The sequence below is a fragment of the Podarcis tiliguerta genome (genome assembly GCF_965153285.1).
Source record: "Podarcis tiliguerta genome assembly, chromosome: 7".
NCBI lineage: Eukaryota > Metazoa > Chordata > Lepidosauria > Squamata > Lacertidae > Podarcis > Podarcis tiliguerta.
Window position 1 is genome coordinate 4,762,195 of NC_139540.1, and position 559,912 is coordinate 5,322,106.

General features: G+C 45.6%; 1 protein-coding gene across 1 annotated transcript; it reads left to right on the top strand.

Annotated features, from left to right (window-relative positions):
• The first annotated feature begins 84,221 nt into the window (after nt 1-84,221).
• Nucleotides 84,222-440,398, top strand: TSNARE1 (t-SNARE domain containing 1). The gene is made up of 12 exons (XM_083449087.1): nt 84,222-84,239; nt 105,259-105,340; nt 215,821-215,898; nt 220,808-220,877; nt 264,909-264,999; nt 274,707-274,781; nt 276,692-276,748; nt 301,583-301,750; nt 347,292-347,364; nt 352,620-352,702; nt 431,011-431,125; nt 440,021-440,398. The coding sequence occupies exons 1-11, from the start codon at nt 84,237-84,239 to the stop codon at nt 431,104-431,106; spliced, it is 876 nt and encodes a 291-aa protein (XP_083305213.1). The 5' UTR covers nt 84,222-84,236; the 3' UTR covers nt 431,107-431,125; nt 440,021-440,398.
• Nucleotides 440,399-559,912: the final 119,514 nt, after the last annotated feature.

The following is a 559,912-nucleotide window of genomic DNA, read 5'->3' on the forward strand; positions in this document are numbered from 1 at the left end:
CTTGCTGCACTGAAAACTCAAATGGCCTTGTGCTCCACACGAAAAGCACCGCTTCTCCTTTAGTGCTTTAACAGCAGCAGTTTCACTTTCACTTTCCCCTGCTGGAGACTTAGGCACATTTTCAAGCACATTTTTAACAGCACCATTTTCCCGGCTTTCTCTAACAGCCTGTCTGCGATCCCACTCATTCAGGAGCACGCTAGACACATAATCTTCCGTTAGCCGGTCAGAAGGCATGGTAGAAATCTGGGCAGCTACTCCATCGTAAGAGTCATCTAGGCTATTTATCATGAGCATTGCAAACACAGCCTCTGATATAGCCAGGTCTCGCTGAACAAGGTCCTGTCTGAGACGCTTTAACTCAGATAGATGGCTAGGCAAATCACCACCTTTTTCCAACTCAAGCCTGCACAGTTTCTTGAAGAAAATCACGCTGGAACCAGCATTCTGCCTCAAATGCATATCTCTCAGCTTATTCCAAACAGCTCGTGCAGTTTCTTGACCCTCTAAATTAACCAGCAAGTGGTCTGAAACACTCAAAACAATTGTCCCTCGGGCTCTCATGTCCGCAGCATGCCACTCAGGCCATTCATCATCATCCTTATCGGGAGGGTCATCTTCTATAGTGTGAAATAGCTTTTCCCTCTGCAAAAGCGCTTTCATCTTTACTTGCCATACTGCATAACTTGCAGGTGTCAGGAGAGGAAAAGACAGAGCCATCTGGCCAGAATGTGCACAGGCCATGTCTGCTATTACTTAGAGCAAGACACTTCCCTTGTGCAACACAGATAAAGCCTTGACTCCTTCAGCCACTCTCTCTCCCACTCAGAGCGCAACTAACAGGCAAACAGGGATGCTATCTTCTTTCTTTGGCAGTCAGCAACATACCTCCATAAATCAAGCAGCAGCAACAGCAACAGCGGCAGCTTGAACACTCTACTCCAAAACAGCTCTGCTTCTGGGCACCACAAATCAGTCCAGCATGCAGCCTCCGTTCCGCCGTCCGGCAATCAGCAACAGAAACCTCTGGCAACTGGGACGACTGGGATGACTGGTACAACTGGAACACCGCCTGGTCAGACGACTGGAACAACGACTGGGCCCATAACCGATGTCAGCATCGCCCTTGAGCCAGTGTTACCAACTGGACTCATCCACCTCAGCCCCGACTGGGCCAGGCGAGCTGGATGGCACTTCCAGAGACCACCTTCCTCTGTAGAACAGGTCCAAGTGCCGTGGACTCACAACTCAGAGCTGTGAGCACCGCAAACCACTTCACCAAGATAACAGTCGTTGTGCAGCAGAGTTCAGCAGAGCATAAATACTCAGACGACAGTGCTGAAGAATATCTTCTTTTATTCTCTAACAGCTACTGTAATATACACTATATACAAATGGAGATTCTCAGTCTTTCTCTACACACTGACTTGCTGACTCACTCACTCGCTGGCTGACTCTCTCTCTCTGAGTCTCTCTCTCACACACAGTGAGTCTCACACTATCTCAGACTGAGTGCTGGATTGAACATGCAGATATAAGAACACGCCTCCTCCTCTCCTCAGAGTCAGGAGACTGATGAGGAGATTTCACCCCTCCCATACTCAAGAATCACCTCATCAGTCTCCTGACTCTTACTGGAGCGAACAAAGTTGACAAGACCTGGGACTTGAGCCGTTGCCATTACTTACCTAAACAATATTTCCAGACAATTCTGTCAAGGAGAAGATTCTCAGGGGGTTTTGAAGGGAGTGGGGAGAAACCAGCTTTGCTAAGGCTGGCAAACCGTGTCCGGGGGGTTTTGCACAACCACTCAGTTATGATATCAGGTTTCCTTCTTCCCCTCCCATCAAGTTCTAACATTCAGCACCCCCACATACACGCTAACAAGTGGGTGTAATGATACTGATGGCAATTAAAGGGTCTCACTCCCATCAGCTCCTTAGGAGAGATTTAAAACACCATCCTGCCTGTAGGTGGTAATTTCAAGCTTTTCATTTGAGCAAATTAAAAACCTATTCCTTTCTCCATTTTTCTCTCCCTCCTTGGAAAATGCAAGCCTGCCTGTGTGTAGGCGTTCAGACTAAGCTCACCTTTAGCTATTCCAGTGTAAAAATAAATTCTCTGAGACGCTCAGTTCCTCTCGGGAGATTGCAGAGCTCCTGGTGGGCACCACTGCAAAAAAAAAAAAAAAAAAAAAAAAGTGCATGCAATCTATAGGCAGATTTCTGGAATGTACAGGCAAATGGTTTTCTTTCTTCTTTTTTAAGTGCCAATTAGGAGTATTTTTAGTCAGAGTGATACCACACACTACCAAACTTAAAAACTTTGAGATTTCGCAAGGAGGTTCCTTGACTGAAATCCACGGAGCAGCTCGGATCAAGAGTGTGGAAGCTGCTGACCACAAACCTTCACTTGAACACCTATTCAAAGAAGAATTGGTGATGCCCATATAGAATCACAGAGTTGAAAGGTCATCTAGTCCAACTCCCTTCAATACAGGAATCTCAACTAGAGCATCCATGACAGATGGCCATCCAACATCTGCTGAAAAACCTCCAAGGAAGGAGAGTACACAACCTCCTGAGGGAATCTGTTCCACTGTCAAACAGCTCTTACTGTCAGAATGTTCTTCCTGATGTTTAGTCGGAATCTCTGTTCTTGTAACCTGAAGCCATTGGTTCAAGTCCTACCCTCCAGAGCAGGAGAAAATAAGCTTACTTCATCTTCCATGTGACAACCTTTTAGATATTTAAGGATGGTTATCGTATCTCATCTCAATCACCTCTTTTCCAGGCTAAACATACCCAGCTCCTTCAACCGCTCCTCATAAGGCTTAGTTTCCAGACCCTTGATCATATAGTTTCTTATTCACCCATGGTGCTTTCAAAGTGTCGGGAGAGTTGTATTGTACTCATGTAGAGTTTCTAGAGGGGTTAGCCACTGTAAAAACAGAATTCTGATCTAGACAGGCTTTCGGACATATCCAGCTGGGTTGTTTTTATGTTCTTATCTTTCTGCTACATGGACCTCTTCCTTGGGCAATCAGAGCAATATACTTCCTTGCCCTACAGCAGTCACACATCCCATTGAAAATTCTGCGGAGTAGATGGGCAAGATCTGTAGCCACTACATGCACACTTGAAAGTGGACGTTCTCCATCCTCACTGAATCCAGTGGGATGCATATTGGGATGAACATCCAAATGTGCACCTCCACCAGAAATTTTCATATAGAAGTGCCTCCCTGCTAAACCAAAGCAATAGTCAGTAATTAGCATTCTTTGTAAGAGTCTATAGAAGTGCGAGAATCTAGCTTAGTGCTAGAGGACCATGCTTTGTATGCAGAAGGTCCCAAGTTTGATCACTGAAATCTCCAGGGTTTTCTTTGAAGAACAATCAGTAGCACAAGGTGGAGAATCTCTTCACCTTCCGATGTTGCCGGACTACAACTCACATCATCTGTGGACCATTGGCCATCCTGGCTAGGGCTGATGGGAGTTGAAGTCCATCTGGAGGGCCACTGCTTCCCCACCCTTAAGGAGCAGGTGATGTTTAAAGACCTTTGCTTGAGACCACGAGGAGCTTCTACCCATCAAAGTGAACAGTGTTGAACTAGGCAGGCACATAAACTGACCTGTCCTATGAATTTGAGTCTCCATGCTCTTAAACGTCCAGAGCTCCTTTTTTTACTTAACTTGGCACTGGTTTGGAGAGTGGTGGGTTGCCCCTGAAATCAGAGGACACCCCCAGACATAGGCATCCAAGAATCAAAACACATTTTCTAATTTTTGTCCTGGTCTAAGAGAAGACGATGGTTTCAGACTGAAAAGCTTCATTTATTTGAACTCCTAGATAAAGCTGGCAAGGGAAGGGCCCCTCACCCCACATCTTAATGGATGTTCTTCCAACACATGATGCCCACCCTGAAATGTTCTCAGTATCCCTTGCCGCCCTTTGAGGAGGAAAGTAATGCTATAGGGGTCTTTGTTTCTGCAATGCTCTTTGTAGAAGCGGTTCTCTGAGAGTCAGACGTGGGCAGCCTGTCAAAATGGAGAGGATTCCTTATCACATTTTTGCCGCAGTGTTTTTTGCGGAGAGCTTTTTACTGAGGTGAGAATAAAGTATTAGGGAAAGTGCACCTTCTTGCTCCTCTGCCCATCCTCTTGCTGTTATTCCCAACTGCTGCCTCGTGCAAGACTTCTAAGTACAGGCAAGTGGAGGACAAGAGTTACATCAGAAGTAGAGAAGGATCAAGGCTCACCCAAGTCATTTTCCTGCCTGAATCAAATGGTAAGTTAGTGCCCCATTTCCGTTCCACATGGAGAAACTGATGGGGCTGGCAGGTGACTCTTCAACATGGGATAGGTGCGTTTCTTCTTTCCATGGGACTTGGTTGGAGCTTGCTTAATCAGTCTCTAGCAATAGATTAACAGACAGAAGCTGAAACCCAGTAAGATAGAGGTGTTGTGGATTGGTGAGTCTCAGATGCAGGAATTAAGTAACTCTGGATCCTTCCCTGAAGGATCAGATGCATCGTCAAAGGTTGCTTCTAGAAGTCCAAGTGGCTTCAATGACACAGAGTGACTTTATCTGTTTCACCAGCTCTGGACATTTTTGGACGGAGATAATTTGACCACAGTAACACATGCCCCTGGTAACCTCACACTTAGACTACTGTAATGTGCTCTGTGTTGGGCTGCCATTGGTGGTAGCTCAGATATTTCAGCTACATAGTTCAAAATGCAGCTACAAGAGTGACTATAATAGACTACAGTATATGTATGACAGGGACGTGGATGGCGCTGTGGTCTAAACCACTGAGCCTCTTGGGCTTGCTGATCAGAAGGTCGGCGGTTCAAATCCCTGTGACGGGGTGAGCTCCCATTGTTCTGTCCCAGCTCCTGCCAACCTAGCAGTTCGAAAGCACAGCAGTGCAAGTAGATAAATAGGTACCGCTGTGGCAGGAAGGTAAATGGTGTTTCTGTGCGCTCTGGCACTCGTCACGGTCCTCTGTGTGCCAGTAGCAGTTTAGTCACACTGGCCACATGACCTGGAAAGCTGTCTGAGGACAAACGCCGGCTCCCTCAGCCTGAAAGTGAAATGAGCGGCATAACCCCAGAGTCGCCTTTGACTAGACTTGACTGGACTTAACCATCCAGGGGTCCTTTACAGTATATGACACTAGTCCTTAAAGATTTGCCCTGGCTGCCTCTTTGCTACTGAGTCCAATTTAAGGCGCTGTATGAAGTCCCAAGTTGCTCAGATTTCAGTTACCTGAAATAATACACATCCCTGTATTGGTGACACGAGATCTGCTATGCGTCAGACTTGTGTTCAACTGAGTGATTCCTCTGGTTGAGTCCTCCAACATGATTAACGACCTGAGCCTTTGATGAGACTCCAGGCACGTTCCCTCATTACGCAGAGTATCCAGCACGCAGGGACGGACGAGAAGTTTATGAGCTACATTGCTAAAGAGTTTTATTTCTAACTACGCAGACAGAAAAGAAATATACATGCTCTCTCTGTGAAAGCAGAGAGCAACTGAACAACAAAGGAACAGGAAACCAGTAACATCACATCCGTCTCCTGTCTCCTGTGAGACTTCCAACAGCCTGGAATCTCTGGAATGCAAAACAGAGTCTTATGACTCCAAGCACTGCACAGTGGCAACACACAGAAACCAACACTATGGACACCCTATGGGTTATATCATCACTGTATGAAGCTGGGCTGCTGGAACATATGATAGGGTCTTCTCTGCAGTGGCATCCTGGATCTGAAACACCCTTCCTCTTGAAGCGAGGCTTGTCCCAACTTCAGCCTGTTCCTGGCACCAGCTGAAAACATTTCTTTCCTGCCTGGTGTGCTGGTTCCGGGGAGGAAGGTTACCGCTGGCGTGGTCAAAGTCCGGTCCTGGGTCACGAGTCTGGAAACAGTTCACAAAGAGCGAGGCGGGGTCCGAAGCAGGAAGCCGGGCGGGGACGGGAACTCTGGAAGGACAGGTCTGGGTCCGGGCAGAAGCAGGTATTCAACGACGTTGCTCCCGCAACCTTGACTGGCCTTTATCTTCTCTGAGGCCAGGGGCAGTCCCGGCCCCCAGGAGACCCGACTGTCCTGGCCTTAAGGCGAGCACTCCTCCTGTGAGAAACCAGTTCCCTCCGCCTCTCTGCCCTCAGCCTCTGCAGCTCAGGAGAGGCTGGAGGGTTACTGGACCCAGGGGGAGACTCACCTTCCCCTGGCAGGGCTGGGAGAGGTGCACCTGTAGGCACTGTGTCCTCAATCACCTCCGGAGCCAGAGTGGAATTACCGGCACAGGTGCAGGCGCTTCAGATCCAAAGCCCTGCCCCAGCTCAGCCGGCCCTGGAGGCGGGGACTCCTGTGCAGGCTGGGGTTCCTCCGGTTCAGCCTCTGAATCGGATTCCCAGGCCATCACACCTGGCTTCTGAGTGCATGAATAATATGAACTAAGGTCTTCAGACTGACAGATGGAAGCTGGTTGTGCACTGAATTTTATGACCAATTGTTTCACAATGGGTGTATTGATTGGTGTTACGTTTCTGTATGTCACAGCTTGCCCTGGGATTGATTTATGATGAACAGCAGGATATACATTTTACAAATAAACACATCTCCCTCTGCACATGTGGCAGCAGGCCAGATTAAGGTGACAAGGAGAAGATGTGGGCTGACTGAGAGGAATGGCTAGTGGTGGGCCTCAAGAGGTAAACAAGGGGAGGCTACCCCAGCCACCTGGGGCTGTTTCCTGAATGTATCTAATTGTAGGGCTGTGAAATTTGGGTCAGTCTGAAATCTCAGATGTGGTCTCAGATTGGGGAAAGGGTAATCACAGCCCAGTTAATAACCCCTCCCACAGAAGGGGGCTGCCCACTGTGACTCTGACAATATGTTTTCCACAGCTTGGGATGGGTATATCTCTGTTGGGGGTGACAGGACCAGAGACACATCAAAATTGTTGCCCCAAAACATAGGCTCCCTGTTGCATCTGTGCATGAACGAATTGTCCTGAGATTGCCTCTTTCCCAACCCACATCAGAACAGAACAGTGACTCATGCAGATATACAGCAGGTGGCTTCCTCCAAAATCAGGTCATATTTGCACACACGATATGTGAACCTTAAGGCTCACGAGGAGGAAATCTGGCTTTAATTTAAATTCAGAGTGGGGAAAGTGGTGCGCTTCAAAGATCAGGCAGTTGAATGCCTCCATAAAATATGCAAACGTATAAATGAAATAATTGTACTTAATGGGATTGAATCTATGCAATTAATGCTGTGTGTATAGAAACGGCAACACTTCTCAGTGACATTTTCCAGTGCGCTCATTTAAAACCTCTTAAAAGCAAGACCCGATAAATGAATGGATTGCAAGGCTGCCTTTGGAGACCTCCATTCCTTTTTGGAGGTCTCGGATCACTACTCAAAGTCGCCCCCCCAAAAAAACCATGTCTTCTTCTCCAGCCGGTCCATAAGACCTTAAATGATAGATTTGCCACGAAGGTGGCAAATGCTACAAAGTCTCCTGCTGACTCATCTTCAAGCAGTAATTTCATTTAAAAGCTCTATTCTTGCCCTGAGGGGTCAGCTTGTCTTTCCTGCACCTTCAAGCCAAGAGGTAATGGCCAAAGGAGCTGTCAAAGCCAGCTGGGTGAGCTCTTTAAACAGCCCACCCCCACCCCCTTAACTCATTCTTTCCTCTGATCAGAGCTGAACATGGATTGCTGGAAATAATGGAGCTATAGGCAGCAGGCTAACTGGGACCGGAGGCTGTGTCCATGCCCAGATAGCCATGGATGCTAAAACAGCAGCCATAGGTTCAGCTCAAATCAGGGGTAGGGACCCTCCTTCACCCCACAGGCCAAATTTCATTGTGGGTAACGTGGGGAAAATTCACCTTGGGTTAAAGTATGGTGGCTCACACCAATTTCTCAATCAGTCAGACTTATTCAATAATGCATTGCAGGACAGAGTCCAAAGAGTCTGCAACAGTCTTCCATTAGGTCACATTATATAGCATGGGTAGGCAAACTAAGGTCCGGTGCCTGGATCCGGCCCTATCTCCTTCTAAATCTGGCCTGCGGGTGATCTGGAAATCAGAGCGTTTTTACATGAGTAGAATGTGTGCTTTTATTTAAAATGCATCTCTGGGTTATTTGTGGGGCATAGAAATTCGTTCATTTTTCCCCTTCAAAATATAGTCCGGCCCCCCACAAGGTCTGAGAGACAGTGGGCTGGCCCCCTGCTGCAAAGACCCCTGCTATATAGGCAAACTTAGGTCATCTTGACTATTTCAACCCTGTGGGACGCCCTCCCATCAGATGTCAAAGAGATACACAACAATCCGACTTTTAGAAGACATCTGAAGACAGCCCTGTTTAGGGAAGTTTTCAACGCTTGAGGTTTTATTGTGTTTTTAATATTCTGTTGGGAGCCACCCAGTCAGATCGGCGGCATATAATTTTTTTAAAAAATCGTCATTATTATCCTCTGGCCAGCCACCACATTTCTTCACCATCTCTCATCCAAGCACAGTCCTTGAAATGCAACTTCATCCCATGTTTATTATGTGTAAACCTCCATGTCCCTTATCTGGAATTGTTTTTCACTCTGTCAGGATTAGGTTTCCCCTTATCTGGTCGATACTAGTTTTGTGGTATCATCCATGTTGCTGGCTTCACTGATTTCTACCTCAGCAACCATGCAGGGGCCACATGTCATTGATGGGCATGGCCAGTAGCCAAAACAGGCAGATCAATGGATGTGATTTCCTAGTCGCTATGTGCTTAGAATCACAGAATCATACAATTACAGAGTTGGAAGAAGCCACAAAGGTCATCTAGTCCATAACCCCGCACTGTTGGAATCTCAACTAAACCATCCATGACAGTTGGCCATCCAACCTCTACTTAAAAATGTCCAAGGAAGGAGAGTCTACCACCTTCCAAGGTTGTCCATTCCACTGTCAAACAGCTCTTGCCATCAGAAAGCTCTTCCTAATGCTTAGTCAGAATCTCCTTCCTTGTCATTTGATTCCTTTGTTTTGAGACCTGCCCTCCACAGCAGGAGAAAACAAGCTTGTTCCCTCTTCCATGTGTGACATCCCTTGAGATATTTGAAGATGGCTATCGTATCACCTCTCAGTCGTCTCTTCTCTGTTAGGATATTTCCGTTCCACCTTAAAAGGGAGCAGGATGTTTGTGTCACAGTTTGTGAAGCAGGCAGTCATGTTTTCTCTTTGTTCTGATCAACGCTGAATAAACTTCTAAATAATGCTCTCCTGTGTCCATCTTTCGCTGTGCATTATCTGCTGATAGAGCGTGCATCAGTTCTGGAATGTGGCAAGCTATTTCTGGAGCTTGTGTCGCTAATTGCTGATACTGCGTGTCTACGGGAGATCGATGGACGTCCGGAGACGACGTGGAGTCATGATGGACTTTGTCTCCCTGGCAGTATCCCAACATTCTCCAGGCAAAATATACCCAGCTTCCTCAACTGTTCCTCATAACGCTTGGTTCCCAGACCCTTGATCATCTTGGTCGCCCTTCTCTACACGCATTCCAGCTTGTCAATATCCTTTTCCAGCTGTGGTGCCCAGAAGTGGACTGTGGAATTCAGGTGGGGCCTGACCAAGGCAAGATAGAGCAATACTATTTGTGATGGCCTGGGACTCGGGCTCAGACTCGGAACCAGAGCAGTCTCAGTCTGCACCGGATCCCTTGCCTCAGGCATCATCTGAACCAAGTCTGGGGCCTAGCCCTGAAGAGTCCCAGTCTGCACAGGTTCCCCTGCAACAAACACCAGCTGGGCCGAGTCAGGGGCCTGAGCCTGCCCTGGCTCCAGATGCAGGGATTACTTCATTGCCTTCAGCTGGGCCATCACTTGCAGCTGCTCCACTACCTGTTGGGTCAGAGGAGACCGAGGCGGCTCCTGGGTCTAGTCACCCACCGACGTCTCCCGAGCTGCTGAGACTAAGGTCTGAGAGAAGGAGAGACCTGAGTACTTGCAGGAGGAGTGCTCGCCTCTGGGCGAAACAGGGAGGTAAGTCACCAGGGGATCAGGACTGGCCGTTACCCCGACAAAGATAAAAGACTGTCAGACCCTGCCTCAGGTTGCGGGAGCAACATTGCTGTATGCCAGATCCTGCCTGAGATCCTGTACTTGTCCTTGCCCTTGCCTGGTTTCCTGCCTTGTGTCCTGCCTTGGCCCTGTTGGACTGACTCCTAGCAGAACCTTCGGATTCTGGACCTGACCTGGACCACGTTTCTCGGGTTACCCCCGGGCCCAGCACACTATTACACTCATTGATCTGGATCAGGTTTCCTCAAACTCAGCCCTCCAGATGTTTTGAGACTACAATTCCCATCATCCCTGACCACCGGTCCTGCTAGCTAGGGATCATGGGAGTTGTAGGCCAAAAACATCTGGAGGGCCGAGTTTGAGGAAGCCTGATCTGGATACTGTACATCTGTTGGTGCAGCCCAGAATTGCATTAGCTTATAATTTTATTTGTTTGCTGCATCACAGTGTTGACTCCTGCTAAGTTTGTGACAGCCTTCACACAGCTTAATTCTCATCAGATACACCCAGGACACTGGTGAGAAGTTCACTGATATTCCACCATTCTTCGATCACAGATCTGAAAGGTAGAGTGCATGGGGGTTCCCCAGTGGTCTTCAGTCCAGGTATTTACACCTATACCTACTTAAGTTGAGCAGGTGACTGCAGTACATCAAGTGGGTTTAGCTCTGACCATGCTCTGGGAACAGGAAACCCCCTGAAGTTGCCAGGTAACCACAGAAAACACTCTGCCCTTCCCTGACGCACAAGCAGTTTGGAGTGATGTTGAAATGGTTCCCTAGACAACCAAAAATTGGATCTTGTGGAAATGGCAGTCCCATGAGCTAGAGAATGAAGTGTAGGCACAAGGCAGGAGAGTTCTGCCTGGATCCTCAGCATACGGTTATATATTGCTTCCTCCGTCAAGGCCTAATATATTTGGACAAGTGTCTCACTTATTGAAAAGAGAAACATGCTCAGGGATTTTTTTTTTTAAGTAGTTTTGATTGTATTTCATATCATAAGGATGCTCTAAGTTGACACTACAGAATGTCCTTAAAAGCATAACAAGAGTCCTGCTGAATCAGACCAAAGCAGTATTAGGCCAGGATCCTGTTCTCACAGTGGACCAAAAAAAAATGAACCTTTGGGAAGTTTGCAAGCAGGACCTGAGCATAACAGCACTTGCTCAACCTGTGATTTCTGCCAATTGATATGACAGGTGTCAGGAGTGCATGCAGGAGCCAGGTCCTATGACCAATAGGACTTTGCAGGACTGGGCCTTCCTAAGTTTGTTCTGAAGAGGCAAGGTGCGGCCACACAGGTGAGGCCGAATGGTAACTCACAGCACCTGGTGGCAAGAGCTGGGAAGGGATATAAGGTCAGCATTTCCCTTCAGCTCTTTGCCACAGCAACAAATTCCCTGCCCTGCTGTATTTGGCTCCTTGACTCCTTGCCTCTTGATCCTCAGACCCTTGGCTTCTTGACTCAAGGCTCTCTGACTCGGACCCTTGGTTTCCTGACTCCTGGCTCCTGGACTCCCATTCCTGCTCCCACCCCACCATTTTTGCACCCTGGTGCCGCATATGCTTAAGACAGCCCTGCGTTCAGGGTGTCAGGAGTGAATGCAGGAGCCAGGCCCTGTGACCAGTAGGACTTTGCAGGACTGGGGCCTTCCTAAGTTTTTTCTGAAGAGGCAAGGCACGGCCTCACAGGTGAGGCCGATTGGTAACTCACGGCACCTAGTGGCAAGAGCTAGGAAGGGATATAAGGTCAGCATTTCCCTTCGGCTCTTTGCCACAGCAACACACTTCCTGCTTCCTGATCCTTGAACCTTGGCTTCTTGACTCCTTGCTTCTTGATCCTCGGACCCCTGATTTCGTGACTCCTTGCTTCCTGACCCTCGGACCCTTGGCTTCTTGACTTCCGGCTCTCTGACCCTTGGACTCTTGGCTTCCAGACTCCTGGCTTCTGGACTCCCATTCCTGCTCCCACCCTGCCATCTTGCCCCCAGACCTGACATCCCCTGCCAGGACTTCAATCACTCGTGAACCGGACCGTGACAAGTCCTACTGCCCCCAACATCTGTCTCTTTGTGGGATGTTCCTATCTTTTAACACACAAATCTATCCAACAGGAAATGAACCGATCCACCTCACAATATCTCCTCCACCCCATGGTAACTGTCAAGAGAGTATTTGAATAAAACATCATGAATGACACCTGAATGCCCATCAATGATCTTCATCACAAATTTTTGGTTCTTTACAGCTTCCAACAATGAGCCCTCTCTGTACATTTTGTTAAAATGAAGCCAACATTTAGAAAAGTAAATATATCTGTAGGGCATACAGACCTTACTTTATGTCAGAAAAACCCTCTGAATTAAGCTTGCCATACGCCAGGAAAATTCCTGACATGTTGGAGGTTTTGGGGTTTGTTCCTAAAAGGAAAGCTGAACAATTTGGGGGCCTTCCTAAAAAAAGTTCAACAGCTTTGTAGCTGTCAGGAATTTTACTTTTTGAAATATGGCAACCCTACTCTGAATAGTCTGCCTATTGTCTTCATGTGAAATCTCCAGAAAATAATATTTATACCCCAAACCAACTTATTACAAATCTATAAATTATCTTTCATATAAAAAAGCTTGCACAGGCATCACAATATAATTTTGTCCCAGGGATTCTAATCAAGATTGAAATAATTTCCCTATAGTATTCATATGTAGTTTCCCGTCATTCAAATAAAATTAATACCCAGCAACTGTAATTTGGGAGCGTAAAATGTATGCAAGCTGTTATTCGGTGTTTTAACACTGAAGCAAGTGAACAAAATTTGCAGTGGGGTTTAATTAATTCTGTATTACTAAATAACTCACCTTTGGTTACCAAGATACTCCCTTACCCACCCTTTAATACCAATTAACTCATCGGAATGTATTCTACACCTTCATTCCAGCACAGAAAGCTTTATACGGTTCACAGAATATATTAAATTATTACAAATGCAGAAGGCCCCAGGATCATTCCCTACCAACCTCCAAGTAGGGTTGGATTGCCCCATGTCCCAAACCTTGAAGAGACACCCAACAGCTGCATGTGGAGGAGCGGGGAAGCGAACCCGGTTCCCCAGATTACGAGACTACCGCTCTTAACCACTACACCACACTGGCTCTGTTGTTGTTGTCCGCTGCAAGTATGGATCTCCCTGGCTGGACCAGAGAAAATACACACTCCACATCCTCAGGGGTCTTTTCGAATGCAGCACAAACTGGGGCATTGTTTTCCATGTGTATTACAGAAGGTTTCATGCTCAAAAATGGACACAACAATTTTCTCTCTTCCCTTTATGTTACATGTTAAAAGACCTTGAGGCCCTTCCACACTGCAGCTAATTAAAAAAGTGACATGAATGGACTGATGGTTCCCCCCCCCCACCAAGACAGTTCACACACCAAATATAATTATCTTCAACTCATTTATTAAAATCCGTATATATTGTTAAGATGTACTGGCGTCATTAGAGTGGGTGGGTTTACATAGATATAATTGGGAAGCAATATTGTGTGCATCTTGGGCTCCATGATCACTGCAGATGGTGACAGCAGCCACGAAATTAAGAGACGCCTGCTTCTTGGGAAGAAAGCAATGGCAAACCTAGACAGCATTTTGAAAAGTAGAGACATCACCTTGCCAACAAAGGTCTGTATAGTAAAAGCTATGGTTTTCCCAGTAGTGATGTATGGAAGTGAGAGCTGGACCATAAAGAAGGCTGATCGCCGAAGAATTGACGCTTTTGAATTCTGGTGCTGGAGGAGACTCTTGAGAGTCCCATGGACTGCAAGAAGATCAAACGCATCCATTCTTAAGGAAATCAGCCCTGAGTGCTCACTGGAAGGACAGATCGTGAAGCTGAGGCTCCAATACTTTGGCCACCTCATGAGAAGAGAAGACTCACTGGAAAAGACCCTGATGTTGGGAAAGATGGAGGGCACAAGGAGAAGGGGACGACAGAGGGCGAGATGGTTAGACTGTTTTCTCGAAGCTACAAACATGAATCTGACCAAACTGCGGGAGGCAGTGGAAGACAGGAGTGCCTGGCGTGCTCTGGTCCATAGGGTCACGAAGAGTCGGACATGACTGAAAGACTAAACAACAACAACAACAACAACAATTGTGTGCATGGATGCATGTGTGTGACCAAGAGGGAGGGGAATGGAGGGAGAGAACTGCACATTAGCACACCAGGAAAACCAATTCTTTCCAGATTATTCCTTATATGTGTTCAAAGGAACTACTGATCATGAAGGGACTTTGGAGCATGCCCTGAAACATCTTTTGGACTTTAGTTTTGACTATGGAGTATGGGCTGACTTGCCAACAAGGAATAAAGGAACTGTCAAGATGGAAGTAAATTGTAAGCATAAATTTGAAGAAGACCTGCAGATGGGACATGGAGAAGAGTTAAGAGCCTCGGATAGATCACCAGGCTGATGGGCTATGTAGAACTGATAGAAAGGACTGACAGAATCCGAGACCAGGGAGAAGAGATGGTGGAAGAAGTTTGGGGGAAAAAATTAAAATCTATTTAGAGAAGTATTGTAAAATTAATGAATGTTAGGAAATGTTGGAATGAAATTACATGACTTTAGTAGAAATATTATAAGGAGTTAAGTATAAATAAATTTTAAGGTTTTGATGATAAGATAAGGTAAAAATAAATTAAGAGAACTAAAAGATAGAAAGCAGTGAAAGACGGAAAGGATTTGCTGATATAACTAACAACTGGAATACAAAAATGGGAGGTATGAGGAGGTCGAGGAAATAAGTTAATGAAAGATAAGGATTTTGATGTATTGTTGTTGTTTTTTTGATGTATTGTTTTTTCTTCTTGTGTTTTGATGTACTGTGTTTCTTTTTCTTTTTTTCTATGTAACTTTTTATTCTTTTTTTTCTTTTCTCTTTTCTCTTTGTTTTTCTTTTTTGTGTAACTTTTAAACTTCTAATAAATATTATTTTTAAAAAAGAAAGAAAAGGTGCAGCCAATACCGCATTGGCAAGCAAGGCAGGATGCTTGTTTAATCACATGGCAGCCCCATTCCCAAATAAGACAGGGGCTGCACACACATTTGACATCATTTGAGGGAGTCAGGCGTCCCTTTACCTTTACAGTGTTAGATCATTCCTTGGAATAACGAAGGTCCCACATTCAGCCCCCAACATCTTCAGGTAGGGATGGAAAGGAGTCCCCGCTAGAAACAATGTGTTGACAATATTCAGCTAAATGGACTTTTTTGGCATCATAAAGTGTACAGGCGGTGGGGGATAATGCAGGTACTGAGCAGGTCAGGGAGAAGAAGGAAAAACTCTGGAGCCTAGGACCTGAGATACCTGGTTTCAGAGCCCCACTAGGCCACACTGAGAGCCAGTGTGGTGTAGTGGTTAAGAGCGGTAGTCTCGTTATCGGGTGAACCAGGTTCGCTTCCCCGCTCCTCCACATGCAGCTGCTGGGTGACCTTGGGCCAGTCACACTTCTCTAAGGTCTCTCAGCCCCACTCACCTCACAGAGTGTTTGTTGTGGGGGAGGAAGGGAAAGGAGAATGTTGGCCGCTATGAGACTCCTTTGGGTAATGATAAAGTGGGATATCAAATCCAAACTCCTCCTCCTCTTCTTCATAAAGCTTGCTGGGTGGCATTAGGAAGAACATTCTGATGCTCAGAGCTGCTGAACAGTAAAATGGACCAGTGGACTCCAATGGAAGCTTTGAAGCAGAGGTTGGATGGCCACCTGGCAAGGATTCTTTAGCTGTGATTCCTGCATTGCAAGGGGCTGGACTAGATGACCCCTGGGGTCTCTTCCAACTCTTCAGTTCTATGGTTCTATGAAAAGCTGGCATATATATGCAATAAATAAATAGCGTGAGCCAAGATTTAGCTTCCATCAAACCCAATTCAACCCCAACCACACACACTAATAATAATAATAATAATAGTAATAATAATAGAATTTTCAATTTTACATCTGAAAATAAACATTTTAGATACTATTAAATATCCAATGACTTCCCTCCTTCTCCTTCCCTGGATCATTTTGCTGATCTATCATACCTGCATATTTTACTGGAACCATTTTAATCAGTTCTCCATGTTTACATCACTCAGACATTAATTACTCTGTTGATTTTCTCTTAATGCTGCCAGGGTTTTCAGCTGTGTACAATTATTTCCCGTATACTCAATAAGTATTTTCCACTCTTCTTTTTTTTTATAAAAAAAATGTGTTCTTCTTGCTCTCTTATTCCTTGTGTTAAACCTGCAAGTTCTTCATATTCTATCATCTTAAGTTGCCAGTCCTTTTTTGCCCGGGAGCTCCCTCACTTTTTGGGGGGCTAACAAAACTTGAGCCACCACTGTTGCATACTTAAATATTTTTTCCTGACTCCCAGGAACTTCCGCCTGAACCCTAGCCTTCACTTTTAGGCACAGATAGAGAAGCTGTGGGTCAAATAAATGTCGCTGCCACCAAGATGTCTAGTTTGACCCAAAGGGCAGAGAGACACAAGTCAACAAATTCTGACAGTAGACAGTAACTAACTGCCGGGACGAGAACCGACAGCATAAATGCTTCCTTGTCATCTACTATTCCCTTGCTATTCATCTATCCAATCTTTAGCTGCCATAAGCCCCTGCAGGGGACACACCGCCCCAAGACCTCACACCTGAACAGCCAGCTGCGCAACAGATCCCATCTCTCTGATTATTGTTGTCTGACATGCCTCTCTCTCTCTTTGCACTGCAGGTCATGCAGGCAGGTAATCTAATCTCTCGCTGCTCTTTGCAAGCTCTCCCTTCGCCCCCTGAGGCTCATTTCCTGATAGGTGAAGATAACCAGTTTGCCCTGTCTGCCAGCTTTTCGGCACCAGCCGATTGGGAGAGATCCTGTCGCGGGTGGCAAATCCTCCCGTTAACAATATCAAGGAAAGAAAATATCAGGGGATAGGTCTCGTTTCTGGAATCTGGGCAGGAAATGCCACCCGAGGCGGCTCCTTGCATTGGCAAAGGCACTTAATTGTAGACTGCCTTGAGGCAAGGAGGGAGGGGAGAAGAGAAACAGAGTTAGAAGAGGCAGCAGTTTGCAGAGTCCAAAGACCAGCTGCTACAGTAAATGGGCTACTGCAGTAATAATAATAAAAAATTTTATTTATACCCCGCCCTTCCCGGTTCAAAAACCAGGCTCAGGGCGGCTAACAACAAATTTAAAACACTTTTAAACACTTAATTATAAAAGCAGCATAAAATACAGTATAAAAACATGAATAACAATAAAATTCAAAAATAAAAATCAATTAGATAATCCCCAGGGCTAGCTGGCTGAATTGATCCTACTTGGGCCAGTGAGGAGGCCAGGGGAGAATTTGCTGTGAGGCGTCAGAGTGGGTAATCTTCATAAAAGGGGAGGGGGAGGGAAGAGAAGGGACATAAAAGATCAGGCTGAATTCAAATTAAAGGCCAGGCGGAATAGCTCTATCTTACAGGCCAACGGAAGGAGGTTAAATCCTGAAGGGCCCTAGTCTCATGGGACAGAGCATTCCACCAGGTCAGAGCCATCACTGAGAAGGCCCTGGCCCTGGTGGATGATAGTCTGACTTCCTTAGGGCCCGGGACTTCTAAACTATGGTTATTCATGGACCTTAAGGTCCTCTATGGGGCATACCAGGAGAGGCGGTTCCATAAATACGAGGGCTCTAAGCCACAAACGGCTTTAAAGGTCAAAACCAGCACCCTGAACCTGACCCTATACTCCACCGGGAGCCAGTGCAACTGGTAAAGCACTGGGTGAATATGCTCCCATGGCAGGGACCCCCGTGAGGAGCCTTGCTGCCGCATTCTGCACCCGCTGGAGTTTGTGGGACAGTTTCAAGGGCAGCCACACATAGAGCGAATTACACACCTAAGGCTGCAATCCCAACCCTGTTTACCTGGGAGTAAATCTCACTGGATTCCATATATCTCACTTCTGAGTAGACACTGTTTGTGCTTGCCGAAGCAATAGGGGAAGCAGAACACAGCTCTCGTTTGAAAATTGTACTATTCTGAATTTTGGAAACTGGAGAGAGTGTGCTTAAAAATTCATGTATTAGTATTTTTTTATTTTTTTAAAATGAAGATGCATTATAGTTGGGGAAATTGAATACAACAATGTGCACCAAAAGGTTGATAAATTTTCAGTAGGATTTTTAAAAAATATATAAACTAAAAATAAACCACAAACTGAAGCAGGAATGTGGTGAACTGAACTTTCTATTAGAACCAGGAGAAATTCAGAAAAAGCAAAACTGACAGATTCATGTCTCATACCCTCCAACATTTCTCCAATGAAAATAAGGACGTCCCATTCCATAATGATAATTTTACTATTTATACCCCACACATCTTACTGGAAGTGCCCCAGACACTCTGGGTGGCTTCCAACATATATAAAAACATAATGAAACATTAAACATTTTTTTTAAAAAAACCAAACTTTTTTTTAAAAAAAACAAAACTTCCCTATACAGGATTGCCTACAGATGGCTCGGAGGTCAGATAACTCCATACCCTCCAACATTTCTCCAATGAAAATAGGGACATCCTAAGGAAAAGTGAGACATTCTGGGATCAAATCAGAAACCAGGACAGCTTCTCTAAGTCAGGAACATCCCTGATTTAGAGATCAGGGTCTGATCTCTTAACCCTAAAGCTACCATGAGCCCCAGCCAGCTATGTCAGCCTTTTTCAGTATGTTGGTTCTTGCCTTTAAAGGCCTAGTTGGACTGGGTCTTTCATAACTGAAGGAATGCCTGTTTCCACAAATTCTGAAGCGGTCTTCCTCTGGGTGCCCTCTTTAAGCCGTCAAAGGTCCGTATAGTTAAAGCTATGGCTTTCCCAGTAGTGATGTATGGAAGTGAGAGCTGGACCGTAAAGAAGGCTGATAACCGAAGAATTGATGCTTTTGAATTATGGTGCTGGAGGAGACTCTTGAGAGTCCCATGGACTGCAAGAAGATCAAACCCTTCCATTCTGAAGGAAATCAGCCCTGAGTGCTCACTGGAAGGACAAATCCTGAAGTTGAGGCTCCAAGACTTTGGCCACCTCATGAGAAGAGAAGACTTCCTGGAAAAGACCCTAATGTTGGGAAAGATGGAGGGCACAAGGAGAAGGGGACGACAGAGGACGAGATGGTTGGACAGTGTTCTCGAAGCTACCAGAATGAGTTTGACCAAACTGCAGGAGGCAGTGGAAGACAGGAGTGCCTGGCATGCTCTGGTCCATGGGGTCATGAAGAGTCGGACACGACTAAATGACTAAACAACAACAAAGCTGATGAGATCGAGAAGCATATATCTGTGATGGCCTTTCACCTTATGATGCTCAATTCTGCAAAAGGTTCACCTGGACAGTTTCACTGTTAGATTTCAGGAGTACCTGAAGACTTTCCTCTGCTGAACGGCCTTCCCTGTGCTCTGATGTCTCTACATAGCCATGAGAAATGGGAATACCGTTGCGATGCAGAAGTTGTAGTGTTTGGCTAGGACTGTGGACATTCACATTCAGATCTCCACTTAGCCATCAAGCTCTCTCATTTTGGACCAGCTTAACCCATGTCACGGGTTTGTTATGAGAATAAAATGGGGGGGGGGGGGAGCCCCACCCCAAGCTCCTTGAAGGTAGCGCCTGTTATAAATCCCACAAAGAGATGAAAAAATGTTTTTGAGTTTTACTGCTGCTTTCAGCGACTGTGAATATATTATGTGCTAATGTTTTCAGGCAGCTTTTATTGGTTGTTTTATTGTACTGTTTAACTGTTAATCATTGTTATATGTGTTTTATATTGTGCATATACACCGTTTTGAATGCTGCTCGCCGAAAAAAAAGAGGGGGACGTTGTCAGGTAAGGATGTAAAAAGGCATCATTTTCCATTCCACTCCGCATTCGTCGCACGTGTCACTGTTTCTTCTCTGCTGCAGTTCACGTTTCACCAAAAACATTGATATAGATCTCTGTGCCTGATGTGGTGAAATGACACAGATTACATGACTAATGATGAACGTTAAAAAGGTAAAGGTACCTCTGACCGTTAGGTCCAGTCGTGGACGACTCTGGGGTTACAGCACTGATCTCGCTCTATAGGCCGAGGGAGCCGGCATTTGTCCACAAACAGCTTCCGGGTCATGTGACCAGCATGACTAAGCCGCTTCTGGTGAACCAGAGCAGTGCACGGAAACGCCATTGACCTTCCCGCTGGAGTGGTACCTATGTATCTACTTGCACTTTGACGTGCTTTCGAACTGCTAGGTTGGCAGGAGCAGGGACCGAGCAACGGGAGCTCACCCCATCGCGGGGATTCGAACCGCCGACCTTCTGATCAGCAACTCCTAGGCTCTGTGCTTTAGACTGCGTCTAAAGTGCCACCTGCGTCCCTTAATGATGAACGTTACATTGCCATTAAGTTACTCCACCCCGATCATTTCAATGCAAAGGGAATGCAATGCAAAACGAAGAGAGCCAGTGTGGTGTAGTGGTTAAGAGCGGTAGTCTTGTAATCTGGGGAACCGGGTTCGCATCTCCGCTCCTCCACATGCAGCTGCTGGGTGACCTTGGGCCAGTCACACTTCTTTGAAGTCTCTCAGCCCCACTCACCTCACAGAGTGTTTGTTGTGGGGGAGGAAGGGAAAGGAGAATGTTAGCCGCTTTGAGACTCCTTAAAGGGAGTGAAAGGCGGGATATCAAATCCAAACTCTTCTCTTCTTCTTCTTCTTCTTCAATTAAGAACATAAGAATAGCTTCAGGCCAATGGCCCATCTAGTCCAGCATCCTGTTCTCACAGTGGCCAACCAGATGCCCTTGAGATACCCACAAGCAAGATTCAAGCACAACAGTACTCTCTCCTCCTGTGGGAAATAACATATATTGAGTGTAGACTGAAAGCCACAGCCACTGATTATATAGCATTAGATATCATTTCCCAAAATCCTTTTAAAGGTAAAGGGACCCCTGACCATTAGGTCCAGTCGTGACCAACTCTGGGGTTGCGTGCTCATCTCTCTTTATTGGCCGAGGGAGCCGGCGTACAGCTTCCGGGTCATGTGGCCAGCATGACTAAGCCGCTTCTGGCGAACCAGAGCAGCGCACGGAAACACCGTTTACCTTCCCGCCGGAGCGGTACCTATTTATCTACTTGAACTTTGATGTGCTTTTGAACTGCTAGGTTGGCAAGAGCAGGGACCAAACCACCGGAGCTCACTCCATCGTGGGGATTCGCACCGCCAACCTTCTGATTGGCAAGTCCTAGGCTCTGTGGTTTAACCCACAGCGCCACCCATCTCCTACCTTACAATTTCACCACATATATAATGAGTTGGGGAAAACCTTTGTTAAAAAGCCTGAAGCCTTCCTTTCAGGAATTCTAGGTGCCGAAATCCGAAAGGAGCAGAAAAGACTATTTATGTATGTGACCACGGCTACATGGATGTTACCAGCCCAGAGATGGAAAGAAGATAAAGTTCTCACCAAAGAAGAATGGCAGATGAAATTAATGGACTATGCTGAAATGGCTAAAATGACTGGAAGAGTCAGAATTCAGGAAGACAAGAATTTTAACAAGGAATGGGTAAAATTTATAACTTGCCTTAAAGACAGTTAAAAATGTTAGTAGGATTGGAAGAGCGCTTGTAGTTTAAGGTTGAAGATTATCATAAAAGATGCAGGAGGAAAGGGTTATTAATAGGACCCACAAAGGGCAGGATGGAAGTCCAGGAGATTCCATGGAATCTTGTTTTTATGATTTAAATAAATAAATTTTAAAAAGAAAAGAAAGCCACAACAACTGAATACTGATTGCATTCCCTGGATTGGTCCTTGCCCCCCAATACATGGCCAGCAGCAGACACAACGTTGAGGGTGGAGTCAGTGGGCGGAGCCACATTACACAGAACCTAAATAGCAAAGGGGGCTTCCTTCCCCAGGGATTGTGATTGCAGCTTCTCAAAAGTAAACGTATATATAATTTTATGAATAGGTTGTGTGCCTTCTGCAAGGTGCTTGCTCAGGCTTCTGTCAAAGAAATTATGAAGGCAGACAAGTACCCAGTGAGGAAGAGGTTAGCTGCTCTGCAGCAATTGCACAAGCAGCCATAGAACATCTGGCTTATGAAAATTTCAAGAAGCTAAGGATTACGTGGGGAGGTTGGAAGCTCTGGAAAGCCGGTTACCTTTCTGATGTAAAGACATCAGCATTTTCCTGCTAATGTGGGCTTTTAGGGCAAGCCAAAGGTTGCCAAAACTTTGAACCACTTCATACAGGATTCTAGGGTAATGCCAAAGTCCCCTTCATGGATCACTGCCTTGCCGTGGCGAAGGGGCTTGAATAACTCAGAGAAGCTATGAGCTCTGCCGTGCAGGGCCACCCAAGATGGACAGGTCATAGTGGAGAGTTTTGAGCAAACGTGATCCACCTGGAGCAGGAACCGGCAAGCCACTCCAGTATCCCTGCCAAGAAAACTCCATGGACAAAAACAACAGGCATATAAAAGTATTGACGCTGGAAGATGAGCCCCTCAGGTCAGAAGGTGTCCAACATGCTACTGGGGAAGAGCGGAGGACAAGTACAATTAGATCCAGAGCTGATGAAGCGGCTGGGCCAAAGCTGAAAGGACGCTCAGTTGCGGATATGCCTGGAAGCGAGCTGGACCATAAAGAAGGCTAATTGCCGAAGAATGGATGCTTTTGAATTATAGTGCTGGAGAAGACTCTTGAGAGTCCCATGGACTGCAAGAAGATCAAATCTCTCCATTCTGAAGGAAATCAGCCCTGAGTGCTCACTGGTAGGACAGATCGTGAAGCTGAGGCTCCAAGACTTTGGCCACCTCATGTGAAGAGAAGACTCCCTGGAAAAGACCCTGATGTTGGGAAAGATAGAGGAAGATGGAGGGCACAAGAGAAGGGGATGACAGAGGGCGAGATGGTTGGTGAGTGTTCTCGAAGCTACGAACATGAGTTTGACCAAACTGCGGGAGTCAGTGGAAGACATGAGTGCCTGGCGTGCTCTGGTCCATGGGGTCATGAAGAGTTGGGCATGACCAAACGACTAAACAACAACAAACAATGCCAAAGTCTCCATTTGCTACTGCTGTCTTCTTTTAAGGTGACACAGGGCCATATGTATTTATGCATCTTCTTTATGACTGATTTGATTGCCAGTAGACCCCATGATGTGGCCTGAATACTGATTGAAAGGGATCCAAATGGTCCGCATCCTCCAGACTTGCCTGGAGTTGTTCCAAGACCACCAACTCAATCACCTTGCCCAGAAATGGAAGATTTGAGACTGGGCGATAATTGGTCACAGTGGCTGGGTTCAAAGATGGTTTTTTAAGAAGCAGTCTAATAACCGCCTCTTTAAGGGGTTCAGGAAAGACTCCCTCAGAAAGGGAAGCATTCACCACCCCACAGAGCTAATTGCCCTGCCTAGCTCACTTTTACGAGCCAGGATAGGCAAGGAACAAGAAGATTGGTGATTAGACAAAAGTGAAATATTTGGGTGTGAATTTATCAGTGAAAAATTTGAATTTGTATAAAGATAATTATGAAAAATTATGGAATGAAATTAAGAGAGATTTTGATGTCTGGTCAAATTTAAAGTTGTCATTAATGGGCTGAATATCGGTGGTTGAGATGAATGTACAGCCCAAGATGTTGTTTTTATTCCAAGCGATACCAATTATTGATAATGTAAAATGTTTCAAAGATTGGCAGAAAGCGTTGTCTAAATTTATGAGCCAGGATGGGCAAGGAACAAGACAGGTGATTGTTTTCACTTGTCCAAACAGTCCGTCCACATCCTAGGAGGTAACAAATTGAAACTGATCCCATACAACCTGACTAGACAGAACTCTGGCATTCTCCCACTCCAGCCCTGCTATCACCATGGAGACTACCTCCTTCTGAATCTGAGCAGAATCTGACACTCTACTCTTCCTTGGTCAGACCCTACCTAGAGTACTGTGTCCAGTTCTGGACACCACAGTCAAAAGCTATTGATAAGCTGGAACATGCACAGAGGAGGGTCACTAAGATCATAAATCCTTATGAGGAGTGGTTGAAGGAGTTGGGTATGTTTAACTTGAAGAAGACTGAGAGGTGATAGGAGCTGAAGGGCTGGCACACAGAAGATGGAGTAAGGTTGTTTTCTACTGCTCCAGAGGGTAGGACGTGAACCAATGGATTCAAGTGACAAGAAATGAGATTCTAACTAAACATTAGGAAGAATTTTCAGTGGAACGGACTTCCTCAGAATGTGGAGACTCTTTCTTGGAGGCTTTGATGCCTGCCTGTTAACAATTCTTTAGCTTTGATTCCCGCATTGCAGGACTTTAGACTAGATCAGGATTTCCCAACTTTGGGTCCCCAGCTGTTTTTGAACCACAGTTCCCATCATCCCTGCCCACTGGTCCTGCTAGCTAGGGATGATGGGAGTTGTAGTCCAAAACCAGCTGGAGACCGAAGTTTCGGAAACACTGGACTAGATGGTGCATTGGTCTCCTTCCAATGCTACAATTTCCCGATTCTTCAATTCTAGAATTCTATCTGGAGTGCACCAGTTTTGGGGAAGGCTACATCCATAGGTGACCATAAATATCTGACCTCGCCTAAGCTGCTCCTTTAGTTAATTCTGACGGAATATCATTGCATTGTTGCTGCCATTCACTGTTCTGCAGCCATTGTGTTTCCAAATGGAGCGACTGCATAGCGCAGAATTAAGTGTTGCAAAAAAAAAGAAAAGGCCTGGGGAAAAATAGCTTCTACATTTCTATAGCTGATATGCGCTATTATTGCTGTGACTATGATGATGGCTCAACTTGATAATTTGCTCACCGAAAGCCCAGCTCAACCTTTTAATCATCAAATGAAAAATGTTGTTCTCGTAGTACAAAGCTAGATCATTAACTCCAGCAGCCGTCAAGCAGGTTTCCCTTGGGATCTATTATCCTTGGGCTTCTGCTTCAGGGGGAGAAGGAGCTTTGTAACATATTCCCCAGAATGACTCAGAACCATCGCGATCGGTCTCCCAAGCTCAAAGAAAACAAATTGAGTATTGGAAATTGCAGGAACTGCCAACGATTGAGGAGTGGCAGATGAAGATGGTGGATTATGCAGAGTTGGCCAGGCTGACCGGTAGAATCTGGAACCAGCACGGCCAAAAGACTGGAGGAAATTTATTTGGTATATGAACAATTATTGTAAAAATGTGAAGACACTGGCAGGATTGAAATAAATCTTGCAACAGTAAACCGGAAAACCAGAGAGAAAGAGGTGAATTTAAGAATGATAAAGGTCAGAAATTGGTGATTTAAAGTGCGAGCATAATTATCTGGGGATGCGGGTGGCGCTATGGGTTAAACCACAGAGCCTAGGACTTGCCGATCAGAAGGTTGGCGGTTTGAATCCCCGCGATGGGGTGAGCTCCTGTTGCTCGGTCTCTGCTCCTGCCAACCTAGCAGTTTGAAAGCACGTCAAAGTGCAAGTAGATAAATAGGTACCGCTCCGGTGGGAAGGTAAACGGCGTTTCCGTGCACACCCCCTCTACCCAGGCCACACCTCCTCATCCACCTGTCTTCATACACCCTTTGAGGATCCTTGAACTCTTAGCTGCTTGCCTGAAAGCAGGATGGAGAGGTGTTGTGTGTGTCTGTTGTCTGTTGGGGGGAGGAATGCAAGCATTGCTTCATCCCTCTTTGCCTCTGGCTCAGTTCACCACTGTTGTGTGACCCCCCCCCTATCCCCACGACCACCCCAGGTTGCTCAGAAGAGAATGCAGACTTTTGCTGAAAAACGTTCTCCACACTTGACCTAGCTCAATACTGCCTTCACCGACTGGCAGCAGCTCTCCAGGGTTTCCAACTGGAAGTCCTTTCCTTGAGATGTTGGGACCTTCTGCATGAACAGACGCTCTATCACAGAGTTATAAAAACAGAGTGCCTAAGTGCAACTTTTTAATGTCTCCCCTCAGACATATATGGCTGCCATTCACTTGTATGGAGGGAAATAAAGCAACAGCCATGCATCAGGGAGAGTTTAAAACCCAGAAGCTTCTATGCAGGATGCTTCCCCTGAAGACAATTAGGCACCTTGCACTGTTCCTGCCCTGTCTCCACACACATGCCTTACCCCTAATAATTATGGGCACTTTACTATTTCCAAACGTAATATTAAATAAGTGAGAGTGATGCTCTCCATGTGCTGGAACCCTAAATATAGCTGCTCTCATGCAGCAGACTACAGGATGCAATAGTGGTGAACTTTCTTAAAATAGAAGCTCTTGTTCCAAGAGCTGGTCCTGTTTTCTCTCTCCCTGTCGTTGTTTTAAACCAGGAGAGTTCTAAGTCAAAGCCTGCTCTTCTGCCCTCCTACAGGACATGGTGAGAAAGAATATACACTAAAATCGTAGTTTCCATAAACAACAACTCGTCAGTTTGTTTTAATAGAGTATTTATTATTATTATTATTATTATATTTATACATACATACATACATACATACATACATACATACATACCCCGCCAATCTAGCTGGGCTTCCCCAGCCACTCTGGGCGGCTTCCCAAATAATATTAAAATACTGTAATACATCAAACATTAAAAGCTTCCCTAAACAGGGCTGCCTTCAGATGTCTTCTAAAAGTCTGGTAGTTGTTGTTCTCTTTTACATCTGGTGGGAGGGTGTTCCACAGGGCGGGTGCCACTACCAAGAAGGCCCTCTGCCTGGTTCCCTGTAACTTGGCTTCTCGCAGGGAGGGAACCAATAGAAGGCCCTCGGCGCTGGACCTCAGTGTCCGGGCAGAACGATGGGGGTGGAGACGCTCCTTCAGATATACTGGGCCAAGGCCGTTTAGGGCTTTAAAGGTCAACACCAACACTTTGAATTGTGCTCGGAAACGTACTGGGAGCCGATGTAGGTCTTTCAAGACCAGTGTTATATGGTCTCTGCGGCCGCTCCCAGTCACCAGTCTAGCCAATGTACATTAAATCTCTTTATTTTATATCTTCTTCTTTTTTCATTCAGAAGGTCCCTGGCACCCCCAGGTAGGAAAGGGATAGGTTTTCAGACTGAAACTCTGGAAAGCAGCTGCCAGTCCGTGTGGGCCATGTCAGGGTTGATCAAGGGCCAGCAGAGCACCTGCCACGCTCTGTTCACACTCAGCCTCCAGGGAAAAACACACAGCAGAGAATATCTGATAAAAGCAGCAGACCTGCCAGCATGGTCATGAGAAACGCAGTGAAAGCCACCAGACTGGAAGTGGGCCAACACAGATGCCCAGATGCTACACACAGGCTTGGAGGTGGTGAGCCAATGGATTATCCCCTCTGATGTGGGTATCCTTCCAACATCTCACCCTGCAGCACAACCAGGGCTGGGGAGGAATTTAAGAGTAATGCACACTTTCCGAAACAATATCCAAAATGAAACCACAGGCATTCTTCGAAATCCCCACACCTCCAGATTTTGCAATGGAGTCCTCCAGCCAAACCATATGTACTGAAATGCATACTGTATATTCCAGTAAATTCTGTGTAAAAATGCATGTATTGGTGAAAATAACATGGAAAAATTAACAACAACAACAACAACAACAACAACAACAACAACAACAACAACAACAACAACAACAACAACAATTTATTATTTATACCCCGCCTATCTGGCTGAGTTTCCCCAGCCATTCTGGGCAGCTCCCAAATGAGTGTTAAAAACAATACAGCATTAAATATTAAAAACTTCCCTAAGCTGGGCTGCCTTCAGATGTCTTTTAAAAATAAGATAGCTGTTTATTTCCTTGACATCTGATGGGAGGGTGTTCCACAGGGTGGGCGCCACTACTGAGAAGGCCCTCTGTCTGGTTCCCTGTAACCTCACTTCTCGCAGCGAGGGAACTGCCAGAAGGCCCTCGGCACTGGACCTCTGTGTCCGGGCTGAACGATGGGGATGGAGACGCTCCTTCAGGTATACAGGACGGAGGCTGTTTAGGGCTTTAAAGGTCAGCACCAACACTTTGAATTGTGCTCGGAAATGTACTGGGAGCCAATGCAGATCTCTCAGGTGTTATGTGCTCCTGGCAGCCACTCCATTATATTTGAGAAATTTTATCAATAACCCCCTGCCACCCCAGAGCTGCCTTGTGCCCCGATATGTGTGCCCCCCTGGACCGTGCAAATTTGCTCTGTGCTGCACCAGAGACTACCCTCTCCTCCCTGAAACAATTACCTATCAATTCTTTATTGAAACAATTAAGGCTCTGGGGTAACAGACCCTCCAAGTGTCCCTATTTTTCAGGGACAGTTCCAGATTTACAGATGCCGGTTTCTGATGTGATCCCAGAATGTCCCGCTTTTCCTTAGGAAGTCCCTATTTCAACTGGAGAAATATTGGAGCGTATGAAGTTATGTGGCCCCCAAACCACCTGAAGCCAGCCCTGTATAGGGGAGTCTTTTAAGGTTTAATGTTGTGTTGTGTTTTTATGTATGTTGGGAGCCACCCAGAATGGCTGGGGCAACCCAGTCAGATGGATGGGGTATAAATAGCAAAATGATGATGATGGAACAGGACACCCCTATTTTCATCGGAGAAATGCTGGATGGTATGGGTTAAGGGCTTTTTAAAGGATTTCTTTAAACCCCATTTTATTTTATTTTTTATTAGTTTTACATATAATCACAATGAGTAACATCCTATACCCTTATTAAATCTATTTGGCTCAACTGAGCCAAATGACTTCCCTCCTTTCCACCTAATGGTTTACAAATTCCAATTTTTCATCTTTGTATTTCACATCCTTTCTTATTCTTGATATATCCCTACCTAAGGTATTAAATTATTCAACCTGGAGAAGTAGCAATTTCATTTTTCAAATCTTCAGATAACCCTGCTAATGATGTTAATTGCTTACAGTTGTCTTTCAAATATAATATAATTTTTCCCCAGTCTTGGTCTCGCTGGTTCCAGATTCTTCCCATCAGTTTCGCCAGTTCTGCAAAGTCCATCAGTATTGTCTGCCTCTTCTTCTGTTGGTGCTTCATTCTTTAAAGCCCATTGAGAGCCAGTGTGGTGTAGTGGTTAAGAGCAGTAGTCTCGTAATCTGGGGAACTGGGTTCACGTCTTCCCTCCTCCACATGCAGCTGCTGGGTGACCTTGGGCCAGTCACAGTTCTCTGAAGTCTCTCAGCCCAACTCACCTCGCAGAGTGTTTGTTGTGGAGGAGGAAGGGCAAGGAGAATGTGAGCCACTTTGAGACTCCTTAAAGGGAGTGAAAGGCGGGATATCAAATCCAAACTCCTCTTCTTCTTCTTCTTTTCCTCCTTCCTGCAGACAAATCCTGCTGCTGTTAGCTCCCAGTTCCCTTCAGCATCCTGCGGCTGCCCAGTCTGGCTGGCTTTTAGGTCCCAGACATCTTGTGGGTTACATGAACTCTTCTTCTTCTTCTTCATTTTAGCACACAGTTAAATCGCACTTAAAATACATTTGGAAGAGGGTGCACCAGCACTGCGCAGGATTGGATCCTCCCACTTACCAGCTGATAAGTGAAAGGACCTGATATGGGAAACCTGTGAGCAGGATCTCAGCACAAGAGTGCTCTCTTCTCCTGTGGTTTTTAGCAATGGTCTTGGAGAGCATTCCTGCCTCCAGCTGTGGAGGAGAGTCATTGTGCTGTGCAATTTAGGCCGATATCTGCCCTCTTTCTGTCTCTCTCTTGGCAATGCTTAAATGCCCACTTCAGAAATACCCTGGGTGGTCTTCATCAAGCCACTTTTTCTCAGCTCCAGCCCACCTGCCCACTCCCTTTTGTAACACAGAGATAATCATACTGATCAACGTTATAGGGTATTTGTAAGATTTCTGGCACCAATGCGAGTGAACTGTGCTGGGCACTTAAGGAGAGTGCTGTATAAACACCAGATATTACAAATATTGCTTCCAAATAAAGATTTGTTACGGTTGCAGCACTGCAAAGTAATTTCTCACAAGAGCCTTTGGAAACATGGTTTCAAGGTTTAAGAAGCACTTTGTGAAAAAGGAGGGAAAGGATGCTTATGTGACCTTTTAATAACACAAGTGTGTTGGTTTTTTGTGGGGGGTTGTTGCTGTTGGTTTTTTTGTACCTTTATTTTAGATTTTTTTGTGAGTTGTGTGGGGGAAAGGTTCAGTTTGGTTTTGTACTGTTTAATGTTTATTTGTTGCTTATGACTACATTTGCTTTGCCATAGTTAAGTATTCTTTTTTTCCCATGCTGTTAGATGCATTGAGCATGGCTTGAGCTGTGGAAAGGCAGCATAGAAATAAAATTATGTAAGTATAAATAAAATTATGTACGTCTGAATTCCTCCTATCCAAGGTCCCCCTGAACATGTATGAAACCATGTTGGACCAAGGTATCCACCAACCTTCCTGAAATGATATTAATAATAATAAACGGGAAAATTCCGTTTGATTCTCTAAGTGAATTAGTTCCGTCTCATATGAATCTTGCCGGTGCCTCATACATAATGGAGTTTTGTCCTTTTCTGCAGAGGGTTTTCTTGTCAACTGTACCTCCCTGATGAAACCTCCAAAGGTGGTTATTCAAACTCAGAGGAAGCTTTTGGAAAAGGCAAGGGCAGAATGCAACCACCAGCTTTTGTGAAAGAAAGAAAGAAAGAAAGAAAGAAAGAAAGAAAGAAGCAGAAAATCATGATTGAGTAAAGCCTTTTGACCACCATTTCCTCACCTGTTCATAATTTATGTACGTATATCAGACTCTCCTATATATGCATTCTTCCCCATCTCTTATGGTAAAGTCTCACCATCCTGGTTCACCATTCATAGAATAATTGAATTATAGAACTGCAGAGTTGGAAAATGAGAACGTAAGAACAGTGGCATTGCTGCCTCCAACTGTGGAGATAGAGGAGAGTCATCATAGCTTGCTGTTGTCAATAGCCCTCTCCTCCATGAATTTGTCTAATCCTCTTTTAAAGCCATCCAGGTTGGTTGACACCCCTGTCTCCTGTGGCACCAGGTGGCAAGAGCCGGGAAGGGATATAAGGTCAGCATTTCCCTTTGGCTCTTTGGCACAGCAACACATTCCCTGCCCTACTGTATTTGGCTCCTTGACTCCTTGCGTCTTGATCCTCAGACCCTTGACTTTGTGACTCCTCGCTTCTTGATCCTTGGACCCTTGACTTTGTGACTCCCGGCTCTCTGACCCTCGGAATCTTGGCTTTCTGGACTCCCATTCCTGCTCCCACTCCGCCATCTTGCCCCCAGTCCTGACATCCCCTGCCGGGACTTCGATCGCCAGTGAACTGGACCATGACACCAGTGTGTTCTCATTTTCTCTCCCCAGCAGTCCCCCTCCTGCTTTGTGATTTGGAGAGGCAGGTGAAAACTTCACCAGTGACCAACCACAGCCAGACAGCAGCACTTCTGGCCCAGGTGTATGTGAATGTTTGATTGATTACATTTTGTATTCCACCTTTCCTCCAAGGAGCTCCAGGTGTCATACATGGTTTTTCCCTTCCTCAGTTAATGCTCAAAACAAGCCTTTGAGGTAAGTTAGGCTGGCCCAAGTTGCCACCCAGTGATCTTCATGCCTGAGTGGGGATTTGAATCTTGGTCTGCCAAGTCCTACTGCAATGCTCTAACCATTACAACACAACTGGTCTCTACTTAAGAAATGGAACATGAAAGTCAGGTCTAGCTGTCAGGAGCTCAGCCTACACTTGAGTAGGACCCTGGCAGAGACACATGCCTGACTGACGTGTTCTCTCCCTCCTAGTCGATTGTTCGGGAGCTTCAAAAGCTTTCTTCAGCCTGAACATCACAGTGACCGATGCCAACCAACACCTGCACACTTAGGGATCTGCAGAGTTTGCGCAACTTGTGTAACAAACGTCAGCAACTCAGCATTTTGGCTAATCTACTTTATTTACATATAAACACACACGGAGCACTGCAACATGGCTCCCTCTCTCTAGCATCACACAGCAAAGAGAAAAAGAACAAAGGACAATAGTCCCACTTCACAGAACACAGTAACACAAACATCCTATCTCCGTCACTTCCCACTCTGCGGAGTCAAAACATATGCAATCATGTGAAAGACAACAATCCCATGACTGCAATCATGGAGCAGGAATTCTAACACTAGCTGCTCCTAGCTTTCTATAATGACCTTATTATTTATGTAACTGGTTCATTTTATTTTTGTTTGATTTATTAATTGAATATAGTGCCACGCTTACAATAAATAGGAGCCTCACATTAACAGAAGCACAAGCCCTGTTTTGCAAATAATTCGTGGAAAACGTCCAGTCCTGTGTGAAGTTCTCCCATCTTTGTCTTTCTCCTAGCACTCAAACACAACATGTCAGTTTTGACATAATAGTGTAATTGTACATTTTGTTTCCCCATTTAGTTAACAACTGAACAGATAATAATCTCTAATATTCTCGGAGCAGTAGCCATATGGAAAATTAATTCACAGAAAATTGCTGGTATATCTTTGACAAGGATCTTTTAACAAAAAAAGATTAATGGAACAAGATATATCCACCAAGCTGTGCTCTTATTATACTTGATAATACACATACCATTGTTGATATCAGTTCACCCATTTGGGGTAATATTTGAGCATAATAGATTGCCTGTCTGTTCTTCTTACAGATGTGCATATTAAAGGTACCCCCGCAACTACTTTAGGGTCTGATCACATTATTTGCATATTTTCAAATCAGCTGCTGTGGCGAGACAGCTGACTGATGTCGGTAAGTGGGAGCATAGTTAAACTATGGAACTCCCCCCCACAAGAGGCAGAGATGGTGACCAATTTGGGTGGCTTTAAAAGAGGGCTGGACAGATTCATAGAGGAGAGGGCTATTGATGGCTTTTAGCCATGATGGTTGTGCTGGGCCTGGGGGTAAACCCGAGCAACACAGTTCAAGTTTGGTCCTGAATCCAAGGATTCCACAAGGAGTCAGTCCAACAGGGCCAAGGCAGGAAACCAGGCTAGGTCAGGCACAGGGTGACAGGCAGTTTCCGGCAAGCAGCAACATTGCTCCCACAACCTGGGGAGGGGTCCAACAGCCTTTGATCTTTGTCAGGGTAAAGGCCGGTCCTGATCCCCCAGCGATTCACCTCCCTATTTCGCCCGAAGGCGAGCACTCCTCCTGCAAGTATCTCTGTAGCTCAGGAGATGTTTACTTTCTTGGGCTCCATGATCACTGCAGATGGTGACAGCAGTCACGAAATTAAAAGACGCCTGCTTCTTGAGAGAAAAGCAATGACAAACCTAGACAGCATCTTAAAAAGCAGAGACATAACCTTGCCAACAAAGGTCCGCATAGATAAAGCCATGGTTTTCCCAGTAGTGATGTATGGAAGTGAGAGCTGGACCATCAAGAAGACTGATCGCTGAAGAATTGATGCTTTTGAATTATGGTGCTGGAGGAGACTCTTGAGAGTCCCATGGACTGCAAGAAGATCAAACCTATCCATTCTGAAGGAAATTAGCCCTGAGTGCTCACTGGAAGGACAGATCCTGAAGCTGAGGCTCCAAGACTTTGGCCACCTCATGAGAAGAGAAGACTCCCTGGAAAAGACACTAATGTTGGGAAAGATTGAGGGGACAACAGAGGACGAGATGGTTGGACAGTGTTCTCGAAGCTACCAGCATGAGTTTGACCAAACTGCAGGAGGCAGTGGAAGACACGAGTGCCTGGCGTGCTCTGGTCCATGGGGTCACGAAGAGTCGGACACGACTAAACAACTAAACAACAACATACTAGACCCAGGGGCCGCCTCAGCCTCCCCTGACCCAACCAGTAGTGTAGCAGCTGTGAGTGATGGCACAGCTGAAGGCAACAAGGTAATCCCCGCATCTGGAGCCAGGGCAGGGTTAGGCCCCTGACCCGGCACAGCTGGTGCTTGTTGCAGGGGAACCTGTGCAGACTGGGGCTCTTCAGAATCAGGCCTCAGACTAGGTTCAGATGCCACCTGAGGCAGAGGATCTAGTGCAGACTGAGATACCTCCTGGTCCAAGCGCGAGTCCCAGGCCATCATAATGGCTATGTTCTACCTCCACAGTTAGAGGCAGCGATGCTTCTGAATACCAGTTGCTGGAAACCGCAGGAGGGGAGAGTTGCTCTTGTGCTTGTGCCCTGCTTGTGGGTTTCCCCACAGGTATCTGGGTTGCTACTTTGAGAAGACTGAGAAGAGGTATGACAGTCTAAAGGGGAGATAGCTTGGAGCAAGCAGAGTGCAAAGTCGGAGATCTGAGATCTGCTCCTTCTGCAGGAGTCAAGCTGGTCTCCCCCTTGAAATCCTGTGTCAGCAAGGCAGCAGCTCTCAACCATTCCTTGGACCATGGTCTAGCAAAGTCTAGGGCTGATCTTTGAGATTGTGAAGGAGCAAAGAGGGGGTCCTCTTGGAGTTGTGAGTTAACCAACCATTGAAAACTTGGGATTTAAGTACACTTTGACTGTGGGGAATAACACTACACTCCGTCCTTTGAACCGTTTCTTCCTTCTGTTGTGTTTTGTGACGTACGTTTGAAGGGAAGAGGACACGAACAGGATTTTGGGATGATGGCATTTTTATCCTTGCAGTCTCTGAATCATAAATTTACTCTTAAAAGAGATTTCCATTGCACGAAGTCTGGTTCCTGTGAACAAGGAGGTTGATTACTAGATCTTTCTAGCAGATACAAGGATTACTGCTCTGACCCTTTCTTCAAATGTTAGGGTCAAGATGTTAGCTGCTCTTTCCAGGTCATGTATGAGATGGGAACTGCACCAAGTTGACAAACCTGGTTGACAGAAGACTATTACGTGTTGAGTTGTGCCATGAGGTGAAATATTAGAGATCAGAAATCCGTACTCGTCTTAATTGAGTTCACCAATAAAAGTAGCACAAGTGACTTTAAGTCCAGAGGTCTTTTACATTCTTAATGACCCAAGAGATTACTGAACTGTTCATTTGACTAAATGAAAGACTTCCTTCTTAAAAATACACCTGCCTCCATGTAACAGGATAGCCAACACTGAGTCTTCCAGATAGCGGTGTGAGGAGATGGTCCCAAACTCTGGATGTCTACAATTCAGGGATGGGTAATCTGTGTGTTTTGTCAGACTGCAGCTCACAGCATCCTTAACCATTGGCCATCTGCTTGATGGGCAGTTGGGAGCTGGAGTAGAACAACATTTGGAGGGAAGAACTATGTAACCCAATTAGTCTTTGCATAATCCCCAGGACAGAAATCAACAGAATTGTAGAGTTGGAAGGGAGCTTGCAGATCATCTAGTCCAACCCCCCGCAATGCAGGAATATGCAGCTGTCCCATACGGGGATCAAAATGTTGAGAGCCGGTGTGGTGTGGTGTAGTGGTTAGTGTCTCGGATCAGGACCTGGCTTTGAATCCCCACGTGGCCATGAAACTCACGGGGGCCACCTTTGGCCAGTCACTGCCTCTTAGCCTAACCCAAATCACAGGGTTGTTTGGGGGGATTAAAGGAGGAAGATGAGAGCGGTTGAGCTCCATGGAGAAGAAGTTTGGAAATAAATGCAGTAGATAATATGCTTCCCTCTCGGATAAAGTCCCTCCACATACAAAGCAAACATATTAGGAAAGAGCTCTTTGGAAGTCAAATATGAGCCACCCCAGCAATGGATTCATCATCAACATGTCTGTTTCAGCTCCAGGCCTAAGAAATGTCTAAGGTACAAGGCTAGGTTGATTCATGCCAGCTGAGAATCCACCTCCATTCATCTATTATGTTTCAACGTCCTTGTTAACTTTAGTTTCATGGCGAGGTGACTCATTAATAACTATTAAGGGTGATTAGTTTTCATCAGGCTTAAGTCTCAGGCACTACACCCATCCATCAATCCCCTTTTTGCTTTACATGGGTTGTACATATGGGGGACATTTAATTACATTTATTGGGCTGAATTCGCCAGTCTGTTAACCCCAGTTAGTTACTCCTTCAAGCAGCAGGAGGGACCATTTATGCAGCGCTGTAGGTAACTAAAAGCAGATTTATTGGTAAAGCCAGACAAAAAGGCAAAAAGAGAATTAGACAAATAGTTGGAGGATTAGGCAATCCATGAAAAATAGCTGTGAAGGCAGAGGCTATGGGGGTATTCTATTATTAATCTAAAAAAATGTAGTATAAACACCAGCAACTGGAAAACACTGGCCTGTGAGCGCTCCAATTGGAGAACAGCCTTTACCAAAGGTGTCATGGGCTTGGAAGACACTTGAACTCAGCACACAAGGGAGAAACGTGCTGAGAGGAAGGCACGTTTGGCAAATCCACACCGTGATCAACTCCCACCCGGAAACCTACTGTGGAAGGATGTGTGGATCCAGAATTGGCCTCCACAGTCACTTACAGACTCACTGTTAAAACCGTGTTTATGGAAGACAATCTTACTCGGCTACGAGTGATCTCCAAAGAAGACTGTCAGAAAGTTCTTCCTAATGTTCAGTCAGAATCTCCTTTCTTTCACTTTGAACCCCTCGCCCCAGGTCCTGTTTCCTATTTGAAATCATATTTGTTTGATTTTTCTGCAGAGCAAGGCTTTTAGTGTCGTGGCACCCACAGCTCGGAATAATGTTCCTACTGAAATCAGACAGACACCTGCAATTCTAAACAGCCTTGGCCCAGTATACCTGAAGGAGCGTCTCCACCCCCCATCATTCTGCTCGGACGCTGAGGTCCAGTGCCGAGGGCCTTCTGGCGGTTCCCTCATTGCGAGAAGCAAAGCTACAGGGAACCAGGCAGAGGGCTTTCTCGGTGGTGGCGCCCACCCTGTGGAACACCCTCCCATCAGATGTCAAAGAGATAAACAACTACCTGACATTTAGGAGACATCTGAAGGCAGCCCTGTTCAGGGAAGTTTTTAATGTGTGACATTTTGATGTATTTTTAATCTTTTGTTGGAAGCTGCCCAGAGTGGCTGGGGAAACCCAGTCAGATGGGTGGGGTACAAATAATAAATTGTTGCTGTTGTTGTTGTTATGCTAGCTGTTCAATGTTTTCCTTTCCCAAGTGTTTTTAACCTTTAAAGCCCTATACGGCCTAGGACCCTCGTACCTACGGGACCGCCTCTCCTGGTATGCCCCACAGAGAAACCTACGGTCTGCAAATAAAAACATCCTGAAGGTCCCAGGCCTCAGAGAGGTTAGGCTGGCCTCAACTAGAGCCAGGGCTTTCTCGGCTGTGGCTCCAATCTGGTGGAACGCTCTGTCACAAGAGACTAGGGCCCTGCGGGACCTGACATCTTTCCGCAGGGCCTGCAAGACAGAGTTGTTCCACCAGGCCTTTGGTCAGGGTCCAGCCTGACTCCCTCCTCTGGCAACCTGCACAGAATTTTGCTTAACGGTTGCCATTAACTTGATTTTAATTAATTTTTATAATGGAATGTTTTTAGAATGTTGGATTATTTGATTGTTTGATTATTTAATTGTTGTTAGCCGCCCTGAGCCTGGCTTCGGCTGGGGAGGGCGGGATATAAATATTATTATTATTATTATTATTATTATTATTATTATTATTATTTTAGAGAGTGGATTTGACTCGGTCAAAAGAGGGAAGGCTGTGACTTCTACCCCTCTTTCAACACCAACCTCTCCCCACTTCAGCTGCAGGTTTTCTTTCAAGGACACCCATCTCCGCTTTAACACGGGGAGCCCATTTGCTACCTGGGTAAATGGCTTGAGGCAGGAGAGCTGTGCAGAGTGCCCCAGGGATCCAACCTTAGCCTTGGCAGCTGCTGCAGTCTAGCTTGGCTTACAATTTCCCTAACACTAGGACTTCCTTCACAGCTCGTGGAAGAAATAATTCCCTCTTGCAAATTGACCAGATAGCTGTGTCGTCTGGGGGGAATCTCAGGTCACCGCCGTGCAGCCCTGCGAGCCAGCGTTAAAAGCTGCCCTTGTGTGCTCCTTCAAGGAGCATTCCGCCAGTGGTTCCACTCTTGTCTCCCTCGGTTCCTTTTGCTTGGCTGGTTTGCTATGTGAGGTATTTGACTGGAAAATAGCCTTTTGTCTGAAGGAAGCCAGTTTTACCAGCTGTGCAGTTCTCTGTTAAAGTGCAGGATTTAAAAGTTAAGCACCAAGGCCAAGTGGAGTCATACTTGACGCCACCACCCCTGTGCAAGCTTTTCTGTTCTTCCCCACGACAGGCGCCACCTCGCCCAGTGGATTCTCTTCCGGCCGCTGTTGCGCTGAAATCAACCATGCTAGGAAATAATTTCGGGAATTTCCCGTTCAATGACCATAAACTCTGAAATGCGTCATTAACTTCGAATTGCAAGGGAAGTCCAACTGCATGTGCAAAACTTGCTATTGTTACTACTCCCAACATTATTATTATCATTGTTTGTTAACATCAAATATATTATCTATTTACTCGTTGCATTGATATCCTGCCTTTTTTTGCAAGGAGTTCCCGGTGGTGTGATTTGTTCTTCCCCTCCTCATTTAACCCCCCACAACAACCCTGTGAGGAAGGTTAGGCTGAGAGGCAGCGACTGGCCCAAGGTCACCCAGTGCATCTCATGGCTGAGTGGGGATTTGAACCCTGGTCTCTCCCAGGTCCTCCTTCCTCCCTCTTTTATTTTTCCTAATGGGTATTTGCCCATATCAAGGAATTTTATCAGTGGTGGGTGATGTTCATAGGAAAATGGCATAGGGAAATAGGTTATCAATCTATGATCTATATAGAGGTAAAGGGACCCCTGACCATTAGGTCCAGTCGTGACTGACTCTGGGGTTGCGAGGCTCATCTCACTTTATTGGCTGAGGGAGCTGGCGTACAGCTTCCGGGTCATGTGGCCAGCATGACTAAGCTGCTTCTGGCGAACCAGAGCAGCGCACGGAAACTCCATTGACCTTCCCGCCAGAGCGGCACATATTTATCTATTTGCACTTTGATGTGCTTTCGAACTGCTATGTTGGCAGGAGCAGGGACTGAGCAACGGGAGCTCACCCTGTCGCAGGGATTCGAACCGCCAACCTTCTGATCAACAAATCCTAGGCTCTGTGGTTTAACCCACAGCGCCACCTGCGTGGGCCATGGTTAAAGGTAAATGGACCCCTGACCATTAGGTCCAGTCGTAACCGACTCTGGGGTTGCAGTGCTCATCTCACTTTATTGGCTGAGGGAGCCGGTGTACAGCTTCTGGGTCATGTGGCCAGCATGACTAAGCTGCTTCTGGCGAACCAGAGCAGCACACAGAAACGCCATTTACCTTCCCACCAGAGCAGCACATATTTATCTACTTGCACTTTGACGTGCTTTCGAACTGCTAGGTTGGCAGGAGCAGGGACCGAGCAACAGGAGCTCACCCTGTCGCAGGGATTTGAACCGCCAACCTTCTGATCGGCAAGTCCTAGGCTCTTTGGTTTAACCCACAGTGCCAGCTGTGTCTATATGATCTATATAGATCTATATGATCTATATAGATGACTGCAATGCCTGGAGACAATCATTTAATTCATGTGTCCACAGCAGTGACCAGAGGAGAAATGACCGCTGGGAGGAGCGCAGAGACAAGGAACACCCTGGTGCATCAGCAGCTGCACAACCAGACGCCTTCATCTGCCCCAGCTGCAACAAAACATGTCTCTCCCACATCAGTGTCTATGGCTCCAGCAGTTGCTGCAACCTTCCAATGGTTTGACTTCACCCCCAAAGGCTCATTCTTCCATTGTCACCTGTGTCAGAGGGATGCCAAGCAACCATATACATATACATACACATATACATACACACACACACACACACACACACACATATATATATATATATATATACCCCGTAGCTCATCGTCAGATGGTGATAATGTTTAAAGCTGCCTCCAAAAGTGAACTAAAATTAATGAGGGAAAACTGAGCCAAGAGAAAAGGTTGGTTGGATTCTGTTGAGCAGGCGGGGTGGTGGGAGAGAAAAAGATATTCTAGGACACTCACTAATTTTTTATTAAAGAGCCACACCAGTTGGGTTTGGACTGCCTTAATGATGTCTCTGAGCGCACATCAAACATTTAATAGCAAGAGGCTCCAAGAATTGATGAGCCAAGATTCAATCCCAATGCAAGTCTTGAACTGGTGATCCAAGAGATATCGAAGATAAAGATAATAGCATTTCCCTCATCCTCTACTTTACTGTCTACCTTTACTGTCCCTCTCCTTTGCTGTGCCCTGAACTCCACTTCCAGCAACTAGGAGAATTTCTAAAATTAATCCTCAGAGGAGAATGTGCTCCATTTCCCTTCATTTTCCTGTCCTTTCTATTCATTTACACCCCATCATCTTTGATGGTGCTGTGAGATTTGGGTCTGGACAGGAGAGATGAATTGGTGGGCCACTTTTGTTAGCAATGTTACAGGTAAATGGCCCACAGATGACTACGATATAGACAGATACTTTTTCACTTCAATTCACTTTCCCTTGGAGTTTGGAAGGTGTTCTGGAAGGTAGATGCCATTTTGGAAAAACAGGCTCCTCTCCCCTCGCACCACCCAACCTTCATGGTGAAGATGATGCTACTTATGCTAGGTTAGTTGAGGAGTGTCAACCTTTTTAGTCTTGAAAAGTGCATGTTGCTGGAAGAGGAAGTGGGAAAGAATGTCCCCCTTCCAACTTCCTCCTCCAGGTATAGTTTTCAAGGAGCAGTAAGGTAATGACTGTTATCATATCATGACATAGGAAGCATTGACCCCTGGCCTGGGTTGTCCAAGTGCCTGTGTGTAAAGAACATGCAGTCTGATTTTTGAGTCATATGAGAGCTGAGTTTGCACTCTGTAGGCATCTCAGGGTGCTTGCCATCTCTCTAGAGATCCTGTATGACTGGGTAAGGAATAGTATGAGACTGATATTTTCTAATTTTTATGGTTTACTACACATTGTAATTGGAGTGCTATTTTGTATCATGCAGCTTTTCAGACTTGGAAGCGTGTAGCGAAACCTGTAATATATCCGGAGAACAGGTCTCCTTTTGCCCACTTGCGTTATTCTCACCAGGGTGGTGGCTTTGATTTGCCTTCCCGTGATTGATCCATGCATACGGCTTTGTGTTTCCAACTCGAGACCCATTGAAGAACATCTCATCCAGTTCAATCTTTGAAAAACATTTTCATATTCTCCAGTGTGCTACCCTTGCCATTGTGGCAGCACGGGGTTGCCATCCTGTGATGGGAGCTACGCTATTTGTTGAACAGTTCATTTATCCAATCTGTATAACTTTTACTGCACATGTAACTTGTTAAGATAAAGGTAAAGGTAAAGGTAAAGGTAAAGGGGCCCCTGACCATTAGGTCCAGTCGTGACTGACTCTGGGGTTGCGGCGCTCATCTCGCTTTATTGGCCAAGGGAGCCGGCATACAGCTTCCAAGTCATGTGGCCAGCATGACTTGTTAAGATACAGTTGTACATTTATCCACTCCATGTTTACAGTATCTCCAGGCTTTGTCTTGCACATGGCACCTTAGTATGTTTGTTGTTTGAATGGTTGCAAGTCTATCTCTATTCTAGCTATTATACTAGTAAATTTGGTTTTATACTTATAAGCCAGTTTGTGGTGTTGTTGTTTTGTTATATTATTATTACTGTCACCACATTTGATACTTTGTGGATATACATCTCAGGGTGCTTGCAATCTCTCTAGAGATCCTGTGTGTGTGTGTGTGTGTGTGTGTGTGTGTAACAGAGTTGGGGCAGTATTCAAAAATCGTCTACTCTAAAACCTGGCCAATACAGCAAACCTGCTGCTAGTTGCCATTCAGTCTCTGCATAAAGACCTCAGATGATGAGACTCTGGGACCTTCATTTGTTCTACAGTTATAACAGGCCATTCTCCCTACCATTCAATCCTGTATCTGTGCCATCATTTACATCAGGAGTGAGGAACCTTTGGGCCTCCAAACATTACTGAACTACAACTCCCATCAGCCCTAACAAGCATGGCCAATTGGTTCAGACACATCTGGAGGGCCGAAGGTTCCCTACAATTGACTTTTGTAGCATGAGTGGTGTAGTGGTTAAGAGTGGTAGACTCGTAATCTGGTGAACCGGGTTTGCATCTCCATTCTCCACATGCAGCTGCTGGGTGACCTTGGGCCAGTCACACTTCTCTGAAGTCTCTCAGCCCCACTCACCTCACAGAGTGTTTGTTGTGGGGGCGGAAGGGAAAGGAGAATGTTAGTCTCTTTGAGACTCCTTCAGGTAGTGATAAAGTAGGATATCAAATCCAAACTCTTCTTCTCTTCTTCTTCATGTGTGTGCACATATCAGTGAATTTGCTTTACTTCTGTCTACATCCATCCATCCACCTCAGTGCTTCCAAAATTCAGCCAAAGTTTTCCCCCATTTCATCAGAAATGGACTAGTCATTAGCAGGGAAGTCATTAGGGAGATACAATTTAGGCATTGCCTTCTAACCAGTCTTCATGAAACATATATTCTGCATGTGGGCTTCCTATAGGCACCTGGTTGCACACAGAATAGGATGCAGGACTAGATGGGCCACTGGCCTGATCCTGCAGGTTCATCTTACATTCTTATATTGTTGAACTATTATACTTCTCTGATTCTTCATCAGATGGAGAAGAGCTGGAAGAACATTACAGAGTGACAGAATACACTTTCAGAACATTATGAGTGTTACGTTATTTTGACAGCACTAAAGTTGAGGTGCAACTGTTCCCAAGGGCATGTCAATGCTATGACAAACAAGAGTACACTTGGCTTTATTATTTGTGTTAATAAACACAATACATATAATTAATAAACACATGTAAGACATAAATATTGTGTTGTTGGTGTGAATATTACTCATGAAAGAACATTCTTGTGCCACGGATAGATAAAATATTGCACCAACAGTTGCATGGGAAAGAACATTTCCATGCCTTTGATGAGTGAAGATCACCTGAGAAACCACATAACCATGGATGGAAATTTGAGCTGTCATAGTTCTTGGGTGGGGAGCTTTCTCAAAGTCTCTTGATCTGAACTGGTTCCTGCAGTATCAGGCAACAGCATCTTAAGATGGCAAGTACACTAACAAATCACTTACCTCAAGTCTATAAAGCAGAGGTTCTGTCTAGACTAAGGCTGCAATCCTAACTATGTCTGCTAAGAGGTAAGCCCTTTTGGATTTAATGGGACCTACTCCCAGGTCACGGGTGGTGCTGTGGTCTAAACCACAGAACCTAGGGCTTGCCGATTGGAAGGTCGGCGGTTCTAATCCCCGCGACGGGGTGAGCTTCCGTTGCTCGGTCCCAGCTCCTGCCAACCTAGCAGTCCAGAAGCATGTCAAAGTGCAAGTAGATAAATAGGTACCGCTCCAGCAGGAAGGTAAATGGCATTTCCGTGTGCTGTTCTGGTTTTGCCAGAAGCAGCTTAGTCATGCTGGCCACATGACCCGGAAAAACTGTCTGCAGACAAATGTTGGCTCCCTCGGCCAGTAAAGCGAGATGAGCGCCGCAACCCGAGACTGGGGTCGCGACTGGACTTAACTGTCAGGGGTCCTTTACCTTTACCTTTTTACTCCCAGGTAAGCGGAGTTAGGCTTGCAATCTTCATCTTGCTTACAGTGTTAGCAATGTGGTAAGCAGAAACAGGCAAGGACTGAGTACCAACACTTTTTTCATAACCTGGGGAATGAGATAATATCACAGAGTGCTGTTTACCAGTATTCTACATTTCAAATTGTGACTTTCAGTCATTTTTGTGTTTGGATGGAAAACCTGGATTACATAATGGTTGCTTTTCACTTTAAAGGGAGTCTTGCATAGCTGGGTCAAAAGTTCTTAGGAAGGTTAAACAGCTGATATTTTGCTCAGAAACCTCTGCACAGGATGGTCAAAAATTCAGCCTATAAACCTATTCTCCTGATTGGCAAAAAGGTCTGAAGGCCGAGTGAAAATATTTTATATAGGTTGGAAAACAGGGTAGCTTATTGCAGGCCTGAAAATGGAAAGAGTTGTTATATAGACCTGCATTTGAAGAGTTATAACTTTTTAAGAGGGCAGCGCAACCAAAAACAGCTAGGAGAAAACTACAAAGGGAAGAAGAAACTGAAATCAGGGATACAATCTTTGGAATCTAATTAAAGTTTTGATCCACTGCATGAGAAGATAAACCTATGTAAGTGGCTCTTATGATTGTGCTGGGGTCTCTCTCTCTCACACACACACATACACAGACACACACTCACACTCACACTCATATCATGGGGAAGGAGACCCCACATGGCTTGATGTGCAGATGAATGGGACCTTATAGGGTTGTTCTCCTGGGGCACCAAATATATTCCCCAGAGCAGCTTTATCGATCCTCTTTGCTGTTGTTGGTTTCCCATATAAGCCCCTGTTTTTGCACCAAGTGGGGCAAAAGGCTTGAGTTGCTTATTTCTTCATAAAGTGACCCTAGCCACTCCGGGAAACGCATAGTGAGCATGATGATATCACAGCACAAGAGCACCAATCCAACTGAAAATCACCGAGAGTGAGGGCAAACGTTGATAATTTGTTGAAAGGAGAATGCTTTAGGGGAGTGGTTCCCAATTAGGGGTCCGGGGAACGCACCCAGGGGGTCCATGGCCCTATCCCTTGCCTCCCCCCAGCTATTTTGGGGGGTCATTTTTGCATGGTAATATCACAAATTTTATGTTTCATTTTTTTAGTAGACCTAAAATCCTTTGCTTATTAGGGGCTACCATAAAAAAAAAAATGTTTTACCATAGAGTTATCAAAATTCCCAAAAGGAGGGGGTTTTGAAAAACAGGGCATCCCCAGTCATTAGCTAACTGGGAACCACTGCTTTAGCGTGCTTCCAAACCAGTCTGTAAAAAGCCTGCCCTACAACCCCTTTGGTTCATCTACAGGGCCTTACACATAGGCGCCCCGGTGCAACTTGGGAGTAAAACTGCGAAGTCCTCAAGGTGCCTCAAAAAGACTGTTGTCTTGACTCAGATTGCTAAAGTAATAATATGATAATGTACAATAAAGAAAAGTACACTAAACTCCGCTGGGCCAATTAAACTTCTCTCTCTCTCTCGAAATCTGTGCAGCCCTCCACCTGAATATTATGCAAGGCCTATTGATGCTGACTTTTCATAGGGAAGAGAAAGCCCAGCTGAGCTACCTGACAGATGCTGTTAGAGGCTTAATGGGAAGCAATAATGGGAAGGGTGTAGAGTGCAAGGAAGACAACAGAATCTTGATGTCAATGCAGGTTTATGACACTTTTGCCCCTAAGGTGCTGTCTTTTGAAGCAGTGCTGAGAGGTGATTTACCATTGCTGCAAAAGGATGCAGAAAGTCTTCTGGTGGTGATGGCAACATTGGAGGGGGTGTGTGTGTAAAAATGGAATGTTTATGGGAGTGAAGTTTAGGTGGCCCTTGGCCCTTTTTAAACTATGTTAGCAAGCCTTGTGCTTGTGAGAGATTGCATTTCCAAACAAGCAGGTGGACCGTCAAACAGTCCTCGCTTAAACAAAATGACGTTCAAATGATGCTTTCAGGAATGTTCCTGCAGGGAACTAGACTGATCCTGCCTTCTTGAAGACAGAACCAGGGCAAGCCCAGCAAATGAAAAGACTATCTGGAGAAGCTCTATATTTCACCTGAAGCAAAAGCAGAGGCAAATACGGTTCCTCTTTAGAAAAAGCATCCAAATAAATTTTGAACCGTCAAGAATCCTTGACAGCTAGCAAGTTCCTTCAACATATCAGGAACATCACCTATTCATTTAGAAATTTAAAACATTGATTTTCTGCTCTTTGCTGCAGTTTAAATAGTGTTTGCCCTGGTTTTCTCCAACACCACCTCCAAGACCACTTCTCCTATGTTCTGTGGGAATGGCTCTGGGCAGTGCATGCGTGGCACACCAGCAGCATCCCTGTTTGTCTCTCTAGCAAAACACCAGGTCCATACTTGATAACTCCTCTTTCCTGTTACTGTGGATATTTGCTGCAGGGCCATTTCCTTGACTGTCGCTCCGCCACGACCCTGTACTAGGACTGCACTGGAGGCAGAAACTTCCAGAGATTGCATCTCTGAGGATGGTGGAATTATTCCCTGCTCTGTCCCAGGTAGATCTGCAGAGCCTGCCTTTCATCTTCTGAGACCTTTTCCACCAGATTCCAATGGCTGGACCAATGACTCAGCTGGGGAAAACAAAAAAGGCACTGATCCTTTACACTGGTCAGGAGGCAATACTCGGGATGTGGGCTTGCAATCAAAGACTACCTAACACCAGCCAGTTGCTCTAGGACAGTGGTTCTCAACCTGTTTCCCCCCAGATGTTGTTGGACTACAACTCCCATCATCCCTGAGCTCTGGCCTTGCTAGCTAGTGGTGATGGGAGTTGTAGTTCAACAACATCTTGGAATCCACAGGTTGAGAAAGGCTGCTCTAGGAGATTTTCAACCTTTTTGTGTCCACGGTTCTCTTAACCAACAACATTCTTTCTGCAGCGCCCCTGTGGGGCTCAGGAGCCCAGTTATGTCCCCCCTTGCCTGCAAAATATTAGCCTTGTTTCGCCATCCTAGGCTTCATCAGTAGTACATGCTCATATGTAATATTACAGGATAGTGGAACTTACGGCATAGTAGTGGTGAGGCCTAGGATGGTGAAACAAGGCTAATATTCCGGAAATCCTTGTCTTAGACTCTGTGAAAGGATTCTGTGGAAATGTAACAGCCCTTCATGTGGATTATTGGACTCTATGAACAGACAGGTGGAATAGACACATGTATGGACCTTATGCATGAACTGACTAGAGAATGAACTGATCCACTGGGTCTGCTGCTTTTTTCGTTGAACTTTATGAGACTTCTGTTGATATCTACAATTTGATACAATGAATATTTGCTGTTTAGTCATGTCTGACTCTTCGTGACCCCATGGACCAGAGCACACCAGGCACTTCTGTCTTCCACTGCCTCCCACAGTTTGGTCAAACTCATGTTGGTAGCTTCGAGAACACTGTCCAACCATCTTGTCCTCTTCTTGTGCCCTCAATCTTTCCCAACATCAGGGTCTTTTCCAGGGAGTCTTCTCTTCTCATGAGGTGGCCAAAGTCTTGGAGCCTCAGCTTCAGGATCTGTCCTTCCAGTGAGCACTCAGGGCTGATTTCCTTCAGAATGGATAGGTTTGATCTTCTTGCAGTCCATGGGACTCTCAAGAGTCTCCTCCAGCACCAGAATTCAAAAGCATCAATTCTTCAGCGACCAGCCATCTTTATGGTTCAGCTCTCACTTCCATACATCACTACTGGGAAAACCATAGCTTTAACTATACAGACCTTTGTTGGCAAGGTGATGTCTCTTCTTTTTAAGATGCTGTCTAGATTTGTCATTGCTTTTCTCCCAAGACTATCTTATTTATACAAAAGTACAGCCGGTTACGTCTTGTGTGTTTATTATGTTTCACGTAACCATAGGTTTGTTGTTGTTTTACCCCTGACAATCATTCAAGGCACCCCAGGGTGCCACGGCACATTGGTTGAAAACCACTTCTCTAGGGCCTTGCTGAGACAAATTGAATGCATGGTGTCTGTGGCATGAGTGCTATCCGTGGTGCTGAATCCACATTCCTCTCCAAGGTGCCTTGCCTTGCCCTGCACTGCCCTCCTGACTTTCCTTTGCTTCGACCGCCAGCCACCCTTGTTGGTGGACATCTCTGTGGAGCAAGACACCCATTGCCCCTGTCGTCTTCAGCGACACCAACCGAGCCTGGGTGAAAACTTTTGCAATATCACAGGCTTCTTTCTCCAGGCAGGCATGCATGCATTTCCTCTGACGCTGCCAATTTTACTGGTGCCCAAAATGGGGAAAAGCAAAGGATACATGCCATTTTGAAGAAACAGATATGTCTGTGAAATAGAGACCAGGCTTTCCAAGGCCTACCGAAATTCACAAAACCACCTTTGAAATCGGGTGACCTTTAAAAGCAAGAAAAGTTTTGAAGGTTAACCGAAGTGCAGGAAGACTTCCAAGGGCTAATTAAAATGCCTGGACATGCAGTCTTTACAAGCCAGTGGAATCTACGCTGGGGTAAGTTTTGCAAGCTTCAAGAGCTCTCCTGAAGGAATCTGACAATGACAGCTATTCTTTATTTTGCTGTAGTAAAGAATAGGTATCCCAGCTCCACTAAAAAGCCGAATAATCTTCTGCAAATTGAGGATAATGACACAATTAAAATCCTCGTTTGTTGCTGCTTTTCTCCCTCCCCCCTCCGCACCTGGCACATAAATATAGACAGCAATTAAGATTTAAGGAAGGCATGCAATTTGTAACAATGCTACCGATATTTTAATAAACTTGATTATCACTTCTCATGTCTTAGTGAGTGAAATGTTAATTACCAGCATAACCAGATTAGAGATAGATAGAATAACAGCCTGTGTTGAGTAGGAACTGCAACAAAAAGTTGCAGCACAGAGCTGCAACAAAAAGTTGCAGCACAGATTCGAATCAGATTTGTATCGCGAACTGTCCTGTGATCCTTGGATGAAGGTGGTATATATTAAATAAATAACCGCCCTGTACCTCAATTTCACCACCACCCCTTTCATTTTTCTCAGTCCACGCCTCAATCAGTATTCCATGGCAATGCTCAAAATTGCTCTGCTTTAAGGCCCTCTCCCACACTTTTATTCTTTATAACACTTTGAATTGTGCTCAGAAATGTACGGGGAGCCAGTGCAGATCTCTCAGGACCGGTGTTATTGTTGGCTTTTCGCAGTATAGTAGCGCAGAGAGCTTGCTGGGGAGACCATGCATAAAAAAAAGGGGACTCAAAAATAACTTAAACAAGGTTTTAATAAGAAAAACAAAAACTCCTTAAACACTAAATACATTAACAAACAAACACGACCCAACCACCAACCCATCCCCAGGGTGAATGGCAGAGCTAGGTGCTGCTCCTTATATACTGCACAGCCTAATCAATGCAACTCAGCAGCACCTGCTATGCTTCACAGCTGTGAAGCTGGATCTCATCAGCTTGCTCTGGCCCTTGCTCCGGCCCCTTAAAGGTATACACATTGGGTGAAACAATGATGAACCTTTAGATTTAAAGAGACAGTTCAACAGTTATATGGTCCCAGTGGCCACTCCCAGTCAACAGTCTAGCTGCTGCATTCTGGATTAGTTGTAGTTTCTGGGTCACCTTCAAAGGTAGCCCCACGTGGAGTGCATTGCAGTAGTCCAAGCGGGAGATAACTAGAGCATGCACCACTCTGGTGAGACAGTCTGCGGCTGGGAGGGTCTCAGCCTGCATACCAGGTGGAGCTGATAGACAGCCGCCCTGGACACAGAACTGACCTGCGCCTCCATGGACAGCTGTGAGTCCAAAATGACTCCCAGGCTGCGCACCTGGTCCTTCAGGGGCACAGTTGCAAGAGCGTTTGAGTTACAACACCCTTTCTGTTGGCTCAACTTTCACTGGGTTGCCAGGTCACATGAATGAGGAAAACAGGCTTCAGAACCAGCCTACGTCTCCCCTCTCTGGTCCTCACCCCTCGCCACACTCCCTTTTCCAGGGTTAAGATCCATTGGGCTCAGCTGACTAGGCCCCACATAAGCTGGGATGGGAGAGACAACCCAGCCATTGGGGTAGGGGGAGAACCAGAGCACAGAGGATCAGGGTGGATTTGATTTAAATCAAATTGATTTAAATCACAACTTAAATCACTAGCCAGTAAGACTTGATTTAAATCATTTTTATTTTTTTACAGAAAGACTCGTTCTTGCTGGTATAATCTTAATATTTACAACCAGATGAAGGTTTCATTTTTAATGCTTATGTTAGCTGCCTTAAAGGAGTTTCCTGCATATTCATTATTATTTAAATTTGTATTCCGCCCTCTATTGAAAGATCCCTGGGCAGTATGCAACAGAAAAATACAAAATGAGAATACAGTGGTACCTCGGGTTAAGAACTTCATTCGTTCTGGAAGTCTGTTCTTAACCTGAAACTGTTCTTAACCTGAAGCACCACTTTATCTAATGAGGCCTCCCGCTGCCGCCGCACAATTTCTGTTAATAATAATAATAATAATAATAATAATAATTTATTATTTATACCCCGCCCATCTGGCTGGGTTTCCCCAGCCACTCTGGGCAGCTTCCAAAAGAATATTAAAATACTGTGATACATCAAACATTAAAAGCTTCCCTAAACAGGGCTGCCTTCAGATGTCTTCTAAAAGTCTGGTAGTTGTTGTTCTCTTTGACATCTGGTGGGAGGGCGTTCCACAGGGAGGGCGCCACTACCGAGAAGGCCCTCTGCCTGGTTCCCTGTAACTTGGCTTCTCGCAGTGAGGGAACCGCCAGAAGGCTCTCAGTGCTGGACCTCAGTGTCCGGGTAGAGCGATGGGGGTGGAGACGCTCCTTCAGGTATACTGGACCGAGGCCGTTTAGGGCTTTAAAGGTCAGCACCAACACTTTGAATTGTGCTCGGAAACGTACTGGGAGCCAATGTAGGTCTTTCAAGACCGGTGTTATATGGTCTTGGCGGCTGCTCCCAGTCACCAGTCTGGCCGCTGCATTCTGGATTAGTTGTAGTTTCCGGGTCACCTTCAAAGGTAGCCCCACGTAGAGCGCATTGCAGTAGTCCAAGCGGGAGATAACCAAAGGTGCTTGTCTAGGCAGGGAGTTCCACAGTGTGCTGCCACTCAAATACTGATTTCTTACAGATGTGACGCTTGTAACAGTTCCGTACAGCCACAATGGAATACAATTATTTTTGAAAGTTAGAATTAAAATTTTATTACATGTTCAAATCCAAGCAATAAAAGAAAGAAACTATAGGGACAGAACTACCCAAAAAATATAGATATTTATTCATGTATGCAACTACAGTGGTAAGAATGTTGTTGTTGTTGTTTAGTCATTTAGTCGTGTCCGACTCTTCGTGACCCCATGGACCAGAGCACGCCAGGCACTCCTGTCTTCCACTGCCTCCCACAGTTTGGTCAAACTCATGCTGGTAGCTTTGAGAACACTGTCCCACCATCCCATCCTCTGTTGTCCCCTTCTCCTTGTGCCCTCCATCTTTCCCAACATCAGGATCTTTTCCAGGGAGTCTTCTCTTCTCATGAGGTGGCCAAAGTATTGGAGGCTCAGCTTCAGGATCTGTCCTTCCAGTGAGCACTCAGGGCTGATTTCCTTAAGAATGGATGCGTTTGATCTTCTTGCAGTCCATGGGACTCTCAAGAGTCTCCTCCAGCACCATAATTCAAAAGCACCAATTCTTCGACGGTCAGCCTTCTTTATGGTCCAGCTCTCATTTCCATACATCCCTACTGGGAAAACCATAGCTTTTACTATACGGACCTTTGTTGGCAAGGTGATGTCTCTGCTTTTTAAGATGCTGTCTAGGTTTGTCATTGCTTTTCTCCCAAGAAGCAGGCGTCTCTTAATTTCGTTTCTGCTGTCACCATCTGCAGTGATCATGGAGTCCAAGAAAGTACAATCTCTCACTGCCTCCATAAATCCGGCGCTGGACAGCTGCCTCGTAACAAACTATCCGCAGTTCGCAGTTGCCCAACTCTCCTTTTTTTATGAATGAATCTCCCAGCTTCTCCAGAGGCGGGGCCAGGCAGCTCCCCCCTCGCTCCTATTCATTCGCTCCGCCTCCGCGCCGTGCTTGCTGGGATTTGTAGTCCGGCCCATCCCCTCTTTCCCAGACGCAGGATCTGCGAGCCAATGAGACGTCGCGCAGCTGAGCAAGGGGGGAGGCTATTCTGTTTCCTACCTCCTCGCCGCGCAAGCGCACTGCGGAGCCCCTCTGCTCTCGTCCTCCCAAAGCCCAGGCTGCTGCCGCTGACAACTCCGTTACGCACACGCGCTGTGGGCAGGTGAGGAGCTGCGCGCGCAATGGTGCCCCAATTTCCATGGGGCGTTTTTGCATGAGTCATGGCCCGGGGGTCCCCACTACCCACCGAGCACGGAGGGGGATGATGATGGCGAGGGCCATAGAAGAAGAAGAAGAAGAAGGAGCCTTGCAAGGCGGGGAGGCGGGCGGATCCTGAAACATTTGCACATGTGGATGCAAAAAAGGGGGCCACTTTAGCAGGCGCCGGAGGACCGGGTCTGGTCTCTTCAGTGGGGCTGCAGCAGGCTGGGGAGAGATGTGGGGCTCAGTTGAATGTGTGTGTAGTTGGAGTCTGTCGGGGCCAAAGCTCCCCCACCAGCCTTGTCGTACCAGAGTGGAGGGCTTGGCGTCTCAGTTTGCATGCAACAATTTGCTCCTCTTTTGCTGATGTAGCAAATTTAGTTTTTTTTTTTGTTACGGATACTTTGAGGAGCTCCTAGGGAGATTGCATCTTGCTACTGTATCCGGGTATGTGTTGTGTATGTTCACAGATAGTTGCATTTTCGCTTTCTCTGTAGACTTGTCAATTCTCGCATTCTGTGCAAGAGGGCTGCTGCCTCTTCTTCAAAATCCTGGACCGGTTTTGGCCTAGTGTTTCTGAGCATGTGCAGAGATACTTCCCCGTGCCCTAGAATCATGCGTTGAACAACTTAGTTTCATGGAGAAGAGTATTGTCTTGTCTCCCAGGAGACCTTCTGAGCATATCTTGAGTAGAGCTGAGCATTGTAACAACAACAACAACAATTTATTATTTATACCCCGCCCATTCGGCTGGGCTTCCCCAGCCGCTCTGGGCGGCTTCCAACCAAATATTAAAATACAGTAATGCATTGTCTTTGGCCTGTAATCTGCCTTGGCTTGCATTCCCCCTATAGCCACTGCTTAGTTTGAGAGATGTTCTGGGACACAATATGTAACAGTCAGAGGGAGAGGCTGGTGCTCTGCTTGGTCCACACTGTGATGATGAGGCCTGTACTGTAGACACACCCAATCTTGACAGATGCAGTCCATAAAACTGTATTGACCATGAAAACATAAGAAGAGGCCTGATGAATGAGGCCAGTGGCCACCTAACCATAGAATCAGTGTTGGCACATGTCTGTCTCGAGAGGCAATGGAGTGTGCCTCTGGGGGTGAAGTCAAACCGCTGTGTTAGCAGCACTGAAATGACCTTAGTGGGGCGCAAGCCTGGGCGGTGTGTCTGGAGGTCCTGGACCTCCCAGATGACAACATACACACACACAGCCTAACTGACGTGGTCCAAAGGAAAGCAGAACCAGACATTTGGCATCAGCTTGGCTGCAGGAGTTGCAAGAAGGAGGCGTACAAGGCGCCATCCAACTGTCTTAGGATTTGTGTAGGGTTTCCCACTTAGCCTTTTCTTCTCCTGAAGATATCCCGCAAGGCAGTGGAGGTTTAGGGTCAAGAGTTTTCCTTCGCCTATCATAGAGATAGAAGGGACCACCTGGGTAATTTAATCCAACCTGTGCAATACAATGATACCTCGGATTAAGTACTTAATTTGTTCCGGAGGTCCATTCTTAACCTGAAACTGTTCTTACCCTGAGGCACCACTTTAGCTAATGGGGCCTCCTGCTGCCACTGCACTGCCGCCATGCAATTTCTATTCTTGTCCTGATGCAAAGTTCTTCACCCAAGGTACTATTTCTGGGTTAGCGGAGTCTGTAACCTGAAGCGTCTGTAACCCGAGGTACCACTGTATAGGAATCTTTCACCTAACGTAGGGCTCAAACTCCATGACCCCGAGTTTCATGGCTGAGTGGGGATTTGAACCACAGTCTCTCCCAGGTCCTAGTCTGACACTCTAACCACTACTAAACACATCACAAGAATAAATTCATAATAACAACAATAAAGCCGCAACACATAACAAATGTAGCGGCATACAAATAACACACATCCTGGTAGTAACATTCTACCTCCTGGCAGTAGCAAAAACAACAAGGGAGTTTGAATGGATGCACCTTGGTCCTAGATGTCCTAGCCACTGAGGTTTGTCAGCTACAAATCGGTGAGGATTAAGTGAGTGCGAGCCAATGTCTAAGCTTCAGCTTTCCCAGAGGAGCACTGACCCCTTTGGCCAGGCATAGGGAAGCTCGGCCCTCCAGATGTTTTGGGACTACAATTCCCATCATCCCTGACCACTGGTCCTGTTAGCTAGGGATCATGGGAGTTGTAGTCCCAAAAACATCTGGAGGCCTGAGCTTGCCTATGCCTTCCTTTGGCACTGCCAAACATCCCATAATGTTACTCACTGCCCCTCTCCTGCAGCTGTTTTCACACTTTGGGGGCCCAGGAGCACATACAGATTTTTTATTTTTTTTAGCCATGGCATGTAGCTACTCAGAATTAATCTGAGCCTTGAAAAGTACATAGAGCTGAAAGAGGAAGTGGGAGAGAAAGTCACTCATCCAACTTCCTTCTTCATCTCTCTCTCTATTTCTTCAGGGAGAAAATGGCAGCCAGCACCTCATGGCCAAGGGCCAAGGGGACAGTGAGTGGGCGGAGGGGACTCAGGTTTTGTGGGCCCCTGGGGAAGACACCAAGAATACCACTGTGCTCACAAAGTAACCCCTTCCTTATCACAACAAGTCCACTTTCGAAAAGAAACAGGTTTTTGTATTTGTTTGCAGTTAGGAAAGTGACTGAGAAATGCAGGGTAAAGTGTGTGGAATGGACCATTTGGGTAGTTGCGTAAGTGACCCGTGAGCAAACCAGGATGAGTGCTCGTTGACATATAACCTCCTTGCTAGCAGATCTGAACAGAAGAAAAACCAGATATGATCTACCCTCAGTTTCAGCTTTGCATAAGCATATAAGGATGAATGCTAAGTAAATAGGTTGTCCGGAGGATCCTTTAATGTCATTGACTGCGTTATGCATTGGTGCTAATAGCAGAAGTGGCTTGGCTTGTATTTCTTGCTTTGCATCCTCCATTTCCTCAAACTGGATAAGAAGGTAAAACTTCAAACTCAATGCATAATGTTAGGATCATCACCATTTGGGGCCATTGAAGTGCCGCAACATAGCTGGTTCTCATGTGAGTTATGAATTTCTCTGGGCTGAAAAGCAGTATAGAAATTAACCGCATTTAGAACATTTCCGAATAGTTTGCATTTAAGCTCATCCACAAGACGGTTGCATGCTACGAGACCCTATAATTCTCTCAACTTCGGTTTCTCCATCTGCAATGTGGGGACTTTCCCTACAGGGAGGTTGTCAGGGCTGCTGAGGCAACATCTGTGAAGCGCTTTGAATAACAAGTATTTCAAATACAATAATGATCAACTTAATGAAAAAAGAACTTTCTGATTTGCTGGGCAGTGAGTGCACGAAAGAGAACGTATCTGAGTGTATCTCACCATACCAGGAGCAAGAGTTAAAGGCAGTATTTATTCTTCCTGCAAGAGCAGTGCTGGTATTCCTTCAAGGCTGTGTAAAAAATGATATTGAAAAACTATTGCAAAAATAACCCCCCAAGTGGCTTTCTCCCGACCCTCGTCCTTCCCCCATTTTACATAGTGTGGTGAAAATTAAATACACAAACGTCCACTTATTATCTCTTAAAGCTGAATCAGTGGCCTCCAGTCAAAGACACTGAATTGAAAGGCGGCTTTTCTGTGTTGGATGAAAGATGCATGCGAGCGAGACTTACTTTTTGGAGGTAAAGAGGACAGGAGGCGTCATAGACGGCATTGCTAGCATGGGCTCAGTACAAGGGCAGAAGCTGCTCTTTGGATGGTGTGGAGCAACTGGGTGGCTGTTGCTTTCCAGGAATGGTGAAGCAGTGGGAGGTTGGCATGGTGCAAACACAGTGGCAGAGACAACCTGCTGCCCCTGCCGGTGAGTTTGCACTAAGCTGACCCCCTCTGCTATCTCCTCCTCCCTTCTTCCGGTAAATAGCAGTGACTCACCTGCCGGGAAGCTTGTATATAGTTCCTGCTCCACCTGTAAAGCCTTTTCTGCACAGGAGGTATTGTTCATGGTATTTGCCTGGATGACCTCATAGTCTCTGAATTTCCATGCTCTGACTACTGTTCACTCTGTTCTCAGAGTTGGGTAGTTACCCTTTGCTCTCTCTAAGCAAATAAAGGCATTTCCTTTTCATCTTCCAGAAACAGAATGGTATCTACCTTATTCTAAAAAATGAAATCAAAGTTCTAATGGCTCAAACAGACAAATAATTGTGTGATGAAGCAACCACACATGCCTGGATAGAACTTGCATTTACAGTGGTACTTTGGTTCTCGAGTGGTTTAGTTGTCAAACAAATTGGCTTCCGAACGCCACAAACCCAGAAATATGTGTTCCGGTTTGCAAACGTTTTTCGGAAGCCAAACGTCCCGACGCTGCTTCCGCTTGCGTGCAGGATGCTCCTGCAGCCAATCAGAAGCTGCGCCTTGGTTTTCGAATAGTTTCAGAAGTTGAACGGACTCCCAGAATGGATTAAGTTCAAGAACCAAGGTACCACTATATCTGTATTTATACCTTGCATGGCTTTTTGCAGCAATCTTTCGGCTCTGAATCCGGTACCTGGCTGATTGGTTACCTGCTGCTGAGTAACGCATGGGCTTGGGACTCAAAAAGGCAGTGAGTGAACTATCTGACTCTTGCCTTTGTGAAACTGGAGGTCGTCCAGAAAAATAAGCCCAATTTCTCCCTGACTGAGGATTTAGTGGTTTGCTGGGGTGGTGGCTGTCCTACCCGGCAGGGCTCCTTTTAGAGAATGAATCTCTCCCTTACACATTGGTATCTGTGGGATATAGAGGCTGTACACAGTTGCAGGAAGGAAAGGAAAAACCCTCATTCCCTTTCCATGGTGCCCTGGTGTGTGACAAAGCTCTGGATTCTTAGACATTTCATGTTTCTGCGGATTGCTTGGAGCAAAGCAGGTGGACTGTGTAAGCGATATATGAAAGGAGAGCAAAGGTGGAAGAGAAAGCTGCAGCGTTTATGAACATTGGGAAGAGGTATTGTGTAAACACTCTATTTAGTTGTAAATTAATAGGTTTTGTTGTTAGATGAAGCGGTTAGTATGCATCATTACTTGGGGATAATATGAGATAATAGTTGGAAAACTTGCTTTCAATCAGTTTTAATCATCCTTCTTCCTTAGTGATGAAAACTGCCTGGGTATAAATCAGTGATGTGGGTTTTCTGGAAAATTTTGAATTGGAAATTCTCCCCCCTACTCTGTGCCTCGGGTAAACTGCATCTGAAATGTTTTGGTTTGCATCTGAAATTTTTTCTGATGCCTTAGAGAGCAATCTAAATGGGTGCAATTATTTTACTGGCGTGCAGTAAATAAAGCTAAAACCCTTGTCCAGTTTGCCCAATGCAGTATTGGCGATTGGATTCCAACCATATTTGAAATTTCGAAAGCAGCAAACTTTCTATGGACAAATTAAGCATTGGGAAATATTCTGCCCCACATAAACTGGTTCAAAACACAGGCACCCTAACTTGTTCTCACAGCAGTCATTCATTCATAAGGGAGAAGTACAGGGGTTCACCCAGACACGATTGGATTGGGGGCCAAATCTGCTTCTTGTGCAATGTCGCCAGCTACAGAGAATCAAGGCTGTTCTGATCACTATAGCCCAGCTCCTTGCAAGCTCCATCCTGGTTTCTGTTATTTGGTTGCACTAGACTGTGAGAGCTGGACCATAAAGAAGGCTGATCGCCAAAGAATTGATGCTTTTGAATTATGGTGCTGGAGGAGACTCTTGAGAGTCCCATGGACTGCAAGAAGATCAAACCTATCCATTCTTAAGGAAATCAGCCCTGAGTGCTCACTGGAAGGACAGATCCTGAAGCTGAGGCTCCAAGACTTTGGCCACCTCATGAGAAGAGAAGACTCCCTGGAAAAGACCCTGATGTTGGGAAAGATGGAGGGCACAAGGAGAAGGGGATGGTAGAGGACGAGATGGTGGGAACAGTGTTCTTGAAGCTACCAGCATGAGTTTGACCAAACTGCGGGAGGCAGTGGAAGACAGGAGTGCCTGGCGTGCTCTGGTCCATGGGGTCATGAAGAGTCGGACATGACTAAACAACTAAACAACAACAAGACTGTGGGTGGGGAACTGATTAGACTCCAGCTCCCATCAGCCCCTGCCAGCATGGAGGTTCCTTGCTAGGAATTATGGGAATTGCAGTCCAATAGCATCTGGAGAGCCACCGGTTCCTACCCCTTCTCTAGAATTGGCAAATATGTTCATTTGGGTGGTTTTTAGTAGTTTAGGTTTCCTTTATAGTGCTTAAGAGTGCCCAATGGTGGGGGTGTTGTATGTGTGTGTGGTATGCAAAAATTACAATTTTCACGGGGAAAACCGTGAAACCAGCCAAGGCGTCTCTCGATTCCTGCGGCCCCTGCCAGCTCAGCTCTCGCCTGTCTCCCTCAGGGGCCAGTGAATCGCAAGACCAGGCACCCACAAAAAACACGATGTGGGAAAACCGTGAAGCCAGCCAAGTCCTCCACGTAGTTCCATCCTTATTGCAGAATCGTGATGTATCGGTGTATTGCGATGTTTAGCTGGTGATCTGTTGCGATGTTGAAAGCCATTTATCGGCCAGCCCTAGCACTCACAGTTTGCCTACCAGATCAAAATGAGCAGATGACAGCAAAGGTTGCTAGGTTCCTAGCTGGGGCAATCAGAATAAGGGCCACTAACTGACTGCTGATTCAGGACTTTAAAGTGTGCTCTTATACCAAATTTCCTTTTCTGTGTATAGTGTTTTACTTTTGCTATGGCCATTGGCCAATGCAAATAAAGTTTTATCTATCTATCTAACACAGTTTGCCTACCTCGCAGGCTTGTTGTAGGGATACTGGCAGTGGTAATGTCCTTGCCTAGGGGTTTGCTAGACCATTAGCCCAAGTTTCTTGGAGAAAGCTTAACAGGCATGCCTCATGTCGCTGTCTCTTTAAAGGGCAGCTAGGTTTGCCACCGAGGTGTTGGGGTGCTTTTGTCTCCCCCCCCTCACTTTCAGAGGTACATTTGGTGGGAGAGCTAGACAGACCGGGCTTTCAGTGCTTTTTTGCAAGAAAGTGAAGTGCGGCTGATGTCAGGGTTTCTCAAACCGCCTGAGTGCATTGTGTGTGGCTTCCTGTTTTGCAGCACTGAGCCACAAGATAGGCACTTGCGGTTGTGTGCAGAGAGAGGCAATAGGAATGCCTTTCACCGAGTCTGTGTTGTAAGTATAGCTGTTTCACTTTTGATTCCTCTATGGTGGTTTTATCAGATTGCTGTGTAGTTCTCATGGGTGTGTGTGATTTGTCACAGCTATCCAGTATGCATGTCTGCTGCCTTTCTTTTCGTTTTCTCTCCCCCCCCCCCCCGAGAAATACAGGGTTAAAAATATGATAAACCAATTTGTTCTGGATGCCATATACAACTTCAAATTGTTATTGTTACTGTTTGCAGTGGACCCTCTTGATACAAATTAAATTTATTCCGGGGGTCCGTACTTAACCTGAAAACTCCGTAACTGGAGACGCTGCTTCTGCACACGCGTGTGGTGCGATAGTGCTTCTGTATACATGTGCGGTGCACAGAGCACTTCTGCGCATGTGCACACAGCGAAACCTGGAAGTATACACTTCTGGGTTTGCCGCATTTGCAACCCGAATGTTACATATCTAGAGCGGTACGTAACTCAAGGGTCCACTGCAAACCTTCCAGCATTTCTCCAGTGAAACTAGGGACGTCCCGTTCAATAATAATAATAATAATTTTATTATTTATACCCTGCCCACCAGACTGAGTTGTCCCAGCTACTCTGGGCGACTCCCAACATACAGAAAAACGTAACAAAACATTAAGCATCCAAAAACTTCCTTACACAGATGTTTCCTAAAGGTTGCATAGTTACTTATCTCCTTTGGCTTGGGGATCACATAACTCCATATCCTCCAACATTTCTCTGATGAAAATAGGGACATCCTTAGGAAAAGCGGGACATTCCGGGATCAAATCAGAAACCGGGACGGCTTCTATAATTTCTGGGACTGTCCCTGAAAAATGGGGGCCCTTGGAGGTTATGCAGTTTGCACTTAAGAGTAATGCACACTTTCTGAAACAAGATCCAAACAAAACACAGACATCCTTCTCTAAATCTGGGACTGTTGCCTGAAAATAGGAACACTTGGAGGGTCTGTTATATGCCGACATTCAGCCACAAAGCTTCCCGGATGCACTTCACAAGAATAAATAGGTACATTATGGAGAGCCAGTGTGGTGTAGTGGTTAAGTGGTTAAGTGTGGTAGACTTGTAATCTGGTGAACCGGGTTTGAGTCTCCGCTCCTCCACCTGCAGCTGCTGGGTGACCTTGGGCCAGGCACACTTCTCTGAAGTCTCTCAGCCCCACTCACCTCACAGTTTGTTGTGAGGGAAGAAGGGAAAGGAGAATGTTAGCCGCTTTGAGACTCCTTCGGGTAGTGATAAAGCGGGATATCAAATCCAAATCCAAACATTAGGATACAATTTCAAACAAAACGAATTCAGAACATTTCACCCATGTTAAAAGATCAACACATCCGTCTTCTGACCGAAAAACAAATAACATGTCCTACAAGAATGTTGTAGTCATGGGGAACCTCACCAAAGCATGGAGGTCTTGTCCATGGCCCTGAAAATCTCTCCCCACAGTTCCAAGGGCTAGAACACTTAGTTTTTTGAATGTGTGCTGAGGTTCTCGTCAGGTTGAGCTGAAAATCAGCCTACGTGAAGTCAGATCCGGGTGTAGGGAACCCTTGTTTCTTTGAGAGACCTTACCCTCTACTTTGTGAAAATACTACTTTGCGCTTGGTCTTTGACATGCTCCATAGCAACATGTCTATTTCTGGATTTCAGGAGAGCCGGTGACATTGTAGGTTGCATCAATTGGAGATAAATACAGTGGTACCTCAGGTTAAGTACTTAATTCGTTTCAGAGGTCCGTTCTTAACCTGAAACTGTTCTTAACCTGAAGCACCACTTTAGCTAATGGGGCCTCCTGCTGCCGCCGCGCTGCTGGAGCACGATTTCTGTTCTCATCCTGAAGCAAAGCTCTTAACCTGAAGCACTATTTCTGGGTTAGCGGACTCTACTCTGTAACCTGAAGCGTATGTAACCTGAAGTACCACTGTATCTATATATTGAGGCATTGGGAACTTATGAAGCAGCTCAGTTTAGGTCTGGTGGGAACTTATTTGGTGCAGAGGGTTGAGGTCTGGGTAAGTTTGTTGACAAACTGGGGAGGGTTCAGAAGGGAGCAGCACAGATCGGGGATATCTACAAGGCAGGTGCCTTTGCTTTTCTGAGGAAACTCTGTAGTTTTGTGATGGATCTCAGTCTCCAGTAATCCAATGGGGCACTTCTGGTGGTTCCTCACACCCCTGCGGTTTGATTGGTCTTCACTAGGTACTGAGCCTTTAGTGTGGCAGGCCCTGCCCTGTGGAACTGCATGCCACTAGAGGTTCAGCAGGCACTGTCCCTGCCTTCTTTCTGACGCCTTCTGTCACTTGTACTGTTCACACCGGCCTTTGCACCATGACTATCTCTTTTTAACCTATCAATACCTGCTGATGTCTTATTGTTTTTTAAAATTATGTTTTTATGGGCATTTGTGAACTGATGCTCTATGTACGTGATAAGCTGGGCACCACAGTTCAAGAAGGACACTGACAAACTGGAACGTGTCCAGAGGAGGGCAACCAAAATGGTCAAAGGCCTGGAAACGATGCCTTATGAGGAACGGCTAAGGGAGCTGGGCATGTTTAGCCTGGAGAAGAGGAGGTTAAGGGGTGATATGATAGCCATGTTCAAATATATAAAAGGATGTCACATAGAGGAGGGAGAAAGGTTGTTTTCTGCTGCTCCAGAGAAGCGAACACGGAGCAATGGATCCAAACTAGAAGAAAGAAGATTCCACCTAAACATTAGGAAGAACTTCCTGACAGTAAGAGCTGTTTGACAGTGGAATTTGCTGCCAAGGAGTGTGGTGGAGTCTCCTTCTTTGGATGTCTTTAAGCAGAGGCTTGACAACCATATGTCAGGAGTGCTCTGATGGTGTTTCCTGCTTGGCAGGGGGTTGGACTCGATGGCCCTTGTGGTCTCTTCCAACTCTAGGATTCTATGATTCTAAGCTGCAATCTCAGCATAGGATTTCCCAGCATGTATATATATATATATTAGCACCAAGCTCTGGTTGGTGGATCCTGGAGTTACAGTTAAAAAAATCAAAGTAGATCCAGCGGGTCTGAAGTCTGCCCATGGTATTCCTTTTGCTGCTTGCTAAAGGCTTTCTTGTTTAGGGAAGCCTACCCAGGCATTGATGGGACGTGGGTGGCGCTGTGGGTTAAAGCACGGAGCCTAGGACTTGCCAATCAGAAGGTCGGCGGTTCGAATCCCCACAATGGGGTGAGCTCCTGTTGCTCAGTCCCTGATCCTGCCAACCTAGCAGTTCAAAAGCACGTCAAAGTGCAAGTAGATAAATAGGTACCACTCCGGCGGCAAGGTAAACGGCGTTTCTGTGTGCTGCTCTGGTTCGCCAGAAGCGGCTTAGTCATGCTGGCCACATGACCCAGAAGCTGTACGCCGCTCCCTCGGCCAGTAAAGCGAGATGAGCGCCGCAACCCCAGAGTCGTCCATGACTGGACCTAATGGTCAGGGGTCCCTTTACCTTTACCTACCCAGGCGTTTAGAAATGCTGATGTGAATTTTAATTTGATTTGGTATTTTAACTTTTTGTATATTTTAAAGCACAGTTGCAGATTTTCCTTGGCTTTATTGTTTTATATTTTTGTAAGCTGCTTGTGAGGCTCTTGTGTTTGCTTTGCAATCAAGCGGTGTATAACTTTTATGAAATTACTAAAAAAATTCCATACTGCTTAGCTGTGCATATCTATACAGTCATATCTCATGTTGCGTTGGCTTCAGGTTATGTCTTTTCAAGTTGCTTTCTGTGGCAACCCAGATATACCAGAATGGTTACTTCCGGGTTTTGCTGCTAGCGCATGCGCAGAAGGGCCTGATCACGCCACACACATGCACAGACACAGCGGTTCTGGGTGCGAACGCTTCGAGTTGTAGACTTGCCTCTGGGATGGATTACGTCCGAAACTCGAGGTTCTACTGTATATGCGTGAGCATGCATGGCAGCCCAAACTGTAGACTGGCCTTTTTACAAAGGGAAGAGCTTTGTGTGAAGAAACCAGCTCGATATATTTCTCTTCGGCTGCAAAATTCCCCAGATATGAATGCCCCCCTGCAGTGCTTACCCACAGTTGCAGAGCGTCTGAAACCTAATTCATACAAATGCTGGAAGAGGACTGGTGCCTATTTTTTTTGTTCGGAGCCATAAAAGTTTCATTAGGCCTTGTAAAACACACCCAATTTTGCTCTTCCTCGGGCCTGAAATAGAAACTTTGGTCTAAACTACTAGATAATATTCTCTCGGCTCACAATGCCGCTCAATACTTAAACAATAAGAATTGATCCTGCAAGGAATTAAAATGCTGCTTGCTTTTCTCCTGTGACACGATCTAACCAAAATAAAGCGGTTCACCCAGAGGCATAAAATACAGAAGCAAATACTGAAGTCGCGGCTAGGCTGTGAGAGGGAGGCTAAAATTTTGACATATGGGAGATGCTCAGATACAGCTGTTTGGAGCCTTACTGCAAGCCCTTAATATAAGCTGGGAGGTGCTTAGGCCTTCAAGATATCTGTGCCTGTCCAAAGCCAGAGACCGACACACCCTACACAACCAGGAAGACAGGAGCTGCCCTGCTAAATTCCATCCCTGTTCCTTCAGGTTCTTCTCAGTGTCTGAGTCCTCCAAACCACGACTTGTACCAGCCTTCTCCATTGTGTTGCCTTCCAGATGTTTTGAATTATAATTCCCATTAGCACTGCCCATCACAGCCAGTAATAGGAATGGTGGGAATTCATAGAGTTGGAAGGGCACCCGAGGGTCATCTAGTCCTACCCCCCCAACCAGCCTCTGCTTAAAAACCTTCAATGAAGGAGAGTCCACAAGCTCCTGAGGGAAACCGTTCCACGGTCTAACAATTCTCACTATCAGAATTTCCCCCCTGATTTTAGTCTGAATCTCCTTTTTTTGTAACATTGGAGATTGGTTTGCATCCTACACTCTGGAGCAGGAGAAAACAGGCTTGCTCCATCTCCCACTTGACAGCCCTTCAGGTATTTGAAGATGGCTATCGTATCTCCTTCTCCATCTCCTTTTTCCCCAGGCTAAACATACCCAGCTCCTTCAACCGTTCCTCATAAGTCTTGGTTTCAACCTGGATAGTTTGCTGGAAGATTGGACGCAGTCCTGTGGGTCTTTAGCCCAGAGATGTTTCCCTGAGCCTCTTGGGCTTGCTGACTGGAAGGTCGGCGGTTCGAATCTGCACGATGGGTTGAGCTCCCATTGCTTTGTGTGGTGTAGTGGTTAAGAGCGTGGACTCGTAATCTGGTGAACCGGGTTCGATTCCCCGCTCCTTCACATGCAGCTGCTGGGTGACCTTGGGCTAGTAACACTTCTCTGAAGTCTCTCAGCCTCACTTGCCTCACAGAGTGTTTGCTGTGGGGGAGGAAGGGAAAGGAGATTGTGAGCCGCTTTGAGTCTCCTTCAGGTAGTGATAAAGCGGGATATCAAATCCAAATGCCTCTTCTTCTTCTTCTCCTCCTCCTCCTCCTCCTCCTTCTTTTTCTGTCCCAGCTCCTGCCAACCTACCAGTTTGAAAGCATACCAGTACAAGTGGATAAATAGGTACCGCTGCGGCGGGAAGGTAACCAGCGTTTTCATGTTCTCTGGTTTTCGGCACGGTGTTCCATTGCTGCAGAAGCAGTTTAGTCTGCTGGCCACATAACCTGGAAAACTGTCTGTGGACAAACGCCGGCTCCCTTGGCCTGAAAGCGAGATGAGCACCACAACCCCATAGTTGCCTTTGACTGGACTTAACCATCCATGGGTCCTACCTTGCTGCTTACCTGGGAAACTCATTTTGCCGGAAGGAGGCTCAGCTGTGTGACTGCACTGTCTCATTTTCACTGGCTTCCTCAGCTGGCTAGAGGAAAGCTTTTGTCCCTCATAACCGGTGTTTGAAACTCAGATATAGAAGCTAGGCGCCAAATGGTACCTTAAACCTAGGTTACAGTCCCCACAATGGACTGCCCGTTCACCAGGGGGTTGGAATAGAGGACCCTATGGAGTCCAACGCTACAATTCTATGATTCTATTATCTCAACTGCATTGCTTGACAGTAGCTCTTACAACAATTCACTATGCAAGAAGGAGGAACCTACACAATGGAAATGGAAAAGGTATTAACTAGGAACGAAGTCAAATGTTTTCAAACTGGTTGCCAGCCTGGTGCCCAGAAATCTCCACATGGTTGCAATTGGACCCGTGCCAGTGGCAAAATGCCCCTGGTGAATTTTGTTTTTGTTTCTAATACTTTTATTAGTTTTTTAACATATCATTTCCAACTTGACATAACTTCTTATCTTATACAATATTTTTTAATTCCGTCAACACCTCTGATGATTTCCCATTCTTTATCACTTACTCTGCATTTCTTAATTTCTCTATTACTCTTAATTACCATTAACTAATAATTTTCCTCATAGTCTTACTTGTAATATTTCAAATAGTCCTCCTTACAAAACGTCTTGAAAACCTACTAGCGGAATCTGTTCATTACTATTACTTTTCAAATAATTCATATATTTACTCCAGTCTTCTAAGAATCTCTGGTCCCGCAGGTTTCGAATCCTTCCTCTTAATTTATCTAATTCTGCATAGTCCATCAATTTCGTCCTCCATTCTTCTTCGTTGGTAGTTCTGCAACTGGCGAATTTTGAACACTAAAACTTGTGGTCATCGAATAAAAGGGAATGTTGGAAGATTCAGGGCATGTAGAAGGAAGTACACTTAGATAATCTACGGAACTCCCTCCCACATGAGGAAATGATGACTATCCACCTAGATAGTTTTAAAAGAGGATTAGACAAATTCATGGAGGAGAGGGCTATCGATGGCTACTAGTTGTGATGGCTTTGTTCTAACTCCATGGTTGGGAAGCAGCAGTGTTCCTGAATGGTATTCATCCAGCCCAGCCTTTCACATGATGAATTCTGCATATAAGTTAAATAAGCAGGGAGACAATATACAGCCTTGCCGTACTCCTTTCCCAATTTTGAACCAATCAGTTGTTCCATATCCAGTTCTAACTGTAGCTTCTTGTCCCACATAGAGATTTCTCAGGAGACAGATGAGGTGATCAGGCACTCCCATTTCTTTAAGAACTTGCCATAGTTTGCTGTGGTCGACACAGTCAAAGGCTTTTGCATAGTCAATGAAGCAGAAGTAGATGTCTTTCTGGAACTCTCTAGCTTTCTCCATAATCCAGCGCATGTTTGCAATTTGGTCTCTGGTTCCTCTGACTCTTCTAAATCCAACTTGCACTTCTGGGAGTTCTCGGTCCACATACTGCTTGAGCCTTCCTTGTAGAATTTTAAGCATAACCTTGCTAGCGTGTGAAATGGGTGCAATTGTGCGGTAGTTGGAGCATTCTTTGGCACTGCCTTTCTTTGGGATTGGGATGTAGACTGATCTTCTCCAGTCCTCTGGCCACTGCTGAGTTTTCCAAACTTGCTGGCATATTGAGTGTAGCACCTTTACAGCATCATCGTTTAAGATTTTAAATAGTTCAGCTGGAATACTATCACTTCCACTGGCCTTGTTATTTGCAGTGCTTTCTAAGGCCCATTTGACCTCACTCACCAGGATGTCTGGCTCAAGGTCAGCAACCACACTACCTAGTATGCTCTTAGGTTCTCTGAATGGCTGGTGCCCAGCCTCTGGCAAGAGACTTGACACTGTCTTCAGAAACACGGAGAGTCCAAAACGGAATGTGCACGATGCTTTCTTTTGCAGACCTTGTCCTGTTTCCCGTGAGCGTCCTCCTCTAATTAAATTGACATTTCTCCCAGCCGATGGGCCGACACAGAATGCCACATTACAACTCCTGAGTTTTCTGCTGTTGCGTTGAGACGGCATTTGGTATGCCAGAGCTGATAGTTCGAGCCATTTAAGTTAACTGTAGTGACTCAGCCTCAGCCTACATCTCTGACCTTACATCTCACAGCATCTCCCTCCCACCTTGGCATTCCCTGCTTAGCTTCTCCCACTCTTCTCCCTGTGCCGCTGCCTCCCCCTTTCCCCCAGTGCCAGAATACTTTGCTGATTCCCGTTATCCAAGGCAGAAGACTCCTCACTTGCCCTGTTAAATGCACAGTTCCTTCCTTCCTTCCTTCCTTCCTTCCTTCCTTCCTTCCTTCCTTCATCCTTCCTTCAGCCCTGACCCTGAGGTCCAGCTCTGAGGGCCTTCTGGCGGTTCCTTCGCTGCGAGAAGCCAATTCACAGGAAACCAGGCAGATACTGTTTGCTGATACCCTCCTGTAGCCATGCGTCCATGGGTGCCAGTGTGGTGTAGTGGTTGAGAGCAGTAGTCTTGTAATCTGGGGAACCGGGTTCGCGTCTCCGCTCCTCCACATGCAGCTGCTGGGTGACCTTGGGCCAGTCACACTTCTCTGAAGTCTCTCAGCCCCACTCACCTCACAGAGTGTTTGTTGTGGGGGAGGAAGGAAAAGGAGAATGTTAGCTGCTTTGAGACTCCTTAAAGGGAGTGAAAGGCGGGATATCAAATCCAAACTCCTCCTCCTTCTCCTCCTCCTCCTCCTCCTCCTCCTCCTCCTCTTCTTCTTCTTCTTCCTCTTCTTCTTGTTCTTCTCCTTGCCTCTTCAGACCCAGACGCCCCTGTTCGGACATGATTTGTTTCATTGCAGCTTGCAGCAGAGATGTTCCTGGTGTCTCAGTGGCCGGCTAGAGTCCTGTCAAGAGTTCATGTAAAGTGTGGCAATTAAATCTCCCACAGATCTCTCCTCTTGCATTCGTGGTTCAGAAGGATAGATGCAAAGTTAATGGCTGGAACCGTCCTTTAGATCATTCTCATCACTGGCCCTGGGTGCAGGTCAGGTTCTCTGGTGGAGGGCATCTCTGATAATTGCTCTTGGCTGCAATCAAAGCTGCTGGCTGCTTAAAGCTGGTTTTAGATTTAACTCTCAGTCATAAGTCACTGAGCAAAGGCTCCGCCGCCCTGTGCTTTCAGCAAAGGAAAATGTAGATGAAATGGAACTTTGCTGACACACTGGCTGCAAATGGTTCCATTTAATAAAATGCTGCGCCTTGCTGTTTCCCTCCCCCTCTTCGGCTCGCTATTTATTACCCATTCACCTGCCTTGAAATGGGACATATAATCTTTGATCAATTGGGTTGGTAAAGTTTTATATATAGAGAAAGCGGGAGAGATACTGCATCTCTGCTGAAATACAGCTTTGTAACTTTCCATGCTCATTTTTCTATAATTAACTCTCTCTTTTTGTCTAACTTACTGACTTTCATAGAATTGTAGAGTTGGAAGGGACCTTGAGGTTCATCTAGTCCTACCCCCTGCTATTTATTTATTTTGTTAAATATATGGGTTTTTTATATCTGACAAAAGCACAGAAAGTAATACAAGAATTTGGAACTGTGTGTGAAAAAATAGTATAAATGATAATACAATGAGTTTAATCGGAAGTCAAATGTGTTTATTTTGTGTTTTCTTTCTTTCTTCCTTCCCCCCCTCTTTCCCCCCTTCCTTTTCTCTTTTCTTTTTTGTTCCTCCTTTCTTGGTCTTTCGCTTTTTGATTTGTTAAGAAAGCGATAAAGAAGTGTAATATGAAAACTTCAGTAAGTTCAAATTCATGTTGTGTAATTTTTCTATTATTCTTATATATATATTGTTAAAATTGGTTAATTGTAATGAATTGATGTAACAATTACTGTGGTTTGTTTCCTTTGTTATTGTTGAATTCTAAATAAAGTATTCTTCTTCTTTAAAACAACAACAACAACAACAAAAATAGTCCAACCCCTTGCAATGCCAGAACATGCAGCTGTCCCATACGGGAATCAAACCTGCAACCTTGGCATTATCAGCCCCATGCTCTATCCAACTCCAGGTTTCCTTCAGGCATCTGGTTGGCTGCTGCAAGAACAGGATGCTGAGCTAGATGGACCTTTGGCCTCATCCAGCACAGCTCTTCTTATCTCGTAATGCTGAAACTCAGAGAGGTCCAATGAAGCTGAGTGTTGGAAGACTCAGGGCAGATAAAATAAGGGACTTCTTCACAAGGCACATGTCAGGTGTGTGTTCAGGAGCCAGGCCCTGTGACCAATAGGACTTTGCAGGACTAGGACCTTCCTAAGTTTGTTCTGAAGAGGCAAGGCGTGGCCTCACAGGTGAGGCCACTTGGTAACTCACAGCACCTGGTGGCAAGAGCTGGGAAGGGATATAAGGTCAGCATTTCCCTTTGGTTCTTTGCCACAGCAACACGCTTCCTGCCTTTGGCTTCTTGCTTCCTTATCCTCGGATCTCGGCTTCTTGACTCCTTGCTTCCTGACTCCCGGCTTCTTGACTTCTGGCGCTCTGACCCTTGGACTCTTGACTTCTGGACTCTTGGCTTCTGGACTCCCATTCCTGCTCCCACCCCACCACCTTGCCCCCGATCCTGATGTCCCCTGCCGGGACTTTGATTGCCCGTGAACCGGACCGTGACAGCACATAATTAACTGTGGAACTTCCTGCCACAGGAGGTAGCGATGGTAATCAACTTGGATGGCTTTAAAAGAGGATTAGACAAATTCATCAAGCGGAGATCTATTGATAGCTACTAGCCACGATGGCTGTGCTTCCAGCTGGAGGCAGCAAGGGTTCTGAATACGAGTTGCTGGAAACCAAAGGAGGGAAGAGGGCTCTGGTGCTTGAATCCCGCTTGCTGGCTTCCTGCAGGTAACTGGCCACTGGGAAGGCAGGATGCTGGACTAGGTGGGCTACTGCCTGCTCCAGCACACTTTTATGTTCTTATCCACCCTGAAACCAGATTTAATGGGCTTAGGTAATCAGTTGGATTACCTGAAGGTGCGTCTCCATCCCCGTCGTCCAGCCCAGACACTGAGGTCTAGCTCTGAGGGCCTTCTGGCAATTCCCTCACTGCAGGAAGTGAGGTTACAGGGAACCTGGCAGAGGGCCTTCTTAGTAGTGGCACCTGTGGAACGCGCTCCCATCAGATCTCAATAAAATAAACAACAAACTGACTTTTAGGAGATAGCCTTGTTTAGGGGAAGTTTTTAATCAGAGAACTTGTTTACTGGGCTTCCCAGAGACATGGGTGCACCCGTCCTCTGAGACCTTAGATGAGATGACCTACCGTATTTTTCGCACCATAGGACGCACCGGATAATAGGACGCACCTTGTTTTAGAGGGGGGAGAACAAGAAAAAAATCTCCCCCTCTCTGCCCAGCGCCCCTTCAGCGAAGCGGCAGGAGGCGCTGCACAGAGAGAGGGAGAATTTTCCCCCTCTTGTTTTCCCGCTCTAAAACAAGGTGCCGTTTAAGGTGCGTTCAGGCGGCTACCTTGGAAGCCTGGAGAGCGAGAGGAGTCGGTGCACACCAACCCCTCTCGCTCTCCAGGCTTCAGGTTCCTTTCGACCTGCTCTTTGGGGCTGGCGGGGGGAAGCCCACCACCAGCCCCAAAGAGCAAGTCAGGGAGCAGCGGAAAGGTGCAGCGGAGAGGCTGCTGCCATAGTCGCACGTCACTTCTCCAGCAGGGAGAGGGTCGCGGGGCTATGGCTTCTTTAGCCCCGCACACGCTCTCCCAGCTGAACAGGTGGCGCGCGGCTAAAGAGGCTCCTGCCATAGCCGCGCGTCACCTCCAGCCGGGAGAGGGTCACGGGGCTATGGCGTCTTCGCTCCATAGGACGCACACACATTTCCCCTTCATTTTTGAAGGGGAGAAAGTGCGTCCTATAGAGCGAAAAATATGGTACTTCTTTTTCAGTACTGAATCTTTCAATATTCTTCTTCATTGCATGGATTCCAGGATCAGGAAGTTTTTAACATTTGACATTTTATAATGTTTTTATATTCTGCTGGAAGCCACCCAGAGTGGCTGAGGAAACCTAGCCAGATGGGTGGGATATGATGATGATGATAATGATGATAATAATAATGATAATAATAATAATAATAATGATAATAATGATGGCCCTACTGGGTTGTATTATAAGAGAGGTAGAAGAGCTTCTCCACTTTTGTCATGCCACGCATAGTCTTAAACTATCTTATCCCTGCCTTTAGTCTAGTCCTATATTTAAGACATATCTTCCCTCATTGTCTTATTTTTCTAAATTTGTAGAGTGCATTAACTCAGAGGTTCAACTGCGTTTACGGATTATTGTTTTATGGCAATAAAACGGTCCCTGTGTTGGATTTCTTCCCCTGCTTTCGTGGTTGAAGGATGCCATTTTTGTACCACTCAAGGTTTTATGACCTGGTTGCTAATGTTTGCAGAGCTGTAAATCACTAAGCTAAACAGGTTCGCACTGGTGTGTCGAGCATTGCCTTGTTTCTTGCTGATCCATGTTGATGGTAATGAAAATAAACTTTTGGCGGTTGTTAACTGCGAGGCACTCGCGTTCAATTCCCATTTGGAGAGTGAGGTTTATGCTAATGCTTTCAGCTGTAAGCAAAAACTACCTTGTTCCAAGATGTGCAACCTAGCAGGTGGTGTGTATCTTGTGATGGGTACCCATTAGGAAGAAGGAGGCTTTAACAGCTGACTACGTGTTCTTTGTTTGGAAATGTCATTCTGAATGTGTCTGACACTCTGCATGGGAGAAGGCTAGGCTCTGCCTCCACGTTCAAAGTCATCAGTGCTCCTGAATATCAGCTACTGGGAATCACGTGTCCTATCAAAGCATTTGTCTCCACACAATTGTGGAGATGGAAGGGACGCTGAAGATCATCTAGCTCAACTTCTCGCAATGCAGGGATATGAAGCTCTACCATACAGGGATCGAACCGGCAACCTTGGCATTATCGGCACCATTGTTTAACCAACTGAATTGTCCTGGTAGATCTCTGTTGCGCTCATGTCCAGCTTGCAGACTTCCAGCAGGCTCCTCATATGTTCTTGTGCTGGTGTATTAATTTCAGAAAGTGGGCAGTCGTCTTTCTTTAGGTGTAACCAGTAACATAAGGACAAGGACTCCTTTGTGCTGAGTTAAACCATTGGTCTCCCTGATCTGGCATTGTCTGCTTTGTCTGGCAACAGTTGTCCAAAGTCCTGCTACTGACTTTTCACCAAATGTGGTGGCAATGGTGATTTAGATCACCCATGCTTCAGCATTAGTGTCAGCATTAGTGCGTGCAGGAGCCAGGTCCTATGACCAATAGGACTTTGCAGGACTGGGCCTTCCTAAGTTTGTTCTGAAGAGGCAAGGTGCGGCCACACAGGTGAGGCTGATTGGTAACTCACAGCACCTGGTGGCAAGATCTGGGAAGGGATATAAGGTCAGCATTTCCCTTCGGCTCTTTGCCACAGCAACACGCTTCCTGCCTTGCTGCGTTTGGCTTCTTGCTTCCTGGTAATAATAATAATAATAATAATAATAATAATAATAATAATAATAATATTTTTATTTATACCCTGCCCATCTGGCTGAGTTTCCCCAGCCACATCCTTGAACCTCGGCTTCTTGACTCCTTGCTTCTTGATCCTTGGACCCTTGCCTTTGTGGCTCCTTGCTTTCTGACCCTCAGACTCTTGGCTTCCTGACTCCTGGCTTCTGGACCCCCGTTCCTGCTCCCACCCCACCATCTTGCCCCCAGTCCTGACATCCCCTGCCAGGACTTCGATCACCCGTGAACCAGACTGTGACAATTAGGTTCCAAGATAGGTCAAAACTCCTTTAAAACACAACATTATCAGTTTAAGCAGTTTGCTGTCCCTAATGTAGTTCTGCTCTGTAAGTTGTTGGAAGACGTTGTTCCCATAGGAGCTGTCCATAGTCCTGTAGATCTTACAATTCTTCTGTGTCTGTCACAGGGGCTAGGAAGCTCCGGCCTCAGAGCCAGATGCAGCCCCCAGTTTTTTCTACCCTACCCTTGGAACTATTTCCCTTGCAGCTGTTTAGTTCAATAAGCCCCCTTTCCTTTTTGAAAACAGCCATTTGCACCTTCAGCTTATAAAATGGGAGCGAGGAACCTTTGCTGCTTTTTATTTTGTTAAAACCAAGCTTCTCCCTTTCCTCTCTGCCTGGATCTGGTATTAGCAGCAACAAATTTAAACCTCTAACTAGGAGCGCTGTTTACTCTCTCCATGTCTCGGGAGTGGAAAATTACAATATGCCACTCATTTTCCCTTATGTTTCTCATCAATTTTACTCCCCCCTTCCTTTGCAGCCGAACAATGATTCTATATTTGGGTTGGAAGACGTTTCAGTTCCGTCAGAAATCCCTCTCAAACCAGAGATGGGGAGAACAGGTAGAAGGAGTAGAAACTTAATGCTATATATATATATATATATATATTCAGTCTGCTAAGGACTTGAGCCATAACATTGATATTATGTAGGTACCCGCCCACATCTCCCTCTTGAGCCCACGCAAATCGTAGCCATAGAGATTCTGAATCTGAGCCCCTGCTTCCCAGTGGAGGATAATAGGGGACACGGATAACCAAGCCTGCAAAGAGCCTTTTTTCCTAGGGACTCTGCTCTTGCAAGGCATCTTGGCTCAGAATTTATTGGACTACCAGTTGCTGGTGGGGGAGCGCAAACGAGGAGAGTGTTGTTCTCACATCCTGCTTGAAGCTTCGTATAGAACAGGCTGCTGGACTAGAAAAGATCACAAGAACAGTGGTGTTCAGGTGATTGCTGCCTTCAAGCGTGGAGCCGAGCCGAGCCATTGTGGCTGGTAGCCACTGATCGCTTTATCCTCCACAATTTACAGCAGCTCCATAAGATGCACCTAGTTTTTAGAGGAGGAAAACAAGAAACAAAAAAAATTCTGAACAGAACAGCGGATTTATGATTTTTGTGGTTCATGCTGTGGCCACAGATATGATATGTGATTTGACAGTGCATGGGGTAGCCCAATGCAAAAATCCTGAGGATCCATGTGGATCCGTGCTTTGTAACCATGTTTTTGCGCCATTGCAGCCCTACGAAACAGTGGCTGCGTGTGTTTTTTGGTGCAGGCTGTAGCCATGGACATGCTATGTGATGTGATGGTGAATTTGGGTTGACCCAATGTAAAAATCCTGAGGATCCATGGGCTTTTACCTCCCCCCTCCCAGGCAGCCTCCTTTATTGCTAGCGTCCCTTATCTCTTGCCCTTATCCCTTGCCGATCAGCTGCTCAGTGGCTTTGTTTCAACATTCCCTTCCTTCTTGTTTGCCTTAGTGTCTTTTCCTTAGCCAGAGCAGTTTTTTGCTTCTCCCTTTCTTCTAATTTCTCTCCTCATTGCTTTAGACTTCCTGTCCCCTATCCTTGCAAGTGGGCTATCTTTACCTCCCGCCTCCCAGACAGCCTACTTTATTGCTAGCGTCCCTTATCTTGCTTCCGATCGCTTGCCGATCAGTGCCTTTGTTTCAACACCCACTTCCTTCTTTCAAAAAAAGGAGCATGATCTGCTTTTTGCCCCTGGGCAATCTGGCTCCAGGGACCACACATTCGCTCCATAGCACAGACATTTCCCCTTACTTTTTAGGAAGAAAAAAGTGTGTCTTACGGAGCGAAAAATACAGTATCCAATCCTCTTTTAAATCCATCCAAGCTGGTGGCCATCTCTGCCTCCTCTGGGAGCGAGTTCAATGTTTGTGGGTTCAATTCGCACATTGGGCAAAAGATTCCTGTATTGTATGGGGTTAGACTAGATGACGAGGGACACGGGTAGCTCTGTGGGTTAAACCACAGAGCCTAGGACTTGCCAATCAGAAGGTCAGTGGTTCGAATCCCCATGACAGGGTGAGCTCCCCTTGCTCGGTCCCTGCTCCTGCCAACCTAGTAGTTCAAAAGCACGTCAAAAGTGCAAGTAGATAAATAGGTACTGCTCCGGCAGGAAGGTAAACGGTGTTTCCATGCGCTGCTCTGGTTCACCAGAAGCGGCTTAGTCAGGCTGGCCACATGACCCTGAAGCTGTACGCCGGCTTCCCATGGCCAGTAAAGTGAGATGAGTGCCGCAACCCCAGAGTCGGTCACGACTAGACCTAATGGTCAAGGGTCCCTTTACCTTTACTTTTTAGATTAGATGACTCTTGCGGTTCCTTCCAACTCTATGCTTCTGTATAATCTTGGGTGCTGTGTGCAACATGAAGGTGGTAGTACTTTGGATCAGTGCCTCCCTGGCTGTTTTTGCTCACCCTGTCCAACACCAACACTCTCTGGAGTCAGCTCCAGGGGTTGTCTTCATGCTTTTACTTAATACTGATTTGGGTATGAGAGTTGCAGGTATGATTGTCCCTGCAGTCTTCTATCGCCTTCCTCTAGGGGGCAGCATCCGTGGAGTCTCCGCAGTAAACACCGGGGCTCACAAAAGTGCCAAATAAACATTGTTCCCCCGCCGCCCCGACCTGTCAGGTTGATCTTCCGTGCCTGTGTGTGGAATGCTGCAATTGTGCCCCTGGTGTTGGTGGATTAATGACACTCACTCGCCGATCTCACATTATTTGGACTAATTAAATCTGCAAATAATACTGTGCTGAAGACTTGGCGTGTTAAAGCAGGCTTTTTGACAGCCCATCGTAGGATTTCACTTGTCAATCAAATATATATATATGACGCCTACATCGTTTTCTCCTCCCAGCCAGCTTTTTGCAAGGTGCCTAATGAAAGTCTGTTGTTGACAACCATAGCAACAAGCCAATCTCTCCGTGCCCCATGTACCAGTCATATATAATAGTTTGACACTGCCACACTTGTTTATGGAAGTTTGAAGCTTCTCTTGGATTATTTGGCTCGGTTCAGATAGGCCTGCTAAGCCAGGAGAAGGAAGCTTCACTCTGGTACTGTGCAGATTCCCCCAACCTGGTGCCCACCTCCAGAAGCTCCCATCAGCACCAGCCAATATGGAAGGCACCAGGTTGGGGAAAGCTGGTCTGTGTCAGGGACTGGCTGGATGATAAGGAGTGGTGGGAGGTGCCAGCCAGGGAAACGGCAAGCGAGACCCCAGAGGAGGATGGCCCAGAGCCCAAGGGTTGGTGGTGGGACACAGAGGAGAGGTCAGATTGGGAGGAGGGGCTGGATGCTGAAGGGGAAACAGGGTTTAGTGAGCAGGGAGAGCCTATGACAGGGAGCAGTTCAGACTCCAAGGCTGAAGCAGAGGAGGAGAATCAAGTGTGTGTGTGTTGGGCCCGGCGGTAACCTGTGAAACACGGTCCAGGACTGGTTCAGAATCCAAAGGTTCCTCTAGGAGTCAGTCCGACAGGGCCAAGGCAGGACACGAGGCAGGAAACCAGGCAAGGACAGGTATAGGATCTCAGGCAGGATCTAGCATACAGCAATGTTGCTCCCACAACCTGGGGCAGGGTCCGACAGCCTTTTATCTTTGTCGGGGTAACGGCTGGTCCTGATCCCCTAGCAATTCACCTCCCTGTTTCGCCTGAAGGCGAGCACTCCTCCTGCGAGTACTCAGGTCTCTCCTTCTTTCACACCTTAGTCTTTGCAGCTCAGGATACTAGACCCAATGGCTGCCAAAGCCTCTCCTGACCCAACTGGTAGTGGAGCAGCTGTAAGTGATGGCCCAGCTGGAGGCAACGAGGGAATCCCCGCATCTGGAGCCAGGGCAGGCTCAGGCCCCTGACTTGGCCCAGCTGGTGTTTGTTGCAGGGGAACCTGTGCAGACTGGGAATCTTCAGGAACAGGCCCCAGACTTGGTTCAGATGATGCCTGAGGCAAAGGATCCGGTGCAGACTGAGACTCCTCTGGGTCCGAGCCTGAGTTCCAGGCCATCACAGGGTGCTGAAGAATCCAGGGAGCCTCTGTTTCCTGCTGTGACAAGCTTCTCTCTCCCCTGGTCTCCAAGAGCATACAGGATAATGAGGAGGGCAGAACAGAGGCCAGAGGTGCGCAGACACAGTTTGAGACTGGGAAACATCTGGAAGAGGAGTCGTCTTAGGAAGGGTGGAAGACAGGGGCCTTCAGTCCTGGCAACTGCTCCATAGGGGCAAGACGTCCTGGGAAGGGTTTCTGAGTTGTATGCCATTAGCTTGAATAGAGATAACTTCATGGACAAATGGGGTCCTGACCTACATCTGACTCCAGCCCTGACAGTCTGGTGTAATGTCTGAGCTGTGAACCCATAAATGGAGGCTGCTGAGGCCACTGCCCATGGATCCTGGAAGTGCTGAGCGGGTGAACAATGAAAGCAAGCAGGGGTAAACTGTGGTTTGCTTAGTGCACTTGGGAACTCAGAGTGTGTGTTGGGTTCTAAACTCTAGTTAGCACAAACCATGACTTGTGGTGGTGTCTGAATTAAACCAAGGTGTGCGTTGGACGGGGTTGCAAAGCATATAGATGAATATCAGTCTCAAAGGACCCTCATACCTACGGGACCGCCTCTCCTGGTATGCCTCAGAGGACCTTCAGGTCCATAAATAACAATGCATTGGAGGTCCCGAGCCTCAAGGAGCTTAGATTGGTCTCAACTATGGCCAGGGCCTTTTCAGCACTGGCCCCGACTTGGTGGAACGCTCTGTCCCAAGAGACCAGGGCCCTGCGGGATTTGACATCTTTCTGCAGGGCCTGCAAGATGGAGCTGTTGCGCCTGGCCTTCGGCTTAGATTCACTCTGACCCCTTAAATGGGATTCGGCATATAAAATTTCCTTTGGCTTTTTTGCTGGCCTATGTAGGACCAGCATGGATAGCTGGCTCAGGTGAATATCTGATGTTTCCTCCCTTTATGGTCTGGATTTATGGGCTACACTAAAATGAGGCTGCATTTTAAGCTGTATTTTAATTAACTTTTTGTTTTTTTTCTATTACATTTTATTGTAATTTATATTTGGTGTTAGCCGCCCTGAGTCCGGCCCTGTCCAGGGAGGGTGGGGTATAAAAATTATTTATTTATTTATTTATTTATTTATTTATTTATTTATTTATGGCGTTATAAGGCAGGACTCCTTGATGGTTCAAGTGTGACTCTGATAATTCGCAGCATCTCCTTTAGTGACTTGGGAATGGATGTATGAATGTACATAGATTTGGTGTCGATGCATAATTCTGAGCCCCGAGGGAAATTGGGTAATATTTGGGAGTTCACTGTAGGATGTTGAAAACCAGCTTGTCTCACTCCAGAATTCATGAGGCTGGGAAGCGGACCTAAGGAACAAATCTGAGGACTTCTGCCAGGAAATAAACCAATGGACAGGGACAGCCTTGTTGTAAAATGTTTGTCCAGTGTTTGGTAATTAGTATATTTGGTATATATGATAATTGGCACATTAGGAATTTAATAAATTTAGGGCAGTTTGCAAGTGATCTTCTAAAAATACTAAATCATAATGGTGTTTGGAGGTGCTGTGACTACCGAGTTCTATATTTAGCTCTGAACATTGGAACACTGGAAAAAAATAGCCTTGTTTTACAGCAATCTAGCTCAACTCAAATATGTTTTTTCGCTCCCGTTCCACAAAAATACATTGAGATTAATTATGAGCATTAGCATTCGCATAAATGGAACATGTAATTGATCAAATGGAGATGGATAACTGGAGCAGGCAGGAACGATCTCCATAAGCCATTTGACTCACGCAGACACCCCCGGCCCAACGGTGTGAGTGATTGGAAGTCTGACAAGTGAGGCTTTGAGACAGCAACATTCAGCAAGGGGAAGAGCATCGAAAGCAACATTGCTTTCCTGCAGGGCCAGGGTGCCAGGGGCCTAAGGAGCCACTTCAGGGGGGCTTGAAATAATAAATGTGATATACAACACCTGTGTTTATCAAAGGTTGTTTCTGTAAAGTTATGAGTCGGGGAAAGCCTGGGCAGAAAGATATGTTTTTGCAGGACGTCTAAAGACAAACTGATGGTTGCTCCTTCATGTACGGCAGAGGGAACGGCATTCCATGTTGCAGGTGAAATATCAGGAAATACCTCTTTAGGGGTCTTCACTCTATGGCATTCTGTGGGGTTCAGTACCATAAGTAGAATTTCTCCAGGTGATCTGCGTAAGTGGGGTTGCAGGTTTCTGCAGGGGCTGGCAGTCTTTCAGGTAACCTGGTCCCGAGTTGTTCAGGGCTGTAAACACTAGTATCAAGACCTTGAATATGGGTCTGGAGTTACATTTCTTGAGCTCCAGTTATGTTCCTGGTGCCTGGAAGTGCGAATGTCAAGGCTGCGCTGAGAGAGGGGTGTCCTCCTTCCTCCTTGAAACTTTGCAAGCGAAGCCAGCGTAACCCACCGAAGAATTGTGGTCGTGACAAGTTCCTGGCTTTCCACCGATCTCCCTCTCGGCCGTCTCCCAGTTCGTGGAAGGAGGGAATTTTCGCACTGAGCAAAGTAATGGGGAAAATTTCGTACTCTTGATTGTCTCAAAGCTGTAGGCGTGGACTCCCCCTACTGGCTATCTTCAATATTACGGCTTTTTTTTAAAAAAAAAATAAACGAGATCTATTCAAGTGCTGCTTTGCGTGTGACTTCTTAAGCTGTGATGTTTTGAACTCTGTCCAGTGCCTGATTAATTTTAAATCTGTAGCCTATCCCATGCCAAAGCTTAGAGTGTGTAAAAATACTTTGCGCATGGACACTCAGGTCTATGGGTGCTTAAGATCTGCTCACCTCTATAACCTCCCACCCACTTTGCTTCAGCCACAGCTCAAAATACCAAATGGGATTAGAAGGAAACACCCCTTGGGTAACATCCTAATATTCCAAGCATTTGAGCCACACGGTGACTTGAGTTTTGAAAATGTATTTGGTACCCTTTTTTGTGATTGTGGGGATATGGTATGGCTTTTCTCGTGTTCTTAATCTCCCATCTTAAAACAGGATATTGCAGAGCTAGAAAGGGTGCAGCCATACTAATCAGGGGTGAGTGGTGCCCTGAAGCATCCTCCTGATAAGGAACAGTTCGAAAGCACACCTGTGCAAGTAGATAAATAGGTACTGCTCCGGCGGGAAGGTAAATGGCATTTCTGTGCGCTGCTCTGGTTCTCCAGAAGTGGCTTAGTCATGCTGGCCACATGACCCAGAAGCTGTATGCCAGCTCCCTCGGCCAGTAAAGCAAGATGAGCGCCGCAACCCCATAGTGACGTTTGACTGGACCTAACAGTCAGGGGTCCCTTTACCTTTACCTTTAAAAGACCCCTGGATGGTTAAGTCCAGTCAAACGTCACTATGGGGTTGCGGCACTCATCTCGCTTTCAGGCCGAGGGAGCCAGCGTTTGTCCGCAGACAGCTTTCCGGGTCATGTGTCCAGCATGACTAAACCTCTTCTGGTGCAACGGAATGCTGTGACGGAAACCAGAGTGCACGAAAACGCCATTTACCTTCCCGCCACAGCAGTACCTACTTATCTACTTGCACTGGTGTGCTTTCAAACTGCTAAGTTGGCAGGAGCTGGAACAGAGCAACGGGAGCTCACTGCATTGTGGGGATTCAAACTGCCGACCTTCCGATCGAGGCTCAATGGTTTAGACCACAGCACCACCCGCTGATCTCTCCCTCTCCCTCTGTATGTTTGTAGTTGTGGGTCTGCACTTTACAGTTCATGGGTTGCGTTCCACTGAGTTGTACCCAGTGGTGCTCCACTGAAATTAGTCCTAATTTAGATAAATCTCATTGTATTATAATATGCCTAGATATCTAATGTTTGTGCAATTACGAAATCAGCATTGTTTAAATGGTTGAACCAAGAATGGTTGTTTCCTGCTTGGCAGGGGTTGGACTCGATGGCCCTTGTGGTCTATTCCAACTCTATGATTCTAAGAAAAGGTTTACTGTTAACATCAACTCCGATTTGGACCAATTTACAGTGTATCCTGATATTTTGCCCCCAAACACCTATATTTTGCATTGATATTGGAATTGTGCTGTGAGGTTTGGTGATAAACTAATGAAAGTCATTTGCAGAATGGGTCCACTGAAATTAACAAACACAGGTTAACCATATCCTTAAATTTCAGCGGGCCTACTCTTGAGTAGGGCGAAAGTTAGTTGCAACATTGGATGCTCTCAGGCCTGGTTAAAGAGGAACATTTTTGCCTGGTGCCTAAAGGTATGCAATGAAGATGCCAGGCCAGTTTCCCTGGGAAGAACATTCCACAAATGGGGAGCCACTACAGAAAAGACCCTTTCTTGTGTTGCCACCCTCCAGACCTCCAGAGGTAGGGGCAGAGGGAAAGGGGCCTTGGGTGATGATTGCAGGGTTGGGTCAGTTCATATGGGATGAGGTGGTCCTTAAGGTATTGTGGTCCTGAGCCATTTAAGATTCTATAGGTCAAAACCATCACTTTGAGTTAAGTCCAATCAGTTGGGCCAGGATTGCTGCTATGTGCTCAAACTCTCTTGCCCCTGTGAGAAATCTGGCTGCTGAATTCTACATGGACTTCAAGTTTCTGAACTGGCGCCATTGCAGTAATCTAACTGAGACTTCCCCAGAAGATAGACAACAGATGCTTCTACTGTTGTCTTATTATTCCAGAACCTGATCCATTGAAATCTATCTTTTGGAGGAAGCTTCCTAGAAGTGGACTCTCTGGAAGTGTCTGGCAGGGCAATTTTTTTTGGGGGGGGCGGGGGGAGAGACATGGGATGCTGGACCTCTGGTCTAATCCCATAGGGTTCATATTCATGTATCTGCCACACTGACTAACCATCTTGGTCCTAGAATCCTAGAATCCTAGAGTTGGAAGAGACCACAAGGGCCATTGAGTCCAACCCCCTGCCAAGCAGGAAACACCATCAGAGCACTCCTGGCATATGGTTGTCAAGCCTCTGCTTAAAGACCTCCAAAGAAGGAGACTCCACCACACTCCTTGGCAGCAAATTCCACTGTCAAACAGCTCTTACTGTCAGGAAGTTCTTCCTAATGTTTAGGTGGAATCTTCTTTCTTGTAGTTTGGATCCATTGCTCCGTGTCCGCTTCTCTGGAGCAGCAGAAAACAACCTTTCTCCCTCCTCTATGTGACATCCTTTTCTATATTTGAACATGGCTATCATATCACCCCCTAACCTCCTCTTCTCCAGGCTAAACATGCCCAGCTCCCTTAGCCGTTCCTCATAAGGCATCGTTTCCAGGCCTTTGACCATTTTGGTTGCCCTCCACTGGACACGTTCCAGTTTGTCAGTGTCCTTCTTGAACTGTGGTGCCCAGAACTGGACACAGTACTCCTCTGCACGCCTTCCAGCTTGTCAACATCCGTCTTAAGCTCTGTGTTGATCTTTTGTTTTGACTGCTGAGCTGGATTTTCTCCTGGTGAGGTTTTGATGTTTGGACTGCATTGAGGTAACTTTCGGGAGCACTTTGTCATGCAAATCCTCTGTGTGGGCCTGCTCCTATGCTTGCTCTCTTTCCGCAAATGCGCCACCTAATCTTCTGCACGGTTGGGAATTTCGTTTCTATGGCATGCTAAAACAGCTCTTGCGTAAGAACACCTTTCCTGTTCTTAAAATTATTGTTTGGGGTTTTTGCTGAGCCTTGCTGACTTGAGAAATCCTCCCCCCCCCCCAACTCCCTGGGAAGAGATGATTTCATCAATTAGTTTTCTTCACTGTGGTGGGCATTCTTTTAAGCTGCCGCTTGGAATACTTTTCTCTTATTCCTCTTTTCTTCCCTCTCCAAGTGTTTGCTTGTCTTAGCCTGCTGCGTGCAAAATCCACTTTAATTGATCTTTGCAGACTATTTGCAACACGGAAAGAGGAAAATGCTTAATGCTTTGTTTAATTCCTCTCGGCTTTTTTTTAAAATTTATTTTTAAAAAAACCACTTATTATGATCGCTGCTGAAGTGCAAGCAGTTTCCGCTTCTGAGCGCTGCTGTTGTGTCCTTGAAAAGCTCAGTTGAGTGGATCACCCAATTCCATTCCTTGACATTATCTCCCCACCCTATTCCCAAAGTGAAAACGGATCAAAACCCTTCCCTATTTTATTTATTTGCCGTATTTTTCGCTCCATAAGACGCACCTGACCATAAGACGCACCTAGTTTTTGGAGGAGGAAAACAAGGGAAAAAAATATATTCAAGCAATGCCTAACCACAACCCTAACAAAGTTGTGATGATTGCTATGAGGTGGGTGAAAACCAAATGGCCTGTGCCAATTTGCCAGGTGGAAAAATTCCTACCAGGCCCTTCAACGGCGACCAACCGAGGTCCATAGCAAGGCCAATGACTAAAATAGGGAGTGAGGACGCGTGATTGATGAAGCGAGCCAAAGAGAAGCCCTCCGGCTCGCGCCTCTGCTTAAATGTTCCCCACCACACACCCCTGGCCAGAGGATTGCCTGGTCAGTCGCTGACGTGGCTGGGATCCCCCGGGCAATGGGGGACTAAGTCCCCTGCCCCCGGAGGAGAGTGGGTGGCCATGTGGTCCATCACCACTCCTCCCCATGGGGACGTGGAGCAGATCTCCTCCATGAATTTGCCTAAACCTCTTTTCAAGCCACCCAGGTATAGGCCATCACTGCCTCCTGGGGGAATGTGTTCCACAGTTTATCTCTGTGCTCCTGAATCTCCAACATTCTGCTTCATTTCATGTAGCACTTTCCAGTGTTATGAGAGAGGGAGAAAAACCTTATCCAATTTCTCAGCGCCGTGCATAATTTCCGGACTTACGCAGCCACCCTTCTAGAAAATGAAGAGCTGCTCTTGTTTTTGTGCAACTGGAAAAACCGTTTTTTCTTTTCTCGGTTGCAAGACTCTCTTCAAAATCTGTAGGGCTGCTGGGAGCCAGAACTGGGCTCCTTCCGACTGTTCCCGATTCAGGAGCCGGATTGTTTTCCTTGAATCTGGGAGATGTAGCTCCAGTTTCCTCCCCTGCCATTGACTCACTGGTAATTTACATGTACAGGGGGGAAAAATAAGTATGAGATGCTGCGTTTTTGGAATAGATAGATTGTTTTGGAACGCAGAAAGCAAAATCTCTCCATGGATACAGCCGTGGAGGTTCCGGTGACATTGCCAGCGCATTTTTCAGCTGCTGCGAGAGTGAGAATTGCATCTGGGAAGCTGTGGCTGCATCTGTGGAAGACTCTGAGCATTTCTGATGGTCTTCCCTGAAAGTGCACCTCTGGGGACATCCCCAGCACATGGTATGGAGCTGTTTTACCCGGTGAACTAGCCATCTCAACACCTACACAATCGTTCCATTCTATCCCTGTCAAACTCTCCAACAGACCAGTCAGTTTTGATGGGTGGACATAGGGCTCCATCCCTGCATGTCAAATCCACTGTGGATGCTGGAGACCATGGCCTGATGGATTAAACCTTCCTCCTCTTACACACACAACAGTGTGCTGTAAGGCCCTTAATAGAAGTTAGCTGAGTGTGTGTGGTTGTAGGGTCTGCATTTTGGACCTCCAGGGGGTATTTTGTAGGTGGAGGTCAGGTTATCTGTTGTCAGAGATGGGGAGCAGGTTCTCCATCCAATGCAGGGTCCAGCACCACCTCACTTCCAAGTCCAGTTAAAAGTGCTGGTACTTACAAATCCCCTTGAGATGTTGCTGTACTTCCATCCACCTCAGTCAGCCTGGCCAGTGGACAGGGATGATAGGAGTTGTAGTCCAACATTCTCTGGAGAGCCATAAGTCCCCCAGCCCGGCTGGTAAGGTCCTAAATAGTTTTGGATCCAACATCCTGGAAAGATTGCCTCTTTCCCGGTCAACCTGCATCCACCTGATTCCCGAGTCCTCTGCCTCTTCGGTGCTTCTCTTTCAATCTCTCGCGTTGCTCTACCAAAATGCATGAACTTTCATTATGCTGCAGTCGGTTGCCATTAGGTTGACGCGAAAGACTTTCGTCTTCCGAAAAGACAGCATAAAGGCCCTCTGGCTTTCTGGCAGGAAGCCTAAACTGAATTAGGTAGATATTTATTTATTTGTTCCATTGCCTTTCTCCTTCAGTATTGCAGGGCCTTGGGGCATGGGTCCGCTAGATCCCGGGGATCCACTAGGCCTGTGTGTAATATGACCCAAGTCCTAAGGATCAAGAAGAAGAAGAAGAAGAAGAAGAGGAGGAGGAGGAGGAGTTTGGATGTGATATCCCGCTTTATCACTACCCGAAGGAGTCTCAAAGCGGCTAACATTCTCCTTTCCCTTCCTCCCCCACAACAAACACTCTGTGAGGTGAGTGGGGCTGAGAGACTTCAGAGAAGTGTGACTAGCCTAAGGTCACCCAGCAGCTGCATGTGGAGGAGCGGAGACACGAACCCGGTTCACCAGATTATGAGCTCTTAACCACTACACCACACTGGCTCTTGAGTCACAAACACCTCCTACTTCTCAGCCCAGGATATCAGCATTGTCCCAGCAGGCACCAGGATGTAGCAGGTTCTGGTGGTCTTCTAAAAAAAAAAAAAAAAAAGCTTCTTCCTGTCATGATGTGAGCATTGACCTCATACAAGTCGAGGCTGAAGTGAGGCCTTGTGGAGGACTTAGACTGTGTTATATGACAGCAGAGCTCAGATGTTGCTTCAGCAATCGTCAGCCTAAGAATGAGCCTTATAAAGGAGCAGCAGTTATGGCTAAGCAGGGGAGAGTGTGGTTATACAGCCTGCAGACTGTCTCGCCAGAGTGATGCATGCTCTGGTTATCTCCCGCTTGGACTACTGCAATGCGCTCTATGTGGGACTACCTTTGAAGGTGACCCGGAAACTACAACTAATCCAGAATGTGGCAGTTAGACTGGTGACTGGGAGTAGCCGCCGAGACAACACAACACCGGTCTTGAAAGACCTACATTGGCTCCCAGTACATTTCCGAGCACAATTCAAAGTGTTGGTGCTGGCCTTTAAAGCTCTAAACAGCCTCAGTACAGTATACCTGAAGGAGCGTCTCCACCCCCATCGTTCTGCCTGGACACTGAGGTCTAGCGTCGAGGGCCTTCTGGCGGTTCCCTCACTGCGAGAAGCCAAGCTACAGGGAACCAGGCAGAAGGCCTTCTCGGTAGTGGCACCTGCCCTTTGGAACGCCCTCCAACCAGATGTCAAAGAGAAGAGCAACTACCAGACTTTTAGAAGACATCTGAAGGCAGCACTGTTTTGGGAAGCTTTTAATGTTTAACAGACTACTGTATTTTAATACTTTGTTGGAAGCCAGCCAGATGGCCGGGGTATAACTAAATTTATTATTATTATTATTATTATTATTATTATTATTATTATTATTATTTATTGTTATTATTATTATTAATAATATTATTATTATTATTTATTATATTGAGACGTCTGATGGAGACTTAAGACTCAGAAGATGACAGTATGACATCCTTAGGCCACAAGGGCATTGCCACCATGTACTCATCTTCTGGGCCCTCCAGCTCATCTCTTGGAGAAGGGAGTTAATCCCAGCATCATGACACTGCACCTCTACAGTAAACCATGGTTCCATTTTGGAGCCTTGGAGAAGACCAAGTATTAGTGATGGAAAGCTGTACAACCTGCTCTGTACCAGAGAAGAGAACGGTTTGGACCTAAGAGCCACACCTTACAAAGGGATGGCCTTGCCAAATGGCATGTTCTGTTCTAGTTTTGATGACTGCTGCAAGATGGGCTTCTGCTTTCAGCAGTTCTCCAGCAATGTTGGATCATCCATCATGGACGTGAGACCTAGAATAACCAAACACAGTAATTCTCAAATTTTCAGAACTGTAGGGAACTCTATTACCCTTGCATCATCTTTTCTCCTGAGCAATCCTTGCAAGGCTGCTATGAGATGTGCACATGTAGATGACAAATAGTGCTGAATTGGGCGTCACCGTGACTACACAGTGCCAGTGTGGTGTAGTGGTTAGAGTGTCAGAGTAGGTCCTGGGAGAACAGGGTTCAAATGCCCTGTGCAGCCATGGAGCTCACTGGGTGACCTTGGGCCAGCATAGCCTACCTCACAGGGTTGTTAAGGGGATTAAATGAGAGGGGGAGCCATGTGTGCCATCTTCAGCATCATGGAGAAAAAAGGTGGAATAGAAATGCAACAAAATAAAATAAATATGAATATACACAAACTGAGCTATTGTTGTTGTTTAGTCGTTCAGTCGTGTCCGACTCTTCGTGACCCCCTGGACCAGAGCACGCCAGGCACTCCTGTCTTCCACTGCCACCCGCAGTTTGGTCAGATTCATGTTTGTAGCTTGGAGAACACTGTCTAACCATCTCGTCCTCTGTCGTCCCCTTCTCCTTGTGCCCTCCATCTTTCCCAGCATCAGGGTCTTTTCCAGTGAGTCTTCCCTTCTCATGAGGTGGCCAAAGTATTGGATCCTCAGCTTCAGGATCTGTCCTTCCAGTGAGCACTCAGGGCTGATTTCCTTCAGAATGGATGCGTTTGATCTTCTTGCAGTCCATGGGACTCTCAGGAGTCTCCTCCAGCAAACTGAGCTATAGCACACCTCAAAATCCAGGTTGGTCATGGTGAGCAAGGCATCTTAGTGAGAAAATTTCCTCTTTCTTTCCAAAATCGTAATTTAGGAACGGCCCATCGTCTTCTGTTGAATGTAGTTTGTAGACCGGTGTTTCAATAAGTCACATGGGGACAGCAGTGACCCTTCCACAGGTATGTTTTAATTAGGTGGAAAAAGCACAATTTTTTGACGGCCTTCCAAGTTTTCTGAAGCAATATTAGAATAACTTGGAGAGCCTTTGCAAGGTCATAACAAGGTGATTGCGAGGCAGTACAAGTGCTTAAAATGGATGAGCCTTCCCTGGAGTTATAGCTTTGGCAGTTAGACGTATCCTCTTTTTGACTTGTGCTTGGTAAACCAAAGGCTTTTGTGATGTCTCTTTTCCCCGATGACTGGAGGATACTTTATGCATTCAACCCCTGAGCAAGGTTCAGTGGTAGGGGAAGACGGAGAAGGAATAGCTGATGGAACCATGTGGAGTGCTGCCGTTTTGTTGCAGGGGTGTTGCACTTTAAATATTCAGCAAATATAGTTCTTTACTTAACGGAGGAATCCGTCACTGAGTTTTGTTCCCTGGTGGTTCCCTTGTGTGAAGAGTCCCTTCAGCAATGCGGCAAGATGAATAAGTGATGAGAGCAGTATTTGGAAAGGCAGATACCCAGGTAATGATGTGAGCAGAACTTCTGTCATTCAGACGTCTGGCCATTTGCTGTTTCTGTGTTCCAGTCTCTGCCCAAAATAAATCTGGCAGAAGATCTACCTTCTTGGCTTTGAGAAAGTACCATTCTCGGTGGACTGGGCCAGGGGTAGCCAATGATGTCCCCTTCAGATGGTGCTGGGTACAACTTCCATCACTCTTGAACGTTGGCTATACTGGCTGAAGCTAATGGGAGTTTAAACAACATTGGTTTACGCAACACCAGAGTCATGAATCTCAGTTGTGTGTTCAGTTTGACACTGATCATTCCCTTTGAATTAAAATTTGGTAATGCTTCACCATGTTGGACATCATTGTATGCTTTGGGTTATTGGTGTGTGCGAAGGATCATTTGCGACCCGGTTGTTTGCAGTAATTGAAACTGCCCATCACTGGATTCGCAAAGACTCTTCTGTCCTATCACTCCTTTCCATTTTATTTTGTTCAGACCAAGGGCCATCATAATATTCATAGAACCATAGAATCTTAGAGCTGGAAGGGATTCAAGGGTCATCTAGCTGAACCCCCCCACAATGCTGGAATCTTGGCTAAAGCATCCATCCAACCTCTGCTTAAGAGCCTGCAGGGAAGCAGAGTCCACCACCACCTCCTGAGGGAGTCTGTTCCACTGCTAAACAGCTAATAATAATAGTAATGTTTATACCCCACCCACTCTGGGTGGCTTACAGCACATATAAAAACATAATAAGTCAAACATTAAAAAAGTTCCTCAAACAGGGCTGCCTTCTGATGTCTTCCAAAAGTTGTGCAGTTCCTTATCTCCTTGACATTTGGTGTGGGGGGGGAGGGGAGGCATTCCACAGGGAGGGCACCACTACCGAGAAGGCCCTCAGCCTGCTTCCCTGTAACCTCACTTCTTGCAGTGAAAGAACCAAGAGAAGGCCATCTTAGGTGGACCTCAGTGTCTGGGCTGAACCTTCTAGGCAACCTTCCAAGATCCATGTGCCAGTGGGGATTGTCTGCCCTGGTTGCTCCCAGACTTCTCTGGTGCATGGGCTCAGAGGCAAAAGGGGAAAGAATAATGGATGTGAATGTTACCTTTGTACAGTAGACTAGTTTCTACATACATCCTCAAACCCTTCTCTACATTCTACGTTATCTGAATTCAAGGGTGCATTCTCAAATTGGACTGTCTCAAAGTGCTCAGAAGTTAGTAGAATCCTCTATACTGCCCATGGACATGACAGGGGAGATGGAAATCCAGCAAACACTCTGGGACAGGATGTGCAGATTCTGAGCAATTGAAACAAAGTATGTTCTTTCAGGACCCTGGACAGAGCCCAGGGAGCACACACATTGTTCCAATGAGACTCTCTACTGAGCTCTTAGCTACCTGAACTTGAGCATACCCCTAAGGATTCCCAGCTGAGTAGTTCAGAGATTTTAAAAGACAGCCCTTTGACCTAGATCTAAGTACTCACTTTGTCTCTCCATGATCTCATGCCAAAGCCCACTGTCTGCAAAGGTGCAAAGCACTTGGTGTAGGGTTCCAGCCTCATATTATCCTAGCCAGTTTGAGTCTAATTAAGGGGTGAACCACAGAGTAAGCTGTCTTGCCAGGCTTAGCCTATGTCATCACTTCATATCTCGAAAGGAATTTTTGTTATTTCTCCCTCTCTCCATGTGGAACTCTGAGCTGGTCACTCCACCCACATGGCTTTAACCAACCTTTTTTGCTTCGGACAAGAACAGAGTATGAAACTAGCATTTTTCTCTATCGATACTTTAGAAATTGTACCTTTTGTAACAAAGCAACGTTTTGACTGCCTTTGCATCTTTCCTGACTATTTCACAGAAATGCACATTCATCTGACCCTTGAAGAGTTTTGTAAGTAAACAATTTTATGACTTACCAAATACGTGGTTGGGAAGTAGGATTGCTTGGAAAGGGAAATATTTTGGGGGCTCACTGGGAGGGCACATTTTTAAGGTTTTGCAGCCTATCTCTCCACACTTTCCTTTGCTGCATATTTTGTGATGTGAGATCTCTGCTGGGTTTCTCTCACCAAAGAGTACTTGGCCCAAACCTTGGTCTGGGCTTCCTGAATTCCAACACTTGGAAGGGACCTCTTGTTCTCTAGAGGTCCAGGTTCAGAGGCCTGTGGTTCAGTGGTTAGTCCTCATGATTTCGATTTTCCTTAGCCTCTGTGTGTGTGTCCAAGTTACTGCTAGGTTTCAGGGTTCCTCTCCTTGGCCTCCTGAGGCTGTTACTTCATTAGTAGGGTGGCGCTGTGGGTTAAACCACAGAGACTAGGACTTGCCAATCAGAAGGTCAGTGGTTCGCATCTCCCTGACGGGGTGAGCTCCTGTTGCTCGGTCCCTGTTCCTGCCCACCTAGCAGTTCGAAAGCACGTCAAAGTGCAAGTAGAGAAATAGGTACCGCTCCGGCGGGTAGGTAAATGGCATTTCCGTTTGCTGCTCTGGTTCGCCAGAAGCGGCTTAGTCATGCTGGCCACATGACCCGGAAGCTGTACGCCAGCTCCCTCGGCCAATAAAGCGAGATGAGTGTCGCAACCCCAGAGTCGGCCACTACTGGACCTAATGGTCAGGGGTCCCTTTACCTTTACCTTTTACCTTATACCAAGTCAGACCAGTGTTGCATATAGCTCAGTTTACTCACACTGTCTTTTGAAATCAGAGTTGCAAGTAATAGCAACTTGTCTCAAATGAATTGCTTTCCTCCACTTTGGTCTAAACAACTGATGGCTTTTGAGGAAAGCAAAAAGAGTTTTGATTAAACTAGTGGGTTTTTCTTTGGGAAGGCTCCAGGCATCTGTATTTGAAGTTGCTGTTCTGCAAATTTTTCTTAGATTCTTGGTATCCTTTTCCCCTTTTGAAAAAGTAAAGCGGGGATGCTTTATCCCCAGTAGTGGTGTTTCAGCCATACTAAAATTACTTTTAAAAATACACTTTTTACCTGATTCGACATGGTGGGTAGGATTCAGTGGTGTATGTGTACAGTGAAAGCGGTCCACTAATACAATGGGACTTTCCCCCCTCTTCTCCCACTATGTGCACCCCCAAAATATATTATGGGTTTCCCCCCAACACTTCATAGCATAGTAGATGTATGGTGTGCTGAGGGAGGAGAGTGCAGGAAAGTCTTCTTGGGTAAGTGGACCTCATTCTGTCGTTCGGTATTTTCTACATTCGTGTAGCTCTCCGGGGTTTCAGAGTGAGCACATTTCCAGATATGTTGGGCATAGCTGTCAACTTACAGATTTGAAAGTAAGGGACCAGCAGCCTCGAAAATGAGGGATCAGCAGCCAAAATAAGGGATTTTCCTGGCACAGGTATGTTCAACTTCTGAGCCCCCCCAAGCCAAAGGCAGAAAGCCCAGCCAGCAGCCAAACAAAGTCTCAAGCGGTGGTTCCCACAGCGCAGCAACCCGGCAAAGGGGATGCAGCAAGGAAAACCACCGTCACCTCTACGCTGAGAAGTGCTGAGCAAAGGCGAGTCCCCAGGTACAAGGCATGCAAGCTCTACCCCCCAGTCGTTCTTAGACTCCTTATTGGGTGAGCAATGCAGCCAAGCAACACAGTTGGAACCTCCATCCTCCCTGGCTGGCAGGGAGGGAGGGAGGGAGAGGAGCTGCTTCCTTTGAAACCCAGGAAATTTAAGGGACATCATCAATAAGGGACAGCAGCGGGACACAGCGCTGGGATAAGGGACTTTCCCGCCAAATAAAGGATGGTTGACAGCTATGGTGTTGGGAGACGCCAGGTTTTTGACCTGGGACCTTTTGGATGCAAGGCAGGGGCTCTACCACTGAGCTACAACACTTCTCTATAACTGCTCAGCCCCTGCTCTTCCAAGTGTCCAGAGGCTTTTATTTAACAAACGCACCTTTTACAAAGCAAGGTTTTGGTCTATAACTTGAATTACAATTGACACGCTTCGGTGCATGGGGACAATTCACTTTTTTATATTGTCTATTACCGGGGAATTCGGGGGCTGATTCTACAGCTACTGTAAAACGGGCTTTCAGTTCAAGTATGTTATAAATCGATTCTCTGCGGTCTAGACGTGCCTACCTTTCCCTGATTTGACTTGCTGCTTGCAAGATACCATGTGGGAGGACCCAGGGTTTCTCACGAGACAGAGCTTATTTATCTTCTGTGACTCATTCACCTGACAGGGAAACAGCAGCCCTTTGATCGGTGGCTATTAGCTGTAATGGCGACTTGGAACTTGATGTTTAGAGCCAGAATGTCAGCTTTTGGAAGCGACAGCTGGAGATAGCTCTTGCCTCCATACCCTGATTGTCATTTGCATGTTACCTAGGGGACGCAGGTGGCGCTGTGGGTTAAAGCCTCAGTGCCTAGGTCGGCAGTTCGAATCCCCGCGGCGGGGTGCGCTCCCGCTGTTCGGTCCCAGCGCCTGCCAACCTAGCAGTTCGAAAGCACCCCTGGGTGCAAGTAGATAAATAGGGACCGCTTACTAGCGGGAAGGTAAACGGCGTTTCCGTGTGCGGCTCTGGCTCGCCAGAACAGCGATGTCACGCTGGCCACGTGACCCGGAAGTGTCTTCGGACAGCGCTGGCCCTTGGCCTCTTTGAGTGAGATGGGCGCACAACCCTAGAGTCAAGACTGGCCCGTACGGGCAGGGGTACCTTTACCTTTACTTGGTGGTAGTGGAAAACAGGGCTCTGGACTTGGTATATATTTGGTCTGGTGCAGCAGGGCTCTTGTTATATAGGAACATAGCCACCATAAAGGTAAAGGGACCCCTGACCATTAGGTCCAGTCGTGGCCGACTCTGGGGTTACGGCGCTCATCTCGCTTTTTTGGCCGAGGGAGCCGGTGTACAACTTCTGGGTCATGTGGCCAGCATGACTAAGCCACATCTGGCGAACCAGAGCAGCACACGGAAACGCCGTTTACCTTCCCGCTGGAGCGGTACCTATTTATCTATTTGCACTTTGACGTGCTTTTGAACTGCTAGGTTGGCAGGAGCAGGGACCGAGCAACGGGAGCTCACCGCGTCGCGGGGATTCGAACTGCCGACCTTCTGATCAGCAAGCCCTAGGCTCTGTGGTTTAACCCACGCCGCCTTAGCAGTGTTCAAAATCAGCCAAGCACCAGGCACATTTTGCACCTGCCTTTCAACCATTTGCGACCAGGTGAAGATACCTGACGTCTCCACCATCTGGAGATGTATGCCTGGGGATCCTTGGAACTTGACTGTTTTCACACACTAATACCCTATCAGTGATATTTTGTCTGCACAATCAGAATGCATTTCTGGAATCAAATTGCTTTTTCTGTGCAGCCTGAGCTAGAGCACTCAGCCTTAAGAAAAAGAGGTTGGAATTGGCCAATAGATATGCAGACTGCCCCTGGATCAAGGGACTTCTCTTCTTTAAGTTCTCAGAGCTCTTAAGCCAGCTGAAGGTTCTCATCTGAACTAGCCAGATGTTTAACTAAGAATCAATCACAGTCAGTCCATCATTTGAAAAAAAAATTAATTAAGATTTTAGAGCAGGCATAGGCAAACTCGGCCCTCCAGATGTTTTGGAACTACAGTTCCCATCATCCCTGACCGATGGTCCTGTTAACTAGGGATGATGGGAGTTGTAGTCCCAAAACATCTGGCAGGCCGAGTTTGGCTATGCTTGCTTTAGAGCCATCTTGCCCCCCAAATGGCAACTAGACATTCCATTTTGGCAAAGAATTTATGCTTTTGAATTATGGTGCTGTAGGAGACTCTTGGGAGTCCCATGGACTGCAAGAAGATCAAACCTCTCCATTCTGAAGGAAATCAGCCCTGAGTGCTCATTGGAAGGACAGATCGTGAAGCTGAGGCTCCAATACTTTGGCCGCCTCATGAGAAGAGAAGACTCCCTGGAAAAGACCCTGATGTTGGGAAAGATGGAGGGCACAAGGAGAAGGGGATGACAGAGGACGAGATGGTTGGACAGTGTTCTCGAAGCGACCAGCATGAGTCTGACCAAACTGCAGGAGGCAGTGGAAGACAGGAGGGCCTGGTGTGCTCTGGTCCATGGGGTCACGAAGAGTCGGACACGACTAAACAACAACAGTTAAGGCTGGGAGACCCTGGAGAGCTTCTGCCCATTTCTGTACACACTATTTGAAAAGAGGGACCTCTGGTCTTATGTCCGACAAAGAGTCGGACACAACTAAACAGCAACAACACAACAACCTTGGTTTAAGGAGCCATTTGGTGCCCAGCTTATATAGCTGATTTTCTAACACTGTGCCTTACACAGAGTCAGACTGCAGAATCATAGAATTGTAGACTTGGAAGGGGCCCCGAGGGTCATCTAGTCCAATTCTCTACAATGCCCTGCTGCCACTGGTCCATCTAGCTCAGTATCATCTACACTGATTGACAGAAGGTCCCCAGGGTTTCAGATAGGGTTCTCTCCCAATCCTACCTGGAGATCAAATCTGGAATTTTTTTTGTGTAGATCTCAGCTGCTGAACCGTGTCTGTTCTTATGTATCTTCTGAATTCATAACCCAATACTGAAGTGACCCACACCCTGCAATCACCATCTAGCTTTCCTATGTAGGTAGCATTCTGTGGCATGGATCATCATGCTGGTCCCCACCTGAAGCAGATTTGCTACCTGACTTTGAACTAGGCCTCCTTAGAAATAATTCAGTAGGAAGAACCAAAAAGCTCTCAGAGCAGAGGAATGCTTTCCTAGGGGATGTGATTTCCTTGAAAATCCTGGGGAGAATCAGGGTGGTTGTGGTAGTGGTGGTTTTGCTCCCAGAAAGGAATTCTGGTTAACGTTCATTAGAATATTGTTGTTGGTTTGGGAGCTCAGTCTGAATGATGCCCTGAATCCCTTCCAGTTCCCAGAGTCCAGGGAAGATTAGAATCTAACGGTGGGTCCTGTTGCTGAACTAGTCGGACAAGCTTCTTCACAAGGCATTGACCATAGCTGGCCACTTAGGTGCCCTCATCAGCATCCCAAAAGAATGCGCTCAGTTGCAAAAGCTGTAACAAAGTGTTGATGCCCTCCAGGCTAACGGGTGGGCCCTTCCTCTACCCCCTGTCCTAGCTGCTAGATAGGAGTTGTATGTGAGTGAGCTGGAAACAGACTGGAAACTGGAGACACAGAGACCTGCTTACTCTGTGCTGGATCCATAGAACTATACAGTCATACCTCTTGTTACGTTCAGTTCAGGTTATGTCTTTTCAGGTTGTGTCCCACGGCGACCCGGAAGTACCGGAAAGGGTTACTTCCGTGTTTCGCCACTCGCACATATGCAGATGCGGCGAATCGTGACCCGCGCGTGCGCAGATGTGCGTTGCATTTCTTTCAGGTTGTGAACGGGGCTCCGGAACGGATCCTGTTCGCAACCAGAGGTACCACTGTCTATCCTAAAGATACCACAGTCTGCACTGATCTTTGTTCCAGGGAAACTGAACCTGAGTAAATGCTTAGAACCCCATTGCGTAACGATATTTACCTGACGTTCCGGCATTACTGAAACCGGTGCTTTCAGAATGGCATTCTGTGCTTCCTTTGAGGGGATAATATAATGCAGAGTACATATTTGTTTCATGTCACACTCCTTATGCATGTGCTGTAAAGCGATACTTTTCACTTTTTGTTCCCGGAATTGGTAGTTATGTGCAGCCTGTGTAGTTGACAGCATACAACTTGAAGCCAAGTGGCACGAATGCGCTTTCTTTGATCAGCTTTTCACTAGTAATTTTGCTTGATGTGATTGGTAGGTTTATTTTACAAAATGATTCTTGGTTCCCAGCAGTAACAGCAGCGCATTTTGCATTTAAATGTGCCTCTCGCTTTCGACTCGTTGGAGTAGCCACGTTTATCTAAAAGGCCGTATTGGTCCAAAAGTGGAAGGGGAAAACTTCCACAATCCACACTTGGGGAAGATCAAAATGACACAGGGACACAGAAAGCTGCCTTATGCCAAGTGAGACCATTGGCCTGTCTGCCTCAGTGCTGCCCACAATGACTGGCAGTGACTCTCCAGGATTTGAACCTGGGCCAAAGGCCTGGTCAAAGAGGAATGTTTTTGCCTAGCAACTAAAGGTGCATAATGAAGGTGCCAGGCAAACCTCCCTGGGGAGAGCATTCCACAAATGGGGAGCCACTGCAGAGAAGGCCGTTTCTCATGTTGTTACTCTCTGAGAGCCAGTGTGGTGTAGTGGTTAAGAGCGGTAGTCTCGTAATCTGGGGAACTGGGTTTGCGTCTCTGCTCCTCCACATGCAGCTGCTGGGTGACCTTGGGCCAGTCACACTTCTCTGAAGTCTCTCAGCCCCACTCACCTCACAGAGTGTTTGTTGGGGGGGAGGAAGGGAAAGGAGAATATTAGCCGCTTTGAGACTCCTTCGGGTAGTGATAAAGCGGAATATCAAATCCAAACTCCTTCTCCTCTTCCTCTTCTTCTTCCTCTGGACCTTTTGTGGAGGAGACACGTGAAGAAGGGCCTCAGAAGATGATCATAGGGCCATGCTCTCTTCTTCTCCAGAAGCAGGCTCAGGGACCTGAACCTGGTCTTAGCTGGAGACTCTGCAGCCACTCCTGGACTCCGGGGTTTTGACAGGCTATAGTCCTGTTCATCATAGGACGCGGGTGGTGCTGTGGGTTAAAGCCTCAGTGCCTAGGGCTTGCTGATCGAAAGGTCGGTGGTTCGAATCCCCGCGGCGGGGTGCACTCCCGCTGTTCGGTCCCAGCGCCTGCCAACCTAGCAGTTCGAAAGCACTCCCGGGTGCAAGTAGATAAATAGGGACCCCTTACTAGCGGGAAGGTAAACGGCGTTTCCGTGTGCGGCTCTGGCTCGCCAGAGCAGCGATGTCACGCTGGCCACGTGACCCGGAAGTGTCTTCGGACAGCGCTGGCCCTTGGCCTCTTTGAGTGAGATGGGCGCACAACCCTAGAGTCTGTCAAGACTGGCCCGTATGGGCAGGGGTACCTTTACCTTTACCTTTAGTCCTGTTCATCTGCTTTCACTTGAGTGGGGAATACGAATGAATGGGGAGGGTAGGTGCACACTCAATGTGAGGGCTGAAGTGCATGAGGGCTGATGCACGTGGGTATATTGTGGGGGCGTGGGGTCAGAGTCCACCCTTCTCCCCACACGCAATTTCCCTAGTCATGTTTACATTCCCTGTTCAGGGACGGCAGCTGGTTGGGGCCGTTCTCTTTATATAATGTGGCAAGTGGTTGTTAGGGAGTTCTGCCAGTCTTATGAAACTTTAGCATTATGAATCAGAGCACATCCTTCTGTGTGGCATTATCATTTTATTTTTCTTTCTCCACTTGCCGAAATAGGAATATTCCTTCTGTAGGTAACAATGGGATTTGAGTTTTGATAACGGCAGTGGCCCTCATCCGAAGCTGACAACCCCCCCCCCCGCCTCCTCTAGTTTCTCTCCCAGGTTTCTCTCCCCTTATTTAAATATCAAAAATTCAGATGCTTTCAGAAGTGGTGGTATTGGAAAGGGAAGCGTGGGTGTTACTGCAAGGTTGAGCCAATCCATTTTTATCTCATTATATATCTTTTTTTACCTAATGCTTTTTTATTATGTGAACTGTGCTGGGTTTTTAGATCCGATGCAGGGATGACGTTGCTATAACAACACGATGATTCATGTAATTTCTGCAACATTCTGTTGGGTGGGTTTTGCAGCTTGAAAGCTTCTATGCGGTAGTGATGGGGGTTCCTCTTGCTTGGTTCTGTCCACCCCACTGCAAATTTGGTACCCAAGGGTTTTACGAATTCCCACCATCTTTGGTAGCAGAAACCAATTTTTCACATGTCTGCCATGAAGTTCTTTGTTGACAGATGTGATGTATTGTGTTGGACATCAAACTGAGCTTCAGAAGCAAGATCAAGGATGGTAGGATGATGATGATTATTTAGTTCCACTTCCCAACTTAGCAAGCGTGGCATTCACACTGCACCTTTGAGGAATTTGGAGCAATTCTGAAGCATCTCTAGCTATTCAAGCTCAGGAGAAGAGGAAAGGGCTTCATTCCAAAGGTAGCCAACCCTTGAGATGTGTTTGGACTACACTTCCCATCACCCCAACCATTGACCCTGCTGCTGGGGGGCTGCTGGGAGCTGGAGTCCAACTGCAAATGGCAAGCACACTGTTGGCGACTCCTGCTCCCATACATCCCGGAAGAGAACACAGCCAAATAACAGCCAGGTGCTCTTGTGTAGACTTGACAGTAAAGGGACCCCAGACCATTAGGTCCAGTCGTGACCAACTCTGGGGTTGCGGCACTCATCTCGCTTTATTGGCCGAGGGAGCCGGCGTACAGCTTCCGGGTCATGTGGCCAGCATGACTGAGCCGCTTTTGGCAAACCAGAGCAGCACACAGAAATGCCGTTTACCTTCCCGCCAGAGTGCTACCTATTTATCTACTTGCACTTTGACATGCTTTCGAACTGCTAGGTTGGCAGGAGCAGGGACTGAGCAACGGGAGCTCACTCCATCGCGGGGATTTGAACCGCCGACCTTCTGATTGGCAAGTCCTAGGCTCTGTGGTTTAACCCACAGCACCACCCGTGTCCCTTGACAGTAGAGCCTCTCAAACCATTGATATTAAACAGAAGGTGGAATAGAAGTGGTAGCTCAGTGAATGGTTTAGCCCTGAATGTTATGTTCTGTAGCATTTGTGCATCAACCTTGCTGGCTGAGGCCAATGGCCCATCTAGTCCAGCATCCTGTTCTCACAGCGGCCAGCCAGATGCCTGTGGGAAACCCACAAGCAGGATTTGAACACAAGAGCTCTCTCCTTGTTTGTGATTTCCAGCAACTGCTGTTCAGAAGCATTGCTGCCTCTGACAATCTTCTCTTTCTTTGGTGATCCCTCGTAGCTGAGTAAGATTGTCCTCCATAAACATGTTTTTAACAATGAGTCCGTAAGTGACTATGGAGGCCAATTCTGGATCCACACGTCCTTCCACAGTGGGGACATAGGTTTCTGGGCAGTAGTTGATCACGGTGTAGATTTGCCAAGTGTGCCTTCCTCTTAGCACGTTTCTCCTTTGTGTCCTGAGTTCGAGTGCCTTCCAAGCCCATGACACCTTTGCTAAAGGCTGTTCTCCAATTGGAGCGCTCGCAGGCAAGTGTTTCCCAATTGTTGGTGTTTATACTACATTTTTTAAGATTTGCCTTGAGACAGTCTTTAAACCTCTTTTGTTGACCACCAGCATTACGCTTTCCATTTTTAAGTTCGGAATAGAGTAGTTGCTTTGGAAGACGATCATCAGGCATCCGCACAACGTGACCAGTCCAACAAAGTTGATGTTGAAGAATCATTGCTTCAGCACTGGTGACCTTTGCTTCTTCCAGTACACTGGTATTAGTTCGCCTGTCTTCCCAAGTGATGTGTAGAATTTTTTGGAGACCCCATTGATGGAATCTTTCGGGGAGAGCAGGTATGGCATAGCCATCAGGGTTTTTAGTCATCTAAAGCCCTCTCATGCATGAGTTTGCTTAATCCTCTTTTAAAGCCATCCAAGTTGGCGGCCGTCCCTGCCTCCTGTTGGAGCAAATTCCATAGTTTGACTGTGAGATGTGTGAAGAAGCACTTCCTTTTGTCTGTTCTGCTTCATGGGATGTCCACCTGTTCTAGTGTTACCAGAGAGGGAGAAAAAAACACCCTTTCTAAATCCACTTTCTCCACACCATATAAAAAATGCTTCTGTTAGAGTCCTCCTGGTGGTGCAGCAATAAAACTGTTAGCACATTTGCAAAGCTAAGCAGGGTCCGATATGGTTTCAAATTGGATGGGGGACTGGGTGTTGAGATACCTGCATTGGACTAGAGGACCAACCTTCAGGATCCATTCCAACTCTACAATTCTTTGACTATGAACCTCTTACTCCCCTATTCAGCCACTCCCCCTATTTAGCTGTTGACAATCTCTTGTTCAAGCAAATATTAAATGCTTGGGCCCTTCCACTTGTCCTCTCTCACCAGTTTTACAAGGGCATTTCTTCCTTCGGTCTCTATGCCTTTAAATTCAGGAGTGACCTATTTTCAAACTGGAAGGTTCTTTGGGCAGGGATGGTGGGGGATGTACCTTAGATGGCTTGGGAACGTTGCATTAAGAGCCTGGCATGACAGATAAAAACACACGGTTGACCCTGCCTTCCTGTCCTGGCTAATTATATTAAACTCCATTTGCATGCTGACATGAGAGTTTAAGAGGGGTCGTTGGAGCCTCGATGCATATGAAATCTGCAAAATGACAGTCCGAGGCCAGGGGAGCATTGGACAAGTGGCAATTAGGCCACTAAGAGGATCACACCATGTTTTCATATTGCTGGGAGAGGTCTGCCGATCTTTGCCTTTAAATGCTTGACAGAGGCACCCAGAGGTGCCTCTTGACTGCATTAGTGGCAGGATCAGTGCGGTGAAAGACAGCAGGCAGCCTCTTAGCAGAAAGTGGTGCGGTAGGTGTTTTGCGGAAAAATAGCAAGCCATCAGCAGAGCGGCCCAGTAGTCCCTGCCAGATTCCTTGCTCCTTTGGTCCTGCTGAGGGAACTATGCCACTCAAAGGATTTGTGGCCTTCCCAAAATCTGCTTCGAGGTTTATTTTTACATCCAAGTAGGAGGTGAACAGGGGCCAATCACTGCCTCTCAGCCTAACCTGCGTAGCAGTGTAGATGCGAAGGAAGATAACCATAAATTCCTCTTGGGGGGAAAATGTGGGATATAAATGCAACACACAAGGAGATGGCACTGAGGGTGGTCAAAAGAGTTCTATGGGGGAGTGATTTTTTTATGAATACCCCCAAATTTTATTTTTTAATCCCTGCAAGTAGAAAAGTAGAGTGTCAAGAGTCCAGCCCAGCCTTCTCCTTGCTGTGCTGGTTTCCTATTGCAGTGGCCTTCTCCCCTTGCTCCCCAGCGGTCTGAAATGGTACGTTCAATTCTACCACCTCAGAAGGACCCAGTTGGATCACGACCATGACCAATGTAGTCCAGTGTTGTGTTGTCACAGCAGAGAACCAGATGCCTCTTGGAAGTCCCATGATTCCTGCGTTGAATGGGGTTGCATTAGATGACCTTTGGAGTCTCAGCTCAACAATTCTCTCATTCTATGCATTAAGGAGCAGAACACAAAACAGCTTCCTTCTTCCTCAAGAAGTGCTCTACCTCCCCAAGATCTGTACTGTGCCACACCTTTTTCTCCATGCTGACTCTGAAAGGGTAAAGGGACCCCTGACCGTTAGGTCCAGTCGCAGAGGACTCTGGGGTTGCGGTGCTCATCTTGCTTTATTGGCCGAGGGAGCCGGCGTACAGCTTCCGGGTCATGTGGCCAGCATGACTAAGCCACTTCTGGCGAACCAGAGCAGCACACGGAAACGCCGTTTACCTTCCCGCCGGAGCGGTACCTATTTATCTACTTGCACTTTGACGTGCTTTCTAACTGCTAGGTTGGCAGGAGCAGGGACTGAGCAACAGGAGCTCACCCCATCGCGGGGATTTGAACCGCTGACCTTCTGATCGGCAAGCCCAAGGCTCAGTGGTTTAGACCACAGCGCCACCCGCGTCCCATGCTGCCTCTTAGCCTGGGTCAATTACCCTCATTTCTGCTTTGTCCCCTCACTTCCTTACCTTAACTACCAGCAGAAGTCTAGTTATAGGTAGGTAGCCATGCTGGTCTGCCGTAGTCGAAACAAAATTTTTTAAAAATTCCTTCCAGTAGCACCTTTTGACTACCAGCGGAAGATTTGCCAAAAAAGCTCACCTCATTGTATTTTTAAAGTGAAGCATTTTTTTCTCGATGTGCTGAGTATAGTTGCAGTTTTAAAGCTGGCTGGATTTGGGGGGAAATGTTTGCTTAATCTCTTTCCATTGACGTTTTTCCTTTTTCCTTTTTGGTATGTTTTAAAATAATTATTACCTGTCCAAAGCATTTGAGGCTGGGAAGGCTGATAATTAGTAGGTCTGCAAACCTTAATTGGTTTAATCGGCAGATCAATCCACTAAAGCTTTAATTGATTAATTTGTAGGACTCCAAGTTGAGACACACTTTCCTTTTATTTATTTTCTTCCGGCGAGCTACTACGTTAGGGAACAAAAAGGAACATAAGAAAGGAAAGTGAGGCCTACAACAGCAAAAAAAATTGTAGCGTGGAGTTGAAATTTCCAAGTGCTTCACCACAATTCATCCCCCACAAGTGTTCCCAAACAGATAGTTACCCTCTCCTGCCCTCCCACCTTAAAACAATATTGCACTTCTCTTTGAATAGACTTCACCAAACCTGCTGATTTGTGCCTCTTGTGCATGAATGATGCAATCTAAGTTAAAGCAGTAGGGAGCATGAACTGAACACCAGAAATAAAGGGAATCAGGTCTTCCTAGCAACATGTTTCGTTGGTACCTTGTTTCACAAATTCCTTGGTACTCAAACAACTTGGAACCCAAACCCTGCAAACCCAGAAGTAAGTGCAAACTTTTTTCGGAACCCAAATGTGCTCCGTTTTGGGTGCCACACTTCCCTTTTGAGTGTTACGCTGAGTTCTGTCTATTTTTGCCATTTATTTTGCGTTTTTGTTTGTGCGGCTCTTTTGGTTTCGTTTTTGTGACTGTGTGGAACCCAGTTCAGCTACTGATTGATTGATTGTGTGACTGCAGTACATTGTTTATTGCTTTCATTTTATGGATCAATGCTCTTGTTAGATAGTAAAAAAATCATGATAAATTGCTTCTTTTAGGGGTTGTTTTTAAAAGTCTGGAACGGATTAATCCATTTTGCATTACTTTCTATGGGAAAAGCGCGCCTTGGTTTTGGAACGGTCTTCTGGAATGGACTTAGTTTGAGAACCAAGGTACCACTGTATAGTCCTGTACAGTTGCACCAAACTGTTGTTGGCATCCGGCTGTCTCAAGAAACAATGGAAGTGCACCTCCGGGGGTGAAGTCAAACTGCTACATTAGCAGTACCAAGGTGACTTCCCTGGGGTGCCAGCTTGGGTAATGTGTCTGCAGGGGCTGGGCTTCCCAGATGACAAGACTTTCCCCTCTCGGCCTCACTGTTGCTGTCCAAAGGAAAGCAGAGCAAGACTATTGGCATTAGCTTGGCTGCAGGAGTTGCGTGCCGAGGTCCCCAGGTCCACCCCAAATAACTCACACATCACACAGAAATTTTTGTTTAAGATTTTTGGTATAATTTTGGCCACAGCTTTATTAACATACAAATTTGTGAGTGGTTGCGTAGGCATTGGTTGCGACTATCTGCCCCCACCATGGGGGACAGACTGACATTCCGCACGATGCGAAAGTCAGAATGGGGGAATACACTTGGGGGTTACGCGGAGCAGGGAACCTGCCCTCACCCCAAATGCAACCAGGAGCTCATTGCTATGGCCCGAGCCCCCTTGACAGAGTGGACAAGCAATAGTTAGCTCCCAATTCCTTTAATGGAATCCCTTGCAGCAGCAGCATTAGAGGGACAGGCACAGCCAATCCATGCCCCTCAACCAACCAAACCATAAACCAATGCCTAACCGCGAACCTTACAGGTTGTGACAATTTGCTACGCAGTAGGCAAAACCCAAATGGCCCCAGCCAATCAGCCAGATGGACAAAATTCCTACCAGGCCCCCGCTCCAAAGCAGACGACCCCATGACAGGCATAGCAAGGTCAAAGCGAACAACCCTATTCTAGGGAGGGAGGGGCAATCTGATGCATGGGCGAAAAGAGGAAGCCCTAGCCTCATGCAAGGAGTTTTAGTATTTCTGGCGGTCAATCAATAAATGGCAACATTAACTTCTTCCCAACAACAAGGGAAGCCCCAATCGCATCAGTGGCCAACAATCAATTAGCCCGCCCCCAACTTTGGAGTGTCCTGGCAGCCCCCACCGCAACACGTGCTCTCCATGAAGGAGAACACGCTTTGCCAGAATGAGGCATACAAAGTCCCATCCCACCACCTTAGGGACTCCACTCTGGATTTGTGCAAGGTTGACTCCTTAGGCTTTTCTTCTTCTGAAGAAATCCGGGAAAAAGCTAGTCGTTGCAGAGTCCTCAGTGTGCGAATAGTAGTAGTAGCAGCAGCAGTAGTAGTAGCAATAATAATAATAATAAATTATTTATACCCCGCCCATCTGGCTGGGCTTCCCCAGCCACCTTGGGCAGCTTCCAACAGAATATGAAAATACAGTAATCCATCAAACATTAACAGCTTCCCTAAACAGGGCTGCCTTCAGATGTTTTCTAAAAGTCTGGTAGTTGTTTCTCTCTTTGACATCTGGTGGGAGGATGTTCCACAGGGCAGGTGCCACCACCGAGAAGGCCCTCTGCATGGTTCCCTGTAACTTGGCTTCTTGCAGCGAGGGAACTGCCAGAAGGCCCTCGGCGCTGGACCTCAGTGTCTGGGCAGAACGATGGGGGTGGAGACGCTCCTTCAGGTATACTGGGCCGAGGCCTTTTAGGGCTTTAAAGGTCAGCGCCAACACTTTGAATTGTGCTCGGAAACATCCTGTGAGCCAGTGTAGGTCTTTCAAGACTGGTGTTATGTGGTCTCAGCAGCTGCTCCTGGTCACCAGTCTAGCTGCTGCATTCTGGATTAGTTGTAGTTTCCGGGTCACCTTCAAAGGTAGCCCCACATAGAGCACATTGCAGTAGTCCAAGCGAGAGATAACTAGAGCATGCACCACTGTGGCGAGACAGTCTGCGGGCAGGTAGAATAGCTTCATTCACATTGCTTCCACTAGGAAAAAGTCCTTAGAGGCTATTTATTTGTAGTGTTTATTTAGCAATGTTTCTATATTTCATTGAAAGTTAATTATTGCAACCATGCTGTAAGACTGGCCAACATTATCATTACCATCCATTTCCTAGATCTGTGCATAGGCTGAAGCAGAGAGTATGTGGTCTGTTTCCGAGGATGTTCATAGCAATGTGGAATCTGAATCGCTGCACCAAATTTCTGTTTGGTTTCAATGATCGACACAATCTGTTTAGGGTAAATTGGACTCTACATTACTCATTCAGTCCCCACCCCCCATATTGTTTCCATAGATTGTCGGGAGAATCTTGGCTGATCAGGAGAGGTGGACTTTGGGAAACCTCCATAGAAAATTTGGTATTGTTTCTGCACAAGGTAACGACAAGTTAAGTTCTTAAATTTAGTGACCTGATACTTGGGGGTTGTGTATTGAATAGGATGGTGTGCTATTTCCCTTGCCTCTGGGTCCCAGAGTTGGCTTGAGGAGGACTCTAATTCAGATGATGCACCAGCCCTTCTACTTGAGGGGCTATGCTGCCGTAGCCTGAAAACGTGGCTCTTCCATCAATCATCTTCTCAATCTGAAGTCCTTTAAATATTGCAACAATCTCCGCTGGCAGATGGAGCCAATGGAAGTGCCACCAGCCTTTTTAAGATTGCAGAGGACTTTAAGCCTTTGCTGATATAGTGTCAGGCCAAACTCATTTCCCTCCACACTGGGCTCACTGGGAGCTGTCCAGGGTCCTGGTTTGCCTTATCCCACCTTAGCCTGGACCAGAAGAAGCTCTGGTATTTGTTACTACCTTCCTTGTGACATCTCAGCCCCAATGGAACAGGATAGGTAGGATGTCGCTGAAGACAAATGCAAAAATCCTTCCTAGATGCTTTTTTTGGATTACAACTCCTATCATTCCACCCAAAAAACATCTGGGTTAGGGAAGGCTGGTTTAAAGTGAGGTTAATGATTCCTAGACTAGTCACATGGGCGATCTAGTCACAGGCCAATCATGACTGGAGCAATGCTTCTTGAACAGGAGGACCCATCCGTACCATGTCATAGAACCCAAAGCCACTAGAGCGGCACCTTTTGATGCTGATGTCTTCCTCTCTCCTCCCCAATCACTCTCCTGCTTGTTACTCAATCCTGATATAGAATCATAGAATCATAGAATCATAGAATCATAGAGTTGGAAGAGACCACAAGGGCCATCGAGTCCAACCCCCTGCCAAGCAGGAAACACCATCAGAGCACTCCTGACATATGGTTGTCAAGCCTCTGCTTAAAGACCTCCAAAGAAGGAGACTCCACCACACTCCTTGGCAGCAAATTCCACTGTCGAACAGCTCTTACTGTCAGGAAGTTCTTCCTAATGTTTAGGTGGAATCTTCTTTCTTGTAGTTTGCATCCATTGCTCCGTGTCCGCTTCTCTGGAGCAGCAGAAAACAACCTTTCTCCCTCCTCTATGTGACATCCTTTTATATATTTGAACATGGCTAACATATAACATATAAGCATGGGTTTTCTATGCCCATACAAGAAAGGACAGTAAACTGTGGGTGGTATCTTGTTCTGTTAGTGCAAGGACTTTGGCTTTGTAATAGAACTTCCCCTCTTCTCCCTATGCAGCCCATAAATAATTTGTAGGGCTCCTCCTAACCCACCAGAATGGAGTTTGGTTGAGGATGGGCACCTGTGGGGAGAAGGAGAGCAGCTCTGTTGTGGAATTGGAAATCCTTCATCTTATGGAACAAGTGCATTGGATGCTCATCCCTTCATAAAGTGTCATCTCAAAGGCTTCTGAAGGACCACTTAGTTTGCTATGGAGGTGAGAAGAAGCTGATACAGTGTCTTCTAGGAAATTTGATGTAGCTATAAGGATGTGATAGCTGGAGATGGACCAGTTAGTGCATTTCAAGCCCTCCAAATTACATTCTTCTTTGAAGACCTTGGCAGTATCCCAATGGGTGTGTAACTCCACCATTGGTTTGCCTCTGAGTTAACACGTAATGAATTACCATCCAGCCCACAAATCTAAAATGTTTGATGGGTCGATCTAATTGGCTGTATTTCAATCTATGCCTATAACTTAAAGGGCATTGAAAATGACCAGTAGATTGAAACAGGTCTTGCGATTGTATATAAAAACATTTTTGGGGGGGAACACAGACATTCTTGTGTGTGTTCAGATTTGACCCAGTGAGGCAGTATACTAGCAATTTCATCCATATTAACTCTCAATTGACACGTTTATTATTCCTGTGCAAGTAGAGTTGTGCTTTGTTACTCTCTCTCCGAGGTGAAGCTAGTCACACATAATGCTTCATTACCATGTTTTCGGCAGAATATTTCTATGGTGTGCTATGGATGTTTTCAGTAACGCGGGATTTAATACACTTACTTCGTTAAAAAGAAGGGGGGAAAGAAAGGCCCTTTAAACTTTTTGAAATCTATCCCAACTTTTCGTGGCTGCTGTCATAGCTCTGGCATATTTTGACACTAACGACTAGAGCTGAAGCGATAGGAGGTAAGAATTGTACAATGTTGCCTGCAGGTCTTGATGGCGAAGCTAGGTTAGCTACCATGGAAACGGAGTGAGCCATGGTCCCCCGTTCAGTGAGATGTTCCTGGGCTACCCACTGGTGATTTTTGCAAAGTTAATTGTTTTATGCAGAAATGTGCAAGCAGAGAAGATCGGAGGCAAACCTACCCCCTGTAAGCAAATAGCCCAACTGGTATTCCTGTATCAGCTTCCACAAAGAGAGCAACTAGACTCCAAAGATTCATCAGCCAAGTCTCTCACTTCTCCTGTGTCCAGTTTAATTACAGTAGTTTCTGATGATAAACTGTCTGGGCATTTATGCATCACATTCTCACCTCCCTTCAGAATGTGGGCTCTGAACCTCACCACTGAAAACAAATTGCCCGTTCAGGGGGGAAATACTTGCACGCTAACAAGAAATTTAATAAATGATAAGTAATAATACCCCCCTGCCTACTCCAAACAAAATCCATCTTAGTTATTTTTCCAAGTCCCTGGATTTCATCAGATAGCATTTCAAGCAAAAGAACTTAAATAATAGTATTGAATTTAAGAAGAACATGGACAAAATGGAGCGTGTCCATCAATTCTTGCCTAACGTAATGTTTTGGGGAGAATTGGGGTGTTCTTGGGTGGAATATACAAGGCATTTAATGGGGATCTGAATGTTTTGAGGAACATGTTGTTCAGCCCAGGTAAAGGAAGAACAGCAGGACTTAACATGAGTGCTCAGAAACATGTTGTTGTTGTTTAGTCGTTTAGTCGTGTCCGACTCTTCGTGACCCCATGGACCAGAGCACGCCAGGCACTCCTGTCTTCCACTGCCTCCCGCAGTTTGGTCAAACTCATGCTGGTAGCTTCGAGAACACTGCCCAACCATCTCGTCCTCTATCGTCCTCTTCTCCTTGTGCCCTCCATCTTTCCCAACATCAGGGTCTTTTCCAGGGAGTCTTCTCTTCTCATGAGGTGGCCAAAGTATTGGAGCCTCAGTTTCAGGATCTGTCCTTCCAGTGAGCACTCAGGGCTGATTTCCTTCAGAATGGAGAGGTTTTGATCTTCTTGCAGTCCATGGGACGCTCAAGAGTCTCCTCCAGCACCAGAATTCAAAAGCATCAATTCTTCAGCGACCAGCCTTCTTTATGGTCCAGCTTTCACTTCCATACATCACTACTGGGAAAACCATAGCTTTTACTATACGGACCTTTGTTGGCAAGGTGATGTCTCTACTTTTCAGAAACATGAGGAGATGTCTTATTACGCAACACACAGACCAACTCACTGTTGCAAGATGTAACAGTGATTCTATAAGGTGGCTTTAAAAGTCCAGTCTTCCCCCCAAATACATGCCCTGCCTATGCTCTGGGCTACAGCTCCATCTAGCAGGCTATTGAGTTGGGGAAGAGTAGAGTAGCTGAATCCAGGAATGTGAAGATCTGTCACTGGTTACTGGTATGGTGGTATGGAACCTCACTGAATTTTGTTCATGGGGGGATTTGAAAAAAAACAACAGAGAGTTGTTGCCTTCAAGCCCTGTTTCTGCGCCTCTTGAAAGCCTCTGATTGGCCATTGTGGGAAATGGGATTCTGCACTTCATTAACCTTTGGCCAGATCCATCTGTGCCTTTCATTGCAGCAACTGTTTTTGTAATTGAAGGATCTAGAACTGGAGACCCCGCAGTTCATTTTTGCAAGGGGGTGGGGGATTTTCCCCTGTTCCCGAGAGGGGGATGATGGCTTCAAGATGCCAAATTTAATGAGTCCCTGTTTTTAATCTGTGCAGAAATAGCTTAGCATCTGGTTGGGTTCATCTGTGAGTAACAAGGTCCCTCCCATGTTGTTCCCTGGACCTTTCCTTCAAGCGCTGTGTAGGCTGGAGATGAATAATGTCTCTCATGTCGAAAGCGTTGAGAATTCCAAAGTACCCTGGCGAGATGCACAATTAAACCTTCAGCGGTTCCTGCACACATAACTTCTGCTGCTTTCTGGTTGCCGTGTGGAGATTTCCTACATCATTTGCCTTGCTAGGGTTGCGCTGGGCATGTTGAACCAGGAGGCCCTGGTGCTGGTGTTCATTTGCCACTATCTTCAGCCACCAGGGCTGGTGGAGAACTAAGCCAGAATGCAGCCATCACAGACCTATTAATCTTGGGTAATTAATTGACCCAGGAGAGCTTCTTCCAAACCTTCTATACAGGAACATAAGACCAGAGGTCCCTCTTTTCAAATAGTGTGTACAGAAATGGGCAGAAGCTCTCCAGGGTCTCCCAGCCTTAACTGTTGTTGTTTAGTCGTGTCCAACTCTTCGTGACCCCATGGACCAGAGCACGCCAGGCACTCCTGTCTTCCACTGCCTCCCGCAGTTTGGTCAAACTCATGCTGGTAGCTTCGAGAACACTGTCCAACCATCTCGTCCTCTGTCGTCCTCTTCTCCTTGTGCCCTCCATCTTTCCCAACATCAGGGTCTTTTCCAGGGAGTCTTCTCTTCTCATGAGGCGGCCAAAGTATTGGAGCCTCAGCTTCAGGACCTGTCCTTCCTGTGAGCACTCAGGGCTGATTTCCTTCAGAATGGATAGGTTTGACCTTCTTGCAGTCCATAGGACATTCAAGAGTCTCCTCCAGCACCTTAATTCAAAAGCATCAAACCTGGGACCTTCTGAATGCAAAGCATATGCTCCATCATTGGGCTAAGGACCTTCCCTCTGTGCCATGTACTCTGTGCCATGTACTGTGTTATGTTCTTCATCAATGTGGACAACTCATGTCTAGGAGGAAACACTAGGCTACTGCTTTAGGCTTCCATGTCCCTGCACCATTTACAAAGAGACCCACTTTTCCGTTAGCAATGTCTTCTAATGGCAAGCAGCACGAAACGGGCCTGCAGAAATTGAAAGGATCCCTGCTTTTCCCTGTTGCTTTGAAAATTGATAAGAATTTTGGATCTCCCCACTCCCATCTGCCCGGGTTTCAGTTCTGCTCTTTAACTGAAGTGTGATGGGTAAAACCTCTATTTTTGTTGCAATTCATTCCCAGAGCTGCTTGATAGCTTTCCAGATCTGTCACACTCTCAAATCAAACTTGACACCCTTATAATAGGGCGTGTTAAATATATAATGGTGTCATTTGTGTATTTGCGCTGTTACGAGCTCCTTCCCATGAGTAGTAACTTATTTTTATATCTTAAACTTTTTCATCCTTCAACTTGAATTGAGCTATAGCTTGTTTCCAGATCTGCTTTTCTGAGAGGCATCTGAGAGGCTGGCTTGTCCAGGTTCCATGTTAGCAGGTATTAAATGATGAAGAGTGCATGGTTCTTGTGCTATGGTTTCTCACATTTTGTGGCTGGGACACTCAAATGCTTCCCCAGATTGATGTCTCCACTGGGTGCTCATTGGGCTCTGATGCACATGAGTTCTAGGAAGACCAATGGTCCATTTAGCTCAGTATTATTTGCAATGACTGGCAGTAGCGTTCGAGAATTTCAGGAAGGGGCCTCTTCTAGCCATAGCTTGAGATGCTCAGGATTGAATCCAGAACCTTCTGTGTTCACGTCAAATGTTCTCTCACCATGGCAAGAGGAAATATCTCACGTCCAGATCAATTCTGTAGGACAGATGTGAACAGACTCAGTCTTCTTTTGTCGGGCAAAAAGAAATAGAATCCCCATAGGGAACACCAACATATTTTAAACTTAGAAAGCGAGGAGTGTGTACTCAGGAGCTGTAAAGGTATAACTGATCTGTGGCAATGATCCAAAATTTATGGGGTTTCCCTTAAGGCTGGTCCAGCAGGTGCAGCTGCTGCAAGATTGCTGAAGGGACAGTCAACAACACTATTTCTCAAAGAAATGCATTGGTTGCCAATATGTTACTGGGCCATTTTAGGGTCTTGCATTTAGCAGCTGAATTTAATGACACCAGATTGTCTTTGGGACTACCTTACCTTATAAAAATCCTGCTTGGTCTCTGCATCCTTGAGCCAGAGCTCAGGGATGATGGAAGTTGTAGTCCAACAACATCTGGGGACCCACAGTTTGAGAACTGCTGTTGTAGAGGGAAGCGAGGGGCAAATGGGTCTCATCCACCTGGGAAGGTAGCCCATCTAGGAGAAGGAAGATTCTCATCCTAAACCTCCACTGCCTTGCGGGATATCTTCAGGAAAAGAGAAGGCTAAGGAGTTTACCCTACACAAATCTGGAGTGGAGTCCCTAATGTTATGTACTGAAGTTCTCACCCTGGGCCAGCAGGGGGGATACTGTAGATAGTTATGCAAATAAGGGATAAAAAGTGACATTCAGTGATTGGATAGTTTTAGAAAGTTGTTACAGTAACGTTGTACTGGAGCTCTATATAAGCAGGCTGACTGAACCCTTCAGTTCAGTTCTGTCCTGGCCTGTGAATAAAGAAGAGCTGTTTGGAGAATCTCTGTGTCGTCTGATATGTTCACCCACAACTTAACACCTAAGATGGTGGCACCTTGTATGCCTCCTTCCAGCAACTCCTGCAGCCGAGCTGGTGCCAAACGTCTTGCTCTGTTTACCTTTGGACCACCTCAGCAAGGGCGAGAGGGGGGTCTTGTTGTCTGGGCAGCCCAGGGGCTCCATACACACTGCCTAGGCTTCTGCCCCGGAAGTCGTTTCAGTGCTGCTAACACAGCGGTTTGACTTCACCCATTATCTCTCGAGACAGAAGGATGCCGAAAACAACAGTGTTGCAGCACATTGGCTTTTGGAATGTGCTCCCGGGGAATATCAGGGAGGTGCCTAAAATGTTAGCGTTTGGATGCTTGCTTGCAACGCATTTGTTCACCCAGGCTTTCCCCGAGGAGTGATACAGTAAAGCTGATGATGGATCTGATTCATTGATTTGTTTGTAATTTGTTTTTATTGATGCAATTTAATTACAGATCTCCATGTTGTTTACCACCATCATACTCCTTTTTTTTAAAGCTGTTGGGCGGTTTAGAAATATTTGCTAAGTAAAGAAAAATAAACACACATGCTTTTTGGAGACCATACAGCTGCCAGAAATTCTGGATTAGATCTAGGTGCACCCAGTCCAGTGTTTATTGCAAGACTCCCAGTAACCAACAAGGAGGAGATTGTTTACTGGAAAATGGAAAAAAAATAAGAAGAGTCCTGCTGGATCGGGCCCATCTAGATGCCTCTGGGAAGCCCGCAAGAGGCGGGAGGAAGCAGACCTGCAGTTGATGCTTGAAAGCATTTCATCAATTCATTTTGAACCTTTTCTTCCTCCCAGAGGAGTCCCTGGGCAATGGTTGTTCTCACTCCAGACTTTGCTTATGTTTTTAAGGCAGCTTCTGTTGGGTCCCATTCTTGGCTGGACAGTGACACCTCTTTTATTTACAAATTTATATCTGTACATTTGGCTTGATGAATCTTGGGTGGGCTTGATCTGTTGTGAGACGGACTGGTCAATTGTCTATTATATTTCAAAGTAGCTTGCCCAAAGACACCTTTGAGAATGGCATCGGTGAGGGTGGTGACCCTTGCTAATGCCAAGGTTCTTTGTAGCTTGGACCAGGGAAGCCCAGGGCTGAGACTGGGATCTGGCCCACTTAGATATTGTCCATTAAACTAATAATAATAATAATAAATTTTATTTATATCCCGCCCTCCCCAGCCGAAGCCGGGCTCAGGGCGGCTAACAACAGTAAAACAGCACACAACACTTTAAAATCATTCATTATAAAATTAATTAATTCAAGCCACTGGCAACCATTGGGCCAGAGCTCTGCGAAGATTGCCAATGGAGGGAGTCAGGCTGTGCCCTGGCCAAAGGCCTGGTGGAACAGTTCTGTCTTGCAGGCCCTGCGGAAAGATGTTAAGTCCCGCAGGGCCCTGGTCTCTTGTGACAGAGTGTTCCACCAGATCGGAGCCACGGCCGAAAAAGCCCTGGCTCTAGTTGAGGCCAGCCTAACTTCTCTGTGGCCTGGGACCTTCAAGATGTTTTTATTTGAAGACCGTAAGTTTCTCTGTGGGGCATACCAGGAGAGGCGGTCCCGTAGGTACGAGGGTCCTAGGCCGTATAGGGCTTTAAAGGTTAAAACCAGCACCTTAAACCTGATCCTGTACTCCACCGGGAGCCAGTGCAGCTGGTATAGCACCGGGTGAATGTGATCTCGCAGCGAAGACCCCGTAAGGAGTCTCGCTGCAGCATTCTGCACCCGCTGGAGTTTCTGGGTCAGTCTCAAGGGCAGCCCCACGTAGAGCGAGTTACAATAATCCAGTCTGGAGGTGACCGTCGCGTGGATCACAGTGGCTAGGTCAGGGCGAGAGAGGTAAGGAGCCAACTGCTTAGCTTGGCGGAGATGGAAAAATGCCGCCTTTGTTGTAGCTGCAATCTGCGCCTCCATTGAAAGGGAGGTGTCGAAGATTACACCCAAACTCTTAACGGACGGTGCTGGCACTAATTGCACCCCCGCAAGAGATGGGAGTTGCCCCCCCAATCCCATATCGTCCCGTCCCAGCCACAGGACCTCTGTCTTCGAAGGATTTAACTTCAACCGGCTCCCACGTAGCCATCCAGCCACAGCTTCCAGACATCTGGTCAGTGTGTCTGGGGCCGAGTCAGGATGGCCATCCATCAACAGATAGAGTTGGGTGTCATCAGCATACTGATGGCAACCCAGCCCAAAACTCCGGACAAGCTGGGCGAGGGGGCGCATAAAGATGTTGAAAAGCATCTTTAATTAAACTTTAATTAGTTTAATGTTAAGTAAACGTCCAGTGCGCTTCCAACGCCATAAATCTTATCTCAGCAGAGAATTTCGTGCAGCGGTTGAAGAAGGCAGGAGAGTCAGTACCTTTCAATGAAGAATCCTGGAGCAAGCACTTTGGAACTCAGGAAAAAAACTTTATTTACAAAAGAAAAACCCTGGCGATAAAGCACACAAAAGGATGTCACATAGAGGAGGGAGAAAGGTTGTTTTCTGCTGCTCCAGAGAAGCGGACACGGAGCAATGGATACAAACTACAAGAAAGAAGATTCCACCTAAACATTAGGAAGAACTTCCTGACAGTAAGAGCTGTTCGACAGTGGAATTTGCTGCCAAGGAGTGTGGTGGAGTCTCCTTCTTTGGAGGTCTTTAAGCAGAGGCTTGACAACCATATGTCAGGAGTGCTCTGATGGTGTTTCCTGCTTGGCAGGTTGTTGGACTCGATGACCCTTGTGGTCTCTTCCAACTCTATGATTCTATGATTCTATCTCCAGCATAAAGAAAACTTTACTCTAAACTTAACTCATATCAGCAAACACGCCCATGGCCACAAACTGAGTCTGCGAGTCAGGTCAAAAAGGGGGGCGGGGGGAAAAACACACGGGTGAACTGACTATTTATACAAACTAACTCACATTCCTGGATGCTTAATGACTTCCAGCTGCTCAGTGATTAGAGTGACTTGTTACCTCTTAACCCTTTAGTACCAACAGATATCGGGTGTTGCCTGTACTCAGTCCCTGAGCCCTCTGCAACAGAGGCAGCCAACATGGTGCCCTCCAAATCTTTCGGACCACAACTCCCATCAGCCCAAGCCAGTGTGGCCAATGGTCAAGGATGATGAGAGCTGTAGTCCAGCCATGTCTGGAAGGCCACAGATTTGCTCTCCCTGCTGCCTTGTGTAAGAGCAGCGGTTCTCAACCTGTGGGTCCCCAGATGTTGTTGGACTACAACTCCCATCACCCCTAGCTAGCAAGGCCAGAGCTCAGGCATGATGGGAGTTGTAGTCCAACAACATCTGGGGACCCACAGGTTGAGAACTGCTGTGTAAGAGGCACTTAACAAACAGTGTCTTCGCTTTTCCTGATGTCCCAACTCTTTTATTTGCCTGCCTGCCTGCGTTCTGGCTTGCTTTATGGTCTTGAAACTATTGCTCATTGACCCAGAGACCTTATCTAAGTTTATATCCTACAATGGCTCCCCAGCCTGCGTGGAGAAGTAACATTTTCATTAGCCACTTGCCAAGAATAGTCTGAAGATATACATATTAAGAAAACCAAAAGAAGAGGGGGTGGAGGTGGGGAAGATAACTCTAATCAGTTTTTAAACTGTGAAGTCCATTTACCAGAAGCATATCTTTGCTGTGAATAAATGGACTGGTCCTGGGTGGGGTGAAGGAGGCATAGCTCAGATTGCAAAGCTTCTGTTTTGCATAGATTTAATTCCTGCCATCTCTAAGGACTGGGACAACCCTTGCCCGATTTTTTGGAGAACTTCAGTCAGTCTGAGCAGATGATTCTGGGGTCAGTGAGTAAGTCACAGAATCATAGAATTGTAGAGTCGGAAAGGGACACCAGGGATCATCTCTTGCAATCTTCTTCGGTGCAGGAATCTCAGCTAAAGCATCTGTAACAGATAGCCTCCCAACCTCTGTTTAAAAACCTCCAGTGAAGGAGAGTCCACCACATTTTAAGGGAGTCCATTCCACTGCTGAGCAGCTCTTGCTGGAAGAAAGTTCTTCCTAATGGCTGGTTGGAACCTCCTTTCTTGGAACTGGAATCCACTGGCTTTGGAGAAGGAGACAACAACCTTGCTTCATCTTATTGTCACTATTCCTTAGAATAATATTATTATTATCTGAATATCACAGGGCAGTTCACAGCATAAAAAATACAGAAGGAGAACACAAAATACATAACAAAAGCAAGAACAAACCAGAAACCCGCCTCCTGCAAATACCTTTAAAAGGCCATATAATGTTAATTGGACAAAGGTCTAATTATAGAGAAACATTTTCACCTGGCACCTAAAGATGTGTAGTGAAGGTGTCAGGTGAGCCTCACTGGGGAGAGCACTTCACAAACAGGGAGCCACCACAGGAAAGGTCGGTTCTCATGTTGTTGCCCTCCAGACCTCTTGTGGAGGAGACACATGATGATGATCAAAGGGTCTAAGTCTCATAGAATCATAGAGTTGGAAGAGACCACAAGGGCCATCGAGTCCAACCCCCTGCCAAGCAGGAAACACCATCAGAGCACTCCTGACATATGGTTGTCAAGCCTCTGCTTAAAGACCTCCAAAGAAGGAGACTCCACCACACTCCTTGGCAGCAAATTCCACTGTCGAACAGCTCTTACTGTCAGGAAGTCTGCTTTCAGGTCTTTAAGTTATTGCGTTCCCGAGCATGTATATACATTTGAGACATACACACACACACACACACACACACTCAAACTGAAAGACTTCAATACAGTCAACATGTTGAACATTTTAGAGATGTTAAAAACTCTTTTCTTTCTTCAGTTGTTTTTCGTATAATATTGGGATCCAAGCTGCACACATGCAGAGTGGCCTTAGCCAGATGGGAAATCAACATGCCTTTGCTGCAAACAACACCAACAGAGACCGAGAGCAGTGTTTACCTTAGTCCAAATGTTCTGAACGTAGTTATGAAAAAGCCTTCTTATATAAGCTTTACCAAATACCCTCGACTGCTAGGAGAAATAGGAAAAGGGAAGGATATTTTGAGATCCATTGTACGCCGTCTGAAGAAACCAGCATAAAGATAACAGCATTGTATAGAATTCTTCACTTGCTATGCGCATACAATATCTGGCTTAAGAGTTAACCTTCAGTTATAAAAGTACATACCTTTCATGTGAGAGCCCTTCAGATATTTAAAGACGGCTATCCCATTCCCTCTCAGTCTTCTTCAGGCTAAGCATCCCTCCCTCCCTCAACTGTTCCTCATAAAGTTTGGTTTCCAAACCCTTGATCATCTTGATCACCCTTCTCTGCTCATCTTCCAGCTTGCCAAAACATTTCTTCGACTGTGATGCTCACAACTGGACACAGGACTCCAGGTGTGGTCTCACCAAGGCAGGATAAAAGTAAAGGTAAAGGTACCCCTGCCCATATGGGCCAGTCTTGCCAAACTCTAGGGTTGTGCGCTCATCTCACTCTAAAGGCTGGGAGCCAGCGCTGTCCACAGACACTTCCGGGTCACGTGGCCAGCATGACAAGCTGCATCTGGCGAGCCAGCGCAGCACACGGAATGCCATTTACCTTCCCGTTGGTAAGCGGTCCCTATTTATCTACTTGCACCCGAGGGTGCTTTCAAACTGCTAGGTTGGCAGGCGCTGGGACCGAATGACGGGAGCGCACCCCGCCGCGGGGATTCGAACCACCGACCTTTTGATCGGCAAGTCCTAGGTGCTGAGGCTTATAGAATGGTGCTATTCCTTGCGTTGACCTGGACAATAAACTTCTGTAGAAAAGCATTAGCTTTTTTGCTGCTGCATCACACCATCAATTCATGTAAAGGTTGTGGTCTACTAAGACCGCTAGATCTTATCTGTTCAGAATCTGAAGTGAGATACCAAACCAATGGAAGTTGCCCCCAGTTACAGTCACCACACAACTTAAGGTCCAAAATAGTTTACTGTTGCAGAAGATGACGTTTCATTAATACAGTACCGGACACTGATATCTACATATAGCTTGTAGGCTTTGCAGATACAGATACAGATATATACAAGTAGAAAATATTTCTCTTGCTCCAGCAATTCATGATGTCTGACTCATGACAGCACTCACTGACTCACAAATGTGCTCAAGACCCCAGACCCGTGTCCCGGGGGGGGCATTGTCACTTATATAGATGCCCCCCCAGGACACGGGTGGTGCTGTGGTTTAAACCACTGAGACTCTTGGTCAGCGGTTTGAATCCCCATAGCAGGGTGAGCGCCTGTCACTCTGTCCCAGCTCCTGCCAACCTAGCAATTTGAAAGCACGCCAGTGCAAGTTGATAAATGGGTACTGCTGTGGCAGGAAGGTAAACAGCATTTCTGTGTGCTCTGGCTTCCATCACAGTGTCTGTTGCACCAGAAGTAGTTTAGTCATTCTGGCCACATGACGTGGAAAGCTGTCTGTGGGCGCCGCAACCACATAGTCGCTTTTGACTGGGCTTAACTGTCCAAGGGTCATTAACCCTTTACCTTTAACTTTACAGACCCCTTTTGGCTATTGCCATAGCAATGGGCTTGGCTGACCTAGCACCTGGTGGCTTATCCAATACATGGGGTGATTTGTGCTCATGAAGGAAATCATGGACTTTCCTCCATGTCCAGTTCCTCCAGCACTACCAACAAGCCAGGCCTCCCCAATCTTATATTTGTGATAGCCTGGAACTCGGGCTGGGGCTTGGAACCAGAGGAGACTCAGTCTGCACCGGGTCCTTTGCCTCAGGCATCATCTGAACCAAGTCTGGGGCCTGATCCTGAAGAGTCCCAGTCTGCACAGGTTCCTCTTCAACAAACCCCAGCTGGGCCGAGTCAGGGGCCTGAGCCTGCCCTGGCTCCAGATGCGGGGATGACCTCGTTGCCTTCAGCTGGGCCATCACTTACAGCTGCTCCACTACCTGTTGGGTCAGGGGAGACTGAGGTGGCCTCTGGGTCTAGTAACCCACCAACGTCTCCTGAGCTGCAGAGATTAAGGTCTGAGAGAAGGAGAGACCTGAGTACTCGCAGGAGGAGTGCTCGCCTTTGGGCAAGACAGGGAGGTGAGTCACCGGGGGATCAGGACTGGCCCCTATCCCGACAAAGGCCGTTGGACCCCGCCCCAGGTTGCGGGAGCAACCTTGCTGTATGCTAGATCCTGCCTGAGATCCTGTACTGTCCTTGCCTGGTTTCCTGCCTCGTGTCCTGCCTTGGCCCTGTCAGACTGACTTCTAGCGGAACCTTCGGATTCTGGACAGGTCCTGAATCGCATTTCACGGGTTAACCCCAGGCCCACACATATGGTTGTTCCTGCCTAAGTGTAGAGCCTTACATTTGAAATTCATTTTGTTTGTTTTGGCCTAGTTCTCTCTGACTCCTTCAAAGTTGCTGCTATGATTCAGCCTCCTCAGTTGGCCTTAATTGCTCAGGAGAAAACTCTTAAGCACTGTGTTTCATCGGAAGAAGCTATCAAAGCTCTCTCAACCCCCCAGAGCTCAGGTGGGTGTTTCCCTGAGCATGACTATCTACCCCTTTTTGAGATGTAGCACATTTTCAACCTGTAGCACCTCTAGCCTTTGTGCGGTTGTGAACCAATCCAGATATGCCTGCAAACAAGAGTTTTATTTGCTGCAGCTGCTTGGAACTAGACTTCACTGGCTGGAAACTCTGTCCCTTTAGCTCAGGAGTCACCAACCTTCTCGGGAACCCTGTGGACACCTTTGCAAAATGGAGAAGCTGCCGTGGGCATGCCACCACAGCTTCCCCCACCTTCCATTTGTAGAATCTCCACATATTTTGATGCTGTGCTTCAGTTAGGTTTGGTGGAAGAAAAACAACGACATTCAGTTGGCTGAAGGAAGCTTCTCTTAAGCCCAATGCCAATGGGTGATGAGACACTCTACCCACAGGTACTATGTTAGTAGCCATGTAGCCCTCGAAGTGTCTCCGTATGACCCTCAGAACACTATCCTGGACACATACCTCCTTGGATTGGTACCCAAGAGTTCATTTTATGCCTGGCCAGAATGTATCATAGAATTGTAGAGTTGGAAGGGACCCTAAGGGTCATCTAGCACAGCCTTTCTCAACCTGTGGGTCCCCAGATGTCATTGAACCACTACTCCCATCACCCCTAGCTAGCAAGACCAGAGCTCAGGGATGATGGGAAACGTAGTCCAACAACACCTGGGGACCCATAGGTTGAGAACCGCTGATCTAGCCCAATGCAAGAATTTGCAGTTGTCCCGTCTGGGGATCGAACCTGTAACCTTGATGTTATCAGCACCACATTCTAACCAACTGAGCTATCCAGAGTTATCCAGTGTCCTTGAACTCTGATAATGCTTCTGGCTTGGTTGGATGGTGGTCCCACAATCCAACTCAGTTTGGCCTCTGGTCCCATCCAGCATTGGCATGTGCCCCCCATAAGATTGCCCAAGAGAGAATCTGGCCCTTGAGGTTCCCTGCCACTGCTTTAAAAGGTAAAGATAAAGGGACATGCTTTCGAACTGCTAGGTTGGCAGGAGCTGGGACCGAGCAACAGGAGCTCACCACGTCGCGGGGATTCGAACCGCCGACCTTCTGATCAGCAAGTCCTAGGCTCTGTGGTTTAACCCACAGCGCCACCCGCGCCCCTGCTTTAGCTTCTGGCAAAATATGAATTCCTTTCTGTCTCTCCAGGACATCCTCCTGCTTCTCCCCTGGTCAGAAACACACCTTGCCTTGTCCAAACAACTTATATATGGCTGAATTGCTCTGTTCCTTGCCTAGCTGGGGATCTGACCTCCCCCACCCCTTCTGTATTCCTGAGGAATGTGCTCTTACACCAAGCATGCAATAATAGCAAAGCCTTGAGGGTGTTACAGTGATTATTCTCAGATGGTGTCCCAGGTTATTCTATTCTGCCATGTCAGGATCTGTAATGTGCTGTGAAAATTTTTAAATCATCTGTGTTATTCTTCATAGAAGAGGGCATTCAACATTGACTGTAGCTCTCTGAGATCATTTCCAAGCGCAGCTCCAAGTGCTGGTGCTTATCTTGAAGGCCCTGCATCAAGGATGGGGACTTGTGTACCTGCAGGTATTGCTGGACTGCAGCCCCCACCATCCCTGACCATTGACTCTGCTGGTTGGGGCTGATGGGAGTTGGAGTCACACAGCATCTGTCCTGATTTGTTTGAGACCCATATATTTATCCTCCTCCTGATGGTGGATGGGGGCAAAAGGATCCTTTGTTACTGGATCCTGTTTCGGGAGCCAATCCAATAATAATAATAATAATAATAATAATAATAATAATAAATCTTATATATACCCCGCCCTCCCTGGCCACTAATAAAATTTCAATAAAAACATAACAACAACAACAACAACAACAACAACAACAACAACAACTTAAAAATACAGGTTAAAATGCATTTTAAAATGCAGCCTCATTTTAAAAGTCAAAACCATAAGGGGTGGGAAACATAAGGGTCAGACTGAGTCCAAACCAAAGGCCAGGCGGAACAGCTCTGTCTTGCAGGCCCTGTGGAAAGATGTCAAGTCCCGCAGGGCCCTGTTCTCTTGTGATAGAGCATTCCACCAAGTCGGGGCCAGTACTGAAAAGGTCCTGGCCCTAGTTGAGACCAACCTAACCACCTTGTGATTTGGGACCTCCAAAATGTTGTCATTTGTGGACCTTAAGGTCCTCTCTGGGGCGTATCAGGAGAGGCGGTTCCGTAGGTACGAGGGTCCTAGGCCGCATAGAGCTTTGTTATTGCATCTGTTTCTGGAGCCAATGGTGGAGTGCATCTTTGGTTGTGATGTCAAACTGTTGGAGAGAGACATGTTTTGTTGCAGCTAGGGCAGATGAAGGCATCCGGTTGCGTTGCACCACAGCATTTCTTCTCTCTGTGCTGCTATGGATGGACAACCTGACTATCTCCAGCACTGTGATTATTTACAACCCACACAGTGGGTTGATGTGACCAGCCTTCATGCCATCTTTGCATACACAATTGTAGCACAGAGTTTCCCTGCCAGCCTGGTGCCTGAAGCCAACACTCCATAGGGTGTGTCCTTGGGGGGATCCTGACACCTTCCATTCTGCGGTCATGATTTGCTGCAGGATTCCAGACACTACGCCTTCGTGAGTGGCTTGCTTCCTTTGAGTGCAGAGAAGCCGCTTGTGAAGGAGCAACACTATGCAGTTTTTCCGAACGTTTAGTCGGAATCACCTTTCTTGCAACTTGAAGCCATTGGTTCAAGTCCAACTCTCCAGAGCAGGAGAAAACAAGCATGCTCCCTTCTCCATTGGACAGCCCTTGAGATATTTGAAGATGGCTATCATATCTCCTCTCAGACTCCTCTTTTCCAGGCTAAACATACCCAGCTCCTTCAAGGTTAGTTTCCAGACCCCTGATCATCTTGGTTGCCCTCCTCTGCACATGTTCCAGCTTGTCAACATCCTTCTTAAACTGTGGTGCCCAGAATTGGACAGAGTATTACCAGTGTGGTCTGACTAAGGCAGAATAGAGTGGTACTATTACTTCCCTTGATCTGGACACTAGACTTCCGTTGATGCAGCCTAGAACAGCATTAGCTTTTTTTTTTTGCTGCTGCATCACACTGTTGACTCATGTGAAGCTTATGGTCCACCAAGACCCCTAGATGCTTTTCATAAGACCAGCTGGCAAGCCAGGGGTCCCCCGTCCTATATTTGTGCGTCTGGTTTTTCATACCTTACATTTGTCTCTATTGAAATTCATTCTATTAGCTTGCACCCAGTTCTCCACTCGACCTTCTGCAAATGCACTTGACCTGCCGACTCCCAACAGTGAAAAATGCAAGCGCCTCTCGCCCTCCTTTCACCTCTCTCTGTCTTTTTTCTTCAGTTTGCCATTAGGTTCACGATGCACATAATGTGATTTATTCCTCCAAGCTCCCCCTTCATCCCTGCATTCTGGAGCTCTGCCGTGCATCCCTCCCCAAATCTATTTTAATGCTAAACAAGTATTTGAGGACCCTTTTATTTTCCTTTTTCAGGTTGTCTGATTCAGGCAATATTAATGTGGCTGAGCATCTAATCTCAGCTGAATGAACTTCAGACTGTTCTAATTCTTTCTTTATAACTCGGAGACCTTGCAAGGACCTTCCTTTTTGTTCTTGCTAAATATGTATTGAAATCAAATCAGCCATGCACCGACCCTGTCGCCAGGCTTTTGTGAGCGAGCGAAAAGTTTTTACTTGGGTGACTAGGTCATTTCTCAAAAGTATGGAGAAATTATAGCTGTCATTCCCCCCCTTCCTTCTTAAAGAATATGATCACGCCAGGTACTGGGGTGCAGTGCTGTAATCTTAGGCCAGGGAAGGAACCAGGAATGTGGATAAGCCAAGTTTATACCTTTATAGCTTGGACTGCTTTTAGGAGGCAGAAAATGCTGAGAATTTGACCTTTCACAAGTGAGCAAATTTATAGTCCTCCCTCGTTGATGGACAACGCTCGACAGCGGTTATTAATATTTATCTTAATTTAAAAGTATTGAAGCCCCACCTTAGCATCCATTTTTTACAAGGGGACTAATGATGTTGTGGTGGGAAATTCAGTACTGGGTTGATAATGAAGGCCATACCTGAATCCTAGACTGTCAGGAGCAAGCCATAAAAATAAAAATAAAAAATCACAGAGTAAGTGAGAAGAAACAAGGTCTGCTCAGGAGTGCCAGGCCTAATGAGCACAGCAACTCTTCTCAGTAGGTCTTGCTCCTATGAGGCAGTTGTGGAGGCTGAAGGTCCCCACCTCCCCACAGCTGTCTAAGTCACCTCCTTCTTCTCAAGCAATCTGAGACTATGCTGGCACCCTTGTCTCTGTTTCTCCCTCTTCATACCACTTCTGGTTCTGGGAGCCAAGCGGGGAGGGGAGCTTGTTGCAGTAGGAGCTGGAGATGCCCTGGCTTCTTCACCAGTCTGACTTGTCTCTGCCTCTTGGCTTCCCTCCTCCTCTGCTTCCCCTTCTGATTATGGACTGCTCTCTTCCACAGTCCCTTCCTCCTCACTAAACCCTGTTACCTCTTCAGCCTCCAACACCTCCTCCTCCTCCCAGTCTTCTTCCTTTGACTACTCAGCGTCATCCCACCACCACCCCCTGGGCTCTCAGAGCCTTCTTCCCTTGGGAGTTCCCCAGCTGGTACTTCTCACCATTCCTGCATGTAGCCAGCCAGTCCTTTGGCATAGTGTTTGCAGTGAAGGCAACAGAGACGTCCTCCTTGCTGAAGCTAAGCAGGTCCAGAAAGGACATTGAAATACATTTTTAAGGGAATTCGATAGCAGTGGAAATGTCTCCTACTTTGGGTGCACTGTAGTTCAAACTAGTGGTGAATGGTTCTCCGTCTCTGGGGGTAGGCGGGCAAGGGAGTCAGACATAAATTTAATGTATCCAGAAATAGGATTTGAAATCTGATTACAAAAGATTTATCCATTTCAAACCAGTTGAGCTGTTGTAAAAAAGAAGGAAAGAAGAAGAAGAGAATGATTGTACAGGTAACATGGATTGGAAGCAAAAACAAAGGGCATGGTATCTGCTCAGGGGTCTTCTGTTGGAAGGACCCAACGCTCTTGATGTTCGTCTAAATAAAAATATAGGGGATTGTAGTGTTTGCGTGTGTTGGGAGGTTTCTAGCCTCATAAGGAAGCCCTCCTTCTTGATGTTTTCCCATTCCTTCCCATTCCCATTCCTTCTGTCCCTGCCTGCCTTCTGTCTGCATGGACTTCTTCATTCACTAGATCAGTGCTGAACACCCTACTACACTGTGAGCAGCTCAAACAAGCCAGGGATCAATTAATTAAACCTCTGTTGGTAAACCTAACTGGAAAACCCCAAACCTCCCACCTTAAGTAACTCCTTGGAGATATGTCAAATGATACTATCCTGGCCGTGGCTAAGTTCCTCTCGGAAGTGATAAGAAATAGAAACCTACATGCTCTGGCTAAAACATAGTGACCTCCTTGGAATCTCCTTGTATTTCTGTTTTACTTTGCTTTTGGAAATGTTTTTGTGAGTCTTTGGACTGAAATAAAGAATATATATATATATATATATATATATATATATATATATATGATATGATATATATATACGGCCTTTCATCGTAAGATCTGAGGGCAGTTCACAGAATACTCAATGTAATGTTCTTTGTGTGTGGAGATTCTATTATATAACTAGACTTGCTCCCAGTTATTGTTACTAAAAGTTTTATTATTTTGGTATATATAAATCAACATTCTATGTGTCTGGGGAGGTTTGTTTTTTTAAAAAAGGCATTTTTTAAAGCATTCACTGGGGGGGGGATATTGTGAAGGTGACTTGCTAATGTCAATAGGCAGGGAGTTCCACAGTGTAAAAGTCCTGCTCTCCACAAGATCTAGAGACGTGCTGCTTATAGGAGACAAAATGGCTGAAGTTGGTTCTTGTCAAGGAACTGCCATTGGAGCAGGAGGAGGTGAGAGGGCTCCCGGATGATGGTGGAGAGGGTCCCAGTAGGAGGAGGGATAGCCCATACGCTGGAGAAGGAAATCAGCGCAACACCAGTGGAGAAGGGGAGGAGATAGAGGAAGCGGAGAGGTGGCTCCAGGACTCTTCGCAGGAGACAAGCGGAGAGGGGACTAGTACTCCTTTGCCCACACCCACCTTGAGCAAAAAGCTTTCGCGCAGGCAACGGGGGAGGAGACTGGGCGTCAAGCAGCTTTTATGTTGGAAGAGGTTTAAGAAACGCCCACTGATGGATTCTGCCAGCGACTGAGGCAGCCGCGGAATAGAGGGCTGTCTAGTCAGATAGGGTTCAACCATGCAACCTAGCCAGGAGTAAAGGCTACTTACGCACAAGCAATCCCTAGAACCATTACAGTTCTGGAATGTGGTAACTTCCTACGTTTCTTGAAGAGGGTGAGGGGAAGCCTCAGGCCACATTTATGCTGTGCATTTAAAGCACAATGATACCACTTTGAAAATTCATTGCTCCCCTCTCCCCCAAGAATCCTGGGCTGAGTGTTGTTAGGAGAAACCCAAGTTCCTCTTAAGGAGCTTCACTTTTCCAGTGAAGAGGAATCAGATATTAAATCCATCTGGGTATTGTAATTCTGTGGCTAAAATAGATGCTTTTGCAAAACAACTTCCCCCAACATCATTCATTTGACATACTATTTTCAGTCAAATGTGCATTTCCGTTCACGCTTTTTTATGCAAACCGTAGATGCATTTTTTCGCGCACATGACTTGTCTGGAGAACTGTGTTGCAAAATTGGGAGAAGTTCATATTTTGAAGACTGCCCATGTTTCCATTAACATGTTGATCTGGAAAATGCCATTCCACAATAAAAGGTAAAGGTAAAGGGACCCCTGACCGTTAGGTTCAGTCGCGGACAACTCGGGGGTTGCGGCGCTCATCTTGTTTTACTGGCCGAGGGAGCCGGCGTACAGCTTCCGGGTCATGTGGCCAGCATGACTAAGCCGCTTCTGGCAAACCAGAGCAGTGCACAGAAATGCCGTTTACCTTCCCGCTGGAGTGGTACCTATTTATCTACTTTCACTTTGACAGGCTTTCAAACTGCTAGGTTGGCAGGAGCAGGGACCGAGCAACGGGAGCTCACCCCGTCACTGGAATTCGAACCGCCGACCTTCTGATCGGCAAGCCCTAGGCTCTGTGGTTTAGACCACAGATCCACCCGCATCCCTATGCCAATTCCATAGGTTTCCCTTTAAATGCAAAAGGGATCAAATTTCTTCCCCATCCCATCCTCTAAAGCAGTGTTTCCCAACCTTGGGCCTCCAGCTGTTTTCAAACTACAATTCCCATCATCCCTGACCACTGGTCTTGCTAGCTGAGGATTATGGGAGTTGTAGTCCAAAAACAGCTGGAGGCCCAAGGTTGGGAAATGCTGCTCTAAAGGACTACTTCAAACTTGTGAAGATGGTGTTCAGATTGTACTTGTTTCCCCACCTGACAAAACTTTTATTTCCAGCGTGGAAGAAATAAAAGTTCTGCTTGCATTGCCCTGAAATTTTGACCGCCTACCTGCACGACAGCACAAATCACCTGGGGGTAGAAAACACATTATTAGCTTGTTCCCACCGCCTCTCCCTCTGTCCAGTCCTCTCCTTCTGCTGTTCTCCCTCCCTTCCACTCACGCCCCTTTCTCCCCCCCCCGAAGCGTCCAGCACAGCCGTCTTTTGTCAGGCCATTAAAGCATGAAGACGTACCGAGTAGGGAGAGAATGTACCTTTCGGTGGAGCTGCTTCGCGGGAAGCCTCCTGAGACAAATGGACAAAAATAAAGCAGAAAAATCCCGCAAGCTCTGTAAACAAGTGTCTATAGTAATAAATAGAGTGAGCAATGGACATGCTGCCCTCCTCTTCAAGGGAAATGGCATTCTGGCTGCTCAGGAATCCACCTTTGGGGTGTGTGTGTCTCTCTGCCCTGCCTATCCCAGAGCCACCTTTGCCCCTTGACCTTCCTCTTCTTCCTCTTGAGAGGTTTTTTTTAATTATTCATTTTTCTTTTTCATTCATTACATACATCTCAAATTATTAACATTTACTATACAGTGGTACCTCGGGTTCAGAACTTAATTCGTTCTAGAGGTCCGTTCTTAACCTGAAACCATTCTTAACCTGAAGCACCACTTTAGCTAGAAGAAGAAGAAGAGTTTGGATTTGATATCCCTCTTTATCACTACCTGAAGGAGTCTCAAAGCAGCTAACAATCTCCTTTCCCTTCCTCCCCCACAACAAATACTCTGTGAGGTAAGTGGGGCTGAGAGACTTCAAAGAAGTGTGACTGGCCCAAGGTCACCCAGCAGCTGCATGTGGAGGAGCGGAGACTCGAACCCGGTTCACCAGATTACGAATCTACCGCTCTTAACCACTACACCACACTGGCTAATGGGGCCTCCTGCTGCTGCCACGCTGCCGGAGCACAATTTCTGTTCTGATCCTGAAGCAAAGTTCTTAACCCGAGGTACTATTTCTGGGTTAGCAGTGTCTGTAACCTGAAGCGTATGTAACCCGAGGTACCACTGTATATTCTTCCCTCCCTCCCTCCCCTCCAAGACTTCCCCCAACTTCCGCTTCTGGTTTGTTTCTCTTTTCACTCGCTTTGCTATCTCTCAGCAGAAAAGGTTGTTAATAACATAACATCAAACCTAAAAACATAAAAATAAAATTAAAAACACCATCCTGTTTCACTATCTTCTAAACATTTTCTGATGCTAATAATGTGAATGTTTATTTTATTCCTGCCATCAAGTCTATTGACTTTCTATGTTTCTGCAAATGTAATATGAATGGTTCCCAATCTTTTTCAAAGTCTCTGTTGCCTTTTCTCTTAGTCTAACTGTCGTTTTTCCCAGTTCTGCATCGTTCATCAACTTCTCTGGCCGTTGTTATTTAGTTGGTATTTCTCCAGTCTTCCAATTTAGTGCAGCCAACGTTCTTGCTGCTGTAGTGGCATACAGTGGTACCTCGGGTTACATACACTTCAGGTTACATATGCTTCAGGTTACAGACTCCTCTAACCCAGAAATAGTACTTCGGGTGAAGAACTTTGCTTCAGGATGAGAACAGAAATCGTGTGCGGCAGTGCAGCGGCAGCAGGAGGCCCCATTAGCTAAAGTGGTGCTTCAGGTTAAGAACAGTTTCAGGTTAAGTACGGACCTCTGGAACGAATTAAGTAATTAACCCGAGGTACCACTGTACATAAACAAAGTCCTCATTTCTTTTGGTATGTCTTGACCTAGAATACCTAATAAAAAGGCTTCTGGTTTTTTTTACAAAAGTTATTTTTAACATTTTCTTCAATTAATTGTATATCATGGCCAGCCCGTATGCCGGTGGTGGGGAAGGTTTTTAGCCTGAAGGTCATAGTCCCATCTGGCCAACTTTGTGGGGGGCACATGCCAGTGGGGTGCGGTGCCAGAGACAAACCTGGCTGGAACGACAGATGTAAGTGTTGCTGTTCCAAGGTGGGCTAGTTTCTACAACTCTCTACTCAACGACACCTTTTAATCAGGGAAAAACACTCAAGGTGATATATGAAGAAAGACTAGTGTGTGGGCATGGCCCCAAGAAAGGTGTTTGTGGTTGAGCTGGAGGGGTTGGACTTGGGAGGGTCCCAAAGGTCACATGAAGAATGCGCTCAACCTCTCTAACCCTGTCTGATGGGGGGGGGGTCTCTCTCTTTCGGCTGCTTTTCATAGAATTGTGGAGTTGCAATGGGTTCTCCAAAAGTCCTTTATTCCAACCTCTTGCCTTGCAGGAATTGCAACCCAAGCATCCATGACAGATGACCATCCAACCCATGGGTAGGCAATTTGAAGCCTATTCAACTCAGTAAATAACACAGACTAACTTTCATGGCACATTATCTAGGTCTGAGCTTTAAAGCTCTGTATCACGGGTAGGCAAACTAAGGCCTGGGGGCCAGATCTGGCCCAATCACCTTCTAAATCCGGCCCGCGGATGTTCCGGGAATCAACGTGGTTTTACATGAGTAGAATGTGCCCTTTTATTTAAAATGCATCTCTGGGTTATTTGTGGGGCATAGGAATTCATTCATCACCCCTCCCTGAAATGTAGTCTGGCCCCCCACAAAGTCTGAGGGACAGTAGACCGGGCCCCTGCTGAAAAAGTTTGCTAACCCCTGATCCAACCTCTGTTTAAAAATTGCCAAGGAAGGAGAGCCCACCACCTTCTCAGCAGAGTCTGTTCCACTGTCAGACAGCTCTTCCCCTCAGAAAGCTCTTCCTAAATTTGAGTTGGAATCTCCTTCCTTGTCATGAGAATCCATTGGTTCGGGTCCTATCTTCTGGAGCGGCAGAAACGAATCTTGCTGCATCTTCCATGTGGCAGCCCTTCAGATAGGAATATTTGGTTTTAGGCTGGAAAAAAAAGCCATTCTGTTGTTGTTGTTGTTTAGTCATTTAGTCGTGTCCGACTCTCCGTGACCCCATGGACCAGAGCATGCCAGGCACTCCTGTCTTCCACTGCTTCCCACAGTTTGGTCAAACTCATGCTGGTAGCTTCAAGAACACTGTCCAACCATCTCGTCCTCTGTCGTCCCCTTCTCCTTGTGCCCTCCATTTTTCCCAACATCAGGGTCTTTCCCAGGGAGTCTTCTCTTCTCATGAGGTGGCCAAAGTCTTGGAACCTCAGCTTCAGGATCTGTCCTTCCAGTGAGCACTCAGGGCTGATTTCCTTCAGAATGGAGAGATTTGATCTTCTTGCAGTCCATGGGACTCCGAAGAGTCTCCTCCAGCACCAGAATTCAAAAGCATCAATTCTTTGGCAATCAGCCTTCTTTATGCTCCAGCTGTCATTTCCATACATCACTACTGGGAAAACCATAGCTTTAAGTATACGGACCTTTGTTGGCATTCTACAGTGTATTAAAGTATTGGCACCATTGGGTTTAGTTCCTGATGTCGTCTCCAGGTCAGCTTGAGAGGGACCCATGTCTGAAATCCTGGTGAGATGCTGGAGTAAGCGTTAGACTACAGGGCCAAATGGACCACTACAAGGCAGCTTTCTGTCCAAGTAGCGTTCTGACCCTGAAGACAGTTCAGTGGGTGTTGTGGGTGCATTTGTGTGGAATATGGTAGTTGAGTGTCACACTCCCCGTTGGAGACCCTCCAGAAGCCTCCCTTTTTGACAGCTCTGCTCAAAGCCTCAGATAGACTTTCCTAAAAAAACACACAAGGGTTGGTCCAGAGTGACCTGCCTACCAGATCTGCAGCAGCTTCCTCCAAGACGTGTTTCCTGAGAAGCCGCATGCTTAATTTCAGCTGCCAAAAATAATGGCCGGCGCATGCTGCCAGGCTTCTTTTTTGGGCGATTCCTAGAGGGATCGATTGCGGCGTTGCGCTCTCAGAAATTGCACCGTTACTTCCTGAATCGGAGAGAGAGGAGTGATAACGCCGGTGGCAGCATGCAGAGTCGTGGGTGTGCAGGGAGAAATCTGTGTATTAATAGAGCACTTTTATGTAAGAAGTGTCATTTACAGGATTAGAAAATAGCTTCATTTTGCCGATTTTTAATAAATTCTCATTAAAGATCACAGCTGTGTACGTGGCCTTCAGGTGTGCAGTGGAGAAGGGAAACCTAGTCCTGGTTCCCAATGAAGGATTAAATTTGGGTCTGGGTAAAAAAAAAAGGTAAAGGACCCCTGGACGGTTAAGTCCAGTCATAGGCGACTAGGGGGTGGCGGCGCTCATCTTCCGCTTTCAGGCTGAGGGAGTTGCTGTTTGTCCACAGACAGCTTTCTGGGTCCTGTGACCAGCATGACTAAACCGCTTCTGGCGCAACAGGACACCGTGACTAAAACCAGAGTGCACAGAAACCCCATTTACCTTCCTGCCACAGCAGTACCTATTTATCTATTTGCGCTTTGACGTGCTTTCGAACTGCTAGGTTGGCAGGAGCTGGGACAGAGCAACAGGAGCTGATCGCATCACGGGGATTCAAACCACCGACCTTCCGATTGGCAAGCCCAAGAGGCTTGGTGGTTTAGACCGCAGCGCCACCCACGTGGACTGTACCACTGATACAACTGGGTGGTTCTTCATATTGCAAGGATGGGGAGACCTCATTGTACAGAATGATAGAATTGTAGAGTACAAACTGTAGAGAATCATAGAGTTGTAGAGCTGGAAGGTACCTCAAGGGACATCTAGCCCAACTCCCTGGAATGCCATAATCACAGCTGAAGAATCCCTGGCAGATGGTCTTCCAACCTCTGTCTAAAAACCCCCACCACTCAAGAAGAGTCTGAGGGAGTCTGTTCCATTGTTGAACATCTCTTACCAGGAGTTTGGAGAGCCATGGATGCCACCTGGAGCTCCTTGAACGAAAAGTGAGATACAATTGTAATAAATCAGAAGACAAGGTCCTTGGCTAGATGGGGCTTTGGTCTAACCCAGGTCTTCTAATGGAAGTGGGGCATGGAGCAGAGCATCTGAATGCAAATGATCTTGGGGGAGGGCAAGCAGAATTGTGGAAGAGCAATTAGCCCCTTAGTGTTTTAAGGTAAAGGGACCCCTGACCTTTAGGTCCAGCCGTGACCGACTCTGGGGTTGCGGCACTCATCTCGCTTTATTGCCTGAGGGAGCTGGCGTGCAGCTTCCGGGTCATGTGGCCAGCATGACTAAGCCACTACTGGCGAACTAGAGCAGTGCACCGAAATGCCATTTACCTTCCCACTGGAGCGGTACCTATTTATCTACTTGCACTTTGACGTGCTTTCGAACTGCTAGGCTGGCAGGAGCAGGGACTGAGCAACAGGAGCTCACCCCGTCACGGGGATTTGAACCGCCAACCTTCTGATCGGCAAGTCCTAGGCTTTGTGGTTTAACCCACAGCACCAGTGTTTAACCCTCCATTAATCAAAACTGTGGCTCATTTTCTATCAAGAACTTGTATCTCACCTCTACATTCCTGTATTCGCTCTCAGTTAAGTGTGCCCCTTGGAATGTGCATGAGAATCTTTTACAACCTCCTTTGCAGTGGAGAAATCCTTGAGGGTCTTGCAAACCCTTTGCTTGACCCTTTTTCAAGTGCTACATCCTTGCAGTGGCTGAGAGGGTCAAGCAAGCTCCACTCTGGCGCAGTTTGACTTGCTGATTTTTTCTCGTTTTCAAGTAGCATACTGGGAGCTTCTAATACATCATTGGTGCTCTTGGAGTGTGTTGTATGTACACTTTCAGGTTGCCCTCCAAGTGACGGGAGGGCAGCTTAGCTAGCCATTTTGTGCTTGGAATTTTGTAACATGCAAACAAAGGGAGGTGATTGGTCTGCTTGCTGCTGATGTCATGGCCTAAGCTCCTGCGAGGGGAGGGATGTTTGCCATAATTTTGATTTCTGAGATCTGGTTCAACCCTGTAGGGAAATGTACTGGTGGAATCCTATCCAGGCAGAATAGGCCATATCATTCAGACTGCTTGTGTGTGGTTCCGTATACCTCTTTTTTGAAAACTCCAGGAAGATGGAAATGTAGCACATCAAGGAGTAAGCTAGGCCAAAATTTTTCTCCCTGATCTGCTAACTCTTTGTTTGCAAGGACATTTCTTCTTCTTCTTCTTCTTCTTCTTCTTCTTCTTCTTCGGCAATCAATCGTAGACAAGTAAGATTGTCTTCCATAAACACGGTTTTAACAATGAGTCCATAAGTGACTGTGGAGGCCAATTCTGGATCCCCACGTCCTTCCACAGTGGGGACATTGGTTTCCAGGTGGGGGTTGATCACGGTGTGGATTTGCCAAGCGTGCCTTCCTCTTAGCACATTTCTCCCTTGCGTCCTGAGTTCAAGTGTCCTTAAAGCCCATAACACCTTTGGTAAAGGCTGTTCTCCAACAGGAGCACTTGCAGGCAAGTGTTTCCCAATTGTTGGTGTTTATACTACATTTCTTAAAATTTGCCTTGAGAGAATCTTTAAACCTCTTTTGTTGACCACCAACATTTCACTTTCCATTTTAAGTTCGGAATAGAGTAGTTGCTTTGGAAGACGATCATCAGGCATTCACACAACGTGACCAGTCCAACAAAATTGATGTTGAAGAATCATTGCTTCAGCACTGGTGATCTTTGCTTCTTCCAGTACACTGGTATTAGTTCGCCTGTCTTCCCAAGTGATGTGTAAAATTTTTCGGAGACACAGTTGATGGAATCTTTTGAGGAGCTGGAGATGGTGTTTATAAGTGGTCCATGTTTCACAAGCATACAGCAAGGTTGGTAGTCCAATAGCTTTGTAAACAAGCATTTTGGTTTCCCTGTAAATATCTCGGTCCTCAAACACTCTGCACATAAGTGAGGACCCATTCAAATACAGTGGTACCTCGGGTTAAGTACTTAATTCTTTCCAGAGGTCTGTTCTTAACCTGAAACTGTTCTTAACCTGAAGCACCACTTTAGCTAATGGGGCCTCCTGCTGCCGCTGTGCTGCCGGAGCACAATTTCTGTTCTCATCCTGAAGCAAAGTTCTTAACCCGAGGTACTATTTCTGGGTTAGCAGAGTCTGTAACCTGAAGCGTATGTAACCCGCTGTGTAGCATTTTCCACTGCAGCTTAAATTGTGAAGGCTGTTTGACCCCTTCAGGATTCTGTGACCTAATTCTGCTGAGAATATCAAGAGAATGATAGTTGCATTTGGGAGGTTGGCAAAACTCTTTCCTTGCTGAAAGGTCACAGGTTCCTAAAGCTCTCTTGACCTACCTGTTTGCATCTTCGATTTCTGTATCTGTGTCACCTATCCACACCAGTGCTTTGTCACGCAGCACAATGCTAGCCATTGTATAGTTCAGCAATGGAACTCGCTCCCCCGGGGGGGGGGGCAAAGATGGCCACCAAATTAGATGGCTTTAAGGGAGGATTAGACAAATTCATGGAGAAGGAGAGGGCTATTGATGGACACTAGCCAGGATGACTAGGCTCTGCCTCCAACTGTGGTTGCCAGAAATTGCAGGAGGGGAAAATGCTCCTGTGTTTGAATCCTGCTTGCGGGATTTCCAAAGACATCTGGTTGGCTACTGTGAGAAAAGGAGGCTGGACTAAATGGGCCAGTGGCCTGATCTAGTCAAATGGGCAGTGTATAAATACTATTATTATTATTATTGTTATTATTATTATTATTATTATTATTATTATTATTATTATCTTATGTCACCTTGTTCTTAGCCAGTTTGGGTGCCAGAAGACTCCCTTACAACATCTGGCAAATTCTTACTGGCGTATGCACATATGAATGTTAGGAATCTGTTCTCCCAAAGTTAAAGCCTGATTGCAGTGTTCCACTTACTGAACCATTAATTAACTTAATTAGGCTTCAATTAAAACAAAACAAAAAGTTTTCACTCCCACTGAATGACATTCTTCAGCACGAATCCTTTGGTGGATGTGGACCATGGCAATATTGGATTAAAACCGGTATTTTTTTATTTTATTTTTAAAGATCATGTTGCCAACATGCGTTTTCATCTGTCATTTATTCTTAATTAATTTCTCTCTCTCCCTCTCCTCCTCTCTCTCTCTCTCTCAATCTCTGTCTCAGCTAAAGAAAAATGTCAAGTCTATATATAGGAAGGAGAACCTTGGCCTTTGGTGAAGGTTCCTCTGTACCTGGAGAGAGACTGGAATATGGTACAAAGTGGGATTCTGAGGCAGGTCTCAGGGTTTGCTCCCCAGCAAAAACCACAACCCGCAGTACCTTAAAAAAAGAAAGTTTTGCCACCTTACATAATGAATTCAGATTCTCACAACTGTTGATCCAAGTTAAATATATATATGTCACATGGAATATATATATATGTCACATGGAAGAGGGAACAAGATTATTTTCTCCTGCTCTGGAGGGAAGGACTCAAACCAATGGCTTCAAGTTAGAAGAAAGGAGATTCCGACTATAAACAATGGGGGGGGGGGCATTCTGACAGTAATAGCTGTTCTTCAGTGGAACAGTCTCCCTTGGGAAGTTGTGGACTCTCCTTCTTTGAAGATTTTAAGGCAGAAGTCAGATGGCCACCTGTCATGGATGCTTCCACATTGGCATGAGATTGTGCGCACTAACATCTTATCGATTCCACACATCCACATTCCACACTGCTTCACACATTAAACACCCGCTTCCATCTGAGACTCAGGAAACACCTTGACAGGAAATGAGGCTGCCATCGGGGGCAGCAACGGAACTGACAATTCACCATTCTTGAGAAGAATCTAAAATTTCTTTAAAAATTAGTTTATTCTCCCGTTAGATTCACAAAATGTTTAGGGGAATGCGTCTCCCTGCGTCCCCCCAGAAAAAAAACCCACTGGAAATATGTATACAGGCAAGCACCGCTAGAAGATTTGGCAACTGACACACGAGTTCAGGAGCCACGATTCAGAAATTCAGGAATCAGATGAGACTTTCAGAACTGGACAGAAGCATTGAAATTGTCCTGATGTCAATGAAAGAAGCAACAGCAACAATGATTGCAGTGTCTAGCATAGTGCATTACAGCTGCTACAACAGGCAGAAAGATCATTAAGTGGTCCACCCAAACAGTGATTTTGAAGTGGTCCATGGTGGGGCAAGGAGTTTGGGAAGCCCACAAAAAGTCACTGCGAGTCAGTGCAAAGAAAACAGAGCTGTGGTCTGACTCTGTATAAGGCGTCTTCCTAGGTTTCTTTGCTGGCCCAGTGGGGTTCTCCTTTGCTGAGTCGGATTCTTGACATGCCTCTGAGCTGGCTGCCCCCTGCTATTCAATTATGGAATTGTAGAGTTGGAAGGGACCAACGAGGGTTATCTGGTTCAACTTTTGCCCATCAAGGGGCTCGAACCCATGGCCCTGAGTTTGGGTGCCATTTTCACAGATCTTCCTCTGGCTGCCATCAGGCTTGAGAGTGTGTGCACAGATGCGCTCCTTTGCCCACGCTTCCTCGCTCATACCGAATGACCTCCTGCTGTGTCTATTGAGGTATGATGGGAATTAATGCCCAAGTGGTATTTCTGGAATTGACAGGCGGGGATGGGTTTTCCAGTCAAGAGGAGAGCTGTACTGGCAGGAGCAAATATCATGCGAGAGAAGCTTGTTAATTTCGCTGCCCCTTTGTCAGCTGGACAAATGGCTGCCCCCGTCATCCTATCGATTCCTCGTTACGCAAGACATATTTGTGCGAAGGTGCCTGACCTTTTACAGTGCTGGAGAACCCATGGGCCGCTTGCCAGCTGCCAAGAGCCAGAAGTTAATTTTCATGGTCAATCAAATACCTGGATTTAAGTTGCAGCAAGGCAAGGTTTAGCTAGAACATTAGAGGGAAAGTACCCTAAACTGCAGAGGGAGACAGCTTCTCTTCCCTTGCCTCCCGAGGCCAATATTTTCAGAAGAGTCTTGATTGCAGCAAAACTGCAATCACAGCCCAAGGTTTATATATAAAATTTCTCGGCCTGAAATTGGAGAGTTCATCTCTATCTGACCCAGCCGTCTGCCCTTTTGCATTATTACTGAGCTCTGCAAACATTAGTGCTACACAGATAAAAGCCTCTTTGGGAGATTAACCAGTTGAAGCCAATTGTTGTTTAACAGAAAATGGCAATGCCAACCTTGGGGCCTTTTTCTGCTTAGCAAACTTGGGTGTTGCTAGGGCAGGTCAGCGTAAAATGTGGTAAATGGCGACAATTTAGTTGTCAGATCCATCTATGTGCTGCTGCTTCTTTCGCGACCACTCATAGCCGAGTAAGATTGTCTTCCATAAACATGGTTTTAACAGTGAGTCCGTAAGTGGCTGTGGAGGCCAATTCTGGATCCACACGTCCTTCCACAGTGGGGACATTGGTTTCCGGGTGGGAGTTCATTAAGGTGTGGATTTGCCAAGCGTGCCTTCCTCCTAGCACGTTTCTCCCTTGTGTCCTGAGTTCGAGCATCTTCAAAGCCCATGACACCTTTTGTAAAGGCTGTTCTCCAATTGGAGCACTTGCAGGCCAGTGTTTCCCAGTTGTCGGTGTTTATACTACAGGTTTTTTTTTTAAGATTTGCCTCGAGAGAGTCTTTAAATCTCTTTTGTTGACCACCAGCATTACACCTTCCATTTTTAAGTTCGGAATATAGTAGTTGCTTTGAATGATGATAATCAGGCACCCGCACATCACTTGGGAAGATAGGCGAACTAATGGCAGCGTACTGGAAGAAGCAAAGATCACCAGTGTTGAAGCAATGATTCTTCAACATCAATTTCATCTATGTGCTAAGAGTATTATTAGTAAATCCATTGAAATCTCTCTAGCACCATGACAGCAAGGTGTTTTTTTCCCAGTGTTTCTGTGTGAGAGTGAGTGAGTGGGTGATGCAATGACTCAGCTGCTTCAAGACTCTTGCTCAGGTATAAGACATACGAAAGGGCTTCAAGAACATCTGGATTTCCTCCTCCTTTCTGAGGTTATTTATTTATGGCATTTAAATAAATGCCAAGGGGCTTAAGGTGGCGTACATTTAATCCCCACAACAACCCTGTGAGGTAGGGCAGGCCGGGGAAGGGCCATAGCTCTGTGGCCCATTGGCTGACCAGCTTTGCATTACAACAGTGTCTTCGAACGTGACAAGAAGTCTGGCAACATCAACCCCTCTGTGTGGGAATCCCTTGCAGACGACCTCAGTGTGTGGTGTGGAGGCAGGCTGTCAGGTCGTGCATCCATTTTGTTGTTGTTTAGTTGTTTAGTCGTGTCCGACTCTTCATGACCCCATGGACCAGAGCATGCTAGGCATTCCTGGCTTCCACTGCCTCCCGCAGTTTGGTCAAACTCATGCTGGTCGCTTCGAGAACACTGCCCAACCATCTCGCCCTCTGTCGTCCCCTTCTCCTTGTGCCCTCCATCTTTCCCCACATCAGGGTCTTTTCCAGGGAGTCTTCTCTTCTCATGAGGTGGCGGAAGTCTTGAAGCCTCAGCTTCAGGACCTGTCCTTCCAGTGAACACTCAGGACTGATTTCCTTCAGAATGGAGAGGTTTGATCCATAGCTGTGACCAAAGGAGGAATGACCGCAGAGAGAAGAAATGCCATGGTTCATCTGCAGCAAGACAACCAGACACCATCTGCCCCAGGTGCAACAAAACATGTCTCTCCCATATCAGTGTCTACAGCCACAACAAGCACTGCAACCTTCCAACAGCTTGACCTCACCCCAAAAGGCATAGTCCTCCGTTGTCTCCTGAGATGGATGGATGCCAGCCATCTTAAACATATAGTTTATCGAACTAGTGGATTACCTGTGGCCTTCCAGATTTTGTTGGCCTCCCACCAGTCCCAGGTAGTCTGGCCAATAGCCAAGGATGATGAAAAATGTAGTCTAGTTCCATCTGGAGGACCATTGGTTCTCTGTCCTTGCATTTTCCAGCCAGGTGTTCAGCTGACCAGTCAAACAAAATGCATAATGTAAAATACAAAAAAGCACAGCCTCAATGACATCAAATGGCAAACTGGGAACTGGCTATCATGTCAGATTTATGAGACTTGACAGCATTCATATATTTTGCCACCTGCTTGGTCCCCTCAGAGATACCCAGAAAGGATTCCTGGAGATCAACCAGGAAACCATGTATTAAGAGGCTACATCATGCATTTCCTATCTGCCTGATTAAAGAAAAAAATACAGTAAAAGAAGACAGGAGGGACTATTTTGATCTCCGAGTGGTTATACGGGTAGAAGCAGTCTTTAAAGGGAACTTAAGCACACCTGCCGTCTAAAAGCTTTGGAATTAAAACGTTCAAACAGGACAATAAAATAGCTCTTCTGCACTTGGGTAATGTTAATAGAAATCAAATATGGTTTCTCCTTCCCCTGCTGTTGTGACTCAGTTCATGCACATCACAGATGCTGGTGGGCATCATTTCTAGAGGAGATAAAGAGCATGCTGGATCAGGCCAGGGAGCTATTTAGTCTAGCAACCTTTCCTCACAGTGGCCAACCAAATGCCCCAATGGGAAGCCCAAAAGCAGGACCCAAGTGCGAGAAGACTTTCCCCTCCTGTGTGCTGGGCTCGGGGGTTAACCCGAGCAACGCAGTCCAGGTCCGGTCCCAAATCCAAGGATTCCGTGAGGAGTCAGTCCAACAGGGCCAAGGCAGGAAACCAGGCAAGGTCAGGCACAGGGTCTCAGGCAGGTTCCAGCAAACAGCAAGGTTGCACCCACAACATGGGGTGGGGTCCGGCAGCCTTTTATCTCTGATGGGATAACGGCCGGTCCTGATCCCCTGGTGACTCACCTCCCTGTCTCGCCCGAAGGCGAGCACTCCTCCTGCAAGTACTCAGGTATCTCCTTCTCTCAGACCATAGTCTCTGCAGCTCGGGAGACGTTGGTGGGTTACTAGACCCAGGGGCCACCTCAGCCTCTCCTGACCCAACTGGTAGTGGAGCAGCTGTGGGTGATGGCCCAGCTGAAGGCAACAAGGGAATCCCCGTATCTGGAGCCAGGGCAGGCTCAGGCCCCAGACTCGGCCCAGCTGGTGCTTGTTGCAGGGGAACCTGTGCAGACTGGGACTCTTCAGAATCAGGCCCCAGACTCGGTTCAGATGCCGCCTGAGGCAGAGGATCAGGTGTGGACCGAGACTACTCCAATTCCGACCCCGAGTCCAAGGCCGTCACATCCTGTGGGTTCCAGCAACTGCATCTGGCTCAGAGATGCTGGGCTTCAAAGTGGGTCTCTGCCCCAATGACTACAAAGCTTGGGTGGAGAAGTTCAGGTCCAGGGTTGAAATGGTCATTTCCCATACACTTGCCCCATACACTTGAAAGAGGGTAGACTATGGAACTTGCTCCTACAGGATGCAGTGATGGAAACCCTTGTGGCTGGCTTCTGAATACTATTTGCTAGAAACCACAGAACAGGAGAGTGCTCTTGTTCTCAGCTCCCACTTCCAGGTTTCCCACAGGTTGGCCAGGAAGATCGACTTGATGAGCCAATGATCTCATCCAGCAGGGCTATTCTTAGGCTCCCAACCTGCCCCTTTGAAGGCAACCCGGAAACTACAAGTAATCCAGAATGCGGCAGCTAGACTGGTGACTGGGAGCAGCCGCTGAGACCACCTCACACCAGTCTTGAAAGACCTACATTGGCTCCCAGTACGTTTCCGTATTGTGTAGCTGTGCATAGTGGACAGTTTTATGTGGTCAAGCATTCAAGCACTATCCCCTCTTCCATCACATGTGGGCTTTTCCGCCTGCCCATTTTAGCACTGAGTGGCAAGGGACACGCTAGCCGCACCAGAGCTCTCCTGACTAAGCACAGCCTCAGCAGATGCTATTGGGTCAGTTCTCTTCTCAGCTGAGGTCCTGTGCCCCAGAATCAGGTAACGGTGGCCCATTGACAATCATTGCATTTTTATTTCTTTGCAGTAATATCAAGGGCTCGGCTGACATCATGGGAGGGAGGGGAAGTTGAAAGAAATGTAGATGAGAGGTTGCTGAGGCCCAGGTCTCTGTGGGAGGCTGTCTATAGCATAAGGAGGGTATTTTTTATTCTTCCTGTCTTCGCAGCAGGCTCCAATTGCCTCCCTGTGGCTGAACTGCTGTTTTAAATAAACACAGAGAGGGTGCACTAACTTGCGTCTTGTGACCTCTCAGCCTTTTTTCCTGGTCAGAAATGAGCCATGGCTCACCACCTGACTCCACCACAGGCATTTCTCTGCTTGCTGAGCGACTGCAACGACTTTCTTCTAGCAAATTAGAAAAAGCAAGATGATAAGAGTCTGATCTGGTACAATGTTGACTTCAGATCCAAAAAGAGACAATAGCACCCAACAATTTCATTCATTGTTTTTTTAATGCAGTTCATTCAATGATGGGGAACTTCCAAAAAAGATCTCTCCGAGCTGGATGAACAGGCAGTAAAATGGCAAATTCAGTGTAAGCATTTGCAAAGGAAAAGCGAGCCAAGTTTCACAGAGACACTCATGGGGTGGTTTTGTATGTATTTCAGAAAAAAACGATAGGTGTAAAATGCTCGAAATCCTCTAAGCCAGCCTTTTTCAACCTGTGGGTCCCCAGATGTTGTTGGACTACAACTGCCATCACCCTTAGCAAGCAAGGCCAGAGCTCAGGGATGATGGGAATTTTAGTCCAACAACATCTGGGCACCCACAGGTTGAGAACCACTGCTAAGCAGTCTTTCCCAAGCTGGTGCACTCCAGACATTGATGGACTACAACTTTCATCACCCTCAGCCAGCACAATCCGTCGTCATGGATGATGGGAGTTGTAGTCTACCAGCATCTGGAGGACGCCAGTTTGGGGAAGGCCAAATGATATAAATGATAAAACCAATCATTATTATTTCTTCTTCTTCTTCTTCTTCTTCTTCTTCTTCTTCTTCTTCTTTCTCCTTTTCCTTTTAAAAAACATTTCATATGTGGACTGGGCTCCCATGCATGCAATTTGCATTGGGGGGGGGCGACTTATTGAAGTGAATGGGATTCTCCCCACAATGCATAGTATTACCCTCAATGCCATCCTCACAGAAGAGGAAGGAAGGTTCCCACCCGTATTCTTTTCCTTTAAAGTTTCTAGCCCCTGTGGAGAGAGCACAAATCCCTTTTAATAGACAGCCCATTAAAAGACAGAAATCTGCACTCCTTCAATGCTCAAAGGAAACTCGGATTCTGCAACTTTTATGCAGTAGGCAAACAAGGCAAGACATCCCACCAGGACTTCCAGAGTGGTCAGTTGTGGACTACAGTTGTACTTTGGTCCCAAAAACCCAGAAGTGAGTGTTCTGGTTTTCGAACATTCTTTGGGAGCCAAACGTCTGACACAGCTTCCGCTTGAGTGCAGGAACCACCTGCAGCCAATTAGAAGCTGTGCCTTGGTTTTCGAACATTTTCAGAAGTCGAATGGACTTCCGGAACGGATTACGTTCAAGAAGCAAGGTACAGTGGTACCTCAGGTTACAGGCGCTTCAAGTTACAGATGCTTCAGGTTACAGACTCCACTAACCCAGAAATAGAACCAGAGCAGCACACAGAAATGCCATTTACCTTCCCGCTGGAGCGGTACCTATTTATCTACAGTGGTATCTTCAGGTACGCTTCAGGTTACATACGCTTCAGCTTATAGACTCCGCTAACCCAGAAATAGTACCTCAGGTCAAGAACTTTGCTTCAGGATGAGAACAGAAATTGTGCTCCAGTGGCGCAGCAGCAGCAGGAGCTAAAGTGGTGCTTCAGGTGAAGAACAATTTCAGGTTAAGAATGGACCTTCAGAACGAATTAAGTACTTAACCCGAGGTACCACTGTACTTGGACTTTGATGTGCTTTCGAACTGCTAGGTTGGCAGGAGCAGGGGCTGAGCAACGGCAGCTCACCCCGTTGCGGGGATTCGAACCGCCTACCATCTGATCGGCAAGTCCTAGGCTCTGTGGTTTAACCCACAGTGCCACCCGCATCCCAGTTCACATTTACTGAGCACAATTTCAAATCACTACCCTTACTTTCAGGAAGCTTGCCCACTTCTGTCTCCTTGAGAACGAGTGGGGTGCAGGACTCCAAGATACCAGGGATCACTTACACTGCTTGCAAATCTCCCTTTGTGGATATCTAAAATGAAGGGTGCAAGCTTCTTCTGTTTCTTCCATTTATTTTTAGAATTGATCTCTTAGCTTACCTTTCTGCTTCCGAGCTGTTGTGCAAAGCTTTGCTTAATCTCTCTTCCCCTTCCCCCCCTCAATTTTGTTTTTTTTTTAATGCAAGGACTCAAGATGGAACCTGCTGCATTTTGATTAATCCCCTTGGAAGGCTGCTTTGAGGGTGGGGGGAGGTGAGCGGTGGGGAGGAGGCTACACGGCTGAGCCTGCCGTCTGGAGAACGCGATCGGTACATTGGCTGTTGGACGCAGGAGCTCACGGATGGGTAGATGCTTGGAGCCACAATCTAAGAAGGAGAAGGCTGTCATCCTTCTCCACCTCCTCCCTTGTCCTAAAATGACTCAGAATGGAGATACGCAGGCAATTAAAGCCACAATCCAGATCAGCGATGGCTTAATAGAGCAACTGGACCACGGCTGCATCCTTTTCCTTGCTGCTTATACAGGCTGGGGCAAAAGGCATTGAAACCACCTCCCCTCCTTTTACACCACAAAGAACTCATAACCCACCTACTGGAAACGATGCCTTATGAGGAACGGCTAAGGGAGCTGGGCATGTTTAGCCTGGAGAAGAGGAGGTTAAGGGGTGATATGATAGCCATGTTCAAATATACAAAAGGATGTCACATAGAGGAGGGAGAAAGGTTGTTTTCTGCTGCTCCAGAGAAGCGGACACGGAGCAATGGATCCAAACTACAAGAAAGAAGATTCCACCTAAACATTAGGAAGAACTTCCTGACAGTAAGAGCTGTTTGACAGTGGGATTTGCTGCCAAGGAGTGTGGTGGAGTCTCCTTCTTTGGAGGTCTTTAAGCAGAGGCTTGACAACCATATGTCAGGAGTGGTCTGATGGTGGTTCCTGCTTGGCAGGGGGTTGGACTTGATGGCCCTTGTGGTCTCTTCCAACTCTATGATTCTATGATTCTATGATTCTACTTTCAGCAGCCAGAAACACCCATAGCCAGACACTGGAGAGACCTGTCAGGAGTAAGCGTGGACCAATGGTACCAAATAGTATGGGAAACAGCCCTACTAAAAAAATCAACCAATAAACTGAAACTGACACGGGGACCAACAGAAGAAGACGCCTTTACCCCGGTATGGCTCCCCTTTATCACATACACAGCCCAACAAGACAATGACAATAATCCACCAACAGCATACAAATCAATATGGCTAACCTGATCCAAAACACCCACCCACCCCACTCACACATGAAAACAAAGACCACCACAGCCAACCACAAACAAACAACCACACCCTAGGCCAACCCCAACCTCTCTCACCACCAAAGGAACACAAGTGAACAGCACAAGCAACGCTGACACCAAACCCTACATACATTAAGCATAATAGAAACATCGCCACCCCACCCCATCCCCCCCATCTCCCCCCTTTTTCTCTCCCCCTAATGTCTCAACAAATGAAATGGATTTGTAAAAATGTTACATGGAAAAAATGCGAGAGATATTACACATACTTCTGTAAAATAAGAAAATCTTTAATAAAAAACAAAAAACCCGAAATCACTTCCCCTCGATGCCGTCACTTGGTGACAATTCTGAGGGCTGCTGTGGACCCGGCAGTTCCTGGGCTGGCTCAGCTTTTCCTTGTCCCCATTTTGGTGCTTTCTACAGTCTGCCATTCGTTGTGAATGGCACAAGTTCCCCACTAGCAGAACGAAGCTTGGATTTCAGCCTGAGACATATTCTCCAACTTGAGAGGTGCAGAAGAGTTTATTAGTTGCATCTTGAATTGGGTGGGATTAGCGGAGGATGAGGCAATCAATGACAAATTAACAATTACAATAATTTTATTATTTATACCCCACCCATCAGACTGGGTTGCATCAGCCGCTCTGGGCAGCATCCAACAAAATGTTGAAAATAAAACAAAAACCCCTTCCAATATTAAGAATCTCCCTGAGCAGGGCTGCCTTCAGATGTCTTCTAAAGGCCAGATAGTTGTTTATCTCCTTGACATCTGGTGGGAGGGCGTTCCACAGGGCGGGGGCCACTACCGAGAAGGCCCTCTGCCTGGTTCCCTGTAATTTGGCTTCTCGCAGCGAGGGAACCGCCAGAAGGCCCTTGGAGCTGGATCTCAGTGTCTGGTGTGAATGACAAAAGGTGGTTTACGCATTTCCTTTTCTTAATATTGTCATTATTTAAATCTTTTTCCTCTATTTCCTTTTAACAATACCTCTCACGTTTTCACAGTGCTCTTTTAAAACCTTCTAGCGTTATTTGACCATCACTTATACTCTCCAGATATTCAACAAATTTACCCCAGTCTTCTGTAAACTTTTGGTCTCTTAAGTATCTAATCTTTCCTGTCATCTTATCCAATTCAGCATAGTCTAACAACTTTGATCTCCAGTCTTCTATTGTTGGTAGATTTACGGAAAAGCTGAAGGAAGTCCAAAAAGAAAGATTTGGAAAAATTCGAATGTGAAAACAATGTAAGTTTTGTTTTGTTTTGTTGTAAAATTAATAAAATAAAAAAATAAATAAAAAAGAATGACAAAAGGTGGAGATGCTCCTTCAGATATACTGGGCCAAGGATGTTTAGGGCTTTCAAGGTCAGCACCAACACTTTGAATTGTGCTCGGAAATGTACTGGGAGCCAGTGTAGGTCTTTCAGGACCGGTGTTATGGGGTCCCGGCGGCCGCTCCCAGTCACCAGTCTAGCTGCCGCATTCTGGATTAGTTGTAGATTCTGTGTTGAAACCCAGGTAGAGATCTATGCAACAATAAATGTTTAGGTTTATTTCTCTTATTAGAAACATTTTTGTTGAGTCTATCAATAGATGCTGTCAAGGCTGTTTCTCTCCAAAATACTGAAATGCTGAACATAAATAAGGCAACAAATCACGAAATAATAGATAATAAGACAGGAAGGCATAAGATAATAAGACCGCAATAAAACATTTCAATTACTTTTTTTTTTTTTTTTTTTGTAAAATGTATGGACAGATGAGAACAATTCCACCTAGAATTCATCAGAATTGCGAAGAATGGGGAATAGTGGATACCAAGACAATCAGAATGCCTCTTTACGAATGGCTGTTTGTGGGGGTACATACTGGAAGGTTGCAATAACTGCTGAGGCTGTAAAAACAAGAGAGACACATTTTAGGGTTGCCATTTTTCAAAGAGGGAAAATCCTAACATAAAAGTTGCTTTTTAAAAAGTGAGATGTTTTGGCCCAAGTTTGCCATTTTTGAGCTGCCGTGCATCTGGATTTTCCTGGAAATTTTGCCGGTTTCCACCTGGACACTGCTAGTGACAGCAGTATTCTGGACATACGGCAACCTAACATATCGCTTCCATCACGGTATTCCATTGTGCCAGAAGCGGTTTAGTCCTGCTGGCCACATGACCCGGAAAGCTGTCTGTGGACAAACACTGGCTCCCTCGGCCTGAAAGCGAGATGAGTGCCGCAACCCCATAGTCACCTTTGACTGGACTAAATCGTCCAGGGGTCCTTTACCTTTACCTTTTTACCTTTTTTGAATATGTTTTAGAATTCTGTAGGGATGTGCGAATACAGTGGTACCTCGGGTTAAGAACTTAATTCATTCTGGAGGTCCATTCTTAACCTGAAACTGTTCTTAACCTGAGGTACCAATTTAGCTAATGGGGCCTCCCGCTGCCACCACACGATTTCTGTTCTCATCCTGAAGCAAATTTCTTAACCTGAGGTACTGTTTTTGGTAGTCTGGGGTCTGGAGTCTGTAACCTAAAGCGTCTGTAGCCTGAAGCGTCCGTAACCCGAGGTACCATTGTACTGTACCGTGTTGCCCAATTCCATTGGTTTTTCTGCAGTGAGGCCCTGACAGCTAGGATGCTGGGTTCTGATGCCACAGGCAATCCTGGGAAGTGAAAAGGGGAAGTCAGAATCTCTAAAACAGATCTTCAGTCTTGCCAGACTACATTTCCCAGGATTCTGTGGGGAATGTCCATGACAGTCAAACTGGCATGTACAGCAGTGCCTGGGGACAAAGTATTATTTTTCTCTTGCTCTTAAGTTTTCTCCAGTTTTTCCAATATCTGAAAATGGTTCTTTTCTCCCTCTAGAGAGCTTAATTCATTCAGTCTTACAGAGTATGGAGATTTAAAAACAAATGGAAAAAGAAAGATACCCAGGTAGTTAATGAACCACAAAGTGACTGGTAATGAATGATAACTCAACAGCACATGTAGAAACCAAGCAAGGGGTCAGTCTACTGTAATGATATTAAATGAGATCTCCGTTTATGGGCTCTCGAATTCACAGGAGCAATTCTGTCTTTCCACGCTTGAGGACTTAACAGTCCTCCGACGGATAAATCAACAAGACTGAATGAGTTCAACAGGCTGTAATGGAGTTGTGTGGCATCCTTATGATGCGGAAGGGTTAGTCGAATCGCTAAGGTTAATATGTACCAGGAGAAGATGCCATTAAATGTTGGCAGATAAAATGTGGCTTCTTGTTGATATCCAGGACTTGGGGGTGGAAATGGAGCTGGGGGCTTCACGATTATCAGGTTATTTATTGCTGTGTGGTTAACCCGGCTGAGATGGAGATCTACGGAACAAGAATTAGTGCAGCGAGATTGTATGACTGGCTCAGCTCCACAACGCATTGGTGAAAATATCCTTTGACTGGTTGGCCATGGAAATCCCCTTGGGTTGCAGATTTCAAATACCTCCGGGTCCTGCCCTGTTACGGGGATTCTGTTTTCGTATGTTCATGGCAGCCTGTTGAAACAGGTTGGCAGTCAGAATGGAAAAGGGAAACTGTAAAGAGCAAGGAACAATTCTCCTGTTAGGAACATGCTTGGGACATTTTAGTTTAGAGAAACGTTTAGAGGTGATACGATAGACATTTTTTAAATCATGCATGGCATGGGGAAAGTGGATAGGGAAAAGTTTTTGCTCCCTCTTATAACACCAGAGGGATGCAGGTGGCGCTGTGGGTTAAACAACAGAGCCTAGGACTTGCCGATCAGAAGGTCGGCAGTTCAAATCCCCATGACGGGGTGAGCTTCCGTCGCTCGGTCCCTGCTCCTGCCAACCTAGCAGTTCGAAAGCACATCAAAGTGCAAGTAGATAAATAGGTACCGCTCCAGCAGGAATGTAAATGGCGTTTCCTTGTGCTGCTCTGGTTCGCCAGAAGCGGCTTAGTCATGCTGGCCGCATGACCCGGAAGCTGTATGCTGGCTCCCTCGGCCAATAAAGCGAGATGAGCGCCACAACCCGAGTCGGTCATGACTGGACCTAATGGTCAGGGGTCCCTTTACCTTTATAACACCAGAACTATTGGACATCCAAGGAATTTGAATGTTGGAAGATTCGGGACAGATTTTTTATATATATATTCATGCAACATATGGTTAAACTACGGAACTTTCTGCCACTGGAAGCAGTGGTCGCTATCAGCCTGGATGGCTTTAGAAGAAGATGGAACAAGTTCACGGATGATAAGATGGAGGTGGTAATGTCACCCTGTCGATTTGACAATAGATTATCTGTTTGTTTTTAAATGCAAATTGAATCAAATCTCTCCCCCATCTCTTGACTGTATTCCAAAATATAAGGTGGGCACCAGGTTGGCAAAGTGGGACAGAAGAGCACAAATAATTCCTGGAAAGGGTCTGGTGTGTGGTCTGCTGGTGAACAGCTGTCTGTCTTTGTCTTTGTCTAAATACGTTGATTCTGTTTCACTTGGGACATCCAACCTTCCATGTATGTTTGTTTTCTAAATTACAATTCAACTGGATGGCAGCTGGTCCTGCAGCAGAGAGAGAGAGAAAGAAAGAAAGAAAAGAAAAAGTCAAATAAGTTGGTGGGTGAAGCTTTGTTCATCCAGCTCGTCAAAAAAGAAAAAGCATAAAAGTTTTCCAACAGCAGATTACTAAATATTTTATAGAAATCGACAGGGATTCCATATGGATCATGGTTCTTGTTAAAGCCCCTGGCTTCTTTGGGAGGTTTTAAAAAATGCATGCAAAGGACTGACAGTCCTCAGACTTTGGGGATTGACTTTCCTGAAGACGGCTGACATGCCGTGTCTGATTTCCTGTCACGCCCTCTAGAGACAGGTCCACCGCCCAAGGAGACATGAATTTGTGCCGTTTTATTGTTTCAAAGGCTGTGCACCGCTCCTGATCTCTGCAGAGTGGGAACAAAATTCCAGGGATTCCTGGCAATCACCCAGGGTTGGTTTTATGTAGAGAAATCAAGGCACAGTGGATACTAGTGTGTTTAAGAAATGTGGTTTTATTTTACCCATATATACACCTGGGGGGGGGGATGTTAGCCTCTCCTGATATGTCCCATGGAGGACCTTATGGTCTTCAAACAAGAACATTTTGGAGGTCCCGGGCCACAGGGAGGTTAGGCTGGCCTCAATCAGAGCCAAGGCTTTTTCGGCCGTGGACCCGATCTGGTGGAACGCTCTGTCACAAGAGACTAGGGCCCTGCGGGACTTGACATCTTTCCACAGGGCCTGCAAGACAGAGCTGTTCCACCAGGCCTTTGGCCAAGGCACAGTCTGACCCCCTCCTTTTGCAATCCTCACAGAACTCTAGCCCAATGATTGCCATTAATTTGATTCTGAATTGATTTTAGAATGTATTTCAATTAATAGATGGTGATTTTATGTAAACTGTGTTACTTTTACTGTTGTTAGCCGCTCTGAGCCCGGCTTCATCTGGGGAGAGTGGGATATAAATATATATTTTTAAATTATTATTATTAGTAGAGGGGTACTATCTCTGGTGGGGGGACTCCTTCTGGAGTAGTTTGTCCACCTTTGGTCCCCACCCTGAACCCTCAGCTCCCACCTGAAGCTCCTGGAAGCTGTCAACATGCAATAGTGGCCACACCCCGGAACAGATTCGACTGGCCAGCTAGACCAGTTGAGGGTAGCAGATGGGTCTCAGACCCTCCATGAGTTAGGGACTTCCCCTGCATGCGAAGACAGGCTCCAGCAGATGGAGCGGATGAGACCAAGAGTGGGTCCAATGGTCAAGAAGGCGGTTTCTGCATGCGCTGTAGAGGGAAGTGAGAGACAGATGGGGCTCGGTAACCTGGGAAGGTGGTTCATCTAGGACAGCCTTTCTCAACCTGTGGGTCTCCAGATGTTGTTGAACTACAACTCCCATCAACCCTCGCTAGCAAGGCCAGAGCTCAGGGATGATGGGAGTTGTAGTCCAGCAACATCTGGGGACCCACAGGTTGAGAACCACTGATGTAGGAGAAGGAAAACTCTGATGCTAAACCTCTGCTGCCTTGTGGGATATCGTCAGGAGAAGAAATGTCTAAGGAGCAAACCCTATACAGATCCAGAGTGGAGTCCCTATGGAGGTTGTACACCACCTTGTGTGCCTCCTTCTGGCAATTCCTGCAGCCAAGCTGGTTCCAAATGTCTTCCTTCGGACCACATCAGCTAGGCTGAGAGGGGGTGTCTTGTCACCTGGTTAGCCCAGGACCTCCATGCACACTTGCACTCTGGGAAGGTCACTTCGGTGCTGCTAACACAGTAGTTTGACTTCACCCCTGGTGGCCCACTCCATTGTCTCTTGAGACAGATGGATGTCAACAACACCTGGAAGCTTTCAGAGGAGGAGGGTGCAGAACAAGGACGATACCTGTCTGCTTGCCCCCTTCTCCAGACCTCTGGTGGGTTTTTTTAAGGGCAGCATTTTTCCTATCTGACATCAGGCCCATGTTACCCTGGCAACCTCCATTTCACAGACCCAGCATCTTCTTTTGATGGTCCATCAACGCATTTGCAATACAGAGAAGCTAAACCTCCTGTGGTTTTGTTTTTTTAAAAACATTGCAAAGCTGTCTCCCTCCTAGGTGAAACTCCAAGCATTTAGTAATTCCTAAAATTTACTTTCTTGGGCTCCATGATCACTGCAGAGATGATGACAGCAGCCACGAAATTAAAAGACGCCTGCTTCTTGGGAAAAAAGCAGTGACAAACCTAGACAGCATCTTAAAAAGCAGAGACATCACCTTGCCAACAAAGGTCCCTATAGTTAAAGCAATGGTTTTCCCAGTAGTGATGTATGGAAGTGAGAGCTGGACCCCAAAGAAGGCTGATCGCCGAAGAATTGATGCTTTTGAATTATGGTGCTGGAGGAGACTCTTGAGAGTCCCATGGACTGCAAGAAGATCAAACGCATCCATTCTTAAGGAGATCAGCCCTGAGTGCTCACTGGAAGGACAGATCGTGAAGCTGAGGCTCCAAGGCTTTGGCCACCTCATGACAAGAGGAGACTCCCTGGAAAAGACCCTGATGCTGGGAAAGATGGAGGGCACAAGGAGAAGGGGATGACAGAGGATGAGATGGTTAGACAGTGTTCTTGAAGCTACAAACATGAGTCTGACCAAACTGTGGGTGGCAGTGGAAGACAGGAGTGCCTGGCGTGCTCTGGTCCATGGGGTCACGAAGAGTCGGACACGACTGAACGACTAAACAACAACAACAAGAAAGCTTTTGCTTTTTTAAAAACAAAACGAAACGAAAAAAACACAACAACCCCAAACCTGTTCAAGTTGGGCAGAGCTGTGAGCAACAGTTTCACATTAAAGCAGGAATAAACATTGAATGCTACAAGTCTCGGGGAGCGATGAGAAAGGACCAAGATTGCCCTGCTGAGGATAAGGTATCTTGTATGCCTGAGGGCATGCCCTTCACATTTGCAGTGTCCTTGAGGCATTTTGACAAGGATTTTTTTTTGTTTTTTTTGTTTTTGTTTTTTTTTTTGCATAGGCTGTGGTCTGTTTTGGTGAAGCAGGAAAGCCTCTCCTAGAGGCAAAATGTGCTGAGGGCATTTGGACAACATAATGAGTTTATTTTCTGCCTCAAATCTGTGTGTGTGTGTGTGTGTGTGTGTGTGTGCTGCTATTCTCCTGTTGCAGAGAACTGTGCAGAATTCTATTTACTTTGCCTGTGTTTTGAGGCCCTGAAGGCAATGACTCCGGGTATTAACCCCTATATATGTGCTTTGTAGAAGCTGTAATCAGTTGAGAAAAGCTGGTGTTCGTTCGTAGAGAGCATCCTTTGCCCTCAGTTCCAGGCAATCTCTACTGATACAGATAAATATCAGATCATATTTTATGCATGTATGCATGTGTGTGAGAGGTAATGTAAGCCGAGCAGTTAATGTGCGGTTGAGAAATGCACATTCCCCTATGCCTGTTGGGGACTGTATATATTGACTGGTAAAAGCACACAATTCCATCTTCGTAGACGGATTATGTGCACATTACCCATGTAGTGCGTTGAATGTTCATGGGGCCCACTTTTCATGCACATTAACCGCTCAAATGACATTACCCTTAACATCTATCAGTTCTGGGAAAACTGTATTTCTTGCTTCCTGGGTTGTCCTCTTTTATGGAACTGCCTAGAAAGATCAGGGAGGATGTTTTCATTGTTTAATGTGCCCAGGACCTGGAGATTATTAGTTGTCAGCATTGTGGTGGTGGGAGTCCTATAACAGAAACCCCATAGGATTACAGTCCCCACCGGCTAAATTCAGACACAGTTCATATTGGAATGTTTTGAGATGGTTAGACAGTGTTCTTGAAGCTACAAACATGAGTCTGACCAAACTGTGGGTGGCAGTGGAAGACAGGAGGGCCTGGCGTGCTCTGGTCCATGGGGTCACGAAGAGTCCGACATGACTAAACGACTAAACAACAACAACAACATTTACTAATTTTAAACATTCACCAAATTCACATTTGCACCCTTAAACTTTGGTACCCCAAATCTCCAACAGTATCTTAGATTAGTAGAAGTGCCTGGTGATTTGAAGGACTGTGACTGAAGGGCAGGATTCATCTCAGAGAGCTTGGATAGTAATGGTGTTGCCTGCCAGCATGGGGTGGGAGAAATTCTCAGTGTGGGCAGGATGAGATTATCAGCTTGTGGCGACACAGAGACGGGCTTTCTCACTGGCAATACTATTGTTGCAGAATGCATCTCTGAAATACGAAGGGCACTTGGCATTCTGCTGGTGTTGGGAATCAGACCTGTTTACACCTGCGTTCCCTTGGCATATTGACCCGAGTCTCTTGTTTAATTGCTGTGCTGGTTCAATGGGGTAGTTTTACTGTTTATTTTAATTATGAATGTTTATATTTTAATGTTTCAGTGGGGTTGCTTTATTGTGTCTTGCAATTATAGGGGTTATATTTTAATGTTTGTGGAATTGGCTTTTATACTTAGAAATTACATGCAAATCTACTTTGGCAAAAAGAAGAATATGAACGAAATAAAACAAGAATAGAACAGGGAGGCAATCTGACTCTACCCAATTCTTTGATTTACCATCACGTTGCAACATCTGGAAGAGCCATCAGGAGCCATTGGGTCAATTTATTGTCTAAAGCAGGTCTGGGGAAAACTTTGACCCTCCAAATGTTGTTGGGCAACTCCCAGTTGGGCTAGTGACTATGGATCATGGAAGGTGTCATCCAGAAACATCTCCTTCGCCTTTCTTTAAAGGGGCAGAATTGGATCCCCACCTGTCCTTTCCACCTTGCAACTATCAAAATACCACTTGATCATCCGTGGAATGGATCTTGTAGCCACCACATTCAGCTGTGCTGGCCTCTCTGTTGGAGCTGGCCTGTGGAACGTCAGTGGTGGGACCCCTATGGGCTGGGTAAATCTGGACGGCCTAAAGCAAGGCAGAGAGGCATAAAGAGGTGAGTCCAGAGACCACAGCAAGGCCAGGCCAAGATGGTCTGCAGCCAACAGCATAAAATCCCACCTCTTGTTGCTCAGAAAGCAGGGCAGCAAGTGAGACCAGGAAGAATTCAGATTGACCTGGTTCCCCTCCAGATGTTGTCAGACTCCAGCTCCCACTGGCCTCAGCCAGGAAGTCCATTCATCAAATAAGATGGATGTTGTAGTCCAACAACATCTCAAGGGGCCTTGGTTGGGGAAGGCTCACTGACATGGCGTCAAGCCATACTACATGCCCTCTTCTGTCCTTTTGCATCTTCAGAGACTCCTTGGTTGGCCTGGCGTGGCTTCCAGTTCTTATGGTGTTGCTCCAGCTATGAAGACAATCAATTTTCCCCAAACAGTTGTAGGGGTAGATCTGGAGGGTTTGTGGGAATAATTAGATGCAAACCAGCCTATCGACAAAAAACCCCTAAAAGGATCAAAACCACCCATGACGTAATTTATATTTGCAGATCTATTCTTTGCCTCTTTCCAGATGCTTGTTTATTTTCCCCTGTCAGTTATTTTCTTTATTCTCCATTTCTTTCTGATGTTTCACTTGTGGGACATACTATTTCACGGTTTTCATTTTATCCTTGAGGTGTTTTTTCGGCTACTCGCTTTCCAATCAAAACACAACCCCCCCCCCCTTTTATTTCTGGGGATGACAGCTTGTAGCTGTCAGTTTCACCCCCCCCCCCCATTTTTTTCCATGGGTTGGATTTGGATAACTTCTGATAATTTCTTTTCTTTACGGTAAGATGGGCAATCGCTACAATAAAATGTTTTCTATTATATGTGATGGGACTTCTCCCTCTTCTGGAAATTATCCCAATTTTCCTTTTCTTTTCTGCCTACTATTGTTCATTTATTTTGTGGGGAGTGAATAAAACAATGCATTTTTCGTTTAAAGCTTTCCGTTTTTAGTGTAAGGTAATATTTAGGAGGGAAACAAACCCCAGCGAGCATGATCCACCATTTGAAAGCAATTGTCATGTGGGCAAAGCTGGTTGTTCCAGGACAATTACGCACACTCACAAACACAGAAAAAAGGGTCATATTTGCCAGTGACTTGGTTTGGATAGTTATATGCAATTTGTTATGCACACACTTGGCTTCCATTATTTGACTTAATAAACGAAGTCTTCAACTAACCACAGTTTCTCATTATCTTCAAATCAGAAAACTATCGTTACCAGGTTCGGAACAGGCCAGGTTCTTAAAACGTAAATTGAAGCTGGTTTAAGATCCTAACTTGCTTATCTGTAATTGCAAACATTGTTATTGATGATGAGTCCCATTGATGAGGCATGATAACTTTGACATATCTGTGACCGGTTTTCCAAGGAAGAGCCAATTATTTACTTATTTAATAAAATGTATACACTATTTGATTGGAAAAACAACAACAACAAAACTTGAAGTGGTTTACAGAAAGGTGAAACTATTCGGGTTAATTGAAAACTTCCTGGTATAATTGCAAAATTCTGAGATGGGAATGAGAAAAAAGGGGCTCAGAGAATTCTCCTCTTAGCTTATTAAGCCGAATCCAGTTGTCCAAATGCAGCCACTGATTCAGTGTCTATATCTTTTGAAATCTTTAAGAACCTCTGAGTTCTGTTGATCAGACCGAGGGTTCACCAAGTCCTCAACAACCTGCTTTTCCCAATAGCCATGCAGGTGCTTCTGCTAGGCCCACAACTAGGACTTGAAGGCAGTAGCTGTCTCCTAATGTTAACACCGGGTGGCGCTGTGGGACGTGGGTGGCGCTGTGGTCTAAACCACTGAGCCTGGGGCTTGCTGATCGGAAGGTTGGCGGTTCGAATTCCCGCGACGGGGTGAGCTCCTGTTGCTCTGTCCCAGCTCCTGCCCATATAGCAGTTCAAAAGCACATCAAAGTGCAAGTAGATAAATAGGTACCGCTCCAGCGGGAAGGTAAATGGCATTTCCGTGTGCTGCTCTGGTTTTGCCAGAAGCGGCTTAGTCATGCTGGCCACATGACCTGGAAAAACTGTCTGCGGACAAACGCCGGCTCCCTTGGCCAGTAAAGCAAGATGAGCGCCACAACCCCAAAGTCGTCTGCAACTGGACTTAACAGTCAGGGGTCCTTTACCTTTTTTAATGTTAACACCACTTTCTACCCTGTTCTGAAGAATCTTCTGCTCTTTGGAGCTAATTTTATTGAGGGGAGGAATCGAGAGTAAAAATAGTGCAGGCATTCCTGCTTGATCTGTGAAAGCTATAGTACCAGTTGGTTGCTACCCAATATGCTCTAAAAGTGCTATCATTCATCATTGTCCAAAATAATTTTCTTCCCTTCTACTGACCTGGGTGGAAAGTTATTAAATTTAGACCTTTCTCCTCATTTCATCTTCACAACAACCTTGCAAGATAAATTAGTCTGAAAGCAAGCGGTTGGCCGAAGGTCACCCAGTGTCCTTCATTGCCAAGTGGAGATTTGAACCCGGATCTTGGCATTCCTGTTCCCGACACTGTAACCACTTTACCTCCCTGGCTCTCAAATGACAGTGACAGCTATTTCTGTCACCAGGCAGTTATCTGTGTTCATAATTCACCAGCAGCGGTGAGGTAGGTGATGCCAAAATTCTTGAAATGACTAGGGTTTTAATTTTGCTGTTCACTGAAATATGCAATGGTTCTGTGTTTGCTTAGTGTGTTGGTAGATTAAGACTGTTCTACATGTAGGGTTCGAGGAGGAAAATGAAAGAAAGGGGCAGAATGTCACTATGGTAAATAGGTATCAATAAACTACAGACTTCATTATTGTTTTTTAAAAAGAGGAAGGAAAAAGGCATGCTCAGAGGAACTCAATAGATTAAGCCAAGCATTGGTTTAGTAATTATTAAGACATTTGGAAAGCAAATTGTGTTTTTCTCTCTTTACAAGTGAGGAGATGGGGAACAGTTGCCCTATCTTTTGCCAAGATGCAGCCTGCAAGGAGCTCAGGTTAGCAGTTATTTAAACCAGCATCAGAATCACATGATACCTGGATTCTGCTGCTTCAAACTGCAACTAGGATTTTTTTGGGGGGTGGGGCGTGTCTGTGCTTCTTCCTCCAAATCCCTCACTGCCTGTAGAATAACAACATTATAGGGAGCAATCTGAAAAACAAAAACAAAACCCATGTTTTTTTCTCTGACATGCTAATTTTCTTTGTGCGAGGAATTGTTTTATGGGAGAAAACTCAAAATATGTATCGTTCTATTTGCAGCCTTTAGCGGTATGGTGCAGGGAAAATATTACCATTCACCATTGCTAGCATGTCAGTAAAATGGTTCATCCAAGCATTTCTCCTGACATGCCTTTTGGGATACATTTCTAAACGTTTTTTTTAATATTCCCGAGCGGAATATTCAGACACACAACAGCTGCTTGCCAGCACCCATATCTGTATCCTCAGTGAATAAAGTCCATGGAAAGCTCCGCCACTTAATTATTCATTTAAAAAACAAACAAACAGCAACAACAATCAAGTGCCATATGAATTTTATGTCTTTTCCTGAAATTTATGGATTTCCCAAAAAAAGGTCCCCCTGCACAATCTCATCATCTTTCAAGGGACACAAAAAAGTGCTGATAATGTTTGCCTCCTTTAAGCTGGCAGCTCTTGGCAAACGCTTTACCAAGAGATGTTGAGGCATGCTTAGTTTGTAGTGAAAGGTGGTACTTTTCCCTAGGGGGGAACTGTTCCTTTAAAGAGAGAAGAACTACAGGATCCCTGAAATCACATATTTCACTGTAAAACCAGACCCCACAAAAAGAGAGAGCAGACTTAATGAAATGGCTTGGGCAGGATCGGCTTTGATCAGCACCATGGACAATGTGCTACCATGAAGCCCTCTTTTTGATATCCACATACATCTGATGACCTCTCTTTCTTTCTCCTTGAACTTTACTTCCCTCCTCTGTCTCCCCTTAGAACTGGGAATAGAGCTGGTTGTTTTCCTGGTCACAGTTCAGTTCTTAAGGTATCCATTTTGACGGTTCAGAGAAAATAGTTTGGAGGAAGCACTTTGTAGCCTGCAAGGTAGGTAACGGTCAAGTGTTCCGTTCCAACAATAATAACAACAGCCAACTAGATGGCTGTAGCAGGTCCTCTCTAGGCTTCCGGATTTTGTCTTGGATCCTGTTCCTTTTTTTGTGAACAGTTTTAGACCATGTTAGTTCTTGGGACACTCTAGAAAGCTTTTGCTTTTTTAAAAAACGAAACGAAACGAAGAAGAAGAAGAAGAAGAGTTTGGATTTGATATCCCTCCTTTCACTCCCTTTAAGGAGTCTCAAAGCAGCTAACATTCTCCTTTCCCTTCCTCCCCCACAACAAACACTCTGTGAGGTGAGTGGGGCTAAGAGACTTCAAAGAAGTGTGACTGGCCCAAGGTCACCCAGCAGCTGCATGTGGAGGAGCGGAGACGCGAACCCGGTTCCCCAGATTACGAGACTACTGCTCTTAACCACTACACCACACTGGTTCTCGAAAAAAAACACAACAACCCCAAACCTGTTCAAGTTGGGCAGAGCTGTGAGCAACAGTTTCACATTAAAGCAGGAATAAACATTGAATGCTACAAGTCTCGGGGAGCGATGAGAAAGGACCAAGATTGCCCTGCTGAGGATAAGGTATCTTGTACGCCTGAGGGTATGCCCTTCACATTTGCAGTGTCCTTGAGGCATTTTGACAAGGATTTATTTATTTATTTATTTATTTATTTATTTATTTATTTATTTATTTATTTATTTATTTATTTATTGCATAGGCTGTGGTCTGTTTTGGTGAAGCAGGAAAGCCTCTCCCAGAGGCAAAATGTGCTGAGGGCATTTGGACAACATAATGAGTTTATTTACTGCCTCAAATCTGTGTGTGTGTGTGTGTGTGTGTGTGTGTGTGTTGCTATTCTCCTGTTGCAGAGAACTGTGCAGAATTCTATTTACTTTGCCTGTGTCTTAAGGCCCTGAAGGCAATGACTCCGGGTATTAACCCCTATATATGTGCTTTGTGGAAGCTGTAATCAGTTGAGAAAAGCTGGTGCTCGTTTGTAGAGAGCATCCTTTGCCCTCAGTCCCAGGCAATCTCTACTGATACAGATAAATATCAGATCATATTTTATGCATGTATGCATGTGTGTGAGAGGTAATGTAAGCCGAGCAGTTAATGTGCAGTTGATAAATGCACATTCCCCTATGTCTGTTGGGGACTGTATATATTGACTGGTAAAAGCACACAATTCCATCTTCGTAGACGGATTATGTGCACATTACCCATGTAGTGCGTTGAATGTTCACGGGGCCCACTTTTCATGCACATTAACCGCTCAAATGACATTACCCTTAACATCTATCAGTTCTGGGGAAACTGTATTTCTTGCTTCCTGGGTTGTCCTCTTTTATGGAACTGCCTAGAAAGATCAGGGAGGATGTTTTCATTGTTTAATGTGCCCAGGACCTGGAGATTATTAGTTGTCAGCATTGTGGTGGCGGGAGTCCTATAACAGAAACCCCATAGGATTATAGTCCCCACCGGCTAAATTCAGACACAGTTCATATTGGAATGTTTTTGGCAGCCATCTGACTCAGGAGACAATGTAAGAGTACCTTCAAGGGTGAAGTCAAACCATTGTCTACTGTGGCTGTAGAGACCGAAAGGATGTCACATAGAGGAGGGAGAAAGGTTGTTTTCTGCTGCTCCAGAGAAGCGGACACGGAGCAATGGATCCAAACTACAAGAAAGAAGATTCCACCTAAACATTAGGAAGAACTTCCTGACAGTAAGAGCTGTTCGACAGTGGAATTTGCTGCCAAGGAGTGTGGTGGAGTCTTCTTCTTTGGAGGTCTATAAGCAGAGGCTTGACAACCATATGTCAGGAGTGCTCTGATGGTGTTTCCTGCTTGGCAGGGGGTTGGACTCGATGGCCCTTGTGGTCTCTTCCAACTCTATGATTCTATGATTCTTTTCTAATACAGAAGAAACATGTTTTGTTGCAGCTGGGGCAGATGAAGGCATCTAGTTTTGCTGCTGCATGTGCACCATGGCATTTCTTTTTCTCTGCACTCCTCCCATCAGACCTTCCTTCTCTGGTCACTCCTGTGGATAAACAACCTGACTGATTGTCTCCAGGCTCTGTGGTCATACGCAAGGGATTCTCGCACAGCAGGGTTGATGTTTCCAGCCTTTGTGTCTTGTTGCAGACTTCTTTGTAGCACAGAGTTGGTCTGCCAGTGGGCCTGTTGCCTGAAGCCAACTCCCAGTAAAGCCTGATGGATTCTACCATCTTCAGTTCTGTGGACATGACTAAGCCAGCGTAGATATTGCTGAGACAGGTGTGCAAACATGCTGGGAATGTCTGCTTGGAAGGATGTGTCTTTGTTTCAGACTCTGCCCTGCCATGTGGGCACTAGATCTTGTGTGGTGAGTTCCCGACCCCCCGATAGAAATAATGACACATGACACAATTATTAAGGTTAATGGGCTAAAAAGGGTCACAACTTTATTGGTTACAGGTGATGAGCGGTATTGGCTTAGGCATTGGACCTAACCGACTACAGTGGAACCTTGGGTTACAGACGCTTCAGGTTACAGACTCAGCTAACCCAGAAATAGTACCTCAGGTTAAGAACTTTGCTGCAGGATGAGAACAGAAATCATTCGTGGTCGGCGCAGCGGCAGCAGGAGGCCCCATTAGCTAAAGTGGTACCTCAGTTTAAGAACAGTTTCAGGTTAAGAACGGACCTCCAGAATGAATTAAGTTCTTAACCCAAGGTGTCACTGTATATCTGACTCCAGCCCATCCGCTGGATGTCCAGGAAGGGTTAACCACCAGTAGGAGGAGTCCTGCTGATGCACATCAACTAGGAACTCCCCCAGTGTCACCGATAAGGGGAGTGCCTTAGGCCCTAACCTCCCTAGGCTTCGGACAGGGCCACACACCCCAGAATCCTTTAACGGACTACCCTTCAATATGTGGGGCAGGTGATGGCGCTTCCTCCCCTCTCCCATCTGCAGAGCAATACCAATGCCTAACCGCCAACACCCAGGAAGTTGTGGCGATTTGCTACAAGGTAGGCGAAAACCAAGTGGTTGGTGACAATCTGCCAAGTGGAAAAATTCCTACCAGTCCCCTCAACGGCGACCAACCAAGGTCCATAGCAGGGTCAAAGAATGGAAACCTTAAAGGGCGGGAGGGTGGGAAACTGAGCAGCTGGAAAGCGGAGAAGAAGGGAGATCCCCAGCTGCGTCCTGCCTTTATGGGGCAGGCTACACCCCCAGACCAACCCGATTGGCCTAGGGGGCTAGGGGGAGATGCAGCTGGGAATCCCCCAGTCGCGCAGGGCTGGCCTCCCACCCCCTGCCCGTGAAGCCCGCAACCCCACCTCCTCCTCAAGGTGGAAATGGCTTTCTCAATGCAGTGCATGTGGAAGGCATTGAGCTCTCGATCCTGACAGGTGTAAGTTGCCCACATCCTCTTGGCATCCATTTGTACTGGACATTAGCATCCCTTTCTCCCATAGATAGACAAAATAGTCCACCACCTCAAGGGTGTGGTCACCAATGCTGACATGTGGAGTGCTGCTCACATCCTCACGCAGGATGTTGGTCTTCCTCAGGCTGATGGTAAGGGTGAACTCCTTGCAGGCTTTGGCAAAATGGTTGGAGTGTGTTGTGAAGACTGTGCCATCTGCAAATGGCAACTCTTGAATAAGAACCCACCACGCTTTTGTCTTGGTGTGGAGACGTGCCAGGTTGAACAGACATCCTTCAGTGGATGTACACACCATCTCCTGTTGAGATGAAGGCATAGAACAACAACAGGGAGTCGTATACGCCAAAGAGGTTTTGGGCAAGAATACAGTCCTGTTTCACACTGCTTTTTATGGGGAAGGTGTCGGAGGATGAGCCATCATCCCGGATGGTGTCCTTCCACATGTTCTCGTGGAAGGAGACAATCATCTTGTGGAGCTTAGGTGGGCATCCTATGTTATTGAACAATGCACAAAGTCCTTTTTGGCTGGCAAGTTATTATATTAGATATAGATAGATGATAGATAGATAGATGATAGATAGATAGATAAGATCTATACATATAAATTCCCTCTGTCTGGTTCCCTCTTGATTTTGGTAGCTATGCTGCTGTGACATGCAGATCAGTAAACCATGGTTAGTTCTCCGCCTCTACACCATGGTTTGAAACAGGCAAACAGTGATTTTAAGGATGCTGCTGCTGAGTTGTACCTCATAGCAAAATATGGCAAGTGATAAGCAGGGAGGACAGAGCCTACGCATGCAAGGGAATGATGAACCACATGACTCCACGGTGGGGATTCTGACCAGCAAACTGTGGTTTGGAAATACGTCTGAATTATTGTCATGGCCAGCCTAGCCTGAGACTCCATTTCTAGCAGTTTGGCTCAGCAGTCATTTGCAGCAAGTAATTCGAGAGACTTTTGACATACCACTTCTTAAAACACCTCCTGGCACCTTTCCTGAAGGACGTGGAGAATGTAGCGTGCTTCACAAAACATCTGAGGGGAAAGGGCATGAATGAGTTTAAAGCCAGAGTCCCTTTTATGAAAAAAAAGAATTGGGGTGGGGGGGAGTAATCCTGCCTTACAGATCTTGCGATTGACCTCTGACATGCGCAGTGTATAACTCAATGGGAGTACGGGGGTTTGTGCAATTATTCTAGGGCTGTGTTCTGGTCGTTGACATATTCCCTTCTCAAAGGATGGTCTAACAAAAGCAGTTGCTCATAAATTTGGAATGCACAGTGAGGGAAGGCAGCTCATTTCTAAGTGATGGGCCCTGGATGATGGAGAGAGAGAGAGAAAGAGAGAGAAAGAGATCTTATAACTGACCCAAATTGCTAGGAATTGATTTGGCAGACAGTGCATTGACATGTTTGAGTTCTGGGCTATGAATGATTGACAGATAATTGCCAAAGATGTAGCACAGTGGTCAAGGTTTGAAGGGGGGGGGGAGAGAATTATCCTTCCTACCAAAATGCCCATTTTATATTCAAAATAGATCATCCCACTATTCATAGACTTGTTGTTGTTTAGTCGTTTAGTCGTGTCCGATTCTTCGCGACCCCATGGACCAGAGCACGCCAGGCACTTCTGTCTTCCACTGCCTCCCCCAGGTTGGTCAAACTCATGCTGGTAGCTTCGAGAACACTATCCAACCATCTCGTCCTCTGTCGTCCCCTTCTCCTTGTGCCCTCCATCTTTCCCAACATCAGGGTCTTTTCCAGGGGGTCTTCTCTTCTCATGAGGTGGCCAAAGTATTGGAGCCTCAGCTTTCGGATCTGTCCTTCCAGTGAGCACTCAGGGCTGATTTACTTCAGAATGGATAGGTTTGATCTTCTTGCAGTCCATGGGACTCTCAAGAGTCTCCTCCAGCACCAGTTCATAGATATAACCCACAGTAACCTGCGTTAAACAGAGTCAGGCCATAGGCGCGAGTGATCATGCTCTTCTGAAGTTTACTATACAGCAGAAAGGAGCAGCCAAGCATACTAGGACTCAATTTCTTGACTTTAAGAAAGCCGACTTCATAAAACTTAGGGAAGTGCTGGGTGAGATCCCATGGACAGTAATACTAAAAGGAAAGGGAGTTCATGATGGCTGGGAGTTTGTTAAGAGGGGGATAGTAAAAGCACAACTTCAGGCAATACCAATGAGACGGAAACATGAAAGGTACCTAAAGAAGCCAGGGTGGCTATCTAAAGAACTTTTAACTGAGTGAAGATTTAAAAAGGATGTGTACAAAAAATGGAAAAGGGGGGAAACCACCAAAGAGGAATTCAAACAAATATCCAGCACGTGTAGACACAAAGTCGGAAAAGCTAAAGCACAGAATGAACTCAGGCTTGCTAGAGAGGTTAAAAGCAACAAAAAAGGCTTTTATGGGTATGTTTGTAGCAAAAGGAAGAACAAAGAAACAATGGGGTCACTCAGAGGAGAAGATGGTGAAATGCAAACAGGGGACACAGAAAGGTCTGAACTCCTCAATGCCTTCTTTGCCACAGTCTTCTCCGATAAAGAAAACAATGCCCGACCTGAAGAATTTGGAGCAAATGATTCAGCAGAGGAAACACATCCCAGAATAACTAAGGAGATAGTACAAGAATACTTGGCTAGTCTAGATGTATTCAAGTCTCCAGGGCCAGATGAACTGCATCCAAGAGTATTAAAAGAACTGGCAGATGTGATCTCAGAACCACTGGCAGTCATCTTTGAGAATTCCTGGAGAACAGGCGAAGTCCCGGCAGACTGGAGGAGGGCAAATGTTGTCCCTATTTTCAAAAAGGGGAAAAGAGAGGACCCAAATAATTACCGCCCAGTCAGTCTGACATCAATACCAGGGAAGATTCTGGAGCCGATCATTAAGCAAACAGTCTGTGAGCACCTAGAAAGGAATGCTGTGATCACCAATAGTCAGCATGGATTTCTGAAAAATAAGTCATGTCAGACTAACCTGATCTTGTTTTTTGACAGAATTACAAGCCTGGTAGATGAAGGGAACGCAGTGGATGTAGCCTACCTTGATTTCAGCAAGGCATTTGACAAGGTGCCCCATGATATTCTTGTAAAAAAGCTGGTAAAATGCGGTCTTGACTATGCTACCACTCAGTGGATTTGTAACTGGCTGACTGACCGGACCCAAAGTGTGCTCATCAATGGTTCCTCTTCATCCTGGAGAAGAGTGACTAGTGGGGTGCCACAGGGTTCTGTCTTGGGCCCGGTCTTATTCAACATCTTTATCAACGACTGTTCGACAGTGGAATTTGCTGCCAAGGAGTGTGGTGGAGTCTCCTTCTTTGGAGGTCTTTAAGCAGAGGCTTGACAACCATATGTCAGGAGTGCTCTGATGGTGTTTCCTGCTTGGCAGGGGGTAGGACTTGATGGCCCTTGTGGTCTCTTCCAACTCTATGATTCTATGATTCAGTGGCCCATGTAGTTCAGCTTTGTCTACTTACTGGCACAAGCTATCCAGGATTTCAGACAAGGGACATTCCCAAAACTACGTAAAGATGCTGAGGAGAGAAAACCTGGGACCTTCTGCATTCATGAAGCTATGTTAATTCTTGGGAATCTTATGCTACCTCTCCCTACGCTCCCGTTAGATCCTCCTCAGCTTTCTCTGTTTTAAAGACCTCCTAAACCTCACCTCTTCACTCTGGTATTCTCCAACTGAGCTTCCTTCTCTCTGCCTTAAACCTCCACAGAGACCTTGTAGATCCTCTGCAACACTAAGCTAGACTTACCAAGCATCTGACTCCTGTGTTCCTATGTGATTTCTCTCTCTGTGTGTGTGTGTGTTTTAAATAAATTCAGTGTATTTTCTCTTTTGTGCAGCTTTAAAGGAAAAGCTCGACTCCAGAGCCGTCTGATAAAAAAATGTCTTATGGTTCCATTGATGGGAGTGGTGTTGGAAACAGGAGTCCATTTGGCGGGCCATCGAGACAAGGATACCAACCTTTAGGTATATTATTATTATTATTATTATTATTATTATTATTATTATTTTATTATTATTTCATTGTTATTATTCTGCTCCGTATGCAAAACCCCTAAGTGGTTTACATAACGTACAGTAAGATCGTTTTCAAAAAAGGAAAGGGAAATTCTATATGCAGCTTTATAACAAAAATGGTAAAGAACTGCATCAACAAAAAACAGAGAATTTTGTCAATAAAACTTCCAGTAAAATATCAATAAGTAATAATAATAAAACACAGCAGCATGATGAATCAGTTGATCCAGGCAAAGCATGTTTAAATAAATGGGTCATCAGGAGGAGTTGGATGCTTCTGCCCAGGAACAACACCCCCCAAGAGGGTTTTCCAGAGAGTAAATGGTAAAGGACCCCTGGATGGTTAAGTCCAGTCGAATTTGACTATGAGGTTGTGGCGCTCATTTTGCTTTCAGGCCAAGGGAGCTAGTGTTTGTCCACAGACAGCTTTCCGGGTCAAGTGGCCAGCATGACTAAACCGCTTCTGGCACAGTGGAACACTGTGACAGAAACTTGAGCGCACGGAAACGATGTTTACCTTCCCACCACAGTGGTACCTATTTATCTACTTGCACTGGTGTGCTTTTGAACTGCTAGGTTGGCAGGAGCTGGGACAGAGCAACGGGAGCTCACCCCATCACTCAGTTTCGAACCACCGACCTTCCGATTGGCAAGCCCAAGAGGCTCAGTGGTTTAGACCACAGCGCCACCCGCATCCTATAGAGTCGGTGGAACCCTGGCCTTTAGGAATATTGTGTTAGCTTTCCCAAATATAATGCTAGTACTTGTTCCCCATTTTCTAACATTCCTTTCACACTGCGGTACCTGTTGTGTTATGGAACTGTGGCTTTTTGAGCAATATAGGTAAAGGTAAAGGGACCCCTGACCATTAGGTCCAGTCTTGGCCGACTCTGGGGTTGCGGCGCTCATCTCGCTTTACTAGGCAAAGGGAGCTGGCGTACAGCTTCCGGGTCATGTGGCCAGCATGACTAAGCCGTTTCTGGCGAACCAGAGCAGCATGTTTTTTCATGCCAGCAAATGTTGTGTGACACAGCAAAAAACATCATTGGAGCATGCCGCTGTCCTCCACCCATTTCACCCATTTCCGTTCTCCCATGATAGTGGATAGCTCAGCTGGTTAGAGCATGGTGCTGAGAATGCCAAGGTTGCAAGTTCGATTCCCACATAGGACAGCTGCATTGTCCTGCATTGCAGGGGGTTGGACTAGATGATCCTCAGGAACCCTTCCAACTCTACAATTCTTTGATTTCTTTGGAAATAGTAGGAAAGAACTATATGGCAATATACTGCCCTGAATTCCATCACTTTAAGGGAGCTGCAAATAAGCATTAAGCATTCACTAAATTCCGTTAGTTTTCCAAAAGTGGCTTTTACGTTATATGAAAGTTAAAATATGTGGAAATTAACAAGGAAATAATCGGGGAAACAGAATAAATATTATGTGAATGCAGTCTTAAGCATCATTCTTCAAAACAATGTCTTGGGATGCTACTAGACCAGGCATAGGCAAACTCGGCCCTCCAGAGTTTTTTGGAACTACAACTCCCATCATCCCTAGCTAACAGGACCAGTGGTCAGGGATGATGGGAGTTGTAGTCCCAAAACATCTGGAGGGTTGAGTTTGCCTATGCTTGTACTAGACTCTGACTTCCTCCATGCCCAGACAGCAGATCCAATGGTCACAGGTGACAGGAGATGCTGTGTGGCAACATCTGGGCACTGAAGGCTGAAGAAGATGTGGACTCATAGAAACATAGATTTGTAGAGCTGGAAGGGACTGAGGAGATTTCACCCCTCCCATATCCAAGAATCTCCTGAGGAGTCTGCTGATTCTGCAGAGAGGAGGAGGCGTGTTCTGCTCTCTACTTATTCTGCTCCAGCACCACATCAAAGGGTCAGTGAGTCGGTCAGTCAGTCAGTGTGTCGGAGAGAGTGTGAGAGAGAGATTGTATGTTTAGATAAGGTTGCTGCTAAGACCAGCTGCAGACACTCAGTGCGGTTTAGCATTCATTTATGCTTAGGCTCATTTAGCTCTGTATATAGTTGTATTATAGTTGTAGTTATAGAATAAAGAAGATATTCTACAGCGCTGCTCTCCGAGTTGTTTATATACTCTGCTGGACTCTGCTGTACTCTGCTGTGCGACGACTGTCTACTTGTGGAAGTGAATCCGGTGCTCACAACTCTAAGCTGTGAGTCCACAGCACTTTGACCTGTTCCTGTGCAGAAGGTGGTCTCTAGAAGTGCTACCCAGCTTGCCTAGCCCAGTCGGGGCTGAAGTGGATGAATCCAGTTAGTGACACTGGCTCAAGGGCAATGCTGACAGGGACCCCAGGGGGCATCTATTCCAACCCCCCGGAATGCACTCATCACAGCTAAAGAATCCTTGACAGATGGCCACCCAACTTCTCTTGAAAGACTCTCCAATGAAGGAGAGTCCATCGCCTTCCAAAGGAGTCTGTTCCGCTGTCAAACAAACAGCTTTCACTGCCAGAAAGTTCTTCCTCATGTTCAGTTCGGAATCTCCTTCCTTGTAATTTGAATCCGTTGGTTCGGGGCCAACCCTCTGGAGTCGCAGGAAACAAGCTTGCTCCCTCTTCCATGTGACAGCCCGTCAAGTATTTGAAGATGGCTGTCATATCAACTCTCAGGAAGACGTGGAAGGAACTGGCAGCTTCTTTAATATGAAAACAGAGGCAAAGGGAGTGAGTAAATGAATGGCTCCGGGGTTTTGAGGCCGGGTGGCGAACGGGGAGGTAAACAATATATCTCTGGGGCTGGCATGAAGCGTGGCGTGTGGGGGAGATGGTTAATGTCTGCCTCACTCCACAGTCCTTCCACGAGTCATTGCACGGCAGCAAAACACAAGCGATTGACACTCATCGGGTGACAACACAGCCGATCACCTGAGCTTGCCGTCATCTCTCTTGGCTTTCATTTCCGGTCCATCACCGAGCCGTCTGTGGCTCCCCCAGATTTCCCGGCACGTCAGATTGAAGCGGCATATGCCCACGCTGGGAAATTTCCCAAGTCGTCACTGCCAGTGATGGAAAATGTCAGTCCGTTAAGTAACAGGAGCTAATTTAGAAAACAGTCTTCTGCCTTTTAAAGCCATCTCCGTAGACGAGATGACTAATTTAGAAATCCCACACTGCAGTGTGGGATAAGGGCCTCTTCCCCAAATGTGCCCCCCCCTTCATATTCCGGCAATGATCAAACATGTGCACGATACGTCGTGCCTCTTTTGATAGGCACACGCATCTTCCAAATATTGATTTTTTTACGCAGAAAATACTTGCAGCACAGGACCAAGAGGTGCCTAGATTAGGAATACCTGCTCAGAATCTGGCTTCTGAGTATTTTCTGGATAAAATACACCTCTATTTATGTCATTAAAGGTACACCACTTGATCGTAAAAAAAGAAAACCCTGAAGTGGTTCGCAGAAAAAGTTAAAACAATTGAATTATCAGTAAGGAAGAATGCTGAACTGCCTTAAAGGTAAAGGAAAGGGAACCCCTGACCATTAGGTCCAGTGGTGACCGACTCTGGGCTTGCGGCTCTCATCTCACTTTATTGGCCAAAGAAGCTGGCGTACAGCTTCCAGGTCATGTGGCCAGCATGACTAAGCCACTTCTGGCGAACCAGAGCAGCGCACAGAAACGCTGTTTACCTTCCCACTGGAGTGGTACCTATTTATCTACTTGTATTTCTGTTAGACTTCCAAGGTACGACTGTACACACGACTTCATAACTTTGTTTCAGCCACTCCAATCTCAGTGAGACCTCAGTGAGACGCTCCAATCTCAGTGAGACCTCTGCAGCCCCGGGGAGGCCGGTGTCCTATTTATTAAGTTGCAAGTTCAGTATTGGCGTATTGATTTTGCAATTGGGCTGTTGCATTGATTGTCCCGGTGACCACAATATATTTATCTACTGTTCGACAGTGGAATTTGCTGCCAAGGAGTGTGGTGGAGTCTCCTTCTTTGGAGGTCTTTAAGCAGAGGCTTGACAACCATCTGTCAGGAGTGCTCTGATGGTGTTTCCTGCTTGGCAGGGGGTTGGACTCGATGGCCCTTGTGGTCTCTTCCAACTCTATGATTCTAAGATTCTATGATTCTATGATTCTAGGTTGGCAGGAGCAGGGACAGAGCAACTGGAGCTCACCCCGTCGCGGGGATTCGAACCACTGACCTTCTGATTGGCAAGTCCTAGGCTCTGTGGTTTAACCCACAGTGCCACCCGCGTCCCTAGTGCCAGAGACAAACACTTGGCCCATCTAGTACAGCATTGTATGCACTGACTGGCAGTGGCTCTCCTGGGTTTCAGGCTTACTGGGAAATACCAGAGTTTGAACATGAGACTTCCTGGTGACAGACAGATGTTCTACCACTGAGCTTTGGCCCTTTTCAAGCTTTGCAAGCCTCTGCTTCATAGACACCTCAGTGAGACCTCTGCAACCCCCCCGGGGAGGCCGCTGTCCTATTTATTAAGTTGCAAGTTCAGTATTGGCGTATTGATTTTGCAATTGGGCTGTTGCATTAATTGTCCCGGTGACCAGAATATATTTGTTTGTTTATTTATTGGTAGTTAAAGATTGGAGCGGCTGAAACAAAGTTATGAAGTCGTGTGTACAGTCGTACCTTGGAAGTCGAACAGAATCCGTTCCGGAACTCCATTTGACTTCCAAAATGTTCAGAAACCAAAGCACGGCTTCTGATTGGCTGCAGGAATCTCCTGCAGCCAATCAGAACCCACAGAACCCATGTTGGATGTTGAAAAGAACATTTGCAAACCGGAACACTCACTTCTGGGCACAAGTCAAAGTGTTGGTGTTGACCTTTAAAACTCTGAATGGCCTCGGTCCAGTATACCTGAAGGAGCGTCTCCACCCCCATTGTTCTGCCCGGACACTGAGATCCAGCGCCGAGGGCCTTCTGGCAGTTCCCTCACTGCAAGAAGTAAGGTTACAGGGAACCAGGCAGAGGGCCTTCTCGGTAGTGGCCCCCGCCCTGTGGAATGCCCTCCTACCAGATGCCAAAGAGAAAAATAACTACAGTGGTACCTCGGGTTAAGAACTTAATTCGTTCTGGAGGTCCATTCTTAACCTGAAACTGTTCTTAACCTGAAGCACCACTTTAGCTAATGGGGCCTCTTGCTGCCGCTGCATCGCCGCTGCACGATTTCTGTTCTCATCCTGAAGCAAAGTTCTTAACCCAAGGTACTATTTCTGGGTTAGCGGAGTCTGTAACCTGAAGTGTCTGTAACCCGAGGTGCCACTGTACCAGACTTTTAGAAGACATCTGAAGGCAGCCCTGTTTAGCGAAGCTTTTAATATTAGATGAATCATTGTATTTTAATATTTTGGTGGAAGCCGCCCAGAGTGGCTGGGGAAACTCAGCCAGAGGGGCAGGGTATTATTATTATTATTATTATTATTATTATTATTATTATTATTATTATTATTATTATACAATTCAAAATGGTAACAATGAATTGCACATTTATTCACAATCCACTTAAAACTATTTAGTTTAATTCAGCAAAAGGGATGGACTTGATGCCAGCTTTTCAAAGTCCCCACTACTGCCCCTTGCCTCTTATCAACCCCCCCCCCCCGTAATCACTCTGCCCCACCCCCAGTGGGAGGTACCACTCACTTTGGGAACTGCTGACTTAATCCACCTTTCTCTAGTCGTCTCTAGATTCAATGAATCACGCTCCCTTAATGCTACATTGTCTTTATCGTATGACTCACCATCTACTCCCATCATTATGACGGCTGTTCCTGCCTGTTTATATGCTTTGTTTGTCTGAAGTTATTTGGTCTTCCTGAAGTGCAAAGGAGGGGAAAGAGATGGGGAGAAAACTTTGGGAAGTCTGACAATCATCCTTGCAGTCTCCCGCCCACCCAGACATGCACACACAGCTTTGACTGACAGGTGTCGAATGGGAAGAGACTTGTAGCCACTTTCTTGTTGTTTTTCAGCTTTGTCCAAGGTGAACCTGCCAGACCCAGATGGCTTTAAACTCCAGAGGGTGGTGAGCAAGACTTGGAACAAAACATTCTCCTTTCCTCTTTAGTTTGAGCAAACCACAATTTCCCATTATGTTAGGATGCTGGGAACAGTAGCTTGTTCTGACTGATGTTGTTGTTATTATTTATTAAATTTATACAGTGGTACCTCGGGTTACAGACACTTTAGGTTACAGACTCTGCTAAGCAAGAAATAGTACCTCGGGTTAAGAACTTTGCTTCACGGTGAGAACAGAAATCGTGGTTTGGCGGTGCGGCAGCAGCAGGAGGCCCCATAAGTTAAAGTGGTGCTTCAGGTTAAGAACAGTTTCAGCTTAAGAACGGACCTCCAGAACGAATTAAGTTCTTTACCTGAGGTACCACTGTATACTGCCCTTCGTCAAAAGATCTCAGGGTGGTTCACAGAATGAAATACAAGATAAAACACAGACAAATAATCAAACCAAAACAACAAAACAGTATCTCTCCCCCGTCCCCAGACACATTTAAAAGGCTGTAGGATATTAATCAGCCAAAGGCCTTGTTGAACGGGAATGTTTTCACCTGGCACCTAATATATATATAATGAAGGCACCAGGCAAACTTCCCTGGGAGAGCATTCCACAAATGCGGGGCCACTACAGAAAAGGCCCGTTTTTGTGTTGCCATCCTCTGAACTTCACATGACGGAGGCCCACACAGAAGAGCCTCAGACGATGAACACACCGTCTGGGATGGTTTATATGGAGAGAGGCAGTCCCTGAGGTATTGTGGTCATAGCTGTCAATGTTTCCCTTTTTTTTAAGGGAAACCCCCTTATTCCGAATAGGATTCCTCGCAAGAAAAGGGAAAAGTTCACAGCTATGATTGTGGTCCTGAGCTGTTTGAAGCTTTATAGGTCAAAACCAGCACTTTGAATTGGGCCCGGAAGCTAATTGGCAGCCAGTCCAGTCAGACCAGGATTGATGTGAGTTGCTCAAACTGTATTGCCCCAGTGAGCAACCTTGGTTGCCAAATTCTGCACCAGATGAACCGTATGTAGGCAGCCCTACGTATAATGCATTGTAGTAATCCAGCCAGAACACAGACAACAGAAATTAGGCTATCCTTGTCCAGATAAGGGTGTAGTTGAGCCACCAGCCAAAGCTGATGGAAGGCACTCTACGCCACTGAGGCCTCCTTTTTATATATATATATATAATATTTATTAATTTTTTCACAATATAGTAGAAACAAAACAGAGAAAAATACAAAGAGAAAACAGTAACAAATAAAAACAAACACAAAGAATAACAACAGTTAAAAACAACTTCATCTTTCAAAACAATTCTTGCTTCAGCTTGTTTCTTAGGCTTCCCCACACCTCCCTCCTTTGTATTCCAATACAATTGTTCGTTCAGCAAATCCTTTCCCTCTTTACTTTTATCTCAATTATTATCATAATATTTTAACCTTATCTATCCCTCTCTTTAACATTCCATTTTTCCATAATACCTCAAAACCTTGTTACTATAAACCGTTTAACTTCAATCCAACATCATTCTAGCGTTCATTAATTTTACAATATTTCTGTAAATAGTCTTTAAATTTCTTCCAATCTTCTTCCACCTGCTCTTCTCCCTGGTCTTGGATTCTGCCAGTCATTTCTGTTAGTTCCATATAGTCTATCACTTTCATCTGCCATTCTTCCAAGGTGGGTAGTTCTTGTGTCTTCCAATACTTTGCGATGAGGTACGCCACTGAGGCCTCCTGAGCTTCAATTGACAGCAGAAGATCCAAGAGTACCCCCAGGCTATGAGCCTGCTCCTTCAGAGGAAGTGTAACCCCATCAAGAGCAGGCAACCTCCTAGCCATCTGGTCTAGGGAACCACCCATTCACAGTGCCTCAATCTTAATCTGGATTGAGCTTCAGTTTGTTGGTTCTCATCTAGTCCATTACCGAGGCAAGGCACTGGTCCAGCACTTCCACTTCCTCACCTGCAGATGTAAAGAAGAAGCAGAGTTGTGTGTTGTCAGCATATTGCTGACAACGTGCTCCAAAACTCCAAAGGACGCCGCTCAGTGCTTTCATGTACAGTGGTACCTTGGTTTAAGAACAGCTTAGTTTATGAGCAACTTGGATTAAGAACGATGCAAACCCAGAAGGAGGTGTTTTGGTTTGTGAACTTTGCCTCGGAAGCAGAACATGTTCTGCTTCCTGTTGAGTGTGTTCCATTTGTAAATTGAGTCCCCTGCTGCTATGGGAAAGCATGCCTTGGTTTAAGAACACTTTGGTTTAAGAATGGACATGCAGAGGGGCCAGGAAGCCAGCTGGCAACCCCAGCTCAGGTGTCTCCTTCCATCGGCCCGTGCTCTGATGTAAATCAGCGACCCGAAATTCAGGGCACACAATTAGCAGAGTGTAATGTGCACACAGAAGTAGGTGTGAGGCATAAGTCATGCTACAGCTAAAGATATAATAATAATAATAATAATAATAATAATAATAATAATAATAATAATTTTTATTTATACCCCGCCCTCCCCAGCCAAGGCCGGGCTCAGAGTAGCTTACAAGCAATAATAAAAACAAGTTGAATGATTACAACTTAAAAACAACATTAAAATACAACATTAAAATATTGAAACATTAAAATATTAAAATGTAGCCTCATCGCAGGAGGAGAAGGAAAAGAAAAAAGAAAGAGAGGGAGGGAATCAAATTGGCTCCAAGCCAAAGGCCAGGCGGAACAACTCTGTCTTACAGGCCCTGTGGAAAGAAATCAGATCCTGCAGGGCCCTGGTCTCATGAGGCAGAGCGTTCCACCAGGCGGAGCCAGTGTTGAAAAGGCCCTGGCTCTGGTTGAAGCTAATCTAACTTCCTTAGGGCCCGGGACCTCTAGGGTGTTGCTATTTATGGACCTTAAGGTCCTCCATGGGGCATAGCGGGAGAGGCAGTCCCGTAGGTACGAGGGTCCCAGGCCGTGAAGGGCTTTAAAGGTCAAAAGCAGCACCTTAAATCTGACCCTGTACTCCACCGGGAGCCAGTGCAGCTTGAAAAGCACTGGGTGAATATGCTCCCATGGCATATGATTTATTAATCATAAATCAGAACAAAGAAACATGTCGTCTCTCTTTCATGTCGTCTCGCTGAGAACAGCAAAAGCAAAAGGTATACACAAACGGAAGTTCCCAACATACTGAGCTGGAATGCAAACAGACATGTGACATGCAACAGTTCCACATGCCTGTTCCTTAAGGTGGAATAGAAATCTCAACAGGTACCACTGTAGATGTTAAATAGGGGGTAAAATTTCGCCCTAAAAACTCCACATTGGAGGCTCCACAGGGCTGAAAAGTACTCCCCAAGCATCACCTTCTGGGACCAAGCATCATGGGATTACCATGGGGAATTATAAAATATACATCAAGCCACCGTGAAAGCATTGTGTTGACTGGGTTTGATATATTGACGATAATTTCTGATTAAATCCCATAAGATTCTACATTCATGCCCTTTTCATGCCCTTTTGACTCTACTGCCCATTTCTCTCCCCTCACATGTCACGTACACAGCAGCTCAGCAGTTGCTTCGCCAGGCAGGCATCCTGGGCCATAAAGATTGTGGGCAAGCTTATTTGAAGTAGCTCTCTAATGTATATTAATCTTAGGATGTTAATCTTAGGACCAGGAAACAGATCTCACATTAAGGGGATAATGGTCACTGTCCTCCTGGCCATCCTTCTTATCATATGTATTGCTTGTTTATTACCTCCGGGGTTGCCAGATGCTCTTCTTTGTAGTTCTGTTCTTTGTTTACCCCAGAAATATTTGTGCTTAATTAGTTTTAGTAGTTTAACTGTCTCCCCACGTGGGTTTGATGAAATGCTCAGAGGAAATATGATTGGTTCTTACGAGCACTGTGTAAAAGATTCTTTTGCTAATAAAATGGCCTGGTGAGGGGTGTGGTGGGCGCACTTTTCTCCAAGAGCCTTGCTGGTCAAAGCCCCGTGTCTTATTTTAATCAGAGTCCAGTCCTTCCTTTACTTTGCGAACGCAACAGTAAGACTGGAACCACCCCTTGCAGTGCCACCTGCTCCCAGCTCAGACAGCTGCTCCAGAAGGATACTGTGGTTGCTGGTATTGAAAACCGCTGAGAGGTTGAGAATAAACAGGGACATATTTCCCCTGTCTCTCTCCCAACAGAGGTCATCATGCAGGGCAACCAAAGCAGTTTCTGTGCCCAAACTGGACCTTCTCTTCATTGTGGTAGTCCTGGTTCCTTTAAATGCCAGAAATAACTAACCTATGGAGTTGTTGACATTTGTGCAAGCTGAACTCAGACAAAGAAAAGAAAAAGTGGGGACAAGTGAAAAAGAAATGGAGGCTGGGAACAAGGAAAGCTCTAGGAAACATATTGTTTCTATTTTGCAACCTAGAAAACATTGACACTCAAACACATGCTTTGAGCGTACAGTTTTCACTAACAAACCAGGTCAATAAAATTATATCATCTTAATTTACTCTGTTCCTCCTTTTATGGGAACAGCATAGTAATGACACCCTGGGCCACTGTGGTTTGCAAAACTGCCAATTTGTTGGGCTTTGAGCAAGAACACACTGTTACGGTGAAGAAGGCAATAAAGCCACAAGATTCGCCCTCAGATTTGATGGCATCTGAGTGAGACTCCTTATACTGATTATAGCCTTCCTACGGTAGTACAGTGATTATCTTTTCTCTTACAATTTCATGTGGCAGCCTGATCCCAAATATTTGTACTAGCATAGCCATCTTTGAAGCTGTTGCTTTCTCACTCTGTTTTTTTAATGAGTGACATAATTAGTGGCGACTGTTAGTTGGGGATGGTTTGGGCCAGGAATGGGGAAACCCCTGTTTGGCACTTGGACCAGATAGAGAACTAGCTCACCTTCTTGCCGGAAACCATCCTCAACTCGGCTGCCTTGTTAAGGACATTACAATCAGCAAATGCAACCTGGTCATTTTTGCCCCAGCCTGACGATTTTTGGTTTGTGGTGACATGGAGGTGGGTTTTTGCACTAGTTGTGTCAGTGTTGCTGCGGAAATATTAGGAGCTCCATCAGTATTGGCATTCTGCTGGCTTCCGAAGGGACACCAGCTTCGTAAGGCATTCCCCTGAACTTGAACTTCTGATCTTATTGTTGCAACAATTTTAATTGTCATGCATTTTAACTGCCTTATTTTATGAAATATTTTAATTACGGGTCTTTTAATGATCTGATGGAATTGTTATTGCATATTTTAATTAGGTAAGTTGAGGGAGCCCGGATATACTTAGCCTGGTGATGAGGAGACTGAGAGGAGATTTGAAAGCCATCTTCAGTTACCTGAAGGGCTGTCATGGGGAGAAAACTTGTTTTCTGTTGTTCCAGAGGGTAGGGCCCGAAGCAATGGATTCAAAAAAGGAGAATTGGACTAAGCATCAGGAAGAACTTTGTGACAACAAGAGCTGTGGATCAATGGAATGAATTATCTCTGAAGGCAGTGGACTCTTTCATGGGAGGTTTTAAGTGGAGGTTGGATGGGAACAGTGTATTTTTTATATTTTGTTGGAAGCCGCCCAAAGTGGCTGGGGAAACCCAACCAGATGGTTGGGGTATAAATAATAAATCCTCCTCCTCCTCCTCCTCCTCCTCCTCTTCTTCTTCTTCTGTTGTGATTCATGCATTATAGTGGTTTGGACCACATAACCCTTGATGTCAGGCACAAAGAGGGAAAACATGTTTTTTTTGGGGGGGGGGGGAATAGCCTTGTTGACAAAATTAGGCCCTTGGGGTAGAACTTCCCCACCACTGATGGAACAGAATGCTGGCCTAGATGGCCATTGACCTGATTCTGCAGGATCTTCATATGGGTTTTTCTATGTTCTTGTGGGTCTATGTGGGAGTGAGGGGATGGCTTCTTGGTTTCTGCTTTCTACATAAAAGGCAGACCTCTGAGCGCTTCAGTTTTCAGTGGGGTAGTTGACTCACCGGCATCTATTGGTCCCAATCCCCTTACCTCCTCGCCTATGGATCATAGCTGTCAACTTTTCCCTTTTCTTGTGAGGAATCCTATTCAGAATAAGGGAATTTCCCTTTTAAAAAGGGAAACATTGACAGCTATGCTCTGGATTGCTCAGAGACAGGGATGACTGGCATTTTTCAACATTTCATCAGACCATGTGTGGGTTGGAGGAGATTCTTTAATAACCACTAATGGAGCAGATCACTTCTGATTTGAACAAAGGAACAAAACATGACTTCTTGGTTTTTGACAATGAGAAAAATGGTATGCCATTCATCCTATTAAAAAAAAATCACATGCTGAATCCCCTAGCAAAATGATAAGAACATAAAATCAGATCATCAAAGATCAACATCTCTTAAAGATCTCTTCATAAATGGCTCTGTCTGGTCACAGTCCACTTCCTACAGTCCACTTCCTTCTTTAACACACAGAAGAAGTGACATTAGTCTAGAGCAGCGGTTCTCAACCTGTGGGTCCCCAGATGTTGTTGGACTACAACTCCCATCATCCCTGAGCTTTGGCCTGGCTAGCTAGGGGTGATGGGAGTTGTAGTTCAACAACATCTGGGGACCCACAGGTTGTGAAAGGCTGGTCTAGAGAGTCTAGTCCCACCTTAGAGCAAGCTGAAGACTGGCCTATAGGATTGGATATAAATGTTAGGCTTGGCATGAGATGGTGACTGACAATGGTACCCCATGCTGTGCTCTTCTTTCCCCTCTTCCCCCATAATGCACGGGTGGTGAACCTCAGGCTTGGGCCCCAAGGCAATCCCCCGGTCTATCAAGCCCTCAGGAATCCCCCTAAATAATGGCCATTCCCAGGCCACACTCCTCACAACTTCCTCAGTTACTCAACTGGTTGCCCGTTACACAAAGGCAGAAAGAAATGGATGCTTTCAGAGGGAACCTTTAGCTGGCCATCAAACAAAACCTAAGCTAGGGCATGGGGAACGGCTTATCCTCAAGCCTATACAGGACCACTAGATGTCCCTATTTGTCCCATCAGACTGCTCTGGCGGAGTGTCACTCTCACTACTCCTGACAACACATATGAATTCAAGTCATATGTTTAGCCTGGAAAAGAAGAGATTGAGAGGGGATGTGATAGCCATCTTTTTAAAAAACCCCTCAAGGTCTGCCACATGAAAGAGAGAAGAAGCTTGTTTTCAGTTGCTCTGGAGCGTAGGGCCCAAACCAACAGAGTCAAGTTACAAGAAAGGAGATTCCAGGTAAACGTCAGGAAGAACTTTCAGAGAACGAGTGCCGTTCAGCAGTGGAACAGACTCCCTTGGGAGGTGGAATGGACTCTCCTTCCTTGAAGGTTTTCAAGCAGATGTTGGCTGCTTTGGTTGAGATTCCTGCATTGCAGGAAGTTGGACTAGATGACCCTTCCATTCCAACCTATGATGGCCTGGGACTTGAGCTCGGACTCGGAACCAGAGGAGTCTCAGTCTGCACTGGATCCTTTGCCTCAGGCAAAATCTAAACCAATTCTGGACCCTGATCCTGAAGAGCCCCAGTCTGCACAGGTTCCCCTACAGCAAGCACCAGCTGGGCCAAGTCAGGGGCCTGAGCCTGCCTTGGCTCCAGATGTGGGGATTACCTCTTTGCCTTCAGCTGGCCCATTGCTTACAGCTGCTCCACTACTGGTTTGGTCAGGGAAGGCTGAGGCGGCCTCTGGGTCTAGTAACCCACCGACATCTCCTGAGCTGCAGAGACTCAGGTCTGAGAGAAGGAGAGACCTGAGTACTCGCAGGAGGAGTGCTCGCCTCAGGGCAAAACAGGGGATCAGACTGGCCGTTACCCCAACAAAGATAAAAGGCTGTCGGACCCCGCCCCAGGTTGTGGGAGCAACATTGCTGTATGCTAGATCCTGCCTGAGATCCTTTACCTGTCCTTGACTGGTTTCCTACCTCGTGTCCTGCCTTGGCCCTGTCGGACTGGCTCCTAGCAGAACCTTCGGATTCTGGACCGGTCCTGGACTGCGTTTCTCGGGTTACCCCCGGGCCCAGCACACAACCCTACAGTTCTGTGATTCTAAGTGTGGGACAGGTGAAGACACAGCTGGACCAAAATGAGGGGAAAGCAGATTGCAAGGAACCACTGATTAGCTGACTGATGGAAGCCCCTGCAGAAACTCTACGCAGCTGCTTGCCGTGAATGGGAAAATGGCATGTATCAGCAAGGCCAAAAATCAGATTACCTGGTTCCAAGTGTTTCACAGGTAGGTAGCCCCATGGAATGTGGGGAAGATAGGTCTCCCCAACCCTGACCTAAGCCCTCTGTCCCACTTCACATTTGGTAGTCCCCACTGGTTGTCCTAAGGCAACAGCAGGCTGGGTAGCTTTAGTACTGAGTACCTACGAACAGTGACATAGCGTGGGGGGTGCAGGGGGGCCCGGCCGCACTGGGCACAACATCTGGGGGGGGTGCACTCGCAGTGCTAAAATCCAGGGGTTAGGGGGCGCAAATTACTTGCCTTGCCCGGGTGCTGACAACCCATGCTACGCCACTGCCTACGAAAGTGTCAGCACCAAGGAAAGTGTGTCACCAACTAAGCTGCAAAACTCTTAGCAACCAACTCCCCAGCTTGTTCCTTTCACCTGGGACCTGCCCTGCTTGTTCCTTGCCATTCCACAAGCTCAAATATCTGACGGGGACACAGCTGGTGCTCTTGTACCATCTGCAAAAGAACAAGAGAGAAAGGGAGGGAGAGAAAGCCTTCCTTACAGTGAAGGAGCTCCTTGCAGATGGAGCCAGATTCAGTCCTTCGAAAGCTTCTGTTTATTTGGCACCGCGGCCCCTGGCAAGGGGCCATGGCGACTGGTGGATGGGCTCTAAGCCATCCCAGCAGATGGGGTTGAGGGAAAGGCAGCCACTACTCCACAGAGCATCTTGTCTGCTTGGCAGCAGAGCAGATGATTCCCGGTTGCTGGAATTGAAGTAGGTGGACAAGCTGGGAAAGTTGTACATGACTCCTGGGTGTGGCTGAGTGGAAGGGCCTCTGTAAATCCAGCCCCTGGTAGATTGGTCCATCTGCTGCTCTTTTTAGCAGGGACTTCTAGTGGAGTAGAGGTTTGCCAGAAGTGGCTTATTCATGCTGGTGACATGCCTCGGAAGCTGTCTGCAGACAAACGCCGGCTCCCTCAGCCTATAGAGTGAAATGAGTGTGCAACCCCGGAGTCATCCGCGACTGGACCTAACGGTCAGGGGTACCTTTACCTTTATCTTTATGGGGGCTTTCAGTGAGGCTGCAATCCTGTATTTGCTTACCTGGGAGCAAATCCCACTGAACTCAGTAGGACTTGACTGACTTGACTCAGTAGGACTTGACTTGATGCGGTCTTGACTATGCTACCACTCAGTGGATTTGTAACTGGCTGACTGACCAGACCCAAAGGGTGCTCATCAATGGTTCCTCTTCATCCTGGAGAAGAGTGACTAGTGGGGTGCCACAGGGTTCCGTCTTAGGCCCAGTCTTATTCAACATCTTTATCAACGACTTGGATGATGGACTCAAGGGCATCCTGATCAAATTTGCAGATGACACCAAACTGGGAGGGGTGGCTAACACCCCAGAGGACAGGATCACACTTCAAAACGACCTTGACAGATTAGAGAACTGGGCCAAAACAAACAAGATGAATTTTAACAGGGAGAAATGTAAAGTATTGCACTTGGGCAAAAAAAATGAGAGGCACAAATACAAGATGGGTGACACCTGGCTTGAGAGCAGTACATGTGAAAAGGATCTAGGAGTCTTGGTTGACCACAAACTTGACATGAGCCAACAGTGTTACGCGGCAGCTAAAAAAGCCAATGCAATTCTGGGCTGCATCAATAGGAGTATAGCATCTAGATCAAGGGAAGTAATAGTGCCACTGTATTCTGCTCTGGTCAGACCTCACCTGGAGTACTGTGTCCAGTTCTGGGCACCACAGTTCAAGAAGGACACTGACAAACTGGAACGTGTCCAGAGGAGGGCAACCAAAATGGTCAAAGGCCTGGAAATGATGCCTTATGAGGAACGGCTAAGGGAGCTGGGCATGTTTAGCCTGGAGAAGAGGAGGTTAAGGGGTGATATGATAGCCATGTTCAAATATATAAAAGGATGTCACATAGAGGAGGGAGAAAGGTTGTTTTCTGCTGCTCCAGAGAAGCGGACACGGAGCAATGGATCCAAACTACAAGAAAGAATATTCCATCTAAACATTAAGAAGAACTTCCTGACAGTAAGAGCTGTTTGACAGTGGAATTTGCTGCCAAGGAGTGTGGTGGAGTCTTCTTCTTTGGAGGTCTTTAAGCAGAGGCTTGACAACCATATGTCAGGAGTGCTCTGATGGTGTTTCCTGCTTGGCAGGGGTTTGGACTTGATGGCCCTTGTGGTCTCTTCCAACTCTATGATTCTATGATTCTATGACTTCTGACTAGATATGTATAGGATTCCAGTGTTAGTCTTCTTCCAGGAGTTTAGCAATGGAGTATGGTGAAGGAGATAGAAATGCAAAGTTGGTGGATGCAGATAGGCTGATGGGACTGGCTTGTTAATTAAGATACAGTGCTTTCCTCCTAGATAATTTCCATAGCATTGATGACACTGTTTGATATGAAAAATCATTACTGTATTTTACTATTTTTGTTGGAAGCCGCCCAGATTGGCTGGAGGGAGAGAACATGCCAGTGAGGCATGTGTCCCTACCAGAGTCCTACTTGAGTGCATGCTGAACTCCTAACAAGGACAGCCCTTTAAATATTTCAAGATGGCTACCATATCTCCTCTTAAGTCTCCTTTTCTACAGGCTAAGCATACTCAAATCCCTTAACCATTCCTCCCAAGTCTTGGTTTCCAGACCCCTGATCCTTTTGGTGCACTCCTTTGTATAATAATGATGATGATAATAATAGTAGTAGTAGTAGTAATAGTAATAATAATAATAATAATTTATTATTTATACCCCACCCATCTGGCTGAGTTTCCCCAGCCACTCTGGGCAGCTCCCAATCAAGTGTTAAAAACAATACAGCTTTAAATATTAAAAACTTCCCTAAACAGGGCTGCCTTCAGATATCTTTTAAAATAGGATAGCTGCTTATTTCCTTCATGTCTGAAGGCAGGGTGTTCCACAGGGTGGGCGCCACCACCAAGAAGGCCCTCTGTCTGGTTCCCTGTAACCTCACTTCTCGCAATGAGGGAACCGCCAGAAGGTCCTCGGCACTGGATCTCAGTGTCCGGGCTGAACGATGGGGGTGGAGACGCTCCTTCAGGTATACTGAGACGAGGCTGTTTAGGGCATTAAAGGTCAGCACCAACACTTTGACTTGTGCTTGGAAACATACTGGGAGCCAATGCAGATCTCTCAGGACCGGTGTTATGTGGTCCTGGTGGCCACTCCCAGTCACAAGTCTAACTGCCGCATTCTGGATTAATTGCAGTTTCCGGGTCACCTTCATTCCAGTTTATATACATTCCAGTTTGTCAACTGTCATGCCCAGAACTGGATACAGTACTCCAGGTGTAGTCTGACAATGGCAGAATATCACTTCCCTTGATTGGGACACCCTACTTATGTTGATGCAGCCTAAAATAGCATGTACTCCTCTTTTTTGCTGCTGCTGTACCACACTGTTGACTCATATGAACCTTGTGGTCTACTGAGGTCCTTAGATTGCTTCTGTCCGTCCTATATTTGTACATTTGATTATTTCTGCCTCAGCGTAGAACATTTGTCCCCATTAAAAATTCTCTTTGTAATCAGTTTCTCTACAATACTGGGGGTGAACTTGGGTTGCCCAGAAGGGTTTGAACCTTTAGGGGAGTAAGTAGGTAGGTTCAGAGAGGAGTCAATACTCCTTTCCCATGTCTCCCATTTTCTGCTGAAACCTTTTTAGTTGATGGTTATGACTCATCCAGACTGAAATGCAAAGAACCATTAGGTCTAGCTTGACCTTTAACATTCACAATATTTTGTGATTCATGGGCTATGTGTGCTAAGATTGTTTTTAATTATTTTGCTTTGTGTGTGTTTTTAAAAACGAAGTCCATAACTTCTTTTTATAGCTTTATGTATCACGGCGAGAAGCCTTGGAGGTGGGGTAGAAAATTCAAAATAAACAAATGCAAACAGGCAGTAGCTGCACCAGCAAAATCTATAGGTGGTTATGAGTTGATCTTCTTATCTGCCCGGATTAAACTCTCTGTGCTGGTGGGTCAGTTGTTTGGAATCCCTTAGAATCAAAGAACTGCAGAGTTGTAAGGGACCCTGAGGGTCATCCAGTTCACCCCCTGCAATGTGGGGCTTGAACCCACAACCCCAAGCTTAATAGTCTCATGCTCTGCTGACCCAACTATCTGCCTTCTTGGGGGTATCCTTTTGGGCCACCTGAATGACAGCTCTCCTGGATTGCACAAGATGACAGAATGTGGCAGCCTTCTGAGAATTTTCTTTTACAGCGCCCCATAAATTCGGTTAAAATTTTTACTAGTCAGCAAACTGGAAAGCAAGGAATAGCCACAAATTCCATTCCTCTTCTTATTGTTTACAAAAATAAAGCAAGAGTTACCAGAAGGCTACCATCACACATTGCATAGAGTGCAGTCAGTGGCGTAGCATGGGTTGTCAGCACCCGGGGCAAGGCAAGTAATTTGCGCCCCCCCCCGCTGCACTGTCCCTCCCCCAGATAGTCCCTCGCTCTCTCTCCGCACCGCACCGCACGCCTGGCACCCTCCCCCTCCACAGTGGGCGGCGACCTGGCGGCTCAGATCGGATTCGCACAGCCAGAACTGCAGTGAGAGAGAGAGAGTGAGCCAGGTAGGGGCAGAGAGCTGCGAGTGCAAGCGCACCCCCCCCCCCAGATGTTGCGCCCGGTGCGGCCGGCCCCCCTGCACCCCCCACGCTATGCCACTGAGTGCAGTACAGAAACAGTCGGCTTGCGATGGATGGCTTGATGTGCCGTTCTCTAAAGCAGGAGCCAGGAATCTCAGGACTGGAGGCCAAACGCAGCTATCCATGACTCTGTCTGGCCCTCAGGACCTTCCCTAGGCCATGACCTTCCCAGGCAACACCCCTCACCCCTTCCTTGATTGCCCAACTCAGCTGCAATGTCTCATTGATTTCTCTTGCTTGCCTGGATGTAGAGAGGTGTTTGTATACACCTGTGCAAAGGTTAGCATCACATCCATTCCTCCTGCCACTTTTGCTGCTGGCCAGAACCACCACTGGCAGGTGGCCCCCAAAAGTTTCTCCACAAGAGCACAGCTGTCTGGGAGTGGAAATCAACCCTTAGGTTGTGAAACTGACAATCTAATTTATCTTGCCACAGCTCCACACATTTGGACTGGTGTGTGTTTTGATGAACCGCTGCATCTCTGCATATCTGTCAGGGACCATGCTGAGGAGGGCTGGACTGAGTAGGAATGGTGAGAGCCTCCCCCCTCCCCCTGCTCCTGATCAGGATCCTGAATCTTCCCAGGAGCAGGAGGACAGTATAGATTTGGAACAGTGGTTTGCAGAGGGGCACAGTTCAGAAGGCAGAAGCTGGGAAATACTGGATGGGGAACAGCTAGGAGAAGAAGCCCTGGGAGAGAGGGGGTTAACAGATTCACAGTCTCTGGAAAGCATTCATCCACTCAGCCCATGGTCAAGAAGAGCTGATAAGGTAGCAGAACAGAAAGTAAAGAGGGTACCAGCTCAGGTTACAAGACGCTGTAGTGACGTGGATGACTAGGGAGGAAGTGGGTGGAACCCTTTATTGGGAGCACCGTCATTCCTAGGAAATGGATTCTTTGTTCTCTCGCTGTGATCATTAAAGTTTTCAACTGGTAAGAAGATTCCTTTTCCTTTGTTCTGTTTATCTACGTTTATCTACCAAAGGGGGGGGGGGGGCGGGAGCCAATTCCCTGAAGCCTGGCAATATCTTCCACATCCCTCAGCATCAACTCAAAACATGTGCTTTTTGGTGGAGTTTGTTCAAAATCAAATACAATTTCACATTCAAATGTTAAGTACTTTTGTACACACTTGAACCCAGGATGCACATTTGGTGTGCCTTTGTATGTGAATTTTATATGCACCATCCCCAAAACACACATTTTTGTATGCAGTTTTGAATCCAAACCAGATTGCAAATTGTGGAGACGTGTGCGTTCTGATCTGCACACAACTCTGGCACCTGCAAATTAGCTCATTTTGCCTCACACTGTGGACCGAACAAAAAAAACCCCACAATATTTCATCCTTTCACCATCCCAATTCTTTGAGGGATTTCAATGCCTTTTCCTGGGGATTTTAAAAAAATAATCAAAAATCAAATCACAAATGGCACTTTTAACATCAGCTCGAGCACAATGCTTCTCAGCGCAGTTAGTTCAGCGTTTGGGAGCCGGCAATCAAGCACAAATTAGCTGCGAGATTGAAGTTAGAGTGTGGAAGGCTTGGGACTGCAGACTCTGCTGAAAAGAAGAGTGAAGCAAAGCCAAGAATTCTGGGTCACCCACTGAATATGATCCTCTTAGCAAAGGCAGCAGCGGGGGGGGGGGGGGAGAGCAGCAGTAGAAATTCCTGTTCTTTCATGGACTTACTTGGTTTCTGCAGGGGGGAAAATGAACCCAGAATGTATGAGAATAGAACTCAGTATACAAAATTATGGATGCTATGCCCTATGTTGGCTTAAAAAAAATAAATACTTTGTGTTCCTCCCTTCCCTCTATACATTCTTTCTAAGTCCCCCCCCCCCCCTCTCGTTCCTCGGCCCAGGTTTTCCTTGTGATATTGGTTTATGACACTATAAAAATGCTTTTATGGTTTGGCACCAGCATATTTACGTTCCCTCCACCCCCCCTCTGGTGAGAACTGTAACTATACCCTACACTCAAACAAGTCCATTAATCTCGACGTGCCTGGAGAGCATAAAGAAGAGGTGGCCTTTTTTTTTTCGGAGGAGGAAGAGGAAAGAGGAAGGTTTTTGCTACATCTGTATCAGGCTTGAAATGTGCAAGGCAAGCACGTTCTCCTGGCCTCCGATGAAATTTCCACCGCTAGCCCAGTGCTTTTTGGTGAAATTTGGGAGTCGCTTACTGCTGCAGTAAGATTAGATAGGACCAGGGTTTGGGGTGGGGATATCAACCCACCCTAAATGTGGATTCCAGCAGATTTGGAGCTTTACTCCTGAGGTGCCATTTCAGCTGTCCTTGAGCATCTTCCCACAAGATGGTGGAAGCCACCCTGAAGAATACTAGTTGGCTGTTGTGTTCGCTCAGTTGGTTCTCTTTTAAATCAGAACCAGTGAAGGTCCTGTGTGAGTTTCTGGAGGTGGCTGGAGGATCGATGGTGGCTAACAGATTGAAATTAAATCCTGACAAGACAGAAGTACTGTTTTGGGGGGGCAGAGGATGGTTGGGTGTGAGGGACTCCCTGGTCCTGAATGGGGTAAATGTTCCCCTGAAAGGCCAGGTGTGCAGCCTGGGAGACATTTTGGACTCACAGCTGTCCATGGAGGCGCAGGTCAATTCTGTGTCCAGGGCAGCTGTTTATCAGCTCCATCTGGTACACAGGCTGAGACCCTCCCTGCCCACAGATTTTCCCGCTTGGATTACTGCAACACGCTCTACGTGGGGCTACCTTGGAAGGTGACCCAGAAACTACAACTAATTCAGAATGCGGCAGCTAAACTGGTGACTGGGAGCTGCCGCTGAGACCACATAACACCGGTCTTGAAAGATCTACATTGGCTCCCAGTACGTTTCCGAGCACAATTCAAAGTGTTGGTGCTGACCTTTAAAAGCCCTAAATGGCCTCGGCCCAGTATACCTGAAGGAGTGTCTCCACCCCCATCGTTCAGCCCAGACACTGAGGTCTAGTGCCAAGGGCCTTCTGGCGGTTCCCTCACTTCAAGAAGCGAAGTTACAGGGAACCAGGCAGAGGGCCTTCTCGGTAGTGGTACCCACCTTGTGGAAAACCCTCCCATCAGATGTCAAGGAAATAAACAACTATCTGACTTATGGAAGACATCTGAAGGCAGCCCTGTTTAGGGAAGCTTTTAATGTTTGAAGTTTTATTTTGTTTTTAGTGTTCTGTTGGGAGCCTCCCAGAGTGGCTGGGGAAACACAGCCAGATGGGCGGGGTATAAATAAAATGATGATGATGATGATGATGATGATGATGATGCCAAGGTTGCAGGTTGAGGCCCCATACGGAACAGCTGCATATTCATGCATTGCAGGGAGTTGGACTAGATTATCCTAAGAGCTCCTCCCAAATCTAGAATCTTATGAGTCTATAATAACAACTGAAGGCACATCAAATGCCCTTTCCAAGGTCTTGGTGATAAATAGGAAGGTTGCTGTCCAGCATTAATCATATTTTTGAATTAATGGGATATTTTTGGATTCTTTTGGGAATTATACGGACAGAACTACCTAAACTGTATAGAAATCTATTCATGTACGCTACTACAGTGGTAAAAATGTTAAAGGTAAAGGTACCCCTGCCCGTACGGGCCAGTCGTGTCCGACTCTAGGGTTGTGCGCTCATCTCACTTAAGAGGCCGGGGGCCAGCGCTGTCCGCAGACATTTCCGGATCACATGGCCAGGATGACAAAGCTGCTCTGGCGAGCCTGCACCAGCGCAGCACACGGAAATGCCATTTACCTTCCCGCTATAAAGCGGTACCCATTTATCTACTTGCACTTAGGGGTGCTTTCAAACTGCTAGGTGGGCAGGAGCTGGGACCGAAAGACGGGAGCTCACCCTGCCGCAGGGATTCGAACCGCCGACCATACGATCGGCAAGTCCTAGGCACTGAGGTTTTACCCACAGCGCCACCCGCGTCCCACCATGTACGCTACTACAGTGGTAAAAATGTTACTTGCCCTGAAATGGAAAGAAGCAGAAGTCCCAGCAAAGGAAGAATGGATACAAAAACTGATGGAACGTTGGAAGGATTGTTGTAATAACCTGTAATTTCATAAGAGTATATATTTAAAGCAGATGAATAAATGAGCAAATTAAGTTAATTTGGATATGCAGAAGATATTAAGAATAAATTTAAGGAACTGCAGAGAGAAGGGGAAGGAAGTCAAGTTTCGAAATGTTCAAATGATTGTAAAATTAGTGAAATGTATAAACCTGAAAAGCATATTTATTTATTTTTTTAAAAAAAACATATTTTAGGATTTGTTAGTTTAGAGAAAAGGCAAGTAAGAGGTGTCAGGATAGAGGTATATAAAAAAAATTATGTGTGCCGTGGTGAAAATGGACAGAAAGAAAGCCTTTCTACCGCTCTCACAATGCTAGAACTTGTTGGCACCTGGTGAATTTGAATGCTGGAAGTTTCAGGACAGAGAAAAGAAAGGACTTGTTGTTGTTGTTTAGTCGTGTCCGACTCTTCCGGCTAGGGATTCATCCAGCCCAGCCTTTCACATGATGAATTCTGCATATAACTTAAATAAGCAGGGAGACAATATACAGCCTTGTCGTACTCCTTTCCCAATTTTGAACCAATCAGTTGTTCCATATCCAGTTCTATCTGAAGGACATCTTTGCGCAGATCAGAGTTAAACTTTGGAACTCCCTACCACAGGAAGCTGTGATGGCCAATAACCTAGGTGGCTTTAAAAGACGATTGGACAAATCCATGGTGGTGCTGGTGGTGGAGGAGGAGGAAGAGGAGGAGGAGATGATGGCTGTTGTTGGCTACTAGCCAAAATGACTATGCTCTGCCTCAACAGCTGGAGGCAGCAATGCTTCTGAACGTCATAATGTAGGAGTTACTGGAAGGCACACTGGTCCTCATGAGACTCCTGAAACAGAAGCTAGAATGGTTTGGGGACAAGGTGGAAAGCCACAGCTCTGGATCCTGATTACATTACTGCTGCTGCAGGGTTGGCACAATGGCGGACACAGCCCCCTGGTTGTGGAGGTCAATCTATGTAGGCCTGGGTAGATAGATAACTTATTATGGTTGGAGACCAGCTTATAAAACACACTTGGGGGTACAATCCCAGAAGGAAAACAAACATTTAAAACAATGTACAACAATAAATTTAAAACTTATAAATGTGATAAGTGTATAGACACTTAAAACTTTAAGATAAGCTACCACAGAGAGATGACCCAGAGTCACCCATGGAACCGAGTTTGGGGATTTTCTAAACAAACTAGTTTGGGTTGGGGGATGGTCTGTGCCTACAGATCTGTACACAGAATCTGGCGACCATCCGGGTCATCTTATGATCTTTGCCTAACAGGAAAAGGTCAAATTTTTGCTTTCCCGGGAGGTCAGTGAGCCTCACCAGCAGGGGATCAATGGTCTGATTACGTGCCTCTTCATAAAAGGGACATCTAAAGAACAAGTGCTCTGGGCTTCCTATTGCCAGGGGAAATATCCTAACACCTATATCCCCCAATGAACAGGCACAAAGTCTCTGAGTTAATGGGACTTTTTAAAAGGATCCTTCCAAGACCAGCGAGGGCAGAGCCAAGCTTCTGGTGAGTGTAAAAGCCCTTCTTGCATTTTTAGATATGAGAAAGATGCAGCTATATCTCTCTCAATTTCTCCAATTTTATAGTCGGGGCACCTTGAGCAGACCTGTAGGCCTGGGCAGCAAGGTGTTCACCAACAAATAGTGAACAGCCTCCTCAATTTGTTCTTCACCTTACCTCACCTGTCACCTGGCGATGGAAAGACCATGGACAGTGGTGTGAAATTCCCATTTCCTCTGGTTTCCAGGGCCATAGGAATGCTCACCATACCTCTTATTTACTCCCAGTTCACCATGAGGAACCCCACCCCGCCGGATGAGACAATGTATGGTGACAAGACCCATAACTGCCCTCCATGGCCATTTCCCCATCATGCTCTCTCAATAGGCCATGTGGTCCTGAACTCTCAGAGCAGCTCTTCAGGCTTGCCTCAGCTTCTTCGCCTTGAGGAAGGCTTCCGTTGTGGCTCTGAATCTCCCCAGGAAACGCTTTTCAAAAGGGCAGAGGGAGCGGCAGAGAATAGTAAACATCCCTATAGCGGCACTTGGACGTCCTGCAGGTTCTTTGGGGGAGGGGGGCAAGCCGGGCAAGCAAAGTCGAAGCCGGCAGCCACGTTGATTGAAGTTGTCGCAACCTCTTTGCAGGCCTCATCAATGAATAATGAATCAGGCAGCGGGTTTTGCGCCTTTGTCTCAGATTTATCAGGAGGAAGTTTACGAGGCCCACCGGTGCAGTTGCTGGGAGGTTTATGGCGGGTTTGGCGTTATAGCTCTGCAAGCACCTACGATATGTCGGGGAGGGGAGGCGGAAGAGGAGTCTGGCGCACTGCTGCCAACAACCTTCAGTTGTCAAGGAAAGGGGAAGAAGTGTCCTCTGCAGGCAACCCGGCTTGGAACATGATTTCCAAAACATCTGTCCGTTTCAGAACTCAAGGGGTGGATTGCTGGGTCAAGCCAGGGATTTATAAGCAATAGGATGAACCTACTGGATCAGGGTGGGACGCGGGTGGCACTGTGGGTTAAACCACAGAGCCTAGGACTTGGCGGTCAGAAGGTCGGCGGTTCGAATCCCTGCCATGGGGTGAGCTCCCCTTGTTCGGTCCCTGCTCCTGCCAACCTAGCAGTTCGAAAGCAAGTGCAAGTAGATAATTAGGTACAGCTCCAGCGGGAAGGAAAACGGCGTATCCGTGCGCTGCTCTGGTTCGCCAGAAGCGGCTTAGTCATGCTGGCCACATGACCCGGAAGCTGTATGCCGGCTCCCTCGGCCAATAAAGCGAGATGAGCGTCGCAACCCCGGAGTCGGTCATGACTGGACCTAATGGTCAGGGGTCCCTTTACCTTTACTGGATCAGGACAATGGCCCATCGTGTTTCACAGGGGCCAATCAGATGCCCGTGGGAAACCCCAAGTAGGATTTGAGCATAAGAATCCTCTCTATTAGAGGTTACCGATGATAACCACTTCCCAAAGTGTCTAGCAGAATTTCCCTTGCAGCAGACGACAAGAACTGTAGGCACACTTGAATGCACAGTCCAGAATGACTTTATGCAAGCATTTGAGTATACAAGCTTTTCAGCTTTTCTACAAACCATTTACAGTCCTTCTCCCTCTCTTCGGCACAGTATACTTTCAGTCTAGTATGAAACAGAAACAGCCCTGATACTGCAAACTCATAGTATCAGCATCACACTTCACCATGCATCCAAACTAGCTGTAAGCATGTGTACTAACAGCAAATGTGTCCTCTCTTCAGGCCTCAAATTGCAAGCTCATCTTCCTCCTTTTAAATGTGTCTCCAGCTGCCACCAATTAAGCTTGGAGTGCCTCTCCCACACATTGAAGAAACTTCTGGAACCCTTTCTTAAACTTAAAGGAACCATATCTGCTTCTTTAAAGAATGTTTTCCTAACACTCTCCTCTTCTGTGGTCCTCTATGGAACTCTATGGTCCTTCTCCAATAGGAGGAACATCGGAATGTTGCCTACAGTACTGACAACAGTTTTCTGGGATTTCAGCCAGGAGTCTCTTCTATCCTTAACTGAATAATAATAATAATAATAATTTATCATTTATACCCCACCCGTCTGGCTGGGTTTCCCCAGCCGCTCTGGGAGGCTTCCAACAGAATATTAAAATACAATAACCTATTAAACATTAAAAGCTTCCCTAAACAGGGCTGCCTTCAGATGTCTTCTAAAAGTCTGGTAGTAGTTGTTCTCTTTGACATCTGGTGGGAGGGCGTTCCACAGGGTGGGTGCCACTACCGAGAAGGCCCTCTGCCTGCTTCCCTGTAACCTCACTTCTTGCAGTGAGGGAACCACCAGAAGGCCCTCGGCGCTGGATCTTAGTGTCCGGGCAGAACGATGGGGGTGGAGACGCTTCTTCAGGTAAACTGGACCAAGGCCTTTTAGGGCTTTAAAGGCCAGCACCAACACTGAAGATGCCAGGAATTGAATTTTGGACCTTCCAAAAGCAAAGCAGGAGCTGTACCACCAAGCTACACCCCTCTTCTCAAAAAGTTTTTCCAAGTTGTGGGAGGAAGGGGATCGATTCACACTTCCATAAGCCTTAGTAGAACCAATGTCCCTGTTAGGAATAAGGTGCCGATTAGCTTCCACTGATGCCATGCCATGGTGCCTGGTGCCTTTGCAAGCACCCACAGGTGTGGGCAGCTGAAGCTCAGTCTCTCTGAGTCAGAAGCAGGCCCCATGATGTCTGCCGAATGTCTGATGCGCTCCGAGCCCTAAATAAATTCAAAATAATAGTCGGCATTTGCTCCCTTCTGTTGTGATCTGAGAGCATCAAGTGCAGATCCATCTCTGCAGACAGAATCTATTATGCCTTCCTGCCAAGCAGAACAATGTCGCCTCCTTTGTTTTCCCTCTCTGCAAACACTCGATTTGTCTTTGGTCGAAGCACAGCTAGCCCACCACGTCGCTGAGCCCTTCCGGGACTCCCTAGGCAAAGCCTGGCTCCTATTAGGAGATTATCCTCTTAATTTCATTATCTATTTCTAATGGCTTTTTAATGGCTTTGCCACATTTGCAAAACGAAGGACTCTCTGCATTTTGAGTTTCTCCGGCAGATTTGCGGGCGAGGCATGGGTTGGCAGCGTGCCCCGCTCAGGAAGATCGATGGGCCACTGCTGGAAATGACAAGGATTTGCATTTGGGGATGAGAGAGAGTCTTCGGAAGGATTGCATGCCAGAGTTTTCCTGACGAAGAACCTCGGCAGGCAAATTGGGTGATGATGGAGTTTTCAAATGCAGTTGTAGGGCTTGAGATTCAGGAGCTGGTCTGAGTGCCTTGCTCCCTAGTATGTGTAGGGATGCGTATAAATGCTAGGAGAGGCTATATGTATTATATACTATCCTTCCTTCCTCACGTTTGTCGGTTCAGCAGAATGCCATCCCTTTGCAGCTTATAAAGGGAAGCTTTGCTAGGCTTGTTTTAGCCTTTTAGTTTACGCGATCCAAGATGATTTAAGGCAGATTGGATTCTCCTGGTAGAATCATAGAATCATAGAGTTGGAATAGACCACAAGGGCCATCAAGCCCAACCCCCTGCCAAGCAAGAAACACCATCAGAGCACTCCTGACATATGGTTGTCAAGCCTCTGCTTAAAGACCTCCAAAGAAGGAGACTCCACCACACTCCTTGGCAGCAAATTCCACTGTCGAACAGCTCTTACTGTCAGGAAGTTCTTCCTAATGTTTAAGGTGGAATCTTCTTTCTTGTAGTTTGGATCCATTGCTCCGTGTCCGCTTCTCTGGAGCAGCAGAAAACAACCTTTCTCCCTCCTCTATGTGACATCCTTTTATATATTTGAACATGGCTATCATATCACCCCTTAACCTCCTCTTCTCCAGGCTAAACATGCCCAGCTCCCTTAGCTGTTCCTCATAAGGCATCGTTTCCAGGCCTTTGACCATTTTGGTTGCCCTCCTCTGGACAGGTTCCAGTTTGTCAGTGTCCTTCTTGAACTGTGGTGCCCAGAACTGGACACAGTACTCCACGTGAGGTCTCCCTTTTCTCCCCCTGAAAACAATAATCACAATAAACAGGTAAAAATAACATTTATTCACTCAGAATACTCGTCGAAGAGTAACAGGCACAGCAGCTTTGTTCAGACAGGCATAAAATGGCCATCCACGTACAAAGACATACTTAAATCTATCTTAAGATGGAGTCTGAGCTCTTGCTCAAACTTAGCATATGTTCTACATTGCTGGAATGAGGTGATAGAGTGGTGAGGAAGTACTTGCAGACTTCCCTCTAGCAAACTTACAGGAAAACTCTGTGAACTTCAGCTCCTATCACGTGCCTATCTAGCAAACATGCATGGTCGGTTTGACTGCCTTGCAAATATCTCACAGCATGCTGCAAAGGCTTTCTGTCTGTGGGGCAGGGCCCAGGAGGCTGCGTCTCTGTAATGGTCTCATGGATCTGATGCCTCTGCTCCCTGCAAGTCAGCAAAGGACAAGAAAGACTAAGCTTGTTCACACATTACTCTGAACACAGGTGCAGGCTGTCTCTAGGCAGGGGCAAACGTCTCTGCAAAAGATTTGTGTGGCTGATCTCTATGTATGTTGAACTTACGCTCACTGTAACTGGTATAGCGAGTGAGAGTAGAGCTCAGCTGTTTGTGGACACAGGAACATATTGTACACTTATCAAATGAAAGTTCTGAAGGATCAATTCCCTGACAATCCATGACCATAAGGGCTAAGAGTGCAGGTCATAAAGATCTCCCCATCTTCTCCCCTAGCCTTAATAAGGTGGGGTGGGAAGGGCCTTCTTTCTTATGGGAATCCTACGGGACAGAGTGAAGTCATAGAATCATGGAATTGAAAAAAGTTCAAAGGTATCCCAAAGGTTATCCAACCCCTTGCAATGCAGCAATTTCAACTAAAGCATCCATGGCAGATGACCATCCAAAATCTGCTTTAAATCCTCCAAGGAAGAAGAGTCCATCACCTCCCAAGGGAGTCTGTTCCACTGTCAAACAACTCTTACTGTATTTCCTGATGTTTAGTCTGAATCTCCTCTCTTGTTACTTGATTGGTTTGGGTCCTACTCTCCAGAGTGGGAGAAAACAAGCTTGCTCCGTCTTCCATGTGATAGCTCTTGAGATATTTGAAGATGGTCAAAGGCCTGGAAACGATGCCTTATGAGGAACAGCTAAGGGAGCTGGGCATGTTTAGCCTGGAGAAGAGGAGGTTAAGGGGTGATATGATAGCCATGTTCAAATATATAAAAGGATGTCACCTAGAGGAGGGAGAAAGGTTGTTTTCTGCTGCTCCAGAGAAGAGGACACGGAGCAATGGATCCAAACTACAAGAAAGAAGATTCCCCCTAAACATTAGGAACAACGTCCTGACAGTAAGAGCTGTTCGACAGTGGAATTTGCTGCCAAGGAGTGGTGGAGTCTCCTTCTTTGGAGGTCTTTAAGCAGAGGCTTGACAACCATATGTCAGGAGTGCTCTGATGGTGCTTCCTGCTTGGCAGGGGGTTGGACTCGATGGCCCTTGTGGTCTCTTCCAACTCTATGATTCTATGACTATCATATCTCCTCTCAGCCTCCTCTTTTCCAGACTAAACATACTGAGCTCCCTCAACCATTCTTCATATGGCTTGGTCTCCAGACCCTTAACCATCCTGGTTGCCTTCCTCTGCACACATTCCAGCTGGTCAATGTCCTTCATCCAGTGCTATTTTTCCAGAAATAAGAGGTCTCCAGAACTCCCCACGAGCTCCTTCCTTTTTCTTCTATACAGTGGTACCTCAGGTTAAGAACTTAATTCATTCTGGAGGTCTGTTCTTAACCTGAAACTGTTCTTAACCTGAAGCACCACTTTAGCTAATGGGGCCTCCCGCTGCCGCCGCACCGCCGGAGCACGATTTCTGTTCTCATCCTGAAGCAAAGTTCTTAACCTGAGGTACTATTTCTGGGCTAGCGGGGTCTGTAACCTGAAGCGTATGTAACCCGAGGTACCACTGTAATGGCAATGGCGCCCACTGGAGAGGAGCCCTGCCTTCAGCAGCTGGGGTGCCCAGAATAGTGGTAGTATTGCACTTACGTGAGAGCTAGGGTTGTGTAGCTACTAAGAACTCATATTATTTCTGAGCCAGTCCAGGGTGAGCTGGGGAGAGCTTGCCCATCTCTAACCCAGAAGATACCGAGGAATTTGGTTTGGTTATTCTGAATGAACACTGGGCTGTGTTTAGGAAGGTCTGCTGATGGCTAAGAAAAGAAAGAGACAAGGATGGCTTATGCTTTGCAGGATTCTGTGGCTCGTAAACCCTTGGGTACCAATGCAAAGGATCTTTTCTAAAGCTGGGCTCCTTGCATCTTGCAAGAAAGCCCCTGCAGCAGCGAGATCCGTTTGAGAAGAGTGCTGTGTATTGAGTCAGCTCGGAAGTCTCAGTGCTTGAAGGCAGAGGGGGGTCAGGCGTCAGAGCATTTTCTGGGGGGTGGGATGTACTCCTTTCCCGGGGGGTAGGGGCATCTGAACAGGTCCTTCCGCCTCTCTTCTTGTTTATGATTCAATGAATGTGTGGATCCATGGAGACCGGAACTGCTGACCTTCTGCCTCGGGAAGAAGAATAGCATCTACCAAACCCCCAGCTCCCTTTAGGCACCAGTCGGCCTTTTTCATCTGCAGTAAAGCTGCATATTCTTTCAACAAGCAGATGGAAAACTCCCTGGGAAGGAATTGTATCCGGGGGAGAAGACACAATAAAAAGGGTACCTGAATTCACACACAGTTTTATATACCAAAAGAGAGTGGCGAGGCACAAGATCTGCATCTGCAATAGAAATGATGCATTTAATTGACGTGCAGAAGATGAATTGACGGTTTCTGATAAATTAAACAAAATTCATGGACTGTGTGTGTGTATATACATACATCGTCTCCCTGTGAAGGAATGAAACCATTTAGCCCAGATGTCAGGCCTCAGGCTGTTCATAGTTAAACCGTGGAACTTCCTGCCACAGCGGGCAGTGATGGCCACCAACCTAGATGGCTTTAAAAGAGGATTGGACAAATTCATGGGGAAGGAGAGGGCTATTGATGGCTGCTAACCACAATGGCTATGCTCTGCCCTGTGGGAGTGAGTTCCATAGTTTATGTATTGTGTGAAGACTGTTAGAATTCCTGCTCCATGATTGCAGTCATGGGATTGTTGTCTTTCACATGACGGTATATGTTTTGACTCCACAGAGTGGGAAGTGACGGAGACAGGATGTTTGTGTTACTGTGTTCCGTGAAGTGGGACTATTGTCCTTTGTTCTTTTTTCTTTGCTGTCTGATGCTAGAGAGAGAGGGAGCCATGTTGCAGTGCTCCGTGTGTGTTTGTATGTAAATAAAGTAGATTAGCCAAAATGCTGAATTGCTGAGGTCTGTCATGCAAGTTGTGAAGGCTCTGCGGATCCCTAAGTGTGCTGGTGTCGGTTGGCATCGGTGGCTGTGATGTTTGGGCAGAAGAAAGCTTTTGAAGCACCCAAATGAAAGACCAGGAGGGGGAAAACATGCCAGTCGGGCATGTGTCTCTACCAGGGTCCTACTCGAGTGTAGGCTGAACTCCGGACACTCCTGTGGGAGTGAGTTCTATAGTTTATGTATTGTGTGAAGACATGCTTCATTTTGGAGCAGACTGAGCAGGGGTCAGCAAACATTTTCAGCAGGGGGCTGGTTCACTGTTCCTCAGACCTTGTGGGGGGGCTGGACTATATTTTTTGGGGGGTAATGAATGAATTCCTATGCCCCCGAAATAACCCAGAGATGCAATTTAAATAAAAGGACACATTCTACTCAGGTAAAAACACGCTGATTCCCGGACCGTCCGCGGGCTGGATTGAGACGGCGAATGGGCTGGATCCGGCCCCCAGGCCTTAGTTTGGAACACAGGCTGCCCAAATGGTGGGAAGTAGAAAGGGATTATTCTGTTTAGTGAAAATGCTGCAGAAGTCCATCGCCATCTTGGGGAGCTCTGCATCACATGGTCATCTGTACTGACTGCTTGAAGAACCAAGAATTAAAAATACACTGGCTTTTGAGGTTTAAAAGAATTTTTAGAAGTCCTGACCATATTGACAAGTCCCAAGACAACAGTGTGGGAATCTACACTATAGAGGAGTTTTAATGAGTCCCTTTACAAAAAGAGTGGGGCTTGTTGTGCTTGTTCATCAGAGGCTGGGATGCTGAAGACTTGTTGGACTATTTGAAATGTTTTTTGGTCTCTTTTTGTTAATTCCCTTGGTCCCTCTGCACAGCCTCCTTTATTTTGGAAAGTTGTGAACAGGTGTATGTGGAGAGAATCAGAGACTTACCTGTGTAGGGATATGCTCTCACAACTGATAAAATATTCATGTTTGCTGTAGTTCCTTTCATCTCTTCAGTCACTTTCTCTGCAGTCCATTGATTCTTTCCAAACTCTGGCACGTTCAGCGGAAGCAGGGGCTTCCCTGAACTGTGGACGTGCATTTGTGTTAGCTTTTGTCATGACCTGGGGTTCCAGTCTTCCCTCTTCGGGGAAAGAGAATAGAATCATAGGATTGTAGAGTTGGAAGGGGAGCCCAACCTCCTGCAATGCCGGAATCACAACTAAAGCATCCCTGACCGATGGCCATTGAATCTCTGCTTAAAAACCTCCAATGAAAGAGTTGACCACTCCCCCCACTACTTAATTCTGTCTTCTGCTCCCTGAGCACCAAGGCACAAGAAACGGGGGCTTTGGGGCACGCGTGACCCAGGAACGAGACCTCCAGCAGCTATTGACAAAGCCCAAGAGGCACCCATACTTCCCTAGAGATGCTAGAGGAAGGAAATGGCACTTAAAACCAGCTTGAGAAGGTGACACTTTATGGCTTAAATCTGTTGAATTCTTGTGTTATATATAGTGGATCTTTTTCCAGTAAATGTGGCTTAATATTTAATTCTTAGAACGTGTGTTTGTTCTATGTAATGCAACTTAATTCTGTTCTGTTTGTGAAATGAGTAGCACAGGCCAACCTCCTTGTCCTATTCACTTAAAAGACAAACAAGCTGTTTAAATTGAGCAGTTCTTTGCATCCATGGTAAGGTAAAGGTAAAGGGACCCCTGACCATTAGGTCCATTCGTGGCCGACTCTCTGGTTGTGGCGCTCATCTCGCTTTATTGGCCGAAGGAGCTGGCGTACAGCTTCCGGGTCATGTGGCCAGCATGACTAAGCCAATTCTGGTGAACCAGAGCAGCACATGGAAACGCCGTTTACCTTCCCACTGGAGCGGTACCTAATTATCTACTTGCACTTTGACGTGCTTTCGAACTGCTAGGTTGGCAGGAGCAGGGACCGAGCAATGGGACCTCACCCCGTCACAGGGATTTGAACTGCTGACCTTCTGATTGGCAAGTTCTAGGCTCTGTGGTTTAACCCACAGCGCCACCCGCGTCCCTACATCCATGCAAGGTATTACTTGTTAAATGCACTGATTTCATAAGTATGTGGGTTTTTTTTTGTTTTTTATAATATTTTTATTAAAGTTTTTACATAAGTAGAAAAGATAACAAAACAAAACAAAATACAAAAATACAAAACAGCAAAAAGAGCAACACAAAAAGAAAAAAAAGAACAGAAAAACAGATGAAAACAATTCCATTTCATAGTATTCCTTGCATTTACTTATTTCCCAGACTTCCCCACACCTCCCTTCACTGTATTCCAATTCATGTATTTGATCAGCGAATCCCTTCCCTTTTTCTTACCTAGTTTTTAACTTCATTTTAATATCTTAATATATCTTAGTCTCCTTAGTCTCTTAACCAATTAAAGCCTTTTAATTTTATACCTTTTAACCTTTAAGTTTCCTGTACTCCTTCACCACTTTATTACTAATAACCTTTTACATTCAATCCGATGACATTCTAACATTCATTAATCTTATAGTATTTCAGTAGATAGTCTTTAAATTTCTTCCAATCTTCTTCCACCAACTCTTCTCCCTGGTCTCGGATTCTGCCGGTCATTTCTGCCAGTTCCATATAGTCCATCACCTTCATCTGCCATTCTTCCAGAGTGGGTAGTTCTTGTGTCTTCCAAGACTGCGCAATAAGTATTCTTGCTGCTGTTGTGGCATACATAAAGAAAGTTCTATCCTTCTTTCGCAACTGTTGGCCGACCATGCCCAGGAGAAATGCCTCTGGTTTCTTCGGGAAGGTGTATTTAAACACCTTTTTCATTTCATTATAGATCATTTCCCAGAAGGTCTTAATCCTTGGGCACGTCCGCCAAAGGTGAAAGAATGTACCTTCAGTTTCTTTACATTTCCAACATTTATTGTCGGGCAGATGATAGATTTTAGCTAGCTTGACTGGTGTCATGTACCACCTGTATATCATTTTCATAATATTCTCTCTTAAGGCATTACATGCCGTAAATTTCATACCAGTGGTCCATAACTGTTCCCAGTCAGCCATCATTATGTTATGTCCAACATCTTGTGCCCATTTTATCATAGCAGATTTTACTGTTTCATCTTGAGTATTCCATTTCAGCAGCAAGTTATACATTCTTGACAGAATCTTAGTTTTGGGTTCTAACAGTTCTGTTTCCAATTTTGATTTTTCCACCTGGAAGCCAATTTTTCTATCCAATTTGTATGCCTCCATTATCTGGTGATAATGCAGCCAATCTCGCACCTTACTTTTTAGTTTTTCAAAACTCTGCAGTTTTAGTTTGTCTCCCAGTATGTGGATTATTTTTTTTTTTGAGTGTATATCATATTATAAGACTGAGTCTACTTAATAATAGACCACTCCCTCCTTTTGGGATAAATTTTTATTAAAGCTTTTTCATAATACAATAAGAAGGGGGGGGGAAGACTCATCATCATCATCATACAGGGAGAGAAAGAGGAAAGAAAATGCAGGATTCTGTCTCAAAAAAGGGTGGACCCTTGTATTTCTCACCTGGAACAGTGGCATAGCTATAGGGGTGCAGAAGGGGCCGATTGCTGTGGGTGGCATTGGGCCAGCAGGGTGCCTGGGCCACCATATCCCTCCTGATGAGCTCCAGCTGGGAGCAATATGGTGGTTCAGGCATGCAGCAAGCCCCATGCTGCCCCCGAAAGCAGCGCAGGACTGACGTATGCCAGCTGCTTCCCTGCGGGGTGCCTGGGACACAGTCGCTCCAGTGCATGCCCCATCCCCATGGCACAGTGCATGTGCCTGCCTAATGTGCTGGCAGGGCTTTCTACGCCACTGCCAGGCTTTGGGGGATGCGATCCCTCCTACGGTGGCAGCCGAGAAGTAGATAAACAAGGAGAGTTCTTACCAAGTCTTTTATTCAATATTCACAGTGAGGGAGACTCAAGAATGCCGTCTCTCTTAGATAATGGCATTGCTCTGAGTAAATTCCCACCCCCTCAGTCCCTCCTATTCTATATCATCCCTGCGCTGGCTGGTCTGTGCTTTCTGCCTCTGAGATTTCTGTTCTACTACTGTCATGGTCCGGTCTATGGGCGATTGAAGTCCCAGTCGAAGTCAAGAGCCAGTGTGGTTTGGTGGTTAAGAGCGGTAGTCTCATAATCTGGGGAACCGGGTTTGCGTCTCCGCTCCTCCACATGCAGCTGCTGGATGACCTTGGGCCAGTCACACTTCTCTGAAGTCTCTCAGCCCCACTCACCTCACAAAGTGTTTGTTGTGGAGGAGGAAGGGAAAGGAGAATGTTAGCCGCTTTGAGACTCCTTCGGGTAGTGATAAAGCGGGATATCAAATCCAAACTCTTCTTCTTCTCTTCTTCAGCTGAGGACGTTGGGACCGGGGGCAAGATGGCGGGGTGGGAGCAGGAACGAGAGTCCAGAAGCCAGGGGTCCAAGGGTCAGGAAGCAGGGAGTCACAAAGTCAAGGGTCCGAGGGTCGAGAAGGAAGGAGTCAAGAAGTCGAGGTCCAAGTATCAGGAAGCAAGAAGCCAAATGCATCGAGGCAGGAAACATGTTGCTGTGGCAAAGAGCCAAAGGGAAATGCTGACCTTATATCCCTTCCCGGCTCTTGCCACCAGGTGCAGTGAGTTACCAAGCGCCTCACCTGTACGGCCGTGCCTTGCCTCTCCAGAACAAAATTAGGAAGGCCCCAGTCCTGCAAAGCTGTACTGGTCACAGGGCCTGGCTCCTGCACGCACTCCTGACAACTACTCTCAGTGCATGCCTGGTTCTGGGAAAGCGAGTCAGGAATATTTTTTTTTTAAAAAAAAAATATTTTATTAGGTTTTACATAAAAGATAAAGCAACAAAATATGAGCAACAACACAACAAAAATAAAAATACAATAAAACACAAACACAAAACAGCGAAAAATATCAAAAAAGAAAAACAAAAATTAAAAACAATTTTATCCTCATTATATTCCTTGCATTAACTTATTTCTCCGACCTCCCCAGACCTCCCTTCTCTGTATTCCAAATCATATATTCAGTCAGCAAGTTCCTTCCCTCTGTCTTAATTAATTTTGTCTTAATTTTAATGTCTTAATATAACTTAATTTTCTTATATCTTAAAATATTGGGTCTTTTTTAGTCTTTAAACTTTTTACTAATAACCTTTTACATTCAGTCAGATGTCATCAAACATTCATTATCTTATAGTGTTTCTGTAGGTAGTCTTTGAACTTTCTCCAATCTTCTTTCACTGTCTCTTCTCCCTGGTCTCTGATTCTGCCGGTCATTTCAGCCAATTCCATATAGTCCATTACTTTCATCTGCCATTCTTCAAAGGTGGGTAGTTCCTGTGTCTTCCAATACTGTGCGATGAGTATTCTTGCTGCTGTTGTAGCGAGTCAGGAATTCTTTCCAAGGACACTGAGTTAGTCAGCTGTCTCTCCCTTGGCGCTTCTTCCTCCTGCTGCCCCCCTCCCAATATTTCCCAGCTTCTCCCCTCTGCAGCTTCTGAACTGTGACCTTCGGCAAACCACTGTTCTAAATCTATACTGTCCTCTTCTCAGGAAGGTTCAGGGGTGTGTGTGGTTCCCACCATTCCTCCTCAGTACAGTCCCGACAGCCGCTGACCTGGGAGTTTTCCTTTTTTGGGGGGGGGGGGTGTCCCAGTCTCTCACCCTGATTATCTTGCTCTCCCACCACTTAGCTTTGACCCTCATAAAAACAATACCTTTATTGTCAATGTACAACCTGTGTACAATGAAATTAACCGAGCCTCCCTAACCCACACAAACACTCAATTTTATTGCACTCTGTGTGCTTGTCACACAACACACCAACCCCGAAAGTCAGTTGCACTATATTATTTTCATTCAGCAGCCTAACAGCCCATGGATAGAAACTGTTTTTTAGCCTGTTGGTACGACTGATTATACTTCTATATCTCCTGCCCGGGGGTAGACAATTAAAGAGGTGCTGGCCGGGGTGTGAATCGTCCCTGAGAATTTTTCTCGCTCTCCTAAGGCATTGATCCCTTGCGATGTCATCTAGCGGGCTCAGGGGACAGCCCATGAGATCATGTGCTGTGTTCACCACCCTCTGTAAAGACTTTCTGTCCATGGCTGTCAAGCCAACGTACCACACTGTGATACAATATGAGAGGACACTTTCTATTGTGGAAGGTCATCAACTGTTGTTTAACGTTGTTCTTTCACAAGACCCTGAGGAAATGGAGTCTCTGTTGGGCCTTCCTAAGCACCTGAGTTATATTGTTTTTCCAAATGAGGTCTTCACTAAGGTAAACTCCTGGGAGTTTATTCAGTAGAAGGCATTGCCCTGTTTTTAAACATATAATAATAATAATAATAATAATAATAATAATAATACCCCACCCTACCAGGCCAGAGCCGGGCTCAGTGGGGCTAACACCAATAAAATTTCAGTAAAAACATAATAAGAAAAAAAGGGGGGGAATTAAAATACAGGTTAAAATGCAGTTTAAAATGCAGCCTCATTTTAAAAGTCAAAACCATAAGGGGAGGGAAACATAATGGTCAGACTGAGTCCAAATCAAAGGCCAGGCGGAACAGCTCTGTCTTGCAGGCCCTATGGAAAGATGTCAAGTCCCGCAGGGCCCTAGTCTCTTGTGACAGAGTTTTCTTTTGGACTTCTGCCTGTCCAGTGCGCTTCCCTGTGCCAAAAAACACTGCTTTCTCTCAGTGCAATCTTCTGGGAAAAACTTCACCTGAGGCAGAAATAGCAGAGATGCAGCGGTCCCCGGCAACATGTTCCACCAAGTCGGGGCCAGTACTGAAAAGGCCCTGGCCCTAATTGAGACCAATCTAACCACCTTGTGACTTGGGACATCCAAAGTGCTGTCATTTGTGGACCTTAAGGTCCTCCGCGGGGCATACCAGGAGAGGCGGTCCCCGTAGGTACGAGGGTGCTGGGCCACATAGGGCTTTAAAGGGCAAAACCAGCACCTTAAATCTGACCCTGTACTCCACCAAGAGCCAGTGCAGCTGGTAGAGCACTGGATGAATGTGATCCTGCGGCACGGACCCTGTAAGGAGTCTCGCTGCGGCATTCTGCACCCGCTGGAGTTTCTGGGTCAGCTTCAAGGGCAGCCCCGCATAGAGCGAGTTGCAATAATCAAGCCTGGAGGTGACGTGACCATTGCATGGATCACTGTGGCCAGATCAGGGTGAGAAAGGTAAGGGACCAACTGCTTAATACGGCAGAGATGGAAAAATAAACATAAGAAGAGCCTGCAGGATCAGGCCAATGGCCCATCTAGTCCAGCATTCTGATCTCATGATGGCCAACCAGATGCCTGCAGGGAAACCTGCAAGCAGGATTCGAGTGCAAGAGCCTTGTCCCCTCCGGTGGTTTCCAACAACTGCTATTCAGGAGCCTTGCTGCCTCCATCATGACTAAAAAAGGTAAAGGTACCCCTGCCCGTACGGGCCAGTCTTGCCAGACTCTAGGGTTGTGCGCTCATCTCACTCTATAGGCCGGGAGCCAGCGCTGTCCAAAGACACTTCCAGGTTACGTGGCCAGCGTGACAAGCTGCATCTGGCGAGCCAGCGCAACACACGGAATGCCGTTTACCTTCCCGCTGGTAAGCGGTCCCTATTTATCTACTTGCACCCGAAGGTGCTTTCGAACTGCTAGGTTGGCAGGCGCTGGGACCGAACGACGGGAGCGCACCCCGCCACGGGGATTCGAACCACCGACCTTTCGATCGGCAAGTCCTAGGCGCTGAGGCTTTAACCCACAGCGCCACCCGCGTCCCTCCATCATGACTAGTAGTCATTCATTGCCTTATTCACCACGAATTTGTCCAGTGCTCCTTTAAAGCCATCCAGGTTGCTAGCCATCCCTGCCTCTCGTGGGAGCAAGTTCCATTTTCCTATTTACTTGATGCCAATAAATAAAACAAAGTGTGCAACTTTTCGTGGCAATGGCAACTTTATTTTCCAGCATGGATGCTTGACGCATTAATGGAAGGCATTTCCCCTTGGTGTGCCAGCGTGAGCTCTCCATTTCTGTTTTGACAACATTTTTTACCAACCAACAAAAGATGAGATCCCACACCTCCAGCTGAGATCCCAGAACTGTGTCTCTTCTTTCTCTGCGCGCTTCCCTTTTCGCATCCCACGCCTGACAGCCTATTTGCTGACACTCCGAGTATGCTCTGCTTTCCCAAAGATGCCTCTTCGCCTCTCGAGTGTTTACATTTCTCGCACCTCCTGGGAGCGGAACGCAAAGATATTTTTAGGTTGGCTTAATAGGGGAAACATGACATTAGAGACCCCCCGCCTCTGATCAAAAACCACCAGCTCTTGCTGCCCCAGCCCTGCAGAAGCTGCAATTGCAGTCCCTTTGTAACAGTGCAGTGCTAGGCATGTGTGCTCAGAAGTAAATCTGACTGTGGTCAGTTGTGCTTGTTCCCAGGCAAGCGTGTTTAATGTTGCAGCCTTAGATGATCTTAATTAGCTGACTCTATTCAAAGACTGTATGGAAGGTAAAATAAGGAGCAGTAATCTCTTCCTCCTTGGCGGGGGGGGGGGGGGGATGGGAAGGAAAGTAAAGCAGAAAAGATGGGTATCTTGTTAGCATAACCATCCAGGTTGCAAAGAGCTAGTATAGGTTCATTCTTTCCTGGAAACAAACAAAACCAAGCCTTATGAGGAGTGGTTGAAGGAGCTGGGTATAAAACATGCAAACTGCGATGGGAACTGAACTATCTCCTCTCAGTCTCCTCTTTTCCAGCCTAAAGTTCAGTTTGCATGTTTTAAAAACTGTCATTGTGAACATTCATTAGCCTATAAGTATGCTTTTCATCCAACATAGATATTCATGTATACATTGTGGTCTGTTATACAGATCTTTGCATGCATTTCCCATGAATATAATGCATTTATGTTTATTAGCATAACCTTGGGCCATTCTCTCACTTTTAGCCTAACCTACCTCATAAGGGGTTATTGCAAGGACAAAATGGGAATAAGGAGTAGGAGTGGAAGTTTATAATCCACCTTGAAGTGCCTTGTACTAAAGAGGTTTAGTTTTCTGTGGTCTCCTGCACAGCTGGTCTTAGCCCAAAGATGCAAATAAGAGGCCCAAGATAGCATCCTCAATATCTTCATTGCTTAAACAAGGCTATAACCACTCACAGTTCTTATCTTCCTCATTGATCCAGATTGGTGCCTCAGTCTGGTTCTGGAGTCCCTCCAACTTCACGTCAGTGAGGATAATCTCCTGAACGATGTATATCACTCCCTGAGATACACCGAGATTGGCTCAATATTACTGCCAGCCTTTCAATGCAATATGTTAGACCCTCTAGATAGAACTGTCAAGATTACACTCCCCGATACTGTTGTGCCTTTTTAAAAGCATTTATAATTCAGAAAGCTGGAAAGTAATACCCAACCACATGGGCGATTCGCTTTGGAATCCATCTCCCGCTTCGATGTCTAAAAACGTGTCTCTTTTCGGTCGACGGAGATGATTTCTCCGCCGTATCACCTCTGTTCATCGTGAGCGTGTTGTCAGCATAAGAAATGCTTGCCTGTTCTGTTGCTGCTAATACTGGTGATTATTAAAGACAGTGATAAAGGTGGCTAAATGCAACTGCAATGTGTCTCCTTTGTGGTGGGGGGGAAGAATACCTTGTCAGACAGATGAGTTCATCAGGACTTATCTAAATGAGAAGTGAGGCTATTCCTTCACTTGCGTTTTCTCTAAGAATGCTGCACTGGCTAGTCTCATGCAAGTGATTTATTTTATGGTCTTCACTGCATCAGGTTTTTTTTAGTCCAGTATTTTTTGGCAGTTCCCTCACTGCGAGAAGCCAAGTTACAGAGAACCAGGCAGAGGGCCTTCTCGGTAGTGGCGCCCGCCCTGTGGAACGCGCTCCCACCAGATGTCAAAGAGAACAGCAACTACCAAACTGTTAGAAGACATCTGAAGGCAGCACTGTTTAGGGAAGCTTTTAATGTTTGATGCATTACGGTATTTTAATATTTGGTTGGAAGCCACCCAGCGTGGCTGGGGAAGCCCAGCCAGATGGGCAGGGTATAAATAATAAATTATTATTATATTATTATTTAAGCCTATAGAATGCCAACCTCATTCGCACAACTCAGTCAGGGTTGGACAACCTGCAGTCCTCTAGTTGCTGTTGGACTCCACAATGTCCATCAGCCCCAGCCAGCATCAGCAGTGGTCAGTGATGATGTGAGCTCTCCTTCAACTTCTTTAGGAATTCCCACAAATGATTTGGCTAAGCATGGTTTTCCAAATCTGCCAGGTGTACCACAGCTTTTAGGCCAGTGGTGGGAACCTGTGGTCCTGAAGATGTTTTTAGCTACAACTCCCATCAATCCCAACCAGCATGGTAGATGGTCAGGGATGATGCAAGGTGGAGTTTAGCAACCTCTGAAGGGTCACCCATTCCCCATTTTGTTATTGCTATCTTCTTCTTCTTCTTCTTCTTCTTCTTCTTCTTCGGCAATCACTCATAGCTGAGTAAGATTGTCTTCCATAAACACTGTTTTAACAGTGAGTCCGTAAGTGATTGTGGAGGCCAATTCTGGATCCACACGTCCTTCCACAGTGGGGACATTGGTTGCTGGGCGGGAGTTGATCACGATGAGGGTTTGCCAAGTGTGCCTTCATCTTAGCACATCTCTCCCTTGCGTCCTGAGTTCGAGTGTCTTCAATTCTGCCCTCCATGATCCTGAGTGAGGTGTCTGCATTCTTGGGGAAGCCTTCGGTTTACAGAACAACAACAAATAATATTTAGGGGGAAAACAAACACCAGCAAAAGGGGCACAAAATAAAACACACAGTTTCGATGAGGACTGAACATGTTCCATTCATCTGGTCTCCAAGTTTGGATGCTCTACTTCGGCTGTGCTCACAGTGACACCCACAGAGAAACTATTAAACACAGGACGGTTATTTCTCACAAGTTTTGTGAGCAAATGGGCATTTTCCACGAGGCTGGTTTTATTCCATTGAATAACGAATTGTCTTTAAATTCTCTCTTAATCCTCCCCTGGCCTAAACGACTTAAATCACTTTGTCATTTTAAAACCCCTGCTAACGGAGATTTTGGTAATAAGGCACACTTTTTCCTGCAAAAGCCTTTCCATTTAATATTTTTTCCTCTCTCTCTTTATTGATTAAAAAGCAGGCGGATGCTTAATTTATAAAAGCAGCCGACTGAAACCAAAATGCCTGGCTTTTACCAAAATTAGAAAGCAGTTACCGCACACAGCTTGGTGATGGACAAGGTTTGCTCTGTGCTTTTTTTCTAATGGAACATCAAAGAGAGAGAAATACAGATGTCTGTGTGTGTGTGTGTGCGCGCGTGCATCCCCTCAGAGTATTTCACGACCAACTTTCCTATGAGGAACAGTTGCACCTTTGGGGGCTTTTGGAGAAAAGGTGAATAAATGGTGACATGATAGAGGTGGACATGCAAGGAAGCTGAACATTGGAAGAACTGGGACAAATACAGTGGTACCTCAGGTTACAGACGCTTCAGGTTACATTACAGATGCTTCAGGTTACAGACTCTGCTAACCCAGAAATCTGCTTAACCTCAGGTTAAGAACTTTGCTTCAAGATGAGAACAGAAATCTCGCAGCAGCAGCAGGAGGCCCCATTAGTTAAAGTGGTGCTTCAGGTTAAGAACAGTTTTAAGAACGGACCTCCAGAACGAATTAACTTCTTAACCCGAGGTACCACTGTAAAAGAAAGTACTTATTCACACAGAACATCTCTAAAATGTGGAACTCACTCCCACAAGAGGCAGCGATGACCAGCAATTTGGATGGCTTAAAAAGATGACTGAACAAAGTAATGAAGGACAAAGCTATCAACAGCTACTAGCAGAGGCAAAGGTAAAGGACGCGGGTGGCGATGTGGTCTAAACACGGAGCCTCTTAGGCTGGCTGATCGGAAGGTTGGCGGTTCGAATCTGCATGACGGGGTGAGCTCCCATTGCTCTGCCCCAACTCCTGTTAATTTAGCAGTTTGAAAGCACACCAGTGCAAGTAGATAAATAGGTACCACTGCGACGGGAAAGTAAACAGCATTTCCATGCTCTCTGGTTTCCGTCACAGTATTCCGTTGCACCAGAAGCGGTTTTGTCCTGCTGGCCACACAACCCGGAAAGTTGTCTGTGGACAAACGCTGGCTCCCTTGATCTGAAAGCGAGATGAGCACCACAACCCCATAGTCGCCTTTGGCTGGACTTAACCATCCAGAGCTCACCCTGTCATGGGAATTCGAACTGCCAACCTTCTCATCATCAAACCCAAGAGGCTCAGTGGTTTCGACCACAGTGCCACCTGCGTCCAGCTCACTTATGAATACAAGGAACTGGGAACCACAGGAGAAGAGAGTGCCATAAGTAGTAGTAGTAGTAGTAGTAATAATAATAATAATAATAATAATAATAATTTATTATTTATACCCCACCCATCTGGCTGGGCTTCCCCAGCCACTCTTGGCAGCTTCCAACAAAATATTAAAATACAGTAATGCATCAAACATTAAAAGCTTCCCTAAACAGGACCGCCTTCAGATGTCTTCTAAAAGTTGTAGTTGTTGTTCTCTTGGACATCTGGTGGGAGGGCGTTCCACAGGGTGGGCGCCACCACCAAGAAGGCCCTCTGTCTGCTTCCCTGTAACTTGGCTTCTTGCAGTGAGGGAACCGCCAGAAGGCCCCCGGCGCTGGACCTCAGTGTCCAGGTAGAACGATGGGGGTGGAGATGCTCCTTCAGGTATACTGGACCGAGGCCGTTTAGGGCTTTAAAGGTCAGCACCAACATTGTATTCAGGTCTTGCTTGTGGGCTTTCTGAAGGCATATTGTTGGCTTCTGTGAGAACAGGATGTTGGAGGAGTTGGGCCAATGGCCAGAATCAACAGGCTCTTCTTGTGTTCTTTCACCCTTGTATATGCCAGAGGTCCCTCACCACTGTCTTAGGGGAAGAGTTCATTCATTTCCCCCCACGATGCTCTTAAGGATACATGAGTACCCTCTTCCTTCGTCCTGGCTCTCTCTTGACTCCCAACATTTCCATACTGTTTCAATGACTGTAGATGGTTTGATAAAAGAGGACCATCATGCGAATGGTGGTGGCAAATAAAATATATATGCCATCAATTTTTTTTTTACATCAGTGTCCTTCTAAAACCTGAAACATGAGCAGAATGTGAATGGGTTTGTGAGGCTGGGTGACAGTTGCTTTGTTCTTCCTGTACAACCGCTTATTAACGATGGTGCTAAATAAGGAAACAAAAGAGAATGAAAACAAGTTAATTAAAAAAAAATGCCAGCCACGGTTTGATTAAAGCTTGATTACAAGGTGGAAAAAATGTATTTATATTTCCGCCGCTTTTGCAATCATAAATCACTGGTGCCTCGAGTTGCGATCTGAAAGGTGAGACTAGTTCTGGAAATTCCTCCTTCAGGTCAAAAAGTTCTCTGAAAGGGTGAAAAGAAAGGAAGTTTGATCACCGGGTGGTATGAAGAAAGAGGAAAGTTTTCCAAACTAATGAGAGAGAGAGAGAGAGAGAATTTCCCATAAGAGGGATCTGATTGGCTAAGAGGAACAGGAACACAAAGCTGTGATAGGTTTGTCCTTGGCTTGATCCATTGAAGTTCTTCTTATGTCTGTGCCCTATGTCTGGAGCTGGATTAAGAGCTTTTGTCCTTAACCCATTACCAAGCAGCAAGGCAGCAAGTCAAGTCCAAAATTCAAAGACCAGGGTCAATCCACACAAGCAAAGTTCGAAAGGGTGCTCATCAGTGGTTCCTCTTCATCCTGGAGAAGAGTGACTAGTGGGGTGCCACAGGGTTCTGTCTTGGGCCCGGTCTTATTCAACATCTTTATCAACGACTTGGATGATGGACTCAAGGGCATCCTGATCAAATTTGCAGATGACACCAAACTGGGAGGGGTGGCTAACACCCCAGAGGACAGGATCACACTTCAAAACGACCTTGACAGATTAGAGAACTGGGCCAAAACAAACAAGATGAATTTTAACAGGGAGAAATGTAAAGTATTGCACTTGGGCAAAAAAAAAAAAAATGAGAGGCACAAATACAAGATGGGTGACACCTGGCTTGAGAGCAGTACATGCGAAAAGGATCTAGGAGTCTTGGTTGACCACAAACTTGACATGAGCCAACAGTGTGACGCGGCAGCTAAAAAAGCCAATGCAATTCTGGGCTGCATCAATAGGAGTATAGCATCTAGATCAAGGGAAGTAATAGTGCCACTGTATTCTGCTCTGGTCAGACCTCACCTGGAGTACTGTGTCCAGTTCTGGGCACCACAGTTCAAGAAGGACACTGACAAACTGGAATGTGTCCAGAGGAGGGCAACCAAAATGGTCAAAGGCCTGGAAACGATGCCTTATGAGGAACGGCAAAGGTAGCTGGGCATGTTTAGCCTGGAGAAGAGGAGGTTAAGGGGTGATATGATAGCCATGTTCAAATATATAAAAGGATGTCACATAGAGGAGGGAGAAAGGTTGTTTTCTGCTGCTCCAGAGAAGCGGACACGGAGCAATGGATCCAAACTACAAGAAAGAAGATTCCACCTAAACATTAGGAAGAACTTCCTGACAGTAAGAGCTGTTCGACAGTGGAATTTGCTGCCAAGGAGTGTGGTGGAGTCTCCTTCTTTGGAGGTCTTTAAGCAGAGGCTTGAGAACCATATGTCAGGAGTGCTCTGATGGTGTTTCCTGCTTGGCAGGGGGTTGGACTCAATGGCCCTTGTGGTCTCTTCCAACTCTATGATTCTATGATTCTATGACTAAACGACTAAACAACAACAACAACAACACCCCTGTCAACCTGCCAGGTCAACCAGCGCAGAACCTGTCCCAGAACCCCCTGCAAAAGTGCAGGTGAGCATCTTCACTCCCCAGTTGGTATGAAAATACGTGGCGGTGGAAAGTTTTGGGAGCCACTGCCGCAGAAGGCTTTGGTAATAGCTAAAGCTGGTTTAGGATAAAGGTCGGGAAGGAATAACATTTGCCCAAACTACAAGAAGATATGAAAAGCATTGAAATCTGACAAGGCATTGAGGTGTCTGTTCCTCCCCGGCAGTCGCTCACGTTAATGGCTGCTTTATCCAGCACCTGTCATGATGAAGGATTCTTTAGCTGCTTCCGAGGCTCTGCTTATGCCGAAATAATTTCCCTCTCTGTCAAAATGGTTCCTTTAGGGACTGAGGGTTGCCACTTATCCCAACCCCCCTTCCCTCTTTCCCCCAGCAAATCGCATGTGCCTTTCACAGATGGCATGATGGGCCAAAATTCAACAGACAGGTTTTGCTCGTCACTTCAATCTCCGCGCTGAGAGCAGCTGCTCCCTTTCTCCTTTTTTCTTTTTTCCTGCTAGTTATAGAAAATACCTCTTGTTGAGCAAGTGGGCAGCCATTTTTGTTGAGGGCAGAGGCGAAGTAGCGCTGAGGGGATACTGAAATGTCCTGGCACACTCGCTCAACGCCTCACGCTTTCCGAGAAACTGGGCTGTGAAGAGTCTCCTGGGATGCACAAAAGGAAGTAAGGACACAACAACAATACCTCTGCTGGATATGAACCAGTGTCCGTTACACCCGAAACCTTGCTGTCCACAACCCGCTTGTGGAAAGCAGACAAGCAGAAAATTGAGGGCAATAATAGCTCTTCCCCACAGTTAGTCCTCTTTGCCCCATATCCGGTGGAAACATTCCTGTCTGAACAACCCTGGAAAGTTGCTGTCCCTCGGTGTAGGCAGTACAGTGGTACCTCAGGTTACAAACACCTCAGATTACTAACACTTCAGGTTACAGACTCCACTAACCCAGAAGTAGTACCTTGGGTTAAGAACTTTACCTCAGGATGAGAAAAGAAATTGCACGCTGGTGGTAGCAGGAGACCCCATTAGCTAAAGTGGTACTTCAGGTTAAGAATGGTTTCAGGTTAAGAACAGACCTCCAGAACAAATTAAGCTCATAACCAGAGGTACCACCGTACTGAGCTAGGTGGACCAGTGGTCTGACTTGGTTGAAGGCAGCTTCATGTATCCCAACCTGCAGTTTTTACAAAGATATTGTGTCTTGTAAACTCCGCCAGACTGAACAGGGGTGGCAACCTATGGTTTGGAGCCACATGCAAGTCCTCACCCATATCCTCACTCTATTGATGTCCCATTTTTCTACCAAGCAGCTCAAAGTGGCACCAGTGGCTTTCCCCGCTCTCCGTATTATCCTCAAAACAACCCTGTGAGGTAGGTTAGGCTGAGAGTTGGTGACAAACCCGAAGTCACCCAGTGAAGCACAAGAATATGGTGTCGCGGTCCGATCTACGGGTGATCAAAGTCCCAGCTGAGGGCATTGGGACCGGGGACAAGATGGCGGGGTAGGAGCAGGAACGAGAGTCTAGAAGCCAAGAGTCCAAGGGTCAGGAAGCAAGGAGTCAAGAAGCTGAGGTCCGAGGATCAGGAAGCAAGAAGTCATAGAATCATAGAGTTGGAAGAGACCACAAGGGCCATCGAGTCCAACCCCCTGCCAAGCAGGAAACACCATCAGAGCACTCCTGACATATGGTTGTCAAGCCTCTGCTTAAAGACCTCCAAAGAAGGAGACTCCACCACACTCCTTGGCAGCAAATTCCACTGTCGAACAGCTCTTACTGTCAGGAAGTTCTTCCTAATGTTTAGGTGGAATCTTCTTTCTTGTAGTCTGGATCCATTGCTCCGTGTCCGCTTCTCTGGAGCAGCAGAAAACAACCTTTCTCCCTCCTCTATGTGACATCCTTTTATATATTTGAACATGGCTATCATATCACCCCTTAACCTCCTCTTCTCCAGGCTAAACATGCCCAGCTCCCTTTGCCGTTCCTCATAAGGCATCGTTTCCAGGCCTTTGACCATTTTGGTTGCCCTCCTCTGGACACGTTCCAGTTTGTCAGTGTCCTTCTTGAACTGTGGTGCCCAGAACTGGAAACAGTACTCCAGGTGAGGTCTGACCAGAGCAGAATACAGTGGCACTATTACTTCCCTTGATCTAGATGCTATACTCAAGTCAAACTCAGCGAGCAGGAAACGTGTTGCTGTAGCAAAGAGCTGAAGGGAAATGCTGACCTTGTATCCCTTCCAGCTCTAGCCACCAGGTGCTGTGAATTACCAAGCAGCCTCACCTGTGTGGCCGCCCTTGCCTTTCCAGAACAAACTTAGGAAGGCCACAGTCCTGCGAAGCCCTACTGGTAACAGTGCCTGGCTCCTGCACGTACTCCTGACTTAAGATCAGAAACATGACCCAGAAGCCAGGACAGGTCAGGACGGATAAACGGGCTGTTTGGGGGGGGGCACAGGTGCTGAAACATGGTGGCACCATGCCCACCTCCTTCTTCCATCCTGTGGCTTCACCACCTGCACGCAAGCCCAGGAAACTCCCGGTCCAGGCAACTGACCCAGACAGCAGCCAACTCACCAACCCAAGTGGTGGTTGAAGCAAAGAAGACGTCATCTCCCTAGCTCTTTCTCAAAGCATTGTGGGAATATCTTTCGAACAGAGGATGGAGTCATATTTCTCCCAAGGAAATGGGAGGGAGAGAGAGAATATAATATTTTAGCACTGCATTTTATGAAGTCTAACTCGTTTAATTTTTATTGGACATCGTGTTTTTGTGTTAGCCGTGTCCCCTCCCTCCCTCCCTCCCTCCCTCCCCCCACCCCTCTTTCCATTTACAACCTTGGCGCCCAACCATGCTGCCGGATCGTTGCTATGCCTGGCGACCAGGACGTGTTCCCTGCAAATTGCTTCTTTTCAGTCCAAAGCCTGGGTGTTTGTTCGTGACTGCTTCATTCCTCTAGAAGAGGGGATGTGTATGTGTGTGCGGGGGGGGGGGGGAGATCGAGAGCGGAGGCTTCGCTGCATCCATCCTAAACTGCAGACTTCCCCAGCTCAGATAACAGGCTCCCTCTACCTCCTTGCCACTTTCACTTCCCTAGAATAATTAAGTTGTTATTGAACTGCAGGGCAGGATCAGGGAGAGGGCATTGAATGCCAGAGATTGTAAACCTGATTTCATCCTGTTTTAACAGATCAGTTTCTTCACCTAAATAACTCGGAATGAACTTTCCAGCTAAGATGGGCTTTTCCTGTGCTTCGTGACGTGCCTGAAAAGCACCCGGCCAGCTAAATTCAGGTGGTGGAGATTCAGATCTCGCAAGCGGACCATACTTGTTTAAACATTCAGCCCAGGCCTACCCCAGAACAATAAAAGTAATATGAATTAAGGGGCAGAGGTCACTCACAAGGGAAAGTTTGTGGGGAAGTCACAAAGCCTGTTTGCTTTTCCTCCTGAGTACCTGTTTGCAGTGGCTTAGCGTCTCCTATGTCGCGCTCATATTTGAGACACTCTGGAGCATTATAAATCGAGACCAGATCAACAGCTGCAGCTTGATGGATTGACTGTCTCGCCTCTTCTTCTTTCCAGCCACACAGATGGATCCCAATGAACTACAGGATCTTTTCCAGGATACATCGGCCAGCGTCTTCCGAATTAATGCCAATGGTGCGTATTTCAGACACACCAGTCTATTGGGTGCAGTTTGTATTACAATGTTCAGAAACTCCTTTTTGAACAAGAGGAGGCTGTTTTATAGAATGGTACATGCATAGGATGTCATGAACATGAACATGAAATTTATTACGGTCAGAGACCAGCTTGTGAAACACAAATGGAACTACAATCCCAATAGCAAAACAAACATTTAAAACAATATACAACAATGGATTTTAAGTTTAAAAGTGCGATAGGCATATAAACACATAAAAACTTTAAGATAGACTACCTTAGAGAAATGACCCAATGTACAGGCACACATAGGATCTCAGTTTTCAAAAAAAATAGCCCTCTGTAGGCTGTGTTAAAGCAGTGTTGTACTTTCTGGTGCGCTTCCTTGTTTTCCAGTTGTCTCTCTTGTTTTTCGGGGCATTCCAAAGGGTGTGACAGTGCAGCAGCTAGGAAGGTGAGAAAAGGGGATGTGCAGATATACTGTGTGTGTGTCTCCTTTTCACTCTCCTCCCAAATGCATGTTTAAAGGTAAAGGTAAAGGGACCCCTAACCATTAGGTCCAGTCGTGACTGAGTCTGGGGTTGTGGCGCTCACTCGCTTTACTAGCCGAGGGAGCCAGCGTACAGCTTCCGGGTCATGTGGCCAGCATGACCAAGCCGCTTCTGGCGAACCAGAGCAGCGCACAGAAATGCCATTTACCTTCCCGCCTGAGCGGTACCTATTTATTTACTTGCACTTTGACGTGCTTTCAAACTTCTAGGTTGGCAGGAGCAGGTACCGAACAATGGGAGCTCACCCCGTTGCGGGAATTCGAACCGCCGACCTTCTGATCAGCAAGTCCTAGGCTCTGTGGTTTAACCCACAGTGCCACCCGCGTCCCTTCTAAATGCATGTTTAACTAGGGTTAAAAACACTTAGTGAACAAGATGAGTCTTGGAAGATTCAGGACAGAGAAGTGAAAAGACTTCTAGATACAGTGCATTTTGACCAAACTGCGGGATGCAGTGGAAGACAGGAGTGCCTGGCGTGCTCTGGTCCATGGGGTCATGAAGAGTCAGACACGACTAAACGACTAAACAACAGCATACAGTGCATAGATAAACTAGGGAACTTGTTTCTGCAGGAGTCAGGGAGGGGCAGAAAGCTTTAGAGGAGGCAGTGGCATAGCTAGCTGCTCTGGCCCCCCAAGTGGCAGGGACAGGACGACCCACCTATGGGGGCGGAGCAATTTGCTGATGGGAGCGGGGTGATCCACCGATGGGGCAGGGTGATCTGCCCACAGGGGCGCCGCTTGTGGGTGCCGTGGCAATCCACGCATGGGGGCGCTGTGGTGAACCGCCCAGTGGGATGGCATGGTGAGCTGCCCATAGAGTCTGCCTGGCGGACGCAAGCTCCACACTGCCATTTTGGGCAGTGCGAGGCCCTGAGCCGCCGTGTCACTCCCGGGAGAGACGCATGGCTTAGGTGCACTGCAGGCCAGGCCCTGCGGTAAGTGCCCCCCCCCCCCAGTGTGTCATTTTTTCACCCCTCTCAAAGATGACACCTGAGAAGAGGATTGGACAACTTCATGGAGGAGGGGTCCAGCACTGTCCGTTAAGAGTTTGGCTGTAACCTGCAACACCTTCCTTTCCATGGAGGCGCAGATTGCAACTATAACAAAGGCAGCATTTTTCCATCTCCGCCAAGCTGAGCAGTTGGCTCCTTACCTCTCTCGCCCTGACCTAGCCACTGTGATCCACACGACGGTCACCTCCAGACTGGATTATTGTAAGTCGCTCTACGTGGGGCTGCCCTTCAGACTGACCCAGAAACTCCAGCGGGTGCAGAATGCCACAGCGAGACTCCTTACTGGGTCCTCGCTGTGAGATCACATTCACCCGGTGCTATACCAACTGCACTGGCTCCCAGTGGAGTACAGGATCAGGTTCAAGGTGCTGGTTTTAACCTTTAAAGCCCTATATGGCCTAGCACCCTCGTACCTACGGGACCGCCTCTCCTGGTATGTCCCACGGAGGACCTTACGATCTTCAAACAAAAACATCTTGGAGATCCCAGGCCACAGGGAGGTTAGGCTGGCCTCAACTAGAGCCAGGGCTTTTTCAGCCGTGGCCCCGATCTGGTGGAATGCTCTGTCGCAAGAGACCAGGGCCCTGCGGGACTTGACATCTTTCCGCAGGACCTGCAAGACAGAGCTGTTCCACCAGGCCTTTGGCCAAGGCACAGTCTGACCCCCTCCTCACAGAACGCTAGCCCAATGGTTGCCATGAATTTGACTTTGAACTGATTTTAAAATGAATTGATTTTAGAATGCTGTGTTACTTTATTGTTGTTAGCCGCTCTGAGCCCGGATTTGGCTGGGGAGGGCGGGATATAAATAAAATATGATGATGATGATGATGATGATGATGATGATGATGATTAGCTACAAGCCTTGATGTCTAGGCTCTGCCTCCACACTAAAAGGCAGCAACACTTCTGAAAAGTACATGTCAGGGAACTGCCATTGGTTCAGGAGGGAGAGAGGAAAAGCCGAATGGGTTATAGAGAGCCTCCAAGGATCATGGGAAGCAGCTCCTCCTCAGCGGATGAGAGTAACCACGCCTCCAGTGGAGAGGAGCTTCAGGGCTCGGAGGAGGCAAGGCGGTGCCAGGACTCCTTGCCTGGGCAAAGTGGGGAGGAGAGAGGTCCTCCGTTACCCACGCCCTCCTTGCGCAGTAAGCATCCGCGCAGAGAGGGGAGGCGCAGACTGGGCGTTAAGACCATATAACACTGGTCTTGAAAGACCTACATTAGCTCCCAGTACGTTTCCAAGCACAATTCAAAGTGTTGGTGCTGACCTTGAAAGCCCTCAACGGCCTCGGTCCAGTATATCTGAAGGAGCGTCTCCACCCCCATCGTTCTGCCCGGACACTGAGGTCCAGCTCCGAGGGCCTTCTGGCGGTTCCCTCACTGCGAGAGGCCAAGTTACAGGGAACCAGGCAGAGGGCCTTCTCGGTAGTGGCGCCCGCCCTGTGGAACGCCCTCCCATCAGATGTCAAAGCGATAAACAACTACCTGACATTCAGAAGACATTTGAAGGCAGCCCTGTTCAGGGAAGATTTAATATGTGACATTTTAGTGTATTTTTGTTTTCTATGGAAGCCGCCCAGAGTGGCTGGGGAAACCCAGCCAGATGGGCGGGGTACAAATAATAAATTATGATTATGATTATGATTATGATTATGATGAAATTGCTTTGCTGGGGAAGGTTTAGAAACCGCCCACTCACGGATTCTGCCCGCGATTGAGTTAGCCACGGGAGAGTGGCGCTCTGGACAGATAAAGTTTATTTTGGCAGCAAAATCAAGGCTTCACAGCCAAGCAGGGAGACATTTGCCTGCTTGCTCTCGAGCAACCCCTTGGAAACATAACAGCACAAGAGGGCGAGAAGACTCCTGTGCTGAGATCCTGCTCAGTGGCGTAGCGTGGGGGGTGCAGGGGGGGCCAGCCGCACCAGGCACAACATCTGGGGGGGGGGGCGTGCTCGCACTCGCAGCTCTCTGCCCCTACCTGGCTCACTCACTCTCTCTCACTGCAATGCTGGCTGTGCGAATCCGATCCGAGCCGCCGGGTCGCCGCCCACTGTGGAGGGGAGGGTGCCAGGCGTGCGGTGCGGTGCGGAGAGAGAGCAAGGGACTATCTGGGGGAGGGACAGTGCAGCGGGGGGCACAAATTACTTGCCTTGCCCCGGGTTAGGGGGCGCAAATTACTTGCCTTGCCCCGGGTGCTGACAACCCACGCAACGCCACTGATCCTGCTTGCAGGTTTCCCACAGACTTCAACCTGGCCACTGTGAGAATAGGATGTTGAGCTTGAGGGGCCAATGGCTCTTCTTCTACTTCCTTAATTTACCCACAACAAACTTTGGTTTATATCCGAATGGAGTTTGTCCAGAATTGCTGAGCTCTCCCCAAAGCCTCGAGACATATTGAGAGCAAGTGTGATTTCTTCTTATTGTTTATTTCTGAGGTAGCATATGAACCATACAGTGTAGAAGAAGAAGAAGAAAGTTTTCTTCAGAATAAAGTAATTTATGTTGACACTATGTGTGGCTCATCCAATTCACTACTCCAGATTTATTGAGAATGATTTTTCATCTCCCTTTCTCAATCTCTGTTGCCTCCCCTGTCAGTTAGGAATAATTTCATATTCTTCTCGTTGCAATTTCACCTCAGTGAAAACTCAAAGCAAGTTGTTGGGTTTACATGTTCTCCATCCCAAAGTATAGGGATTTTGCTTCCATTATAATGAAAAAAGCTACCTAATTCACACTTCCCTAACTAGTAGGCAAACCGAAACACAACAATTCTTCAGTATTTACAAGTCTCCAAATTTGCAGTTCAGTTCTCCAACCACACTGTGTGTACATAAATGAATACAATGGGGAGAATTGTGCCTAAAAATGCAGATATTAGAGATGATAACATATACATTACCACATTATATACCACATAACCATATTATATTAGGGCAATTTCCTGCAAAAAAGTTTTTATTTATTTTTTAAAATGCTTGTATGCAGAAATGTGTTCATTAGCAGAAATGCCGATAAATCTTAATGGGGATTTACCTTTTAAAAACAAAACCAAAAAACCCAGTTTGGCAGAACTGAATGTTAAGTTTAGGGGAGGAGGGAGAGAAATTACATTGAATTGACAGATTTGTTGCTTCTTCCTTAAGTAGTATCTGATCAGTCTGGCAAAGATCAAAATTTCTTCTCACACCTCCCAGGAATAATCCTGTTCTTCCTCTTTGGTTCAATGTGAGAATGACACCCATAAAGATGGATTGGTGTTTTTTTGTCCCAGGGTGCTGTCCTATAAGATGATGAGGTTAATAACGAATAAAAAAATTCTTCTTTTGACAGTGACTTCTCTGGAAAGGAGTCTTAAGTCCCTGGGGACACCAAACGACACACCAGAACTCCGAGATGGACTGTGAGTCTCTTTCCATGTGACTTGTCTTTCATGTGACTTGCCCTTCCTTTGTTTATAAGATCTTCCTGTTTTCCTCTTATTGCCTATGTTGGTTTCTTTTTTAAAATAAGAATATTTTAAAATTAATTTTTAATTATTAATACTCCAATTGATACAATACCAAATCTTTCCACATCGTAATACAAATAATAAAACCAATTATACATTCCAAATTATATAATTTAAGGAGACTTCCCATGTTCTGACTGGCCAGGAGACCTATTTATCTACTTGCACTTTGTGCTTTCGAACTGCTAGGTTGGCAGGAGCTGGGACCGAGCAACGGGAGCTCACCCCGTCGCAGGGATTCGAACCGCCAACCTTCTGATCGGCAAGTCCTAGGCTCTGTGGTTTAACCCACAGCACCACCCACGTCCCTTGAAAGAACTTACCTCATGAGCTTTTGCCTGAGCTGGTGGAGGAGGCTGGAACACAGGGATACTGGGAAGGCGGGAACATCAAGGCCACTCTGCAAAATTTGAAGGACCCCCAAAATTAGAAGTCAGGGCCTGTTACATGCATAATTCTGTGACTTAGCATTTGCCGAAGCAGCTATGAGGTCTTCCAGTTGTTGTTGGCCTCCAACGCCTGCCATCTGTATAGGGAAGTTCTTAATGTTTGATGTTCTATTGTGTTTTTATATCTTTTGGAAGCTGCCCAGAGTGGTTGGCACAACCCAGTCAAATGGGTGGGCTACAAATAATGAAATTATTATTATCTTTGACCATTGGCCATGCAGCCTGGGGCTGATGGAAGACAGACTTCTGCAACATCTGAAGGGTCAAAGGTTTTCCATCACTCCTGTTTGTTTGGAGTGCAGGGTCCTTGCTAACAGGACGGGAAAACTTACTTTCCTTTTAAGAAAAAGTTATACGCAACACACACCTTCCACAAACTGTTCACCTATTTCTCCTTGAACAGTCCATGATTTAGAAGGTATTTAGGGAATAATGGGGGAACATTTGGCATCTTGATGGCTTTTATTGTTTATGTATTTAAGTAGGGTTTTTAATTACACAGTAAAACTGTCCTGTTTTTTAAGTCGTTACACATCTTATTCCCCCCCCCCCCTTTCCAAAGGACACAGCGACGACAGGGTCAGAGGGGGGAAACTTTACCAAAAGAAAGAAGACCTTTAGAAGGGTTGTCAATATTTGTTTGTGTTGAAAATACCCTGGAATTTAATTTTATATATGCACACATTTTCCGATGCTTTGTTTGCCCTTCCAAAAAAAACACAAAGGGAAGCTGTGATGAATTAAGCATTTCCCAACACATTTTATGCACACATTTCACTCCTAATCAAAATGACAAAGTTCCACAAGTTTTTAGGACTCCTTCAGAATGTCAGAATTTGTAGGAGGTATTCAAACACATTCTTGGAAGTTTTCCGTTTCCTCAATTAAAGTGGAATAAAATGCCCTGTTGCTCCAGCACCACAGATCTACTTTTTCAAAAAAGAAAGAAAGAAAGAAAGAAAGCTGATTGTGTGTGTGTGGTTAAGAAATCGTTGGGGAAATGCATGGAAAAGTGTGGAATGAGCAAATGATTAATGGAAAGATATGTTAGCACCAGGTAAGCAAATCAGGATGTACGCAGAACATTCTGCTCATTGTTGTATAACCGCCCTGCAACCAAATCAAATCAAATGCTTGATAAAGACTGGATGTAACTAGAATATCTGCATCATTCTGCCCAGACACTGAAGTCCCGCGCCGAGGGCCTTCTGGCGGTTCTCTCCCTGCGAGAAGCCAAGTTACAGGGAACCAGGCAGAGGGCCTTCTCGGTAGTGGCACCCTCCCTGTGGAACGCCCTCCCACCAGATGTCAAAGAGGAAAAAAACTACCAGACTTTTAGAAGACATCTGAAGGCAGCCCTGTTTAGGGAAGCTTTTAATGTTTAATAGATTATTGTATTTTAATATTCTGTGGGAAGGTGCCCAGAGTGGCTGGGGAAACCCGGCCAGATGGGTGGGGTATAAATAATAATAATAATAATAATAATGTTGTTGTTGTTGTTAGCTTTGTGCAAGGTGAATAACCAGGTCATTTGAAACCCCTTAACCTGGTTTCTCAGGGCACATTTTCTTTATCTGGGTACCTGTATTTGAGTATGTTTCTGAGCACAATTCAAAGTGTTGGTGCTGACCTTTAAAGCCCTAAACGGCCTCGGCCCAGAATACCTGAAGGAGCGTCTCCACCCCCGTCGTTCTTCTCAGACACTGAGGTCTAGCACCGAGGGATTTCTGGTGGTTCCCTCACTTACAGGGAGCCAGGCAGTATCGGGGAACTGAACAGATGAGGAGGAGTGGTGGAGACGTCCACCTCAAGAGGAATCCAGGCAGGAGGAAGATGATGATAGTAGGGAACCAGGTTCATGGTGGTGGCAAACAGGACACACCTGTCAAGGAGCCAGCAGGGAAGGCTCTGGAGTTGGAGGAGGGGGAGCCAGTAGAAGAGGCAGGACTGAGAAAGGGTGGAGCGGAAGGGGAGGCCACTCAGGTGGAGGCAATGCGGGTGGCGCTGTGGGTTAAACCACAGAGCCTAGGGCTTGCTGATCAGAAGGTTAGCGGTTCAAATCCCCACGATGGGATGAGCTCCCGTTGCTCGGTCCCTGCTCCTGCCAACCTAGCAGTTCGAAAGCACGTCAAAGTGCAAGTACATAAATAGGTACCGCTCCGGCGGGAAGGTAAACGGCGTTTCCGTGCGCTGCTCTGGTTCACCAGAAGCGGCTTAGTCATGCTGGCCACATGACCCGGAAGCTGTACGCCGGGTCCCTCGGCCAATAAAGTGAGATGAGCGCCGCAACCCCAGTTGTCCACGACTGGACCTAATGGTCAGGGGTCCCTTTACCTTTACCTTTTAAGAAAAAAAATGGGACATTCCAGAATCAAATCAGAAACCGGGACAGCTTCTGTAAATTAGGGACTGTCCCTGGAAAATAGGGACACTTGGAGGATCTGTGTTATCCACATCTGGTTTCTGTGCTTCAAAGCCTAATCTTCAATTCACAGAGAGCCCTCATGTTTAGTACAAATGTAATGACTAATTACCCACATAATTTGAATATCTTTTGAGTCCAGACCACTGCGATAAACAAGGGTGCATGTGATTTCCCTTCAAAATTTTGAAGGTTTTTAGAACAAATTACCGTCAACTCTCCTCCCTCTTAATCCTCGCAGGGCCCAAGAAGCCCAGTGAGTTAAAATAGCCAAGGGGTTGGTTTGTGTTTAATCACCAGTGGCTCAAATATATATGTCAGACGGAAGCTTTTAAGTGTCGACATGTTTAATGGAGGGTGGGATTTTAATAATATTTCTCAGGGTTTTGTTATTCTGCTTGTACAAGCTTTATGAAAGCGATTTCCATAAATATTTTGAAATGGTGTTTGGAGTCTGTTAATATGTTAAACCCTTCAAAGTAATACCTTCCCCTGGTTTAATGTCAAAGCTGTTTGGATTTATCTAGTCACAGTGTGTTTATCAGGGCTGGTATCAGCTTCTGACTTGGAGGACCTCATTGATTTGGCAGGGAAGGGAAGAAATGCCTCCAAATGCAGCATTTATACTTCTAATCTGGTCTATAAATTGTGCAAAGCCATGCCCCCGGGGCGAGGCAGGACAATTGCACAGGAAAACCAGCTTCCCTGAGACGGGGCTGTTTTGCAAAATAAAAAGATTGTGCGTATATTGGCTTCCTTCTTACCCTACTCTGACTCCAATGAGCCAGGGGGTATCCTTCATAGTTCCCTGTAAGAACCCTGTAAGGTTGGTTAGGTTGAGAGATGGTGACACCAGGTTTCTTAGGGAGTTTCGTGGCCGAGCATTCAAACCTGGAACTGCCAAGCCAAAATCTGCCTTCTACATTACTTTTGTTGTAAGCGATGCACCAGAAGTTGGCCACTCCCGTGATTCTAAGTCAGGATATGTGATGATATTTTGGCTGCGTCAACAGAAGTTTAGTGTCCAGATCAAGGGACGTAATAGTGCCACTCTGTTTTGCCTTGGTCAGACCACACCTGGAATGTTGTTGTTGTTTAGTCATGTCCAACTCTTTGTGACCTCTTCAACCAGAGCACGCCAGGCACTCCTGTCTTCCACTGCCTCCCACAGTTTGGTCAAGCTCATGCTAGTATCTTTGAGAACACTGTCCAACCATCTCGTCCTCTGTCGTCCCCTTCTCCTTGTACCCTCAATGTTTCCCAACATCAGGGTCTTTTCCAGGGAGTCTTCTCTTCTCATGAGGTGGCCAAAGACTTGGAGCCTCAGCTTCAGGATCTGTCCTTCCAGTGAGCAGTCGGGGCTGATTTCCTTCAGAATAGAGAGGTTTGACCTTCTTGCAGTCCATGGGACTCTCAAGCGTCTCCTCCAGCACCAGAATTCAAAAGCATCCATTCTTTGGCGATCAGCCTTCTTTATTGTCCAGCTCTCACTTCCATACATCACTACTGGGAAAACAATAGCTTTAACTATTCGGACCTTTGTTGGCAAGGTGATGTCTTTACTTTTTAAGATGCTGTCTTGGTTTGTAATTGCTTTTCTCCCAAGAAGAAGGCGTCTTTTAATTTTGTGACTGCTGTCCACAATCATGGAGCCCAAGAAAGTAAAATCTCTCACTTCCTCCATTTCTTCCCTTTCTATTTGCCAGGAGGTGATGGGACCAGTGGCCATGCTCTTCGTTTTTTTGATGTTGAGCTTCAGACCATATTTTGCGCTCTCCTCTTTCACCCTCATAAGGGGACGTAATAGGACCACTCTATTTTGCCTTGGTCAGACCACACCTGGAATACTGTGTCCAATTCTGGGCACCACAATTAAAGAAGGATATTGACAAGCTGGAAGCCAAGCCTGATGAGGAGCAGTTGAGGGAGTTGGGTATGTTTAGCCTGGAAAAAGAGGAGACTGAGAGGAGAGATCTTCACACATATAAAGGGTTGTCACATGGAAGATGAACCATGCTTGTTTTCTCCTGCTCTGGAGGGTAGAACTCGAACCAATGACTTCAAGTTACAAGAAAAGAGATTCCGATTTAACATCAGGATGAACGAAATTTCTGACAGTAAAAGCTGTTTGACAGTGGAACAAACTCCCTCGGAAGGTGATGGACTCAACTCCCTTGGAAGTTTTTAAGCCGAGGTTGGATGGCTATCTGTAATGGATGCTTTAGTTGAGATTCCGGCATTGCAGCGGGTTGGACTAGATAACCCACAGGGTCCTGCTGTGATTTTGTGATATTATGATACGGTATTCATGGATATCCTAGGAAAGTAGCCTGTTCCAGCAGGGCTCTCCTTGTGTTCTCCTGAACCAAATTGATGTGGTAGAATCAGCAGACAGCAGTGGTGCCATATCCTAGGAAGAGAAGAAGACCAGGAATCTATTCAGTAAAAGCAGCTTATAACTCTCTGATTTCAGCACCAATTGCAATTTCTGGCTGTTGTGTTGATTTCCTCTGCATCCATCCTGTGATGTTTCTTGATCCCAAGCTGAAAAACAGCAGCCAGTTGCAGCAGTGAATCACTGTTTCTGGAGGCCAGCTAGCTCAGGTAACAGTCACACGGCGGTGAAAGTTAATGCAGTCAAAAGAGCTGCCTGTTTATCAGGTAATAATGGCTTCCCAGCTCTGAAGGCTGCATTCAGAACATGATCTCCCCATCAAGTTGTCCAATTGCTCAATAATACAGATGCCGAGTGTCTGACATTCAGCGCTGCTCATTGCCTCGTCATGCTGAAGTGTCTCTGCACAGCCCATATTGCTGACAACTAAGGTGTCTGGGTATGGATAGAAGTGGCACAGTGCTGTTGCCAAATGGAAGAACTGTGGGAGCTTCCTTTGTCCCACATTACTAAGCCCAAGGCAATGCAAAGGTGGTGCAATGGAGTCGATCAGCATCCCCCAGCTGATGCAAAAAACCCTGCGCAGTTCCTGTTTGCACTGGCTTGATGCCATAATCCAGCATTGCCTGAGCTCTGGGAGTGTGGCATTCTCCTGATTGAAGTGCAGAGTGTTTAAGGACCGGGACATTCGCAGGGAAACCAAAATGCTTGTTTACAAACTATTGGACTACCAACCTTGCTGTATGCTTGTGAAACATGGACCACTTATAAACACCATTTCCAGCTCCTCAAAAGATTCCATCAACGGTGTCTCCGAAAAATTTTACACATCACTTGGGAAGACAGGCGAACTAATACCAGTGTACTGGAAGAAGCAAAGATCACCAGTGCTGAAGCAATGATTCTTCAAACATCAATTTTGTTGGACTGGTGACGTTGTGCGGATACCTGATGATCGTCTTCCAAAGCAACTACTCTATTCCGAACTTAAAACTGGAAAGCGTAATGCTGGTGGTCAGCAAAAGAGGTTTAAAGACTGTCTCAAGGCAAATCTATCTATCTATCTATCTATCATCTATCTATCTATCTATCATCTATCTATCTATCTATCTATCTATATCTATCTATCTATCTATCTATCTATCTATCTATATCTATCTATCATCTATCTATCTATCTATCTATCTATCTATCTATCTATCTATCTATCTATCTATCATCATCTATCTATCTATCTATCATCTATCTATCATCTATCTATAAATAGTATAAACCCCAACAATTGGGAAACACTGGCCTGTGAGCGCTCCAATTGGAGAACAGCCTTTATCAAAGGTGTCATGGGCTTTGAAGACACTTGAACTCAGGACACAAGGGAGAAACATGCCAAGAGGAAGGCACGCTTGGCAAACCCTCACCATGATCAATTCGCACCCGGAAACCAATGTCCCCACTGTGGAAGGACTTGGTGATCTAGAATTGGCCTCCACAGCCACTTACGGACTCACTGTTAAAACCGTGTTTATGGAAGACAATCTTACTCAGCTACAAGTGATTGCCAAAGAAGAAGCACTGGCTTAGCCTCTTCCATGTTGAACTTGCCCCGTTAAACATGCCCATGTTTCATTGGGTGCGAGGATTGGATATTCATTCATTCATTCATTCATTTGTTCTCTGCATGAGGCAAGTTTGACTGAGAATTAAGGACTGGCCCAAGGCCAGTCAGTGAGTTTCATGGCCGAGTGGGGCTTCTATCTACCAAGAGGCCCAGCGGTGATCTGGGTGTTTCCCCCCCCTCTTGATGGGGGTCTGAACATTGGGACATATTGTGTGGAAGCTACTTTATGTTAGACTGTACCCTTCAAGGCCGCCGTTGCGAGGTAGGCTGAGAGGCTGTGACACGCCCAAGGTTGACCTGTAAGCTTCACGACTGAGTGGGGATTTCATAGAATCATAGAGTTGGAAGAGACCACAAGGGCCATCGAGTCCAACCCCCTGCCAAGCAGGAAACACCATCAGAACACTCCTGACATATGGTTGTCAAGTCTCTGCTTAAAGACCTCCAAAGAAGGAGACTCCACCACACTCCTTGGCAGCAAATTCCACTGTCGAACAGGTCTTACTGTCAGGAAGTTCTTCCTAATGTTTAGGTGGAATCTTCTTTCTTGTAGTTTGGATCCATTGCTCCGTGTCCGCTTCTCTGGAGCAGCAGAAAACAACCTTTCTCCCTCCTCTATGTGACATCCTTTTATATATTTGAACATGGCTATCATATCACCCCTTAACCTCCTCTTCTCCAGGCTAAACATGCCCAGCTCCCTTAGCCGTTCCTCATAAGGCATCGTTTCCAGGCCTTTGACCATTTTGGTTGCCCTCCTCTGGACACGTTCCAGTTTGTCAGTGTCCTTCTTGAACTGTGGTGCCCAGAACTGGACACAGTACTCCAGGTGAGGTCTGACCAGAGCAGAATACAGATTTGAACCCTGGTCTCCCAGGTCTTAGCCTGGACCTCTAACCACTACACCACACTCAGGGCTATATTAAGGTTTGATGAGGTCCTAAGCTACTGAAGGTAATGGGGCCCTTTATATGTCCAGCTGTCCTTTGTCAACAACAAATTGTTGCTGTTTTTTGTGTTGAATATATGCTATATGGTAATTTATGGGCCTAATAGGTATCTTAAAACCAGTGATATTTTAGGGAGCAGGCTAGCAGGTGGGGCCCATTACTTACACAATAGGCCTACACAACACATGCCTACACAACACAAAACACTGTTGCTGTATGTATGTTTTGTTTTATTTGTTTTTTATCTTATATTTTGGAAATGTACATCCAGTGTGTGTTTTTTCCTTTAATTTTTTGGGGAACCCCCAAGAGAGCGGGGCCCTAAGCTGTAGCTTGTTTAGCTTATATGTAAATACGACACTGAACTGTCTCTCTTTGAATTACATATGGGAGCACCATAATCTTTTCAGTTCTTAGGGCCTTTAAAGATGCCATTGTGCGACTGGCATCCTTTACACGACCTCAGTGTTTCAAATGTGGTTACCTGGCTAAACAAGTTGGTGTAGAATTAGCTCTGGGTACCCATCCTATGATACCATACCCTCCAACATTTCTCCGATGAAAATAGGGACACCCTAGTTATATGGTTTATGTTTTTATGTTGTAAACCACCTTGTGATCTTTGGATGAATGCCAGTATAGAAATGTAATGAATATTAATAATGATAATTTTGAGGTGAAATATGATGGGCTCCACCTCTCGGACAGACACAACAGTTTACATGACAGGTGCTGTGAACTACACTTTATTGCTATTTTTCCTTTGCATTCTTAGCCATGTCTTACTCTGGTTATTAACTAAAAAGCTGGAAAACAGAACAAGAGGCCCAGAGGCTGTCATTTCAGGAGGTTTTGTGTGACACAACAGCAGTTAATTGCATCAAGCGTGAGCTAGGGCCACTGTATTCAGGGCCAACAGCAACAACAACAAGCCAGCAACGCTTGATTTATTTCATTTTATTTGTATTTTAGTAATATTTTCCAACAGGAGCCAAGGCAGAGAGTCGCTCTTTCCCGGCTGGTCTCTTGTTCGGCCTGCAGATAACCTGATCCAAATTGCTCATGGGAGGCAGACAATTAAAAGTCGGAGCCATCTGTTCCCTTAACTCTCCCCACAAGGCAGGGGGGGGGGAATGCTGCTATAAGCACTTTACCTTTAATGTCTACTTAGAGGTACATGAGACATTAAATAAAAAGGGAGGAGATGGCACAAAAGGAACCGAAGCAAACACCTGGCAGGCTGATGCTTTGATGATTTTTTGTAAAAATATTTCGCTAATGGGAAAGAAGGGGAGAGCTGTTTTAAATTTTCCCTCCATCAAATTTCTCCCTGTCTTTTGGGATTTTGAATTACCTAGTCGCCTCCTTCCCCTGAATTTGGCGAGCAAACCGTTAAGAACGTATCTCTTGCTTGTTATTGCAATTGTAATTATTGCATTGTTATAATTATTGTTATTATTGATTGCATATCTGTAAGAACTATTTTATTATTTTGTTGTTACAGTTTGCATTTTTAAATATTTCTTTAAGCAGTTTATATACTGTTTAACTGCAGCCCCCCCCCCAAAAAGGGGTTTATTGGGATGTCGTACAATGCAAAATAAAAGTCAGTTAAAACTATAAAACCAGACATCAACTGCTTATATTTATCCTGCTGCACACCACTTTGATGATCTCAGGCTGTGAAGAAGTTTATAAATTTGTAAAGTCCCCCCCCCTCTAAATTTTGGACAAAGCATCAGGCATATATACAGGTTTTTCCCCAACCCCCCACTTTTGCTCCTTTCCATTTATTTGCATCTTTTCCATATGTTTTCGGGGGGTGGGGAGAGGGAAATCCCTGCAAAAATAGAGACAACCCTTCTTGGGTTGCCATACGTCTAGAATTTTCTGGACATATCCGGAATACTGCAGAAGTGTCAGGGCGGAAATCAGTAAAAAGTCTGGCAGCCTTTGTTGAAAGTACAGTCATGCCACGGTTTACAGATGCTTCAGGTTGCGTTTTCTTTGGGTTACGGATCTGCCAAAACCCAGAAGTACAGTGGTGCCTCGCAAGACGAAATTAATTTGTTCCGCGAGTTTTTTCATTGTACGAGTTTTTTTGTCTTGCGAAGCACCACTGCATTTAAACACTGACAACGGCAGGGCGGGGCGGGGAGAAGCAGGACAGCTGCCGCAGCCGGTACTTCAGACTCACCCGCGCGTTGTGGCCACCGTGCGATGCGGTTGCTGGAGGGCGGCGGGGCTCAGGAGCGCGACTCCAGGGAGAGAGAGGCGCTGGCGGCAACGGCTCTCTGAGGGGAGCGCACGAGGGGGGTGGGCAGCGGCGCGAGGCACTAACCATCAGCCGGAAGGTGGGAGGGTGCCGGAGGAGCCGTCAGCGGGAAGGTGGGAGGGAGCCGGAGGAGTGGGGAAGCGAGCATGCGTGCGTGCAGTGACTGTCGCCATGACACGAGAGGCAGGGCCGTTTCGTCTAGCGAAGCAAGCCCTTAGGAAAATCCGTCTTGCGAAGCACCTCAGAAAACAAAAAACCCTTTCGTCTTGCGAGTTTTTCGTTTTCGGTCTTACGGGGGTACCACTGTACTGGAATGGGTTACTTCTGGGTTTTGGGGGTCGTACATGCACAGAAGCGCTAAATCACACTTTGTGCATGCGCAGAAGTGCCGAATCGCAACTCGTGTGTGTGGATCCCACACGGATCACGTTTGCAACCCGAGCTTCCACTGTACCGTTTCTGCCATTTTTTTGCGGCATTCCTCAAAAGCGGGGGGTGGGGTAGCTTAGCAGCTTCACCCAAAAATGCTCAACAACTTTTCTGTCCAGATTTTCACTGTTTGAAATATGGCAACCCTATTTTTACCCCAAAAAACCCCAAACAAAACCCCTGAGCACTTTTGTACATAGATAAAACACAGCAACTGTTTGTTCAGTTGCAGCGGTGGACCAATTGCCAGATTAGCCAGAGGTATAGCCAGCGATGAAGCCTTTGCACATCTGCAGTGATGCAAAAAAGATTTGCTTGCAGAGAGAGTTCCCAAGCAAATGCTGTGTCAATAAGATATTCCCCCATCTATGTGTGCTTCCAATGGCCTTCGGGTGCAAGTGGTAGGACCAGGTCACATGCAGGGGGTTGGACTGGAGGACCTTTGTGGTTCCTCCCAACTCTAATAATAATAATAATAATAATAATAATAATAATAATTTACTATTTATACCCCGCCCATCTGGCTGTGTTTCTCCAACTCTAAGATTCTATTATTCTTTAACCACATTCCCATCATCCTAGGCCACCATGGCCAATAGTCATGCAGTGCAAAATATCTTGAGGGATACAGGTTGGGGAAAAGTGATCTACAAAAAATGTCTTCCTCTAGTCTGGTAAATATTTTACCCCTCTAGTAAATATTTTACCCCTTCTGACCAATAAATCCATTTTGCATTTCTATCAACTGCTTCTGGTACACAGACACACCAAACAAACTTACTGTTAAACACGGGAGCAAAAGAATGCTTTAAATAATTATCGAGTAGAATGGTGGTGGTGGGATTAATTGCTGAATAAAGAAAGGAAGGAAATAAATGAAACAATATTTTTAAAAATATATAATAAAGCTGGATTGAGCTTTTAAAAACAAAACAAAAACAAAACACATGTTGAGCGGAAGGGCAAGTGCCTGTTTCGTTAAGTCCCCATCAAATAAGTAACAATTCCCTCATATTTCTGGAGTAACACAAATGAGCCGTTTCACATTCCTCTGTTATTAATGTGTGGGTAATGGGTGGCCGGCAGAATCCCCACAAAGCCCCATGTTCACTTGAGAACATAATATATATGTGTTGGCGTTCCGTGACAATTTATCAAGAAGTTTAATTCTGTGTCTCACAGTTTGAAATGGGATAATGGATTTTTATCGCATGGCATGTATTCATTAGCTTAACAATGCCAGAATTTCTTTGCTACCTCCGTCACGGCGTCACAAATGGTCACTATTAAGCTTCAGTGTAATTGTCACTGTCTCTGGATTTCACACATTTTATTTCTCTCTGGCCTTTCTCTTTGCAAGCCATGCGTGCATATATCTCTCTGCAATTTAAGATTATGCTTCATGCATCTGGCCAAGGGAACCCATTTCCATGAAAGCTTCTTCCATAATAAAAATGTTTGTCTGCAGGATGCCACAATGCACATTTTTGGTGTTTCTTCCTCGAGTCCAGCATCCTGTCTCTCACAGTGAGCAGACAGATGCTTCCAGAAAGTTCAGAACAAATCAAGAAGGCCACCTCTCCATTGCCCCATAGCCTGTGCTCATCTGATATTCAAAGATTTAGTGCCCTTGAACATGGAGGATTCATGTGTGTGTGTGTGTGTGTGTGTGTGTATACATACACACACACACGCTTTTATTGATTTCATAATGTATCATTTCCAACAGTCATTTAACATAACTTCTTATACAACATTTTAGACTTCCGTCAACAACCTCTGATGATTTTCCATTCGTTATCACTTATTCTGCATTTCTTAATTTCTCTATTACTCTTAATTATCATTAACTAATAATTCTCCTCATAGTCTTTCTTGCAATATTTCAAATGATCCTCCTTACAGAACTTCTTGCAGTCCTAATAGCGTAATCCGTTCATTACAGTTGCTTTTCAAATAGTTCATATATATTTACTCTAGTCTTCTAAGAATCTCTGGTTCCACAGGTTTTGAATCCTTCCTGTTAATTTATCTAATTCTGCATAGTCCATTAATTTCCTCCGCCATTCTTCTTTCGTCGGTAATTCTTCTTGCTTCCATTTTTGTGCCAATTGAACATAGAGGATTCATGTAGATTTCATGGCTTATAGTTGAGACATTAATTTTCCTGCTTAGTTCACCCCCCCCTCTCTCTCTCTCACACACACACTTTTGGTATATCCAAGTTTCTTATTTTTCCAATCTTAAATCCAGTTCTCTACATTTCCACAGCAACTTGTATTTTTGTTTCTAAATGAAAACTTGCTAGTGCTGTAGTGCTGATTTCTCCTAATATACACATTTGTAGATAATATACATATTTTTGCATGCAATTTCCCACAAAACAATGCATTTTGTGTGTTGTTTTATTGCACTTGCCTTTAATAGGTGTAAGCATTGTTAGTTTTGAAACTGGCATCTCAAAATTTGGGAAAGTGTGTGTTCTGGAGGATAAAACCGCGTTTCAATTTGTGCATTGCTTCAATAAGTGCAAATAAGGCAGTTTCTCATTAAAATGCCAAGGAAATCACATTTCTCCCCATCCAATGCACACCCATTCTTAAGAAGAAGTGTGCATGCACACGGAAACTTATACCAGAACAAAAATAGGTGCTACTGGACAATTATTTATTTATTTATATTTTTATTTTGACTGCTTAAGACCAACGCGGCTACCTACCTGAATCGTTTTCAAGAGGAAAGGCACAGAAGATAAGACACCACTATATTGTAGTGTGATTTGTAACGGGAGCGTTCTAGACAATTGCAGTTTGCAGTGTGTTATGTGTTGCATATACACTTCCCCTAAGCAAGGTCTTCCAGATTTCACACGCAGGACAGACACCTTCTATGTACTGTATTTTTCGCTCTATAAGACGCACCAGACCACAAGACGCACCTAGTTTTTGGAGGAGGAAAACAAGAAAAAAAATATCCTGAATCTCAGAAGCCAGAACAGCAAGAGGGATCGCTGCTCAGTGAAAGCAGCAATCCCTCTTGCTGTTTTGGCTTCTGGGATAGCTGCGCAGCCTGCATTCACTTCATAAGACGTACACACATTTCCCCTTACTTTTTAGGAGGGAAAAAGTGAGTCTTATAGAGCAAAAAATACGGTATTTGTCTCCTGTTCCCTTTCAGATGCATCGGCTCATCCTATCATGCCTCCAAGGGAAATTCCCCATCACAGAGTCTCTGTGTACAAACATCTAAGGAAACCACTTCCTCTGTTTCTTTTTTTGTCCTGGGAATGCATACCAAAGGCATCTATACCTTTGTTGCAAAAGAGAAACAAGTCAGGAATATGTTTGTCCCAAGGTGGTAACATTCATGTAGTTTCCAGCCCAAGGTACTTTGCTGCCCGAGGCAAAGTGTAAGACAGCGCATTCAAGCTCCCCAATTGCACCTACAGAAGCTGATGCGACTGATAATTGAATCTTGCTTTTGATACTGCCGATGGGAAGCAGTAGTCTAGGTTAGGCAGCCCATGGCACGCTGAGTGCTGAAGAGCTGAAGACAGTTTTCTGCAGTAAAATCATAAAGGTAAAGGTAAAGGGACCCCTGGAAGTTAAGTCCAGTCGGTAATGACTCTGGGGTTGCGGCGTTCATCTCGCTTTACAGGCCAAGAGAGCCGGCATTTGTCTGCTCTGCAGACAGGTTTTCTGGGTCATGTGGCCAGCATGACTAAGCCGCTTCTGGCGAAACCAGAGCAGCGCACAGAAACGCTGTTTACCTTCCCGCCAGAGCGGTACCTATTTATCTACTTGCACTTTTGAGGTGCTTTCAAACTGCTAGGTTGGCAGGAGCAGGGACTGAGCAACGGGAGCTCACCTCGTCGCAGGGATTCAAACCGCCGACTTTTTGATCGGCAAGCCCTAGGCTCTGTGGTTTAGACCAGTGTTCCCCAACCTTGGGCCTCCAACTGTTTTTGGACTACAGTTCCCATCATCCCTGACCACTGGTCTTGCTAGCTAGGGATGATGGGAGTTGTAGTCCAAAATCAGCTGGAGGCCCAAGGTTGGGGAACACTGGTTTAGACCACAGCACCACCCACGTCTCTCACGGTAAAATCATAAAATCATCCAAATACATTGATAATCCGAACACATACAATATATAAAAGACTAGATAGCCACCATTGAATAAATCAGACAACTTTAGATGTAGCTTTAAAGATCTCAGCTAAGTACCCCGAAACAATCTTGCTAGTTTTGGGGTTATTATCCCTCAACAAATATTGGATTACTGACTCTTTGCAAATCAATATTTTGAGCTGTAAGGGAGTCACTCGGAAATCTCTGTGATGAGTGTCGAGAAGAGGGTAATCCAAAATTATGTGATGCATTGTATCTGGTGTTTTCTTATTACAGGAGCAGAATCTGTTCTGGAAGGGGATGTTTTCGAAACCTTCCAAACAATATAGATGAGGGGAATGCATTTAGATGAGCTAGCATAAAAGCTTTGTGATGCAATGGAGCATCTAAATTATAAAAGTAAAAAAAGGTAAAGGTACCACTGCCCGTTCGGGCCAGTCTTGCCAGACTCTAGGGTTGTGCGCTCATCTCACTCTAGAGGCCGGGAGCCAGCGCTGTCCGCAGACACTTCCGGGTCACGTGGCCAGCATGACAAGCTGCATCTGGCGAGCCAGCGCAGCACACGGAACACCATTTACCTTCCCGCTGGTAAGTGGTCCCTATTTATCTACTTGCACCCGGAGGTGCTTTCGAACTGCTAGGTTGGCAGGCGCTGGGACCGAACGGCGGGAGTGCACCCCGCTGTGGGGATTCGAACCGCCAACCATGCGATCAGCAAGTCCTAGGCGCTAGGTTTTACCCACAGCGCCACCCGTGTCCCATAAATTATAAAAGTAATTAGGCATTACTCCTAAGTAAGCATATGAACATACAAAAGGTTGGGAGGGGTAGAATTTTTGGATTTCATGATCTAGCAGTCTCTGTTTGATGAGAGAAAAGATCTGTGACTCATCCAATAGAAGTAGGGAATCTATTGCAATCCCTGTTTGCCTGAGTTTGAGGGTAATATCAGAACACAGCTGGTTAGTTCTAGTGGTACAGGACCTGTCATGCAGCGTACAGCTCTACCCTACAGCGGAAGGGAGTGCCCTGGAGACTCAGAAGGAACAGCTGCATCTAATGTCAGCTGTTTTCTACCTGAGCTCCTACCTGTAGCCCCTGTGGAACAGGGCCCCTCAGGGTGCAAGAAGGGCATGCCCCCCCAACTTGTCGGGAGGGCAAATCAGGACACCCACAACCATGCACTATCCTGCTAATAATAATAATAATAATTTATTATTTATACTCCGCCCATCTGGCTGGGTTTCTCTAGCCAATCTGGATGGCTTCCAACAGAATATTAAAATACAATAGTCTGTTAAACATCAAAAGCTTCCCTAAACATGGCTGCCTTCAGATGTCTTCTAAAAGTCTAGTAGTTGTTGTTCTCTTTGACATCTGGTGGGAGGGCATTCCACAGGGCGGGTGCCACTACCGAGAAGGCCCTCTGCCTGGTTCCCTGTAACTTGGCTTCTCACAGCGAGGGAACCGCCAGAAGGCCCTCGGCGCTGGACCTCTTGTGTCTGGGCAGAACCACTACCATTTGTCTTCTCCCTCTCTTCCCAAACCACTTTGACAATCGCCAAAGGGCCTTTGTGGAAGGCGGTCATGAAAAGTTTGGAGGTGCTTTGGCATGACCTTTGGATGACTGCTAAAGAGATCCCAGAATATGCTCTGGTGCTCATCAGCAGGGTCGTACCTGACCCTGCTGTCTCGTGCCAGGGTGCCAGTCTTAAATGGGACATTCTGGGATCCAAACAGAAGCCAGGATTGGCTTCTGTGATCCATGATGTCCTGCTTAAAATGGAACAGGCTATGCAAGGAGGTCCCCGTTGGTCCTTCAAAAAGACCACCACTTTTATTGTGGCACAAGCTTTGGTGGGGCATAATCTTAGAGGTGCCACAAGACTCTAGGGTGCTATTGCTATAGTTGTTGTTCCTAAAACAGGTCTATCATCTATCTATTTCCCTCTGCATTCAGAACACTTTGCATCCTCCGAGGGGAGTGAGGAGCTGGATTTAGGTCTTCTGTTCAACATGCCAGATATTTAACCTGACACGGCTTGCTCTAAATTCCCAGGAATTCATTAGAGAGGCAGAACGTCAGATGAGAATCCAACTTGACCTTGCCTTTCCCAGCTCTCCCTCTCCCCCTGCTTTCTTGCTTCCAGACTTCAAAGTCACCATTTGGCAGCTTGCAGGCCCTCTAACCATCAGAAGGAGGGAGAATATGTTGGACATATTGCTGCTTTCTCTTTCCTTCTTATTTTTATCCATGACACAAGAATTACCCTGCCTAAGGAACTATTGTCGTTCCATTATCCTCCCCTCAGCCCACCTCCAAATATTCCTTTCTGACTTACCGGGCTTGAGATTCAGCAAGTTCCAAACCCCAATCTTGAATACAACCTTGTTTTATTTTTTATTTTAAAATGTACTTTTGGAGCTAATATTGTGGCAACGTTGTCCTCAAAGGCGAAAGGGGACTCTCCCAATACAAAATGGATGAAATGCAGGATGCGACAGCTGTGAGGACTGAACCACAAAGCACATTCCCACATTGACAGCCAGCAAGCAACCTTGTTCTTTCTCCCATCCATCTCTGTCACACTCTCTGCCGGAATCTGCACCCAAGCAGATAGCTCAGTTGATTAGAGCACGAGGTTGCAGGTTCAATCCCTGTTTGGGACAGCTGCATATTCCTGCATTGCAGGGGGTTGGACTAGATCAGCCTTTCTCAACCTGTGGGTCCCCAGATGTTGTTGGACTACAACTCCCATCACCCCTAGCTAGCAAGGGATGATGGGAGTTGTAGTCCAACAACATCGGAGGACCCGCAGGTTGAGAACCACTGGACTAGATGATTGTAAGGGTCCCTTCCATCTCTACAACTCTATGATTCTATGATATATGCACTCAAACACACATCTCCCCTGACCCTTGTCCCTGCTCCATCTTTGGCCTCCATCACAGAAACAGCGAGTCGGATGGGGGCCACCAAACAGCATCACCCAGGCACTTTCACTGGCTTCTGCTAGACAACTTTATCCCTGACTTCAGATTGCCAACTGCCGCTGGCTTCCTTCCATGAAAGTCCACTGGTTTATCCATTCACCCACCATTCACCTCGCCCACATTTGAAACTTCGCACTCCCCATTGACATCTGGTGGGAGGGCGTTCCACAGGGTGGGCACCACTACCGAGAAGGCCCTCTGCCTGGTTCCCTGTAGCTTTGCTTCTTGCAGTGAGGGAACTGCCAGAGGGCCCTCGGCGCTGGACCTCAGTGTCCAGGCAGAACGATGGGGTTGGAGATGCTCCTTCAGGTATACTGGACTGAGGCATTATCACAGTTCAAGGAAACCAACCAAGCAAAACTCGAGGAAAGTATGGGGTGCAGCTGGTGAAGGACTTAGCCTGAGGAGAGGTCCTGAGGTCCAGATAGAAATAGCCTGAGGTTCCCACAGGCCAGAGGTTCTCTACCCCAATCTGAAAATAAAGGATTAAAATGGGTGTTTGCAACATTAGTTGTATCCAGAGTAGACCCATATAGTTAATAGACCAAGACTGAGGAAGATGGAGTTGACAGGCAGTGCCGTTCACCTTGACAGGTTGGCTAAGTACAGACTCAGATGGTGGGGCAGTGACTCATTTGTCCTAACGGACCAGCCGCCAATGCATGGTGGTCTCCAGATGTTCTCACACTACAGCTCCCATCAGCCCCAACCAGCATGGTCAGGGATGATCAGAGTTGTAGTCTGGAAACATCTGAAGGACAGCAGATCAGGTGTCCCTGAAGTAGAGAGCAAAGCTGAGCAGTCCTACATAGGCCCAGTTCCCATTGTGTGTTGCCTCCTTGTCAATGATAAATAACTATTAATTGAGTTCTCCGGCTTTTGTTTGCATTTGAATGCAGTATTCTTCAGAGCTGGGAATTTGGGAAAGCTGTGCCAAATCAATGTGATTTATTCAAGCCCACCTCCTTCTCCTTCAGCTGGAGGAAGAGAGCTTTAATTCAGGTGAGGTTTGGATGGCAATTTTTCAGCACTAGCAGGTGTCCGAGGGAAGTGGAACGTGCAGTTTTGTGCCTGAGAAATCCCTTTTGTGGAATTAGGGGATGTGCACAAATTCCCCTGGTGAAACATGTTTGTCTCTTTACAAGGTACATTCAGCTTCCTTTGAAATGTCTGTCATCTTTGCAGTTTTGCCATTAAAAAAAACAACTTGCAGTTTTTCACTTTATTTGTTTGTTTTGCATAGCGTGCTGATTCCGTTATAAACTCTCTGGCAGAGACTTAAGCCATGTGGTGATAAGGTCTTTAGGGAAGGGGTAATATAGCCCTTGGAGGGACGCGGGTGGCGCTGTGGGTAAAACCTCAGCGCCTAGGGCTTGCCGATCGAAAGGTCGGCGGTTCGAATCCCAGCAGCGGGGTGCGCTCCCGTCGTTCGGTCCCAGCGCCTGCCAACCTAGCAGTTCGAAAGCACTCTCGGGTGCAAGTAGATAAATAGGGACCGCTTACCAGCGGGAAGGTAAACGGCGTTCCGTGTGCTGCGCTGGCTCGCCAGATGCAGCTTGTCACGCTGGCCACGTGACCCGGAAGTGTCTGCGGACAGCGCTGGCTCCCGGCCTATAGAGTGAGATGAGAGCACAACCCTAGAGTCTGTCAAGACTGGCCCGTACGGGCAGGGGTACCTTTACCTTTAATATAGACCTGGAAAGGGTGTCAGGCAAGATGACTGAGAGAAATATCTCTAGAAGGAAAACATCTATATGGATCCTTTTTCTTTCCTTTTCAAGGAGGGATTGAGTAAGAGAGAGAAATCGTAAAATAATGGAAGTACTGCAGATAATTTGGAGATGTTTTCCTTTCCCTCTCATAGTACTAGAAGCATCCAACATAGATGCACATTGGAAGATTCAGAACAGGAAAGAACAAACACTTATTCACACACCTAAGAGCAATGGAATTGGCTTTCACAAAACATGACATTTTTTAAAAGAACTTGAGAAGGGGGGGGGGGGGAGAGAGAATAGTTTGCCCAAAAAGGAACATTGAATTCCTGCATTGCAGGGGGTTGGACAACTCTTGGGTTCCTTTCCAGAGGTACTTTGCTCCCAGTACGTTTCCGAGCACAATTCAAAGTGTTGGTGCTGACCTTTAAAGCCCTAAACGGCCTCAGTCCAGTATATCTGAAGGAGCGTCTCCACCCCCATCGTTCTACCTGGACATTGAGGTCCAGCTCTGAGGGCCTTCTGGTGATTCCCTCACTGCAAGAAGTGAGGTTACAGGGAACCAGGCAGAGGGCCTTCTTGGTAGTGGCACCTGCACTATGGAACGCACTTCCAGCAGATGTCAAGGCAATAAACAACTATTTTACTTTTAAAAGACAACTGAAGGTGGCCCTGTTTAGGGAAGTTTTTAGTGTCTGATGCTGTATTGTTTTTAATACAGTGGTATCTCGGGTTAAGAACTTAATTCATTCTGGAGGTCTGTTCTTAACCTGAAGCACTACTTTAGCTAATGAGGCCTCCTGCTGCCGCGCCACTGGAGCAGGATTTCTGTTCTCATCCTGAAGCAAAGTTCTTAACCCAAGGTACTATTTCTGGGTTAGCGGAGTCTGTAACCTGAAGCGTATGCAACCTGAAGCATATGTAACCCGAGGTACCACTGTATTCGGTTGGAAGCCACCCAGAGTGGCTGGGGAAACCCAGATAGATGGGCAGGTCATAAATAATAAGTTATTATTATTATTAATTGCAAGAGTTCTGCAGGGATTGGGCTTGCACACATCTCATCATGATCTAACTACCCTTAAACTATTTAAAATCACCAAATCCTTTCTTTCCCAAGTCGCCACCAATGAGGGCTCTGATATATTTGGGGTTGGAAAGTTAACGCGTGCCTCTCCTTGAGCATCTAACACACACCCGATACCTCCTCTAGATCCATCCAGAGTCTTGCGGCAGGCACCCTGAAATAAAACCTCAGTCACCACAGACCATCATAGAGGTTAAAGGAGGAACTACGGGCAAGGGACCACCCCTAGGGATGAGGTTGCTAAGGGACAGAGAAGCAGGACAGAGAACGTGCTTCTGCACTTTCGGCGGTCTTTGTTCACCGACAATGGGGGATTATAAATAGCAGATATTAGAAACACTGTCCTGCAGGAACCGTGAATAATTAGACAGCTGATGTACAAGTTCGGGTAGAGGGCAGGGAGATAAAGCCAACTCATAAATGAGTTTGTGTGGAGAACGGGGAGCAAGCTTCTCTCACGGAAATGGCAGGAATTAGAAAATAAATGTGCTTAACAATGCAATCATTTGGGACCTACTGGGACTGGTAGGGTGGCAGGCATGGAGACCAACAGTAGGGGGAGCCAGAGGCTTTCTGTAGCTCTGTGGCCTTGCAAGCGGAAGGTCCCAGGTTCAATCCCTAGGGTTGGATAGGGCTGGGAGAGATGCCTGCCTGAACTCCTGGACAGCCACTGCCGGCCAGTGTCAACATTACTGATCTTAGTGAACCAGTAGGCAGCTTCCTGTGTTGCAGTAACAGGCAGACCGACCCCCGACTGGGTTAAAGTATAAGAAGGCAAGCAAATGGGAACCTGCTGAGGTTGGTGGGGCAGCCTCCACTGGTCTACTCAGCAGTAAACCCTACTGAGCTGACTGGCACGTATTCCCAGGGATATGTGTTTGTGTGTGTGTGCATATAGAATGGCAAAACCTCAAATTATGTGGCTCTGTGGTGGTTTTATTTTATTCTTCTTTTTAGAACAGTTGTCAATGCGCTAATTCCATATGGTTTTACTGCTATGGAAATACAGACAAGTCCTAGGAAAGGAAACAGCAACATATGCAGGGGCAAAAAACACACACACCATAGAACGATGTGAGAAATAGAGGCAGTTACTGTTTGTATTATTTAGTTTATTTCTATATTTAATTTCATATATATATGTATGTGTACTTCTCTATAAACTTCCATATATATGTATATATTCTACTCGATTGAAAGAACAGCAGCAGCAACAACAACAACATCAAAGCAGTTTACAAAAATCATAGAACAGTGGAGGGGCGACTTTAAAATAATTTTTAAATAACTATTTAAAACATTCAAAAACAATTACATTCAACAATTGGCTAAAAACCGATGGCACATGGCAACTGTCTACATATATGGATAAAGGTAAAGGGACCCCTGACCATTAGGTCCAGTCATGGCCGACTCTGGTGTTGTGGTGCTCATCTCTTTTTTTTTTTAAATGATATTTTATTATTTTTACAATCAATAAACAGACAATACAAACAAACAAATACAAAAAAGAAAATAAAAACAACACATACAGACAATATAAAATACAATATAAAAGAAAAAATAAAATAAAAAGTTAAAAAACAATCATTGTGTCTTTGCATTATTTAACATTAACCTGGGTCTGCGACTTCCCCAGACCTTCCCACTCTGTATTCTAGATCTTATATTCTGACAGTAAATTCTTTCCCTCTGGCTTATCTTTAGTTCAACTTAATCTTAATATCTTAACATAATTACATTTCCATATGTCTTAAAACATTAGTCTTTCTTAAACATTAAGTTTTTATGCTAATATTCTTTTAAATTCAATCTGATGTCATCAAACATTCTTTATCTTATAATGTTTCTGTAGATAATCTTTAAACTTCCTCCAATCTTCCTTCACCGTCTCTTCTCCCTGGTCTCTGATTCTGCCAGTCATTTCTGCTAGTTCCATATAGTCAATAACCTTCATCTGCCATTCTTCCAGCGTGGGTAGTTCTTGTGTCTTCCAATACTGTGCGATGAGTCTTCTTGCTGCTGTTGTGGTGTACATAGAAAATGTCCTGTCCTGTCCTTCACCTGAATCTGTTGGTTGACCATACCCAGGAGAAAGGCTTCTGGGTTCTTCCGAAATGTGTATTTAAACACTTTTTTCTATTCATTGTAAATCATCTCCCAGAAGGACTTAATCCTTGGGCACGTCCACCAAAGGTGAAAAAAGGTGCCTTCAGATTCTTTACATTTCCAACATTTATTATCGGGCATATGATAAATTTTTGCTAGCTTGACTGGTGTCATGTACCATCTGTAAATAATTTTCATTATATTCTCTCTTAAGGCATTACATGCCGTAAATTCCAGTGGTCCATAACCGTTCCCAGTCAGCTAGCATTATATTATGACCAACGTCTTGTGCCCACTTAATCATTGCTGATTTCACTTCCTCATCCTGTGTATTCCATTTCAGCAGCAAGTTATACATTCTTGACAATATCTTTGTTTTGGGTTCTAACAATTCTGTTTCCAATTTTGATTTTTCCACCTGGGAGCCAATTTTTCTATCCATTTTAAATGCCTCCATTATTTGGTGATAATGGAGCCAATCTCGGACTTTGCTTTTTAATTTATCAAAGCTCTGTAGTTTCAATTTGTCTCCATCTTGTTCTAAAATCTCCCAATATTTTGGCCAGGTGCTCATCTCGCTTTATTGGCTGAGGGAGCCGGTGTACAGCTTCCGGGTCATGTGGCCAACATGACTGGTGAACCAGAGTTTCTGGTGAACCAGAACGTTTCTGGTGAACCATAGCAGCACGCGGAAACGCCGTTTACCTTCCCACTGGAGCGGTACCTATTTATCTACTTGCACTTTGACGTGTTTTCGAACTGCTAAGTTGGCAGGAGCAGGGACCGAGCAACGGGAGCTCATCTTGTCGCGGGGATTCGAAACGCCGACCTTCTGATCGGCAAGCCCTAGGCTCTGTGGTTTAACCCACAGCGCCACCTGCATCCCTATGGTAAGGTTTACCTAAACAACAATGGAGGAGTAAAGAAGGTACATTTCAGACCTTGCAGAGACCACCAACCCTCTTCCCAAGTCTATGGATATATTTCTGGCCAAACCTATTTGCTGAGAATTCATACATTTCTGCTTTTGGTGAGTCAATAAAATATTTTCAAGCACTCGGCCTGCGAGTACCCCTTGCAGAATCTTTCAATGGGAGAATGACTGGGTGCGTAAGCTGCAGTGCAGACTAAGCTAATTCTGCTTTGGTGAGCTATCTTTGCCTTGGAGTGAAGATACAGCATGCACAGCTCAGGCAGATGAGGAAAGGTATGCAACCCGCAAATGGGACTTGGATCTCGACGGTGAAAATGATACCCAGATAAATGTCCTTGATAGAGGTGGCCGACAGTCAGGAAGGCAGAATATATTCACATTATGAGCCATTGCGCAGGCCTCCAAGCTTTGAGCTGTCCTAACTAGTGATGTGAAGAAATGGAGGCAGTGAGAGATTTTACTTTCTTGGGCTCCATGATCACTGCAGATGGTGTCACAAAATTAAAAAATGCCTGCTTCTTGGGAGAAAAGCAATGATAAACCTAGACAGCATCTTAAAAAGCAGTGACATCAACTTGCCAACAAAGGTCCGTATAGTTAAAGCTATGATTTTCCAGTAGTGATGTATGGAAGTGAGAGCTGGGCCATAAAGAAGGCTGATCGCCAAAGAATTGATGCTTTTGAATTCTGGTGCTGGAGGAGACGCTTGAGAGTCCCATGGACTGCAAGAAGATCAAACCTATCCATTCTGAAGGAAATCAGCCCTGAGTGCTCACTGGAAGGACAGATCCCAAGGTTGAGGTCCAATACTTTGGCCACCTCATGAGAAGAGAAGACTCCCTGGAAAAGACCCTGATGCTGGGAAAGATTGAGGACATAAGGAGAAGGGAACTACAGAAGACGAGATGGTTGGACAGTGTTCTCGAAGCTACCAGCATGAGTTTGACCAAACTGCGGGAGGCAGTGGAAGATAGGAGTGCCCAGCATGCTCTGGTCCATGGGGTCATGAAGAGTCGGACACGACTAAACAACTAAACAACAAGATCAATAACTAGTGAAGTTGGGAGTCAAAGTTCAGGCCTCTTACATGCGATCTCCACATTTGATCTGTAGCCCCTTAAACGCTGTGGGGTTGTACTCCTCTGATTTTAATGCTTCTGTTTCTCCTGCCGGATTTCGCCCCTTCCTCTTCCACTGCTACACAGAAATCCATTTGCGTCCTCCAGATTCTCGGTGGCAGATTCCAATGGGAGATGGAATATCCATTAGCACCGATGAGAAGATTTCATCAAGCGATTGCCCGGTGCTGAGGAAATAGCAGCACAATTCTTTAATAGAATTGGATTCCCCACTGACTCCCCTGCAAAATGCATTATTTTCCCCCAGTTATGTGCCCTTGCATAACCTGTTCTGGAGGGAGTAAAGCTGATTTTAATCAATTTTCAGAATATGTAAAGCCTCCCTCCTGAGGATGATTTTAATAATTTACCGTGCACTCTTTAATCTCTTTCTCAGGTCAACATGGGGCTTTGTTTTCTTTTAATCAAACATTTGAATATTGCTGTCTTCTTGATTCCTGGCTCTGGGCTTCTTGAAGCCAGTGGGAAATTCTAACGTCCCTGCCTGTGTCCCGTAAACATATTAATTTAATTAATTTAAATTTAAGTGCAACATAGGAAGCTTCCTTACACTGAGTGACACCAGATCCACTGGTTCTCCAGGGTCTCAGGCAGGGATCCTTTCCCCAGCCTTACCTGGAGATTCCAGGGATCAAACCTGGAATATTCTGCATGAAGAGTGGATGTTCTACCACTGAGCTATGACCCTTCTCCAAACTGGAATATGATAGGAACAGGAGAGTATGTCATTTGGACTTGAACTGGGCATCAGAATACAGATTGCTGTTTCTGATGATGCTTCTGAACATGGTTTTCACTGTGAGTGTTGGGTTTACACATGCTATCACAAAATCAGAAGTGCAGGGTTCCTTCATGACAGTTGCAGTCATACCCCCTCACATTCACACCCCTTCTAAGATTATAAAACCTTCTAAGATTATAAGATTATAATTGTAGAACAATAGCAATTAGGGATATAGGGTAACAATAAATGAAGATCTTCCTGTGTTTTGTTCCAGCTAGGAACAGCAACCTTTTTCAGCCGTGGTCCGCTCCACTGTCCCTCAGACCATGTGGCGGGCCGGACTATATATTTTTTTTGGGGGGGGGGGATGAATGAATTCCTATGCCCTTCAAATAACCCAGAGATGAACGCAAGAAGGGCTTTTACTCTTCCCAGAAGCTCGGTCTTGCCCTCACCGGTTATGGAAGTCTCCTCTGGAAGAGTCCCATACGCACAGAGACTTTGCACCTGCCCGTTAGAAGAAATAGGAAGCCCCGGACATATATTTTTTAGATGTCCTTTTTATGTTGAGATTCGTAGAGACACCATTGATCCTTCGCTGAAGAGGCTCGCCAATCTTTCAGACAAGTCTAAACTTCATTCTCTCCACTTAGGCAAAGATCACAAGACGACCTGGCTGGTAGCCAGATTCTGCGCCCAGATTTGTAGGCACAGATCATCCTCTAGAATAAAATAGCTTACTAGGGAAATGCTGAAGTCGCCCTTTGGGGCGCCTCAGGGTCAATTTTTTATGGTAGCCCAAATCTCAGTTGTACTGGTGTATGTATAGATCTTAATTTTAACTCATGACCTATTGCTGCAATATGCTCCAGTTGTATATTTTATCTCTATGAACACTTTTTTATAGTGTTATGTTATGTAAATTATCTATCTAACCCAGAGATGCATTTTAAATAAAAGGACACATTCTACTCATGTAAAAACACGCTGATTCCTGGACTGTCCACGGGCTGGATTTAGAAGGTGATTGGGCCGGATCTGCTCCCCAGGCCTTAGTTTGCCTATCCCTGATCTACAGTGTTCCAATATAATCTTTCAGAGTGACTGAGTTTCACCAGGCTAAACATACCCGACTCCTTCAACCATTCCTCATAAGGCATGGCTTCCATACTTTTCATCACCTTGGTCTCTCTCTTCTATGCACGTTCTAGCTTGTCAATATCCCTTTTTTAAAGAAACTTTGGGGCCTAGAACTGGACAATAGAACTGCAGGTGAGGTCTGGCAGAATTGATCTTGCCACATTTGAATTCCAGTTCAAATTCAATGGAGTGCCGGCACCAGAAATAGATAAACAATCAGAAAAGAAAAAAATGTAATCAAGGGAAACTGCCAAGATCCTTTAACAATCTGGAGGAAAATTTAGATTTAGTAGACATCTGGAGATACAAACACCCAATAAAGAAGCAATTCACCTTCTTTTCAGAGCCACATAAGAGCTGGGGCAGAATTGATCAAATCTGGGTCTCAAGAGAACTTACATTAAGAACTTCAAAGTGCGAAATCCAACCTAGAACCCTCTCTGATCACAATTCGATAGTTTTTGAAATAAAAGGTGTATCACAGGGCGGGTTCAGATGGAGAATGAATGAATATTTATTGGAGAGTGAAGATGTTATTGAAAAGGCCAAAGCCACCTTAAAAGACTATTTCAGTTTGAATCTTAATAAAGAAACAAGTATAGATGTAGTCTGGGATGCCAGCAAGGCGGTCCTAAGAGGGTTTCTTATTCAGCAAAATAGCTATAAGAGGAAGGTAAGAGAACAAAAGAAAGAGGAAATCCTTAGTCAGTTAAGAGAGTGTGAGAAAAAATTAACAACAAATCCGAAAGACGGACAAAACATACAAATAATAAAAATGTTACAAATACAGTATTCAGTGCTAACAAGTCAAGAAATTGAATGGAAAATTAAGTTAATGAAACAAAAATATTTCGAATCAGCTAACGAAACAGGTAAACTATTAGCTTGGCAACTCTGAAAAAGGCAAAATCAAAATGTAATAAATAAGATAAAAATAGAGGAGCAATTGATAGAAGATCCAAAAGAAATGAAGGAAAATTTCCTCAAATTTTATGAGAAATTGTACAAAAAGGAAGACGAAGAGATAACCCGAATAGAATAATACTTAGAAGACTACAGTGGGAAGACCATAACAGAGGAAGAAAGAATTCAATTAAATAAACCCATAAAAGCAGAAGAGATCCAGGATGCGATAAGGAAGATGAAACCAGGGAAAGCCCCAGGACCGGATGGATTGTCAGCTAAATATTATAAAGTATTACAAAACCAACTAACGCCAGTGCTATGTGACATCATGAACAACATATTAAGAGGAGGTAGGATACCAGATACATGGAAAGAGACTCACATTACGATGATCCCTAAACCGGACACGGATAAATTAAATATCAAAAACTATAGACCTATATCACTATTAAACAACAATTATAAAATCTTCGCAGAGGGGATGGCAAGCAGATTTTAAAAATGTCTAGTAAATTTAATACATAAAGATCAAGCAGGATTCCTCCCAAACAGGTTACTCAAAGACAATGTAAGGCATACCATAAACATCATTGAATATTTGGAGTGTAAGAATGAAGTACCTGCGGCGCTGATTTTCATCGATGCAGAGAAGGCATTCGACAATGTCTCATGGCTGTTCCTATTAAAAAGTATGGAGAAAGCAGGGCTAGAGGGTGAATTTATGGAAGGAATAAAATCGATCTATTTGAATCAATCTGCTAAACTGATTATAAACAACAATCTAACAAATTCATTAAAAATTGGAAAAGGAACAAGACAGGGATGCCCTCTATCCCCGCTTTTATTCATTATGGTATTTATGAACAAAATAAGAGCAACACCAGAGATTCGAGGGATCAAAGTTGGAACGAAGGAATACAAACTAAAAGCGTACACAGATGATCTGATGTTATCCCTAGAAGAGCCGCAGAAAAGTGTTAGTAAGGCCCTGGAGATATTAGAAGAATATGGCAAACTATCCGGTTTTAAATTAAACAAATTAAAGACAAAAATGTTGACTAAAAATTTGGGAAAAGATGAAAGAGAAAAACTGAAGATACAGAATGGAATCAAGGTGGCTAAAAAAATAAAATATTTGGGAATTTGGCTAACTACAAAAAACAAATTTAATTCAGGATAGTTATTTCACAACATGGAAGGAGATTAAAAAAGATCTAGATACGTGGAATAGAGTGAAACTTTCGTGGACGGGAAGGATGGCGGCAATAAAAATGAACATACTCCCAAGAATGTTATTTTTGTTCTAAAACATCCCAGTGATTAGAGGTTCCTCAGTGTTTAAAGATTGGCAAAAAACTCTTTTGAAATGTATATGGCAAGGGAAAAGACCGAGAATTAGATTCAAATTACTTACAGATCAGAAAGAAAGAGGGGGATTCTCGGTACCTAATCTGAAATTATACTTTGAGGCCTCCTGCCTCTGCTGGATCAAAGATTGGATTAATTTGGAAAACACTGACCTGTTAGACCTAGAAGGCTTCAACAACAGATTTGGTTGGCATGCCTATTTGTGGCTAAATAAAGAAAAGGTACATAAAGGTTTTTCAAACCATATTATCAGAGGGCCACTATATGAAGTTTGGGAGAAAAATAAAAAACTTCTGGAATGGAAAACACCCTGGTGGTTATCACCAATTGACCTTTTAACAACCAAAAAAGCAAATATGGAAGGAGAAAGACTGACCTATGAAGACCTACTGACAAGATCAGAAAGTGGATGGAAATTGAGAACATATGAGGAGCTGAAAGACAAATTAACAGGCTGGCTGCAATTTCATCAAATAAATGCAGTATGGAAGGAAGACAAAAAAGTAGGGATAAACGAGAAAAAATCTAAATTTCAGATTGAAATAATTGAAGGTAAATCCAAGTTAATATCTAAAATGTATAACATATTATTAGAATGGGACACTAAAGATGAAGAAATAAAGGAGGTCATGACAAAATGGGCAATAGACTTGGAATACAATATAGAATATGATAAGTGGTTGAAATTATGGACTAGTGGAATGAAATTCACGGCATGTGTCATACTGAGAGAAAATTTGGAAAAAATGATGTATAGGTGGTACATCACACCGGCAAAACTAGGGAAAATGTACAAAACAGGAAATAAGGCTTGCTGGAAGTGTAAAATCAAAGAAGGCAATTTCTACCATATGTGGTGGACCTGCAAAGAAATGAGGAAGTTCTGGGAACTTATTTATAATGAGTTTAAAAAAATATTTAAATACACTTTCCCTAAAAGACCAGAGGCCTTCTCACTAGGAATAATTGGGGATGAAATCAAAAAAGAAGATAAGACATTATTCCAATATGCCACAGCCGCCGCTAGAATATTAATTGCACAAACACCCCAACGATCAGAGATTGGCAAACAAAATTATTTGAATATGTTGAATTAGCAAAAATGACACAAAAAATCAGAAACCAAAAAAATACAAAGTTTATTAGTGACTGGAATAAATTTATGGTATACATTGAAGGAAACTATAGAGACCTAAGAACTATAGCAGGTTTGATATAAGTCTTACGATGCGTAAACCATTAACAACTAATAGCTGCAGAAAAAAGAAAGAATTTTTATTAAGAAGCCCAAAATCGGGAGGGAAGGAGGTCAATAGATGTGTAGAGGAAAGGTTTAAATATCTAAAGATATAAAGACTCAAGTAAGAAGACAAAGAACTGTAATGGAAACTGATGTTATTTTTGTGCTATGTATGGATATTTCTTTTGAATTTGTTGATTTGTTATCTTCTTTTGGTTATTTAAGAGAAACTCAATAAAAAGAAAAAAAAAAAAAAAGAATTCCAGTTCTGCAACACGCTTACCGTTTTGCAGATCAGCAAGATCAGATGGAGTGTCTTCACGCCCCCTGACCCCTTGCTTAGAGCCACCCATTATAGACATTTAATAGGGGAACAGCAAGAGATCACAAAATCTGAATTGGGAAAGGACAGCCTGAGCAATACAAACCCTATGGGCCTGATGGAATTCACCCCCACCAACCCTCCCTCCCCAAGCAGTAAAAGGATTAGCAGAAAAATAGAGGGAGGGAGAGAGCCCTGAAATTGCTGGTAATTATTTCTAAGAGCACGCAAAGGGCGGGAGAGGTCTTAGCAGCTTGGAAAGGGACAACATTCAGGCTCATTCCATTTCAAAAGCAGGGCAGAAATGTCACCATCTCTGGGAAACAGAAAAACTCCGTGCAAAGTTTAGATGCACGTTCAGCTACATACAAAGCTGCCAGGCTAATAAAGGAAGTTATCATTGAGAGGATGAGGGACACACACATCCTTTTGCAGCTGTTTCTGATGTTTGCAGTAATTTAAGGGTTTTAAAGAGTCACTTTGATAGATGTTTCAGGCTATTTTGAGATTGCCATGCCTGCTCTGTATGTACCGTGCCCTGGGACTTTCTGGGGAAGGGTGGGCGATAAATCTGTCACCCTACAAGGCACCCCGGGGACGCGGGTGGCACTGTGGTCTAAACCACAGAGCCTAGGGCTTGCCAATCAGGAGGTTGGTGGTTCGAATCTGTGCGATGGAGTGAGTTCCTGTTGATCTGTCCCAGCTCCTGCCCACTCAGCAGTTCAAAAGCATGTCAAAGTGCAAGTAGATAAATAGGTAGTGCATATTCAATCATTTTTGGAGTCCACTCTGATCTAGAAGGGACTTTGTCGCTTTTCCAATTTATCGCAATGAGTATTCCTGCTGTAACCATAGCATAAAGAAAATGTTCCTTAGCTTTTTTAGGGATATCCGAGTCTGTGATTCCCAGTAGGCAAGCTTCTGTTTTTTTGCTGAAAGAGATTTTTAACATTTTCTTCAAATTCCAATTCAGAATGAATATCCTCCCAGAACACTTTGATTTATTTAGATTGTCACCACATGCGGTATAAACTGCCTGGTTTTTCTTTACACCTCCAACAATTGCTTGGTACACTTTTATACATCTCGGAGAGCTTCCAATGGGTTATGTACCATCAAATTTGCATTTTAAGGAAGTTCTCTAAGAAGTGGCTTAGTCATGCTGGCCACATAACCCAGAAGCTGTCTGTGGACAAACGCTGGCTCCCTCGGCCTTTAGAGCAAGATGAGAATGCAACCCCAGAGTTGTCCGCGACTGGACCTAATGGTCAGGGGTAAAGGTAAAGGGACCCCTGACCATTAGGTCCAGTTGTGGCCGACTCTGGGGTTGCGGCGCTCATCTCGCTTTATTGGCCGAGGGAGCCGGCGTACAGCTTCCAGGGTGGCCAGCATGACTAAGCCACTTCTGGCGAACCAGAGCAGCGCACGGAAACGCCGTTTACCTTCCCGCCGGAGAAGTACCTATTTATCTACTTGCACTTTGACGTGCTTTTGAACTGCTAGGATGGCAGGAGCTGGGACTGAGCAACGGGAGCTCACCCCGTTGCGGGGATTCAAACTGCTGACCTTCTGATCGGCAAGTCCTAGGCTCTGTGGTTTAACCTACAGCACCACCCTCGTCCCAAGACGGTCAGGGGTACCTTTACCTTTATAAAGCACCCCACTTTGAGGACTCTGCAAAGTCAAGATCCAGTGTTGCTGCCTTGTCCAAGCTCCACACCCTTACACCATCACTCGTAGGATTAAGACATGAATGAGAAAGGAAGCTGAAACACAGAACTCATACAGACATCCTTTTGCATCTTGCTTTCAAGGAACACGTTCATGCTTGAAAGCAGTGTATTCCAAACTCGGGACTCTAGCTGCTTTTTTAAGACGACTGTTCTCATCCTCTCTGACCATTGGTCTTGCTAGCTGGGTGTAATGGTTCTAGGGGTTGCTCGTGCGTAAGTTGCCACCACTCCTGGCTAGGTTACCTGGTTGAACCCTTTCTGTCTGGACAGCCTCAAGTTTCGTGGCTGCCTCAGTCGCTGGCAGAATCCGTCAGTGGGCGTTTCTTGAACCTTTTCCAGCATAAAAGCTGTTTGACGCCCAGTCTTCTCCTACTCTCCCTGCGTGGAAGTCTTCTGCTCAGGGAGGGTGTGGGCAGCGGAGTACCTGTACTCTCTCCGCTGGTCTCCGGCGAGGAGTCCTGGAGCCACCTCTCCAATTCCCCCATCTGCCCCCCTTCTCCACTGGTGTTACACTGATTTCCTTCCCCAGGGGATGGGCTGCCTCTCTCCCTACTGGGATCCTCTCCGGCATCCCTCTGGAGCCTTCTCTCTGCCTCCAGCTCCGATGGCAGTTCCCTGACACTGGGGATGATGGGAGTTCCAAAAACAGCTGGTGACCCATGTTTGGGAAACACTGCTTTAAAGCACTGTGCCTGAGAGGTTTTCCTTCTTTTTAGTTCCAGTGCTTTCCCTGGGAATACCTGGGTTTTACCACTGAATCGGAGCAAACAGCAGTCTGCCAAAACCCAACTGGCATTTGGTTTGATCCAGCAGTAAAACACCGGTTTTCCTGGGGAACGTGCCAGGACAAAAAACAAAAACAAACCTATGCTTAGACACAGAGCTTTAAAGGCCAGACATAGAAATGCAGAAAAAAAAGGAAGTCTAACCTGGATGAGACCTCAGGCAAATGAAATGGGTGCTTAAGGAAGGATGTTGAAACTTTAGACCTTTGGTCATTTTTGAACTCCAGCTCCCATGAGACCCAACTGAGATTATGGGAGTTGGAGTCTGTGGCATTTGCCATCCTATGTGTGTGACATCATACTGGGTTCATAGGCAAAGCACTAACTAATTGTAAAATGACTAACCAATGGGAACCCAGGGGGCTGAGTTAACTGTGTATAAGGTTTAAGCACAGAGGGTCGTTTTTTAAAGAGGAGAGAGTTAGAGTTAGGGTTGTTGAGAAGACAGTTTGGAGTTAGAGGAGACAGATAAGATACGTCTGTGGGTTGGGCTAGTCTGGTGTGAGAGAGTGAGATAATTTGTTAAGAGGAGTCAGTCAAACAGTTGAGATACAGTCATACCTCGGGTTGAAGTAGCTTCGGGATGAATATTTTTGGGTTGCACTCTGTGGCGACTTCCGGGTGTCGCCGCTTGTGCATGCGCAGACGCTCAAAATGACATCACGCACATGCTTGCATTCACCTGAAGCATTGTGTTCACTTCAGGATGTGAATGGGGCTCTGGAACGAATCCCGTTCACATCCAGAAGTACCACTGTAATCAGTCAGAAGGTATTAGGAAGATACTGACAGGAATATTATCTGAGAAACCATAAACTTGTTAATGTTTGTAAAATAAACTTGGTTTTTTGGGTTCACTTTTAACAACTGTCTGGACTCAGTGTTTTACCAGAGAGTAACTGGTTGGTGGCAGCGGGGAAGCGAGCACAGTTTTGGCACAGGGATCAATAGACCGTTAAACATCTGGGGACCCTGTGTGATCACCACAGAGTCCAATAAAGGGGGGAAGCCCATCAAATCCTCCCTTGCTTAGCAAGCCAATACCATTAGCCCTTGTTCCTTGCTGTGCAAACTTGGTTGCCCAACTCCACAGTAGATCCTAGGACAAAGTGGACTTTCCCCTTCCATTCCTGTGGAATTGAAGGATCAAGGCACCAAGGGGGAAAGCAAGCAAGCTCAGGACCAATTTCCCACCCTGTATTTTATTTTAGTTTATTGTCTGGATGCTGCACGGTGGGAAATTATCCCCTTCGCTTAAAACCAACAACATGTTTTAAGCATCATTCTGGGTGTAATTTGAGACACGGGGATGTAGTTTGCTTTCTATTCCCAAGACTGTACGGCAGGTGGGTTCTCTCGCTTGTGTTTCCACTGTGTTTATTTTGGCAATAAATGCCCCTGGGCTGTAAAATGAAGGATACTTTAATCTGTCTTTTCATATATAAACAGAAGGGGAAATCTAGAGGACAAATTGAGGTGGCTGTAAAACGCAGCTCCCCCTGCTTATAGCTGTTTGTTCTCTGCGAGGGCCAAGGAAACCACTCTCTGATAGACTAATCTATTAATCTCACTTATTCAAATGGAATCTGTGGGTCTTTATCAGAGTTCAAGCAGAGCAATGCCTTTTGAAAAGGGTTTCTTTTGTTTGTTTCTGGTGGTAGTGATGTACAGAGTCTGCATACACTTCCTGACAAAATAAGCTGTATGTCTGTTGATGTTTCAAGCAGGAAATAATGTTGCCGTGATTTAGAAAGTCATTGATTGGTGAATGGATGGATTCAGGGCTTTTTTTCCAGCCGGAACTCACCAGAACTCAGTTCCGTCACCTCTCAGGTGGGCACCATTGCTATTATAAGAGAACAAGGGAGGTGTTCAGCACCTCTTTTTTCGAAAAAATAACAATGGATGGATCCGTTGTTCTTTATGGTCAACTTTCCATTAAAAAATGTGGCCAGGTCAATGTGCAATAAAGGTAACGAAGAACAGATATATCTCTGGCACTTTGGCATATCAAGGACTTAGATATTTTATTTCTCCAGTATTTTGCTTCAGTTGGGTTGCTATTGCTATTTATTAAATTTGTTAGTCGTTTTTATCTTGCCCTAGGCAACCTAAACAAACAAAAAAGCTCTCACAGATACATTAAAACCAAAGAGGAATGATAATAGGGTTGTATTTCAAGAGCTAATTGCAAACCCACTTTAATGTTACCTCTTTAGGCCTAGACTTCCCTCTTAACCTGAGAATTTCTCAAGCAAGTGTAAAACTTGAAGCTTTCTTATTTATTTTCTCCCCTTTTTGGTAAACAAGTTACGCTGTGTCTGCTTTCCCAAGAGCCATTATGCCAAGGGATGTATGTGGAGCAGCTACATTTGACACACATTATCTGACTTAACTGGCCTCCAATATATGCTGCCTCCCCTTGCTTTTAACAGTCCTGGATTTACAGAAGCTGACCTAGTTTCTGATTTGATCCTGGAGTATTCCACTTTTCCTTAGGACATCTCTATTTTCATCGGAGAAGCGTTGGGGAGAATGGAATCAGATGTCCCTATTTTCATTGGAGAAATGTGGGAGGGGACATCTCTATTTTCATTGGGCAAATGTTGGGGGGTACGGGAGAACACGAAGACTGAACCAGAGGGACCATTGTTCCTGATGATGTTGGGGCTGGTTGGAGTTTAACTTAGTGTCAACTTGGTGTCTGTTTGTTTGTTTTTTGATGGATGTATGGTTTTATTCTTTATTGATGTTGTGTGTATTTTTATTGTCAGCTGCCCTGTGCTCTGATTTGGAGGAAGGGCAAGATATAAAAACTCCAAAATTAATTGCAGTGGGTCCGCCACTTACGTGAGGGTTCGGTTCTGGGGGTCCATGTGCAAAGGCAAAATCACACAAGGTCAGGAATCCCTGAAAATGTTTCCCCACCACCACAAAGCAACATCTGGGAAGGTCATCTTCTGGGACCTTCCTAGACCTTGCCAAGCGATGAAGTGCCTTCCTTACCAGCCTCTGGAACAGCCCCAGAACCATCACACCTTCCCAGAGACTGATAAGGAAGGCACCATCAAGCTTACTGGGTTTGGGAAAGGCACTGCGAGGGCTCTGGGAAGCTGCCAGAGCCTTCACACTGCCTTCCCAAAGCTACGTAGGTGGGGCGAGTTTTCAAGGATGGCTGCATTTCGTTTCTCACATTGTCCAGAAAGTGCAAATTCTGTTGGTTTACATTTCAATGCGAACTGAATTGAATTCCCCCTCCATTTCTAGTAGTGATTCCGATCAAACTCAATTGAACTTGTATCTGGGTAAGTATGCCTAGGAATGTGGCGTTATCCTTTTCAGCTACATTCTAATTTAATAGCTGCATTCTGAAATAATTCCACTTTATTTGATATTTGGCAGTTCTTCCCCCTCAAAGCAATCTCTATCTCTCTCTCTTAATATGAATTTTATCGAACTGCTTTTTCAAGATCTACAGTATTAAAAACTATAAAAAAGGATACCAATTAAAATGAAATTGGTTCAAAACTAAAGAGACAAAAAAAGGGGCGAATTCTCAAATACGCAAACAATAATTGAGTTCCTAAAATATCTTATATCAATGTCAACTAAAGACCGTAAAAAAGGGAAGATCAGCTTGGGGGAAGGGAGGAAGAGTGAGATGAAGGAAGATACCAATTCAAATTAAATATGAGGCATACACTTCATAGGGATGGACTGAGCAGAAAATTACATCCCATGTTGGACTCTCTGGAAATCGTAGGTCTGCTCCATCCCACTCTGTCCTCTGGTGTTGTGTACATTTTGCTCCTTGTACACATTTTGTGCACCCATTTTGCATACGCACAGCTTCCTCATGGCTGATGTAGAGCCTATGACGGGGTAGCCAACACATACCCTCCAAATAGCTTAGAATTACAGCTCCCATCAGTCCTAGGCAGCATGGTCAGTAATCAGGGACAATGGGAGCAAGAGAATATGGAGAATTTGGGTGAGGCTATTCTAACAAAGTGGGCTGATCGCCGAAGAATTGATGCTTTTGAATTATGGTGCTGGAGGAGACTCTTGAGAGTCCCATGGACTGCAAGAAGATCAAACCTGTATCCATTCTTAAGGAAATCAGCTCTGAGTGCTCACTGGAAGGACAGATCCTGAAGCTGAGGCTCCAAGACTTTGGCCACCTCATGAGAAGAGGACTCCCTGGAAAGGACCCTGGTGTTGGGAAAGATGGAGGGCACAAGGAGAAGGGGACGACAGAGGACAAGATGGTTAGACAGTGTTCTTGAGTTTGACCAAACTGCGGGAGGCAGTGGAAGACAGGAGTGCCTGGCGCCTGGCGTGCTCTGGTCCATGGGGTCACGATGAGTCAGACATGACTAAACAACTAAACAATAACAACAAATTAATTTTAATATACACTTTAATTAACTAATGCCTGTCTTTATGTATACTGTGTTATTTATATGATGTTAGCTGCTTTGAGCCCAGCTCCGGCCGGGGAGGGCAGGGTACAAATAAATTTATTCTTATTCTTATTATTATTATTGAGGGTTTGTGACCCATTGGCTATTCTCACCTGTTTTAGCCAGCCAGTTGGAGCAGTTCTGAAGATGTGGCCGCTGTCACATACTGTCGGCTTCTAGCCCTCATCTGCCCACCTAGCTTGCTATTTTTGACATTGACTGGCAGTAGTTGTCCAGGGGTTTGGGCAGGGCCCTCTCCAGCCCTACCTGAAGATTCAGGGTATGCTGGGCCTGGGGGTAACCCAAGAACCGCAGTCCAGGTCCGGTCCAGAATCCGTAGGTTCTGCTAGGAGTCAGTCTGACAGGGTCAAGGCTAGAAACCAGGCAAGGGCAGGTACAGGATCTCAGGCAGGATCTGGCATACAGCAATGTTACTCCCGCAACCTGGGGCAGGGTCCAACAGCCTTTTATCTCTGTCGGGGTAACGGCCGGTCCTGGTCCCCTGGCAACTCACCTCGCTGTCTCGCCCAAAGGTGAGCACTCCTCCTGCGAGTACCCAGGTCTCTCCTTCTCTCAGAGCTCAGTCTCTGCAGCTCAGGAGACGTTGGTGGGTTATTGCCTCAGGCTCCCCTGACCCAACTGGTAGTGGAGCAGCTGTAAGTGATGGCCCAGCTGAAGGCAATGAGGAAATCCCCGCATCTGGAGCCAGGGCAGGCTCAGGCCCCTGACTCGGCCCAGCTGGTGCTTGTTGCAGGGGAACCTGTGCAGACTGGGATTCTTCAGGATCAGGCCCCAGACTTGGTTCAGATGATGCCTGAGGCAAAGGATCCGGTGCAGACTGAGACTCCTCTCGTTCTGAGTCCGAGTCCCAGGCCATCACACTGGGGAATGGGCATAGGACCTTCTGAAGCCAAGCTATGTTCTCTTCCATGGGGAAACTCTGACTGTCTGGATGTTGCCTGACTTCAGCTTATCCTTGACCATGCTATCTTGGAATGACAGAGTTGCAGCTCAACAACATCTGCATGACCACAGGTTCCCCACTCCTTCTTTACTCCACCCAATGGCCATTCTCAGCCCTCTCAAAACTCAATGTCTCTTGCCTTTGCTGCACTGTCAGCATAATTAACTTTGCGAGGCTTCACTCTTGGAGACTCATTCATAAATCAGGTCGTAATTAGGTTTAATTTACATTCGGTGCCATTAAGATCTTCATTAAAAAATAAAAGCTTTGGAATTTCACCTCCCACAGCATTTTATTTTATTTTAATATGGAAGAGTAATAAGATATGTCAGTATTATTTTTATTATTAGCTTTCTGCCGTATCCTTCTCCCCACGGGACAGTAAGAAGTTAATTAAAGGGACGTCTCAGGCGGAAAGAATTGGATTCCGAGGAATGTCACCCTACGGTACAGCGAGGGAGATCCTTAATCTATATATCTATACAGACACGCTGTGCAACAAATGCAGACAGAGGGAAGAGCTGCGTTTTGGGGTTTTGTTTACCAGATTCCACTGCAAGCTGGCAGAACAAGGAAGGGAAAGTGTTTGAGGGTGATTCCCTTGCAGCAAATTCCATGTTCTGTTTAAAACATTTATATGCCGCTTTTAATAAGAAGCAATTTGCCAAAAATATAGGATTTAAAAGAAGCGAACCAGCAACAAATGCATACAAAATAAGCAGGTAGATGGGCGAAGTCTACTCCGAGTAGACCCACTGAAATGCACAGAAGTGGCAGGTCCATTTAATGTCAACGGCTTTACTCAGAATGCAGCTGAGTTGGCTGCAATCCTTAGCGAGTTGAAATAATTGTCATTATCATCATCAAACCTTTATTTGCATCACATAGAAACATTCAGAATAAATAGGCCAGTGTGATCTCATCGCCATTTCAACAGTACAGTCATTTGCCAAAGGGAAGAAGAGGCGAGCAATCTATTTCATCTCTGTGGGTCTCCAGCAAGGGCAGGATCCTGTAGCATACTTTGGTGACAGCAAATCAAATAGAGGAACTTAGCTACTGTCTTGGTGAGCTCCTGGTCTCTCCCCTGTAATAAGAAGTGTATAACCTCTGTCTCTGGTTTCCATGTTGGAATACATAGATGGTCTAGAAATTGTTGGCGGAGATCATACATTTTACATTTAAGGGCCATGTGAGCTAGAGTTTCCACCAGGTGGGCATTGCATGGGCAGATCCTATCTCCTTCTGCCATACCCTCAAACCTACCCCAAAGGAGGTTAGAAGGATTAGAAATAATTATGCGTTGTTGTCTTTAAACATCCCGTGGCTGAAAGATTGTACGATGTCGAAGAGGGGAGAAAACATGTATCCCACCTTGAGCTCCGTAGAGGCAAAGTGGGATATAAAACAGAGAAACGAATAGGTAGAAGGATGGCAAAAAAAAAAAAAAAAAAAATTATTCCTTAGAGGGTCATGTCAGGTGGCTGGTTATGTGTGTATGCATGTGATCAGTTGGACTCATGTTCAGAACAGTAAGTGCTATAAACACTGAAAACATGGATGAGAAAGGCACCATGTGGCAGCTTAATGATGTCTATTCTGCCAAGGTTTTTTGGGTTGTTGTTTCAATCTAAAGAGCATCCTTTAGTCCTGTACCACAGTGTATTTTTCTTCTTTGACTCTTCTTCGGCTGCCGAGCAGTGACAAAAATAGCCTCTTCTCTCTAGTACATATATATATATATTTAAACTAGTAATATGTATCTGAAGTACTGCTCTGTGGCTGAAGAGATGTTATCTTCATGGTACACTAAGTTCTCGTTTATAGGATTGCTGGGTACTGTGCATAAAATTGCAGCGTGTTTTTTTCTTTTAATCACAGCCAGCTGTTCTACCTGTGCTCACTGCTTTGAAGCTCTCGGGAGCCCTTTCTTGCAAAGTGGCGCACGCTGCATAGATTTGCCACAGAGGTGAAGCTGCCAGTCATGTAACCATAGAATGCACATTAGTTCAGGCTAAAGCAGAGGTCTCAAGGGGCACTTTCTACGATTCCCACCACAGATGAAAAATTGGCTTTCAGGAGAGGGCAGTTTTTGATCTGGGAGGAAAAGTGACCCTTATTCTTATCAGATTCAAGGGTTGCTGCCTCATTGTGTTCTTCTTTTTAATGGGAAATAATGCAATTCCTTGTAACATCTTGTCTGACCCACAACGGTGATGGTGATGATAATAATAATAATTATATTATTTATATTCTGCCCATCTGGCTGAGTTTCCCCAGCCACTCTGGGTGGCTTACAGAATATATAAAACATAGTAAAACATCAAACATTAGCAACTTCACAATACAAGGCTGCCTTCGGATGTCTTCTAAAAGTCAGATAGTTGTTTATTTCCTTGACATCTGACGGGAGGGCATTCCACAGGGCAGGGGCCACTACCGAGAAGGCCCTCTGCCTGGTTAGCTGTAACTTCTCTTCTTGCAGTGAGGGAACTGCCAGAAGACCCTCAGAGCTGGACCTCAGTGTCCAGGCTGAACGATGGGGGTGGAGATGCTCCTTCAGATGGTTATCATTATTTTTAGTTTCTTACAAGGCATTCTATTGGGGGAAATGTGCTTTGCTTTGAACTATGGATATTATTTGGGTGGGGGTGGTTCTTGGTGCTTTGACTCAATATGAGCAGATATTCATATTTGTTGGATGTGCTCATAAGCTAATGGGATCCTGGAAGTTGCCCTTGATCCAAGAGAGGGAATGTCTGGTTCTCTTTTTACTATGGACCTGTTATCATTATTTATTAGTTTCTTAATTAATTAATTAATTTTTGCACAACCTTTCACTCAAAGATCGCAAGGAGGTTACTTTCATTTGTTAGTTCTCTGCCACGACAGTGACAACACATGCAAACAATTTAAAACCACAGAAAAATGGAAGCACTGACAATACAATATAAATAAAAAACTCATCCAGCAATAAATTTTAATAGGCACCAAGTCCTCCCTACCCCACTGAAAGATGACTACCACCATTAATTAACCTTAATTAATTAATTAATTAATTAAGGTCTGTGAAGGCAGAAAAGTCTGTAGGCAAAAAAACTGACCAAGATGTATAGTATCCCAGTGTGTCTCTCTGGGAATAGCATCCCATAGACTGGGGGGGGGGCTCTGAAAAGGCCTCTACCCTTCCCTTGGGTGGGACACACAGATAAGGGCCTCTGATGCACATCAAAGGATCCAGGATGATTCATATGTAAGCTATACTATTTTGTCATATGAGAGCATCATTGGTCCTACTAGCAGTATGGAGTTGGTGAGTCTTCTCCATGCAGCTGAGAGGTTGGCTATTAGCTATAATTGGAGAGAGGGAGAGAAGGATCCTTTGTTGGATGCTAAGAACTGGCTTGAGGTACAGATGACAAAAATGACCAAATATTATTGAAGTCAGATAATAATAATATAATAATAATTTATTATCTATGCCCTGCCCATCTGGCTGGGCTTCCCCAGCTACTCTGGGCGCCTTCCAACAAAATATTAAAATACAGTAATGCATCAAACATTAAAAGCTTCCCTAAACAGGGCTACCTTCAGATGTTTTCTAAAAGTCTGGTAGTTGTTTATCTCTTTGACATCTGATGGGAGGGCGTTCTACTGTGCGGGTGCCACTACCGAGAAGACCCTTTGCCTGGTTCCCTGTAACTTGGCTTCTCACAGTGAGGGAACCGCCAGAAGGCCCTTGGCGCTGGACCTCAGTGTCCGGGCAGAACGATGGGGGTGGAGATGCTCCTTCAGGTATACTGGACTGAGGCCATTTAGGGTTTTAAAGGTCAGCACCAACACTTGATGAAGATAGGTGGAGAGATAATAGATTTGTTGGAAACGGGAGCATCTTTGCACTGAACCGGAATCAGAAGGTTCCGGATTCAATTGAAGCACATATGGTATGTGAGGTAAAATTAAGCCGTGATGGAACATGAACAAAGTGACTGCTGGAAAGAAACACAACTGTGTTTTTCCAGTGCATTTCAACTTTGAGGTCAATCCCACCTGCAGGGTAGTCATTGCAACTTAAATCAGGGGCTGTGGAACCTATGGCGTTCCCGATATCATTGTACTCCAACTCCCAGCATGGCCAATGATCAGGGATTAATGGAGCTGGAGGGCTGGTATGATGCTCTGGTGGGTATATTTTGTGTAACTGTGTCCTGTATCAAGTTTCTTCTAAGGAGAAATATCTGCTTACTTTCTGTGCTTTCTTAAGGTGTAAGAGGAACATCTCTTTTCACAGTTTAAAGGATTATCAGGAGTAGGGGATTGGCTCTGTGTGTTTCCTTTGAGTCCAGTTCCCCTTGCCCATCACCTTCCAGTTGTGAAATTTAACAGCTGCAAGCTGATTGTTGTTATGGTTCAATCTGCACTACAGGAATCGTGAATTCATCATTCTGGTCTAAGATACGAGAGTGCATTTGTATTATCCCCAACAGTCTGATCATTCAGACTGAAATTCCCAGGTGTCAGAAAAGGTTATTTGTGTATGCTACTACTGCGCGGCGCTGTGGGTTAAACCACAGAGCCTAGGACATGCTGATCAGAAGGTCGGCGGTTCAAATCCCCGCGATGGGGTGAGCTCCCGTTGCTCGGTCCCTGCTCATCCCAACCTAGCAGTTCAAAAGCACGTCAAAGTGCAAGTAGATAAATAGGTACCGCTCCGGCGGGAAGGCAAACGGTGTTTCCGTGCGCTGCTCTGGTTCGCCAGAAGCGGCTCAGTCATGCTGGCCACATGACTCGGAAGCTGTACAGCGGCTCCCTCAGCCAATATAGCGAGATGAGTGCCCCAACCCCAGAGTCGGTCACGACTGGACCTAATGGTCAGGGGTCCCTTTACCTTTACTACTGCAGCCTGTATTTTGTTAGCCCCCAAATGGAAAACGAGTGAGGTCCCAACCAAAGAAGAGCGGCAACTTAAGCTGAGAGAATATGCTCAGCTTGCAGACTTAACATATATAATAAAAGAACAAGAACATATGTTTAGGGAAGATTGGAAAATGTCTATTGAATATATGGGAAATAATAGTGTGCAGCTGAAAATGTTGGCAGCATTAAGAGAAATTCAACACTGTAAATAAGTTTTGATGGATGCAATAATGGAATACTGAATGGTTTAGTTTTTGTAAAATATCCAGGGATTTATGATATGTAAAATGAACCATGGAAAGAGAAGAAAGGAAGTCATTGATATTTTAAGGATGTTAAAATGAGTATTTTAAATTGTAAAACAGAAAATTTAATAAAAATGAGAGAGTGAGAGAGTGTGTGTGCATTTGTAGCTGTGTGCAAATGTTTTCCTTCAAAGCATGGGTTTTCATTATAGTTTGTAGTTGTTAGTTTCACTAACAAAATGTTCAGGGGGAGAGACCCATAATTTTCAAAGTCAAGCTCCACAGCTCAGGAGCATTAATTGGCATTAATTGGTGCATCCAACATCGATGCGAAAGTAGAGCACTGGCAAAGGTTGACACTTATATTTCCAGGGATGGCTTTCTAAAGAACCTTTGATTATTATTATTGCTGCTAAGTCATTGACCTCTTTCTTTCTTTCTTTCTTTCTTTCTTTCTTTCTTTCTTTAAGGCACACGACTCAACAAGAGACCAACAAAACCATCACAACATGCACAAATGCCATCCGACAGCTGTCTGAGGTCATCAGAGGTTCTTCAAGGGTAAGTGGCCTTTGAAATGGTTTCTGACAAAGTTGTGGAGGGTGACAGCGCAATCCTATGGCTGCAAAACCCAGGAAAAATGGAAACTCCATAAAGGAGCTGGAAGGGGAAAGCAAAGGGGTTGTATTCAAAAGAGATCTTTATTGATCCAGTGCATTTCAGATCCTTTGAATTTCTTATGCACAGGAAAGGGAGAGGCAGCTAAATCTCTGTTTCTATGAATGTACCCAAAGAAGGCTCTCTTTGAACTATCCCATTACTTTATGTTTTGAATCCTATGTATGCCTTACTCAGAAGTAAGTCCAGTTGATTGGGATTTACTCACAAGTTAATGTGCACTAGACTGCACTCATCCATATTTTTGAAGCATATTTTTCCCCATTTTTAAGGAAGGAGGCTTCCCAGTGACCCCCCCCCAAAGTTCCTTGTTTTAAGCCATGCTTTCCTAATAATGAGCAGTTTCCAAGATTCCTAGTTTTATTTCTGTATCTGCGCACAATTTTTGCACAACAGCATTCATGTTAAAAAGTAACTAAATTTAAATAACACTTTGGAATGTAGAGACTTAAGCAGCAGAACCTGTACATTTAATTGCACCTAGTGAGACAGAGAGAGAAAGCCTGTTGAGTTATAGCCAACTAAGTTCTACCTTGAGTAGATCCATTGAAATGAATGGACCTGTAAGTCATATCCATCACTTTTAATGGATCTGCTCTGAATATATTTAATATTGGATACAAGCCGTTGATTTAAACTTCAAGCAGTTCATTTGAAATGGAACACGGAAGCATCAAACATTGAAAAATGGCAGAAGTAACAGGAAATTGGGGCATCCATGTTTAGCTCTCCTAGTTTTTCATTTGTTTTTAATTCTAATAGGCAGCCTCAGCCAGATCAGGACTGCATGACTTTTCCCAAATCCTTTCGAAGTTTCTGTTTTCCTCATTAGGAAATGTTTACAAGTGCACAGTTCTGCACTATGATATCTTAAGATGCCAAGGCAGTAACTGCTCAGCATCTTAAAAAAACCTAGACAACATCTTAGAAAGTAGAGACATCACCTTGCCAACAAAAGTCCGTATAGTTAAAGCTATGGTTTTCCCAGTAGTGATTTATGGATGTGAAAGCTGGACCATAAAGAAGGCTGATCGCCGAAGAATTGATGCTTTTGAATTATGGTGCTAGAGGAGACTCTTGAGAGTCCCATGGACTGCAAGAAGATCAAAATTATCCATTCTGAAGGAAATCAGCTCTGAGTGCTCACTGGAAGGACAGATCCTGAAGCTGAGGCTCCAAGACTTTGGCCACTTCATGAGAAGAGAAGACTCCCTGGAAAAGACCCTGAAGCTGGGAAAGATGGAGGGGACAAGGAGAAGGGGACAACAGAGGACGAGATGGCTGGATAGTGTTCTCAAAGCTACCAGCATGAGTTTGGCCAAACTGCGGGAGGCAGTGGAAGACAGAAGTGCCTGGCGTGCTCTGGTCCATGGGGTCACGAAGAGTCGGACACGACTAAACGACTAAACAACAACAACAAATCTTAAGATGTCAAGGCAGTAACTGCTCAGCCCTAGTAAGGCTATTTAGGGTTCAACTGCTACTGTGCTGCGCCAGTTTGGTAGATGTTTTATTGTACAATTACATCCAGTCCAGATCCATACACTAGATCATGCTTTACATTGTAAGTTGTGTGTGAGAGAGAGATATATCAATCAACAATGCTTTAGCAGCCACTCCAGGTTTCTATTCTGGACACGTGTAACAATGTCTTCTGTGAGCAGACAGCTTTTGGAGGTCTTAAAAAGAGAAGAGCAATGGCTTTATCAATGGGAAGAGAGCAAAACAATGAATGACATCTCCCATTCCACCCCTGGAAAAGGAGCCAGGTCCATTTGGCTCAGATCAGGGGACCCTTGTGGGAAAAAATAATTTAAATATGGAGATGGGGTGTGTGTGGAAAGCATGAAATTTAGGGACTGAGATCATCAGCACCATCGTCTTCATCTGTTTACGCACCTTTCACTTTTCTACAAAATTGTGCTCAAACGGCCCGCAGTATATCAAATGAGCAATATATAACAATTCAGAACATATTAGAAACAATTATATTCATACATACAAAAAAATCAATCTGTGCAACCTTTGTTAAGCTAACCTAATTTAACAGCACAAACTAAGCAACACGCTATAAAACAATACCAATCTACCAATATAATTAAAGAACGGAAACTAAACAGAAGAGAACATGATCCCCATGCAAAAACAGAAGATTATCGTTCAAAATATCATTCTGCTCCAGACCATGCATCTGTATTGGTTGCAAGACTCAATCTTGAGCAACCTCCTGCAACTCATAGCCCTTGTGTGTTCAGCTTATTTCTCATATTCGTCTTATTCCAGGGAACCTTCAGAGTTCCTGAATGGATGCCTCTTTGGGGTGGAACATCTAATATCAATATTGAGGGTGTTCTGGCTAGTCTGTGCAGATATAGGACATGTCTCTCAAAACTGTGCAGTTGTAACCAGCAGACACCCTATCAAGATGGTGAGGAACATCAAAAGAACACGGTAGTTCATCCTAGTAGGGCTAGAATTTAAAGACTCAGCTACCAGGTCTTCCAGAATCCTATTCATAAACTCTGGGTCTGGGAACCAATTGCAGGGATTATTTTCATGTCAGGATTCTTGTATCTCAACATTTGGATGAATCGCTTCATTTCCCAAATCAAGGGCATCTGGATGAATGGAATTTTCCTGGGCTGTGGTCAAAGTTTGGTGGCTGATAATGGAGTTAATAATAAATTGTGAATGGTTTGCTTCTACCCAGGTATGGAAGTCTGTAATTAGTCTCTGCTGGAGGCTTGTGTAGGCTTTATCTGCTAGCATGCACAGTGACTGAGCTCAGGTAACCACCATTATGAAATAGCATATTTAGTGTCCCGCACAATGATTACCAGGGTGGAGCCAATCTATGATGACAAGGACGTCCTGATGACCAGCGCTGCAGTCTCATAACTGCTCTGTTCCAAACTTAAAAATGGAAAGCGTAATGCTGGTGGTCAACAAAAGAAATTTAAAGACTCTCTCAAGGTTGGAGAGAGGTCCCTGTTAGATAGAGGCTAATTTGTACCAAGGGACGCGGGTGGCGCTGTGGGTTAAACCACAGAACCTAGGACTTGCTGATCAAAAGGTTGGCAGTTCGAATCACCGCAATGGGGTGAGCTCCCATTGCTCGGTCCCTGTCCTGCCAACCTAGCAGTTTGAAAGCACATCAAAGTGCAAGTAGATAAATAGGTACCGCTCCAGTGGGAAGGTAAACGACTTTTCCGTGCGGTGCTCTGGTTCTCCAGAAGCGGCTTAGTCATGCTGGCCACATGACCCGGAAGCTGTACGCCACCTCCCTCGGCCAATAAAGCGAGATGAGCGCTGCAACCCCAGAGTCAGCCACGACTGGACCTAATGGCCAGGGGTCCCTTTACCTTTACCTAAAAAGGTAAAGGTAAAGGTACCCCTGCCCGTTCGGGCCAGGCTTGCCAGACTGTAGGGTTGTGTGCTCATCTCACTCTATAGGCTAGGAGCCAGCGGTGTCCGCAGACACTTCCGGGTCACGTGGCCAGCGTGACAAGCTGCATCTGGCGAGCCAGCGCAGCACACGGAACGCCATTTACCTTCCCGCTGGTAAGCGGTCCCTATTTATCTATTTGCACACGGAGGTGCTGTCGAACTGCTAGGTTGGCAGGCGCTGGGACCGAACGACAGGAGCGCACCCCGCCGCGGGGATTCGAACTGCCGACCATGCGATCAGCAAGTCCTAGGCGCTGAGGCTTTAACCCACAGCGCCACCTGCGTCCCTTTACCTTTACCTAATTTGTACCAAATTCAACACAACAATTAAAGTGTACAACATCTTTTGCAAATGCAGCACCATCTCAAATTTATAAGGGCATTTTTTCTTCTTCTCCAAATGGTGCAGCAGGTGATTGGATTATTAAGTTACCAAACGGAAGCTCGGGTGAAATAAAATGAAAGATTTTTTCTTGTGGTCTGTTATCAAGACGCAGGAAAATTGGCCGGAGACTTCCAGAGACGTTTTCTGTGGCGCAAATTGGGTCCAATGGGAAGTCAAATGAAGAGAGAGAGAGAATTGTTCCTGGTACTCTTATGTCATTACCATCAACATTGGCAGCATGGCAAAAACAAAACAAAATATAATTGGAGGAAGACCAGCTAGGAGAGGACATATTTTTTTTTGCAAATAAATGAATTTTGAAAGTATGGTTTGCAGAAGAAGGAAATGTTAATATTCCGGCATGAGGAAGAAGTGTGGTCCTCTGTCTTGGCATTCCATAATAGCTTATGGAACCTCCTACTAAATTTGTATTACAGATGTACAATCTTCCACTCTCCCCTCTTTCACCTGCATCACCCTGCTGCTGCAATAATTAAACCTACAAATTGTGATGTGAAACCTGCAATCTTTCTCCCTCGGAACAAATGGCCCAAGTGGGTACTGGCTGCTGAGCCTCAATGTTCATCTTGGGGAATTTCTGAATAGTGCTCCAAAACTTCTCTCTCATAAAGCTTCTGATATCATGAGACACCATCTGTTGATTTAGAGCTTTGCAGTCTATCCCTTCTGAATGCATTATGTTGTGTACTGTTTGTTTCATGTGCTTAGAGAGAGAGAGCAATGTTTCTTCCCCCAGAAGGATTTGCAAAGCCATCTGAGGGATGCTATGATAGTGCAGAGGTGGGAAACCTGTTTTCTTCTAATGGACTCCAGTGGCCACCACACCTGTCCAGGAACCATGTTCGCTGGAGCTTATAGGAGTTGGAGTCCAACGACATCCATGGGCTTGAGCTTCAGGCTGTGTGGGATGCACCCAGATAGAGCTCTGCGAGTGCAGCCTGAGCTCTGCAAGTGCAGCTTTCTCCCGACTGAAGTGCAGAGTGGTTGAGGACTGGGACATTCGCAGGGAAACCAAAATGCTTGTTTACAAAGCTATTGTACTACCAACCTTGCTGTATGCTTGTGGAACATGGACCACTTATAAACGCCATCTCCAACTCCTCAAAAGATTTCATCAACGGTGTCTCCGAAAATGTTTTACACATCACTTGGGAAGGCAGGCGAACTAATATCAGTGTACTGGAAGAAGCAAAGATCACAGTGTCAAAGCAATGATTCTTCTACATCAACTTTCTTTGGATTTGTCATGTTGTGTGGATGCCTGGTGATCGTCTTCCAAAGCAACTACTCTATTCCAAACTTAAAAATGGAAAGCATAATGCTGGTGGTCAACAAGAGAGGTTTAAAGACTCTCTCAAGGCAAATCTTTAAAAATATAGTATAAGCACCGACAACTGGGAAACACTGGCCTGTGAGCGCTCCAATTGGAGAACAGCCTTTACCAAGGGTGTCATGGGCTTTGAAGACACTCGGACTCAGGACACAAGGGAGAAGAGGTGCTAAGAGGAAGGCACGTTTGGCAAACCCTCACCGTGATCAACTCCCACCTGGAAACCTACTGTGGAAGGACGTGTGGATCCAGAATTGGCCTCCACAGTCACTTACAGACTCACTGTTAAAGCTATGTTCATGGAAGACATGGTTATGAGGGATCGCCAAAGAAGAAGACGACCCAGATAGAACAGGTTGCACAACACAAGAGCTACCAAGCTGCAAGTTACTTACAGTTGTCACGATCCCTTTAGAGATGTGTTGGATGGGATGGTTGGATCAGGAGGAAAAGTGGAGGTCAAAGTGCTGGAGTCTTATGGCTCAAGAGAGGGTAAAAGGCTTCTTCAGGTCCCCAGGATGACCAGAAGAAGAAGAAGAAGAGAAGAAGAGTTTGGATTTGATATCCCGCCTTTCACTCCCTTTTAAGGAGTCTCAAAGCGGCTAACATTCTCCTTTCCCTTCCTCCCCCACAACAAACACTCTGTGAGGCGAGTGGGGCTGAGAGACTTCAAAGAAGTGTGACTGGCCCAAGGTCACCCAGCAGCTGCATGTGGAGGAGCGGAGACGCGAACCCGGTTCCCCAGATTACGAGACTACCGCTCTTAACCACTACACCACACTGGCTCTCACCAGGAGTTAACCAAGAGAGAGACTGTAAACCTGAGGTTCTCAGACTCCGCCCCCCTGGGCCACACTTTGGGAATAAACATTTGCTCCTTCCACCCCAATTTTATATATATTTTTATTAGGTTTTTAACATAGTATTTTCAGCAATTATTAAACATACTTTTATATCTTATACAATTTTTTGACTTCCATCAATCACATCTGAAAATTTTCCAATCTTTTTCACTTAGTTTACATTTCTTACTTTCACTATTACATTTAAATATCATAACTAATGTCTCTCTTCTTTCTCTCCTTTGCAATACTTCATATATTCTTCCTTACAAAACTTCTTGTAGTCCTACTAGCGTAATTTGTTGATTACAGTTGCTCTTCAAATAATTCATATACTTCTTCCAATCTTCTGTAAATCTCTGGTCCCGCAGGTTTCGAATCCTTCCTGTCATTTTGTCCAATTCTGCGTAGTTCATCCATCCTAATTTTTTAACTGATAAAAAATACATGGGGGGTGGGGTGGAGAGAAAACAACTCTTAGTAGTGCTTGATTTATAACATAGAACACAACTACTTTATAATATGGCCATGGTACATGAACGCAAAGAAGCCTTTATCCTTTTTGATCTGTCACATTTGCTGAAAATCCCTGTCCCATATCTACCCACATTCTGCAAATAAGAAGTGTTACTTTGATGCTGTGCTATACGACACAATATTAGTAGTTCTATAGGTGGCCTGTTTTGCTGGGATGGCAGAGAGACGGGGACTTGGAAAGCCGCCATAGATAGTTCTATTCTGATGTGTGCTTGTTCTAGGAAGTTAGTTTAAACCGCAAAGAACTGCCGTGCGACATTTGGCGATCAGAATAAGCTCTCCATCGGATTTCACATGTCTCCAAATGTAGCAACATAGCTCCCACAGTTTGGATGTACCAAAATGGAGATTTAATTAATGTTGTTGAAACCCCAAGATATGCACTTGTGTGAATCAACATATTTTGAGACTTAAAAATAAAATGAAACTCAGAAACAGAATTGCATGTCAATATGGGTAAAAAAACAAAATGTGAGCCAGGATTGCTCCAGAAATAGACCTGCCCATCCTTAGTTTTAAAGTGGTTCTGGTTAGGCTGAAGCATAGCTGGTGCAGATCTTGATAAATACATCAGAATAATTGTGGTTTAATTGTGTCTCAAGCAACCTGATGGAAGAGAGAGCACAGTCGAAGCAGAGACTGGTTAATAATCCATAATTTGGAGACTGAGAACGTTATGAGTGCACCAGAACAGTGTTGTTGTGGGAAATGTTTTTGCAAATTAGATTAATTCCAGAGAATTAGAGCATGCAAACTAGCTCTGGCCCTGCGGTTGATGAGTTCTAACATGGCTCTTTGTGTTTGACAAGTCCTGTGATGAGATTTCCTGGGTTGCTATCCAAGACTGGATAATAGTTACAAATCATGGTAGGAAATGCATCTCTAAATTACAGATAATAGAAACCATCATCAGCATTGTCAGCCTGCTGAATCAATAGATCATTTTGTTTCCGCTTTGTTTAGTTTCTTTTCTTGCACTGTCAGATATCGATCTCCCCGCAGCAGCCGAATAAATAGCAATTTTCGAAAAACAAAACAAAAGCATTTTTATAATACATTGGCTAAGTAAAAAAATATATGAAACTTTGAATGGCAATTCTTTAAGCTGTTTTCATTGTAATTATTGGTATATTTTCAGCAAATTTTGCATATGTATCTACAGTGGTACCTCAGGTTAAGTACTTAATCCGTTCCGGAGGTCCGTACTTAACCTGAAACTGTTCTTAACCTGAAGCACCACTTTAGCTAATGGGGCCTCCTGCTGCTGCTGCACCACCGGAGCACAATTTCTGTTCTAATCTTGAAGCAAAGTTCTTAATTCCCACTTTGCTGGGAGGAAACCATATAGTAGATGGCAAATGAGCTAGCAGTTACAAGACCATAAGAAGAAACAGCTGGATGTGGCCAAGAAAGGCAACAACAACAACAACAACAACAACAACAACAACAACAACAACATGATGAAACACAAGGAGACTCAAGGAAACTCAAGGAGACCCTCTGGGGTAGGTTAGGTTGAAAGTGAGTGACTGGTCAAGATGTCCAAGTCAGAATTTGAACCCTGGCCTCCCAGGTCCTAATCTGACACTCTATCTAACCACTATCCCACACTGGTTCTCTAGACAAGCATGTCACTCCCTACCACCTTGGAATCAAGACTTCTTATTTGTCTTGCTTACAGCCATACTGCAAATGGCTTGTTTACCTTGTGTAGCACAAATGCATTCATCTTCTGATGCCTCATGGCAGAGAATATGTGTCTGATCCGTTTCTTCAACGGTGATCATGCTTTACTTGCCAAGGTCGCCTCCCCTATTCAGCACCGGTGCAATGTAAATGAAATCAGTGTTTCTTCCCCATCTGTCTTCAGGAGCGGCGTCCTCTAAATGAATTCAGAAACAGCTTTGACAACAATTTGACACAATCTCTCTGCGAGCGCCATTCAGGCAATTGTGCTTCCGAGATGCTCCATGGTAGTTTCTTCAAGCTGCACAGAATGGAATTCCCTTGTGTGTGCGTTCGCTCAGGAGCTGGAAAAGGAACAAAATAATGTGGTCCAGTTGCACAATAACATCACTTCTTCACACACACACACACACACACACACACACACACTTGGCCCAGACAGGCCTATATGATGCCTCTCAATCATGGCTCAGTTTAAAGTCAGTTTAAAATACACTTGCCAATAATAATAAAAATATGAATGTTTTTGTTTATAAATTACTTCCCTGGAAGAATCTGAAAGCAATTTCACACTACATTATTATTATTATTATTATTATTATTATTATTATTATTATTATTATACCACTCCTTGTCCGAAGGATAGCTCAGTAGAGTATGAGACTCTTAATCTCAGGGTCATAGTTTTGAGCTCCAAGTTTGGGCAAAATGATTCCTGCATTGCAAGAGAGAGACTGGGATAGTTTTTTGTTTTGCTTTAAATAATCTTATAAGATGTGTGTCTTTGTTTCTTAAGTTAATCCTTTTACCTTGTTTTGTATGAATTATTTTATGTATTGTGATTTGCTGCTATTTTTACGGATTATAGATTAGTGATTATTTATTGTAATACGTGTAAACTGTCTAATTATTACTTGCCGATGTTTAATTTTAGTGTTTAGTATTGGATTCTAATGCATATTGCTTTATTTGGTATAAGTTGTTTATTTTAAAGTTGTTGTGACTTTTTATATAGGATCTGATTATTACTATTAATGTTGATGTTTTATTATTAATTTTGTGTTTGTTGGAAGCCGCCCAGAGTTGCTGGGGCAGCTCAGCCAGATGGGTGGGATATAATAATAATAATAATAATAATAATAATAATAATAGATGAATATTGGATATGGTGAATTCTGTGCCATGTTGCAGCTTCAGCCTAATATCAGCCCGGTGCTAATGTAATAAGTTTGAGGGTCAAAGGGCCTTAAGAATTTACTATCTCTGGTTAATTAGTGGCGGAAAAGCAATATCCTGTTATCTCCTAATGATGCTTGTTGATCTTCTTGTTTATCTTGTGTAGCAAGAACGACTTCAGTTGGACCGGCTGAAGAACCAGCTCTCTGATGCCATTCAGCGATATGGAACGGTGCAAAAGGTGATTATGACCCTGTATCTGGGGAAGAAATAAGCTGTGTTGGAACGGGTAGGGGGTTTCCGAGGGATCACAAGATGATAACTTTACTCAGAGAGTTAAGAGGAAGGAAACCTGCAGAAACGTCAGGACCAGAAACAAGCAGAGTGGTCTAAGAGTACCCAATATGCTTCCAAGGTAGCATATTGAAGGCCGACAGTTCAGAGGGAGGTAAAAAGGTAAAGGTAAAGGGCTGACTCTGGGGTTGCGGTGCTCATCTCGCTTTATTGACCGAGGGAGCCGGCGTACAGCTTCCGGGTCATGTGGCCAGCATGACTAAGCCGCTTCTGGCGAACCAGAGCAGCGCACGGAAACGCCGTTTACCTTCCCGCCGGAGCGGTTCCTATTTATCTACTTGCACTTTGATGTGCTTTCAAACTGCTAGGTTGGCAGGAGCTGGGACTGAGCAACAGGAGCTCACCCCATCGCGGGGATTCACAGTGCAAAGAAATGGCCAGGGATTTTAAATCTTCCTAAGCCAGGAACTTAGCCTAAAAGAACCTCCCAACTTGGCAGCAAGTTGCTGAGATTGAAAGGCGAACTCCAAGGCTAAGGCTTTGCATAGGCAGGTAGGGAGCTGCACTGATTCCCTGGCCTGCTTCATGTCACACTAAACAGTGGATTCATGCCAATGCATGGGCTGCTAAAGAGGAGGTCCTGGGTAGGTTTCAGCTCATAGTCAACTTGCTAAGCTAAGCTGGCGTTTAGCTGAATGAAGCAGAGTGGCAAAACAACATGGCCGGAGGGAGCGAAGCTGGTGAAATATCCTTTTCTAGAGCCTGCATAATCGTAAAGAGCACTCTGGCAATGAGGATCTTTTGTACATTTCCCAAATTTGGTCCCCTTTCTTAGCTCTTCATTTCCTCCACCTAACTCATCTCTGGCAACTACCTATGGATCCACCTCAACAGAGTGCTGGTCACTTTCCATTCTGCACGAACCTGTATATTACAGTAGTTCCTATTCCAATTCCTGCCAGAATTCTCCTTATTTGTTTAGGGTTGTGTCCAAGAGTGCCATTCTGCTTGCACAGAAGTCAGCAGAGATCCTCTCCCTCCTCTCCTCTTCCTTTCCCCCACAAAATCTTCTCCAGAGGGTTGAGGAACACTCCAGAGCAGTTCATGGAGTTCAGGGAGAGAAGAAGGGGACACCCCATGGCATGAGTTGAACGCTAAGTGTACACCATTGGACACAGCCATGATTGTTTACCCAATTATCACACTTTTCCTCCAATGAGCTCAAGGTGGTGTACATGATTCCCCCCTTCCTCTTTTATCATTACAACATCTCAGTGAGGTAGGCTAGTCTGAGATGATGGCTGGCTCAAGGTCAGTGGTTCTCACCTGTTGAGGCTTGAGCTGTTTTATTCCCTTCCTGATCATAAATCTGGATTGGCGTATCTGGAGAGAATGTATTCAATGACACCAGTCATTGGTGTCATCGAATACATTCTGCAATTCCTGTTCCTCTCATTCAGCCATGCATGTTCCATCAGAACCTACACAGGCGGTTTTCCACCTATATATTTATTTTTAATAAATTACAATGTGCCAAAATTATCCATTGCATATTCTCCCTCCCTGAGTGGCCTGGTTGTGTCAGGGAGCTGTTGTTGAGTGGCAAATTGCTATTTCACCACACTTGGGGCTGTCACTTTTTAAATGCATGCTTTGCTTTTGATAACCCTGTCGCCCTTGAAGTTAAAATTACTTCTGATTTCTCAAAAGGCCTACCCTTTCAAAGCACTCCCCCCTTTCCTAAATTATAGGGTTAGCTCATCCCCCAATATTCCTCTCCCCGTGTGTGTGTGTGTGTGTGCGCGCGCGCGCGTACACACATACACAAGTTTCTAATGCATGTTATTGTATTTCCAGAAAATCGCCGAGAAGTCAAAAGCTCTGCTTCCCAAGGGACAGAGTAGTAAGAAGCAGGTAAGCACAATATTTGTTCAATTCATTTTGAACCGATATGCCAACCTCTAATTTTCTTCTTGGTATCACGCACCAAAGGTTTAGCAAGGTGCAAAACATCTCGTTGGAATCCCTCCCTTCTCCTGCATTGCAAGGACTTCCAGATTTTTTTATCCCTCTCTGTATCATCTTGACCTGCAAACTAATGAAAGTGGGTGTGTGGGTGTGGATTCTTTGAACCATGGAACCTGGTGGATGGTCCTCCTAGGTCCTCCTCCAGAAGAGGCTGGGGTGAAGGCCAAATTGTTGGAGCCCACCAGCTTTAGGAAGATGGGTTGGGTCTCTTTCATGGCATTTTCAGTCGTTCTGGGTGAGCTCTGTGGGTGAAGCTGATCCCATAGGTCTCTATAGTTATAACCATGAAGTCTTTATAATTTGCAACACATAGAATAGCTGTGAACTTCAATAAGATGTGGCAATGACCACCACTTTAGGCAGATTTAACTCAGGCAGTGCAAGGCTCATACTCACCAACATTTCTCAGATGAATATAGGGACATTTCTCACCCCCCCCCACAACTGATCCTCCTTGACCCACCCACATTTTTGGTGTCCCCCCATAAAAGGAATTCCTTTCAGAAGAAGGGGGAGTGCTATCACCAATGCACCAATAGGACACAGCAAACACACCCTCCACCACCCTGAGAAAATACCAGTTTTATTTTATGTTATTCTTTGGTAGATTTACAAAAAGAAAACACACACAGCAATCAATTTTGGAAAGGGACAATATTAGACATGGATGCAAAAAGCTGCTGTTACTACTACTACTGCTTTGGGCAGCTTCCAACCAATATAAAAGCATAAGAAAGCATCAAACATAAAAAAACCTACCCTATACAGGGCTGCCTTCAGATGTCTTCTAAAAGTTGTATAGTTCTTTATTTCCTTGACATCTGAAGGGAGGGCATTCCAAAGGACAGGTGCCACTACTGAGAAGGCCCTCTGCCTGGTTCCCTGTAACCTCACTTCTCACAGTGAGGGAACCGCCAGAAGGCCCTCGGCGCTGGACCTCAGTGTCCAAGTTGAACGATGGAGATGGAGACGCTCCTTCAGGTATACTGGGCCAAGGCCATTTAGGGCTTTAAAGTTCAGCGCCAACACTTTGAATTGTGCTCAGAAACATACTGGAAGCCAGTGAAGATCTTTTAGGACCGGTGTTATATGGTTCTGGCGGCTGCTCCCAGTCACCAGTCTTGCTGCCACATTTTGTATTAGTTGTAGTTTCTGAGTCACCTTCGAAGATAGCCCCACATAGAGTGTGTTGCAATCGTCTAAGCAGGAGATGATAAATTTAGTACTTATAGTTAACATAATATAGGGTGATAATGTTTGGGCAGAGCACGGTTGAATGACATAACCTCCTGCAACATGAAGTAGATACAGCGTGTTCTGGATAGGGTAGGAATTGTAGTCCAAAAACAGACCCATAGAATAGAATAGAATTTATTATTTATACCTCGCCCATCTGGCTGGGTTTCCCCAGCCACTTTGGGTGACTTCCAACAAAGCATTAAAATACAGTAGTCTGTTAAACATTAAAAGCTTCCCTAAAAAGGGCTGCTTCAGATGTCTTCTAAAAATCTGGTAGTTGTTCTTCTCTCTGACATCTGGTGGGAGGGCGTTCTACAGGGTGGGTGCCACCACCAAGAAGGCCCTCTGCCTGGTTCCCTGTAACTTGGCTTTTCGCAGGGAGAGAACCGCCAGAAGGCCCTCAGCACTGGACCTCAGTGTCTGGGCAGAATGATGCAAATATTCTAGTTACATCCAGTCTTTATCAAGCATTTGATTTGATTTGGTTGCAGGGCGGTTATACAACAATGAGCAGAATGTTCTGTGTACATCCTGATTTGCTTACCTGGTGCTAATACATCTTTCCATTAATCATTTGCTCATTCCACACTTTTCCATGCATTTCCCCAAAAATCTGGTAGTTGTTCTTCTCTTTGACATCTGGTGGGAGGGCATTCTAAAGGGCGGGTGCCACCACCAAGAAGGCCCCCTGCCTGGTTCCCTGTAACTTGGCTTTTTGCAGGGAGAGAACCGCCAGAAGGCAGAAGGCAGAACGATGGGGGTGGAGACGCTCCTTCAGGTATACTGGGCCTTTGAGGCCGTTTAGGGATTTAAAGGTCAGCACCAACACCTTGAATTGTGCTCGGAAACCTACTAAGAGCCAATGTAGATCCATATATCCTCAGTTGCCCCTGTTAAAGGTAGCAGTGCTTCTGACTACCAGTTGCTGGAAATCACAGAAGGGGAGAGCCCTCTTATGCTTGGATCCTGCTTGCGGCGTTCCAGTTGGAAGAAAAAAATAAATACATGTGGGTTCTTTTCTGTTGAGACTTTTAAAAAAGGATTCCATCTCTGTGCCTTTATGCTTTTCCATGCATGCCCATCTGCATCCATTATCCATTCTTGATTTCCCATTTTTCCCTCTTCCTTCCTCCGCAAAGCAAAATAAAGCAAGGGAATTGAAGGCTTTGAAAGCTGCCGTTAATGCACCATTACTGTTGATTTTATTTTCTCTCGTGCACAACAGCCAGGGACTTTGCAAAGCACAGCTCCCCACAGCACCAGTAATTTTGGTGCATTGTGCATCTATTGAAGCAGTAAAGTTAACATCCTGTATAACAAATGCAAGAGTCCACATTTATTCTGAGGTGGGAGACAGCTTGCCGTTCCTTGGAGACTGTGAGCCTGAATGTCTCTCCGCCGGTGTTCATGAAATGTATTGCTTTTTCACACAATAGGAGGGGGGAACGTTGGGTTCGTTTGTGTCATAATAGGTCCCAGCTGGTCCCTGGACTGAAAAGGACCAATTGATATCGCTCGAGAGATGGACTGAAAACATATGTTGAACAGTTTGCCGTCTGCGGTGAAACTGACCTAAGTCTTGAAGTGTAAATAGACAGAGTGGCAAACAGTGTGACTCTTTGCAATCCAGGTCTTTCATCTTCCTGGGAGGCTCAAAGCATGGGAAGAGGAGACTGAAAGGAGATAGGATAGCCATCTTCAAATATCTAAAGGGCTGACACATGGGAAATGAAGCAAACCAATGGATTCAAGTTGTAAAAAAGGAGATTCTGGCTAAACAAGAGAAGGAACTTTCTGATGGTCATCTGTCGGGAATTATTTAGCTGTGATTGCTGCATGGCTGCGGGGGTTAGACTACATCAGGCATGTCCAACGGTTTGATTGCGCTCAACAGGTTGATCGCCGGTGTGTTCCAGCTCAATTGCTGGATGAAAAGCTGGAGGGGAAAGCTCAAGAACTCTTGGCAACCCTTCCCCCAAAAAGCTCAAAAACTCTTGGCAATGACAATGGGTAGATCATTGCCAGTATTTTTTATTTTATTTTTAATACTGGGGGTAGATCGCAGCCTTTGGGGAGCTGGATGTGCCTGGACTAGATGAATCTTGGGGTACCCACCAACTCCACAATCCTAGCAGCATATCTTGTTGACATCCAGTAAAGCTAAACGTTGAATGAATCCGGAAAGGTGAAATAAAGTCTTTCTTCATGTAGTGCATAGTTTAAAATGCGGAACTCCCTGTTGGGATGCGTCCAAGGAAACGGGGGCAATTGGCAGGCCCCCAGCTGGATCCAGCCCACTTGCTTGTTGCCGGGCAATCTCTAGTCCTTGGATCAGCATGTAACTGTGATTTGAGCTTCAGAAGCTGAGCACGCAAACCAGCTCCATAGGACACACTTTTTCCCTCTTAAAAACTAAGGGGGAAAGTCTGTGCGTCTTATGGAGTGAATGCAGGGGGGAGGCAGGAAAAGCCCCCAAGAGCCGTACACAAGCTTTGCGTGGCTCTTGTGGGCTTTTCCCCAGGAGGGAGAAGGGACTGACATGGCCAGTCAGTCCCTTCTCCCTCCTCATAGAAAAGCCCACAGGAGCCACGCGCTCCTTAAAGGGTGCGCGGCTCCTGTGGGCTTTTGCGGGAGGTGGGGGAATTGCCATAGCTACGCTCAGCCTCTCCAGCCAGGAGAGGCTGTGCAAGGCTAAAGAGGAAGCCAAGGCAGCAAGCGGGATGGATCGCGCTCACTCCCTTGGCTTTTTTAGCCACGCTTCTTTAGCCGCGCTGGAGAGGTTTAGCTTCCGGATGGAGAGGTTGCACAGCTATGGCAGAAGCCAAGACAGGCAGTGGGATGGATCCCGCTGGCTGTCTTGGCTTCTTTGCTCTTTGGGGCTGGGGGGGAAACCCGGGCTTCAGCCCCAAGAAGCTCTGGGAGAAGCGGACAGGCTATTTTTTTTCTTGATTTCCCTCTCTAAAAACTAGGTGTGTCTTGTGGTCCGGTGCATCCTATAGAGCAAAAAATACGGTAAACTCTTTGCAACAGAAGGGCAGATAGAGGTTGTGTAAAGCGTATTTACAGACATTTTATTCAGCATCAGGACAAATGGAAAAACATGTCTTCTCCCCTTCGTCTCCAAGCAAGCAGCATAAGCAAAAGCTATACACACAACAGAAGTTCCCAGCAAGCTGTGCTGGAATGTAAACATACATGTGACATACAACAATTCCATACATCTGTTAAGGTGGAACGGAATATCGTAACACTCCCGCCCACAGGAGGCAGCGATGGTCACCAACGTAGATGGTTTTAAAAAGAGGACGAGAGTGTTCCATAGTGCAGGGGCAATAGCAGAAAATGCCAAGGGCAGAGGATTTTAGGGACTGGGCGCCACACCAGGGAGGAATCAGGTGCCATCTGCTAGGGCTGGGCTGACACTGCTGTGTTTGTCCTGCAGACGAGGATCACAATGTGTGCGTGTGCTGTCTTCACACAGAGCAATTGTGGATTTGCTGGAGGGGTGGCAAAGGGAGAGGTGGTGACTGAGTGACTGCGATTCTCTCCGCAATCCACGTGAACTCTCCTCTTCCCTGTCTTTCAACCAAAGCTGCCTCTGCGACGGCTTTAAATCAAGGCTTTCCCCCTGCCAAAAGAGGTCACACGGTTACCGGAGAAATAAATGGGAAGCCTCATCCGGCCTGTCATCTCATTTCGACGTGAAATGCAGCATTATTTTAATACCCACAGAGATGGATTATGGAAGGGGAGGGAAATTGCATTCTCCTAAACCTTCTTTGGCGATGGCATTTGTAACATGATTAAAGGTGAGCACTGCCAGGCCTGCTTCCCCTCCTGTCTCTTCCTCTTGCTTCCTCCACCCCAGAAAAAAAAAATCTGAAAGGAGGTAATAATAATAATAATAATAATAATAATAATAATAATAATAATAATAATTTATTATTTATACCCCACCCATCTGGCTGAGTTTTCCCAGCCACTCTGGGCGGCTTCCAACAGAATATTAAAATACAGTGGTACCTCACATTACAGACACTTCAGGTTACAGACACTTCAGGTTACAGACGCTTCAGGTTACAGACTCCGCTAACCCAGAAATAGTACCTCGGGTTAAGAACTTTGCTTCAGGATGAGAACAGAAATCATGCAGTGGCGGCACGGCAGCAGTGGGAGGCCCCATTAGCCAAAGTGGTGCTTCAGGTTAAGAACAGTTTCAGGTTAAGAACAGACCTCCGGAACAAATTAAGTTCTTAGCCTGAGGTACCACTGTACAATTGTCTATCAAACATTAAAAGCTTCCCTAAAGCCTTCAGATGTCTTCTGAAAGTCTGGTAGTTGTTTATATCTTTGACATCTGGTGGGAGGGTGTACCACAGGGCGGGGGCCACTACCGAGAAGGCCCTCTGCCTGGTTCCCTGTAACTTGGCTTCTTGCAGCTAAGGTAACCCCTTAGGCTGCAGAAGGGAACATAGCGGCCTCAGAGAAAGGGCATGGACGCTGCCAGATGCAATCGCAGAGATGGAAGGGTTATCTAGTGCAACCCCCAGAAATGCAAAGATCACAGCTAAGGATCCCGGCAGATGGTCACCCAACCTCTTCTTTGAAACCTATGAGGAAGGAGAGTGGGGGAAGCCACAGCTCTTGGGATATGTGTGTGTTTGGACTACAGTTCCCATTATCCTTGGTCTTTGACCATGCTGGTTGGAGAGTGATGGGAAGGAGCTGCAGTTCAGCAACATCAGAAAGTCTGTTGGCTCCCTGTGCATTTCCGAACCATATATTCATGGTCTGAAAAGAGATGGTCAGGCCTGTGGCCATGCAGAGCCGAGTCCGTCCCATCAGATGTCAAGGAAATAAACAACTATCCGACTTTCAGAAGACCTCTGAAGGCAGCACTGCTTAGGGAAGTTTGAAGTTTTATTCTGTTTTTAATGTTCTGTTGGAAGCCGCCCAGAGCGAGGTATAAATACTACTACTACTATCATCATCATCATCATCATCATCATCATCATCCCACCTTTGTAGACACCGACCTCCCACATTCAGGACTCAAGAACTGTAAGTCACCCCGCATATTTGGGTGCCTAGAGTCCCCCCCGCCACTGCCTTCTCCTGCCTTGTTCTTTTTAATGCTTCATTACCATTTCTTCCTGCTGCTCATTTCCCTTGCCTTCATTTCTAGCTCTCCAACTCCCAGAGCACCCCGCCCCTGGCATAAACCCACCGGAGAAAGATCTAACTTTGCACAGATTCCCCTTTAATCACCGTTTAACTTGTTAAAACGGAATCTCGCCAGAAGTAAAGTTCCCCAACCTCTCGAGAGCTCCCTGGACATCATTTGAATTCCAATTAACTGTAGCCAAGAGAAATCTGCAGAAGGGAAAATATCCACTACAAGCAGGAAATCACGTTATCTTCTGGTTGCCCCCGCCTCATTTCCCCCTCTCCTCTTTAAAGGTCTCTCCTCCCTCCCTCTCTCTCTCTCCCCTCCCCAAGTATCAGAGCTTAGTGGTTTGGAGGGAATCCCCTGTTATGTAAGTGTGCATTAACAGGAACAGAAAACAGGCTGATTCCTTATTTAGATGGAGGGGATGACACAGCTCATATTTCATTTTGAGGTAGGAGGACTCTAAAACAGAAGATGATCTGTTTTGAAAACACCGAAGATCCTGGGTTCAGATCGCAACGTATATTCAAAACAAAAAACTACGACAATTTGTTGTTGACAAAGGACAGCTGGGCATATATTGTTGTTGTTTAGTCGTTTAATCATGTCCGACTCTTAGTGACCCCCTGGACCAAAGCATGCCAGGCCCTCCTGTTCTCCACTGCCTCCCGCAGTTTTGTCAAACTCATATTCGTAGCTTCGAGAACACTGTCCAACTATCTCATCCTCTGTCATCCCCTTCTCCTTGTGCCCTCCATCTTTCCCAGCATCAGGGTCTTTTCCAGGGAGTCTTCTCTTCTCATGAGGTGGCCAAAGTCTTGGAGCCTCAGCTTCAGGATATGTCCTTCCAGTGAGCACTCGGGGCTGATTTCCTTCAGAATGGATATAGGTTTGACCTTCTTGCAATCCATGGGACTCTCAAGAGTCTCCTCCAGCACCAGAATTCAAAAGCATCAATTCTTCAGCGATCAGCCTTCTTTATGGTCCAGCTCTCACTTCCATACATCACTACTGGGAAAACCATAGCTTTAAATATACGGACCTTTGTTGGCAAGGTGATAGCTGGACATATAGAGGGCCCCATTACCTTCAGTAGCTTAGGGCCTCGTCAAACCTAAATCCGGACCTGTTCACGACGATCTCTATGTCAGGAGTGCTCTGATGGTGTTTCCTGCTTGGCAGGGGGTTGGACTCGATGGCCCTTGTGGTCTCTTCCAACTCTATGATTCTATGATTCTATGATTCTACTCCTACTTCTGTCTTCCTTCTCATTCTCCTTTTCCCCAAATCTCTCTTTCTCCTCCTCCTCTTGTGTTGGGGTTCTTCCAAAGATAAGATTCAGGAGCACAGAACAATTAAGAAGACTCCTGTGACATATGTTTTCCCCTCGCTTTTTTTTATATATACACAGCGCACAAAGTAATCTCTTGCATTTCTGCCTGTAACCATCCTATTAATGCTTCAATTGCTCTTATTGACATAATGATACCTTTTTTCTTTTTCTTTTTTGGTGAGGCTAACAATGTAAATATGCTGGAGGAACAGCCAGGGAGCGGAGATAAGACGATTCTGGCGCCCAGGGGATGCACACGAGATGGGGAGTAATAGGAGAGCATTATGCATTTTGCTCATCAACAGTTTTTCAATAAAAGACGATTTCAAAATTGAAGCGTCTTTCAGCATATTAAACCTGGAGCTGGGAAGCAAATTGGAAATAGCAGGCAGGCTACCCTTGGTGGGTTCTTATTAGGGATGTTTTCTGTAGCAATCAACTATATGAAACTTGGTTTGATTAGAGGGGAGGGAAATGGGGGAAAGTGAGGATGCCTTATAATAAGTTGTTGGTATTTTTTACCTGAGAAAGATTTAGGAGCAAACTATTGTAGGAGGGAGAAGGCTTGTAGCTTGGTGTTGGGGTCTATGCTTGGGATGCAGAAGGTCCCAGGTCGAATCCTGAGCATCTTTGGGTAGGAGAGCTGTGGAGAGCTGCTGCTAGTGTAGACAATGCTGAACTAGATCAGGCATGGGCAAACTCGGCCCTCCAGATGTTTTGGGACTACAATTCCCATCATCCCTGTCCACTGGTCCTGTTAGCTAGGGATCATGGAAGTTGTAGTCCCAAAACATCTGGAGGGCCAAGTTTGCCCATGCCTGAACTAGTTAAACTAGTGGTTTGACTTGGTATAAGGCTGCTTTCTATATGCCTGGGCTTGAGTTAAGAAGGGATGCCAGCCTATATTTTTTTGTAAGGTTTCTGCAGTTGTAAAGGTGATAAGGGTTCTGCCTGCTGCATAGGGTTGCCAAATTAGTTCTGTCTATTTTTTTACCCCAATATACACTTATTAGCATGTTTGTATGCCACTGTTCCCTCATAGATGGCATTCAAGGCCACTAAACGCAAGTCAAACACGAGTCAAACAATCATCATAAAAGCATGAAACAGCAGGGAGGGAAACGCCAGCAAAATGCTAAATTGCATCTTCAGGAACAGCTGGAACAGATTGCATGAATTGAGACAAGCCTAGCAGCCAAGGTGCCAAGCGGAAGCAATCGCCAGGTGATCAACAGTCCAATCCAAGGCATTTTTTTAATGACTTTAAAGCGAACTTATGCCAAATGAAATAATGTCAAAGAATCTATTTACAATACATTACACACTGGAATCAGCAGATAATAACTTAACAGACGTTCACCCTCTGCAATTGCAATATTATTATGATTATTTCTTCCTCCTCCTCCTCTTCTTTTATAACAAGGTAAAGATGTACCTCTATTTATTTTCCTTTTGCAACCCCCTCTTCCCTTATGGCTTTCAAATGCGAAATGATTCACAGTCAGGACCACAGCCCTATGCACACTTACTTGAGAGTAAGCGTTGCTTAATGGTGGAACTTACCTCTGAGTAAAGAATGCTTTGTATGCATTTGCTTTTTCCATTGTCTAACATTGCCTAGTTGTTAGATGGCATCTGTAACCATGAATGCCAGTTTAGAAAACCCTACCTGTGAGAAAAATCACAGCCACCCTTTTGCTTCTAAGTGCCCCAAATATGCACCCCAGTCTTTGGCAAAGCAGATAGGTGGGTTAACTAAATGGGAAGTGTTAGCACAGGGTAGGGAACCCATGGTCCACCAGGTGTTGCTGAACTCCAGCTCCCATCATCCCTGTTCATTGGCCATGCTGGCAGGGGCTGATGGGAGTTGGAGTCCAGCGACATCTGGAGGTGCCTGCAGGTTCTCCATCCTTGCTTTGCTAGATCTCCAAGAAGGTCCCTATTTCTGGCCCTGTTGACACCATCCAGTTGAGAATGTGTGTGTCTCTCTTTCTTCAAAGGATGCAGTAGTAAGGGTGTCTTTCCTCTTTACTCACCCAGCAAGTTTAGTTTTGAGGAAAATATTTATTAGGAGGACATCTCCACCCAGGGATGGAGAAAGCTCATGCAAGCAATCAGCCCTGGTTAACTTGAGTATGAAAGAGTCCTTGTCTCTGATGTAGCTCTCAGTCCTCCATTGTTAACGGAGAAAATCTGAGGGCTCCCTTGGACAAAAAACAAGGACACCAGCCAGGAATACCAGAGCCAAACAGCAGCCATTAGGCTTGGTCTTTATTGAAGACTGTCGTGACAGGACTCCAACCTGCCACCAGGTGAAACAAGATGGAAGCTCCGAACAAAAGAGAACCCAAACTTTTATTAGCTGCTAATCCCCTTGTTACACCCCCCAAAAACTACATCATGGTTACATCATGGTTACATCATGAAAGGGGAGGTCTGGTGGCAGTAATCTGAGCATCCTGTCCCATGTCCCATGGTTGCCCTTGACCTCCATCAAACACCCATCAAGTTGATCACACCCTTTTGTCTTCATCTGGGTTTGTTATTTCTGGAATGGCTACCTGTCTGGCACTCAGGTATCAGGATGCCAGGAATGATCACTCAGGCAGAGGGGCTGCTGAGTAGCTGAGCTCACATGTCTATATGAATTTCTAAAGTTTTCCCAGTGAGCCAGTACATAGATACATTGATCAGTGAATTTTTACATATGGTATCGTGCAGCAAAGGCCCTTTGAATAGATAGGAAGAAACTGTGATGAAGTGTTTTGTGGGGACAAGTCACAAAAGTCACAAAAGTCACAAAGGTGATTGTGCTGATTTTGGTAGTGGGCTGCATGTGCATGATATCTCCTAGAGGGGCAACCCCTCCCGACCTATACATAAATTCCTGCAACACCATCAAATAATCAATCACCGTGTACGTTCCTACCCTTTAACCACACATTAGAAGAATGTATCAGACATTCCGATGTCCGGGTCATCACCCTGAGGATGAACAGAGACGGGAGGAATCTATCAAAGTTTCAAGGTTCTGTGATTTTAAAGTTGGCAAAGGGATATCACAAGTTGGACCTTGTATTGGAAGTTGGAGGTATTGGGTGTGGAGACACCCAGGACTCGATGAACCATTGGCCTGATCCTGAAGCATCTTCTTATGTTGTTAGTTCAGGGAAGATATAAGATGCTCAAAGTGGGCGAGCGAAAATAACACCAATTCCAGAGCTAGGAGACATAAGAAGCTAGAATGAAGATGCTAAATTTATGTAGCCTTGGGAGGAGGGTTTTTGCAGGGAAGTGATTGCACTCTCTATAAATACCTTCAAGGTGACAATAGACATGAAGAATGGGTAATTTATTTACAGCACTGGGTGACATGATATCCGTCAATATGGCCGAAAGCGGAGGATGGGGACATTTAGAGTTGAGATCAGGCCGGCGTTTAGCGTTAGGACGCCCTGGGCATCAGGATAGATCCCCCAGGGGGCATGATCAAGGAGCGCAATCTCCCCTGAAGCTCCATAGCGGAGACCCATCAGTGGAAATAAGGTCAGCTTAATAACCCCATGCCCGTGAAATATAAGCCAATTGTGATTTCAAATTATCTCCTGAGCCCCTGGTGCCAACAAATAAACCCTTATTTCAATGTTTCCCAAGAGAGCATTTAGATTACAGACAACTATACTGCAGTACACAACTTCCAAGCGGAATAATCAATACGAATTATAGGACGGGCACATTTTTCAAAGTCAGAAAGTGAATCCCAGTGTTGCTCCGTAGCTCCCGCTTGTCTAAATAAATTGAGGATGGAAAGGTGGACATGACAGTGTAGGTAATTTCCCCCCCCCCCCGAGGGGTTCGTCCCCCATCCAATAAGGGTCACTTTGCCAAAACTTTCATCCTTTCTTCCTTGCTTTCTTTTTGTGTGGGAGATACAGACTGTCCGCTTCTATATCATATTAATGATTATTTGTTTGTTTGTTGTGTTTATATCCCCCCCTTTTTTTCCTCCAAGGAACTCAAGGTGGCCTACATGGAGTTTCTTTCCCCTTCCTCACTTAATTCCTCAATTAAACCCTGTGAGGTACGTTAGGCTGGCCCCCAACGTTACCCTGAATGATCTTCATGATGGCCAAGTGGAGATTTGAACCCTGATCTTCCAGGTCCTAGTCTGGCACTCTAACTGCCACACCACACAGGCTCTTGATACACTATCCAGGCAGCGTACAACAGTTTATATATAAAATCCCATAAAAGGCAACACAAAATAGTCATGACAATGTATCCTGATATGGAAATTGGTGATGAGGACAAATCTCAGGTGTGTATATTAGGTGGGATGGGGAGGAGGGAGGGGGAAGGTTGAAAGGAGCTTGGTTTGTATCTGGGCTTCTCCATCTCTCTTTGACATCCAAGTTTTCTAAGTGGGGAGGCGTCCCAGCATGACCCCAGTGAATCTGCCTTTTTGAGGACTTTCTCCTAGTTTCTCATTATTCCCAGTCTCTATCTCTCCACATTTCCACATCAGTCTGTTCCATCCTGATGAGGGAAGGTGTGTTGTGCAGCACCCAAAAGATCTTGGGTTCAAGCTCCGGCATCTCTGGGTAGGACTGGGAAGAGCTCCTTCCTAAATTCTTGGAGAGCCGGCCGCTATCCAAAATACTGAGTCAGATGGACCTTCTCCTCCTCCTCCTCCTCCTCCTCCTTCTCCTTCTCCTTCTCCTCCTTCTCCTTCTCCTCCTTCTTCTTCTGTGTGGTGTAGTGCTTAAGAGCGGTAGACTCATAATGTGGTGAACAGGGTTTGCGTCTCCGCTCCTCCACATGCAGCTGCTGGGTGACCTTGGGCTAGTCACACTTCTTTGAAGTCTCTCAGCCCCACTCACCTCACAGAGTGTTTCTTGTGGGGGAGGAAGGGAAAGGAGAATGTTAGCCACTTTGAGACTCCTTCGGATAAAGTGATAAAGCGGTATATCAAATCCAAACTCCTCTTCTTCGTTTTCTTCTTCTGTGATCCCTCGTAACCAAGTAAGATTATCTTCCATAAACACGGTTTTAACAATGAGTCCATAAGTGACTGTGGAGGCCAATTATGGATCCACATGTCCTTCCACAGTGGGGACATTGGTTTCCGGGTGGGAGTTGATCACAGTGTGGATTTGCTAAGTGTACCTTCCTCTTAGCACATTTCTCCCTTTCATCCTGAGTTTGAGTGTCTTCACAGACCATGACACCTTTGGTAAAGGCTGTTCTCCAATTGGATGGAGTGCTTGCAGGCCAATGTTTCCCAATTGTCAGTGTTTATACTACATTTTTAAAGATTTGGCTTGAGGGAGTCTTTAAACCTCTTTTGTTGACCACCAGCATTACGCTTTCCATTTTTAAGTTTGGAATAGAGTAGTTGCTTTGGAAGACGATAATCAGGCATCCACACAACATGACCTGTCAAACAAAATTGATGTTGAAGAGCCTGACTTCTGATATAAGTCAGTTTCCTGTGTTCCTGATCCTGCAGCAGTGGGGGCCTAGGGTGTTGAAATGCTGCTTTTGTTCTCAGAAATGAGAGCCATTGGGATGGAATAAGTATTTTTGAGATCACCCTGGATCATCTCCAAGGTATCCTCTACAACTCCATGTCTGTTAAATAGTGATTTGGTGTTTTGGCTTTCAAAGAAAGAGCCATAAACCTCCAACTGGGGTGACTTTATACCGTGCTGATTTCTTCCTGCCCCCATTTTTTAATCTCCCCATTTTCATTTCTAGGAAGATTCAAAACCTTGCAGATCAAAACCCAGAGTGGCAATCTTCCCCAAGCTTCTTCCGAACCTTATAAACAGAGAGTGCTTAATTTTCATTTCTGACCCAAGGCAGATGTCCCCTACGGTAGGGACTTACTGCTCTCTGAAGTTCAAACCAATGATATCATGACTTTATTGAGGGAGGCTAAATTGCAGGCTGCCTCAGTGAAGGGACATTGTGGGTTGCAGCACCAAGGGGAAAGATTTCCCGCCTGTGGAAGGAACATAGGATCATGGGCACCATGTCTGTGAAATGGCAATTTGGTGTGTTGGCTTTCAAAGAAACAGCAATAAACTTCCATGTGGGGTCACTTTGCACGATGTTGTAGGTGCTGAAATGCTGCTCTGTGTTGTTTTCAGCTAGCTATGATAGTCAGAATGCTTCGCTGGCAGGTAGAACACAACAGAGCAGGGGTTGGCCTTAAACTCTGTGATTTTATTGATCTATAAAGCCCTGAAAGCTTTCATCTCTGCGGAAGGAACTTAGGATCATGGGTGCCATGTTTGTGAAATGGCAATTTGGTGTGTTGGCTTTCAAAGAAACAGCAATAAACCTCCAAGTGGAGTCACTTTGCACCATGTTGTAGGTACAGTCGTACCTTGGTTCCTGAACGCCTTGGCCCCCAAACAATCGAAACAATCGAAACCTGGAAGTGGGTGTTCCAGTTTTCGAACGACTTTAGGAATCCAAACGTCTGGCACGGCTTCCGCTTGGCTGCAGGACAATCTGGTAGCTAATCAGAAGCCACACCTTTGTTTCTGAACGGTTTTGGGAGTCGTATGGACTCACAGAACACATTCTCTTCCAGAACCAAGGTACAGTGGTACCTCAGGTTAAGAACTTAATTCATTCTGGAGGTCCGTTATTACCGGGTAACCTGAAACTGTTCTTAATGTGAGGTACCACTTTAGTTAATGGGGCCTCCTGCTGCCGCCACGCCACCACCGCACGATTTCTGTTCTCATCTGAAGCAAAGTTCTTAACTCAATGTACTATTTCTGAGTTAGCGGACTCTGTAACCTGAAGTGTCTGTAACCTGAAGTGTCTGTAACCCGAGGTACCACTGGAGTGACACTCTGTTTTTTTCAGTCATCTAAGATAGCCAGAATGGTTTGCTGGCAGGAAGAACACAACAGAGCCTCAAGAATTATTAGGATATAATTCAGGCAGCCGGGGAAATATTTAAAAATAAGCTGCTCTGCAATTTTATTTTATTTTATGTTTTAAATCCCAGTCAATGCTCCCATTGACCAAAGATCTGGGGAACTATTCACTTGGGTCATTTTCTGGGTGTGCAAAGGCTGCATGTTTCCCTAGAGGACTGCAAGTTTCACTCTGTCATGACATATGTTCATGTTGTGATTAAAATTTCTGCTGGTTAAATAAAACAGGCTCTTTTAAAAGAAAAAATAATAATAATATCAGGCTGCAGAGGGAGGAGGGGAGTGTTTATGCTTCTGCTCTGCTTTATTATTATTCTCCTTCACTCATGTTGCCGTAGGACCATCTGTTGGCATTGTAGATAAAGCCATCAGTTGAGAAGGGGAGGGGAGCACAGAGCTCTAAATAGACACAGGCGAGGATCTCTTTTAAGGAAGAAGCTGGAGAATTTGCTGGAGGCACAACTGCACTGTGCCAGCATGACCATCACTGCCTAAAAACGGCCTTGATTGCAGCAGCTATCCCATCAAGTGTCAGGGAGTGGCTTGGATGAAGAAGGGTTGTGGAAGAAGGCTGACCAAGAGCCCCCCCCCCCAGGGAAAGCACAGAGGGGGATGATTTAGATCCTGGGTCCTGCTGGTGGAGAAAAGGACAAACCCCAGAGGAGGAGAGGAGCTGGGAAGTACATGAGAACTGGGAGCTTGGAGGGTGAGGAAGAGGAGGAAACAGGCAGGTGCCCCAATACATAGCAAAAAAACAGGAATCTGCAGCCTTGCCACAGAGCCAGCCTGGCAGCTTTTCTGCTGACAGCCAGCAAGCCCCACCCCAAACTCCCAGAACAAGGCATCTGATGTATATCACAGAGCGGAGAGCCAGGAAGAAACTGAGGGCCAGTGTGCTGTAGTGGTTAAGAGCGGTAGTCTTGTAATCTGGGGAACCGGGTTCGCGTCTCCGCTCCTCCACATGCAGATGCTGGGTGACCTTGGGCTAGTCACACTTCTCTGAAGTCTCTCAGCCCCACTCACCTCACAGAGTGTTTGTTGTGGGGGAGGAAGGGGAAGGAGAATGTTAGCCGCTTTGAGACTCCTGAAGGGGAGTGAAAGGCGGGATATCAAATCCAAACTCTTCTTCTCTTCTTCCTTGGGGCTCTCCCTAGATAGAGGGAGCAGCCTGACACAGAGGGTATGGGGGTACAAGACAGTCTGAACAACTGCTTCATCTAGGTGGAGCATATCTCAGAGGTCTCCATATGTTCTCTCTTCTGCTTCTTTAATAAGGAATCTCCAAGCTAGCTGGTGTTTCCCTGTATTTCCCTGAACTGCTAACATGCTGCTCTCCTGGGCAGCTCCCTTGACATCCAATGGAGGCAAGCCGATTCTGACCAGGAAGTAAAACAAACAAAAAACCAACCCACGGGAGGTCCGGTGTGATGTAGTGGTTCAAGTTTTGAACTTGGAGCTAGGAAAGCAGGGTTAGTAGAATCGCCACTTGGGCATCGTGATGCTCACTTGGTGACCTTGGGCCAGTTGCTGTCTTCTCCTGGCCTAACCACCCTCACAGGATTGTTTTGAAGGAGAAAGGGGGAAATGCATACACCACCATGGTACAGAATGTTAGTATTTTCATTCTCCATTGCTATACAGGTTTATCAGGACAACTAGTCATTGCTTAGCTTTGCTTAATTCTGAAGGATGCAAGCAAAGAACCAAATACTTTCAGATAAAGTTATGTCATGCAAGGGATTGTATCCAGAGAGGACTCATCAATGTGTCCTACATGCCAGGTAAAGAAATACCTGCTGATTTGTTGTCAAAGGTTGTTAACAAAGAACAACTGATTCTGTATTGAAATAGGCTGCAAATGGGCTAAAGTCTACAGCAATGATGTCATGAAAAGGAGGAGGATGTTAGCATTTTCATTCTCCATTGCTATTGGATCTCGTGATCCACTGTTTGTGATAGGAGTGTGGGAATGGAACTAGACATTGTACTTCCATCCTATGTGCTTTTCTACTCTCTCTTGGTTCATTTCCCCCCCGGACAGAACAGACGTGTGAAGCTTCTGCTCACACTAGCCGTGTTTGTTGTTTTGATTTTGTAAATAAAGGAAGCTTTCACAATGCCAGTGCCTCCACAACCTCGCTTCTTGCTGTTACTCTGCTGATGCATTAGCGTGCTCACAGCTCCACCGGAGGTGGGACGCTGGACACTTGTGTGTGTCCCCAGGCAGGTCCATGGCCAAGGGGGCTGGCACATTCATAGAAATGCAATTTGATTGAGTGATTGGTTAGTTAAAATAAGAATGTGTGAAGAGCCTAGCTGGAGAGGGCCGTCTAGTCTAGCATCCTGTCCTCACAGTGCCCATGGGAAGCCTGAACACAGGACCAGGGTGCAACAGCCACACTCCTCTCCTGTGGTTCCTAGCAAGGGAGATAGAACCCAGCCTCCTTGGTTAGTAACCACTGACAACCTTGTCCTCCACAAATTTGTCGGACCCTCTTTTAAAGCCATCAGAGTTGGCACCTATCACTACCTCTTGTGAAAGGGAAGTGAGTAAGCCTCGTTGACTTCATTTGGGCTTGTTTCTCAGTAGACATGATTAGGAATGTAGCCCAAGTTGGGAGCCCCCAGCGCATCTTATTTAAAAGAAGATTAAGCCAAAGATGTTCACGCAAACAAGGACAGCCCCCCTCTCTGAAGTTGGTTGGGCAAACCCATTTCTGAGGACCCCCAATCTTCCAGGAGAGCCCAGTGTGCAGAGATGAATTTGTAGCTGGAATAGCAACACATACCCCCAACACGATTGAGGAGTTCCAAAGGGATTCTGGAAAAATATCTATAGCAGCTTCTCCAGTTAATTTTGTCTAAACTGCCAAACTGACCCACAAGAGACCTCCAGGCACTGTTTGCAGAATCATTTCCCCTGGGATGAAATAGAGGATAAGTCAGGACCCTTCTCTCCACCCTAAGACTGTCTTCTGATTCCTCTTAGCCTCTGATTCACCCTTCGGATGTGTGCTTTGCAATGCACGGAAATCCTTCATTCCAGTTAACAGTTTCAGTGAACCTGACTTAAGTGCTAGTCAGCATCAGCCCAAAGTGAAGTGCCAGAAATTGCCAACGGGAGCCAATTCTTTGACTTCCAGTAGGGCTATTTGTTGTTATGAAACCCTCTGAGCAATATGCAAAGCAAAAAGAGAGTGCGAGAAAGCAAATTATGCACAAAGACAAGCCCATCTGCATCCAGAATTAAGGAGCCACATCAATAAGGGGGGGGGGGATGTGTTCATCCATGCCTATTTTGCTGCACACCTCCTGAATTTTCATGCTTTAGCGTGAACCATATTTGATTATTTTGCTTTCTTTTAGAAAGCAGATTATTTTCGGCAACGAGAAGTTGTGAAGGAGGGGAGGCATAGATAACAGAGGAGAGACAGGGAACTATTCCAAAGAGACTTTGATGGGAAGCCAGGAGAGAACAAGAAAGCTCTGGGCCATTGGCTTGTTTAAAAATGGATATGCAGCCTATCCAGCTGTTTGAGACTAACAATCAAAGCAATCAATGAATACTCATATCAATGCACACATCCCCTTTGGCTATTTTTCTTTATTGATTTATTTATTTTTCACTGTCTTTATTTTATTTAAATATTTATCGGCCACCCTTTTCATAAGACTCCGGCAAGGGAAAACTGCAGCAACTTTGATAAAACATTAATAAATGCATCAGGGGGAAATAAAGTTAGCTTCTTTCTAGCAAGTCAGGTGTTTTTGCTTTTCCCATAAGGCACGGTATTGCTTTGCTCACCTTTCAAAATGGAGATGTCGGGGATTGAACCTGGGACCTTTTGGTGTGCAAAACATGTGCCTTGCCTCTTCAGCTCTGGTCCCAGCAGCAGAGAAAACCAAATCCCTACTAGTGGTGAGAACTCCCTACTGAATTTAGCCTAAAGTAGAACAAAAAATAATACACATTTAGAACTAGCACAACTCTGTTCATGCATCACCTTAGAATAAACCCATAGTCCAACTTGCAGTCCTTTTTTGGGTAGCTCTCAGTGACATTTGATGCCCAGGCCTCCCACCGCCTTGCAAAGCCAGGTAAGCGAGGCAGCAGGCTCTGGCAAGGACCTAGAGCCCTCCCGTCTCCTTCCCGAAGCCTAGTTAGCAATTTTCCAGCTTTGGGAAGGAGGTGGAAAGGTTCTAGGACCATGCCAGAGCATCGCGCCTCCTTATCAAAGCCTGATGCCTAGTTTAGCTGGATTTGGGAAGGCAGAAGGTGGGCTGGGGCTGGGGCATCAGATTTGGGCCTCGCTCCCCACCCCTGCGGGATGCTAGTGGCACTGTGGGTTAAACCACAGAGCCTAGGGCTTGCCGATCAGAAGACCAGCGGTTCGAATCCCCACGACTGGGTGAGCTCCCATTGCTCGGTCCCTGCTCCTGCCAACCTAACAGTTCGAAAGCACGTTAAAGTGCAAGTAGATAAATAAGTAGCACTCCGGCAGGAAGGTAAATGGCGTTTCTGTTTGCTCTGGTTCGCCAGAAGCGGCTTAGTCATGCTGGCCACATGACCCGGAAGCTATACGCCAGCTCCCTCAGCCAGTAAAGTGAGATGAGTGCCGCAACCCCAGAGTCGGCTGCGACTGGACCTAACGGTCAGGGGTCCCTTTACCTTTACCTTGACCCCACCCCTGCAACAAGGCAGTGTCAAAGCACACTTGCAACCTACTTGTTATGAAAAGTTTGGCTGTGCTGCCATAGGGCCACTAACATGACGCTCTCCAGGAGTTTCTAGACTGCAGCTCTCATCAACTAGCATGGGATCAGTCAGGGATGATGGGAGCTGCCCTTCATCAAAGTCTTGGGGGCATCATATTTACTCCCCCTGCTTTTAGAGGATCCTATCCCCCAACACCACAATTCATATCCCCATTTTTCCCTGGCATTCATTGCAGTGAAGTCAGACCCAACTAAGACAAATCACGCTCTGCGTGGCATGAAGTGAGACAGACCTGAGCATTTCATTCTGGGTTTCTGCTAACCTGGGGGCTTGACCTGTGTCTGTTAAAAGAGAGAGACTGGCAGCTATTAAAAAAGAGGGGAGGACTCCTTCTGTTCTCAAAACCCCATTCCCATCTCTCCCGCTGCAAAGGGTTTTCTCCTCCTTCACGTCTAATGCTGGCTGCTTAATGAATTCGTGCAGACTCGGAGCACAGAGCGGTCAACGCTAGGGACTAGAGACATGGTGCAAGGAAGCAAATGAAAATGTAGAGGCAAGGACTCCTCAGTGGAGCTAACAAGCAGAGGTGGGAGGCAGTTTGGTGGAGGGAGGGAGGGAGGGAGGAGGTTTTCTGTGTCTGTTTCTCCCCATTCCTTGCAATTCCAGGATACTTTTCTAAGCTACAAGTTTAACTCGCAGGATAAGCTGCAGTTGTTCGCTGTGGCTGCTGAGAACGCAGGGAGATGCTTTGTTCTTCCTGCAGATTTCTCCAAGCCCTGTAAACTGAAACTAATAAATAGCCGTGGGGCTTTTTTCTTCTTTACATCCCTTAACCTTCCAGTGCTTGTAAAAAGAGCTCTCCTCCCCCATCCATGATCTATGGAAGAGAGAGGGAGCAATTATCTCAGAGTTGCCTAACCTTCTTATCTGTCAAGGGCTGTTTTCACTCAATGCTATTCTGTTAGGGAGACACATTTGGAGAAGGTGATTTTGGAGCCAAAGGTGAGACAGGCCACTCCCTTTCTCCTGTATTCCTGTCCTCCTCCCCTCCACCAGCCCTATCTCTCTCTTTCTGCCCTTACCCCTTCTCTCCGCTCTTTTTCTCTGCCACACCTTTCTCTCGCTTTCTGACTTCTTGCTTTCTCCCCCCCCCCCCCATGGCATTTCTACCCCTTCCCCTCCTTGCCATTCACAGGGATTTGCCCAAGGGCCACATGAAATGGGCTGAGGGCCACAGGTCGCCCACTTGTGAATTGTTGTTGTTGTTTAGTCGTTTAGTCGTGTCCGACTCTTCATGACCCCATGGACCAGAGCAAGCCAGACACTCCTGTCTTCCACTGCCTCCCGCAGTTTGGTAAAACTCATGCTGGGAGCTTCGAGAACACTGTCCCACCATCTCGTCCTCTGCCGTCCCCATCTCCTTGTGCCCTCCATCTTTCCCAACACCAGGGTCTTTTCCAGGGAGTCTTCTCTTCTCATGAGGTGGCCAAAGTATTGGAGCCTTAGCTTGAGGATCTGGCCTTCCAGTGAGCACTCAGGGCTGATTTCCTTCAGAATGGAGAGGTTGGATCTTCTTGCAGTCCATGGGACTCTCAAGAGTCTCCTCCAGCTCCAGAATTCAAAAGCATCAACTCTTCGGTGATCAGCCTTCTTTATGGTCCAGCTCTCACTTCCACACATCACTCCTGGGAAAACCATAGTTTTAACTATACGGACCTTTGTCGGCAAGGTGATGTCTCTGCTTTTTAAGATGCTGTCTTAACCTGCGAGTTACCTGGATTTAACTATTCATAAGAATGTAAGAAGAATCTGCTGGATCAGGCCAATGACCCATCTAGTCCTGCATCCTGTTCTCACAGCAGCTGTGCTTTGCAACATTGGAAGACAGGATTTGAGCACAAGGGCTGCTGGTCCACAGCTTTTCCCCGAACATGATGCGTCAGGCAGCCTGATAGACATCCCTGGAACCTTGTTTTATCAAACTATGGTGGAAGCAGATGTTTGGTTGCAGCTAGGGTATTCTTAATGCTGTCCTTGTCTCCATGATCCTTTCCCTCTCTACAACTTCAGCCCTCACCCACCAATTTATTCAAGTGTAAGAGGGAGGGAAGGCAGCCCCTTCCAGATATTAAACTCCTTACTCCTTATTCATGTGGACCAGGGATGGGGCAAAAACCCAAATCCATTGACACTTAAAGAAGAACCTGTCAAATTTGCGCTTTCTGAAATGCTGCACAAACCAAAATCTGCACTTCCTTGAGTTTTGTGCTGCAGTGCTGCAGCCAAGTAACAGGTGGATAAATGCATCTACAAGAGTAAAGCGTGCATTAAAATGCATATGCTTGTGAAACAAACATATAGAAATTCTGTATTACAAAATCTGACCGAAACTATTTAAGGAATACCGTATTTTTCGCCGTATAGGATGCACCGTCTCATAAGGCGCACCTAGTTTTTTTGGGGGGGAATAAAGGGGAAAAAATATTTTCCCCTCCCCCAGGCGCGGGGCTGGGGCAGGTGAAGCCCGAGCTTCCCCCGACCCCAGCACCCAAACAGGCAGCTATCTGCAAGCCGTGGGAGCCCAGCGCTGGCTCCCGCTGCTTGCGGAGAGGTCCGCGAAGCCTGGACGCGCTGAGCTCAGTGCGCGCAGGCTTCAGCATGCAGGCAACTCTCCGCAAGCAGCGGGAGCCCAGCGCTGGGCTCCCACTGCTTGCGGAGAGGTGCGCGAAGCCTGCATTCGCCCCATAGGATGCACACACATTTCCCCTTCATTTTTGGAGGGGAAAAAGTGCGTCCTATAGGGCGAAAAATACGGTAACTTTCTGACAGCAAGAGCTGTTCTACGCTGGAACAGACTCCTGCAGAAGATGGTCTCTCCTTCATTGGAGGTTTTTTCAACAGAGGTTGAATGGCCACCTGTCAGGGATTCTTTAGTCGAGATTCCTGCATTGCAGGGGGCTGGACTAGATGACCACTGGGGGCCCTTCCACCTCTACAATTCTTCAGTTCTATGAAATAAGACATATTCACTGAACCCATCAAATAGGCCACACCAGGAATGGAAAGGCGGAGTCAGAAGTAATGGGCTGTTATTCTTGGATTTTAAGAACCTAAGCTTCCCATCACCCCTCCCTCCTTCTGCCTGAAAGATAATGCGAAAACAGTAATCACACTCCAGATCTCATCTGGAAAAGTCTTCAGAGTCCCAGGCCAAATGTTCTGCTGCTGCCTTGGACCTTCTTCTCCTGTAATTGCTTTGGGCTTCTGTTCAGTGCCTTGCAGCAGAAGACTCTCCCGGCGACAGCAGCGTGTGTTGGTTTCAGGAAAGGCGAGCTGGACAGGGATTATCCAGTCTAATGAAACCAAGCAGATAGTTCTGCTGCATCTCAGCTAAGCAAGGAAAATGTAGCTGCTATTCCGGCAGTTGTTGTTTAGTTGTATTGGAGCCTCAGTTTCAGGATGCTGTAGGAGTTGAGACCTTGGCTTGATCCAGCAAGCTCTTCTTAGGTTCTTATGACAATGGTACTTCTGGGTACCAGTTGCTGACAATCTCAAAAGGGGAGGGTGCCCCTATGTTCTGGTCCCACTTGCAGGTTCCTCATTTTAGGTATCTGGTTAGTCCTGTGAGGATGGGATGCAGGACACGATGAGCCATAGGCCTTCTGCAGGAGGCTCTGCTCATGTATTTATGTCCTTCAAATAGCAACTACAGTAAATCCCATTTTAAAATATATCCACCTTGAATTTGTTTTCTCCTTTTCTATGTTCGTTCTCCCCTGCAATCTCTGCTTTCCTTGGGAATCAAGCCTGTGGGTGGATGTTTGTTAATTTAAACCTCATATGGAGTAGAGGAGCAATAGCCTGCTAATGTAATAACTAATTTTAAATATGCATTGGCTCCATTAATAGAAAATCCGATCCCCTGTGAACTGTGGCACCCAGATGACTATTATGCCGGGGGAAATATCAGTATTGAAACCTACATAATTATTAGTACATATATAATTAATGTTTACAATATCAGCGGAACCGAAGGTTTATAAATGCACAGCTTCACATACATATCTCAGTGCTTTGAGCTAATATATGTTGAAGGGCAGAAATGTATCAAATTGCCACGTTTTAATTACACAGTCTGCCCCTTTAAGGAGTGATTCAATTTTCCAGCATTTGGATTTGTAAACTCTGTTAATTTGTTGGTTCTCTTCCAAGTACTGGTGAGGTTCATTTTCTACTAACGCTTTGATATATATTTCCCCCCAAATGTATAGATCTCCGTACATGACATATTTAATAACTGAGGGTCTGCTGTAGTTACTGATGCAGTGGTTGTGAGCTAGTTATGAAATCCCTAGTTCACATCTCGCCTAAAGCATGGACTTATTAAAATGTCTTAAGCAAGTCACTGTTCTCTAATCGCCAACATCCATTTGAATCACAGAGATCCCCTTTCCTTACAGAAAAAAAAAAAGTATTTCTGTGTTGATATCTGGGGAGGGGGGAGGAGTGGAAAGAATGATGGGAACAAAATTCTGCCTCTTCACAGCCACCTCCCGAAGTATGGGGGAGTTTGTCAGGGTTTTATTCCAGGACAGAGAAGGATTTGGGGCTTCTTAAATCTTTCTCATCCTTCTAGAGGCTGGTTTTTGCTCTCCGTGTCCCACACAAGCTCATAACAATGCCCGAATCTGGAGAACAACTTTGGCATCTCTAGTAAGGATGAGATAGTGTAAGAAAGTGGCAGAAAGTACTTTTGTATGCAGTGTCTAGTTCAACTATGGAACTTGCTCCATAGGAGGCAGTAATGGCCACCATTGGATATAGCCCATAGCTAGATAGATCTTCCTATATAAATAGAAATGGAATGCTGTCATCATTGGAGGATTTGTAGTGCCTGATCACAGTCCTGGATTTGCATGAAGTAAGAGCAGGGGAAGGGAACAACAGTGAAGGCAACTTTTAAACAGCAGAAGTTTCAGTAAATCAGGGCAGAAGGACACAGAGGAACAGAGAGAGGGTATGAGGGGCATGAAGGCACTGTGAGGATATAGGGGCTGCCAGTCAGTGTAGACAATATTGAGCAGCATGGGGACTCAGTATAAGGCAACTGCCTATGTCCAACTGGTTGTTGTTGTTTTGCGGTGTCAACCCTCTTATTGTGGAGTAATGTTTTTCTATCTGACATGATCCTCCTTTGGGAGTCATAGAATTGCAGAGTTGGAAGGGACCAATCCAACCCAACCCACTGCAATGCAGGAATCTCAGTCCACTGGTTCTAAATCCTGCTATGTTTTCTCCACTTCAGCAAAGTCCCAAGACCCCTTTCTCTAACCTGGCGGATGACGAAAAGATCTTCAACGGCGGAGACAGCTTGTGGACGGAACAGAACCAGGAGCATGCCCTGCTCTCCGAAATCACAGAGGAGGACCTGGAGGTCATCCGCCAGCGAGAAGAAGCCATCCAGCAGATTGAGGTCAGTCACTGTCATTGCGGGGAAACTGGAAGCCTCTGAGAGTTCAGTGCTTCAGCCCTGATGGAATTTTTGGAAATGCGGAGGAATATTGAGTGTGTCTGCAGTCCTTTGTGGGAATCCCGCCACACTGAGAAATCCTCAACCATTAGGGGTTTAGGAAATGCACTTGGCTGAGAAATAGTCCGATACAGTTCTGCTTGGAAGCTGATTTGGACTGTGAAAGTGCCTATTGGTGTGGTGAAAATTCAGCTCAGGGATCTTGCCAACAGAAAAGCAATACAATTAAAAAAAAAAAATGTTAGTGCTTAATCAGCAGCCATTAGGCATAAAGATTATGAGTTTATATACTTGGTCTGCACAGTGATTTTAATTTAAACAGGAATCTGTAACACAGAGCCAGCCAGGCAGGCACTGGCCTTGCTGGTGTTGTTGCTGTGTTGTATTTTATGAAATTTCAGTTTCTTGGGGCCTGTTCCCTAAAATGCCACTTTTGTACTGAAAATCACAACACACACATACACACACGAAACCTGTTGTTTGCCACCAGGGATTCTTTAGCAATAAGCATTCTGGATTTTTATATATATATAAAATCTTTTCTTTAACTGACTGGAAGCTGTATTGATGTAAGTGGTTTTACTGCTCTTTTTACTCTCAGCTTTTATATATACATTTAAAAAATGTTGCCTAGCTGCCTTTGCTTTGTGGTTAACTGCCTTGAGCTTTGGGGACATTTTGGACTTTTTAGTTTAGAGGAAAGGTGTGCGAGAGGTGGCAATGCAGAAATTTATAAAGCTCCCTTGTAACGCTAGAACTCATGGGCACCCAATGCAGAAGGATGTGGGAAGATCAGGACAGAGAAAGGAAAGTTCTTTTTAATGAGGCCCTAGTTGAACTATGGAACTCATTCCCAGGGGTGGCAAAGATGGTCACCAACTTGGGAGAGAGCTATCTATGGCTACTAGCAGGGATGGCTATGTTCTGCCTCTACAGTTGGGGGCCTCAGCACTCCTGAAGACAAAGTTGCTGGAAACCGCAGGAGAGGAGTGGGATCTTCTTCTGAGGTCCTGCTTGCAGGTGTGCTGGGCCCAGGGGTAACCCGTAAAACACGGTCCAGGACAGGTCCAGAATCCAAAGGTTCCGCTGGGAGTCAGTCCGACAGGACTAAGACAGGACTCGAGGCAGGAAACCAGGCAAGAACAGGACTCAGGCAGGATCTAGCATACAGCAAAGTTGCTCCCGCAACCTGGGGCGGGGTCCGACAGCCTATTAACTTTGTTGGCATAGCGGCCGGTCCTGATCCCCTGTCGATTCACCTCCCTGTTTCGCCCAAAGGTGAGCACTCCTCCTGCGAGTACTCAGGTCTCTCCTTCTCTCATACCTTAGTCTCTGCAACTCGGGAGACATCGGTGGGTTACTAGACCCAGGGGCCTCCTCAGTCTCCCCTGACCCAACTGGTAGTGGAGCAGCTGTAAGTGATGGCCCAGCTGGAGGCAACGAGGTCATCCCCGCATCTGGAGCCAGGGCAGGCTCAAGCCCCTGACTCGGCCCAGCTGGTGCTTGTTGCAGGGGAACCTGTGCAGACTGGGACTATTCAGGACCAGGCCCCAGACTTGGTTCAGATGTCGCCTGAGACAGAGGATCCGGTGTGGACTGAGACTCCTCTGGTTCCGAGTCCGAGCCCCAGTCCCAGGCCATCATATCACTACCCTAAGGAGTCTCAAAGTGGCTAACAATCTCCTTTCCCTTCCTTCCCCACAACAAACACTCTGTGAGGTGAGTGAGGCTGAGAGACTTCAGAGAAGTGTGACAAGCCCAAGATCACCCAGCATGTGGAGGAGGGGGGAAGCGAACCCAGTTCACCAGATTACGAGTCCTCCAATCCACCCCCAAATGATTCACACTTCACACATAATTTTTGTTTAAGGTTTTTTTGCATATTTTTGGCCACAACTTTATTAAAATACATAAATGTGAGTGGTTGCTTAGGCATTGGATATGACTATCTGTCCTCACGCCTAGGGACAGAACTGACTTCCAGATTCCAGCAAAAGCCAGTAAGAGAAAACAATATTGGGGAGAGCATGGAGCCAGGCACCAGACCCTCACCCCCCCCCCCATGCTCCTTGGGGCTTGCACGGCCCTAAGCCCCCTTTAGGGGTACGGACAAAAGAATGGCAAGCCCCTGGATTCCTTTAATGGAATTCCCTTTCCACAGCAGCATTGGAGGGGCAGTCACCACCAATCCTTACCCCTCCACCAAATTTTTAAACCAATGCCTAACCGCAACCTTACAAGTTGTGACGATTTGCTACGCTGTGGGTAAAAGCCTCAGCGCCTAGGGCTTGCTGATCAAAAGGTCGGCGGTTCGAATCCCCGTGGCGGGGTACACTCCCGTTGTTCGGTCCCAGCACCTGCCAACCTAGCAGTTCGAAAGCACCTCTGGGTGCAAGTAGATAAATAGGGACCACTTACTAGCGGGAAGGTAAACGGTGTTTCCGTGTGTGGCTCTGGCTCACCAGAGCAGCGATGTCACGCTGGCCACGTGACCCAGAAGTGTCTCCGGACAGCGCTGGCCCTTGGCCTCTTTGAGTGAGATGGGCGCACAACCCTAGAGTCTGTCAAGACTGGCCCGTACGGGCAGGGGTACCTTTACCTAGGCAAAAACCAAATGGCACCAGCCAATCAGCCAATTGGACAAAATTCCTACCAGGCCCCTGCCCCCAAATCAGGCGACCCCATGACAGGCATAGCAAGGTCAACCAAGATTCCTAAAATTAGTGAGGGTAGGCGGGTGATCCGATGCACACAGCAAAAGCATCTAGTCAAAGCTGCGTGGCTTCATTTTATAACCCTTGGTCCAACCCCCTAAATGGCAACACCAAAATTTGCCCAACAACCCAACCTCCCAATCACTGTGGATGGTCATCCAAACCAACCCGCCCAGCAACAGAGGGGTGGCCTTCCAGACCCCACCGCAACACGAGCTCTCTATTAATGAGAACACGCTTTCCAAAACAGGATTTCCAAAACACAGACGTTGAGAGGCTTTCTGTCTCTTCTTCTGAAGTGTCTTTTCCTTACTCCTTCCTTTAACCCCAGTGTTGAATGCAAGCAACTCAGGAAAAATAAGATGTTTGTATATATATCTCTCTCTCTCCCTCTCCATGCAGGGCTTAAACTGCAAATGAACTCTGCGCTAGGAGTGCACAATAAATCACAAGATTGGATTAAGAAACATAGTCTTGCGCCTCTCTAATTGGATTAGGCTAATTGTTTCAGGGTGGATTTGGGAATATTATTAGTGCAGCAGGAAATGTGATGCTATCAACACCGTTAGAAGACCATAAACGTTCAAACAAGCCGCCTCTTGCCAGCCAGTTTTCAGCAGGGAAGAGACACGGGGTAGAAGCAGAGATGAGAACTAGGCGTGATTTAATGTTGTAAACAGCAGCCTTAATTCAGCTGATGGGAATTATATGGGGCAATGGATCTCTAATGAAGCTAATTTTATGGTGGTGCTTATCTCCAGTGCTTAGAACTTCATGGAGTGTAAAGGTACATACCTGGAGGTGGCTGTTGACTCCTTGCCCGCGTGGACATCCCACTGAGTTTGATAGGATTCAAGCCCAAATAAACATACATAAATTTACCTAAGATAATTACAGACCCTCCGAGTGTCCCTATTTTCCAGGGACAGTCCCAGATTTACAGAAGCTGCCCCGGTTTCTGATTTGATCATGGAATGTCCCACTTTTCCTTAGGACATCCCCATTTTCATCGGAGAAATGTTGGAGGGCATCTCATCGGAGAAATGTTCGAGGGTTGGAAATGTTGGAGGGACACAGGTGGTGCTGTGGGTTAAACCACAGAGCCTAGGATTTGCCGATCAGAAGGTTGGCGATTCGAATCCCCGCGACGGGGTGAGCTCCCGTTGTTCGGTCCCAGCTCCTGCCAACCTAGCAGTTCGAAAGCACGTCAAAGTGCAACGTGTTTTCCTTTGTTGTGTGTTTTGTTGTGTCATTTTGAGATAAATGTGGAAAATCAATTTAAAAATGGGGAAAAAATAAAGGGGGGGAATACATGTAGAGTTGTACCTCGGGTTACAGACACTTCAGGTTGCGTTTCTTTGGGTTACGGACCCCTCCGAAACCCGGAGGTACTGGAACGAGTTACAGTGGTGCCTCGCAAGACGAAAAGAATCCGTTCCGTGAGTCTCTTCATCTAGCAGTTTTTTCGTCTTGCGAAGCAACCCTATTAGCGGATTAGCGGATTAGCGCTATTAGCGATTTAGCGGCTATTAGCAGCTATTAAAGGCTTAAGGGATTAGCGGATTAGCTGCTAAAAGGCTATTAGCGGTTTAGCGGCTTAGAAAAAGGGGGTGGGGAGCGAAAAAAAATCACAGGAACTCGCAAGACATTTTCGTCTTGCGAAGAAAGCCCATAGGAAATTCGTTTTGCGAAGCACCTCCAAAACGGAAAACCCTTTCGTCTAGCGGGTTTTCCGTCTTGCGAGGCATTCGTCTTGCGGGGCACCACTGTACTTCCAGGTTTCGGGGGTCGTGCATGTGCATAAGCGCGAAATCGTGCTTTGCACATGCGCACCAAATCACAACCCGCACATGTGCAGATGTGCTGCTGTGGGTTGCGAACGTGCATCCCACACGGATCACGTTTGCAACCCGAGGGTCCGCTGTATAGAGAGTTTGGTGATTTGCAGTGGCAAGAAAACCTCACCTGAATTTAGTTGAGTATTTGCTGAGGAGGCAAATAATTCATGTACTCACTTAGCGCACACGCGTTTCCAAATGACTGGCAGCTCTGGCAAGGCTTCTACCAACGTGCTGTAGATATGCTGATGTGCTTTGAGGCAATTACCGTTAGGAGCAGAGGGGGGTGAAATAACATCAACACATGGCTAATGTTATGTCACAATTGGCTGACAGACAATCAGAGCCAGCCGCACTGTGCTACTGCAAGCAGCCCCATAAAATATGTGCCGTCTAAATGTTTATGCCCCCGAATCCAAACACTGTAAAATGTTGGAGCTCGTCCTGCAATTTATGCATCGACTGCCTTGTGGAAGAAGGAGGAGAAGAAAAGACAAAAAAGAAGAGAGCAAATAGAAGATGCTCATAGAATCATAGAATCATAGAGTTGGAAGAGACCACAAGGGCCATCGAGTCCAACCCCCTGCCAAGCAGGAAACACCATCATAGCACTCCTGACATATGGTTGTCAAGCCTCTGCTTAAAGACCTCCAAAGAAGGAGACTCCACCACACTCCTTGGCAGCAAATATGTCCAAAGATGGAAAGTCCCAGTGAAAAATGATTGGCAATTAAAATTGATGGAATACACAGAGATGGCAAAATTTACCAGAAGAATAAGAGATCAAGATGAGAGACTTTTTTAACAGACAATTTGTTGAATATATGAAGACAAATTGTAAACAATTAAAAACGTTAGCAGGATCGACATAAACACAAGCAGTAAAAAAAATAGAGTAAAAAGATTAAATTTATAAATAGGTTGGAACTGGTTATGCATAAGATTGTGACATAAAATAAGGAGCCACGGAAAGGAGAGGACAGGAGAAAATGTTGATTTTTGTTTAGATTTAATTTTTTGTTCTATGAACATTGTAAAATGAAAAAGTGGGGATTTTTAAATTTTTATTTTAGGAAAATAGAAGATGTGATGAAGTATGATCCTTGCACATTTTTACTGCTTCTCCCAAGAGAAAGAAATGAAAAGCTCTGAGGATAGTCCATTACGTACATGCCGTTCAGCATGGTGGTGGAGTGTCTCAGCATTCCATTAATTTCTTGTTCCCTATAAATACATCGTTTTTTAGTTGTTGGTCCAGCAGTTTTCACATCCTTTCTGACCAGTGGGTAGCTTAGCCTCAGTGCCTCTGATCTGTGAAATGCAGTGCTCTTGAACCGAGGGTGAGTTTCTCATCTCCCAACGGCCTGCGGTGCAGGGTGAGTGGTCCGGTTAAAGTGCTGCAGAAAGAGAAACTCTGAAAACTTTTTCCTTTGCCCTAGTATATATATATTTCCCCTTTAATGTAGCACAACGAAGAACTGTCCCATTTCTTCAGAGCGTTAGAGACTTTGAGGTGGAATTATGGAACTTTGCAAATGGAGGGCAAGAGACGAGGGGCGGCGAGGGAAAAAGAGAGAGAGAAAGAAATCATGTAGGGGAAAAGAAATGATTCCTTCTGCTCCTCTCTCGCACACAAATATATATCCTTTCTTGGAATAATAAACAGTTGTGGTTGGAGTTTCCATATGAACAACATCTGGCACGGAGCAAGCGAGAAGTTTAAGACCTACCTGCGACATGATTGTGCAGGGAAATCTATTTGAGGTCGTTTTGACTGGTTTCTAATAATCGCCCGATATAACAGCCCTCTTCCCCCGAGATCTGTAAAATTGGATTCGTATGATCTAATCTAAACCCTGTTTGGAAGTCAAGGAGAAGGGCTTTTCTCCCTCCATTAACATGGGCTGCACATCTGAGCTGGCAACCTCTGTTCTGGTTCAGCAAAGCTCTTGAATGCTTGCTTAAGTGTTTTCATGAATAAGGATTGGCTTAAGCAGATACTTGAATTTAGCATGCTTCTGCAAGGTTAGCAGAGTCAAGGTTGTAGTGGAGAGGGGACTTTTATACCCCTTCAGAACTGGAGTAAGGACATTTCCCCTCTTTCTAAATCAGCAGGATGAAGATTAGGTGAAGCAAAGTGGTGGGAACGTAGTCAGGGCATCTCGAGCGTCATTTTCACCAACCCAGAGCTCCCCTGAACTTGACTCCACCACCTTGTTCTGCCCTTTCCCCATCATGTTGAGCACAGCACCAGCCTTGTAGAGAGGACACCAAGGCCCCCAGCACCATCACTCTTGTGATGCTGCTACACAAATTGGTCCACTTGTACTGCTGGGGAGAAATCATGACCAAAGGAATTTGGGAAGGGCTAAAGTGAAAGTTGGGTTACGGGTGGCACTGTGGGTTAAACCACAGAGCCTAGGACTTGCCGATCAGAAGGTCAACAGTTCGAATCCCCGCTACAGGATGAGCTCCCATTGCTCAGTCCCTGCTCCTGCCAACCTAGCAGTTCGAAAGCACGTCAAAGTGCAAGTAGATAAATAGGTACCACTCCAGCAGGAAGGCAAACGGCGTTTCCGTGTGCTGCTCTGGTTCGCCAGAAGCGGCTTAGTCATGCTGGCCACATGACCTGGAAGCTGTACACCGGCTCCCTCAGCCAGTAAAGTGAGATGAGCGCCGCAACCCCAGAGTCAGCCACGACTGGACCTAATGGTCAGGGGTCCCTTTACCTAAAGTGAGGGTGGGAAGCTGCATGCATGTTTGATTCATATGAAGTCTGGCTGTTGTTGCTCCTTCTGAGCCCTCATATTCAGATAGAAATGGGAGACACATAAGAACATAATTGAGCGTGGATATCTGAGTTGGTTAGAGCATGGTAGTGATGACGCCAAGGTTGCAGGTTCAAGCCCTGTATGAGACAGCTGTGTATTCCTACATGGCAGTGAGTTGAACTAGATCGGGATTTCCCAAACTTGGGTCTGTTTTTGGACTACAATTCCCATCCTTCCCATCCCGCTGGTTCTGCTAGCTCGGGATGATGGGACTTGTAGTCCAAAAACATCTGGAGACCTAAGTTTGGGAAACCCTGAATTAGATGATCCTTAGGGTACCTTTCATCGATGATTCTACGATAATAAGTGCCTGCTGGGTCAGGTCAATGGCCCACATAGTTCAGAATCCTTTTCTCACAGTGGTCCACCAGATGCTGGTGGGAAACCAGGAAGCGGGATCTGAGCACACAAGAGCAACTCTCCCCTCCTGTGGTTTCCTGCGACTGGTATTCAGAAGCACTGCCGCCTCCAAGTGTGGAGACAGAGCTTAGCCCTTATGGCTAGTAGCCATCAATAGCCCTCTCCTCCACCCTGAATTTGTCCAATCCTCTTTTGAAACAATACAACTTGGTAGCCATCTCTCCCTACTGTGGCAGTGAGTTCCATAGTTTAACTGTGTGCTACGTTCTTTTATCTGTCTTAAATCTTCCAACATTCAGCTTCATTGGGTGCCCATGAGTTCTAGTGTTATGGGAGATGATGTGGATGAGGTCTTAGAATAATAATAATAACTTATTATTTATACCCCGCCCATCTGGCTGGGTTTCCCCAGCCACTCTGGGTGGCTTTCAACAGAACACTAAAATACAATAACCTATTAAACATAAAAAGGTTCCCTAAACAAGGCTGCCTTCAGATGTCTTCTAAAAGTCTGGTAGTTGTTCTTCTCTTTGGCGTCTGGTGGGAGACGCTCCTTCAGGTATACTGGACTGAGGCCATTTAGGGCTTTAAAGGTCAGCACTAACACTTTGAATTGTGCTCAGAAACGTACTGGGAGCCAGTGTAGGTCTTTCAAGACTGGTGTTATATGGTCTCGACGGCCACCCCCAGTCACCAGTCTAGCTGCCGCATTCTGAATTAGTTATAGTTTCCAGGTCAACTTCAAAGGTAGCCCCACATAGAGAGCATTGCAGTAGTCCATGCGGGAGATAACTACAGCATGCACCACTCTGGTGAGACAGTCTGTGGGCATGTAGGGTCTCAGCCTGCGTACCAGATGGAGCTGATAAACAGAAAATAGAAGACTATACAGCAGAACGTCTTCCACCTCTGCTTAAAAGCTTGCCAGGGAAACTCTTTGGAATGACATCACATCTCCCTGGCAGTTTTAGAACTCTTTTTAACTAATCTTGGATGCTTGATCTTTTGCTCTTAGAACAGATTTATTGTACAAACCCCTTTTCCTCGTAAGAGCACCTGGGCTAGACCCTGCTCTTCCCTAGTCACTGAGTTTGCTAGACTGCTGTAATAAAATCTTACTTCTTTCCCTGCAAGTAAAAGCCTCTGCTCTCTGGTTTTGGGCGAGAGCCAGGGCTGTTGTTCTTAGGCCTGCGAGTGCTGTTCTATGCTACACACTTCTCTCTTGAGACCTGCCACCACTTCTCCCCGGATTGGCAGATAGTCTCTTGTGTCTTTTAATGCACAAACAGATCTCCAGGCAGAAGGGGGCCTTCAATCACAGCAATGCTAATAACATGGCAGCAGTTAAATGCAGCGAAGGCCTTTTGGTCTGCGTAATTCCTCCACCGGTCCCCTTTCCCTTAATTTCCCAGGTGGTAAGTCAGTCTCGCAAGCGAGTACTGAAGTCATTCCTCCTGTAAGCGGGATGCCAGTTACAAATCCTGCTCACCGTCTTTATTCTTGCCGCTGCTCATTGATGATGGTGGTAAAAAAGGTTGTTATTATTATTGCACATCTGACCAGGCACAACTTGCATAAATAATGCAGAAAACACGTTCATAAATAAACCACACTCTGACTATTTAAGAAACTGCCTTTCAGGCTCCATAATGGCCTGGCCTGAACAGTGTCTGGAGCCACAAATTTTCGCGTTCTTCTTGCACTAATAAAGAGGGCACTTGCAAGGTGCATCACTTGACTTTCATTTGCTAATTAAGAATGAGACACTAATCAGGGCCTCATAAGCTTGTGATGGTATGTTTATTACAGTGTTCTAGTAACCATTGAAGTGTGTGTGCATTGACCTTGGCATTTCTCTGGAAACTTAAGAAAACTTTTTAGCCTACAAAGTATATCCCAAACTCATGATTTCTCAGACTGGTGTCTATGTGCCCAGCTGTGATGGACTCAGATATCAGGGGGCACCTCAGAAGGATATGATTTCCTCCTTCCCACATTTTCTATCTTCCTATTTTCATTTCTAGGAAGATTCAGAACCCTGCAGATCAAAACCCAGAGTGGCAAGCTTCTTCCAAACCCTATAAACAGAGAGCGCTTAATGTTCATTTCTGACCCAAGGCAGAGGTCGCCTGCGGTGAGGACTTACTGCTCTCTGAATTTCAAACCAATGATATCATGACTTTATCGAGGGAGGCTAAATTGCAGGCTGCCTCAGTGAAGGGACATTGTGGGTTTCAGCACCAAGGGGAAAGATTTCCCACCTGTGGAAGGAACATAGGATCATGGGCACCATGTCTGTGAAATGGCAATTTGGTGTGTTGGCTTTGAAAGAAATAGCGATAAACTTCCATGTGGGGTCACTTTGCACGATGTTGTAGGTGCTGAAATGATGCTCTGTGTTGTTTTCAGCCAGCTATGATAGTCAGAATGCTTCGCTGGCGGGTAGAACACAACAGAGCAGGGCTTGGCCTTAAACTCTGTGATATTATTGATCTATAAAGCCCTGAAAGCTGTCTGAAAGACCATATTCCCCTACACAAACCTGCCAAGGCTCTGTGATCTTCAAGGGAAGCCCTCCTCTTGCTCCCGCCATCCCCACAGGCATGCTTAGTGGGGGTTCTGGAAATGGTCCTCGTGATGGCTGCTCCCAGACTTTGAAACTCCCTCTCTATAAAAGCTGGACTGTGTCCTTCCGTGTTGTCCTTCTGCTGGCAGAAGGAGACCTTCTTGTTCCAACAGGTTTTGTAGAACTGACTGCTACGTGGGGCTGCCCTTGAGACTGACCCAGAAACTCCAGTGGGTGCAGAATGCCACAACGAGACTCCTTACGGGGTCCCCACCTTGGGATCACATTCACCCGGTGCTATACCAGCTGCATTGGCTCCCGGTGGAGTGCAGGATCAGGTTTAAGGTGCTGGTTTTAACTTGTAAAGCCCTATACGGCCCAGGACCCTCGTACCTACAGGACCGCCTCTCCTGGTATGTCCCACAGAAGACCTTACGGTCTTCAAACAAAAACACATTGAAGGTCCCGGGCCACAGGGAAGTTAGGCTGGCCTCAACCAGAGCCAGGGCATTTTCGGCTGTGGCCCCGATCTGGTGGAACGCTCTGTCACAAGAGACTAGGGCCCTGACATCTTTCCGCAGGGCCTGCAGGACGGAGCTGTTCCACCAGGCCTTTGGCCAAGGCACAGCCTGAACCCCTCCTTTGGTAATCCTCATAGCACTCTAGCCCAATGGTTGCCATTAATTTGATTCTGAATTGATTTTAGAATGAATTGATTTTAGAATGTATTTCAATTAATTGTTTCTGGTTTTATGTAAACTGTGTTACTTTTACTGTTGTTAGCCACTCTGAGCCCAGCTTTGGCTGGGGAGGGCGGGATATAAATTATTATTAATTATTATTATTATTATTATTATTATTATTATTATTATTATTAATTATTATTATTATTTAATGAGGAGGCTGGTACTGTGCCGTTTGTCTTGGACGGGGGTGTATTAAATTGTTTTTAATGATTGCTTCTCCTCTATGTTTAAGTCACCTTCAGTCCCTGTCTGGGAAAAAAGGTACAACAACAACAACTCAGTGTGTATGAAGGGTGGCAACCATGTTTTGAACAAGCCTTGGGGAAGCATTCAGTCTCCGGTTAAATGGGTGTAAATCCCACAGGACCCAGGCTGGATGTATTTTGGGATGGTGCTGTTAGTGCTGGTTATATACCGAATGCTTATATGTCGCCTTTCAAAACTGGTTTAATCTAGCTGAATGCCATGCTGCCAGGATAGATGTTGTCCTCTGAAGTAGAAAAGACGATCCATTTCCCAGGGGTCAACACAGAAATGATGTGCTGGAGCCTCACTGTTTGTTTTCCGTACAAGTCGTATGGCGCTGTCTGCTAAGGACTTAAGAACTGCATTGCTGGATAAAACCAAGGAGCTTTTTTCCCTAAACAAGCATCCAGTCTCAACTAAAGCTGTGCCCCAAAACCCCACACACCCCCTTTTATATATATATGTATAAAAACATTCATTGCATAAGGGTTAGCAAAGCAAATCCATCTCAAGAGAATAGAGGGCATTTTCTCTTTAATTTTCAGGAGGGGTATGTGTTGGTTACCAGTGTGAGAGAGAGCCAGTGTGGTGTAGTGGTTAAGAGCGGTAGTCTTGTAATCAAGGGAACCGGGTTCGCGTCTCCGCTCCTCCACATGCAGCTGTTGGGTGACCTTGGGCTAGTCACACTTCTTTGAAGTCTCTCAGCCCCACTCACCTCACAGAGCGTTTGTTGTGGGGGAGGAAGGGAAAGGAGAATGTTAGCCGCTTTGAGACTCCTTAAAGGGAGTGAAAGGCAGGATATCAAATCCAAACTCTTCTTCTTCTTCTTACCCTACTTGACCAAGGGTATTCCATTCCTTCTTGCTTTTAAAAGAAAAAAGTGCCTTATGCCAATCACAGGCTCCTAATGCAGCTTGACAGCTTCCTGGAATGCCTTGGGAGTGACAGTATGCCATGCTATATCACATCGCTGCCATTGTGGTCCACAGATTGTGATTGGTTGGAGGTGGCGTGAGGTTCCCTCCACACCTTTCTGACTGCGACATGTCCTAGCAAGACTCAGTATGCCCCGCGGAGGACCTTAAGGTCCACAAATGACAACGCTTTGGAGGTCCCAAGCCGCAAGGTAGGTAGGTTGGTCTCAACTAGGGCCAGGGCCTTTTCAGTACTGGCCCCGACTTGGTGGAACTCTCTGTCACAAGAGACTAGGGCCCTGCGCGACTTGACATCTTTCCATAGGGCCTGCAAGATGGAGCTGTTCCTCCTGGCCTTTGGTTTGGGCAGGAGAGATATGTCTTGTTGCAGCTGGGCAGATGAAGGCATCCAGTTGTGCTGATGCAGTTGTATCATGTCGTTTCTTCTCTCTGCGCTTTCCCAGCGGTCATTCCTCCCCTCACCAGGAAGTCATATTTACAGTTATACCTCATGTTACGTTTGCTTCATGTTACGTTTTTTCAGGTTGCGTCCCGCGGCGACCCGGAAGGACCGGAAAGGGTTAATTCCAGGTTTTGCTGTTCGCACATGCTCAGAAGCACTAAATCGTGCTTCACACATGCACACAAGCACCACATCGTGCCGTGCACCTGCACAGATATGGCGCTTCAGGATGCACTCTTTTCATATAGCGAACGGGCCTCCGGAATGGATCCCATTCACAACCAGAGGTATCACTGTAGTCTGAATCTCCTTTCTTGTTGTTTGAATCCGTTGGTTCAGGTCCTATCCTCTGGCAAAGCAGAAAACAAGCTTGTTCCCTTTTCCATGTGACAGCCCTTCAGATAGTTGAAGGCAGCTTTTATATCACCTCTCAGTCTTTTCCAGAGGATAGGACCAGACATACCCAATTGCCTCAACCGTTCCCCATAAGACTTGGTCGCCCTCTTATGCAAACCTTCCAGCTTGTCGAGATCCTCCTTAACTTGTGGCGCCCAGAACTAGCATCTCCAGGAAGGACTGGAAGCAGCCCCTGTCTGAATCTATGCCCAGCTGCTGCCAGTTGTTGTCAACAACGTGAGGCTATACGAACCAATGGCCTGGCTTGGTATAAAAAGGGGGTTGTAGTTTAGTGGTAAGGACGCGGGTGTTGCTGTGGGTTAAACCACAGATCCCAGGACTTGCCAATCAGAAGGTCAGCAGTTCGAATCCCTGCCACGGGGTGAGCTCCCGTTGCTCGGTCCCTGCTCCTGCCAACCTAGCAGTTCAAAAGCACATCAAAGTGCAAGTAGATAAATAGGTACCGCTCTGGCGGGAAGGTAAACGGCGTTTCCGTGTGCTGCTCTGGTTCACCAGAAGTGGCTTAGTCATGCTGGCCACATGACCCGGAAGCTGTACGCAGGCTATCTCGGCCAATAAAGCGAGATGAGCGCTGCAACCCCAGAGTCGGCCACAACTGGACCTAATGGTCAAGGGTCCCTTTACCTTTACCTTTAGCTTAGTGGTAGAGCATCTGTTTTGCATGAAAAAGGTCCCAGCCGCTCCAGGTAGGACTGGATGCTTCCTGTATTATGCTGGGTCTTCTTCAATCTGTGGCACTCTGTGCTTCCTGTGCTGCTTCCACTGCATTGATAAGCCGTGGCCATTTTATACCCGAAATGTCTCTGTGTGCCTTTGTCGGTTCCTGCAGCAGACACTCTTGTTTACATCTCAGAGAGAGAGAAACAGCCTGGGGTTATTGCCAATGGCAGTAATCACAACAAGACTCCAGGGCCTTTACCATCCCCAATCCTTTAAAAACGGCAAACAAACTAAAAGCCCCTGTTTTAAGGTGAGCTGGCTAAAGGGAGATTTCTGCAATCAGCACCGGTTGCTGATTTATGTTTGCTGGAATGTTTTATCTATATGTTTGTGAAACCAGAGCCAGCTTTGAGTAACCTTGAGGGCACTTGCTACCGCTGCAGAGAGACAAATTAAATCACCGGACTCTGGTATTTGCAGGGAAATAGCGCTTTTGCCAATTAACCCCTCAGAATCAGATAAACTTGATAAAACGAAAAGGCAGCCATTGAAATCCTTGTGGTTCTTTGCAACGGGAGCTCTGGCTTCATCTGATAGAAATTAGCCCTCTGAGTCACCGGCTTCTCTGCAGAGGTGTAATGAAATGTCTGCAATCTGGGGCAAAAGCTCACCGACAGAATTCATTTCCAGGCAGCATAAGAGTACCATTCTGCATCAATGTTAGAAATGTCGGGTGCACCGATACAGGGCAGGTGACACCTGACCTGATAGCAGTAGATGGGAAAGCAAAGAATAAAGGGGTTTAGTAGACTACAACCTATGGAACCCTGGAAAAATATTCAGAAAGGGTCAAGGGGATGGTAGCAATACACAGATGGAAACCTGCTGTTGTTGTTGGCACCCACCTGTCTCGTGAGAGCCAGTGTGGTGTAGTGGTTGAGAGCGGTAGTCTTGTAATCTGGGGAACCGGGTTCGCGTCTCCGCTCCTCCACATGCAGCTGCTGGGTGACCTTGGGCCAGTCACACTTCTTTGAAGTCTCTCAGCCCCACTCACCTCACAGAGTGTTTGTTGTGGGGGAGGAAGGGAAAGGAGAATGTTAGCCACTTTGAGACTCCTGAAGGGGAGTGAAAGGCAGGATATAAAATCCAAACTCTTCTTCTTCTTCTGTAGAGGTGAAGTCCAACTGCCAGAGAATCACAGCACTCCCTAATGCCACCTGCTGCTTTAACAATTGCCCTTCCACCACACCTGACTGAACCCCCTCTCGCTTGGATTACTGCAATGCGCTCTATGTGAGGCTACCTTTGAAGGTGACCCGGAAACTACAACTAATCCAGAATGCGGCAGCTAGACTGGTGACTGGGAGCGGCCGCCGAGACCACGTAACACCGGTCTTGAAAGATCTACATTGGCTCCCAGTATGTTTCTGAGCACAATTCAAAGTGTTGGTGCTGACCTTTCAAGCCCTAAACAGCCTTGGTCCAGTATATCTGAAGGAGCGTCTCCATCCCCATCGTTCTGCCCGGACGCTGAGGTCTAGTGCCAAGGGCCTACTGGCGGTTCCCTCACTTCAAGAAGCGAAGTTACAGGGAATCAGGCAGAGGCCTTCTCGGTAGTGGCACCCGCCATGTGGAACGCCCTCCCACCAGATGTCAAAGAGAACAACAACTACCAAACTTTTAGAAGACATCTGAAGGCAGCCCTGTTTAGGGAAGCTTTTAATGTTTAATAGACTATTATATTCTGTTGACAGCCCTCCAGAGTGGCTGGGGAAACCCAGCCAAATGGGCGGGGTATAAATAACAAACTTATTATTATTATTATTATTATTATTATTATTATTATTATTATTATTATACACTCATCTCTCCTGCTTCCTCTCCCCTCACAACTCACCCCAAGACACACACACACTCCTCTTACAGTTCACTCCAAGCAAATGGGAAAAAAGAATGGAAAATAGAATGTATTTTCCATGTGGATGAAGAAGAGAGAGATAGAGACAGAAAGACAGACAGACAGACAGACAGACAGAGAGAGAGATTGAAATTGGTCTCCGCTTTTTAGCTCTTTTCCATCCCACTTGAAAAGGTGGCATTTTGCACTCGCCATTGTAAATCACAGTCCGGATACTTAAGCAAACTGTGACAGAGGTGAGATGCCCGTGAAACCGCTGAGCCAGGAATAAAGCACTTTTAAATCCCAATGGCAGGAGAGGGGAGGAGGGAGGGAAGAAGCCCCACTTGACTCAGCTGATCATCTTTCTCCCTCGTCGAGGTTGAAGAGGTCTCTGTCTTTTAAGTACACAGTCTTTGATATTAAATTCATATGCTTCCCAAATGGCAGCGGGGTTTATAGCCTGCCTATAAAGAACCTAAAAGATGGCCCCTCTCTTAGACTACCCCCCCCCCGCCGCCATTGCCTTTTGACAATATTTGACTCATGGAGGAAGCTCATAACTTCTCAGAAATGTTACCCGTCTCCATGCAAGATCCTTCTTAATGTCAGGGATCACTTTCCCTTCCCTGTCCTTTGTCCCCCTGTATTGTGTCTGGTTCCTCCATATCTTTTTATTAAAGGTGGGTACCTTGCATGGTGGGGACGCGGGTGGTGTTGTGGTCTAAGCCACAGAGCCTAGGGCTTGCCAATCAGAAGGTCGGTGGTTCGAATCCACACGATGGGGTGATCTCCCGTTGTTCGGTCCCTGCTCCTGCCAACCTAACAGTTCGAAAGCACATCAAAGTGCAAGTAGATAAATAGGTACCACTCCAGCGGGAAGTTAAACGGCTTTTCCGTGCACTGCTCTGGTTCGCCAGAAGCGGCTTAGTCATGCCGGCCACATGACCCACCAGCTCCCTCGGCCAGTAAAGCAAGAAGCAAGGTGAGCTCCACAACCCCAGAGTCGTTCACGACTGGACTTAACAGTCACAGGTCCCTTTACCTTTATCTTGCATGGTGAGAAAGTTTGTTGTCACAAGCTAAAACAGTGATCAGAACAGGGAGATGTCTACTTGGGCTGCGCATGGACACACATGCCCGCTCCCTGATCTGATTTGTGTGTTGGACTTTTGCACCAACACAGAGTGTGCACAGTGACTGGTGTGTAGAAATAAAAGGCTGTCCTCAATATCTTTGCTTTTTTTAAATTTCAAAACCATAACAGTCAAAAGCTGCAAGCCATCACTCCTCCTCACCAGCAGCATACAGCAGCATTGGATCAACTTAAATACAGTTTTCAAATAATCAATTACCCTATCACATCCCTGCATTCGGTGCAGAAAGGAAACTCCCTCTTTAATTAGTCAAATTGTCAATAGACCACAGGTGTGCTGCCAAGCAGGTCAAAACTGCATATATTCACTTCTGAGTAGCACCATTGACCACTTCAAGTTAAAGAAAACCCAACACTGTGGGTAAATCTGGATCACACGACATCCAGGCCAGAGTGATCTTGAACTCGTCTGAACCAATCTAAACCTCAATTTTGAAAATATCCAGAAATCAAGTTGACTTGACTTGCAGAATGAAAATGCCCATAATTTTATTGCATTTTGCATAGGAGTATGACATGATAGCCCTTATAGAGGGGATTATCCCCAACTTAATTCAGAAGACTAGCTCCAAGGGTTTCATGCTAGCCACCTTTAAAGTTTGGATTTCTAAAAAAAAAAGGAAAGGAAAGGAAAAAGAGAAGAAGAAGAAGAAGAAGAAGAAGAAGAAGAAGAAGAAGACGAAGAAGAGGAGTTTGGATTTGATATCGCGCCTTTCACTCCCTTTAAGGAGTCTCAAAGCGGCTAACAATCTCCTTTCCCTTCCTCCCCCACAACAAACACTCTGTGAGGTAAGTGGAGCTGAGAGACTTCAAAGAAGTGTGACTGGCCCAAGGTCACCCAGCAGCTGCAGGTGGAAAAGCGGAGACGCGAACCCGGTTCCCCAGATTACGAGACTACCACTCTTAACCACTACACCACACAGGACAGGACAGGACAGGACAGGACAGGACAGGACAGGACAGGAAAGGACAGGACAGGAAAGGAAAGGAAAGGAAAAAGGAAAGGAAAGGAAAAAGGAAAGGAAAGGAAAGGAAAGGAAAAAGGAAAGGAAAGGAAAGGAAAAAGGGAAAAGGAAAAAGGAAAAAGGAAAAAGGGAAAAGGGAAAAGGGAAAAGGGAAAAGGGAAAAGGGAAAAGGGAAAAGGAAAAAGGAAAAAGGAAAAAGGAAAAAGGAAAAAGGAAAAAGGAAAAAGGAAAAAGGAAAAAGGAAAAAGGAAAAAGGAAAAAGGAAAAAGGAAAAAGGAAAAAGGAAAGGAAAGGAAAGGAGGTTTTTAAAAATACTTTGAATGCTAAGTCATGCCAGTTCTTGTGTCCCTGTGTTTGTCTTGTTCCTTTCATCAAGATTTTGAAAACGTTTGAGGGTTTGTTTTGTTTTAAATCGGGTCTGAGATACTAGACACGGACAGGCAGCAGTAGACAGACACTGGCAGGCAAGAACATGAAGATAATATGTACCTAGGTACCTGTCAGCAGCAGCAGAGGAGAGAGTGCAATATTATTTACTATGAATAATACACACCATGGTTTGCAATTGGAAATTATTAGTATTATGATTATGATTATTTTCAGAAGGCTATGCCAAAGTATGACTGCATGTCAGGCTAATAATAATAATAAATATTGTATAACCCCACTATGTTACACAGCACAAGCAGAGTATTATTTGTTTGTGGTTAGCAATTTTAAGTGATAATAAGAACAGCAACATTTTTTTAGCGATGAGAAGAGAGAGGAAATGAAACATTTTCTTTAAAAAATCAGAATGAGATTGATTGGAAGGGATAGGAAACAAGAACAAGGTGAACAAATGCCCCCCACCCCATAAAATGTTTTCTGAGAGGCAGAACATGCAAATGAGTTCTGCACTGTAAGACTTAACCACCATTAAGCCTTCCGAAAGGCTGTGAATATTCTCGTCTTCCTCCAGATCCCCTCTTCCCCTCCACAGCCTGTCATTCTCCTTATATGGTGCAGTAACTAACAATTGCAACATTTCTGAGACAGCCTTTCTGGCTTTCTGAGAGACTGGTTGAGCTACAGATCTGCATAAATTCATGCAGCTTGAATCAGGACAAGCCAATCCCCTTGGCAACGATTTGTATCTGCTTCAACCTGATCCAGACAAGATAGAAATCAGCCCAGAGCAACCCAATTCAGTTTGAGATTTGGCAAAATGTAGTGCAAAGCCCTGGTTTCAAATCTTTCTCCTTTATTTCTATTGATGGTTTTGACAGAGCTGATTTGTTGGCTCACAGTATTTATATATAAGTTGTCCAGTTGCAAATATCATATGGGCAGCATTCAATCAAAGATCAAAAGGGGCGTAAATGTAAAAGAAAATATGAAGTCTAGAACAGAATAAAACCAACAGCTGAGGATAATATCAATATATTCACAGCAGCAGTGAAAAGGTCCACACTGATCTTTAAAAACCCCAAAATCTCAAAAACACCTGCACGATTTTACTCTTTAAAGGCGTAGGAAGCTTCAAATGTTTGACATCTTGGTTTCTACTTGCTGAGATTGAGGTAGGCAGGTGGAGTAGCCTGAGCAATTTCACGATCATCAAATGTTGCTTGGCTTCTCTTGAAGCTCTTCAGGTGTTACCCCAGGGTCGGAAGCTCCCAACTGAAGCAAAACCTTGAAGTTTTGCTTGCGGCAAAAGCCTGACGCATGATTCCTCTCCGATCTGCTCTGACGTGTCCGAGCCAGGCAGAACTGTATCCACCATGGTGAGAACTTAAACCTTCAGAGATGTGCAGAAGTCCCCAGGAGAAATTTAAGTTTGTATTTGAATTAAATGTTTTGTGTGATTTTTTTTTTATTATTATAAAAAAATGCATATTGGAATATAGATTAAAATACCTTTTTCTGCATGTGCGAGGATTAAAAGAAAATCCTCAGATTAATTGAGAAATGGGATGGATTAATGCTGAAAGGAAATGGACTTCTGTTCCACAGTCAAATTGAATTTGACTTCCAGCAGAATTTAATGGAAACTGTAGGATATGTACGGGCGAAGGTGCCAGGAAATATTTGGGAACTTATGATGACCTCATAAATACTATCTAACGCTCTACTGATGCTTGTCCTCCAATTTCTTGAACGTTGACTTCCCCTGTGATTCCCCCTACACCTCTTCCTCTGGACATTTTAGAATTTCTTCATAATTTTTTGAGTGTTGGGTTTTAAGTTTATTTTATCATTGCAAGGTGACTGAATGTGGTGTGTCTGTGGTTCTTACCCCCAGTGAACATTTTTCCAGCATTCTTCAGCCTCCCTGGTTGCCCACATTAATCATCTGACAAAGCCCCCATGGAAGAAGTTGACCCAGTGGATCTCTAACTTTTGGGGGGCCACTACTCCCTTGTCCCCACAAACTCACCCCCAGTGCCCCCTACCCTACCCTACCCTACCCTATAAAAAGCATTCAGAACAGCAGTTTGCATAAGTCACTAAGGAAGACGATAACAAAATAAAATTCAAAACAGTAACAATTAATTGCATATTTATACGAAATCCAATGAAAACTCTTTGGTTGACTGAATTCCACAAAACTGATGAACTGGATCCAGTGATACTAGCTTTTCAAGTTCTGATAGTCCTTTGTACCTCCATCAGCACCCTGGCAACCCCTTTCCCTTTAGCACCCCCTCATGGGAACCCCACTTCCCACAGGGGACGGAGCCTTCTGCTTTAAGAACCATTGAGTTAATGTCACAAATTATTCTAAGCTTTGATGGAAGTGCAAGGCTGCACAATGTGCATGCCAGCGAGATGATTTGTAGAATGAAAGGAAGGGCACTCACAAACATTCATCGGTTGCCTTGGAAGAAAGGTAGACACAAGTGCCTCATGCCCCATTTTCAAAAATTTCACTGATCATATAATAATGCAATTTCTTTTCTCCTGAATACAGTCGTACCTTGGTTCTCAGACGCCCCAGAACTTGTATGTTTCAGCTCCCAAATGATTGAAAACCGGAAGCGAATGTTCCAGTTTTCGAAGGATCTTCTGAAAGCCGAACGTCCAACGGGGCTTCTGTGGCTTCTTATTGGCTGCAGGGGCTTCCTGCAGCCAATCAGAAGCTGCACTTTGGGAGTTGAATGTTTCAGAAGTCGAATGGACTTCCAGAACGGATTCCGTTCGACTTCCAATGTACAGCTGTAATGTCATTTCTTTGCTCCTGAACTGATGGATCATGGTTGAGAGAGAGAGAGAATGCATGGGATGTTATTTTTCACCAGAACATCTACTATTAGCTGACATTATCTTGTGACAATTTCCACCCAGTGTGACCATTCAAACAAGCAATCAAAACAGCTAAGGATGTCATTTGATAAGTCAAATCTTTGCTTTGCAGGTGAGTTATCTCAATAGGGGGCTAGAACTGTTGTCAGTGGAAGGTCAGGCTGGTGGTTCATTTGAGCAGATGGCTGTCAACGCATCGGTGTCCCTACAACCTTCAGCAGATACTATAATGACCCTCCACCATGTATCAGGCTGGGGAAGGGAATCGATGCTATCGCTTTACCTCCAGAACATCTCCATTTTCCATCTGACAGCTCTGCCTTCCAATGTGAAGCTGACAGGAGGCTCCTAAATTGCCTGATTACAATTCTTCCTTAGGAATCTTGTGTGTGGAGATCATCGCATGTTTCTCCCGTGGGAAGTGGCCAAAGTGAAGGGCCAAAGAGCATATTCTATCAACAACCTCCAAAGTGACCTCTTGTCTTTCCATTTACCGGACTCCAATTTCTTTCTTTCACTCTTTCTCCCCCTAGGAATCTCGGTTTGAACCTTCTAAGACCTTGCCCAAAGGCAAGGTGGCAGCCAGGACAAAATGGTTTATTCATTAAATGAAACTGGTCTTGGGTGGTGCAGCCCTCAGGTAGTTGTTTGGCTTAGTGCTTCACCGTGTTTGTTGGTTTTTTATTTTCTCTTTTGCACCAGTGCACCAAATTTTCATGCAGAGCTACCTGACATGCAGTTTATGGAACAAATGCATGAACCAAAACTCAAGTGTCCTTTTAAATTCACGCTAGTCTGAATTTTGTGCTGCAGTTTGCCAAACAAATAATGCATACAAAAATGAAGATATCAGCAGTAACAGTGCGTAAAAGTTCATCTATTGGTGGCAGTAGAAATGCAAAAAACAATGCATTCTATTTATAATAATTTAATAATAATTTTATTATTTATATCACACCCATCTGCCTGGGTTTCCCCAGTTACTTGTGAAAAACTTAATATTGTGCAAAATCAGAAACAAAAAAATTGTATGTAAGAAGAAACATGCCCTGAAATCCTGTCGAACTCTAACAAGCATCTTTTAAAAAGAAAAAAATGCATACTGATGCAGAGATGTGGAGAATTGAACTTAAAATTGGAAAGTTGAGAAACAGAGAGAAACCAAAACTGATAATTTCATCCATGCAGTATCACAAAAGTTAGTGATCTAACTTCCAACCAACTTCCACCAAGCCGTTCTTTTGTCTATGTCCAGCCTCATCCTTGACTAATCTTCTCAAGGTTATCATGAAGTGAAGACGGGTGTCTCTTTCTTTTATGAATATTCCCTTTCCAAGGGAGAGAACAAGGCTAGAGAGACGGCCGGGCCAATTAACGAACAATGGAGATACTTGATGAAAAGCGTCTTTATTGCTAGCTTGAAAATGAGATATCTGACTGCATTGCTGCAGTTTGACAGCTGAGAATTTAAAGTGGCCTGAAGGTCGCTCCTGAAAGAGAGGGTGGGGTTATGCAAGGCGAAGGGGATGCCTTTCAGACATTAGAGCAGCCTTTCCCAAGCTCTTGCTCTCCAGAGGGCTCTGGACCAGCCTTTCCCAGTCTGTGGGTCCCAGCTTTTCCGAAGCCTTGCCATTTTTATTATTCTATTATGTATTGAATTTATATACTGCCATGCAGCCAAGGATCACAGAGCAGTTTGCACTATTGAAACACAAAAACGCATATCATAACAAACAAAATAATAACCACACATAGTTTAAATGGCCATAGTTCTTTTAATTAGATAAAGGCCTTTGGAGAAGAGGGGTGTTTTTGCCTGGCACCTAAAGTTATGTAATGGGAAGAGCATTTCACAATAGATGACATGTGTACATTCCCATGAACAAAACCATGAATAACTTTGTACAGTCGTACCTCAGAAGTAGAATCTGTTCCAGAAGTCCATTCAACCTCTGAAACAATTAACTTTCAAAGCGCGGGTTCTGATCGGTTGCAGGAATCTTCTGCAGCCAATTGGAAGCCACAGAAGCCCCGTCGGACGTTCTGCTTCCAAAAGATTGTTCAAAAACCGGAACACTCGCTTCCGGTTTTCAATCGTTCGGGAGCTGGAATGTTCAAACTCCCAAGGCGTTCAGGAGCCGAGGTATGACTGTAATTACTATACAGTCATACCTCTTGTTACATTTGCTTCAGGTTAATTTTTTTCAGGTTGCCTGCCGCGGTGATCCGGAAGTACCAGAAAGGGTTATTTCTGGGTTTCGCCGCTCACGCATGCACAGATGCTCAAAATGATGTCACGTGCATGTGCAGAAGCGGCGAATCGTGACCCGCGCGCACACAGACTCAGGTTGCATTCTGCTCAGGTTGCGAACGGGGCTCCAGAACAAATCCCATTCCCAACCAGAGGTAACACTGTAAATAATTTAACAAACTCCACATTGATAGGGGTGTAATGTAAGAATCTAAGAAGGGTTTGCTAGATCAAGCCATTTAGTTCAGCATCCTGTTCTCATTGTGGACAACTAGATGCCAGCGTGTGAGAGTCTACACTTTTTTTAGATCTGTGACTCCACCTAGCTCCTAGCCTCAATTGGTCAAGCTACAGGGCAGGGCCAATTCATATTCTTCAATCCATCTCCCCTGTAGCAGTGGCAGGCTTGGCACTTTCCAGTCAAGCCTCTACCTTTGCATTCATGTGCATTTGTGCAAGAGTCCTTCCGAGCTGCCCTAGACAAGAGAACAAGTGAGACAGAGATGAATTTATTTGACCTGCCTCAGAACCAGGGTTGACCCCCAAACCAGCTAGGGAGACAGATAATAATAGTTTTTAGCACTTCTGCGGGCAGTAAACATGGCTGTTGTCAAACCGGCTGCCCCAATTCACCTGGTGACTTCATGCTGAGTTTTGGCACCTATTTTTCTTGGGGGGGGGGACACAGAGTACACACACACATTATTACTATTGTTATTGTTGATCTGTGCTTTCATGAAACCCAAGCTCAGCTACCTCAGCTGACTGTTTCATTCTGTTTTTGGTGAATGATGGCCCTACTTCTATTTTATGCATTCTATATGGGTTGCTGATGAAGTCTAGGACCTCTTTTGTCTTCTTTTAGCTATTGCTGACAATAAAAAAAAAATACAGGGGGCAGGCTTTCATCTTTGAGGGGGGGCATGGAAAAAAAACCCTTCCTGCTCCGTCATTTCTGTCCATGGCAGTAATACCTGGAGATTTATGTCCTGCAGGGTGATATTGAATTTGCTTCAGTGGACAGAAATTGGCTGTCCACCCTCACACACTATGTGTGCTAAAGAGCCTGAAGACATGGGGGTGGAGAGAGAGAGGGCGGGAGTTTTCTTGTTTTCTTTTTCTTTTTGTGAAGTCCCTAGAAATGTCCTGTTGTCCACATCACACCAGATTCACCTTGTGGAAACCTGATGTTCCCCAGGGACCCCAGTCCACAGAGAAAGCCTTCTCCTATTACTGGAGAAGCCAGTGTGGTGTAGTGGTTAAGAGCGGTGGACTCGTAATCTGGTGAACTGGGTTCGCGTCTCTGCTCCTCCACATGCAGCTGCTGGGTGACCTTGGGCCAGTCACACTTCTCTGAAGTCTCTCAGCCTCACTCACCTCACAGAGTGTTTGTTGTGGGGGAGGAAGGGAAAGGAGATTGTTGGCCGCTTTGAGACTCCTTTGGGTAGTGATAAAGCCGGATATCAAATCCAAACTCTTCTTCTCTTCTTCTATTAACCTGGATTTGTTCTGTGCCTTCCCCATCTCTTACCTTCCAAGTTCATGAGAGTCGATCAATCGTTGTTCACTTCCTTTCCCAATGTCTTCTTTCAGTGACACCCCACCCAACCAAGTTGATGCGGAACTTCAGAAAACTGAGTTTAAGTTTGCGGAGGGTGGAGGATGAGAAACCAAGAGATGCTGAAATAGATATATATGATCCCCATTTCTAAGCAAGCTTCAGTGCCGGATTTATGTATAGGCTAAGTAGATTGAAGCCTAGGGCCTCTAAATCTAGGGGGCCTCCCCAGCTCCCCAGCTCCCCACCCCCAGCAGGTGATCTTCCCTCTCCCCAAATTGCAAACCCAAGACTTCATGCAAGGGCAGGGCAACTCAGCCAACTATGAGACTCAGGGCCAGTCAGTGGGGCCCAATTTGAAACTCTGGGGCCCAACTTGAATTTTTTTTGTGGGGCCCTAGTTCACAGCCAAAGTCTGCAGAATCTTAGAGATATAAATCCGTGTGCTAAGTCATTTTCACAAGGTCAACAAAGCCCTTCAGAAATCAGGCCTGTTTTTGAGTTCTTGTGCAAGTTTGTACAGTTCACTTCAGGATTTTTAAAGGAAAATCAGAGAAGATTTCGATGAGCTTGAGAAACAAGCAAAAGCCACCTTGCCAAATGTTAACTACAAAACAAGGAGACAAAGAGTGAGGGAATGACAAAGAAAAGACAGAATTGCATCTGATGCCTTAGATGCACTTTCTTCAAGAGATAAGTTTAGGATAAAACCCTTTATTCCTATATTTCTATATTAGATGCACTTGAAGCCAATTTATAAAGAAGTACTGTGTACAGAGATGTTGCACAGTTGTTTTCCATTCTTGCTATCCTGATAGCATCTAAGCAAGAAATTCAGCAAGGTGTTGAACTGTTGATGGAAGCATACCCAGAAGTTATTGACCTGAAACTAATTGATGAACTTTTGCACTTTCACCTGTAAGTGAGACAAAGCCATAGGCTTACAGCAGAGCACTCTCTGTCTCATACAGACCTTTATCAAATTATATACAAGGAAAAAATTCAGATGGCCTTTCCTAAAGTGGAAGCAAACTTGCGGCTATTTATTAGCTTCATGGTCACTAACTGCTCAGGAGAGAGGAGTTTTTCAAGACTCAAAAGAATTAAAAATGAACTAAGAGCCACAATGTCTCAAGAGAGGTTGTTTGCACTAACCATTCTGTACATTGAAAGTGGCAAACTTAGACAAACAAATTTTGATGAAGTTTTCTGATGTCCTTTAGAGGAGAAATTGAGAATTGCAGAATTTTGAATACCTTGGCTTCACTCAATTTTGGCTTCACTCATAGAATCATAGAATCATAGAGTTGGAAGAGACCACAAGGGCCATCGAGTCCAACCCCCTGCCAAGCAGGAAACACCATCAGAGCACTCCTGACATATGGTTGTCAAGCCTCTGCTTAAAGACCTCCAAAGAAGGAGACTCCACCACACTCCTTGGCAGCAAATTCCACTGTCAAACAGCTCTTACTGTCTTACACTCTCTTACACTCAATTTTGTTTATAACACTTCCATTTTCTTCTAGTCGTGAGGGTGGGGGCTTGGGAGGGGCCTCACAAATGGAGTAGCCTAGGGCCTTTCTTCATCTAAATCTGGCCCTGGCAGGCTTGGGTGTTTTTAGAGACTGAGCGCCAATGAAAATATGTAACCGGGAAGGGCTGACCGCAGTCATTGGTGGCAGTCTCTCCTGTAGACGAAGATGAAGGTGTGGTGATGTTTCAGGAAGGAATTAAAAGGAAGAGTGTGTTCCCGGCATTGCAAGGGCATAATGTGCCAGGCATAATCCTTCAACTGAACCATAGTTAGTTAAATGAAGCAGAGGATGCGTCAAGCAGCCTCCTTTCACGCTGCTGCTTTTCTGGTTTCGAAATCGAGCCCTGTGGCAAAGAAGCAAAACTGTATCAGTTTCTTATCTCTCTACTCAGTAATCCGCATCCTCCACCCCCCTCTCTTCTGTAGACATTCCGCTCTGTTTGCATCCTGTAAATGTGGATTTACAGATGTTTTCAGGAAAAGGGCACAGGAAACTGTCTTGCAACGGGTCTGTCGGGACAGTGGTCCATTGAGACCTGACTCCTGCAACCTTGATGCCCTGCATATATTTTGAAGTATCTCTCTCATCAGCCATGTTGGCTGGGGTGGCTCACCATCGTGGGCAGGTCCTTCAACTGCAGACAGGCTGGAGAGAGGGTGAAGCAGACTTACAAGGTTCCACAAAGCGGCGACCAAAATGTTCAAGGGACAACTCCCCTTTGAAGGTTGCAGCCTTTGGGATTTTTTTGGTTTAGAACATAGGGAAGTGTGAGGCAACGTGATAGAAATTATGTGCAGTGTGGAGAATGTTTTGTAACACCAGAACTCGTGGACAACCAATGAGGCTGAATCGTGGAAGATTCAGGACAGAGAAAATAAACGACTTCTTCGTGCAATGCATAGTTAAACTACCGAACTAATTCCCACAGGAGGCAGTGATCTCCAGCAACCTAGATGACTTTAAAAGAGAATTAGGCAAATTCGCAAAGGAGAAGGTTAGTGGTCCTCTGTCCATGGTCCTGATCAGATATGGTCCTGCTAAGCAAAGGGCCATTTCCTTAAGGCAGTTCTTACTTTTGTGGAGTCTGTTTTTCACAGTGAAATGCATTATTTTAGGGATCATGTATTTGCTTCCTTTCTTTGCACTTTTTATCTTTGTTTATTCATAGTTTTCTGCATTTTCAGTTGCTTTTATTTGTGTGTCTCCTTCACTTCTCTTCTTTTTATGAATGTGCATGAGCTGGTGTGCACTGATGGCACATTCCTTTATGTGCAGTACATTCATATATGGTCAAGATTCCTTTATGTGCAGTATTTTATTGATACCCAGTCATCAGTTCTCCCAAACAGGCAAGTTCACCTGAAAGTGGCTTGCCTCTTCAGCATGCAAAGTTCTCAGGACCCTGCAACTCTACAAAACTTTACCTTCTTGTTGCTAGCACCATAGTTCATGACCTACTGCAACCTCCAGCATCCTTCCACTTTATCCTAGCCACTTTTTCTTTTGCTTCCTATAGCAGAATACAAATATAGACTCACGCTCCTTCCTAAAATATATCTGACCCCCTCCAATTCCTCCCCTGTCTAAGTACTCAGAAAATGAGTACAAAGGTTCTCGTTGCATTGCTTCAGCATCTAAAAACAGACTACTGTCCTTGATTGGCAACTCTTGAGTTGATAACGTACACATCTTGCAAATGTTATTGTTCCTGGCTAACGAGGCGATCTGAGGCTGTCTGATTAGCCTGTGATGTTAGTTAATGGCCAAAAATATCTTCATCGCTTGATGATAACGTGTGGAAGTTTTGCAGGGGTTACGGTGTTAAGTCTCTTGCAGTCAAAGCAGCAAAGAATCTCAAATCATACTCAAAGGGTATGAATTGAAAGTGGAGACAATAGGTGTACCTTCCCCTGTTTATCTGTTTGCTTTGTAACACAACAAAGATAGATGATAGATAGATAGATGATAGATAGATAGATAGATAGATAGATAGATAGATGATAGATAGATAGATGATAGATAGATAGATAGATGATAGATAGATAGATAGATAGATAGATAGATATAGATAGATAGATGATAGATAGATAGATAGATGATAGATGATAGATAGATAGATAGATAGATAGATAGATAGATGATTGATAGATAGATAGATGATAGATAGATAGATAGATAGATAGATAGATAGATAGATAGATGATAGATAGATATAGGAACAGTTGCACAAAGTGACAGAGGAAGAAAAATCCCCCAAGAAGAAGCTGTAGGTCACACAAACAAATTATCTGTTGTTTTTACAGCATAGAACCATTAAATGCAATAAAACACGGCATTCACAAACAAGAAATAAAAGCCAGAGAGGATACAGCAGGGCACCTTGGCCTACTTCGTATGGCAAGGCTATGCTACCTTCAGTATCACAGGCAGTGCATCTTAGTTCCAGACACATTGGAGAATGTTCCTGGATGTCACTGAGACTTTTGGTCGACCGCTTTGGAAACAAGATGCTTCACTGCATAGGCATTTTGTCTGATCCAGCAAGGATCGTCTTAAATTGGCTTGGCAATGGCTATATATAAACTACTCTGAGACCTGGTGTGGTGCAGTGACCCCAGAGCTATGACTAATCCAGTCCCCACTCTGAATCTTGTCTGTGCCATAAAATCTCTAGAAAGCCTTAGGGGAGCCACTCTGCCACAGTCTCCATCTACTATATGGGAGACTTACAGAGTTGCCCTAAGCCAGGCATGGCCATACTTGGCCCTCCAGCTGTTTTGGGACTACAACTCCCATCATCCCTAGCAAACAGGACCAGTGGTCAGGGATGATGGAAATTGTAGTCCCAAAACAGCTGGAGGGCCAAGTTTGGCCATGTCTGCCCTAAGCACTACAGCTAGATAAAGACTGTGAAGCACTTGGGACACAAGGAAATGCTATGCAAATGTTGTCTTATCAGTCATATATCCTGAGAGGCAACCTTGTCCTCCCCTCCACCTTTCAACAATTAGGAAAACTCTTGACACAATCCTGACTCAAGGCATCCCTGTGTGGATTCTGGGAGCCATCAACCTCAAATTTTGTACCATCTCTTTAAAAAAGATGTGAGCATCTGATAGCAGGACGAGTCATGGTATGGACAAAGAGGATCTAATGTGGAAGTGAATTTTACAAGTACTAGGGGATGGCAGAGGGCTGGCTGCTGAGATTGTACTTAAATTATTTCCAGGAATAAGAGCTCAAGAGAGAGCTTTATGTGCAGGGAATCTGAGTACCAGACCTCATTGCAATCTCTTTCCATTTTTGACCATCGCACTTGCCGCTTAATGAGGAATGTGGGATCAGAATGCAGAAGTAGTGGCAAACAAGTGTGATATAGCAGTCAAAAAACACACACACACACACAAAAAACCAAGGTTACAGCTCAGGTTGGAAACAGCAGCACTCTAATAATAGCTCCTTGGAGTAATTCTTATCAGCAAGTGTATTTAATTTGTCCTGAATTATTTCAGCCCCGACACTAATCCATGTGTTAATAATAACGACAATGGCATTCTTTATTTAAACCGCTCTAAGATTGGGGTGTGCGTTCCTTCATTTCCATTATACGATTGATTAGCTATTCCAATAAGTGTGTCGCCAAAGTCATTTCGAAAGAGAAAGAACCGCACTAAAACAAACCCTACTTTGAAGAATGATTATTAACAATTCAAGAGTTGCATTTTTCAGTGTCGTTTTAAGGAATGTGTTTAATGGTATCAACCTCGAGACGCAATAAAATAAAAATAAAATTCCAATAGCAACCAAGAAAACCTATTATTTTTGCCACGTCACTGCAATCTTGTTACTATTTTGGCTGGAGGAATATTAATTATGTATTCCTCTGTTCATCAGACAATTGTTCTCTGCAGAGGAAGCCGAGTGCTTATGCAGGAAGCTGCCTTTTATACTCAGTGGCATAGCGTGGGGGGTGCAGGGGGGCCCGGCCGCACCGGGCGCAACATCGGGGGGGGCACGCTCGCACTCGCAGCTCTCTGCCCCTACCTGGCTCACTCACTCTCTCTCACTGCAGTGCTGGCTGTGCAAATCCTATCCGAGCCGCCGGGTCGCCACCCACTGTGGAGGGGAGGGTGCCAGGCGTGTGGTGCGGTGCGGAGAGAGAGCGAGGGACTATCTGGGGGAGGGACAGTGCAGCGGGGGGGGGCGCAAATTACTTGCCTTGCCCTGGGTGCTGACAACCCACGCTACGCCACTGTTTATACTAAGACCCATACAGTTCAATATGGTCTACACCAGGGGTCCTCAAGCTTTTTAAATGGGGGGCCAGTTCACTATCCCTCAGACACTGTTGGGGGCCGGACTATAGTTTGAAAAAAATATGAACAAATTCCTATGCCTGCCCTCACAGAGTGTTTGTTGTGGGGGAGGAAGGGAAAGGAGAATGTTAGCTGCTTTGAGACTCCTTCGGGTAGTGATAAAGCGGGATATCAAATCCAAACTCTTCTTCTTCTTCTGCCCTCACCCTGCCTTCCTTCCCTGCCCTCACTGTCTCAAGGCTCTTGATGAGCTTCTTGATCGTCCAGATCTCCACATTCCTGTCAGCAATGCTGGGATCATCCGCCATCTTCTCCCTCCTCCTCCTCCTCCACCGCCCCACCTGTGGCTGTTCAAGTCAACCGCCAAGGCCACCACCACATGGAGAGAGAGGAGGGAGAGAGAAAAATGAGAATGGAACCTCGGCAGAGGTAAAAGTAAAAGCCGTCCCTCACATCAGAGGCTAGGCTAGCAGGGTCAGCAAAGTTTTTGTGGCTTGGGCCAGTTCACAGTCCCACAGACGCTGCGGTGGGCTGGAATGTGTGTGCGTCCATGCATGCGCAAACGTTATTTCCGGCATTCCTTCTGGTGTGGAGGAGGCATGCGCAGCTTCCTGCAGCCAATGGGAAGCCAGCCAGCATCGCAGAAGGCGGTCCCCACTCTGCTCCGCGCCGGTTTAGAATGGAGCCAACCAAGCAGGGGTCCTGAGCAGGCGGCGGGAGTCCATGGGCTGGTTAAATGACCCCCATGGGCCACTTGTGGCCCATGAGCGTTAGGTTGGTGACCCCTGAAGAGTCATCGCTGCCCATGCGCAACACCGCCCACACCCCAGAGGACAGGATCACACTTCAAAACGACCTTGACAGATTAGAGAACTGGGCCAAAACAAACAAGATGAATTTTAACAGGGAGAAATGCAAAGTATTGCACTTGGGCAAAAAAAATGAGAGGCACAAATACAAGATGGGTGACACCTGGCTTGAGAGCAGTACATGTGAAAAGGATCTAGGAGTCTTGGTTGACCACAAACTTGACATGAGCCAACAGTGTGACGCGGCAGCTAAAAAAGCCAATGCAATTCTGGGCTGCATCAATAGGAGTATAGCATCTAGATCAAGGGAAGTAATAGTGCCACTGTATTCTGCTCTGGTCAGACCTCACCTGGAGTACTGTGTCCAGTTCTGGGCACCACAGCTCAAGAAGGACACTGACAAACTGGAACGTGTCCAGAGGAGGGCAACCAAAATGGTCAAAGGCCTGGAAACGATGCCTTATGAGGAACGGCTAAGGGAGCTGGGCATGTTTAGCCTGGAGAAGAGGAGGTTAAGGGGTGCTATGATAGCCATGTTCAAATATATAAAAGGATGTCACATAGAGGAGAGAGAAAGGTTGTTTTCTGCTGCTCCAGAGAAGCGGACACGGAGCAATGGATCCAAACCACGAGAAAGAAGATTCCACCTAAACATTAGGAAGAACTTCCTGACAGTAAGAGCTGTTTGACAGTGGAATTTGCTGCCAAGGAGTGTGGTGGAGTCTCCTTCTTTGGAGGTCTTTAAGCAGAGGCTTGACAACCATATGTCAGGAGTGCTCTGATGGTGTTTCCTGCTTGGCAGGGGGTTGGACTCGATGGCCCTTGTGGTCTCTTCCAACTCTATGATTCTATGAATATAGAGGTGAGCAGATTTACCATGCTCCTAAAGTTGTGTCTCCTTCATTTTCACATCCACAAGAACACCTAGATCCTGGCTTGTCAGTTGGATTCTTCTTTGTTTCGTGTGCTTGAAAAGAAATAAAACCCCATGTCTCCTTGGACATGGTCTGTTTCAGCTGAGGCAAAGACTGGTTTATCCTCCCACTCCTAAAGATAAGTTGCCGTTGAATCAGTGAGAAGGAATAATGCAAGGACTAGGTATAATGTACAAGGAGAGATTATATAAAGGGATGCAAGTCTAGCCTCGAGGACATTCCACCATGTTGTCGGTGGGGTGGGGGCTGAACCGCAATATCTTAAGTTGTGTGCTTCAACTTAATCGGATTCTGAGGGGGTGGAATTATTTAAGACAGCTGAAAATTGAGTACAGAGGGGCATATCAGATAGAGATTAGAGAAGTGAATATGTAAATGAAGAGGGGAGAGGTATGATAACTCTCCGAAGTTAATTATTTGGGAGATAACGGGATAATTCCCAAGGGCAACTTTTGAGTCACTGGCGTCAGGAAGTGTTCCTCATACATAGACTGCGTATTACAGAAAATCAAAAGGGTGGTCAAACGAAAACTGAATGGGTCAGAATCAGCTAGGGCTTGATCCAAGAATCTTCTGCTGTACGTTATTCTGACCCCTCTGTTTTGCTGCTGGAGAAGAAGGGAAAGATGAGATCTGGCATCATCACCGTGCACTGGCTGTTCTTGAACTGGTCTGGCTATAAATGCCTCTTTGTCAAGGTTGGGTCTTTAGGAGGACATAAAGATTGTGCATTTCAGCAGTTGAATCCTCATGGTCCCAACTCTACAGTTCTGTGATTCTCTGATTCCCTTATTATGGCAACTGTCTCTCTATCTCCCTATTGCTTGTCAGCTTGTCCACTGATTATCATAGAGTTTCAGTGTCAGAAGGGGCCACGAGGATCATCTAGTCCAGCCCCTGCAATGCAGGAATGTTTTGCCCAATATGGGGATTGATCCTACAACCCTGAGATTAAGAGTTGCATGTTCTACCAACTGGGCTATCCCAAACTCGCATGCCACCACCATAATAATAATAATAATAATAATAATAATAATAATAATAATAATAATAAATTTATACTCCTCCCTCCCTGGCCACAGCCGGGCTCAGGGCGTCTAACACCAGTAAAATTACAATAAAAAATAATTTAAAAAAATATTTAAAATACAGGTTAAAATATAATTTTAAATGCAGCCTCATTTTAAAAGTAGCCCATGGATCAAAACCATAAGGGGAGTGTCAGGGAACTGCCATCAGTGCTGGAGGGAGAGAGCAAAAGCCAGAAGGATTCCAGAGAGCGTCCAGGGATTGGGAGAAGCAGCCCATCTTCTGGGGAAGAGAATCAGCGTAGCACCAGTGGAGAAGGGGGGCCAGATGGGGAAAGCAGCTAGGCGGTCCCATGACTCCTTGCCGGGGACCAGCGGGGAGAGAAGGGGTCCTCCGCTGCCTACGCCCTCCTTGCGCAGAAGGCTTTCGCGCAGAGAGAGTAGGAGAAGACTAGGCGTCAAAGAGCTTCTTTGCTGGAAGAAGTTTCAGAAACGCCCACTGACAGATTCTGCCAGCGATTGAGTCAGCCACGGGTGAGTGGCTGTCCGGACAGAAAAGGTTCACTTAGGCAACCCAGCCAGGTGTTTGCACTGGCTTACGCACGAGCAACCCCTAGAACCATTACAGGGAGGGAAAGGGTTAGGCTGAGTCCAACTTGCACTTTGATGTGCTTTTCTTCATATGTCAGCATCAGTTTATTTTTTAAAAGAAGGTTTTCATGAAAATTCATCAGCATTAGCATTTTAGAGCAAATTTCTCCAAATATAGAGAATTTTGAATGCAAATTCCTCTGAAGAGCACAATTTCGCAAAGCAATTTCCCCTAATATAACACATTTTATATCTTTATGCATTTCCCCAGTATACAAACTTTCATTACAGATTGTTTGGCTGTACTTTGGTTCATATAGTGGTACCTCCGGTTGCAGACAGGATCCGTTCCAGAGCTCCGGTCGGATCCCAAGGTTTCTGCAACTGGAGGTACCGCTTCTGCGCATGCACGCAGCGTGGCATGCACGCGTGGTGAAACACTTCCGGGTTTGCCACTTTCGCAACCCGAAGTTTACATTACCCAAGGGTAACGTATGCCGAGGTGCTACTGTATATTGTTTTGAAGAATCTGAATTGTGTAGGTTCACATTGAGATCCTAACCAAATCAATTGTTGTTTAGTCATTTAGTTGTTTAGTGTCCGACTCTTCATGACCCCATGGACCAGAGCACACCAGGCACTCCTGTCTTCCACTGCCTCCCACAGTTTGGTCAAACTCATGCTGGTAGCTTCGAGAACACTGTCCCACCATCTCATCCTCTCTCTTCCCCTTCTCCTTGTGCCCTCAACCTTTCCCAACATCAGGGTCTTTTCCAGGGAGTCTTTTCTTTTCATGAGGTGGCCAAAGTATTGGAGTCTCAGCTTCAGGATCTGTCCTTCCAGTGAGCACTCAGGGCTGATTTCCTTCAGAATGGAAAGGTTTGATCTTCTTGCAGTCCATGGGACTCTCAAGAGTCTCCTCCAGCACCATAATTCAAAAGCATCAATTCTTCGGCGATCAGCCTTCTTTATGGTCCAGCTCTCACTTCCATACATCACTACTGGGAAAACCATAGCTTGAACTATACGGACCAACCAAATCAATAGCAGACAGTTCTGATGAAGCACAGATTCCCCACCCCCAAACCTAAAGGCTAATTTTGCAACATTTCTACTCCCAGCAATAAGTAAAGCAAACATATTGTGGGTCGATAGCCCTGTAAATAAAGCCTGTGTCATAGTTCTGGTTTTGATTCCCTTTGATTCACTGCCTAGCAGACTTTTTCTCCACCCCGTATTTCTCCCATTAAATATATTAAATCTTCTGGGTGAGTCAGGTGCTCTCTAACTGCAAATCAAACCTTTTCTTGTGAAGCTGATACCACATTTTAAGTGAAATAATAATTGAACAGCAATTGATAATTCATGGCAGTTTAAGACAGCAATAATTACTTTCGTTTCCCAGAACTCTCCTAAAATGAAAATGAATTTATATGTGCTATTTCCCCAGTTTTAAATGACCCTGGTGGGAAAAGGGTAGGTGTGTGAGAAGACCCTCTTCAGAGCAAAATTACTTCTATCCATTCCCATACCTTGCCTTTCACGTTTGAATTGTGCCTGCTTCCTTTTTCTTCTGGTCTGTAGACTTGTGGCCTTCCAGCTGCCATGGGACTCTCAGTCTGTAAAATCTGAGGATTCTTGCAGAGCAGGTGAGATCCCTGTGGACTGGAGGTGAGAAGATGGAGCTAGCTTGCTTTCTGCTGCTCCAGAGGGTAGGACCCAAACCAATGGATTCAAATTGAAGAAAGGAGATTCCGACTAAATATCAGGGATAACTTTCTGATGGTAAGAGTTGTTCATCAGTAGAATGGACTCGCTCCCAGGGTGGTGGACCCTCCCTCATTTGAGATATCCATCATCAAACCTTTATTGGCACCACATTCAAACATTCAGAATAAATAGGCCAGTGCGATCTCGTTGCCATTTCAACAGTACAGTCATTTGCCAAAGGGAAGAAGAGGCGGGCAATCTATTTCATTTCTGTGGGTCTCCAGCAAGGGCAGGATCCTGTAGCATACTTCGGCAACAACAAATCAAATAGAGGAACTTAGCTACTGTCTTGGTGAGCTCCTGGTCTCTCCCCTGTAATAAGAAGCGTATAACCTCTGTCTCCGGTTTCCATGTTGGAATACATAGATGGTCTAGAAATTGTTGGCAGAGGTCAATTTGAGATATTAAAACGTAGATTGGAGGGCCACCTGTCAAGGGTTCTTTACCTGTGGTGCCTGCATTGCAGGGGTTTGACCATTGGAGATACCTTCCAATCATTCACTTATATGATTCTATGATTTCAATGCTCAGTAGCCTCATCTAGCATGGGATTCTGCATCCCACCACCATCCAGAGGGCCTCAGGTTCTCACACGACCCCTAGAGGGAATTGTATGTTTGGGAGTTTGCATGGCTATTGCATAAAAGAGAGAAGCAGGCAGGAATATTGTTGCACATAGAGCAAACGGAGTGAGGACCAGGAGTTGCAGAATTCTTCTGGCATGCAAAACCCTAAGCAAAGTCAGTGCAAAATGTTGGAAACCATTCAAAGAGCTGCTACAGCTCCAGGCTGCAGTGATACCCCTTCTTAACTTCTTGCACCATCTTCTTAACTTCAGTCAGTCAACAGACCTCGCATGGTGCCTCTTCCAGTATTCAGTGCAAGCAATATCCAGTGACTTGTTTCCCCCTCTTTTTTAAAAGCAAGATTGTACAAGCCCACAATAAGCAGCCCTCTCCAACAGCCGTCGTCAATCAATGTGAGAGATGATCGCAGTGGCTTCTCCAGCTTCTCCTGTATTAGTTTGCACTCTATTTAGCCTCTGGCATGAATTAGATGATTCTCAAGTTCAAAGGAAGCTCCTGTGATGTTCAGAAAATCGTTGCCTTGTTGTTGCCTTCCCCCATGTCCTTCATCCGTTTGGTTGCGGGACTCTTTGTTCTCAGAAGCCGCTCAAGAGGGAAGGAAGTTTTTGCTTTGCTAGATAAATGCTGGAGCCAATTTAATTTATTTGGAGAGTGGCTTTGCATGTGTGATTTGGGCTGAGTGCCAGTGCCGGCAAAGAAAAAAAAAGTTACTGAAAGACAGGGCTGCTTATTCTCCCTGTCCTGTAACGCATATGATTCTAACACAACCATTGTCCCACTCATTTTGCCTCTGACCCATCATGGGCATGCAGTCTTGGGAACATTGTGCTTGAGGGAATGTGCCACTCAGACTGAGAAAGGTCCCTGAAACCTGTGATAAATGTACTTTGCCCCATGGGGAATTTTTAAGAACTGCTTAATAGAGAGGGTGAGCTACGTATGGTTTGTTGGCATACAACCAAGGAAATGGGGGCAATTGACAGGCCCCCAGCTGGCTCCAGCCCACCGGCCGGTGTGCCGGACGATCTCCAGTCCTTGTTGCAGCATCTACAACCCACAGCTTCAAAAGCTGGGGCATGCAACTCAGCAGAGATAACGCGCAAACTGAAGTGGCAGGAGAGGTTGTGTAAGCATATTTACAAGCAGTTTATACAGCATACATCACGACAAAAGGAAAACATGTCTGCTCCCTTTCGTGTCCAAAGCAAGACGGCATAAGCAAGAGCTCTACACAAACAGAAGTTCCCAGCAATCTGTGCTGGAGTGTAAACAGACATGTGACACCCAACAGTCTCATGCCTGTCCCTTAAGGTGGAACGGAATATCCCAACATGGTTTTCCTATTAGTAAATTCCATTTAGTTAGACTAAATGTGGAGGATCAGGAGATATAATAGCCGTGATGGCTATGTTCTACCTTCCCAGCCAGAGGCAGTAAAGTTTCTGAATTCTAGTTGCTCGAAACCACAAGAGAGGAGCAGGCTGTTGTGCTCAGGTCCTGCTTGCAGATTTCACACGATTTTCCTGGTTTCCACTGCAATATCAGGATGCTGGTCTAGATGGGTCATTGGTTTGATCCAGCAGGCTGTTTCTTTGCTCTTCTTCCTTGTCTTCAGACCAATCCTGTTTCTCACCCATATGAAGGGTTACTGTTGGCGTTCTACTCATCCTGAAAGTGCACGGTCCTCGTGAAAGCCCATGGGGCTGAATCCCAGGAGCTTGAGCACGGCTCGAGACAAGACATTTACAAGACAGGCAATTCACTCCAGCAATTCTTTTCCATGAGAGATTGTCAGGCTTGACCGGGAGGAATAAATCAGTGAGCAGCAGAATAGCTACAAGCCTTCCTGGCTCCTTTCCATCTGCGGCTTCTGGTCCTGAGCTTGACACACAGGACGACAATAAGTGATGATGGTTAAGTGTTGTTTCACAACGTGGCCTCGCCTCTATTAGGGAGCGCTGGAGTATGTTGCCAAATTATTTCACATTGGCTTCGGAACAGCTCCGCTGAGCCGCAGACTCCTCATAAGGCCAGCAAGCGACGTGAGGAAAGATGCTTTGAACAGAGAGAGAATGCATCTGGTGACACAGCTGTATATCTTGATTTCTTACGAGTGTCAAGCCAAGGAGCAGGTCTGATGGTCACCCCCAAGGGCCACTCCGGAAATAACAACAGCACTCAGAAAGACTTAACAAATGCTCTTACGACTGTAGTCTGTAGGCCCACAAGACTCTTGTGAATTGCACCCTGTGGAATCTTGAAATTTAACATTTAGGATTGCATTGATAAAATAAGTCAGGGATGAGGAACACACACCTGGTGGCCCTCCAGGTCTCTATATGGCCCTCAAAACTCTCCCCAGACCAAAACTCACCATTCCTGCTTTGCACCCTCCTTGAGAGCTTATTGCTGGCTGGGATGTATCCTTGAACTCTGATATTGCCTCTTCCTTGCCTAGAAGGAGGATAGAGAGGGCTGGGGGTGTGTGTTTATGGAAACTAGCCACTTGTACACATAGTTGAAATTTGCATTCATTGATCTGCCTGTTAGGATATAGGTCCATTCCACCTTTAGAAAAAGATGTGTGGATTGTTGTATGTCACATGTCTGTTTACTTCCAGCACAGTCTGCTGGGAACTTCCGTTGTATATAGCTTTTGCTATGCTGCTGTTTGCTTGGACAGGAAGGGAAGCAGACATGTTTTTCCTTTGTTCCTGATGTTGTTTAAACGCCTGTAAATATGCTTCCATATGCCTCTGTCTGCCACTTCTGTTGTGAAAGTTATTCACTCTGCTGATTAGAGCGTGCTCAGTCTCTGAAGGCTTCTGAGACTCGAGTCGCTGATAGATGCTATTCTGAGAACCAGAGTTTGCCCAGCTGTTGGCCAGTGGCTGGAGCCAGCTGGGGGCCTGCCAAATGGCCCCGTCTCCCCGGACGCATCCCAACACTGCCAACCTTTTCCTCCAGCCCCAACCACCGATGGGGTGTGGGCCTTAGAAGGAAACGTAAAACGGAATGCAGCCTGCAAGCTGAAGTATTAATCCCATGTGTAAACATTCTGTTCCTTGCTTGCTGTCCCCCCAAAAATGTTTCTCCAGTAGCGTACCACCATGCAACACTTTTGTTCCTGCTTTGAGGATACACAAGGTAAAGGTAAAGGGACCCCTGACCATTAGGTCCAGTCGTGTCCGACTCTGGGGTTGCGGCGCCCATCTCGCTTTACTAGCCGAAGGAGCCAGCGTACAGCTTCCGGGTCATGTGGCCAGCATGAATAAGCCGCTTCTGGCGAAGCAGAGCAGCGCACGGAAATGCTGTTTACCTTCCTGCTGGAGTGGTACCTATTTATCTACTTGCACTTTGACATGCTTTCGAACTGCTAGGTGGGCAGGAGCTGGGACTGAGTGACGGGAGCTCACCCCGTCGCGGGGATTTGAACCGCTGACCTTCTGATCGGCAAGTCCTAGGCTCTGTGGTTTAACCCACAGCGCCACCCGCGTCCCTGAGCGTACACAAATGGCAGCCTAAATTGAGGGATTCATTCATCACTAGATGTAACAGGTACCACCTCTGAGCAATTAGCACCCACCTGATGAATCTCAAGACTTGAGCCTCGGCTGATGCGGCGACGCTAGTACTGTGGCATAAAGAGATGCCTAAACTGGGAGCATGACAAACCGCCATTTAGACGCCCCCTTTGACATTTCTGTGCGCTAAAAGCACAAAAAAGGACTAGAACCCAAGGGTGTTCTCTTTTTGTGGCAATGCGCGTTGCTCTGACATTTCTGACCCCTTCTTTATAATTCCACATTTCCATCATTGGTGTTTCATTTTCTATTTCAGAGGGGGACAAAGGTGCTATATTTAGCTGTACCCATTACTCGCTGCAGGTGCCTTTGGAGCTACTGTTTGTCCACCCTGTGCAATTTGAACCAGCCTGCCCTGTTTCAGTGACCTGATGAGATTTTAATCTTTGTGATCTTCAGAGTTCAATGTGTCCCGTTCACCCTCGTGACGCCGATAGTGGAACCAGAGGTGGCATTATATTTGTGAGCAATTAATTTACCTAGGGAGGCAAGTAGGAGACAGTGATCTGTAGAAGGCTCCGTCTATTGTGAGAAACAGCGTACTATTATTATTTTTTGTTTGGTTTGGTTTCCTGGTTTCAAATATGAATTACAAAGTCCCAGAGGCTTCTGCCATCTGGACTAATGAAGTGGGAAACCTCCCGTGCTCAGCAAAAGGAAAGTAGGAAAGTGGTTTTGAGAGCCAAGCTGACGTTTCTGTCTGCTCTCAGGAGAAACACCTTCCTCTGCTGTTTGCTTTATGCACAGATCATTTCCCACATCTAGAGTTTATTAGTCATTCTGTTGGCGTCTTCTCTTAAATATGCCTGTTTGTGTTTGGTGAGGGTCTGCCTGCTTCATGTGTATGTATGTGTGCTGGAGAGGAAGATGGTGTTTATGTATTTTTGAAGACTATGTACCGCCATCAAATGTAGCATTCAACCCACAGCTCCCCACATTCGTGGAAAAATGATTTAGGCTCCTGGCATAGTGTGGTGGGGAAATTATGGGCTGCAATGCTTCTGGACTGCACCACATCAGACATGAGGTGGTCGTGTGAGGTCATACTTCTCAATGCTCTCAAGAATGTAGCATACCATCAGGTCAGATCACAGTTCCATCTACCTCAATGTTCTCTAAACTGACTCTGGGAATTCAAGGTGTGGACATTCCCAGTCCAACGTTGATATTCCATGGATTATGACCTTTGCAATAATAATAATAATAATAATAATAATAATAATAATAATAATAATAATTTATTATTTGTACCCCGCCCATCTGGCTGGGTTTCCCCAGCCACTCTGGGCTGCTTCCATAGAAACCAAAAATACACTAAAATATCACACATTAAAAACTTCCCTGAACAGGGCTGCCTTAAGATGTCTTCTGAATGTCAGTTAGTTGTTTATTGCTTTGACATCTGATGGGAAGGCGTTCCACAGGGTGGGCGCAGCTACCGAGAAGGCCCTCTGCCTGGTTCCCTGTAGCTTTGCTTCTCACAATGAGGGAACCGCCAGAAGGCCCTCGGCGCTGGACCTCAGTGTCTGGGCAGAATGATGGGGGTGGAGACGCTCCTTCAGGTATACTGGGCCGAGGCCGTTTAGGGCTTTAAAGGTCAACACCAGCACTTTGAATTGTGCTCGGAAACGTACTGGGAGCAAATGTAGGTCTTTCAAGACCGGTGTTATGTGGTCTTGGCGGCCACCCCCAGTCACCAGTCTAGCTGCCGCATTCTGGATTAGTTGTAGTTTAGGAGTCAACTTCAAAGGTAGCCCCACGTAGAGCGCATTGCAGTAGTCCAAGCGGGAGATAACTAGAGCATGCACCACTCTGGCAAGACAGTGTGTGGGCAGGGAGGGTCTCAGCCTGCATACCAGGTGGAGTTGGTAGACAGCTGCCCTGGATACAGAACCTTCATTAACTAGACAGAAGTACTGTTTCAGGGGGACAAGGGGCAGGAGTCCTATATGGGGTAACTGTGCCCCTGAAGGACCAGATATTCAGCCTGGGAGTCATTATGGCCCCTCAGCTGTCCATGGAGGCGCAGGTCAATTCTGTGTCCAGGGCGGCTGTCTACCAGCTCCATCTGGTATGGAGACTGGAACCTGTCTGCTCCCTGTGGTGCATGCTCTGGTTATCTCCCGCTTGGACTACTGCAATGCGCTCTTGGAAGGTGACTCAGAAACTACAACTAATCCAGAATACATCCACCAGACTGGTGAGTGGGAGCGGCTGCTAGGACCATATAACATTAGTGCTAAAGGACCTACACTGGCTCCTGGTATGTTTCCGAGCGCAATTCAAAGTGTTGGTGCTGACTTTTAAAGGTTTTGTTTCTTTAATGCAGGGACAGGGCACAGGTAGGTAGGGAGTATTAAAAGAAAACAAAACAAAAAATCCATTTCTGGGGATGTAGTACTCCTTTCTTAAATATTTGCCTGGGGCAGCCCTCTTAAGGTGAAACAGAAAGGTGCTGCTCTGCTAATAATAATAATAATAATAACAACAACAACAACAACAACAACAACAACAGTTTATTTATACCCCACTCATCTGGGTGGGTTTCCCCAGCCACTCTGGGCGGCTCCCAATAGAATATTAAAAACATGATAAAACATAAAACATTTAAAAGTTCCCTAAGGGCTGCCTTCAGATGTCTTCTAAAAGGCAGACAGTTGTTTATTTCCTTGACATCTGATGGGACGGCGTTTCACAGGGCAGACGCCACTACGGAGAAGGCCCTCTGCCTGGCTCCCTGTAGCCTCAGTTCTTGCAGTGAGGGAACTGCCAGAAGGCCCTCGGAGCTGAACGATGGGGGTGGAGACGCTCCTTCAGGTATACTGGGCCAAGGCCGTTTAGGGCTTGAAAGATCAGCACCAGCACTTTGAATTGTGCTCAGAAACGTACTGGGAGCCAATGGTGTCCCTGCTGTCAAGGTTTTGCTTCCAGGAGTCACACAGCTGGGACAGCTTCCAATGAAATCTCTTGAAATCTCTCCAGAAGCCACTGCCATGCAGAGTTTGGGCACCCATGGGCCCCACAGAATTATGCCACCCAAGGCCACTGCTTCATTCTGCCTCATGGGAGGGCCGGCTATGATATGTGATTGCTCAAAGTGGAAATAGGTCAGTTGTAACCCAATACCAATCTTTTGGGCTTTTTTTGTCATGATAGGAGCATGCATTGGAGCCAGTGTGGTGTAGTGGTTAAGAGCGGTAGTCTTGTAATCTGGGGAACCGGGTTCGCGTCTCCGCTCCTCCACATGCAGCTGCTGGGTGACCTTGGGCTAGTCACACTTCTTTGAAGTCTCTCAGCCCCACTCACCTCACAGAGTGTTTGTTGTGGGGGAGGAAGGGAAGGAGAATGTTAGCCGCTTTGAGACTCCTTATGGCAGTGATAAAGCGGGATATCAAATCCAAACTCCTCCTCCTCCTCCTTCTCTTAATCTGTCTGTTCCTGTTGTAGCCAAAGAGCCAAGTAGTATGGGTGTGCTTTGGATGTGCTGTTGACATTAAGCTCTCTGGGGAAGGGGTTTCAAATTACATGAAAGGAGATTGCAGCTCAACATTAGGAAGAACTTCCAGGTGGTAAGAGCTGCTTTGCAGTGGAACAGACTCCCTCATGAGGTTGTAGACTTCCTTCATTGGAGGTTTTTCAACAGAGGTTGGATAGTCCTCTGCCATGGATGCTTTGGTTGAGATTATTGCACTGTAGGGGGGTTGGAATACATTACCCTTGGGGATCCTTCCAACCCCTCACTTCTGTGTTTCTGTGATTCTAAGCAAACCTCCTTCACAAAGAAGACCTCAGGCATGTGGCCAACAGAGGATTGCCCTTGGGTTGGGAAAAAGAAAGGAAAGCTTCTCAGCCTCTGATTTAAAAGTTATCCCCCTCCTCCGGGATTCTGCAGACCCTTTTGCAACTGTTAATATTGTTGTTGTTTAGTCGTTTAGTCACGTCCGACTCTTCATGACCCCATGGACCAGGGCACGCCAGGCACTCCTGTCTTCCTCTGCCTCCTGCAGTTTGGTCAAACTCATGCTGGTAGCTTCAAGAACACTGTCAAACCATCTCGCCCTCTGTCGTCCCCTTCTCCTTGTTCCCTCAATCTTACCTGTTGGGTGTAGTGAGGGGTTAACCTTCTGTGTCTCGAGACCGAGGAGATGGGCTTACAAGGGAAGTAAGCCAGGACATGACGAAAGCAGCTTGGAATGTTGTGTACTGAGTGAAAATCGAAAGCAGGTTGTTGCGTCGCTGCAAGCAGAGGGAGAAGATGCAGCTTGAATCAGATGGAAGTTGGAGTTTGTAAATACACTACTTTTGTGCCAATAAAGGGATATTAGGACAGAAGAAACATTTGAAGAAACGATCTACAGAGACTCCCAGGGGAAGTGTGGCTGGGCGCCGAACAATAAAGCAATAAATCTACTGAACATTACCCAACATCTTTTCCAGGGAGTCTTCTCTTCTCATGAGGTGGCCAAAGTCTTAGAGCCTCAGCTTCAGGATCTGTCCTTCCAGTGAGCACTCAGGGCTGATTTCCTTCAGAATGGATAGGTTTGACCTTCTTGCAGTCCATGGGACTCTCAAGAGTCTCCTCCAGCACCAGAATTCAAAAGCATCAATTCTTCGGCGATCAGCCTTCTTTATGGTCCAGCTCTCACTAATATTAGCATAAATAATTAAAGGTTTATTGTGTTTAATGACAAAGAGAACGGATAATATTTGTGAGACATTATCCCTAGCCTTTGTTCCGTCGCCCTCCCCTTCCTCTTCTCTTTTTCTTGGTTTTTGTTTCTTGGATTTGTTCAGCGGCTCAATCGTGTGTGTGTGTGTGTGTGCCTTCAGTAATTCACAATGACTCTTTCCAGCTTTATTACAAATTAATGAGATTCTTACTGCATTACATAATTAAGTACTGTGGTATTCACAGTCACATAATGAACTCTCTCCCCCAAAAGAGCATAGATCCACTTGGCACCTCTGATGAATTCATCACGGGAGACAGCTTAGCGTTCCAAGCAGCAGGGCTGCGATTACTCAGACGCCACAGGTTCTAATCCCAGAAGGAGCAAACTTGCAAATGAGCTGGGCACCGTGGAATTGAATATTCAAGGGATCCTTTCTCGAGGGAGCATTAGATAACTGAGCTGGGAAGAGAGCACATCTGGGTGTGTGTGTGTGTCTGCAAAGCCAGTTCATCAGGGACCAGGGTGGTCTAGTGAATCCCACTTAAAGCCATGACCCGAAGATGGCTTGGACGTCACTTTGAGAGCATGTAAAGTGAGATGTGGCGTTTCAAATGCTCATGTAAGAACATAGGAACGTGTTCCGCTCATGAGCCTAGAGCATGCTGCTTCTTGCTCAGGTGGAACAACTCTTCGATATTTAAATGAAAATGGTTTTTGATAAGACCAGGAAAAATACCATGTATTGTTGTTTAGTTTGCACAAAATGCTGATATTCTTTATTCTTTTCAGAGTGATATGTTGGATGTAAACCAGATCATCAAGGACCTGGCCTCTATGGTATATGAGCAGGGTGACACAATAGGTAGGTATCATTGCAGCATAATGTTGTTGGTTTGTTGCTTGTTTCGTGATGTTCCTTAAATCCAGGATTCTTCTTCTTCTTCTTTGGCGATCACTCGTAGCCAAGTAAGATTGACTTCCATAAACATGGTTTTAACAATGACTGTGGAGGCCAATTCTGGATCTACATATCCTTCCACAGTGGGGACACAGGTTTTCAGGCAAGAGTTGATCATGGTGTGGATTTGCCAAGCATGCCTTAGCACATTTCTCCCTTGCGTCCTGAGTTCAAGTGTCTTCAAAGCCCATGACACCTTTGGTAAAGGCTGTTCTCCAATTGGAGCACTTGCAGGCCAGTGTTTCCCAGTTGCTGGTGCTTATACTACATTTTTTTAGACTTGACTTGAGAGAGTCTTTAAACCTCTTTTGTTGACCACCGGCATTACACTTTCCATTTCTAAGTTCACAATAGAATAGTTGCTTTGGAAGACGATAATCAGGAATCTGCACAACATGACCAGTCCAATGAAGTAAATGTTGAAGAACCATTGCTTCAACACTGGTGATCTTTGCTTCTTCCAGTACACTGGCATTAGTTCACTTGTCTTCGCAAGTGATGTGCAGAATTTTTCGAAGCCACCATTGATGGAATCTTTGGAGGAGTTTGGAGATGGTGTTTATAAGTGGTCATGCTGGCCACATAACCCAGAAACTGTACACCGGCTCCCTTGGCCAATAAAGCGAGATGAGTGCCGCAACCCCAGAGTCGGTCACGACTGGACCTAATGGTCAGGGATCCCTTTACCTTTAAGGAGTCTCAAAGCGGCTAACAATCTCCTTTTGCCTCCCCCCCCCCCACAACAAACACTCTGTGAGGTGAGTGAGGCTGAGAGACTTCAGAGAAGCGAGGAGCGGGGAAGCGAACCCGGTTCACCAGATTATGAGTCCACCGCTCTTAACCACTACACCAGCAAAGGTCTAGCTCACACAAGCAATCTGCATCTGGACTATGCATCTCTAGACTGCATATTTGGGGTGGAAGCTCATATGTCTAAATGTTCTTCCTTACATGGGATGCTAGTTCACAACTTGCATGGGTTTGACAGCCTTATTCTCCACAAATCTATCCGATTCCCTTTAAAGCCATCCCAAGTTGCTGGCCATCGTTGCACCTGGTGGGAGCAAGTTACATAGCTTAACTCTGCAAGTGGGGAATGTGGCTCTATATATCAGATGCTGTTGGGATGCGTCCGGGGAGACGGGGGCATTTGGCAGGCCCCCAGCTGGCTCCAGCCAATGGCCGGCAGCCGGGCGAACTCCAGTTCTCAGAATAGCATCAATCAGCGACTCGAGTCTCAGAAGCCTTCAGAGTCTGAGCACGCTCTAATCAGCAGAGTGAATAACTTTTCACAACGGAAGTGGCAGACAGAGGCAAAAGGAAGCATATTTACAGGCGTTTAAACAACATCAGGAACAAAGGAAAAACATGTCTGCTTCCCTTCGTGTCCAAGCAAACAGCAGTATAGGCAAAAGCAATATACAATGGAAGTTCCCAGCAAACTGTGCTTGGAAGTAAACAGACATGTGACATACAACAACCCACACATCTGTTCTAAAGGTTGAATGGACCTATATCCTAACAGATGCCACACATCTGCAGGTTTGATGTGACCCATAGGCTCTGTTTGCTTTCCCTACAGTTGACCTACAGTGGTTCACATGCTTTTTGAAGAATTGCAAAGTCTTTCCAATCTCCAGGGACCTGGGCTTACAACAACATCCTTCTTTGCCAGGGATTTCTCCCTGCGAGTTGTGAGGTGCAAATTATTGCAGATTCAAAGGGAGCCTAATGTGAAATGTCAGCTAAGAGGAAGAAGTCCCAAATCTCCTCCATGGGCATGAGAGGAAAGCAGACCAACGAGTGCCTTTGCATTAACTGAGAAAATCTTGCCAGCCCAACTGAGGCGTTTAGACAAATATTTGCCTTTAGATAATGAAATGTGCTTCGGGATGTAAAATGTTCTTTGCGCGAAGGAGCCAGAGATTCCCCAGAAGTACTCAAGTGGAGAGGAGTTTCCTGGTGCTCAACTAAGAGAGACTAGGATGTACCAGGAGCCGAAAGGCAGAAATAAGAACATAGGAAGATCCAGGCTGGGTCAGAGCAAAGGTCCCTCTCCTCCAGGGGCAGGGAATGGAGTTATGGGACCCCTGAGCCAAGGAGAAAAGTAACTATGCAAGCTTTGGAAGACATCTGAAGGCAACCCTATATAGGGAAGTTTTTAAATGTTTAATATTTTAATAATGGTTTAATATACGTTGGAAGCTGCCCAGAGTGGCTGGGGGCAACCTAGTCGGGTGGGCAGGGTATAAATAATAAATGTTTTATTATTACTATGGAATAAGGTAAAGGTAAAGGACCCCTGATAGTTAAGTCCAGTCATGAACGACTCTGGGGTTGCAGCGCTCATCTCGCTTTACTGGCCGAGGGAGCCGGCGTTTGTCCACAGGCAGTTTTTCTGGGCCATGTGGCCAGCATGACTAAGCCGCCTCTGGTGAAACCAGACCAGCGCACGGAAACGCTGTTTACCTTCCCACCAGAGTGGTACTTAATTATCTACTTGCACTTTGACGTGCTTTCAAACTGCTAGGTTGGCAGGAGCTGGGACCGAGCAATGGGAGCTCACCCTGTCGCTGGGTTTCGAACCGCCAACCTTGCGATCAGCAAACCTAGGCTCTGTGGTTTAGACCACAGCACCACCTGCGTCCCTTTACTAGGGAATAGGACGTCCCTATTTTCATCAGAGAAATGTTGGAGAGTGTGCAGAGGCCACTAACCTTTTTAGGCCTCTGAGCACATTGGGATTTTTGAGACAGAGGGACAGAGGACACTATACAATCTTGCAGTGCACACACACCCTGATCGCTTGGGAAAGCAAAATGTTGGTTCTGGCAGAATTAATCTGAACCTTGAAACCTCAACATGCCGAAGGAGGAACTTCCTCCCTTAGCTCTGCGTAAAGATGCCAGGCACACCCTAATTTTGGGGATGCACAGAGAATGCACTTTCCCAGTGCACCACCACCTGAACTATTGAGGGTGGCAGAACTACCAAGCGGGCAATCTTAACACCACCCATCACATAAAAGGTAAAGGTACCCCTGCCTTTACGGGCCAGTCTTGACAGACTCTAGGGTTGTGCGCGCATCTCACTCAAGAGGCCGGGGGCCAGCGCTGTCCGGAGACACTTCCGGGTCACGTGGCCAGCGTGACATCGCTGCTCTGGTGAGCCAGAGCCACACACGGAAATGCCGTTTACCTTCCCGCTAGTAAGCGGTCCCTATTTATCTACTTGCACCCGGGAGTGCTTTCGAACTGCTAGGTTGGCAGGTGCTGGGACCGAACAACGGGAGCGCACCCCGCCACGGGGATTCGAACCGCCGACCTTTCGATCAGCAAGCCCTAGGCGCTGAGGCTTTTACCCACAGCGCCACCCACGTCCCCAAAAGGTAAAGGTACCCCTGCCCGTACGGGCCAGTCTTGACAGACTCTAGGGTTGTGCGCCCATCTCACTCAAGAGGCCTGGGGCCAGCGCAGAATTGTAGAGTTGGAAGGAACTCTGAAGGTCATCTAGTCCAGCCCCCTGCAATGCAGGAATATACAAGTGCCTCTTACGGGAATCAAACCCGCAACCTTGGCATTATCAGCACTCTCCCCAACTGAGCTATCCTGTCATGGTGCCCTGTTTTCTTTCTGCTGCAGCTTGTCTTCTGCTGAAAACCACATTATTCGCCCTGCTCTCCACTGGGGCAGAAATAAGCAACTGATGCAATTTACGTAATTAATGCTGTACATAGCCCTAGGATCATTATATTACTCATTACGAAATGCAAATAGGAGGGAGCAGGGACTGTAACCAACTGCATATCATTGACGAATAGAAAGCAACAGCAAATACCAATTGTGCTTCTTGGAATGATTTCTGTAAGTGGACCCTCTCAATTTCCTCTTCCGTTTCTGCTTTTGTCAGAATTCTCTGACAATCCTAGACATTTGCTGCCATTTTGCGGCAAAGCATCACATACTTTCGTCCCCCTACAGTGCAGCCCTCAATCATGCTTCATGCATAATGTGAGCTGCTGAAAGTGTCAAAATTGGTTGCTTGGCATCTGTCTGTCTCAGGAGACCATGAAGAAGGAACGTGCTTTTGGGAGTGGAGGGGGGCGGGATATCCAAAGCTGGGAACAACATCCAGGAATAGAAATCCCAGAAGTTTATTTCCCCTGTATGGATACTGTCCGTGTCGCAGACCCGTTGGGAGACCCGCCATCCTTGCTCAGAGCTGATGGTTGCCCTCCTTGCTGGATGCGGCGAGAGATCAAGGAGACATCAACAACCCGTGTGTCTGTCTTCTTCCTTGGCAGTCCTTTTTTGCACAGAATTAAGCTTCTCGGTTTTTTGCCGGGCTCCGGGAGACATATCAGACGTGAAAGCCTCAAGCTCCATGATAGCATGCATCAGTTACTTCCCGTGACCCTTCTCACGGTGTCCCTTACGGCGAGATTTATTTTCTGAGATATTTCCCATGCAGCGAAAGGGGTCCCACTCCTGACTCGCTGGCGGCGGTGGTGTCGCCGTTGGAAAATATCCAAGCAAAACAGAACGGCTTCTGTCTGATAATGTAGCATTCCGAATTATCCCACCCAGCCCCGTTTGCCACTACTGTGGCTGTTTCTTTCTGAGCTGATGTGGGCTCTTGTCTTCTGCAGAGGAGAGGTGAATTGGCCCAATCTGATGGTTCTTTTAGTGCTAAACAGATGATTTTTTTTTTTTTTTTATAAAGAAAGCCCCTAGGTGAGAAATGGAGGTGTTGCTTTGAGCAAGAGACGCTCTTCGCATCCAGCTTTGATTTGTAATTAACTCCCCGGGCCAAAGAATTTGTGGCAGCTTTAAGAGTCATTTCCTTCCTGATTGATGGGTACATATTATGCTGCTGGTGACACTATCCTGCATTTTTTTTTAAAAAAAAATAATCTCTGTGTTTATTGTTTATTTTTTATTTATTTTGCAGAGGGGGGATTTTAAAGCAGAATTCCTCTTTTCCTGTAATGCCTCTCTTTTGTTTTAATTTGTTGTCATTTGCATCTGTAATTGCTTGTTGGTCCTATATTTTGTCAGCCACTTTGAGTGTGACTTGGGTTATGTATAAATTAAATTAAATTTCAGGATTTGCTCGCTACTCCATACCATGTAATTACTTTCTATTATCTTAATTTACAGATAGCATTGAAGCCAACATCGAGACTGCCTCCTCCAATGTACAATCTGCCAATGAGCAATTGGCCAAGGCCAGCCAACACCAAGTAAGTTTGTGTGTGTTTTAAGGAACAGAAAATGTCCTGATTAGATCCGTGCTATTTAAAATGATTTGGGCAAATTGAACCTGGCTCTCTACCAGTAACACTCTTACCGTGTTTGGAAGTGACTTGGAGAGTGTTCCTAAAATGAGAGCTTAACCTCTCTCTCTTTTTTCCCCCTCCCAAGATTTAAATGACTCCCCCCCCCCCCCCTGCTGGGCTGGCAGCTTGCATTAAAGACATCAGTTTGAGACCTGCATATTAAGCAGACTTTTCCCAACAGAAAACGAAGCAATTAGCAACTGTTGTTCTTTGAAAAATGGTGTTAAAATGCATCCTTTACGCCTGTTGTGTTCTCCCTTCTTGGAGCATCCTAACTAGACAGCTGATTGAAAAGATTGTGTCGCTGGCAGATGTGGTCCCGTGGGGAAATGGGATTAAGCTGCAGTCTTTTAAAGCTTCTACCAAAGGTCCTTTTGCACTGTGGCAAGAATGAAATAGGCACATGCAAACTGCTAGACGTGTTCGAGAATAGGCAGAGTTGTTGATGGACTCTGGAAAAATGTGTGTGGATACACCAGTAGTACGAAACAGGGCCTAGAACAGGGGTCAGCAAACATGTTCAGCAGGGGGCCGGTCCACTGTCCCTCAGACCTTGTGGGGGGCCGGACTATATTTTGAAGAGGGGGGAATGATGCAAGAGCACCACGAACCCCAGTGGCTGTTTACCTGCGTCTTGCGAGCAGCAGGGGATGAGTGGTGCATGAAAGGGCTCCAGAGAGGGGCTGCTGAAAATGGCAGCCACTTGAGCACTGCTGCTGGCACCAACAAAGTCCAGCCCCCTTCCTCCTCTAGGCAGGGCAGGGAGAAGCCAGGAGGAGGGAGGGAGGAGGACGTGCCGCCGAGGGAGGGAGAGGGAAAGAACTCATGAGCTGGCAATCCACACAGTGATTCCCAGACCATACGCAGGCTAGATCCAGAAGGCAATTGGGCCTGATCCAGCCCACGGACCTTAATTTGCCTACCCATGGCCTAGAACAGGTGAGAGATCCCAGGTTTCGCCTGAGACTGACAGGTGAGATGTTTGGCTTGGCCATGGGGTCCTCATGACCATCTTGTTACTCTGTTGTGGCGAAAATGCTCTCTGTCTCTGCCATCTCACCATCTGAGCAAAGGTTGGGGCTGTTCCTTGATAAGCAGCTTTTGTTTACTGGTAGGATAAGAAAATAAGGAGCCAAGGGCAAAGCAGAAGACACCTGATGTTTCTTCTGTCTCCAGAAACCCACCAGAAGCAGGTGGACTCCAGAAATAGCTGGCATGCAGCTCCTTCGACTGCCACAGACTGTACTGAGGCCCATAGAGGAGAGTTTCCAAGCCGCTTTCATATCTGGCAAACATCAACATTCCCAGGGACTCCATGGCTAGACACCAGGGCTCCTTTAACAGGTGGCTGAGCTTGCTGTCTTGCCAAGGGCTGCCCGTCACTAAGCAATAGGTAGGAAATTGGCCATCCTTCTCAGCAGATGTCTGAATGCAATACAAGAGATGAGACTGACTAATGAAGGGATCCCAGAACCGCTAAAGATGGTCTAGGCCATGGGTCTGCAAACTAAGGCTCGGGGGCCAGATCTGGCCCAATTGCCTTATGGATCCAGTCCACTGACGGTCCAGGAATCGCTGCGTGGATCAGCGGGGAATTCTGATCGTTCGGGCTGCGCCATTTCCCCCCCTCTCCCTCTCACACACCGTGGCGGCGCCTCCTCCCTCCCTCCTCCTGGCTTCTCCTCGCCCTGCCTAGAGGAGGAAGGGAGCTGGGCTTTGTTGAGCCATGGTTGACTGAGTACCATTTTAAGCAGCCCCTCTCCGGAGCCAGCTCTTTTGCGCTGCTGATCATCCCCCCGCCATCGCTGCCGCCACCAGCCCCTGGCACTCGCAAGGCACAGGTAGGCAGCCACCGGGGCTTGTCCGGTCCTGTGGAGAAGGGTGGGGAGAGTCGTGGGGGGGATTTTTTCCCTTCAAAATAGAGCCCGGCCCCCCACAAGGTCTGAGGGACAGTGGACCAGCCCCCTGTGGAAACAGTTTGCTGACCCCTGACTCTAGGCACAAGTGGAGCCATCCTGTGCACTACAAACTCCTCAAAATACAAAGGTCTTTGCATTTCCATTACAGTGGTACCTTGGGTTAAGTACTTAATTCGTTCCGGAGGTCCGTACTTAACCTGAAACTGTTCTTAACCTGAAGAACCACTTTAGCTAATGGGGCTTCCTGCTGCTGCTGTGCCACCGGAGCACGATTTCTGTTCTCATCCTGGAGCAAAGTTCTTAACCTGAGGTGATATTTCTGGGTTAGCGGAGTCTGTAACCCAAAGCGTATGTAACCTGAAGCGTATGTAACCCGAGGTACCACTGTACAGCGTAAGAGTGAATGCATGTTAGAAAGCATCTTCTCTATAACTGAGCACCTTTTGGTCCTCCGTGTGTTGAGACTTGTGAGTATCGTGCTCCCTGGGCTGATTCCTGAACATGCTCCCACCCCATGGATGCTCAGAGAAGCAAGACCTTCTTCTTCTGACTAACTGGATCCTTCACACTGGATCCTCTCCTCATCTTCGTGTGTCTCAGCTGCATCGGTTGCTTCCTCTCAGTGTTTAGCCAGCTCCCTTGCAGGAAATGTAATCCCAAAAGGATAAAAGGTAAAGGTAAAGGTACCCCTGCCCGTATGGGCCAGTTTTGACAGACTCTAGGGTTGTGTGCCCATCTCACTCAAGAGGCTGGGGGCCAGCGCTGTCCGGAGACACTTCCGGGTCACGTGGCCAGCGTGACATCGCTGCTCTGGCGAGCCAGAGCTGCACACGGAAGCGCCATTTACCTTCCCGCTAGTAAGCGGTCCCTATTTATCTACTTGCACCTGGAGGTGCTTTCGAACTGCTAGGTTGGCAGGCGCTGGGACCGAGCAATGGGAGCGCACCCCGCCGCGGGGATTCGAACCGCCGACCTTTCGATTGGCAAGCCCTAGGCGCTGAGGCTTTTACCCACAGCGCCACCCGCGTCCCAAATACACAAATACATATGGGTGGTCCCAAGGAAAACAGAATGGAAATCCTGCTAGATGCCATGGACATACTAGCAGTTCTTTACTAGTCTCAGACTCCCATCTAAAATATGGCAAGGATCATTTTGTTGTGCAAGGATTGCAATGAATTGGTTTCTCCTGACATATTTGGGTTTTATATGTAGTACAAACGCATTTTATAAAATTGTCGTATTTTTCTGTGTATAAGACGAGGGGTTTTTTTATTAAAATGTTTAGACATTTGGGGCTCGTCTTATACACGGGTAGTTCATTGGGGGGACGTGTTATATGTTGCTTCTGGGAGCCAGAAAGCATCCATGGTTTTGGGGCGTGTTATTGGGGGCTGCGTCAAGGGCTGGGCTTGATTGGCTGTCGCTGCGGCAATTGGGCAGGTGATCGGGGACAGTGGATTGGAGGCATTTGTGATACGTGTGAGTGGCAGTGTAGGTCTGGTGGATGAGAAATTTTCGGCAATCCCCCCCCCAAAAAAAAAAATAGCTCAACAACTCTGGGCATTTCCCCCCATTTTCTTAATTTGGAGTCCCCCAAAATAGGGACTTATACATGGGGGCGTGTTCTACACAGAAAAATACGGTACCTTATTCTATTTTATGTAAACAGCTTAGGCATTTTGCATGTTAAGCAGTATATAAATATTATTGAGAATTGTTATGGTCACAGAATCATAGAATCTTGGAAGGGCCCCAATGGTCATCTAGTCCAACCCCCCTGCCATGCAGCAATCTCAGCAAAAGCATCCATAGCAGATGGCCATCTAAACTCTGCTTAAAAGCCTCCAAGGAAAGGCAGTCCGCCGCCTCTCGTAGGAGTCTGTTCCACTGCCAAAATGATGATGATCATTGTTTTTGAACATTTCCAGTTGCTAGAAAATACCAGGCATGATTTGGAGCACCACAGACCTGGATAGCTGGGCAACCAGGGACAGCCCTAATTAGGGAAGAAGTGGAGATTCTAATTCACGTTAACGAAGTACAAGCCACTTCAGGCTTCCCTTGCGTTGTTAACAACGCGAGAGGCAAACCGCAACATTGTTTGTGCGATCGGCGTGTGATGCAATTAAGCCGTATTGTTTTAATTTCCATTTAGGAACGGATAGGAGCAGGTGGCCCTAATAAAACCTGCACTTTCAATGGTTCCCCCCTCCTTTTTTTTCTCCTTCCTGGCCTGCTGCATTGGCTGAATACGAAAGCTTGCCTGTGATTACAGGTATGAGAGTACTGTCGGTTTGCAAGGCAGCGCTTGTGCACCTGCTGTTTTTATGTTTACCTTAATGCAAGCTTTTCTCCGCTCCCTCCCCCGAAGCAGCTGCTTCCCTCAAAACGGGAAGGGGAGTTGCTAAATGAAGTGAACGAATGTGGCAACTTCACCTTTTGCTAGGTCTGAGCCGTTCGTGCTTCCGTTCAGAGCCCCGTACCTCTCGCTTTATTTATTTATTTATTTATTGCTTTAAATCTATCCCGCCCGCCCTCAAATAAGTGCATCTGCCATGAAACATTTATAGGGCCGGGTTCATTCGGGGCATTGGGATGCTTCTAAGCTTGGAGGTGCAATCTTCCAAGGGACACGGCACAGACATCCGAGCAGCTGCGTATTCCGCTGTGATGTGACAAAGCGCAGGTGTTTCTTTGGAGGTCTAATTTGAATCGTTTCCAGTTTATGGCAGCAAGCGTTGAGTGAACCAGGTGTGCTTCATGAACCCACCCTAAAAAGGATCTCTTATGGAACTCATTCACACAGGAGGCAGTGGTGTCCACCAACCTGGATGACATTAAAAGAGGATTAGCCACATTCACGGAGAAGAGGACTATCAATGGCTACAAGCTATGCAGATGGAGGCATCAATGCTTCTGAATACCAGTTGCTGGAAACCACAAGAAGAGAGAGCTTGTCTTGTGCTCAAATCACACTTGTGGGTTTCCCACAAGCCGCTGCAAGAAGAAGATTCTGAACTTGATGGTCCATTGACCTGATCCAGTGGGATCTTGAGGTCTTAAGTTGACCTTCTAGTTGAAAAGGCTTTTGACTCACTTGGATGAACCAAGGAAGCCAGAACTCCGTTGTGTGCACCACAGCCTCTGAGCAGTGAGGGAGACTGATGGGTTCCAGCACTTACTCAGGACTCAGTTTCCTTGGAATGAAGGTCAATAGTAGTGGTGGTATCTTTAGGATGTTTACACATCTATACAACCTGAGTTGGGGGGTGAAGGGACTCACAGTATTAACACTCCCAACAGATCCTGTTTCCTCATTATGTTTCCAGGGAAGCCCCATACTCAGCTTCTGGGTCCAGCCCAAAACAATACAATGAGTCTCCATCTTCCAGCATCGGTCATAACACACACACAAACACAACTCCCGTGGTTCCACATCCTGGGATGACTTGGCATCCAGCCCAATGAGAGGCCCATTGTTGTTCAACGTCTTTCTAAATGACTTGAATGAAGGAATTGAGGGGATGCTCATCAAATTGTCAGATGATACCAAACTGGGAGGAATAGCTAATGCCTCAGAAGACAGAATCAGAATTCCAAATAACCTTAGCAGATTCGAGACCCAGGTGCAAACTAACAACATGAATTTCAGTAGGGACAAATGTCAGGTTCTACACATAGGCAGGAAGAACCAGATGCACAAATATAAAGTGGGGGACACCTGGCTTACCAGCAGTATATGTGAAAAGGACTTAGGGGTCTTGGTGGACCACAAGCTTAAGATGAATCAATGGTGTGATGCAACAGGTGGGGGGGGGGAGAGAATTCTGTTCTAGGCTGCAACAACAGAAGTATAGTGTCCAGATCAAGGGAAGTAATTTTGCCTTGGTCAGAACACACTTGGAATACTGCGTCCAATTCTGGGCACCACGATTTAAGAAGGATGTTGACAAGCTGGAATGAAGGCAACCAAGATGATCAAGGGTCCATGATTATATGCAATAACTGCTGCCTTCTTAGAGTGTACCATCACTTTGTTCATAGAATCATAGAATTGTAGAGTTAGAAGGGACCCCAAGGGCAGAAATCTCCACTAAAGCATCCATGACAGATGGTTGCTGCTATGGTCACATAGTTCACTCTTTGAGATGCTGGTGACAACACTTCACTGGCCAGCTAAGGCCATTCACCTTGCAAAGGTACTAGTCAGGCTGGTTCCGCACCTTTTTCTTCTAGATTCTCAACCTGGTTTCTACTGGCACTGATGCAAAAGGAGGTTGAGTCACAAAGGAGTCACGGAGCCCTTTGCTGGTGACTGTGTCTTGATCTCTATTGGACTCTGGGCTCACGCTATGAGGCACTCAGATGGGCGACATGTTCCTTAAAGGACTGCAGAGTGGAAGCAAGTAAAAATTCGCTAAGCATCAGAGGAGCAGTACCAAAGGAGCCTGCATAACCTGGAGGCAGTAAATGCCCAAAGATTCCAAAAACCGAGTGTCACAGCTGTGGAGCCCAGGGCAGTACCATTTTGGACTGTCAGCTTGTCAGATCACATCAACTAAAACTCCATCGGGCACAGTCAACCTCCAGCTTCAGGGAAATCCAAGGGCTCTCTGGGACTAAATGCTTTGCAAACTGGGGTGTCCCACACCCTGCACCGCCTCTGGTTTGGAATATAGACTTGCAGATTTCTTCCTCTTCTAAATCAACTAAATCGATGTAGTCTCATACCCTGCAAATGTCCCAATGTTCAACTTTCAACAAACTACACTTCCCAATATTGTTTGGGGGAAGCCAAATGCTTTCAGTTTGGGGCACATATCTAACCTAAATGCACGAGACTGCAGCCTGAGCATTTGAAACAGCTCCAGCTTTCTTGAATATCTGTCCAATTGTTGTTGTTGTTTAGTCGTATAGTCGTGTCCGACTCTTCGTGACCCCATGGATCAGAGGACGCCAGGCACTCCTGTCTTCCACTGCCTCCTGCAGCTTGGTCAAACTCATGTTGGTAGCCTTGAGAACACTGTCCAACCATCTCGTCCTCTGTCGTCCCCTTCTCCTTGTACCCTCAATCTTTCCCAACATCAGGGTCTTTTCCAGGGAGTCTTCTCTTCTCATCAGGTGGCCAAAGTATTGGAGCCTCAGCTTCAGGATCTGTCCTTCCAGTGAGAACTCAGGTCTGATTTCCTTCAGAATGGAGAGGTTTGATCTTCTTGCAGTCCATGGGACTCTCCAGAGTCTCCTCCAGCACCAGAATTCAAAAGCATCAATTCTTCGGCGATCAGCCTTCTTTATGGTCCATCTCTCACTTCCATACATCACTACTGGGAAAACCATAGCTTTAACTATACAGACCTTTGTCGGCAAGGTGATGTCTCTGCTTTTTAAGATGCTGTCTAGGTTTCTCATTGCTTTTCTCCCAAGAAACAGGCGTCTTTTAATTTCGTGACTACTGTCACCATCTGCAGTGATCATGGAGCCCAAGAAAGTAAAATCTCTCACTGCCTCCATTTCTTCCCCTTCTATTTGCCTGGAGCTGCAATTACCACCTATCTATAATTCATAAATAAAGGATATTCCAGTGTGACCAATAGGAGAGTGAGGATAATTAATAAAGCTGGGCTGAAAGTCCTCCTTTGAGAACGTTTGACTCAGAAGACCAATCTAAGAGCTCAGGTTTATTGCTATGACTGAAGATACTTGGAGTTGAACCTACCCTTCTGCTACCCTTCTCTTCTTTGAATCAGAGCATCATAGAATTGTAAAGTTTGAAGGGACCCTGAGGGTCATCCAGTCCAACCCCCTGCCATGCAGGAATCTTGGGTAAAGCATCCATGATAGATGGCTATCCAGCCTCTGCTTTAAAAACTTCCAAGGAAGGAGAGAGTCCACAATCTTCCAAGGGAGATCATTCCACTATGAAACAGCTCTTCCTGAGTTCTTCCTAAGTCAGAATCTGTTTTCTTGTGATTTGAATCCATTGGTTCAGGTTCTACCCTCCAGAGCTCCATCTTCCATGGGACAGCCCTTCAGATATTTTAAGATGGCTATTTTATTTCCTTTCAGTGTCCTCTTATCCAGGCTAAAAATGCCCAACTATCTCCACCATTCCTCGCAAGGCTTGGTTTCCAGACCCTTTATCTTCTTGGTCACCTTCCTCTACACATGTTCCAGCTTGTCAACATCCTCAGGAATCCAGGGTGTGTGTGACGAAGGCAGAATAGAGTATACTGTTATTTCTTTTGATCTGGACACTAGACTTCTGTTGAATGGCAATCCCTTTTTTCACTGCTGCCTCTGTGACAGCATTTCTTCCCCTGCACACCTCTGTTCCTAACCAGCTGGTCTCCATGCCATTGCCTTTGTGATGGACACAAGAGATGCTCTGTGGCCAGACAGCAGTCAAGGTTTGAATGGCGATGGGCAATTTGTAAATGAAATGGGGTGTGTAATTATTCATTATCCTCTGGCCCATGAGTCATCAAGCGCTGGTTCCCCAGTGCTTCATGTCAGGAGAATTCTGCTTCTTGGGAGGTGTAAGGAGCCTTTTTAACATATCTGTGTTGAGAAAGTATCACTGGATCATTAAAATCCAATGTAATTCTGGTTTGGGCTTGTCTATCACAGTCCAGTCTACAGGCGATCAAAGTCCCGGCTGAGGACGTCGGGACCGGGGGCAAGATGGCAGGGTGGGAGCAGGAATGAGAGTCCAGAAGCCAGGGGTCCTAGGGTCAGGAAGCAGGGAGTCACGAAGTCAAGGTTCTGAGGGTCGAGAAGCAAGGAGGCACGAAGTCAAGGGTCCGAGGGTCAAGAAGCAAGGAGTCAAGAAGCCGAGGTCTGAGGATCAGCCAAATGCAGCAAGGCAGAAACGAGTTGCTGTGGCAAAGAGCCGAAAAGAAATGCTGACCTTATATCCCTTCCCGGCTCTTGCCACCAGGTGCAGTGAGTTACCAATCGGCCTCACCTGTGCGGTCGTGCCTTGCCTCTCCAGAACAAACTTAGGAAGGCCCCAGTCCTGTATAGCCCTACTGGTCACAGGGCCTGGCTCCTGCACACACTCCTGACATTGTCCCCTGCCCACCTCTTATAAGTGGGGGTTAACACCAGGATGTTTGTGGCATGGATAAAACATGAGTGGCTGAGATAAGCAAGCCTAGTTGAAAATCAATCTGTAAGAGTTGATGGGGGACCTCAGTGCTGGACATCTGCATCAAAGAGATGTTCAGCTCCTTCTTTGAAAACTTCAGCAAGGGAGACAGCTCATCCCACATTTGGTGTTTATCCAGCTAAGTTCATATCCACAACTCATGTTAAAAGCACTAGGATACCACATTGAACAGCCATGGCTTCCCCCAATGAATTTTGGGAACTATTTAAAATCCCAATGAAGAAAAGCCCTCTACTTTCCAAGGTATCAAACAGCTCTTGCTGTTAGAAAATTATTCCTGATGTTAAGTCGGAATCTCCTTTCTTGTAACTTGAAGCCATTGGTTCAGGTCCTGGCCTCTAGATCCGGAGAAAACAAGATTGTTCCATCTTCCATGTGGCAGCCCTCGAGTCTCCTCTTTTCCAGACTAAACATACCCAGCTCCTTCAACCATTCCCTATAAGGCTTTGTTTCCAGACCCTTCAACATCTTGGTTGTCCTGCTTGGCATACATTCCGGTTTGTCAATATCCTTCTGATATTGTGTTAGTATTCCTGCTCCATGATTGCAGTCATGGGATTGTTGCCTTTCACATGATGTTATATGTTTTGATTCCACAGAGTGGGAAGTGACGGAGACAGGATGTTTGTGTTCCTGTGTTCCGTGAAGTGGGACTATTGTCCTTTGTTCCTTTTCTCTTTGCTGTCTGATGCTAAACAGAGAGAGAGACGTTTTGCAGTGCTCTGTGTGTTTATATGTAAATAAAGTAGATTAGCCAAAATGCTGAGTTGCTGTGGTCTGTTACGCTGCAAAGCTGCGAAGACTCTGTGGATCCCTAAGTGTGCTGGTGTCGGTTGGCATCGGTCGCTGTGATGTTTGGGCTGAAGAAAGCTTAGGAAGCTCCTGAATGATCGACCAGAAGGGAGAGAACATGCCAGTCGGGCATGTGTCTCTGCCAGGGTCCTACTCGAGTGTAGGCTGAACTCCTGACGCCCAGAACTGGGCACAGGACTGCAGATGGGCTCCAGTTGATCTCCTATGTCCCCAAATGCTATGACATACCCTTAAAAGTGGAGTGGGGTAATGCACAAATCAAAACAACAGCATTATGTTTCCTGTTCTTGAGAGCCTTGAACTGTTTTCTTTTCTCAGTCAAATTTTGCCTCTCCAAAAAGAGAACGAAGGTTCTGAATAAATCCCAGCATTGCTTTGAAAACATTCGTTGCTAGATGGTAAGAGCAGCAACAATATTAATGCCAGAGAGGGTTTTTGGATGGGAGGGAGAGGGAGAGGGAGACGGAGAGAGAGAGATAAATGTTTAAATTGCTGCAGTAATAGGTTAATTGAAATTTAGCATGTTTTGCAAGTATTAATCACCCTCTAAATAGGATTTAGGTAATTGATCCTGCGTTGATCTACAATTTCTCTTTTCCTTCCTTCCAGCAGCAGAGCAGTCCTCATATAGTGCATTGATATTTTGTCCTTTCTTTAGCTGTGATTCCGGCATTGTGGGGTGTGTGGACTAGATGACCTTTGGAGTGCCTTCCAACCGTACAGTTTTATGATTCTGTTGTTCTTTGGGCAGATTCTCTTTTCTCCCTTCTGCACTCCGTCAGCAAGAGGCTTTTGCAGATTTAGGAATCTCACTGCTCCCTTTTAATATATGGGAAATTATTTCAATAATGTCAGAGCTGATCCTGCAGTTGCTTTGGCTGAGGGCTCATTCTGGGGTTTCATTTGACAACAGGCATTAACCTCTCTTGAACCAAATTTCAGAAAACATCTACTTCAGTGTCGATATGGAGAAAACTCAGCAGCCTTTCAGCAGAGCTGCATTTAATTGTGACTCGGGAAAATATAATTTATTACGCAATCCTGCCTGCCTGCAGTTCTGCAGAGGCACTAAGCCTTCAGTGAGAAAGATGGGGTTTTCTGCTTTTCACCCCTCCATAGGATCGTGTGTGTGTGTGTGTGTTAGAAACCTTTCAATTATATTTGTTTTGCACCCAGTCTCTGTAAAATTATGCTGTACTACAAGCTATGGATTTATCTGGGACAGACACCAAAAAGCCAGTATGGTTTTGGGCAGATAAACGCTTCTGGAGTAAACATTTTGGACCTTCCCAATTTGTCCTTTGCTCCACCTTTGCAAGAGATGAAAGAGACATTCATTCCGTCCACATTTTTCAAGCAGGGTGCCCTAATTTAAATTTGCATGCTGATTGGAATGCAGCTATCAATTCTCTTGCACATTAGATTAAGTTATCAGAAGCTGGAACTGATGGGAATTGTAGTCAAACAACATCTGAACAACCTTGGCCCTAAACAGCCTTGGCACAGTCTACCTGAAGGAGCGTCTCCACCCCCATCGTTCAGCCTGAGGTCCAGCGCTGAGGGCCTTCTGGTGGTTCCCTCACTGTGAGAAACGAAGCTACAGGGAACCAGGCAGAGGGCCTTCTCGGCAGTGGCACCCTCCCTGTGGAACATCCTCCCAGCAGATATCAAGGAAATAAAACAACTATCTGACTTTTAGAAGACATCTGAAGGCAGCCCTGTTTCAGGAAGTATTTAGGGAAGTTTGGATCTTTTATCCTGTTTTTAATATTCTGTTGGGAGCCGGCCAGAGTGGCTGGGGAAACTGAGCCAGATGAATTTTGGCCACCACTACTGACACTGCCGGCATCATCAGAAAGGAGAAAGTGCATATTCTTTTAATTCTCAAATGTATCCAATTGAATGGTCAGAAGCTGGATAACTTTAGAAAGTCTGCAAAGCTCTTAACAAGTCAGAACTCCCTAGAAGGCAAGCAGTGGTGGTATTTTTGTTTCGTTTTGTTTCTTTTTTTCATTTGTTGTTTTGTGAATCAGGTTTGTATAGATTCTCACTCCACCGACCTAAGTTGGACTTCCCTGCAGTGGCTGAGAGCAATGCAATACACTCACACAGTAAAGGGAAAGCATTTGTATATTTAAAAATTAGAAGTGCTTCTCAGCCTTTCCCCCAACCTTCCTCTAGCTAAAGCTAATCTTCTTTATTTTATTTTATTTTATTTTAAAAAAAACCTTCCTTCTCTAAAATGGGACATTCTGGCCCCGCATAACCTCTTATTATGTGTTTAAAATTAATGCAAAGTAGGGGGAAATGCAAAGTAGAAGAAAAAATAACCCTGGGCAAAGATTTAAATCAATCTGTTCTGCACTGAATAAATACAAGGGAGATAGATATCTTAAAGGCACTGTGGGAAGAAGTAACAACCCAAAAAGAAAAAGAAAGAGAGAATCTTCAGCATCTCTGCTGGAGTGTAAGAGAGGAAAAGGAAGGGCCATTTGCAATGCGATTCCACGTTCTGGGTTTCTGACCTTCCTATTGCTGCCTGCTGCTTTAATGGCTCTGAGCAGCCACCCAAAATAATGATTGAGGAAGCCAGGTCTATGTTGTCTATACTCTGGTAACCTCAAGGTTAGATTGCTGCAATGCGTTATACGTAGGGCTGCCTCTGAAGACAGTTCAGAAACTTTAACTGGTGCAGAATTCAGCAGCTGGGTTGCTCACCGGAGCAAGACAGTTTGAGCATATTGCACAGATCCTGGTCTGACTGCACTGGCTGCCAATTAGTTTCCGGGCCCAATTCAAAGTGCTGGTTTTGACCTACAAAGCCTTAAACGGCTCAGGACCACAATACCTCAAGGACCACCTCTTTCCATATGAACTTACCCAGACCCTGAGATCATCTTCTGAGGCCCTCCTTCGTGTGCCTCCTCCTCGAGAGGTCTAAAGGGTGGCAACACGAGAACAGGGTCTTTTCTGCACTGGCTCCCTGTCTGTGGAATGTTCTCTCCCAAGGGAAGTTTGCCTGGCTCCTTCATTATACACCAGGCAGAAACATTCCCTTTTAACCACGACTTTGGTTGACCTGAGCAACATCCTATACCAGCCTTTCTCAACCTGTGGGTCCCCAGATGTTGTTGAACTACAACTCCCATCACCCCTAGCTAGCAAGGCCAGAGCTCAGGGATGATGGGAGTTGTAGTCCAACAGCATCTGGGGACCCACAGGTTGAGAACCGCTATACACTTTTAAAACGTGGCTCTTTGTGTGGGGGGGGGTTATTATTGGGTTGGGTTATTGTTTTCATTTTGATTATGTATATAGTAATCTTTTTTGCTAACCGCCCTGAGACCTCCAAGTGTAGGGCAGTATATAAATTCATCAAATAAAGATGGTGGCCTGTCAAGAACTTCTTTATCAGCCTAGAGCAAAATTGAGGAACCTCCAAGCTTCTCTGTACATCCAGCCCTTGAGAGTCTCCTTAAACCTCACACCAGGGCATCCTTGATTGCTTTGCCTGGCAGGACCATGTCATTGAACTGGGACAATGCCCCTCTTGCCTGGCCACATAGATTGGGACCTTTTAGTTCTGACCAAAAGACGAGTCAGAGACGACATGATAGGAGTTTATAAATTTATGTGTGGCATGGAGAAAGTGGAGAGAGGCTGGAACTCATGGGCATCCAATGAAGGTGGGAAGATTTAGGACAGAGAAAGGAAAGTTCTTCTTAATGCAGCCTGTAGTTAAAACTGTGGAACTCATTTCCACAGGAGGCAGTGATGGCCACCAACTTCAGAAGTGTTGGAATATGTGCAGCTTGCGGATCTAACTTATAGAATAAGAGAATAAGAAGAACATTTGTTTAAAGAAGATTGGAAAATGTTTGTTGGATAGATGGGGGGGGATTGTGTACACTTGAAAACGTTGGCAGTGTAAATAAGTTTCGATGGAAGTAATAATGAAATACTGAATGGTTTAGTCTTTTTATAAAATATGCAGGGATTTATGCTATGCAAAATGAACAAAGGAAAGAGAAGAAGGGAAGTCACTGATATTTTAAGGTTGCTTAAATGAATACTCTAAATTGCAAAACAGAAAATTATATATATGTGTGTGTGTGTGTGTGTGTGTGTACACACACACACACACACACATATCTCTCTCTCTCTCTCTCTATATATATATATATATGAATGCCAGTTGCTGGAAGTTGCAAAAGGGGAGAGTGTTCTTATGCTCAATTCCTGCTAATTTGATTTTGATTTTGAATTGATTTTAGAATGCATTACAATTAATTGATTGTGATTTTATATAAACTGTGTTACTTTTATTGTTGTTAACTGCTCTGATCCTGGCATCAGCTGGGGAGGGTGGGATATAAATAAATAAATAAATTATAATTATTATTATTATTATTATTATTATTATTATTGGTTTCACACAGGCATCTGGTTGACCACTGTGAGATCAGGTGGCAGGACTAGATGGGTGATTGTCCAGACCTTATCTTTTTATTATTATTAGAATGAGGAACTGTTTGCATCTGATAAAAGGTTGGAGGCTACGCTTTTGTGACAGAGCTGCATGAAATGACAAATACAAAAGTCGGCTTGCCTTGTTTCTTGGAAGCCACTCAGATGTTGCCTGTGGTCCATGGAGCAGGGTACTGCTCTATCGATTAGATGTCACATTGCGTTATGAGAATACCCGCATATATACTCTTTAAAAAGCCCTGGATGTTTAATCAATAGAGCTGCACTTTAGTCACTGTTCCTGTCAGGCTGGAGATGAAAGAGCATAAAGGCAGGATGCCGGCACAGAAGTAAATTTCTCAGGCTGCACGCCCAAGTGCCGTGCATTCAAAACCAAAGGAAGAAATAAGATAATGGACTCAGCTGCCACCCCCATCGCGGTGTCACAGGAGATAACCAATCAATAGTGGTCAGAAGAGATTATCAAGAAGCAGAGCTGGAGAGGGGAGCTTGCTAGCCTAGCTTACAGCATACTGAGGGACTTCTGTGGAATACTCATGGCTGGGATATGGGGAAGGGTGATAGCGTGGTGATAAAACATCAGCTTTGCAGGCAAGAAGATACTGTATTTTTCACTCTATAGGGCACACTTTTCCCCCTCCAAAAATTAAGGGGAAATGTGTGTGCGTCCTATGGAGCGAATGCAGGCTCCGTGGCTTCAGCGATAGCAATGCGAAGCCTCCGAAGCGCAGAGGGAGCACTCCCCCTGCGCTCCAGAGGCTTCGTATTGCTTTCGCTGAAGCCTGGAGAGCGAGAGGGGTCAGTGCGCACCAACCCCTCTCGCTCTCCAGGCTTCAGGGATAGCTGCCTGAAGCCTTCGGAGCACAGTGCGAGTTCCCACTGCGCTCCGCAGCCTTCGGGTTCCTTTTGCTGAAGCCAGGAGAGCAAGACTCTCCTGGCTTCAGCAGAGAGGGAGAGCTGTGCAGCGCCCCTTCAGCCAAGCGGGAGGAGAAATGGAAGGTGCTCCGTTTCTCCTGCCGCTTCGCTGAAGGGGCGCTGAGCAGAGAGGGGGAGAATTTTTTTTTCTTGTTCTCCCCCTCTAAAACAAGGTGTGTCCTATGGTCGGGTGCATCTTATAGAGCGAAAAATACAGTAAATCTCCAGGTAGACTTAGGAGAGATCCTACCCTGGGAACTCAGAAAGCCTGTGTTAGTCATCCAAAGCCACTTCCGCCCTACAGAGGAGGTGGGGTTGTGGGCTTCATGGCCCCACCACGCATACAGCGGCTGGAGCCGAGCCCCCATGCAATTGGGGGGATTCCCTGCTGCGTCACCCCCTGGCCAGCCAATCGGCTGGCTCTGGGGGCATGGCCTGCCGTATTCAAGGCAGGACGCGGCCCAGGATCTCCCTCTTTGCCGCCTGCCAGCTGTTCCTGCTTGTGTGACTAATAATAATAATAATAATAATAATAATTTATTATTTGTACCCCGCCCATCTGGCTGGGTTTCCCCAGCCACTCTGGGCGGCTTCCAACAAAGATGAAAAATACACTAAAATGTCACATATTAAAAACTTCCCTGAACAGGGCTGCCTTCAGATGTCTTTTGAATGTCAGGTAGTTGTTTATCGCTTTGACATCTGATGGGAGGGCGTTCCACAGGGCGGGTGCCACTACCAAGAAGGCCCTCTGCCTGGTTCCCTGTAACTTGGCCTCTCGCAGTGAGGGAACCGCCAGAAGGCCCTTGGAGCTGGACTTCAGTATCCGGGCAGAACGATGGAGGTGGGGACGCTCCTTCAGATATACTGGACCAAGGCCGTTTAGGGCTTTAAAGGTCAGCACCAACACTTTGAATTGTGCTCGGAAACGTACTGGGAGCCAATGTAGGTCTTTCAAGACTGATGTTATATAGTCTCGGCGGCCGCTCCCAGTCACCAGTCTAGCTGCCGCATTCTGGATTAGTTGTAGTTTCCAGGTCACCTTCAAAGGTAGCCCCACGTAGAGCGCATTGCAGTAGTCCAAGCGGGAGATAACCAGAGCATGCACCACTCTGGCGAGACAGTCTGCAGGCAGATAGGGTCTCAGCCTACGTACCAGATGGAACAACAATCCACACGTTTGTTCTTAAGGTGGAACAGAATATCCCAACAGTTTCCACAGTTGGAGGCAACAGTGCTTCTCAATACCAGTTGCTGGAAACCATAGCAGTGGAAAATGCTGTTTTCCTTGGCTGTGGATGACTGGTAGCCAAAGATTGACTCGGTTCAACCAAGGGCACCTGAGCCTCAACTGGCAAACCTGGATCAAGGAATATCCCAATTCTGCGAACCTGATCCGTCAAATAGAGTGCATGCTCCATCCAAAGCAGATTGAGGCCATTCCTCTTAGATCAGAGGACTATCCACCCACAGGTCACTCTGGTCCATGACCGAAATACAGTGGTACCTCGGGTTATAGACACTTCAGGTTATGGACACTTCAGGTTACAGACTCTGCTAACCCAGAAATAGTACCTTGGGTTAAGAACTTTGCTTCAGGATGAGAACAGAAATTGTGCTCCGGCGGTGTGGCAGCAGCAGGAGGCCCCATTAGCTAAAGTGGTACCTCAGGTTAAGAACAGTTTCAGGTTAAGAACGGACTTCCAGAATGCATTGAGCTCTTAACCCGAGGTACCACTGTAAACCGATTCATTCATATCCACCCACAGGGCCTCTGTCTTCTACATCTGACTCTTTCTCACAGCACGAGAGGCCCATAAACCATCTTCCTTTTCGAACAACGTTATGCTTGGCATTAATGTGGAGGCCTTCAGAGAAACCTCTGAGGAACCTTGAATGAGATGATAAGACTGGGAAAGCTTTCTGGATTTGGGGATAGGTGTTGGCAGAAAAGAGAAACAGCAGTGTTATGTACTGAAGTTCTCACCCTGGGCCAGCAGTGGGATACTGTAGATAGTTATGCAAATAAGGGATCGAAAGTGACGTTCAGTGATTGGATAGTTTTAGAAAGTTGTTACAATTATGTTGTACTGGAGCTCTATATAAGCAGGCTGACTGAACCCGTCAGTTCAGTTCTGTTCTGGCCTGTGAATAAACAAGAGCTGTTTGAAGAATCGCTGTGTCGTCTGATATGTTCACCCACAACTTAACAAGCAGGGCTAGGAAAGGCTGACTGGGATCCAAGACAGCAGCTACCTGTCAGAGTTGGTGGTATAGCACAGATAGGCCGAGTACAGGACAGCCCTGGTTAATCTGAATTCAAAGCCAGTCATCTCACGCTCCCATTGCATGCCTCCCCAATTTTCTCTTGCATTTATGTATTTAACATATCAGAGCTCCAAACTGCTCCAGCTGGAATTGAGGATTGCTCTGAAGTGTCAATCCCAATGTCTTTCCTAAATGTGCTGAAATGGTGATAATTAATTCCATCTGTCCATCTTTGCATTTATTTTTTTTAAGGAAAAACCTCTTGCAGCTTCAAGAGCTGTTGAGATATGAATATTCTGAAATCTGTAGATGTCTGTCAGTTTTCAGTGCTTCTCCACAAACACAGAAGTTGCTTTTTATATTTATTTTGACATTTCTCTCTTTACTCCATATACATGTGCCCTCCAAATGAGGGAGGCGTGTTTGTTTCATTCTTCAGTAGTGATCGCCTTGGTCATTTGGCATTTTCTTGCATGCTAATTGACTTCCCTTCATAAGAACATTTGTTGCAGGAACAAAGGCTGTAGTCTGTTTCGGGATGCTGAAAGAACGTCTCTTAATGATGCTGCTGGTCCCATTTTCCCTTTAAACCACTGCTACTGAGTTTTGATCCATGTAAGAAGGGATCTCTTGCAAAATCAAACAATGATCATATAATTTCCTGTGGCAATTAGAGAGCAAGTAAGGCGCTGTGGGTTAAACCACAGAGCCAAGGACTTGCCGATCAGAAGGTCGGTGGTTCGGATCCCCACGACGGGGTGAGCTCCCATTCCTCGGTCCCTGCTCCTGCCAACCTAGCAGTTCGAAAGCACATCAAAGTGCAAGTAGATAAATAGGTACCGCTCCAGTGGGAAGGTAAACGGCGTTTCCGTGCTCTGCTCTGGTTCGCCAGAAGTGGCTTAGTCATGCTGGCCACATGAAGCGGAAGCTGTATGCTGGCTCCCTCGGCCAGTAAAGCGAGATGAGCACCGCAACCCCAAAGTCGGCCACGACTGGACCTAATGGTCAGGGGTCCCTTTACCTTTGCTATTCAATGAATATTTATTTGTTTTGATGATTCTTACCCTTGTCTTTCAATCAAATGATTAGCAAAACAGATTTCAAGCAACGTCTGCTAATACAAAACATAAGACACTAACTTATCCCTGCCAGACCAGTAGTCCATCTAGTTCAGTGTTGTCTACACTGACTGGCAACAAGTTCCCAAGGTTTCAGAAAATTGAGCAGTGGCGTAGCATGGGTGCCGGTGCCCAGGACAGGGAAGGGTGCCGGTGCCCGGGACAGGGAAGCCACTGATGCCACCAGTGTCCCCCCTACCAGAGCGAATCGGGGTTGTGCTGTGCTGTGCTGCCTGCCTGCCCACACAATGAGGAGCCCGGCTGGCCGATGCAGCCCTTGGTGAGTGAATCCCCCAAAAGCCCATGAAAAGGAGTGCTAGGCCAGGCCAGGCTGGGTCGCCCCTTCCCTGCCTTCTTTATCCATGCCTGCACACTTGCAGGATGCAAGTGAGATAGTTAAGTTCAGCTTCCCATAAGCAGCCCCTGGATGTGCTCATTGAATCATAGGGGATATGGGTGGCGCTATGGTCTAAACCACTGAGCCTCTTGGGCTTGCTGATCGGAAGGTCAGCAGTTCGAATCCCCGTGATGGGGTGAGCTCCCGTTACATGCAACCTTGCAGTTCGAAAGCACACCAGCACAAGTAGATAAATGGGAAGGTCAATGACGTTTCCGTGCCCTCTGGTTTCCATCATGGTGTTCCATTGCACCAGAAGCAGTTTAGTCCTGCAGGCCACATGACCCAGAAAACGGTCTGTGGGCAAACGCTGGCTCCCTCTGCCTGAAAGTGAGATGAGCGCCGCAAGCCCATAATCGGCTTTGACTGGACTTAACTGTCCAGGGATCCTTTACCATTGAATCATATAATTGGAAGGGAATCCCAAGCATCATCTAGTCCAACCCCCTCCAGTGCATTAATCTCAGCTAAAGCATCCCTGACAGATGGCCACCCAACCTCTGCTCAGAAACCTCCAAGGAAGGAGAGTCCACAATCTCCCGAGGGAGTCTATTCCATTGTCAAACAGCTCTTACTGTCAGAAAGTTCTTCCTAGTGCTAAGTTAGAATCTCTTTTCTTGTAACTTGAACCCTCTGGAGCAGGAGAAAACAAGCTTGTTCCCTCTCCCATGTGACAGCCCTTGAGATATTTGAAGATGGCCATCATAGCTCCTCACAGCCTCCTCTTTCCCAGGCTAAACTTAGCCAGCTGCTTCAACCGTTCCTCATAGGGCTTGGTTTCCAGACCCTTGATCATCTTGGTCGCCCTCCTCTGAACACACCACAGCTTCTCAATATCCTTCTTCAATTGTGGTGCCCAGAGGTGATGATGTGACAGCCCTTGAGATATTGAATAGCATATGTGAAATAAGCAGCGTCCAAGGATAAATATTGAAACCACGGAAGGGGAGGCCTGGAAATCAATGGATAAAGTAATTTGCTGTCTTTTTGGTTCTGTTTCTTCGCTGGTTTTCTTTTTGTGTGAAAAATTAATAAATAAGATTTACAGAAAAAAGGTAAATGCTTTAGTCATATAGGAAAGGTGTGCAGAGAATCCCGAGGTCATCAACAAACTTCAAACTCACAGGTGCCCTGCTAACTTCGTGCTCTTTTGCAATGAGTTTCTGATTATGATTTTTTTTTAAAAAATAAAAATAAAAACTCCAACCCAGGTGGGTTTTTTTTTAATCACATTTGCAGCATTCGTAGTTAGGTATCAAGAGATTATCCCTTTAATAGAGCCCCACACCTGGCTGTTTAATAGAGGTCACCAGCCAAATAAGGTGGAAATAGCTTAGGTTGCCATATGGAGGTGTAGCCGATTTAGAGCGAAGTGAATCCTTGCTTTGGCCGCAAATGTGTGGAAAATGGGACTAAATTAAGTTGCCTCAGCCCTTTCACCGCCACAAACTGATATAAATTGGTTTCATTAAAAATCCCTAACATATTTTAAAGCGGCAGTCCTAACCTATTACGTTTCGTGCCATCGCCGAAAGCTACCAGCTCGGTGGCATTTTGTGTAGAAAATGAACAAGGGACAAATAGAATTTTATTGCTTTCTAAATGAAAAGCCGGGATAGTCTGAGAATAAAATTGATTTTTCACATCCGGGGAAGAACGTTCTCTATCCCAGCCACCCACCCAGTTTATGCCTCTTATCATTCATTCTCAATCTCTCTCTACCTCTCTTAAAAAATTAAAAAGTTCCTCTTGTTTTCTACTTAAGTTTCCAAACCAGATGTGTAATTCCATTGAACAGTGGAAGCAAAAAGTTGGAAGAGGACCCCAAAGTCCATCTATTCCAACCAACCTGCCAGCTATATTCCTTTGCTTCTCTGCTGCGTTTAGACGCCTCTTGTCATTGTTGAGATGTTGGGCCTGTCAGGGGGAAACTGCTCCCAAATGTCCCAAATCACAATGATCATGTGCAAAATGTATGTCCCCCCCCCCCCCGCCATTTCATTTATTTGATTGCATTTGCTAATTGCTTCTCATAACAACATGGGTTGGCAAACTTAGGCCTGGGGGCTGGATCCGGCCCAATCGCCTTCTAAATCTGGCCTGTGGATGGTTCAGGAATCAGCATGTTTTTACATGAGTAGGATGTGTGCTTTTATTTAAAATGCATCTCTGGGTTATTTGTGGGGCATAGGATTCCCCCCCCCCTTCAAAATATACTCTGGCCCCTGACAAGGTCTGAGGTACAGTGGACTGGCCCCCTGCTGAAAAAGTTTGCTGACCCCTGATACATATTCTGTTTACTTATTTCACTTTTCCTCCACCTTTTCAAGCCAAATGTGACATCTTTCCTTCCCATTTTTCCACACAACAACCCAAAGAGTGAGATTAGGCTGAGAGTCTGTGACTGGCCTGAGGTCATCCAGTAATAATAACAATAATAATAATAATAATAATAATAATAATAATAATAATAATACCCCACACATCTTGCTGGGTTTTCCCAGGCTTCCAACACATGTAAAAACATAATATAAAATCAAACGTTCACAACTTCCATTGACTGTCATGGCTGAGCAGGGATTCGAACTCTGGTCTCCCAGGTCCTAGTCCAACACTCTAACCACTGCACCACTCAAAAGCAATCTGAAAGTAGAAGTTTCAACAGTAAGAACTGCATATATAAAACAACTGCATATGTAAAACCACTTAAGAACAACTCCCTATTGAAAAGCAATTTCACATGTACAAACAATTTCAAATATAATGCAGACATAGACTGGGACAAAGATCTCCACTTTAAAAGTTTGTTGGCAGAGGAAGGTCCTCAACAGGTGTAAAGAAATATATATATAGATGAATGTAGTACTGCTACTATTAATCTGTCTAGGTAATAATAATAATAATAATAATAATAATTTATTTATAGCCCGCCCATCTGGCTGAGTTTCCCCAGCCACTCTGGGCGGCTCCCAATCGAGTGTTAAAAACAATACAGCATTAAATATTAAAAACTTCCCTAAACAGGACTGCCTTCATATGTCTTTTAAAGATAGGATAGCTGCTTATTTCCTACACATCTGAAGGGAGGGTGTTCCACAGGGCGGGCGCGACTACCGAGAAGGCCCTCTGTCTGGTTCCCTGTAACCTCACTTCTCGCAATGAGGGAACCGCCAGAAGGCCCTCGGCGCTGGATCTCAGTGTCCGGGCTGAACGATGGGGGTGGAGACGCTCCTTGAAGTATACAGGACCGAGGCTGTTTAGGGCTTTAAAGGTCAGCACCAACACTTTGAATTGTGCTCGGAAACGTACTGGGAGCCAATGTAGGTCTTTCTGGACCGGTGTTATGTGGTCTCGGCGGCTGCTCCCAGTCACCAGTCTTGCTGCTGCATTCTGGATGAGTTGTAGTTTCCGGGTCACCTACAAAGGTAGCCCCACGTAGAGCGCATTGCAGTAGCCCAAGCGGGAGATAACCAGAGTGTGCACCACTCTGGCAAGACAGTCTGCGGGCAGGTAGGGTCTCAGCCTGCGTACCAGGTGGAGCTGGTAGAGAGCCGCCCTGGACCCAGAATTAACCTGCGCCTCCATGGACAGATGTGAGTCCAAAATGACACCCAGGCTGTGCACCTGGTCCTTCAGGGGCACAGTTACCCCATTCAGGACCAGGGAATACAGACCAGGTCAGTATTGTCTACACTGACTGGCAGCAGCTCTCGGGTTTCAGATAGGGAGTCTCTGCCAGCCCTACCAGGAGATGCTGGGGATTGAACCCAGAACCTTCTTCATGAAAGTCTGGGGCTCTACCATTGAACTACAGCTATTTCCAAATGTCACAGTTCAAGGTTAAGTTCAAGCCAGGCAAAGGCATTTGCAGAGGGTACAGAGTGGGTGTGGCCCATTGAGACTCTCAAGGGCCAGGCAGAGAGGCCTCAGGGGGCCAGAGGTTCCTCACTTCATAGTTAGTGTCTCAACGGCGTGGAGATCTACCAGGGGCTCTGATTTCCTGGCTCCTTGTCCGATGAGAGTCATGATCTGGGCAGGTCTGAAGCTTGACATTTTGGAGAAATTTAGGACAATGGAAAAGGATGCATAGCTTCATGTAGGCTGCATCAACGCAGCAGTTTATTTCACTTTGATGACCATCTGAATGCTCTTGTTGTTGTTTAGTCATTTAGTCGTGTCCGACTCTTCGTGACCCTATGGACCAGAGCACGCCAGGCACTCCTGTCTTCCACTGCCTCCCGCAGTTTGGTCAAACTCATGCTGGTAGCTTCGAGGACACTGTCCCACCATCTCGTCCTCTGTCGTCCCCTTCTCCTTGTGCCCTCAATCTTTCCCAACATCAGGGTCTTTTCCAGGGAGCCTTCTCTTCTCATGAGGTGGCCAAAGCATTGGAGCCTCAGCTTCAGGATCTGGCCATCCAGAATGCTCTACCAATGAGCTATGGCCCTTCAGCAAAGACAGGTCCTGTCTGATATGTAAAAAGAATAGCAATAGAGCTCCATCTCCTTAAAAGGAAGGAAGGAAGGAAGGAAGGAATCTTATTGTATTGTTATTAATTTGCTTAATTTGTTCCTCACCTTTCAACCTGCATCGTGAGACACACAAGGAAACCTACAGTAAGACCTCCACAACCCTCACACCCATTTCCCCTGACATTCGTCAGCAAGGCAGAGTCAGGAGCAGTTTCCGCTCATCTCTTAGATCTTCGACTGTGTTGACAAAGAAGTTTATTCTGCATGAGTGCCTATCCATCGGATTCATAGGCTGTATAATTACCCACTCCGATATACCCTCCGAAATTCTATTCAGCCTGCTGCAAACACAAGACAGCAAGGATACTTCCCACACACCTCCCTTCTGAAATGAATGGTGCATTTGAGTTTATGCACAGCGACATCGTTTGAATCAGCGTGAAGCCAATTCTTGCAAGAGAAAGAACGTAAAGAGCAATTGTTAAGAGAGAATTCAGTGGATTAAATATTAAATAGCTACTCTTAGGATCCAAACGCTCTTGATTGCAATGATCGGTGAAGAAGGCTGAGTATGCCTCCCCAGTGGAGTTTGCAATATGGGTGTGAGCCAAATGTAGAATTCAGTTTGTACCCCAATTCAGCAGCTTGGGAAATGGTCCAGTTAAAATTGGGCTGCTTGGGAGAACATTGACTTGTCTGGTTGTTGTTTAGTCATGTCCGACTCTTCATGACCCCATGGACCAGAGCACGCCAGGCACTCCTGCCTTCCACTGCCTCCCACAGCTTGGTCAAACTCATGTTTGTAGCTTCAAGAACGCTGTCCAACCATCTCGTCCTCTGTCGTCCCCTTCTCCATGTGCCCTCAATCTTTGTGCCCTCGCTCCTTCATGGATCACTGCCTTGTTGTGGCGAAGGGGCTTGAATAACTCAGAGCAGCTATGAAGTATGCTGTGCAGGGCCACCCAAGATGGACAGGTCATAGTGGAGAGTTTTAACCAAACATGATCCACTTAGAGCAGGAACCGGCAAGCCACTCCAGTATCCCTGCCAAGAAAACTCCATGGGCAAAGACAACAGGCATTGACTTATACCAAGGTCTGAATCAGAATTTCATTTGGGAAATTCAAGCCTTTTCATCTATTCACAATGATAGGGAAAGGGGGAGGAAACAATTAACTTTTGTACTTCTTAATATATATTCATATGAAATGTGTAGAGAATTTACTGTGCAGATAAAATCAGTCACATTTCAGGAAAATAGGTGCATGGGGTTTTGCACTGGGTGCAATGGGTCAGTGCATCTTGTTGTTAACCAGAAGTTTGGTGGTTTGAGCCCATCCAGGGACAACCGTAGGCACGATTCCTGCATTGCAGGGAGTTGGACTAGCTAGATGAATGAATGAATGTGTGTGTGTGTGTGTGTGGGCAGAAATGGATGGATTTTGCAGCCATGTTAGCCCTGTGGAGAGGATAAACACCCCCAAATTTCAGAATAATAGGGACAGTGTTTTTTCCTTGAAGGACATCCTTTAAAGGGTTGGGGATATATTAGCGAGGGGAGTAGGATAAGGGCCCTGCTAGATCAGTCCAAAAGCCTATCTAGGCCCACATTCTATTCTCACAGTGACCATCGAGATGTTTAAAGAAAGCCTTCAAGCATCATATGAGTGCAATAGCGCTCATACGCATGGATTCAGTTACTGTATCTCCCATCTACTCTGTGGTGGGCAGCTTAATGAAAATATCATACAAATGGAGGTGACACTACATAAGAAATCTGGCAAATTTTAGATGTCTGGGTGTGCTAAACACCATTAAATTTTATTTGGGGAGAGAGCTAAACAGGGGTTTGCTTACCTCCCCATGTGACGTCTTTTTTTGGTGGGGGAGGGGATCTTAAAAATGCATATGGAAACAGTATACATAATGGGGAGTCAATGTGGTGTTCCAGATGTCCTTGGGCTACAACTCCCATCATCCCTGACCATTGGCCATGATGCCTGGGGTTGATGGGAGTTGTAGTCCATCAACACCTGCAGAGCACCATATTGGCATGCATCATAGAGGTGCCCCTAGGTAAATAGTGTAGACATTTTCAGGAGGATTTGGCAATGGGGTAAGGAGCTCTAATGAATAAAAGTGGGGGTTGGGGCAGTTCTGCTCAACTGAGAGTGTGCAAGTTTCTTACATCTGCATCCTTTCCAAAAGCACTGTGATGCAGAACCCTGAAGAGGATATTTACTGGCTAGAAGCTAGAGCTGTCTGTCAGAAAACCACACCCCTCCTCTGTCCCTGTGCTTTTATGGAGACCTTGAAGGAATGTAGTGCATTACATAGATATGTAGATGGCATCTGCATTCTCTGAGGTGATTCCAGGCCTTTGGAGGAAGCCCTGTTTGTTGGTTCAGGACACTTTGGTGGAAAGTCTCAGGGCAAAGGAATGATGGAGACCACCTCCCCATTCTGACCCTTCCAGGGAGGAAGAAGAGGAAGACAGTATAGATTTACAAGGGTGGGTTGTGGGAGGTCACAGCTCAGAAGAAGATGAGGGAGAAAACTGGGAGATAATGGGAGAGCCAGAGCAACACCCTGCTGACACGTTGTCATTAGAAAGCATCACAAACCCTCCATCTCCCAGAACCCAGAGAGCCTTAAAAGTAGGAGAGCAAAGAGCTCAAAGACAGAGGGCGCTTAGTGGCACTTGTAGAGGAGGTGCTGATGATGACGAATGAGGAACAGAGAGATGGGACAACACCATTATCCAAGAGGCTGGGTTCTATAACCTCTCTGTGTAAATACTGAAATAAAAAAGGACGGTAAGAAACCTTTCCTCGTCTTTATACAGCATCCCTGGCAGGGAGATACCTTTGATTCTGCCCAAGTCAGCTCAGGACTTGGGATGTGTCCGAACCAAATGCACACTCCTGGTTTACAGTGATAACTAAAGTCACAACTACCCTACGAATAAAAACAACACTACAAGCAGGTATAAATGTTTCAAAGCAATGTTGTAAAAGCTTGTTTTGAAAGCCATCAGGGATGGGTTGTTGCTTTTAACCTCTTTTCGTGAGGCCATTCTCCAACCTAGGCCAGCTGCTCATCTCTGCTCTGAAGCACCTTATACACAGAAGAAGGAGCCAGTGACTCAGCCCCAGAGTTCCTCTTCTGTCTTTCACCTCCCCTGCTCCTAATCTCGTCTCCCCTTGTCCTAGCAGAGTAAGGGCTCCTTTCCCCATGCCCAACCTTCCATCGCAGCTCCCACCTGCATCCTTTTGACAGCCTCGATGGGCATAACTGGGACACTCAGATCTCTCCCGTAACGTCATACAGCCCAAAGGCTCTTCAGTTGCATTCTGAAGAGGGGCTAAGGAGAATGGCTCACATGGCATCAAAAGAGGAGAAGGCGGGGAAGGGGGTGAATTGTGAGAGCATCAGAACGGTTTCTCAATTCAGCTGCAGCTGCGAGACTATTGTGTTTGTTGTTCCTTCGGCGTCATTCATTTCCTTGCATTTCTGCTAATTCCCCACTTTCGATGGGTGAGTGTTGCAATACACTTAAAAAGAAAAAAAAGGAGCTCAACAGAGAAGATTCTGGGGACGTTTTCGTGCCACTTGCTCCTGGAGACGCCTGCCATAGGCTAGCAGATGCAGTTGTAAGATCAGCGAAGGACCCAGGGGAGGACTGAAGCAGCATGTAGCGCCCTCTGTTAGACGTGGGGCAGTCTTCTAGGAAGGATCCCCAACTCAATCTGTTGTCTCAACCCATCTCCATGGCAAGAGTAGTAGTAGTAGTAGTAGTAGTAATAGTAATAATAATAATAATAATAATAATAATAATAATAATAATAATAATATATTATTTATACCCTGCCCATCTGGTTGGGTTTCCCCAGTCAATCTAGACAGCTTCCAACCGAATATTAAAAACAATACAGTATCAAACATTAAAAACTTCCCCAAACAGGGCCACCTTCAGTTGTCTTTTAAAAGTAAAATAGTTGCCGATTGCCTTGACATCTGCTGGGAGGGCGGTCCACAGGGAAGGCACCACCACCGAGAAGGCCCTCTGCCTGGTTCCCTATAACCTCACTTCTTGCAGGGAGGGAACCGCCAGAAGGCCATCGGCGCTGGACCTCAGTGTCTGGGCTGGATGATGGGGGTGGAGATGCTCCTTCAGGTATACAGGACCGAGGCCATTTAGGGCTTTAAAGATCAGCACCAACAGTTTGAATTGTGCTCGGAAACATACTGGGAGCCAATGCAGATCTTTCAGGACTGGTGTTATGTGGTCTCGGCAGCCGCTCCCAGTCACCAGTCTAGCTGCCGCATTCTGGATTAATTGCAGTTTCCGAGTCACATTCAAAGGTAGCCCCACGTAGAGCGAATTGCAGTAGTCCAAGCAAGAGATAACTAGAGCATGCACCATGCTGGCAAGTCAGTCTGAAGGCAGGTAGGGTCTCGCCTTCCTCTCTATCCCCACCTTCATCTCCAAGCTTATCGGACGCTCTCTCCACTGACCCTGGCAAAGCCAGACACTGAGAGTACCTCTGCTTATCCAAAGGCGAGTCTTCCACCTGTCCTGTCCAACCCCTCTCAGGAGGCAGAGACACCTCTCCTGTCACCTAGGCAATTGGGCAGGTGATTGGCGGCCGCGGCAAGTGGGCGGGTGGGCTGTTGACATCAAGCGAGGAGACAATTGGCAACTGCGGCGAGGTGTGCGATCGGTGGTGGCTATGGCAAGCGATCGGCAGTGGCGGGCAGGCGGGTGAGCGATTGGCGGGAGTGACCTCCCCCAACCCCCCAAAAAGCTAAACAACTTAATTTCTTAATTTGGGGTTAAAAAAAAATGGGGTTGTCTTATACATGGGGGCGTCTTATACACAGAAAAATACAGTTTTTGCTGTTTTCTTACCTTCATCGTAAGGTCACAGGGTTGATTTGTTGATTTGTGGGTCAAACATAGTTTTGATTTTGTAGAATGAGCTCCCAACAGAGACCAGGAAGACACTGACCATTGCAGTGTGGGGACATTGATGCACTGTCATAGATAGCATTTTTGTTTGGGCTGGTGTTTACTAACTTCATAATAAAAGGAGGAGGAGGAGGAATGCTTGCTTCTTGATTTCATCTATGTATCACTTCCGGTGAAGCATCTCAAGGCAATTTCACAACTCAGTAACAACCGGCTACAAAACAATGGCATATGCAGAAAGCAATTAAAAGAATGGCGCCTATAGAAACAATCACAGTCTTGGCTGCTGCTGCAGCTTCTGAAATTATACGACTGTCTGCATGTTTAAACTGTTATTTATTGATTTTAACAAATGCAACATCTATTGAGAATGGGTTTGAGATGCATACATTTATAAATGAAAAGCGGTACATTGGGTTTGTTCGGTTTTTCGTTTTCGTTTCAAAGAAAATAAGCAAATAATGGTCTGATGCAGCCCTGAATCCTGCATTCACACACAAGGGAAAGGAAAGTCGAACTGAACTTTCTTTACCGGAAGGTCGATAGCACAGGAGTTCCCTGGCAGTGCATCAATCCAGCCGCCACCTAGTCAGCTTGACACCCAGCTTTCCGTAATGAATACATTTCTTGCATTGCTGCCCACTGCTCCCAGCGCCGACACCTCATGATTAATATGCCTTGTCTTCTATAAACAAACCTAATGCAAAGCCAGTAATGCAAGCCCCGTCCCGTTATTCAGGAGCCTCGCAGGTCGGCATTGTTTTTGGATATATATGTGTAAGGGAAGAGAGATGGATGCTCGCTCCGACTCGGGAGAAAGAGCCTGGAATGAATTTATGAGATGAAAAATGTACAGCGGTGGGAAGTGAATGAGTTTCGAGGAGGCCTCTGCCTCACTCCTGACTCCATTTCATGCAGTGTGTGTGTGTGTGTGTGTGTGTGTGTGTGTGTGTTAGGGACAGGGGAGAAATGCAACCCTGCTTTCATTTTAAAGATAAAACTACCTGGTTCATGCTTCTCAATGCAATACACAAACGGAAACACAATTATCCTTTGAAATTTGCACTTTCCTGAAACCTGTGGCACTTCTCCTACTGAAAAACATGTGCCAAAATCCATATGTTAGGAGAAAATAATGATGATAGTAATTTTGTTGTTGTTGTTTAGTCGTTTAGTCGTGTCCGACTCTTCGGGACCCCCTGGAGCAGAGCTCGCCAGGCACTCCTGTCTTCCACTGCCTCCATCTTTCCCAACATCAGGGTCTTTTCCAGGGAGTCTTCTCTTCTCGTGAGGTGGCCAAAGTCTTGGAGCCTCAGCTTCAGGATCTGTCCTTCCAGTGAGCACTCAGGGCTGATTTCCTTCAGAATGGATAGGTTTGATCTTCTTGCAGTCCATGGGACTCTCTAGAGTCTCCTCCAACACCAGAATTCAAAAGCAGCAATTCTTCGGCGATCAGCCTTCTTTATGGTCCAGCTCTCACTTCCATACATCACTACTGGGAAAACCATAGCTTTAATTATACGGACCTTTGTTGGCAAGGTGATGTCTCTGCTTTTTGATGATGATGATGATGATGATGATGGTGATAATAATAATAATAATAATAATAATAATAATAATAATTATTGTTGTTGTTATTATTATTATTATTATTATTATTATTATTATTATTATTTTCTTTCTTTCTACATACATACATACATACATACATACCCCACCCATCTGGCTGGGTTTCCCCAGCCACTCTGGGTGGCTCCCAACAGAATTAAAAGCACAATAAAACATCCATCTATAAATGTATATATTTGTGAAAATAGCAGATGTTGTTGATGATGCCCATCCAAGTGGGCCGCCCCAGCCACTCCAACGAATTACAAACTACTAAATTAATTGTGTTGTAGGAAATTGTTTTGAAAATATCTGTATATTAGTCAAAGCTGCATATAGCGTGTACTATACCTTAGGATAAATTCAGGCTAACAGTGGAATTCAAAATCTTATAGGATGAGTGAGTTTGAAATTATGATGATGATTACTATCGCTGTCGGTGTTAATAAAATTTATTAGTCTCGTTTTTGCCGCAGCAACTCAAAGCGACACAGTGTTTTGAGCAAAATAGTCTTGGGTCCCCAAATGCTGACCACAGCTCCCATCATCGCTGCCCACCTTGGCCAATAGAGATGTTGGTATATAAAGTGCAGCATCGCCTTGGGACTCAAGCTTGGAGTGAGCTGCTAAACTTCCTTGTTTCTCTTACACACCTGTGAATGGATCTGTACATTTCACACTTGGAAGTCGGATTCAGGAGTGGGTGACTCACTGAGGTGTAATGCCTCTGAAGGCAGAAGTTCTATTTAACTGTCTACTGAAGCATCACTGATAGATCTGTGCTCCCTGAATAGACCTATCACCCATAGTTTGAACCAGGATGGAAAAATAACTAGAACTGAGCTGAAAATCCTCAGAATCTTCGCGAGATTTTCCTTTCCCTCAAGAAAAAGATGCCCATTTCACATTTTTTGTCTCCAAATATTTTCGGCCCTTCTGTTGTTGAATACATTGCCTTGTCCCCCCCCCCACACCTCTAGCGACACTAGTTTTCCATAAAATTGTATGGGAATGCAAAATAATGGCGGTCCAAAAACAGTTGCTGCCACCATTAGTGCTTCTTGTCAAAAAAAGAGAAGCTTAGAGGAAAAGAAAGAAACCTTGCTCCCAAAATAAGCAGTGATGCCCACCAAGTTGGATGGCTTCAACAGAAAGACAAATTCCTGGAGAATCAGGCTATATCAATGGCTATTAACTTGGGTCTCCAGCTGCTTTTTGGACTACAATGCCCATCATCCCCAGCTAGTAGTAGTCAGGGATGATGGGAATTGTAGTCCCAAATCAGCTGGAGACCCTCATTTGGGAAACCCTGGGCAAGATGGGCAGCTCTCCAGATCCAGTAGGCTCTTCTTACGTTTTCCACTGATAAAATGTCTCCCGCCCCTGGGGAAGTTTTGTGAAATTGCTTCCTGCCCCATTAAATATTCTCAGCCCACATAATAGGGTAGAGAATTTCGGTATGTGCTGTTTGCACATACATAGCTCTAAAAATAAAAGCTCCCCCAACGTGCCGCCACTCGAAAAAATATCGGAGAGCAGTTTCAATGCGAAGTAGGCAGTAATGCCCGGATTAGGAACATGTTTAGCAGAAACTGCTTATCATGCAATACATTTCAGTGCTATCTTTGGGATGCTAAACCTTGTAATATGCTTTCAGAAATGACGTTCCGTGTGATCCTTTTAAAAAATCTGTACCTCTGCAGTACAGTGGAGCCCACGGTCGATGGACAAGAGCTTAGCTGGAAGCATTTGCTGAAGAGTTTGATTCCCTCCTCCCATTTTTTAAAAAAACTTTTCCAAAGTGTTTCTTCTAAAAATATTACAAAAATATATGTTGAGTCACCTAAATGCAATGAATGTGCAGGAAAGAGCTTTTGAAGAGCAGTGGTTGAGAAAGGGGGCAAAAGGAAGTTTATCTAAAGCACAAGCAAGCATTCCGGATGGAAAGCATTATCTATAATAAGTCAATAATATCCCAAATTATTTTTAATTGCTCGTGGTGTGGGAAGACGCCACTGCAAATGTAGGGGAAGGAGGGGTAAAATTGTGGGGCGTTAGGACTCTGTGCAAATTGGCTGCGTCAGCCTTCCTTGACCCAGTTGTTTTTGGGCTACAGATCCCATCATCTCTGACCTGTTGGCTGTGCTGGCTGAGGGTGATGGGGCTATCAACACCAGGAGGGCACCAGGTTTTGCGAAGCTGGCATGGATGGGTGAAGTTGTGGTCTCCTCACCTCATCAGGACCTCCCTACCTTTTCTCCCCACCCCCTAAACAAAAACCCCCATATATTGTAACCTTTGCTCTCTGATGAGCCAATCCACCCACCTTAATCATTTTGGTTGCCCAATTCTGAACCTTTCCCAATGATACAACATTATCATGTGTTTTTTTAAGCCAGAGCTTTTTTAAAAAAACAAAACAAAAACATAAGCTTTTGGATTTGATATTCCGCTTTATCACTACCTGAAGGAGTCTCAAAGCGGCTAACATTCTCCTTTCCCTTCCTCCCCCACAACAAACACTCTGTGAGGTGAGTGGGGCTGAGAGACTTCAGAGAAGTGTGACTGGCCCAAGGTCACCCAGCAGATGCATGTGGAGGAGAGGAGACATGAACCTGGTTCCCCAGATTACAAGTCTATCACTCTTAACCACTACACCACACTGGCTCTCAACATAGTACATAGTATTGCAAGTGTAAATACCTTGTGTATTTAAACTGCTACTGATGTATGGAAGTGAGAGCTGGACCATAAAGAAGGCTGATCACCGAAGAGTTGATGCTTTTGAATTCTGGTGCTGGAGGAGACTCCTGAGAGTCCCATGGACTGCAAGAAGATCAAATCTCTCCATTCTTAAGGAAATCAGCCCCGAGTGCTCACTGGAAGGACAGATCCTGAAGCTGAGGCGCCAGGACTTTGGCCACCTCAGGAGAAGAGAAGACTCCCTGGAAAAGACCCTGATGTTGGGAAAGATGGAGGGCACAAGGTGAAGGGGAGGACAGAGGACGAGATGGTTAGACAGTGTTTTCAAAGCTACCAACATGAGTCTGCCCAAACTGCGGGAGGCAGTGGAAGACAGGAGTGCCTGGCGTGCTCTGGTCCATGGGGTCACGAAGAGTCAGACACGACTAAACGACTAAACAACAACAAGGACTCAGTGCAAATTGGCTGTGCCAGCCCTTCTTAACCCATTTGTTTTTGGACTATGAATCCCATCATCTCTGACCTGTTGGCTGTGCTGGCTGAGGGTGATGGGACTATCAACACCTGGAGGGCACCAGGTTTTGCGAAGCTGGCATGGATGGGTGAAGTTGTGGTCTCCTCACCTCATCAGGACCTCCCTACCTTTTCTCCCCACCCCCTAAACAAAAAGCCCCATATATAGTAGCCTTTGCTCTTTTGGGAGTCAATCCACCCCCTTGATCATTTTGGTTGCCCAATTCTGAACCTTTTTCCAATGCTACAACATTATCATTTATTTATCTTTAAGCCAGAGCTTTTTAAAAAAAATAAAATAAAAGACATAGTACAGGGGTACCTCTGGTTGCAAACCGGATCCGTTCCGATGTCCCGTTCGCAACATGAAAAGAACGCAACCTGCAGCGGTGCATCTGTGCACGCGTGGGTTGCGATTTGCCACTTCTGCGCATGTGCGTGATGTCATTTTGTGTTTCTGTGCATGCGCGAGTGACGAAACCCGGAAGTAACCCTTTCAGGTACTTGAAAGAACGTAACATGAAGCAGGCATAACATTAGGTATGACTGTACATAGTATTGCAAGTGTAATTGCCTCGTGTATCTAAACTCCAGAATTATGCTGGATCAGGCCAATCTAGTCCAGTATCCTGTTCTCACAATGGCCAACTAAATGCCTGTGGGGAACCCACAAATACACAAGCACAAGAGCAGCTCACCCTTCCTGTGGTTTTCAGAAGATGGTATTCAGAAACACTCCTGCCTCCATCTGTTTGGGCAGAGCATGGCTGTCATGTCTAGTAGGCATCTCCTCCATGAATTTTCCTAATCCACTTTGGAAGCCATCTCGTTTGGTGGGGATCCCTGCCTCTTGTGGGAGAGAGTTCCATAATTTAACTGTGCTGTGTCAAGGAGTACCGTCTTCTATCTGTCCTGAGCCTTCCAGTATTCACCTTCATCCAATGTCCATGACTTCTTGTGATATAGGAGCTGTTTTACTCTCAATGAATTGCCATCTGCTCCAGCTTTTATCACCTCCCTTGCTTTCTTTTTGCATCAGCTTCCTTAGATCCCCAACCTGGTGCCCTCCACACATTGTGGACTCCAACTCCCATAATTCCTCTCCGTTGCTTGTGCTAGCAGGGGCTGATGGGAGCTGGAGTCTAACAGTACCTGGAGGGAACTGCATTGCATTACGCCGCCTCCTTCCTCTCCCACTTCACTCGAAAGCAGCTCTTTCTTCCCTCTCCAGCTAATTCTGCCTTTAATTTGTGATTATTTAAATCCCTAAGCCATATGAAATCCCTCCACCATTCCAGAAGCTCTGTCAGGCTCAGAGGACGCGGTTTGCAATGAACTATTGTCGTAGGTAGGCGCTTTGTCATGTAGAACTAATGTTAATGGGCAGTTTACATCTGGCCTGTCTCAGGCGCTGAAAATAGAGCACATTATTAAACTTCTCATTTTATTAAGATTAAATGCTGTGTTTGTTTACCTCGCCAGCGAAATGCTTGAAGATTGCATTTCGTTCTCCTCTCTCTCTCTCTCTCTTTCTCTCTCTCTTTCTCTCTCTCTATCACACACACACACACACACACACAGATCTCCGTATATATGCTCTCTGAATACACACAATGCACACCAAAAGACACAAATGCAAATTATGGAATGGTGTTGAAAAAAAACCACTGCAATAAGATGTTCGAAACCTATTGGGCACAAGCTGTACTATCATAAGGGGACAAATTGACACTTACGGAAGAACAAGCTTCCACACTAAAAGGGCCAACATCTATCAGCCATAATTGGGCAAATTAATAGCTACTTGAAGTCACATCTTTTGGTTAGTATCCCGTGAAACGACATCGGAAGTGGCAGAGAGGGAGCTTAAGGCCCGACGCTTGCAAATGACTTGTCGCTGAGCCAGCAAACCTGTGTCCTGCCTGCACCACTTTAACCTACAATATTGGGATGCAGTTGATTGGCCTCTGCCAACCGGGTGCCCCCAAGGTGTTTTGTACTACAATTACCTGGCACCAAGGGGAAGGGCTGTGGAGTATCTCAGAGGCAGAGTGTCTGCTTGAATGCTAAAGGTCCCACGTTTGATCCATTGCGTATCCATGTAGGACTGGGAGAGAACCCCATCCAAAATCCTGGAGAACAGGATTGCTAGTCTATGTGGACAATGCTGTAGTAGATGAACCAATGAGCTGACTCAGTGAAAGGAAGCTTCCATCACTATTATTTGTTTGTTTGTTTGTACCCCACCCATCTGACTGGGTTGTCCCAGCCACTCTGGGTGGCTTCCAACATATACAAAAACATAATTAAACATTAAACCTTTAAAAGCTTACAGGCCTTCAGTTGTCTTCTAAAGGTTACATAGTTACTCATCTCCTTGACATCTGATGGGAGGGCGTTCCTCAGGGTGGGCGCCACTGCTGAGAAGGCCCTCAACCTCGTTCCCTGTAGCTTCACTTCTCGCAGTGAGGGAACTGCCAGAAAGCTCTTGGAGGAGGACCTCAGTGTCCGAGCTGAGCGAAGGGGGTCAAGAGCCAGTGTGGTATAGTGGTTAGGAGTGGTAGACTTGTAATCTGGTGAACCGGGTTCGCGTCTCCGCTCCTCCACATGCAGCTGCTGGGTGACCTTGGGCTAGTCACACTTCTCTGAAGTCTCTCAGCCCCACTCACCTCACAGAGTGTTTGTTGTGAGGGAGGAAGGGAAAGGAGATTGTTAGCCGCTTTGAGACTCCTTCGGGTAGTGATAAAGCGGGATATCAAATCCAAACTCTTCTTCTTCTTCTTCCTTCAGGTATACAGGGCTGTGGCTGTTTAGGGCATGCAATTCTATAAATTCCTAGCAGGTCATCTGTCAGTATTTTCATCCCTCCCATTGCAAGGATCACCTGTTCCTATTGTTTACTTTCATATTGTGAGAAAGGAAGGGGTGGAAGCCACTCTTCAAGAGTTCCGTCGTTGGTACTGTTGTACTTTTTCTTGCTAGGATTCAGGATATCTGTATGAGAGCTGCTCCTCTCGTCCATGTTGGTTATGTTCTTTTATTTGACTAATTGGTAGAAATAAATTAGGTATTGTCAGGGAACTGCCATCAGCTCAGAGGCGAGGAATGGAAGGGTGGTTGTCTTACAGGGAGCCTCTGAAATTCTTGCGAAGCAGTTCCTCTTCCGGGGAGGAGGAAAGCCCCACCTCTAGTGAGGAAGAGGTGCAAGGACCAGAGGGTGCTGGTGGGAGCCTTAACACCGCTCCTGGGCAAGCTGGACAGGAGGGAAACACATCCTTGCCATCACCCATCCTGCGCAATAGCCTAAGGTGCAAAGAGGGAAGGAGAAGGTTGGGGGTAACAAAACTCTTATGCTGGGGGAGGTCCAAAAAGAGACCACTCCCGGATTCTGCTAGCTATTGGGCCAGACATGAGCTTTGGGGCTCTTCGCTGTAAATAATTTGCACCAAAATAAAACCTGTTAAAGACAGGTTTGGAGTCCTGCCTGGTTACTTGGAATTTGCTGCCAAGGAGTGTGGTGGAATCTCCTTCTTTGGAGGTCTTTAAGCAGAGGCTTGACAACCATATGTCAGGAGTGCTCTGATGGTGTTCCTGCTTGGCAGGTGGTTGGACTCAATGGCCCTTGTGGTCTATTCCAACTCTATGATTCTATGATTCTACTCTTGAGCAGCTGCAACAGCCAACTGACAGGTATGCTGCGAAACCTCCACAGCTTTGCTTCTGTTGACTGTGCTGAGTTTGGGTGCTCACATGAGCAGATGTGAGTCCACAGTTCCTTGGGAATGCTCATTGGGTGTTCCTATGTTCCTGTGATCAAGGGTCAGAGAAGGTGTTCCGGTCACCCAGCCCATGCAGGCGCTGAAGAGGCGGGCTAACAGGCGTACCAAAATCATCCTGGCTGATGCAGATGTTTTTGACTTTTGTAATTATGTAGATCTTGTTGGGACGCGGGTGGTGCTGTGGGTAAAAGCCTCAGCGCCTAGGGCTTGCCGATCAGAAGGTCGGCAGTTCAAATCCCCGCGGCGGGGTGCGCTCCCGTTGTTCGGTCCCAGCGCCTGCCAACCTAGCAGTTCGAAAGCACTCCCGGGTGCAAGTAGATAAATAGGGACCGCTTACTAGCGGGAAGGTAAACGGCGTTTCCGTGTGCGGCTCTGGCTCGCCAGAGCAGCGATGTCACGCTGGCCACGTGACCCGGAAGTGTCTTCAGACAGCGCTGGCCCCCGGCCTCTTGAGTGAGATGGGCGCACAACCCTAGAGTCTGTCAAGACTGGCCCGTACGGGCAGGGGTACCTTTACCTTTACCTTTTAGATCTTGTTATTCTGTAAGCTGCCTTGAGCATTGTTTTGTATCTGTGGAAAGGCGGCATACAAATGAAAAATGTAAAAAATGAGATGGGAGCTGTTGAGGGCACCAGGATGAGGAAGGTTTGGCTTCATTAATGCCAATGCACAAAGCAGAACTCCCTGCATGTAAAAACAAGACAATCACAGGGAAGCAGAGCAATGGACCCAATCACTGACATCGTCTTTTCTCTCTATCTGCAGTAGCAGGAGATGCTTTGAATTCTCCCCTGCAGGATAAAGTGATGCAGTAGCGACCAGTCTTAAGCCCTGGAAGTGAGTGGGATGCGTATATGTTTGTGAGATGGAGAGCGAAAGATAAATACTTGGCTTTTCCCCAGAGGTTTCATGTAAGAAAAGGCCAAAAAGCCTTTCCTCAGAAAAGTCAGTAATATCCAAGGCAACACGATGACCAAGTACAACAATCTGACCCATTCCTTCTTTCAGAGACTTGCATAGTCTACAAAGACTTTCAGAGACTTATAAAACTTATGTTTATTTGCTTCTATGTTTTCTATTTGGTTTCTCATATTGTTCAATGTTCCATATAGACTATATAAAGAGTTTATATTGATATTGCGTTGTTGTACTTGGTTATCGTGTTGCCTTGGATATTACTGATAATTGTTTGCAACACAGGGGTTTAATTGTTTCCTCAGAAAAGCACAGTGGTAAATACCTCGGAAGGATTCAAGATGGCCTTAACAGAGTGGAGAACTGGGCCAAAACTAACAATAGGAATCTCAACAGGGGCAAATGTAAGGTTCTGAACTTGGGCAGGAAAAATCAGAGGCACAAATATCAGATGGGGGACGCTTGGATTGCCAGTTGTAATGGTTCCAGGGGTTGCTCATGCGTAAGCTTGTCCCAACGTCTGGCTGGGTTGCCTGAGTGAACCTTTCCTGTCCGGGCAGCCACTCACCCCATGACCGTCTCAATCGCTGGCAGAATCTGTCAGTGGGCGTTTCTTAAACTTCTTCCAGCAAAGAAGTTCTTTGACACCCAGTCTTCGCCTACTCTCCCTGCGCGAAAGCCTTTTGCGCGAGGAGGGCGTAGGCAGCGGAGGACCCTTCCTCTCCCCGCTGGTCCCCGGCAAGGAGTCATGGGATCCCCTCGCCGATTCCCCCATCTCTCCCCCTTCTCCACTGGAGCTACGCTGATTCTCTCCCCCAGAAGATGGGCTGCCCCTCCCACTCCCGGGACGCTCTCTGGGATCCCTTCAGAGCTTGCTCTCTCCCTCGGACACTGATGGCAGTTCCCTGACACCAGTAGTATATGTGAAAAGGATCTAGGGGTCTTAGTTGACCACAGGCTTAATATGTGCTGCGTGGAGAAGTACTTTTTGATATTTATCCTTTTTTAAAAAAATAATAAATTTGAATATTTGTAAGGGGCAAGTGTTCATTGAAATCTCCTCTCTGCCTCTCTCCCTGAATCCCCAAAGGCACCCTACTTTCTCTGTGTTTCAATGACGATACCCCACTGCTAAGCATCCATTTCACTTTTCATAGCTTGGAACGTAGCGTTCATATTAAATTATTATTTTATATTTCCTCCAGGAAGCCTCACATAAAAAGAGGGAGATGAATGAGCAATCATGCTTTGCATTTGGACACCTTTTTATGTTAGATTAAATATAAAATGCTTAATTTATTTATTTTCCCCCCTCCCTGCTTCCTTTATTATGGTTTTACTAGAGCAAGTGGGACTCCCTGCTATGTCTGACTAATTTAAATAGTGCTAAATGTCCATGGGGGATGACTAAGCATGCCAAAGTTAGAAAGTAGGAGAATCTTGCTGCTCTCTGCTGTTCTGAGCAAGAGACAGGCAAAGATCCTGCTGTCTTGCAGTTGACACCTCCTTATGAACAATTGCAACACTTTTTTTCTTTTCTTTTTTGCATAGGGGGTGCCTTTAAAGACTGTTAAAGAAAGTACGGTACATCTGCTAAATTACTGAATAGGACCAATCAGATGGAACATGTTTTGACTCCTTTGCATTTCTCAGTCATCCGCTCTCTAATCTTAAATTGTTTCCCACATTTCCAAAGCAGTTTGCAAACCTTTTTTTAAAAAAGTACCCTTAGGAATATGTCAGCATTCCAGTGCACATTTCTTCTGATGTGCACATTTTTGTGTGTGGAATTTTGCCCAACAAACACACGGTTGCAAGCAATTGTCCTTTTCTTGGTATCTATGTGCCTCGAGAGACAATGGAGTGCTCCTCCATAGGTGAAGTCTATACTACAATTCACTCCATAGGTGAAGTCTGACTGCCGCGTTAACAGTGACAAAGCCAGGTGTAAAACCTCTTGATATTCAGAAGAGCTATGACGCCATGACTAGTCAGAAGTGCAAGATGGTAAGGCCCAAGGCTAATCCAGTTGCAGGTAGTTCCAAGGGTGGAACGGGTGATACAGAAGTATACTGTGTGTATGGTTGTTGCAGTTTCACTGATGACTGCAACACATGAATTGGGGGAGGATGTGAGAATTCCTGATCTATGATTGCATTCATGGGATTTTTGTCTATCACATGACGGTATAGGTTTTCAATCCACAGAGTGGGAAGTGACGGAAACAGGATGTTTGTGTTACTGTGTTCAGTGAAGTGGGACTATTGTCCTTTGTCTTTTTTCTCTTTGCTGTCTGATCCTAGAGAGAGAGGGAGCCATGTAGGAGTGCTCTGTGTGTGTTTATATGTAAATAAAGTAGATTAGCCAAAATGCTGAGTTGCTGAGGTCTGTTACGCAGGTGTGCAAACTCTGCGGATCTCTAAGTGTGCCAGTGTCAGTTGGCATCAGTCGCTGTAGTGTTTCGGTTGAAGAAAGCTTTTGAAGCTTCTGAATGATCGACCAGGAGGGAGAGAACATTCCAGTTGGGCATGTGTCTCTGCCAGGGTCCTAGGACGTGCCGATCAGAAGGTTGGCAGTTCGAATCCCCGCGACAGTGTGAGCTCCCGTTGCTCAGTCCCAGCTCCTGCCAACCTAGCAGTTCGAAAGCACGTCAAAGTGCAAGTAGATAAATAGGTACCGCTCAGGCAGGAAGGTAAACGGCGTTTCTGTGCGCTGCTCTGGTTTCACCAGAAGCGGCTTAGTCCTGCTGGCCACATGACCCAGAAACTGTCTGCAGACAATTGTCGGCTCCCTTGGCCTTTAAAGCGAGATGAGCACCGCAACCCCAGAGTCATTTGCAACTGGACCTAACTGTCAGGGGTCCTTTACCTTTTTTATGCACATTTATGCACACTCTATGGTTATATGCATTCCTGTATGCATAACTTGGACAGATCATGGGACTGCACAATTCAGAGTTCGCGAATGGTAGCTGTCTATTGGTTCATGGGTTGCTTCAGAAAGTGCAGTTTTGGTTGGTTTGTCTTTAAATACGAATTACACCACATTTCTGTTCCATCCTTTACAAATCTTTGCTGTGGTGGCAGTGCTCCAAGTACAGTGGTGCCTCACAAGACGAAAATAATCCGTTCCGCGGGTCTTTTCGTCTTGCGGTTTTCTCGTCTTGCGAAGCAAGCCCATTGATGGAGTAGCGCTATTAGCGCTATTGGCGATTTAAGGGCTAAAAACGGCTTTTTAAGGGGTGGGGGATTAGCGGTTTTGCTGCTAAAATGCTTTTAGCAGCTTAGTGATTCAAAATAAGAGGTTTTGGAGCAAAAAAAAATTCAATTTTTTTCGTCATTTTTCGTCTTGCGAAGCAAGCCCATAGGGAAATTCGTCCTGCAAAGCGCCTCTGCAAACGGAAAACCCTTTCGTCTTGCGGGTTTTCCGTCTTGCGAGGCATTTGTCTTGCGGGGCACCACTGTACATCCTTTTTTTCTCTTTCCCGTAGTTGTGAGTAGAATCCATTCTCTTAAGGTAGATTTAGAAGTAGGGCAGAACTTAATGAGTATTTTGGGGAGTTGATGGAAAAGATCTCTCACCTTCCCTGGCAGTGTCAAATTGACTTGTAATGTTGATTATACTATATTGGATCGGCTTGAAATTTAATCTTTTCCCCCTTCCTTGCCCCAAATCTTTGACCCTAATCTTAGCTCAAACAAAACTAAGCAAACACCCTCGATGAAGTTTGCAAGACTCCGGGGACAAGTAGGTCAGCTCCTGTTTACTTAGCTAGATCAGAGGACTTTTTGATTTCCAAGACTTCAATATCTTTAACTTTAAAGAATCACTCTCAGCCCATGTATGGGGATATATTTCCCCATAAGAACTGCTGAAGAACCTTCAAGGAAAGTAACATGTGATTTGCATTACTTATGGACCTTTTGAGGTAGAGAAATTTGTGTTCTAACCTAGACGGTGCCAAGGTTTGGTGCCAAGGATGGAGAATCTTTCATTTCTTGAAAGGTCAACAGTGCCTTTCGGAAAGAATCATATAATCGGTGTGGTATGCTGGTTTGACATCATCTGATAGGAAGTGCCTACAGAGGGTGGTGAATACAGCACAAGATATTATGGTCTGTCCCGTGAATCCGCTGGATGAAATAGTGGAAGGACATTGCCTCAGGAGAGTGAGGGAAATTCTCAGGGATGATTCACACCCTGGCCTGCACTTTCTTGATCTCCTGCCCTCAGGCAGAAGATATAGAAGCATGATTAGTCGCACCAACAGGGTAAAGAACAGCTTCTATCCGTGGGCTGTTAGGCTGCTGAATGAAAATACAACAACAGGGCAGCTGACTTTCGGGTTTGGTCGGTGTGTGTCAGCAAATGAGGGGAATTAAGACTAAGAATGCTGAGTGGGGGCTGCTCGTCTAATCTCACTGTATACAAGTTGTACAAGTGACAAAGTATTTCAGTATAACATGACTGAAGAAGCAGTGTTGCATAGTGGTTGGAATGTCTGTCTGCAAGCTATGTTGACATCCCTACTTTGGAGGTAGGGATTCTCTGTGGAGGTAAAATCTCCTCCACCACCCCACAGACACACACAAAGCAATATTTTGCTCCCCCGGTATTTGGGGCATGGGTTTTGTCTTAGGAGTGCTATTATTCTGCTGCTGTATAATGGCATTAGAAACATAGAACAACATTTTAACATTCATCCCCTTGAGTCTCTCCCAACCCTCCCTGGAGATACTAGGGATTGAACCTGTGATATATTTTTGTGCATGCAAAGCAGAATGTCTACCGCGGAACTATGGCCCTTCCCTATTATTATGGTAGTTGTGCGGTTTTAAAATGTTTTAATTATTATGTGCAATTGCTGCACTTATTACAGTCGTACCTTGGTTCTCAAATGCCTTGGTACTCAAACAACTTGGAACCCAAACACTGGAAGTAAGTGTTCTGGTTTGCGAACTTTTTTCGGAAGTCAAACGTGCTCAGTTTTGAGGGTTATGCTTCTGATTTGAGTGCCACACTTCCAATTTGAGTGCCACACTTCTGTTTTGAGTGCTACGCTGAGGTCCGTCTGTTTCTGCCATTTATTTTGCTTTTTTGTTTTTGCGGCTCTTTTTTGTTGTTGCTGTTACTGTACAGAACCCAGTTCAGCTACTGATTGATTGATTGATTGGTGTGACTGCAGTACATTGTTTATTGCTTTCATTTTATGGATCAATGGTCTTGTTAGATAGTAAAATTCATGTTAAATTGCTGTTTTAGGGGTTGTTTTTAAAAGTCTGGAATGGATTAATCCATTTTGCATTGCAGTGATACATCTGGCTATGAACTTAATGTGTTCCGGAGGTCCGTTCTTAACCTGAAACTGTTCTTAACCTGAGTTACCATTTTAGCTACCACTATTGTCTACACCAGGCTTCCTCAACCTCGGGCCTCCAGGTGTTTTTGGCCTACAACTCCCATGATCGCTAGCATTCAGGACCAGTGGTCAGGGATGATGGGAATTGTAGTCTCAAAACATCTGGAGGGCCGAGGTTGAGGAAGCCTGGTCTACATTGACTGATAGCAGCTCTCCATACTGCTACCTGTATTGAATTTCTCACCTAATGATGCCTAACTCAAAACATTCCAAGGCTAATGGAGAAACTTCTCTGGGATTTTGAGAAAAGCGGCGTGCGAGTCTGCATTTGGGATGGGAGAGTCTATATATTCCTACCTACAATCAACCTACCATAGTATGGATGGGAATCACAAGGAACCCAATTTGAGAATGCCCTACTCTTCTTTTCCAACAAACCATATTGTAATGGTTCTAGGGATTGTTTGTGCATAAGTAGCCTTTACTCCTGGCTAGGTTGCATGGTTGAACCCTTTCTGACCAGACAGCCCTCTATTCTGTGGCTGCCTCAGTCGCTGGCACAATCCGTCAGTGGGCGTTTCTTAAACCGCTTCCAACATAAAAGCTGCTTGACACCCAGTCTCCTCCCCCATTGCCTGCGCGAAAGCTTTCTGCGCAAGGTGGGTGTGGGCAAAGGAGCACTAGTCCCCTCTCCGCTTGTCTCCTGCGAAGAGTCCTGGAGCCACCTCTCCGCTTCCTCTATCTCCTCCCCTTCTCCACTGGTGTTACGCTGATTTCCTTCCCCAGCGTATGGGCTATCCCTCCTCCTACTGGGACCCTCTCCACCATCATCCGGGAGCCCTCTCACCTCCTCCTGCTCTGATGGCAGTTTCCTGACACATATTAATGCCATACATTCCCTTTGACTCTGCCGAGTCGCGACTCCCCTCCTCCCTGCAATTGGTATATTTAACCCCTTTCTATCACGCACATCATTCTCACAATAGTATTATCATACATTAAAGGTATTATGTCAATCCTGCTAGTGTCCTGACCTCTTTACAATTCTCCTTTAAATATTCAATAAATTTACTCCAATTATTTTGGTATCTTTGATCTTCCTGGTCCCGGATCCTCCCTGACAATTTGGCAAGTTCTGCATATTCTGTCAACTTCACCTGCCACTCCTAGAATGCCCTACTCTTGTGTATCTCCCCCCTGAGCTGACAACTGCTTCTGGCCTTCTAAGGACGAGATCAGATTGCTGGAGGCCGCCTCTCCTTTGACCTCATAGTGAAAAGGGCTATTTGCCAAATTCTCTGATCCCCTCAGTTCCTCACTCATATTGAAGAAGGAAAAGAGCTCTGCTCAGCTCCAGAAACAGAAATTGCTAAGACTAGCCTTCAAGCCTTTTCATGCATCCCCATTGTGTGTTTCCTAATTTCATGGAGGGCGTGAAAGAGCTATTAGATAGCTCAGTCGGTAGAGCATGAGATACTTCATCTCAGGGTTGTGGGTTTGAGCCCCACAGTGGGCAAAAGATATATGCATTTCAGGGGTTTGGCCCTTATGGTCTCTTGCAACTTCACAATTCTATGATTCTGTTGTTGTTGTTGTTGTTGTTGTTGTTGTTATTATTATTATTATTATTATTATTATACAGTGGGTGCTCAGGTTGTGAACATGATCTGTGCGGGATGAACGTTTGCAACCCGCAGTGTTCACAATGCATAGCGGCGCGTCTGCACACGCGTGGGTTGCGATTTCGCGCTTCTGCACATGCGCAAAGCACGATTTAGCGCTTCTGCGCATGTGCAACCACCAAAACCTGAAAGTAACCCGTTCTGGTACTTCCGGGTTTTGGTGGTCCATAACCCAAAAAAACGCAACCTGAAGCATCTGTAACCCGAGGTATGACTGTACTTAATTTTTAAGCACCATCTAAACCACTGTCTCAAGGCAACTGACACAGAAAAGAATCTGAAACAGCTCAAAACACAAAAACAACCAATATCTTCAAAACAAGATTAAAACCCTAACTGTAGACACTCGTGGTAAAAAGCCATTTTACCTGCTGGGAAAGCTAGTCAAAACTAAAACGACTTTGACTGTTTTTGCAGGCAGTTGGCAGCTGTCATATCATGTCAAGAGTGCTGCTCCAAGTGCAATTTATTTTCCCGTTAATTGGTAGAGACTGGCTGGCTGAGTTGTGTGTACTTTGAGAACACAAGAAGAGTGTTGCTGGATCCGACCAATGGGCCATTTAATCATAGAATCATAGAGTTGGAAGAGACCACAAGGGCCATCGAGTCCAACCCCCTGCCAAGCACGAAGCACCATCAGAGCACTCCTGACATATGGTTGTCAAGCCTCTGCTTAAAGACCTCCAAAGAAGGAGACTCCACCACACTCCTTGGCAGCAAATTCCACTGTCGAACAGCTCTTTCTGTCAGGAAGTTCTTCCTAATGTTTAGGTGGAATCTTCTTTCTTGTAGTTTGGATCCATTGCTCCGTGTCCGCTTCTCTGGAGCAGCACAAAACAACCTTTCTCCCTCCTCTATGTGACATCCTTTTATATATTTGAACATGGCTATCATATCACCCCTTAACCTCCTCTTCTCCAGGCTAAACATGCCCAGCTCCCTTAGCCGTTCCTCATAAGGCATCGTTTCCAGGACTTTGACCATTTTGGTAGCCCTCCTCTGGACACGTTCCAGTTTGTCAGTGTCCTTCTTGAACTGTGGTGCCCAGAACTGGACACAGTACTCCAGGTGAGGTCTGACCAGAGCAGAATACAGTGGCACTATTACTTCCCTTGATCTAGATGCTATACTCCTATTGATGCAGCCCAGAATTGCATTGGCTTTTTTAGCTGCCGCGTCACACTGTTGGCTCATGTCAAGTTTGTGGTCAACCAAGACTCCTAGATCCTTTCCACATGTACTGCTCTCAAGCCAGGTGTCACCCATCTTGTATTTGTGCCTCTCATTTTTTTTGCCCAAGTGCAATACTTTACATTTCTCCCTGTTAAAATTCATCTTGTTTGTTTTGGCCCAGTTCTCTAATCTGTCAAGGTCGTTTTAATCCAGCACCCACTTCTCACAGTGGCCAATCAGGTCTCTCCAAAGGGAAGTGGCAGGTGGGACCTGACATTAACTCCACCTTCCTCCCACTTACTTCTTTAAGTTTCCCATTAAACTGCTTGGGTCTGCCGCTTTCTCGCACATTGTTCCAGGCTTCACACAAAAAAAGGAACAAAAATTACGCAGAACCCAGAGCAGGACTTCTTATACCCATCCTTTCTTGCTCAAACCCCCCCCCCCAAATTGCAACTGCTGCCCCCCCCTCCAGGCCCAGTCTCCTCCGCTCGCTGTGTGGAGCATAACGAAGCCATCAGGTCAGATCAGGATCATGCCTTGGGTCCCCTGTCGTTTCGCCGCTCCATTTTCCTTGGCCTCCTTTTTATCAATACTGCATCTGTCGCGACCCATAAGCTCACATGTTAGCTCTCCTCCACTGCGCAAGGGCCGCTTTTGATTTGATTATTATTATTATTTTAATCCCAGCCCTGCGTCTGTCTGCTCTGCTCTCCGGGAAGAGAAGTCATCCCAATCTCGCTGCCGGAGATCAAAGGGGAGGAAGGAAAATCTGCAGTCTTGACTTTGGGCTTTCTACAATTCCGCAGTGTTTGGGCCTTATTCTGTGTAAACGGAAGAGGAATCCCAAGCTGTTCTGAGGATAGGGTCACCCTTTGAAGCAGGGCTGTTCAACTAAGCCATCGTCTCTGCACAGCTTGCAACGAACCATTCTAGGGAGATTTGCCTGTCCTTGAACTCAATGCTGCTGGCATCCAGGCTGACTTTTTCTACCTGATGTTGTCTCTCCCTCCTCAAGGGAGGGAAGGAACCCTCCCTTTTGAGAAGGGAGATGCGAGGAGCGTGGTGGCACTTTTTCCTCTCACACATTGTGCCCGCTCTCACTTGGATAAACTGCAGTCATTATTATGCGAAACTGGCTAGAATATCGGGGAGAATAAAAGATCAGGATGAACAAAAGTTTTATGAAAATTGGAGTAAATATTTGGATTATATAAGAAACAATTGTAAATCTTTAAAGACACTGGCAGGATTTGATTAACTTCAACAGCTTATAATCAAATAGATAAATGTATAAAATATGTGATATTATTATTATTATTATTATTATTATTATTATTATTATTATTATTTGTACCCTGCCTATCTGGCTGGGTTTCCCCAGCCACTCTGGGCGGCTTCCAACAAAGATGAAAAATACACTAAAATGTCACATATTAAAAACTTCCCTGCACAGGGCTGCCTTAAGATGTCTTCTGAATGTCAGGTAGTTATTGTTCTCTTTGACATCTGGTGGGAGGGTGTTCCACAGGGCGGGCGCCACTACCAAGAAGGCCCTCTGCATGGTTCCCTGTAACTTGGCCTCTCGCAGTGAGGTAACTGCCAGGACGCCCTCAGAGCTGGACCTCAGTGTCTGGGCAGAACGATGGGGGTGGAGATGCTCCTTCAGATATACTGGACCGAGGCCGTTTAGGGCTTTAAAGGTCAGCACCAACACTTTGAATTGTGCTCAGAAACGTACTGGAAATATAAAGAAAGAAAATATATGATACTTACTGAAGGGGAGGAAGGAAGTCCAAAGCTCAATAGAGCTAATGTTATGTATGAGATGTATTAATACAATGAATGTATTGGAATGTATGTTTGATGAAAACTAATAAAAATTTAAGTCAAAATAAATAAATAAATAAATAAACTGCAGTCATCAGTGTAACTGCAACAACCATACAGATGTTATACACACAGTATACCTCTGTATCACCCGTTCCACGCTTGGAACCACCTGCAACTGGATTGGCCTTGGGCCTCACCATCTTTCACTTCTTGCACCGTCTTGGCATCATAACCCTTCTGACTATCAGGAAGTCTCACACTTCATAGAATCATAGAGTTGGAAGAGACCACAAGGGCCATCGAGTCCAACCCCCTGCCAAGCAGGAAACACCATCAGAGCACTCCTGACATATGGTTGTCAAGCCCCCACTTAAAGACCTCCAAAGAAGGAGACTCCACCACACTCCTTGGCAGCAAATTCCGCTGCCAACAGCTCTTACTGTCAGGAAGTTCTTCCTAATGTTTAGGTGGAATCTTCTTTCTCGTGGTTTGGATCCATTGCTCCGTGTCCGCTTCTCTGGAGCAGCAGAAAACAACCTTTCTCCCTCCTCTATGTGACATCCTTTTATATATTTGAACATGGCTATCATAGCACCCCTTAACCTCCTCTTCTCCAGGCTAAACATGCCCAGCTCCCTTAGCCGTTCCTCATAAGGCATCGTTTCCAGGCCTTTGACCATTTGGGTTGCCCTCCTCTGGACACGTTCCAGTTTGTCAGTGTCCTTCTTGAACTGTGGTGCCCAGAACTGGACACAGTACTCCAGGTGAGGTCTGACCAGAGCAGAATACAGTGGCACTATTACTTCCCTTGATCTAGATGCTATACTCCTATTGATGCAGCCCAGAATTGCATTGGCTTTTTTAGCTGCCGCATCACACTGTTGGCTCATGTCAAGTTTGTGGTCAACCAAGACTCCTAGATCCTTTTCACATGTACTGCTCTCAAGCCAGGTGTCACCCATGGCTTTGTTGGGACTCGAACCCTAGCCTCATTCCTCTCTGAGGAATCAGTGTTGGCACACCCAGCCTCTGGACATGGTCCAGCTTCCTTCTCCAAAGAAACAGTGTCTGCCCTTACAGCCTTTGTGTGTTGTTTCCTGTCCCTTGGGGACAAACCCTGTATCCCTTTCAAGACTCTGGGTTTCAAGACCTGTGTCGAGCCACTAACCACAGCTAAATCTGCAACAGCTGTGTTAGCAAACTCCTAAGCATACCTGGTGGGCATCTCACCCTTTGTAGTTCCTCCTGATTTGTGCCTCTGGCGCATCTACTCCATGTATCTCTGCCAGGGTCCTACTGAAGTGTAGGCTGAACTCCTGGCAAAATTGCCCCCACCTCACTGAACAACCCTTTTACGCAAAGGTTCCTTTTCCTTTCCTCTTAAAATTCTAGCCCAGAGTATCTTGCGGGGGACCTTTGCTTTTCCGGGAGGTCAGCAAGCCTCACCAGCAAGGGATCAACGGTCTCACTATGTGCCTCTTCATAAAAGGGACATCTAAAGAACAACTGCTGTGGGCTTCCTTGTTCATTGGGCTTCCAATGAACAGGCGCAAAGTCTCTGAGCATATGGGACTTTTTTAAAGGATCCTTCCAGGACCGGCGAGGGCAGAGCTGAGCTTCTGGCAGAACAGTTGAAGGAGTTGGGTATGCTTAGCCTGGAAAAGAGGAGATTGGGAGGAGATATGGTAGCCATCTTCAGACATCTCAAGGGCTGTCCCATGGAAGATGGAGCAACCTTGTTTTCTCCTGATCTGGGTGGTAGGACTCAAACCAATGACTTCAAGTTACAAGAAATGAAATTCCAACTAAACATCAGGATGAACTTTCTGAGAGTAAGAACTGTTTGACAGTGAAGCGGTCTCCCTCGGGAGGTGGTGGACTCTCCTTCCGTGGAGGTTTTTCAGTAGAGGTTGGATGGCCATCTGTTATGGATGCTTTTGCTAAGATTCCTGCATTGCAGGGGGTTGGACTAGATGACCCTCAGGGTCCCTTCCAATGCTTCAATTCTATGATTCTTTGATTCTATCTGTTCTGAATCTTGGAAGAGTCACATCTCAGCATTAGATAGTGATGGACAAATTTGTCCCCAGTTTCTTATTTTCCCATTTTCACACTGGTTTGCAGTTGTTGTTGTTGTTGTTGTTGTTGTTGTTGTTATTGTTGTTGTTGTTGTTGTTGTTGTTGTTATTATTATTATTATTATTATGTATTTTTTTCTAAAACGCGTCATGAAAATTCACTAGCCCATTAGTACCAATTTCCCCAAATATACACATTTTGCAAAGTACTTCCCCTTAGTATAATGCATTCTATATGTTATCTCTGGGGTTGTGTGTGTGTGTGTGTGTGTGTGTTTAATGTACACTTTACCCCACTAAATGCATTTTTGCAGTCGTTCCTATGTTGGCGAACCACACTAGAAAATTCAGAGAAGTGTGAATGCCTAAGAATGGCTGTGATTTGGTTCACATATTGTCTTACAAAATGTGAGTTAGGTAGATTCGCTTTTAAATTTTAACTGAATAGAACCCCTGGTCATCCTTAGTGGTGAAGCTTCACAGAATGTCCCAGGTTCAGTCCACAGAATCTCCAGGTTGGGCTGGAAATGTCTCTTGTGTGAAAACCTGGACTGCTGCTGCCAGTCCGTGTAGACAGTACTGAGGAGGAGGAGGAGGAGTTTGGATTTGATATCCCGCTTTATCACTACTCGGAGTCTCAAAGCGGCCAACATTCTCCTTTCCCTTCCTCCCCCACAACAAACACTCTGTGAGCTGAGTGGGGCTGAGAGACTTCAAAGAAGTGTGACTAGCCCAAGGTCACCCAGCAGCTGCAGGTGGAGGAGCGGGGAATCGAACCCGGTTCACCAGATTACGAGACTACCGCTCTTAACCACTACACCACACTGGCTCTCTGGCTACTGAGCTAGATAGACCAATGTTCTGATGTGGTGTAAGGCATCTCCCTATGTCCCTATGCTTGCATTTGTAGAACCAGCCCCATTTTAAACAATGGAGCTGTCTTTCTGGGCTCCCCACTGAAGTGTCTTTTGCATGAGAAAAGATGAAGTGAGCGTCGGGGGAGAAAAATCTAATAACTTTGCAGTACAATATTTCCGGCCTGTAATCCGACAACTAATTTAAAACTCATGATGAAAATGTAACTGAAGAACGGCAACGGAATCTTCCTGCGAAGAACTCACTTTATTACTATATATAAAAGGGGATGAGGAAAAAATCCGAGGGCAAATTATTTGTCTAAGTCTTTTGTTCTTGCTTCCTTTTGGTTTTAAAGTGGGTTTTGTACTTGCAAAGTTCTTTTGCTAAAGGAGACACAGAGTTTGCAATGAATCCAGAGCCCGAAATGTTAGCAAGCATCTTGAAGAGAAGAAAGCAATGCCACTATGGATTTTCTGTATCGATTTATTGCATTTATATCCCATATTTTATCCAATGAGCTCAAAAATAGTGTACATAGTTCCCCTCCTCCCCATCGTCTCCTCTCAACAACCCTGTGGGGTTGATTCAGCTGAGAATGAGTGACAGGCCAAGGTCACCCAGTGAGCTTGATGGCCAAGTGGGGAATAATAATAATAATAATAATAATAATAATAATAATAATAATTTATTATTTATACCCCACCCATCTGGCGGAGATTCCCCAGCCACTCTGGGCTGCTCCCAGTCAAGTGTTAAAAACAATACAGCATTAAATATTAAAAACTTCCCTAAACAGGGGGGCCTTCAGATGTCTTTTAAAGATAGGATAGCTGCTTATTTCCTTCACATCTGAAGGGAGGGCGTTCCACAGGGTGGGCACCACTATCGAGAAGGCCCTCTGCCTGGTTCCCTGTAACCTCACTTCTCGCAATGAGGGAACCACCATAAGGCCCTCGGAGCTGGACCTCATGTCTGGGCTGAACGATAGGGTTGGAGATGCTCCTTCAGGTATACAGGACCGAGGCGGTTTAGGGCTTTAAAGGTCAGCACCAACACTTTGAATTGTGCTTGGAAATATACTGGGAGCCAATGCAGATCTCTCAGGACCGGTGTTATGTGGTCCCGGTGGCTGCTCCCAGTCACCTGCTGCCGTATTCTGGATTAATTGCAGTTTCCAGGTCACCTTCAAAGGTAGCCCCACGTAGAACGCATTGCAGTATTCCAAGCGGGAGATAACTAGAGCATGCACCACTCTGGCAAGACAGTCCACAGGCAGGTAGGGTCTCAGCCTGCATACCAGGTGGAGCTGGTAGACAGCTGCCCTGGACACAGAATTAACCTGCACCTCCATGAACAGCTGTGAGTCCAAAATGACTCCCAGGCTGTGCACTTGGTCCTTCAAGGGCACAGTTACCCCATTCAGGACCAGGGAATCCCCCACAGCCCCCTCCCCCTGTCCCCCAAAAACAGTACTTCTGTCTTGTCAGGATTCAACTTAAATCTGTTAGCCGCCATCCATCCTCCAACCGCCTCCAGGCACTCACACAGGACCTTCACCGCCTTCACTGGTTCTGATTTAAAAGAGAGGTAGAGCTCTGAACCCTGGTCTCCCAGGTCCTAATCCAAACACTAACCACTACACCTCACTCGCTCTGTGTAGAGGGGGACAAATGCTACATGGGACAGGTTTGACACTTGTCCTGGTTTTGGTACTCCAAGTAGCAAAGTTGGACACTGAAGCAGGGAAAGAGGGCACTGTGGGCAACTACAGGAAGGCAAATTTGAGATAGTTGATGCTTGAAATATCCCTGACTCCACATGAAGACCTTACTTGGGCCACCAATTATGAGCTTCTTCTGCAAGCAATGAAAAAACCAAAGTATGTCCCTCAAGAGTCCATTTCCAGTCAGCATAACCAAAAGTCAGGACTGGTGGGAACTGCTGTCCAATACATCTGAAAATCATCAGGCTGGAGAAGGCTGGGTTCGGCCTGAGCCTTTATGGAACAGGTTTTGAGGGCACATTTGAAAATATGCAGAGGCGGAAGCCATGCCAGAGGCAGCAGAGAAGACCAAGCAGAGTTGTCCATCATCACTGGCAACTTGTAGGTGGCTGGGTATGAATTGAAGGACATGAGAAGAGGGCAACTTCCTGTTCTCACAGTGGCCAAACAGACGCCTGTGGGGACCACAGTAGTCTCCACACTTGTGGTTCAGAGGCATATTGTTTCCTACAATAGGTGGAGAATATAACCATCATGGCTTAGTGGTCTTATCTTCCATGATTTTGTCTGCTCCTCATCCAAGTAGGTGGCCAACACTACCTTCTCTGGGAGTGAATTCCATAGTTTATGTGTTTTTTTGTTGTTGTTTAGTCATTTAGTCGTGTCCGACTCTTTGTGACCCCATGGACCAGAGCATGCCAGGCACCCCCGTCCTCCACTGCCTCCCGCAGTTTGGTCAAACTCATGCTGGTAGCTTCGAGAACACCATCCAACCATCTCGTCCTCTGTTGTCCCCTTCTCCTTGTGCCCTCAATCTTTCTCAACATCAGGGTATTTTCAGAGAGTCTCCTCTTCTCCTGAGGTGGCCAAAGTCTCAGCTTCACGAACTGTCCTTCCAGTGAGCACTCAGGGCTGATTTCCTTCAGAATGGAAAGGTTTGATATTCTTGCAGTCCATGGGACTCTCAAGAGTCTCCTCCAGCACCAGAATTCAAAAGCATCAATTCTTCGGCGATCAGCCTTCTTTATGGTGCAGCCCTCACTTCCATACATCACTACTGGGTTTGTCATTGCTAGGTTTGACATTGCTACTCCTTCATGGATCACTGCCTTACCGTGGTGAAGGGGCTTGAATAACTAAGAGAAGCTCTGAGCTATGCCATGCAGGGTCTCCCAAGATGGACAGGTCATAGTGGAGAGTTTTGACCAAATGTGATCCACCTGGAGCAGGAACTGGCAAGCCACTCCAGTATCCCTGCCAAGAAAACTCCATGGACAAAGACAAAAAGGAAGCACAGTGGATAGCTAAGCTTTGGTATCCAATCCCAAAAAGATGGTGACCAACTTGGTGACCAACTTGGGTGGCTTCAAAAGAGGATCAGAACAATTTCCTTAAGGTGATCAAAGACTACGTGCCTCAATGAATATGTTCTGCCTCCACCATTGAATACCAGTTCCTGGAAATTGCAAAGAGAGCGCCGCTGCCCTCTGGCCTTACTCTTTGGCTTTTGTTGACATCTGGTTGGTCAGCGGACTAAATGGACCAGTGGCATTGCAGGGGATTAGACTGGATGACCCATGGGGTCCTGCCCAACTCTACAGTTCTATGATTCTATGACCTTTGGGCTTGTCCAGCAGAACTGGGCAAGGCATCTATGCCTGAGAAGCTTGCAGGCTGCTGTGAATCAATGTGGGGCTTGGAGGACAAATAGTCTGATCTATATACAGGGAAGCGGAAGAAAAAGCAAACTGCACATCGTATGCAACCCTGACCCCTTTCACTGCTATGGAATCCAAAGGCATTACACCAGGTCCAAGTCAAAGTGCCGGTCCTGGCTTTTAAATTCCGAAATGGCTCAGAGCCAACGTGTCTGCAGGAGTGTCTATTTCAAAGTCAAATGGCTCATCCTTTAAGATTGGCTGGGGTTGGAGGCTGCTTGGGTCCACATGAGGATTTATGGGGAGGGGATGTAGACGAGGGCCCTCTCTGTAGCAGACCAACAACTTTGGATCTGCCTCCTGGAATCTGTCCTCTTCCTTGTTGGGATTCCAGTGTCAGAAAAAAACATTTTTCGTTACCCACGTTTTCGCAGTTTGATATGCTCATGTTTACCCTGAACATCAATGGGAGGATTTGTGTTCAATAACTGCATGCATGCATGAGTGTGTGCTAGTGTACAGTTTTAAATGTGTTTTTATTAGTGGCATCTATTGATATTCATCTTACACTGCACAACGCCTTGAAAACCAACTGGGGGGAAAGAAATCAATGCACTACCTCAGTCACAATTTTCCCTAATGTTTGCCATTTATAAATACTGTGTATTCAAGGGAGGAAATACACACTTACAAAGCCTACATGATTCCCTTTTTTGCTAACATGGGCCGAGAAGTTGGTGCCAAAGCTCTGATTAATAACATCAATGAGGATTCTGTACCAGAAAAGGCCAAAGGATTAAATTGCCCCAAATCATCTGCTGTCCTCTATCAAACAGAGATCTCAGGAAATCTCGCTTATATAAGAGAACATTATAATTGAGGCTTAGAGTTATCAGGATCGAGTGCAACAAATTATACTAATTCACGCAAAGACGACACCAATGTGGGCGGGGAGCTAATTAAAAAAAAAACCCCGGATACTTTGGTAATGACATCATTCTAAGTGACCTCGTCAGTATGTAACCCAGCAGTGGAAGAACTAAGATGTATTTAAACCCCAGCAAATTGCTTCCGCTCAGGAGGAGGAGAGGAAAATTATACGGAGATAATCATTTTCAGCAAACATGCTTGCTGTCCCTTTGTCTGACACCTACTTTAAATAAGATATATGTAAATCCAGCAAAGGCAATTTCCAACTTGGTTTCCCAACCTATCTGCATTCAGCACAAAGCCCTTGTCAACTCCAGAAGCTCTCCGTGGCACTGCCCATTTATTTATACATCCCCTTTTTGTGAGCTTGGCTCCTTCACACAACAAGTTGGTCACAAGTTGGGCAAAATATTCCTGCATTGCAGGGGGTTGGACTAGATGACCCTCGTGGTCCCTTCCAGCTCCACAATTCTATGATTCTAACACATAAACTGTTGTCTTTGTCCATGGAGTTTTCTTAGCAGGGATACTGGAGTGGCTTGCCGGTTCCTGATCCAGGTGGATCACGTTTGGTCAAAACACTCCACTATGACATGTCCATCTTGGGTGGCCCTGCACGGCATAGTTCATAGCTCCTCTGAGTTATTCAAGCCCCTTCACCACAGCAAGGCTGTGATCCATGAAGGAATCTAAACCTAAACCTAGAAAGCATCCTAAACCTAAAAAGCAGAGAAATCACCTTGCCAACAAAGGTCCATATAGTTAAAGCTATGGTTTTCCCAGTAGTGATGTATGGAAGTGAGAGGTGGACCATAAAGAAGGCTGGTCGCCAAAGAATGGATGCTTTTGAATTCTGGTGCTGGAGGAGACTCTTGAGAGTTCCATGGACTGCAAGAAGATTAAACCTATCCATTCTGAAGGAAATCAGCCCTGGGTGCTCACTGGAAGGACAGATCGTGAAGCTGAGGCTCCAATACTTTGACCACCTCATGAGAAGAGAAGACTCTCTGGAAAAGAACATGATGTTGGGAAAGATGGAGGGCACAAGGAGAATGGGACGACAGAGGACAAGATGGTGGGACAGTGTTCTCAAAGCTGCTAACATGAGTTTGACCAAACTGCGGGAGGCAGTGGAAGACAGGAGTGCCTGGCGTGCTCTGGTCCATGGGGTCACGAAGAGTCGGACACGACTAAATGACTAAACGACAACAAGTGCTTCCTTTGGTCTGCCTCGAACCTTCCAACTTTTGGCTTTGTTGGGACTGGGAACCTGAGACCTTCAGCACCCAACAGCAAGCGCTTGGTCACTGAGCTACAGACCCTCTCCAAAGGGACCCAAGTCTGACATGATCTGAAGTCATTCTGGGGATGCCCACTGGGGCTGAATCCGAGAGCCAACCCTGGAAACAGAGAGCACAGCCTTCCTACTTTCTCGCTCCATCTGCAACGGCTCTCTGAGATTTCCTAATAGCGTGAAACCCGAACCTGAAAGAGCCGCGGTTATCTCTTTCCTGCCCTCCCAAGCAGAAAATTGCTGACAAGGCTTAGAGGGGGAGATATGGGAGCTGAAGAGGGGGAGCTGGAGGGATGCAAGCTTAAGGGAGCAGCCTGTTCGCCGCCTGCCTGCTCGGCTCCCATTCAGCATGCCAATCTGCAAGGCAACAACAGATCGCGTCTTATACATGAAGGGGTTTATGAGGCTAACCCCCTTGCGTGTCTGTTCCTTCGCCCATCATCTCACGGGTTCTTTACATCCGCAATGGGATTTGCAGCTTCTCCCTGTCATCTTTGCATCGGCCTCCCGAGCGAACCTGTCTCCCGAGCCGTCCCAGGCCCCCCGTTCTAAGCCCTGTCAAACAGTGACAGCATCATGTACCGCCGGCATCCGCCGGCGCGTCTGAGCTCATAAGTGCCTTAGAATTTTCTGCACACCGATGAGGTTTTCCATTGTAATTGGAGCTGATCGGCATGCAAACTCCCTTCCACTGCTTGCTGCTCGAGAGCCTGGTTGAGAGTGACAGAATTCATTACGCAGTGGAAGCAGGCAAGAGGGCTTTCAAAGGAGCCATTCATCGCGGAGAAGACTGCGAGTGCCGAGATAGTGGGCAGAGAGCTTTGAAGGTGGGGGGGAGTCAATCCCCCATCCATAGCACAGAAAATTACCAATCTTCTTATCTTGCCTATACCTTATTATGCATTTTCTTTCCAAGTGAAACGCTCTAATTGGGAGAAAAGAGACTTTATTGTAAAGAGAGGGGAGAAGAGGGTGCCTTTCTCTGCAAGATATCTGGTTTTTTTTGCTTTCCTGATGAGTGAATGATTGCTTGCTTGTGCCGCCTTGGGAGAGCGCGGTTTGGAAACAATGTTGTAATGCCTCCTCTAGTGTAGTAATAGTGCCACTGTATTCTGCTCTGGTCAGACCTCACCTGGAGTGCTGTGTCCAGTTCTGGGCACCACAGTTCAAGAAGGACACTGACAAACTGGAACGTGTCCAGAGGAGGGCAACCAAAATGGTCAAAGGCCTGGAAACGATGCCTTATGAGGAACGGCTAAGGGAGCTGGGCATGTTTAGCCTGGAGAAGAGGAGGTTAAGGGGTGATATGATAGCCATGTTCAAATACATAAAAGGATGTCACATAGAGGAGGGAGAAAGGTTGTTTTCTGCTGCTCCAGAGAAGCGGACACGGAGCAATGGATCCAAACTACAAGAAAGAAGATTCCACCTAAACATTAGGAAGAACTTCCTGACAGTAAGAGCTGTTTGACAGTGGAATTTGCTGCCAAGGAGTGTGGTGGAGTCTCCTTCTTTGGAGGTCTTTAAGCAGAGGCTTGACAACCATATGTCAGGAGTGCTCTGATGGTGTTTCCTGCTTGGCAGGGGGTTGGACTCGATGGCCCTTGTGGTCTCTTCCAACTGTATGATTCTATGATTCTAGTAGTCCAAGCCTGTTTTGCAAAACAAGATGCAGCGTTTCTGGGCAAAAGTGAGTTAAGCAGTGTTTCCACTGCGCTTCGCTCACATCCCTGATTGCTGCAAGTGTGGAAGGATAAAATAAAGTCAATTTGGAAAAGCAGCCCCTCTAACTAGCAGTAAGAAGACAACAACAGCCTGCTGGATCAGACCACAGGCCCATCTAAGTCCAGCATCCTGCACTTGCAGTCACCAAAAAGATGCCTATGGGATGCCGATGAGCAGGACAAGAGTGAAACAGCCCATCTTGCTCCAAGGTATTCCAAAACTTGGAGCTAGTATTAAAGATATGACTGAAATTGGCAATTTCATTTACTCTCAATTTATCACCTTTTCTCATTCCTAAATCCAGTCCTCCAAACTTCCACATCAATCTGCCTCATGAGAATTCAGCAATGTTTTAATAGCAATTTCTCCTAATCGTTACACCTCTCTGTGTGATTTATGTCTACTGTACGCATTTTTGCAGCACAGTTTTTCCCATTTGGGTATGCCGTGTGCACTGATATATTCATTTTTTTAAGCCTTTGAATTTTTCTATGCATGACTCGGCTGGGGAAGCATTGCAGATTTCAACGGATAGCTGTGTTTTGGTTTGTGTATCGTTTCGGGAAGAGTGAATTAGATAAGCTTACCTATGAATGGGAACTGGATTGAATTTTCTCCCCATAATTAGCTAGCACAGCTGTAGGCAACTCCCACTAGGATGAAGAGGGGCACTCAGAAAAGCCTGGATCACTAGATGTGCACAAAATGTTGAAATCTCCGCTACGACCGAGCTGAAAAAGCTCATCCTCTGACTTGATTGATGACCTGAGCCTTTGATGGGACTCCAGGAACATTTCCCCATTACGCAGAGTATCCCACACACAGGGAAAGAGCCGAGAAATATGAATCATAGAATCATAGAATCATAGAGTTGGAAGAGACCACAAGGGCCATCGAGTCCAACCCCCTGCCAAGCAGGAAACACCATCAGAGCACTCCTGACATATGGTTGTCAAGCCTCTGCTTAAAGACCTCCAAAGAAGAAGACTCCACCACACTCCTTGGCAGCAAATTCCACTGTTGAACAGCTCTTACTGTCAGGAAGTTCTTCCTAATGTTTAGATGGAATCTTCTTTCTTGTAGTTTGGATCCATTGCTCCGTGTCCGCTTCTGTGGAGCAGCAGAAAACAACCTTTCTCCCTCCTCTATGTGACATCCTTTTATATATTTGAACATGGCTATCATATCACCCCTTAACCTCCTCTTCTCCAGCTAAACATGCCCAGCTCCCTTAGCCGATCCTCATAAGGCATCGTTTCCAGGCCTTTGACCATTTTGGTTGCCCTCCTCTGGACACGTTCCAGTTTGTCAGTGTCCTTCTTGAACTGTGGTGCCCAGAACTGGACACAGTACTCCAGGTGAGGTCTGACCAGAGCAGAATACAGTGGCACTATTACTTCCCTTAATCTAGATGCTATACTCCTATGAGCTACATATGAGTTTTATTTCCAACTACGCAGGCAGAAAAGAAATATACATGCTCTCTCTGTGAAAGCATAGAGACAACTGAACAAAACAAAGGAACAGGAAACCAGTAATGTCACATCCGTCTCCTGTCTTCTGTGAGACTTCCAACAGCCTGGAATTTCTGGAATGTAAACAGAGTCTTGTGACTCCAAGCACTGCACAGTGGCACAAACAGAAACCAACACACAAGGGTAAGAAGGGGAGATAGACAGGGTTAGTCTGTCTCCTTCCACCTTGCTATTTCCCCTCCCACTTCAACCATTGCTCTATTACCAGCTTCCAGTCCTCTGTGCATCAGATCCTCTTGTTTTCTAGCCACCTTTGGTAACGTTCAGTGCAAAAGTGGGCTATCGACATACGTATTTTTAAATAATAATATAAAACATACATTTTAAAACGTGCATGTAATATGCAGCAAGGAATCAGAGCCAAATAATTCTTCTTAGAGACAGGATGTGTGAATCATGGCCCTGCTGACATCGGAACTCCTGCTGCAACTCTGGACTATTGACCATGCTAACTGGGGCTTGCTCTACAGAACTCACTCCCAGGGCAGGGGGTGGGGGAAGTGATGGCCACCAACTTGAATGGTGGTTCCTTCACTGCAAGAAGTCAAGTTACAGGGAACCAGGCAGAGGGCCTTCTCAGTCCTGGCGCCTGCCCTGTGGAACGCGCTCCCACCAGATGTCAAAGAGAACAACTACCAAACTTTTAGAAGACATCTAAAGGCAGCCCTGTTTAGGGAAGCTTTTAATGTTTGATGCATTACTGTATTTTAATACAGTGGTACCTCAGGTTAAGTACTTAATTCTTTCCAGAGGTCTGTACTTAACCTGAAACTGTTCTTAACCTGAAGCACCGCTTTAGCACGATTTCTGTTCTTATCCTGAAGCAAAGTTCTTAACCTGAAGCACTATTTCTGGGTTAGTGGAGTCTGTAATCTGAAGCATATGTAACCTGAAGCGTATGTAGCCTGAGGTACCACTGTATTTTGTTGGAAGCTGCCCAGAGTGGCTGGGGAAGCCCAGCCAGATGGGCAGGGTATAAATAAATTATTATTATTATTATTATTATTATTATTATTATTATTATTATTATTTAAAGAAGACTGGAGAAATTCATGGGTGGGGGGAGAGCTGTTGACAGCTCCTAGCCATGATGTCTATGCACTTCCTCCAACATGAGAGGCAGTAATGCTTCTGATGATGAGTTGCTGGAAGTTGCAGGAGCAGAGAGAGATCTTATGCTCAGGTCCTGCTGGAGGGTTTCCCACAGGCATCTGGTTGGCCACTGTGGGAACAGGATGCTGGAATAGATGGGCCATTGGTCTGATCCATTGGGCTCTTCTTTTGTTCTCTTGGGAGCTGGAGTCCAGCAACTGAAGATCACAGGTTTCTGTCGGCATGCAGAGGGCTGGGGAGGCCAGCTGGCTAGCCTTGGCAACCTAGGCTTCAAAGCCAGGGCACACTATCAGCAGATCGAACTGCGCACACAGAATAGGTGTGAGGCTTGTGGAAGCATACTACAACTACAGATTTATTAATCATAAGCCAGGACAAAGAAACATGTCGTCTCTCTCTCATGTCGTCTCAGAGAGAATAACTAAAAGCAAAAGCAATACACAACAGACGTTCCCAGCAAGCTGTGCTGGAATGTAAACAGACATGTGACACATCACAATCCCATGTCTGTTTCTTAAGGTGGAATGGAGATGTCAATAGTTTCCCCATCCCTGGCTTAGCTTTTGAGCAGGGGACAGACTACCTCAGAAAGTGATGGACTCTCCTTCTTTTGAGTTCCTTAAACAGAGGTTGGATGCCCATCTGTCTGGGTTCTTCAGCTGGGATTCCCGCATTGCAGGGGGATGAAGGAGGTGACCTTTTTGGGTCCCTTCCAACTCTACAGTTCTCTTATTCTAAGACACTGTGCATAATAATACTCACATGGTTCTCCATCACTATTTGGAAATGGATTGCGAAATCGGCTTAGCTTGGCTTTTTCAAGTAAGCGACGTCAGTGTACAACCTCACATCCCGAGAAGGCAGAAATATCCGCAGATATTGGCCAACAACACCCCCCCACCCACCCACCCACATCCCTAGCTTTGTCCCAACATGGGAACTAATACAAGCGACATCTGCCAGGTGTCCTTGTGGCGTGTTGCTAAATAGCTACTTGGCAGCAGAAGTATTGGTGAAACATGCTTTGCTTGCCGAAATCCGTCTCGCCTCCCCACCCACATTTTCTCGCTTGTCAGAGAGATTCCCAATTCAAAGGTTGCAGACATCTCGCTCCTGTCTAATTTTCACTCTGTCAGGTATGTCAGATACTTCTCTGTCTCTCTCCCTGCAGGTGCTCTGCTCTCGAAAGGTTGCTTTTGATCACCGCCTATTGTATTTAAGGATGCATCCCCGAAACTGCTATAAACAATGTGCCAGTCAGTGTTATAAATAATGCTACAGACAGCCTACCCTTTAATTACAGAGTTTGTGCACGGCATTTTTCAATGTCTAGGGATGGTTTTTAGTATTTCTGTAGTGTGTGTTTGTGTATATGTGTGTGTGTATAAAAGAGAGCATTGTAACTTTGCGTGTTTGACAGCCATGGAGAGATTTGCCAGAGTCGTTATGTGGAAGATCTCCCATGCGTTTCCTAGATAGTGGGAAGCCAGCCTGGCTATTCCAGGAATTGAATCTGTGCTGGTTCCAGGAATTAAAGGGGATCCAGACATACTGCCTACCCCCACCCAAACTCCTTACCTTCCCCCAAAACCAGACATCAGTCCCCCAATGTACATACAAACAGCAGAATACAGCTTTCCAAAGGCATTAAAACACACATTAAAAATAAATGTTGTTGTTGTTTAGTCATTTAGTTGTGTCCAACTCTTCATGACCCCATGGATCAGAGCAGGCCAGGCAATCCTGTCTTCCACTGCCTCCTGCAGTTTGGTCAAACTCATGCTGATAGCTTTGACAACACTTTTCAACCATCTCATCCTCTGTCGTCCCCTTCTCCTTGTGCCCTCCATCTTTCCCAACATCAGGGTCTTTTCCAGGGAGTCTTCTCTTCTTATGAGGTGGCCAAAGTCTTGGAGCCTCAGCTTCAATACACAATTACACTTTTAACCCAACACCGGTAAAAAGTTTCCAGTCCATCAAGGATCTCTTCACGCCTTTCTCTTTCTCCTTGGTGCATCTTCACAGTCCCAGTTCTGCATCCAAACAGTTTACCCAGTCCCCACCCTTGGGAGGCCCCAAGACGATGACTTTCTGACACGTTTAATCCAGCATGCAAGCCTCAGCACCAGAGCTGCGCTACCCCAAAAGCCTTGCTCGTTCTTTTCTTTCTGCACACAGCAGCTTTTGAACACACACACAGTTATCATCGCAATCCCTATAAAATCATTAAACAGTTACCATCACCACAAATGTGCAAAAAGCACAAATCAAAAGCATAAAACAACACACAAAATGGCCAAAATTGCAGGAAGGATCCCTGCAATTTAACAAGTAAACAGTCCCTTCAATTTAAAAAGTGAACAATCTTGAAATGCACAAACTCCCTTTGCCTTCAGCTACTGACTGCATCTCTTCTCTGTTACAGACCCTCAGCTGCCCGTCTACATTCTGGGTCTCCTTGGCCACTGCTTCCATCTAGGTGCCTTGCAGCTGGGCTGCTGGGTCGCTTTCAACCCCCTGTAGCATCTCACCCAGCAGGCTCTTCACCTCCCATGGAGACACACTTTCTTCTCCATGGAGGCTTCTCACCTACTCTGCTTACAGCTGCTCTGTTTTATCAAACCGCTGGCTTTTTCACTACTCCACTGGGTCAGGCTGCTGGCTCATCAACCTGAACTGCTTGAGGTCTGTTGCTATTTCTCCCTCCATCGTGACCCAGACACACCTTGCTCACAGGCCCTCCGTCAGAAAGCAAGAGCCCCACTTCTAACACCAGTGTTGCATGCCGGTCCAATTCCTGAGTAGTGTGAGATTCCATGGGGTTCCAGACACTCATCCGGGGATCGGTTTCCATTGGAATGAGAGACAGCAGAGATTGTGGTGTCTTTATGATATATGGTTGATTTACACGTATATACAACCTGAGAGTATGGTGGAGGGAGGGGCTCACAGCATTAGCAACCCAAGAGGGTATTGCTAGTTGCATCTTGTGCCACTAACTGGTGCTTGAATCTGCTCATGAGTCATTCCTTTTATAACTTTGCCCAAAGCACAAGAGTTCCTTTGTTTGAGAGAATCTACACCAGAAAGAAGTAAACCTGGCTCACTTCTTGAAGCACGGGAAACAAATCACTCCCCATCGTTCCAGTTAAAAGAATGACGTAGAAGGTGATTTGAAAACTATTTGCCTGAGGTCCTTGGATGCCTCTAACAGCCAGTGTACAAAATACTGGACCTGATGGACAAACTGACTTGCTCTAAGGTGGCTTTGTATGTGTGCAAGCCGATCCTAGATTGGGGATCCTTGCAGAGTGTCATTCCGCATTCACTGTGAAGATACAACAATCCTGGGGTTGCATTAGTGTACAACATCTGCATTGCGCTGATAATAGTCTCTCTGGGGGAAGGGATTTGCCTAGGAGGTGAGAAATTAATTTCCTAATGTGTGCATATATATAAGGAGGCCCACATTATAACAAAACACTTCCCTTGATTTTAGAGATAATATATTCCCCTTGAAGCGTCAATTCTGAGCCACTATTCTGACATTCTCCCTCTTCCTTTGTGGAATGTACCCATTTGTAAAAAATAAAATAAAAATATTGTAGTATTTTGTCAACAGCCTAAGAAAATAACAGCATAGTGCCACGAGAGACAGGAGCACTATGGAATAAACACGACCCGGGCACATCTTTCTAAATTGGCTATAGTTGTTTTTTCCTCCTGAATAATTGTTCTGAAATGCAGTCCAAACATATACAAATAGATGGCTCTTAAGTGCCATATTTTGTGAATATATTTACATAGAAAATATGTTTTTGATAAATCCATTCAGAAATAATGAGGCTTTTAGCCAGATAAAATACAACATCCATGGCAGTAGGGAGGTTTGCTTTGTCTCTCTCTGTTTCATTCTCCATTCCTTCCTTCTGGACACAGCCATTTGTCTTAGTACACGTGGTTCCCTTTCCTTGCCTGGCATTTGGGATAGGATTCCGAAAGTAAGGACTGCATGCTGTAGATTTATTTAACCTGTTGTTAGCTCAGGGACAGAGAATCCGTTGCACTTCCAGAAAGTCCCATGGTCAGTTCCTAGCATCTCCTCCCAGGATTTCCTGCCTGAATTTTTAGGAAGCTGCTATTAATCAGCATAGATAATACTAAGACCATGGCCACTGGTCCCATCACCTCCTGGCAAATAGAAGGGGAAGAAAGGGAGGCAGAGTTTTACTGCATGATCACTGCAGTCACTTAATTAAAAGATGTCTGCTACTTGGGAGAAAAGCAATGACAAACCTAGACAGCATCTTTAAAAGCAGAGACATCACCTTGCCAACAAAGGTCCGTATAGTTGAAGCTATGGTTTTCCCAGTAGTGATGTATGGAAGTGAGAGCTGGACCATAAAGAAGGCTGATCGCTGAAGAATTGATGCTTTAAAATTCTGGTGCTGGAGGAGACTCTTGAGAGTCCCATGGACTGCAAGAAAATCAAACCTATCCATTCTGAAGGAAATCAGCCCCGATTTCTCACTGGAAGGACAGATCCTGAAGCTCCAAGACTTTGGCCACCTCATGAGAAGAGAAGACTCCCTGGAAAAGACCCTGAAGTTGGGAAAGATGGAGGGCACAAGGAGAAGGGACAGAGGACGAGATGGTGGGACAGTGTTCTCAAAGCTACTAACATGAGTTTGACCAAACTGCAGGAGGCAGTAGAAGACAGGAGTGCCTGGCGTACTCATGGGGTCATGAAGAGTCGGACATGACTGAACGACTAAACAACAACAACAAATTGGTCTGATTCATTATAAGGCAGCTTTCCTATGGGATCAATCTTTCCTTTAACTCACAAAGTGATTCCTGCTTTGGGTGCCTATGAAGAGCTGGCCTTTTTGAGGCTAACTTATTGTCACCTTCTCTAACGTTCACATGGCATGTCCCCCAATCTCTGGTGGGTGTCTCATTCCAAACATCCAAGAGAGATCCCCAGCCATCAGGAGACCATGAGGGGAATCCAACTAACGTGTCCCACCAGTACAAGGACTTACGCTTGCACAACAGTACATTTCCCCTCTCTTCTTGCCTGCTTGTGTGAGCTGCACCCTGCAAAAATCTGCTCTGGAGGGTTGGGGGAACCCCAAGAACAGATTTAAGAGGTGCATGGGGGGAGAAGAAGGGAACGTTCTGTTGTGCAAGGTGTAAATCCTTGCACTGATGGGATCAGTTTTTTGAATGCTGCCTTCTCTCTTACCATCATCTCCTATGATGAAACATCACATAGTCATCCTGGTCAGTTAGCCAGCCATCAGCCTAACAAGAGCCGAAATCAGCCGGCAGCTCTAGCACAATATATCCTACTTTCGAATCCTGAGCAGACTCCCCAAAAGGCGCAACATTTTCTGATGTTCCATGGGATTAGGATTAATTGAATCATATAGGGTTATTATAATATGCAACGCCAACTGCATACTATCATGCAATATGATGATGTGCAAAAACCAGCCAAAATTTCAACAACAACAACAAAACCCAGGTCTCATGAGCCAGACATCTAGGTCATTTCCCTGAGCTAAGAAATAACTGAAAGAGTCTCTACACTCCCGAAGAAAGAGGCAAGCTGGCAAGGCGAGAGGGCCATGATCTATGGATCCCTGCCCAGACTGTTCACACTGACTGGATGCCCTGCCATGGCACTGGCAATAGGAAGTGGAGCAGAGCTGTGAGGATGGCAGCCCTTTGTGCTAGTCACATAAACTCCAAATTGCTTGGAGCAGGAATGGACAGATGCTTCAGCATCACGGGGATGGCAGAAAGTGGCGAGAGGTTTCATCTCCCAACACGGCCATCTCACGTCTCCAGCCCATTTCATCTTCAGTAAGTGTCAGCCTTTGCTGGTGGTGGAACACTTCTCCCCAGATACTTTTCAGGCTGAGCCAGCCCAGTGTCAAGAGTATTGTGCCGTGACTTTCCCGTTCGACCTCCCACTGCCGCGGCCAGAGAAGGGACATGTAGTCATTAATTTCGCCGGTCATGTTTTCCTCAGAACATCAAAGAAAGCAGTGTTGTTGTTGTTGTTTTACTTAGGGACAAAACCATATGTTTCCAGATGTCGGTCAGAACTTGCAGGGAAATCAGGCCAATGACCTACCTAGTCCAGCCTCCTGTTCTCACAGTGGCCAACCAGATGCCTCAGGGAAAATCACAAGCAGGACCTGAGTATCTAGTAGCCCTCTCCTCCATGAATTCATCTAATCCTCTTTTATAGCCATCTAAGTTGGTGGCTGTCACTTCCTCCTGTAAGAGCAATTTCCACAGTTTTAACAGTAAGCTGCAGAGTCTGGGCTTGGAGGAAACAGAGCCCTAGGCTTTGAGAAGCTGTGCCAAAATATATCTCTCTCTCTCTCTCTCTCTCTCTCTCTCCTTTTCAGATATATACATTTCACTAATTTTACATTCATGTTGACATTTTAAAACTTGACTGCCTTCCCCCTCTTTCTGCGGTTCCTTAAATTTATATTTACTATCTTCTGCATATCCATTTAACCTAACTTGCTCATTTATTTACCATATATATAGATAGATAGATAGATATAGATATATATAGATATAGATATATATAGTTGTTGTTGTTTAGTCGTTTAGCCGTGTCCGACTCTTCGTGACCTCGTGGACCAGAGCACGCCAGGCACTCCTGGTGTACCTCGGGTTACATACGCTTCAGGTTACATACGCTTCAGGTTACACACTCTGCTAACCCAGAAATAGTGCTTCAGGTTAAGAACTTTGTTCCAGGATAAGAACAGAAATTGGGCTCCAGCAGCACGGCGGCAGCAGGAGGCCCCATTAGTTAAAGTGGTGCTTCAGGTTAAGAACAGTTTCAGGTTAAGAACGGAACGAATTAAGTACTTAACCCGAGGTACCACTGTATATAGATATATAGATATATAGATATATAGATATATAGATATATAGATATATAGATATATAGATATATAGATATATAGATATATAGATATATAGATATATATAGATATATGGAAAACTCAGCAGTGGCCAGAGGATTGGAGAAGATCAGTCTACATCCCAATCCCAAAGAAGGGCAGTGCCAAAGAATGCTCCAACTACCGCACAATTGCACTCATTTCACACGCTAGCAAGGTTATGCTTAAAATTCTACAAGGCAGGCTTAAGCAGTATGTGGACCAAGAACTCCCAAAAGTGCAAGCTGGATTTCGAAGGGGCAGAGGAACCAGAGACCAAATTGCAAACATGCGCTGGATTAAGGAGAAAGCTAGAGAATTCCAGAACAACATCTACTTCTGCTTCATTGACTATGCAAAAGCCTTTGACTGTGTCGACCACAGCAAACTATGGCAAGTTCTTAAAGAAATGGGAGTGCCTGATCACCTCATCTGTCTCCTGAGAAATCTCTATGTGGGACAAGAAGCTACAGTTAGAACTGGATATGGAACTACTGATTGGTTCAAATTTGGGAAAGGAGTACGACAAGGCTGTATATTGTCTCCCTGCTTATTTAACATATACAGAATTTATCATGTGAAAGGCTGGACTGGATGAATCCCAAGCCAGAATTAAGATTGCCGGAAGAAATATCAACAGCCTCAGATATGCAGATGACACAATTTTGATGGCAGAAAGTGAGGAGGAATTAAAGAACCTTTTAATGAGGGTGAAAGAGGAGAGCGCAAAATATGGTCTGGAGCTCAACATCAAAAAAACGAAGATCATGGCCACTGGTCCCATCACCTCCTGGCAAATAGAAGGGGAAGAAATGGAGGCAGTGAGAGATTTTACTTTCTTGGGCTCCATGATCACTGCAGATGGTGACAGCAGCCACAAAATTAAAAGACGCCTGCTTCTTGGGAGAAAAGCAATGACAAACCTAGACAGCATCTTAAAAAGCAGAGACATCTGTATAGTTAAAGCTATGGTTTTCCTAGTAGTGATATATGGAAGTGAGAGGTGGACCATAAAGAAGGCTGATCGCCGAAGAATGGATGTTTTTGAATTCTGGTGCTGGAGGAGACTCTTGAGAGTCCCATGGGGGGAGGGGTGGCAACTGCCACAAAAATATAATCTAAAAACCACTGGGATAACTTTTGCAAGGGGTTGGAATATTCAAAGTGGACTTTGTTTGTTTGTTTGTTTAGCAAGGAAGGTGTCTCTGAGAAAAAGAAAAATCTCAGAAATTTTCTTAGCGAAAAGACTGTATTTGACTCCTCTCTGCCTCAGACAGTTACTTCCAGCCTTTCCACCAACATCAGCTCCCAAGGGAGCTTGCAACAAATGATTAGAAACACACTTTGTTCAAAACAGAACAGCATGCAATGAAACACCAGACAAATCAGGAATAAAATACATGAAAACAGAATGCCGCCACGGGGAAAAAAAGGTCTACGTTTGTCTCCGCCACATTTCTTGTAAAGTAAAATTTGAGCTGCGTTGGGGGAGGGAGGTCTTTTCTGGGGTGAAATCTCTGTAGGGCTTTTTCTTGGCATGTAAATAACCTTATTTTAATTTAATGTGATTTAACATAGCTTTATGAACCTCTAGAATCAACCCATCTGCATGGAGGGGACCTTCTCATTGAGCGTTTCCTTCTTCCCCTCTTTTCATGGCTGAACTCCACCACAGCCTGTCAGTGACCTTGACTGAAGCCCATGACGCTATGCATTTTTTACGGGTCTCCTGCCATTTTCAGCAAGTCGTTCCTTCTGCCAAGGAACAACTCTGTGCCCAAACGTCGCGGATTGCACTATATAACCTCTCTGTGTGCAATTGCCCCAAGAAATCTGGATTCGCTTTCTGTCTCTGGCACACGAGGGTGTGAAAAAGAGCCGTCCAATTATTCCATTTCGACACACTCGGCGTGACGTTCTTGGATCCCAAACACTATACGAAGGATCCCCGCCTTTGAAAAGCCAGGAACGATGCCAGCTTTCATATGCAGAAGGCCTTCAGCCATCCACCAGCCTTGCCATGCCTTCCAATCAAGCCATCCATGATTCATTATTCTTAAATGACAGGAGCACATTCAAGCAAGCTGATCGCTGCTGACAGTGGGACTCCAATTAACCTGAATTACTATCTTGATTGTAGCCCAATTAATGTCAGCTGCCGAGTGTCAGAAGTGAAAGCCCAGCTAATAGAATTGTTTAATTAATTTTCAGGCAGCGAAGGGCGGGAGCCTGTGCTGGGAATGTCCCCTCGTCTCCACCTTTGCCGTTTGCTTTAGCACTGCTTCTGAAACAAAAACATTAACTTTCTATTGGGAAAGTTGGTAACAGCTGACTTTCTTCTTCTCTTAAGAAGTGAAATAGAGTTTGAAAAGGACTTCTCTGGAAGAGTCCCAAGGGAAATACTTAAGCTTGCCTTGTGATTCTGCTACTTCCCCCTATCTTTTTGCCATCTCTAGGATAAAATGAGAGCCACAATCTGGATTCAGGTGTTTATCAGAGGACATGAAGGGTTAAACTGAGTTTGGAACACACACACAAATCCTTTCCCTTTGGCTGCTCTTTAAATGTTTTCTTTCTCTCATATTTTTTCCATTATAAAAATTTAAAATAAAACAAAGAAAGGAAATATCTGCTTCTTCTTTATAGGTAAAGTTGTCTGCCCTGCAAACATCCTTCCCCCCCCCCCCTCGGAAAATTGCAGAAAATGTCTCTCCCCAATTTTGTGTCCTGCACATAGATGTAGGAAATTGGAGGGTGGAGTGTTTGGGATACAGTGTTAAAAAGGGAGACCGAGACTCATCATGAAATGGCACAATCAGTTCTTGATGCCCATGCTATCAAAAAGTAGGGTCGTTCTGGTTTTATAGTTGGAAAAAAACACAGCAGTGATATTTACAACACAGCAACTTTCAGAAGAGGAGCTTGGAGAGTCATGGCTCTTGGGCCAATGTTGTGGGGCTGGAAAGAGGGAGAGGGGGAGGAGAAGCTGCTATTTTGGCTGTGCAGAGTATAAATCATAATAGGTATTTGCCAGATATGGTTTTCTAGTAGTGATGTATGGAAGTGAGAGCTGGACCATAAGGAAGCCTGATCACTGAAGAATTGATGCTTTTGAATTCTGGTGCTGGAGGAGACTCTTGAGAGTCCCATGGACTGCAAGAAGATAAAACCTTTCCATTCTGAAGGAAATCAGCCCTGAGTGCTCACTGGAAGGACAGATCGTGAAGCTGAGGCTCCAAGACTTTGGCCACCTCATGAGAAGAGAAGACTCCCTGGAAAAAACCCTGATGTTGGGAAAGATGGAGGGCACAAGGAGAAGGGGACAACAGAGGATGAGATGGTTGGACACTGTTCTCGAAGCGACCAACATGAGTTTGACCAAACTGCAGGAGGCAGTGGAAGACAGAAGTGCCTGGCATGCTCTGGTTCATGGGGTCATGAAGAGTTGGACATGACTAAACAACTAAACAACAACAACAAAATTGAAACAGCAATAGTTTCTTTTTAATGTCTGGTAAACTCAAGTTTTGTGACTGAAAGGTTAAAACAAAAAGAGATTGTGAAGAGCTCCAAAAGGATCTTTCCAAACTGGTACAAGAATGGGATGGAGAAACATGCTCGGTCGCCAAGTAAATAGAAATATGTATAACAGCATACAAACCAGGCAAACTTGCGTTTGTTCAACGTTCATTTCAAACAACCCTAAAACTACAGGACAAATTTGTTTAGCCTAATTTGATGCATGCCAGAGATGGCCGTGGATAGTGACTGTTTACCTGGATTAGACGTTGTTTAGCATCGCTCAGATCTCCTTTGCTTTGAGGTCCATAGGGAGCCTGCAATCTTCTTTGCCCAGCTATAGAGAAAAACAGCAAGACTGGGCTGGGCAGAAAAGCTTGTGCTTTAGGAGGATAAATGGTGCCTGGAGCCAATTGGAGCCAATTCGCTGAGATATTAATGCCAGCTCAAGTATTGCCGTCAGGTTCTGCTCATGGGCATCTATCTGGCTGGCTGCTGTCTTTTCTTACAGCAGATTTTTTGGACACCAGCTCCTATTAGTCCCAAGCAATACAGCCGCAAGTCAGGGATGATGGGTGTTGAATCCAGCAACATCTGAAAGGCACCAGGTTCTCCATCCCTGCCTTTTATGTTTCCAATTTTTTAAAAAGAACAGAATGGGTTGTTTCACACGTGTTTCTCCATTTTGGAAAAGGGTGCAGAATCCATCAATTCCATTTATAAGAACATTCTGAATCGTCGTTGTTCAGAGGGCTTCAATTGCATGCCATCTTGTGTATTGAGTTGCTACTGCCCAGACCCGCTGGACCCATAAAAACTATCCACAAATCTGTGTCTTGTTTAAGGCCGTTTGTGTCTTGTGTCTTAAGGCAGGAGTAGGGAGCCTGTGGCCCTTCAGACGACGCTGGGCTCTCAACTCCCACCAGGCTCCAGGGAGTTAGCTACTCTGCGCTCCCTCCGGGAGGAAGAATGAGAAGTTGAGAACAAGGAAATAGAAAAACAAATTCTTCTTGACCTGCAGCTGCTATATTGTGTGACACCTCAAGCTCCACACTGAGGTTGTAGATCGAGTGAAAGTTTGCCACAAGGAAGAAACTCCAGCTAGCAGAAAGCAGATGACGAAACAAGAGAAGTGGGTGCATATGTGACCTCTGATTTATTACTCAGTCCCATCTGGAAAGTAAAACTTAGGCTTTAGTTAGTTTGGGGAGCCAGTATCACAGTGCGGATGTTCCTCTGCTCCCACCTCTCAAACACAACAACTTGTTTCTACAGATTATAAAACTGGCCACAGAGCCAGGATTTTGGTGTCCTGCTCAGAGGCTTAGCAGAGGCGACACCTTCCCTATCTCTCTCTCTTCTAGCAGTCCTGACAGCTACTTATATATAAATCTGGATTCCACGTGAGAAATCTTATGTTATGTATCACATGCATTCCGTCGGGTTGTCATATCCCTTGTACTTAAACTTGAAAAAGAAAAAGATCATCATTTAGCGCTGGCTTCTTTATGTCATTAGAACTTCTCTTTAGCTGTAATCCGCTTATTTTGGTAATCACTTTGGGTTGGTCTGTCCTCAATTTCTTTCCCCCCTTCACGTAAGTGGATAAGCAAAGTGTCTTGTTCAGATGAAGGAGGAAAAGTTTTCCTCTTCAAGTAGTTTACTTGAAGTTAATTGCCTGTATCCTGAGATCACCCCAAGGCCTAGATAATCTAGGAAGTTAAATGGTAGGAACAATTTGGCAAGTCTTGCATTTCACAACCAACCATGTACCCATGTTACTTTGCACTGGAGTGGGGGATTCGGATCACTTAGGGCATCGGTTCTCAACCTGTGGGTCCCCAGATGTTGTTGGACTACAACTCCCATCATCCCTGAGCTCTGGCCTTGCTAGCTAGGGGTGATAGGAGTTGTAGTTCAACAACATCTGGGGACCCACAGGTTGAGAAAGGCTGGCTTAGGGTGTGTCCCAAAGGGTTAATTTTGACATTGATCCGGCTGACAGCTGGCTCTGGTTGGCTGGAAGTTTGAGTTTGGGAGTTGGGAGTTAGTTGTCAGTGAGGAAGACATTTGACTGCTGGAGGAATTGGTAGGAAAATTGGTTTCAAAGGAGTTTGTTTCCTGACCTAAGAAAGTCAAGCTTCTCTGTTTTATTGCCCCTTGTATTATTTACCGGGCTCTTGCTCAGTTTGTTATCTGCAAAATATCATCAGTTTAGGGTTAGGCAGCATCTGCTGAATTCTAATCACTCTGCTATGATGTAGAAACTCTGTAAAACCTGTTATCTGTGAGGCAGTCTAACTATGCAGCTTGACCACAAAACTGGTAAGAACCAGTTAAGGAAAAACCTAAAAGCCAAATGTGAGGGTGACAAACAACTCCAGATAAGGTACAAGGAGGGCTCTGCATGAAAAATTGGGTTGAGTAAGTGTTTTTGAGGACTCTGGTTGGATGAGAGATGGTGAGGCGCTAGCTGTTGTTGTTTTTATTTAGTTGTTTAGTCGTGTCCGACTCTCTGTGACCCTCTGGACCAGAGCACGCCAGGCACTCCTGTCTTCCACTGCCTCCCGCAGTTTGGTCAAACTCATGCTGGTAGCTGTCCAACCATCTCTTCCTCTGTCGTCCCCTTCTCCTTGCGCCCTCCATCTTTCCCAACATCGGGGTCTTTTCCAGGGAGTCTTCTCTTCTCATGAGGAAGTATTGGAGTCTCAGCTACAGGATCTGTCCTTCCAGTGAGCACTCAGGGCTGATTTATTTAAGAATGGATCGGTTTGATCTTCTTGCAGTCCATGGGACTCTCAAGAGTCTCCTCCAGCACCAGAATTCAAAAGCATCAATTCTTCGGCCATCAGCCTTCTTTATGGTCCAGCTCTCACTTCCATACATCACTACTGGGAAAACCATAGCTTTAACTATAGGAACCTTTGTCGGCAAGGTGATGTCTCTGCTTTTTAAGGTGCTGTCTAGGTTTGTCATTGGGGCAGAGAGCATTGGCTGGAGGATGAAACAAAGGTATTATTTTACAATACCTCGGTAGAGCATGAGACTCTTCATCTCAGGATTGTGGGTTCAAGCCCCTCACTGGGCAGAAAATTCCTGCATAGCTGGGGGGTTGGACTAGATAACTCTCGTGGTCCCTTACATCTCTACAGTTCTCTGACATAGCTATTGTGTGGCTTCCATTGGAAGTTGAATTGCAGGATTAAACCAATCTTTAGTCCAATCAGCAGCATACCTAGCTTCCTTTCCATGTTTGAGCTTAAAGCATGTGCAAATATTTTAAATAAATAAAATAATTATCATTTCACATGTGCTGGAATATCCTTGATAGCTTAGGATGGGCAGGGAAGTGATTGTAGCACCATGGACTCACATTTCTATAAGCCTCATGATTTAGGTTCTCATCCTAAAATCCCTTCTTGGTTGGGTCATGATCTCACAACCTATCTCTTGGATTGTTGATAATAAAATGGGATAAGAACACAGGAAAGATTTATCTGAGCCATTGTCATGCAATGTGTGGGGGAAGGGGGGTGGGTCTAACTTGACCAAATTATTGAGTGAATTAAGACAACTCATTTAATTATCTGTATAATTTAGCAGCAATTTCATCCACTTCATGTTCCTTGACTGGCCGGCATTGTTCATTAAACCGTATCTCACTCTAAGCTGCCTTGATTTGCCCCCAGTGATTAATTCCCATGCTCAGGTCAGATTGGCTAACCCGTGTCATGATGCCATCTTTGTCCTTGCAAGATGCCCAAATGGCTGGAATCACCCATGTGACAAAACCAGGAAGGAGAAGAAGTGATTAGCTGTAAGAAGTGGTCCCACACAGGGAGACCCTGGATCTTCCTGAACATCCTGTTAAGGACCATAGTGTGGCGATCACACAGGGTCCCCAGACGTTTCACCGTCTATTGATCCCTGTGCCACCACTTGATTTCTTGCTGCCACCACCCAGGCCCTATCTGGTACAATACTGAGTCCAGTCCGGTTTAAATTGGGATATAAACTACTGTTTATTTATTGCAGTTTAACAAGCGTGTGGTTTCATAAACAGTATCAGTCAATTACATTCATGGGGTGCCTATCCAGACCTATAACTTCCGCTACCTGCTCTCACTCACTACACCACCTCTCAGATATTTACTTGTCTTCATAGCCCCTAACTATTCCTGACAGCTTATTTCACTACACTCACTCAACCTACCCACAAACTCTATCCCAATTCACTCCCACTCCAACCAACCAGCCAACTCCCAATGAACTCCTTCATGAACTCCCCCCAGAGCTGGTCTTATAGTCCCCCTGACTCCACCCCCTGGGTCCTGATTGGGTAACCTGTTTAACTATTTCACCTCCAGCACTCTCATATGTTAATGTCACATATAGCAACTCAGTCACAATTTAAATAACTCCTCTCTACCAGACAAAAAAATAAAAATAAAAATAGTGGTTAATGATACAATTGGCCTTTCCAGCCTGCACTGTCAAAGCAGTGATGTTTCACAGCAAATACATTTTAAGGAAGTTTTTGCCTTAAAGGTTGCCGGGTTCGGGCAATGCATTATAATTCGTACATCTTTTAAAAGGTCACTTTGCCCGGTTCTCTCTCAGTAGCACGGACGTCTTGCCCCCTTTAACAGAAATGCGTGGGAACTTCACGAACAACAGATTTGATCAAAGGAGAGCGGAAGTTCAGTTAGCATGGAAGATCAGGCAACAATAAACAAAGGGGAAATGGCTCGTTCTGAAGACTTTATTCCTTTCCCCTGCGTTTACCAGAGAGCCAGAGCCCACAATGAGCAGCACAGGGCACAGCTGTAGGTGCAAGTTGCTGTGGCTATTAATAGCATTTATTACAGCAGATTGCACAAAGCTTTGCTGCTGCTCAGTGGCGTAGTGTGGGTTGTCAGCACCCGGGGCAAGGCAAGTAATTTGCACCCCCTAACCCATGGATTTGCGCCCCTATCCTGTGGATTTGCGGCCCCTACCCCCCCAGATGTTCCGCCCGGTGCGGCTGGCCCCCCCTGCACCCCCCACGCTACGCCACTGCTGCTGCTTGTTGCTGGGATTGTAGGGAAGGTAGTAACTATTCCTGGGGTGTGGGGGGCTGAGGACAACTTCACACATTCAGAGATTTGGGAGGGGATGTGGTTACATGGGATTATTATTATTATTATTATTATTATTATTATTATGCCCCACCCATCTGGCTGGGTTTCCCCAGTCACTCTGGGCGGCTTACAGCACATAAGAATGTAAAATATTAGACATTAAAACTTCCCCGATACAGGGTTGCCTTCAGATGCCTTCTAAAAGTCTGATAGTTGTTTATTTCCTTCACATCTGAAGGGAGGGCATTCCACAGGGCGGGCGCCACCACTGAGAAGGCCCTCTGCCTGGTTCCCTGTAACTTCACTTCTCACAGTAAGGCAACCGCCAGAAGGCCCTTGGAGCTGGACCTCAGTGTCCTGGCTAGACGATATGGGTGGAGACGCTCCTGCAGGTATACTGGGCTGAGGCTGCTTAGGGCTTTCAAGGTCAGCACCAACACTTTGAATTGTGTTTGGAAAAATACCGCCCTTTACCCATGGATCACGGGGCAGTTCACAACAAAGAATCACAATGTAAAAAACACAAAATACATAACAAAAACAAAGACAACCCAATAATACCCCCTTGCACAACACATTTTAAAAGGTCATTGTATGTCAATCAGCCCAAGGCCTGGTTAAAGAGGAAAATTTTTGCCTGGCCAGCAAAGCTTTGAGGGCCAGTGTGGTGTAGTGGTTAAGAGCGGTGGACTCGTAATCTGGTGAACCGGGTTTGCATCTCCACTCCTCCACATGCAGCTGCTGGGTAACCTTCGGCCAGTCACACTTCTCTGAAGTCTCTCAGCCCCACTCACCTCACAGAGTGTTTGTTGTGAGGGAGGAAGGGAAAGGAGAATGTTAGCCGCTTTGAGACTCCTTAGGGTAGTGGTAAAGCGGGATATCAAGGCCAAAATCTTCTTCTTCTGGCGCCTAAAGGTACATAATGAAGACACCAGGCAAATCTCCCTAGGGAGCGCATTCCACAAATGAGGAGCCACCACAGAAAAGGCTCCTTTTCCTGTTGCCCCCCTCTAGACCTCTTGTGAAGTAGGCACACAAGAAGAGCTTCAGATGATGATCTCAGGTTCATATGGAGAGAGGTGGTTCTTTGGGTATTGCAGTCCCAGTCCATTTAAGGCTTTATAGGTCAAAACCAGCACTTCGAATTGGGCCTGGGAACTTAATTGGAAGCCAGTGCAGTCAGGCCAGGTTTGGTGTAATAAGTTCAAAAAATCTTGCCCCGGTGAGCAACCTGGCTGCTGAATTTTGCAGTAGCTTAGGCATATATAATGTGTTGCAGTAATTCAACCTAGAGGTTACCAGAACAAAGACAGCAGTGGTTAGGCTGCCCCTGTCCAGATAAGGATGCAGCTGAGCCACTGGCCAAAGCTGGTGGAGATGTCCTATGCATGCAAATCAAGATGCATGGTTTCCAAGTACCGCGCCCATGATGCACCCACTTTTCTTCATTTCTCTGAACCTGCAAATCAGCTCCCAGTGGCAGTTGACTCAGAAAGCATCACCCGATGCCCCATAGTGATCAGTCAGTCCTACCACTCAAGGATAATGTATTCATCCCGGTTTCTTTCCTTTATCTGTTTCAGCGACGAGCCAGGAGGATCAAGTGCTGTGTCATATCTGCCGTCCTGGCAGTTCTTCTGGTCATCATCATAATCATCTCCGTTTCGGTCAAGAATTAAACCCTCCGGGTTTTCCCAGGTAGGCTCTTCTCATAGCATCTCAAAGGATGGATGTAAAAGCTAAGAAAACCAGATGGCTCAAAGGAGCTGTTGTAGGCAAGAGCAGCAACTTTATTTTTGGTTAGTGTGGAAGCAACTTGGGTAGGTCAAAAGGTAAAATGAAATGTATTGCAGCTGTGCTGTCCGGCTTTATTCGCCAAAGTGGGTAGAATTTTGGGTATTTCTGACATTTCTAGCCAATTCCCATACCGCCTTCAGCAGCCAGTTGACTGGGGTTGATGGGAGTTGTAATCCAAGAAATCTGGAGGTTGCCAGGTTAGTGAAGGCTGCCTCATACTACATCCAGCTCCCAGGATATATTACATGAAATACATTTAAGCACAGTTAGCATTGAAAGGTCATTCAACTCCCCCAGCGTATCACAATATCTCTCTAGTTGCTCTTCTCCTTTTGATTGTAGAGCAGCGGTGGGTCACCTGTGGCTCTCCCAAAGTTCTTGGGCTACAAATCCCAGTAGATCTGGCCATTAGCCATCCTGACTGGAGATAAAGGGAGTTAGGAGCCCAATGGCATTTGGAGGGCACCAGGTAGCTACCCCTGCTGCAGAGGAAGGACCAGTACACCTGGGCATCTGCTCAATAAATTTGTTGTAAGATCATAGGTGTGTGTCTGGTAGGCAGTATTTAACTTAGTACTGTATAGTCAATCCTACCAAAATGGTCCTCCTGTTTAAAGCAGTTTTAGCCCAAGGGTCAGTGGTTGTGTATCTGCCTTTTGTTGAAGGCGCATCTAGAGGCCACACAATCAAGAGTCTAAAGCAGGGATTCTCAATGTGGTGCCTACCAGGACCTCCTATTGCAAAAGGTTTTGGTCAATATTCCTTCAAAAATTCGCAATGCATGACCGGCTGTTTCCTCTTCTTGCTCTGTTCCTCTTTGCATAGGAACAGGTTAACCATGTCCACCTTCCATTAGGTGTCAGTGTTGGTCACCCATCCATCTCGTCTGAACACAGGAAAGGTACAAAGAACCTTTCTCTGTGGGAGACCACAGCAGAGACTAATGGAGAGATCATGTTCCCTGTGATGTGTGGTGTGGGTTGGATATGGTCACACCATTTTGTGTTCCTGTTTCTTGCTCTCTGTTTTTTTAAAGATGTGGCAGCCTTTATACCAGGCCCCCATGGAAGCCATTTTGTGTTACACCATACACCCATGGCAGCCATTTAGTAACTGGGGCCCACAAAACTTCCTCAAAGTGCCAGATATGCCCAGAGGCTCAAAATGTGTGGTGCCCCCTGTTCTACGTGAACATTCTGACTCTTACAGGGGGCAGGCAGCCTTCCATATATGTAGTTATCAGTCTGACCTTATATGTATGGGTTCTGCCAGGCTCTGACTCTTATTGGAGCAACATCCATGATTCTTGGGAGCTGTCCTTGGTCCTGAACCCTCTGGTGCTGATGGCCAGCTATTGCTGCCTTTAAATTGCTCACTGTTATTGTCTAGTGTTTGCTTTTGGCTCCTTGTTGCTGACTGCCTCAAAAAGTCTCCTGACTCAGTGTCCCATGGCTTTGCCCAGCATTTCTGCCAGCCCTCAGCCACCCTGGCATGGGCTTCCAGACTCCTCCATCCACACCAATGTGCACAGAATCAAAATGGAACTTACTGTCTGCAATGTCAAGGTGAAGTAAGTTCCCACAGAGTTTTCCTCTCCTTAGAAATAATTTCTCTGAAATACAGCTGAGCCAGCTGTCATCCTCCCAAGTTTCTAAAGCAGAAAATGCACCACTGATTCTTCGGCTCAGTGAGCAAAGAGGAGCCAGCTGTGTCTCGTACTGAGAGACCCTTGCTGCTCCTTTGCAAAGCCCTTTCTATAAGTATGTCATTTCCTTCCCTGGAGCAGCTTTGAAGAGCAAGAAGAGAGATTTGGAGAAACTCCTAGAGATGTTTGATCCATCTCCCTTATCCTCAGAGTAGAGAACTAACCAAGGATTTGAGAGTTGAATTTTCAGTGTATACTGATGACTACTATACTTCTCTCAATTTGGATGGGCAGCCATAATCGACATAACGCCAGTGTATTTATTTCTTTTGGTCCACCTTGAATCCTCCTTTAGGATATTTTCAGTACCAGCTTGAGCACCTTGAGGTGTCCAGGTTAAATAATTGCAGGGGCAAGTTGGAATATGTGGGGTGAGCCTTGTTCCACTAATGGAACTGTGTGTGCAAGGCAGACACTCTGACCTGTGTATGGTTGATATTAGTCTGAAAGGGAAACCATAGGGTTTCCAAGATGGGAACAAGAGCCATTTTCAGACTGGCACCGGGGATTTCCCCCCAGTATCCACATCCACACTGGGGGAGTGGGGTTCTCATTTGCACCTTCAAAACTGATGCTTGAAGAGGCCTCAGGGATGCTTGAGAAGGTTGTTCACCTTATACGATATACAATATCTTTATTGTCATTGTCCCTTGCGGAACAATGAAATTGAAAACCTTCTCAAGTGGTGTGATATGGATAGAGTCTCAGGGACATGGAGGACTGCATTCATCTCCCTGGCCTGAGGTTTGCCATCCCTGGATTAGATGGTCCACACATCCGACCAACATAAGGCAGATTGGCTCACATAATGCAATGTGGTGATTCCTGTACTTGGAAGAAATACCTCCCAAGAATGCATAAAGGTTCTTGTGACTGGTGGGGTTCGCAATGCTTTCTACCACTGAATTCCCTGCTTGAAAATGTTACATCTTTAGGACAAGTCTCTGCTCTCCAGACCTGCTTTTAATGCTGCCTCCTGTATGCTTCCTATGGAAAGATGGCGCATCCGGTTACTGCATCGGGGTGCATGTTTCTGGCACCTCCCCTCTGGCCTTTCCAGAGAACTACTGGGAAAAGGTTGTTGCAGCCACAGCAGTTCCCATCTATGAGGAAATGTTGAGTGAAGCAATAACTCAGCCTAACGAACGCTGTAAATAAGGGCAAAACACGGCCAGCTCTCTTCCATGCAATTGCTCTTTCTTCCCAAATTGATGCCATGGGGCCAGTTTTGCTTATTGGCTCTCTGTTTTTACCACCGCGTCATACGTCGGCTAGTGGTTGAGAGGCCAGATTGCAGGACTATTTCCCCCTCCAGAACCTCTGGGACTTCATCCTATTTAACAGCTGCCAGTCATTGGGCAAAAGCAGCCCACTGGCATGGCCACATTGCTCAGCTGCCTATGGAATCCTGTCCTCTCTAGTCCTCCATGGACCTATGATCCTTTCCCCTCCCCCCAATACTATTTCCCCAAATCTCAACTTGTGTCCATTTCTTTTTAATCTTCTCTATTTCTCAATCAATCACTTTCCAAACAGTTGCACAGCCATTGCAAAAATTAGTCTCTGGGATTCTCTCAAGTCCGTGTGTGAAGTTTGAGGTCACTCTCATTGTGAGCCCTTTGAAATGCAACATTTCCAATGAGAACTGCATTTAGGGGATGCAAAATTGGTCCCGTTTGTCTCCCCTTATTTGTTCATTTGCATATACAGTGGTACCTCGGGTTAAGTACTTAATTCGTTCCGGAGGTCCGTTCTTAACCTGAAACTGTTCTTAACCTGAAGCAACACTTTAGCTAATGGGGCCTCCTGCTGCTGTTGCGCCGCAGCTGCACAATTTCTGTTCTCAACCTGAATCAAAGTTCTTAACCCGAGGTACTATTTCTGGGTTAGCGGAGTCTGTAACCTGAAGCGTCTGTAACCTGAAGTGTCTGTAACCTGAGGTACCACTGTAGTCTTTTAAACTCCACTCTCCACTCTATAAGAACTTTGCCTAAATCATGTTAAGGCAAAGGATTTCGAAAAATAAGCATAGGGCTGCCATTTTTTATCAACTTCTCGCGCCAGTTCTACCCTGAAGACAAACCAAAGTCCAAAATTCCTTGAGGAGGTGCTTCTTCCAGGCTCCTCATTTGAATTCCCACCCAGATTTTGGACTTGCAAATTGCACGGCCTCCGTTTTGAAATGGAGCCAGTGCATCAGGAATTTTCCATTGGTTATTTCATTTCATTTATAAATCCATATTTCAAAGAAAACTGCACATGCCGTTTCCTGAACCTTTCCATTTTTTCCAGACATGTCTCCCACCCACATTTCCAATGTGTGCTTGTTTTAAACACTGCACAAAAGCAATCTCGCCGTGATCCTGCCTATGCTGGAATCAAATATATAAGCTGGGAGCTGCACCTGAAAGACACTTAAAAGGAAAAAAAAGTGTGTGTTTTATCAATGCCCCAAAGTACAGTAAGTGATGCTGGCAGCTACAGTGGTACCTCGGGTTAAGTACTTAATTCGTTCTGGAGGTCCGTACTTAACCTGAAACTGTTCTTAACCTGAAGCACCACTTTAGCTAATGGGGCCTCTTGCTGCTGCCACGCTGCCAGAGCATGATTTCCGCTAACCCAGAAATAGTATCTCGGGTTAAAAACTTAGCTTCAGGATGAGAACAGAAATCACGCAGCGGTGGCATGGCGGCAGCGGGAGGCCCCATTAGCTAAAGAACGGTGAAGGTTAAGGTTAAGAACGGACCTCCAGAACGAATTAAGTTCTTAACCCGAGGTACCACTGTATTTATTGATTTGGGGTTTTCTTTTCCCCTCAGACTCCCCTAAATGCAATACATAAATTCAAAGATTTCTATGCTTAAAATGCTGCCGTTTTGTGTGTTTCCTCTAATAACTTTGGAGCTTGACCAGGAGGAAATGCTCTGGCTGGTGGTACTGATGTAGAACAAAATATCCCTGTTTTCCTCTGAGGAATGTTGGAGGCTATGACATCATAATTAAAATTCAGTAGGACTGAAGATTGGGATGCAGCCTTCAGACTGTCTCAGCCATCCCTGTGCCAGGAGGAGTGGACCACAGAGAGCAACAGCAGAAGGGAAAAAGAGGACTCCAAAGCCCCACATCCTCCCAACTATAGAATTAAGCTCATTGTAGTGACAGGGTATCACCATCACCCTGATAATTTACCTGTCACCATTGCCACAGATGAAATATCCTCCTGAGATGCTCAGTTCACAGAGCGACACAGCGATGGATGTTGCAGCCATGTTCCCCTGGGAAATCTCTGGCATCTGGAGACTCAGCATGCAGAACAGACATGACTTCAGGGGGAGAAGTAGCAGCATTTACCATTTTCTATTCTTCCTCTCTCTCTCTCTTTTGCCTCGTTACAATATTAAAGATATTTCTCCGAATAACAAATAAGCACAATATCCACAACCTGCCCTTTGACTCCAGATGCGTTTCCGTTTGCAAGAGCGAAACGCTCCGAGGGAATTGCTGTGTTAGCTTTTACCTCTCCATTCCTAAATCCTGCTGGAGGGGCGGATTTTATTTTTTTCTAATACATACTCATAAAACAGGTAGCAAAAAAGGAAAGAAAAGCCAGTTAGTACTTACTTTCCCTCCTCTGTATATCTGCTGCACTTTTCATGTTTTATTGACATTTCAACACATTTAATTGGCCTCTTTTAGAGCTCTTTAACCCACTCACCTCTACTTTTCTGGACGACACAAGGAATATGTATTTTAAAATGTTGATTTATTTATCGGTTGTGAGTTATCAAGTTCCCCACCTATGCAAGGTTTTCAATACAGTGGTACCTCTGGTTGCGAACGGGATCCGTTCCGGAGGCTCGTTTGCAACATGGAAAGCCCGCAACCTGAAGCACAGTATCTGCGCAGGTGTGCAGTGTGATTTGGCGCTTGTGTGCATGCACAAAGTGCAATTTAGCACTTCTGCGCATGCGTGAGCGGTGAAACCCTGAAGTAACCCTTTCCAGTACTTCTGGGTTGCCGCAGGACGCAACCTGAAAAAACGTAACATGAAGCAAACGTAACATGAGGTATGACTGTATCTAGGGCCCCCCATAACAATGGCCCATTCCATTCATGGAAAACTGCTATATAGTAAGTCAGACCATGGCCCATTTTGCTTTGTGTAGACTACCATTTCTACACCATGGGTTTGGAAATCCTGTGATCACAGAATCATAGAATCAGAGTGTTGGAAGAGACCCATAAGGGCAATCTAGTCCAACCTCTTCAATGCAAGAGTCACAGCTAAAGAATCCCCATCAAATAGCCATCCACCCACTCTTTAAAAACTTCCAATGAAGGTCCATCACCTTCCATGGGAGTCCATCCCACAGTCTAATGTCTCCTACTGTGAGAAAGTTATTCCCAATGTTTAGTCAGAATCTCTTTTCTTATAATTTGAATCTCTTGCTTTGGGTTCTACCCTCTGGAGCAGCAGGAAGTAATCCTCCTCCATCTTCCACATGACAATCCTTCAGATATTTGAAGATGGCTATCATGAAGATGGCTTCAAAGGGACACGGGTGGCGCTGTGGGTTAAACCACAGAGCCTAGGACTTGCTGATCAGAAGGTCGGCGGTTCAAATCCCCACAACGGGGTGAGCTCCCATTGCTCAGTCCCTGCTGCTGCCAACCTAGCAATTCGAAAGCACGTCAAAGTGCAAGTAGATAAATAGGTACCACTCTGGCGGGAAGGTAAACGGCGTTTCCGTGTGCTGCTCTAGTTTGCCAAAAGGAGCTTAGTCGTGCTGGCCACATGGCGTGGAAGCTGTACGCCAGCTCCCTCGGCCAATAAAGCGAGATGAGCGCAGCAACCCCAGAGTCGTCCGTGAGTGGACCTAATGGTCAGGGGTCCCTTTACCTTTACCTTTATCATGTCAGCTTTCAGTCTTCTTCTTCTGCAGGCTGAATGTCTGGTCCACCAGATACTCCCAACTCCTATCATCTCTAACCACTGGTCATGCTGACTAGTGTTGATGGATGCTGAAGCCCAGCATCAACTAGGGGCCTCCACGTGTTCCCCATGAGAGGTCCCTTTTAGCCAAGATGTCAGGAATTGAACATGGGCTGTGCAAAGCATATCCTCTAATGGCCTCTCGCCAAATTATATGTGTGCGTAAATTTGTAGGCTGCTGTAGGCTGCTGTGCCTTTGAGATGATGAAGGGGAAACTCTTCCTTTCATGATTGCTTTCATAAGGTTGAATGACTAAGAACTGACAGACCAAGCCTAGGGCTTGTGTGCGTGTCTCTCTCTCTGTGTGTGTTTCTGGGATTCTCTTGAATGTCTGCCAGTTGGTTTGACAAGAACCCTTCAAATAAACAGATGCATCACTCCGTATAAAATGCACTGTTTCTAAATGATTGCCACAGAGCAATTATTTTTTGTGATAGTGTGCAAGTCTCCTTTGTGAGTGTGCTGCATGCGTTTACCCCCTTTGCATGATACATACTTATAATGCACTGGGGCTTTTCAATGTTTTTGCACTGCAGGAAATGAAGAGCAGTTTGGCATAAGTGAGCCGTGATCAGTTTAGCAATGACGGGGTGTGTTTTCATTGACTTTTTAAGAACCTGAGGGATCCCTCGCTCACGTTAAATTTATTGCAACGACAGCCTGCAAAGACATTCCCTTTACCCCTGATCCAAATGAAATCTCCACGTGAGCAGAGATGCTGCAGAAATTTGGCAGGTTTGCTCCCAGACAGAGATAATTGTGTTTCCGCTGGTGCAGACAACGATCCTGTACCTACTTTCTGCCTAACTCTGTCCAATTTATTTGCTCCTGGGAAAGGCATTATTGGCAGCTGGGAATATAAACACCTGTTAAAATTAGCCAGGGGTTGAATATATGCACGGAAGAACATTCAGTTGTGTGATTTCCCCCCACCCACCTGCATTGTGCAGTGGTACAGCTCAGACACCTGCTGTCTGCAAGAACTTAAGAATGCAAGAAGCACTTTGCTGGATCGCACCAGAGGCCTGTCTAGTCCAGCATTGTGTTTGCACAGTAGTCAACCACATGCCCCAATGGGAAGCCTGCAAGGATAGAATTGGGACCCTGAGGACCATCTAGTCCAGGCTTCCTCAACCTCGGCCCTCCAGATGTTTTTGGCCTACAACTCCCATGATCCCTAGCTAGCTGGATCAGTGGTCAGGGATGATGAGAACTGTACTCTCAAAACATCTGGAGGGCCAAGGCTGAGGAAGCCTCATCTAGTCCAAGCATCCCCAAACTTGGCCCTTCAGATGTTTTGGGATTACAATTCCCATCATCTCTGACCACTGGTCCTGTTAGCTAGGGATGATGAGAGTTGTAGTCTCAAAACATCTGGAGGGCTGAGGTTGAGGAAGCCTCATCTAGTCCAACTCTCTGCAAATGCAGGAATATGCAGCTGTCCCATAGGGGGATCGAACCTGCAACCTTGGCTTTATCAGCACCACGTTCTAATCAACTGGCACTCTGATGGATAGTCTTTCTGCTCCTGGAGGTACTATACAGCCATCTTGACAAGTAGCTGTTGCTAGTCTTATCCTTCATGAATTTGTGAAACTCCAAACCTAGCCGAAAGAGCTTAGTTTTCTTACGTGTTCCCACAATCTCCCAAAGGAGAGTCCATGAACTACTTTTAAAAAAAAGAACCTTAATGTTTCATTCCTCATTGCAGTTCCAAGTCTCGCTAAATAACTTAACAGACTGCTTATTTTTGCTTTTGCCACTCCTTGACATCCAGCTAGCCCAATGAGTGGATCCTGATCTGACACTCTCTAAAGCCTTTATCCTGTCGAAGTCCCGCTGCGAAGGCCACCCGCCACTTTGGGTATTAGCATATGCCCGTCAGTCCTGTCTCTAAATCGGTGGGAGTTTTCTTATCAGCAAATAGCCCCTCCAGCTTTGGGCACAGGGGAAGGGCACCAAGTTAATGAAGTCAGCTTTAAGACAGCGTTGATATTTCGTTAGCTTACTGAGAGTTGTATTCGTACTAGCATTTTAATTCTAACTTCTTCGCCTTTTTTTCTTTTTCTTTTTTCTTTTTGCATTTTACTCTTTAAGCCCACAGGCATGCCAACTTGGAATGAACAAAATATATCGCTCTGTATCCACAGATAATGTCCATTCTGCAGCAGGATCACCGCAAATCTATGCAGTTATTCAAGCAATGTTTCGCAGCTCGGTGTAGATGCAAAGTAATGCGGCTTGTACTTGAGAAGAGACTGGAGTCTCGAACGTCACCAATTTGGCGGGGGGCACTAAGGGGATTAATGTATATGCACCTGTGCATTTTAAAATATATATTATCTGTTTCTGAATTGTTATGTGCTCTCTCTGATTTTATCCATGCTTCCCTTTCCGTTCCACTCTGTATAAAATGAAGCTCTGTATTACCCACTGACTATAATGGGAAAAATAAAAAAATGGCTATGACTTTTCCCCTTTTGGCCAAAGCATGTGAAATGTGCAGGCACAGAACGCCCCACCCGCAAATAGATCTAGGTTGCCAAATTGCAGACAAATTGGCTTTTTGTGGGTGAACTAGAACGGATGTACTTTCTTCCATAATCCCTTACGAGGTGGGATGTTTGGTGGGGTTTCTCTCTTTCTTTCTCTTTCTTACCTTAAAATAATTACAATATGGTTGAGTTTTGTATATTCTTGCTTGTACTTAAAAAAACTTTAACTTTGTGCCAGCATTTCCTTGCCAGTGATTGTTTGGGTCCTCATGTTGGATCTTACAACATGACACTGTCTAGAACAGGCATCCCCAAACTCAGCCTTCCATATGTTTTGGGACTACAACTCCCATCATCCCTAGCTAACAGGACCAATGGTCAGGGATGATGGGAATTGTAGTCCCAAAACATCTGGAGGGCCGAGTTTGTGGATGCCTGGTCTAGAATGTTGCCTGCTGAGTTCTGAAGAACTCTGGAGTTCAGGTTTATTTTTAAATCAGATCAACATATGATTTTTAAAAATATAAATCTCAAATGAAGCTGCTTTCTCTCTCTCAGTCAGAGAGGGTATTTTGCATGTTCTTACTGCACGGGGCCTTGAGACAAAAGACATGAAGGCACCTCCCTTCAAAATGGAGATTTGCAACTCAATACCTTCATCACATGATCTAAGGTTACAACACTCACATGTTAGCTACCAGATAACAGCCATTAGTTAGTTAATTATCAACTCAGCAAGAGCTCAGAATACTCTCCTTGGCTTTAATATAGCCCCATGGAAAATTCCTTTGTTAAACCTGCAGCAATATACCTTGATGGGTTTTTCATTTCTGTGTCAATTAAACCAATTGTAGTTAACAATGTAGCGACTGTAAGATTTCTGCAAATGAATGCAAATAGATCATAGAATCATACAGCTGTAGAGTTGGAAGGGACCCTGATAGTCATTTCATCCAACCCCCTGCAATGCAGAATATTCCATTCTGCCACACCAGGCTTAACACAAGGTTTATTTTTACACTTAACTTTCCATCCTTCTCTCTTCCAGGCTGTAGTTCTCAGCAATTTTTATAGCCAGCTGTAGAGGAGAGAGACAAATTTTAAACTCACTTTCAGAGAAGGCTATTATTGAAGAGGTATTAAGTAAGTTCAGCTGTGTCCATTTCAGTGTACTTTATCCCCCCCCCCCCATGCCTCCCTGTAGCCTCTCCATCAAATCTGATTTCGGTATTTGGTGCTAAATGTTGTTTTATGCCTCGTACTCATTTCATAAAAGGAGATAACTCGGCATTGCTCAATTGGGGCTGTGTTAATGCACTTTTTAATAACAGAGTGTCATGCATTGCTGCTTTTCAGCATTTACAGCTGTGATTAACATGTGGAATAATGTTTGGGTACAGGAGGGTTTTGCCAGGCAGCGGAAAGCAGATGAGCATCATGAACCCACTAAGCGAAGTACCCAATCACATGCCAAGAGTAGACTTGAATAGAGATAACAGCTTGAAATAGGGTCATATACTCTATTTTGTGGGTCGGCAAACTAAGGCCCAGGGGCCGGATCCGGCCCAATTGCTTTCTGGATCCGGCCCAAAGATGGTCCGGGAATCTCCGTGTGGATTATGAGAGAAAATGAGAGGCACAAATACACGATGGGTGACACCTGGCTTGAGAGCAGTACATGTGAAAAGGATCTAGGAGTCTTGGTTGACCACAAACTTGACATGAGCCAACAGTGTGACGCGGCAGCTAAAAAAGCCAATGCAATTCTGGGCTGCATCAATAGGAGTATAGCATCTAGATCAAGGGAAGTAATAGTGCCACTGTATTCTGCTCTGGTCAGACCTCACCTGGAGTACTGTGTCCAGTTCTGGGCACCACAGTTCAAGAAGGACACTGACAAACTGGAATGTGTCCAGAGGAGGGCAACCAAAATGGTCAAAGGCCTGGAAACGATGCTTTATGAGGAACGGCTAAGGGAGCTGGGCATGATTAGCCTGGAGAAGAGGAGGTTAAGGGGTGATATGATAGCCATGTTCAAATATATAAAAGGATGTCACATAGATGAGGGAGAAAGGTTGTTTTCTGCTGCTCCAGAGAAGCGGACACGGAGCAATGGATCCAAACTACAAGAAAGAAGATTCCACCTAAACATTAGGAAGAACTTCCTGACAGTAAGAGCTGTTTGACAGTGGAATTTGCTGCCAAGGAGTGTGGTGGAGTCTCCTTCTTTGGAGGTCTTTAAGCAGAGGCTTGACAACCATATGTCAGGAGTGCTCTGATGGTGTTTCCTGCTTGGCAGGGGGTTGGACTCGATGGCCCTTGTGGTCTCTTCCGGCTCTATGATTCTATGATCCTATTGTCCGGGAATCTCCGTGTGGATTAGGGTTACCAGACATCCCTGGTTCCCAGGAACAGTCCTCGGATTTGCAAATCTGTCCCTGGACAAATTCCATCCCCGTAATGTCCCCAGATTTGCAAATCTGTCCCCGGGAAACGTGGCCGCGGCAGCCTCAGCAGCCCGGAGCTAGCCTGGTAGCGCAGTTGGCTCTGGCTGGCTTCAGGAGCTGCTTGCTGCTTGCTGCCACCACCACTGCCGAGGGGGAACCGGGGACGTCCGGCGGTACAGATTTCCTGCCCACTTCTCCCTTTGTTTTGACAGATCGGGGGAGGCTCGGCAGTTGCGGGCACAGGGCCGTTGCCTAGGAGGGGTGCAAGACACATGGGTTCTTTGCCAGGCAAGGTGCAAAGCCCTTCTTTTGCACCCTGTGAAACATTAATGCGCAGCGTTTTTTTAAAAAAACTGGGCAATGGCCAGCCGCCTGTGACTCCCAAGCCTCCCCGATCAGTCAAAAAAAAAGGAGGAAGGGGGCAGAAGAACAGGGGAGGCTCAGGAGTCATGGGCAGGTGGTGCGCCGTTGCCCAGTTTTTAAAAAGCTCTGTGCATTTATGTTTCACAGGGTGCAAAAGAAGAGCTTAGCACCTCTATACAATATGCATGTGTGCTTGGGCCCAGGGTCTTTTGCCTCACCATCCCCACTACTGACTCCCTGTTGCTACTCAGCTCCTCCCCCTAAAAAAGTGTCCCCGGATTCATTGAAAAAAACCTGGTAACCATAGTGTGGATCGGCATGGGGATTCTGATCGTTTGGTCTGTGCCATTTCCACCCCTCCCTCTCACACACAGCGGAAGCGCCTCCTCCCTCCCTCCTCCTGGCTTCTCCTCGCCCTGCCTAGAGGAGGAAGGGGGCTGGGCTTTAGAAGAATAGAATAGAATCATAGAGTTGGAAGAGACCACAAGGGCCATCGAGTCCAACCCCCTGCCAAGCAGGAAACACCATCAGAGCACTCCTGACATATGGTTGTCAAGCCTCTGCTTAAAGACCTCCAAAGAAGGAGACTCCACCACACTCCTTGGCAGCAAATTCCACTGTCGAACAGCTCTTACTGTCAGGAAGTTCTTCCTAATGTTTAGGTGGAATCTTCTTTCTTGTAGTTTGGATCCATTGCTCCGTGTCCACTTCTCTGGAGCAGCAGAAAACAACCTTTCTCCCTCCTCTATGTGACATCCTTTTATATATTTGAACATGGCTATCATATCACCCCTTAACCTCCTCTTCTCCAGGCTAAACATGCCCAGCTCCCTTAGCCGTTCCTCATAAGGCATCGTTTCCAGGCCTTTGACCATTTTGGTTGCCCTCCTCTGGACACGTTCCAGTTTGTCAGTGTCCTTCTTGAACTGTGGTGCCCAGAACTGGACACAGTACTCCAGGTGAGGTCTGACCAGAGCAGAATACAGTGGCACTATTACTTCCCTTGATCTAGATGCTATACTCCTATTGATGCAGCCCAGAATTGCATTGGCTTTTTTAGCTGCTGCGTCACACTGTTGGCTCATGTCAAGTTTGTGGTCAACCACTTTGTTGAGCCGCAGTTGACTGAGCACCATTTTAAGCAGCCCCTCTCTGGAGCCAGCCCTTTCACACCGCTCACCGTCCTGTCGCCGCCACCACCACCACCCCCTGCCACCAGCAAGGCACAGGTAAGCAGTCACTGGGGCTCATCCAGTGCTGTGGAGAAGGGAGGGGAGAGTCAGGGTTTTTTTTCCAAAATATAGTCCGATGCCCCACAAGGTCTGAGGGACAGTGGACCAGCTCCCTGCGGAAAAAGTTTGTTGACCCCTGCTCTATTTGGTCATATACCACCTTCCGCCCTGGGAAGGCTGCCAACTTCCCAAGTCTTCGGAGCATCTCTCTGGTGGTCCTCTCTGGCTGCAAATCTTCTTCAGTCCAGAGAGACCGGTAATAAGCGACCCTTCTCTCCTGAAAAGAGCACGCTAGTTTTTTGGCATATCATAGCAAAAGAAAGACTCAATCGTCGTTCTAAAACTACTTTATTTACAGCCTTATATACAGAGACTCCGTCAGTACGTCTGTGCTCTCTGAACACCAGTACAGAATTGCGACACACACAGAAATGAAACCAACTTCCAGTAGTACTCAGACTTCCTTTCTCACACTCACTCACATCATAGGACCATAGAACCACTCGCTGGAGCAGCTCGGATAGATAAAAATCCATATGTCCACAAGGAAGAGGGTAGGGCCCAAACTGATGGATTTGAATTACAAGAAAGTGGATGTGAGGGCGATCTGGCTGCGACATCTGTCACCCCATCGATCACCAGGGTTGATTCGGCTGATCTGGCTGGCTACGCGGGTGTCTCCTTCCTCCCTCACTGCTCCATGTGTGCCCCTCCCAAAGCTGCACGCTCGGTGGAAGAGGACGACCATCCCAGATAGGAGTGGTATGTCCCACAGAGGAACTTACGGTCTTCAAACAAAAACATCTTGAAGGTCCCAGACCACAGAGAGGTTAGGCTGGCCTCAACCAGAGCCAGGGCTTTTTCGGCTGTGGCTTCGATCTGGTGGAACGCTCTGTCACAAGAAATTAGGGCCCTGCGGGACTTAACATCTTTCTGCAGGGCCTGCAAGACAGAGCTGTTCCACCAGGCCTTTGGCCAAGGCACAGCCTGACCCCTTCCTTTGGTAATCCTCTCAGAACTTTAGCCCAATGGTTGCCATTAATCTGATTGGAATTAATTTTATAATGAAATGATTTTAGATTTTAGAATGTTTTATCATTTTACTGTTGTTAGCCGCTCTGAGCCCAGCTTCGGCTGGGGAGGGCGAGATATAAATAATTTATTATTATTATTATTATTATTATTATTATTATTATTATTATTACCGTTCTTCAGTGAAGGGTATATGATAGCTGCATTCCCCTGCTAGAACCTCCAGACAAGCTTAAATTACAATTAAACCTTCCAACTCTGCAGTTCTATGATTCTATGACTAGTTGGGCCATTGGCCTGATCCTGAAAGCTTTTCTTGTGTTCGTACAATATTAATGAAAGCAAAGGAGCAGGTTTGAAACACCTGCAAGTCTGTGAGCTTTTGCTTGGTATAGAACTTCGCCACATCCTTTTCTTTGGGACATTTACCACCATCAGTTGTGCAATCCATCCCACCTGGAACCAAACAGTTCTTCTGCTGGGACGAAACCAAAGCGCTGCTCAGGACAAGAAGAGTGGAAACTCTGTTATTTTGCAATGTCCCCCATTTAACCATAGCCTAGTGGTACATTTCTCAAGGTGCTTGCAAATTGTGCCAAATGAGACCCATTTTCCACTAATGGGAGCTGAGCATTGCACGTTTTTGACAACTTGAAAGGGGAAAAAATCATCACTATCTCATTTTACCTACCTCCCTTTACTGTATACTTTCCATTTTGGTAAGCAATGTTTTACTACAATTACACCTTGGGATCCTATTTGTTCTATTCCCTTCTGAAATGAATCTTGCACAGGCTCTTTATTTATTTCTTAAAAAAAGAAAAAGAAATCATAAACCAAACCAAACAACAAAATGAGCAAGGATTCTTCTTCTCCAAAGCGATAATATTATTTCATCTCTCATATATTAGAGCAGCATAAAAGCTTTCACACTCACCTTTGCTAGACATTATCCAGAAATGCAGGTGTGGCCCATAGCTGAATTGAAGGGAATGAACGTTCTCCAATTTGAGATGGGGAGGATGTGAAACATAGCTAATGGCTGGATGAGATGGTCTGAAGGCTGGCTATTTTATTTGTTCTCACGCATGCATGCATGCATGCATGCACACACACACACACACACACACACACACATCTCACCATGTCACACCCATACCCACACAATTGATTTACAACAATAAAACATAAAAACCATACGATTTTTTAAAAAGTGTATTTATTTCTTTAACACTTTAAATAAGCTGAATATAGTAAATACAGTGGTACCTCGTGTTACAGACGCTTCAGGTTACAGACGCTTCAGGTTACAGACTCCACTAACCCAGAAATAGTACCTTGGGTTAAGAACTTTGCTTCAGGATGAGAACAGAAATTGTGGGGCGGTGGTGCGGCAGCAGCAGCAGGAGGCCCCATTAGCTAAAGTGGTACCTCAGGTTAAGAACAGTTTCAGGTTAAGAACGAATTAAGTTCTTAACCCGAGGTACCACTGTACCCTTTATCATTGTTAACTATGTTGCTGCATTTGCCACTATTGCATTGAATGTAGGCAGGCAGAATGGGAGTGCTAAGCCTCATTTTGGATGGTTTCAAGAGGCAGCCATGAATAGTTTTGGTTATCATTATTGCAACATGACAGGTGAGGAGAGGAAGTTTCGAGTTATTTCCCACCGCACCACTGTTCTGATTGTGACACTCCTACAAATCAGGATGGTGGCAAGAGCAGGATAATCGCTCTGGTGCTGTAGGACCGAACTTTTGTGCCCTGGGTTAAAAGGTAAAGGAACCCCTGACCATTTGGTCCAGTCATGAACGACTCTGGGGTTGTGACGCTCATCTCGCTTTATTGGCCGAGGGATCTGGCATACAGCTTCCGGGTCATGTGGCCAATATGACTAAGACGCTTCTGGCGAACCAGAGCAGCGCACGGAAATGCCATTTACTTTCCCGCCGGAGCAGTACCTATTTATCTACTTGCACTTTTGATGTGCTTTTGAACTGCTAGGTTGGCAGGAGCAAGGAGCGAGAAATGGGAGCTCACCCCACTGCGGGGATTCAAACCACCGACCTTCTGATCAGCAAGCCCTAGGCTCTGTGGTTTAAGCCACCCGTGTGGTTTAAGCCACCCGTGTCCCATGCCCCTGTCCCCAAATGTGTGATACAGTCAAACTTTGGTCCCCAAACACCTCTGTTTTGGAACATTTTGGCCCCCAAGCGCCGAAAATCCAGAAGTAAATGTTTCAAACGTTTTTTGGAAGCTCCTGCAGCCAATCAGAAGTCATACCCTGGTTCTTGAGCATTTCAGAAGCCGAATGGGCTTCCAAAACGGATTACCGTATTTTTCGCTCTATTAGACGCACCAGACCATGAGACGCACCTAGTTTTTGGAGGAGGAAAACAAGAAAAAAAATATTCTGAATCTCAGAAGCCAGAACAGCAAGAGGGATCGCTGCGCAGAGAAAGCAGCAATCCCTCTTGCTGTTCTGGCTTCTGGGATAGCTGCACAGCCTGCATTCGCTCCATAAGACACACACACATTTCCCCTTACTTTTTAGGAGGGGAAAAGTGAGTCTTATAGAGCAAAAAATACGGTATGTTCAACAACGGAGGTTTAACTGTACGCCTCAGTCCCAAGATACATCTACCTCAGTCACTGACTGCCAGTGATTTCAGACAAGGGATGCTAATAAATCATCATCATCATCATCATCCAATCTCAGGTTTCTTATAAATGTCCACCCAGAACAATTGCTCCGTTGAACTGAAAAGCTTGCATGCTACTACTGAATCTTGGGTTGGGTCTAATTTAGGCCTCGTTTTACTATCCCTGTATGCCTTTATTTATCTAACAAGATTTATATACCGCTGGATTGTAACAAAACCTCTAAGCTGTTCACGAGAAACATGATCAGTGAAAACAGTTAAAAACAATAATTAAGGACATTTAAAATATTTTTTTTAAAAAAAAAAAAAAAATCAGCAGTAAAAAGAAGCTTATGTGGATAGCTCCTTCCCCAGTGGACCAAATGCTGGTAAAATTTGTTTATGTGTGTAGCAGAACACAATGTGCATCTCCAGCGACAGAACTGAACAGCTCCCAAATGCTTTCCTCTTTCAAAATTTGATCCGGCGCCCTTAAGTAAGGCAGAGTTCGCTCCAACTAGTCTGCAACAATCATTCCCCCCACCAAACCGCCTGATTAAAGAGGATTGGGAAATGATGGCACCATGTGAGCTCTGGGGATACTTCAAAGGAAGCAAGGAGAGGAGGCTGGCAGTGGCATTTGCATTCTAAATATGATGGATAAAAAAGGAATTGGGGGTGGAGAGTCTTCCAGCGCCTTCGCTGAGCAATCCCAAGACTGCAATTTCTTGCTGCAGAAAACCAAAGCACATTAAATGAGACCGGGTTGGACAGGGCAGGGCATGCCTGGGATATGTTAGAAGACTAGTCTAGCCTTTTTCTGACCACACTTCCAGTGGCGTAGCGTGGGTTGTCAGCACCAGGGGCAAGGCAAGTAATTTGCGCCCCCCCCCGCTGCACTGTCCCTCCCCCAGATAGTCCCTCACTCTCTCTCTGCACCGCACCACACCGCACGCCTGGCACCCCCCCCTCCACAGTGGGCGGCGACCCGGCGGCTCGGATCGGATTTGCACAGCCAGCACTGCAGTGAGAGAGAGTGAGTGAGCCAGGTAGGGGCAGAGAGCTGCGAGTGCGGGCGCGCTCCCCCAGATGTTGCGCCCGGTGCGGCCGGGCCCCCCTGCACCCCCCACGCTACGCCACTGCACACTTCTCGTCTGCTGAAAGTAAGGATAGGCACAGGGGTGTCCATCTTCATTGCCAAATTTCTGGTGCCATTTTCTCCTGTCATTTTGGAGATATTAGGTAATGGATGTCGGGAGAGCCTAGAAACCTGGGGTGTCTACATTCAAGTAGTAGTTCAGTTCAGCTTGCCTGAATAGGTGTATCTGGTTTAGAGCAGGGCCCGGCAACCTAAGGCCCATGGGCCATAAGCAGTCCATGGGGGTCGTTTAACTGGCCCATGGACCCCCGCTGTCCGCTTGGGGACACCCCCCGCCGGCGGCGCTGGCGGCCAGGAAACAAACCAGAATGTCCACCCTGAAACTTTTGTTGTTGTTTTTTAAAATATTTTTTATTAAGGCTTTTACATAGAAAAAAGAAAAGAGAAATACAAAAATACAAAAAAGAATACAAAAACAAAAGAAATACAAATAAAAACATTTCCATTTTCAAAGTGTTCCTTGCATTTACTTATTTCCCAGACTTCCTCACACCTCCCCTCACTGTATTCCAGGTTAGAAATTTAATCAGCAAATCCCTTCCCTCTATCATATCTTAATCTTTGTCTTAATGTTTTGGTATATCTTAATCTTTATCTTAATTCAAATTTTTCATACTTAACCGCATTGTTGCTAATAACCCTTTAACCTCCATCCGATGTCATTCTAACATTCATTAATCTTATAATATTTCTGTAAATAGTCTTTAAATTTCTTCCAATCTTCTTCCACCGTCTCTTCTCCCTGGTCTCTGATTCTGCTGGTCATTGTTGGCAATTCCATATAGTCCATCACCTTCATCTGCCATTCTTCCAGAGTGGGTAGTTCTTGTGTCTTCCAATACTGCGCAATAAGTATTCTTGCTGCTGTAGTAGCATACATAAAGAAAGTTCTATCCCTGAAACTTTTGCAGGTGCAAACATTGAAAGCAGGATTGCATACAATTGTCCCGATAGCACCGTGAGCACAAATCATCATAAATGTGCAATAAAAAGGACGTCCTCTCTACCCCCTTTCCTTTGCAGCCTGAAGACAAACCAGAATCTTCCTGTCTGATTCTATCACTCCATTCTGCATAATGCATGCTATAGATAAGCTCTTGGTCTGCACCCACGGTGTGAAAAGGAAGACAAGCCTTCCAAAAGTCTTTTTTTTATTATTTTTAAAAAAGGATTTGGGGAAAGAGCTTTGGGCAATCAACTTTGGCAAGGGACAGCTCATCCATCCTCTCTCGCTGTGTGTGGCTACACAGTCCGGAGGAGATTGATATATTTTGTATGGATGTGGCTTAGTGAACGGAAGTCGGTGCCTTAGGCCACAGAGGCTAGAACAAATTATCTCCATGTGCTTTGAGAGCTTAAGACGGTGCCCGGCAGTTCAGAATGAGCGTCTATGCAGCCCAGCGTCCACTTCCCAACACTTGCCAGCCTGTTTCAAGCCCACAAGAATGGCACCAAAGCAATAGCTAGGTGTACTGCACAAAGCATTTTACTCTCTCTTTCTTAAAAAATATTTTTTATTAATTTTTCATTTAAACATATATACATCATTATTATCCATTTTACTTCACTTCCTTCCCTCCCACCTCTTGGCTTTCAAAATTAACCTTTATATCACAGCGTTTTATACATTTTCCAATTCTAATATAACTCATTACTAAATACCTCAAAATTTAAATAAATATAGAAAGGTAAAAAAAAAAAACTCATCACAAGTCTTCAGATAACCCTACTAGTGTTTTTAATGGCTTACAATGATCTTTCAAATATTGTATAAATTCCATAGAATCATAGAATCATAGAGTTGGAAGAGACCACAAGACCATCGAGTCCAACCCCCTGCCAAGCAGGAAACACCATCAGAGCACACCTGACATATGGTTGTCAAGCCTCTGCTTAAAGACCTCCAAAGAAGGAGACTCCACCACACTCCTTGGCAGCAAATTCCACTGTCGAACAGCTCTTACTGTCAGGAAGTTCTTCCTCATGTTTAGGTGGAATCTTCTTTCTTGTAGTTTGGATCCATTGTTCCATGTCCGCTTCTCTGGAGCAGCAGAAAACAACCTTTCTCCCTCCTCTATGTGACATCCTTTTATATATTTGAACATGGCTATCATATCACCCCTTAACCTCCTCTTCTCCAGGCTAAACATTTACTCCAGTCTTTTTGGAATGCTTGATCGTGCTGGTTTTGGATTTTTCCCATCAGCTTTGCCAGTTCTGCAAAGTCCATCATTTTCACCTGCCACTCTTATTTCATTTGTAGCATTTCATACTCTCAGGTATACTTCCATCAGACAAGGTATCTCCAATTAGCCATCACTCTTGTTAAAAACAAACTCAGATGGTAAGTGCAGGATTGATGGGACAAGAGGGAGATGTCTGTGTGCACAGGGAGCCCTGATGTTTGCAAAGATGCCCCCCTAAATGTAAATAGTGAATCCGAATTAGAGGGAGGTTCAGCCCACTGTAAACTGAACATACTCACTGGCTATGGAATGCTGAGTAGAATTCAGCAGGTGATAAATGAGGGGGAATGGAATGGAGTAGCTTGGAGTAGGGCAAGGCTCTTCTGACTGGCTGGGAGGAAGGAAGGAAGGAAGGAAGGAAGGAAGGAAGGAAGGAACAGACCTTCATCAGATTATAGCTTTTGCCCAAGCAGATGCAATTTACTCTTGACGGTTAAGCTGCTATGGCCGTCGAAGGACTGTGGAATGTCCCTCCACAAATTTGCCCTTTCCTGAAAGGCCATTCTGCACTGTTATTCTACTTTGTTGGAACCACGCAAAGACGAAGAGCTGAGAGCCCTGGCAACGTTTCCCTCCCCAAATTCCCTGAACGCCACTCTGCTCCCGCGAAGTGCCTCTGATATCTGGGAGGCCTGCTGTTGCATGCAGAGAACTGGCTGCGGTGTTATTAAATGGATTTCATTTTTAATTGTGTTTGGGGATTTTACCGTCTGGCAAGGAGAGGCCCTGGAAATGGGCTTTTCAGCCTGCCTAATTTAAATGCATTCATGAATGCACAAAAACACAGCCTGGATCTCGCGCCTTGCCCAGTAGCATGTGTTGGCTCAAACAGCTCGGATTTGCAGTAATCCCTTTTCCTCTCCAGTAACCACCTTACTATCTTCAAGTTTTTGCCCTCCTCCCGCCCCACCTTGGCCTGGCTTTTAATTAGTTGGTTGCTCCTTGTGTCTTGTTCAATGAACTTTTTGTGTGATTTGGGCAGTTCAGGGAAACTCTGAGGTAGCAACAAGTGGCACGTTGAATAGCAGCTTTCCAAACATAGCATTCATGGTGTCAACAGAAGCAAAGGAACTGTGGCAGCATTTTGAGGGATGCAAGCTTGAGGATGGTAGATGAATCATAGAATCAAAGGACTGCAGAGTTGGAAGGGACCGAAAGAGTCATCTAGGTCCAGCCTCCTGCAATTTAGGAATCACGGCCAAAGAACCCCTGGCAGATGGCCATTCCGACAAAACACACAAAAGATCTTTCTGAGCTGTTTGACAGTGGAACAGTCTCTCTCGGGAGGTTGTGAATTCTCCTTCCTTGGAGGTTTGTAAGCAGAGGTTGGGTGGTCATCTGTCATGGATGCTATAGCTGAGATTCCAGCATTGAAGGGAGTTGGACTAGATCAGCCTTTCTCAACCTGTGGGTCCCCAGATGTACTTGAACTACAACTCCCACCACCCCTAGCTAGTGTGATAGGAATTTTGAGGTCTTAGATATATGTTAAATGTTCATAAGTGCACCAACCAAGCTCGTACATACTGTAGATCAGCACAGGAAGACCTGTAGCCATTTTTGATTCCCAAACTGACCAAATGTTTTCTCTGCAAGGTCAAAGGAAAATAGAAAAGCCTCCCCATTGTCTTTTCTTTTACAAATCCTGTCTTAAGGGCACATTTAAGATATGAATAGGGTGGGAGCCTGTGACCTGGCTCAGGAACTAAGTATTTATCATTACAAAAGACTGGCCAGGCTCCCCAGGCAATCCAGTCAAGTGACCATTAAACAGGTAACCTGGCAGACAGGAGGTAAACAAAGCACTCAGATTTCTGCTGTAGACCGCTCTTTCTGTTATGTAGGTATGATGTATCTGGGGTGGTGGTCTTGAGCTACACCCCTTCTGTGATGTATGTTTGATGTTTCTGGGGGCAGTCTTGGACTCCAGGGAAGGAATTTAAAATGTTTATATAAGGGCAGGCACACTTTTGTTCTGGGTTCCTCCCTCCTGCGTGTGGTGAGTGAGGATCCTGTTGCAACAGATCAATAAAGATCAGGCTTACTAGCTGCTTTGCTTCTCAATATTCTCTGGTTGGCCTCTGCTATTTTCTCCTACCAATAGGGAACCTATGTAAGGACTCTATATGGGCTCTTGGATACCCCATAAGGGAAAAGGGAAGATTTTTGTTTACAACACTAGCAAGGCCAGAGCTCAGAGATGATGGGAGTTGTAGTCCAACAACCTCTGAGGACCCACAGGTTGAGAACCACTGGACTAGATGATCCTTGGGTCCCTTCTGACTCCACGATTCTATGAATGTCAGCTTAAGATCCTGCAAGAATCAATCAGTCAGAGGATAATCTAGAGGAGCGCTGTTAGTTGTCCTCCACTATCGTCAGCCAGAAATCAGAAATTTAGAACCGCCGGTCCCAGGCTAAGGAATATTCTTCCACCAGGGATGTAGCAGGCATCCTCACCTGTGACATTCAAGAGCTCTTGGCGACTTTTTTTATGCAGACATCCATCCTGGAAGGGACGCGGGTGGCGCTGTGGGCTAAACCACAGAGCCTAGGGCTTGCTGATCAGAAGGTTGGTGGTTCGAATCCTCGCAACAAGGTGAGCTCCCATTGCTCAGTCCCTGCTCCTGCCAACCTAGCAGTTCGAAAGCATGTCAAAGTGCAAGTAGATAAATAGATACCGCTCCGGCGGGAAGGTAAACGGCATTTCTGTGCGCTGCTCTGGTTAGCCAGAAGCGGCTTAGTCATGCTGGCCACATGACTGAGAACCTGTACGCCAGCTCCCTCGGTCAGTAAAGTGAGATGAGCGCCGCAACCCCAGAGTTGTCCGTGACTGGACCTAATGGTCAGGGGTCCCTTTACCTTTACCATCCTGGGAGAGCAGCAGGGTACAGATGGAGCTGTTTGGCAACCGGCTGGGTCCCGCGGCCCATCTGTGAGCCGCCTGCCTGCCATTACGATCTCGCACTGGGCAGCGGCACACACGCAAAACCACAAAGGATTAAATCTCAGGATTTGCAAAGCGAATCTCTCCTTCCATCTTTCCTCCAGCCTCCCCCGTCATTCCGTGACACTAATGCTGGCGAAACAGAGATTAGGAAAGCTTCTACTGAGCTAAGTGGAGACTGCAGCTGGGAGATAAGTGAGCCGGCCTATCTCTCTGGAGCTCATTTGTTCAACTTCGCTCACTCAGAACCATTCTGACTTGGAAATATTGGCCTGAATACAAAATCGCTGGCTGGCATATATCTTTCGCCTGATCCTCACCTCCCCGAGTGAGATGAACGGATCATTAATGGGCCCAGCAAAACTTTTTCCGGTGGGAGGAACAATCTTCCGGAATGTCAAAATCCATTGTTTGGAAATGTAATGTCTCATTTCTGTATGCAAAGCTCCATGGGACATTGGGGAAAGTTTAGCAGGATGCAAGTCAGATAGCTGATTTCAGTTTCCCCTAAGTAGCCCCTGGTGCGCAGGCTTTTCCAGGAGTTGCTCATTGAATCATATAATTGGAAGGGAACCTCAAGGCTCATCTAGTCCATCCCACTGCAATGCAAGAATCCCAGCTAAAGAATCAAAGACAGACAGACGTCCAACCTCTCTTTAAAAACCACAAATGAAGGAGTGTCTAGAACCTCCAGAGAGAGCCCATTGTACGGCCCAACGGCTTTTACTCTCAGATGGTTCTTCCTAATGTTTACCTGGAATCTCCTTTCTTGTAATTTTTTTAATTAAAAAATGTTTTTCAAAGATTTACAGACATACAAAAAACCCAGAAACTTTCCTTCTAGGAATAACGAGAAATGAACTTAACAAAAAGGACTGTAAACTCTTTGAGTACGCGATCACAGCAGCGAGAATATTAATGGCCCAAAAATGGAAGCAGGAAGAATTACCGACTCTGGAGGAATGGAGGATGAAGCTAATGGACTATGCAGAACTGGATAGGTTAACTGGGAAAATTAGATATCAATGAGATCACAAGTTCATTGAGGACTGGAAAAAAATTTCGGAGTATTTGAAGAGTGTATGTGATGAGCAAGCAACGCTAGTGGGTTTTAAAGAAGCTTTGTGAAAAAATAAGGAATATGTATTGCAAGAATGCAAATAAGGCTATAAAGGTATTTTTATAAAAATAAAAAAAGGCGATACTAAATTTGAGGAATGCGTAGACAAAAATGTAAATACGGACGATTGTCAGAGAAGTTGAGGGAAGTCCAAAAGTTGAAAATATGTTAATTGGGAAATTGTATGATTGGAGACATTTGTGCAAAACTTAATAAAAATTTATTTAAAAAAACCAAAGATTTACAGACATACAAATCACAAAACCACAAATCACATACATTTCTAATATGGAGTCAGATGGATCAGTGGTCTAACTTAGTATCAGATAGCGTCTGATGTTGTTTGTAGTAGATGTTTGTCTGCATAGAAAGGCATTCTTCCCCACTTGACGTCACCCTGCTTTTTGTGCCTTCCTTTTGTCTTTTGTTGTTGTTGGTTAGTCATTTAGTCGTGTCCGACTCTTCATGACCCCATGGACCAGAGCCCGCCAGACACTCCTGTCTTCCACTGCCTCCCGCAGTTTGGTCAAACTCATGTTGGTCGCTTCGAGAACACTGTCCAACCATCTCGTCCTCTGACGTCCTCTTCTCCTTGTGCCCTCCATCTTTCCCAACATCAGTGACTTTTCCAGGGAGTCTTCTCTTCTCATGAGGTGGCCAAAGTCTTGGAGCCTCAGCTTCAGGATCTGTCCTTCCAGGGAGCACTCAGGGCTGACTTCCTTCCTTCAGAATGGATAGGTTTGATCTTCTTGCAGTCCATGGGACTCTCAAGAGTTTCCTCCAGCACCATAATTCAAAAGCATCAATTCTTTGGCAATCAGCCTTCTTTATGGTCCAGCTCTCACTTCCTTACATCACTACTGGGAAAACCATAGCTGTAACTATACAGACTTCTGTCGGCAAGGTGATGTCTCTGCTTTTTAAGATGCTGTCTAGGTTTGTCATCGCTTTTCTCCCAAGAAGCTGGCATCTTTTCATTTCGTGACTGCTGTCACTATCTGCAGTGATCATGGAGCCCAAATCCCCACAACAACCCTATGAGCTAGGTTAGGCTAAGAGACAGTGACTAGCCCAAGGTTACCTTTGATGTTCATGGCCCCTTGGAGATTTGAACCCTGGTCTCCCAGATTTTGGAATCTGACACTCTAACCACTAAACCACACGGGTTCATGGGGGGGGGGGAGACTCTCCATACATGCTGTGCACATGGGGGGGTAGATTATAACAGGCATATTCCACAGCTCCTTTGAACCAGCGTGGTACAGTTTGCAACGAACATTTGCACCCTGGGGCTGATAATTCCTTTTGGCCCTTTCTTTCATCTTATTGAATTCTCTTTTTCGTCCATCAAGGAACCTGACCTTAACTTTCTGATGTAGCAGAAATGTGTCTCTGCGGGGAATCATTTGCAGCAGAAATGATTTTTTTCTTTTCTTACTTACTCAGGTTTAATGCCCCGTGATATTTTTTAAAGGTTTATATATATATATAAGGATTGTGGATTTAAAAGGACGTATGTCTTGACCAAGCGCTCTTCCCCTTTCTAAAATGAACGATAATTTCCAGGCTTTTGCTTAGTTAGCATTGATGGAGGGAGGCTGCTAGATGGGGAGAAATCTATCATCCTATTACGGTTCTGGAGCTAAGATGGGCCACATAAGGGCAGCCCAATTATAGGGATGAAATAGATGGTGTGGCAGGAAAGTAGAGGTGACAGATGTTGAGAACATCCTACATAAATAAAGGCCAGTTCTGGACTAATTAATGGGCTAGCAAAATGCCTATTATGATGATAGATGCAGGGGAGGAGATTTGCTCTACACTACAGTCCCACAAATGGGACGCGGGTGGCACTGTGGGTAAAACCTCAGCGCCTAGGGCTTGCCGATCGCATGGTCAGCGGTTCGAATCCCCGCGGCGGGGTGAGCTCCCGTCGTTCGGTCCCAGCTCCTGCCCACCTAGCAGTTCGAAAGCACCCCCGGGTGCAAGTAGATAAATAGGGACCGCTTACTAGCGGTAAGGTAAACAGTGTTTCCGTGTGCTGCACTGGCCCGCCAGATGCAGCTTTGTCACACTGGCCACGTGATCCGGAAGTGTCTGCGGACAGCGCTGGCTCCCGGCCTATAGAGTGAGATGAGCGCACAACCCTAGAATCTGGCAAGACTGGCCCGTACGGGCAGGGGTACATTTACCTTTACAGTCCCACAACAGAGGTAGAGCTCCTGTCATGGTCCGGTTCACAGGTGGTCAAAGTCCCGGCTTGGGACGTTGGGAGCGGGGGCAAGATGGCAGGGTGGGAGCAGGAACGGGATTCCAAAAGCCAGGAGTCAGGAAGCCAAGGGTCCGAGAAGCAAGGAGTCACGAAGTCAAGGGTCCGAGGATCAAGAAGCAAGGAGTCACGAAGTCAAGGGTCTGAGGATCATGAAGCAAGGAGTCATGAAGTCAAAGGTCTGAGGATCAAGAAGCAAGGAGTCAAGGAGCCAAACGCAGCAAGGCAGGGTTGCTGTGGCAAAGAGCTGAAGGGAAATGCTGACCTTATATCCCTTCCCGGCTCTTGCCACCAGGTGCTGTGAGTTACCAAGCGGCCCCACCTGTGCTGCCGCGCCTTGCCTTTTCAGAACAAACTTAGGAAGGCCCCAGTCCTGCAAAGACCTATTGGTCACAGGGCCTGGCTCCTGCACACACTCCTGACAGCTCCCAGAGCAAAGGAAGTAACGGTGCCACTCTATTCTGCCTTAGTCAGACCCCACCAGGAGTATCAACAGTACTGAGCTCTCTGTCTGAAGATTCAGGACAGGGAGAAGAGAGTACTTCTTCAATTAGCACATAGTTGAACTGTGGAACTCGCTGCAACATGAGGCAGTGATGGACAGCAAGCTAGGTGGCTTCAAAAGAAGATGAGGCAAATTCATGGAAGAGGCCATCAATGGCTATTCACTATGATGTTCATGTTCTCCCACAGCTGGACTCAGAAATGCTTCTGGAAACCAGTCACTTGAAAGTGCAGGAGGGGAGATTGCTTTTGTGCTTGGATCCTGCCTGTTTGCCTTCCATTGATGCATCTGCTCAGCTATCATGACAGGATGCTAGATAATAATAATAATAATAATAATAATAATAATAATAATAATAATAATAATTTTTATTTATACCCGCCCACCCCAGCCAAGATCAGGTTCATGGTGGCTAACACAAAATATAAAAACAATTGATTGAAATACAGCTTTAAAAACAAGGTTAAAATACAACATAAAAACATTAAAATGCAGCCTCATTTCAGTGGAAACTCAAATCAAAAACTTTTTTGGGGGTGAAAACGTCAAGTCTTCACCAAGGCTAACTATCCAGACTGGTCCTACGTTGGCCAGAAAAAAGCCAGGGAAGTCCCCAAATAGGAGTTCCAACACAGAAGGAGAAAGGAAAAAAGAAAGAAAGAGGGGAAGGGGATCAAGTTGATTCCAAGCCAAAAGCCAGGCGGAACAACTCTGTCTTACAGGCCCTGCAGAAAGAAATCAGATCCTGCAGGGCCCTGGTTTCATGGCTGAACCAGTGTTGAAAAGGCCCTGGCTCTGGTTGAGGCTAATCTGACTTCCTTAGGGCTTCCTCTAGGGTGTTATTTATGGACCTTAAGGTCCTCCATGGGGCATATTGGGAAAGGTGGTCCCGTAGGTACGAGGTTCTTAGGATGTGGGACTAAATGGGCCATTGGCCTGATCCTGCGGACTCTTCTTATGTTATTATGATCAGTTTCAGCCTCTGGATTTGAGATGACCAGTCCTAAACTTTTTCCTTCCACCAGTCCTAAACCAGTGGAAACTAGCCGTCTCGTTGAAATGAAAAATGCACCATCCCTCACTCCTCCTCAGAACGAACGTACTATAGTGTGGGCTGAAACGCTGGGAGATTAAGGGAAATGTGCGCCGTCAGCAAAGCAGAGGGAAGAGAAATTGGAGGGAGGATGGAAATGCCATTTGTGAAGGCTTAGAGTTTGACAAAACCAATGCACTCCCCTGCTTTTGAGATAACTGATGATCTGATGTCGTAGCCTAGATGGGCGATAAACTGAATCACAATGGAAATAAATCCAGAGGGATTAGAAAAATGAAAGTCTGTGCAATTCCATTTCTAGCATCCATTAGGAAAGGGGGGGGGACCCACCGTTGGGTTACAGGGGGCAGGAGGGAACATATGCAAGTAAACTCGGGCAGAGTAGCCATACATCAGCAGAAGCACATCCGTGGCACGTGGCCCATTTTGTAACCGATTTCCCTGTTCCCAATTCCACTATTTGCTTAGTGCACAGCTCTGGCCAAATTGCTGGCAGATTCTCTGCGGTGATAAGGATTAACTAGGCAAATTAGGCCAATTTGAATAAATTGGCTTAATCCGAAATGTTTGCCTCCCTAAGAAGATGAAAACTAAGCCGTGGCTTCCCTGCTGAGCAAGATATTCTGCTGCCCTGAGCAAACTTGAGTGCTTTAACTTGATATACATGCAAGAACAACAGTGGGAGCGGGCTAGCTCTCTCTTTTCTGGGAAGCCGGCTGAGGAATTCAGCCTGCTGCGGGGTTCATCAATGGCTACTAGCCATGATGACTGTGCTCTGCCTTATTTGCAATCCTTTGCTCTCACAATGGTATTGATAATGCGGTGATAGATAGACGAAAGATCTGCCTCAAGGCGAGTCAGATTCCTGTGTCCCAGGTGTGCTCTATCTCTAGTGCTCTGATGTCAGCAACTGGCTGGACGAAGAGGAGTCGTGTGTGGTGCCAGCTGGGGAACCCCCAAGGGATACCCCAGAAGAGAAAGGTTTAGAGTCAGGGGATTGGTGGTGGGACACTGAGGAGAGGTCAGAGGGAGAAGATTGGGTGGAGGGGCTCGATGCTGAAGAAGAAGAGTTTGGATTTGATATCCCGCTTTATCACTACCTGAAGGAGTCTCAAAGCGGCTAACAATCTCCTTTCCCTTCCTCCCCCACAACAAACACTCTGTGAGGTGAGTGGGGCTGAGATACTTCAGATAAGTGTGACTACCCCAGGTCACCCAGCAGCTGCATGTGGAGGAGCAGGGAATCGAACCCGGTTCACCAGATTATGAATCCACCGCTTTGAACCACTACACCACACTGGCAACAGGATTTAGTGAGCAGGAAGAACCTGGGACAGAGAGCAGTTCAGACTCTGAGGCGGAAGCAGAGGAGGAGAGTCAAGAGGCTTTTGAAGAATTAAGGGGGTCTCTCCCTCCTCTCTCCTCCCCTGGTCTCCAAGAACATGCAGAATAATGAGACGAGCAGAGCAGAGACCAAAGGTGTGCAGAAGCAGTTTGAGATTGCTTGGGAAATATCCAGGAGCCTGAGAAAGGGTGGAAGGCAGGGATGGTCAGTCCTCACAACCAGGGGCGTGGGGTGGTCTGACCCGGGTGTCATGCCTAAGGGGGGTGACAAAATCCCCCAGTGCGGATCAGCGTTGTGGCGCTTGCACCCCCAGCGGGCGTATTTTTGCAATCGGCACAATCTTCTCTGAAAATCGACCTGCTGGTCATGCAAAGACGCCCGGCAGGCGGCGCTTTCACCCCACCTGCGGACAGAGGGTTCTCCCCTGGCGCCGCATGAGGATCGCGGCGGTGGCCCCATGGGTGGGTTGCCCCACCCCCACCACACTGGGTACCAGAGAAGCTAGCTACGCTCCTGCTTGCAACTGCTCCACAGGGGCAAAACCTGCTGGGAAGGGTTGCTGAGCTGTATGTCCGTTTCCTTGAATAAAAAGTTGACTTCCCTCACAACTGGCTCTGGTTCATTGTGCTGACCTGGATCTGACTCCAGCCCTGACACCTGATGGAGTTGGGATGAGCACTCAGCTAAAAGGTTTGCAGGGCAGACATGGAACACATGTGCTAAGAGGCACATGTCATGGAGGAGAAGGTTATCGATGGCTCCTAGCCATAATGTCTATGCTCTGCCTCTGCAGTTGGAGGCAGTGATGCTTCTGAATAGCAGATGTTGGGAACCACGGGAGGGGAGAGTGCCCTTGTGTTCTGGTCCTACTTGGAGGTTTCCCATAAGCATCTAACTGGCCACTGTGAGAACAGGATGCTAGACCAATTGGACCATTAGCTTGCTCCGGCTAACTTTCTTACACTGGGTTTGTGCAAACCTTCACTTCCTCGAGCCCCCAAATAAATTATTTTGGCATCCCTAGTATTGGTGGGCTGGGGGTGGGGTGGGGAATTGTCAGGAGCTCATCCTACTCTCGAGTTGGACCCTGGCAGAGATACATGCCCAACTGGCATGTTCCCTCCCTAAACATTAGGAAGAACTTCCTGATAGTAAGAGCTGTTTGACAGTGGAATTTGCTGCCAAGGAGTGTGGTGGAGTCTCCTTCTTTGGAGGTCTTTAAGCAGAGGCTTGACAAGCATATGTCAGGAGTGCTCTGATGGTGTTTCCTGCTTGGCAGGGGGTTGGACTTGATGGCCCTTGTGGTCTCTTCCAACTCTATGATTCTATGATTCTGGTGGATCATTTGGGAGCTTCCAAAGCTTTCTTCTGCCTGAACATGACAGCGACCAATGCCAACAGACATTGGCACACTTAGGGATCCGCAGAGTTTGCACAGTTTGCATAAGAGACCTCAGCAACTCAGCATTTTGGCTAATCTACTTTATTTACATATAAACACACACGGAGCACTGCAACGTGGCTCCCTCTCTCTCTAGCATCAGACAGCAAAGTGAAAAAGAACAAAGGACAATAGTCCCACTTCACGGAATACAGTAACACAAACATCCTGTCTCCGTCACTTCCCACTCTGTGGAGTCAAAATATACATTGTCACGTGATAGACAAAAATCCCATGACTGCAATCATGGAGCAGGAATTCTAACAGAAATAACCAGCTTTTGTACATGTTTTCTTAGTCCCATCTACTATGTGTAAAGCCACAAGTGGAGTGAAAAAAAACCTGGAAGATCCTCTTCCTAGTGATGTGTGTTTTGTTGGTGGCTGCTGTTGAAACAACCCCCTTAATTAAGTTGGTAGTTCTCCATCACAGGTCATTCTCACAAGATTGCCACCGTGTGTCCCCTGTAATAAATCTTAGTTACTTCTTGTTGCCATGGTCCAAATGGATTTCTTCGTATAAGAGTTGCAGTTAATATTCATTCTAAACATCTTAGCTAAGAGGTTCTTTGAAACCAACAATGTAAATTCTTCTTTTCCTCCAGACAGGACTTGAATCTGGCAGCTATTTCCTAACAGCGGTTGTCACAGGTCAAGGAGGGTGGAAGTAAGTTGATCAGGAGTTCAACTCTGAAGAAAGCAAAGGGTTTGAAAGACAAAAGCCACCTTGAGGAGTTCTGGGTTTGTGCCCCACTTCCACCCGCATGATCAGCAGAAATGTGGAGTGTAAGCATTTTTTGTCTGAATACAGTGACAATTCCACGACCTCCCAAGGGTCAAGAGGATTCTAACAGCATTCCTGATTTTAAGGGGGGAAATGCAGGAAAGTTTCAGGGTTCAGAAGTGGGTTCTACATGTGCTGCCCCCCCATGAATATACCTTAATATATCTTGGGAGAAGGGATTGGGTCAAGAGGAATCATTGTCAAACCTTGGTATGGTTTTCCTGGAGAAAAGAAGGTTTTTTTGGGGGGGAAGAACCAGTGTAGAATAATGCTTAAGTGTCAGCCTGGAATCTGGGAGGCCAGAATTCAATTCCTGACTTAGCCACAGGGATGAGGGGGAAATCTGATTCACCTGGCATTTAAACCTACATAATTCACACTTGCCAAAGCAATGTGAGAGCCAAAACACATCCATCTTTTGAAATTTGCAGTTCTCCATGCACACAAGCAATGTGTACAGAAATGCATATACTAGGGTGAAGTGTGCAAAAAAGAAAATTCATATATTAATGCATTTGAGCAATGTCTCTTATCAGGAATGGTTGGCCTGAATGCGAAGGCTACCAGTGCATGCCCTCCAACTTTTCTCCGATGAAAATAGGGACATTCCATAATAACAAAATTGCTTTTTATACCCTGCCCACCTGACTGGGTTGCCCCAACCACCCTAGGCAGCTTCCAACATATATAAAAACATAATAAAACACTTTAAAAACTTTCCTATACAGGGCTGGTTTCAGAAAGGAGTCAGAAAACTCCATAACCTCCAATGTTTCTCCAACGAAAATACGGACATTCTAAATCAGGGACTGTCCCTGGAAAATAGGGACACTTGGACAGTCTGCCCCATAGCTGTCAAACTTTCCCTTTTCTTACGAGGAATCCTATTCAGAATAAGGGAAAGGTAAAGGGACCCCTGACCATTAGGTCCAGTCGTGATTGACTCTGGGGTTGCGGCGCTCATCTCGCTTTATTGGCCGAGGGAGCCGGCATACAGCTTCCGGGTCATGTGGCCAGCGTGACTAAGCCGCTTCTGGTGAACCAGAGCAGCGCACGGAAACACCGTTTACCTTCCTGCTGGAGTGGTACCTATTTATCTACTTGCCCTTTGATGTGTTTTCAAACTGCTAGGTTGGCAGGAGCAGGGACCGAGCAACGGGAGCTCACCCCGTCACAGGGATTTGATCCACTGACCTTCTGATCGGCAAGTCCTACGCTCTGTGGCAAGTCCTACGCCACCCGCGTCCCTTTAAAAAAGGGAAACGTTGACAGCTATGATGCCTGCTACCAGAGAGAAGGCCCCATAACATGACTTGGTTATTTAAGACTGTTGTGCTCTTCCAGGAAAGAGGCTATTTTTAGCCTTTGTTTTTCATTCGAAAGGTGAGGAAAGCAAAGAGGGCCGTCAGGTCCCATTACCATAGTTTTTGCAAGTCGAGGCAGCTCATGACAAGGGCACCTGGTCAATAGAGCAGTACAGAAGATTGCACTTTGTCTGCCAATTAGGAGTGCCAAGGAGGAAGATGGCACTCTCTGCTTTCCATTTAACTTCCAAAAATACAAAGGTTCCATTAAGGCAACTCGTGTGGGCAGTTCCTGGGCAACCGGTTCAGCACTCTCAGTCCCTCGCTTTGATTGTGAGGGGAGAACAAACACATTTATGAAATCTTCTTGCAAGCCTCGCTTAGGGCAAAAAAAAGAGGAGAAAAACTCAAGAAGTTCTCTTTCAGAAAACTAAAATATGGAAATGGGGGGGGGGGGAGTACAGCAGGGCCAAGGGGACCATTTTGGAAGCTTGGGCAGGATCATAGCTGTCAATGTTTCCCTTTTTTAAGGGAAATTCCCTTATTCCGAATAGGATTCCTCGCAAGAAAAGGGAAAAGTTGACAGCTATGGGCAGGAGGTGGCCCATGAAAATGAACAAAACAGAAATTCTTGCATGTAGGAAAACTAGCTGTGAAGGCAAAGACAAGGCTGGGAAAGCCTTTCTTCTTGACAACTGGCTTTCTAAGTGCAATAAATCTATTTTTTTAAAAAAAAAAATGGTTAATTTGTGGGGAAGGAATAGGAAAGTGTGTTCCTATTTGGAGCCCAAAGTGGTACAGCCCAGACACAGGTGGAGAACCAGGTCAACCAGCTACCTATGTTAAACACTGGCTTGTTGATGTTGTTTAGTCGTTCAGTCGTGTCCGACTCTTCATGACCCCATGGACCAGAGCACACCAGGCACTCCTGTCTTCCACTGCCTCCCGCAGTTTGGTCAAACTCATGTTGGTAGCTTCGAGAACACTGTCCAACCATCTTGTCCTCTGTCGTCCCCTTCTTCTTGTGCCCTCCATCTTTCCCAGCACCAGGGTCTTTTCCAGGGAGTCTTCTCTTCTCATAAGGTGGCCAAAGTCTTGGAGCCTCAGCTTCAGGATCTGTCCTTCTAGTGGGCACTCAGGGCTGATTTCCTTAAGAATGGATCGGTTTAATCTTCTTGCAGTCCTTGGGACTGTCAAGAGTCTCCTCCAGCACCATAATTCAAAAGCATCAATTCTTTGGCGATCAGCCTTCTTTATGGTCCAGCTCTCACTTCCATACATCACTACTGGGAAAACCATAGCTTTAACTATACGGACCTTTGTTGGCAAGGTGATGTCTCTGCTTTTTAAGATGTTGTCTAGGTTTGTCATTGCTTTTTCCCCAAGAAGCAGACGTCTTTTAGTTTCGTGACTGCTGTCACCATCTGCAGTGATCATGGAGCCCAAGAAAGTAAAATCTCTCGCTGCCTCCAATTCTTCCCCTTCTATTTGCCAGGAGGTGATGGGACCAGTGGCCATGATCTTCGTTTTTTTGATGTTGAGCTTCAGACCATATTTTGCGGTCTCCTCTTTCACCCTCATTAAAAGGTTCTTTAATTCCCCCTCACTTTCTGCCATCAAGGTTGTGTCATCTGCATATCTGAGGTTGTTGATATTTCTTCCAGCAATCTTAATTCTGGCTTGGGATTCATCCAGCCCACCTATACATTATGGACCATGTTTCAGATTGTGTCAGGAAGGAGAGCTGATGTCTGCAGCAACGTACCTTTGGAGAGGGGTGCTGCAGGAGGCCACTTCTAGCATGCTGCGCTTGTGTCCCTGCAGATGTTCCTTTCTCAATGCCATCGCTTCAGAGGCCTCTTAATCGGATGCGATGGGTGCAGAGCACAGCGAAAGCCTTTCAGATGCAAAGCAGGCATAGAGGAGCAGCGTATGGCTGGGTGGCTGATTGTGTCTGTGATGGAAAATGTGGGTTTTTGTTTGTTCAGAGGCTCAGGAAGCAGGCGAAACTGTGAGGCTGGGAAGATGGAGATGAGAAAGAGAAGCTTTCTTGCTTTTGACAGGACACAGAAACCTGCTTCTTGTCATTTCAAATACATTTTGTTGGGGGGGAGACTGAGAGTAACAGAACCCAAAAAAAATTGTGTGGATTTCGTCCCCCCCCCATTTTTTTCATGCTGGAGTTTGCCTTTTTGACACAGAGATTTTTTTCATTCAAGAGGAATGAAATCAGGGGAACTATGCAGAACTGGCTAAACTGACATACAAACTGTGTGATAAGGACATTTGTGACTTCAAGGAAGAATGGGAACTTTTTACAAATTACCTAAAAAGACAACAAAATGATCTGGATGCCTTGGCAGGTTTTGAATAAACATCCACAAATTTATTAGTTGAACATATGATAGACAAGGCAAGGATATGTACAATTTTATAACATGCAGAGAACAATATGTGTAAAGAAACCAGAGAGGGGAGCTGAGGCAAGTCCTGGGTAATAATGTAATTATTTGGACTGATAATTTGTTATGTTGAAATTGTTTAAAAAATATATTTATTAAAAAAAAGAAAATCACATTAACATTTCTCTCTCTCTCTCTCTCTCTCTCTCTCTCTCTCTCTCTCTCTCTCTCTCTCTTGCCCAAGTCCTAAACACAAAGCTATATTCACAATATTCTCAATGTATAATAATAATAATAATAATAATAATAATAATAATATTTTTTTATTTGTACCTTGCCCATCCGGCTGGGTTTCCCCAGCCACTCTAAACTCTTCCAATAAACATTAAAAATACATTAAAACATCAAAAGCTTCCCTAAACAGGGCTGCCTTCAGATGTCTTCTAAATGTCAGGTAGTTGTTTATCTCTTTGACATCTGATGGGAGGGCATTCCACAGGGCAAGTGCCACTACCAAGAAGGCCCTCTGTCTGGTTCCCTGTAGCTTTGCTTTTCACAATGACGGAACCACCAGAAGGCCCTCGGCGCTGGACCTCAGTGTCCGGGCAGAACGATGGGGGTAGAGACGCTCCTTCAGGTATACTGGACGAAGGCCGTTCAGGGCTTTAAAGGTCAGCACCAACACTTTGAATTGTGCTTGGAAACGTACTGTGAGCCGATGTAGGTCTTTCAAAACTGGTGTTATATGGTCTCGGCAGCCGCTCCCAGTCACCAGTCAAGCTGACACATTCTGGATTAGTTGTAGTTTCCGGGTCACCTTCAAAGGTAGCTCCAGGTAGAATGCGTTGCAGTAATCTAAGCGGGACTTAAAATAAACAAACCACAAACACAACATCATCATCATGATCTAAGCAGTCAAGCTCAGGGAAGCATCATGTTCCAACAGGGAAAATAGTTTAAGTCAACTATGCATGACAAAAAAATGTATTGATTCCCATTTCTCATTTGCAGAGCAATCCTAGCTATGGAAAGTCAGCATACTTACACTCGTGTAAGATACATCTCTTCCAAACTCTGTTCAGGAGGAAATGGTTTACATCACCCTTTGGGCAGCTAAATCAAAAGCATGGGGCAGTTGGCATATTTCTTGCATTTTTACAATTTGTAAGCCAGGTGAATTTACTTTTGTCAAAAAGTGGGATACAAGCCTCCTAAATAACAATGAGTGAACACATAAATGATGTAAGGTTGAAGGCTAGGCTAGACCTCTTTCACCTTGAGATGCTAGCTTTCCACAAATTTTTGTTTTTTAAAAAAACAATATTTATTAAAAGTTTAATAGTTACAGAAAAAAGGGAAAAAAACAATAAAAAAATTAACAAACAATACATCAAAAAGAAAAAGAAAAAAATACATCAAAACAACAAGAAAGACAAAAACATTTAAAAACACATCCAATATTTCCATATCTTTACCTTTCATTTACTTGTTTCATCGACCTCCTCACACCTCCCTTTTTTGTATTCTAGTTCAATTAGCTATTTCAGCAGATCCTTTCCATCTTTCTCAATTTTTTGTTCTATAATTTATCTTAACACAATCTAACTTTAAATTTTCCACTTTGGCCCATTAACAATCAATTTTTGTTTAATTCTTTATAACATTTCTGCTAAAACCATATAACTTCATTCCAGCATTCTTCTAACATTCGTTAATTTTGCAATATTTCTGTAAATATACTGCTTTCCACAAACGTTTGGTATGTGGGAGCATCTTTATTCGACGTCCTGAAGTGGTATTGCCCCAGAAGGGCAGAACAAATGCTGGGTTTGTTTTGAGTGCTTTAAATGGTTCTCAGTAGCATAGGAGGGGTAGTTTGTCAGTAAGCCACAAAAGCACTTTGAAAGCAAAAAAAAAAAAAAAAAAAAAGGAAAAAAAGGAAAAAAAAAGAGCAATTATGAAGCCAATTTGTAATTTGCTCCCCAGGGAAATCCCATAAGAACTGTTAAAATAATAACAGCCCAAAGTTAATTGTGAATCAAATTGTTCTGACGATTCGCTGTGTTTGACCTCTCGTTCCGTAGTCAGCCTCTTGAGCAATTGAGGAACGCATTATCAAAAAAGTACGACCAAGGGGAACTTGGTATGAAGAAAAAATTGGCAGATTCAAGGATTTAGCGCTAAGGCTGTTAATGAGACACAGTGATTGTTATCATAATTCTTTGTTTTTATTTAATCAATTTACAGACTGTTGGCTATTTATGAATTTTGAGTTTTACAGTAAATTGCTGGATCATGCTCCTCAGTGTTACAATATATTGGACATTCTCAGTCTATGGTATTTCTAGTTATATATTGTGTTTTGATATAATAATAATAATAATAATAATAATAATAATAATAGTAATAATAATAATAATTACTATTATTATTATTTACCCTACTTATCTGACTGGGTTTCTCCAGCCACTCTGGGTGGCTTCCAACATATATAAAAACATAATATCAAACATTAAAAACTTCCCGATTCAGGACTGCCTTCAGATGTCATCTAAAAGTTATATATAGTTCTTTGTCTCCTTGACATCGGATGGGAGGGCGTTCCACAGGGCAGGTGCCACTACCGAGAATTAAGTATTTGTGTGCTTTAGAATTTTAACTCTTATTGCCATCAAGAAGTGCCTGAACAAAAACCAACAAACATGCTATTGCTTTTAGCAAACATCTAAAGCATGTTGCAGTTGGTGCCTCCTGGATAATAAGGGGGAGAGTGTTCCCAAGGGTAGGGGCCACCACTGGCAAGGCACTTTTCTGCTAGATGACAATCTACCAAACATAATTGCTGTAGAGCTAGAAACATGGTGCACCTGCAGAAGGACAACCAGATGCCTTCATCTGCCCCAGCTGCAACAAAACACGTCCTTCCCATATCGGTCTCTACAGCCACAGCAGGCACTGTAACTCTTGAATTCATTCAAGAGTTGAATTCATTCCCAAAGGTGCATTCTTCCATTGTCTCCTGAGACAGACAAGCTGCTAACTATGGCACAACCAACAAGGCAAGACCGTTGTTAGAAAATTCCAGACACAAAAAAAGAAAGTAATTCTTGACTCAGCGTATAGTCAAACTATGGCACTCGTTCCTACAAAAGGCAGTGATGGTTGTTTGGGACCTTTGAGTTTGAGAAAAGGCAACAGGATGGGAGTTTATGAAATGATGCATAACATGGAGAAAGTGCATAGGGAAAAGATTTTCTCCCTCGTAACAATAGAAGTCAAGGGCATCCAATAAAGTTGAATGTTGGAAGATTTAGGATAAAAGAAAGTACGTTTTATGCAGTGTATAGTTAACATCAATGGTGTCTCCAAAAAAATTTACACATCACTTGGGAAGACAGATGAACTAATACCAGTGTACTGGAGGAAGCAAAGATCACCAGTGTTGAAGCAATGATTCTTCAACATCAACTTTTTTGGACTGGTCATGTTGTGCAGATGCCTGATGATCGTCTTCCAAAGCAACTACTCTCTTCCGAACTGATAAATGGAAAGTGTGATGCTGGTGGTCAACAAAAGAGGTTTAAAGACTCTCTCAAGGCAAATTTTAAAAATGTAGTATAAACACCAACAATTGGGAAACACTTGACTGTGAGTGCTCCAATTGGAGAACAGCCTTTACCAAAGGTGTCATGGGCTTTGAAGACGCTTGAACTCAGGATGCAAGGGAGAAATGTGCTAAGAGGAAGGCACGCTTGGCAGATCCACACCACGATCACCTCCCTCCCGGAAACCAATGTCCCCACTGTGGAAGGATGTGCGGATCCAGAATTGGCCTCCACAGTCACTTACGGACTCATTGTTAAAACCGTGTTTATGGAAGACAATCTTACTCGGCTACAAGGGATTGCCGAAGAAGAAGAAGAAGAAGAAGAGGAGGAGGAGGAGGAGGAGGAGGAGGAGGAGCTCTTTCCCACAGGAGAAAGTGATGTTAACCACATTGCATGTCTTTAAAAGAGGGTTAGACACATTTATGGAACAGAAGGTTATCAATGGCTACTAGCCAATTTGGCTGTGCTCTGTCTCCATGACTGGAAGGCACAAATACTTCTGAATACCAGTTGCTGAAAACCACAAGAGGGAGAAGTGATCTTGTGGTCGAATCCTGCTTGCATGTTTCCCATAGGCTACTCTGAGAACATGATGATGGACTAGATGGGCCATTGGGCATCTGGCAGGCTCTTCTTACTTTCTAAAAAGCTCATTAGTGGATGATTTATTCTGCTTTATTAACCTGCAGTGCTACCACATTATTGCTGTCCAGAAGAGAAAGTTCTAGGAGTGAACCTGCAGTCTGCTCTGCTCTAGAACAAATGAACCACTGTGCTATAGAGCTATGGCTCTACCCCTTATATTTTGACATTAAGAAGGTTTGTTCTGATGTGCTGGAGGGATGTGTGTTTTTGTGTTGTTGTCTACTAAATCAGAAGGAAGGAAGGAAGGAAGGAAGGAAGGAAGGAAGGAAGGAAGGAAGGAAGGAAACATACACTCCTCTCTGCTCTGTGTTTTTTTACTATTCCACCAAGCACCATAATAACTCATGTTATTTCCCTACCTGTGCCATCTTTTCCAGAGAAAGTGAGAGGATCGATATCACTTGGGATGGAACAGGAAGAGGTGTTTTCACCAAAAATGGAGGAGAGCAGCACAGGAGAAAGGGGGGAAGTGGAGAAGTGTTGTTGTTGTTTAGTCGTTCAGTCGTGTCCGACTCTTCGCGACCCCATGGACCAGAACACGCCAGGCACTCCTGTCTTCCACTGCCACCCGCAGTTTGGTCAGATTCATGTTTGTAGCTTCGAGAACACTGTCTAACCATCTCGTCCTCTGTCGTCCCCTTCTCCTTGTGCCCTCCATCTTTCCCAACATCAGGGTCTTTTCCAGTGAGTCTTCTCTTCTCATGAGGTGGCCAAAGTATTGGAGCCTCAGCTTCACGATCTGTCCTTCCAGTGAGCACTCAGGGCTGATTTCCTTAAGAATGGATGCGTTTGATCTTCCTGCAGTCCATGGGAGTCTCAAGAGTCTCCTCCAGCACCATAATTCAAAAGCATAAATTCTTCGGCGATCAGCCTTCTTTATGGTCCAGCTCTCACTTCCATACATCACTACTGGGAAAACCATAGCTTTTACTATACGGACCTTAAGTGGAGAAGTATATGGACACAATATGGGTCTCCCATACGAATCAGACCCTCATCTTGCTTGCACCAGAAAGTTAAATATTGTTACAATAAAAGATGCACTGTGAAAAGGAGATGGAGGGAAATTTGATCTATAGCCAATAATAATAATGATAATAATAACCTGCAGAGAATCAGATTTAGTACAAAGGAATCAGATACACAGACGCAGGAAGTCAAAGTACAATGGATGATCAGATGCCACACAGGTTTGAATGTTTTCAAATAATGGCATAATTGAGAAGATGATTAGAGCAACAGTTTCAGCTAAGAGCCCTGACACACTTTGAGAAGATAATGATAATGGAGAAAGGAAATAGAGAAACCTCTAATGTTAGGCACACATAAGACAAGAGAGGGGAGGAGGACTGGAGGGGGGAAAGCAAAGAGGGAAGACGATCAAAGCAAAGTGGGTGAAATTGTTCCTTTTTTATAGTTCTTTTCCTTGCTGATCCAAGCAAAGAAATACACATGCAGAAGAAGGCTTTTGATGGACATATGTCAATTATCAGGCACGTGCCTTTAAGAACGTAAGAGGAGCCGACTGGATCAGACCCATCTATTCCAAAATCCTGTTCACCTGTGGGAAACCTACAATCAGGATTTGAACTCAAGACACCTCTTCCCCCCTAGGTTTCCAGCAACTGGTATTCCAGGCAGGCAGGAGCACTCAAAGAGGATGTGGGGTGTGGCCTGTAGAGGGGGAGTGGCCTAAATGGGGTCCTGAGGGCCAGATATAGAACCCCAGAGGTCCAAATTCAGTCCCTGGACCTGAGGTTTCCCACCTCTGCAATTAAAAATTAAAATTTCTGGTCCATCTAATTACATTTACGCCTCCTTTCTTGGTCTTAAACACAGCTGGCTAACTTTGCCAGAAGTTCATGATAATGTATTTTTTCATTCCTACTCTACTATAGTAGCTGCTTCTAGTAATCTTCAGCATATAGTGCAAAGTACACAAGCAGCTGCTGCAATAAGGGCCTGTAATTCTCTAGAGCTCCTATTAACATTTTTCACATGTCAATAAAGAAGCAACACAGAGACCTGTTATTGCAATAACTGCATTTTTTTATATTACTCCCGTATTTTCTACCTGCTATGGGAGGTCTGGCATGCATGATAGAAGCTCTCTATTTCTTTCCTCTTCCAAAAAAATCCCACCTTTCTGTAAACAGCATAATAAGTAACAGTTTTTAATGATATTTTGGAGGGTTGATAATGTGCCATTTGGACATTTCTTTATAACAGCTCTCTCATAAGCTAGTAGAGATTCATACACTTGTGTGCTATTTCCATACCTTTTACCAATTTTCAAAGTGTATCGGTTCCCCAAAGCATTGTGCCAAACTTATATATAGTTTTTAAATTCTCCCGTTTCACAGTAATATCCTGGTGATAGCATTACCCCAGGTTGTAAGGTGGGTGTCCCAGAGAGGAGGATTGCCAAGGCATGCAGAAAAATCCTGCTACTTAAAGAAAAGCCTTGCTTTCCCCAGTCCCACCCTCCAGGAGAAAACAGCATCAACTGGCAGATGCCAAGGACTCCAGCTGTGCCCTGGAGAGCCAGTATGGTGTAGTGGTTAAGAGCGGTAGTCTCGTAATCTGGGGAACCGGGTTCGCGTCTCCGCTCCTCCACATGCAGCTGCTGGGTGACCTTGGGCTAGTCACACTTCTCTGAAGTTTCTCAGCCCCACTCACCTCACAGAGTGTTTGTTGTGAGGGACGAAGGGAAAGGAGAATGTTAGCCGCTTTGAGACTCCTTAAAGGGAGTGAAAGGCGGGATATCAAATCCCAACTCTTCTTCTTCTGATCTCTTGCAGCATATGAGGAAGGGCTGTAGTTCCCAGGGAACAACTTTCTCCTCCCCTTCTCTGTCTTGGTATGCAGCAGCGAGCCGGTAGGAGGAATGCCAGATACCTAGTCTTGAGATTAATTTAGTGCGAAGCAAGTGGAGAATTGGAATTAGAAACCGAGCATCAGCTTGGAATATGGCCTCGGTCCTGTATACCTGAACGAGCGTCCCCAACCCCATCATCCAGCCCGGACACTGAAGTCCAGCTCCAAGGGCCTTCTGGCAGTTCCCTTGCTGCAAGAAATGAGGTTACAGGGAACCAGGCAGAGGGCCTTCTCGGTAGTGGCGCCTGCCCTGTGGAACACCCTCCCAGCAGATGTCAAGGCAATAAACAACTATTTTACTTTTAAAAGACAACTGATGGCAGCACTGTTTAAGGAAGTTTTTAATGTCTGATGTTGCATTGTTTTTAATATTCGGTTGGAAGCCGCCCAGAGTGGCTGGGGAAACCCAACCAGATGGGCAGGGTATAAATATATTATTATTATTATTATTATTATTATTATTATTATTATTATTATTGGCAAGAAGCAAAATGCACTCTGGTAGCACTGTGGTCTAAACCACTGAGCCTCTTGGGCTTGCCGATTGGAAGGTCGGAGGTTTGAATCCCCGCAATGGGGTGAGCTCCCGTTGTTCGCTCCCAGCTCCTGCCAACCTAGCAGTTTGAAAGCATGAAGTGCAAGTAGATAAATAGGTACTGCTGCGGCGGGAATGCACATGGTGTTTCTGTGTGCTCTGGTTTCCATCATGGTGTTCCGTTGAGCCAGAAGCAGTTTAGTCATACTGGCCAGTCATGACCCAGAAAACTGTCTGTGGACAAACGACGGCTCCCTCGGCCTGAAAGCGATATGAGCACCAAAACCCCACAGTCGCCTTTAACTGGACTTAACCACCCAGGGGTCCATCACCATTGCCTTTTACCTGCACTCCTCCATAGAGCAGCACATGGGAAACACTGTGGAGTAGAAACAGCATGCTGGGGAATATGAGTGGGAGAATGCCGTAGACCTTCCAAAGGCATCTGCTTGACTAGATGGGTCTTTGCCCTGATCTATCAAGTAAGGGAGTCCAGGTCAGAGAGCTCACGTACCATCAGCTCCTGCCAGAATCATCAATGGTCTGGAGAATTGTTGTGGTGGCTTCTCCTCCACCTTCCCTTGGTGTTGCTGAGTACCTGCGTGTACTGATAAGAAGAAGAAGAAGAAGAAGAAGAGTTTGGATTTGATATCCCGCCTTTCACTCCCCTTCAGGAGTCTCAAAGTGGCTAACATTCTCCTTCCTCCCCCACAACAAACACTCTGTGAGGTGAGTGGGGCTGAGAGACTTCAAAGAAGTGTGACTAGCCCAAAGTCACCCAGCAGCTGCATGTGGAGGAGCAGGGAATCGAACCCAGTTCCCCAGATTACGAGTCCACCGCTCTTAACCACTACACCACACTGGCTCTCAGTGTGGATAAGAGGGAGCACACATAACATCAACTACAAGTTGTCATGAGAGAACGCTGCAACTACATCTTCTTTTTGTTTGGCAGAAATGCAGTATATAAATCCAATCTTCTTTTTCTTCTTTGGCGATCACTCATAGCCGAGTAAGATTGTCTTCCATAAACACAGTTTTAACAATGAGTCCATAAGTGACTGTGGAGATCAATTCTGGATCCACATGTGCGTCCACAGTGGGGACATTGGTTTCCAGGCGGGAGTTGATCATGGTGTGGATTTGCCAAGCGTGCCTTCCTCTTAGCATGTTTCTCCCTTTCATCCTGAGTTCGAGTGTCTTCAAAGCCCATGACACCTTTGGTGAAGGCTTTTCTCCAGTTGGAGCACTTGCAGGTAAGTGCTTCCCAATCTTTGGTGTTTATGCTACATTTTAAAAAATTTGCCTTGAGACAGTCTTTAAACCTATTTTGTTGACCACCAGCATTACTTTTTCCATTTTTAGATTCGGAATAGAGTAGTTGCTTTGGAAGACGATCATCAGGCATCTGCACAATGTGACCAGTCCAGTGAAGTTGATGTTGAAGAATCATTGCTTCAACACTGGTGATCTTTGTGTCTTCTAGTACACTCGTATTAGCTCGCCTGTCTTCGCAAGTGATGTGTAAAATTTTTCAGAGGCACTGTTGATGGAATCTTAGATCATTGCCACCACCACCACCACCATATCAGGCTGGCCTTTAAGAAGGTCCTGCTCGGAACCGCACAGAGCCAATGGTCAGTCTGTGTAGACAATACTAAACAAGATAGACAAATATCCACAGAATGGAAGAGGGCAAGTTCCCCAAGGATGTGCTCTATGGGGCACCAGGCTTATGAACGTCACTTGCAGACAATAAAGTTGCTTGAAGATGGGCAGTCAGATCATGCATCCACAGCAGTGACCAGAGGAGATATGACCAACTGGGAAGAGCACAAAGAGAAGAAACTCTTTGGTACACCTGCATCAGCACAACCGGATGCCTTCATCTGCCCCAGCTGCAACAGAACATGTCTCTCCTCTATCAGTCTCTACATCCACAGCAGGTGCTGTAACTCTCCAACGATTTGACTTCACCCCTGAAGGTGCACTCTTCCATTGACAGAGGGATGTCAACAAGACCAAGTACTAGGCAGCTTCCTATGCTGCCTTTTTACAGTTTAAAGATCAGTATGTCAATCCCCCCCCCCCAGGGACGCGGGTGGCGCTGCGGGTAAAACCTCAGCACCTAGGACTTGCCGATCACATGGTCGGCGGTTCGAATCCCCATGGTGGGGTGCGCTCCCATCGTTCGGTCCCAGCGCCTGCCAACCTAGCAGTTCGAAAGCACCCCCGGGTGCAAGTAGATAAATAGGGACCACTTACCAGCGGGAAGGTAAACGGCGTTCCGTGTGCTGCACTGGCTCACCAGATGCAGCTTATCATGCTGGCCACGTGACCCGGAAGTATCTGCGGACAGCGCTGGCTCCCGGCCTATAGAGTGAGATGAGCGCACAACCCTAGAGTCTGGCAAGACTGGCCCATACGGGCAGGGGTACCTTTACCTTTATGTCAAGCCCCCACAGGGCCACTTCTCATCTAGGGACGCAAAAAATAAATCAGTTCATTTTGCATTCAAAGGCAAACTTACCTAATCTGCAGCTTCTGAAACAATAAGAGAACTGAACCCCACACAACCATCCTTCAAATTCTCAGTTCTCTAAATTTTGCAGTGCAGCTCTGCAGCCTGGTGATGCTTATAAAAATGCATATACTGGGGCAAAGTAAGCATAAATATGCAGGTATTAGTACAAAAAGAAAAGAAAGCACAGAAGTACAGAAAACTGCTCTGCACAAATTGTGTGAAACGTGTATATTAGGAGAAATAAATTCTCATGGGGACTTAGAAAGAATTGCAATCTGATGCCGAAGTGTGGAGAACGGAACTGAGGACTGGAAAATCAAGAAACTGAGAGCAATTGAAAAAAATCCGATTTACCCATCCCCACTCTCAGTCCAATTTCTCCCTCCCAAGGCAGTTTCAGGCAGCAGTTTCCATCAGAAAGTGCTGCTAATAGTCAGGAATGATGTGTGTTGTAGTCCCAGGTTGGGTGAGGATGCTCTGCATGGACGTGAAAACAAAAGGAGGGCCAGTCTCCATGCAATGGTTGTAACTCTGCAAACCATCCTTTGGAAGCTTCTGCCCAGTTTTCCTTCTTGTGGGACGAGGAGGAACATCCAAGACCTTCTAGAGCTGGATTAATTCTGGCAGGCAACAGGAGGGAGCCATGTGTTCCTTGCTCCCAATTCTTATTTTCCTTGCAAAGATTACTCACTATTAAGATAACGACCTCACAGCCCCTCGGGCCAGTATGGCTCATCTGTTAAAAATAAATGGGAGAGGGAGGCAGCGTCTCACTGCTAAGCAGAAGTAATGCAGCTTCGGCGATGATGGGAGACCCCCCATCAAGTTCAGCCAAGCAATTTCCTTGGCTGCCCAACACCATCTGCTAAATGTCACTTAAAGTTAGACCATGCTTTGCCTGCACTCTTGACCTCTGTCTCCCCACCCCAACCCCAACCCCAAGGCTCCAAGATGGAGTCAAAGTGCTATTGACACTTCTGCCCTCGACCTTTCTGGGACTGCCCATTCTTTGAGTCATGACAGCCTTAGAAAACAGAACAGAACAGAAGCATTCAGTGAGATCACTAACTCGCAAGTACAGCACAATGTTGGGATGTAGAGGTCCACCATTTCAGGGTTTTGGACACCAAACTATATGAGATAAAGTACAGCACAATGTTGGGATGTGGAGGTCCACCATTTCAGGGTTTTGGACACCAAACTATATGAGATAAAGCCACAAAATGACACTCAGAAACAGATCCTGCTTTGAAAGGGTCCCTATCCCTGCACAACATGGCTAAGATCAAAGACAGGGAGTGACAAAGAATTTGGGGTGAGAGTTGTGTGGGCACCCTGGCAGACCCTCTAAGTGTCCCTATTTTCCAGGGACAGCCCCAGATTTACAGAACCCATCCCAGTTTCTGATTGATCCCAGAATGTCCCACTTTTCCTTGTTGTTGTTTGTTGTTTGGTTGTTTAGTCGTGTCCGACTCTTCATGACCCCATGGACCAGAGAACGCCAGGCACTCCTGTCTTCCACTGCCTCCTGCAGTTTGGTCAAACTCATGTTCGTAGCTTCGAGAACACTGTCCAACCATCTCACCCTCTGTCGTCCCCTTCTCCTGGTGCCCTCAATCTTTCCCAACATCAGGGTCTTTTCCAGGGAGTCTTCTCTTCTCATGAGGTGGCCAAAGTCTTGGAAGGTGGCCAAATTTTCATCGGAGAAATGTTGGAGGGTATGGAGTTATGCAAGCCCCAAGCCAAGGAGATAAATAACTATACAACCTTTAGAAGATATCTGAAGGTAGCCCTGTACAGGGAAGTTTTTTTTTAAAAAAAGTTTAATGTTTTATTATGTTTTTATATATTTTGGAAGCAGCCCAGAGTGGCTGGGGCAGCCCAGTCAGATGGGTGGGGTATAAATAATAAAGTTATCCTCATCATCATTTGTATTATTATTGTTTGGACATGCCTATTTTCACCTTTATTCACACATTTACAAGGTCAAGGATTAAGTAACACAAGGCAGGATCAAGTAACCAAGAACAATGAAACATATCACTGCTTAGGAAGACCTTGTTGCTCAAGCAGGGCTCTAATAGAATAGGAAGATCATTTGGTATTCCTACCCATCCTGGATGGGCAGAGTCAGTCCCTGGGGCCTGAAGGTACTTCACTGAGAAACTGCCACCTGCAGTTCAGAGGTTCACCACATGAGGGAACTGCACACAGAACCAGCCATCCCTGGCAGCTATGGTGTAGGAAGCTCCCAATTAAAGTATTCTTTTCGGCAAACCAGGTTGGCTTAGGCAAGCCAGTTTTCATCAACCCACAGATGTGTATTATGGGGGTAATAATTCTGAAGTACCTTACCAGGTTGTTGGGAAGAAAAATGCATGAGGATAATATGCATCTGAAAGGACCACATAATTATTAAGCGTTATTCATAGCTATTGTTGCAACGTAAGAATGAGAATTTTCGCCCATGTGCACATTCTCAAGTCTACCTTAAAATTTAGCTTTAGATGGCAACTCTAGTTCAAAAGTAGAAAGGGGTGAACATGTCAACATTAGTTTCTTTCAGTTTCTCATTTATTTTTATTTATTTTTAATCTTACGTGGTTTTCTCATCCTTTCAAAATCAGTTTGCATCTTTCAAAAAAGGTCCCAGTGAAAATTAATCAGCATTCAATTGCAAAGTTCTCTTGTTATACACATTTTCTTGTTGCAATTTTGCTACTGTAATGGGTGCATATGGTCAAAGGCCTGGAAACGATGCCTTATGAGGAACGGCTGAGGGAGCTGGGCATGTTTAGCCTGGAGAAGAGGAGGTTAAGGGGTGATATGATAGCCATGTTCAAATATATAAAAGGATGTCACATAGAGGAGGGAGAAAGGTTGTTTTCTGCTGCTCCAGAGAAGTGGACACGGAGCAATGGATCCAAACTACAAGAAAGAAGATTCCACCTAAACATTAGGAAGAACTTCCTGACAGTAAGAGCTGTTCGACAGTGGAATTTGCTGCCAAGGAGTGTGGTGGAGTCTCCTTCTTTGGAGGTCTTTAAGCAGAGGCTTGACAACCATGTCAGGAGTGCTCTGATGGTGGTTCCTGCTTGGCAGGGGGTTGGACTCAATGGCCCTTGTGGTCTCTTCCAACTCTATGATTCTATGATTCTATGATTCTACGTATGTTGCCCTGGTATACTTTTTTGAATGCAATGCTTGGCTGGCAGACTGAATGGCATATTTCAGAGAAAGGCGAATCTCAAAGAATGACTGCGTTTTGGTTCACGTGTTGTTTCGGGATGGATGAATGAGTGAAGTTTGCCTTTAATCTGAACTGAATCCTCCCCTCATTCAGATGGGTAAAATGGGAACCAAACGTGCCATTTTGCTTGTGTAAAGCAACTATTTCCATCTCTCAAACACATATGGAAACTTGGTGGGTGGCCAAATCAGCCAAGAGCCAAAGCTCCTTCCAATATGTTCATTGATGAGTTCCTCCAGGACTAGGAGAAGGCGGTTGGTTGGGAAGTCATGAGACAGAGTTGTCAAGGAGATAATGTCATGGCTCATTATGAAGCCAGATTGGCTTTGGAGGGGCTAAATGGCCAAAAGAAAATTGTAATCACCCTCCAATAAACACATCACTCGACTCGGGAGGAGTATTTAAGGACAGGCTGGGCTTGTCATAATGAGAAGATTATTTTGGCAATGAAAACAAGCCCCTGGGTTCCAAAGTGTCGCTTGCTATTTAATCAGAAGAAAGAACACAGTGTATAATTGTCAGAGATCGGCTACACTTCCACAGTTCCGTCCAAGAATCCGGTTACTGAGAAATGGCAAGGGTAGGACGAGATTGGCTGAAGAAGCACATTGCCATCCTTGACTTCTTAAAGAGGTGGAATCATAAATTTGGAGGGTAGAGAGTGTGCTTGGCATTCCGAAAGTCCTACTTTCAACCCTTATCAACTCCAGATAGAGATGGAGTCTGTGCAGAGCAAACATGGTGAATAAACAACTGGGCAGTACTAAGTTATTCCAAATTAATTCTATGTTCAGTTCTGAGGCTCGCTGGTGGGGTGAAGATGACTCATTGCTTATCAGCGTAACATACATCGGGGGGCTGTAAAGAGAAGATGAGTTAACCTTATGTATAGCACTCTTGACAGTTTGGAGGCGAAGCAATTCAGCCAACCAACCAATCCTGGCAATTTTCAAACTGTGTTCCAGGCAGTGACCCTCACAGCTTCTTATAAGTGAAAAGGCCAGTAATGGTAGATGTCGATAAAGGCTTGGAGGACACACCACGCAGGAATCTAGACAAGAACTTTATCGTCTCTCTCAAATGAGAGTAGAATAGCAGCAGGAAACTCCTGATTCCTCCCAGATATAAGTCCAGTGCCACCTAGTGACTAAACTATTTAATGATGTTCTCCACATAGTAGACAGGACGCGGGTGGTGCTGTGGTCTAAACCACTGAGCCTCTTGGGCTTGCTGATCAGAACGTCGGTGGTTCGAATCCCTGCGACGGAGTGAGCTCCTGTTGCTTTGTCCCTGCTCCTGCCCACCTAGCAGTTCAAAAGCATGTCAAAGTGCAAGTAGATAAATAGGTACCGCTCTGGCAGGAAGGTAAACGGCATTTCTGTGCGCTGCTCTAGTTTGCCAGAAGCGGCTTAGTCATGCTGGCCACATGACCTGGAAAAACTGTCTGCAGACGAATGCCGGCTCCCTTGGCCTATAGAGTGAGATGAGCGCTGCAACCCCCGAGTCGTCCGCGACTGGACCTAACGGTCAGGGGTCCCTTTACGTTTACATAGTAGACAATGTTCCCTGACAGACAGATTATTCAGTGCTACATATTCTTCCATGTAATGGGCTGTGGCAGGAGAGTGTGGGGTGTTTTCTACAATATATTCTCAGTTCATGAAGGCTCAGCAGGCCTGACAACACCCTAGAACACTTCCCAGAATCATAAAATCAATGAGTTGGGAGTCACACTGAGGGTCATCTAGTCCACCCCCTGCAATGCAGGGATTTTTTTTTTTTTTGCCCACCATGGGGCTCAAACCATAAAGGTAAAGGATCCCTGACAGTTAAGTCCAGTCGCGAACGACTCTGGGGTCGCGGCACTCATCTCGCTTCACTGGCCGAGGGAGCCTATGTTTGTCCACAGACAGATTTTTCCCTGTTATGTGGGCAGCATGACTAAACCGCTTCTGGCGAAACCAGAGCAGCGCACAGAAACACTGTTTTCCTTCCCGCCGGAGAGGTACCTATTTATCTACTTGCACTTCGTGCTTTTGAACTGCTAGGTTGGCAGGAGCTGGGACCAAGCAATGGGAGCTCACCCCGTCGCAGGGATTCAAACTGCCAACCTTCTGATCGGCAAGCCCTAGGCTCAGTGGTTTAGACCACCACGTCCCTGCTCAAACCATACCCTCCAACATTTCTCCAACAAAGACAGGGATGTCCTATTCCATAATGATAATTTTACAATTTATGACCCACACCTTTTCCTGGGTTGCCCCAGCCACAATGCACAGCTTCCAACATACATAAAAACACAATAAAACATTAAACATTAAAAAAAACCTTCCCTATACAGGATTGCCTTCAAACAGCTTGGGAGTCAGATAACTCCATACCCTCCAACTTTTCTCCAATGAAAGTAGGGACATCCTAAGGAAAAGTGAGAAGTTTCGGGATCAAATCAGAAACCGGGATGGCTTCTCTAAATCAGGGATGTCCATGGAAAATAGGGACACCTGGGAGGTCTGCTCAAATCCATGACCCTGAGATTAAGGACTCAGCTAGACTGGTAAAGAAACAGTGATTTATATATGTTGTATATGCAATATTAACATTTTGCCACCAGATGGTGATGTGGAGTCCCATTTTTCTCTACCTGTTTTCCCTGTTTGAATTTACAACGTTTTAAACTGAAACGCTTCTTGTTTTTTTTTTAAGTTTTTTATTTATACAACAAGAAAGACAAACAAACAAAAAACACAAATACCAAATTATACACAAATTACAAAAATAATCATAGACACATAATATTCTTAGCAGCAATGAAACATCTATTGGTCTTAACACTAAAGACCCAACCTCCTGTCTATTCCATACTTCAAATTCATATTACTTATTGCCAATACACATTTTTTTTTAATAATTAGACTTATTCTCATTAAATCTAATTTCTTATATCTACCTTACAACTATTACTGAAGTTCCTCGAATGCTGCAAGAGAATTTAAACTACTATATTTATTTTTCAGATATTCTTTGAAAACCTCCCATTTAGAAACAAATTCCTGTTTTGATTTATTCTTTATTTTTTCTGATAAACCATCTAATTCAGCATATTCTGTCAGCTTTTGGATCCAATCTTGTATAGAGGGGATTTCATTACTCTTCCATTTTGCTGCGATCAAAACTCTTGCTGCCGCCGTGGCATATAAAAAGATACCCTTCCCCTTTTGTGGAATATCCAAATCTGTTATTCCCAGGAGGTAGGCCTCTGGTTTTTTATTGAAAGAGATCTTTAGCATTTTTTGCAGTTCTGCATGTATACTCTCCTAGAATACCTGGATTTTCCTACATATCCACCACATATGGAAGAATGTTCCTGAGTCTCCGCATCTCCAACAATTACTTGAAACTGAAATGCTTCTTGGATGTGTCTAGATCCAGCCCAAGAGTCTCATCCTCTACTGACTGAGCTCCATCCTCAGTGCTATATGAAGTTCACAGTAGATATGAGAAACATTTGGTCTGTGAGCTCCCACACCTGGCGTCACATGAGCTGAGAGGTGTGGGGCAGATAAGGACATGTCTCCACATGAAGAATTGGGAGATTTAAGTCAGCTCCCAATTATTCCTTTGCTAGTAGAGCTGATCGATAGTCCTGGCAGCAAACCCCACTGGAAATGGCTACACTAGAGGATTCCCCAATAGGAACTTTCTTGTGTAGCTGAGGAAACACAGCACTTTGCAAGCACCAACAATCAGCTGATCGTCGGAGCCTGCAAAGTCCTGTGATTTGCAAGGGCTGCCAGTCAGCAGGAGATGGGGGGAGATAAAGAGCTGGCCAGCTGGCCATTTTACAGGGATACTCAGGTCCTCTTTTAGAGGCCTGTCATTGTGGAGTTTTCCCTGGAGGAGGATGGAAGTTTGAAATGCACTGAGTCCATCGAGGAATCGCTAGAAAATGGGAACTGGTTGCTGTACGCAGCGCACTTGGTTCATTCATGCACAATAACTGCAGGTGCCTGTTCACCATTTTCTCCCTCAAACTGCCTTCAAGATGTGCCGTTATAACAAGGGGAAATGGAGCTCCCCAGCTATTTATCATTACAACATTACATCCCACTCATAAGAACACTGATTGAAAAAGGCTTATGGGCAGGAAGAAAAGGGGAAGCACAATTGGCTTTCCAGCACAACGTCAGCAGAGAAGAATGGGTTTTAAAAGGAGATGGATAGATATCTGTTGTTAGAAAAGCAAGCTGCTTCAAAAACATCTTGACGCCGGGGATTACCTATGAACAAAAGGCCTACGAAGAAAAGGCAGCATTGGATTAATCTGATGTCTGATAATTCCCTTCAAAGAGCCCAAACATGTTGTTGTTTTCATGTTTCCCATGCCATGTTGATTTTTCTTCTTCTCTATGCTTGATGGTAGCCTCACCCAAGTAGTAGTAGATACATACAGGGACGAACGAAGGCGTCGTGACACCTGGGGCAGAAAACCCCTACGTACGGCGCATGTGTGGCGTTGCTACGTATGGCGCATGCGCCGTACGTAGTGATGCCACACATGTGCTGTACATAGTGGTGATGCCGCTCCAGAGCCGTACAGACGGTGCCGGGATCCTCTGTTCACGGCTGTAGCGGTGATGGAGGGATCCCACCACCATCCGTATGGCGCTTGAGGGGCTCCGGCAGCAAACCGCTATGTACAGCACATGTGCAGCAGTGTTACGTAGAGCTCATACCTGCAACGCTGCAAATGCACTGTATATAGCGGCTTGACGCCAGATCCGGGATCCTCTGCTAGCGGCTGCAGCGGGATCCTTCACATGCAGTTGCCGCCACAAGCCCCTGTGGGGTGCCTTCTTGTCACCCCCCCCCCAGGCATGGCACCCGGGGCACACTGCCCCCTCCCCCCATTGGGACGCCACTGGATGCATACAAAATGTGCATTATATGGATGATTGCACTAGAAAGCATTCAGAAGCATTTTGTATGAAAAGTGCCCAGAACATGCGTCCAAAACGCAACTGGATGGAGAGAAACAGAATGGCATGCAACTGGTCAGGAAAGGGTGATACAGAACTGCAGAATTTGCTCACAATAAGTCAGGGCAAGTCACAACATTAAAACATGATTCGAAAACAATTCGAAACAAGGGTCAAAACATAAGAAGAGCTTTCTGAATTAGGCCAATGGCCCATCTAGTTCAGAATCATGTCCTCCCAATGGCCAACCAGTTGCAGTGATGGCCGCCATCTTGGATTGTTTTGAATGAGGATCATACAAATTCATTGAGGATAGGGGCATTGGTGGTTGCTAGCCTTGAAGGCTATGTTCTCCCTTCACCATCAAGGGCAAGATGTCTCTGAACACCAGTTGTTGTGTATCACATGTGGGGAGAATGATGCCTCACTCATTTGCAACCTTCCAATAGACATCTGGTTGGTCGCTATGGAAACAGGACGATGGATTAGATAGGCCTTTGGTTTGATCCTGCAGAGATCTTTTTATGCTCTTATGACTGTGCCATTAAGTTAGCTGCTCAGCCCTTCTTAGGAAATCTTGTCTTGCCACGGACATCCTTCTAATGTTTTAGAATTGCCAACCTATTTCTCTAAAAATCTTACTCTTTCTAAACTTCCAGTATTTCATAGAATCATAGAATCATAGAGTTGGAAGAGACCACAAGGGCCATCGAGTCCAACCCCCTGCCAAGTATTTCCTCATTTTCCTCCTGGTCTCTTCGTCCCCCTACCCACAATCTTCTGCACCCTTCAGAATCTGTCAATATCCCTTTCAAGGGAATGAGCTTCCTTAAAATAACCTGATCTTCTCTTCCTGAAAAGGCAGCTGTTCTTAAGGTTCACTGGGTAGGAAAATTGCAATTAGGAGAATAAAGGGAATCACTGGCTGAAAAATACAGATAGAAAACAATAAATGGCCTATTGTCAGCAGGAACTCGGAGCTAACCCTAAAAGAGGATCAGGTACCTTGTAAAGTCTTAGTGGTGATTTGAAAGAGGAATAAAAATATTTATGTATAAGCATCACTCTGTCGATTGCGAGTGAATGCTTGAAGGCTAAAGAATGAATGGCTCAGAGACAGATAAACTGAGCCGGAGCTGGCTGTGTTACAGAACTGTAGAGAATGCACTTATACAAAGCTGGAAATAAAACTTTTGGGAGATGTTTGGTTCTGCTAAAAACCAAACCCACACATCTCCTCGTTCAGTACTGTGAGGCTACATCAGCTGATCAGTACAGACCAAGGGAAGTAAGAATCATAGAATCATAGAGTTAGAAGAGACCACAAGGGCCATCGAGTCCAACCCCCTGCCAAGCAGGAAACGCCATCAGAGCACTCCTGACATATGGTTGTCAAGCCTCTGCTTAAAGACCTCCAAAGAAGGAGACTCCACCACACTCCCTGGCAGCAAATTCCAGTGTCAAACAGCTCTTACTGTCAGGAAGTTCTTCCTAATGTTTAGGTGGAATCTTCTTTCTTGTAGTTTGGATCCATTGCTCCGTGTCTGCTTCTCTGGAGCAGCAGAAAACAACCTTTCTCCCTCCTCTATGTGACATCCTTTTATATATTTGAACATGGCTGTCATATCACCCCTTAACCTCCTCTTCTTCAGGCTAAACATGCCCAGCTCTATTTTGCCTTGGACAGACCCAGTGCCAGATTTATGTATAAGCTAAACAAGCTATAGCTTAGGGCCCCACTCTCTTGGGGGGGGGGCAAAAAAAATAAAGAAAAAACAACTGGATGTACATTTCCAAAATATAAGATAAAAAACAAATAAAATAAAACCTACATACAGCAACAGTGTCTTGTGTTGTGTAGGCACCAATGATGTAAGTAATGGGCCCCGCCTGCTAGCCTGCTCCCTAAAATATCACTGGTTTGCTCCTTTCTATATATAGGGTGCCTACATTCTGCATGGAATGGTTGCATGGCATCATGTGCAAATGGCTTTAGATACCTATTAGGTCCATAAATTACCATATAGCATATTTTCAACACAAAAAACAGCAACAATTTGTTGTTGAGAAAGGACAGCTGGACATACAAAGGGCCCCATTACCTTCAGTAGCTTAGGGCCTCATCAAACCTAAATCCGGCCCTGGTCAGAACCCATGAGTCCTGTGTTCAGTTCAACGCAACTTTGCCTTGCCATACACCCTGGAAATTCCAGACATGCGAGGAAATCGGACGCCTAAAATGGTGTGTGGGGGGGGAGTGATTTTTGAATTTAAAGATATGTCAGGAATTTCCAGGATGTATGATAATCCAAGATGTTTTGTTTTGTTTTTGTTGTTGTTTTTCCCCATTTTTTTCTTTTAATTATGGGGGCGGCTATGCCCCAGTGACATGGGACGCGGGTGGCGCTGTGGGTTAAAGCCTCAGCGCCTAGGGCTTGCCGATGAAGAGGTCAGCAGTTCGAATCCCCGCGGCGGGGTGCGCTCCCGCTGTTCGGTCCCAGCGCCTGCCAACCTAGCAGTTCGAAAGCACTCCCGGGTGCAAGTAGATAAATAGGGACCGCTTACTAGCGGGAAGGTAAACGACATTTCCATGTGCAGCTCTGGCTCGCCAGAGCAGTGATGTCACGCTGGCCACATGACCCGGAAGTGTCTTCGAACAGCGCTGGCCCTCGGCCTCTTTGAGTGAGATGGGCGCACAACCCTAGAGTCTGTCAAGACTGGCCCGTACAGGCAGGGGTACCTTTAACTTTACCTTTATGCCCCAGTGACAGTGCAGTAGTGGAGCTAACCAGGAGCGGGGAGGGCGATCCACACCAGGCGTCACTTTTTTGGCGGGGGCGGTGCAGCATATTATTTACGTATTTAGCAATATATGCTCCCATCATGCCTCCATCACCATATCCACCTGGCCTGGGAGGGGGGCGCAGACTGACTCTGAACAGCTAAAATGTTACTGGGAGGCCACTGGGAAGTTGCTGGAGCAACTCGGGTTGGGGCAACTGGCTAAAATGTTTTAAAATGTTTTAGATGCTTCTTAAGATTGCAGTGGGCAGAGCTTCCTAAAAAAACAAAAACCAAACTTCCTCAACAACTTTGGTTAAAAACTAAAGTGCAACAATTTTGTTGGTTTCTTAAAGAAACGTCTCAACAACTTTGGGGGTGTGGGGAATTTTACTTTTTGAAATATTCCAAGATGATCAAGGTTCTGTAAACCAAGCTTTATGAGGAACGGTTGAGGGAGTTGGGTATGTTTATCCTGGTGAAGAGGAGATATGATAGCAATCATCAAATATCTGAAGGGCTGTCTCTTGGAAGAGGGAGCAAACTTGTTTTCTTCTGCTCTTACCCACAAGGAAAGCCCTGAATAAGAATGGCGTATTTGCATTGCGGGAGATTCTTCCTTCCTCTCTATCTTCCTCTCTGACAAATGTCACCAATACTGATCAACTTTTCTCTTCATTCACAGAGCATCTGATCCCATCACCCAATAGAAGACAAGCCAAAGACGCCGCGTATTCAGGCCATGCATCAATGTCAACTTCAGTGAATATATTGCATTAAAAAGTGTTGTAGCCAATAAACACGGCAATTATATAAGAAGGAGAAGATCTAGTGGTTTCTGCTGATTAGTAATTGTGACTGTGCTTCCCTCACTTGAGGCCCTGACGTCTGACCTCTGAATATAGATTTCCCCTGTTCTTAATAGCTTTTAAAATCCCATTCCATCATAAAGTAGCTTCTGCACAGAACTCTTGACACTCTGATTCATTTTGGTGGGTGGGGAAGAGGTGTACTGTACTGGCAGAAATGTCGCAGCACTGATCCTGAATTCTGATCTGAACCCAGAGATCAAGGGGACAGTGGCACTCTCAAAACCATTCTGCTTGGGGAAGTACAAGAGGAACATATACCCTGCACTGATCAAATGCAGCCTTCTCTAGACGTTGGTGTCCTCCATATGTTTTGAATGTCACCTTCCATCATGCCTGACCATGGGTCTGCAGACCCTCCAAATGCCCCTATTTTCCTGGATTCACAGAAACTGTCCCTGTTTCTGATTTGATCCCAGAATGTCCTGGGCATGGGGTAAGGCAATCTCACAACTAAACTGGTCCCAAGTTGTTAAGGGCTTTATATATTAATAGTAACACCTTGAATCTGGCTCAATAGCTGGTGGGGCTGTTTAACTCTTTCTTTTCCTGCTGTTGCTCAGTTGTTCCACTTCAGCCACTTACTCCCTGTGGGCAAGAAGAAACTGGGTCCTTGTGTGATTCACTTCCGTTTTCGGAAGTGAGACACTGCTGGAGGGGAAAGGGGTATGCAACACCTCCCCAGTGTGAGAGCCAGTGTGGTGTAGTGGTTAAGAGTGGTGGACTCGTAATCTGGTGAACTGGGTTCGCGTCTCCGCTCCTTCACATGCAGCTGCTGGGTGACCTTGGGCTAGTCACACTTATTTGAAGTCTCTCAGCCTCACTCACCTCACAGAGTGTTTGTTGTGGGGGAGGAAGGAAAAGGAGAATGTTAGCTGCTTTGAGACTCCTTTGGGTAGTGATAAAGCTGGATATCAAATCCAAACTCCTCCTCCTCCTCCTCCTCTTCTTCTTCTTCTTCCCCACCTGACCTTCTTCCACTTAAGACTTTTGGCTTTCCCAGGCTCCCTTTTGTTGGGAGAAAATTAATGAAATGATCATGAAACTGCTTGCAATGTGAAGTTTTGCCAGTGCTGCTGTATGTTTTAGAGCCAGTCATCATTGACAGGTTCGTTGATTGATTAAGTGATTAGTCGGAAAACTCTGCATTTCCTTGGATTAAAACCAGGGGTCCACAATGGCTTTCCTGTTTTCTGGTGTGCTTATTTAGGTCACCTTCTTTTTTAATTACAAACGACAATGATTTCGGCGACTGCAGATGGGAATACTCTGCCCCACAATCTGCCGTCCCAAATTAACATGTACCACCAAATGAAGCCTTGCCCCTCCGAATGTAACCTGTTCCTCTTCTCCATGGAAACAAATAGAATCTTTCACGCTATTCATTTGTATGGAACAGGCATGCCAAAAAAGGCTTAATGGCCCAACAGCTTGCACAGTTAAGCCCTGCATACAAATAATGGGAAAAAATGCCTGCAAGGCAGCTAGCTGTTTCTTCAGGATCCGTAACTGCAGCAGACCAAGTGAAACAATCAGACCCTTGATCATATTGGTGTTTCACAACTTTGACCTGTTGCAGGACCTTAGCCAGACCTTAGCAGAGCATACACAGAGTTCCAGAAAGCAATCAGTTGCAGGCAGGATGGATGAAGCAGGAACAAGACGCTGCTACTAGTAACTTGGTTACTTAGAGATGTTTATTATTTACAGCAGACTCTACAAGTTACTATATAGAAGAACAGAACAGATACGGATCTTAACTAGCTTTCTCTTTACAAACTCCAAACGACTCTCAGAACTCAGAACACCACACTGACCAACAAACTATCCAGTAAGGTCATAAGTCACCATGCCTTTGTGAGACCTCAACCAATGTTAGAGCTGTATCCAAGGTCCCATATCTCCAGGCAGAATTACTCCTCTCTGCTCAGTCGTCCTTGGCTTTCGGCCAACTCTTAATTGACTCTGTGTGAAGCTGCACAGAATTGCACATAGTCAAAAAACCCCAACAGATCAGACCCCACCAAGAATCCTGTATCTAGTTCTGGGCACCAGAGTTTAAGAAGGATATTGACAGCCTGGAACATTTGCAGAGAAAGGCAACCAAGATGGTCAAGGGTCTGGAAGCCAAGCCTTATGAGCACAGTTGAAGGCGTTGGGCATTTGTAGTATGGAGAAGAGAAGATTGGGAGGTGATACAATAGACATCTTCAAATCTTTGAAGGGCTGTCATGTGGAAGATGGAACAAGCTTTTTTCTGCTGCTTCAGAAGGCAGGATCCCAACCAATGAATCCAAATTACAAGAGAAGATATTCCAACTCAACATTAGGAAGAACTTTCTGAGGGTAAGAGCTGTTCAACAATGGAACAGAGGACCTCAGAAGGTGGCAGGCACTCCTTCGTTGGAGGTTTTTAAACAAAGTTTGGATAGCCATCTGCCAGGAATTATTTAGCTGTGCCTTCCACATTGCAGGTGGGTGTTTGAACCTAAGAAACTTATTTATACTACGATGGACCATTAGTCTATCTAACCTGAAATTGATGACCCTTTCAAGACTGAAGGCAAGAGATGTTTGCAGCCTTCACAGTCCTGTTGACTGTAGATGCCCAAGAGTGAACTGGAGACATTCTTCATGCCAAAGATATGTTCTACCATTGAGCCCCTCTTGCATTTTTAAAGAGAAAAGCAATTAATAATAATATTTAAGAAAACAAAAATTTTAAGAAATGTGCTGTTGAAGTAAATTTTAGTTTGGTTTGTCTCTGGAAGGCTACAAAGCTGTCTTCTACTGAGTCAGACTATTGGGCCATCTATATTGTCCATATTTTCTCTTTTTGTTCTTTCAATTTCCCCACAGGCCCCCCAAAATACATTACAAAAACCTGCATTCCATTACACAAACCACAACTTATAACAATATACATCTGTAAAACACGTTATTATTAAGTGATACACCATTTAGTATAAACCTTTGGAACTGGAACTTGTTTTTTCTGGATAATTTGTAAACAAAAGGCAACTCCCTCGTTCTCCCACAAAAGTATATTTGTGCTTTGTTCCTCTTGCCGGTCTTACTTAGTGATGCAATTTTTCTTCACAGTGCAGAGGTTTTGGTACTCATCAGAGAATCGTAGAATTGGAAGGGACCCCAAGGATCATCTAATTCAACAACCTGCAATGCAAGAATCTTTTTGACCAGCATGGGACTCATAAACCCATAACCCTGAGATTAAGAGTCTCATGCTCTACCAACTGAAAGTTCAATTTCAATTTATCGACTGTGAGATTTGGCATTTACAGACTGGCAGAGGAATCTGTCCATGACCAGTGATGTCAGATGGTGATCAATATGACTGACATCACTTCCTGTGTAGGCAGTTAAATGCAAATCTGGACTTCCTGTCTATGCAACTGGATTGGGGCTTTCTTGATAGGAAATGATATGAGCCAGTATTTAGCGAGCTTGTTGAACAGTACTTTATTAACTCTATTATTGCTTAAGTATTGATTTGCACATGACAAGGGTGCATTCATCTGCTAATTTGTCTGACAAATTAACTCAGCAGTGCCATTGAACTGCTGTTTACCCTGATGATGCTCGAACTCGTTTGTGGAAAATACGAGTTGGCATCGCTTCCCTTTCCTTAAAATATCTCTGCTCTGCAGTCTGTTGTGCCCAGTTTTCCCCAAGAGCTGGCAAGGGTTGGTGGGCATTTTGCCCAGCTCAGAGCTCTGCAGGGAGCCTCTGGATAGTGTGAATAATGAGAAATACACAAAAGAAGGGATTTTAAAATGCTCCGGTTTGGGGGAGCTACTAAGGACATTCCTTGAGCTTGCACAACACAAGAAAAAGAGAGAGAATGGAATCTTGGCAAAATTGGGTAGAGGCACCATCAACGCATAATGATTGGATGGTCTTATCAAAGCCTCGTTGACTTCTGTCAAGTTTAAGGTTTAAATCAGTGGGAACTCTTTAAGGGCACATGGTGTGTGGGTGTAGGCATGGTGTTGGGTCCTATTTCACCACATGAGGCAAAAGGGGAATATGCCACGTCCCCATTGCTGCCACGCAACACCTCTCTTGTCTGTGTTGTGTAGTCACAATTGCAAAACACAGGCCACAGTTTCTGGTGATGTCAGGCGTGGAGAATCCTCTCCTCCCCCGGTAGCATCAAAGGCATAAGAACAAGCAAGTTCGTATTTATGGTTTTTATTCAGTCATCTGAGTGCAAGACAAAGAATCCATGTCTCCACACAAAGGTGACGTTGCCTACTCTGAGTCCCTCCTCTCCCATCCCCAATAACTTCCTGAGTACCTACGGGAAGTCACAGGAGTCACACTTCTCTGCATCCTCTGTTCTTGAATGCAGAGTGATTGATGAGCCCTTGGAGAAGGAGGATCTCCCAGATTCACCAGGGAGGTCTCTGCTGGCTGCTCTCTCACTCCCCCTTCCTCTTCCGCTATCTCAGAACTAGGCAATTCTTCATTCAGCTGTAATTCAGCCCTGTCTCCTTCTCCTCTTGAAACTGCTGGAGACAAGGAGGGCGAACCTTCCCCCTCCCCCTCCTCTTCAGAGAAGAGCTGAGCAGACCAAGGGGGCACTTCCCAGCCCTCCTGTTCAGTCCAGTCCCTGACAGGTGAGATCTCACCAAACTCTCCAGAGATCTGATGTGCTCCATGAGTTCCTCCCGAGATTTCAACAATATCTCAACAGAAACTGTTCTTTCTGGTGCTGCTTCTCTGCTGCTGCTACAGAAAGTTGGGTGGGTGAAGGAGGTGAGGTGGGTGGTGTGTCTTGGGCTTCCACCACTCGAGGCAGAAGCCTCACCTTGCCTTACTAATGGTAAGAACTTGTGATGGCCTGGGACTTGGGCTCGGATTCGGAACCAGAAGAGACTCAGTCTGCATTAGATACTTTGCCTCAGGCAACCTTTGAACCAAGTCTGGGGCCCGATCCTGAAGAGTCCCAGTCTGCACAGGTTCCCCTGCAACAAACACCAGCTAGGCCGAGTCAGGGGCCTTTGAGACTCCTTATGGGAAGTGAAGGGATGCGGGTGGCACTGTGGGTTAAACCACAGAGCCTCGGACTTGCCGATCAGAAGGTCGGCAGTGTGAATCCCTGTAACAGGGTGAGCTCCCGTTGCTCGGTCCCTGCTCCTGCCAACCTAGCAATTCAAAAGCACATCAAAGTGCAAGTAGATAAATAGGTACCACTCTGGTGGGAAGGTAAATGGAGTTTCCATGGGCTGCTTTGGTTTGCCAGAAGCGGCTTAGTCGTGCTGGCCACATGACCCAGAAGCTGTACACTGGCTCCCTTGGCCAATAAAGCGAGATGAGTGCCACAACCCCAGAGTCGGCCAACCCTGGACCTAATGGTCAGGGGTCCCTTTACCTTTAAGGGGAGTGAAAGGCAGGATATCAAGTCCAAACTCTTCTTCTTCGTCTTCTGTTTAGCTGGGATTAAGCCCCGACTGAGTTAGATACGATTTATTTCAGAGGAGGCATGGTTTAGGATTGTTAAGAAAGATCTGCACCTTTGAGAACACACTAAGCTAACTGCCCGTTAACATGCCATTGCACCGGCCAGAAAATGTGTGTCCACTGGAACTGGCTGCAATTCATCCATATCGTATAAGTGCATTAACTCACGAAATTAGGACTGGCCTTTTCTCGGAGTAGCAGCCATGAGCATATTAATGCTCTCCCTCCGTACTGAACTGAGCTGCTCCTGTCCATTCATTACACCCTTCAATACCGCCGAGTTGACTTGAACCTAATTAGACCCCCAAAGAAAAATGGTTATAATTAGACTGGGGCAGCATTGTAAAATGTAATGAGTGTGTTTAATTGGTTGCTTCCTTCTCTTAACGATCCCAGAATTTATGAGATTTAATGTTCAGGGGATACTCGCTGCCTCCTGCTGCTCTCCCCCCCCCCCCTTTCCCTACATAGCAGTGGAAAAAGTTGATCAGGTATGTAGCAATGGGCGCGTCTTTTCAATGTTGGTGTCTTTCCCTGGTGCCTGTCGATGGACACATTTACGCTCTGCCTATTATTGAGGAAGTCACAGCTGAATCTTGTGGCTAGGCTTTTCCTGTGGAATATATCTTGCTCCTTGTCATGCTTTCAAAGGAACAGTTCCTAGTTAGCCATAGGTTTCCCCTTTCCTCTGAGGAACATTGGCCATTGTGCACTATGGTCTAAAACGCAGCATAACTTTGGGTGCAGCACATTTGCACAAAGCATCCAACACCTGACTACTCCAAGTGAAGAACTGGAAATACTGAATTAGCATAACATTTTGGTAGCACATTCAAGGTGTTTTGCAGATGATGGGTTGAATCCAGGTTTGGTCACACTTAGAACAGCCCCAGTCAAATCAATGGGTCTACTCTAAGCATAGTGATGTAGTGAGAGCTGAACCATAAAGAAGGCTGATCACCGAAGAATCAATGCTTTTGAATTCTGGTACTGAAGGACTCTTGAGAGTCCCATGGACTGCAAGAAGATCAAACCTATCCATTCTGAAGGAAATCAGCCCTGAGTGCTCACTGGAAGGACAGATCCTGAAGCTGAGGCTCCAATATTTTGGCCACCTCATGAGAAGAGAAGACTCCCTGGAAAAGACCCTGATGTTGGGGAAGATGGAGAGCACAAGGAGAAGGGGACAACAGAGGATGAGATGGTTGGACACTGTTCTCAAAGCTACCAGCATGAATTTGACCAAACTGCGGGAGGCAGTGGAAGACAGCTCTGGTCCATGGGGTCACAAAGAGTTGGCCACGACTAAATGACTAAACAACAACTCTAAGCATGGTCAAGTATGAACTCAACCCAGTGTCTTCCTGTCATTCTTACAGCAATCCTATAAGGTAGGCCCGCCTTGTTTTCCCCATAATATAAACAACAGACTGAAAATAGAAAGAAAGGCTTGCCAGAGGCTGACTAGTTAGTTCATGGCTGCTCATGGATTTGATGTAGAAACTTTGGGATTCCCATCACTCTGTCTCTTAGCCAGGCATAGGCAAACTCGGGCCTCCAGATGTTTTGGGACTACAATTCCCACCATCCCTGACCACTGGTCCTGTTAACTAGGGATGATGGGAGTTGTAGTCCCAAAACATCTGGAGGCCCGAGTTTGCCTATGCCTGCTCTTAGCCATCGTGCTACACTGCTTTCCATGATACTTGGACATGAATGATGATTCAGACCTGGATTTCTTGCACTCCTCAAGTTTGGGAAGTAGAGCTACACAATGGAATTTCTGTCACTATGTTTGGAGATGATGATGCCCCTCCTCTTCCCATTTCTTCAATCCTGATTTTCAATAACATCTTTACCTGAAATTTCATTGTAGCAAAGCAGCAATGGATGCCTGAAGCAACAAACAATCAGGGCCCTAAATGCATGGTTGATGTTATAGCATCGTATTCTCTCCTGTTGGTAAAAACCTCCTTCTAGTTGGTTGTGTCATTGCCCCTGAGACCCCATCCTGAATTTGTGTTGATCTCCCACACCCCAGCTTAAAAGAAAGAGCCGTACATTTCAAAGTTGAGCACTGCCTCCTCTGTTTTGCCCTCCCTTGGTGTTCTACAGTTCTTCTGCCCTGACTTCACAAAGCGTTAAATCCAATTTTCTCTCTGAACACCTCTAGCAAGACTGGCTTGGCCACCTCCCGGAGGAAATTACTCCCTGGCCCCTCTGACCTGACTGTTAGCTGCATTTTTCTGGTATCAAGGTGGAATTTTCTACATTCTCTTGATGCTATGTGTTTCTCTCTGCCTTTGCTCCCTACCCCCTGAACCCCCAGTTCTGGCTCCTCCCCCAATGGGAAAACGAACAACTTAAAAAGGGAAAGAATGCAATCAACTAGGCATATTCCAATCAGATAAAACAAAGCCCCTCGTCACACCCCACAAAGTTAGACTACGGAGTTCACTCCCAAAGGAGTCAGTGATGGCCATCAACTTGGATGGCTTCAAAGGAAACGGCAAATTCTTCTTCTTCCTCTCCTTCTTCTTCTTCTTCTTCTTCATCATCATCATCATCATAATATATTTGTACACCAACCATCTGACTGGATTGCCCCAGCCACTCTGGAAGGCTTCCAGCACTTATAGATATATAGTAGAACATTAAACCTATCAGTGGCTACTAGCCATGATGGCTGAGCTCTGCCTCCAGAGTGGTGTAGTGGTTAAGAGCGGTAGACTCGTAATCTGGTGAACCAGGTTTGCTTTCCCGCTCCTCCACATGCAGCTGCTGGGTGACCTTGGGCTAGTCACACTCCTCTGAAGTCTCTCAGCTCCACTCACCTCACAGAGTGTTTGTTGTGGAGGAGGAAGGGAAAGGAGTTTGTTAGCCGCTTTGAGACTCCTTCGGGTAGTGATAAAGCAGGATATCAAATCCAAACTCTTCTTCTTCCATGGTCAAGGTCACTAATGCTTCTGAATGCCAGTTACTGAAAACCATGTGTGGCATTTGCCCTCCTAGGTGTGTGATATCATACTGGGTTCATACATAGGGAAAGAGTTAACTATTGTAAAATGACTAACCAATGGGAACCCAGGGGGCGGAGTTAACTGTGTATAAGGTTTAAGCACAGAGGGGGTTTTTTGGGGAGAGATAAATTTAGGTGGAGAAGACAGTCTGGACTTAGAAGACTCTGATAATATAAGTCTGTGGGTAGGGCTAGTCTGGTGTGAGAGAGTGAAAGAATTTGTTAAGAGGAGTCAGTCAAACAGTTGAGATAATCATTCAGAAGGTATTAGGAAGGTATAGGCCGGTAAAGAAACTAAAGTTAAGATACTGACAGGAATATTATTGGAGAAACCATAAACTTGTTAATGTCTGTAAAATAAACCTGGGGGGTTTTTTTGGTTCACTTTTAACAACTGTCTGGACTCAGTGTTTTACCAGAGAGTAACTGGTTGGTGGCAGCGGAGAAGTGAGCACAGTGGTAGCACAGGGATCAATAGACCATTAAATATCTGGGGACCCTGTGTCATCACCACACCATAGAAGGGGATTCTTGTCCTCAAATCCTGCTTGTGGGTTTCTCACAGACATCTGCTTGGCCACTGTGTCAGAATCGTTCCATTTCTGACAGGCAGTAGAGAAGAACTTGAGCAACCAGGCAGTGAGACATTCCAAGGGGAGGGAGAGGAACAAGAGAGCAGCAGAAATATGACTCCTTCAGGCGGTGAGAACGAGAGGGAGTTGCCACTCTCAGGAATGCAGCTGGACAGTTCTGAAAGTAACAGAGACTGAAAGGAGCTGAATACAGCAGACAACCAAGATGGAGGGCTAGAAGGACCCCTCCTGGCATGTTCCCTCCCTCCTGGTCAATTGTTTGGGACCTTCAAAAGCTTTCTTCAGCCCAAACATCATGGCGACCGATGCCAACCGACACCGGCACACTTAGGGATCTGCAGAGTTTGCACAGTTGCGTAACAGACCTCAGCAACTCAGCATTTTGGCTAATCTACTTTCTTTAAATATAAATACACACGGAGCACTGCAACATGGCTCCCTCTCTCTCTAGCATCAGACAGCAAAGAGAGAGAACAAAGGACAATAGTCCCACTTCACGGAACACAGTAACACAAACACCCTGTCTCCTTCACTTCCCACTCTGTGGAGTCAAAACATATACCATCATGTGAAAGACAACAATCCCATGACTGCAATCATGGAGCAGCAATTCTAACAAGGCTGGGGAGGCACTCTCCACCATTCCTCCTCTGTCCAGGCCCTGACAATTGGCCTGATCCAGCAGGCTTTTCTTGGGTTATTATCTTTCATCCATGCCCAATGCTGGTGGGGGCAGCTGGGCCTAGACAAGCAAAAGTCGAAAGCACATGTGGGACAGGAAAGAGTGAGTAGCTTTGAGAGGGTTTTTTGGGGGGTGGGGGTTAATTGCTTGATATTCTTCTGGGGATTTCTGTGTCCTTGTAATCCTAGCACTGGATGCATCTTAGAGGTCCAAGGTTAGACCCATGGTATCTTCAGGTGGGGCTGGGGGCAGAAGGATCCCTGCCTGAGAACTTTGAGGGACACTACTAGCCAGTCTCGGCAACAATGAGCTTGATGAACCAGTGGTCTGGTGGTAGGAAGTATATTCTTAAATTTTTAGACAAGGAATATAGGCTAAGAACAAAAGACACCATTTTATGCCAGCAGACCACTGTTTCATCAAGCTCATCCTTGCCTAACAGTAGATGCCATGGGTCTAGCCAGTGACAAAATGTTAATACACTATTGAGTCTTTGTTGGTTGGTTGGTTGGCTCAGCATATGATAAGTCTAAAAACCTCAATTTGTGGTCAAAGCAGTGGGGATTTTTTAAATGTCTGAGCTATGGCCAGTTCCCATTATTTAGTTGCTTTTGGGGGGTGGTGAGGAAAGTATCCTGATAACACTATCCCATTCCATGGGCTGGTTCTGTGCATTGAGCTGATAGAGACTTGATAGGGCTTTTTTGAGGCTTCTCTGAGCTTCATTGGAGCCTCTTGAGTACAACCAGCTCCCACACAGCTGGGGGAGCATCTAAAAAACCTCAGATTGCAAAGAGGCCCAAGGTGTGCAACCAAGTGGGCAAATGTTCTCATTAGAGCAACTTCCATCACGTTGGCTACATAAAAGGTAGCCTTTTCTAGCTTGAAGATGAAACAACACCTGTGGCCTAAAGAGAATGGTGGAGGGGGAGAAACCCCTCTCTCTTCCACCTTCTGTGGAATCAAGAGCAGTGGCAAAGAAGCCATTGTTTAATAAATAAAATAATTAAATTAAAAAAATTATTAATAAAAAGCAGAAGCGGATTCATTATCCTCAGCTAACCACCTATTCAGGTGGGTAAACTGAGGACATTTCTTCTCTGGGACTGTCAAGCCGTTGTTCTTATGAAAGAAAACAGCATGGCTGTGCTTTGCAAGTTTGTCACGGGCACTGTTTCAATATTGCTATGGGTGCTGGGTAGTCCGTCACTCAGCAAAGGTCACTTTTTCAAGCATCCCATATGTTTCCTGGCGAGGTATTTCATTCCCAAGCAGATAAAAGCCCAGCTGTCTCCAGTGGTTAGCATCCCCATGTTTTATTTATTACCCTTTTGTTTCTTTATTCACAGCAAAGGACACCTTGATGTCCTTTCACTCACCTCCAAGTGACTGCAGTTTGGGACAGCAGGTGGGATTGGTGCAAATAACAGCATCCTGGAGCGGAACAGGGGAAATGTACCAGACTTGATAAACCAACATTTGGTTTTAGGTAGAGATAAGCTCACCTGCTTCGTAAAGTTTCTCTTAGTTTCTCATTTTTTCAATTTTAACACTCCTTCACATTTTTGCATCAGTTTGTCCTATTTTAAGCCTCATGAAAATTTCTCCTGACAAGCACATTTACATATGCAATTCTGCATAATACACACATATTGGCAAACAATGTCCCCAATAATAATCTTTGCTGGCTATTTGCTCTAATATGTGCATATATATATATATATATATATATATATATATATATATATATGCACACTTTCCCCTAATTTACAGGGTTTTGTACACAATTTTGCAATGAACTGCATTGCAAAATTTGGATCGGTGCAAATTTTGAAGGGAAGTTACATTTTGGTTTATGTATCATTTCAGGAATTGTGAATCAGTTAGATTTGCATTAAAAAGCAAAGCAAACATAATTTCTCCCCCATTCCTAGTTATAGGTTTCTGCTGGAGAAACCAAGGAGAAAGATGGTTTCGTAAGAAATCATCAGCAACAAATTTGTCTCAACATGAACCAGGATTAGGAGTTGCTGAGCGCTGCAGAGACCTGACAGGCCAAAGAACAGGAGGCTGACAGAATGGTTTGCAAAGCTTTTCTGAGTTTGAAGAGAAGTATAAAATATGTGGGGGAGAGGAACAAGCAGGTGGCTTTGAGATTGCTTGACATTTTCCTTCTTTCTTTTTTTCCATTTTTTTATTAAGTTTCACAAAATTATACACAAACAAACAAACATAAATCATATCCTTATTAAAATTACACTTATTGATATTGTTACGTGACTTCCTCGCTTCCCCTTGGTTGAATTTCCATGCATATCCTTATAACGGCTTTCCAAATCATAATTCTTATAAACTTAACTTAGTCCATTAACATCCTTATATCTTTTCAGTTCGAAATTCTACATCACTTAACTTATATAAGTTCCTAAGGCAATCTGTTGCCTGCAAGCTATTTCCAATTAGTTTAACTTAACAAATTTAGCTAAGTAATTGTTAAATTTTGTCCATTCTTCCTGATACTCCTCCTCCTTCTGGTCGCAGACTGGTCCGGTTAGGTCGGCTAGCTCCAAAAAATCCATCATCTTCATCTGCCATTCTTCCGCCGTTGGTAATTCTTGGGTATTCCACTTTTTAGCTAGTAAAATTCGAGCAGCAGTTGTGGCATACAAAAATAATTTAGCATCTTTCTTGGGCAATTCCGAATCTGTTATTCCAAGAAGAAAGGCCTCTGGTTTCTTTATAAGTGTATATTTCAACATTTTTTTCAGTTCATTATAAATCTTTTCCCAGAAGTCTTTCACCTTGGGGCAGGTCCACCACATGTGATAAAAAGTTCCTTCCTTTTCTTTACATTTCCAACATAAATTATCACAGTTATGATATATCTTTGCTAGTTTAACAGGAGTCAAATACCATCTGTACATCATTTTCATTATATTTTCCTTTAACATAGTACATGCAGTGAACTTTACGCCTTTCTTCCACAATCTTTCCCAATCCTCAAACATTATATTATATCCTACAACTCTTGGCCAATCTATCATCAAGATTTCTTGACATTTTCTTTGGGAGGTCTGTGCCCCAGTGGAACAGCCTCCACTTGATGCATCTTATAGTTAAGCTGCTAATTCAATTTGTGCATCAGTCTGAAAGCACAATAGATGCCACCTGAAAAAAATAGAAACATTACAGTTTTCACAGTTGGTGTAATTTAATGTAAAAAGAGGTGAAACTTTTCACGGCTCCTCTTTTTGCCCAAGAAGGCATCCCTAATTTTCTGGGGTGGGAATTTGCAGACTTGTATAATTTCACCAGTCCTTTTCATATTTTCTTCCAGGTGGGCTGTGTATTCAAACAGCAAACTTTCAGAATGCATGGGTTTCTCAACATGCATTCTTAAACTTTTTTGTTTGTTTGGAGGCACCTGAAAGATAATTAGAAAACTGCTGGAAATATGTCTTCTTTAGTCACCAGGTGCATGGAAGCCAGTTGGCTAGAGGCCAGCCGGCATGTGCGTTGGGAAGCAAAACACACAACTTGCACACAACAGCAAAAGACCACCCACTGGAATTGTTTGGAACAGAGAAGGACTTTGCAAATCGAATAAAAAAAACCAGAACCCACACCTACTGCAATCAAACTAAATTCAGACAAAATTATGCATGCAAATTAGGTTGCTTTGTGAAATGCTGAAGTAAGATTTTCTTTTTTGCACAACCAGCACATTCTCCCTCCCTCTCCCTCTCTCCCTCTATCATACAAACACACACACACATACACACACATCCAAAGAGGCGTTAAGAGATGGAAGCAAGTTGAAAATGAAGGTTTATCCAATGCTGTGCAAAGCAGAGTTCCATGCATGCAAAGGGGTTTTTTTGTTTCCTCTAATCCAGGGGTCAGCAAACTTTTTCAGCAGGGGGCCAGTCCACTGTCCCTCAGACCTTGTGGGGGGCCGGACAATATTTTTTTTTTTGGGGGGGATGAACAAATTCCTATTCCCCACAAATAACCCAGAGATGCATTTTAAATAAAAGCACACATTCTACTCATGTAAAAACACTGATTCCCGGACTGTCCGCGGGCCAGATTTAGAAGGCGATTGGGCGTGATCCGGCCCCCAGGCCTTCGTTTACCTACCCATGTTCTAATCTGCCCATACCCACCCCATATCTGCTTTGCGGAGACTCCCACCCCTCTGGAGCTGATTTTGAGGGCACACAATGGCCTGGAGAGGGCAGAAGAAGAAGCTCTGTTGTATGCACAGATACCTGTTGCACACGCAGAACTGAAGCGTTACAGCCAGTACTGGATTTATGTATGAGTTAAACAAGCTGTAGCTTAGGGCCCCACTCTCTTGGGGGCCCCCTAAAAAATAAAGGGAAAAAAACCCCTGGATGTACATTTCCAAAATATAAGATAAAAAACAAATAAAATAAAACCTACATACAGCAACAGTGTTTTGTGTTGTATAGGCACCTATGATGTAAGTAATGGGCCCCACCTGCTAGCCTGTTCCCTAAGATATCACTGGTTTGCTCATTTCTATATATAGGGTGCCTACATTCTGCATGGACTGGTTGGATGGCAATATGTGCAAGTAGCTTTAGATACCTATTAGGTCCATAAATTACTATATAGCATATATTCAACACACAAAAAACAAGCGGCAATTTGTTGTTGACAAAGGACAGCTGGACACACAAAGGACCCCATTACCTTCAGTAGCTTAGGGCCTCATCAAACCTAAATCTGGCCCTGGTTACAGCCCATTTCACCAAGCATTTGGTGATGGGAGTCTTTCATCCCTTGTGTAAGGCAGGTCCAGATCTATTGACTGAATTGGGAAGTCTGGGGCACTTTTTGACCATGGGTTCTGAACTGGAGTGGAAAAAAGTTGCAGTGATCTGTAGATGAACCCAGTTGTGCTCCACATTATATAAGCAGAATGAAATAGTGGTCAAAGTTCTTGGACCTTCTTGCATCCTGTTTTGATAGATGTATTTCATTCTTGATGTTTTGACCTCTGATTTTTTAAAAATTAAAAAAAAAAACTCAGAAAAGGGAGGGTCCTTTGAAGGCTCCAAGGGCATCTGAGGCTAGGCTCAGCAACATACGCAGAAGAGGCACAGGGTGTGGAAATCCAAGAGAAAACAGTGCCTAGTCACAATTTCTGTTCCCCATAACAGCCCACTGGTGCTGTCAAAGCCGAGAAGTCTAACTACAGTGGTACCTTGGGTTACATATGCTTCAGGTTACAGACGCTTCAGGTTACAGACTCCGCTAACCCAGAAATAGTACCTTGGGTTAAGAACTTTGCTTCGGGATAAGAACAGAAATTGTGCTCCGGTGGCACTGCGGCAGCAGGAGGCCCCATTAGCTAAAGTGGTGCTTCAGGTTAAGAACAGTTTCCGGTTAAGAATGGACCTCTGGAACGAATTACGTACTTAACCCGAGGTACCACTGTATATGTAGGACTGCTGAAATATTGAGGCATCTGATCAAGATCTGTATTTTGGATTGAGCTTGAAAAAATATATTTGCAAATGCTTGTTTCATGTCAGGCAGAGGCCGGCTGGCTGAATGCTTTTTTTATCCTCTTGAACAGGGCCCCTCATTGATTTGTTGCAGTACCTCAAAGTTGTAAAAAGGAGCAAAAGCTGGGAGCAAAGGTCATACAAATTACACAATACAATCAAGCTGCAAAAACACTATTTAAGAGTTGGTAAATAGTGCCTCCCATCAGACTCAGCCACATTTTCCCAAGGTTTAAGGTATCCTGAGAAGGTTAAAGGGCAAAGAGCTAATAGGAACAGCAGCTGGCTGGGAAAGGGGGGTGTAAAATGAAGAGGTTTTCTTTTTACTAAGTTCCTTTCTTTCTTTGAAAAGGCCTTTCCTTTCCTTCTAAAAAGCTATATATGTTATGTATGAAATATATTGACTTTAATGTAATTATGCAACGATTTAGAAAGTAAGAAATGTTAGATTCTTATGTTAGATTGTTATTTCATTGATGGTGTGTGAGAAGGTGAACTCAAGATCTCTGTTTATGACAAAATTTCTGTTACCATGAGCCATCTGTTTTAGCCATTTGCCCCTGTTGCCAGGGGCAGAAGGGCAAAAGGGCAAAAGGGCAAAAAGGGCAAAGGGTGATCTGGTAATTAAGGTGCCTTGTCGAGGCAAATGTAAGACATATGACTACTTGTCTGCCATTTATGGATAGAAGGAAATATAGCTCTTTGTCTCCCATAAAAGGTAATAGGAAATGGGTGTATCTTTTATGATTGGTTCTAGCAAACAGCCAATAGGAATTTCAACCAGGCTGATGGGACAGAGGCAGCCAAAGGAGGAGTAAGGGGGCTGGGCTGAGGAAATATAAGTGCTGGCCACCAGGGCTGGGGTGTGCAGAGCTTTGGTAACCATATACCACTGTGCCTATCATTTATTTGTCTGACAAATAAATTATTATTTTAATTTCTCTATTGCTGCGTTGAATATTTCATTCCAGCTAAGCGTTAACCACAAGCAGGGTGCTATAATATGGTGATGGGGATGATGAGCTGGAAACCCCCCAAAGTGGCAGTGAGTCATCTAAGCCTGTGTATACGCCACATATTTAGAGCACATGACTTCCCCCACAGAATACTGGGAACTATAGTTTCTTGTGGGTGCTGGGAATTGGAGCTCTGTGAAGGGGCAAACTACAGCTCCCAGGATTCTATGCGCGAAGACACGCACCTTAAATGCATGGTGTGGAAGCATTAACAATGGCCAATCATTGGAGAAGACAGTTGTGTACTTGCTGTTCCGTAGCATGGCCGCTGTGAGTGGCAAGAGTGTTAGGATATTGTTCCGTTCCACCTTTAGAACAGGCATGTGGAGTTGTTGTATGTCCCATGTCCGTTTACTTCCAGCACAGCCTGCTGGGAGCTTCCATTGTATATAGCTTATACTTATGCTTTTGCTTGGACACGAAGGGAGCGACATGTTTTTCCTTTGTCCTGATGCTGAATAAAATGCTTCTAAATATGCTTACATATGCCTCTGTCTGCCCTTCTGTTGCAAAGAGTTCATATCTCTGCTGGCTTGCGTGCTCAGTCTCTAAAGGTTTCTGAGGCTTGAGTCACAGTTTTGATGCTGTTCCAAGAACTGGAGTTTGCCCGGCTGCTGGCCCGTGGGCTGGAGCCAGCTGGGGGCCAATCTCCCAGGATGCATCCCAACAACCACACCTTATTCTTATTCTTATTATTTATTCAATTTATACCTTTCGACTTTGCAGGGCTCAAGTGAGATTGGGAGCCAATGCAGTTTCCCACCCACTCCTCTGAAGAATCACGAGTATTCTATTTTATATTTTCTTTCTCTTTCTTCTTCTTCTTTTTTAATATATATTGGCTTTTATTGCCTTTTTATAAAAGTTTTTGGTTTTCAGTGCTCAATAGGTTAAAAACCTGCAATGAAATTGTATATTTATGCAATTATGCTGATCCTGGCAGTTTTTATTCTGATCTACTCATTGCTCAGGCATAGGACGAGCCGCTTTCAGATTGCATGGTCCTTCCTGACTGTCTGCTTACATGCAGCCCATCAGCCTTGACAATCAGCAAGGTGAGACCATTAGTGTGCTGACAGCCCAGGGCTGCGCATGCATATATCCTTGGATCTAGCCTATATTCTCTTTCATCTCTCTCCATCTCTATTTTGTGGGCGACGTCCAGCTCGCTCTCACATGGCGGAGCTACCACATTAAACTCTGTTCCAGTGCCAGGGAGCATTAACCCGCTGTCAATTTCACTTCAGAGGAAGAACTTGATACTTTAATCAATAGTTGGTCCTGTTCAAATATTAATGCTTATAAATGGCTTTTAGGCGGCTGAGGAATAAGAGACAGGGATGTTCTGTCGGGAAAGTCAGCTCGGGGCCAAGGACACCGTAAGATGAGATTGCATGTTAATTCTGGCTTCGACTCTATCTCTCCTTTCTGTCCCTGAGTCTTTTTCTTGATGCTTCAGGAAGAAGAGTGGTACCTTGAGCCCAAAGAAGGATGCGGATGTTGGGATCGCAAGGGGATGCAGAGGAACCCCTGTGAGAGACGCTTCCAGCATTTGGAACTTGTTAGTTTAGAGAAAAGGGAAGTTAGAGGCAACATGGTTGGAGTTTTCAAAATTATATATAGCATGGAGAAAGTGGGTAGAACTCAAGGGCATCTAATAAAGTTGAATGTTGGGAGATTTAGGAATGTTGGGAGAAAGTACTTCTTCACACCTCATGTAGTTATGGAACTCACTCCCACAGAAGACAGTGATGTCCACCAACTTGGGTAGCTTTGAAAGAGGATTAGATAAATTCATGGAGAATAATAATAATAATAATTTATTATTTATACCCCACCCATCTGCCTGGGCTTCCCCAGCCACACTGGGCGGCTTCCAACAAAATATTAAAATACCATAATGCATCAAACACTAAAAGCTTCCCTAAACAGGGCTGCCTTCAGATGTCTTCTAAAAGTCTGGTAGTCATTGTTCTCTTTGACATCTGGTAGGAGGGTGTTCCACAAGGAGGGTTCCACTGCCGAGAAGGCCCTCTGCCTGGTTCTGGTGAGACAGTCTGTGGGCAGGTAGGATCTCAGCCTGTGTGCCAGATGGAGCTCTCTGTGTGAAAACCATGTACAGTATGTCACCTCTTTGGAGGAAAGAAAGGATATAAATGTAACAAACAAACAAACAAACTGTAGCCAACCCCAGAGATCAGAGAACAGGGTGGACAGCTTTAACTCCGAATGTTCAGAAAGTCTAAATGATGATATTCCCCTTTTTGAAAACAGCACTGGTAGTGTCCCGCCCAAACACATTTACAGTCCAGGCTTACCACTAGCTTAAAAAACCCATTTCACCAGGGGAATCGTGGTTGTTCCCTAAGCTATCCCTCCACAAACAAATTGCCAATCAACCCCCCGGGCTGGAAATTGGATATTTTTAAAAAGAGGACTGAGTTAAGCAAGGATACAGCAAAATAAGTCATCACTCTAACACATGTGTAAGCTCCAGTGGTGTATTCCCCCGTGGAGACGCAGCTGTTAAGTCATATGGGAAGCCATATGTTCTCTATGATGAATTAATTCTGCTCTCTCAGTGGGAGGAAAGTCTGCTTCCCAGCATCATTTTAGATGCCCACCAATTCAGTCTGGAAAAATCTCGGAGGGAGAAGAGAGTCATCTTCTTAGGAGCTACAATTTGGAAAGAGGAAGACAGGAAGCCGCCTTATATGGAGTCAGACCCTTGGTCTGGCTTGCTGAAGCAGGGGCAGCCCGTCACATCTCACCACCTGAGGCAATATGTGAATTGCCATCTCCTGGCCCACCAGGCCATGTTGCTGGCACTGTATCCCAGCTCTCACTGGACTCAGCGAGAGGTGGGGCACTCCGCAAAATGTTGTCAATTGGCGTCCCCTGCCTCGGGCGGAAACCAAGTGGCAACTGGCCGACAGGAATGCATCAGCTCCCACAAAACTGTGGGAAGTGAGGTTTCAGGGAACCAGGCAGAGGTCCTTCTCGGTAGTCGCACCGTCCTTGAGGAACACCCTCCCATCAGATGTCAAGGAAATAAGCAACTATCTTGCTTATAGAAGACATCTGAAGGCAGCCCTCTTTAGGGAACTTTTTAAAGTTTGATATTTTATCTTGTTTTTAATCTTTTGTTTGAAGCCACCCAGAGTGGCTGGGGAAACACAGCCAGATGGACAGTGTATAAATAATAAATTATTATTAGAAGAGAGATCTTAACCTCACAACACCCCAGTGAGGTAGATCACATTGACTGTGACTATGAAACAGGTGGATGGATAAATTCTAAATCAAGGATAAGGAACTTGGGTTTCCTTGGATATTGTTTGACTCGAACTCCTATCGGTTTCACCCAGCATGGCCAGTAGTCAGGAGATTAACTCCAAATAATGAATTTCTCAGTCCCATGATAGTTAGGCAGTTATTCTTTAAATAACTGTTGTTTTAAAACAACAACAACAATGAATCATTTTAGCACATTAAAAGAGCAAGGGCACCATCTATTAGCAGGCTTCCTGCTGACATGAAAGGAAGAATAGCACTTCTATGCACTTCCCTGGCTCCTATCCATGGGACTTGAGCATGGAAAGATCCCCTGGCGCATGGATGGCAGCATGTGGCCTCATGAGCTGGAGCCCGCTTCCTCTGATGTGTTGTGTGGCAGCGCTGCGCCTGTGGCTGGGGTGCAGCAGTTAATGTGGAAAGCCATGCTGACATGCTATCTCAAAAGGCAGCTTTTCTTTCAGAGAACTGGCAGCATGCTTTGGGCGGGGGGAAGCAAATTATGCTTGTGACAATTGGTCATGAGACCTGCATCTATCAGGCAATGCACCAAGACTGCTGTGTTTCCAGGATTCTTCAAAATCTACTTCATGCACGAATAGCTCAATTTTCATGCTCTGCGAATGGGGCTGTCCTTGGTTTCTTTTAATTTCCCTTCAACTCCTGTTACTAGTTGCCACTAAATTTTGTTTCAAGTGAAAGATGGGGCAAACTTGGAAGTCCCTTCTTGGGTGGCTGATCGATTTCCAGGGCTTCTTCTTCTTCTTTTTCTTTTTTGTTGTTGCTCTGAACAGATAATAAAGAGCATTTAAGAAAGAGTCACCATTGCACAAGAAAGTCACATTTTCGCTCAAATGTCTTCTGTGGCTTGGAATCACTGCAAAAAAAAATTACAGCTTGGCTGAATATTCCCTAGTGCTTTAAGGGGAGGAATTATCCATATTTCCCCTATCAGGGAACTTCTGGTCCCCCAAATGTGGGTGAACTACAATTCCCATCAGCCCTAGCAGGCATGGCCAATGATAATACAGAGCCTTATGACATCCACCCCATCGTTCTGCCTGGACACTGAGATCCAGCGCCGAGGGCCTTCTGGCAGTTCCCTCATTGCAAGAAGTGAGGTTACAGGGAACCAGGTTGAGGGCCTTCTCGGTAGTGGCACCCTCTCTGTGGAACGCCCTCCCTTCAGATGTGAAGGAAATAAGCAGCTATCTTATCTTTAAAAGACATCTGAAGGCAGCCCTGTTTAGGGAAGTTTTTAATATTTAATGCTGTATTGTTTTTAACACTCGATTGGGAGCCGCCCAGAGTGCCTGGGGAAACTCAGCCAGATGGGCGGGGTATAAATAATCAGTTATGATGATGATTATTATTATCATGGGGGTGTCAGGCTTTGTTTCGCCTCAGGCGCCAAAATGTTTCAGGCTGCCCCTCTGAGGCTCAAGCTTGTAGCCACCAAAATTGTAAAGTGAATCAGGCAGGGGGAAAAAAAGGTTTTTGCAAAGGAAGAAAACCTTTGAGAAGTTTGAAGTCAGATTTGGCACATCCCTGAATCTTTGTTGCATCTACAGAGTTTTGTTGGCATCCGTCTGTCTCTGGAAACAATGTCAAACTGTTGGAGAGTTATGGCACCTGCTGTGGCTGTAGAGCATGGGTAGGCAAACTAAGGCCCAGGGGCTGGATCCGGCCCAATCACCTTCTAAATCCAGCCCGCATACGGTCTGGGAATCAGCGTGCTTTTACATGAGTAGAATGTAATGAGTAGAATCTCTGGGTTATTTGTGGGGCATAGGAATGCATTCATATTTTTTTCCAAAATATAGTCCGGCCCCCCACAAGGCCTGAGGGACAGTGGACCGCCCCCCTGCTGAAAAAAATTGCTGACCCTGGCTGTAGAGACTGATATGGGAGAGACATGCTTTGTTGCAGCTGGGGCAGATGAAGGCATCCGCTTGTGTTGCTGTAGATGCAGAAGAAGAGTTTGGATTTGATATCCCGCCTTTCACTCCCCTTCAGGAGTCTCAAAGTGGCTAACATTCTCCTTTCCCTTCCTCCCCCACAACAAACACTCTGCGAGGTGAGTGGGGCTGAGAGACTTCAAAGAAGTGTGACTGGCCCAAGGTCACCCAGCAGCTGCATGTGGAAGAGCGGGGAATCGAACCTGGTTCCCCAGATTACGAGTCTACCGCTCTTAACCACTACACCACACATTTCTTCTCTCTGAGCTCCTCCCAGCGGTCATTCCTCCTCTGCTATGGATACATGACCTGTCCGTTCGTTTCCAGGCACTGCGATCAGAACCCTATATTTGTCTTTGATTTCTGCTTCATGGATCTAACCAGGAGCCAGTTGTGAATCATGCAATATGTTATTTTGTTTTGTGATCTCCACACTTTGCCCTTGGAAGACATATAAGAAGCTGTTGCAGGAGAGAGACAGCAAGCAAAATCATGGGAAGAGTGTTTCTTGGACTAAGATGAAGCACCCTTGATATTTTTGCCATTGGATCCTTTTAGTAATCTTGTTATATTTATAGTACACTGGTACCTCTGGTGGTGCTGTGGTCTAAACCACAGAGCCTAGGGCTTGCCGATCAGAAGGTTGGTGGTTCGAATCCCCATGATGGGGTGAGCTCCTGTTGCTCAGTCCCTGCTCCTGCCCAGCTAGCAGTTTGAAAGCACGTCAAAGTGCATGTAGGTAAATAGGAACCACTCCAGCGGGAAGGCAAATGGCGTTTCCATGCGCTGCTCTGTTTCGCCAAAAGCGGCTTTGTCATGCTGGCCACATGACCCGGAAGCTGTCTGCAGACAAACGCCGGCTCCCTTGGCCAGTAAAGCAAGATGAGCGCCACAACCCCAGAGTCATTCGCAACTGGACTTAACAGTCAGGGGTCCCTTTACCTTTACCTCTGGTTACGTACTTAATTTGTTCCGGATGTCCATTCTTAACCTGAAGCACCACTTTAGCTAATGGGGCCTCCTGCTGCTGCCTTGCTGCTGCCTTGTGATTTCTGTTCTCATCCTGAAGCAAAGTTCTTAACTCGAGGTACTATTTCTGGGTTAGCGGAGTCCGTAACCTGAAGCGTATGTAACCTGAAGTGTATGTAACCCAAGGTACCACTGTATTGAAAAGTGTTTTTTGTATATTTTTGTTTTGCTGTGCTATTATGAAATCGTTTTTGCAGTCTTTGTTTGGGATGAATGAATGACTCAAGTCAAAGAAGAGATTGTGATGGATCTGCGAGTAGCTTGCAAGAATTGTCTGGTGGAGTGGGGAATGTTGCAGAACAAGGAGGGAAAAGGCAAAGATATTATTAATTAAAGGGAATCAAGTTGTAACACACACACACAAAATGCATTTCTTATTTCACCATCTCCTTAAGAATTTCTGTTGCTCAAACCCCCTTCGCCCATAATAACATGATACTATAGGTTTGGTACACTCTGTTTTTATACTGCCGGTAAATCATATACAGTAATGATTCCTGAGAGGCATGAAAGAGCATATTTATCTCTCTAGGGGAGTTTGTGGTGATGACAGCTCATTGCCGGAGTGAAGTCTGGCCTGTTATATTTCTGCTCACTAGATTTCCTCTCTTTTTATTCTATGTACAAAAACACATAATTGAGACTTCCCTCAGCAGAATTCTTTTTTCTTTTTTTCTTTTAAAGTAATGAATCATTTGCAGAAATCATTAGAATAAAATTTCAAGGTAAATGTGGTGTTCCTTGCTTGGGAGAAACAGCCATGGGATTTCAAGGGAAGCGAAAATACGTTTTGATAACAAATTAGCAAATGTCACAGGAAAGGTCTCGCACATCTCTACTTTACATATAATGGCCCTTTTGATTCTATTTTAGGAACTATAATTCTTTTTTTATATTAAAGTGCTTTATTACAAAGCAATTTACATCAAATCGTCAAAGACAGTAAACAACATAAACAAACCATAGACACTAACAACATATCCTTTGACATTACACATACTTTAACTTCCGACTCACCTTATTGTGCTTTTTACACCCTATTATTCTATACATACTTCATTATTATTATTCTTACTTGTCAAAAGAAATATTTGTTTTTATAATTTCCTTACACTTCAAGATTCAATCTAAATCTGTCAGGAGCATTGCATTGTCACAGTACTCTTTAAAATATTCTTTGAATATTATCCAATCTTTGCTAACTTTGATTTTCCTCTTATTCTCCCAGTCATTTTCGCAAGTTCTAAATATTCTATCATCTTTGCTTGCCAATCATTTTTTGTGGGGATTGTGTCACCTTTCCAGTTTTTAGCTATTAAAATCCTAGCGACTGTGATTGCATACATGAAAAGGGTTCTAAAGTTTTTTTTGTATTTCAATGGACATAATACCTAACAAAAAGGCTTCAGGGTTTTTTTGGAAAGAGAATTTAAAAATATTTTTGAGTTCTTTATATATTATATCACAAAATTCTCTTATCTTCACACAGTCCCACCACATGTGTATGAAGGTGCCTGTTCCATTTATACATCTCCAACATATGTCTGAGCTGCTCTTCTACATCTTGGCCAATTTGGCCGGGGTCAAATACCATCAGTACAACATTTCCATTATGTCTTCTCTCAAATTATAACATGTGGTGAACTTTATGTCTTCTTGCCACAGCCTTTCCCATTCATTCATATACATATTATGCCCAATGTCCTGAGCCCAACAAGGTAAAGTCGGTTATGGTTTGTTGGGCTTAGGAATTGCATTTATGGCCAAATCGGTGATCCTTTTTTAAATAAATAAATATTTATTTTAAAAAGATTTTTTTAAAATTTATTTTTTAAAGTTAAAGAAGAAGAGACCCTGTCTCCCAAAATGCCAGGCTTTTAATCCCCCTTCCCTTCTTCTAAAATAATTTTGGTCCATATCCCCACTTTTGCTTTCTCCTTCACATATTGCTTTCAAGTTTTACATACCCATCAGCAGTCCTATGGTTTTCCCAGTAGTGATGTATGGAAGGGAGAGCTGGACCATAAAGAAGGCTGATCGCCAAAGAATTGATGCTTTTGAATTATGGTGCTGGAGGAGACTCTTGAGAGTCCCATGGAGTGCAAGAAGATCAAACCTATCCATTCTGAAGGAAATCAGCCCTGAGTGCTCACTGGAAGATCAGATCCTGAAGCTGAGGCTCCAATACTTTGGCCACCTCATGAGAAGAGAAGACTCCCTGGGAAAGACCCTGATGTTGGGGAAGATGGAGGGCACAAGGAGAAGGGGACGACAGAGGACGAGATGGTGGGACAGTGTTCTCGAAGCTACCAGCATGAGTTTGACCAAGCTGCGGTAGGCAGTGGAAGACAGGAGTGCCTGGCTTGCTCTGGTCCATGGGGGTCACGAAGAGTCGGACACAACTAAACGACTAAACAAGAACAACAACAACAGTCCCGATGTGACTAGTACATCCCAGAATTACAGAAGCTATGCCAGTTTCTGATTAGACGTTACGTTTCAGTGTCGAGCTCTCACGCAAGTTGGCTAGCTCCCGTGAGAGCTAAGCACCAAAGGACACATGTCTTTCATGCGAAATAATGTGCCTGAGTTGGAGCCCATGGAAGATGGAACATGACAGATGGAACAAGCTTGCAGCTCCTCAGAGTAGGACTCAAACCAAGGGATTCAAATTACGAGAAGGAGATTCTGACAAAACTTTAAGAAGAACTTTCTGACAGTAAGAGCTGTTTGACAGTGGAACAGACAACCTCAGAAGGTGGTGGACACGCCTTCATTGGAGGTTCTTAAACAGAGGTTGGGTGGCCACCTACCAGTGATTATTTAGCTGTGATTCCTGAGTTGCAGAGGGTTACATGAGATGACCCTTGGTGTCTCTCTCTGTCTTCTTTTCTGCAGGCTAACCCTAAACATACCCAACTTCATTAACTGTTCCTCATCAGGTTTGGTTTTCAGACCCTTGATCATCTGGGTTGCCTTGTCTGCCCACGTTCCCCCTTGTCAATATCCTTCTTAAACTGTGATGCCCAGAACTGGACACAGGACTCTCATTCTCTCTCTCTCTCTCTCTCTCTCTCTCTCTCTCTCTCTCTCTCATTTTTACTCATTTTACATCCTTAAGATATCAATGACTTCCCTTCTCTTTCCATGGTTCATTTTACATACCTTAAATCCCTGCATATTTTTCAAAAAGTACATCAATCGGTTTTTCCTTATTGCATCCATCAAGACTTATTTACACTGTTGAATTTATCTTAATGCTGCCAGCGTTTTCAGCTGTGCACAATTATTTTCCATATATCCAATAAACGTTTTCCAATCTCCTTTAAACGTATGTTCTTCTTGTTCTCTTATTCCATATGTTAAGTCTGCAAGTTGAGCACAGGACTCTGGGTTTGGTCTGACCAAGGCAGAAGAGAGCAGTACTATGACGTCTGTTTTCAACGGAGCTGCCAGAGAACATCATTGTTCCTCTGTCTCCCTCAGGAGGTGCTCACTGAGATGGAAAGAATTTCCTGCACCTTCTGCCATTGATTGCATGTAGTGAGGGGGGTGGGGAGTGGGTGGGTTACTGTTAGCGTAGGAGAACAGAATCCCACTTGTGTGTGTTTTACAGTAATGACAGCCTAGTTTGACGGGTAATGATAACTTCTGATGCCTTGCTGTATTCCGCAGCCTGTCAATTTACTGGAGTGTTCATAAATATTGATTCCTTTAGATAGCACCACTTCATCTATGGCTGCAGCAACATGACAACATTGTATTTCAGGCTTTCCATTTGGAGGACGGAGTGACAGCCGGGGCTTTCTATACATGCACAAACAGACTAGAATAGTCATAGGGTTGTAACGAACAAAATCTCTCCCTCTTAATGTGTTACATTATGTTCTTATAATAGTGGTGTCAACCATCTTAGATGGCTTTAGATTGGACAACTTTGTGGGGGATACAGCTGTTGATGGCTGTTAGACAGCATGGCAATGTTCTGCCTTCAATGTTGAAGGCAGCAATGTTTCTGAATTCCAGTTGCTGGAAACCACAAGAAGGGACAGCACTCTTGTGCTTGGATCCTGCTGGCAGGCTTCCCATAGCCAAGCGCTTTAGTGGTGTCCTTGAGACTCTTGCTTGGCTTGGTGTCACCTCTGCTTCTGTGGTCACGGAGCAGATAGGAAGGTCTGAGAACCAGGCAGGAACCCAGGCAGCTGGTGTGGAGACTTCTATTCCAGGGGCAAGGATGTCTATGTACAGCAGCTCTTCAAGGTCACTGGTGCCGTGGAGAGCTGCTTGCAGGGGAGATTTCCTGCTCCTCCAGCTCCTACTCTGTGTCGGTCTTGTATTCCAGGTCTGGTTCCGGATGAGCCTCCCTGGCAAGAGCATTCCACAAATGAGGAGCCACCACAGAAAAGGCTTCTTTCATGTTGCCATCCTCTGGACCTCTCGTGGAGGAGGCACATGAAGAAGGGCCTCAGATGAAGATCGCAGGTTCTGGGGAGAGGCAGTCCACGAGGTATTGTGGTCCTGAGCCATTTAAGGCTTTATAGGTCAAAACCTATTGGGTCTGGAAACTAATTGCCAGCCAATGCAGTTGGGCCAGAATCGGTGTTATATGCTCAAAGCGTCTTACCCCAGTGAGCAACCCGGCTGCCAAATTTTTCACCAGCTGATTTATTCTGAAGCGTTTTCAGAGGCAGCCCCATGTATAACGTGTTGCAGTAGTCTAACTTAGAGGCTAGAAATGCAGCGTAGAGTGACCAAAAAGTGCCCCTACCTATGATGCCTCAGGAATTTTACCCCAAGATATCTCTGACTCCACTTTCCTGCCGAGATAAAAGCAATTGACAAAATGCCACTCTGGACATACAGAGGGTGAAGCAGGCGAAAAAGAGGTCCAAATGTCTCAAAAAATGTCTACTTAGACCCTTTACAGGTGTCAGAACTCCGCTCGGCCAAGCTGATAAGGCCTCATCTTCCTCTGAGCCGAGCCTTCGACGTGTTGCCTCTGACGTGTTTAATGACCTGAGCCTTTGATAAGGCCTCAAGCACATTCTATCCAGCAGGGTTCCCAGCACACGGAAGAGACAAGAGGTTTGGCTACATTGTAAAGGGTTTTATTTCTAAACTACGCAGAACAGAAAAGACATCCTCTCTCTATGAAAGCAGACAGCAACTGAAACAAAGGAACAAAGGAAACAGGAAACCACTAATGTCACATCCCGTCTCCCTTCCCATGAGACTTTCACTAGCCTGGAAGGTCTCTGGAATGTAAACAGAGTCCTGTGACTCCACGCAGCTGCACAGTGATAAGAACAGAAACTAACAACAGGCATCTACCTATACCTACTCTGTAAAAGGGAAAGTGGGCAGCCGTTGCAGAAAAGAAGGGGGAGAGTATGGAGAGGGGCCAGTTTATAAGCTGAGCCATTATAAGCCGAGACCCAACACTGCCCACACCCAGCTCCTCCCTAGGGCAAAACCAACTTGACTACTCTTGCGGGAATTTTGGTGTGGTGAATTTGATCCCACCCTTGAGTGACAGCGGGAATATCTGCACATGGGATGGTAAATTGCCAGGAACCTCTAGCAATTTGGAGTTGCTCCGTTGACTCTGTTAGCCAGTGGGGAAGACAGGATCAGTCTGCTGAAGATGCTTTGCCCAAACAGCTGCCTAGCGAAGAAACATTTCTTTGTCCTTATTTGACTCAAAAAATTGAAGCTTATCAAAACATTGGCTCGCCCCCTAACATTATATTCACCTCCTGTTATTATTGTGTCTTCAGCAATAATGCAGGCTGAAATTACTGGCACGACATTATCTCCATTAGTACGAAAAGGCAAATATGTGTCTTTCAATCTGTCTTTGGTGTGGTGACACAAGACTAGGAAGAACACAATATTCAGTTATGCACAGCGCCTAATGTAGGTGTCTTTCCATGAGTCGTATTGATTCGCAGGCATGACAGATTGGTTATAAATTGGCTGATATATTGGCCTGTAAATGAAATAGATTGGATAGCTGAAGAGGATTAGCTGCAGTATTGAATTCTTAGGGGCTTTATAGCATTGTCTTTGTGTACATATAAACAGTGGTGCTGGATGTTGGGTGTGCCTGCTCAGGTGCTTTAAACCAGAGGTTCCCAAATTTTGCAGTGCCACCACGTCTTTGCTTCCATAAACACATTCCCAATGCCTCCTGTCCTGCTGTATAAAAAGCATTATTCATAATAGTGGTTTGCATGGCCCACTAAGGAAGGAAATAGCACAATAAAATTCAAAACAGCAACAACTTAATGCACATTTATTCAAAGTTCAGTTAAAACTTTAGTTTGATTCGAAAGAAGAATGGCAGACAAAATTAATGGACTACGCAGAATTGGATAAAATGACAGGAAGGATTCGAAACCTGCGGGACCAGAGATTTACAGAAGATTGGAAGAAATATACGAACTATTTGAAGAGCATCTTTAATCAACAAATTATGCTAGTAGGACTACAAGAAGTTTTGTAAGGAGAAATATATGAAATATTGCAAATAAGAGAGACATTAGTTATGATATTTAAATGTAATAGTGAAAGTAAGAAATGTAAGTTAAGTGAAAAGATTGGAAAAATTTTAGATGTGATTGATAGAAGTCAAAAAATTGTATAAGATATAAAAGTATGTTTAATAATTGTTGAAAATGATATGTTGAAAAACTAATAATATATATATTAAAAAAACTTGATTTGTTGATTAATTCAACAATCTTGATGAACTTCATCCAGTGATACCAGCTTTCCAAAGTCTGACAGTCATTTGCCCTGCTGTCTCCTTGCCTCTTAGTGCCCCCTTAGGTAATCCCACTCCCCAGGGGTACTACCACTCAGTTTGGGAAACCACCAGGCTAGACAGAGAGGTATGGAGGGTCAAATTAGCCCCCCTTCTTTGGCCTGATGATCCCCATTATATTATTAACAAAACATCAAACTAGGAAAATACAGGCATCCAGCATCAATTACATGCCTTTAGATCAGGGCCGGATTTAGGTCTGATGAGGCCCTAAGCAACTGAAGGTAATGGGGCCCTTTATATGTCCAGCTGTCCTTTGTCAAGAACAAATTGTCACAAATTGTGTTGAATATATGCTATATGGTAATTTATGGACCTAATAGGTATCTAAAGCCATTTGCACATAACAAAATATGTATTTTATCAAAGTAATTGTTGAACTGAAATACAATTATCATATACTTTGGAAATGTACATCCAGGTTTTTTTCCTTTAAATTTTTTTTGGGGGGGGGGCAAGAGAGTGGGGCCCTAAGTTATAGCTTGTTTAAGCTTATTTGTAAATCTGGCACTGCTTTAGATATATTCTGCACTTAATTCAACAGACAGGGAACTGGAATTGGAAGTTTGTTACTGGAAATACTTACAGCTCGAAATCTTACCCTGTGCATTAGGAATATTTTGCATCAGATATTTTCAATAGTATGTTTAAAAGTATCAAAATCACTGGTGACCATTGACAATAGTATAAGTGAGCATGATAAAGATTATCGAAATGCACTTGTGCCTGTAACGAATAGCAGACTGAGCAGGAGAAGATACCATTCACTGCCACTATCTTGGAGACAAAAGGTTTGTCTTTGCCCAGAAAAGAAAACTTGTCTGAAATCTCTCCTTCCCTCTCTTCATGTCGTCCTACAAAAACTCCTCTAAGTGCCAGTGAATCAGAGCCATAGACAAGATGATCTCCAGAGTTTTTGGAGCAGAAGGAGAATTTGTCTGACTGCTTCTTGGAAAAGGGTCTTTGCAGTAAATGCATACTTCAGTCTCCCGTTATCCTGGAAATCACACTGCTTCCAATGGAGAAGATTTTTTTTAAAAAAGAAAAGTGGTACTGTCTAGGGATATTTGAAACCTCTCGTTTCAAATACCTTTCATAGACATTTGTGCCACTTCTAGCAGTAAATATCCACAGACGCTTGCCAAATGGTCCGCATCATTGTGCATATTCAAATCATTAATGACGAAACTTCTTTTATAAGCTTTACAAAAGGATGTATTATTCATCAGCTTCTAAAAGTCCCAGCTGAGTTTGCTGTGACATACCTAATTCTGTTGACAGCAGGACATGGAAGTGAGGAGAAAGGGGCCAAGGTTATTCCTCAGCTGCCAGAAACCTTCCCAATGAACACTGATAATTTAAAGAACATAGTTGTGGTTTTAAAAGTAACTGGAGTGAGTTTTGCCTCAGTGACAAAAGAGGTGAAAAGCTACCAGGACTTATTGTCATGCTTGAATAAAAGAAGGAAGGTGTTATGTACTAAGCTTGGATCCTAGAACAATAGGCAAGTTGTTGTTGTTCATGACCACCTGGACCAGAGCATGCCAGGCACTCCTGTCTTCCACTGCCTCCCACAGTTTGGTCAAACTCATGCTGGTAGCTTTGAGAACACTGTCCAACCATCTCGTCCTCTGTTGTCCCCTTCTCCTTGTGCCCTCCATCTTTCCCAACATCAGGGTCTTTTCCAGGGAGTCTTCTCTTCTCATGAGGTGGCCAAAGTATTGGAGTCTCAGTTTCAGGATCTGATCTTCCAGTGAGCACTCAGGGCTGATTTCCTTCAGAATGGATCGGTTTGTTATCATAGACAAACCGATCCATTCTGAAGGAAATCAGCCCTGAGTTGCTTTGGAAGATGATCATCAGGCATCCACACAACATGACCAGTCCAACAAAGTTGATTTTGAAGAATCATTGCTTCAACATTGGTGATCTTTGCTTCTTCCAGCACACTGACCTTAGTTTGCCTGTCTTCCCAAGTGAATTTTTCGGAGACACCGTTGATGGAATCTTTTGAGGAGTGGGAGATGGCGTTTATATGTGGTCAACGTTTCTCAAGCATAAAGTAAGGTTGGTACTGTAACCTTCTTTCTGCACACAGTGCGTTGGGAAAGGGGCTGTAGCTCAGTGGCATGCCATCTGCTTGGTTTGTAGATTATATGAGGTTCAGTTCTTGGGAACTTATTTGATGAATCTAAGGAAAGATTGGGAAAGGCTTTGGTCCTAAGTGTTGGGATACTGCCAGGGAGACAAAAGCCATCATACCCCCACGTCGATTCCGGATGATCCATCAATCTCCCGTAGATACAGTATCAGTCAATTAGCGACACGAGCCTCAGAAATAGCTTGCCACATTCCAGGGCTCGTGCACGCTCTATCAGCAGAGTTCGCACAACGAAAGATGCACTCAGGAGAGCATTATTTACAGCTTTATTCAGCGTTGGTAAGAACAAAGAAAAACATGACTGCCTGCTTCGATGTTCAGGCGCAGAGAACAAAACAGAAACATCCTGTGAACAGGAAATACGCAGGCTGAGACACAACAACCTGCTCCCTTTTTAAGGTGGAACAGAAATATCCTAACACTAAGACCTTAGAGTTGCTGTCACTTTGAATGCTGAAGCCCCCAGATTCTGGGATCTTTATTTCCATGGATCTCAGGTACCACAGATGGGGAAAGCCTTGTTGTTGTTCAAAGCAGAGAATATTAGGCTTGATGAAACATGGGTTGGCCTTACTATAAAACAGCTCCATAGATACACACGGACAGAAAAAACCATGTACCATATCGACCTGCTCTTTAGAATTACTTTGGATGCTAATTGTACACAGCCTGGATCATGACATCTTGACACCGCTATTGTGAAGGAGCAAATCATTGCCAGGCAAGGGTCTTCCGAAACGTTACGGCAACCATGCTAATTGTCCTCCTCAGCAGCGTGCCATGGTGCCTCTCCTTGTTTCTCCAGGACAGAGAAAAAATATTCCACTGCGTTGGGAGATAATTGACAATCCCCATCACCCTTCCATCATCGGCTAATAACAATGTCAGGGTAAATACAACATGGGATAATTGAATCAGCAAACAATAAAAAGTCAGGAAGCCTCGCCAACCAAAGATCCAGGATGATTTAATCTATAACGGGAAGGTCTAATTATATTGTAAAATATAATAATGGGCATATTATCAAGCTTCTCTCCCAACCTATTTAATTTGTTTTCTCTCCTTTCATAATTCCTTGCAGTGTTTACCCATGGCAGTTGTAGTCTGGTATCCAACAGTCAATGACGGTTGCTTATTTTGAGTTAGAGATGGGCAAAAAAAAAGAGAGAAAAGAAATCATATATCTCAATTCAGAATGGGACTGGACATTAGAGGGCTGATAGGAAATTTGTGGAGGTTCAGAGAGATGGGATCTTACCCAGGAGCTTCCTATCAGCTCATCTGCGTCCATGTCTTCTTCTGATGAGTTGCCCTTTTCCTCCATTCAACAAACATACTATATAAATAGGGAGAGGAGAGAAAGTGGAGATGGGAAGGTTGGGATTTGAAAAATGCAATGCCCCTGAAAACCAGTTGCTGGGGATGATGATGATGATTTATTAAATTTCTATATCGCTCTTTATCCAAAGAACACAAAAATACATACCATAATAACCAACTACACATTATACAGTGGACACTAGGGTTGTGAACGTGATCCATGCAGGAGGCACATTTGCAACCTGCAGCGCCGTGTCTGTGCACGCACGCGTCGCAATCCGGTGCTTCTGCTCATGTGCAAAGCGCAATTTAGCACTTCTGCGCATGCGCAAGTGCCGAAACCCGGAAGTAACCCGTTCCGGTACTTCTGGGTTCAGAATGGTGCGCAACCCGAAAACACACAACCTGAAGTATCTGTAACCCAAGGTATGACTGTATAAAGCTATGTTGCCTGAAGTATGCTTGCCCATGCAGTAGGGAATGGGGACAGCAAAGTCGTGATAAGCCTTTGTATTGCTGTTATGTACTGAGTTGAACAGGATCCAAAATGCAGCAGTCTGATTGGTCCTAGAACAATAGGATTCAGAATGCAGCAGTATGATTGGTCTGCAGGAGCCACCCAATCCCAGGTTGAAGTGAATCCAAAACCTCATTGGCCTACAGGAGAATCCTGGAATTATCCAATCACGTGCAGCCCATTGTGTAAATAATGTATATAAAGCAGATTTTGTGGGGGAACTTCCATTCCTCCTCACCACTATGAGCTGAATAAAGAGCATGAAATCCACTCTCGACTCCGAGTATATTTCAATTGCAAAGATCTCTAGGGAGCCGTAGGTGCTTGGGCACCCACAATAATATAATTGTGGGGGCTGGGTACCCAGATTGTCAATGAACAAAGCCAGAGAGAGGCAGCCAGCCAGCCTTTGCAGAAGCAGTTCAGCTCTGCCCTCCACAGCCAGCTAGCGAGTCACCCTTTTCTTTTTTTGGGGGGGGGGGCTTGGATGGGGAAGCAGAGTCTCCAAGTCTGAGCCCCTCTCCACAGAAAAGGGTGCCTCGCTGGCTGAAGAGAGGAGGAAGAAGGGGAGCCGCTACTGCCGCAACGCTCCAACGTGGCACCTCCAATTTTTTGGAGGAGGGGGATCCTGTCAAAACGCAACACAACATTGCATTGTGCAGGAATGTGTGTTTGATGCCACCCATCTGCATTAAGGCAGCAGGCACCTAGAATCCTGAGGGCAAGATGGCGCCCCTGTCCAGGGCTACAATGAGTCTCAGTTTTCCCTGTACCAGTGTCAGGAGTCCGGTCCCTGGCTTGATCACACAGTAAGCATAGTTAATTTAAAGGGATGATTTATTGTCAAAACAACAGATAGTTCCAGACGGCTCTAACACAGCCTCCCGGCATCATCAATCACGATGACCCTTCCGAAGACCCCTTCTGGTTACAGAAGATATTGAACTTTCTCACTTTGCGCCTCTTAGGAGGGATTGGCTGAGCTCCAATCTCTTCCCATTCTGAAAAACTGCTTCCTTCTCTGTTCACACTAGTTTACACTTCTTGAGAGCATTGGCTGGGTCCTGGCCCGCTCTCAGCCATTCCCTTATCAACCAGCATTTCAAGGGGAAGGGAGTTGGCACTAGCAGAGGTTTAACCTGCCTGGCAGTTAACCCTCTCTGTTCCAGGTTGCTTTCTTCAGCTGGTTGCAAACCTTCACTGGGAGCTGGCTCATTCATGACAACATTTGCTCCTCCCTCAAATAAACAGGGGTGAAGGGCAGGTTTGGGCCAGTGAGGGGCAGGTTTTGGCCACACTAAAGCATGGGCTATTAATAATGCCCATTGGCTTCAACAGGGCTACCCCAAGTAGGACTATTCTTGGATACAACCCGATAGCTGGTTTCATATAGCTCGAGAATGTACAGTGGTATCCTGGCTTAAGAACTTAATTCGGTCTGGAGGTCCGTTCTTAACCTGAAACTGTTCTTAACCTGAAGCACCACTTTAGCTAATGGGGCCTCCCACTGCCGCTGTGCCGCCGGAGCACGATTTCTGTTCTCATCCTGAAGCAAAGTTCTTAACCCAAGGTCCTATTTCTGGGTTAGCGGAGTCTGTAACCTGAAGCGTCTGTAACCTGAAGCGTCTCTACCCCAAAGTACCACTGTATAATGCAAACTAAACTCTCTCGCTAAGCTGAATCCTCTCTGAGCCCAAAATGAATGCAGAAGAAATGACCGAGAAGGGATGGCAGAACACCCCCCTCCTCGATTTGGCTCCAGACAAATGGCTCGGAAAGGAATGTAATAGCTCCCAACTTGGCAAAAAAAAAAAAACATTCAATATTCATTTGAATCACAGCCTCTCCTAACACTCCATGACAAATTTCCTCGGCCCCCCTCCCCCCCTGCAATGTCCTGGGGTCACCTCTGCAGGTCTGATACAGCATGGGTGTAATGAAAACAGTATTTCATAGTGGGGAGAGGGGGGAAACTCAGCCACCAACCACCTCTAGGTAATTACTGGCAATTCCAGCCAGAGAGAAATATGTTATCTGTTAAAATTTCATGCACTTAACCCAAAGAGCGGGTGGCGACACCAGACCAGATCTGCATAATGGATGGCGTCTGGGTGGATGAGCGCCTCTTTGAGTTCAAAAGGATGAGCATAAGCCATGTGTTAGGATAGGGCTGATGCCAACTGTTCCTGCAAAAACTGTCACCCACCAAACTCTCTGCGTCCATGCCCGATATAAATCACCCAGCCAGGTATTTGAAAAACCTTCCACGTTTGCTCCCTTCTGCAAGCAGCACTTTGGGAAAGCAGAGGTGAGGAGCTGTGAAAACAAGCGAATTTGCATCAGTTGATAAAAGTATTCCTGGTTCTTCCTCTAGAGGTCTCCCTTGAGTGGGAGCAGGAAGTGCTGTGCTCACTCTGATTGGCTGCCTGGCACCATTGCACTGCCATGGGGCCAATCAGAGTAAGGGCAATGCTTCCTTCCCTTAATAGAAGTAGTGTGGTGTAGTGGTTAAGAGCGGTAGTATCATAATCTGGTGAACCGGGTTGGCTTCCCCACTCCTCCACATGCAGCTGCTGGGTGACCTTGGGCCAGTCACACTTCTCTTAAGTCTCTCGGCCCCACTCACCTCACAGAGTGTTTGCTGTGGGGGAGGAAGGGAAAGGAGAATGTTAGCCCCTTTGAGACTCCTTTGGGTAGTGATAAAGCAGGATATCAAATCCAAACTCTTCTTCTTAATACAGGGTGGGCATGGCCAAGGTGGTGCCCTCCAGAAGTTGTGGGACTCCAACTTACACTAGCCTGGGATAGCTCAGTAGTTACAGCATGAGACTCTTAAAGTCGAGGTTGTGGGTTCAAGCCCCATGTAGGTCAAAAGATTCCCGAATTGCAGGGTGTTGGACTAGATGGCCCTTGAGGTCCCTTCCAACTCTGAGGTCCTTCCAGTGACCACTCAGGGCTGATTTCCTTCAGAATGGATCGGTTTGATCTTCTTGCAGTCCATGGGACTCTCAAGAGTCTCCTCCAGCACCAGAATTCAAAAGCATCAATTCTTCGGTGATCAGCCTTCTTTATGGTCCAGCTCTCACTTCCATACATCACTACTGGGAAAACCATTGCTTTAACTATACGGACCTTTGTTGATGTCTCTGCTTTTTAAGATGCTGTCTAGGTTTGCCTCTTAGTACCCTCTAGGTAATCCCACTGTCCCCCAGGGGGCAGTACAACCCACTTTGGGAACTGGTAGAATAGACAATACGATCCGATTTTATGTAAGGCAGCTTCCTGTGTCCTTACTTCGTGGGTAACAAGTTCTGTTGGCCTGTTTTAACACCCATCAGCCAAGACGTACAACCTGCCCTTAAGAAACACTCACCTCTTCTGTTCTTCTTCTGATTAGGAACTCTGTGAAGGATCATTACGGGGAAATTAGCAAGCAGAGTTGGGGGGGGGAGAGAGAAAAGACAGTCTTTTTAAAATTCAAGAGCTTCATCTCTAATCAAGTGTTTTCATATGCTTAGTCCTCATAAATCATTCTGAATTTCATTTCGACAAAAAAAAAAAAAAAAAAAAAATCACATACCAGCAGCTCCTGTCTGAAATTCCTTTTCGTTTATGAATTGGCATCATAAGAAGAAAAGCGAGGCTGTTTGCTAGAGAGATGGACCTTGAAATGACAATGCTGTCCATTGATGTTGCTTCTTGGGCAATTTTAATTACACCCATTTATTATAGCCCTGTCCTGCAAGACATGTACAGGGGTGCTCTTCAGTCGGCGACATTTGCATCCATCACAACGTGCGACACCTTGACACAGCACTCGTATTTTCCGAAGAATGGGATATGGATCATAAGGAGCACATGCAAATGTGATAGAAGCAAGAGAGACCAGGAGCAATTTGAAACACACAAACACAGTTTGGCTTGGGGGTGGGGAGAGTTCACTGAGGAAGAAAGGAATTTACAATCAGTGATAGATAGGAACATTAGAAGAGATCTGCAGGATGAAGCCAATGGCTCATCTAGTCCAGCTTGGCTACTTCCGCCCTTTGAAGGAGGAAGAGGTGGAGGTGCCCAGCCCCACGCAATTGGGGGGATTCCCGGCCGTGTCATCCCCTGGCCAGCCAATCGGCTGGCTCTGGGGCCGTGGCCTGCCCTATTTAAGGCAGAGCACGACCGGGAATCTCCCTCTTTTCCCTGCCTGCCAGCTGTTCCTGCTTTTCCCACCCTCCCACCCTATAAGGTTTTCGTTCCTTGACCTTGCTATGGACCTTGGTTGGTCGCCATTGAGGGGCCTGGTAGGAATTTTTCCACTTGGCAAATTGGCACCAGCCACTTGGTTTTGGCCTACCTCGTAGCAAATCATCACAACTTTCTTTGTATTGGCGGTTAGGCATTGGTATTGCTCTGTAGATGGAAGAGCGGAGGAAGCACCATCACCTCTATATTGAAGGGTAGTCCGATAAAGGATTCCGGGGGGCGTGGCCCTGTCTGAAGCCAATGGAGGTGAGGACCTAAGGCACGCCCCCTAGCAGTGACCCCGGGGGAGTTCCTAGTCGATGTGCATCAGCAGGACTCCCCCTACTGGTGGTTAACCCTTCCCGGACTTCAAGCAGATGGGCTGAATTCGGATATAGTTGGTTAGGACCAATGCCTAAGTCAATACTGCTCATCACCTGTAACCAATGAAGTTGTGGCCTTATTTAGCCCATTGACCTTAATAATTGTGTCATGTGTCATTATTTCCACCTTGGGGGGGGGGGGTGGTCGGGAATTTGCCACGCAATTGTCTCTTCCTGAACATGATATTTTCACTCCAAGTTCAGACTTTCTTCTGCCTGTCATTGTTGTTGCTATTGTTTTGGAAGCCCCTTTAAGAAAGGGGCAAGAAGCCACATTATTTCCTAAGACTGAAATTCCAGGAATCCTATGTTTTTTTAAAAAAATTTAAATCCTAAAGGAGATGAATTCATAAATTGTAACTAAATCATTCTTTTTGCCCACAGCCCTGTTTAGGGAAGCTTTTAATGTTTTATGGTTTACTGTATTTTAATATTTTGTTGGAAGCCGCCCAGAGTGGCTGGGGAAGCCCTGCCTAGATGGGCAGGGTATAAATAAATTATTATTATTATTATTATTATTATTATTATTATTATTCACGGAGACTGCATTTTTAAATAAGAAAACTTTGGCTTTTGTAATTAAAACACTGTAAAACTTCAGCCAGAGCCCAGAACTATTCAGCAAGGTGGTATGTGTGCGTGATCTTCCTTAGAAGGAGGCAATGTGACAATCCATGGCACGACCAGGGATTTCCCTCTTTTCCCTGCCTGCCAGCTGTTCCTGCTTTTCCCACCCTCCCGCCCTATAAGGTTTTCGTTCCTTGACCTTGCTATGGACCTTGGTTGGTCGCCATTGAGGGGCCTGGTAGGATTTTTTTCCACTTGGCAAAATGGCACCAGCCACCTCATAGCAAATTGTCACAACTTTCTTGGTATTGGTGGTTGGGCATTGGTATTGCTCTGTAGATGGAAGAGGGGAGGAAGCGCCATCACCTATATATTGAAGGGTAGTCCGATAAAGGATTCCGGGGGGTGTGGCCCTGTCCGAAGCCAATGGAGGTGAGGGCCTAAGGCACGCCCCCTAGCAGTGACCCCGGGAGAGTTCCTAGTTGATGTGCATCAGCAGGACTCCCCCTACTGGTGGTTAACCCTTCCCGGACTTCAAGCAGATGGGCTGAAGTCAGATATAGTTGGTTAGGACCAATGCCTAAGTCAATACTGCTCATCACCTGTAACCAATGAAGTTGTGGCCTTATTTAGCCCATTGACCTTAATAATTGTGTCATGTGTCATTATTTCCACTGGGGGGGGCAGGAACTCGCCACGCAAGCTGTTATCACAGGGGCCAACCAGATGCCTGTAGGAAGCATTATTCACTTTATACATGCCATGTATAATTTCTGTGATGTTACCCAGAAGATGGAGCAAACTTGTTTTCTCCTGCTCTGGAGGGTAGGACCTCAACCAAGGCTTCAAGTTCAAAGAAAGGAGATTCCAGCTAAACATCAGGAAGAACTTTCAAACATTAAGAACTGCTCAACAGTGGAGTTGTCTCCCTTGGGAGGTTGTGCATTCTCCTTCCTTGAAGGTTTCTAAGCAGAGGTTGGATGGCCATCTGTCATGGATGCCTTACCTGGTGTTCCTGCTTCGCAATTCCACAATTCTATGACTCTGTGATTCCATGCCATCTGTTGTTTTCCTTTCCTCAAGATGCAAAAGTCCCCAACACTGTCTTCTTCTTTGGTGATCCCTTGTAGTCCCAAAACATCTGGAGGGCTGAGTTTGCCTATGCCTGCTCTAACCACTACACCACATTGTTAAGTTACACTGGTATTATTAAGCCCAGTGCAAATGATACAGCCTTCCTGTAATTTGGACTGTCCTGCCAAGGATCTACTCCACCTCCTGCTATCATGGTCGGGATATGATTCTTTCTTGTGCTTTGCATACAAATCTTATTTTCCCCTCCCCTTTCCTTGAGTACTTCAGCCTCATTCCCTTTGGATAAATATTTATGACTCCTTTGGTCATTCTTGTTCTGGCCTCCCCTTTGTCTCGAACTCTTCATACATCTTTTAAAACCTGTATTTGTAATAGTACAACAATAAAATTCTAACATGAACTTAGGGTAGGAAAATACATACATCGGCATTTATAGAGCCTGGGATGAGAGCCAAGGATTTTTTAGCTTCGGTGCCAATGAAATTGCCTCTCGTTTATTATTCATACTTCAGAATTTCCTTTTCTTTCTTTCGTTCTTTCATTCGTCCGTTCTTTCTTTTCACAGGCAAAATAGCACCCTTTAACATAGTGTTAAATCTATTAACTGCCCAGAATTGTGAATCTATTAAAGACAATTAAGCCCTAAGGCCTGGCTCTGAAGTATCAAAAAAAGTACTATTCCACCCCTCCAAAAGTCCCTAAGGAAGATGTTGGGATCTTCCTTAATATGGCAAACTGGAATTAAGATTGACGGAAGAAATATCAACAACCTCAGATATGCAGATGACACAACCTTGATGGCAGAAAGTGAGGAGGAATTAAAGAACCTTTTAATGAGGGTGAAAGAGGAGAGCACAAAATATGGTCTGAAGCTCAACATCAAAAAAACTAACATCATGGCCACTGGTCCCATCACCTCCTGGCAAATAGAAGGGGAAGAAATGGAGGCAGTGAGAGATTTTTTCTTTCTTGGGCTCTATGATATTTTTCTTTCTTGGGCTCTGTGCTCCCAGCAACCCTCTTTGTTTCCTCACTTTCCTCAGCCTCCCTGGGACGAATTTCCTCAACCTGCCCTACCAAAATACTAATTTAAGGTAAAAGGTAAAGGGACCCCTGACCATTAGGTCCAGTTGTGGCCGACTTTGGGGTTGCGGCGCTCATCTCGCTTTACTGGCTGAGGAAGCTGGCGTACAGCTCATGTGGCCAGCATGACTAAGCCGCTTCTGGCGAACCAGAGCAGCGCACGGAAACGCCATTTACCTTCCCACCAGAGCAGTACCTATTTATCTACTTGCACTTTGATGTGCTTTCGAACTGCTAGGTTGGCAGGAGCAGGGACTGAGCAACAGGAGCTCACCCCGTCGCGGGGATTCGAACCGCCGACCTTCTGATCAGCAAGTCCTAGGCTCTGCGGTAAACCTAGGACTTGTTGATAAGAACTGTGCCACCCACTGTGCCACCCGCGTCCCAAAATACTAATTTGCCTTGAGCCAAATGGAAGCTTTTAGTTCCAGCGAAACTGACAGCTGTCCCTTTCCCACCAAGAAGCAGAACCACTAGCATTCCAGAGGTTTCTTCCCCTGAGCATTTTGGAATTTGCATGAACTTTGCTGCCACAAGCTCAATATGCGCAAGAGGCAGGTTATTTCAAAAGCGCAGTTAAGCCCATGTTTACATCTCTCACAGTGAAATCATGGGGTCTTTAAAGCGCTCCAATTTGATCAGATCATGCCCTTTGTCTGTATAGAAATAGCCAATGGTGTACCTTGTGTATATCAACCTTTTCCATTAATTCGCTTCTGTCGGAAACGGCAATACAGGTGTCAGGGAAGAATGTAAATGATGGGCAAATAGGGGTTAGAAAAGGTCACATTCCAGACCCGTTTTCTGAGGTCTTTATAATTAAGGGTCAGAAGAGAAGCCGGTTTAGTGGTTCTCTTTAATGGATATCTTCATAACTCTTCAATCACTGCAATGTACAGCCTCATTAGACATTCAGTGAGGATGCGGAGACCAGGAATTCACCTTGTTAATAAAAAGAAATTGTCATGTCTCCGTGTAACCCAAGTCAATTATCTCCCATGTCAGCCGTTGCGAAAGATAAGGATGCTATAAACACAGCGAAGGCGAAAAGATAAAGGTGCCTAAGGCGATTTTCATATTCGAAACATGTCAAAAAGCCATGCCATAGATTCGTAGAATCATGGAATTGTAGAGTTGGAAGGGTCCACAAGGTTCGTCAACAATGCAGGAATCTTTTGCCCACTGTGGGGCTGGAACCCATGACCACAAGATTAGGAGTCTCATGTTCTACCAGCTGAGCATTTGTGAAGCAAGAGGAGGAGGGCAATCCACCAACCAACCAATGCAGCCCCTGGCCATGATGATGCCTTGGGAAAGGGCCATGTTTCAGTGACGGAGTATCTGCTTTGCAGAGCCTGTGCACCCATAAGGTAAGGTGAGGAAACTGCCTCAGGCTGCATTATCCACAGGGTCAGCAGATTCCCCTCAGGGCCAGCCCACCCAGGAGGCAAGATGAGGTGACTGCTTCAGGCGGCAGGAGCCAATTTTGAAGATGACTCGGACACTATAGCTAATCCAGAATCCAGCTGCCAGACTGGGAGCGGCCGCTGGATCCATATAACACCAGTCCTAAAGGATCTACACTGTCTCCCAGTATGTTTCCAAGCCCAATTCAAAGTGTTGGTGTTGACCAGGCTTCCTCAACCTCGGCCCTCCTGATGTTTTTGGCCTACAACTCCCATGATCCCTAGCTAGCAGGACCAGAAGTCAGGGGTGATGGGAATTGTAGTCTCAAAACATCTGGAGGATGTTGAGGTTGAGGAAGCCTGGTGTTGACCTTCAAAGCCCTAAACAGCCTCATCCCTGTACACCTGAAGGAACTTCTCTACTCCCATTGGTCAGCCCAGACCAGGGGTGCCAACTTGAATAAAATATTGGGGGGAGGGACAGGTAAGTTCCACCCTGCATAATTGATTGCATGATGTGGCACACACAACATTTGAATGGCAATGCCCCTCAAATATTTTATTGGGGGAAGTTGAAGAGACCTCAGCTCCTAGGAGTTGGCTCCTAGGACCTGGACACTGAGGTCCAGCTCTGAGGGCCTTCTGGTGGTTCTCTCACCGTGAGAAGTGAAGTTACAGGGAACCAGGCAGAGGGCCTTCTCAGTGGTGGTGCCTGCCCTGTGGAACGCCCTCCCATCAGATGTTAAGGAAATAAACAACTATCTGACTTTTAGAAGACAACTGAAGGCAGCCGTGTTTAGGGAAGTTTTAAATGATTGCTGTCTTGCTGTGTTTAGCTTGCTGGAAGTCACCCAGAATGGCTGGGGTAACAGACGCAGATGGGCGGCATATAAATATGTTGTTGTTGTTGTTGTTGTTATAGCAGATCCCAATGTACATCTTTATTCTGCCCCCCCCCTTTTTCATGATTCACCCCTTCTTACCTGGCATGGAGTGGCACCATTTTGCGGCACACCTCAGGTGCCAAAATGCTTGTTTTGCGGGCGTTTTCATGTAGAAGTTTCCAGCTTCAGTCTCCAGCATCTCCCAACACAGACTCCTCTGCCTGAAATCCCTAGAAAGCTGTTGCCAATCATTAGTGTTGAGTTGGTCAGACTAATGTTCTGACTCAATAAAAGGCAGCTTCCAATATTTCCCTTGCCCTACAGGAAGGATGATGTGGGAAAATTCATTTGCCTTTGTAGTTCCCACAAAAGGCACAGTGTAAAAAGGGTTCAGTTTTGCAGTCTATAAAAAAGGACTATAAAAAGGACTACAGAAAAAGGATTCAAGATTGGCGAACGGGACCCAAACTAACAAGATGAATTCCAACAGGAACAAATGAAAGGTTCTTCACTTAGACAGGAAGAACCAGCTGCACAAATATAAGATGGGGACACCTGGCTTGACACCCAGGTTCTTGGTGGACTGCAAGCTTAACATGAGTCAACAGTGTGACACAGCAGCAAAACAACTGTTGTTATTCTAGACTGTATCTACAGAAATCTAGTGTTCCGATCAAGGGAAGTAATAGTACCGCTCTATTCTGCCTTGGTCGGACCACACCTGAAATACTGCGTCCAGTTCTGGGCAGCACAATTTAAGAAAGATATTGACAAGCTGGAAGGTGTGCAGAGGAGGGCAACCAAGATGATCAAGGGTCTAGAAACCAAGCCTGATGAGGAATGGTTGAAGGAGCTGGGTATGTTTAGCCTGGAAAAGAGGAGGTTGAGAGAAGATATGACAGACATCTTGAAATATCTCAAGGGCTGTCACACGAAAGAGGCAGCAAGCTTGTTTTCTCCTGCTCTGGAAGGTAGGACTCAAACCAATGGATTCACATTGCAAGAAAGGAGATTCCGACCAAACATCAGGTAGAACTTTCTGACAGTGACAGCTGTTCCAAACTTGGATGGACTTCCTCGGAAGGTGGTGGGCTCTTCTTCATTGGCAGTTTTGAAGCAGAGGTTGGTGGCCATCTGTCATGGATGCTTTAGCTGAGATTCCTATACTGCAGGGGGTTGGACTAGATGGGCATTGGTGTCCATTCCAACTCTGCAGTTATATGGTATAATAATAATAATAATAATAATAATAATAATAATAATAATAATAATAATAATTTATTATTTATACCCTGCCCAGCTGGCTGGGCTTCCCCAGACACACTGGGCGGCTTCCAACAAAATATTAAAATACAGCAATGCATCAAACATTAAAAGCTTCCCTAAACAGGGCTGCCTTCAGATGTCTTCTAAAAGTCTGGTACAGTGGTTAAGTCAGGTTAAGTACTTACCTAATTCATTCCGGAGGTCCGTTCTTAACCTGAAACTGTTCTTAACCTAAAGTACCACTTTAGCTAATGGGGCCTCCTGCTGCTGCCGCACCGCTGGAAGCAAAGTTCTTAACCCGAGGTACCACTGTAATTGTTGCAAAGTTCTTAACCCGAGGTACTATTTCTGGGTTAGCGGAGTCTGTAACCTGAAGCGTATGTAACCTGAAGCATATATAACCCGAGGTACCACTGTAATTGTTGTTCTCTTTGACATCTGGTGGGAGGGCGTTCCACAGGGTGGGTGCCACCACCCAGAAGGCCCTCTGCCTGGTTCCCTGTAACTTGGCTTCTCGCAGCAAGGGAACTGCCAGAAGGCTTTCAGCGTTGAACCTCAGTGTCCGGGCAGAACAGTGGGGGTGGAGATGCTCCTTCAGATATATTGGACCGAGGCCGTAGTATGCACAGTTCGTGATAAAGTTTCATTTCCGTCCTGGTGTTATTGTACTGAAACTATATCATGGTAGATGGCTAAAAGCTGGAACACTGTGATGTGTCTGTGACCATCTTACTCACCCGAGGCCAGGATTTTGAGATATGAAAGAGGAACATCCTTGGGTGTTGTTCAGCCATTCAGCCATCATGCTATGTGTGCTCTCGAGCTCTGTGGCTTATTTGAAGCTTTGTCTTTGCCCAGCATGTAGCATCTTGTTCAAAAGTAGCACTCTCCCTTCTCAAGACTGTTTTTCTCTCTCATCTCAAGCAATGAGCCACAACATCGCACACTTCAATTGCTTTTCACATCTCTCTTCCTGCCCTCTACAAGACCTGAGATTACTTCCTTCTCCTGAGAACCTGAATGTTTCCCTCATGCTGGTGAAAGAGAATATCTAGAACATGTTGCATTCCTCCTGTGCATTCCAGGAGGAGGGAGAAGTGTTAACAACATCCTGTTGAGATGATGAGTAGCAATCTTATAGCCTCTCCTGCTGACATATGGAGGACTTCAGCCAGTCTTCTGGTAGGGAAGCAATCAGTATCCCAAGAATAATGTTCTATCCTCCTCCATCAGCACCCCTAAAGGTACAGTGGTACCTCAGGTTACATACGCTTCAGGTTACATACGCTTCAGGTTACAGACTCCGCTAATCCAGAAATATTACCTCAAGTTAAGAACTTTGCTTCAGGGTGAGAACAGAAATCGTGCTCCGGTGGCACAGCGGCAGCAGGAGGCCCCATTATCTAAAGTGGTGCTTCAGGTTAAGAACAGTTTCAGGTTAAGAACGGATTTCCGGAATGAATTAAGTACTTAACCCGAGGTACCACTGTAAAGGTAAAGGGACTCCTGACCATTAGATCCAGTTGCAGACGACTCTGGGGTTTCGGTGCTCATCTCGCTTTACTGGCCGAGGGAACTGGCGTACAGCTTCCGGGTCATGTGGCCAGCAGGACTAAGCTGCTTCTGGAGAACCAGAGCAGTGCATGGAAATGCCATTTACCTTCCCGCCGGAGTGGTACCTATTTATCTACTTGTACTTGACATGCTTTCAAACTGCTAGGTGGGCAGGAACTGGGACCGAACAAAAGGAGCATACTCCGTCATGGGGATTCAAACTGACAACCTTCTGATTGGCAAGCCCTAGGCTCTGTGGTTTAGACCACAGTGCCACCCGCATCCTGCTGTCAGCACCCATACCTAGCTTCAAAAGCTCAGATCTGAGACCCAATCAATTACAACCTGCTGGGGAGTGGATCTGGAACTCGATTTACCAAGGAAATTGGCAGTCCTAATCCCACATACCTGGGAATAAGCCTTATTTAATTCAATAGGACTTGCTTCTTTCTCTTTTATTGAACAGATTTACAGCCCACTTTTAAAGAGGCATTTATCACAAAGTGGCTTGCTACATACACATCAAAATGTAACCAATAAACTGTATCCTAAAACAATTTTGAAACATCTACTTGGCAATGCTACTATGAGCCAGCACCAAAACACACATAGCTCCATCTTAGAATGTGTCCATTTCAGCTTAAAAATAATAGTAATTTATTATTTATACCCCACCCATCTGTCTGGGTTTCCCCAGCTACTCTGTGCGGCTCCCAACAGAATTAATGTTGATTTTGTTGTTGTTGATGATGATAACGATAAAATATCAGACATCAAAAACTTTCCTAAACAGGGCTGACTTCTGATGTCTTCTAAAAGTCAGATAGTTGTCTATTTCCTTGACATCTGATGGGAGGGCGTTCCACAGGGCGGGCGCCACCACCGAGAAGGCCCTCTGACTGCTTCTTTCAGTTTCTCATCTTTCCACATTTCCACATCAGTTTGTGATTTACTTATCTGTTTATTTTTTAAAAAAAAGTATTCAAGAAAATTCTTACGACCATAAAAAAGGGCGTGCTAGTTAAGGCCATGTTGTTCAACATCCTGTTCTCTAGTGGCCAACCAAAAGTTTGCGGGAAACCCACAAGCAGGACTCAAGCACCAGAGCACACTCTCCTAAGACTGCAACTTGAATACTGGAAAGCTGAATACTGGAAAATCGAGGACAGATAAAAGAAAGTAGCTGTAATGGTTCTAGGGGTTGCTCGTGCGTAAGCTTGTCCCAACCTCTGGCTGGGTTACCTGAGTGAACCTTTCCTGTCTGGGCAGCCACTCGCCCGTGACTGTCTCAATCGCTGGCAGAATCCGTCAGTGGGCGTTTCTTAAACTTCTTCCAGCAAAGAAGCTCTTTGACGCCAAGTCTCCTCCTACTCTCCCTGCGCGAAAGCCTTCTGCGCAAGGAGGGCGTAGGCAGCGGAGGACCCTTCCTCTCCCCACTGGTCCCCGGCAAGGAATCATGGAACCGCCTCGCCGATTCCCCCATCTGCCCCCCTTCTCCACTGGAGCTATGTTGATTCTCTTCCCCAGAAGACGGGCTGCCTCTCCCACTCCCGGGACACTCTCTGGGATCCCTTTGGAGCTTGCTCTCTCCCTCGGACACTGATGGCAGTTCCCTGACAGTAGCACATCATTAAATTATGGCTCTCACTCCTACCTGAAGCACTGATAGACACCAACATGGGTGGCTTTTAAAGGGGATTGGATGAATTCATGAAAGATATGGCTATCAATGGCTACTAGACATGGCTAAGCTTTGCCACCATGATTAGAGGCTGTAAATGCTTCTGACTACCAGTTGCTTGAAGCCACCATTGACTCCTGTGAGAGTGAGTTCCAGGACAACAGCAACAACAGCAACAACAACAACAACAACAACAACAATACCCCGCCCTTCTGGTTGGGTTTCCCCAGCCACTCTGGGCGGCTCCCAATAGAATATTAAAAACATGATAAAATATCAAACATTAAATAGTTCCCTAAACAGGGCTGCCTTCAGATGTCTTCTAAAAGTCAGACAGTTGTTTATTTCCTTGACATCTGATGGGAGGGTGCCACCACCGAGAAGGCCCTCTGCCTGATTCCCTGTAACCTCACAGGAAGGGAACTGCCATAAAGCATTCAGAGCGAGACCTTAGTGCCCGGGCTGGACAATGGGGGTGGAGGCGCTCCAGGTATACTGGCCCAAGGCCCAGGAGTGGAGAGGTCTCTTGTGCTTGGGTCCTGTTTGCTGGCTTCATACAGGCATCTGGTTGGCCACTGTGAGAACAGGATGATGGTCTACATCAGCCTTTCTCAACCTGTGGGTCCCCAGATGTTGCTGAACCTCAAATCCCATCACCCCTAACTAGCAAGGCCAGAGCTCAGGGATGATGGGAGTTGTAGTCCAACAACATCTGGGAACCCACAGGTTGAGAAACGCTGGTCTAAATGGACCACTGGCCTGATCCATCAGGCTCTTCATATTTTCTGATGGTTGTATACCACCTGCAGGTGAGAGGCAGCACATTTCTGATTACCGGTTACTGGGGAATGCAAATGGAGAGAAGTCTATTGCAAGGAGTTCTGGAAAACAACAAAAGAGGCAAACATTGCTTATTCAAATCAAAAACTGCCTGGGGAAGCTGGGTCCAGTTGCAGCTGAGCTCTAGGTTTCCTACAGTGCTGCAATGGCAGCAAAGCAGATGCACTGGGTATCTTGCACTAAGCAAGCATTCATAGTTACTGCTTGCTCGACTGAAATCCAAACCCCCGTCAGCCCCAACTGATATGGGAGAGTGATAATGTTACAGCTGGAATTTCCTTCCCGGCAATTCAATGATCCTGTGGAAATTACATCTGTCAGTTTCCACTGGTGTGGGCACAGCATCTATAATTAGCAGCTAAAAATAATTACAATCTCACAGATGATAGGCAGCCGTGTAAAACACGCAAGCATTCAGCCTTGTCCGATGCAGCGCCATTAATAAGATGTGTAATCTCCTTCCTGGGGAAGAGAAGTTGGGAGCACACCTGATTCGCGGGATGGATATTGGGTTTATTAAACCGGGAGTCTTCGGTGGCAAATATGCATGGGAATATGGATTGAGCCGAGCAGGGGGATATTGGTATGTTAATAAAACTTTAATTTTTAATTGGATTCTTTCTCTGCCAATTCAATTTCCTCCTTTTGCTTCCCCTTTCTCTCTCTCCCTGCTTCTGCCAGTCCATCCTCTTTGTGGCATGGAGATTAATGAAAGCAACGGATTGAGCAATGACATGAAGGTCTGGAGTTTCAGCTAAATTTGAAAAAAAAATAGGATGATGATGATGTCATTATTTCCTAAATTTATATACTGCCTTTCATCCGGAGATCGCAGGTTGGCTTACGATGTAAAAATACAAAATGAAAACATGAAATCCACAAAGGAGTGGTGATGTCCCTTTCCCCTAGCAATTGGTTCCCAAGAAAACCTGGGAGAAACCACTGCCTAACATAAGAGCATTAAGACGAGCCTGCTGGGTCACGGCTGCGAGAATACTAGTGGCCAGAAGTTGGAAATGTGAAACAACATCAACAATAACAGAATGGCAAACACTCATGATAGAGTATTTCCAATTAGCAAAGCTGACTGGAAAAAAAACGGGAACCTTAAATCAAAAAGTATAGAGAGTGCCAAGTTGGGAAACAAACTTTGGCTGATCAACTCCCAAGGGAGTCTTTTCATCGAGGGAGTAATAGCTGAAGCTAAAAAGAAGAAGAATTGATGCTTTTGAATTATGGTGCTGGAGGAGACTCTTGGACTGCAAGAAGATCAAACGTATCCCTTCTGAAGGAAATCAGCCCTGAGTGCTCCCTGGAAGGACAGATTGTGAAGCTGAGGCTCCAATACTTTGGCCACCTCATGAGAAGAGAAGACTCCCTGGAAAAGACCCTGATGTTGGGACAGATGGAGGGCACAAGGAGAAGGGGACGACAGAGGACTAGATGGTTAGACAGTGTTCTCGAAGCTACAAACATGAGTCTGACCAAACTGCAGGAGACAGTGGAAGACAGGAGTGCCTGGCGTTCTCTGGTCCAGGGGGTCACGAAGAGTCGGACACGACTAAACGACTAAACAACAAAAAGAAGAAGAAGAAACATTTTTGTCCATTGCACAGCATGCTTTATAACCAACTATCAACAATCATTATTGGTGGTGGTGGAAATAAAAGCTGACACTCCTCCCTAGGGCATACAGTATTAAAAGAACAATTTTGCAATTAACTTCGTTTAAAGTTTAAGCTGCTGGTAGCAGCTCCAGCAAAGGAGCAGAATAGAGTGGGGAGGATTGGAAGTTTGTTCTCTCACATCTGAAAACTTGGAGAAAGAGAAGTTATTCATCGAAAGGATGCAGATTGCTCCATCTTGCAGGCAATGCATAGGTGGGGGAAAATCAGGAAATTCTTAATTCTTAAGATAAAGGTAAAGAGGGAAAGGATTTGCTGAATAAACAATCGAACAGGAATACAAAGGGGGGAGGTGTGGGGAAGTCCAAGAAATAAGCTAATGCAAGTTTTGTTTTGAAAGATGGAATTGTTTTTTAACTGTTGTTATTTTTTCTTTTGTATTTTTTCTGGTACTGTTTTTTTCTTTTTTTGTTTGTCCTATTTTGTGAAAATCCTAATAAAATATTATATATATAAAAAAAGAAAATCAGGAAATTCAAAGAGGGGCAAAACATTTAAAAGCTTTTAAAACCTAGCAATATGTGTGCATTACGGTTTCCTTGAGTGACCCAGCTGTTATCTCTGATGTCTGAATATGTCAGCATACAAACTAGGCTTATCCCCACCCCTTTTCTGGGTAGCAGCTGGGTGAATTGGATAAGTCAAGCAGTGATGCTATGTAAACTTCCGTTGACACATGGGTAGGGCAGCAAGCTAAGACCTTCTTCTACTCATGTTCAGTAAATGCCTGAATATGGAGTGATTGGTTCATACAATTGGGAGCTGAATCAAACGCAGCGTTTGCAGGAAGCGCCACAACTCAGTGACTGAGCACCTGTTTTGACTGCAAAATATCCCAAGTTTAATCACCAACATCTCGAGGGAGGTAGTCCTCCATCGGAGGCCTCATGGAGCTTTATTCCCATCTGCATAGACAATACGCATAGAATCATTGGATTGTAGAGTTGAAATGGACCTCAAGAGTCCAACCCGCTGCAATGCAAGAATCTCGGCTAAAGCATCCCTGACAGATGGCCATCCCACCTCTGCTTAACAACCTCAAAGGAAGGAGAGTCCACAACTTTTTGAGGAAGACCGTTCCACTGTCGAACAGCTCTTATTGTCAGAATGTTCTTTCCAATTTTTAGTTGGAACCTCCTTTCTTGTAACTGGTAACCATTGGTTAGAGTCCTACTCTCCAGAGTGAGAGAAAACACGCTTATTCCCTCTTCCATGGGGCAGCCCTTTTGATATTTGAAGATGGTCATCATATCTATTCTCACTCTCTTCTTTTCCAGGCTAAACTTATCCAGCTCCTCAACTGTTCCTCACACTGTAAGTCTTGGTTTCCAGACTCCTGATCATCTTAGCTGCCTTCTTTTGCACACATTCCAGTTGTCAACACCCTTCTTAAATTGTGGTCCCCAGTATTCCAGGTGTGGCCTGACCTAGACAGAATAGAGCGGTACTACTAATTCCCTTAGGGACGCAGGTGACACTGTGGTTTAAGCCACAGAGCCTAGGACTTGCCGATCAGAAGGTTGGCGGTTTGAATCCACGCGATGGGGTGAGCTCCCATTGCTTGGTCCCTGCTTCTGCCAACCAAGCAGTTCGAAAACATGTCAAAGTGCAAGTAGATAAATAGGTACCGCTCCGGCGGGAAGGTAAGCGGCATTTCCATGCGCTGCACTGGTTCGCCAAAAGCAGCTTAGTCATGCTGGCAACATGACCCAGAAGCTATACGCCGGCTCCCTTGGCCAGTAAAGCGAGATGAGTGCCGCAACCCCAGAGTCATCTGCGACTGGACCTAATGGTCAGGGGTCCCTTTACCTTTACCTATTACTTCCCTTGATCCAGGCACCATACTGCTTGCATGTTTCCCAGAAGAGGCATCTGGTTGGCCACTGTGAGAAGAGGATGTTAGACCAGATGGACCATTGACTTGATCCACAAGGGTCTTCTTATGTTCTTAAAAGCCTCTTGTTCTTTATGTTTTCTCTACAGAGGCATAAGATCTGAATCCTCTTTCTCTCTCGTGACAAAACTGAACATTGCTTTGCAATTCAATATTTGGACGTTTTGCCCAGTTCCCGATTTGTTGTGAACATCTGATTTGGCTAATAGTGAAGGCTCATCTTTCCTAGCATCTAATTAGCATCCCAAACACAGTGTGCCAAGCTCATGAGCATTCCAAAAAGCAGAGTTCTCAATGAGGATTGGCATTTTGAATTAATAGTCCAACCGGCTCGAGGGATAACGCTTTACTCTTAACTGTCCTATTATTGCAGTTTCTCTTGAAATCCACTGTGAAAACATTAATCAAGAAGAGCGGGGGGGGGGGGGTTGTCTTCAGTTTTAAGGGGACAAAGTGAGGTTGGAAAGCTGAAGGATTCGATTAGCTCCTGGTTCTGCTTTGGACTGAATACAGGGCTGGCTTTTGTAGCTGTCATCAATATTTAGCTGTTTGTTTGTTTGGAATATTTTATACAACTTATCAGCTACAAACAACAAATTGCGGGTTTGCAAATGAAAATAACAATATTAATACACACAAACACAACCCCTCCAAATGCAGCACATATGATAGAAACAGCAGACCACAACGAAACAAATTAATCACCAAAGGCGGAATGAAAAATATTTTGACTTGAAAGATAGTTTGGGAGCCTATACAAACCTACCAAAGAAGGACACACACACATATATTTTAAAAATGGAGCAGAGATAGAAGGCCCTGCTTTTCATAGAGGATAATCTTACTTCCACGTTCTGAAACTTTAGCAGAACCTAATTTTTAGCCCTCCTTCATAAGGGTGGGGGTCAAAAGCATTCTCTGAGATAAACAGGACTTTAGTTTTTGAAATATCTGAAAGCTGCACCTAATAGCACCTTGAATTGGAGATGGAAACAAATTGGTAGCCAGTGCAGTTTTTATAAAAAAAGATATATTTCGTTTGAGCACATCAGTGTTCATACCACTCTATTTCCAAACAGCTGAAGTTTCTGGACTGTCTTCAATGACAGTCACATGTAAAATGTCCTTACAGTAATCCTGTGTGAAGGTCAGAGTGTCAAAAACAATGCCATTTTTGTACATCTGTACACACATTTTAATGCACAATTCACCCCGGTATGTGCATTTTTGTGCCCATTACTTGGTGAGAAAACTATGTTGCAAAATTCAGAAAAGTGCAGATTTCAGAGGCTGGCTGTGTTTCTGTTTGGTTCAGAAAATGTAGATTAGGTAGGTCTGCCATGAAATCCCAACTGAACTGAATTTCTTTCCCACCGCTAGTTCTTTCTCAGGCAGAGTGGCTGAAGAATTCTGAGGAAACCCTCAAAAAGATTTCAGCAAGACTGGCACAATTGGTCCATGGGCTTTCGGACATCCCTTCTTCTACTGACCCTCTTCCATGAAGAAGGAGGCATTGTGTTTATCCTTCCCCATCTCTGGAGCTTCCAAACAGCTACCCCAAATCATCTGATGTAGAGCATCAATGGAGAATCAAGGCCTCCTAATATCTCTGGTCATTTCTTATATTGCATCATTTCTACTCCAAGAGCACCTCCCTAGTAGCTCATAAACTTCACCAGTGACAGCTCAATATATAATGCCGTTCCCACACTTGCCAAGGGTAATACTTTACAGCATATCTGTTACAAATCATGCCTTTTTAAAGCATTGGCTCTGTCGGCAGGATGATGATTTATGCTTCCTTTGTTGTTTCATCCGAATCGTTTCTTTAAAAAGAAGAGGACAATATGCAAATAGAGAAGAGTGGAAGGGGGATGCAAGGAGACTTCTGTTGTTGTTCTTGTTTTGAAACAATACATAAATCATCACATTGGGAGGGATGTCTGTTTACAGACTAAATGCTACAGTTTGCCCATCAATTTCTCCTTGTCTTAATGGTCAGCTCCGTCATATTTACATCTCCCGGTTCTTCCAGGGAATGAGAAATGATGGGGAAAGGCACTGAAGAATGTGTTTTCCATATTGGAAGAGGAAACCAGTTGACTTTCAGCATTCATGACAGCCTACCTAGATTAGATTTTTTTATTTTTAAAATACAACTTAAATTCCCTGGAACAGGCCCATTGAAAACAAAGCCAGTGAGGTGTAGTGGTTAAGAGCTGTGGACTCGTAATCTGGTGAACATGGTTCGCTTCCCCACTCCTCCACATGCAGCTCCTGGGTGACCTTGGGCTACTCACACTTCTCGGAGGTCTCTCAGCCTCACTCATCTCACAGAGTGTTTGTTGTGGGGGAGGAAGGGAAAAGAGAATGTTAGCCGCTTTGAGACTCCTTAGGGTAGTGATAAAGCGGGATATCAAATCCAAACTCTTCTTCTTCTGACAATGTCCGCCATGTTTTCATTAAAGATTCAGATCATCTATAAGGAAGGGACTTGGGCTGAAGGCTCCCTCAGGTCCAGTGCCAAGATTCTCCCACTCTTGAGGAAGAAATCTCAGCCAACCCAATCCCAGCAAATGCAAAGCTGGGTGTTGCCCCCTGAGTATTTCATAATTCTTTACAGTTTTCCTTCCTTATAATTGTTTACACTTTTCTTACTAACTATCATGACTAATAGCTTTAATTCACCATGGATTGTCACATTGCCTCCTTCTAAGGAAGATCACGCACACATACCACCTTGCTGAATAGTGCTGGGCTCTGGCTGAAGTTTTACAGTGTTTTAATTACAAAAGCCAAAGTTTTCTTATTTAAAAATGCAGTCTCCATTAATAATAATAATAATAATAATAATAATAATAATAATAATAATAATTTATTATTAATGCCCTGCCCATCTGGGCTGGGCTTGCCCAGCCACTCTGGGCGGCTTCCAACAAAATATTAAAGTACAGTAAACCATAAAACATTAAAAGCTTCCCTAAACCGGGCTGTGGGCAAAAAAAATGATTTACTTACAATTTATGAATTCATCTCCTTTAGGATTTTAATTTTTTAAAAAACATAGGATTCCTGGAATTTCAGTCTTAGGAAATAATGTGGCTTCTTGCCCCTTTCTTAAAGGGACTTCCAAAACAACAATAGCAACAACAGCAACAACAATGACAGGCAGAAGAAAGTCTGAACTTGGAGTGAAAATATCATGTTCAGGAAGAGACAATTGCGTGGCAAATTCCCGACCCCCCCCCCCCCCAGGTGGAAATAATAGCACAAGACACAATTATTAAGGTTAATGGGCTAAATAAGACCACAACTTTATTGGTTACAGGTGATGAGCGGTATTGCCTTAGGCATTGGACCTAACAGACTATATCTGTCTTCAGCCCGTCCGCTAGAAGTCCGGGAATGCTCAACCACCAGTAGGGGGAGTCCTGCTGATGCACATCAACTAGGAACTCCCCCGGGGTCACCGCTAGGGGGCGTGCCTTAGGTCCTCGCCTCCTTAGGCTTCAGACAGGGCCATGCCCCCTGGAATCTTTTAACGGACTACCCTTCCATATGCGAGGCAGGTGATGGTGCTCCCCTCTTCCATCTACAGAACAACACCAATGCCTAACCGCCAATACCTGGAAAGTTGTGACGATTTGCTACGAGGTAGGTGAAAACCAAGTGGCTGGTGCCAACTTGCCAAGTGGAAAAATTCCCACCCGGCCCCTCAACAGCGACCAATCAAGGTCCATAGCAAGGTCAAGGAACGAAAACCTTATAGGGCGGGAGGGTGGGAAACAGGAACAACTGGTAGGTGGCAAAAGAGGGAGATCCCCAGCCGCGCCCTGCCTTAAATAGAGCAGGCCGCGCCCCCTGAGCCAGCTGATTGGCTGGCCAGGGAATGACGCCCACCAATCATGCGGGCTGCCCTCTGCCCACTGCACACATGGGAGGGCCGTGAAGGCCGCAACCCCACCTCCTCCTTAGGCAGAAGTGGCTTTAGCGAATGAAAATGAAGCAGTTGACAAAATGTGTTTCGACTTCTGGCAGGACCTTTGAATCATAGAATCATAGTATTGTCAAGTTGGAAGAAACCTTAATGGTCATCTACTCCAAATCTCTGCAATGCATGAATCACAGCTAATGAATTCCCTACCTCATCGGGAAAGTGATTAAAAAGAAAACTGAAATTACCATAATGTCATCATACAACCTCATGGTGATACTTCACTCAGAATACTGTGTATAGTTCTGGTAAAAATAAATGTAAAGGGACCCCTGCCCGTTAGGTCCAGTCGTAGCTGACTCTGGGGTTGTGGCACTCATCTCGCTTTATTGGCCGAGGGAGCTGGCGTACAGCTTCCAGGTCATGTGTCCAGCATGACTAAGCCGCTTCTGGCAAATGACAGCAGCGCACGGAAACGGTGTTTACCTTCCTGCCAGAGTGGTACCTATTTATCTACTTGCACTTTGACGTGCTTTCGAACTACTAGGTTGGCAGGAGCAGGGACCGAGCAACGGGAGCTCACCCTGTCACGGGGATTTGAACCGCCAACCTTCTGATCGGCAAGTCCTAGGCTCTGTGGTTTAACCCACAGTGCCACCCGCGTCCCTACATAGTTCTGGTAGCCTCACCTCAAAATGGATAGTGCGAGGTTGTAAAAGGTTAAGGAAAGGGCAATAGGAATGAATAGGGAAATGCAGCAACTCCCTGATGAGGAAAGATTACAACATTTGGGGTTTTTTAATTTAGAGAAATAAAATAAAAATAATATACTGTGCTTCATCCGTAGATCTCAGGGCAGTTCACAACATCAAATTACACTATAAAAAAGACAAAATACCCACTTGAAATCAGTCGGGCTTACATCCGAGTAGACATCATCTATAGGACAGCTTAATTCTAAAATCGTATTTGGAATTTTGATGGATTATAATTCTGGTGATCACCGCAGATGGTGACAGCAGTCACGAAATTAAAAGACGCCTGCTTCTTGGAAGAAAAGCAATGACAAACCTAGACAGCATCTTTAAAAGCAGAGACATCACCTTGCCAAAAAAGGTCCATATAGTTAAAGCCATGGTTTTCGCAGTAGTGATGTATGGAAATGAGAGCTGGACCATAAAGAAGGCTGATCGCTGAAGAATTGATGCTTTTGAATTTTGGTGCTGGAGGAGACTCTTGAGAGTCCCATGGACTGAAAGAAGGTCAAACCTATCCATTCTGAAGGAAATCAGCCCTGGGTGCTCACTGGAAGGACAGATCGTGAAGTTGAGGCTCCAAGACTTTGGCCACCTCCTGAGAAGAGAAGACTCCCTGGAAAAAACCCTGATGTTGGGAAAGATGGAGGGCACAAGGAGAAGGGGACAACAGAGGACTAGATGGTTGGACAGTGTTCTTGAAGCTACCAGCATGAGTTTGACCAAACTGCGGGAGGCAGTGGAAGACAGAAGTGCCTGGCATGCTCTGGTCCATGGGGTCACGAAGAGTCGGACACGACTAAACGACTAAGCAACAACAACAAAATACTGGTCTTCACTGAAATAAGTTGTACGCAGCTTTGTGGCAGAGCATCCTTAGCTCAGGTGACTGATTAGATTTATCCAGCTCCTACCTTGCCAGTTTCCGCATATACAGTGGCGTAGCGTGGGTTGTCAGCACCCGGGGCAAGGCAAGTAATTTGCGCCCCCTAACCCGTGGATTTGCACCCCCTAACCTGTGGATTTGCGCCCCCTAACTCTAACCCCCAGATGTTGCGCCCGGTGCGGCCGGAACCCCCTGCACCCCCCACGCTACGCCACTGCGCATATATGCCTCCCTTTCATTGCACAAAAGTCGGAGGCGAGGATATTAACTCCGCTTTTAATGGGTAAAAATATTCCGGCGCAATAGGCAGAAGAAATATGAGGAAGCGGAAGGAGCTAAAACAACTTATATCCATCTTCTCCTATCCACTCTCAGACAAACACAAGCCACCCCTTCCTTTGCTACCAATAAAATGGGAGGGTGCCATTATTTCTAATTACACAGCAGGGCTGGAAAAGAGTTGTTGTTGTTTCTTCCCTTTTACTCCGAGGTGAAGGCCTCACTTCTAGGTGCCGAGCATTAATTTCCCTGTAAGTGATGTTTGAGAAGACAGAAGATTGGTTCGGCTTGATTTACAGCGTCAGCATTTTTGTACACACACACACACACCACACTACATCCTCTCTTTCTCCTCCCTTCCTTCACATGTAATTTTGTGAACAACCACCATTTAATCATGGAGCGCCCATATGATGAATACAAAAGCAGTTCCTTTATTATTCATAGATAGCATCCTTCCCAATAGCAAAGTTCTCTGGTTATGAATAATTGTGCTCAAAATCTTGGTTTCTGTTTAATCTCCCAGGGCCTCCTTCTTTATATCTAATTTATTTTTAATACCTCAGCGTGTGCTTGGGGAAGATGAGCTGGACTCCCCTTCCTCGCCGCGAAGCAGAGATAGCGAGGGAGAATTGCTTTCTTCTGATAACAAAGTCTCCGGAAGAGAGTTTGGGGTGGGAGGGCTGGAAACGGAATCCTCTTAATTTGGTGCAAGCAGGAGGATCTGAATTCTTCATGCTGAAAAAAAAGAGGGGGGGGGAAGGTTTCTAGTCCTCATGGGTAGAGATAGCAGCTTGAAAACATCATATAAGATATGAGTAGGAATAACTCCAGCAGACTATACAAAACGGAAGATAACAAACTGTAAAAAAGAGAGAAGAGGGGCGCTTCTTCAAAAGACACAAAATAAGTAAAAACTAAGGTGCAGTAAAGTGGAAAATGAAAACCAAATCTAGCTTGTTAGATGAGACCAAATCTCGCAGGAAACAATGGGATGCAAGGGAGTCGTAATGAAAGATGCTGTGGTTGTAGAATTTATAGCCCAATCCTAGGCGTAATGTTTTCTTGCTGGTTTCGTGGGGATTTACAATCCCAGTAAGCATGTTTAGAATTCCACTCTTGGTGAACAGATACCTTGATCTAGATCTGAATCAGAATGTTTTACCTGCATTAAACGTACAACATCAAGTTGTTTTCCTTCCCCCATGAAACTTATATGCCGCTTGATTGTAAAAAGACAAGCAAACCTCAAAATGGCTGGCAAAGAGAATAAAGCTATAAAATTCTCTGTGAAAACAACTCTTTGAAACATTCCAAAGGTAAAATAATCAGAAATAATCTAAAAATGGATTAAAACATGCAGAAACTGTTGGGGCAGGCTTGCTTTTTTAAAAAATACAGCCAAATATATATATATTGGGATGACTGGTTTATTCAGGGTGCTGTGACTTGTTAAAAAAGGACCCCTGGCAGTTAAGTCCAGTCGTGAACGACTCTGGGGTTGCAGCGCTCATCTTGTCTTACTGGCCGAGGGAGCTGATGTCTGTCCGCAGACAGTTTTTCCGGGTCATGTGGCCAGCATGACTAAGCTGCTTCAGGTGAAACCAGAGCAGCACACAGAAACATGATTTACCTTCCCACCAGTGTGGTACCTATTTATCTACTTGCACTAGTGTGCTTTTGAACTGCTGGGTTGGCAGCAGCTGGGCTCGAGCAACGGGAGTTCAACCCGTTGCGGGGATTCGAACCGCCAACCTTCCGATCGGCAAGCCGTAGGCTCAGTGGTTTAGACCACAGCGCCACCCACGTCTTGTTAGGATATGCTCATTACCCTCCCAGAGTGCCAATTCTCAGATTTCCCTGTGAAAAGGGATTTATTGTGGGGTGGGGGGTGGGGAAGAAGATCGCCATACATCCGGAATTTCCTGGACATACCCAGAATACAACAATCGGAAGCAGTGTCTGGGCGGAAATGTCTGGGAAAATCCAGACATATGGCAACCTATGTTCCCTTAAAATTAGTTCAAAAACATTTTTAAAAAATGCAATTTTGATTTAAAAAAAGCTTAGCAACTAAAACTAAAAAACTCAAACTAAAAAAACTAAAGTAAAACTAAAAAAACTAAAGAAAAAGGCTCAAGAACTTTTGTATCTGGATTTCCACTTTTTGAAATATGGCATACCTAGAGAGGGGTATAGGGGTCTCTTGACAAATATCAGTCTCCGTAACAAACTACATCTCCCAGAATCCTTTGGGGGAAGCTGTGACTGTTAAAAGCTGCATCATAACACTTTCAATGTATGGTGCAAACGTGACCTTATTTCGTTCAAAGCAGTCATAAGATTCCCACTTTCCATTGGGATGCATATTTTTAAATACTGCAGGAAGGAGATGTGAGAATCTAACCATGTCCTTAAACACCTGCATGACTCTTTAAGCTCTTCAAGACTCCAGCAGTTCCGTATGTGATTAGGGCAAGCCTGTGGGAATTGGGGCCACCAAGCAGAGGCAGGCATACTCATTTCCAAGGAAGCCTCGCTATCTCTAACTCGTCCCATAAATCCACCTGGGTATTGAGATATTGACATTGCCATCAGGAAATGAGAACCTGTGGAGATGAAAGCAGAAACGCCGTATCTCGGCGACAAAATCCACGAGGCTGTATATTAAACTCTGGGGCAGCAAGCTGTGCAAAATGCAAAGTGCAAGGAAGGGTTTTTAAAAAATATATTTTATTTTAAGAAAGAATATGAGGATCAAAAAATTGAGTAGTCTATGACAGCAGTGATGGAGATTTGCTGGGGGGGCAGGGAGAGAAGGCAATTCAAAGCCAAATTTCGTAAGTTATGATTTGTGCCACATTCTGGAGAAACATACAACCGGTTTTGCCTCTTCAAAACAGGTGTATCTTCTTCTCCTCCTCCTCCTCCTCCTCCTCCTTCTTCTTCTTCTTCTTCTTCTTCTTGTCAATCAAATTTATATGATTCACCCTGAAAGTGCACCCCATTGTCTCCCAAGACAGACAGATACCAACAACAAAAACATATTGCCCTTCTTCCAAGAAATACAGGGTGGTTTACAGTATAAAAACTCAAACATATACAACATCTTCTCTAACCATGCACTCCTCAGAGAGTGCACACACACACACACACACACACACACACACGGATGCACACACACACACACCTGTGGGATAACCAACCTCATATAACCAACATTCTTAAGTCTAAGTAATGCTTGAAAGGGTTAATATCATAGAGTAAGCTGTCCTGCCAGGCTTAGCTATGTCCACTTTTCCTCACTTTGGGAGGAACTAGTTAATCAAGCTATTGTTCCTCCCAGTCTACCTGAGAAGTTCTATGTGCAGAGAGGATTGAGATGGTTGGTCCAGCTTAGACCTCATGGCTCTGAAAAGCCACTCTTGGGTTCCTATACCAATAATTTAGGAACTTTCACTCCTATTACTTCAAACTGCACAATATTGATATCTGCAATACTTTCAGCTCAACACTAAAGTATGCTGCAGGGTTGTTGTTTTTTACAAAATGACGTCAAGCAACAATCAGAGGGCTGCTCTTTTAAATCTGGTCCACTCCATTTACTAAGGGACCAAAAAGCATCACTTGTAAATTAGGTAAAGGTAAAGGGAACCCTGACCATTAGGTCCAGTCGTGACCGACTCTGGGGTTGCGCGCTCATCTCGCTCTATAGGCCGAGGGAGCCGGTGTTTGTCCGCAGACAGCTTCCAGGTCATGTAGCCAGCATGACTAAGCCGCTTCTGGCGAACCGGAGCAGTACACGGAAACGCTGTTTACCTTCCCGCCGGAGCGGCCCCTATTTATCTACTTGCACATGACGTGCCTTCGAACTGCTAGGTTGGCAGGAGCTGGGACTGAGCAACGGGAACTCACCCCGTCGTAGGGATTCGAACCGCTGACCTTCTGATCGGCAAGTCCTAGGCCCTGTGGTTTAACCCACAGCGCCACCTGCGTCCCTTTGTAAATTACAAAGCTATTATTATTATTATTATTATTATTATTATTAACCTTTCACCCTAAGATTCCAGGGGGAGTTACAACAATTAAAACAATGTGTTAAAAGCAGTCTAAAACAGGGGCTGGCAAACTAAGGTTCGCAGGCTGAATCAGGCCCAATTGCCTTCAGGATCCAGCTTGCGGACTGTCCATGGATCGGCATGGAGATTCTGTTCGTACAGGCTGCGCCATTCCCCCCCCCCAGCGCCATTCCATTTCCCCCCCTCTCCCTCACACACACCGTGGCGGCACCTCCTCCCTCCCTCCCTCCTCCTGGCTTCTCCCCGCCCTGCCTAGAGGAGGAAGGAGGCTGGGCTGAGCTGGCTGAGCACCATTTTAAGCAGCCCCTCTCCAGAGACAGCCCTTTCACACCACTCATCTTCCCTCCACTGCCGCTCCGGTGGGCCGGAGAGTGGAGCGGACGAGCTTGCTCTGCCTACCCACGAGAAGCAGTGGCAGTGGCAGTGTTGGTGGCAGCGGTGGCAGCCCCTGGGAAGGTAAGCGCAGCGGCTGGGGGTGGGGAGAAGGACTACTTGCCCCCCTCGCCTCTTCTTCCATCTCCCCCCTCCCAGTGCCACTTCTCTGTCCCACCACAAGGTCTGAGGAACAGTGGACCGGCCCGTGGGTAAAAATTTTTGCCGACCCCTGGTGTAAAGCATATGGCACTTACAGAAATGAGTTGGGTGCTGCAAATGTATTCATTTCCAAAGAAGATTTATTTGCAAACAAAACATAGCTTTATTTTTACATGGTGCAAGACAAGCAGCAAATGAGCTTTCCCCCAACATCAGACACACAGCGGCATAAATCCTCTCTCTCCAGAAAGTTATTGGGAGCATCCGTTTTGAACCCACTTTGTTAATTGCATTATTGTAAAGCCGCTTCTCTTTAAATTAACTGTGTGCACCAGGAAACACTTCAAATGTATCAGTTTCCTGGATGATTTTTTTCTTCATTATGCATTCTCGCTCAATTTGGGTTGAACCTTTGTTGCTGAGATGAATGGCGAAAGGGCAAATAAGCTTTTCAGATGGAAGCAGGCTTTGTGGCTTCAGACCTCAGAGATATTCTTAGTATTGATATTATTATTATTTGCAGTGGCAGTTTGTGTGTTTGATTGAATTTCCCCTCTTAGCTGCTTTGGTCTGTGTTCAAGAAAAGTAGGCTATCGCCTTTTAAGAGACATGCATAAAGCAAGTCAGGGTGAGATAAGCTGCTGTAATGTTGTGCCAACTCCAAACAACAAGCCTTTAAAATTGTGTTCTGTGTGGGGTTGCTATAATGCACCAGTGTCTGTTGGAGGTTGCGGAAGGGAGCAAGAGGAGGGAGGGGAATTTCAGAGAGAGCTGAGGTACCAGAAAAAGACTGTTAGAGTTATATTAGCAGAATTCCCTGATCTGGACATTGTGCAAAGTATGAACCAATCAGCTGTCCACCACAAGAAAGGAGTTCCAATGTTTTACTGCAAATTGTCTTTAAACTTGTTACAAAACCTTTGTTGCAAATACAAATCAACATATTGCTCTTAAACTACTAGCAGTACAATCCAGTTTTCTTTAGGTTCTTGTTTGTTAACAAAGGCCAGAAACTATTATTGCTGATCCCAAAGAGAAATAAAGGTGTTCATCAGTATGCGGATGATACCCAGCTCTACCTCTCTTTCAAATCAGAAGCAGTGAAGGCGGTGAAGGTCCTGTGTGAGTGTCTGGAGGCGGTTGGAGGATGGATGGCGGCTAATGGATTGAGGTTGAATCCTGACAAGACAGAAGTACTGTTTTAGGGGGACAGGAGGTGGGCAGGTGTGGAGGACTCCCTGGTCCTGAATGGGGTAACTATGCCCCTGAAGGACCAGGTGCACAGCCTGGGAGACATTTGGACTCACAGCTGTCCATGGAGGCGTAGGTCAATTCTGTGTCAAGGGCAGCTGTTTATCAGCTCCATCTAGTAAGCAGGATGGGACCCTACCTGCCCGTGGACTGTCTCGCAAGAGTGGTACATGCTCTAGTTATCTCTCGCTTGGACTACTGCAATGTGCTGTATGTGGGGCTACCTTTGAAGGTGACCCAGAAACTACAACTAATCCAGAATGCAGCAGCTAGACTGGTGACTGGGAGCAGCCGCCGAGACCACATAACACCGGTCCTGAAAGACCTTCATTGGCTCCCAGTACATTTCTGGGCACAATTCAAAGTGTTGGTGTTGACCTTTACAGCCCTAAACAGCCTTGGTCCAGTATACCTGAAAGAGCGTCTCCACCTCCATCATTCTGCCCGGACACTGAGGTCCTCTTCCGAGGGCCTTCTGGCGGTTCCCTCACAGTGGTTCCCTCACTGTGAGAAGCCAAGTTACAGGGAACCAGGCAGAGGCCATTCTCGGTAGTGGCACCCGCCCTGTGGAACACCCTCCCACCAGATGTCAAAGAGAAAAACAACTAACAGACTTTTAGAAGACATCTGAAGGCAGCCCTGTTCAGGGAAGTTTTTAATGTTTGACACACTATTATATTTTAATATTTTGTTGGAAGATGCCCAGAGTGGCTGGGGCAACCCAGCCAGATGGGTGGGGTATAAAGAAATTATGATGATGGTGATGATTCAAATAAGCAAGTTGTTTTCGTAGAAGTAGCTGGCAGCTTCTCAGAGAGAGCCAGACTCCCAGAAACTGATCATCAATTAACACAACATTGGAAATCCTCTTTTTTACAGCTTTAATTGTAGAAGCACTCTTTTGCACACTTGCTACAGTTCTCTGCAAATGCATGTACAATCCAAACTGAATTCCCTTGTTAGGTCCATTTTGAGCCTCAGACCCCATCAATCTTCGTCAGGAACTGAACAACATTCTGTCTTTTTGTCACACACATAAACAAGCATGGCTGATACTGCAATCGTAGATGTGCAGGGACAGGGAAACAGTGACTTTCCAAATATTGTTCAACTATGATTCCTATCAGCCCAGCCAGCATGACCGAAAGGAGCTTGTTAAATATAATAGATTTTTATCCACACCAAAATGAAAAATGTGTATTGCTAATATTGGGGTTTTCCCACAGTTATATTTTAAAGGACTTGGAGTTCCTTGCTGAGTTAATGATTAACTAACTCAGTGTTGTTCTCTGGTAGCCAACATGTGAGTATTGTAACCTTAGATCATGTGCGAGGTATTGAGTTGCAAAATGTCCATTTTGAAGCCAGTTGCCTCTAGTCTTTGTTTTCCAAACTCAATGGAGTGAAAAAGTAAAATGAAGCTCTCCTGAAGGGAGAATAGAAAGCCTGGAGGCTGCGGAGAGAGGGAGAAAGAGAAAGAGAAGGAGAAGGAGAAGGAGAAGGAGAGAGACTTTTGCTTATAGATCTGTTTGGATTATTTCATATTTTGTAAGATGCTGAGCCTATGCTAGACAACACAAGACACTGTATGGATATTTTTGGATGTATCTTTGATTCTTATGTTCTCTTTTTAAAGAGTTCTGCTTTGGGACATACCATTTGATGTATCCTGTTTTATTTTAAATAATTCGTCCAGTAAAAGTTTGAATAATTTTTTCTATGGGTCCGGACAATGATTTATTCCAAAAGGAGTCAGTTCTGATACTTCCAGTCACTTCAAACTGTGCATTATTAATATCTGCAACAGAGTTCAGCAACATCTAGAATGACACAGTTCCGCAGCTCTGCTGTAATGCAGGGGCTAAGAGCAGGAGGCAGAGGAGCAGGCAGAGGAGCCACAGTGGGGGAGAAATCTGGAGAGATTACTTTGTATGTAGCTGGTAACAATTCAGAAGATTAGGCAGATTCATGGACAATAAGGCTATCAGTACCTACAGTCCATTATCACTACCTTCTGCGGCCACTGCATACCAGTTGCTGTGAATCACAAGTGGTGATCTTGAGTTCAAGTCCTGATTGTGGGCTCCCCATAGACATCTGGCTTGCCTTGGTGAGAATCATCTGCTGGACTAGATGGGCCTTTGGCCTGATCTAGCTGGGATCCTCTTATGTTCTTAAGCAGTGTGAAAAGATTGCAGAGCTGTGAAGATTCACATATCTTGATTTCGGATAACCCGGGCAACATCTCTGCTTCAATTCTCTGTTGTTACCCACTGTTTCCAAGGAAGAGCCATCGCAAGAGTCCATTGAAGCTGAAATAGAACGCTTTGAGCAAACGTTCAAAACTCCATCCCCAGAAAACTGGAGGGGAGAGTCAGGCTGATCTTTGTTCCGCAAGTTCATTGTGTTTTCTACGGCTAAGGCTGTTGGGATCGTGAGAAGTTTGGCTGGCAATGGAAGAATTATTGAAAGGAGAGCTCGGCTCTCAGAGCAGGAACAGTAATCTACTGGGTGCATGTTTCTTCCGTCACTGACATCGCTCTGTCTTTCTTGTGTGCTCTTGCTTTTTGGCATGTAATCTTCAGCGTACTTTCATCTTTAATCAAAACTGTTTAGGCTGCCGAGAGTCCTCTTGTACTGAAGAGAGTCGAGCCTCTTTGAAACTCAAAGGCACCTCTGGTTGGGCTTTGAGCATAGTGGAGGAGGGATCAGAGCCCGACATGTATCAGCTTTCCCCACAAAAAAGGCATACAGAAACAAAACACTTGCAAAATTCAATGCGCAACCCTTGAGACGAAGCTTTCAGCAACGCCTCTGATGGAAATGGCAAGGAATCGGAATCGTACGCATGCAGCCAGCTTTCAGATGGCTTTCTTTGGAGCGCGTCCAAATTGCATCTTTTGGGGGGATTGATTAGATTTCTTTTTGCTGTTGTTCAGTCTGATGAATCCATGATCTGATTCAACTTATTACAGCATGGCTGAGACTCAAAACACTTTCAGCAAGATTTGCCACCTGGAAAGATGTGGGGCAGAAGATGGGGGAGGAGGAAACACTAGAAGGTTCCTAGGGAAGGGATGTACTGAAATCTATCCTCCGATATTTCAGAAGTTTTCTTCTTGCGATATCTGGATTTGAAGATTGAGAAAAGGTTAGTTTCTGGAAAGTAGAAGAGTTGGATGTTATTATGGAGGAAGAGTTTTGCATATGTCTTAAGGTTGATAGACAGAGAATCAGAAGTCTTTCCATTTTCTTTTCTTCCTTTTGATGTTAAAAATGCTTGTTCACATCTGTACATTGTTTTTTTCTTTGTTTTGCAAGCTTTAATAAAAAATAGCTTTTTTAAAAAAAAATATAAAGTGCCTTAAGAAAAAGGCAAACAATTGGAAGCCATTTTCACTGTGGAAGGAAATTTGAGGGCAGATTTCTTTATAGCAATATAATATTAAGCTCTACATTGACAGGAAAGTGCTTTAAGCTGTGGCAGTTTATGAGATCCCAGAAACTCTGTGTGTGCTTATGTGTAGAGAGAGGCAAATAATATCTTTTTGAAGAAGGGTGTGTGGATCAAAAGGCCCTATCACCCAACCAGAGTAAGCATGAGTGGAACAGCAAACTGTTCATGAATGTCTTCCAAAGTAGCTGTCATTGTGGGAGGGGGAGATGTATTGCAGGATTATTCCATTTGGTAAAGTCTTCTGTTACTCTGGAACAAATGTCCACTGTGTGCATCAGAGATGGGTGGGCTTCATGCTTGAGGATCTGCTTTTTAATAGAATCTTAAAGCCTACCAACCAGAGCTGAATTTTGGGGTCCATGAATTTGAGTGCTAGGACCGAACAGAGCTTTGCACAAAAATCTACTTCAAGCTTTGTTCATTGCAGAAGTATAATTTGGGGGATGAGGGAAAGGATTCATTTTGTTGCTGCTATTAAACAATTGTGGGCCAGAAATCCTTCCTGATCTCCTGCAAGTCACCCAGAGATTCACCAGAAGATCCATATCTACCTTGGTATGCCTTGGTTTGGATAAGGAAGGGAACCCATGCCCTCAGGTGCTGATATTTGTGAGGAACCTTGTGATCTTCATGCCCAAGTTCTCAGAAACAGTAGCTGAGGAGGAAAATCTGTTTCTTGACTGTGTCCCTTCAGATTACAGGTGATACCTTAGAGTACATGGATGGCTCCTCCATGTAAAAGGCATTTCCTGCGCCTAGAAAACTAGATGTCAGGGGTAGGATGCTACCTTGCATGCTAATTTTGTCGCTTAGGGCCCTCGTATTTATGGAACCGCCTCTCCTGGTCTGCCCCGCAGAGGACCTTAAGGTCCATGAATAGTCAGAGTTTAGAGGTCCCAGGCACTAAGGAAGTCAGACTATCATCCACCAGGGCCAGGGCCTTTTCAGTGATGGCTCCGACCTGGTGGAATGCTCTGTCCCATGAGACCAGGGCCCTTCAGGATTCAACCTCCTTCCGTTGGGCCTGTAAAACAGAGCTATTCCGCCTGGCCTTTAATCTGAATTCAGCCTGATCTTTTATTTACCTTCTCTTCCCTCCCCTTTTTATAAAGATTACCCACTCTGAGACCCCACAGCTAATTCTCCCCTGGCCTCCTCGCTGGCCCAAATAGGACCAATTCAGCCAGCTAGCCCTGGGGATTATCTAATGCTTATTTCCCTTAATTGATTTCTGAATTTTGAATTTTATTGTTATTCATGTTTTTATACTGTATTTCATGATGCTTTTACAATTAAGTGTTTTAAATTTGTTGTTAGCTGCCCTGAGTCCGGTTCTTGAACCGGGAAGGGTGGGGTATAGATAAAAATTTATTATTATTTATTATTATAATTTTCTAAGTGGATACACATATCACACACACAGAGAAGGATCAGCATTCATTCACACGGGCATCAACGTGCAGCATGAAGTGGTATAGGTCCTGGATGAGGTTCCTGCATCGCAAAGGGTTAGACTAGATGGCCTTTGGGTCCCTTCAAAGTCTAAGATTCTATGGTTCTAGGTCAAAACCAGGTGTGCTCGGGAAGAACTAAGCCTCAGTCTCACCTGGCAAGAAAATCCACCAAGATGCTACTCAAGGACCAATTTTTCGTGTGGATCTCAACAAACAGTAACTCAGGCAGCCTTGTAAAGAGCTAAAAACTGCTGCCCAGGCTAGGCTTAGGACCTGGGATTTCAGTGTGATGAGAGACCCATTTACAGGCATTTTAATATCTCCTTTTAAATTTAGATCAGCTTTAAGTTTTCGGTGCATCTCAAATTCTGCTGTGGAAAACAAAGCAGCCTTTCGGAGTGGCATTTTTATTCCCATCACAAAGCTGTTCCCATTTTTTTTCATCCTCCAGGAATTGACTTGATAAGAGACTCAGCACGCGGACTTTAATGGGGCCTTGGCTCTCTTTATTCCAAATATCATCATGCATAAACATTTCAGAAGCTCCTACGCTATGCATGAGTGTGTCCTATAGAAGGGAAGAATCAACATAATTTGATGCTAAACGGCCAACTTAACACAGCACGAGAGGATTCCTAACGACCGCCAAGTCATTTGCATGCCTCTTACTGATTTTCTGCACAGTTTTGTGTAGCGAAAGTCGTCCGCTCACCATTCTACTGAATTTGTGCTCTTGAAATTTGCTCCAGCAGGCCTAGCAAAAGCTGAGTGACTGTAAACACGAATAATTCCCGTGGTTCTCGTAATGGTCTTAGTTGCCACCAACAAGTCTATGGTCTAAACCACTGAGCCTCTTGGGCTTGCTGATTAGAAGGTTAGCTCATGACAGGGTGAGCTCCCGTTGCTTTCTCCCAGCTCCTGCCAACCTAGCAGTTTGAAAGCATGCTGGTGCAAGTAGAAAAATGGGTACCACTATGGTAGGAAGGGAAACGACTTTTCCATGCGCTCTGGCTTCCGTCATGGTGTTCCATTGCACCAGAAGCTGTTTAGTCATGCTGCCACATGACGCAGAAAGCTGTCTGTGGACAAACACTGGCTCCCTCAGGCTGAAACCTAGATGAGTGCCGCAACCCCATAATCATCTCTGATTGGACGTAACCGTCCAGGGGTCCTTTACCTCCCCCCCCCCCCAACCTGGAACAAATGTTGCCTGAAGCAAAAAAGTACTGAGAGATTCAAAAGGTCTTGAGAAATGTTTTTGATCGCCTACTAGCCCTGCCCCTAAATTAACAATAGATAAAAAAGATAAAGGGACCCCTGACCATTAGGTCCAGTCGTGACCAACTCTGGGGTTGCGGCACTCATCTTGCTTTATTGGCCAAGGGAGCCAGCGTACAGCTTTCAGGTCATGTATGACTAAGCCGCTTCTGGCGAACCAGAGCAGCGCACAGAAACGCCGTTTACCTTCCCGCTGGAGTGGTACCTATTTATCTACTTGCCCTTTGATGTGTTTTCAAACTGCTAGGTTGGCAGGAGCAGGGACCGAGCAACGGGAGCTCACACCGTCGCAGGGATTCAAACCACCGACATTCTGATCAGCAAGTCTTAGGCCCTGTGGTTTAACCCACAGCGCCACCCGGGTCATCAATAGATAGTTTCCTACAAAATTTGAGGTGGATTTGGTTCTTGTGTCTCAAAATAAACACACAAGAACTTCCAAGGGAACCCAGCAGAACCTCAGTACATTTGTGAGAAGCCCCTGTCCATGAGGTTCTGCACCCCAGCTATAAACCTTAAAATTCCTTTGGAAGCCCTGATCTGGATGTCTATCCTGAATTAAGTAGGCACAACAAGAGAACCTTTCTTGTAATAGCACACTGGCTATGGAACAGACTGCCCAAGGAGACTTCCTTGACATCATTTGTGTTCTTTTCCGCCCTCAAAGAAGACCTTTCTGGTCACCCAAGCCTTCTAAATAAATTATCTACTCTGGGTCGCTCAATTTTTATTTATTTTAAAGTGTGCTTTAATTTGGGATGTGTGGCGAATTTTGATTTTGTTGTGTTGATGTTACAGTTTTATGTCTTGTCTGAATTTCTTTATGTAGCTGGGAAGCATCCAAATGCTATAGATAAAATAAAAATAAGTGTACAACAGACCAACCATTTGTCATGTGACCAGGAGTTTCCTGCCATTCATTCATTCATTCATTCATTCATTCACAAGGCTCTCCCCCCCCCCCCAGCCAGAACTTACCAGAATTTAGTTCCAGCACCTTTCAGGTGGGTGTCATTGCCATTATAAGAGAACAAGAGAGGCACTCAAGGTGAGTTTTGGCACCTCTTATTTTTAGAAAAACAGCACTGTTCATTCCTGGTCTCCCTTCTTGATAGCTCTGCTCTGATAATGACCTTATTGACATACAGTGGTACCTCTGGATTCGAACGGGATCCGTTCTGGAGCCCTGATCTCATCCTGAGCAGATGCGCAGACGTGCA

What these genes read in the sequence shown, in the direction of transcription:
- TSNARE1 (XM_083449087.1), top strand. An exon ending in TGGTATTGTTTCTGCACAAG is followed by an intron (nt 105,341 to 215,820) that starts GTAACGACAAGT and finishes TCTTCTTTCCAG; the next exon opens with CCACACAGATGGATCCCAAT. An exon ending in CCAAGGCCAGCCAACACCAA is followed by an intron (nt 352,703 to 431,010) that starts GTAAGTTTGTGT and finishes TATCTGTTTCAG; the next exon opens with CGACGAGCCAGGAGGATCAA.